Source organism: Bubalus kerabau, chromosome 20 (assembly GCF_029407905.1).
Source record: "Bubalus kerabau isolate K-KA32 ecotype Philippines breed swamp buffalo chromosome 20, PCC_UOA_SB_1v2, whole genome shotgun sequence".
Classification (NCBI taxonomy): domain Eukaryota; kingdom Metazoa; phylum Chordata; class Mammalia; order Artiodactyla; family Bovidae; genus Bubalus; species Bubalus kerabau.
Genome location: NC_073643.1, coordinates 35,423,903 through 36,000,618, shown reverse-complemented (window position 1 = coordinate 36,000,618; position 576,716 = coordinate 35,423,903). Strand labels below are relative to the sequence as shown.

At 39.2% G+C, this 576,716-nt stretch overlaps 1 protein-coding gene across 1 annotated transcript; it reads right to left on the bottom strand.

Moving 5' to 3' along the window:
- Positions 1-163,184: 163,184 nt before the first annotated feature.
- On the bottom strand, positions 163,185-445,164 carry SUCLG2 (succinate-CoA ligase GDP-forming subunit beta). Its single transcript, XM_055557476.1, has 11 exons — positions 444,838-445,164; positions 379,359-379,500; positions 308,720-308,819; positions 307,939-308,029; positions 302,410-302,562; positions 300,748-300,837; positions 292,776-292,872; positions 280,606-280,767; positions 278,107-278,249; positions 186,228-186,348; positions 163,185-164,281 (listed from the first exon to the last, which is right to left on the bottom strand). Exons 1-11 carry the CDS (start codon positions 444,919-444,921, stop codon positions 164,166-164,168), a joined length of 1,299 nt encoding a protein of 432 aa, XP_055413451.1. The 5' UTR covers positions 444,922-445,164; the 3' UTR covers positions 163,185-164,165.
- Between the last annotated feature and the right edge of the window lie 131,552 nt (positions 445,165-576,716).

Genomic DNA, 576,716 nt, shown 5'->3' with positions numbered 1-576,716 from the left:
ATGTACTCTGTGTATCTGTATGTTATACACAAAGAGTAAGATTTTTTTTTTAGCCCCCTCCAACTATGAACCAATTTTTACTCCCCTGAGGATAATACTGTTCCCACAGAGAATGCATATTTGTATCATAAAGAATTCTTTTTAGGAGAGGTGAAAGGACAGAATTAACAGAATCATCTGAACTGACTCTTGGAGGATGGAAAGAACTTGGTCCAAGTTTATGGTCCAATGGATGGGAGAGTTGGACTATAAAGAAGGCTGAGTGCCAAAGAACTGATGCTTTTGATTTCTGGTGCTGGAGAAGACTCTTGAGAGTCCCTTGGACAGCAAGGAGATCAAATCAGTCAATCCTAAAGAAAATCAACCCTGAATATACATGGGAAGGACTGAAGTGGAAGTTCCAATGCTTTGGTCACCTGATGGGAAGAGTCAACTCATTGGAAAAGACCCTGATGCTGGGAAAGACGGAAGGCAAAAGGAGAAGGGGGCGGCAGAGGATGAGATGGTTGGATGGCATCACTGATTCACTGGACACATACATGAGTTTGAGCAAACTGAGTGCTGCAATCCATGAGGTCACAAAGAGTCAGGTGAGACTCAGCAACTGAATAGCAACAATCCTCGAAGATATGGAAGCTCTCAGGTTGTATCCTCGGGAATCTCAGTGTCAGGCTTCAGAGTATAAACTGTGACAAGTGATGAATTCACTAAAGGGAAGGGAAATCATCAAGTAGTGGTGATTTGGTTGATGATTTCTGGTTTGACTGGTCACCTTCATTTTACTTCTCAAAACAATCGCTTCCAAGTTAGAATAAAAGTCTACCTTAACAATCCTTACTAGTGTAGATGAGTATCACTCTTAGTTCCTACTGGACAAAAAGACTTTAACCTGTACGGATAAACAATGACTGGGTACCTACTGAAGCAGCACTTGAAGAACTAAGAGTGCTATGAAAAATGTCTGAGTCCGGAGAAGTCTGTATGAATTATCAAATGGTAACATCTCCCCTGAGCTTCTTACCTCAAAGAAAACACCTGGGAGCTTAGGCGTGAATAAAAGTTGCTTTGTATTGTACTTTTCTTCCTAAATGGTCATAATTAATTTTGTTGACACAAATATACAAGAGGTTAAAAAAGAGGAAGGGCACCATACTGGTGAGAAGACCAACACATTTTTGCCTAATATACCAGAGAAATACACCCAAGCCATTCAACCATGTGAAAGCAAATTTTCTGAACCTCCAAGGTCAGGAAGACCTCTGTTAAAAATAAACTAAAAAGCTATTGCATGAATGCAAATACACCAGGATCACATTATACATTTAATTTAACCAAGCTTTCAGACAAAGTTATGTAATAAAAATGAACGTGAAACTCATAAAGACCACTTTCATTTGCTTTCTCTGGTATTATTTTATCCCTGTTAGAATAACTCCCACTTTGAGAAACACACACACTCACAGAATAGGATAACTTCACGAGGTGTGCTTTAAAACTAAAAGTGAAATCTGTCTTGGGAGGGGTCAATTAACACATTATATATAGATAGTTTTTTTGTCTTTTGGGTGATAGATCAATAAATTTAAAAAGAGGAAATTTAGGCAGGTTTTTTTCCTTGTCCATTAAATATATGACTCTGGCTGTTTCAAATAAATTTAGAAATTATCCTATTGTATTGATTGATCTTTTTTTCCCTTGTGAGGGAAACAAATATGTGTAACAACTGTGCCATTCAAAACTCTGAAGCGCCCAGCTCCTTCTTTCCGAACAAAAAGAGGAAACCATTAAATAAGATGCAGTATCTTTTTACCAGAATGCAACACTTGCAAACAGGGCTACAAGTTAAAATTTCTTAAGTCAAAGGGAGGATTTTCCTAAGTTCACTTTGATATCTTAGAGTGGATCCCAGGTAAAAGATATTAGCAGAAAGAGTGGTGAAATCCTAATTAAGCCTGTAGTTTAGCTAATATTAATGTAGTAAAGTTAACTTTAGTAAAGTTAACTTTAGATGGGTCAGATGTTACCATTTTAGAGGAAACTGAATTAAAGTTACGTAGGAACCAGTGTATTATCCTCATGACTTTTTTGTAAATCTATTGAAAAATTATGCCCAAATACAAAGCTAATCTAAAAAAAGACTTCCCTCAAGTTTCCCAAACCAAGACACTCCTTAATATTCCCTGGAGAGTACCATCTTTTCTGGTCACCTGAATACATCAGGAATTATTTTGCTCTTTTATCTTCTAGTACACAGAATCATTTAATAAATGCTTACTGCATTCAATTCTACAAATGGAACAGCAAACTTGCTCTAGACTTAGAGGTGCGAATTCTGGATTTGGATTCCTCATGAGCTGTGAGATCTTGTGCGTGTCTTGTAACCCCTTAGTGGCTCTTCCCCTCCACTTTAAATCTTCTCAGGGCAGGACCCACCTGTGCTCGTATCTGGACCTTCAGTAACCTATCCCAGAGGAAAAAGGGTCAAGATGGGGGTTCTAGAGTCAAACTTAGTTTACATTTCCAGCTCATACACTAACCAGGTGTGCTATTTTGGGGCAAAATGTTTGACATTTCTGAGTTTCCATTTCCTCATCTGTGAAATGAACTGTTGAGATAATCAAATAAGGTGATAACTTCAGAACAAAGGTTAGCCTGCCTCTTCTACAACACAGAACAATTCACAAGGAAGTTTTTATTTTCAACTTTGAAATACTCTTCTAGTATGTATCATGTGTGAAATTCCCTTAAATGTATTTCAAATATTACTCATTTCAAATGTTACTTATTTTATCATTCTGACAATTTTATGAGTTAAGTACTACTATTATTGTTATTATTAGTTATCATCATCCTATTCTACAGATGAGGAAATAGAGGTGCAGAGACGTTAGCCTACTTGCCAAGCTTGTAAATATACTAAGTGGAAGGACTGAGACTTGTACCCACATGGCTGGCTCTAGGGTGTCTAGTCCTCAAACACTAAGCTATCATGGAACACAGTCTGAATGGAGACACGTGGGATCAGATGCTGTCTGCCTTCTTCACTGGTGCATCCTGAGACTGCCCAGGGGGTGCTCAACCACACGGTGACAGACTGAATGGAAGTACAGAAGCCCCTCTAAAGACAGGAGCTGAGTCGAACATCTGCCCATCTGTCTCTCAGCATCCTGACATCACCAAGACCCTCCCATATCCTAGTCCACTGTGTTTCAAATGTTTGATTCTCACTCAAGTCTCAAAACCATCCTGTAAGTTGAACCAAAATACTTTCTTTTCCCACCTGGAGAAATCAGAAGACACACAAAGAGAGAGCTTAACTTCTCAAAGTCATACAGCTAATCAGAAGTGTGGCCAGGATCAGAACCCCGGGATTCCTGCTTTCAAAAATCAGGATTTTTCCAGTATATTTGCAGGTTCCCAAATGAGATCATTGTTGGGTCTACGTTTTTTTACAGAGTGGCTCCTTCCTTCACTTGAGCCAGTTCTCTGTTAGATACCGTCTCACAGTGACTTTCCCTGACCTCCCTACATAAACTGTAGCCCACTCACTTGCCATGCTGTTACTCTGCTTATTCTTCACGTATGAGTATTTGACATCATATTGCATTGGTTGTTTACCTTCTGTCTTCCAACTGAACTGGTAGGTTCTAAGAGGCAAGGGACTGACTGTCTGTATTGGTCACAGTGTACCCTAGGGCCTAGAATCATACAGAGAACAGACCCAGAAAAAAATATTGCTGAATAAATGAATAGACATGTAGGAGATTCCAGTAATAGTTTGTTATTAACCTTATTATGATTAGTAGTATCTCCTTTTATCAGTTCAGTTCAGTTCAGTCGCTCAGTCGTGTCCAACTCTTTGTGACCCCATGAACCGCAGCACACCAGTTAGGTAACCCGGTTAAGACAAAGGTTTATTTCCTAAGACAAAACTGATGGGAAATTGAGTGAACAATGTTGGTTTCAATCAGATCAAAGCACAAATTCCAAGCAACACCATTAATAACCAGGAGACCACACACTTGGGACAAGGATGTCCTCCAAGCACAGAACAGCCAGCATCACTGAGTCACCAAACACGGCCCTGGTTTTCACTGTTTATAAATCCTCCTAAACTCACAAACAGCCCTCTGCTGCTCATCGTAATGTTTTTAATTCATCTCTCCTTTTTCCATCAGGAAACACCTGGCCTTGGTTTACTTTTTATCACTTTATTTACATGTTCACTGAAAGACCGAAGCATTGATTTTCCTAAGAGATGATGACAGTAGGATCGATAAGCCACAACGAGAAGTATCAAAGTGCAGCTTCTTCACCCTATAGCCTGCGGCAGCTGGTGCTGCAGGCGAACAGCCTTTGCTGATACCCACCCAGCCCCGGCGATTGTGAAGGTGGCAGGAGGCATCTTTGCTTATAAACTTGGAGTGAGCTCCGGCACTTTGATGACCCAGATAACGTGCCTAACATAGCCTAACTGAGAACTCTGTGGGGAGTCTGGAAGCCTAAAATAGTAAAGTCAGATTTGAGAGCTATCTCTAAATGAAGTCCACGCTAGGCACAGAATATGTGGGAGAGGCAGCCAGGGGCAGGGGGCACGCAAAGGTTTAGATCCTTTGTTGGAAACCTGTTCTGAGTGACGGGGGTAAAGTGGAACAAGCCATTTCCCAGGTGGGTCTTACCTTTCACCTGCTTTCAGAGGCTTCTAGTTCTATTGTGCCCAACGCATGCAGCAAAAGGGAGCCAGACAGCTCACTGCTGAATGGCAGAGCTCCTCGAGACAGGTTATTCGAACAACAGGAATGTGGTCTCATTTCCTGCTGTCTCCAGACTCCAGTGCCACCCAGGTGAGCAAACTTCCATCCTGCAAACACACAGGCCACACGGTTCCTCTTACTTCAAACAGCTATGGCATGTGTACTAGGTTACTACAATATAAAGTGCTCAGTCTGACTCTGGAAAAATCAAGCAGGGACTCTCTTAAAAACACACACCTGGAAGCAGTGGGTAGCACTGCCCATCTGAGCTCCTATCTCTCCACTCACCTGAGGTCCCAGCTCTAGACGTTGCGTAGATGGCCAGGGAGCTCTTGGAAACGAGATTGCCCTGTTTCACTTCATACCTACTGGTGAAGAAATGGGGCCAGAGAGAGCATTAGTTAGGGTAGGAGAATCCATACCTTTATATGCTCTCAATGGATTTTAAAAGGCCGCTCAGCTACTGCATATCTGATAACCAATTTTTTCAAAATTCCAATGGTTCCCAAACATGGCTGCCCATTATCTGAGTTATCCGAGAAGTTTTTCAATGGTTGATGCCTGTCTCTTGCTCTAGATTATGGTTTCTGTATGTGGGGGCCACCTTGGACTCCCACCAGTGATAACCAAGTATTTTCCCCTCTCAAGGACAAATGTCTCCAGACATTGCCAAGTGTCCTCTGAGAGACAAAACACATGCCTTCCCTCTCCTAGTGGCAGTGACGAATCATCCTCTGTTTTCCAGCTCATTTTCTTGTGGAGTATTTTGTGACTTCATTTTCCTTACATCCATCATGCCCTTTTACTCCCTTGTTGCTCTGGTTGATATGTGTATCTTCAATATACACGGCACATGTGTTTTAGGAGAATACTGAGTCCATACCCTGAGCTCTAGGCCAGCTGGCCTGAATATCTTATGTTACATGTTCATGGCAAGACTTGCATTTGCATTGACTTAAAAGAACACTTCACAAAAAGGAATGGACAACTGATAATACATTACAAATGAGGTGAGATATTTTGAAAAAAGTCAAATTAAAAGGACCGAATGTGGCAAAATGAACTCACTCATTTAGTATCTATGAGTGTCTATAATGTGCCAGGGAGGGAGGGACACAAAGACGGATACCACGATGCAGTTTATCCTCTGGAAAGGGAGAGACAAGCAAGGTTCAGAATTACACACTGAGTGAGATAATTTCACACAGCCTTGAGTGCCATGAAGGAAACAAAAGAGGGTGACATGCGCGGAGAATCTTGAACGCAGGAGGCTACTGTAGGATATCAGAGAGGGACACAGTGGCCGTGACATTTGAGCATAACACTGGCGCTGTCACACTCTGCTGGTGACACGAAAATTGGTGTGGTCGTATAGGAAGGTAATTTGTCAATGTATGTCAGGGGTCATAATACTGTTGATTTCATCCAATCATTTAACAAATATGACATCTCTGAAGATATGCTCTGTCAAAATCACCACGGGGACAGTATGGCAAGGAAATCTTCAAAACACAGAAAATAACCCAATAATTCAAAAACTTTATAATATTTTATAAAACTAGAAGCTACTTAATTGTCAACTAAAGGGGACGGTAGGATGAATTCTGATAGGTTTACTAAAACATGGAGATGCTTATGACATAATTTTTAAAAGTTATATAATATGTAGAATAATATTAAAATAACAAGTTATTTTGTTAATGGTTTAACAAAATAAAGCAAAGTTAAATGTGTCTATACACATTAATTGTATATAAAACTAAATAGGTAAGAAAGATGGAAAGAAAATTCAACAAAATAATAACAATGATTGTGTAGGAGGTGGCATTTGTTAGGGACTTTTTTCCTGCTTTCCCAAGTTTTTTGATACATTTTTCAAACAAATTTCTAAAATACTGCTTCCAACTTTTGATCCTGACTTTTCCTCCAATTTTTAACCTATATGACCCAAATCTGATTTCTCTTTTGAGGGTCACCTCAAATGCTACATACAAGTAGCCTTATGTGACTACCTTGACCCCAGAAATAATACACTGTTTTCTGTCCACTGCTCCAAAAAACATTTTGCCTTCCTGTTATGGGTTAAATTTCGTTCCCTCCAAATTCCTATGTTGAAGCCCCTAGCCCCCAGTACCAGAGTGTGACAATATTTGGAGACAGAGCCTTTGAAGAGGGGATTAAGTTAAAACAAGGTTGTGAGGGCCAGCCCAAATCCCGTCTGACTGATGTCCCAGTAAGAGGAGGAAATTTGGACACACAAAGAGACACCAGGGATGTGAGCACAGAGGAAAGACCACACAAGGACACGGAGAAGGTGGCCCTCTGTAAGCCCAAGAAAGAGGCCTCAGAGAAAACCAAACCTGCCGACAACTTAATCTTGGACTTCAGCCCCCAGAGTTTTAAGAAAATAACTTTCTGTTGGTTTTAAACATCCAGTCTGTGCAATTTTGTCGCAGCAGCTCTAGCTGACTAGGACCGTTTTGGTGTAGTTCTAACAGAATTATCAGTGGCTGTGTGCTTATCTTTCTCTTCCACTTGCTAATTTGCTGATTGAGCATTGGACTCCTTTCTAGGTAACTTTAGCGTCTTTTACAGTTCCTGGCCCATCCAAGGCAGTCATTTAATAAATGTTGGCCAAAATGAATTATCTGAACTTTTTCCCCTCAACTAATTTGGGGACATAATGTCTACAGAATTTTAATAAGCAGTGTCAAAGAACCTGAACTTTCAGTTATAAGGCGATTAAGTTCTGGGGATCTAATATACAACATGGTGATTATTGTTAATAATACTGTATCATAAACTTCAAAGTGTCTAAGGGGGTAGATCTTAAATGTTCTCACCACAAAAAACAAAACAGCAATTATGTGAATTATGTAATGGAGGTGTTGGCTCACATTACAGCAGTGATCACTCTACAATATAGAAGTGTATCAAATAAACATGCTGCATACCTTAAACTAACACAATGTTACCTGTCACCTGTACTTCAATAAAGCTGGGGGGGGGGAGCAATTTAAATAAGCAAAAAAAAAAAAAAAAAACAAATAAGTAAGAAATAGCTCAAAAGAAAAACTGATGTTTGTAATAACAATAACAAATAACCCATTGGTAGGCATTCTCTATAAAATATGTTCATGATCAGGAATTATTTCTACTCCAAAATAAACACCTGTTATGCTTCAAAAACTAAGCAGCTGTGAGGTCATTAAAAATTTTGTAGTGAGTTTCAGGAACATCAAATTTTCTTTCTAATGTCTGTATTAGCACCACAGATGCTAAAGGGATAATTTGGCAAATAATCTACTCTTTAATACACTGAAATCTCACTTTTGAGTGTGTTCTAAATTTTGTCATAAACTTTTGAATATTATGTGTACATGATACACATATAAAGGTGTTCCTTTATATTTTTCAAGCATGAAGCTGAATTCAAATAATGGTCTTTCATCTCAGTATTCTAAAATATTTTAGATCCTTGCATTTCAAATGCAAGGTCTATGAACCAAAAGCCTTTGTTAGAAATGCAGAATTTCAGACTCCACCCTGACCTACTGAATCACAGCCTATTTTAACGGAGTTTTCCAGATGACTAGTATACTCATTAAATTTTGAGAGGCATTGCTCTAGAATATGGGCTCTCAAGATTAAATGACATGTTCAACCTATCTTTTCTATGTACCTGATAGATTAAAGAAGTAGTATTTTCCATAGTTACAACCAAAGCTATTGTAAAATTCTTTATACTCTTTATTTCATATTTAGGCAAAGGTAAGGACATCCCTGGTGGCTCAGAGGTTAAAGCGTCTGCCTGCATTGCAGGAGACGTGGGTTCGATCCCTGGTTGGGAAGATTCCCTGGAGAAGGAAATGGCAACCCACTCCAGTATTCTTGCCTGGAGAATCCCATGGATGGAGGAGCCTGGTGGGCTACAGTCCACAGGGTTGCAAAAACTTGGACACAACTGAGCGACTTCACTTTCACTTTCAGTTTTCAAGGACAATCAGAGTCATTTTAAATTTAGGAAGTGTATCTAGCTTACTCTTTCCAGATTTATCTATAACTTGGAGACAGTGTCCTAGATAAGTGAATGGATGGTATAAAGAAATCCGATGTCCTTTAAATAAGTCACAAAGTCAATAAAGAAATAGGTGAAGGTACAAATAAAAAACTCTTAAGAATCTTCCTGGAAAGACTAAGAGCCAACGTAAATAAGACAGTCCAATTTAAAAACAACAGGGAAGTCCTCAGATTCAAGGGTAACAGTGAAGGTGACTGCCAGAAGTCACTTTTCTTGAATCTGAGATGAATAAAATGCATATTAAAGAGACTGTTGTGCTCGAATAGTAATTGTAAATAAATGTTCAAATGGCTATGAACAAACATCACTATGATACAGAGACACAGAATATTGATTCCTCCTTTTTACCCACCTCCAGGCCTTGATTTCACAGAACAATTCAACTGTATTTATGGCTCTTGAACAAACATAATGGTAAAAATGTTTTGTGGGTATAAATACATTTTTCCCAGGGGTTCAAACTGTATTCTAGACATTATCTCATTACTTGCTCTGTTAAATCTTTCTCATTGATTTTTATATTTTTTGAACCAGCAAGTTCACTATTGTTTGCATATGAAAGAAAGAGTTCACTTCAGTTAGAAACTGAGATCTTAAGCATTTTTTTAACTGCGATGTTACATCTCAACTGACAAGGAGTTATTGGAGTGGCTTTAAAAAAAAAGTGACCTAACATTATCATTTATTTATTTATGTATGAACTAGTCCAAAGTTCTGAGAATGTCTTGGGAAGATTGTATTAGGAACGTAAATATTTGACTAAGGTACCTTGGCTGTGTCAACCAGGAAAAATAGGTCTGAAGATTAGACATATGCAAATGTCTCATTTTGGAAAGGAAAAACAAAATGCTAGTATGCATTATTAAATAAGCTGTCTCATAAAATAATTCAGTGATCACTAGAGGTCAGTAGGTATTTGCTAAGCACAAGGTCATTCCAAACCAGCCATAACCCTGATTTTGACAGAATTACCAGTTTTTTTTTGTTTTTTTTTAAGTGCATGCTGCTGCTGCTGCTGCTGCTGCTAAGTCGCTTCAGTCGTGTCCGACTCTGTGCGACCCCATAGACCGCAGCCCACCAGGCCCCACCGTCCCTGGTATTCTCCAGGCAAGAACACTGGAGTGGGTTGCCATTTCCTCCTCCAATGCATGAAAGTGAAAAGTGAAAGTGAAGTTGCTCAGTCGTGTCCGACTCCCAGCGACCCCATGGACTGCAGCCTACCAGGCTCCTCCGTCCATGGGATTTTCCAGGCAAGAGTACTGGAGTGGGGTGCCATCGCCTTCTCCCTTTTAAGTGCATAGATACCATAAAATTCAACTAATAATACCTTTTCTTCACTGAGCACATCCCATGTGCCACAAACTGTGGGAAGCACTTTATAAACATCATATTTAATCTTTTGAAATTCACAAGAAGGTATTATAACTGACAATTTATGTATAAGGAAGACTACTCCATAGTCATGAGGCAGTTCCCAAAGATAACCTTCCTATGATACTATTTTCAATAAATATGATTTGTTGTGAAATCATAGGGTCAGTGGTCCTCCATCTGAGTGATCTAACACTTTGTCCACAGTTTCTGTTACTATAGTATTCCTGTTTCAAGAAAAGATATTCCACGTTAGATAATAAGACTAAGGTGTCACCACAGTGAGATACTGCCACATACCCAATAGGATGGCTATTATTAAAAAAACAAACAAACTGAAAGCAACAGGTGTTGGCAAGAACGTAAAGAAAGGGATGAAAGGTTGTGTGAGAGCCATTCGAGGAAAATAAGGCTGATGGAGAAGCTGAATCAGATCAGCTTTCTCTTCTCTCTGGGGAGGAAGGCTGCATGCTGCCTAGCCCTTGTTCTCATAGAGTGCTTCCCTCTTTAAAAGTGAAGGATTGCCCTTCTCCTCATATAGCTGTCTCTACAAGGAATAGCACTAGCAGGCTAGACTTTCTCCTTATAGATTTCTCTCTCTGATCCAGTTTCTTCAAAAAGTCACTAAAATGGAAAAATAACTTTAAAAGAGAGAGTGCTCAACAGCTAGATAATAAGAAATGTAACAACACAAGGAAATCTGCTGACCTTGACTCTTGATTCAAATAAGACAGCAGTTAATATTTCCTAAAATGGGCTTCCCAGGTGGCTCAGTGATAAAGAATTCACCTGCCAGTGCAGGAGATGCAGGTTCAATTGCTGGGTTGGGAAGATCCCCTGAAAGGGGAAATGGCAACACATTTCAGTATTGTTGCCTGGGAAATTCCACAGATGGAGGAGCCTGACGGGCTTCAGAACACGGGGTCACAAAAAGACACAACTTAGTGACTAAAACAAAACAAACAGTATTTCTTAAACAAGTGGAAAAAATTCAATGTCGACTAGTCCAAATGCTCCTAATGTTTGAATCCTAGGTACTTTGACAGGCTAATAGAGAAGATATCTTCGGGTGAAGTATAATTTGATTAATTCTAGGTTCCCCAAATCTAGGATCTCTTTTCCTATTAAAATTTGAAGTTATGTGGTCTTTAAAAAGACCCGTTTTTTTTTTTTTGTTTGTTTGTTTAATTTTATTTTATTTTTAAACTTTACATAACTGTATTAGTTTTGCCAAATATCAAAATGAATCCGCCACAGGTATACATGTGTTCCCCATCCTGAACCCTCCTCCCTCCTCCCTCCCCATACCATCCCTCTGGGTCGTCCCAGTGCACCAGCCCCAAGCATCCAGTATCGTGCATCGAACCTGGACTGGCAACTCATTTCATACATGATATTTTACATGTTTCAATGCCATTCTCCCAAATCTTCCCACCCTCTCCCTCTCCCACAGAGTCCATAAGACTGTTCTATACATCAGTGTCTCTTTTGCTGTCTCGTACACAGGGTTATTGTTACCATCTTTCTAAATTCCATATATATGCGTTAGTATACTGTATTGGTGTTTTTCTTTCGGGCTTACTTCACTCTGTATAATAGGCTCCAGTTTCATCCACCTCATTAGAACTGATTCAAATGTATTCTTTTTAATGGCTGAATAATACTCCATTGTGTATATGTACCAAAGCTTTCTTATCCATTCATCTGCTGATGGACATCTAGGTTGCTTCCATGTCCTGGCTATTATAAACAGTGCTGCGATGAACATTGGGGTACTCGTGTCTCTTTCCCTTCTGGTTTCCTCAGTGTGTATGCCCAGCAGTGGGATTGCTGGATCATAAGGCAGGTCTATTTCCAGTTTTTTAAAGAATCTCCACACTGTTCTCCATAGTGGCTGTACTAGTTTGCATTCCCACCAACAGTGTAAGAGGGTTCCCTTTTCTCCACACCCTCTCCAGCATTTATTACTTGTAGACTTTTGGATCGCAGCGATTCTGACTGGTGTGAAATGGTACCTCATAGTGGTTTTGATTTGCATTTCTCTGATAATGAGTGATGTTGACCATCTTTTCATGTGTTTGTTAGCCATCTGGATGTCTTCTTTGGAGAAATGTCTATGTAGTTCTTTGGCCCATTTTTTGATTGGGTCATTTATTTTTCTGGGGTTGAGCTGTAGGAGTTGCTTGTATATTCTCGAGATTAGTTGTTTGTCAGTTGCTTCATTTGCTATTATCTTCTCCCATTCTGAAGGCTGTCTTTTCACCTTGCTAATAGTTTCCTTTGATGTGCAGAAGCTTTTAAGGTTAATTAGGTCCCATTTGTTTATTTTTTCTTTGATTTCCAATATTCTGGGAGGTGGGTCATAGAGGATCCTGCTGTGATGTATGTCAGAGAGTGTTTTGCCTATGTTCTCCTCTAGGAGTTTTATAGTTTCTGGTCTTACGTTGAGATCTTTAATCCATTTTGAGTTTATTTTTGTGTATGGTGTTAGAAAGTGTTCTAGTTTCATTCTTTTACAAGTGGTTGACCAGAGTTCCCAGCACCACTTGTTAAAGAGATTGTCTTTATTCCATTGTATATTCTTGCCTCCTTTGTCAAAGATAAGGTGTCCATATGTGCGTGGATTTATCTCTGGGCTTTCTATTTTGTTCCATTGATCTATATTTCTGTCTTTGTGCCAGTACCATACTGTCTTGATAACTGTGGCTTTGTAGTAGAGCCTGAAGTCAGGTAGGTTGATTCCTCCAGTTCCATTCTTCTTTCTCAAGATCGCTTTGGCTATTCGAGGTTTTTTGTTTTTCCATACAAATTGTGAAATTATTTGTTCTAGCTCTGTGAAGAATGCTGTTCGTAGCTTGATAGGAATTGCATTGAATCTATAGATTGCTTTGGGTAGTATACTCATTTTCACTATATTGATTCTTCCAATCCATGAACATGGTATATTTCTCCATCTGTTAGTGTCCTCTTTGATTTCTTTCACCAGTGTTTTATAGTTTTCTATATATAGGTCTTTAGATTCTTTAGGTAGATATATTCCTAAGTATTTTATTCTTTCCGTTGCAATGGTGAATGGAATTGTTTCCTTAATTTCTCTTTCTGTTTTCTCATTATTAGTGTATAGGAATGCAAGGGATTTCTGTGTGTTGATTTTATATCCTGCAACTTTACTATAGTCATTGATTAGTTCTAGTAATTTTCTGGTGGAGTCTTTAGGGTTTTCTATGTAGAGGATCATGTCATCTGCAAACAGTGAGAGCTTTACTTCTTCTTTTCCAATTTGGATTCCTTTTATTTCTTTTTCTGTTCTGACTGCTGTGGCCAAAACTTCCAAAACTATGTTGAATAGTAATGGTGAAAGTGGGCACCCTTGTCTTGTTCCTGACTTTAGAGGAAATGCTTTCAATTTTTCACCATTGAGGATAATGTTTGCTGTGGGTTTGTCATATATAGCTTTGATTATGTTGAGGTATGTTCCTTCTGTTCCTGCTTTCTGGAGAGTTTTGATCATAAATGGATGTTGAATTTTGTCAAAGGCTTTCTCTGCATCTATTGAGATAATCATATGGTTTTTATTTTTCAATTTGTTAATGTGGTGTATTACATTGATTGATTTGCAAATATTGAAGAATCCTTGCATCCCTGGGATAAAGCCCACTTGGTCATGGTGTATGATCTTTTTAATGTGTTGTTGGATTCTGATTGCTAGAATTTTGTTAAGGATTTTTGCATCTATGTTCATCAGTGATATTGGCCTGTAGTTTTCTTTTTTTGTGGGATCTTTGTCAGGTTTTGGTATTAGGGTGATGGTGGCCTCATAGAATGAGTTTGGAAGTTTACCTTCCTCTGCAATTTTCTGGAAGAGTTTGAGCAGGATAGGTGTTAGCTCTTCTCTAAATTTTTGGTAGAATTCAGCTGTGAAGCCGTCTGGACCTGGGCTTTTGTTTGCCGGAAGATTTTTGATTACAGTTTCAATTTCCGTGCTTGTGATGGGTCTGTTAAGATTTTCTATTTCTTCTTGGTCGAGTTTTGGAAAGTTGTACTTTTCTAAGAATTTGTCCATTTCTTCCTCGTTGTCCATTTTATTGGCATATAATTGTTGATAGTAGTCTCTTATGATCCTTTGTATTTCTGTGTTGTCTGTTGTGATCTCTCCATTTTCATTTCTAATTTTATTGATTTGATTTTTCTCCCTTTGTTTCTTGATGAGTCTGGCTAATGGTTTGTCAATTTTATTTATCCTTTCAAAGAACCAGCTTTTGGTTTTGTTGATTTTTGCTATGGTCTCTTTTGTTTCTTTTGCATTTATTTCTGCTCTAAGTTTTAAGATTTCTTTCCTTCTACTAACCCTGGGGTTCTTCATTTCTTCCTTTTCTAGTTGCTTTAGGTGTAGAGTTAGGTTATTTATTTGACTTTTTTCTTGTTTCTTGAGGTGTGCCTGTATTGCTATGAACTTTCCCCTTAGGACTGCTTTTACCGTGTCCCACAGGTTTTGGGTTGTTGTGTTTTCATTTTCATTCGTTTCTATGCAAATTTTTATTTCTTTTTTGATTTCTTCTTGATTTATTGGTTATTCAGCAGCGTGTTGTTCAGCCTCCATATGTTGGATTTTTTAATAGTTTTTCTCCTGTAACTGAGATCTAATCTTACTGCATTGTGGTCAGAAAAGATGCTTGGAATGATTTCTATTTTTTTGAATTTACCAAGGCTAGCTTTATGGCCCAGGATGTGATCTATCCTGGAGAAGGTTCCATGTGCGCTTGAGAAGAAGGTGAAATTCATTGTTTTGGGATGAAATGTCCTATAGATATCAATTAGGTCTAACTGGTCTATTGTATCGTTTAAAGTTTGTGTTTCCTTGTTAATTTTCTGTTTAGTTGATCTATCCATAGGTGTGAGTGGGGTATTAAAGTCTCCCACTATTATTGTGTTATTGTTAATTTCTTCTTTCATACTTGTTAGCATTTGTCCGCAAGAAAGGTTTAACAAGGACTTAGAAGAAATAAAAAACAGTCAATATATAATGAATAATGCAATAAGTGAAATTAAAAACACTCTGGAGGCAACAAATAGTAGAATAACAGAGGCAGAAGATAGGATTAGTGAATTAGAAGATAGAATGGTAGAAATAAATGAATCAGAGAGGATAAAAGAAAAACGAATTAAAAGAAATGAGGACAATCTCAGAGACCTCCAGGACAATATTAAATGCTACAACATTCGAATCATAGGGGTCCCAGAAGAAGAAGACAAAAAGAAAGACCATGAGAAAATACTTGAGGAGATAATAGTTGAAAACTTCCCTAAAATGGGGAAGGAAATAATCACCCAAGTCCAAGAAACCCAGAGAGTCCCAAACAGGATAAACCCAAGGCGAAACACCCCAAGACACATATTAATCAAATTAACAAAGATCAAACACAAAGAACAAATATTAAAAGCAGCAAGGGAAAAACAACAAATAACACACAAGGGAATACCCATAAGGATAACAGCTGATCTTTCGATAGAAACTCTTCAAGCCAGGAGGGAATGGCAAGACATACTTAAAGTGATGAAAGAAAATAACCTACAGCCCAGATTATTGTACCCAGCAAGGATCTCATTCAAGTATGAAGGAGAAATCAAAAGCTTTTCAGACAAGCAAAAGCTGAGAGAATTCTGCACCACCAAACCAGCTCTCCAACAAATACTAAAGGATATTCTCTAGACAGGAAACACAAAAATTGTGTATAAATTCAAACCCAAAACAATAAAGTAAATGGCAACAGGGTCATACTTACCAGTAATTACCTTAAACGTAAATGGGTTGAATGCCCCAACCAAAAGACAAAGACTGGCTGAATGGATACAAAAACAAGACCCCTACATATGTTGTCTACAAGAGACCCACCTCAAAACAGGGGACACATACAAACTGAAAGTGAAGGGCTGGAAAAAGATTTTCCATGCAAATAGGGACCAAAAGAAAGCAGGAGTAGCAATACTCATATCAGATAAAATAGACTTTAAAACAAAGACTGTGAAAAGAGACAAAGATGGTCACTACATAATGATCAAAGGATCAATCCAAGAAGAAGATATAACAATTATAAATATATATGCACCCAACATGGGAGCACCGCAGTATGTAAGACAAATGCTAAGACCCATGTTTTGAAACCAACCCCAGTGCCCTGGCTAGACTGGAAGCTTCGAAAGCACTGCCTCTCTTTCCTGGAAAGATTGACTTGTGTGGGCTTGCCAACATAAGAGATGCAGGAAATGCAGGTTCGATCCCTCGGTCAGGAAGATTCCCTTGAAGAGGAAATGGAAACCCACTCCAGTATTCTTGCCTGGAAAATCCCATGGGCAGAGGAGCCTGGTGGGCTGCCATACATGAGGTCACAAAAAATAATCAGACATGACCATGACTGTGAGCAACCAAGTACATACACACATTTCATGAAAGCAAACTTGGCCACCGAGAGGCCAGGCTGGAAATGTTTTCTTTATTGAACTGTTGATTCTGGAAAAGGTGTGCCCCTCACATATGTCTGTATTTTTAAAAATCAGTTAAAGACCAGAGTTGAACTGGAAAAATACCAATTTTCAACCTGCAAGTGAAATAACTGATTTGAATAACAATCATCCTTGAACAAAACTACTAGTTGAAAGGTAGTAGATAAGACTACTAGGTGACTATCACTAAAGGTAGTAGATAAGACTACTACTAAGGGTTAGGTTGCAGAAACTGTAAAGGGAAGGTGGACTGAGACCCGGAAAGAAACAGGCATACAGGGCGGGCTCGAGGCACTTGTTCATAGTTGTATGTGATGTACAGGGCAGTCAGTGTGGTTATGTTTTACAGAATCTGTGCCTTATTTACAAAAATAGTGAGTGGGATGGAGCTTGCCTCTTAGGGAAGAGACCAAGAATTTGTTTTTGTCATGATACTCAAGGGATGTGAGTCCTGTCTATGTTTCCAGAGAGAGGTAAAGATCCCTTTACCAAGTCAATTTTGTTTACTGTGCAATAAATGCACATCTGTTCTGCTATCCCCTTCAAGAGATGAAAATGTGGGGACCCCAAATAGTGATGGGGACATGGGAGGGCGTCCACTAATTTAGACCTAATAAAACCAAATTAAGACTGTTTTTCTGATTAAAATTAGGAATGTTTTATAAATCATGCTGGTAATTTGGTGGAAGACAGCTCTAAGTATGTTTATTTTTAACATCATCACTTACCATTTGTGAAGGGAAAGATACATAAAAATTGTTGTGTCAATTAATTAAATGAAATAAGCTCCCAGAGGGGGAAAAATTACAGAATTTTGGAGAAGAGCTTTAGTCCGTGTTGACATATATCAATATTTTAAGTGTTACATTAAATATGAGCTATTTAGCCAAATTAGTCAAAACTTCTGAATCACTTTTTCAGTCTCAACATGTTTAAGATTTTAACTTTATAAAACCTTAAGTGTAATCTCACGGTTTATAAACACTTCAAGTTGAAATTCCCTTGGTCACTACCCTGGCTCTTGCTTAGATAATACTTAATTTAAGTGTTTCTGTGATAAAGCCAGTTGATGTGCTTGGTGGAAATTCCAGATTTTTGTTGAAACAAATGAAACTACCACTTCATGGCACCAAGGTGTACAGTTTAAACATACCTTACAGGAAAAGTTGAGCTATTTCATTAATATGAATAAAATCACTCATATAATTCAATTTTAAGGAGTTCAGCATTCATTTGGCTATAGTGAAAAGCTTGACTATCTATTCTGTTGTTCAGGGCCTTCCACAACCAGGTTATGGCTTTTCGATACTTTTATCCACCTTCCTACAGCAAACCCTCTGAGGCAGCCCATCACTGTCTCCACACATGCCGTGCTGGCTGAACTCTTTGCCCTTCTTCCTCTCCTCTATTTGTCATACTCAAAGCATCCTTCAATTCCAACTCAAATTCTTCCCCTAGAAATCTTCATGGATGACCCAAGTCCAAAGTAAGTGTTTCCTCAAAAGAATTCCTAAAGCATACACTCTTGCCATGGGTCATTTGTCATCTAATGGATACCACCTTTAAAGTTTTATTTTGTTTTCATTAAAAATTGTGTGTGTTTAATAATGCATACAATTTGGTGAGTTTGTACATATGCACAGTATTTGGGGATTAGGCAATGATAGTATCCATGTGGTGATCCTATCACTTGACTGTAGAGTCAAGATAACGTTTCTACCCATCACCTCTAAAATTTCCCTGTGTCTTTGTGTGGCTGTGTGCATGTGTGTGTGGCTATACATGTGTGCGCATGTGTGTAAGAACACTTAACAGGAGGTTTACTCTCTTAAATTGTCAAGTTCACAATACTGTGTTGTTAACAGTAGGCACAATGTCAAACGTGCATGCTTGGTAGCTCAGTTGTCTCCCGACTCTTTGCGACCCCAAACTCTTCTGAGACTGGTTTATTTCTCTTTTGCATGATGCCCTCCAGGTCCATCCATGTTGTTGCAAAGAGTAGTATTTCCTTCTTTCTAAGGCTGAATAATATTCCATTGTACGTGCATGCACAGTCAGTCACATCTGACTCTTTGCAACCCTGTTTACTATAGCCCGCCAGGCTCTGTCCATGGAATTTTCCCAACAAGAATATTGGGGTGGTTGCCATTTCCTCCTCCAGGGGATCTTTCCTACCCAGGGATTGAATCTAAATTTCCTGAGTCTCCTTCATTGCAGGTGGATCCTTTACCACTGAGCCAGTGGTGAAGCCCTCCATTGTATGTATATACCACATTTTCATAATCTATTCTTCTGTTGATGGACATTTGGATTGTTTCCATATCTTAGCTATTATGAATAATACTGCAGTGAACCAGGGAGTGACTTTTGGCTTTTAAAGACGTTGTTTCATGTCTAAGCTCCCAGAGGCAAGGGAAATCACTTTTAAAGTTGTATCCTCAGGATCTAGCATAATACTTGTATCTTACAATCATCTTCTCAATAATTATTTGTTGTCAAATCAGTCAGGTGAATGAACAGGTCATCTAACCCAACAAGGCTGCAAAAGTGATAATAAATACATAGTGATTGTGATGGTTAATTTTATATGAACTTGACTGGGTAAAGGGATGCTGGTGAAACATTATTTTGAGGAGTGTCTGTGAGGATATTTCTGGAAGACATTAACATTTGATTCAGTACACTGAGTAAAGAGCGGTGCCCTCCCCAGTGTAGGCAGCCATCATCCAAACCGCTGAGTGCCTGAACAGAACAGAAAGGCAAAGAAAGGACAAATTCCTTTCCTGTCTTCTTCAGCTGGGCACGAATCTTCTCCTGCTCACAGATATCAGAGCTCCTTGTTCTTAGGCATTCGGATTCTGGGACTTACACCAGCAGTTCTCAGGCCTTTGACCTAGGATTGGGAATTATATCACTGTCACTGACTTGCCTAGTTCTCAGGCCTATGAACTTGGACTGAATTGCCCGATATCTTTCCAAGTTCTCCAGGTTGCATATGGCATGCTGTGGGATTACTTGGCCTTTATAACTGTGTGAGCCAATGTTTATGATAAACCTCTTTTATACATCTTTTTGTGGCTTCCCCAGTGAATCAGATGGCAAAGAATCTGCCTGCAATGCAGGAGATGCAAGTTCAATCCCTGGGTCTGGAAGATATCCCAGAGAAGGGAATTCCAACTCACTCCAGTATTCTTGCTTAGAGAATCCCATGGACAGAGGAACCTGCGGGACTACAGTCCATGGGGTTGCAAAGAGTCAGATACAACTGAGTGACTAACATTTTATACATCTTTATATACCTTATTGGTTTTGTTTCTCTGGAGAACCCTGGCTAACAGTGATTTAGGTTAGTTTTGCACTTATTAAATGCTAGTGGCATTCATGATTTTAAAATAAAAAAAATGAGTTAAAGATATGTACACTGGATGTCAGTGAAATGAGAATTTGAAACCAAAAGTCCAAGATTTAGATAATCTATACTGAAAAAAGATAATATAGAACAAGTGCTTTAAAAAGCAGTAATTAATCCAATATTTTGTTTCTAGAGCATTTCAACTGAAAAATCATTAAAGAAACAATACTTCTCACAGCCAGCATAGTGTGAGAAGAATAATTTCATTTTTTTTAAAAAAATTCAAATCTACACCTTGGTGTTTCAGTGAAGTTGAGGTTTTGCTGTCATCATGATCAGAAGCTGAACAAACCATTGCCCATGCAATCCAGCTATCAAGATAGTCTAGGAGGTCTCAAGTGCTAGTTCAGTGCCGCAGGAGTATAATTAGAGTGACTGTGGGTTATTGGCTGCTCAGGGACAGGTGTGGGATGCTCCAGCTACTGGCTTTTGAACCAGAGCCCAGCCAGAGTTTGGAGAGAACTAACTTAAAGGTAATACTAACGGAAGTTACACTTTCCTGAATGTTGAGCATGTCTAAGGCACTGTGCTTAACATCTTAAAGATATCTCACTTAAGCTCCCTAAAACTTCTATGAGGTCAAGACCATTATTATCCCCATTTACAAATGGGGCAACTGAAGCTCAGAGAAGTTAAATAATTTGCCCAAGGTCACACAGCTAGGAAGTGGCAAAACCAAAGCTTGGCTCCATGCCCAGATATCTGCCCCTGAAGCCTATCCTCCTTAACCACAAACATAGACTGGACTTAGCAAATAGTGATGATGTGCTTCATTTTGGCGGCACTTGCCTGCTCACTTTGGGTTCCTGTCTTTTTCCCATGGAAATCAGCAATAACCTTGTGAACTGGGTAAGGCATGGATTGTGGTCACCTTTTGATATATTCAAGAACTATTGCTAGAAAATATGGCATAGTTTAGTAGAGGGCTAGAAAGAGACTTGTTTGAGCTCAAATCACAGTTGTGTTACTTCTTGGTTATATGATCCTAAAAAAAAGTTGCTCAGGCTGTTTGAGTCTGAGTCTCCTTATAGTTAAGAGGATGAAATGTGACAGTGCATGCACAAACCCAGAACACTTACTAATACTGACTGCTTAATAAATGTTAGATATTTGTAGTATTTTTCCCAATTATCTGATAGTAAGTGTAGTGTCAAATAAATAGTTTTAATTCAATTTCATCCAACCCTATTGATTTCAGCTACTGATTATTGGACATCTGGCAGGGGACAGTATCCCAGGTCCATGTATTGTGATTTCTAGTTCTGTGTAAATTAATTACACTTAACTTATGCACCACTGAAACCCAGTCTTGAGTTGAGGTGAACAGCCCATGACATTAACACCTCATGGGTGTTAACGCCTGTGGGTGCCATTTACTATTGCCATTTTTAATACACGTCTTCCTTTTTTCTTCCTCTCTACCACTGACCTCTTCTTAGATAATGTGGAACTTCCCACACTCTATCCTTCCCTTTTCTTCGGATTCTATGACTTAGGGTACCACTGACATCCAGAAATCCACAGTCCATTGCTCTGCCCTGTTCACAGCCCCTAAAACAAGAGACCAGTGACTCTAGTAATTTCCATTTCAAGGAGTGCAGCTTTTTGAAAGCTGCACGATAAAGGAGGTGGTAAAATGGCCATCCATGTGAGAACGGGAGCAGACTGCAACCAAGAAATGAGTCAGAGCCAGCACACGGTCTCCCGCCTGACGTGAGCCATGAAACACAGCATTTAAAAACCGCTGCTGAGATGTATAGCTGGGCTCTTTGGTGGCCTCCTTCAGGCTAACACACTTTCACTTGAGTGCTCTGGTTCATGCAAGTTTGTTTAAGATGAATAATTCATAAAGGGTCCCTAGCACCACCCCTGAATAACTTTTCACTTCCCACCTGCTCTCAAGCATTTGATGGACTGATTGAATGTCATAGGAAGATCACTCCTGAAATCTGTCAATATCACACATTATGGCCAAGGATGGGACCCTAGCTACTCATCTGTTCATTCCCTCTGCTCCTTGGCCGTCCCCTTCAGATGTCTGTAGAAGTATGTTTTCTTGGCAGATTCTTACGACCTGTGTGGAGTTTCAAACAGAGTCGAAGACAAGGAGAGCGTCTCTGCATCAACCACATTTCCATTCACCATCATCACGTCAGGAAGCAAGAACTAACCTCCCCTGACTCCTTGTTTATTGCATTAAAAAAGGGAAAATGAGATTAGAAAGGTAAAGCATAAGTTCGGCACTGCTTCTAAGTCCTTTTGAGTTGATGTGAGCAAGAAAACAATCTCCTTGGAATCTAGGAGGTTGCCTCAGATTATTTGTCACTCCTGATGCCCAAGGATGACATAATGGTCAATTTAGAGGTGATTTATGGTGCTCCTGGTAAGACTGATAAGCAGTAGCTACACAGGAGGGGTTACTTGGGGGAGGCATTTTTAGTGTTCTAACCTGCCCCAAATATCCTTTTCTTAGCACACTTTGATGATTTTTTTTTCCAGTATGACAATATGAGACCCTTTAAAACAATCTGTCAAAGTAGGCTGGAAGACAAATATAACTCATAACTTCATGCCCTGAAAAAATTTATGTTATGGGTTAGCCAACAGCCATTTCTACTAATGGTTCCCTGACTGCAGTAGTTTTGCAATTGGTCATTATATTTCAACCTAAATACAGGCCAGATGTGTAAAGAGTAAGTGATAGCAATAAGATGGTCATATTAGCTACTGCTTATAATCAATGCTCATTTAGGAAGCTCAACAGACTGTGCATCTATACTGTTCCTTCCAATAACTCCAAATGGTCAATTCTCTTATTATTTCCATTTCACTCCAGTATCCTCATTTATGCTGCTGCTGCTGCTAAGTTGCTTCAGTCGTGTCCGACTCTGTGTGACCCCATAGATGGCAGCCCATCAGGCTCCCCTGTCCTTGGGATTCTCCAGAACACTGGAGTGGGTTGCCATTTCCTTCTCCAATGCATGAAAGTGAAAAGTGAAAGTGAAGTCGCTCAGTCGTGTCCGACTCGTAGTGACCCCATGGACTGCAGCCTTCCAGGCTCCTCCGTCCATGAGATTTTCCAGGCAAGAGTACTGGAGTGGGGTGCCATTGCCTTCTCCAATCCTCATCTATAAGAAAATCTAAAATATAGTAGCAGTAGCAGAAATAACATATCAATTAAAACAATAACAGTAATCACCTTTTACCAAGGATTTATGAGGGGCTGCACACTGAGACAGATCTCTCATTCCTCAACTCATTATTTCTTTAACCTTGATGACCCTGAAGTAAGTGTTATCATTATCTTTATTTTTCAGACAAGAAGGTGAGGCATTGGGGAGGTCAGGCACCATGCTGAAGAGTTAAGCTAGTTAAGTTGAAGAAATGACCTCAACGCTGGTCTGAACGACCCTGTTGATTAAACCAGACACTTTGCTCTCAAGAAAAACTCATCAAAGAGTTGATGGCAGAAACAGCAAAGAAGATGCCACATCAAATGCAGATTTTAGTTACTAAAAAAAGACGACTGCTGATTAAATCCACTAAAATCCAAGGAATTAGCAAGGTGAGTAGCTTAGCAGTTTGGCTACCCCATGGTCAGCACCCAAGTTAAGGGCAGTTTGACCTTTGCAGAAAGGTGGGGGTTGGCACCTGGGACAGGCCTCAGTCTTAAAGGGTCACGCATTTTGCCCTTTAAGGGAATTCTGTTGGCCCAAGTAGAATGAACTATGCCTTTTCTGTGTTGGACAAAAGACATTTTATTCTGGCTGGTTTGACTGCTTTTCTTCACGGAAAGCTGCCACTTCTTAACTACTTGCTAATTACCAATCAGTGTACCTAGAAACCTCTGTATATATGACCTCCATTAAGCCCCAAGACAGCTCGATGAGACAGATTTTATTACTCCCACATTTACCTATCTTTCAGGCCCCTCACCTGTTTTTCTACAGATTTTTAAAGGTTATAGAGGAAACTTTAAAAATTCTATTGCTTGCATGAGCTGAACACAGACTCTTTATTGCTCTCAGCCTCCCAGATGAGGTGGGGCTCTTGGAAAAGGTTCACTGAGCACAGGCTGGTACCAAGAATAACTAGATAAGTAGCAGAGCTTCACTAGACTCTTCTTTTGACTAGTACTGAAGCCAAGAGTTGCTTTCACTGAATGAAATCACTTAGAGAACACTTGAAGACTGAATTTGGTCAATCCCATTTTGGGGTATGGCCCCTATCTCAATCCTTCCTGATACAGTTTGATCTTTTTTCAGAATGCAGTGAGGACTTTGGGGTTGTGAGCCCTGATTTAAATGTCAGGTCATTCCATGAAACCCTCCTACACCCCTCATTCTCTTATCTTCAATTTCCTCATCTATGAAGTGAGACTTACAGTCATGACAGCAGACTTTTTTTGAGTGCTTATTAGGTGCTAGATACTAGCCTAAATGCTTTACATTTATTATCTCATTTAAATGTCACAAGCATCTAATGAAGGAGGAACTATTACTGCCCTGTATCATAAATGAAGAGACAGCAGTATGGTAATGAAATCACTAAGTTGACACAGCTAAAGACATGTAGGATTGGGATTCCAAACCCAGTGGACTGAATCCAAAGTTGAACTCATGTCCACTACCCCTGGGGTCCTCCAACCTGAGTGTGCATCACAATCACCTGGAGAACAGAGGTCCAGGTAACTGTACAGTGACCAGCCCAGGCTTCTGCACCCAGGGTCAGTGCTATAGACGTGATGATGGCAATGCAGTTGACAGTTTGTAATGAAGAACAGCAGTACATCAGAGTCACAGAAGTGAATGTGAATTCAATTCAGCAAAGCAGACAGGTTAGTATATAAAGTGGCGGCTTGATTAATGCACAGAAATAGACCTGAATGAGTTTCTCTTAGTTACCAGTAAACTTGGGCTGAAATATATATATTCATGAATCTGTTGGTCTAGAATATTTTATACTGAAAAAGCAAATCTTGTCTATGCCCAGTGGCCTCATATACAGAGAAGGCTTATTTTTGCCTCGAGGCAGAAATATGATTTTTGACACGAAGTTTCAACACCAATAACTGGGATATTAATCTAATTCTATTGGGCTATCCTTTCAATGGAAATAGGGCCAGTGACAGATCATGTGTGAATTATGAGCACCTATGTATATTTCTATAAAGACCCCCCTCTTACTTCATCTTCAGATCAGATCAGTCGCTCAGTCGTGTCCGACTCTTTGCAACCCCAAGAATCACAGCACACCAGGCCTCCCTGTCCATCACCAACTCCCGGAGTTCACTCAGACTCACGTCCATCGAGTCTGTGATGCCATCCAGCCATTTCATCCTCTGTCGTCCCCTTCTCCTCCTGCCCCCAATCCCTCCCAGCATCAGGATCTTTTTCAATGAATCAACTCTTCGCATGAGGTGGCCCAAGTACTGGACTTTCAGCTTTAGCATCATTCCTTCCAAAGAAATCCCAGGGCTGATCTCCTTCAGAATGGACTGGTTGGATCTCCTTGCAGTCCAAGGGACTCTCAAGAGTCTTCTCCAACACCACAGTTCAAAAGCATCAATTCTTCGGCGCTCAGCCTTCTTCACACTCCAACTCTCACATCCATACATGACCACAGAAAAAACCATAGCCTTGACTAGACAGACCTTTGTTGGCAAAGTAATCTCTCTGCTTTTGAGTATGCTATCTAGGTTGGTCATAACCTTCCTTCCAAGGAGTAAGTGTCTTTTAATTTCATGGCTTCAGTCACCATCTGTCGTGATTTTGGAGCCCAGAAAAATAAAGTCTGACACTGTTTCCACTGTTTCCCCATCTATTTCCCATGAAGTGGTGGGACCGGATGCCATGATCTTCGTTTTCTGAATGTTGAGCTTTAAGCCAACTTTTTCACTCTCCACTTTCACTTTCATCAAGAGGCTTTTGAGTTCCTCTTCACTTTCTGCCATAAGGGTGGTGTCATCTGCATATCTGAGGTGATTGAGATTTCTCCCGGCAATCTTGATTCCAGCTTGTGTTTCTTCCAGTCCAGCATTTCTCATGATGTACTCTGCATAGAAGTTAAATAAACAGGGTGACAATATACAGCCTCGACAAACTCCTTTTCCTATTTGGAACTAGTCTGTTGTTCCATGTCCAGTTCTAACTGTTGCTTCCTGACCTGCATACAAATTTCTCAAGAGGCAGATCAGGTGGTCTGGTATTCCCATCTCTTTCAGAATTTTCCACAGTTGATTGTGATCCACACAGTCAAAGACTTTGGCATAGTCAATAAAGCAGAAATAGATGTTTTTCTGGAACTCTCTTGCTTTTTCCATGATCCAGCGGATGTTGGCAATTTGATCTCTGGTTCCTCTGTCTTTTCTAAAACCAGCTTGAACATCAGGAAGTTCATGGTTCACGTATTGCTGAAGCCTGGCTTGGAGAATTTTGAGCATTACTTTACTAGCATGTGAGATGAGTGCAATTGTGCGGTAGTTTGAGCATTCATTGACATTGCCTTTCTTTGGGATTGGAATGAAAACGGACCTTTTCCAGTCCTGTGGCCACTGCTGAGTTTTCCAAATTTGCTGGCATGTTGAGTGCAGCACTTTCACAGCATCATCTTTCAGGATTTGGAATAGCTCAACTGGAATGCCATCACCTCCACTAGCTTTGTTCGTAGTGATGCTTTCTAAGGCCCACTTGACTTCACATTCCAGGATGTCTGGCTCTAGGTCAGTGATCACACCATCGTGATTATCTGGGTCGTGAAGATCTTTTTTGTACAGTTCTTCTGTGTATTCTTGCCATCTCTTCTTAATATATTCTGCTTCTGTTAGGTCCATACCATTTCTGTCCTTTATCGAGCTCATCTTTGCATGAAATGTTCCTTTGATATCTCTGATTTTCTTGAAGAGATCCCTAGTCTTTCCCATTCTGTTGTTTTCCTCTATTTCTTTGCATTGATCGCTGAAGAAGGCTTTCTTATCTCTTCTTGCTATTCTTTGGAACTCTGCATCCAGATGTTTATATCTTTCCTTTTCTCCTTTGCTTTTTGCTTCTCTTTTTTTCTTGCAGACTAAAAAGCATATTTCCAACAAGAAACACTTCCTACAGCTATGACTTGTATTAATATTATTCCAGCTTTCATGCACTGAGTACTTACTATGCACCAGACATTATATTAAGCACTTACATCTCATCTAATCCTAAGTATAACCATAAGAAGTAGTTACTGTGATGATAAACCATCAGTTTATAGATCAGAAAATTGAGGCAGAGAGAAGGTAACACACACGGGTAATAAATGTCAGAACCTGAATGTGACTGAGGCTGAAAGTCTCTGGAACTCATTGTTTCTACCATTTCACTGACTCCCCAAAGTTTTCATTGCCCTTTTGATGAGAAATGCTATATTTTAATGAGAAAGGTTACATGGACAGTGGATTAGTAACAATGATAACAATGATACATAACATTTATTGTACTCCTATATTCTTCTTGATGTGCCAGGCAGTTTATCAATTAATACTTTATCAAATTAATAATCCTATCTTACAGAGGAGGAATGAAAGGTTTTCAGAGATTAAATAGCTAAAAACTGGCAGAGCTGGCACTCAAATCCAGGTCTGCTTGAAGTAGAAAATAATACAGAAAGCTTAGCTCCTAAGGTCACCCGCTGTGGGCCAGCGTTCCTGTCCTGTCTACAAGGTACTACACATTGGAAATGAAATTGTTGGGGATGCAATGACAAGCAATGTACAGACTTCACATTTTCACTCCTTTTTCCGAGTGAAGGCACTTTAGAAAAGTTTTTTTTTCAGCCTGCTGACCATAAGAACATTTTTCAGTTGAATGACTTTTGTGTGGTATTAATGAATAGGGGCATTTTTGCACTGCATACTTTATGCACAAACTTGCTCTCTTGGAACCAGATAGTATTTTTTCAAATGTTCAAATAGGTGATGACCAAATGTAGAAAATCATACTTTGCTAATTAAAAATCCTTTTTTCTTATCTTTCTCTGCTTCCAAGCTTGTGTAACACTCCTTTAGGGGTATGCTCAGGCCTCAGCCCTCTTCTTTGAGCCCCTCAGAGGCATACAATCCAGCAGGTATGTGTTATCACCCTCTCCCCCAACCCAGTCCACTCACTACCTCCGATGACACATGACTCAAGGTGAACTAATCAGGGCTCTCTCCCTGGAATTCTGAATTGACTTTATGATAGAACAGATAATAGGAAAACTCAAAAGTTTTGTCCATTGATACAGGGGGGTGAGACAAGCTAGTCTATAGAAAGAGAAGAAGCAGCTATAAATGAAGTAAAAATAGGAGAATCTGCAGCCCCAGGGGAAGAGCAAGACAGCTGTTCACTTCCTAGTTTCAATCTGTCCCTTTGATGCAGGTGCATTTCTGGTCTTGAGAGACACCACACGGTCTTTAGAATAAAGCCCCTCATCCATCCTTTCAAAAATGTAATCTAGCTTAAGTGGCTTTTGTATTACTTAGAACGAAAAGGGCCCTGACTTGGACACAATCTAAATAAACTTATGGGCAATTAGTTCCAAATTAAAGCAAGCAGAATTCCCTAACATTCGCTTGAGGGGTAAACAGTGTCTGCTCTTTTTCCTATGAAAGAGGATCTTGTTTAAGTCACAGTGCCTGGTTTTTGTAACATAAAAAGCTGAACAAAGATTCCTGGTTTGGGATTCCCCAGATCCAGACCCCGAGATATGGATTTGAGTGCAAGTTATTTCCCTGAGAGGTGATTCTAGGAACCACTGTAGAGGAGGTGGAAATGAGACAGGGAAGGGACAGAAGGCAATAACGGGTATGTTGTCACACTATTATCAGCCTGGGGAAGTGAAGCTAACCCTCTGGGAAAACTCTGGGGGTCAGTGTAGACTCTATGTCTCAGGGTCATCCCACCTGAGGATGCAGTGTTGGGGTATCCGTACATCAACTCCCATCAGAAACTCATTGAGGACTTCTGGGAGGGAGAATGCATTCCCAGCCTGCTGTGTGGTGGGCAGAGAATTCCCACAGGGGAAGAAAAGCAGGTGCAAAGAGTGGGAAGACCTGGAGGTAAGCATGCAAGTTGTACAAGCAAGTGAATATGGGTGGGATACCCATGGCATCTACAGCTGGCTTCAGAGATCTGGAAAAATTACTTAGCTAGGAAAGATTTTAAAATACATGCTCACTAAGAAGTTTGTTCTCACTGTCTTACTGCAGGGGAATGATGAAGGATGACTACAATTTGGTATGGTTTTCAGCATTTTGTTCCCTGCCAGCTATTTGCAAAGAATGATTTTTTCATTAACAAGTGGGACTGGACAAGAGATGTGGGCTGTGAGGTCCCATTTATATGGGCTCTGATGAAAACATTTCGGACTCACACTAGGGCCGGAGCAAAACTTTCCAAGCGTCTGCCTGCTTCACCGTCTCTTTCAGGAACCTCCCAGCTGATGGAAGGGCAATCAACTGAGGAAACAATTCCCACAGACTGTAAAAATGTTTACTCAAAGAGGTCACAGATAAGGCTGCAAATCTTGCTTTGTATATAGACTGAGTTGTTGTTTAGTTGCTAAGTCTAAACAACAACATATTCAATTAAGTCATGTTCAGCTAAGTCATGTTCAACTCTTTTGTGACCCTATGGACTGTAGCCCACCAGGGTCCTCTGTCCATGGAATTCTCCAGGAAAGAATACTGGAGTGGGGAGCCATTCCCTTCTCCAGAGGATCTTCCTGACCCAGGAACTGAACCCAAGTCTCCTGCATCTCCTTCACTGGAAGGCAGATTCTTTACCACTAAATCACCAGGAAGCCCACATATGAGTAGTAGTAGAGGGTTTAGGAGGCTAGTGGTCGAAGGCAATGGTTGAAAGTCTGGAAATGGCACTTACTCTTTCCTAAATTTCCCCTTAAGGAAACATTGCAAAAAGTTCCTTACTTGGTTCTTAAGGGGCTAAATAAGAAGAGGAAAGAGAGCATGCAGGGCTCAGTAATCACTGGGGAGAAAGGAAGGGAAGTCTAATATAGACTGTAATTATCTTCTGAGCTGAGCTGAGTCATCGGTGGGTGTCAGGCTGCCTGGAAGAGTTGATACTCCTTGCTTTTCTCTGTTGCTCTGCATCCTTACCTCCTTTCAAATTCCATCAAAGTCCCATCTCTTTGGATCCCATAGCCTCCCTGCCCCGAATTCTGGTCTCTGGTGGTTCTTATTGTGTGTGTGCTCACATAGCATCTGAGCTGAATGTTGTTCTCCATGTGGATTTTCCTATGTGTGTGCCTAGTCCCTCTGCTTGTGAACAGTTTGAGCAGGGGTGGAAGTTGGCACGGGTTGAAGTATAGAGGAGAGAATGAAACAATCATTAGTTTTTTACTCTCATTTCTCACTGTTTGTGGCTCAGTATTCTATAACAATAGCATTGTAGTCAGGTGTGTATCTGAAGTCAGACTGCCTAGACTTGCATGTCAGTTCTGCCCATGATGCATATAGCTGTTTGTTGTATAACCTATCTGGGCCTCACTGCCTTGTGCAGCTTGTGGTCCGTAAAGTATCTGCTGAATGGATAGAAGGATGAGTAATAGAATGAATGAAGAGGAATATGATGTTCCCTAAATGCTCAAGAGAGTTCAAGGAGTAGGCCTACCTGTAACATCTGTGGGGCCTGGAACAGAACAATTGAAGGCTCCCAGAATGACTCTATTCCACACTTTAATGGGACCTCTCATAAAGGAGTTCAGACACTCCAGGCCATATGTCCAAGCCTTGCTCTCATCTTCAGTAAACAGCAACCCCTAGACTACCAGCTAGGCCTGGAGCCATGTGGTCCTGGAAACAGACCTGGAAAAGAGGATCAAGAGGGGCCTGAAATGAGAGTGGACCAGAGGCGCATCCAGAGGGGTGTCAGAGAAGTGCCCTGTAAACAGGTACCTTTACTTTAGTCATTAGTGAACATTAGTCAGACTATACTCTTAGAATTAGTGCATTTTTTTCTCTACGTATTATACTTAGACAAAATTTTAATGAAAGGTAAACAGGCATATAGACAGTAAAAGCAAATTGAAAATGTTAACGATAGTGCAATCTAAGTCTTTAATGTAGGCACCATCTTGTCTTTCAATTTCTCTATATGCCTGGATTTTTTAACAATAAAAAATTGGAAAACTTGTCAGCAGTGCTGTGAGATCTCATAACGGGGGAAGGACTGAGGCAAGATGTCAGGACACGGCTATGCCATCTGCAAATGTAACGTGCACTAGGAAAAGGCTCTGTCTCCAGCATATTTGCCCTGTGGACTCGCCATGTCATGAGTAAACTTGTAAGAATTAGGAAAAGGCAAGCCTTCTACCAGGGAGACCAGCTCATACCAGGGACCAGGATTAGGAAGGAGACACCCTAACAAATTCTATCATAGTAAACAGTGTCATCTGGGAAAGAACTTCATGAGAAATTAATTAGGTGAGGAGGAGGAGAAGGAACTTCCCAAGCAAAGGGACCAGCATGGAGTGAGGTCCTGAGTGAGGTGGGAGTAATCACCATCAGGGACTCTCTGCTCTCAAGAAAACTTGCAGGAGCTTGGTGTGGAAAGACAGGCAGGGAATAGCAGAAGAAGAGCTGTGAGGTGGAAGCACTGCAACTATCCAGTGGGGAGACATGTGATATCCCTAACCCTACTGGGATCTGCCGTTGGCTAACTTTGATCTGGAGCTTAACCTGTTTAGGAGAAGGCAATGGCACCCTACTCCAGTACTCTTGCCTGGAAAATCCCATGGACGGAGGAGCCTGGTAGGCTGCGGTCCATGGGGTCGCTAAGAGTTGGACACGACTGAGTGACTTCACTTTGACTTTTCACTTTCATGCATCAGAGAAGGAAAAGGCAACCCACTCCAGTGTTCTTGCCTGGAGAATCCCAGGGACGGGGGAGCCTGGTGGGCTGCTGTCTATGGGGTCGCACAGAGTCAGAAACGACTGAAGCAACTTAGCAGCAGTAGTAGCAACCTGTTTATGCCTCAGCTTCCTCATCTGTAAAATGAAAGCCATCTTACTTTATAGGATTAAATGAGATTTGGCAAGCACAGTATTTAGTAAGTGCTCATGTCATTTCTTGGAGAAGGCAATGGCACCCTACTCCAGTACTCCTGCCTGGAAAATCACATGGACGGAGGAGCCTGGTAGGCTGCAGTCCACGGGGTCACTAAGAGTCAGACGGCTGAGCAACTTCACTTTTCACTTTCATGCATTGGAGAAGGAAATGGCAACCCACTCCAGTGTTCTTGCCTGGAGAATCCCAGGGACCTGGTGGGCTGCTGTCTATGGGGTTGCACAGAGTCGGAAACGACTGAAGCGACTTAGCAGCAGCAGCAGCGGCATGTCATTTCTTCTTCACCTTTATCTCTTCTAGCATTTACCATCATTATCATCATTATCATCACCACCATCGTGTCATGGCAGCTCCAGACGAGGCACCAGGTAGTCAGGTAAGCACTTCCTATGTACTAACTCCTTCAATCCTCACAACTGCCTTTTATGATACAGGTTCTATTACTGTCCCCATTTTACAGATGAGGAAACCGAGGTTTGTGAAGTAATTTGACCAAGATCACAAAAAAAGTAGCTGTGTCAGGATTTTACTAGGTAGCCAGCCTTTAAAATCTGCACGTGTAAACCCTGGGCAGCATTGCTTCCTTCACAAATAAACAAGAGGGAATAATACAGGTGTTTCAAAGGCCTGATACCCCCAAACGGTCCACTTTACATCCCCCTAGCTCTAAGATACAGTCTTCGGGCACAAAATGCCACCACACTTCTAGCTAAGTTTGCTATGAACACTTTTCTATTTATCCAAATCCCAAGGGCTAAGAAGCTGCTTTGGATCTTTTTCTATCCATTCCAACAATTTCCTCAACCTTGAAGCAAACCAGAGCTGGGAGAAAAAATGAAATCCACTCTTTGGAGCGACAGTATCAATTTTTAACCACCTTTGTTACTGAGAGGTAGAGTTGCAAAGCCTAGGAAATGTGGATTGGTCATGGGCTCCTCATATGACACAGGGTTATGAAATTAGTTCAGGGTTTGAAAAAGTGAACCAAACTTTTTTTTCTTTTTTCCTTCCAATTTGAAGGAGCCATCCAATGCATCTCACTGCTGGAGGCCAAATGAAACTGAAAGATATTCTTAATTCTGGGCTCTCTCAAATAAGGGACCAGTTGAAGATAGAAAAATATCACTACCTAGTTGAAAAGAAAAATTTTAATGTAAAAAATTATAAACTAGGAGATATGACAAATAGATGGGGAAACAATGGAAACAGTGACAGACTTTATCTTCTTGGTTTCCAAAATCACTGTGGATGGTGACTGCAGCCATGAAATTAAAAGAGCTTGCTCACTGGAAGAAAAGCAATGACAAACCTAGACAGTATATTAAAAAGCAGAGACATTACTTTGACTATAGGGATTTGTATAGTCAAAGCTGTGGTTTTTCCAGTAGTCATGTATGGACGTGAAAGCTGGACAATAAAAAAGGCTGAGCACCAAAGAATTGACGTCTTTGAACTGTGGTGCTGGAGAAGACTCTTGAAAGTCCCTTGCACAGTCAGGAGATCAAACCAGTCAGCCTTTAAGGAAGTCAACTCTGAATATTCACTGGAAGGACTGATGCTAAAGCTGAAGCTCCAATACTTTGGCCACCCGATGCGAAGAGCCAACTCGTAGGAAAACACCCTGATGCTGGGAAAGATTGAAGGCAGGAGGAGAAGGGGATGACAGAGGATGAGATGGTTGGATGTCATCACTGACTCAACGGACATGAGTTTGAGCAAACTCTGGGAGATGGTGAAGGACAGGGAAGCCTGGCATGATACAATCCATGGAGTTGCAAAGAGTTGGACAGGACTGAGTGACTGAACAACAACCACCCCATCTGATATTGGCTGAAGGGTGCTTCTGGAACTAGTAATGCTCAAGCATTTCAAATTTGCCAAGGGTACTCACTTAATCAAGCAGGAAAAAGAGATTTGTAGGTGTTTAAAGTAAGCAGCACTGGGGAGAGGAGGAATGACAAGATTCTTTACCCTGAGAACTAGGTTCTGAATGGACCCTTTCAAGTTAGTGGCTTAGTGAGGCTAGCCTTGGAGGATGGAGGTATTTGGATTCAGAAAGGCTGGTGAATCACAAAAAAACAACTTGGCCTCAGAGAGGGCCAGCCAGTAGCTGGCAGCATGGAGAAAAAGCAAATTGAGTTAAGTGAAAATGACATCTCATTTACCAAGTCACCCACTCTGATGGCCACCTACCGGTCCTTTGCAGAATCATTCAGGGACCACTGGCCTTGACCTTTATTCTTAGGTTGGTGCTACTTGTTTGTGAATGTTGCTCCAGACCTCACCTGGAATGTGTGCCTGTGCACGTGCACTGTTTGGGGGAGAGAGAGGTAAAATGGGCACTTTGGGGCCCCACTGGGAGTTCAAGACACAGCCCACCAATAGACAGTAACTAAGTAGAGCTGAAAGATCGAAGTCAGCCAAGCTGTCCTCTCATTTCAAGGTGGCAGTCTTCCCAGCTCAGGTCTTTGGTGGCAAATCAAATATTCTATTACATTATTTTCCAATTTCAGGCATTTCCCCAGCTGGACTCTCAAGTGGTATATTTTCCAAAAGTTCAGAAACAATGTCCTGCTCGCCATCTGCCTTGATGGCCTGACATATTGGACACTGACTCTGGGACCAAAACATGTGTGGTCCAAGGACACCATCCTTCCGCTGGCTTATGGCACCTGAGCGGTAGTGGAAACACTAACCTTCTGACAGCGTGACTGCAGGCCAGCATGCTATCCAGCCTTGCTGGTATTTATTTAGCATGTGTTAGGTGAATATAGATTAGATCCACCCTCAAAAGTTCAGTCTCCCATTCTCCAATGAGTGATAATGACAGTTTGACCTGTCCCGATACAGTTATGCAGCACCTTTAAGACACCAAAGGCACTTATGTGCAATGTTGTAGCACCAATTTGACCTGACTAGGTGTGCTGTCAACAGCTGGACCTTGAATCCTAAGCAGGTGGTTTGCTCTTCACTCAGGCTGTGTCTCCAGCTTTTCTGTGAATCTCTGCCTATATTTTAGGCTACCACATCTAAGGATAATTCATGTTCTTTAAAGGCAGCAAAGAGGAAGGGGCACAGCTGGAGCTGGAACTCTGCAGCTGTCTTAAGAGCTGGCCAGGAATAGCTGAAAGGAACTCGAGCCAAAAATTCTACACCCATTAGCCAGTGTGATGAAAAGTGATTAGCATTTAGTACAACCATGGCAACCTCTAAATTCAAACAAGTCCCTGCCCCCAGCTCCCTGTAAACTTGCTCAGCTCCAGCTCTTCCTGATGTTGATGTCACAACTGGTGACACCACTCATTTCCCTGAGTTACCCACCTTTACTTCCTCCCGCCCCTGGAACTGACCCTGGAGGGATGGATCCATGTGTGCAGCTGGATGAAAACCAATGCAGATGAGAAAGGACAGGGGCATGGGATAGTTGAAGATGGAGTTTTAGCTAATCACCTTGAATCTTGGGGACACTTGGGGCACTCTGGACCTCTACTGGCCTGGGAATTTTGTGACCGAGGCAGTGCTCCTTTTGACAGATCTGTTGTCTTGAAAGGAAGCGTTTGTGTGTTAGCTGACACCACACCAGTGCTGTGTTTATCCTGATGAACAAGGCATGGGTATTCAACACTGAACTTAGGCATCCTGGAGTAAAAAGTTTGGTCTATTCTCCTTCTTCACATAGGAACCACGGTTACCACGGCCAGGAGGCGGTGAGCCAACACAGCTGCTTTAGACAAGGGCGGCAGGCTCAGCTGCCTGCAGGGCCAAGGAACGTAAGATCAGTGAGTGAAAAGGAACTAACTCCAGAGTAACAGGGAGAAGTGGGGTCTAAGGAAAACGGAAAAGCATGCCTGTCTTTGAATGGGAGGAGAAATATCACCAATTACTGCAATGCAGAATGGTGGGTACTCTGTGTGTACGTGAGAGAGAGAGAGAGAGAGAGAGAGAGAAGGAGAGACAGACAGAGTGACAGAGATAGGGAAAAAAAAAAACAGCACAATCATCTCAAAAACTTTTTAGAAACAACAGACTTAAAGAAAACACTGAATGTGTGTCATATCCATCCATATATAAGTGATGGTCCACAAGCCAATCTGTTTACAGCCCTAGCCTAAGTAAATAACAGAGATCTCATTTCACAAAGCAACCCATTGCATGTAACAGCTTTTTTCATGTGTTCATCTTTTTATAAATATCTTGTACTCATTAACCTTTTTAACTCATTGAAAAATCTGTATTAAGCACTTCCTATGCTCTAGGGAATGACAGCTGGACCACAAAGAAGGCAGAACGTTGAAGAATTGATGCTTTCAAACTGTGGTGCTGGAGAAGACTCTTCAGAGTCCCTTGGACAGCAAGGAGATCAAACCAGTCAATCCTAAAGGAAATCAACCCTGAATACTCACTAGAAGGGCTGATGTTGATGGTGAAGCTCCAATACTTTGGGTACCTGATACAAAGAGCTGATTCATTGGAAAAGACCTGATGCTGGGAAAAATAGAAGGCAGAACGAGAAGAGGGTGACAGAGCACGAGATGGTTGGATGGCATCATCGATTCAATGGACAAGAACTTGGACAAACTCAGGGAGATGGTAAGGGACAGGGAAGCCTGGCGAGCTGAAGTCCACAGGGTCACAGAGAGTCTGACATGACTGAGCAACTGAACAACAACGATACTCCAGGGACAGTCTTCGCAGCCAAGGGCTACAAGGAATCCCTGAGAGTAGTACACCAGGGACTAAGACAAGCTTTCTCATGGAGAGTTCATTGTACCTACTGGAGGATAACTTCCCCGTCCTCAAAGTTTTCTCTGTCTAGACCCAATAGCCCTTTTTCTCCAACCCTTCCTAAAGTATTAGGGTTTTCTTTGCTTTTCAAGTATGTTAATATCCTTCTACATGGCAAATTAGTGTAAAGTACTAGTTATGGAGCCCCATTCCAAATGTGTTACATACAATTCACAAATTTTCTTAAATACTTTGCTGAACATATGTGAATATACGGCTGTTCAGCATACCTCTCACCTGCTAGGGTTTATCCGAATTTTGCAGTGGGCATGTATCTTCATTTGTAGGAATCCTGAGACATAAAGTGCTCCATGGGCATCTCTGCATGCAGCAACTATGGTCTGTTTTCATATTCTTCATAACTTAATGGAGCACAGGACACACATAGCCCGGCTTGTATTTCCAAAGGTCACAGATGTCATGCCAGAGTACCACATGAAATAAGTATTTCCAGGAGCACTTGAGGAAAATAACATTAATTGCCTGAGACTTTAATTGGCTTTATGACAGTGGGCAGGTCAGTGACTGGGAAAAGATATCCCAGAACAGCTGTCAAATACACAACCTGGAAGAAAGGCATCAAATGCCAAGAGCCCTTTGTGCATGGAACTGACATTCCAGAAGCCCGCACAGACCCAACAATCAGAAAAACATTCCTCCATGTGATGATTTCCAAATCTGCTTAATTTAAAAATGGTTTCCAAGGAAAACAGCAAACATGCCACATTTCAGCTCCGTCTGGCAGTTAGCTACACTTGGAGGAGCGAAACCCCAAACCTACCAGTCATTAGCTATGTGGTTAGGAATGTATACAATGATTAGGCCACAATTACATTATTTCTTTGGACTTTGCTAGGCGCAGATTTTTGTAATTAGAGATGATTTGGGTAAGACCAAATGTAAATCAACCATCTCGATCTGCCAAGAATAAGATGCTTTAGCAATCATACAGACATCCTTAAACAACTGTCCTCTTTCTCTCCTATCTGAGTATTCATCAGAGATGGGACAAGAGCTCTGTGTCTTAACATAGTCTTCTACCTCTTGATTAGATATGAGATGAAAAAGAACAGGCCTGGAAGAACTATGGGCTTCCCTGGTAGCTCAGCTGGCAAGGAATGCGCCTGCTATGCGGGAAACCTGGGTTAAATCCCTGGGTTGGGAAGATCCCCTGGAGAAGGAAATGGCTACCCACTCCAGTATTCTGGCCTGGAGAATTTAATGGACTATACAGTCCATGGAAGAACTGTGAATGTTGGGGTTTAGTCATTCCCCTTCAGGGTTTGTGTTGCTGGAGGAAAAGTGGATTGAAATCTGAGAGGGCAAGATATGAATCTTGACTCCTACGGCTTAATACCAACCAAATAGTTGAACCAAAAAAATGATTTTCAGGGAGATTCAAGTGTGCATATAGAAGTGAACTGAAAAATATGAAGCACTACACAAAAGTATTGAGCTGAATACTTTTTTGCAGTTCTTGTTTGCAGAAACCCCAATTCTAAAATCATAACAAATAGTGACAACACCCACCATGCTCTTAAAAAAAAAAAAAAAACAACAGAATTACAAAGAAGAAAGAAGGGCAATACCAAGGATATTCAAACTACCACACAACTACACTCATTTTACATGCTAGCAAGGAAATGCTCAAAATCCTTCAAGCAAGGCTTCAGTGGTATGTGAACTAAAAGCTTCCATATGTACAAGCTGGGTTTAGAAAAGGCAGAGGAACCAGAGATCAAATTGCCAACATCCGTTGGATCATAAAGAAAACAAAGGAATTCCAGGAAAAAATCTACACTGACTACACTAAAGCCTTTGATTGTGTGGACCGCAACAAACTGTGGAAAATTCTTAAAGAGATGGGAATACCAGACCACCTTACCTGTCCCCTGAAAAACCTGTATGTGGGTCAAGAAGCAACAGTTGGAACTGGACATGGAACAATGGACTGGTTCAAAATTGGGAAAGGAGTATGACAAGGCTGTATATTGTCACCTCACTTAGTTAACTTATATGCAGAGTACCTCATGTGAAATGCCAGGATGGATGAAACACAAGCTGAAATTAAGATTGCTGGGGAAAATATCAACAACATCAGAAAAGCAGATGATACCACTCTAATGGCAGAAAGTGAGGAGGAACAAACTAAAGAGCCTCTTAATGAGGATGAAAGAAGAGAGTGAAAAAGATGGCTTAAAGCTTAACATTCAAAAAACTAAGATCATGGCATCTGGTCCCATCACTTCATGGCAAACAGATGGGGAAAAAGTGGAAGCAGTGACAGATTTTCTTTTCTTGGGCTCCAAAATTACTGTGAGCAGTGACTGCTGCCATGAAATTAAAACACACTTGCTCCTTGGAAGGAAAACTGTGACAAACCTAGACAGGATATGAGAAAGCAGAGATATCACTTTGCCGAAAAAGGTCCACATAGTCAAAGCTATGGTTTTTCCAGTAGTCGTGTATGGTTGTGAGATTTGGACCATAAAGAAGGCTGAGCACTGAAGAATCGATGCTTTCAAATTGTGGTGCTGGAGAAGACTCTTGAGAGTCCCTCAGATTGCAAGGAGATCAAACCAGTCAGTCCTAAAGGAAATCAACTTTGAATATACATCAAAAAGACTGATGCTAAAGCTGAATCATCAATACTTGGGCCACCTGATGTGAAGAGCCAACTCACTGGAAAATACCCTGATGCTGGGAAAGATTGAGGGCAAGAGGAGAAGCAGGCAACAGAGGATGAGATGGTTAGATAGCATCGCCGGCTCAATGGACATGATGAGTTTGAGCAAACTCTGGGAGATAGTGAAGGACGGGGAAGCCTGGCAGTCTGCAGTCCATGTGGTTGCGAAGAGTCAGACACGACTTAGTGACTGAACAACAACAATCACAAAAAGATCAGTTATCTAAGTTCAATTTCATTCTCTTTCACAGGTTGTAAACTATAGATACATGGGCTAGATTTAGCCCACAGAGAAATGTAGACTTGTGGTGTTGTGTTTATTTTGTTTTTTAAATTGCCTTGCTTGTCAGCATTTTATATGTGGGATTTTTCAGATCGATATTTTCACTGGATATTTTCATATGCAAGTTCAGATTTCCTAGTTCTGCTGAAAACTGGGAAGATCTGGCAATACTGGCTTTGATTCCCTACAGCTATAATTGCTGGGGCTAAGTAGTGGCTGCCCAGAGGGCGTGTGCTCTCCACAGCCCTGTGTCTCCACCTGACCTGCTTGCCTCACTAGTCTTTTTGCTAAATCTCATAGATATTTGGATGTCAACTCCTAGTTTTCCCTTTATTTTCAAAGAAAAAATAACTCCCTAAAATATTAAAAGGGATCGAAACAAGAAGAATGCAAAGAAGCACTGAGACTGAACAACCAATATACTGGATATTAATAAATATTAATAAATTAGAGTGGAAGTCATAGACAGCTGCTGTGAGAAGCTGTAGAGCAATGTGGTTAAAAGTTTGAATAAATGACTGAAGCAATGTCAAATTGTAGCTTCTGCCCTAATTAGCTTAGGAGAGTTATTTAAACTCAGCTTGCTCATCTGTAATATGAGAATAATAACTATTATTTTTAGAATTCGTTTAAATAACAAGGATTTACTAAGTACCTACTATGTTTCAGAGACTCATGCAGGCACTGATGATGCAACAATAATCCAAACAAACTTTGTACTCATGTGGTTTACATTAAATAAGTGAATCTATGTTAAGCATATAGAATAATGTCTGGCACAATAGTAACCAATTCTCAGTGCATGTTATCTATTATCCTCGTTATTATTCACAATACGCTCTCTACGGTAAGTTATTAGTTAAATTAGGAATGGCAAACCTGTTTAAGTTTGTGCTTTATTACCTGATAATAGTTACCAGAAATACAGTGTTAAGAATGAGTCTGAGGCCTTGTCTAAGCTCAGCAGAAAGGGGTGCACTGATTGACTCGATGTCTGGCATGGGCTGGAGTAATGTGTGTGGAAGTTTGCCTGGAGATTTTGTCACCCTGGTTGAAAGAAACTCTAGTTTCTGTAAACTAAATTTCTATAAAGAAGTCTATAAATTTCCACCTCTCTTGACAGTTTTTCTGAGACCTCTTGTTCAGAGAGAGACAAAAATCCAAGAAAACTTTTCCAAGTTTTCTCTTTCAGCAGGCAGCTCAGAAGGGCAAGGCTGTGTTCTGTTCCTACAGATGTGCTGAGACCACGCAAAGCTCAAACGGCTACCAACCTGTGATTAGGGATGGTTTGAAGATGTCTGTTCCAATAATCAACACTAAACGTGAACCTCTCAGAGCTGCAAACCCAATGCATGGGAACTGAAATACCGGCTTGGGTAGGATACCTTTCTCTTCAATAAAATATTTAAAAGGAAATAATGAAGGAAAAGAAGAACATTCCAACTAATCAAAGCACAAAACCCAAAAGTTAGCCCCTGGCTGGCCTAGAGGCCTTTAAGGCAGCGCCTCTGCCCTCACTGAAGGCCCGGGTGTGATTCCCCCATACATGTACTATTATGCAATTCTGGACCAAAAGGGGGAAAAAAAACTCCCCAGAGGCAAAAAAGAAATAAACTTTTTCCCAACAATATTAAATGTGAACCTCCCCTACTCCCTGGAAGGTTGCACCTGCCGCTCTAGCCTAGGGCTCCTCTCCATCTTCGGTCAGACTCATACGCGGCAGCCAGGTTCACAAAGACAAAGAATTCACAGTCACAAGAGGAGAGGCAGGAGAGGTCACTGGGTAGTGGAAGAGAGGGATGTCTGGGCCTCCAGGTTAAAGGTGAACAGATAAGACACCTTCCGGTTATAAAGCAGACATGGGCAATAATGCTGGGAGGCAGCTTTGCACAGCAACTCAGCTGTGGTCTTCTGGATTAGCTCTCCTAATCCAGATGTGGGGATGTGCCATGTTTGACAATGATTCTTGGAAGGCTGCTCACGCACACATCAAGCGTAATTTCAGAGGATCCATATTGTCCCTGTCCGGGTAACGTAAAACCAGAGTTATGCCAAGGTGGGGATATTGGTTTTGTTCCAAAACAACTTTATAGATGGTGGGCTGTATTTGGCCTGTAGGCCATAGTTTGTGTCCCCTGATCTAGCACAATAAATATTAGCAAATCTGTACTAAGTATAAAATAAGTACATTCATTTCCTTGTTACATCCCAATGAATACTAAAAACAATGGCAATGTACAGTGATTAGGAATCAGAACAGTGGGAGAGAGCCAGGTACTAGAAGAGGCCCATACTCCTAGGATTGGGGGTGTTCATTTCTTTGTTCAGCTGTTACACACTGTTACACACTGTTACATAAGGGCCATGCACTTATATACAAGTATTTTCCGCATGCATGTTATACCCTGAAAAAAAGTTTACAAGAAGTAAATATATAAGTAAAATAAATAAGGGCTAAAGAGAGAAAGTGAAGTGTCCCTGTCTGCTAGCTTTGAGCTCCTGTAATGACAGCTGATAAAAAAAATAATGCAACCCACTCCAGTACTCTTGTCTGAAAAATCCCATGGATGGAGGAGCCTGGTAGGCTACAGTCCATGGGGTCGCAAAGAGTTGGACACGACTGAGTGACTTCACTTTCACCAGTTCTGAGTGTAGACCTAGACGATCAGCCATTTCACTGGCAAACAGAAGCTAAAGTGTTGCTGTTTGGTCTGCTTGTTCCATAGATAAAGTGAGTGTCCTGATGATGAAATGAACTTTCAAACCAAACGCCTCTAATTTCTCACCTCTAAAACAATCTTGTCTATCCCATAGCTCTGCTTTGAAGGTTAAACTCGATAATGGATATGAAATGTCTGGTATAGTTAACGCCCATGGTTAGTACTCAATGAAAGTCAACTGAAATGAAAAAAGACCGAAGTGGAAAGAATGCTGGGTGTCTCTCATTTTCCCCTTCGTACCTTCCCCAGCCATCTCTGCACCCATCCTGAGGTCACCCAACGTGGACCATGCCAGTGGGTCCCCTTGCCTTTCTGGGTTCCAGTGTGAGAGTGGAGGCATGAGAGAGAGGCAGATCAGGCACTTGTTTCCCCCAGTTCCTCCCAGCATCATCCCTCAACTAAATGGGTATAAAGCATCCCTTTGTGCACAGCTGCTTCATCTTGAAGTCTCTAGAAATGCTCTTCTCCTAGCTTCCTCAAGCCACTGGGAAGGAACTGCTCCCTGATGATGATAACTCTAGGATACTGGAGTATACCTGTGGTTTCCCCTACACTGTTCCCATAATAGGAAAGTAGGAAAGTGAATTCAAATATGAGTGAGGCAGGAACATTTCTGAAAATAGTAAATTGTGCTTTCTTTTGGTGCACTTATGGGACTTGGAAAAACAAGGGCTATTTTTCTTTAGGCCCAGTGCACAAAGGTTATCAGGCTTTGTTTGCCAAATTTGGGTTTTCTTGCTGTAGGAGTTCATTAAGTCTGAGTTTGTTTTTCAGAAATGAAAACCGCAGTTACCACCCATCCTAGACATATGATTTATGTGGGTGAGGATGCTCAGGGAGGTAGGCTGGGGCTGGTTTAAACAGTAGTGATGGAGATTTCGAATGGGCCTCGGGGCTCATTCTACTCCTAAGAACAAGACTTCTAGGAAGGAGCTGTGGATGCCAAAGTCCTGAGATTTCAGGCCCTGGGGTTTTTGGAACCTTGTCAAAGAGCTCCCACGTCAGTCCTGTGGGGAAGAACCCGAGCTGCCGTCTTTAGGCGCACACATGGGCCTGGACAATGAGTCCTGTGGTGGTGACTGTGATGTGCTGACAATCAGAGGCCACTCTGGTGGGAACTGCTGGGTCCGTGGAAGTCCCTTGGTATTTTTCTATAATCTCAAGGGACAGTAAAGTGCCTTCTAAACCATACCTGGATATACACAGGCTCTATCAATGTTTCTGATTTTGTATGACTTGAACTGGGCCTCTACACTGCATCTCTAGCACATATTCGGGAATGCCTGTGTGAGTAGTCCACTGGGCACTACACTTCATCCCTGAAGAAAAATAGAGCTGCTGAGCCTAGCTTTCACCAGCTTAAGATATCTGGGGTCTAGGCTAATACTGGTTAAGCAAAAAGACTGATACAAATTGCCATTTCTTATTCGTGTGAAGCACGTTTATATTCACCTCATATTCACTTTAGACACTCAATGTTTATTTTATCCTGGGGAATCTTGCTCAAATACAGATGTTTGCAAAATTTCAAGAACTGAGCAAACTTCTACTTCTTCCCTCACACTCAAGCTAGCATAAACCTTTCCCCAAGTGCTTATTAGGTAAGATTGGTCTGGGGCAGTTAATCTATGAAGATGCTGAGCAAAACCAAGATATGTTTTCCATCTTGCTATTAAGCACCAAGCTTAAAAAATCAAGTAAAACAATCAACATGGCCACTCTCAAAGTCAGCGAAAATGTTTATATAATTAATCTTCAGCATGGCAGTGCACTCACAGTATTAGCATCAAATGTACCCAGAGAATAAATGTAAATTACAGGTACAAATCAGTTTATGTGTTCAGCACCATTTTCACTTACCTCCACATACAAACCCCGGTTGCTTGAGGCTTATGAATAAATAGTTACTGGTGTTCAGAAAGATGCAAGTCTGCAAACTGAGATCCAAGAGAAAATAAAAACAAAACAGCACTATCGCCACACCACAGGCATTGAGAAACGCCCAGAGAAGCGAATGTTTCAGTACTCTCTGGGGAAGAGAAGTACTAGCCTAGATGCTCACTTATTCTCTTGGCCTCTTTCTGTTGCTAAGAGTCCCCTTGCGATTAAACTCTGGAGTCACTGGAAGGGAGGATGTTGCAGGGACCCCCAGATAAAGAATGAAGCCAGACTCACTTCCAGTCCAAAGAAGTGAAGTGAAGTGAAAGTTGCTCAGTTGTGTCTGACTGTGTGTGACCCCTTGGACTATACAGTCCATGGAACTCTCCAGGCCAGAATACTGGAGTGGGTACCTTTCCCTTCTCCAGGGGATCTTCCCAACCCAGGAATCGAACCCAGGTCTCCCGCATTCCAGGTGGATTCACAGTGGAAATGGAGTCTCTTTCTGTCATGAAATGTTAAGTATCCTATGCATTTCCTTTTTGATGCCCTGAAGAAAACAGAAACATTAAAAAGACCTGGAAAGGCAAAGATCTTAGAATCTCAGTCTTAGATCTTAAATGTCTCAGAAAATTGTAACTAAGAAGAGTGTCCTCCACATAAGCCTGTATAATACAGGTACCTTTTCCCTCTTCCCCAACCCCTAACTTTATTTTTCAATTCTCTTTGTGTTTCTGGCTGCTCAAAGACAGAGGGGAATAACTGGCTTTTTCTACTTTGAGCAGTGCTTACCTTAATCTTGACAACAGTTTCCTTTGAACCGTTAATAAAAGTCACAGGGACTTCTCTGGTGACCCAGTGGTTAAGAATCCGTCTTGCAATGCAGGGGATGTGGATTCAACCCCTTGTTGAAGAACTAAGATCCCACATGCTGAAGAGCAACTAAGCCTGTGTGCTGCGATTACTGAGCCTGCATGCTGTGGAGCCCCCACACCGCAACCAGCAATTCTGTGTACACAACAAAACAGCTGGCATGCTGCAACGAAGATCCTGGGTGCTGCAACTAAGACCCAATGCAGCCAAGTAAATAAAATAAAACAATCTTTTTTAAGTCACAGGCATTGATTAGGTTCAGTCTTCCCAACCTCCCTTTCCATCACTCCTTTTGTCCCCCATATGAATGTATATTTTCAGTTTTCTCACAATGCTTATCTTTAAGTACCACTATGGGCTCAGTGGTAAAGAATCTCTCTCCCAACACAAGAGACACAGGTTCAATCTCTGGGTCGGGAAGATCCCCTGGAAAAGGAAATGGCAACCCACTCCATTATTTTTGCCTGGAAAATTCTATGCACAGAGAAGCCTGGTGGACTCCAGTCCATGGGGTCACAGAACAGTCAGACATGACTCAGTGTGTACACAGACACACACACATGCACACACATGGACACATACACACAGTACTAACAGTCTCATTTAAATAAAATGGCTAAGTGTGTGAGGGGGAATTCTGGTTAATTGAGCACAAATAAAGAAAAATCTTTACTTTTTCAGTGTTTTGGTTGAAAATCTTTCTCTTAAATGTTTTTCTCCCATCCCTCTTTCATTTTACTCTCATTTCACAGATAAAAGTGTGTAACTATCAGCACACAAATATACAAATATATACATTAAGAAATTAATATAAGCAATCACAGTGGCAAAGAGGGTGAGACTGCATCAAGTTTCAGATTTCTGAAATGATGACCATATTCTGGACTAAGTTTAGCTATGAGTTCCCTGGTAGGCAGAGCAAAATAAGAAATAGATCCCATTTTCTAATTAAAAGAAGCAAAGCAGTTTATAGATCCCATTTTCTAGTTAAAAGAAGTGAAGCAGGAAAGTTAAACTCTTGAGAGAACATGGGGCATTAAAATCTAATAATAACGACCTACATGAAAGTTTTATCTGACTTTTCCATTTGTGAGGTTGGACCAACAGTGATTTTCACAGAAGGAAATCTTTTCCTCTATATTCCCACCTATCCCTTGCACATAGTATTTTACTTGATTTTGTTAACTTTTCTGACTAGAAATTGAACCTATAATGAGACTGTCTTGGCTTAAAAAGGTGGTCAATGGCAAATCAGTGAGATCATGGTCCTACCTCTGCTGCTGCTAAGTCACCTCAGTCGTGTCTGACTCTGTGCGACCCCATAGATGGCAGCCCACCAGGCTCCCCCATCCCTGGGATTCTCCAGGCAAGAACACTCAAGTGGGTTGCCATTTCCTTCTCCAATGCATGGAAGTGGAAAGTGAAAGTGAAGTCGCTGAGTCTTGTCTGACTCTTAGCGACCCCATGGACTGCGGCCCACCAGGCTCCTTCGTCCATGGGATTTTCCAGGCAAGAGTACTGGAGTGGGGTCCCATTGCCTTCTCCAGTCCTACCTCTACCTTCTGTTAATTGCTATGCTTTATGAGAAATGCTGGGCTGGAGGAAGCACAAGCTGGAATCAAGATTGCCGGGAGAAATATCAATAACCTCAGATATGCAGATGACACCACCCTTATGGCAGAAAGTGAAGAAGAACTAAAGAGCCTCTTGATGAAAGTGAAAGAAGAGAGTGAAAAAGTTGGCTTAAAGCTCAACATTCACAAAACTAAAATCATGGCATCTGGTCCCATCACTTCATGGCAAATAGATGGGAAAACAGTGGCTGACTTTATTTTTCTGGGCTCCAAATTAACTGCAGATGGTGACTGCAGCCATGAAATTAAAAGATGCTTGCTCCTTGGAAGGAAAGTTATGACCAACCTAGACAGCATATTAAAAAGCAGAGACATTACTTTGCAGCAAAGGTCTGTCTAGTCAAGGCTATGGTTTTTCCAGTAGTCATGTATGGAAGTGCGAGTTGGAGTATAAAGAAAGCTGAACGTCAAAGAATTGATGCTTTTGAACTGTGGTGTTGGAGAAGACTCTTGAGAGTCCTTTGGACTGCAAGGAGATCCAATTAATCCATCCTAAAGGAGATCAGTCCTGGGTGTTCACTGGAGGGACTGATGTTGAAGCTGAAACTCCACTACTTTGGCCACCTGATGCGAAGAGCTGACTCATTTGAAAAGACCCTGATGCTGGGAAGGATTGAAGGCAGGAGGAGAAGGGGATGACAGAGGATGAGATGGTTGGATGGCATCACCAACTCAATGGGCATGGGTTTGGGTGGACTCCGGGAGCTGGTGATGTACAGGGAGTCCTGGCGTACTACAAAGAGTCGGACGCGACTGAACGACTGAACTGAACTGAATGAAAATAAACATCTTGGCTAGTTCGATAGCAATGTTGATATAACCCTCTTAAAACTGCTTCAAAGATCACTTGATTATTCCAATGTTAGTCAGAGAGTCAAAGATGAATCAAGAGTGAGAGTACCATACTGGTCTGAGGAAGTACAGCATTAACACAGCAAACTGGATTTTCTAGAAAACTTTAAGTGCCACAGCCTGATTTTTCTCATTTCCAGATTATATGTGCTGAAGGAGATCATAAATCATGGTATAGTAAGGACAAATGAATTCTTTTGAACTCAAATCCAAATCTCAATTATTCAGTTTCATTTTCCCCATAACTATCAAACTGTCATAGAAATTCAGTATTTCAATTACTAGACATTTTTCTTGCATGTACTAAAAGCATAATAAACGTGTTCAGATTATATGCACTGATTTTTAGTTTATAACTTGATGAATGTGTTCATATTCCATTATGTATCCTTTATTTTTCTATGATACTAGCCCAGGAACTTTATACCTCAAATGTTCCTGTCTTACTTTCTGTGCTTAAATTTCATCTACTGTAATTCCTTTATTTTCTGATTTCTGTCTTTAATACTTGGGGTTTCTAAATTCTATCTTTTAATCTTTAATCTTTGGTTTTCAAAATCTGTCTTTTGAGAGGCAGAATTTCTCACCTACTCTAAGTTAACAGTTTTCACATTTTAATTTGTAATCACTGGAAAACCAATTATATTTAGTGAAAAAGGCACACTTTTTTGATTCCTGGTTCTCCCCTTTACAGTCCTCTCATGAAATATACTCAAATTTCTTAGTATGTCTTTCTAAACCTATAAAATGGGTATAATAATAATGCTTCACTGTTAAGATGGATATGAAGATTAAATATGCATACATAAGAAAGTTTGTCAACCATAATTTATATTTACTTTTTATCCATTGTTACTATTAGGCCAATGTTGTTTTCTGAAGATATATACAGAAACTCACAATGATAACAGGAAATATTATGGAATACTTACTGTGTATCATTCATTCTACTAACACTTTAAATATGTCAACTCATTTGAACCTCACAGTAACCCAAATGCATTATTATTAATATTATTCCCAGTTTTCAGATGAGGAACCTTAAGTTCAAACTGAATAATAAACTTGTACAAGGTCACACAGTCAGCAAATGACAGCTGGGTTTTAACCTAAGCATTAGTCCATGGGCTTAATGCTTAGGTTAAATAGAGGTTTTAAAGCATGTCTTCAGCACACAGCTGTGGTTAAGTACTCTATATTGGGGATATTATTAAATGTTATATATGTACAAAAAGGATTCCATCATCAAGTAAATTTAGGAAACACTCGGTTAAAGAAAGAGCTTCCTTGACTGCATGACTCCTTAGGTTCTTTAACATGTACTGTGAATCTCTAAGAAGGAACCATAGAGGGCAGCCCTTCGCTTCTTAAGACCAAAGTGAATCAAAGCTATTCTTCATAAGCATCTCAAAGGACCAGTATTCCAGAACCCATTTTGACAAATGTTGATTATAAGGTGTGATAAATAAGTAGAAATAACATACCACTCAAGTCTAGCAGATAATCCGTTAAAGTAGGAAAGACAAGTGTATAGTATTAATAACTCCATTTATACATGATCCTCATTTTATATACCACCTGACACATTAATTGAGTTATCCAAAGTAAAAAAGGCAAGAGTTGCAATCTTTTTCTAAAAATGCATGTGTAGAGGATGTTTTTGACCTACAAGAGTTACAAGGCATATATATATTTCCTCCTGAGGATGGTTCTCTGAGGCTGACATTTAAAAAAGAAAGATGCGCAAGAACAAGCTGAGCTTTCACACATCTTCTTGGCAGGAGACACTATAGATCACGCCAGGGCAGGACTGAGGGAACTCCAGAAACCAGTTGTCCACAAGTGACTAATGACAGCAAGATGACCCGCTCACCCTTCCCAGGCTCTTCTCTCCCAGAGCATCTGGAATTATCTTCAGGACATACAGAGAGGGAATGACACTGGTTCCAAATCACTTAAAATCTATGATGCCTTCACAACAACCCTCGCCTCCCCACAACCCCTACTTCCCTAAAATGAATCTTCGCTTACTGAATTCTTTACTTTTTGTTACTACTGTCAACTTACCATCACTCTCAACTTCCTTTCCATCCCAACACACAGACATGTTCTACTTCCTAATTAGGGAGGAATCACCGTTTAGCTGTTACCAGCTTAACACAGAAACTAAAATAAAATAGCTTAAAAATGAATGAATCTGGTCAGCTTCATTGAGTTGTGAACCAAAGGAAAAAGTGGTGGTGAACAATAATATGACCCACTTTTTAGAACCCATGGGCTCTTATGAGCCACACCGGATGTGGCCCACCAGGCCATCAGCACCAACCGTATGCCATCACTCAACCCCATCCCATAATATGTGCCTACCCTGAATATTCACAGTAAGTCTAAGTTATTTTAGGACATACACTGAGGTGAGACTAGTATTTCTAAAGTCTGGAAGTCCACATGCAGTGGATGGTGAGATCAAACCCGTCTGCACTGTGGACACATAATGCTACTCCTCTGAGTGACTCAGATAATTAAAGGGCAGATTTTACTGGTATTATCCTCATTTCTTCCTTCAGTGTTCTCAGTCATCCAAGTATCTCTTGCCTGGAGTTCACTGTGCTTTACTCTTTGAAACCCTCCTTGTCCAAGCACAGTTTATGGACCCTCCTTCCTCTCACATTTTTAAGACCAGTAAAGCTGCAACTAGAGATCAAACTCTCAAACGTTTTCCATTTAGCATTTAGCATTAAAATGGCTCAAAAATCTGCTTCTCCCTGCACAGTGTCTCCTTACATGGATGCAGACTGGCATCTCTGGATGGAATCGATGAATCACTTCCTTGCAGTAGTTCAACAGCATCTATAACATAACATTTGTGCCCTGAGGCTATTGAGTTTACTCAGGCAAAATGCCTTGAGATTGAATAAAAGTTGTAAGAGTGCTATGAAAGAATGTTTTCCTAAACCTATTGATGAAGCTACTGGACACATTAGTTCACAGGTTGAAGTAAAAACTGACTCCAATGCTGAAATAAAATCTTTAATCCTTCGAGAAGGATTACAGAAGCAGCATGGAGAGAAAGTAAAATAATTAGATTGGAATGGACACTTGTGGTTAGCTCTCGAATCAGTTGGGTCCTCTGGAAAATAGATGATAAGAGTGAACTAGGAGAGCAGAGGTTGATTGGAAAGTAACATTTGTGAAACTAAAAGGGAGGAAGCGGAATCAGCCAGGATGGGTCTTGAGGCTGTATATAGATCTGGCAGCCCTACAAGATTGCAGACCATAGGTTGCTTTTTAGAGGAGGCTTCCACTGTGCAGAAAGGTTAAGCCCTGGTACCATTGTGCTACTCGGTCATCAGCTGGGACTACTCTGGAAAGAGCTTGATCTTGGTTCAAAGGTTAGGGTCAAATGAGTGAGGTAACAGAAGCTATCAGCAGCTAACCATACACCTTGCACTTAAGTCAGGAATCCTTTCTGGATGCAGGATCTGAATTAGACCCCCTTCGAGAGCAGAAAATCTGTTCTGACTCAATGTGTATTCCATCTCTTCCTCATTGTGGAGCAGAGAAATGTTTTGAGAGAATACAGAAGAGCCTTTAATTAAATGCTCTCAACACTGGAACTCTCATTGATGCAGGCTGTTATAAATATGAGCAAAGACACACAACTGAACAAAAGCTCATTAAATATGACCACAAAAGGCGTTAATGATCTCTCTGACTTATGAATAGAATCTTTCAGACCTGAGCCTATTAGTAAGTAGGGGGGCTTTCTAGATACAGCTTACGGATTTCAACAACCTATTAATTCATTATCAATCAATAATGATTTGGGGGAAACTAACAGATAACTGTCACCTAGGAGAACCAAGATCTGGAAATGAGATACGTAACAGAGACACTGTATTGATGAGAAAAGAGGTTCTAGGCAGATATTGATAAACACAGTCATAATTAAAAATGTCATCACTTCTCTTTTAGTTACTAGTATATCAAGCAGACCAAATGATAAAAAATATATAAAGGATCTGAGCATAATCTATGCTGATGTCTCTTACTAGACCCTATGCTTACAAAAAGAGCTTTAAGAGCAAAGGCCAGAGAAAAAGAAATGCAGAAATCTCTGACTTGTTCACCCTTCTCCTTCCTCTATGGTTTCCATCTGTCCTGCCCTCACAGGCTGGCTGCAGCCATAGCACACACGTGCCTTATGGTCCACATGCCAGATCCTCTCATCATCTCCACACCCCACACATGTACACTATACCAGTGCTCTCTGTCCTTGAGCAGCTGTGACTGTGCCCACATCAGAGCCCTTGTGATGTATAATCAGACCTGCATGTCTTACAGGTCTGATTATACCTGAGTGCTTCAAAGGTTGTTGGAATGCAGATAAGTGTGAGTTTCCTGAAACCTGTAATTCTGAGGATCTGACTCAGGTGCACTGAGCTTGCAAGTGAACTGAACACACGGCCCAGCGTGAATCTGTCCACTGGTCTTCTTCTCTACTTATCAGAGCTTATAAGATTTCTTTCTTTAGGAACTTATGGGTGGGGTGTTGACTGATGTTTTTCAATCACTTACTACATTTTATAGAAGAAAAATTATGTTCTAGGAATACTTCAAATTTGGGAATTTTCAAAAATTTTTCTTGGAAATGTCAGTGACTAATTTTTTTTAAGTTTAATATGATGTATTTTGTAGAACTTTGCCTCTTATATAAGGGATATGACTACTTTCTAAACATTTATGGACCAATTATAAAAATGGATCACATTCTAGCTTACAAATCACAAAAACAAGAATAAAGACAACTACAAAGAATATTACAATTATTATATCACAAACCACATACTCTTAACAATTAAAATAGATATCAATAATAAAATTTAAGTTTAAAAATTCCCCCCAAACATTAGTAAGAATATCGGTAAGCATCCCAACAGGAAACAGATGGTTGATTCAAATTAGGATAATCCAAGTGGGGCCTAATGAAGGAGATTTTAAAAGATGTGAGCAGATGTAGGGAAACCACAAGGAATAGTGCAGTGCCCTGGGTTTAATAAGAGTGGAATGATTACATATCCTGAGTCTGAGAAGGCAAGATGCAGGTAAGGCAGTCAGAGCTTAGAGGAGAAAAGTCCTCTGAAAGGGCCACCTTCAGAAGAGAAGTGACCTAGCTAGAGGATACAGCCATCTTGAGGCTCTACAGAGGTGGGAATAGTGACTCTAATACCTAGAACATTTGCAGCCACTTCAACCGAGCTGCAACACACCATACACAATGCTGACCATTCAGTGGGCTGGAAACCAGCGTGCCTCTTCACTGCTTTCTCAGAAGGCCCAACCAGACAACATGGAGGTGAACTTAAGTATTTTGTCTCTTTTCAGGAGGAAGCGAGGCCCCTTCAGTAGCAGCCATCTGGTGCGTCAGATAAGGACAGTCCAAGAAAACAGTGCCTGTATTAAGATGGCCACAACAAGTCTGTTAGCCAGCTGCCTTTGTAGTACAGGGTTTAGGGTAAATGCTTTGTTTTGGATTCTTTTCCACTGAGATTGGACAGGCCAAACTGTGATCTGAAAACTTTCTATTTTCATCCTGGAAAAATCTCTTCCAGGCCTTTCCTAGGGCATCATTAAACTCAAGCTATACCATCAAACTACTGGCTCCATTTTCAAACCTTTGGATACATCCAGGTTTGATTGAACCCTGACTTTTAGTTCTTTATACAGGCCACTCTGATGCCTACCATTGCCTTTCACCCGGAATACAGAACTTGCTTTAAAGTCATAATAAACTTTTGCAACAAGTCATCAGCAAACATCCTTACGACACCACTGCTTCTACACCATGCAGTCATCAATTATACCCAGCATCTACAGAGGCAGCCTCCCATAATTCCTGGAGTGTGGTAGCTTGGAACTTTCTGTACTAATTCATTTTGCATTAGTGCTTAGCAGCAAGAAATCCTGACTCCTGGCACAGAGAAGTAAATTATTTCTTAGAGTACTATACTTAGATGCTTTGAGTTTAATTACCTTGTAATTTCCTGGTCATGTTATTACCATGAAGTTACACCATTTTGCAAATTTATTTACAGCTTATAAAAAGAAAATTAGTTTGGAAATGAATGTTTCTAAGTTGGTCTCTTGTAAGTAGCTCTTTTGTTGTTGTTTAAAAAAATAAAAAGCTTTCCTATCTGAAAATACAGGTTGCTCAAATGTCTACTCAAAATTCAAATCTTCAGTTCAAGATGTGAGGTAACTTAAAGAGGAGTAAGGGATCTTTAAAGAAGATCATTAAAGTAAAGGGGTCAGATACCAGAAGAACAACCATATCACGGCCAGGAGCCTGGTCAAAGTTTGAAACATTGGTGATACTTAGGATCCCAAGTTTTGTTCAATGGAAATTTACAAAGGTCTGGAATGACCTGAATATTGTCCACAGTATATTTATATAGCATAAGGGAATTAAGTGAGGCACTATTTGTCTCTAGGGAGAAGGGAGTCAAGATCTTTTTTTTTCTTTCTTACACCACCCTGACTCCTACCTCCCTAGGATCAGTGGGAAGAGACTTGGCCTCCAAAAAAGGAAAGAGTTGCTGAAACTATAGGATACTGACACTGACTTTCAGTGGTGATACACTTTCATGTCATATATGGCATGGCCACACTTCTCTTTCTTCCTTGAACCCCAAAGAGATGGTAAGAGTCTAGGGCTATAGGGCCTAGGATCTCTCTCTCTCCTTTGTTGTTGTGTTTAGTTGCTCAGTCGTGTTCAACTCTCTGTGACCACATTGACTGTAGCCTGCCAGGCTCCTCTGTCCATGGAATTCTCCAGGAAAGAATACTGGAGTGGATAGCTGTTCCTTTCTACAGGGGATCTCCCCAACACAAGGATCAAACCCAGGTCTCCTGCATTGCAGGAAGATTCTTTACCATCTGAACTACCAGGGAAGCCCAAGAATACTGGAGTGGGTAGCCTATCCCTTCTCCGGGGGACTTCTCAACCCAGGAATCCAACTGGGGTCTCCTGCACTGCAGGTGAGTTCTTCACCAGCTGAGGTACCAGGTGTTCTCTTTCCTTCCTGTTATGTAGCTTTGAGGGGAACCTAAAGCTGCTTGGTTCTACTCCATTGCCCACTGTTGGTAGACATCAGACAAGTCGTATCTCATGGTGACTGAACCAGAATCCTGTGTTTGATCATTTGGGATGTGGGACAAGAATCAGAGCCATTCTTACAACCTGCTTTATCTGAGACTGATTGGTCTTAACTGGCTTTGGAAAAAAGAAACTTCAGTTTGGTCAAGTATCTTACTAAAACTATGCCTTGATGTTTAAGTTCAATCATAATGATACTAGGCACCCTGTCCATAATAACTATTCCAGGGCACCCATTTCTCATGAGGACCTGATGGGGAAAATGAGCAGCTGACTCAAGGCAGAATTTATATGTTCCTGGGGCCCTTGGCTGTGGGGAGGGCATGCAGCAAACTAGACATATCCCATAGTCCAACAGGCACTCATTGGTAGATAATCAATTCCTTTGAAATATGAAGGAAAAATATGCCCCTTTTTCTCAATCTCTATGGAACTTTTCCATCTTCCTTTGCCTCAAACACTGGCCTTTTCCTTGGCTCTACTTACACCCCTACCTTGTACACTACTTTTAAATTACATTATATGCTTTAAAAAGTTCCTTAATGTTTTAAAAATGACATTCCAGGATTTAAATGTTGCCAAATAATAACTTAAAATAAATTAGTATTTATACAATTGCACTCATCTTACATGCCAGTAAAGTAATGCTCAAAATTCTCCAAGCCAGGCTTCAGCAATACATGAACCGTGAACTTCCTGACGTTCAAGCTGGTTTTAGAAAAGGCAGAGGAACCAGAGATCAAATTTCCAACATCTGCTGGATCATGGAAAAAGCAAGAGAATTCCAGAAAAACATCTATTTCTGCTTTATTGACTATGCCAAAGCCTTTGACTGTGTGGATCACAATAAACTGGGGGAAATTCTGAAAGAGATGGGAATACCAGACCACCTGACCTGCCTCTTGAGAAATCTGTATGCAGGTCAGGAAGCAACAGTCAGAACTGGACATGGAACAACAGACTGGTTCCAAATAGGAAAAGGAGTATGTCAAGGCTATGTATTGTCACCCTGCTTATTTAACTTATATGCAGTGTACATCATGAGAAACACTGGGCTGGAAGAAGCACAAGCTGGAATCCAGATTGCAGGGAGAAATATCAATAACCTCAGATATGCAGATGACACCATCCTTATGGCAGAAAGTGAAGAGGAACTAAAAAGCCTCTTGATGAAAGTGAAAGTGGAGAGTGAAAAAGTTGGCTTAAAGCTCAACATTCAGAAAACGAAGATCATGGCATCCGGTCCCATCACTTCATGGGAAATAGATGGGGAAACAGTGGAAACACTGTCAGACTTTATTTTTTGGGGCTCCAAAATCACTGCAGATGGTGACTGCAGCCATGAAATTAAAAGACGCTTACTCCTTGGAAGGAAAGTTAGGACCAACCTAGATAGCATATTCAAAAGCAGAGACATTACTTTGCCAACAAAGGTCTGTCTAGTCAAGGCTATGGTTTTTCCTGTGGTCATGTATGGATGTGAGAGTTGGACTGTGAAGAAGGCTGAGCGCCGAAGAATTGATGCTTTTGAACTGTGGTGTTGGAGAAGACTCTTGAGAGTCCCTTGGACTGCAAGGAGATCCAACCAGTCCATTCTGAAGGAGATCAGCCCTGGGATTTCTTTGGAGGGAATGATGCTAAAGCTGAAACTCCAGTACTTTGGCTACCTCATGCGAAGAGTTAACTCATTGGAAAAGACTCTGATGCTGGGAGGGATTGGGGGCAGGAAGAGAAGGGGACGACAGAGGATGAGATGGCTGGATGGCATCACTGACTCAATGGACGTGAGTCTGAGTGAACTCTGGGAGTTGGTGATGGACAGGGAGGCCTGGCATGCTGCGATTCATGGGGTCGCAAAAAGTCGGACACGACTGAGGACTGAACTGAACTGAACTGAACTGATACATATTGTTCTATTTATCAGTTGCTTGCTTCCAGAAACTGTAAGCAATCAGTAGACATATTAAATTCTGGGTTGAAAAAGGCATGGCCTGTTTAGCTGCTTGATGTGTTATTAAAGTTAAACCAGTAGGTGGTGGTTGGTTAACTGAGGCTGAATCTCAACTCACTAAAAAGTCTGTAGTATTGCCCTGCACTTGAGGCAAAATAGTCATCATGTGCATTTAGGCTACAGGCAGTGGTTATCTAATTCTTTTTGCTCTCCAGCCTAGAATTTTATTTGAGGGACTAAGTTTTATACATGACTGACTATATAGATTTTGTAATTTCTGCATTTCTGAAAACTGATCTGTAAGAGTATGTTCTGCTAAAAAAATCATTGAATCTCTATTTTGTAGTAATTGTTGTTACTAAGGACCCCAGATATGGAGGCCAAAGCCAAATCTAAATATGAAATGATAGAAATTATGATGAGATGGTGTCCATTAAGGACTAGAAGGCAACATCCAGACAGCCAGGAAAGCACCATGATAGTGAATAAAGGATGGGCTCTGGCCCCTTTTCATGGATATCTACTTGTAAGCATTACACTATATTACTTTGGTATGCTTTGGTATAAAGTACTATGGGACAGAGGAGAAGCTACTAACATTGCCTATGCAATTGAATGGCAGGCATGAGATGAAGTCAAAATGATTCATGAAAGGCCTCAGAGAGGAACTGATATTTAGGCTAAGCTTTGAGATATAGACTGAGGAATGCCAAGTGAAAAGCAGGGAAAAGAAACATATAGCAGGTGTACCAAACAAGAGGACTAGAAAAGGTCGCTCAAAATGTTGGAGTAGTCTATTATAAAAATCTATAAACATTCCCTGTTCATGGTCCCTTTTGGAAAGGCAGTCCTACACTCATGTGCTGGAAGGAAAGACCTTATATACCAAGTGGTAGCAACCACTGAGTGAATAACAGCTGGATCAAAGACAGACACCTTACCCAATACATGGCTGTTAAGTAACCAGTTAGATTGTCTTTAGAGAATGGGATAGACCAGAGATATTTCAACTGAAAAGCTGAGACATGGGCAGCCATATTGTACCTTTAATAGGTCATATGCAGGGCAAAAAAACAGAGGGAGCTGATCTACACAGAAACAAGAATGAACAGAATCACAGGAAAAGGCAACAATAAAATAATTACATGTATTTTGTTTCCTGATTTTTGATGTTGTATTAGTCAAAATACACCAGGTTATACTACATCAAGGAGGGGTAAACAACAGCCCTTGAAATAGTGCAGTCTAGCTTCTACGTTTGCACAACTTGAATTAAAGCTTTTTTTTTTTTCCTTACAATTTTAAGGATCATAAAGGAAGAGGGAGATCAACTTCCTATGTGGCCCACAAAGCCTTTATAGAAAATATTTGCCAATCTCTGTACCAAATCTTTGAAGCTTTTAACAAGAAAGTTTCATTCCTCACTCATGCTGTCTAACACCCTGGAGCTTTGCTCAGAGTCCCCTAGCTTGGGATAGGAGGCTGAGAGAGCAGGCATCATGCTTAGTATGACATCATGAACATGACATCATGCTGTCAAATGTTGCGGCAGAGGGAAAACACTCCAGAAAGTCCTCCAACAGCAATTAAATGCTTCAGTGTGGACCCACATCACAACTACGCCAAACACACTGGCCAGAACTAATCACACAGACCCATACAACATAAAGGGAAGTACAATCCCACTGTGCATCACAAAGGAAGAGAACCAGCCTTGCTAAAGACTAAAACAATTGCCTGAAAACACTTGAATCCGTGCTGGGACCACTTTTGAATAAGGTTCTATTCCTTACAATGACAAAAAAAAAAAAAAAAAACACGAATAGAGGGAAGCTGCTAGAGAGGAGTTATATAAAGTTAGCCAAGAGTCAGATGAGGAAGGGTCTTGCACGTCATGCTAGAGTTCATACTTTTTCCTGTTCAATGGGAAGTCTTGATAGACTTTAGTTAAAAGGAAGAAGGACCAATGTAGTTTCTAAAAAAGGAGTTACAAGATCAGACCAGGATTTTAGAAATATCACTCTATCTATCACATAGTAATATAGGTTGGAAGATGTACTGAATGGAGGCCAGCTAGGAAGCTGCTGTCATGGACGAGGTATGAGGAGATGCGGATGTGATATAAAGCCATGTTCAGGAGTATGAGCAGACAGCAAGACTGAAAAACAAAAGCATAAGAAGTAGGATTTACAGCGAGGAAGCTGAAGTTCCTACTTTGGACAACAAAATAAGAACTAAAACTAATAATTTATACAAGAAGGTGGAAGAAAAAATAGTTTCCAGGCCTTGCCCATTATTTGTGGTCTCCGAAGACTCTGAGACCAACTTTTGATATTAACAAATGACTACATTCCCCTCTCCTTAAACTTTTATTTCTGGATAAGTAATGAATGCGCTTCAAATCTTCAATTCTGTTCAAACTATGATCCTCTGGAACTGCTTCTCCTGCTTCTAGATTCTTCAAGTGCCAGATGAATAGTATTTCTAGATTTCTACAGCACATATACTATTTTGAAATGAATCATGGCACATAACAGAGTTTATACACAACTTACTTCTTCAACTCATGCTGACCACTATGCCCTCAGTTGCTTGTCATGAAATTGGGTGTGAGACCATGGAAAAGTTTGCTGAGCTTAGCTCAGATTTTCTCTCTGGAATAAACTGGAGATGGCATTTAATGCTCAACAGTAGGTAATTAAGGCAGATGGAAACATAGATGATTGTTTTAAAAACAGACTGAACAAAGTTAATTTGGAACATGCTGAAAATTCTGGCTTATGCAGTGAAAATCAAATCAAGGGAGACAACGGATCTCAGATTCCTAGGTAAGTACTGACAGAAATGCATTCATGTACCATAACTGAGGCAGTTTTCATACTTCATTGAACTGTGAGCTACTAACTAGGGTCAAAACTTTGAACGTATTTTTTGTCACTGAACATAGGTACTATAAGGTGATATCAACGTGCTGTACATATTCTTTTGTTTCCAGACTTTTTGGCCCCTCTGGTTTGTAAGTTGTAGCAATCTTGATGCCACTCAGATATCATTTCCCTTTAGTGTATGTACTGATTATTTGTCTAGTTGCTCTCAGATCCATTCCTATACTTTCTCTAGTCTGCTGCTCTGCATCACAGAAAGTGGAACACTGAAAACTACAATTCCCAGGCTCCTTTGCTAAGTGGTGTCTAGCTTCATCCAGTGGGAGGTGATGTTGAAAGACTGCAGGGTAGAAGGAAAGGGGCAGCCGGGGTAGTTCTCTCCCCTTCTCTGCTTTAGGTGGCATCTCATTTGAAGCTGTGCCTCCTCAGTTTCTACTACCTGTTCTCTCTGTGCTCCTTGTTCCCTCTGGGAAGCCTCTGCTTTAGCCCAATTTCCCATTGATTTTTCCAGAATTCCAGCTTTCACCTGACAGTTCCAGCCACCAAGTCCCCAGGTCCAGCTCCAAGTTTCCAGCTCCCTCCAGCGTCCCTGACTCCTGGACTCTGACAATAGCATCTCCTGTCCTAAGTCCCTCCAGTTCTAGCTGTAGTAGCACCTTCTCATAGTTGTTAAACTCTGGATTGGCTCACCTTTCTCTGTTTACTCTTGGCTCTTCCAAACTTCTGAAGCTAGATCCCTATACATTTTTCTCAGCTTAATTATTAAGCTATAGCTGAGAAATAAAACTGTTGTGTATTTACAACCCGATGATGTGAAAGGATCCCTAAAACACAGTTTACTAACACTAGATCTCTATACTAATCTCCTCGTATTTTGTACCCAGCAAGTGTTCTCTACATAGTCCATGAAGATGGACCATAGCATGAAAGATAGCTTCCAGGAGACACACCCAGAGTTAGGAAGCTAAGTCAGTTAGAGACTTTAAAAATCAGGAATCTGAGGCCAAACCATGATGGGAAGGAAACCCTGCATTTCAGAGGATCTTTTGCTAAATGGATATTTCAGAAGAAAGATAAAAAAGGCCTGGGGTGGGCTCATATTCCTCTTCATACCCAAGCCCTTCCCCATTCTTAGGGTGCAAAATCTCAAGCAACAATGGAAAAACCATTAACATACTATTCTCGATATCCTCACACTAAAGCACATGCAGAAAGAAAACTTGGCTGCTTTCTCTGAGAATCAAATACAGAAAAGAGAGACACTAATAGATTAATAAATTATTGAGAGTTAAATCAGCCTGCAAACAGTATCCTTTTAAAAGCTATCTTTTGGTGACTTTTGTAAGACTGAAAAAGGAGCTTACCTAACTTCAGTTAAGTTGCCTTACTTTAGATACGTTTGATTTTTTTTTTACATATAAGAGAGAGCAATACATTTTGCTAGAAACAAAGTGCTTAAAAAACTCAGGCATCATGAAAGCAGAACATGAGCAGAGGCAGTGAAGCCTAAACTTTATAGGCAGTGGAGTCTAAACCTCATAGGCTTATGAGTCCAACAGTCCTGGGTTTGAATCCTAGCTCTTCTGCCTACTGGCTGTGCCTCAGTTTTATTAATTGCAAAATGGGAATAATAGCACCTCCCTCTTTGTACAATTGTGAATATTAAATGAGATAAATTTTGTGAAGTATTGTCAAAGTATGGCAACACATCCCATTTGGCTATAGAGAATAAGGAACAACCCCAGTGACTACTTTTATTAGCAACAGTCAAACTTCTCATTTATTTTTAAGACCACAATATGGTCCCACATGATAAATGCTCAAGTGATAATGGAGTGAGTACTATGGTGAAGGTGCACACGTTTGGAAACTCAATATCAGTTTAAGTGGATACAAATACTGGAAAGCATTTGCTTTATCTAAAGTTCTGATGTGTTGTTTTGTTTGCTTCAACTGGCAACATTTGTTAAAACTGTAGAACTTGGACATTTCAAACTCTAGATATTCTGGAAAGACTCTTATAAAGCAAGAAGGCTTACATGAATAAAAAGAAAAGTCACAGATGGAGAAAATATTAGCAAAACACATATGTGATAAAGGACTTGTAGATACAATATACAAAGAACTGATAAAACTCAACAATAAGAAAACAAATGACTTGATTTAAAAATGAACAAAAGGGATGAACATATATATCACCAAAGAAGATATATGAACAGCAAATAATCATGTGAGAAAACGTTTATTATCATATATCATCAGGGGATTCCAGATTAAAACAATATTTAAATACCTCTATTGCCAACATTCACTGGATCATGGAAAAAGCAAGAGAGTTCCAGAAAAACATCTATTTCTGCTTTATTGACTATGCCAAAGCCTTTGACTGTGTGGATCACCATAAACTGGGGAAAATTCTGAAAGAGATGGGAATACCAGACCACCTGACCTGCCTCTTGAGAAATCTGTATGCAGGTCAGGAAGCAACAGTTAGAACTGGACATGGAACAACTGACTGGTTCCAAATAGGAAAAGGAGTTCATCAAGGCTGTATATTGTCACCCTGTTTATTTAACTTATATGCAGAGTACATCATGAGAAACGCTGGACTGGAAGAAGCACAAGCTGGAATCCAGATTGCAGGGAGAAATATCAATCACCTCAGATATGCAGATGACACCACCCTTATGGCAGAAAGTGAAGAGGAACTCAAAAGCCTCTTGATGAAAGTCAAAGAGGAGAGTGAAAAAGTTGGCTTAAAGCTCAACATTCAGAAAACGAAGATCATGGCATCCGGTCCCATCACTTCATGGGAAATAGAAAGGGAAACAGTGGAAACAGTGTCAGACTATTTTTCTGGGCTCCAAAATCACTGCAGATGGTGACTGCAGCCATGAAATTAAAAGACGCTTACTCCTTGGAAGGAAAGTTAGGACCAACCTAGATAGCATATTCAAAAGCAGAGACATTACTTTGCCAACAAAGGTCTGTCTAGTCAAGGCTATGGTTTTTCCTGTGGTCATGTATGGATGTGAGAGTTGGACTGTGAAGAAGGCTGAGTGCCGAAGAATTGATGCTTTTGAACTGTGGTGTTGGAGAAGACTCTTGAGAGTCCCTTGGACTGCAAGGAGATCCAACCAGTCCATTCTGAAGGAGATCAGCCCTGGGATTTCTTTGGAAGGAATGATGCTAAAGCTGAAACTCCAGTACTTTGGCCACCTGATGCGAAGAGTTGACTCATTGGAAAAGACTCTGATGCTGGGAGGGATTGGGGGCAGGAGGAGAAGGGGACGACAGAGGATGAGATGGCTGGATGGCATCACCGACTCAATGGACGTGAGTCTGAGTGAACTCCGGGAGTTGGTGATGGTCAGGGAGGCCTGGCATGCTGTGGTGCATGGGGTCGCAAAGAGTCAGACACAACTGAACTACTGAACTGAACTGAACTGAACTGATGTACCTATAGAATGGCTAAAAAAAAAAAAAAAAAAAAAACCCTAAAAACACCAATTCTAGCAAGGATGTGGAACAACAGGAAGTCTCACCCACTGCCAGTAGAAACTGAAATAGTATAACTATTCTGGAAAATAGTTTGGCAGTTTCTTATAAAACTATACAGAGTTTTATCACATGATCTAGCAATCACACTCTAAGGTATTCACCCAAATGAGCTGAAAACATGTCCACATAAAAAAATCTGAATGTTTTCAAATATATGAATGTTTGAAGCAGCTTTATTCATTATTGTCAAAACCCAGAAGAAACAAATATGTCTTTCAGAAGATGAATGTATACAAAGACTATGGTATATCCACACAAAGGAATATTATTCAAGAGTGAAAAAATGAACTATCAAGTCACAAAAAGACACGGAGAATCCTTAAACACATATTCTAAGCGAAAGACACTAGTCTAAAAAGGCTACATGCTGCTTGATTTCAATTATATGACATTTGGAAAAGACAAAAATCTATATAAAGACAAAAAAACTATCAGCAGTTGGTGGGGACTCGGGAGTTGGTGGGGGGAGCAAGAATAAATAGGTAGAGTAGGAAGATTTTTACCTCAGTGAGATTATCTTGTATGATACTGTAACGGTGAATACATGACAATGCACTTGTCAAAATGTACAGAATGATGCAACAAGGAACTCTAGTGCAAACTGTGGTTTCTCATTAATTATGGGTTAATATTAGTTCATCGATTATAACAAATAAGCATAGGAATGCAAAATGTTAACAGGAGGTAAACTGGGCAGGGGCAAGTTGCATTTTTCCTGTGATCATGTATGGATGTGAGAGTTGGACTATAAAGAAAGCTGAGTGCTCAAGAATTGATGCTTTTGAACTGTGGTGTTGGAGAAGACTCTTGAGAGTCCCTTGGACTGCAAGGAGATCCAACCAGTCCATTCTGAAGGAGATCAATCCTGGCTGTTCATTGGAAGGACTGATGTTGAAGCTGAAACTCCAATACTTTGGCCGCCTGATGTGAAGAATTGACTCATTGGGAAAGACCCTAATGCTGGGAAAGATTGAAGGCAGGAGGAGAAGGGGACGACAGAGGATGAGATGGCTGGATGGCATCACCAACTCAATGGACACGGGTTTGGGTGGACTCTGGGAGTTGGTGACGGACAGGGAGGCCTGGCATGCTGCAGTGCATCGGGTCACAAAGAGTCGGACATGACTGAGCGACTGAACTGAAATTGAAAAATAAATGAAATATTTGCATGTTATGAGGGAAATCATACTTTTGGAATTAGGAATCCAATTTCTACAACTTTGCAGGCTGTGAGATCTTGAACATGATAATTAATCATGCTGGGATTATATTTTTATACCTCTAAGTTGGAGCTAATAATATGAGACTCAAGAGAGTTGTCATAAAAATTAGATCATGTATGAAAATATCTAAGCCTTAATGACTGCCTTAAAATATGGCTGAGATGATGATGGTCATTTACCTAGAGAAAAGGAAGAAGGAAAAAAGAGTAGAGAGGAAAGAAATAAGTAATTTGAGGATTTAAGAGGGCTTCAGATTATTGCAGGCTCTTCATATTCAATTAGTATCATGACCATTATCTCGTGAGTCAAGGTTCAAGCATAACTATGCAGGTTAGCAAAAAATGATAGGGAAAAAGCAGACTCTTTAAAAATAATTTCAAATTGTGTATGAATCACATTGAAACTCTTTTTTATAGCAAAGGGGAAAAATTCCATTTAACTAAGCCTTAAAACAAAGGGGGGGAAAATGAATATTTTTCCAAACAAAACTATTAAGTGTGGGGTTTCCCCCCTACACTTTGCCTCAGTTTCCACTTTGATACGTTGCCTCAGTTCCCACCTTCCCTTTCACTTTACATATCTTTGAAAAATAGTTAAAACCTAATCAGTACCTATAAAAGAGTTTGGGTTTTGTTTGGTTTGGTTTAAGAATTCTACTTGATTCTTTAACAATTTATTTTTTGTCCTGATGTGATGACAGGTCAAATAGAACCCAAGGAGCCAGGTGGAATGTCCCAGTTTCCACAGAAGACTGAAAATCTTTAATTGCCTTGGATGAGGAGTCCTGTGCCCTGGATTTGCTGGAGAACCTCTATTTTAAGCTATTTCTCTTATTATTCTGTTTCAGGGACTCTATTTTTCAAAGCCCTGATTTTGCCTGGATGCCAAACTATAAGAAGTCATATGCTTTGGGGCTGTATCAGGTCTAATATTTAAAAATGCTAGAGGAGACTTAGTATTTTAATAGAGAAGACTTAGAAATGCATAACCTCATTTGACTGGGGATTAAACTGAGGTCCAGTGAAGGTGGATTTGTCCCAACCCCCATAGCTAGTACTCCATAAGCCAAGTTATACACTTAGATCTGTGTGACTCCAGAGATTATATTTTTTGTTTATTTTTAATTGGAGGATAATTGCTTTACACTGTTGTGTTGACTTCTAAAACAACATGAATCAGTCATAATTTTGTGTGTGTGTGTATATATATACACATACATACATATATATATATTTCCCCTTCCTCTTGAACCTCCCTTCCACACCCACCCCTCTAATCCCACCCCTCTAGGTCATCACTGGGCTGAGCTCCCTGTGCTACACAGCAACTTGCCACTAGCTAGCTATTTTACACATGGTAATGTATATATTTCAATGCTACTCAGAGATTGTACTTTTAATCCCACATTTAATTTCTTGGTTCTTGAACCCTGACACCCAAGTGGTTTAGTTTTTGGGAGTAAAGTCTTAGTTGCTCAGTTGTGTCCAACTATTTGTGATGCCATGGACTGCAGTCTGCCAGGCTCCTCTGTCCATGGAATTCTCTAGGCAAGAATACTGGAGTGGGTTGCCATTTCCTTCTCCAGGGGATCTTCCCAGTCCAGGGATTGAACCTAGGTCTCCTGCATTGCAGGCAGATTCTTTACCATCTGAGCCACCAAATCCCATGCTCAGATTCATCAAGAATAATAATGGAAAGTAAACACTCAGTCCAAACACATGAAATTCTCATTCCTCTTCCACCCTCACAGCCAACAACTGTCCTATAGTAACCTACAAAGTACACTCCCAACCGCTTCTTTATCCCAGGCCAAAAAAGTGTCCTTTTCTTCTTCTCACTCCCTTTGGTTACATAGAGTCTCTGGTTGCTGGTCCAGTCACACTGCAAGAGACAATCCTACTTTCTAACATCATACATTCAGGCCTTTGTGGTAAGGCTTTGTACACTCAGAAATTCACCAAACTCTTATTTCCAACTGTTACCTTTAGGAAGCTTATTAAATTTTATCAGCCATTAAGGCAGATTATATTTTCCCAAATGGCTGTGATGATACATAGCTCATCCCATACACACTTCTTACAAAGTGACTCTCCCCCATTAGGAGTTAGGGTTGGTGTTCTCTCTCTTAGAACCTGGGCAGATTTTTGTAAGTGCTTCAACCTACAGAATACAGTGGAACTGGCAGCAGCTTCCAAGGTTGGAACATAGAAGGCATTAAAACTTCCACCTTCCTCTTGGATCACTCACACTGGGGAAGCGAGCTGCCATGCACTGAGGATAATAAAGTCATTCTGTGGAGAGGAAATGAAGCCCCAAACCCACAGCCAGCACTAAACTTACAGGCATGTGAATGAGTCATCCTAGAAGCAAACATTTCAGCCCCAGTCAAGACTTTGGATGACTGTAGTCCCAGCCAGCACAGAACTGAAAATTACCAGCATATAACTGAAAACACATGAGAACCTCTACTGAGCCATCCACCTGATCAGATCAGATCATCAGATCAGTCGCTCAGTCGTGTTCGACTCCTTGCGACCCCATGAATCGCAGCACGCCAGGCCTCCCTGTCCATCACCAACTCCCAGAGTTCACTCAGACTCATGTCCATCGAGTCAGTGATGCCATCCAGCCATCTCATCCTCTGTGATCCCCTTCTCCTCCTGCCCCCAATCCCTCCCAGCATCAGAGTCTTTTCCAATGAGTCAACTCTTCCAATCAGGTGGCCAAGGTATTGGAGTTTCAGCTTTAGCATCATTCCTTCCAAAGAAATCCTAGGGCTGATCTCCTTCAGAATGGACTGGTTGGATCTCCTTGCAGTCCAAGGGACTCACAAGAGTCTTCTCCAACACCACAGTTCAAAAGCATCAATTCTTTGGCACTCAGCCTTCTTCACAGTCCAACTCTCACATCCATACATGACCACAGGAAAAACCATACCCTTGACTAGACGAACCTTTGTTGGCAAAGTAATGTCTCTGCTTTTGAATATGCTATCTAGGTTGGTCATAACTTTCCTTCCAAGGAGTAAGCATCTTTTAATTTCATGGCTGCAGTCACCATCTGCAGTGATTTTGGAGCCCACAAAAATAAAGTCTGACACTGTTTCCAGTGTTTTCCCATCTATTTCCCATGAAGTGGTGGGACCAGATACCATGATCTTCGTTTTCTGAATGTTGAGCTTTAAGCCAACTTTTTCACTGTCCACTTTCACTTTCATCAAGAGGCTTTTGAGTTCCTCTTCACTTTCTGCCATAAGGGTGGTGTCATCTGCATATCTGAGGTGATTGATATTTCTCCCTGCAATCTGGATTCCAGCTTGTGTTTCTTCCAGTCCAGCGTTTCTCATGATGTACTCTGCATATAAGTTAAATAAACAGGGTGACAATATACAGCCTTGATGAACTCCTTTTCCTATTTGGAACCAGTCTGTTGTTCCATGTCCAGTTCTAACTGTTGCTTCCTGACCTGCATACAGATTTCTCAAGAGGCAGGTCAGGTGGTCTGGTATTCCCATCTGTTTCAGAGTTTCCCCCAGTTTATTGTGATCCAGACAGTCAAAGGCTTTGGCATAGTCAATAAAGCAGAAATAGATGTTTTTCTGGAACTCTCTTGCTTTTTCTATGATCCAGTGGATGTTGGCAATTTGATCTCTGGTTCCTCTGCCTTTTCTAAAACCAGCCTGAACATCAGGAAGTTCATGGTTCACATATTGCTGAAGCCAATATCCCAAAATCTGATGAATAGAAACTGGCAGAGATAATATATCAATATTACCTTTGAAGTCACCAAATTTGGGGTTGATTTTATGTAGCAATAAATAAACAAAGCAGCCATTAATGCCTAATCTTAAATTTGTCCCAGCACTGAGTCAGTCAGTCCAGGATAATTTTAATGTAGCTTTAAGAAAAGGAAGAGTTCCAAAAGAGGTAAGGCCGGGGAGGGTGGTAGATTCTCTTCTAGCTCCAAAGAAACAAGGGGGACTGGGAAAAGAGAAGGATGCCCTAAGAAAATGAATGAGCTCAGAAAATAGACTACTTCTCAGCCTTAGTTAAGAGACTGTCTGAGTTGATAATAATCACTGTGGCCAAAATCCTAATTCTCTGGATGAGGAAGAGCATTTGATTATCAAAGTAAGAACTGAAGTCTTTCTCATAAGAGCCTTGAATTGAATCTTAATTGGGGATTATAACATCCACATCGTGACTTCTTTTTTGAAAACAAACAAACAAACAAAACAAACCCATCCATTAAGTATAGGCAAATAGGAGTTTCTGGAAGACTACGTTAAAGAATAATGGGAGCCCTGCTGTAACCTGATGATGACTTCAAGGAGGCACTGATGCTATTTTGGGAGACACAGGCTGGGCCAGCAACTACCAGGAGATGTAAATCTCACCATAGCAGGAGGGATGTGGCTTCTGTCCAGAAGACTCCAACAGGTTATGAGGAAATGCAAGATTTTCCAAACAAGCCATTTGCTCAGCAGGAAGAAAAGAAAAAAACTACCCTATGTTTGTGGAAATATAATTTTTTCTTTCCCTATTTTCCTCCCTTCTCCTGAGAACCCACCTGTCCTTTCTGTCCTTGGCTCAGGTTCACACTCTGTATTGCCCAGAACGTCTCACAGGAAAGTAAGCCTGCCAGATCCCATTAGAAAGAAAGCATTGGGGCTGGTAATTCATTTTCTGAGGTACTAACTTCAGTGTGAAACCGGGTAATTCCCCCTTTGACTTGAAACAACAGACAGCTGATTGAGGGAGACTCATTTTGAAATGTCTTTCTGAGTCAGTTTGGCCCCTCTTAGCTTCAAGGAATAAAGGATCACTCAGCTTTCCTCAAGCCATGGGGGATATTATAAAAAATAAGGATGGAAACCAGCAAGACAGATTAGTAGACCTGACTTTGCCTCTTAACACACAGACACATCATATCCCTTACTCTTTCTAAATTGAGTCAAATCTAGTATCACTTTTGCCCCTTACCCATGAACACATTGGTAAAAAAAAACTTAATGTTTTTGGAGAAATGTGTAAATACCCTGGAATCTATGGAACTCTAGTAAGCTTTGGGGAAAAGGCTCTGATGTTCATATGCACTATGGGTGGCAGCTAGGATGTTTCTTGATTAAACTCCTATAATTCATTCAGAGATGTGCATGCCTTGTGCTCCTTTTAGGATTTTAGCTCCCCAGGCCACAGCATATAGTGCTCACTCTATAGACACACACATGCCAACTTCATTAATAAGTCTGCCTCTCCTAGGTGCTCTGTGGGAGAAGATGGTCCTTTCCTTATCATCCCAAGGAAGTGGAGCTCATCTCTTGCTCATCAACTTCACCCTCAATCCCTGGAAGCCCCTTCTTTTGACAACGGCATACCAATGGTGGCCAGAGCTAGTACAGTCTCAACACAGGTAACAAGAGGGTGCCCTGTCCATAAAAACTGTGAAAACAATCATAAAATCCACATTTTTTCTTTTTTATGATAACCCTGCAGGCAACTTAAGAATACTCATCTCTGCCCAGGGGCAGACCTCTCCTACTTCTTATTCTTGGATGTCTCTGCCCTTTTGAACAATCAAGCGTTATGTTCCCTTAGGCATAGGTTTGGAAAACAAGCTCTCTTAACTCTCCTGCTGCAATAGAGATTTCAACATTTGAACATGAAAAGCCCTATAAGCTAGTGTCTTGGGAAGAACAGGAACTACAGTACATCTGGCCTCAGGGGATGAGAATTGCAACAGTCAACTTAATCCTCATTATTCTTGTTGCAATGGTACTTTCAACTGGGCTATCTTTGAGTCAGGTACTTGAAGTAGAATTATAGGAAATCCCAAAGTTGATGTCTCAAATGAGGAAAGTTAATGAAACTAAATGATGCATGGTAGCTATTGTGAGATATAGCCTATACAGAAGAATTTCAATTTGTTGTGGCCTTTCAAGGTGGAAGTGGCATGCAGGTCAAGGAAAGTGAGGAGTGCATGCTAGAATGGTGTAACCATGAGCTCATCAACTTCAACTCATCAACTGAATTGCTTTCAAGTGTGGTTCAGAGAGCTGACCAAGACATGTGAGGCTAGGATCCAGATCCAAACACCTGCTACTGCCTTGTGGAGAAATCCCTTTCTGTCTCTTAATTTCCCTACCTGGGAAGGAGAAATGACACCATCAAGAGAAGACCTAAAGGGTATCTGAAGAGATATTTAAAAAGGAATAAGTGAATATAAGAATAGAAGATATTTATGTATTTCACAGCTTAAGATACATTGTTTATTTCATAGCTGTTACTAGCTTAATGTTCCATCTCGTAAGGAGGAAAGAATGAATTTAAATCAGTTCAGTTCAGTTCAGTTCAGTCGCTCAGTCATGTCTGACTCTTTGCAACCCCATGAATTGTAGCACACCAGGCCTCCCTGTCCATCACCAACTCCTGGAGTTCACTCAAACTCATGTCCATCGAGTTGGTGATGCCATCCAGCCATCTCATCCTCTGTCATCCCCTTCTCCTCCCGCCCCCAATCCCTCCCAGCATCAGAGTCTTTTTCCAATGAGTCAACTCTTCACATTAGGTGGCCAAAGTATTGGAGTTTCAGCTTTAGCATCATTCCTTCCAATGAACACCCAGGGCTGATCTCCTTTAGGATGGACTGGTTGGATCTTCTTGCAGTCCAAGGGACTCTCAAGAGTCTTCTCCAACACCATAGTTCAAAAGCATCAATTCTTCGGTACTCAGCTTTCTTCACAGTCCAACTCTCACATCCATACATGACCACTGGGAAAACCATAGCCTTGACTAGATGGACCATTTTTGGCAAAGTAATGTCTCTTTTTGAATGTCTGCTTTTGAATATGCTATCTAGGTTGGTCATAACTTTCCTTCCAAGGAGTAAGCGTCTTTTAATTTCATGGCTGTGTGACTTAAAGTGTGGTCCATGAGCCAAAATTGTCAGCATCAAATGGGAATTTGTTAGAAACAACCTTTATTGTTTTAACTAAATGATAATTAGGAGCTGTTTATTACTGAAACATTTCTAGACCAACCTGACCCACATAACCACAAATCAAGACTTGTGAAATGGACCAAAACTACTACTTCAAGAAAATGTGTAGCTCTAGATTCTTACGTAATAAAAGAAGAGGCTGAAAATTAGTGAGATAAGCAATTAGTTAAAGGTCCTAGAGAAACAACAACCACATAGATTTAAGGCAAGTAGGAGGAAATTTTTTAATGAAGTAAAAACAGAACGTTTAAATAGAAATGATTGGTTAAGTCAAAGTCAATTCTTTGAGAAAACTAATAAAGTCAACAAATCTCTAGTGATCAAGAAATAGTGGCACAAATCTGGGGCGGGGGGAGGAAAGTCGTCCTGAATGGAAAGAAGTTTACTGATGAGGATATTTAAAACCAGCTGCCAAAAAACTTAATCTCAGTGATCCAAAAACATTCTTGTCACAGTCCACTGCAGGTCAACTGGTTCACTCCCCAAAGGTGATAAAGATTACAGAACTGTCCCCACTGACACCAAAAAGGAATAGGCAACCCTCCCCAGCAGCAGTCAGGATCAGAGTGGATCTGAACCACACAGCTGAACTTCCAGAATTCTAGCCCATGAGCTTTTCAGGTTTTTGTTCATTTCATTAATCTGGAAGAAATAGGATACTTCATTTTGTGTACCTGAATTTTTTGACAGCATGTATTGGTTATGACGGAGTTGTGTTGTATGAGTGAAAAAAATTAAGTCACAGAACTACTTACAATGTGTTATCATTTATAGTACTTGAAAATAACAAAAATGAAATATTAATGACATATTGCCTAGAAATATATACAGAAATCTAATACTATCTGGTAAAAAGAAGAGGAATAATAAACACAAAATTTAGAATAGTAGTTAGCTCTGGGGCTATCCAGAGGTAAATTCAATGGTTTAATACTGTTCTAATCATTTTGTTATTGTATTCTATGTCTTGCTGTGTCACATGTATTCTTTGGTATGTATTAAATATGCCCTCTAAATTACCCTCAATTTTTACCTGAATTTTTAGATCTTACCTTTTCAGTTCTTCAGCTTTTCCATCTATGAAACGGGCTGGTTTCTACTTCCCTCATTAGATGAATGTAAATGAATAGATTTTCCTGTGAAAGTTTCTATCCATTCTAATTTCCTTGGCTTCTCCAAGAAAGCAGACTTTGGACAGTGGAGAAAGGGCAAAGGAAACTTCAGGTATGACTGCATGCGGCTGCTTAGTTAAGGAACTTAGAACTCTCATGAAGAACAGGCTTTCTATTCTCTGGTTACCTTTTGTGGAGGTGGGACACCCTGCGCCTGGTCACATGTGAAAATTCATTAAATAAGTTTCTTGTATTCACATGACAATGGAGGTGTGGGACAAGATAAAAAGGAAAGAAAAAGGGAGGAGACAGAAGGGAGGTCTCAGCCCAGGATGAAAGCAAGAGGAAGACCAAGTGAATTCAACAGCTATCTTTCTCCTAGGAGTAACAAGGGGCTTGTGAAAAGCTGAAGCACACTCACTTTCTAACTTGACTTGCCCACTCAAGAACTAGTGATACCTTTAAATGACAAATGGGTCCTCTGTAGCAATGAACTGAAGTCATGGACTCGTGTCCAAAGATCTGTCTCTCCACTCCCAAGAATAAACTTTAGGGATCCCAGAGAAAGAAATTATTTTTTTTAATAGTAATACACAAAACAGGAAACAACCCTAGTGCGTAATTTCTGGCTAATTCTAGCACAGAGAGTTAAAGAGCAATAATAGTTTTATTAAGCTAGAGCAGTTGGAGCAATATTTATTCATCTGAAACAGCCTAAGAAGTGTAAATGATAAAGCAAAAGGCAGTGCAGAATGGGGAAAATAAACTAGCAGCCAGTGAGGCTGAGTGGAGATTTTCAAAGAAGCCACAAAGTGCAGCCTAATGCATAGGAGGAAAATGAAAGATCAAAAGGAAATTATCATATTCAAGCAGTTCTGTCAAACACAGACTCACCTCTCCTGGACTTGGAGGGGAAAGCAGTCAGTGGTAATAATTAAGAAAGCCTGCACTTGTTTTTTTAATAAATATTTCATGATATGTCATCTGCTTCCAAGAGAAGCCATAACACACCACAGCCACTGCATACTTAGCAGTTGTGGAATGACAAAAACTGAGCTAATTATGCTAAGATCATACGAATTTAGAATTGAAGGCAGTGAAAGCTGACAGGCCATGTCAAGGGCTATGAATTTGGAACTCCAGGAGTTAGCATTGTCAGCCTGCTATGCGCCAGGCATCCCAGTGGGTCTTATTCACAGGGGCATCTTTGTTCAGAGTTCTAAAAAAACACTTCTCTGGCAAGAAGAGCACTTCAGGGGCTTTCAGAAATGAGTGAACCAGAGTCAGTGGGGGCCTGAATCCTGCCTTTCCCCATCTCTGAGAGAACTGAACTCTCTGAGTGCCTGTTTAGACCTTTTTGAGTGTGGACAATTTGTTAATCTTCCTGAGATTAAAATTTAGTTTCCCTATTCACTGATTCCAAATATATGTACTGGACACCTAAGTGTCATGGCCAGTTCTGGACACTGGGGGACCCGTATGCTCTTGTGGAGTTTTCATCCTAGAGGGAAAGAGATACTATAAACAAAGTACATAATAACTTAGGCAATGATGGGTGTTAGGAAAAGGTCGGTCAGGGAAGGGGGTTGGAATGGGGAGGGGTGTTTCAGAGCTGGTGTTCTAGAAAGGGGAGTCAGGACAGACCTTGCTGAGAAGGTATGAGCGAGTCTGAAGAAAGTGAGTGAAGGAGCCACGCAGATATCTGGGAGCAGGGAATTCCAGGCAGGGGGAGTCATGAGCACAAAGGTTCTGAGGAAAAAATGTGCCTGGTGTGTTGGAGAAACATCAAGGCCACAAGAAGGCTGGTGAAGGACCCAGGAGGGCAAAGCTGGTAGAGGATAGAGCCCTGGGCCAAGCGGAGGTAGCAGTTATGTTGGGCCTCACATCACATGAGGACTCGGAGTTAAGCCTGATGAGAGGGGCGGCCATCAGTGGGTGCAGAGCCCAGGGGACACATCTTCTAATCACCTTCCAGCAGCATCTCCCTGGCTGCTGTGTTGAGAACAGACCATCATGGCTCAAGGTCAGAAGCAGGGAGACCAGTCAGGAGGCCCTTGCAATAAATCCAGGTAAGAGATGATGGTGGCTGGGGCAGAAGTTGAAGAAGAAACCCAGACGAGAGGGGTCTAGAGGTAGAGTTGACAAGATTTTTTGAAAGACTGAATGTGGGAGGTCAGACTAAGGGTTCATGGATAACTCCAAGGTTTTTGAGTTGAGCAATTGAAAGAACAGAGTTACTCATTAAGAAGGTATAACTGGAATAAAGTATATTTAGGAGGAATACCAGGGGCTCACCCTAGGTCAAATTCAGATACCTATTAGATATTGAGGGGGCAGCTGGGTATGTGGGTCCCAGGTTCAGGGGAGTGGTTTGGGCTTGATATATTAAGTTGGAAATCCTTAGCATCCAGATGATATTTAAAGCCACAAGGGCAGATGAGGATACCTAAGGAGAAAATTTAAATAGAAAAGAGCTGAGAACAATCAGTGACTGAGCCTGGAGCTATTTCTGCAAGACGGTCAAAGACTGTATCCGCACAATGGAATAATACCGCACCTCACTGAGTCTTCATGAGTGAATACATATAAGGTATGAAGTATACATTTTTCAGCATATAGTGTAAATATTAAGTAAACTTGAAAAGAAAAAAAAAACCCTGAATTATCCCATTAGAGGCTACAATATTCAGAAACAGAAAATAAGCCTCAAGGGGTTTAAGACCTTTCCGCTTTATAGACTATGCCAAAGCCTTTGACTGTGTGGATCACAACAAACTGGAAAATTCTGAAAGAGATGGGAATACCAGACCACCTGACCTGCCTTCTGAGAAATCTGAATGCAGGTCAAGAAGCAACAGCTAGAAGTGGACATGGAACAACAGACTGGTTCCAAATAGAAAAGGCTGTATATTGTCACCCTGCTTATTTAACTTATATGCAGAGTACATCATGAGAAACGCTGGGTTGGAGGAAGCACAAGCTGGAATCAAGATTGCCGGGAGAAATATCAATAACCTCAGATATGCAGATGACACCACCCTTATGGCAGAAAGTGAAGAACTAAAGAGCCTCGATGAAAGTGAAAGAGGAGAGTGAAAAAGTTGGCTTAAAGCTCAACATTCAGAAAACTAAGATCATGGCATCTGGTCCATCACTTCATGGCAAATACATGGGGAAACAGTGGAAACAATGTCAGACTTTATTTTTGGGGGCTCCAAAATCACTGCAGATGGTGATTGCAGCCATGAAATTAAAAGACACTTACTCCTTGGAAGGAAAGTTATGACCAACCTAGACAGCATATTAAAAAGCAGAGACATCACTTTGCCAACAAAGGTCCATCTAGTCAAGGCTATGGTTTTTCCAGGAGTCATGTATGGATGTGAGAGTTGGACTAGAAAGTAAGCTGAGCGCCGAAGAATTGATGCTTTTGAACTGTGGTGTTGGAGAAGACTCTTGAGAGTCCCTTGGACTGCAAGGAGTCCAACCAGTCCATCCTAAAGGAGATCAGCCCTGGGTGTTCACTGGAAGGAATGATGCTAAAGTTGAAACTCCAGTACTTTGGCCACTTGATGCGAACAGCTGACTCTTCTGGAAAGACCCTGATGCTGGGAAAGATTGAGGGCAGGAGGAGAAGGGGACGACGGAGGATGAGATGGCTGGGTGGACATGAGTTTGAGTAAACTCTGGGAGTTGTTAATGGATAGGGAGGCCTGGCATGCTGCAGTTCGTAGGGTCGCAAAGAGTTGGACACAACTGAGCGACTGAACTGAAGTGACTGCCTAAAATGATACAGATAATAAATTTGGAGAACCTCACTGCTTGGAGATGAGATTTGCACTTGATTTTTTCAATTCCAAATCAAGTATTTTATCTTCAATTGCCACGTGCTTTCCTTCTAAGGACCAAGTCACACACCTCTCTTCAAGGAACTCATACTTTAGTAGTGGAAGATATAAAACAAAATTGTGTAAATTAGAAAGATTTAAGTGACCATAGGAAATGGGGGAAAGTGTTCTTACAATCCATATCCTGGGAGCTCTGGCTGTAGGACCCTTTGGCCTCTTTTTCATGTCAGAGCTGTGGAGTCTGGCCTAGTCGATGTTGCCTTCTTGGTAAGGACTTCATGGTTATTCATGGAGAGAGTCTTATGGGGAAGAATTCCTTTCCCTAGCCCTTAGGCCAAACGAAATACTGGCCAAGGCCTGATTCACTGCACCACCTCACAATTCAAGACCTACTGCTGTGACCACAACCAACCTCTCTTCCTGCAACAGAGTACCGGGCCCCATCAAGCCTTCATCTGCAAACCCCTTAACCTTTCTGAATATTTCCTTGCCACTCTGGTGGGGTGTTGGTTGGCAAACTGGCCCCCTACACAGAGGGCACAGAGACCAAAGAAAGAGGCAGATTACTCCAGATTAGTAGGTGGCAGGTTTCAACAAGCAAGGAAACTTACTTCTGAGGCTTGAGTGACCGCAAGACAAGGAGATCTCTGTAACCACCTGCCAAATCTTTAAAGTTCATGTGAGACCTTAAAACTGGATTCAGTTACATATTCAGTCCACATGGTTTCAACAACACCTTAGTCTCTTGAGGATATTTCACACTGTGGGGAAAATAGGGATCCCAAAGGTACAGGCAGGTGTGCGGAGCCTCTGTCTGCCCAAGTCCAGTTCACAGGTCAATTGATGGTCTTCTGCAAGACTTCCTCCAACATAGGACACTACCTACAGACAAAACTCTTCCTTTTGCCCTAGGGACAGCATTAGCCTGGCTTTGTGTGAATAACAATAACACCAGAAAACAACTTACTATTAAATAATACATTTCTGAGTTTTTAAATCTCTCTTGATCAGAACTAGAAGCACAGAGCAACACCAATTTGGGGTCTCTACCAGCATTTAATATTGTAATTAAATTTTCTACATCAGGCTTCTATATCTTTCTTGTTTCATTCTTATGACCACACGGTAGAGATTGTAAGGCTTGCATTCATTATCAGTATCCTCATTTTATGGGGTTTTCCTGGTGGCTCAGGGGTAAAGAACCCATCTGCAATGCAGCAGATGCAAGAGATGCAGGTTCAATCCCTGGGTTGGGAAGATTCCTCTGAAGGAGGACATGGCAACCCACTCCAGTATTCTTACTTGGAGAATCCCACGGACTGAGGAGCCTGGTGGGCTACAGTCCATGGGGTCACAAAGAGTCAGACACGACTGAAGCCAGCTGAGCAGAGCACAGCACACAGCACAACCACCTCATGTTATAGAAGACGAGACTGAAGTTCAGAAAAGCTCAGAAAAGTTCTCTGATTTGCTTGCAGTCACAAAGCTAAAAAGTGAAGGAGCAAGGATTTGAACCCCAAATTTCTGTTCCTACATTACCATCACTTACCACACTGACATGTAATTGCTTATGATTTTGCATTTTTCTGTGGTTGCATAGCAACATAGTAATGAATCTAAACCATCATACCTCTTTCTGTCTTTGTGACTTAGTCATCCAATCTCTAGAAGTTAACGTAATTTTTAAGAAAAGCCTTAAATTATTTCTCTAACTAACCTTCCTGGGGTGGAATTTAAGATGGACTCACAGGACTCTGAAATTTTTCTTACAGCAAAAAAACAAAAAACAAACAAACAAAAAAAAACACAAAAACCCATAAACTTGAAGTTCTAGCATTTCAAAACGGTTGGTTTTCAGTGACCATATATATTATGGGCTGCTGCTGCTGCTGCGTCGCTTCAGTCGTGTCCGACTCTGTGCGACCCCATAGACGGCAGCCCACCAGGCTCCCCTGTCCCTGGGATTCTCCAGGCAAGAACACTGGAGTGGGTTGCCATTACCTTCTTCAATGCATGAAAGTGAAAAGTCAAAGTGAAGTCGCTCAGTCGTGTCCGACTCTTAGCGACCCCATGGACTGCACCCTACCAGGCTCCTCCATCCATGGGATTTTCCAGGCAAGAGTACTGGAGTGGGGTGCCATTGCCTAACACCTCAAAATACTTCTTAATATGATCTATGATCTTTCACAAAAGGACGGATCAACTTATGGATTTTTTTCCACCATATTGAATTGGTTATTGACTTGGCATTACTAAATGCCAATTAAAATGCCTACATGTATAATTTTTCATCTGTAATCCACCCCAGATAAAAGTTCTCAAATGTCAGAGTCACCCACATACTACTCAAAACCCCCAAATCCACACTGGTCCCACATTTTCGTGACTGCCTCCCTCACTCCCCATGAAAACACTCATTGTTTTCTAAATGTCCTTGTTATGACAGCCAAAAATAATTCTCCACTCACAGCAACCCACTCAAGCAAAGTTTCCCTTCAATTTTTCTTCCAAATGTCCAAAAGTAGAAGAAATTGTGGTTAACAAAAAAATATAAGCATTGTGCTAACTATGTAAACCTAGGCAACCTAACCCAGGCCAAGATTAGTATATCCTAGTATATCTCAAGTACAATTTGTCCTGTGAAGAAAGAGTGCGCCTAGGCACTGTGGAATTTGATTTTGGGGGAGGAAGCACAGAGACTGATGGAGGATTTGCATCATGGGGTCAACTGCCATATCATACTGATTACTTTTTGTATACTTTTAATATACGTTGAGTACAGGCAGGGAAACCAGTATTCTCTCAACTAGTTCTTTCCTAGACACACTCTATCATTTAAAAAATGGGCCAGGAAGTGGTTCTGAACTGAAAAGGCTGGAGCTCTAAAAAGACCTAACTGCATTGTCCAGTACCACCAACTAATTTCTAAGCCTGGGAATATCCATCTAATGAGACAGAGAAAAAACATGGCACTGAAGAAGCTGTTCAACTTGCTGGTAAATAGCCTTCCTCCTCATTTGCAGTAGAAAATGAGAACCATTGAAACGATCTCTCTAGAGCCTTTTGTCCGCAGAAAAGTGGATTTAGAGGAGCAAGAAGAACTAGTTTTCCCTCTGCCTGCCAAACTCCCACCACATCAGTGAATCAAGCACTCCTGACATCAATGCTACGGCCATTGTTACCACCTAAGACTACTTCTACTCTTCCTTACCCTTTATCCTGCCTTTTTTCTTCCTTCCCTGTATTTTTGAGCAAATTTAGCAATTAACATCATCCAGCTATTAAAGTTCTCATTTTATGCTTTAAAATTATTTATAGAATGGGAGAAAATTTTTAACTGACCATTTGTGAAAATAGGTTTCAAAATGGTAGGTGATGCATGATTCCAATTTTATATGGAAAATTAAAAAATATATATCTAGAAGAATACCAAATCACTCACAGTGATGTTATTAGAGACCATCTAATAAAAATTGATTTCAATATACTTCTTTTTTGCTTCAACTAAATCCTTCTCAATTCTGTTAAAGAAAACTGTTACTTAGAGAAGGATGCCACTTTGCATGGCATGCCATGTCTCCTTAGGCTCCTCTTGGTTATGACAGTTTCTCTGACTTCCCTTGTTTTTTAAGACCTTGACAGTTTCAAGGAGTTAGGTATTTTATAGACTGTCACTCAAATGGGATTTGTCTGATTTTTCTTCATGATGAGTCTGAAGTTATGGCTTTTTTTTTTTTTAGGAGGAAGATGACAGAGGTAAAGTACCATTTGCACCATATTGTGTCAATGGTATATCACTCAGCAAGACTTGCCGTTATTGATGTTAACCTTGATTACCTTGCTGGCTGAGGTGCTATTTGTCAGATTTCTTTCCTGTTAAGTTATTCTCTTCCTCCCTGTGCATACTGTAAATACTTCTGGAAAGAAGTCACTATGCACAGGCCATACTTAAAAAATGAGGAGTTAGGTTTCCCCTCGAGAGGAAAGCATAACTGTAGATTGTTTGGAATTCTTCTGATGGGAGAGTTCTCTGATTTCTCTCTTCTTCTGATTTATTTGTTTACTGAGTCGTTTATGTATGCCAGTATGAACTCATTCATGGATATTTATACTTTGAGTTATAATCCAGTACTACTTAACTTTCTTGTTCTAATTGTCTTAGTCTTGGCCCCGGAAGCTTTTTCAGTGCCACTATGACATATCCTCATCATTGTGAGGTTTTGGGGTGTTCAATTTTTGGGTATTTCCAGACTTTTTGACAGTACAAGATGCTCCAGGCTCATCTTGTATATTTCCTGCCCCAATTCTAACATCAGCCATTTCTTTAAGGATTACTGGTTCCTTTTACTGGAAAATGGAATTAGACACCAAGATCTGGGTCTAGATGTACTCTTTGCTACCAGGGTTTCATTGCTTCTATAAATATTTCCTCTCAGCTGGCAGAGCAAGGAGATATATGTGAATATATATACATCTATCTATGTGTAGCTATCTGTGAATGCTAAGTCATTTCCGTTGTGTACGACTCTTTGCAACCCTACAGACTACAGCCCACCAGGCGCATCTGTCCATGGGATTCTCCAGGCAAGAATCCTGGAGTGGGTTGCCATTCCCTCCTCCAGGGGATATGCCTGACCCGGGGATCAAACCTGTGTCTCTTAGATCTTCTGCATTGGCAGGCTGGTTCTTTACCACTAGAGCCACCAGGGAAGGCCCATAACTATCTGTATTGTAGTAAACCAAACATGATACCTATGTATCTGAGTCTGACTGATTACCACATGGATCATTCTAGTTTACTTCTCTATCTTATTTGTAGCCTTCAACTCCAAAAGTGAAGAACCAATAAAATCAGGCTTTCTGTGCGTAGGTCTAAAGGCACTGACATACTTGATGCTCCTCACTTCCTCCCTCCGTCCTCCGCCTTCCAGTGATTCTAACATGCTGCTGGGGTTGAGAACCACTGCTCTGGTCAGATTATTCTAGTTATCAACTCCTGAATCTCTAGTACTTAATGTCTGGTTCACAAAAACATACTTGCTGTTTACATGAAGCTGGAGGCTTCCCAGGTGGTGCTAGTGGTAAAGAATCTCCCTGCCATTTCAGGAGATGCAACAGACTCGGGTTCAATTTCTAGGTCAGGAAGATCCCCTGGAGGAGGACATGGCAACCCATTCTAGTGTTCTTGCCTGGAGAATCTCATGGACAGAGTAGCCTAGAAGGCTACACTCCATAGTGTTGCAAAGAGTTGGACAACACTGAAGTGACTTAGCACACACACATGAAGTTGAGGCTCAGGTTTGAAGGGATATGGACATGCTGTGGGTATGGGAAAGAAGGAAGGGGTGAATCTGAGGGTTAAGGCAGGAGATGCTGCCTGAAAGATAAGGGACAATTGTAAAAGTTGGAGGACAGAACAGAGTGGAAGCAACTGTTCTCACACACATGAATGAAATACATGTCAAGGCCTGTGTTTTCTTGTCTAAACAGAGGCAAGAGATAGAGGCAAGAGAGATAGCAGCCCAAATTTCCAGCAAATATGCTTAGCTGTAAGGAAGAACGTCTTCACTGTAAAGATGTAAAAATAGAGAACAGTCTGTGAAACACTAGTCCCTGTGAATCTATTAAAAACTCCTGGAGACACTGCTACTGAATTAGGTCAGCTGAGAAAAGCAGCTTGGAAAAGGAGTTAGAACTCTTCAGAAAAAGTCTTTCAGCCTTTCTCCTGTTAGGAAGCAATTTCTTACTGAATCAAGCACCCCCACCTCAGGCCATCACTGAGGTCACTCACAATGAGTTGCATTTGTAGGCAAAGATGCACAAATTTTACCAAATCCCCTGTCAAGTTTCTCCACTCTCCCTCCCACTCATCTGACACATGCCTGTGAGCCCTACAGTCTCATCCTGTGAGAACACAGAGTACTGCTTGACATGAGGGCCGGCCCACTCTAACACCTGGAGGCTGCCCATCTTGACGGCAGCTCCTTGATTTACCCCCTGCATCCTATATCTCCCCCCAGTTCACGCTAATTTTCTTCCCTCTTCAAATATCTCGTGCTCCTGCATACCAGGAGGCCCTGCCACAGCTCTTTCTTGCTTCACCTTCACCCAGTTAGCTTCTTTCAATCTCAGCTCAAGCATTACTTCAGGGAAACCCTCTCTGGCTGTACAACCTAAGTCAAGAGGCTCCTAGTTTGATGGTCTCACAGATGTTCTTATCCTGCAGAGCAATGATCTCATCATATAGATATAGGTTGCCAGCTTGAGGCTTTGACTAGTCTCTGTTTCCTCTTTCAGACTGTAAGGGCATTGTCCCAGCTATCTACTGCTGCAGAACAAGCTAGCCCAAAATGTAGTAACTCAAAACAACAGTGATAATTTGGGTGGAGCTCATAGGAACAGTTCAGCCCTTTTCCATGTAGCGTCAGTTCTATTGGTACTGAAGGATACACTTCTGAGATGGCACCCTCACATGGCTGGCAGGTGATTCTGGCTATCATTTCATCTGCACAGGGCCTCTCCATGACGGGATGGTGACTAGGTTTCAAGAGCAAGCATGGAGGTAGGGAATGGAGGCTGCAAATTCCTTAATGTCTGGGACTAGAAACTGGCACAGCATCGTTTCTGCCATAGGCTATTTGTCAACATTCATAGAGCCCAGATTCAAGGAGAGGACACATAAATTCCTCCTCCCTTTCAATGGAAGGCATGTCAAAGAATTCAGGAATCATACAGTAAAAATTCCACAAGCATGATTTTTGTCTGTTTCCTTCCCTTTGTTCCCTGAGCAACTAGCACAAAGTCTGGCACAGATAATGCATTCAGCTGAAATAAGGAAATTCATTCTTTGTATACTTTGTCTGTGGACCAGGGAGTCTGTGCTTGGCCACAGCATTTCTGAGCTGATTCCTAGTTCTATGCTTGTCTGAACTTTGCCTACAAGCCTGCGTGTGGCACCAAACTGATACCTCAGTTTCTCACACAGGAGGAAGCCAATTCATTCAAGCTCACTCCTTGATTCCCAACTCACATTCTTAGAGTTGTGAGAGAAGATGGCAAACAAGTCATTCTCACAATTAGCAAAAATGGCAATTACCGACATTTGCCTGAAAACAGAGTGTGTCTGAAATTAGTTACAGATGACTAAGGCAAGTAATACCCACCTACAGTTGACATTCAACACCACCCACGACAGAGCTCACAGATGCTGATCTGAAACCACTGGGGAATTCAGCCTGTGCAAAGAGCTTGCTTGGGAAATCTACCCAGTTATAAATCTTCCATGTATCCCCATTCACTCATTCATTCATTCACTCATTCTAACCCAGCTTGCTCTTCCTTTCACAGGTCTGATTAGAAACAGAAAACCCTTACAGGACACATACTAAGTACCGGGCACTTTTTCTGTATTAATTCGTTTGATCGCCACAACAACCCATGAAACCACTGCTATTGCTATCATCCCTCTTGCTGGAGGACAGGCAGTAAGATGGCAGCCATATCTATACATTTGTGTGATCCCTTCCCCTCAAGGGTGGGCGGGACCTTTGACTGGGCTTCCAACCAGTGTTACAAGGCAAAGGGGATGGGACGTGTTGATCACACTGCAGTGTAATCTTACTGGAGTCTGTTTCTTTCACTCTATTGTTGACTTTGAAGAAGAAGTGAACTGCCACAAGTTCCACAGCCATGGGAAATGAGTTCTGCCACCAGCCTCTATGAGAGTGAACTCACACAGAGTTAAGCCAATACTCAGTGAAGGAGTCTCATGGAACAAAAGCTGAGAAGACTGTGATTATATGGGCTCTGTCATCCTGAATGTCATCAGGAAGGGCTTCAAAGCCTGAGTAAAGGAAGAACCTGGAGACAGCATCTTCATCAGGGACACATCTGTGCACATGTGTGTTTGCTAGACCTGAAACAGAGGGCGAATTAGACCTCCTGTAAGTTCAACTGCCTCTCCTCCCTGTAGGCTCAGCCTTATGCGTGTAGAGCAATTCTGCAGGTAAACTGCAAAGTCCTGAGAAATTTGTCCCCCAGTCAGGAGCACCTTGTCAGCCATGGATGTATGAAATAGACAGTGTAACATTGAAGCAAAGCACAGTACACTCCAATGGTACCATCATCCAATGGTCTGGCCCATTTCAAAAACATTGCAGGGAAGCTGAAGAGAGAAAGCCAAGTAAAAATGGGGACTGGGGGTTAAATATCTCAATTTAGCTAGACCTAGATTCTGTTTTGACAATGTAACAGGCTCTGTGGCCAAAGACAAACAAGACAAGACTACGTAGTCCCTGGCCTCAAACAACTCATATGTATGCAGAAGAAATTAGCAAACAATCAGAACACAGGAAAGCTGATGTAAGCTATAGCAGAGGTCCACCCCAAATACAATAGCAAACACTAAAGCAGGAAAGAATGATTTCCAAATGCAAAACCAAAGGACTTGTGGAAGGTGGCATTTGGCATGATTGTGGAAAAATGTCCAGGTCCCAAATAGGTAGAAGTAAGAGATAGCTTGTTCCAGAAAGAGGAAGTATTGTCTTCAAGGATATAGAGGCAAGAGGTACAAAGTATATACAGGGAAAAGCAAGGACCAAATTGGACTAGAGTGTGAGAGGCAAAGAAAGCTCCATAATGGGTCATAAAGGGAGAAAATATAAGACTGGATTATCTGTTTTTTTGAATGTAAATAAATAAAGGCATTGATCATTATTCTATGATGAATGGTGACAACGGAGAACTCTAAAAAAATTTAAAATGCAAATATTTAAATCTTCCTGATACTTAAAAGTATCAGGACTTTTTATCCAGGACTCTTTTATATAAGAGAGTCTTGTGTAAAGGTGCATTACTCCTTACAGTATCCAAAGGAACACTGGCCACATGTTAGTTTCCATAAAATAAAGATCTCTGTGGTAAAATAAATATCAGAAATGCATATATTCCTGTCTTAAAGATCTGAAATGTATATTAGGATATCCAAAGACCTGAGAAGTCCTGCAGGATGAAAAGCTACTTAATCCTGTATCAGCCTGTATTTTCCCAAGTATTTCATTACAGATTTTTCTCTTTGAACAGACACTACTTACAACTACAAGATGTACTATTGCTGAGGGTGCATGGTCTGTGTTCTTCACTTTTTATGCCAAAAAAAAAAGAGCTTTGTCAGGAAATGTACAAGTCCTTATTACTCTTACAAGAGAGTTGAGAGGGCAATTTCTCTTCTGTGTTTAATGAGAGAGGCTGGTTAAAAGCGATGAACTGAAGATGACTCTATCAGGTGGGCCGTCATCTCAGAAAAACTTTATGGAGTCTGTCTTTTTCACTTCAAGGTATTCATTGTTGTTTCAGCTTTTTAAGGCTCCAAGTGGACTCATCTTGATACAAGTATCAGAGCACTCCACATTAATTACAAGTGTCCATTAGAAGGCCCAGGAGTGGTTATACAGGCGAATAAATGGGCCCAGAACAGATCTGTAAAAGCACACAGTCCACTGTAAAATCAGATCTAAACTTTCAGGGGATCTTTCTTGAGATAATAAACATAATTCATCCATAAAATGATTCATAGCTGCTCCTTCTCTTTCTTTCCACATAAACATTCCTTGCCTTGTGGAAAGATTCTTTCCCATCTATTCTGGGCAACAGACCCAAAGATACTGCACAGAAAAGGAGTATAATTTGGCTATAAAAATGTTATAATAAGTGGTTTTATATAACTGAAATGCCAGTTCCTTTACTACATCCTCCCACTCATTTTACAACCAGTTAATATTTTTCTGAACTGTTGTGTTGTATTCCACTCAGCCGCCTCTGCAATCTTTTTTGCCTATTTTTCTGCTGGAGCCACAAGAATAAAGCTGTCAGATGGTCTGCAAAGCCATTTTTCTTGTCTGGCAAATTGTCTAGAGGCAACCATAACCTCCTACTTGCTCCACTATATAACAGAAGTAGCCTGTCTTAACAAAACAGAATTTAAATATTCTTTCGATCTGTGTTATCTACAGGCATCTAGGATGAAATGAGCGAAAACACATTTCTCTGACATTTTTTGACCTTGTTCCAATGGGATTGGGGTAGATGTTCCTATTAAGCATGCCCTCATAGTGACGTGCTTAGAAAGATGTTATATAGCTCTACAGCAGGGATGCTGCCAGGTGTTTGAACTGTAATAATAAATGTGGCTGCTCCAAGAGGAAGGATACAGCAAGAAAGTGCCCCAGAAGAAGAAGATTAAGAACCGTGGTGAGCTAATGGTATACAGTGGTTGGGCTTTGAATGTGATATGGATTTATGATTTCAATTAGTGCTGGAGAGCAATTTAAGAAAGTTATTAGCAGGCGACTGGCATTCTCAAAGATGGCTCATTTGTGTATTGTTCAAGATTAGTTGGGTCTTTTAGTTGTTTACAAACACACATGGTGGCTTGCATTTAATGTGCAGAAGTGACTGCAATATTGCATATTCAGAGCTCTTTAGCGGAGTTGAAGGCTGCTGCTTTGGTTTCTTAGTGCTCCTATGTGGGCAAAGCAAAACTCAATTTTGCAACATTTTCTTCATTAAAAAAAGAAAGTTGAGTTTCCCCACCTGTTCTAAACTCTGATATACTATTTCAAATGAACAGCTTCCTCATTCAGCACACTCCCTCATATTTAAAATTCTTAAATGCCTCAAATACGCCACATTGTGCTGCCTCGAATACAAATTAATTTTTAAAATCTCCCCACTGGAATGTTTTGCACTGAAATCCATATATCTTTGCATCGAGGTGCACATGTTTTTCTCTTTGAAAGCCTTGGGGCATTATTCATATGGTGCAAAATTTCTCAAATAAGTTAGAGTCCTGGAAGAAGCATCTGCAAACACAACAAAAAGGATTCAGTCCTAGGATGTGGACAGCTGTGCATGTCCTTGAAAAACTGTACATCACCTTGAACTAGCCAACCTTGACCTCAGCATCCCACAGAGCCATGACACAGTTTACCCAGCCTGTTCACACATGGAATACTAGGTAACTCTTCCCACACATGGTCCCATCAGGATTGTTCATGAACAAGTCCTCGGTCCAAGGAAGATGCTCTCACTGCAGATAATTTCACTCCTGCTTTCCATGAGCCTGTTCTACAAGGGCATCAAAGGTGTGACTCTTTGATTCCAATTTTCAGGTGGGTAAGGAATACCCATTTTCTATTTTCCCTACTTACTTATGTCCTCACTATTTAAAAATTATACATTTTAAATTAAAAATATATGCTTCTAAATCAGATTAAGGTACTCAAACCTTTATTCTTTCAGCCGAGGGAAACTACTGTGTGTGACTTGAATTCTGATAGACTTAACTTGATGGAAATAGAGGCAAGGTCTGCTGTCATCAACCTGCCCATTCCAATGTGTATCCCTGAAGGTGAGGCATCCTTCTACTTCTCTGCCAAGAGACACACTGCTCCTTGTTCCTTGACCCTCATATATGAATACAGTGAATTCAGATATTAACACAAGGTAATAGGAGCAGAAATTCCAAAATTTTGTTTTCAATCCTGCAAAAATTCAAAGGCAAAAAGAGACCAAGGGTCTGGCTCTCTGTTTGGGACCGAATTGAGGATAAGAGACCTTAAACACGCAACTCTGTCTAAAAACTTATCCTGCATTCAGTCTGCTGTGGGTATACGGAGACAAGAGTTCTACTCTTCACCTTTCCTTTCCAGGAAAAGAACATGCTCCTTTCAGCTTTGATTATTGTGAGCCATGTCTGGGGGAAGCAAGAACGTTCTCTGAACATGTGGGATTAGATTCTGGGTCACAGAGAGACTCATCTGGATTCTGGAGACATGGTATTGATGGGTGGTATAAGCATATAGTCATGCTGCTAATTCCACCTGTAAGTATGGCATGCACACTGGTCAAGCAGAATGAACAACCATAAAATTAGTGCTGGCTATAGAAATGGTATGACTGTACTGGTCAATACTGGCTGAATATTAGCTCTGCAATTATATAAATATTCGGTGGGTTTATTGAACTAATTAGAAGAATGCTCTATGACTGAGCCAGGAAAGGTACTAAAAAATCCCTCTCCTACGTAAGTCAGAAACATATAGCAACATAAAATAATATAAAATATTATGAATAATATAAAAGTATTATGAACTACACATGGGTTTGTATGATTATGCATATCCATTAATGTATACATGTATTCATACAACACATATAAATGCATACCCACATCTATATGTCCACATGAAGGTAAAAAGGCAAAAAAAAAGAATCAAATTTTGCCACTTGCAACAACAGGATGGATTTGGAGGGCATTATCCTAAGGAAAATAAATCAGACAGAAAAGAATGAAGTGATATGTGTCATACCACTTGTATGTGGAAGCTAAAAAATACAACAAACTAGTGAATACAACAAAACAGAAACAGACTTACAGAGAACAAATTAGTGGTTACAAATTCTGGAGGAGGGGAAGGGGCAACATAGGCATGGGGTTAAGAAATGCAAGTTAGTATGTTTAAAATAAACTAGTCACAATGATATATTGTACGACACAAGGAATACAGCCAGTATTTTATACTAACTATAAATGGAATATAGCCTTAAAAATCATGAATAATTATGTTCTACACCTTAACATATAGCATTGTACACCATTGTTATTGCAATTTTAAAAATAAAAAATAATAAAAAGTAAGAAAAGTAGGGAAAAGTGAGTCCTCTTAGAATCTCAGGTGTTAGTATATCAGGAATAGGGAAGAGAGGATATCAGGTGGAAAAAAATAAACTCAAACAAAATGGTTCAAGGATGTTATAAATACTGAAATACAAATACAGTTTTTTCAATGCTATTCAGTCATGAGTGTGAATTCACTTGGAACACATGACTATCTGAGTCTCTAAAATGCCAATGATCAGCATCATAATATTATCTAAACTTCCCCTGACATAATTACTTTTTGTTACCAGAGATCAAATTGCCAAAATCCGTTGGATCATCAAAAAAGCAAGAGAGTTCCAGAAAAATATCTACTTCTGCTTTATTGACAATGCCAAAGCCTTTGACTGTGTGGATCACAACAAACTGTGGAAAATACTTCAAGAGATGGGAAATACCAGACCACCTGACCTGCCTCCTGAGAAATCTGTATGCAGGTCAAGAAGCAACGATTAGAACTGGACATGGAACAACAGACTGGTTCTAAATTGGGAAAGGAGTATGTCAAGGCTGTATATTGTCACCCTGCTTATTTAACTTATATGCAGAGTACATCATGCAAAATGCCAGGCTTGATGAAGCACAGGCTGGAATCAAGATTGCGGGGAGAAATATCAATAACCTTAGATGTGCAGATGACACCACCCTTATGGCATAAAGTGAAGAAGAACTAAAAAGCCTCTTGATGAAAGTGAAAGAGGAGAGTGAAAAAGTTGGCTTAAAACTCAACATCCAGAAAACTAAGATCATGGCCCATTAGTTCAGTTCAGTCACTCAGTTGTGTCCGACTCTTTGTGACCCCATTGGACTGCAGCATGCCAGGCTTCCCTGTACATCACCAACTCCTAGAGCTTACTCACACTTATGTCCATCAGATCAGTGATGCCATCCAACCATCTCATTCTCTGTAGTCCCCTTCTCCTCCTGCCCTCAATCTTTCCCAGCATCAGGGTCTTTTCAAATGAGTCAGTTCTTCACATCAGGTGGCCAAAGTATTGGCATTTCAGAAGTGATCCGGTCCCATCACTTCATGGCAAATAGATAGGGAAACAATGGAAACAGTGACTTTGTTTTTTGGGACTCCAAAATCATTGCAGATGGTGACTGCAGCCATGAAATTAAAAGATGCTTGCTCCTTGGAAGAAAAGCTATGACCAACCTAGACAGCATATTAAAAAGCAAAGACATTACTTTGCTGACAAAGGTCCATCTAGTCAAGGCTATGGTTTTTCCGATAGTCATGTATGGATGTGAGAGTTGGACTATAAAGAAAGCTGAGCGCCGAATAACTGATGCTTTCAAACTGTGGTGTTGGAGAAGACTCTTAAGAGTCCCTTGGACTGCAAGGAGATCCAACCAGTCAATCCTAGAGGAAATTGGTCCTGAATAATCATTGGAAGGACTGATGCTGAAGCTAAAACTCCAATACTTTGGCCACCTGATGCAAAGAACTGACTCTTTTGATAGGACCCTGATGCTGGGAAAGATTGAAGGTGGGGGGAGAAGGGGACAACAGAGGATGAGATGGTTGGATGGTATCACTGACTTGATGGACATGAGTTTGAGTAAGCTCTTGGAGTCGGTGATGTACAGGGAAGCCTGGCATGCTGCAGTCCTTGGGGTTGCAAAGAGTCAGACATGACTGAGCGACTGAACTGACAGGTTTTGACTATATGGGTTAAGAGACCTTGGACAAAAGAAATTTAGGTATGAGAGAATCAAGAAATAAACCACAGAGCCAAACACTAACTAGCCTTATTCTTTCATACCACAAAAGGGAGGAGAAATTTAGGAAATAACTGAGTTGGTCAATAAGTAAGGTAAGATGCTCTGTATTTAAGATTGTCTGCTCTATATTTGGCTTCCGTCTATGGGGTCGCACAGAGTTGGACATGACTGACGCGACTTAGCAGCAGCAGCAGAAGCTCTATATTTTGCAATAGAAAGGCCAAGCCAATTATAGATGTGATTTCCATAAAGAAGCAAAAATAAGGAGAGAGTTCTAGAACTAATGACTGTTAGCACTGAAAGATATATTAATCAGCATAATATTTTATTATTTCCACACCCGATCAATCATAGAATTGGCTATTTCCTTTAAAGTTCTTTGTGGGACTTGTATAATTATAAACTAAGAGTAATACAAACTGTGTTTTCATATTAAAGGAAAACTATTTTTATCAGGGCTTCCCTGGTAGCTTAGCTGGTAAAGAATCCACCTGCAATGTGGGAGACCTGGGTTCAACCCCTGGGTTGGGAAGATTCCCTGGAGAAGGGCATGGCAACCCATGTCAGTATTCTTGCCTGGAGAATCCCCATGGACAGAGAAGCGTGGTGGGCTACAATCCATGGGATCTCAAAGAGTGGGACACGACTGAGCGACTAAGCATAGTACAGCAGAATATTTTTATTGAAGCAAGAATCTCCCTTCCCAACAGTTCAGATAAAAAGTATTGATCCTCAGAAGCTCTGATTAGCACAAATGTTTACTTTTGAACCAACTAGAAGGGCCAGGGCCCAAGAGCTCTTTGCAAATGAAGACCTCTAATTTCTAGGACACTTAGAGAAACTTCAGTCAAGTTATAAACATCACAATGAAGTTGAACGAATACTCCCAAGCTTGCTTTGGTATATGCTTGCCTGGTTTTGCTTATATGTGGGGTGGGGGTGGGTAAAAATGCTTTTTAACTTAAAAAAATTGCACATGTTCTTATTATATTTATCGGGGCTTCCCTGATAGCTCAGTTGGTAAGGAATCTGCTTGCAATGCAGGAGACCCCAGTTCAATTCCTGAGTCAGGAAGAGCTCCTGGAGAAGGGATAGACTACCCATTCCAGTATCCTTGGGGCTTCCCTTGTTGCTCAGCTGGTAAAGAATCCACCTTCAATGAGGGAGACCTAGGTTCAATCCCTGGGTTGGGAAGATCCCCTGGAGAAGGGAAAGGCTACCCAGTCTAGTACTCTGCCCTAGAGAGTTCCTTGGGGTTGAAAAGAGTTGGACACTACTGAGCAACTTTCACTTATTACATTTGTCACTGACAGATGGTACTTCCTGATGGAGACAGCATTACTAGTCTGTGAGATCTTGTGTTGCTGGGTGATACATGTAGAGAAATACACCTCACATATGGATTTCACATGAGTATACTGGATTCAAGGGCATTGTAATATTGTGTGAGATCTGTATAGAAGCTAAACAAAGCTGAGATCTACTTTGTGTACTCTGAATTTTAATATGCAGGGAACAGCAGGCTGCCTACCCATACAAATTGGCTTTAAAAACCAAGCAGTTAATCTCAAGGCAAATAATCTCTTATTTTAATAATTAATTCAAATTCCTTAAAAAGATGGTTAAGAAGCCAGTTACCAAGAGGTTTAAAATACAGTTATTCTATTGATTTCAACTTTCAATGAAAGTTTAATGCTTAAGTGTAGACAAGTGAAGATATAAATGTTTTAATAATAGGTTTAGATTATTTTGGTAATGAATTCAAAGGGCTGTTACTGATAAGTTTGCAGCAACTGTTAAAATCAAGGTCAAAAGAAGATTCAGAATGGTAGATGCAGAGGGCATTAGGGGAAAATGGAGAGGGAGTAACATGGAAATGAACTGATCAAGATACAACATTTATTTTACTTGGTTTTATATTGGTTTCATTTTATTTTTGTTACCATGAGAGTGCCCTGAAGCATGTAAAGAGAATTTAACAAAACAAATTTCTCAGTGAACTTTTGTGAGAGAACTGTTAAAAAAAAAAAAAGGTTTAAAACAGAATAGGTAGAGAATACCAATGCCAGAGGGAGGGAACTCGGTAGAGTCACAAAGTCTAGGTTCCAGAGTGAGTTCTGAAATGCTATAGATAACTTTGGACAAGTCTTAACCTCACTGTATCCCACTTTTTTCCTTTTCTTTTTTCTTGGAAATGAGGGTGAAAAACTAGACAATCCCAAATATCCTACTGAGTCCTAAATTATGTGACTCTGTATAGTATTTTTATAAAAAGTTAATGCATTAGAATTCCAACAGAAATCTTAAATTAGAGATCAGTAGCAGTTGTGAATATTGAAATGTACTCATATGAGAAATAAAAGCAAGTTGCAAACATAATTGAACATTCTCTCAGGCTAATTTCATATTCTCCAACAGGCTACATAGTGCTACTTGGGTGATGTTACTGAATAGAAATTAAAAGGCAATCACAAACATTTTTAAGAGGCATATTATTTCCTTTGATAAATGTGATATGTGCTTGGAGGCAAGAAAATAAATTTCAATTCTACTTTCTTTCTTCCTTTTTTTTTCTTTTAAAGTCTATTGGTTTTCCTTTGCCTTTCTCGGTAATCTAAAAGAAATGAAATCATGTCTAATTCACAGTAAGAATCTCCTTTTTATAGCACTCTTTGCCTATGTACTGGTTCCATCCCTGCAGGTTAGCAGATCAAGGAATTGTATTTATTTACTTCCAGGTGCTAAACTGGTTCAGACACAAAGTACTTTATTAAAGAACCTATACTATATTATATAAAAAATGACTATACTACACTATATTAAAAAAAATCTCTGCTTTTCTTTTATATTCCTGTCTTCATAGACATAAGGAAACCTAGGACTACATTCAGAATGCTTTAACTCTATACTGAAAAGAATAAAGTCACTGAATATTGGAAAAGCGACATTTAGGTTTCTGGTTTGTTCATATAAATGGTGATGTGAAATTCATGATCTCAAGAATACAGGAAAAGCACCAGATGCTGGGGGCAAGACGATTTTGGTGCATCTGTGTGCCTTTAAGGTGCCTTGAAGAAGGACAAATGGAGATGTTCTTGGAGCACAGAACATATGAACTGAGAGCTTAGTAAAGGGGTCTGGGCTGAAGCCATCAATGTTGAAGCCACTGGCATCTCCTTATGGTTAATTAAAGCAACAGGTCCATGAAAAAGAGTCTCTGAGGAGAAAGTGCCATCATACAGATCTCTCCCACACCTCGGCTCATTTACATTCTCCAACAAGCTCATGGGTAAATACTACTAACCTCATTTTAAAGATAAGGAAATTGAGGCTCCCAGACAAGCAAATGAGAACTTCTACCATGATGAAACATTCCTTTTTTGGTTTCATCTTTTACTTTTTCTTAGATCAAAAGGATTAAATGTGGCTGTTCCCTCCCCAGCCTCCATCTTAATCAGAATAAGAACTGATGAAAATGGCAGTTACTGATGGAAATGAGTCAAGAAAATTTTGCCTATGGTTTCTCAGTGAAGACCTGTGTGATTTCTACTTTAAAGGATGGATTATATGAGATAATGATTAGATACCAAATTTAAGGGAAGAAAAGCTATAAGCTATCCTACTTGAACAATCAGTGAGAAAAGTTGGATATTTGCATTATTATTTCAATTTTGCTACCTCAAGAGTTTAATTTTCCTGAGATTCTTTTTCTATTATTATCTTTCCATTTTTATTACATGTTTGTCACTGGACTTCCCTGTGGTCAGAATTCTAATGCCTTGTGTCGTTTTCAATGCGAGTTTAAACTTCAGAATTATTCAACCACCATATGTTTTTTCCTTATTGACCTGTGCAGCTCTTTTTTTCCTGGCATGTCAATCTTGACACTGGAAGGCTGGAAGCCCATTACAGACACATACACAAGTATTTATTTCTGAAAATGTAGGGTGGGATGCTGGAGTCAGCTGAGATTGAGAAGCTATACAAGTCAGATAACTGTATAGTGAATGCTGTAATAACTTGAAGTTTGTGCTAACAAACATTTCCCAGACCCAGACAGTCCCCATGGAAACAGACCTTTGCTTCTGCAGTTATATCAGAATTCTCTTCACTAAATAATCAGTGATAACACATACTTATTTTTTCTTCATTGTTCTTTTGACAATGGTGAATCCTCTACTGGAAAGAGAGAACAAAAGGAGAGAGATGCCATTGTTTCCTGAATGATAGGGTGAAATGCCTTCTAGAGAAGCCCAACAGCAAGGAAGAAGGGCAGCAATGAGAGTTGAAGCCTGATGGGTTTTTAAAAAAACAGGCAATAATGGGTAAGCACATTTCTCTCCAGGCTGATAGGCAACTTGTTGACAGATGAATATTTATTATGTCCCAATATCAAGGTTTTATCCTAGGTCCTGACCAGACACGCAAGTCTAAACTCTGTAGAGCCTGAAGCTCATTCAATGCAGAAAGGAAGCAGGAAGGTAGGAAGGGGCTTCAAGACAATACTGTAAAATCTTGAACACAGAAAGGTACGGGTCACTGGAAGGGCCCCAAGCAAAATGAGGGGCTCTGAAGTTGAAGCTTCACTGGTTTCTTGGTAAATCCATATCTGATTTTAGAAGTTCAGTTCAGTCGCTCAGTCGTGTCCGACTCCTTGTGACCCCGTGAATCGCAGCATGCCAGACCTCCCTGTCCATCACCAACTCCCAGAGTTCACCAAACTCATGTGCATCAAGTCGGTGATGCCATCCAGCCATCTCATCCTCTGTCATCCCCTTCTCCTCCTGCCCCCAATCCTCCCAGCATCAGGGTCTTTTCCAATGAGTCAACTCTTCACATCAGGTGGCCAAAGTATTGGAGTTTCAGCCTCAGCATCAGTCCTTCCAATGAACACCCAGGACTGGTCTCCTTTAGGATGGACTGGTTGGATCTCCTTGCAGTCCAAGGGACTCTCAAGAGTCTTCTCCAACACCACAGTTCAAAAGCATCAATTCTTCGGCGCTCAGCTTTCTTCACATTTTAGAAGTAGAGTAATAAATTTAGATTTTAGAATAATAAATTTAGATTTTAGAAGTAGAGTAATAAAAAATGATAAGCACAATAGCAACAATAACAGCAGCCACAGCAGTTACTCCATGGTGAGTTACCAGCACTGTATGAAGCACTTTAAATGCATTATCTCATTCAATCACACCACAGCTACATGACTTTGATACCAAACTTAAAGATAAGGAAATGGAGGCTCAATAACTTTCTAGTGGACAGAAAAGTAAAACTGAATTCAAAATAAAAGATTCTGACTCTAATAAGCTCTTTATCACCAAAGTATAAGGTTCTCATGTGTGCATGCATGCTCAGTCATGTCCGACAGACCCCACAGACTGTAGCCCACCAGGGTCCTCTGCCCATGGAATTTCCAGAGGAGAATACTGGAGTGTTTTGCCATGCCCTCTTCCAGGGGATCTTCCTGACTGAGAGATTGAAGCCAAGTGTCTTACGTCTCCTGCATTGGCAAGTGGGTTCTTTACCACTGTACCACTTAGGAAGCCCATAAGGTTCTCAAGAAATCTCAATAGTTTTATAGCAACATGAAGAGATTTACCTAAGACAATCTTGGAAACTTCAGAAACAGTTTCTTTTTCTGGAGGAATGAATACATAAAGAAGCATGTCTCAACCCGTGGCATGGCTGACATTTGGGGCTAGATGATTCTTTGTTGTAGGGAGCTGTTCTGTGAATTACAGGATGTTTAGCAACATCCCTGACCTCTACACACTGGATACAGAAGCATCTTCTTGTCAGCTGGGATGACTGTAAATGTCTTTATTTTTTTTTAATTTTATTTTATTTTTAAACTTTACAAGATTGTATTAGTTGTGCCAAATATCGAAATGGATCAGCCACAGGCATACATGTGTTCCCCATCCTGAACCCTTCTCCCTCCTTCCTCCCCATACCATCCCTCTGGGTCGTCCCAGTGCACCAGCCCCAAGCATCCAGTATCGTGCATCAAACCTGGACTGGCAACTTGTTCATACATGATATTATACATATTTCAATGCCATTCTCCCAAATCTTCCCACCCTCTCCCTCTCCAACAGAGTCCATAAGACTGTTCTATACATCAGTGTCTCTTTTGCTGTCTTGTACACAGGGTTATTGTTACCATCTTTCTAAATTCCATATATATGCGTTAGTATACTGTATTGGTGTTTTTCTTTCTGGCTTACTTCACTCTGTATAATAGGCTCCAGTTTCATCCACCTCATTAGAACTGATTCAAATGTATTCTTTTTAATGGCTGAGTAATACTCCATTGTGTATATGTACCACTGCTTTCTTATCCATTCATCTGCTGATGGACATCTAGGTTGCTTCCATGTCCTGGCTATTATAAACAGTGCTGCGATGAATATTGGGGTACACGTGTCTCTTTCCCTTCTGGTTTCCTCAGTGTGTATGCCCAGCAGTGGGATTGCTGGATCATAAGGCAGTTCTATTTCCAGTTTTTTAAGGAATCTCCACACTGTTCTCCATAGTGGCTGTACTAGTTTGCATTCCCACCAACAGTGGAAGAGGGTTCCCTTTTCTCGACACCCTCTCCAGCATTTATTGCTTATAGACCCTTGGATCGCAGCCATTCTGACTGGCGTGAAATGGTACCTCATAGTGGTTTTGATTTGCATTTCTCTGATAATGAGTGATGTTGAGCATCTTTTCATGTGTTTGTTAGCCATCTGTATGTCTTCTTTGGAGAAATGTCTATTTAATTCTTTGGCCCATTTTTTGATTGGGTCATTTATTTTTCTGGAGTTGAGCTGTAGGAGTTGCTTGTATATTCTCGAGATTAGTTGTTAGTTGCTTCATTTGCTATTATCTTCTCCCATTCTGAAGGCTGTCTTTTCACCTTGCTAATAGTTTCCTTTGATGTGCAGAAGCTTTTAAGGTTAATTAGGTCCCATTTGTTTATTTTTGCTTTTATTTCCAATATTCTGGGAGGTGGGTCATAGAGAATCCTGCTGTGATGTATGTCAGAGAGTGTTTTGCCTATGTTCTCCTCTAGGAGTTTTATAGTTTCTGGTCTTACGTTTAGATCTTTAACCCATTTTGAGTTTATTTTTGTGTATGGTGTTAGAAAGTGTTCTAGTTTCATTCTTTTACAAGTGGTTGACCAGGTTTCCCAGCACCACTTGTTAAAGAGATTGTCTTTACTCCATTGTATATTCTTGCCTCCTTTGTCAAAGATAAGGTGTCCATATGTGCGTGGATTTATCTCTGGGCTTTCTATTTTGTTCCATTGATCTAGATTTCTGTCTTTGTGCCAGTACCATACTGTCTTGATAACTGTGGCTTTGTAGTAGAGCCTGAAGTCAGGTAGGTTGATTCCTCCAGTTCCATTCTTCTTTCTCAAGATCGCTTTGGCTATTCGAGGTTTTTTGTATTTCCATACAAATTGTGAAATTATTTGTTCTAGCTCTGTGAAGAATACTGTTGGTAGCTTGATAGGGATTGCATTGAATCTATAGATTGCTTTGGGTAGTATACTCATTTTCACTATATTGATTCTTCCAATCCATGAACATGGTATATTTCTCCATCTGTTAGTGTCCTCTTTGATTTCTTTCACCAGTGTTTTATAGTTTTCTATATATAGGTCTTAAGTTTCTTTAGGTAGATATATTCCTAAGTATTTTATTCTTTCCGTTGCAATGGTGAATGGAATTGTTTCCTTAATTTCTCTTTCTGTTTTCTCATTATTAGTGTATAGGAATGCAAGGGATTTCTGTGTGTTGATTTTATAGCCTGCAACTTTACTATAATCATTGATTAGTTCTAGTAATTTTCTGGTGGAGTCTTTAGGGTTTTCTATGTAGAGGATCATGTCGTCTGCAAACAGTGAGAGTTTTACTTCTTCTTTTCCAATTTGGATTCCTTTTATTTCTTTTTCTGCTCTGACTGCTGTGGCCAAAAGTTCCAAAACTATGTTGAATAGTAATGGTGAAAGTGGGCACCCTTGTCTTGTTCCTGACTTTAGAGGCAATGCTTTCAATTTTTCACCATTGAGGATAATGTTTGCTGTGGGTTTGTCATATATAGCTTTGATTATGTTGAGGTATGTTCCTTCTGTTCCTGCTTTCTGGAGAGTTTTGATCATAAATGGATGTTGAATTTTGTCAAAGGCTTTCTCTGCATCTATTGAGATAATCATATGGTTTTTATTTTTCAATTTGTTAATGTGGTGTATTACATTGATTGATTTGCGGATATTGAAGAATCCTTGCATCCCTGGGATAAAGCCCACTTGGTCATGGTGTATGATCTTTTTAATATGTTGTTGGATTCTGGTTCCAAATGTTCCTAACTGGGAGTGGGAGAGATCACTGAATTGAGAACCAATGACTTAAAGAGACAGCAAGAGGTAGGTAGGTGAGGATGTGGGGGGAGGGGAACTCCTGAAAGCAGTCATTGCAAAAACAAAGGCAGAATAATGGGAAACAGCCTGACAGATACAAGGACAGGCAGGAAATTTCATGCTATTTGAGGCTAAAAGGGCAAGGATGAGGACTAGTTGGTGGTGAAATAGGAAGAGGTCAAATTACAGAGGTCATTAAATGTCATGCCAAGTATTATTTCCCACCAGTGGGGAAGGGATGCAAAAAACTATCATGACATTTGGTAATGTCATGATCAGGGATACATTTTCAGTGGTCACTCTGGTCTCTTAGTGGATAATATATCCGATGAGAACAAGTTCAGTTGTTCAGTAATTCAGTTAACTTTGCCTTTTTCTATTTTAGACATCTGTTATACCCTCTAAGATATCTAGAAATGATCAAAAAGTTCCAGAGAAATTAGAGTACGGATGCTTACTGACAGTTCACATCCATCTTTGGAAGACAGAAATCTCAGTAAAACCCTACCAGGAAGTAGGCTGACAAAGCCACCCTCCAATACAATGTGCTGGGGAAGTTCTGCTAAGCAACAGGTGCATCAGTTTTATAAGGGAAAGAGACCATGAAAAAGATGATAGCAACCATGTACAATCTATATGAAATGCCAACTCTCTCTTTGGCTTTGATTACAATAAAGAAGGAAAAGTAAAGAATTACAAAAATGTGTCCATGAGCATAAACTACATGGATTACTTCCAGATTGAACCATTTGAATGATAGTAGTATTTTTATAGTATGGCAGATATTGTTCATCACCTGTTGAACATCCATTTTTCCCTTTGTCCTTATTAACTGATTTTGTGCAGGGACAATATTGTGTTCCTAGATAGAATTAACTTACTTCCTCAAACTCCAGTGAAGCTGCTACTGCTGCTAAATCGCTTCGGTCATGTCTGACTCTGTGCGACCCCATAGACGGCAGCCCCCCAGGCTCCCCCGTCCCTGGGATTCTCCAGGCAAGAACACTGGAGTGGGTTGCCATTTCCTTCTCCAATGCATGAAAGTGAAAAGTGAAAGTGAAGTCGCTCAGTCGTGTCCAACCCTCAGCGACCCCATGGACTGCAGCCTTCCAGGCTCCTCCGTCCATGGGATTTTCCAGGCAAGAGTACTGGAGTGGGATGCCATTGCCTTCTCCAGAGACTCACTGGTAAAAGGTAAATATATAGTAAAATCCAGAATGGAGGGGAAGTGCTAAATAAAACTATAATTATAATAATTTATTACTGGATAGATAGGGTAAAAAGATGTGAATTGTGACATCAAAACTATAAAAAAGTTCATGGGGGGAGTATAAAAATGTCGAGCATTTTTATGCCTTCAAAGTTAAGCTGCTATTAGATGAAAATATACTGTTATAACTATAAGAAGTTTTATGTCAGCTTCACAGTAACCACAAAGCAAAAATCGACTGTAGATACACAAAAGATAAATGAAAAACAAAAACCAAAACATCCCATTACAGTAAATCATCAACTCAAAAATGGAGTGAGCAAGAGAGGAAGAAAGAAATAAAGGAACCATAAAATAGCCAGAAAACCATTTTAAAATGGCAACAGAAAGTCCATATTTATTAATAGTTACTTTAAATGTAAATGAATTAGTTTCTCTAATTAAAGACAGAGTAGATTAAAAAAATAAGATCCGACTACGGACTTCCTACAAGAGCCTCATGCCAGTTTTAAGAGCTCACACAGACTCGAAAAGAAACTAGAAATCAACTGCAAGAAAAAAGCTGGAAAATTCAAAACTATGTGGAGATTAAACAAAATGCCCTGAGCAACCAAAGGGTCAAAAAAATAAAATCAAAAATAAAATTTAAAAAATATTTTGAGACAGATAAAAATGGAAATATATCATACCAAAATGTATGGGATGAAGCAAAAGGAGTTCTAAGAAAATCATTTATAGTAATAAATACCCACACTAAGAAAAAAGAAATATTTCAAATCGATAGCTCAATTTTTACACCTCAAAGATACTAACCCCAAAGTCAGTAGAAGGAAGGAAATAACAAAAATCAGAGCATAAATAAATAAAGTAGACTGAAAAGATAGCTTAAATACCAGTGAGACTAAGAGCTGATTTTTTGAAATAATAAAAAGAATTGACAAACCTTTAGCTAGACTAAGAAAAAGGAGAGAAGACTGAAATACATAAAATCAGAACTGAAAAAGGAAATAATACAACTGATAACACAAATAATGGATCATAGGAAACTATTATGAATGATTATATGCCATATAATTTTATATAATTTCATATATTAATTCATATAATATGCCAGATAATTTCTCTCACTAGAAAGTAAGCCTTATGAGTAGCAGGGTTTTTTTTTCATTATCTAGTTGGCTTTGAATCTGCAAAATATGTCCTTATTTTGTACTAGGGTTGTGGAAATATTCCAGGCCTCCCCAGCAACTGAGAGATGACAGGAGGATTTCCTGGGCTCAAGTGGGATGGATTACAAAAGTAATAGTTCTCTCTATGTTGTTATTGAACAGAAGAATATTTGCAATAATTTACATACCATATACTCACCCTTCCCCTCCAGGAAAATTCTGTAATTATAAGCTCTACTAAGACTAAATTTCAGGTTAAAAGTATATTAGCTATCTATGTAGCTTATGTTTAGCCAGAGCTATAATTAGGCTCATGGTACAAAAAGTTATATCAGTTTATACAGATACTTGATTGCTCAGTTCATCATTAACAAATGTCTATAAAGATGAACGAGAAGCTGGGAGCATATCTTTGACTCACTTTCCTGTTTAATTAGATTTATGGAGAGAGGAATTAGTCATACATATTATTCACAGTTTAAAAGTTGCCATTTAACAATATTTACCAATGAATATCACCAGCGAAAAGGAAAGGAAAAATCCATCAATAGGCTTTCATTAAGTATGTGTGTAAAGAAATATAAGTGCATATTTATATATAAAATAGTTATTTATTTATACACAAATGTATGTTTATCCAAAATTAATGTTTATATTATTTATAGTTACATAAATATATATATTAATATAAAGAACAATTTGCCTGATTCATTAAGTTCAAAAATCCCAAAGTAACAACTGCTCATGTAAAACTAGATATCATTTATCAATCATTACACAGACATTACATTACAAATATACCTCTTTGTTATTTCACAGGTAGTTATCATGTTTAAATTGAGTGGAATTTTTATAACTCATAAGGAAATGAAGCTTGCAACCCTGAAGGGACAATTCAAATTGAAGTCTTAATCTCTTCTCATGTTCGCTCTGCTTGTGTGTTTGATGTTTGACACCCTCAGATATTTTTACACTTTAAAAAATAAATTATACCTCTCCTCTAAGGTTGAGAAGATATTTACTATTTAGAAAAGGTCAAGAAGTATTCTTTCCTGAAAAGTACTCTTACTGTCCTGATGATTACTCTATCCCAACTCATTTACTTTATGCTTTCAATTTGAGGAGTATATATGACAGAGGAATTTTAGTTTTTGTAAATACCCTGTTGAAGCTGCTGACTAACATCAGAATAGAAGAGATAAGATGAAAGTGACTACTGATTAATTAAAACACATTTTTTCTCAGGGCAAGTCTTTGGAATTAAAAAAAAAAAAAGGCTTCCAACAAGTTAGACTTTAAGAACAGTGCATATAACAATAACAGCCTGACACAACTCACAGACCCTTTCCTGAAGTGCCTCCATTAGAGTGAACTCATACGACCTCACTTTGGTTAGAGCAGTGCAAAGCTGCAGCGACCGAAGGTGAACAACCTTAAGAACCTTTTAGAGACCTTCTAGGTTCCACTGCTTAGCCATACATACTAGAAGTGTCAGTAACAAGATAGGACATAAAAGAAAATCCTAAAAAATCACCTCCAAGGTAAGCAGTGACACACAGTAGTTGAATTTGATCCTCTGAACTGAGAAGGGCTAGTGTGATCACCTCCTACCATCAATTCTTCAGGGTTACCTGGGCAAGGAGAACTGGCTGACAAACCTTTCCATAGCCTGACCTGATAGTCCCTATGCCTTGGGGTAAAAAGGCCTGGGATTCCAAGAAAAGCTTCCCAGCATCTCATGTTTTCCAAAGTGACTGCTGTGGTGTTGACAAGAACAAATAAGTGATGATGCCCACTCTGCTGCTCCTTTCAAAGCACAGAAGACACTCTGCCAAAGATTCAAGACCACTGTTCAAAACTCTCTTTTCTATTCAGACCCACTCTTTTCATTTTTATTGAGTAACCAAGCATATCCTCATTTCCATAGTTCCAGGCACTTTGTTGGAAAATCATCTCAGTTGTGAAATAACATTCATGGCATGGTTCAGAAATTAAACTAGAAATTTTGCAGGACCACAAGAAGTTGAAAAGTGCTTCCTCCTTTCCAAGGCTCCATTTTCCAGTTATTCCAACAGGTGGTGTTTCAGAATATTCTGATGGGATATGCTGACTCTCATTCATATTAATCTGCTCCTCTGTATAAACATAAGTATGGATGAAATATGTAAATATATTGAACAAGAGAAATGAACCACATCAATTTCCCAACATCCTTTCCAATCCGTGTGGATGTTTTGCTGCAGTTGGCACTGCAGTCAAGAAAGTCCTTTTGTTTGTTTACTGAAACATAAATCTGCCAGGAGAGCTGAACTCTAAATTACTGTTGCGTTTCTGATGGAAAGGTGCCACATAATTTAAATTTCAACAGCTCTACAGTTTCCCATATTTCTTATTTGTGACTCTACACCTCACAGACAAAGTGCATTCTACTATCATTTTAATAAATAGTTTTTGAGTGAAGGTCGTTTTTCTTTGTGTCCAATTTCCATCTGTTTCTTTCTTTTTACTGACAAGATTCTGAGATCCAATAAAGGGCTTTGAAAAGTCATTTCATTTCAAAGGTAGCCATTATGTTTCAACAGCCAATAAACCAAATGACCAAGTAGAACCACCTTGTCTTCAAACTGATAAAGAGCTGGTGACAATACTGGTTTGTCTGTTCATCTGAATGGAAAGGATATTGTTGATTCCTCTTGTTCAGCCACTTAGTTGTGAGTAAACAATATTTTTTAGAAAATCAGCTTTTGTGGGGTTTTCTCATCAACAAAGCATTTTCCCCATAACAGCAGATAATTATCTGGTATATCTGGGAAAATGGAGTCCATCTTCACGATAGAGACGGTAGTTAGATACGCATTGAGTCCAATTGGATTCACTGTCCAAGCTATAAAGAAATGGATATCAAGTGGCTTTTAATCTTGTATGAAACAAAAAGATTAAACTGTCAATATTACGATGAACTGCCGTGACGAGACCTATGATAGAACCACACTTGCAGAGCTGTTTCTAATGATATGTATGCAAGGAATAGATTTTTCCTGATAATGCATGTAATTAGACTACAGAACAAAATGTTCTGTTCAAATTCATGACATGCCCAACTAATAAAGGAAGAGAGGATAAGGCTCTTGCTATTTATTTGCATGAAAAAGCTTTAATATAGGATATACTTTAGAGAAATTAGTTTTTAATCTAGGTGACTAGATGAGATTTTGACCCTGAACTGTTTTCTGAGTTGACCTGTGAGAATTTATGCAGAAATAAGACTGTGATGCTTACAAACCAGACAGGCATTGCTTTTTTCATTAATTCCTGAGTGTCTCATATAGTCAAGAGAAGCAGAAAATTGGTCCTTTTAAAAGCCCACCATACGAGAATTTGCTTTTATGAAACATAATCAGTAAAAGTTGATAGGAATCTTAGCAGGAATGTATTCTTTTTAAATTCAGACATTCAAGAAGTTAGATACATTGATTCAGCAGTGATGATTCTCCACTGACCTGTATAAAACAGAAATCTAGGGTTGTATATTGTTATGAATACATTTGAGAGGCCCACAGTACTAGTTCTCAGGATGAATTATGGATCACACAAGGGGCACTTGGAAAAAAGCTTTACATCAACTCTTGTGCTTACTTTTCCATGATAAAGGTTAGTGTCACATCCACTCGATATATGCAAGAAATAGCTTTTTAGAGTAGGAATCTTTCTCTTATTCTTAAAAACAATTGATATGAACATTATCCATATAATGTGTCATGAAACTGCATAAATCTATATCTATGATGCAAAAAAAAATTGCTAATTGTGAGATAAAAGTTAAATGTCTCACGTTGCATGCTTAACATCACCGAAGTAAAGAAAACTGTTGCATTCCTTGTGCAGACATGAAATCTGGCCTTTTTCAGTAAAAGGCACCAAGATCCACTCAAACACTCAAGCCAAAAACAAAGGAGTCCTCTTTGCTTTCTCCCTTTATTTCTCCTCCTGCTTCTAATCCATGAACAACTTCTGTCAATTTTCCTTTCCAACATGCATCACAAAGTTTTTTCTAGCTCCATCCTGGCTCACACCATTATTCCTGGATGTCTAGTCTTCTAAAAAAAGTTTTTGTTTTTAAAGTTCTCTCTCTATCCTTGGCCTCCCCTAATGCATCTTTCACAAAGTAGGCAGAATAATAAGATTACGTTGATTCTGCTTAAAATCGTCAATGGCTTCCCCTTGCACTTAGAATAAATCTGAATGCATACAGCTTCTGGAACTCCTTCTCTGTCTAACCGCATTTCCCATGGAGCCAAAAACATTATACCCCCATCCCTTGGTCATTCTAAAGTTCTTTCCTGCTCCAAGGCTTGCTGTCCTCCCTGGATCACTTGTTACCCTGTTTGTTTCCTCCTATCTCAGCTAAAATAGTCTCTCCCTAAAGAGACTTTTCTTCATTGCTATAACTGGAGTAGGTTTTATCCCATCAAGCAATTTCTTTCATTGCACTTATCAAAATTTGCAATGGTTTTGCTTGTTGATCATTTTCTTTGTCTATTCCCCCATGAAAACATCACTGTCGTGAAGGCAAGGACAATGTCTGTCTTAGTCACTGTTATATCTATATAGTAAATCCTCCTGCAGTGTTTGTTGAATAAATACATGAACTTATCACAACTCTGCTTTCATAGATAGAGGCTGCAAAAAGGCAGATAAATTTCAGGGGAAAAATTGTCCTTGGTTTGTTTTCATGTTCAGGGAACAAAAGTTTTCTTTTTCCCCCCATTCTAAAATAAATGTTCATTAAATCTAATTTTCACAAGAGGAAAATAAAGGGAAGGATATTCTCACATATTGCAGTCATAAAAGCTTACTCAAAATGTCTATATATTTTTTTATTTGTGAATGGGTGAGCCAGATTTCTCTTTGGAAGTGAGCTAACCTCTTTCGGAAGCTTTGCTATCTCTTCTGGGCCACTTAAGTAACAGGAAGATATGAGAGTTGTTAACATATCCCTGAGTGTTTCATTTATTGCTAAAGAATATGTAGGCTGATTATAGATTATATCCACTTGTGTGTATTCACTGTATAAAACAAGTATAACAGTCTGTAAAAAGTGAAAAAGTTATTGGCTGACAGTTGAAATCTCTTACAAATCAAGCTAGAGAGAGCTGAAGAGCCTATTTTATAACAACATATGAGAAAAAAAAAGGATTTTCTGGACAAATGTATGTCTTATGTGGACAAAATATTTTATAATGCTGTTTTATTTTTAAATTGAAGTACAATTTTCTTATTATTCATTGCTCAAAGAAAAACTGGAAAACAAGGAAAAACTAGTTAATGAACAAATTACTATTATGAAACTGGTATAGTTGCTAAATGTATAAATTTTCTTCCATGTAATCTGAAACTTAAAAACTTAATAAACATGATCATAGTAAGGTACAGAATAGAAATTTCATGCAAATTCTAGATACAAAACGGTTGATTTTGAATAAATGTGTCTAACACCAATAGCTAGGAGTAGTCTTTTCTGCAATTAGGGATAACTTAATGGCAATTTTTTACAAGAATGACTAAAATGTAAGTAAATGGAATGTTCTTTCCTGTAAACCAGGGACAGGAACTGTTGAATATAATTCATCCAGTCAATAGGCAAGAGGAAGGCATTAGGGAGACTCTGGCCTCATCAGGTAGAAGGGATTATCACATCAAAAAACACTGCCCATTCTACCCTGAAGGGATTCTAACCAGCCAGATGCAGTGGCACACAGTTGGGCATTGAGGCATTGGTATGGTTTCTATGGTTCATCCACTGGCACTTCCCTGGCTTTGACATGGTTATGCAGGCACATGAGCCTGTGAACTTGTGTGAACACATTTTGCCATAATCAATGTACAGGACAGAGTCACAGAGTAATAATGCAAGGTTCTAAGCTTTTATAGGAAATGAGAGGAGGGTATTACCAAGTTTATGTTTCTAGAATCAGAAAGAGTTTTACAGCTTGGATTTAATCAGCTTCTCTCTCCAAGGGAAAGAAAGAGGTTTGAAAGTCAACCTGTGCCTGAAGCTCAAGCAGAACAGATAAAAAGATTTATGCAGGAGAGATCTACAGGATGATGCAATTAAGAGGAGAAACCCTTCTGTAGAGGAGTCACAAAGGCACCCTCCTTTAACTCTTAGGGTGAAGATCATCCTATCTAAAGCTGATCTGCATGTGAAGCTGGAGTTCTTCTGGTGAAGTAACAAGACTTCTGCTATGAGGAACTGGCTCCCTGAGTGCACCCCAGGATGGGACAAGAATAATAGACATTTAAAGAAGATTGGAACATCTGGCCAAAGATCTTCAGCAGCTGTTAAGAGAGGAAAAATGAAGTACCAGAGCCTCATTGTAACTACACACACACACACACACACATATGTGTACACACACACACCCCACACAAGCACAAATACATGTCCACACCCCTGCACATATTCACATGCATATGCAAACACATGTGATATGGGTGAGCATTTTCGTTTGCTTAATTTCTGTGCTTATATTTATTATTTTCTTCCTTGTGCTTTCTTTGGGTTTAATTTGATCTTATTTTTCTAGTTTCCTAAGAATATATGAGGCTTTTCATCTTTTCTAATCCCATGGGTTATTCAGAAGTGCATTATTTAGTTTCCAAGAGTATGGAGAGTTTCCTGTGATCTTTCTGTTTTTCATTTTCAACTTGAGGGTACCATCTGTATGACTTCAAGTCTTTAAAATCTGTTGAGGTTTGGTTTATGGCCCGGTTATGGTCTATGTTTATGTTAGTATATATTCTGTGAATGCGCGAACAGAATGTATATTTTGTTGTAGTTGGGAGGAGTGTTCAGTATGTTTTGATTAGATTCTGTTGGTTGACAGTGTTGATAATATATCCTTGCTGATTCTCTGTAGCTGTTGTTCTATCAATTGCTGAGAGGAATACTGAAGTTTTCGATCATAATTGTGATTTTGCCTATTTCTCCTTTTAGTTTTACCAGTTTTTGCTTTTCATGTTTTGGTTACTGGTTGCATACACACTTAGGATAGCTATGCTATTCTTGGTAAAGTGACAATTTCATAGATGTATTGTCTCTATCTCTGGTAATTTTCTTAGGTCCAAAGTCTACTTTATTTTACACTTATTAACTACAACAGCTTTTTTCCCCCTTCTTTTTACTTTATAAATAACAGTCTTACTGGTATAAATACATATATTACTGGCAAATAATTCAGATACCAAAATTCATACTTTTAAAGTATACAGTTCAGTGGTTTTTAGCTTGATTACAGAGTGGTATAACTTTTTATTTTCAATTTCCTTCCACTTGCAGAAGTATGGAATCACTTTTGAAAGCAACATGACTACATCTTTATTATTCAAACGGTATTTTATATGCAATTTTCAAATGCTTTGAGATACAGGAAGGATTTCAAATCTCTTTAACTTTAGTACATTTTTTTATCACCAAAAAGAAGTCTTTCAGCCATTCCTCCTTCATTCAGCAGATATTTGACAGAATTTTTGAGAATCAACTCTTGAAACCAATAAAAATACTCAGGTCAATAGTAATTTGAATAAATAGAAAAAGATAATATGATCAAAAATTAATGCATATGAAATACTGATGATGTCTCTATAACCAAAACATGATGTAACCTGGGTCAGGGTTTCAAATTACTCTCTGATGAACTGGGAAGTTAATCATGATTGTTAGGAAGAAACTACTGAATAACTTTCCTAATATTCCAATTTCTCCTCTGTAGTTTCTAGAAATATAGTTTCTGGAATCTAACGCCTATTCCATATTCACCTCTTAATATAGAAAAGGTTGAAAAAGAAGGTGACACATGACTGCTTTTGTATTCATATTTACTGACAAATTTCATCTGAGCAATTGAAGGTATGCATTCAACTGCATTAACCTCAGAAAAGAAGTGTTACTTTCTTATACACTACACAATTGGGAGATTCTTTTTATTTTCAATTTCCTTGCACTTGCAGAAGTATGGAAGCAGGCTACATCTTTACTACTCAAATGGTATTTTATATACAATTTTCAAATGCTCTGAGATACAGGAAGGATTTCAAATTCTGTGACCCATGACTGATATTAATGCCAATCTCTTCCTATGGAGTAGGGGGACACAGAGCAAATATGAAATGGCAAAAGGAGATAGATTGGTGATTACAAAGAAGGGCAACAGACCAGAGAAACTCTACATTCTGAGGAGGCAACAAAACCACCATACTTCAGGAGATAATGTGTTCCAAAGTGGAAAGGGGGTAGGACAATGGGGAGAAACAACAGCCCAGGGCATTGACATTAAAGGAAATGAAACTTCCAGAAACAGAGTCAGGGGAATGCCATCCGATCCCATCTGTCACCAAGAAGACAATGGAGAGGCAATAGAAAAAAGGAACAATCTTCTGGAAGCGTAATGAACAACCTGTTGAGAAACCTCAATCAGCCACTAAAAATTACTGATTTTGAGAGAATTTTGTATTTTACTGAAGAGGATATGGAAACTATCAATGTCTTTTAGTAGATATGAGACCATACTGTAGCATACTATATATCAATGTTGCTAGTAATTAACTCCGGTTAAATTATTTTATTTCTAATGTTAGATTTTTCTCATCAGAGTAATTGTTTTTAAGTAAGAAAAGGCAGATGGTATGTCACTCTTAAATGCACTTATTCTAGTTATTGGTATTAATTTGCTTCTTTACTGGTGAATGAAATATAGTACTATATGTTTTTTATGGAAATAAACACTTTTTAATGAGACATAGAAGTGGAAATTCCTGAAGATTTTATGGTTTCCCATGCATTTGTTGTTGTTCTAACAACAAGTGGTAGAAGATTCTGGTAAAGTATCAAACAAATTAATCTGGGGCTTTCCCTAACATTGAAATATGAATAATAGTGTCAATAAGAAGGTTTTATGTTAGCAATTCTTTTTTCATCTCACGTTCCTCACCCATCTTCAGTGAATACTCTACAGATTATCACAATAAAGTTTAAAATTACTGATTCACAAACACCATTTACCTTACTCAAAATGTAATAAACCTGTTTATTTGAAATGAAAAAAACCTGTCCACTTACCAAGTGGGAATCTACATCAAGTGACAAACACCAAAGGGTTTAGGACTGTAAATTACAACTTGAAGGAGTCCCTGAAACTATTATGTGCTGTGCTGTGCTGAGTCACTCAGTCGTGTCCAACTCTTTGCGATCCCATGGAGTGTAGCCTACCAGGCTCCTCTGTCCAGGGGAATTCTCCAAGAAAGAAAACTGGAGTGTGTTGCCATTCCCTTCTCCAGGAGATCTTCCTGACCACGGGACAGAACCCAGGTCTCCTGCATTGCAGGCAGATTTCTTTACAGTCTGAGCTACAGGGAAGTCTGCATATAAAAATCTTCTTGGTAATGACATTTCCTATGAAAGAGAAAATAAAATAATTTCCCCTCAAAATTTGCTTCCAAGTTTGAACAGACAGTTCACTTTCAGCTTCATGGCGAAACTTAGCATTTGCAGAAAGGAATGAGGTTTTGTAAGTAATTCCTCAAGATGACATGTAGTACAGTCAGGATGTCTCAGTTCAGAGGTGATCTAATTACTAGGTGGTTTCAGGTTTATAGCCTATACTAGCAAGATGGCTGGAAAACATATGCCTTGGGATCTGTGACCTTGTTACACCTTGTTACCTCTTCCCTTGGAAAACATCACTGGTGACAAGCCACACAGCCTTTCCAAGGGGAGGAGCTTGAAAGACACCAGGACACCTAATCCTGGATGAAATACATTTGAGGTCTATAGCATTTGACATTACCAGTTGAAATACATTTCTTCATTCTAAGTAGCAGCAGAATGGGGGGAAATAATATGCAGCTTTTGAAAACACAAAGGCAAAAAGAGGCCTAAGTTCTGCATGTCGCTTCAGAAAAATGTGGTTTCGTATGGTGAGAATATTCTCATTCCTAACAGAAAACACAATGGATTGAGTAAAGAGCTCAAATCTATCCCTTTTCAGGAGGATATTAAAAATATGTGCAATGTTTCTGAAAGTATACTGTATACTGTTGAGAGAGTTTCCATGGTAGCCTTATTTGTTCCATGGTATATTCTTCTCTCAATTTTCCCTCCATTTCTTGTCTTCAGCGCTTCTGTTATGTAGCATTTTTTAGTAACTGCGTACTGAGTGGCCAAAATAGAAACAGAGCTTGAAATAAATGATGAATTCCACAGAAATATGTTTTCTCTTGGTGTAAGTTGTCTTCAAGCAAAATTTTATGTTCATGAAGAAATCATTTGCCATTAAAAAAATAACACTACTCATTTTAATTAATGCATTTTCTGTAACTAATCATTGAAAAGGTAAGATGAGCCAATGTTTACAAATTCATATTTTTAGTAGGAGATGTTTGGCTGCTCAATAGATCTTGTATTCTACTTGATGTTCCTTTAAATTGTTCCCTTCACTTAATGATTAAGTGAAAGCTAGGGCTCTAGGGTAGACCATTAGGAGAAGGCAATTGCAACCCACTCCAGTACTCTTGCCTGGAAAATCCCATGGATGGAGGAGCCTGGTAGGCTGCAGTCCATGGGGTCGCTAAGAGTCGGGTACGACTGAGCAACTTTACTTTCACTTTTCACTTTCATGCATTGGAGAAGGCAATGACAACCCACTCCAGTGTTCTTGCCTGGAGAATCCCAGGGACAAAGGAGCCTAGTGGGCTGCCATCTGTGAGGTCACACAGAGTCGGACACTACTGAAGTGACTTAGCAGCAGCAGCAGCAGCAGCAGCAGCAGCAGCTGAGTAGACCATTAATTGATTACAAATAAATATGTTAAACTCAGACATTAATAATATCTTAATTAATAATATTAGAATAAAACATCTTGGATCACAGGCTAAACAAAGGAACTCTGATGTAAAATTTTACCTTTGTTGAAGCTGAGTATACCAAGAATTAAAACACAGTATTTTCCTTGGACTGCACAGTATTTTCAAATAAGTTGAAATGAGTGACTAACATTTGAAAATTGCAAGATTTTACATTAGATCAAAGTAATAGTTGAGTTCAGTTAAAACACAGAAAGTTCCAGCAACATTAGACTCATGTCACTTTTTGGAAGTACCAAGCCTGTGATTTGCAGTGACTTTTGTTTTTAACATCTATCTCTTTAAGCAGGTATGAGGTATATACTTTGTTATGTTTCCCATACAGTCCAATTCACTCATTCATTCAGATATTCATTCATGGATAAATTCAATAAATACTTCCTGAATTCCTACATGCCAGATGATACTGTGCTAGATTCTGCCCTCCGAGAATGTACAGTCTAAACAAAATTGACAGTAAACAGGTCTATAAAATTGACAATTTAGAAAAGTGCTAAGAGGAATAATGCAGAGTGCTATAAAGGCATTTGCTATGGTATTCTGCAGTATTTTGGAGTAGAAGAGGAAGGATCAGAGAAGTCTTTAAGGAGACGTAGATCTTCAAAATGAGACATAAAGATCAGGAGAGGTTAACGAGGCTAGTGTGGTCTAGGGAGAGGGAACAGGAGGGGGTGAGGTGAAGAGGGGATGGATTATTCAAGGACCTGAAAGATGTGCACAGGGGGATGGCTGGCACAGCATGAGACCGGGGCAGGTGTACATATGATCAGATCAAGAATCTTCTGGGTAATGCTAAATGACTGGCCTTTGGTTTTAAGAGTGGTGGATAGACACACGCAGCAAGAAAAGAAATGTGCTTTAAAAATAACATTCTGCTTACTAGGTGGAAAAGGGTTTGTAGGAGTCAAGAATGGAAGCAATTAAGGATGACATGTACGAGAGTTGGCATAGAAAAAGGCTTCAGAAATTGACATGGATGTTGAAAACTTGAAGAGCACTGGAAATGGCACAAGGCCATAAAGGGAGACCTTTGACTTGCTACTCCAGATCTCCTCTATCTTTCCATGTACCCAGGAGGCTGACCTACCCAGACTTGATCCACAGGTTCCCTCACCCACTGTATTCTGTCTGTGTTGAACTGATGGGTGTCATCAGGAGGTGATCAAAGGATGGCAGAGGAGTGAGGTTAAGGCATTTACTGACCTCTCCTTCTAGACTGTTAGTGGTTGTGTTCCTCCTCCAAAGGGCCTGGCTCTTGTCAGACTTTACTCTCTCCACTTCCCTTGATCTCTCCCTCTCCTTGCCCTTCAAGCTTAGGGACTGTGACAGATTTCCACTGTTGCCCAAATGACGGTGTCATCACTCATTGTTAGTCGCCCTTAACTTTGCCCACACATTTCTAAATAGTCCCTTCATTAATCTCTTCTTGGTTAAGCCCATTTGAGTGTGCCATTTGTTTCCTGCCACGATCCTTGGCCTCACCCAAATTATTACCATAATGGAAATTGGTCCAGCTAGGTGCTTTTTAAAACTCCTTAGTATCTTTAAAGGTAGAGACAAAAGAAATGATACTAGAATCACAATGACAAATACAAAAGAAAAGCATTCAGTAGGAATCATGCCTGTCATATATAGCTGATTCATCTTGGTATACAGTAGAAACTAACACAGCATTGTTAAGAAATTGTACTCCAATAATAACAAAAGCATCAGGAACACAGACGCACACAAGAGAGGGACAGGGAGGGAACTGTAGTGGATGCTGTTTTGCGAGGAGTGCTGTGGTGTGTTGAACACCCTGTTCAGGCCTGCCCTCAGTTCTCATTCTCAGTTGCTGGAGTGTTGGTGGATGATGGGTCTCAGCTGAGTTGCACCCTGGGTCCTGCCCTTCATCAGAGAAGGCCTGCAGGCGACAACTGGTTGCTGATCCATGGAAAGGCCTAGGTTGGTCAATTGTGAATGGGCACTCTGGCTTCTGGCTGAGGTTCTGTTGCAGCTGCAGCATCCTCTCCTTTATCAACCCTGCTTCCCAACAGCCTCACAGATGTTGAGCCCAGGGAACCTCTCCAATAAGCTTCCCGCACGCTTGTCTCTATTTCAGAGTCTGCTTCTTGAGTAACCAGGCTTAAGACAGGTATTATGAACCATTCTTTGACACAAATGAAGTATAAAGTTCAAATGTCAGAATTTTAAGCTGAGGCATAATAATCAAAAAAATATTATGAGGTTTATTAAAGTCTGCACAGTATTATACTTTTAATACAGATTTCTATGCTAGGAATTGGAGGTAGGCAACTTGTCTTTTTACGGAGCGTATTGACACACAAATCCTGTGGTAAAGTATAATATGCATATCATTTTGGAAAGCAGCATCATTTTAAGGCTAAGACAAACAATCTTTTGAGAAATGTGCCCAGGGATATAGATCTACTACACTAGACTGGGGAAAAGGGCAAACAAAGGTATCTGGTCTGGTATATTTTTCCTTCAGGACATTTGTATGTTGGGCTACTGTCTTCTTAGCTTTGAGTAGGTACCAGACCTTGCACTCCGCTGCCCATGTGTGCTGCCATAGGCAATCCTCAAAATAAGCACTTGCTATAGCTGATCTTATTATCCCCACAAGTGCAGGAGAAGAAGATCAAGTTCAAAAGTAAGACACTGTGTGTTTGAGTCACTGAATCTCTCGGGACATCTGCTTCCTTGGTTGAAAATGGGTACAAGAATGACCTACCGATAGGCAGTGGGGACAAAATGAGATGTAGCAGGCTGATGGAAATGCTTTCCAAGGTAGACTGTCATACAAATATTACAAATGGCAAGCAATGTAGTTTATGTGGGTGTGAATTAGTGAGGGAGTGTGTGTGTGTGTGTTAAAGAGAAGGACAGAATTAATATTCCACAGACCAGAAAACTGGCACTTTCATTTTATCTGTGAGCAACTGTGATATATATGAAATAAATTTTCTATTTCAAATAATTCATTTGACATGAACCAGATGATCATATGCCATTAGGAAGAAAAAGATGAGGTATCAAAAAGATGATAGATTTGAAAGGCATTTTAAATACAGAACATGCTTTCTGCTGCCCCCTTTTCCTTTCTAAAAACAGTGTTGATTATTGTTGCTATTATTCAAGGTAGAACATGACAATTCCTATATCCTACTGAGTGAACTGGTCCCTCTGCTCCTCATACTCTTGACAATACTCTGCCCACCCTTTTAAAAACATAACCTGATTAGAGGACTTTTAAGTTTGCCACTTCTCTTTGGAGTGATAAAACACCAGTCACAAGGCAAGTGAGATTTCTGAGCTGAGTGTCATGGTGACTGGTGGGATTCATGTTGGAGCTTTATAAGAAATACAATAAATTTCATTTCTATCATCTGGAGTGCTGGTTCACTGGGAAACATTTATAACTAAAACTGTTGTTCACATGCAGGCTATGGAAGAAGAACACAGCTCCAAATGGGAAATATGATAAAAACCTACCTGCATAAATTTAACTTAATATTATTAACTTGGGTGGATAGATCATTGTTCATAGGCCTGGGTGAGAAGAACTTGTGTCATAGAGACTGAATTATAGGGAGAGAAACACTGGTTGTTAAGACATGCTTCCAATGCAAATGCGACAAAGGAATTTCCATAGATTCTGCTCTGATATGAAAAGAGAGGTTTTGGAGAGTCTTGGAGAAGGCAGTACATGAAGTGCTGACCTATCATGAAGGCTCTACTTCATATAATGAAAGCAAGAAAGGCAATCTCGAGAATGAGTTTTTAGGAACTACAGGAGTGTTTAAAGGAGAAGGCAATGGCACCCCACTCCAGTACTCTTGCCTAGGATATCCCATGGATGGAGGAGCCTGGGAGGCTACAGTCCATGAGGTCACTGGGAGTCGGACACGACTGAGCAACTTCACTTTCACTTTTCACTTTCATGCATTGGAGAAGGAAATGGCAACCCATTCCAGTGTTCTTGCCTGGAGAATCCCAGGGACAGAGGAGCCTGGTGGGCTGCCGTCTATGGGGTCGCACAGAGTCGGACACGACTGACGCGACTTAGCAGCAGCAGCAGTAGGAGTGTTTAAAAATTGTAGCATAGTTAGCTACATAATTTTGCCTATAACTACACCCAAAAAAGTGGAGGGAGAACTTTCTAGTGATCTTGGAATGACTTAAAAGCCTCATTCATTCATTAATTCATTCAAAATACAATTTCTGAACATCTGCTGTATTCAGGTACTCTAAATAGGTTGAATATTGAACAGAAGGAGCAATGCATAATCGTTTACCCTCACAGTTCTCACAGACTTAGAAATCATGGTGTAAGAATAAGTAGGTCTTTTTACTCTTTTCTGGATAATAGATATTTGATCACTTTAGAGTATGCATTTGTCATTATAGTTACAATGGCAGAATGGGAAAGAATTCAGTAAAGATAGAAGGCAGAGGGGAAGATGAGAGAAGAGAAAAAAATTAAATTAAATAAGAAGAAAATCAAATCATGGCTGCTTCACTGAAGCTGAATCATGATTCAGAATTGAGCTATGACTGCCCTCGAAGTGATCGGCTCAAACACTCTTGGATCTTTGTTTTCTCTTCCCCAATTCTACCTTCCTTCTTGGGGTAGGTTTCTAAAAATAAATAACTACATGCAAGCTCTAAAAAGGTCTTGTAGGTCTTCATAGAACCATTCAACTTCAGCTTCTTCAGCACTACTGGTTGGGGCATAGACTTAAAATTACTGTGATATTCAATGGTTTGCCTTGGAAATGAACAGACATCATTCTGTCGTTTTTGAGATTGCATCCAAGTACTGCATTTCGGACTCTTTTGTTGACCATGATGGCTACTCCATTTCTTCTAAAGGATTCCTGCCCGCAGTAGCAGATATAATGGTCATCTAAGTTAAATTCGCCCATTCCAGTCCATATTAGTTTGCTGATTCCTAGAATGTCGACGTTCACTCTTGCAATCTCCTGTTTGACCACTTTATAGGGGACTGGAATGCAAAAGTAGGAAGTCAAGACACACCTGGAGTACAGGCAAATTTGGCCTTGGAATATGTAATGAAGCAAGCCAAAGGCTAATAGAGTTTTGCCAAGAGAACGCACTGGTCATAGCAAACACCCTCTTCCAACAACACAAGAGAAGACTCTACACATGGACATCACCAGATGGTCACACTGAAATCAGACTGATTATATTCTTTGCAGCCAAAGATAAAGAAGCCTTATACAGTCAGCAAAAACAAGACTGGGGTCTGACTGTGGCTCAGATCATGAACTCCTTATTGCCAAATTCAGACTTAAATTGAAGAAAGTAGGGAAAACCACTAGACCATTCAGGTATGACCTAAATCAAATCCCTTATGATTATACAGTGGAAGTGAGAAATACATTTAAGGGCCTAGATCTGATAGATAGAGTGCCTGATGAACTATGGACAAAGGTTCGTGACACTGTACAGGAGACAGGGATCAAGACCATCCCCATGGAAAAGAAATGCAAAAAAGCAAAACGGCTGTCTGGGGAGGCCTTACAAATAGCTGTGAAAAGAAGAGAAGTGAAAAGCAAAGGAGAAAAGGAAAGATATAAGCATCTGAATGCATAGTTCCAAAGATTAGCAAAGAGACATAAGAAAGCCTTCCTCAGAGATCAATGCAAAGAAATAGAGGAAAACAACAGAATGGGAAAGATTAGAGATCTCTTCAAGAAAATTAGAGATACCAAGGGAACTATTGAGCCCAATAAAGGGCTCAATAAAGGACAGAAATGGTATGGACCTAACAGAAGCAAAAGATATTAAAAAGAGGTGGCAAGAATACACAGAAGAACTGTACAAAAAAGATCTTCACGACCCAGATAATCACGATGATGTGATCACTGACCTAGAGCCAGACATCCTGGAATGTGAAGTCAAGTGGGCCTTAGAAAGCATCACTACGAACAAAGCTAGTGGAGGTGATGGCATTCCAGTTGAGCTATTCCAAATCCTGAAAGATGATGCGGTGAAAGTGCTGCACTCAATATGCCAGCAAATTTGGAAAACTCAGCAGTGGCCACAGGACTGGAAAAGGTCAGTTGTCATTCCAATCCCAAAGACAGACAATGCCAAAGAATGCTCAAACTACCACACAATTGCACTCATCTCACACGCTAGTAAAGTAATGCTCAAAATTATCCAAGCCAGGCTTTAGCAATATGTGAACCGTGAACTTCCTGATGTTCAAGCTGGTTTTAGAAAAGGCAGAGGAACCAGAGATCAAATTGCCAACATCCGCTGGATCATGGAAAAAGCAAGAGAGTTCCAGAAAAGCATCTATTTCTGCTTTATTGACTATGCCAAAGCCTTTGACTGTGTGGATCACAATAAACTGTGGAAAATTCTGAAAGAGATGGGAATACCAGATCACCAGACCAGTCTCTTGAGAAACCTTTATGCAGGTCAGGAAGCAACAGGTAGAACTGGACACAGAACAACAGACTGGTTCCAAATAGGAAAAGGAGTATGTCAAGGCTGTATATTGTCATCCTGCTTATTTAACTTCTATGCAGAGTACATCATGAGAAATGCTGGGCTGGAAGAAGCTGGAATTCCAGCACAAGCTGGAGTCCAGATTGCCGGGAGAAATATCAATAACCTCAGATATGCAGATGACACCACCCTTATGGCAGAAAGTGAAGAGGAACTAAAAAGCCTCTTGATGAAAGTGAAACAGGAGAGTGAAAAAGTTGGCTTAAAGCTCAACATTCAGAAAACGAAGATCATGGCATCTGGTCCCATCACTTCATGGGAAATAGATGGGGAAAACAGTGAAAACAGTGTCAGACTTTATTTTGGGGACTCCAAAATCACTGCAAGATGGTGATTGCAGCCATGAAATTAAAAGACGCTTACTCCTTGGAAGGAAAGTTATGACCAACCTAGATAGCATATTCAAAAGCAGAAACATTACTTTGCCAACAAAGGTGTGTCTAGTCAAGGCTATGGTTTTTCCAGTGGTCATGTATGGATGCAAGAGTTTGACTGTGAAGAAAGCTGAGCGCCGAAGAATTGATGCTTTTGAACTGTGGTGTTGGAGAAGACTCTTGAGAGTCCCTTGGACTGCAAGGAGATCCAGCCAGTCCATTATGAAGGAGATCAGTCCTGGGTGTTCATGGGAAGGAATGATGCTGAAGCTGAAACTCCAGTACTTTGGCCACCTCATATGAAGAGTTGACTCATTGGAAAAGACTCTGATGGTGGGAGGGATTGGGGGCAGGAGGAGAAGGGGACAACAGAGGATGAGATGGCTGGATGGCATCAGTGACTTGATGGAAGCAAGTTTGAGTGAACTCCTGGAGTTGGTGATGGACAGGGAGGCCTGGCGTGCTGTGATTCATGGGGTCGTGAAGAGTCGGACATGACTGAGCAACTGAACTGAACTGATCTGAACATGCAAGCTCTTTTCAAATATTGTTTTTTAGGGAAATTTAACTAAGGACAAGTACCATTTAGACAAGATTTAGCTGAAATATCAATAACCTCAGATATGCAGATGACACCACACTTATGGCAGGAAGCAAAGAAGAATTAAAGAGCCTCTTGATGAAACTGAAAGAGTAGAGTGAAAAGTTGGCTTAAAGTTCAACATTCAGAAAACTAAGATCATAGCAACCGGTCCCATCACTTCATGGCAAATACATGGGGAAACAACGGAAACAGTGAGAGACTTCATTTTGGTGGGGCTCCAAAATCACTGCATATGGTGACTGCAGCCATGAAATTAAAAGACACTTGCTCCTTAGAAGAAAAGTTATGACCAACCTAAACAGCATATTAAAAAGCAGAGATATCAATTTGCCAACAATGGTCCATCTAGTTAAAGGTTTTGTTTTTCCCATAATTATGTATGGATATGACATTTGGACTATAAAGAAAGCTGAGCATTGAAGAACTGATGCTTTTGAACTGTGGTGTTGGAGAAGACTCTTGAGAGTCCCTTGGACTGCCAGGAGATCCAACCAGTCCACCCTAAAGGAGATCAGTCCTGAATATTCATTGGAAGGACTGATACTGAAGCTGAAACTCCAATACTTTGGCCACCTGATGCAAAGAACTGACTCACTGGAAAAGATCCTGATGCTGGGAAAGATTGAAGGCAAGAGGAGAAGGGGACACCAGAGTATGAGATGGTTGTATGGCATCACTGACTCAATGGACATGGGTTTGAGTAAGCTTTGGGAGTTGGCGATGGACAAGGAGGACTGGCGTGCTGCAGTCCATGGGGTTGTAGAATTGCACACGACTGAGCAACTGAACTGAACTGTACTGAACTAGCTGAGGTTGGATGCACATTCATTGACCTTTGACAAATTTAAACACATAGATATATAACAAGTATCATGGCCCAAGTAGCTGTATCTGTGAGATCAGGCCCAATATCCAATTATTCAGCATGGTAATGTACACCAAATCTTGAGCTGGCAAATAAGCAGATAAACAAAAAATGTTCAATATCATAAGTCATTTGCAAAATTTAAATTAAAACCTCAGCAAGATACCACTATATATATTGGGCTTCCCTTGTGGCTCAGACGGTAATGTGTCTATACATATTAGAATGGCTTAAATTTTTAAAAATCTGATAATACCATTTGCTGATGAGAATGCGGAACAATTATTATTTTCATATGTTGCTGGTGGGGAAGTAATATGATATAGTTGCTTTAGAAAGCAACCTGACGTTTTCTTATTAAGTTACACAAACATTTACCATATAACCGACAGTCCACTCAACCCAATATCCTTCAGTTAATGAACTTGCTTTAAAAAAACTTGTAGTAAAAAATAATAAATGCTGGAGAGGGTGTGGAGAAAAAGGAACACTTCTACACTGTTGATGGGGATGTAAAGTGGTGTGCCACTATGGAGAACAGTATGGATGTTCCTTAAAAAACTAAGATCCCCTGGAGGAAGAAATGGCACCCCACTCCAGTATTCTTGCCTGGAAAATTATATGGACAGAGGAGCCTGGCGGTCTACAGTCCATGCACTGCAAAGAGTTGGACGTGACTGAACGACTGAGCACAATTAAAAAACTGGCAAAAAATCTGAATAGATAAATCACCAGAGAGGATACACAGGTGGCAAAAAAGCACATAAAAGTTGTTCAACATCATTAGGCATTAGGAAAATACAAATTAAAATGATTTAGTACCACCTCGTATCTATTAAAACATCTAAGATTTAAAAGACTGACTACACAGTGTTAGCAAGGATGTGGAATAATTGAAACTCTCAAATACTGCAGGTAGGAATGTAAAATGGTACAACCTCTTTAGAAAAGTTTGGCATTTCTTCAAAAGTTAAACATGTCTGCCATATGATCCAGCCATTCTACAAGCAAATGCTTTCTCCCAAGAGAAAAGAGAACACATGTCCAAACACAGACTTGTAGACAAATATTCACAGCAACTTTATTTCTAATATTCCCAAATGGGAAACAAACAAATATTGATCAGCAGGTGAACAGATAAAACAAATTGTGGTGCATCCATACAGTGGAATACTACGAAGTATAGAGAGACAAAGGGGCCTGAGGAAACATTTGGAAGTGATGGATGGATATGTTCTCTATGTTGATTGGGTGATGGCTGTTGCACAGGTATATGCATATATCAAAACTTACCAAGTTGTATATGTTAAATATGTACAGTTTACTGAATGTCAATCATATCTCAATAAAACTGTTAAAACCCCCCCCCCAAAAAAAAAAAAACTAAACACAGAGTTACCATGTGATCCAGCAATCTCACTCCTGGGCATATCCAGACAAAACTAATTTGAAAAGATACATGCACCCCAGTGTTCACAGTAGCACTATTTACAATATCCAAGACGTGGAAACAACTTACGTGTCCATCAGCAGATGAATGGATAAAGAAGATGTGGTACACACATACACAACAGAATATTAGTCATAAAAATAATGAAATAATGCTTTTGAAACAATAGAGATAATCATACTAAGTGAAATCAAAGACAAGTATCATAGGTCATCACTTAAGTGTGGAATCTAAAAAGATTATATAAATGAAATTATTTACAAAACAGAAACAGACTTAACAACACAGAAAACAAACTATGGTTATCAGAGTTGGGGGTGCAGATGGGGGGAGACAAATTAGGAGTTTGGAATTAAAATATACATACTACTATGCATAAAATAGATATATAAGAAGGACTCATTTTATAGCACAGAGAACTATATTCAAAGCCTTGTGATAATCTATAATAGAAAAGAACCTCGAACCTCGAAAAGAATATACACACACATATATATGGAACATAATCACTTTACTGTACACCTGAAACCAACACAATGTTGTAAGTTCATTATGTGTGCTGGCGTAGTAAGTTGTTTCAGTCATGTTCAACTCTGTATGACCCTATGGACTGTAGCCTGCCAGGCTCCTCTGTCCACAGGATTCTCCAGATAAGCATGGTGGACTGGGATGCCACGCCCTCTACCAGGGGATCTTCCCACCCAGGGGTTGAACCGGCATCTCTTAACTCTCCTGCATTGGCAGGTGGGTTCTTTACGACTAGTGCCACCTGGGAAGCCCAAACCTTAATTATACTTCAATTGTAAAAATGTTTACAAATTGTAGCACATCTAGGCAGTAAAATATCAGTCAGCAATAAAAAGGAATGAACTACTGACTCACATAATAACACAGATAACTATCAAATGAATTATGCTAAGTAAATTAAGCCAAATTCAAAAGGCTAAGTACCGTATAATTCCATTTATGTGACATTATTACAAAGACGAACAATAGAGACAGAAAACAGACAGTGATTTTCTGAGTTTGGAGATGGGGGAAGGGTTGATGACAAAGAATAATGGGGGAATTTGGGGATGCTGTAACTGTTCTGCATATTAATTATAGTAGTGACTAGAGCACTATATTTGTTGGTAAAACCCATGAGATTTACAATAAAATAATTTTATTTTACTCTATACAAATTATACTTCAATAAATAAGACTTAAATATAGAGATTAAGTAGCAACCATCAAAAATGTTCTGAGAATTACATTTATATTTCACTTTATCTGAGTTCCAAAAACATGGTTACTGTCTTTGCACACAGTACAGAAGTTTACTTTCTTTTAGAATTATTAACATAGAGGTCATCAGTAATCACACCAATAATTACATCCTGTGGAGAAGTGAACTGAACTGAATGAAGAGTGATTTAAAATAGTATTCCTAGGGAAAAAAAAGTGTGTTTTAATACTTGTAGAGAATGAAGGATACAGAGAAGAAGGTAATGGCTATAATGTATTAATATTCAAATACAGCTTTTAAATTTACTTTAGAAACAAAGAAAGTGCTACTTTGTTTAAGAAAATATCCACCATTATTCTTCAGTATCATAATAGTAGTACTTTTATTTTCAATTTGAAAACAAATAATTGACAATTTAAATTTATACCTAAAAACCTTCCTACAAAGAAAATGACAGTCTTCACCAGTGAATTTTACTAAGTATTTATAGAAAAAAAGAATAATTCAGATAAGCTCAGCCAGTAAATGGAAAAGAAAAAAATACATTTCAATTCATTTTATAAGGCCATTATAACCCTGATATTAGGGCTTCTCTGGTGGTAAATATTCCGCCTGCAAAGCAGGTGACCCAGGTTCGATCCCTGGGTTGCGAAGATCCCTGGAGAAGGAAAAGCCATCCCATCTAGTATTCTTGCCTAGGAACTCCCATGGACAGCAGAGTTTGGCAGGCTTCAGTCCATGGGGTTGCAAAAGAGTCAAACGTGACATCCCTGATGAGCATAGCTGAAAGAATCCTTAACAAAATATTAGTGAATTGAGTCTGGCGAGTCATAAAAAGGATAATACATTATAGCCAATTTCATGTGAGATCATAGGTAGGCACAGTTGGTTTAATATTCAAAAATCAATGTAATTTATTGCATTAATAGACTGAAAAAAAGAAACATTATATGGCCCTCTCAATAGATGCAGAAAAAGTATTTGACAAAATCAACATGCTGTCAAGATAAGAACTCTCAATTAGAAACAGTAAAGAATCTTCCTTAACTTGATAAAAGACATCTAAAAGAAAGTCTTCACTTTATATTCATGTCTATTTTGTTTTCCCTAAAACTGCGAACAATTCAAGGATGTCCCCTCTCAATATGTTTATTTAATAATAAATGATATTTCATTGTAGCTAATACAATAAGGCAAAAAAAGATAATAAAATCAAACAGACTGGAAGGGAAAAAGCAAACTGTAATTTGCAGATGGCAAGATTGTCCTTGTAGAATATCCTAAGAAATCTACAAAAACTCTACAAGAACATATAAACAAGAAATTCCTAGAAATAAAAATAAGAGAAAAATATTTGTAGCGTGCGGTGTGACAACTAAGCTCAGGCACCATGAGCTCACTAACCCTACTGAAGTCCACACACCCTGGAGCCCATGCTCCGCCACAGGAGAAGCCACCATAATAACAAGCCGTGCGCCCCGATGAAGAGTAGCCCCTGCTCGCTGCAACCAGAGAAAGGCTGTGTGCAGCGATGAATACCCAGCACAGCCAAAACTAAATAGATAAATACATAAATAAAAAATTATATTCAACATCATCATTAATTTGGGAAATCAAAATTAAATCCTCAGTTAGATACCAGTACATCCACTAGAGTGGTTAAATTAAAATGACTAACAATACCAAGTTTTTTAAAGGTTGTTGAGCTGAAATCTTATATATTTACTAGTAGAAATGCAAATGATACAGACTCTTTGGAAAAAGAGATCAGCAGTATCTCATAAAATTAAAATTATACACATCCTATGATCCAGGAATCCTTCTTTTGTGTATTTTCCCAAGAGAAACAAAAATATACTTCCATACAAAATCTTGTATGCACGTGCTTGCATCAGGTGTATTTATAATACTCAATAACTTGATACAAACTAAATATACATCAGTTAGACAGTCAATAAACAAATCATGGCATCTATACAATTATTCAGCATTAAAAGTAGAACTATTATAAATGCAGCAACATGGATGAATCTCAAAGCATTACATCAATGTAGGAAGCCAGAAACATAAAAATACTTATTTCCAATATAGACAGTATGCTAGGCCATATAACAAATCTCAACAAATTTGAAAGGATAGAAATAATACACGGTATGATCTTCAACTGTGAAGAGATAAAATTAGAAATCAATAGCAGAAAAAAATTCTAAATATGTGGAAATAAAAGAATATACTCATAAATAACCAATGGATCAAAGAAGAAATCAAAAGGGAAAACAGAAAATACTTTGAGATGAAAGATAAAGACACAACAAAACATGTGATATTACTAAAGCAGTGCTAAGAGGAAAATTTATGGCTATAAATTCTTTTATTTAAAAAAAAAGAAGCACAATCTCAAATCAATAGCCTAAGAAATGCAAGCCATTACAGTATTTCTGCCTTGAAAATTCCATGGACAGAAGAACCCGGTGGGCTACAGTCCATGGGGCTGCAAACAGTTGGACATGACTGAACAACTCAGTACTAATGCACACCATCTTAAAACATCTGGAAAAGAAGAGAACCCATAATCCAAAGCAAGCAGAAGGAAAGAAATAACAAAGATTAGAGCATAAATTGGTAAAAATAGAGAATATAAAAGTAATAGAAAAACAAAAACCTGGTTGTTGAAAAGATAAACAAAATTTGCAAGCCTTTAGCTAGATTAACCAAGGATAAGAGAGAAGAAAGGCAAATTACTAGAGTCAGAAATAAGGGACGTTATCATTGAACTTACAGAAATAAAACCGATTATGAGGAAATGCTACAAAAAATTCTATGCCAACAAATTAAATAATTTAAATGCAAAGTATAAATTCCTATAAAGATACAAACTACGAAAACTGACTCAAGGTGAAACAGACCATTTTAATACTCCTCTCTAACAAGTGAGGAGACTGAACTAGTCACCAAACACTACCCACTAAAATGGTTAGAAAAAGAAGTCATATGTTAGAAAAAGAAGTCATATAATAGAAAAAGAAGTCATATAATAACAGGTGTTGAAAGAATATGGAAAAAATATAATCCTCATCTACTGAAGGCTAGAACATAAAATGATACAGATGCTTTGGAAAACAATCTGGAATTTTCTCAAATAATTAAACACAGAGTTATCCTATGACCCAGCAATTTACTATACCCAGGAAAACTGAAAACATATGTGCACACAAAAATTTGGTACATGAATGTTCATAGTAGTATATTTATAACAGCCTAAGGAAGACAATCCAATTATCCCTCAGTTGGTAAATGCATAAGCAAAATGTGGCACATTTGTATGATGGAAAGTTAGTCAGTCACAGAAGCAGAAGAAGTACTAATAGATGCTACAGCATGGATGAGCCTTGAAAACATTATGCTAAGTGAAAGAACACAGCCACAAAAGGACTATATATTACATGATTACATTAGCAGGAAATGTCAAGAACAGGGAACTCTTTCTTTTCACAGAAAATAGATAAGCAGTTGCTTAGGACTGGAGTGATATCTAAAGGGTACAGAGTTTCTTTTCAAAGATGATGAAAATTTTCTAAAATTGACTGTGGTGATTGTTGCACGTATCTCTGAACATATTAAAGCAAACACTGAACTATATATTTTAAATGGGTGAACTGTAAGGTATATGAATTACAGCTCATTAAACCTATTAATTTTTTAAAGGAGCATTTTCCCATTTGCATGAAATTCTAGAAAAGACAAAAATTACAGTGCCAATAAGTAGATCAGGCATCATCAAGGATCAGGAGTGGGAGGAGGGGACTGTCTGCAATGGGACCCAAAGGAAATTTCTATGCTGATGGAAATGCTCTGTAGTATGTCTGTTACGATGCTTAACATTACTATATATATTTGTCAAAACTGATCATTTACATACTATATATATTTGTCAAAACTCATCATTTGAACTTTTAAAATAGAAAACTATTAATGTATATAAATTACACTGCAAATTTGATTTTAAAAGATGATGTTAAAAAATGCCAAGTTATTTAAGGTTTTACTAGACCCTAATTCCTCTAGATTAGAATATCAATGCAAAGTGATATTACAAATATTCAATAGCTTTGGTAAACACTAAATACTTAATCTGTTTCTTTTAAATAACAGACTTTACATATCATTGCAAAGCATTCCTCTATTAGGTAGGCAAAAGACATCAACACATTCAGTCATAAATGGGCCCCCAAATCAATAGTTGATAAAAGTTTTATCCAGATACAGGAGTTTTCTACCTTAGAATAGTTTCTTAGAAACAGGAAATTTCCTTGCAGTCAAGTCTTTATATGTTGTCTCACTGCAACGTGCTTACTCAAATGCTTTGATTTAAACCTGACAAAATTGTTTCTTTAAAATAAAAGAAGAAAGAAGAAAAAGAAATTTGACACAAATCTGGTGCTTTTGAATTTTTCCTGGAAGAATGACCTCATTGTAGCTAGATTGGATGTCTTTGTAAACAAGCCTTTTAAAAAGCAATCCAGAAAGCGATTACATTGTGGAGATCAGGACTATAAACCTATAGGACAGATGATGACCCTCATTTACTAGCAAAATTAATATATCCAGGTTGAATGGGGTTGAATTTTAATAATCTAACATTTGGGGTCCATGTGCATTGCTTTTCATTGTTACTAGGCAAATGTACAGTCATGCTTGCAGAGCCTAACATCCTGGTTCTCACTCTGTCTCGGGAGAGAGACTCAGACCAATGGGTATGCCAGAAGTTAATAGCAAGCTACATCTGCCTTTGCATCTCTGACTTGGGACCAAGACATCTGCTCATCACAATTGTTGCCAATTTCACTGTTAGTGGATGTGCAATTTTCACCAGGGACACTCTGAAAAGTAAAAAACCAGACCATTAGGTTCCCAGATAATGAGCAACAATAATAATATAGCACAATTTTAAGGGTGGTGGTTTTACACACTGAAACAGCTATTTTCCACAACAGTGACCAACTAGACTAACAGTTGTGAAGTCAGACCACAGCCAGACTACATGGCTTAGCATCTTGTATTCACGTTTGTATGTATACTGTGTAAAGCTGTTTCGGTCGTGTCCAACCCTTTGCCACCCTATGGACTGTAGCCCTCCAGGCTCCTCTGTCCATGGACTTTTTCAGGCAAGAATACTGGAGTGGGTTGCCATCTTCTCCTTCAGGGGATATTCCCAACCCAGAGACTGAACCCGCATCTCTTGTCTCCTGCATTGGCAGGTGGGTTCTTTACCACTAGCGCCGCCACTTAGAAATCATTAACCATCTCTCTGTGTCTCTTTTTTTCCTATAAAATGAGGAAATCAGTAGTATCTATCTAGAGCGCTGCTGTGGGGGTTAAATGAGTTAGTAAATGTAAGGTGCTTAGTATAGTGCCAGGCATCATGGAAGTGTCATTTATCCCTTGAGGCAGGCGGGGCAGCTGTCATTATCCACATTGTGCAGATGGGGAAACTGAGGCTTAGAAAGACTCAATGACCCACACAGCAAGTGAGTGGCTGAATCAGAACTAAGCTCTCCAAAATCTTACTCTAGGGTCCCACCTTTTCTATGACATATAGCTAAATTTAGAATAAAGAAAGATGGGTTTGTTCCATTCAACTATAAGAAAAGCAGGTTTCGAGGATCTGTTCACTCTTCAACTTTTACACTAAAAACAGCAAGAACTTGCTTAGGCTATTAGAACAGTATTTTCAAAATGCCAGTAGTAACCCATTAGTGAGTTGAATATGCAATTTAGTGAGCTGCAATCAGTATTTTAAAAAAAACAATGGAATAGGAAATATCAGAATGTATCAAACATACTAAGGGTGATTATTATTTTGTGACATTTTGGTTCAGTTATATATATACTCATACATGCATACATATAAAGTGGATTGCATTATTTCCCTCAGTATTTCCCTCCTCCTCTCTCTCATTTTCCTTCTTGAAGGACCATTCATCCTTCCTGGTTACCAGCTGACTTGCAGGATTCCTGCGAGAGTGGAGTACTTTCTCACTGCACTGATATTTGGGAGGGGCTGAGGGACTCACTAGAGTCAACAGAACACAGTGTCCCTGACTTATGGCAGTGTGACTTACAGTTTTTTGACTTTAGGATGGTGTAAGAGAAGTACACATTCAACAGAAACTGTACTTCAAATTCTGAATTTTGATCTTCTGCCAGGCTACCGACATGCAGTAGATCCTCCTTAGAGATGCTGGGCGGCAGCAGCCCCTGTAGCTCTCAGGCAGCGTTGAAACGACCAGGGTGAACAACCGATATTCTTATAACCACTCTGGACCGAATCATTCTGTATTTCACTTTTGGCACAGTAGTCAATAAATTACATAACATACACAAACACTTTAGTATAAAAAAAGATCTCGTGTTAGATATTTTTGCCCAACTGTAGGCCAATGTAAGTGTTTAGAGCACATTTAAGTAAGCTAGGCTGAGTTATGATGTTCTCTAGGTTAGGTGTATTAAAAAGACTTCCACTTAGGATGGGTTTATGAGGACTTGACCCCATCGTAAGTAGAGGAACATCTGCATAAGCATGTGAGATACTGCCAAGTCTCAAAGAAGCTGTGGGAACAATTATGTAGCTTGGCTCAGGGCTTGACCCCTTGTTATGGCAGAGAAATTGCTCTCAGGATGGGGCTGCTCCTTCATCCTGAGTCCTGGAATGATGAGCTACTTGGAGCAGCATCATAGCCTTCCTACAGCCTAGAGAGAGCTACAGAGCAGAGCAGAGCAACTGGGGCAGCATAGACTACACATAACATAATGAGGAAGAAATCAGAGATTCTGAGTTGTTTGTTACCATAGCATAACCTGGCCAAAGACTAATAAAGATGTATATGTGTATTAGACGGATTATTTCTTACTGAAGGCAATGATCAAAAAAATTTTTAAATCACTTCATGGAATGAGCATTTTGAGAACTTGATTCTTTAAAATACTAGTTTAGCTCCCTTGACAGATTAGGTGTTTCCCTAGACTTCCCATGTGATTTGCACTTCACTTTTATTTTTGTCTGCTTTTCACTGGAAAGACTTAGACTCACTGTATCACTTAAGATGTGAACCAGTATTTCTCAAAGTTTGGCATTTATACAACTAATAATAGATTTTTCAGACATTCACATCACCATGTTTAGTAAATTAAAATATGTAACAATGCAACAATATTTACTATTTAATGATAATAAAAGTTAAACATCAGTGGGAGAGATGGTTTTATAATACATTAATAATAAAGCTGGGCTCAATAAATGGTATGGACAGAAATGGTATCTTCTGACCTAACAGAAGCAGAAGATATTAAGAAGAGGTGGCAAGAATACACAGAATAACTGTACAGAAAAGATCTTCATGACCCAGATAATCACAATAGCGTGATCACTCACCTAGAGCCAGACATCTTGGGATGTGAAGTCAAGTGGGCCTTAGGAAGCATCACTATGAACAAAGCTAGTGGAGGTGATGGAATTCCAGTTGAGCTATTTCAAATCCTGAAAGATGATGCGGTGAAAGTGCTGCACTCAATATGTCAACACATTTGGAAAACTCAGCAGTGGCCACAGGACTGGAAAAGGTTAGTGTTCATTACAATCCCAATGAAAGGCAATGCCAAAGAATGTTCTAACTACCACACAATTGCACTCATCTCACACCCTAGCAAAGTAATGCTCAAAATTCTCCAAGCCAGGCTTCAGCAATACGTGAACCGTGACCTTCCAGATGTTCAAGCTGGATTTAGAAAAGGCAGAGGAACTAGAGATCAAATTGCCAACATCTGCTGGATCATGGAAAAAGCAAGAGAGTTCCAAAAAAACATCTATTTCTGCTTTATTGACTATGCCAAAGCCTTTGACTGTGTGGATCACAATAAACTGTAGAAAATTCTAAAAGAGAGGGGAATACCAGACCACCTTGCCTTCCTCCTGAGAAATCTGTATGCAGGAAAAGAAGCAATGATTAGAACTGGACATGGAACAACAGACTGGTTCCAAATTGGAAAAGGAGTACGTCAAGGCTGTATATTGTCACCCTGCTTATTTAACTTACATGCAGAGTGCATCATGAAAAACACTGGGCTGGATGAAGTACAAGCTAGAATTGAGATTGCAGGGAGAAATATCAATAACCTCAGTTATGCAGATGAAACCACCCTTATGGCAGAAAGTGAAGAACTAAAGAGCCTCTTGATTAAAGTGAAAACGGAGAGTGAAAAAGTTGGCTTAAAGCTCAACATTCAGAAAACTAAGATCATGGCATCCAATCCCATCATTTCATGGCAAATACATGGGGAAACAGTGGAAATAGAGACTTTATTTTGGGGAGCTCCAAAATCACTGCAGATGGTGATTGCAGCCATGAAATTAAAAGACACTTACTTCTTGCAAGGAAAGTCATGAGCAACCTAGACAGCATATTAAAAAGCAGAGACAATACACTGCCAACAAAGGTCCAGCTAGTCAAGGCTATGGTTTTTCCAGTAGTCATGTATGGATGTGAGGGTTGGATCATAAAGAAAGCTGAACACCGAAGAATTGATGCTTTTGAACTGTGGTGTTGGAGAAGACTCTTGAGAGTCTCTTGGACTGCAAGGAGATCCAACCAGTCCATCCTAAAGGAGATCAGTCCTGAGTGTTCATTGAAAGGACTGATGTTGAAGCTGAAATTCCAATACTTTGGCCACCTGATGCAAACATCTGACTCATGGGAAAAGACCCTGATGCTAGGAAAGATTGAAGGCAAGAGGAGAAGGGGACAACAGAAGGTGAGGTGGTTAGATGGCATCACTGACTCAATGGATATGAATTTAGGTAAATTCCGGGAGTTGGCGATGGCCAGGGAGGCCTGGTGTGCTGCAATCCATGGGGTCACAAAGAGTTGGACATGACTGAGCGACTGAACTAAACTGAACTGAATAAAATGTTAATATCATAGGCTAAGTAAATATATATAACCACTTGCATAAGTATCATTAGCTGTAGGATATGTACTTCATCCACTCAGTTTATTTTTATATCCTTTATATCTATAAAATGATATCCAGGCCAAATATAGACATGGATTATGAGGAAAATTCTCATTGAAGACCATGTCAGCCTACATGATGCTAAAATAACAATACCACAAAACACATTCAAAGGCTGGAAGACTGAATGTTTACCTTGAAGGATCACAGCCAATGGAATGCCAATATACTCTGGTTGTTTTCAGCCCTGTAAAGTACATTTCCTTTTCCTATAGCAGCTTTTGGATGGGGTTTTAAACATACCCAATAATATGTTAGGGCTTCCCTGGTGGCTCAGACAGTAAAGAATCCGCCTACAATGAGGGAGATCTGGGTTTGATCCCTGGGTCAGGAATTTCCCTTGGAGAAGGGAATAGTTACCCACTCCAGTGTTCTTGCCTGGGAAATCCCATGGACAGAGGAGCCTGGTGGGCTATATAGTTCATGGGGTCGCAAAGAGTTGGACATGACTGAGCATTTTAACTGACCGACCAACACTTTCACTTTCTTTTAATAACATGTCAATGACTTCCTTCATAGATAAGTGGGGGGAGGGTGCCCACAAAGCATTTGAAAAGAACAAAATTTGCAAAGACTGAGGTGTTTGCCCCACATTGTTGCTAAGAAATTTTGATGTTTTATCTTCAACAGTAAAAAGTAATGACACTATTTCCTTGAAGTGATAGATACATGCATTCAAGATTCTGGATAAATCAACAAAGTCTTCCATTTGAGCAACTGAAATCACAGAAGTAATCTTTACTGGAATCATCAGTGTAATGAAGAAATGTGTTTTTAAATCTCACTTCTTGTTTTAAAGTTCATCTAGCATCTTTTTTCCTCAATAGCACTGGAGAAAAGTAAAACCCTGAAATTGCTACATATGCATAATACTCTGTAAGGAGTTCAAACCAATGGCTATGATTTGATAGTTTTTGTATTTTAAAAGAAGTACTATATATAAAATATTGGAGAAGGAAATGGCAACCCACTCAAGTACTCTTGCCTGGGAAATCCCATGGACAGAGAAGCCTGGCGAGCTAGTCCACCACGTGGTCACAAGAGTCAGACATGACCTACTGACTAAAACTACCACCACTAAATATAAAATATATGCAAAATTATATGTTTACTTATAACATATCGCATATTGATTATATGTTACTTATATATCGATATGTGATATATTACACATTCAATATTACAATTTTGATTTATATATAAATATAAAATAAAAATACATATGTTTACTATTTCTTCAATACTAGATCAGGATCCAGAGACATATTATTGACCACCAATTACTCTCTGTAAATAAAGTAGTTTTGGATTGATAATCAAGTGTAACTTTTAATTTAAAGTCCTTCATTGTAATTTACATGTAATGGGTGCTCTTTCAGTATTGATTACAGCATACACTTTCTATCCCACCTCTATCTTTCAAATGACTATCAATGAAATAAAATATCTCTTCTGTACAATGGATGCTCATTGGTAAACAGAAAATCATTAAGCACTTCTCTCTCGTAGCACATATCATGCACACACTAAGAAACTTAGCCTGGAATCCAATTGTAATGTAAAGCACCTGTCAACTCAAACACCAGTGCTTTGTATTCCCCAGTGTACACTGCATACTTTATATAATGGCCATCAGTGTCAGTTGATGAAAGAATTATGCTGAAAGTTCAGTCAGTTCTCTCTCCCAAGTGTATATGCCATTATCTCTGCTGCTTTGTGTGTGTGTGTGCTATCTTTTCTCTTTTTCTTTCAAATTTTTATTTTTATTGGACTATAGTTGATTCACCATATTGTATTAGTTTAACGTGTTCAGCAAACTGAATCAGTTACGCTATGCTAAGTCACTTCAGTCGTGTCCGACTCTGTGTGACCCCATAGACGGCAGCCACCAGGCTCCCCCGTCCCTGGGCAAGAACACTGGAGTGGGTTGCCATTTCCTTCTCCAATGCATGAAAGTGAAAAGTGAAAGTGAAGTCACTCAGTCGTGTCCGACCCTTAGCGACCCCATGGACTGCAGCCTACCAGGCTCCTCCATCCATGGGATTTTCCAGGCAAGAATCAGTTATATACATACATATACCCACTCTTCTTTAGGTTCTTTTCCCATATAGCCTCTCACAGAGTACTGAATAGAGTTCCCTATAGAGTCAGTTCTATACAGTCAGTTCTTATTAGTTATCTATTTTATATATAGTAATATGAATATGTCAATCACAATCTTTCAATTTATCCCTCCCTCCACCCGTACCCCCGGTAGTGAAAGTCGCTCAGTTGTGTCCGACTCTTGGCGACTTCATGGACTATTAAGTCCTTGGAATTCTCCAGGCCAGAATACTGGAGTAGGTAGCCTTTCCCTTCTCCAGGGGATCTTGGCAACCCAGGATCAAACCCAGGTCTCCCACATTGCAGGCAGATTCTTTACCAGCTGAGTCACCAGGGAAGCCCAAGAATACTGGAGTGGGTAGCCTATCCTTTCTCCAGGGGATCTTCCCAACCTGGGAATCAAACCAGGGTCTCCTGCATTGCAGGCAGATTCTTTACCAGCTAAACTACAAGGGAAGCCCTGGTAAGCATAAGTTTATTTTCTATATCTGTATCTCTATTTCTGTTTTGTAGATAAGTTCATTTGCATCTTTCTTTAGATTCCAAACATAAGCGATATCATATGACATTTTGGATAGACCTAGAGATTGTCATACTGAGTGAAGTAAATCAGAGACAAATAACCCTGCTGCTTTTTCCCATGAGAATGCAACTCTGTATGATGCCTCTGTAGTCATGCCCTCCTCTGACTTTACCAACATAATTCATCAATTTTTGTACTGTCAAATTTTTTTTTTGCATTTCTTTTTCTGAGAAAACACAATTAGTTTATCTGCATATTATTTGAAAAAGATAAAAGGCATGAGATACATTGTGGTATCATTATAAAAATTGATAATGGAGTGGTCCAATTAAATCCAACTTTCAGACGTTCCTCACTGTAATTCTTAGACACAATTTTCTGGTTTGGCTGCCTGAGTTATCTCACACCTATAACTTTGCTTGTCCCAGCAAACACAGATTCAGAGCCTATATTTAGTCCATGGGCTTCCAACTTCATCTTAAGCTATAAAAAATAATGAAAAGTAAACAATTTTACTTTTTCTTTCACTACTTTTATAGTTGAACTATTTCTATTTATTCATTTCAGTAAATCGGCAGAATAATGCAATAACAACAAAATGCACACTTAATTATAAACAAAAGCAATAAAATAAAAAAAATGACTTTATTGTGGAAGAAACAAGTTCTGTTATCTACTTGGAAAGTGGTTTTTAAAATGCTTTTTTAATGAGGTTATTAAATGAAAACATATGATTGGTTGATCTCTGAATAGTGGGGCTCTTGACTAGTATGCTCATTTTTCTCAAGTTTCTTCCATTTCTCTATTACAGCCCTCCCTTGGAAAGTCACCCAAGGGCCCTTCATGCAGTCCAATATTAATACATCCAATACCATTCTACTGATTCAAAAAATTAATAGGCACTAAAAGATAAATTTTTCCCTATCAAAAGAGATAGCTTTTACTTTTCTTCAAAATGGTTTATGTGTTCAATGTCTTACAATCAATATTTTAAAAAGTTACTGATGAGATACTCTGAACACTGTAATTTTTATTATCTGTAAAGAGGTAATTTTGTAAAATGAAGGAGCCATAAAAGGCTATCTTTGCATTTTCTAGATTATAGAAAACTGGATATATTGTTTTTAGAGAAAAAAATGTTAAACCAATGTTGACAAAAATTCCATACAGAGATTTCTAATGCCTGTGGCAGTTATTCATCATGACAACTACAATCTTTCTAATAAGGACCATTTTAGTTTAATCCTTCCCAACTTTTAACAGATGATGACCAGGCCAAATGGCATTAAATAATGAAATTTAAAATTTGAATAAAATATTTTATCCATAGAATACTTTTGTGTGAGAAGCTTTAATTTGCTACTGAAATTTTACACGTTGATATTTTTTAGTATTTTCATAGCTACTTGGCTAATTTAATCGTATAGAACTTAAAATACTTATCATTGCTAAAAATACAATGGGTAGTTGTTAAAACTTAGGCTTTCATGTTAGACTGGACTGGGTTTAAAATTCTGAGTTTTTGCAAATGGTGTGATCTTGATTAAGTAGCTCAATTTTTCTAAATCTCAATTCAAGTTCCATGTAAGAGTAAGGATATAATCTACTGACCTCATAATTTTATCCCCCATGTTAAATATACTAGCTGGTACCTGATAGGTACTTAACAAATATTCAATGACTAAAAAAAGTACATTTGATGATGGGGCCAATCAAGTACTTTCCTCATGGGGTAGATAAGAAAAGGAAATATGATTAAGCATGTAAATGCTGAGCACAGATCTGGAATATGTACATTAATAACAGCTTTTACTAAGGTGATATACAGTATCACATTCTGGACACTTTTGAGAGTGACAGTAGATACTAACAATACATAGGGACAAAGGTGTAAACTAGGATATCTACACCAAAACAAGGTCACCCTGGCTCTTGTTATCATTAGGCACTATAGAAAACCAAGAGTAGAGGAAAATACATGATTATAGCTCTTCTTTGAAAACACTTGAAATGGATACAGACAGGGCCAGAAGAACAGGGTATATAATCTTACAAAGAGTGCCTCAATCTACTTGCCTGAGGCATTAGCAAGAAGAAATAGTTGAAAAATAAATCCATTTTCCTGGATCCAAATGTTTACATTTGTTGTTTTGTGTTCCTTTAATCTACCAAATCTAATTAAATTAAAAAATTATCTTTCCAGATCCTTTTCAAATCTTTTACAGTGATTGTGTTCCAGGTTTCCCCTACTCTAGGCCCTGTCTTTTCTGGGCAGAAAACCTCACTTTCCAATTTAATAAGAACTTACATATCCGCCTAGACTTCTCAGTCAACACTGTATCTTCTCTAGGATCTTTCTGTAATATCACTTTCCCTTTCCCTACCTTTCCTGTCTCCACAAAGACTCATTATTCCTTTAGACCATGACCCAGCGCCTCCCAGGAGCTATTCATCTCATTGGCTCTGTGGTGTTGTTCCATCAATTATTCACTACTATCTTTCTGCATCTTCAATAACTTCTTATGTCAAGATTTAGAACTTTAAATCTAACACCCCAAAATAAGAAAAATTAAGATTCATATTTTGGCTTTTCAACGTACTATTTGTGTGCTCTTGATAAAACTGCTTAACATCATCGAGCTTCAGTTTCTCCATAGATAAAATGGTATTAGTAATATCCACTTCAAAGCATGGTATTGAGAATTAAAGGTCTAGGGGACACAAGATTTAAGCACTGGTATATTTTCTCTGCTCTAAGGAAATAACAATATCAGGAAGAATATGAAAAAGAAAAAAGCAATAAGATATGCTGCAGCTCAAAAACAAGATAAGTGTAACTTGAACTAAAAACAGAACAGAAATACAAAGTAATAAATAGAGCTGAAAGTGCAAGCCTATTGGACTCACTCTGGACAGTGACTGCCAAAAGCAAGTCTCATATTATAATACTGACCAAAGAGATGCACAAAAGGTAGGCAGTTGGAGTCAGGTTCACTGTGGCATTTCCAAGGCAAACCATTAAATATCACAGTAATCCAAGTCTATGCCACAACCAGTAATGCTGAAGAAGCTGACACCGAACAGTTCCATGAAGACCTACAAGACCTTCTAAAACTAATACCCAAAAAAGATGTCCTTTTCATCACAGGGGACTGGAACGCAAAAGTAGGAAGTCAAGAGATACCTGGAGTAATAGGCAAATTTGGCCTCAGAGTACAAACTGAAGCAGAGCAAAGGCTAATAGAGTCATGCCAAGAGAACACACTGGTATAGTAAACACCTCTTCCAACAACACAAGAGAAGAGTCTACATGTGGACATCACCAGATGGTCAATACCAAAATCAATTTGATCACATTCTTTGCAGCCAAAGATGGAGACGCTCTATACAGTCAACAAAAACAAGACCAGGAGCTGACTGTGGCTACAGATCATGAACTCCTTATTGCAAAATTAAGACTTAAATTAAAGAAAGTAAGGAAAACAACTAGACCATTCAGTTATGACCTATATCAAATCCCTTATGATTATCCAGTGGAAGTGACAAATAGATTCAAGGGATGAGATCTGATAGAGTGCCTGAAGAACTATGGATGGAGGTTCATGACACTGTACAGGAGGCAGTGATCAAGACCATCCCCCCAAAAAAGAAATGCAAAAAGGCAAAATGGTTGTCTGAGGAGGCCTTAAAAATAGCTGAGAAAAGAAGAGAAGCAAAAGGAAAAGGAGAAAAGGAAAGATATACCCATTTGAATACAGAATTCCAAAGAATAGCAAGGAGAGATAAGAAAGCCTTCCTCAGTGATCAATGAAAAGAAATAGTGGAAAACAATAGAATAGGAAAGACCAGAGATCTCTCTAAGAAAATTAAGAGATACCAAGGGAAAATTTCATGCAAAGATGGGCACAATAAAACAGATGGTATGGACCTATTAGAAGCAGAAGATACTAAGAAGTGGTGGCAAGAATACACAGAAGAACTATACAAAAAAGATCTTCATGACCCAGATAACCATGATGGTGTGATCACTCTCCTAAAGCCAGACATCCTAGAACATGAAGTCAAGTGAGTTTTAGGAAGCATCACTACGAACAAAGCTAGTAGAGGTGATGGAATTCCAGTTGAGCTTTTTCAAATCCTAAAAGAGGATGCTGTGAAAGTGCTGCACTCAATATGTCACCAAATTTGGAAAACTCAGCAGTAGCCACAGGACTGGAAAAGGTCGGTGTTCATTCCAATCCCAAAGAAAGGCAATGCCAAAAAATGTTAAAACTACTGCACGATTGCACTATCTCACATGCTAGCAAAGTAATGCTCAAAATTATCCAAGCCAGACTTCAACAGTATGTGAACCGTGAATTTCCAGATGTACAAGCTGGTTTGAGAAAAGGCAGAGGAGCCAGAGATCCAATTGCCAACATCTGCGGGATCATCAGAAAAGCAAGACAGCTCCAGAAAAACATCTATTTCTGCTTTATTGACTGTGCTGAAGCCTTTGACTGTGTGGATCACAACAAACTGTGGAAAATTGTGAAAGAGATGGGAATACCAGACCACCTTGCCTTCCTCCTGAGAAATCTGTATGCAGGAAAAGAAGCAACAGTTAGAACTGGACATGGAACTACAGACTGGTTCCAAATTGGAAAAGGAGTATGTCAAGGCTGTGTATTGGCACCCTGCTTATTTAACTTACATGCAGAGTACATCATGAGAAATGCTGGAGTGGATGAAGCAAAAGCTAGAATCAAGATTGCAGGGAGAAATATCAATAACCTCAGATATGCAGATGACACCACCCTTAGGGCAGAAAGTGAAGAAGAACTAAAGAGCCTCTTGATGAAAGTGAAAGAGAATAATGAAAAAGCTGGCTTAAAATTCAACATTCAAAAAACCAAGATCATGGCATCCGGTCTCATCACTTCATGGCAAATAGATGGGGAAACAATGGAAATAAGTGACAGACTTTATTTGTGGGGGCTCCAAAGTCACTGCAGATGGCAACTACAGTCATGAAATTAAAAGATGCTTACTCCTTGGAAGAAAAGCAGAGACATTACTTTGCTGACAAAGGTCTGTCTAGTCAAAGCTATGGTTTTTCCAGGAGTCATGTATGGATGTAAGAGTTGGACTATAAAGAAAGCTGAGTACCAAAGAACTGATGATTTTGAACTGTGGTGTTGGAGAAGACTCTTGAGAGTCAGTTGGACTGCAAGGAGATCCAACAAGTCCATCCTAAAGGAAATCAGTCCTGAATATTCATTGGAAGGACTGATGCTGAAGCTGAAACTCCAGTACTTTGGCCACCTAATGCAAAGAACTGACTCATTTGAAAAGACCTTGATGCTGGGAAAGATTGAAGGTGGGAGGAGAAGGAGATGACAGAGGATGAGATGGTTGGATGGCATCACCAACTAGATGGACATGAGTTTCAGTAAGCTCCGGGAGTTAGTGATGGACAGGGAAGCCTGGCGTGCTGCAGGCCTTGGGGTCGCAAAGAGTCGGAAATGACTGAACGACAGAACAGAACTGAGGTGGGGGGAAAAGTTGTATACCATTACATGGGACTAAAGCTTTCATCAAGAAGGGCCAGAAGCTTACAGTTTAGGGGATCTTCTGGTGGCTCAGGTGGTAAAGAATCCCCCTACAATGCAAAAGGCCCGGGTTCGATCCATAGGTTAGGAAGATCCCCTGGAGATGGAAATGGAAACCCACTCCACTATTCTTTCCTGGAGAATTCTATGGACTGAGGAGCATGGCAGGCTACCACCCATGGGTCGCAAAGAGTGGATATGTCTGAGTGACCAATGCTTTAATTTTCACTTTCATACCCCAGGAGGCAAGAGGACCAAAACAGATCTGGATGAGTAGAAACTGAGCCAATATCCTTGACATCACAGTGAGGAACGAGCCTCAGAGTGACTTAAAGACTAAGGGTCCAGCTGCTGAATATCAGCAACTAAGGAGGGATAGAGGGAAGAGGGAGGTAAAGTCAAAATAAGAGAACAAACAAAACTACAGTACTGGGATTTTTATTGATAAAATTTACCTCCTGGATATTTATTTTATAGAAGAGTACAAGGACTTTAAAATAGATTTTTATAATATCTAAAGACAAAAATAAAGGAATAAAAGCCATAAAATAACTGAGCATGACATATACATTAAGGAGACAAGACACAAGAATGACTAAAGAAACTGATGAAATTTATCAGTAAAGTATTGACTATTTGGGGTGTGTGTTAATCAGCACTGTGTCAGACAAAAACAATATATGGGGAATAGAGAAGTTTGGTTATTTAAGTTGTGATAAAAATGAGAATAGACATAATACTAAAAAAACTTCACATTTGTAAAGCATAGTAATAATTATATTTGTGGGGAAAAAAAATCAAGGGTTGCTACTACAACTAAAGCGAACAATGTATATTCTCTACTGCTGTGTAATAAATGATCACAAATTTAGCTGCTTGAAACAAATACCTTCAGTATCTCAGTTTCTGTGGGTCAGGAGTCTGGTTACAGATTGGCTGGGTTCTCTCTGCTCAGGGTCTCAGAAGTCTGCAAAGTTCTGGCTGAGCTGCGCCCTCATTGGGCATTCAATAAGGACAATTCACATCCAGTCTCTCTCAGTTGCTGGCAAAATTCATGTTCTTGTAGTTGTATGACTGAAACCCTGGTCTTCTTGCTAGCTGTTGGCAAAAGATTAGCTCCTAGAAGGTGTCCTTAGGTCCTTGCCGTGTAGCCCCCTCCATAGTCAGTTCACATTGTGACTATATGCTTTCTCGAGGCCAGTAGGAGAATATCTCTGATTTGTTTTTGATCTTTAGATCTTCATTTGAAGCACTCACCTGATAAGTCTGAACCAGGATAACCTCCCTCTTGATTAGCTTTAAGTCCGCTGATTAGAGACCACGATTGTATATGTAAAATCCCTGCACCTTTGTCTGTAATGTAACTTAACCACTGGAAAGCTGTCCTGTCCCATCTTTTTCTCTAGTCTTGCCCATTCTTGATAGGAGAAGATTAAATGGGGTAAGAATTCCTAGAAGATAGGACTCTTAGGGACTGCTTTAGAATTCTGCTTACCACATTTTGCCCTCTGATTCCCAATAGCTCACATCCTTCCAAATGCAACATTCATTTACCTTTCTAAAGTTCCCACAGGTCTCATGCTACTATAGCATCAGCTCATCATCTAGCAATAGGGTGTTAAAAGAATGAAATACAGCAAACTCTACCTACTGTACCAATTGGAAAGGAGGAATAGAAAACAAAACAAACAAAAAAATTGGTTTAACAGAAGACAAAAAACAAAACTATCAAAAGAGACACAAATAAATCCAGTTATCACAATAAAAAAATAAATTCATTTTTAAAAACAAAGATTTTTTAAATGGGTAAAAAACACAAAATATAGCTATTTTTTTTTACAATGGATAAACTAACACAAAACATGGAAAAATTTTAAGTAAGGAAATAAAAAAAAATATGCCAGTAAAATGATGACCCTCCAAATTCTGGGTTCATAATACAATAACAAACAAAACAGAAGCCAAGTCCAAAGCAATAATGGGGATAAAGAATACCTGTGGCGGATTCATTTTGATATTTGGCAAAACTAATACAATTATGTAAAGTTTAAAAATTAAAATAAAATAAAATAAAATAAACTCAAAAAAAAAAGAATACTAACAATTATAATGCAAGGGCTAACTCTCTTAAAGATATAATAATTATTCATTTATGCCACATCTGACAATATTACCTAATATATATATAAAAACAAAATTAAACTGGGAAATTTCAACATAACTCTATTAAAGATGGAGAGTACAACCTAATAAAATTTGATATGGATACAGAACATTTGAAAACAGAATTACTATGTTTGATTTAATAGCAAAATATTGAATTCTATACTAATAAATTCTTTTCAAATATAAATATTATCACCTATGGTAATTAACTATGTCATAAAGAAATGTCAAAAAACTTCAAGATTTCACTATCATACAGACTATGTTCTCAACAGACTTCAAAGTTTCACTGTCACTGCAAACTACAGTAATAAAATTAAACTATATGTCAAAAATTTAAAAATAGCTAAAAAGATTTAGAATCTTACAAAAATCACTGCTACATAATTCATGTTACAAAAGGAAATGAGAGAATTATAAAATACTTAGGATAGAGCACCAATAAAAAGATAGCATAAACTAAAGAGACACAGTGGGAAAAAGAGGTAAGTTTAAATACACATGTTCAATATCAAGAAAGACCAAATATAAATGAGTAAATATTTAAACCAAAGAACTAGAAGAATGTTTTTGAAAAAGTAAACCCAAAAAGCAAAGAAAACATAATAAACATTATTAAGAAACCAATGACTAATTTTTTAAAAAAGAGATGGCATAAATAAACAAAAAGAGGAACAAAAAGGAAACAGACACACCACAAATACTAAAAATTCATTAAACTGAGAATCAACATAATTTCATTTCCCTTGCTAGTGATCAAGATAGGAAAAGTTATATGACAATTATTGAGAAAAGAACAAGACACAGTGGGAAAATTTCTTAGAACTCTTTCATCAAGTTTTATTTTTTCTTTTTTCATGCTAAAGCCACGTCACAAGACAAATAGCCCTTCCTGTGTGACTGTTGTCTGAAGAAGTGGTGCTTGGTGCTGTAGGAGCCATAATGGACGATGACAACAAATTCAGAGAAACTAACAAGGATACAGCTGAGCCCTCTAAATAACCAACCCAAAACTGTTGGTTATTTAGAAGGCTCAACCCAAATACCTTCAGATTCTTGTTATGTGAGATAACACATTCCCTTTTGTCTAATTAGCTCTTATAAAATTTTTCTGAGTTGGAGCCAAAAGCATCCTATTGGACATAGTATGCTGTGCTATTTTAAATTTAAAAATTGGAATTTGAAAATTTTATTTAAAAATACGGATTCAATGCAAAATTCACAGCTTTTATTCCCAAACCAAATGGAACAATCTGAGAAGCCTTCTTTCTCTTGTAACAAACGTCACTCTAGGAGCCAGGAATGGAGAGGTGCTGTTAGAGGATGACAGTCGTTGAGCCTATTGAACTCTCTGCTTCCTTCTCATCAAAGTATTGAACAAGAAACAGAATTCAAAATCGTGTTACATAAGATGTCTGGAGAGGATCCATAGTTCATTTTCCATCTAATTAAGAAGCCAAGACTTAGAAATCTGATCATAGTCCTTGATTACACATTCTTTTCTTTCCCATAGCTTTCAAATGCCAGAACTGAAGTACACTTCTTCCACAAATTTCCCAGACACAAAATACCTAGATACAATCCTACAATATTCTTGGGGAATTGGGCACATATTCTCTTCAATTTTCTAATTACATTACTGGGTAGCTGAAGTTAAATATAAAAAAATAATTCTGACAATATTCATTAATTTGTGAAGGTAATTTTGGCAAAAGTATTCTAGCAAAATTAACCTTTAACATAAAAAAGATGCCAATGGGACACTTATTTAGATTTTTCTGGGTGACACACTCTTGGAGATCAGTTATATTTCTATTTGAGCTTTCTGGCTTTTTGCTTTTAGTACATACAACCTTCTTGCTTTTCATAAGAGGGTTAAAATTGAAGTCAGATTCTTGTAATGGTTTTTTTCCTTTGTAATATATTTAGACATACAAGATTAAGGGATCTATAATGCCTTGTTATTCCCATTCATTGATGGAACATAATGTATTACTGGTTCTTCTCTCACTGGAGGATTATGCTATGAGGACCACACTTTTTCCTCCGCTCTTTCCCTCATCTTTTAGGAAAACAATTCTATGGTCCCCTCAGATTGTTGACATTTGGATAAGGCAGCATGAAACTGATGAGTTTTCTTATCTCCCTATAGAGATTAAAACTACACACAGAATTTTCTTCTAAAACAGAGAACAGAGTGACTATAATATAATCTAGATTAGAAGTCAAGACTCATGGGGCCAATTATTCAGTCTTAGACTTTTGAGATACGGGGTGGAAAACTACTCAAGAATCTCTTGGCACTTCTCTGGGCTGCACCTATAAATGGTAATTATACTTTTCTATTATGGAGCTCTGGAGAAGGAAATGGCAACACACTCCATTATTCTTGCCTGGAGAATTCCATGGACAGGGGAACCTGACAGGTTACAGTCCATGGGGTTGAAAGAGTCGGACACAAATGAATGACTAACACACACGCGCACACACACACATTATGGAGCTCTCTACCATCTATGGTGATATGTTACCATCTCAAAGGAATAGCTGACAGTTTAGTTAAAAGGATGGAGTATATATCACTTTGAGCTTCTCACAGGAAATGCACATTAAATACAAAATCTAGAGACACAAAAAGGGAAATAAAAGCTGTGATTAATGAACACAGCACCAACAGGATAGGGGTTATGAAGAATACAACTACAGCCTATAGATGAAAAAGGAAAATGATGCAAGTGATGGAATGGGTTAATTTCTAAGGAAGGGCTGAGTAGATAGATGAGGTAGATTTTTGCCACAGACTTGCAAATGGGTAGTTGTGCAGTCATGGCAACTTAGGTAGAGCTTAAAGTCCAAAATGGTCTGGGCCCTGTTCACCTCTTTGTTATGAGATTGATTACATCAATGGCCCAATTCTTCATCCTTTCCTGTATCCATGACTTTTGGCATGTGATTTTAAGTAACACCCACCAAAAGCAGAGAATACTTATAATATCCAATGGTCATGATGCAAACAGATGTCTAAAAAAGTGCTTACATGTTTTGGGTTTTGCTCTTGCTATTCTCTGATTGTGAGAACATGTCTTGGCCAGGATGTTGAAGGATGAGACGCACAGAATAGAGCCAAATTGTCCAGGTGCCCCAGCCAAAGTCAACCTAAAACAACCATCAGCTAGCTGGTTCACAGACATGTGAATGAGCCAAATCATAAAGAACCCAGCCCAAATCACTAATTCAGACTCAGGAGCAAAGTAAATGCTTATTGTTTTAAAACACTGAGTTTTGAGATATTTTATTATACAACATTCCTGTGGCCATTGTCTGGATATGCTAACACTTTCCCCCTTGCTTTCAGTACTCAAACAACATTAGACACACCGATTTAAGAGAATGTGCCATGTACCCCACCACAGGATCCTTGCACATGCCATTTCTGCTCCACTTGGAGCTGTCTCTTAGGCTTCTCTCCCTCATCCCTTATTAGCCAGTTTCGTAATTCAGTACATGTATTCATCAGTTCTTAGTTCAAAAGCAGTTTCCTTAGGTAAGACTTTCTTTCCATCCTGCGGTAAGACAAATTTCTTATTAGAGATTCAAGTTACATTATGCTAGAACAGTTTTTTTTCAGATGTCTCTGCTATTAGTTATACTCTGATGTTTGTGACATTGATTTTTTAAGTCTGTCCTCTACACTAGATCAAAAAGCCCAAGAGTTTAGTGAAAACAACTGCTATCTGAGTCTCCACTGTGCCCGAATGCAGTGGCAATACCTAATACAGGGACTAGCACCAGCTTTTATTGAATAAAGAAGTTGTGGCAGATGTACCAGTCCTCCACCTCCGGTTAGTGATGACATTTCAAAACTTATATCTGTACCATTCTCCAGAGGAACATCCTTGAATGACAGGAGCTGTCTCATTCAGAAATACCTGAGAGGTTACCCAAACCAACCCTTTCCTCCATGGGGAATACAATAACCAAGGATAATGGAGGTATTGAATAGTCCAGCCTGCTCTCCGCTGGATGAAACAACTTTTGTGGTGCAATTTATGCTCAAGAGCTCCCACGGGATGTAGCTTAGGCTAGACAGCCTCCTGCAACTGCATATTTATCTAGTCTCTTATTTTGGACTATGCCTTTCCCCTCATCTCTTTTATGCTTTTTCGAAGAAAAGTGGGTTGCTGTTTTCTTCTGCAGGGGGTCTTCCTGACTCAGGGATAGAACTCACGTCCTTAAGTCTCCTGTGTTGGCAGGTGGGTTCTTTACTACTAGCATCAGCTGGGAGGCCCTTTTCCAAAGAACTTGATTTCAATAAATTATTTGCAGAAGAATTTTTGTTTCAAGTTCTGCTTCCAATCAAACCCAACTAAAGACGTGAGTTCAGGTTGAGTATTTCTCACTTATCCAAGAAAACTTTGAACCCTGAAATGTTATCCACTGGGATAACTCTTTGGATAGATTAAACTAAGAGCTCATTTTTCTCAAAGGGTCCAGAAATTCACAAATATCTAATAATTTCAGGATTGGTTACAGCCTCCATAATTATTAACTCTTTCAAATTTAAGATTTTAAGTGGGTTATTAAAATGTAGGAGCATACAGCAGTTTTATTTCTTCCTGGACATGTGGGTTTCCATATTTGTACCACTGAGTAATACTGCAATTCTCAACAGAACTGACCAGGTAAAAAGCATGTTTGATATCTGACTACCAGGATTTTCATCTCATCTATAGATGGGGGTTGCTGCTTTCAGAAGGTAACTAAAGAAGAGATGATGGCAGCTGCAGAAATACCCATAATGAAGTGTTAAGAGAAAAATGATACAAAGCTGCACATAGTGCAGTCCTAAATAGTAAAACAAACAACCAACCAAACAAAACTATCCATCTATTTATCTCTCATGCATTAAAAGATAAATGAAGCATACCAAGATGTAAACAGTAGCAGTAGGGTCATAAGAGATTTTAATGTATATTTTCTTAATTTCAAAAGCCTTGCAAAAAGCATGACTGCAATTTTTAAAATGGTAAAAACTAAACAAAAAACCCCAAGAAACAACCAAAATGTGCACATAAGCAAAAAGATAGGAGGCAACAATGGCATTCTCCTCATTGAACTCAGTTTAAAATCTATGATGGGGATCTTCCACTTTGGGGAAGGAGTAGATGCACTTTCCTCTTTTCCTTTCAAAAATTACAACTAAAAATATTGCACAATATGTATTAAACAAACATAAGATGCCTCTGAAAGGTGAAGAAAAGATTTCCTAGGCACCTCAGGAAACCAGGAATTAGGTGGTGAGATTCCTAGGGTTTCTTTTTGTCCCATATATTCCAAACTTGGAATTACAGAACTTGGCAACCTGGAAATGCCAATGGGTACAGACCAGAAAAGCACCAACGAAAGCCTGTTCTTTGTAGCCAAACGGTAAGAAAAGGAAAACAATATGGAAAACATTTAGACCATCTTTTCACTACTTCACGGAGAAACCACAAAAATAATCTGCTACCTACCTCACACAAACCAACAAAAGTTTAGTGGGGAGCCTAGATTTCCACTTTGACCAGACTGTAAAGAGGTGCTCCACCCTCCTCTGTCCAGGCCAAAGTGACTAGCTTTTAATACTGCAGCTAGCCCAGGTAAAGAAATGTTTAAGACTTGAAAATGTTCAATACATTTGTGTAAAATATGGTATTCTGTGCACTTGTCATGTGTAAGAAATATTTAGATTAACAAGTAAGCATTAAGTTTTCAATCCAGCATGTGTATATGAGCACTTGAAAAAGACTTGGGTTTTAAACTGAAATTTTGCTAAGCACATAAACAATATCAGCACATTTAAGATAATTTAAGAATGACTATTTAAACTTTAATTTATTAGATTTGTAAGGATTCCTTAAATTCTTGGGATGGCTTGTCATAAAATTGAGAACACTGAAGAAAATGGAACATATTAAATCTGTATGACAGTTTGAGTGTTTAAGTGTTTAAAGACATTTCACTAAGCTTAAAAACAGATCAAAACATGAATCAAAAGCCACTTAAAAGTGATTTGATAGAATCAGATAGATGTACAAATAGAATAAGATCATCTATAAATTTAGAAAGTAAGTTTTAAAATTTATAACAATCAATTATTAACTTTTAAATCAATTTGAATCTCTGAACAATCTTTTTAATGCATAAAAGTTGCTCCCAAAGACATAAAATCCCTCAGATTGACATACACATTACATGAACCCATGGTATGATTATCATCTATGGAAAATTTTTCTCAGCTGTTTATAGTGTTTCATTTTTCCATTACTTTCCTAAGTTCTATCAAGTGTCAGGGAGTGGTTCTAAGCACATCTGGATGATCCAATCCTTGAGTAGAGGGTTTGTCTTTATTGGTTCAGACAGTAAAGAATCTATCTGCAATGCAGGATTTCCAGGTTCGATCCCTGGGTCTGGGAGATTCCTTGGAGAGGGAAATGGCAACTCACTCCAGTATTCTTGCCTGGAGAATTTCAAGGACAGTGGAGCCTGGGGGCTATAGTCCATGGGGCTGCAGAGTCAGACATGACTGAGCAAGTAACACTTCCACTTTCACTGTGTTCTCCCAGCAGCTGCCATGCTGCTGGGGAAGAGCAGATGTTAGATAAACATTTGTTTGAATTAAACTTAATCAGCTACGTTTTTCAAGTTCTAATTTTAAAATGACATTTGCTGGGGATGCTGAAGAGGTTTTGTGCTCATGGCACACTTTCAAGAACTAGAATTTTAGATATGCTTCCAAGGACAAAAAGACTCTGTAGACCCTGCAAAATACTAGCCATATTTGCAACCCGAGCACTTAAGTGATGATATGTTTAAGCAGCACTTGGTCCTCTCCAGCATTCTGTTGCTGGTTGGGAAAAACTGTTGAATAGCTCAAACACAATTTTTACATACTGGGGAGGCAAAGTCTGCCATGTTCCCCTTAACCAATCATGTTTTCTGCAATGCTGGCTTGTCCTTACACTACACTTCTACCTAAAAAACAAGTTTTTTCACCACGAAAATCTTCGACATAGATCCACATACTATTTGACATACATCACTTGAACTTAATAGGGCATAATTTCAAGTATTAGAATATTAGACACCCATACTTCAAAGGTTTAAGGGACTCCAAACAACAGAACACTCCTAATATCTCATAACTCATACTGTAGAAAAAAAAATTCCTATGTATTGAACAATATTGGGGGGTATACCCATGAAATATATACTAGTTGAGAATCACAAATTATTCCAATCCTAGGCCCAAAATTAAATTATCATGTATTCTGTGATATTACAATATAAAGTGAATGAGGAGATCTTAATATGTTATTTAAATATAGCAGTTTAAAAATATACTTTTACTTGGATCTGTGTTGACCATATTTTCTAATTTGGTCTTTATTCTCCCAATATAGAACATTATTTAAAAGAACAGTATGCTTTACTAAGTTTTCACTTAGTGGAGATTGCAAATTTGCATTGCAAATTAAGTCAAGACCCCTAACAAAGGACAATATATAAAAATGAATTTATATCTTTTTGACTTGAACACATTCATCTACTAAGCAAAATCTACTCCAGTTTCGATTGATACAGCATTTCTGGGTAACTTTATTTTTTACTATATCAGTAACCCTTATTTGCTATAGCAAATTAGTAAACAGAGTTAAGTCAGGTTTTCTCAATCTCAGTCCTATTAATTTGGGCAGGAGGATTTTTCCTTGTGGAAGGCTGTCCTGTGTGTGAGGATATTTAGCTGTATTTTCAGAGCTACTAGAAGTGAGCTGCATTTTCCCAGTTGTAACAAAGTCTCAGATATTGCCAGATACCTTTGGGGGAGAAAAATTGTCCCCAGTTGAGAACCAATAAATTAAATTAAAATAAAACAAAATTAATTTATATCCTTACCATAAATTTTCTATGCACACCGATACAAATGTATGAACAAATTCTTTAAAATATTATCTCATATACTGTTACTATTCTTCTGCAGCATATATTATGAGCACTTTTTAAATTAAACTATAGTTGATTTGCAACATTATATGAGTTTAAGGTGTATGAAATAGATTCAATATTTTTATAGATTATAATCCATTTAAAGTTATCATACTGATTACATTCCCTATGCTGTACATTACATTTGTATACCTTATTTGTTTTACAAACAGTAATTTGCTTATACATTTTGGATATTAACCCCTATCAGACATCGGAGAAGGCAATGGCAACCCACTCCAGTACTCTTGCCTGGAAAATCCCATGGGTGGAAGAGCCTGGTAGGCTGAAGTCCATGGGGTCGTGAAGAGTCAGAGACGACTGAGCGAATTCACTTTCACTTTTCACTTTCATGCATTGGAGAAGGAAATGGCAACCCACTCCAGTGTTCTTGCCTGGAGAATCCCAGGGATGGGGGAGCCTGGTGGGCTGCCGTCTATGGGGTCGCACAGAGTCGGACACGACTGAAGCGATAAGGAAGGGAAAATCAGATGTATTGTTTGCAAATGTTTTCTCCCATTCCATAGGTTGTCTTTTTCCTTTGCTGGTGGTTATTTTTTTGATCATGGTATGGAATCAATTTTGTACATCATTGAATTAACTTGCTAATATTTTGTTGACCATTTTTGTATTTATATTAATCCCAGTTATTACTCTGTAATTTTCTTTTTTTGTCTTTGTCTGGTTTTGGCATCAGGGTAATGGTGGCCAGATTGAATGAATCTGGGAGTCTTCCTTCCTCTTAAGTTTTTTGGAATAGTTTGATAAGGACAGGTATTAGCTCTTCTTTACGTGTTTGGTAGATTTCCTCTGTGAAGCCATCTGGTCCTGAACTTTGTTGGGAATTTTTTGATTATTGATTCAATTTCAATTGCAGTGATACTTGGGTCATTGAACTGAACTGAACAGTTGCAGTGATAGGTCTCTTCAGATTATCTACTTCTTCTTGATTTAGAAGATTGTATGTTTCTAGGAATTTATCCATGCTTTCTAGATTGTCCAGTTTGTTGGTATATAACTGTTTGCGGTATTCTTTTATGATTGCTTCTATTTCTGATATATCAGTTGTTAATTTCTCCTCTTTCGTTTCTTTGTGTTTGTGTCTGTATACTTGGGTCATCTTTTTTTTTCCCTAATGATCTTGGCTGAAGGTTCCTCAATTTTGATTATCTTTTCAAAAAACCAGTTCTTGATTCCATTGATCTTTTCAGCTAGCTTTTTATTTGGGGGGGGGGGGTGGTTTCCATTTTATTTCTTTACTCTGATCTTTATTAATTTTTTCCTTTTTCTGACTTTGTGCTTTGTTTGTTCTTCTTTATCTAATTCTGTTAGAAAATATGTTGTTTGAGAATTTTTTGTTCTTTTTTTCTTGAGGTATGCCTGTATCACTATTAACTTCCAAGAACTGCTTTTGCTATATACCACAGACTTTTGGATGGTTATGTTTTTATTTGCATTTGTCTTGTGAAGAGCTGACTCATTGGAAAAGACCCTGATGCTGGGAGGGATTGGGAGCAGGAGAAGGGGACGACAGAGGATGAGATGGCTGGGTGGTATCACCGACTCGATGGACATAAGTTTGAGTGAACTCTGGGAGTTGGTGATGGACAGGGAGGCCTGGCGCGCTGTGATTCATGGGGTTGCAAAGAGTCGGACAGGACTGAGTGACTGAACTGACTGACTGACTGAGATATTTTCTGATTTCCTTTTTCAGTTCCTCACTGACCCAGGATTTTTTAATTAGCATGCTATTTAGTCTACATGTGTTTGTCTTTATCTTTATTTCTGTAATTGATTTCTCATTTCATACCTTGATGGTCAGAATTGATATAATGTCTATCCTCTTAAATTTGTTGAAATTTTATAGCCTAGAAAATGAACTATCCTGGAGAACATACCATGTGCACTTGAAAAGAATGTGTATTCTGATGCTTTTGGATGAAATGTCCTGTAGGTATCCATTACGTCTAACTACTATAATGTGTATCAGGAGCACTTTTTCACAAATAAGCCCGTATCTACTTCATCATTCTTAATGGTTGCATAGTATTCCACCAGTTGGAAACTATATAGTTTATTTGCTCAATTACCTGTACTTAGATTTTTGAAGGTATTCCTAATATTTTCACAGACAGTAACATGACAAAAGTGTTCACTTAGTTGGCTAAGATATTTTTGGGTGACATTTTCTTTCCCTAAGAATTTTACAGATTTTGTTTCATGTCTTTTGATATTAAAACTTGGTTATAGAGAGAAATATAAGTCCAGTATGATTGCTTTTCTCTTGTATATTCTCATTTGCATGTTTAGGCAGTGAAAGATTCTCTGCTCTCAAAGTTGAGAAATTTGGGCTTTAAAATTAAATTTTTGTTACTGATATTTCCTGGAGTATACTGTTCTTTTCATAGCTGAGGAACAATTCTACATTCTTTTCAATGAGATTTTCTTCTATCAATATCTTTAAATTAACTTTCATTTTCAGTTGCTGGTATCCCTTTTTCACTGCCACCAATTTTCCTTATATTGTATTATTCCTGGCTTTGTTATTTTCTCCTAAGTGCTTTAATTTCTTTATTTTCCCCTTTGCATTCATTGTGAATCATACAATCTTTCATTTAAGTCAGTGTTTCAGCTTTTCTCTCCTTTAGTATTTTTTCTTTCAGTATCTTTAATGATACAAATAACCCACATTTACTATAGTTAAGTTAACAAATGCAGCTAAATGAGGGCTTTTCAACTTTGACTCTAATGACATTTGGGCTGGAACACTCCTCATTGTGAGTGTGGGGTCTCCTGTGCACTGCAATATATTTAAGATTTATTGAACTTTGTGACTTATTTATTAGTTCTTGAATAGTGTTGTTCTGGTCCTCTCTTGGTGTCCGTAGCTTCTTTTTCTCTGTAAGTCATTATGAGCATGTTTTTGTTTATTAACTGAATATTCTTCTTAGGGTCTTCCATACGATGAAGCTCTATGAAGAATTTGTTTTCTCTATCTTAAGTAATATGTTTTATGTTTTTCCAAAAGAGGTCAGTTGTCGGTTATAATAGGACATATTATGTTCTTCATTTTCTTGCTCATGATTGACACAGTTGATCTCTTTGTTATTGTCTTTGTTATGAAATAGTATGTGCCAATCCTCTTTGAGTCACTGTCCACCTTATCAGAGATCAGCTGCCTACCTGTCTGAGACCTACAAGGTGATATTCAACTCCTTTCCTCAGTCTGTGTGCCAGTGGTGAAAATTCTAGGGGAGCAGATGGAAACTGTTCCATTGGGCCAGGGTCATCTTGATGTAATTAGTAGTGTGTGCTGTTACCATTCACGTTCAGTGATGGTGAGGAAAAATATCCTTTGGCATCAAATCATTCCTGCTTTTAGCACAGAGCTTCCAGCCATTGCTTCAGTCAGATCAAGCCAGTTTTCCCTTTTTCTGATTCACCTGTTGCCACAGAGCAGTCATTTCCAAACTCTGAAGAGGTAAAATTATGAACATTAAGAAATATTTTTATATTTGACATTTTCAGTTTTACCGAGATACAACTGAATGCAGCACTGTGTAAATTTAAAGTGTACAGCATGATTTTAGTAACATGCATCATGAAATGATTACTGTAAGGAATTTAGTGAATATTTATCATCTCATATAGATACAAAGGAAATAGAAAAAATAGTGCTTTCTTGTGATGAAAACCTTTGAATTCACTCTTTAACAAGTTTCATGTATAACATACACCACAATTAATTATACTAGTTATGTTGTATGTTGTACACTACATTCCTAATATTTATCTTGTGACTGGAAGTTTGTACCTTTTGACTATCTTCATCCAATTCCTCCTACTTCTAACCTTGTCTCTAATAATCATGAATCTAATCTCTTTTTCTATGAATTTGTTTTAATGGTTTTGACTTACAACACATGTTTAATTCCTGGTACACAACATTGTGATTCCATATTTCTAAACATTTCAAAATGAGTATGATGATAAATCTAGGTGTCATCTGTCACCAAATGATGATATTACATAACCATTGACTATATTCATCATATATTTTATTTCATACCTCAGTTCAGTTCAGTTCAGTTGCTCGGTCGTGTCCGACTCTTTGCCACCCCATGAATTGTAGCACACCAGGCCTCCCTGTCCATCATCAACTCCCGGAGTTCACTCAAACTCATGTCCATCGAGTCAGTGATGCCATCCAGCCATCTCATCCTCTGTTGTCCCCTTCTCCTCCTGCCCCCAATCCCTCCCAGCCTATGACTCATTTTTTAACTTAAAGTTGTACCTCTTAATCTCCCTCACTTGCTGCTCTCTTCCAATCACCCTATCCCTCTGGCAATCAAGTGTATCTATGACGTTATGTTTGTTTTGTTTTTTAGATTCCACATATAAATTATACAGTATTTGTCTTTCTTTGCCTGACTTATTTCAACAAGCACAATACTGTCTAGGTCCATCCATGTTGTTGCGAATGGCAGTATTTCATTCTTTTAATGGCTGAGTACTATTCTATTGTGTGTATATAACGTCTTTATCTGTTCATCTATTGATGTGCACATATGCTGCTTCTATATCTTAGTTACTGTAAATAATGCTGCATTGAATATAAGGGTGCATATATCTTTTTAATTTAGTGTTTAAAAATATCCAGAAGTATATGCTCTAGGAGTGTGGGCTGTGTAGGCCCTTCTGTTATGATAGGGTTGACTACTATGGGCACTCTGATAGGTGTGGCTGGTCCTGACCCAGTGGGCTGCCAACTCCAGCCTAGTGTGAATGTTGCTGGCTACTGGTGGATGATGCTGGGTCATGGAATGGCTGGCTGCATGACTCAGAAGTCCCAGTCCTGGTGCTGTCCTGCTAGTGAGTGCAGCCCGGTCTTGGAGTGGCTGTCTGCAGATCTGTGGATCCTGGAGGTAGTGTTGGCCTGATAGTGGGCAGAGCTGGGGCCCAGGAGTTCCAAGTTTGATGACAGCCCTTTCATGAGTGGGCTGGGTTGTGATCTAATTGGCTACAGCGCTGCAGGGATCCTGAAGTTGATGTCATGCCAGTGGGGTTGGAGCTGCGACCCCACACGACTAGCTGCTTATCTTGGGGAAGCTCCAGTTGACTGGCTAGTGAGGGATATCAGATCTCAGGGCTAATAAGCCAGAGGGAGTATTCCAAAATGCAACTCACACAGCATCAGTGTTCTCATGGTAGAATGAGCTCCTCAAAATGGCAATGCCCAGCATTTATGTCCTCAGGATGAGTCCCAGTTGTCTCCTCCCTCTCCAGGAATATCCAAGATCAGCTAGTGCATCTAACCTGGCTCAATCAAATTATTGCTTCCTGTCCTGGGTCTCGAAGACTGTGAGATTCTGGGTGCAAACTTTAAGAGCAGAATCTGTTTCCTACAGTCCTCTAGCTCTCCTGGAAGTAAGCCCCACTGGTCTTCAAAGCAAGGTGTTCTGGGGGCTCTTCTGGTATAGAATTCCTGGGCTGGGGAGCCTAACGTGGGGCTTGGACCCACTGTTACTTAGGGAGAATCTCTACAGTTGTGATTATCCTCCTGTTTGGGAGTTACTTACCTGAGGTGTGGGTTATGACCAAGACTCCGCCCCTCCTACCCAACTCACTGTGGTTATTTCTTTATATCTTTAGTTGTGAAGGATTTTTTCTGCTAGTCTTCAGGTTGTTCTTATCAATAGTTGCTCTTTAAATAGTTACAATTCAGGTGGGAGGAGGTGAGCTCAGGTTCTTCCTACTCCATCATGCTGGCCACTTGCCCCTTAACTATGAACATTTTTACGGCCGTTGAGCCTTACTAAAAAACTGCCCTCCAGAAAGGTTTTACTGATTACAAAACAATTACACACGAAAGGGGTGTATCTACCTCCCTATATTCTTGCCAACCTTGTTTATTTGCTTTCTTGTTAATATAATTGGACTTTTGTAAAAAAATTAAAATAAAACTATAAAATGCAATTTAATGTATTTCCAATGTATTCAAATAATTTATTATTTTTTTTTTTGAAATTCACATGCAATATCTGAAAGCTTATAAATGTCATGTACACACAAACTACAATATTCTAAAAACTTAACAGAAATGTAAAGGATTCTTATTAATGTGTAAAAAGGCATCTTTAAAAGGCAATTTTTAAAGCAACTATATAAAACCAGGGGCAATTTATAAAATAGACTTAAATGTTTAAGAGAAAGTGTTGAAGGTAGGAAAAAATGACTTTTAAAGTAAAGGATGAAATGTTTTTCAGAAAGTAATAGCTGTTTCTTTGAAATCCAGAAAGAAAGGTTACTAACTATTCTTCCCATGAACACATGTACAAAATGATCACTGTCTCTAAGGTCACCTGATTGTGTCCATGAGATAATATAAATGAAGAGCAGGAAATAAAACCCAACTTATGCCTTTATTAACACATGCAACTCCTAATACAAGTCCTCCTATCTATCTATGCATCTATCCATCCTGAATCTAGAATAGCTTTACTGAGAATTCATATAGTATAAAATTTATCACTGAAACATATACAGTTTATTGGTATTCAGTATATTCAAGTTGTGTAACCACCACAACTATCTCATTTCACATTTTTGCCATCCCAAATGAAAACCCATTAGGAGTCACTCCCCATTCTCCTCTCCTCTCTAGTTCTGGCAAACACTAATCTACATGCTATTTCTTTACATTTATGTACTGTGGACATTTTCTAAAAGTGGGATCACATGATATGTGGCCTTTGTGACTGTATTCCTTCATTTGGTTTAATGGAGGTTCATTAAATTTTTGAGGTTTCCAGTTCATCCATACTGTAGCAGTCCTGTACTTCATTCTTTTTATTGATGAATATGGATATACACTATTTCATTTATCCAGTCATAAGCTGATAGACATTTGGGTTGTTAGCACTCTCTGGAAAAACTTTCTGCAAATAGTTGAAGTTATTTTCTTTTAATATATTCAACTTGTCTTTGTTTGCAGATTGTACTCTTAATACAAAGTCAAAAAAAATTTTTTTTGAGGAAAAATAATTATAAGGATTTAGAGTACATGAATATTCAACATTAAAATATAACTTAAACTCCAAATAAGAACCTCCAAATCTTGTAGTCCATAAAAGTCTCTGTCTGATCTCTGAGAACAGATCTCTAAATGACTGCTAGATAATGATTCTATTTCATTTCTTTCTCCTCTAGCTGGAAAAGGGCTAAAAGGGCTCCCAGTTAAAAAAAAAAAAATGCCTCCACATACTTCCGGTGCACATAATGGAAGAACAAGAAAAAAATGTATTTTCTCACAGTTAACATATAAAATCTAATTAATTTTGGATTTGTGGAATTTGGCATAATATACCTGTGAACTGCTGCTGGCCTATTTTGAATATCAAGACATGAGACAAGAGTTATGGATCTAAATTGTCCAGAAGAATATGATACACTTAACTAAATTTTCTCCTACTGCTATGGTAACACTGTCTCAGCTTTTACCCCTCCTATCCCTCTGCCTGTTGTCTTGTTTTGTCATCATTCTGTGTATTAGAGAAGGCAGTGTATTAACAAGAAAGCACTTGGAATTAAGTCCCAGAAAGCGGCCCCTATCTTAGACTTTACTATGTGGGTATGGAAACGTGCCATTCCCATTATAGTCTATACAACTTGTCCAACTGCAGAGGGCAATCTTTCAGCTTTTAAATTTTCCTTCCCAGGGCAGGGGGTACACTAAAGGGCAAAACACTCAAGTATTCAGCTTGTTAAATATCTTTACCTCCAACATTCTTTCCAATTATCCATCACTATCAGCAGCAAAACTGTATTGAATTTAGGCTCCAACAGATTTAAACAAAAAGGCACTAGTTTTGGACTCAGATCAGAGTTGAATTCTGACCGGTCAAATATTAATTCTATGTTCTTGATCATGTTATACCTTCCCTGAGATATATATCACCTGTAAAACATTTCCTCTGTAATAGAGGAATGAAAGATTCACAGAGATGCTAAGATTAATTAAGGCAACATCTGTAAAGTTTCTGGAACATAGTAAGTGCTGAATCAATGTGAGCTCCTCTGACGTCAAAGTAATGCATAAAAACCCACTAGATTTAGACTGAAGGGCTATGCTGTCCAAAATGGTAGCTACCAGCAACAAGTGGCTAATTTTTTTTTTTTTGCCATATGGCATGTGGGATTTTAGTTCCCGATCAGGGATACAACCACCACCCCCTGCATTGGAAGCATGGAGTGTTAACCACTGGAAGGCTAGGGAAGTTTCAGGTGTCTACTAAGACTATTATCGAAATTAAGTAATCTTTAAAATTAAGTTTTCAGTGCTTAATAGCCTCATGTGGCTAGTAGCCATATACTGGCTAGCACCAATACTTACCATCACCATCATCACAGAAGTTCTACCAAACAATGATGCACTAGAAGTGATAGAACTCGACAAAAACCAGAAGCCTAAATTCTTGCCACTAACTCTGTAACTTTAGCAGAGCAACTTTATCTCACTATGCTACTGTTCCTCAAGATAAAATGTAATAATGCCTTTATAGCAACACTGCAGAGATCAGGTGCACTGAAATAATTTTTCTTTGCTTTCTTACTATCTTCCCTGGACCCCAAAATTAAATTATGCACAAAAATTAGCAAGGACCACTTTGAGTATGACTCAATAGGTACAGCTCTTTGGGAGTTCAATATTCATAGCCATGATTTGATGTTATTCCAACACACCTGTAAGTAGTTAAGAATAGCGTATTTCAGAAGCACACCTAGCTATGTGCAAACACTTCTTGGGGTGATGGAAAGAAACAAAGTAACATAGTTAAAAAGGTGTTCATTGGCAAATGTCCTTTTGTAGACAAATCAATTTTCATTGGGTTTAAAATGCAAAGGTCAGAGATCCTGTTTTCTACTTATTTATTTGTTTCACTTTAATGCCTAAATCTGGCCTTTCCCAGATTTAGAAACAATAATCTGGGCTGTCATTGTGAGAATAATATTGTAATTTTTTTTTTTTAATTGAGAGAAGGGGTTGACAAACTTTTTCTGTAAAGGTCTAGAGTAAATGGTCTAGGGCCATGAATTTTCTATCATAGTTACTTAATTCTGCTGGTGTGGCATGAAAACCACCACAGAATGTAAATAAATGGCATGGCTGTGCCAATAAAACTATATAGTCCCTCAGGCCTACATTTGCCAACTTCATATGTAGAAGGACATGGAAAAACATAGCTTTTCCTGCTCTTCTTCACAGTATTTTTTACCATGATTATATGATTTTTATATTTATTTTACTTGAACATACACTGTTCCTACAAATAATCAGTTTTAAATGTTTAATTTAGAAATGTCAAAACATTTTTTCTTCTCATTTTTATTAAGACATTGAATATAAATAATATAATTCTTTTAGGACAATACCTTTATTTTCATGTTGATAACAAACTGAGAAGGATGGTCATAGTATATAAACTGTAAAATAACAAATTAAATGATTCACAGATCTAACAGGGTCATTCAAAGTTTCCTACCTATTTTACTATTTCATGAGTTGAATTCAAACTTAAATAGAAAACCAAAATTGAGCTAAGAGCCTCAATGCCATTACTTCTTAAGTTCACATTACTGCTCTAGACAAATAAATCAAGGTCAAATATTTAGATGACTCAAGCAGCATCTATTAAAAAAACCTGGTAACTTGTATGCATAGGTTAAGAATGGACTGCCAAGAAATGATGAGAAATTAATAAAATAAAATCATGACATTTCAGAGTTGGAAGAGTCCTTATAGAACAACTTGTTCAACATCATTGCTCTATGGATAATGAGTGTGGTAATCTTTTTTTTTTCCTTTCCAGAAAACACTTTCTTCTTATGAGATCCCCAGGTTTCTTATGGAATTACCCCTTCCTTTTCTTACTCTCAGCTCTGGTAGTTTGAATGAGGGTGGTCTTGTTATCAGGCCAACAAGTGGGGATTTAACCCAGAGAGGACTCATCAGAGCCCTGTAAACTCTTGACCAGAGGACTGGTTCAGAGGTAAGTTTCTGACCGAAAATCGTCATCTAAATTCTGGGGTATTTCTTAGAATTGCCACGAGAGAACCAACCTTCCTTCCTTCCTTTCCTTTTCCTTCTCCCCCCCTCCTCCCTTCCCTTCCTTTCATCCTTTACTCTTTCTTGCCCCCTGCCCCATTCTTTCTCTCTTACGGATGCAAACTTTTGAGAATACCTACCTGGGATGGCCAGCAGCCATTTTGCCACCTTGTGGAAATGGCCCATCTGAGAATGAAACCAACACAGAGACCAGCATCTCTGAGATGCAGAGTTCACATTCTGAGGCTCTGAGTTTCTGGATCTAGCCTCAACTGTAGCTGAAAATGTCTGCCTTTTGTAATTACAAGAACAAAACCATCCTCCCCCTCTCAACCTTTTTTCTTAAGCTTGAGTTGTTTTTTTGCCATTGCAAAAGAGCTTATACAAATACAAGAGGTTGTTCAACCCAAAGAAGTGAATGTTGGTTAAGTGGGAAGGTCAGGACTTCAATCCCCTCTAAATTTGATGCTGGTTCTACGAGACTGACAGGATAGACTAGCAAACCCATTAAAATCTTACATGCAAAGCAGTTTGGGTAAAAAGTGTGTATTACTCTTTAAGCTTCTTTGAGTACTGTATTTAGACTCTCACTTCCTTTCATAGATTTCTTGTTTAGGATAGGGCCATGTATAACAAATACTGATCAGATTTAAAGGAAATTATTTTTCACCCTTACATATAGTACAGCTGCAGACTTGAAGGGGACATCAGATGGTCAGAAATACAGGACACACTGGAATAGGTAATATATAGGCTTCAGATCCACACCACCAATTGTCCCCAATTCTCCTGTGTACCCTCTGTCTGTGTGGCTGTGCCTTAACACATACCAGTAATTCACTCCATAAAAATCCATGGAAACTGTACTGTGTTCAGCACCAGGGATACTATGCAAACCACACCAACTCAATATTTTGAGCTTCCAAGAAAATATAGCTTCCCACGTCTTTGAAAACAAAGGGCTCTTTGTTGTTATTTAACAAAATAATCACGAGAATGATTTCATTTCTTTACCCCCTCCTCCAAACTGTATTGATTAGAAATATCCATATACACAGCCAGATTAACACAAGCCTTAACAAAGGCTAAAGGATTCAAATATGTAGTTTTTGTCTAAATGATAGAGTATACATTATTTCTTTTACAATACTGACTAGTAAAACTATCAAAATCAAAACACACTTAAAAAGACACTGTTAATATTTTTCATGTACTGTGTAACAATTAATAAAGGATGTACGGCCGATCTATAAAATGAGTTCTTCCTCCATGATAAACACAGATCTATAAAACAATGGTGCTTCTGTCCAGATATGAAGCTTTTGAGAGCAACATAAAACTGGTTAAAAAAAGTATGGTCTATGACACATTTGTACGTTGAGAGGAAAGCAGCTCATGTTGGAACCTGAGCCGTGTAAGTGGGAGGAGATTATGTCTGAATATTTCCTACAATGCTATGCAAACTAAGGCCATGTTTTAACTGTCGGGTATTTGTGGCACTTACCTGGGCTTTCAGGGTGTATAAAATTTTCATCCTTTGATTAAGTAATCTCCTAACAGATACAGTCACTGAAAAAGTTGAGTAGAACTGGAATAACCCTGGGACAACCCAAATTTTCTATCTCTGGCTATACTGCCTAAGACACTAGTATCTTAGTAAAAGAAAAAAAAACATTGATAAGTAAAATAGATTAAAATGAGAAATACACAGATCTTAGAGTTTATAAAACAGAGGATTTTATTCAAATTTACATACAGATAAAAATTTACCAAAATTTTAACACAAACCTAAATCACATTCTTTCCCACCACAAAAATGGACACTATGCAAAAAAGCCACATTCTCTCAATTACATTTTCCCAGGTGGTAGATTCAGGGGGGAAACAGGAAGGGAGAAAAGACAGTGACACTCACAGCATAATTTGATTTCAGTGTTGTCTATTCTTGAAATGAGTCAACCAGAGATTTCCATAATAATCAACCTTCAGTTCTGATGTTAAAAGAGAAACTTCTACTCCAAAATCGCAAATAAGGCTTCTGGCTTCATTTTTAGTATGAGGTAAACAGCATATTCAATATTAAGGCAAATGGTAGGATACATGTATGTGGTATTAATTATGAATCTTCCATTGTAAAATATATTTCATGGATTTTCTAAACATGTTGGAATTCAAAATAGTAAAAACTCTTGCAGTTTATAACAGCTACTTGTTTCAGTGTCTTAGCTGCACCTTTTTGATGGCAAATCTGTTCAATGTAATCTTGTTTGACTTTTTTTTTTTTTTACAGCATGCATTTTTTTTTTTTTTTTTAACACAATACAAATGTTCACCAAAATAGCTGCAAATGAACCAGGGCTTGATCTCAAATGCTGTATACACACACACTGTTTGGCCTTGTAGACTGCTCCCTGAAATTGGCAAAACAATGGTGAGCTGACTCACTATGACAGAAAATTATGCGAATGCAGGTCATTAAATTAATAAAGGCTATAAGGGAAATTAAGCTGTCTAGATATCTTATTCAAAAAAATACAGATTTAAATTTTTTAAACAAAAAAACTTGAAATTCTTACTCTTCCCCTTCCCTACCCCTCCTTTTTCCCCAATGGAATAACCATTTTCTTCACAGTGGTGAGAGAACCATCCCTTTTTATGGGTAAGTGCACTTCTTCCAAGGGATCAGGGCAAGGCATCACTTCTTAGCCACACTGGCCACAGCTTTCTTGGCTGCATCCTCCAGGTCGACAGCTGAAGTGATGGGGAGTCCGCTGTTACTGAGAATGTTCTGGGCCTCGTGGACATTGGTTCCTGGAAGGGAGTGGGGGGATGTTGTACAATCACTGAGATGGAACTGAAGGTGGTACCCCAGGAAGTTTCATACAACCTGAAGTCATGAGATGCCTGAGTCTCCTGTACATGCATGCATGCTAAGTTGCTTTAGTCATGTCTGACTCTTTGTGACCCCGTGGACTGTAGCCAGCCAGGCTCCTCTGTCCATGGGATTCTCCAGGCAAGAATACTGGAGTGGGTTGCCATGTCCTCCTCCAGGGGATCTTCTTGACTCAGGGATCGAACCTGCATCTCTTGCATCTCCTGCATTGGCAGATGGGTGCTTTACTACCTGGGAAGACCGCCTGATCTTCTAACACCATTTTATTACAATTCAGGTCATTTTTTATGATCCAGATCTGGCTCTTCAGATATATTTATATGACAAATTTATTTTTTTCCTCTTTTTAATTCAAATGCCTGGCATTAAAAAGATATTGTCTCTATTTTCTCTGGCATTAAAAATACTGAAATAATGAAGTTCTTAGAAGATCGTGAACAAAGATTAACAACCACTTGTTCAACTAGTTTGAAAGAGGAAAATCTTCTGAAATAGACGTATCTTTTGATTGGATAGTCTGAATATGGAATATAAAGAAGAAAACCTTGTGCACACAAAAATGAGCAAGAGAATGTAAGTCAGGGTGTTAGAATGATATGGAGTATGGCAGTAACACAGGCAGATGCTCAGGATGAATCTACTTATAGCTCTTCACCAGGAAGAAAATTAAAAAACAGATTCTAATCAATATCACAGACAGGAAAGATGATGTGACAAAATCTGTATCAAGTGATAGTCCAGCTACAAAAAAAGATGAAAGACAGCATTTTCAAGAGACTAATGGACATTTTTTTCCTGATAAAAGCTAAAATTGCTGCTGGTAATCCACACACTCAAGTGAATTTAATGTAGTTTTGGCTCATTCCAGAAGTCCTTTGTCTTAATCTCTTGAAACAAAAGGTCTGAGTCATGAGCTAATCTGAGATCTGAAGTTAGAGAATCTGCTCACTGGCTCAAATCCACTGCCTGGAGACAGTGACAGTATTCAAAGTGTCCCTTTATGCTTCATCCTCATTCTATCTAACAAAAATGGCAGATGCCATGAAAATGAACACTGTAACCTCTAATAACATCTCTTGGCCATTTCTGGTGGATCTGTAGCATATGCAGGCCAAACCACCCCACCTAATTATGTTCTTCGGTGACTATTTAACATGCAAAAACCACTCTGTTCTTTTCAATGTGAATAAGCCCCTGGGAGAAATGTGATAAAATTTAAGTGTCTAATGAAATATCTCATCTTACATCATCTCCAGTGCTTTTATCTAGTTAGTAAGACAGAGCCTATTTATAAACAAAGACCTTGAAATATAGACCTTGGAGGACCTCAGAGTACAAATAAAAAGGAGATGCTTGGTCAGCATGTTTCATACCAAAGGCAAAGGCAAGAATTAAGGAAGAACAATTGAGCTGAGAAGGCGGTATAGTACTGATTCTCCTGGCACGCTGGGTCCACCAAAGCAGTGTTGAAGGGGACACTGGACACTGTGTCTTTGGCTCAAGGCTGACTCGGGGCCGCCTTACACAGGAATCTGATGAATGGACTCCATGACAAGCAAGAACTTAAAACATAGGGAAGCTGTTACTTAAAATCCCTAGACTCCCATCCTGACTCTGTCATGTATTAATTGTGTAGTTTTGGATAAATCATTTAAATCTTTTGAGCATCAACTTATCTTCAGACATAATACTGTGATCATCTTCCTCACAATGAATATTGATTAAGATATGTCATGTACAGTGCTAAGAGATTTACATGTGACACATGAAAACTTTACAATGAATTTGGATAGGTCCGGTTGTACCTATTTCACAGATGAGATAACTGAGGCACAGAGAGGTTAAAAAAACTTATCTACAGTCACACAGGTTGAAAGAGGCAGAGATGGTACTTGAATCCTGTTCTAATTATGTCCTAAAGGCATACTAGTCTGTTTTCCTATCTTTAAAATGAGGAAAATAATGCTGGTAGCATAGGTCGCCATGAGAACCAAATGAAATAATAGGTGTGAAAGCATTCTGTAAATGGCAGTCTCTGTGGCGGTTGTGGCTGGCTGTTTACCAAAGCTCCATGCTCCTCTGCTACAGTGGGGAGCTACTGTTGGGAAAGAGCTGCCAAAGAGGAACTGCAATTCCCAGGCCCCGTTCCAGGTGGGGGAGGGGGGTCATGTGACTGAGTCCTGGTCAATACACTGAATGGCAATGAAACACATGCCCGTGAAGTTTCTTCCACTTTTACTCTCTGTATTCCCTCTGTTTTCTTTGTCTGCCTTCTGAAATGTTGCCAGCCAGAAAAATATTAGATGGCAGCTTTTCTTCAGATGACAATGACTCCCTTAAAATCCATGTTTGGGTAACTCTGCAGAGCCAAGCACCCAGCTCCTCACCCTCTCTGACTTTGTATGCATCAGAATGAAACCCCTACTATATTGCTTCTGAACATATCTGTTGTTATAGGAGTGAACATTACATTTTTATAAAAAATTCATTTATTTTCATTGAAGGATAATTTCTTTACAATATTGTGTTGATTTCTGCCATGCATCAACATGAATTAGCCATAGGTATACATATGTCACAAGCATTACTTTAATTAACACACTATTGTGTTAAGTGTGGGTGGCAGCTTCTAAAATGGTTCTCAGATGACTGACGTGACCTCTTGGTGTTCATGCCCCTTGAGTACAGGCTGGAGCAGTGGCCTGCCTCTAAAGGAGAAGAATATAGCAAAAGTGATGGAAGGTCACTTCTGAGACTAAGTCCATCACTGCAGTCTTGCTTCCTCTGATTTTGTTTGTTCACTCTAATGAAACCTAGTGCCATGCTATGGGCTATGGGCTGCCCCATGGGGAAACTCACAATGCAAAGGACTCAGGGCAGCCTCTAGCCAGCAGGCACCAAGGAACTGAGGCGTTCATTCCAACAACCCATAAAGAGCTGCACCCCACCAACTGTGTGGGTGTGCCTACAGGCAACAAGCCCTGCTCCCGCCACCCCTGCGAGGCAAGCTGCAACAGGACCCCAGTCCTGGCCGACACAATGATTGGACTTGAGAGAGATCTTGAGCCAGAGGACACAGCTGAGCCAGCCCTGGATTTCCCACCAAAGAAACTGTAAGATGGTCAATGTTATTTTGTGCTAAGCGGCAGCTAAATTTTGGGGCAATTTGTTTCACACTAGAACTTAACTAATGCAGATGAAAAGATTTACTATTTCATTAAGAACAACCTCAATGTGCATTTTGATTCATTTGGTAAAGTTTCAGCCAAGGTCCCAGAGGCTGAAAAGTAGGACAGGGGATCAGACTGTGGCAGGTGTTGGTACCAGGCTAAGGGATTCCAACCTTAATCTGTAGGCTTATGTATAATAGTAGTGGTACAGCATGAATCAGTCTTGACAGACACAGAATCGAATTGGTCTTTGGACTAGGAGGTCAATGAAAGTCAAAGATGGAAATTTTTATCTCCTTCAACAGAGATATGGACTTAGAACGCTCTCCCCACCTGGGCTCCAATTCACCAGAGAAGAAAAATCTACATTATGCTACAAGAGACTCAGAATTCTCCCTCTTCCTTTCTCAACACACAGCTCCCCAGATCCCCATGCATCACCCCAAGAGGCAGTCTTATCTGGCTGAACATCCCTCACCTTCTAATCTACTTCTCCTCGATATGACTCCTCTTGTGGGTACAGGTCTCACGCACGTACAGGTCTACACCAAGCTCTGCGATCTGGACTGAAAGAGTTCTGCTAGGAGTGGGGATAACAATAAAAGCATAGAGCAGCTTTCACTTCACACTGGTCACACACTGCTCTGGGGTTCTAAGTATATTTGCTCCCCTGTTCCTCAGTAGAAACCCTGAGATAGCTGCTATTATCTTCCTTTTACAGAGGAGAGGACTGAGGCACAAATAAGTTAAAGGCTAGTCCAGTAAGTATGGCTAGTAATAGGAAGCAGTGGCATGAACATTCAAATAATACTCGACACACCCATTCTGATACCTGAATAAGTCCTTCTTATGATTTTGTAAATATATGTCATCATCATCCTTATAACAACAACAACAAAAAATCTGGTTTACAAAGTCCTCCCACATTACTTTATTTGACGCTTACAAGGAATTTGTTAATTTGATGTTTCTAAATGAACCCGTGAGTTCAGTGTTTATAAATTAGTTCTTTTTCTTTTTTTTTAAGCCAAGAGGGCTTAGTGACTGACTGGCAGAATTCAGTTTCAAAATCCTTTGCTTTCTGGACTCTATTTTGATTTCCCAGTGACTCCCGTTTGACATTTAAAACACGGAGCACTTTCCCATGCATGAGATCATCAGAACCTCAATGAGGCTATAAATTATTCAAGAACAAGGATCATGCACAACTAGGATGTCTGCTCTTTTGGCTAAACCTTCTGTCCCCATGGTCCCTGCTCTATGAGGGACCATGGCATATTCTCTACCCCAAGGCAGACCTTGACTGCTTCCAAGACACTGACTGCACCTGACCCAAGGGCAGTCCAAATACAGACCATGGTCATTAGTCCAATTAGATCTGCTCTATAGAGAATCTCAATGGGTGGTTTCCATGAAAGAGAAAGTAGTAGCATGAGAAGGACTTCTAGTCATAAGTAGGCAGATAAGAGAAAGACAGTGCAAATATGTAGAGGGTGGAGAAGTCAAGTGAAGAGACCAAGGGCTGGAATGATGTTCCTGAGGTCTGCCTCCAACTCAGACCCTGCTCTTCCTGTGGGCCAGCTTTATTACGGCCCCAACCAACGAGAGAAATATTGGTTCACCTTCCTTTCCATGAGTATGCATGAATACTGCATACTCCTGATATGCATTATACCTCCTGATAAATGGGTTGTTCTTCGTTATAACAAACTAGCCAGTTCCTGAATTAATACCCTTTCCAGCATCCAACTTAGCACCAGATATACCCAAGAGGGAAAATGGCTGACAGAGAAATCCGTGAACCTGCAGAGAAGCCTGCTATGCCCTCTACCCTGAGCTCTGCTGCCCTCTCTGCTTGGAGGACGCCATAGGTCCATGAACTATCTTTTTAAATGACATTTCTTTGGGGATGCTTTCTTGTCACCACATCTCAACCCCCAACCTAGAGTAGCGGATTGGAAAATGAGCTTCCCAAATACTTGGTACATCTAAAATTCCAGCACTATTAGGACTGCTTACTGACATTGCTCTTGTCCCCACTAAACATAGGCTTTGGAAGGGCTGCCATTGCTCAGGTTTGCTCACCGTGTACCTCCAGGCACAGTGTCCCCCACAAAGGATGTGTCTGTGCATGGACTGAATAACCATGGACAGGCTCATCCATAAAAAGTGAACTTCAGGCAGCAAGTGTGGGTGACTCCGCTTCTGAGCACCTTGCTGGCCGATAACTCTTTATATGAGGTTGAAATAAAAAATCCAAACGGCCTCAGGGAAAATGAAGAGGGTTGTTCATGAGCTTTCTGAGTCCTTAGATGCTTTCATTGGCCCCTCTTTCTAAGAAAGGCCACATAGCAGCTGGCTGTGTTGAGTGTCCTTGAGGGAGGCTCCAAGCTGCTGCCACTTCTAGCTGTCCAGGCATATGAGGTCACTGTGCTCAAGGTTAACAACCAGAGGTGGTGGCCAGGGTAACAGAGTGGATAGGGCAGCTCCACACTAACACAGGGTCTTTCTCTCCATCTAGCTGCTCCTGCAGGGCCATATCAAAAGGCCTAATTTCTTCATAATTCCAGGATCCACTAAAGTGAATTTAATTATACTTGCAGTTACACTTCAATTACAGTCTTAATTATAAAGCACATACTAGGCATGCTCAGAGCCAAGCAGTTTTAGAAGAGAACCTCATAGTGAAATAGAAAGCTGAGGCATAGGACTATGAGGAGAAAGGGGAAATATACAGAGGGGCCTTGGTCAAATGAAAATCTGTCACACAAGGTGGGGGGGGTGGCATCAGAAACAGGTTAAAAAAGAGAGAAACACACACAGAACAGATGAGATGGAGGACGTGGCAGAGCTAGGGGCAGGAGAGTCAAAAAGAAAGAGAGAGAGAGAGACCGGAGGGAGAGACAGAGAGACAAGATAAACAGAGAGGGAGAAGAGGAAAGAGACCAAAAAACAAACAAACAAAAGAGGAGAATGAGAGACAGAATGGATGAAAGAGGAGACTGGAGATTGAGATGACTAAGAGAATGAAGGACAAAGAGATGAAGAGTCAAACAGAGAGAATGAGGGGAAAAGAAGTGAGGATGCCAAGTTTCTTCCACAGCAGCCCTACCCTGACCCTGCCAGCATCTCCCTTTCAGCACCCTGGTCGATTTCTCCTTGGCTGGCAGGGCTAGGGACAGGCCAGGGAGAAACAAAGCCAGGGCAGGCCCTGCAGCCCAAGGCTTGGAGAGGAATTACAAATCACTTCCTCATTCTGGTTCTGAGAGCAGCTCGAAGGGGAAGTGGGGATGCAAAGAAGATGGTGAGAAAGAAGAGCCATCTCTGAAAGGTCACTGGAAATGCTGAGGGGAACGGAGGGAGCCTTCAACAAATGCTTGCTAGTCTGCAGATACATTTTGTTAATGACATCATGTGAGTATTTCAGCTTAGTTTCTTCTTGATTCACCAAGTGGCTGACACCTACTCCACATTCCCTTCCCGTCCTTATTTCTAAATAGAAACCATCATGGCTGCTAAACTGTGACATGGAATCAAGAGTTCCAAACAGACTGTTTATGCCTATGCACACAATTACAAAGAAAATTGATCTCTTTCCCACATTTAAATTGTGCTGCTGACATTTTCTAATATTTATTAAAGGCTGAGTTTCTTTTTAATGAGGCTGCAGGACAATACTTTAAATAACCACCTGTACAGATACTGATCAACTCGTGCTGGTCGAAGTTCAGGCACTTCTTAGTATCTGCCTGTTGAAAGCCACTCAGCTAAATGGTTACCTACCACTGCAGGCTTGGCAAAACTAATACAATTATGTAAAGTTTAAAAATAAAATTAAATAAAAAAAAATAAATAAAATAAATAAAAGTAACGGGAAGATTACATCAAAAAAAAATAAAAATAAAAAAAAATAAAAACAGCTATAGAGAGTCACAGGGGACTGAGTTTAAAATGAAATCTTTCTCTATTGGTAGAGGATATTATAAAAAGAACAATAATAATTATTAAAATAAAAAAAAATTCCCATCTTTTCCACATGATTTACCACTTACTTCCTGCCACTGGGTGGAGTGAGAGAGCTGTATACACAGATGCAAAGTTAATTTATCAAAATTTGTTCCTTGTTTTCATTACATGGGAGAGAAGATAACAGTAGTGGACTCTAATTACAGGGCTTTGTTCAAAAGGTGCAGCCCCTCCCCACCACTTAGGCCAGCTTTTTATCACAGGGCTGTGAAGAAAACTTCTCTCTAGTTTTAAAAAGTATTATTTTAATAGGAATTCAGCTTTTTCTTAAAAAAAAAATAGTTATTACAATTAATACAAGTTATTTTTAATACAATAGTTAGCACTTAATATATATTAGGTATAATAAATGTTCATTGGACACATCAGTAGAGGGGTTCATAAGTATCCTATTAGTTGAATCTTAACAGCAACCCTAAAGTTGACATTGCTATCCCCACTCTACAAACAAGGCAACTGAGGCACTGGGGCTTAGGAACTTGCCCAACATCCCTCAGCAAATCCCAGGCTAGAACCTAGGTTTGTCTGACTATAAAACCACACGACAACCTCGCAGTCTTGGTCTTTTAGTGCTAGAAGGAATCTCAGGGCTCCTTTAGGATCAGTCTCTTGTTCTCACTAGAGGAAACTGAGGTCCAGAGACGTGAGATAATGTACCCAAACAACCAGCAAACCATGACAGGTCTGTGTCTCAGGCTGGTGCAATGACCTGGGGGACAAACTCAGGCTGCTTCCTCTTTTTGTACCACCTGTGAGCTGAGAATAATTTTTACATTTTTTAAACAGTTGGGAAAAAATCAGAATATTTTGTGATACATGAAAATTACATGAAATTCAAATTTCAGTGCCCATAAATAAAGTTTCAGTGGAACACAGCCAAAGTGATTCATTTACAGATCGTCGATGGCTGCTTTTGTGCTCCAGTGGCGGAGCTGAGGACTTGTGACAGAAACAGCATGGCTCATAAATCCTAAAATACTTCGACCCCTGCTTTGAGTAATTGAGTCTTTTTTTCGTTTTCCCCAGGATATGAGAGGTCAGTGGAAACAAACCAAATTCTATAAAGCAAAAGCTTCCTCCTCAAATGTTCACTGTCCCTGTGCCCTTGATCCTCCTTCATTATTCTTCCGAGTGACAATCAGATAGAGGAGGTCCATTTTCTTTGTGACACGTAAATTTAGAAAGCTTATCACATCTCTTGTGTATTGTGATTGTATTGTTGGAAATGGAATAATTCATTGAGGATCAGAAGCAAAGCTCCTGCTGCATCCGTGGCCCCTCATTCGTCTGAGATAATGGGCATCTTACAGCTAGCACCTTGCAGGAGTCCATCCATATGGAATCACTCAAGTTGTACATAAAACCTCAGATAAAAATGAGAGCTGACAATCACTGAGACAGGGATCATTCTAGGTTATTTTAGAATTCATCTGTTCCTTAGAATATCCCTGTGAGGCTGATATATTTTTATTCCCATTTCACAGATGAGGAAGCTGAGATTTAAACTTTGTTTTGGTACTGACTAGCTGAGCAACCTGAGAAAGTCACTGTAGCTGGATGAGTATCTTACTGAATACTGTGTATCCCTCATGTTTTATAAAAATTGAAGATGACATAAGATAGCCTGTGGGGCTGTATCATACATACCTACTGGCTTCAATGATTTCTTCTCACTTGGTAAGAAAAAAAACAAATGCCCAGGCTGTGAGCATGAGTAGAATTCCTATGATGACAGCTGGAGGTGGCAGGAAGCTGACTGCCAGATTCGTTATGTTTCCTTGAATGGTGTGTATGTGTTTACGATCACGCAAGCAGGTTTAGGATCAGATCTAACATAATGGTTGAGGGCTTGTGACAGATGCCTATGTTCTTGCTTTCAACTGTATGAACTCTCAGACAAGTAACACAGATATTAATGTAAACCAAAGGCTCAGGAGCCTTAATGTTAAACTAGAATGGGAGGAGCCCTCTGGCAAGTAGGATACATTACAGTCTGCACTTGCTCAGGTAAGAATGTTCTAACCAAGAAGGAATGTTCCTTCACCCGAACATCTACCTGCATGTGGACTTCCCTTTCATGCCTTCCTTCAGTACACCTCATGGCTTTCAATCTCTGTATTGATATATTCTAACTTACAGTGGTCACAGGGGTTTTCACAGGTAATTTCAGTGGTGTGAGACTTCTGTCTGATATGCTATCTTTGGGACCCCACTGCTGCCTAAGAACTGACGTGACATGACTGCATCACTGCACATACTCTGAACGTACCTGGGAGAAATCTCTGAGTAGACATCACTGTTAATGTTTTCCTGAAAAGAAGTTAGATTTGGAGAGCTTAATATTGCCTGTCAAATGCTTTGTTGGATCTCAATGAAATCTTCCAAAGCTGAGGATAGAAAGAGATTTAGACACAGGTACCATAGGGAGTTTCCAGAGTTCTAGGTCTTGATGCTAGTCTCATCTCTACATCAAGCAACAAACTATGTCCCACCGTTTGCTTCTGTAAAATAAGATTTACTGTGGCATAACCATGCCCATTCCTTTCTGTATTGTCTGTGCTGCTTCAGCACCATGATGGCACAGCTGAGTCATTGTGTCTCAGCTGTGTGAACTCAGCTGAATGAATACATGGCTCACAAAGCCTAAAAAAAAAAAAATTCTGTTGTTTATAGAAAAAGTCTGCAGATCTTGTGCTACACAATCCAAATTTTTGGCCCTGTAGGCCAGTCTCCTTTGGTGCTTCTCCAGCTTTAAGCTGCCGCTTCCTACTTCTGGTGCACAGGTTGTGATATTTCTAGGGATGAAGATCCCACCTATGATCTCTTTCAATTGACAATGGTCAGTACTTGGCTCAAGTGCCCTCACTCTCCTTACCCACATCAATAATGATCACAGAACTCTTTCTTGCTGACCGGGGCTACAGCCTTGGAATCTTCCTTGGCATAGCACTCCTGGCAGCTACTGCCAATAAATATATAGAAGGTGGCATGACATGAAAGCTATTTGTCATTCCTGTCCTACAACATTCCATGAGAAAGTTAGTCTCTTGGCTTGGGCAGCTCTGCCTCTGGACATCCTCAAGGTGGCACAGTCTGGGACAGGCTTATAAACAGAGCATGCCTGTCACCTGTAAAACAGCACAGACTGAATCTGCTGTCTTTTCCCTCATAGCTATGCGTTTTCTCTCTCTCCCTATATGATGGCTGATAGAATACGGCTTTCAAATGTTACATAAGGAACTGACTGGTCACAGAGAAAATACTCAGGGAGCAGATGGTGGTACTGTGAGGTCATAAGCAGGACTCAGGATATGATAGTCCCCATTGCTCCTTATTAAAGTGCCCCACCCCCAGCTTCTGCTCAGGAAATCAACTTGTTTTTGAAGAGACGTCCACTGCCTAGACTGGGGTGGGCACTTGACCGAAAGGCCGTCCACTCCTAACGAAGACTAATGACCTGTGATGTACCAGGGGCATTTTCCTCCCACGCAGGGGGCAGTCATTGGCATAATATGCCCCATCTCTTCTCTGACTGACTTCACAGTGGCAGTGGAGGGCTGTATCTGGACAAATGTATGAAAGGAGAAAGTTGGCATGGATGCCCCAGCCCCATCCTCTGGCCTTCCTTCTGTGCCATGATGCTCACAGTCAGCCCAGGTCAACCTCTGCCCCCCAGCATTCTGCCCTGGGGTAGGGGAGGGAGGCCCACCCAAGTCCAGTGGTACTCATGACTGGCTGTGGACAGCTGCCTAATTTGGGGGTTAGGCAGACTAACAGCTCACTTTTAGTATACAGTAAGTTACCTACTTCAACTTCTCTATCAGGAATGAAGGTGATATTTTTCCTTTGTCCTTTTTCTTATTTCTCACGGTATCAGAATGGGGAAAAATCTGTTTGGTCCCCTCAAAGATTCCAATAACATGGTCTGGCTGGATGGGCTGTGGACAACAGGAGGGATGGTTATCATGGAAGCTTAAAAGATTGACAATCTGTGGGATCTGGACTTCTAGGGAGCTGAGGAACCTGGCTGGCCCTAGTGAGAGGCTGAGGGGGTAGAGGCAATAAGAAAGAAAAAAAGGGAGTGAGAAGGTCAGAGTAGGGGGGTTTCCAAGTACATTGCCATTAAAACCTTACACTAAACATCTGATTTTGGAGAAGGCAATGGCATCCCACTCCAGTACTTTTGCCTAGAAAATCCCATGGATGGAGGAGCCTGGTAGGCTGCAGTCCATGGGGTCGATAGAGTCGGACACGACTGAGCGACTTCACTTTCACTTTTCACTTTCATGCATTGGAGAAGGAAATGGCAACCCACTCCAGTGTCTTGCCTGGAGAATCCCAGGGACGGGGGAGCCTGGTGGGCTGCCGTCTATGGGGTCGCACAGAGTCAGACACGACTGAAGCGACTTAGCAGCAGCAGCAGCAAACATCTGATTTACTGAGGTGGTCAGAGAATTTAAAGTTGTCACATCCATAAAACTGAAAAAAAAAAAATCTTGCATAAAACAGAGGCCATCTTCCTTAAAGGAGCCCTAGTCCTGTAATTACACTGACTGCTTCCCTGAAGTGCAGGAGGCTTTCACTTGTGCCAGGCAGCAGGTGTCCAGCATGATCTAAAGTCCAGTTAGTCACACAAACTACCAAGGGGTAAAATGAGAGTTCAAATTGCCAAATACAGTAGACTCTTTGTCTGGAAACTTAAATATTAGATCACAAAAAGCTTTAACTAGCCTGATACTTTAGGTAGGTCCTGTGAGACTTGGTTTAAGGTTTGATAGTGGCAAAGTTTAAGCATTTAGAAGTGTTTAGAGACAATGAGAGGATTTAAGCTTTGTTGACAGAACAGGATTGTCTCCAATGGCTCGTTTTGTTTAACCTGGTGATGATGAATTAAACATGATGGAAGAGACACAGGGAGAAGATGCTAGTGATAAAAAGGAGGAGAGGAGACGGATGTCAACGTGAAGTGAAAATGGTCCCAGTGGAGAAGCACCCACAGGCGACACTGAAGGAGGGAGGAGACGAAGAGAGTGAGGCAGAAAGTCAGGTGAGGAATGGGGCGTGCAGAAAATGGAAACTGGAAGAGTAGGGACAGAAGAAAAATGAGAATCAAACAGAGAGGAAGAAAGACATGCCCTGACAGAAAACATCAGAACCCTCATCCAGGAGCCGTCCTCCCAATGACAGCCACATGAGAACTGAAATGTGGCAAGAAGGGAAGATGTACTCGGGGAGGCTGGGGTGCAGGTGAGGACCAGACCCATCTCATCTTGCAGGGAGCAGGACTGAGAAAGGAAGAGAAGAAGAAAACTTGGTGGAGAGCACAGTAGGAAAATGAAAGAAGGCAGAGGCCAGCGGTGCTATCAAACACAGAGCCAGACACCAGTCCTGCTGGGCATCTGCACTTACTCTGCCCAGGATGGTGCCGCCACTCAGTTGGGCATCCCTTAGTCTCTGCAGTCTCAGAGTATAAGCAGCAGGCCTAGAGCACAAACCTTCGGAATGAAAACTTTTACAAGCTAGTTGCTCACAGTCAATCTGCCATAGCTCACTTTCTGATGGGAGCCACAAAGACAATCACACTCTCCTCTCCAGGTCTCATATCCTAGCATAACTGAAGCCTTGATGAATGGACGGCTGCCAAGTAGATGGACACAGCTGAAGGCTCAGTGGCTGTCTCTTAATGCTTCAGTGTTCAGGGTTTCTTTTCCCCTTAAGCAGACCAAAGCACTGCACAACAATTTCCCTGTGACCATGCTAAGAAGGACACTTGATGTGCATACTTCTGGCTGTGGGTCCAATCTGTCAGTATTTCAGGAAGGCTTATCAAGAAACTGTTAATAAGAGAAACAGAAGACAAAGTTTCTGACTCAGGGATGTTTACATTCTCAATAACTTTAGAAAGTTTACGGAACATTAGTGAGATTGGAAGGATAAAAAGGGACATCACAAGGGATTCCTGTTTCTAAAGACGTTTGGCAAAAGAAAAGTTAAGATATTTATGTTGCTTAAACAAAATTTTGGTACTGAGTGGAAAAATTAAATTGAGATTTGGCTATGAGTAGCAGAATCCAACTATAGATTGTCTAGACTCATTATTACTTCCTTATGAACTTTGAATTATAATGAACACCTGTGAGAAAAATAAATTCTACTTCAGGCATATCTGAGACACAGAAGTTAGCTGCAGATTGAAGTGGGATAGTAAGAAAGAAAACTGAATTCTGGGAAAAAAAAAAAAAAAAAAAAAAAAAAACCTTTTCTGAAGGTTTTAGCAGATTCTGATCCAGCACCATAAAACCTCCCATGTGAAATACAGAGCCTTGGCTAAAACACATCTGCATGCTGAACACACCAAGTTGTCAATAAATGTCTGTACATTTCTCGGTAGGATCACAGGTTGGGCTAAACTAACCACCTAGGTAATTTCTGTGCCAAGTCTGTATACATTTTGAAAACGAAGGAAAAAATAAAACTCATTTAATTTGTTCTTTATTCATGTCAGGAACAAAGTGTCTATAAAAGCTAAACTCCCTGCAAAAGTGTGCTTGTTCAATTTACCCAAGAGTCTTTTAAATAAAAATAATCCTACATCTCAGTTGATAAAGTTTATTCTGATAAGGCAGGTAAATACATGTAATTATAAAGTCACCAAATTTTCAGAGAGTAATTCTTTCCTTATCCACTGGTAAAATAGCCTGTAATTATTATACAGCTGAGAATAAAGATTTGACCACAAAATCCCACTAAATAAAGCCTGATTTGATTGAATACAACTTTTCACATCTGGACATTTCAGATGTGAACCCACAAACTGGTGAGACTTACGGCAAGGAACTCAGCTCTTCTGAATAGTCACGTAACAGCCAAGAGAGGCCACCTTCTCTGTTTATAGGAAATAGATACTGAACTAGTAATGAATCACATCAGGCTTTCAAATTATCTCTTATCTGGATCATTAAAAACCTAACATTTGTTCAGACTCTACAGCTATGTGTCAAAGTATCTTCAGTTCAGTTCAGTTGCTCAGTTGTGTCTGACTCTTTGCGACCCCATGAATCGCAGCACACCAGGCCTCCCTGCCCATCACCAACTCCCGGAGTTCACTCAGACTCACGTTCATCGAGTCAGTGATGCCATCCAGCCATCTCATCCTCTGTCGTCCCCTTCTCTTCCTGCCCCCAATCCCTCCCAGCATCAGAGTCTTTTCCAATGAGTCAACTCTTCACATGAGGTGGCCAAAGTACTGGAGTTTCAGCTTCAGCATCATTCCTTCCAAAGAAATCCCAGGGCTGATCTCCTTCAGAATGGACTGGTTGGATCTTGCAGTCCAAGGGACTCTCAAGAGTCTTCTCCAACACCACAGTTCAAAAGCATCAATTCTTCGGTGCTCAGCTTTCTTCACAGTCCATACATGACCAGAGGAAAAACCATAGCCTTGACTAGACGGACCTTTGTTGGCAAAGTAATGTCTCTGCTTTTGAATATGCTATCTAGGTTGGTCATAACTTTTCTTCCAAGGAGTAAGTGTCTTTTAATTTCATGGCTGCAGTTATCATCTGCTGTGATTTTGGAGACCCCCAAAAATAAAGTCTGACACTGTTTCCACTGTTTCCCCATCTATTTCCCATGAAGTGATGGGACCAGATGCCATGATCTTCGTTTTCTGAATGTTGAGCTTGAAGCCAACTTTTTCACTCTCCACTTTCACCTTCATCAAGAGGCTTTTGAGTTCCTCTTCACCTTCTGCCATAAGGGTGGTGTCATCTGCATAACTGAGGTTATTGATATTTCTCTTGGCAATCTTGATTCCAGCTTGTGCTTCTTCCAGTCCAGCATTTCTCATGATGTACTCTGCATAGAAGTTAAATAAGCAAGGTGACAATATACAGCCTTGACGTACTCCTTTTCCTATTTGGAACCAGTCTGTTGTTCCATGTCCAGTTCTAACTGTTGCTTCCTGACCTGCATACAGGTTTCTCAAGAGGCAGGTCAGGTGGTCTGGTATTCCCATCTCCTGAAGAATTTTCTACAGTTTACTGTAGTCCACACAGTCAAAGTTTTGACAGTCAGTAAAGCAGAAATAGATGTTTTTCTGGAACTTTCTTCCTTTTTCCATGATCCAGAGGATGTTGGCAATTTGAACTCTGGTTCCTTTCCCTTTTCTAAAACCAGCTTGAACATCTGGAAGTTCACAGTTCATGTATTGCTGAAGCCTGGCTTGGAGAATTTTGAACATTACTTTACTAGCGTGTGAGATGAGTGCAATTGTGTGGTAGTTTGAGCATTCTTTGGCATTGCCTTTCTTTGGGACTGGAATGAAAACGGACCTTTTCCATTCCTGTGGCCACTGCTGAGTTTTCCAAATGTGCTGGCATATTGAGTGCAGCACTTTCACAGCATCATCTTTCAGGATTTGGAATAGCTCAACTGAAATTCCACCACCTCCAATAGCTTTGTTCATGGAGCTTTCAAAGTATCTTAGAAAGCAGCTAATAAGTATTAGTAATATTTTTTTTTATTATTGTAATTCAGACTCTGGTAAGGTTTTTCTATCACACTTCACTTTCATGTGTCATTGCTTGGTTTTTCATAATATGCTGGGATGGTGGACACCCATTTCTCATATCACTTTTACTAACTAGGCAGACAATGGTGGGTGTTCTGAGAACGTGAACCAATTTTAGGACTAATACAAAAAACGTTATTTTTGAAGTTTATCTCAGGTAAAACAAAGTATGGTGTCAAGTTAAACAAAAACTATCAGTAGACTTGTTCAAAATGTTTCTGCTTCTTTGTACCACTTTGCCTTTCTCTGTCACCAGAGACAAAGAAAAGTTTGCTATGTTTAGAAAAACAGAAGGATCCAAATGATACTCTAAGGTTAGGTAATACATAACTGAATGCAGAGAGATTTGTGAGAGGTGCAGAATTTATGTTTTAACCAACAGGAAATCAAATGAAAACATTTATATTGAGTCTAAGAGAAATTCCTGAGAGGGCTCTGTCGTTAGCAACTTCTTCCCCACTAAAAGTACTGAGAACAAGACTTTTTGTGACAAGAGATTTGGGGTTTTGATTGGTTTATCATTTTAACTGAGCTGTGCTATTGGGGAATAATTCCCAATGCCCTGAGTCCTGAGTATGGTTTACAGGGCCCTTCAAAATGGAGGTGACTTATTCACTTGTCCATCATACTTTTCTTTGGATCTTCCCCTGTACTACCACATCTCTGTCGACACACAGATTCCATCTGATATTACAGCTTCATTTCAAATAAAGGATGTTCAGTTCAGTTCAGTTCAGTTTTCAGTCGTGTCCAACTCTTTGTGACCCCATGGACTGCAGCATGCCAGGCCTCCCTGTCCATCACCAACTCCCAGAGTTTACTCAAACTCATGTCCATTGAGTCAGTGATGCCATTCAACCATCTCATCCTCTGTCATCTCTTTCTCCTCCCACCTTCAATCATTCCCAGCATCAGGGTCTTTTCAAATGAGTCAATTCTTCACATCAGGTGGCCAAAGTATTGGAGTTTCAGCTTCAGCATCAGTCCTTCCAATGAATATTCAGGACTGATTTCCTTTAGATTGGACTGGTTGGATCTCCTTGCTGTCTAAGGGACTCTCAAGATTCTTCTTCAAGCACCAATTCTTTGATGTTCAGCTTTCTTTATAGTCCAACTTTCACATCTGTACATGACTACTAGAAAACCATAGCTTTTAGTAGACGGACCTTTGTTGGCAAAGTAATGTCTCTGCTTTTTAATATGCTGTCTAGATTGGTCATAACTTTTCTTCCAAGGAGCAAGCGTCTTTTAATTTCTTGGCTCTAATCACCATGTGCAGTAATTCTGGAGCCCCCCAAAATAAAGTCTCTGTTTCCACTGTTTCCCCATCTATTTGCCATGAAGTGATGGGACAGGATGCCATGATCTTAGTTTTCTGAATGTTGAGTTTTAAGCCAGCTTTTTCACTCTCCTCTTTCAATTTCATTAAGAGGCTCTTTAGTTCCTCTTCACTTTCTGCCATAAGGGTGGTGTCATCTGCATATCTGAGGTTATTGATATTTCTCCCGGCAACCCTGATTCCAGCTTGTGCTTCATCCAGTCCAGCATTTCTCATGATGTACTCTGCACAGAAGTTAAATAAGCAGGGTGACAATATACAGCCTTGACTTACTCTTTTTCCTATTTGGAACCAGTCTGTTGTTCCATGTCCAGTTCTAACTGTTGCTTCTTTTCCTGCATACAGATTTTTCAGGAGGCAGGTCAGGTGGTCTGGTATTCCCATCTCTTTAGGAATTTTCCAGTTTGTTGTGATCCACACAAAGACTTTTGCATAGTCAATGAAGTAGATTTTTTTTTTTTTTAATTCTCTTGCCTTTTCTACGATCCAACAGATGTTGGCAATTTGATCTCTGGTTCCTCTGCCTTTTCTAAATCCAGGTTGAACATGGAAGTTCATGGTTCACACACTGTTAAAGCCTGGCTTGGAGAATTTTAAGTTACTTTGCTTGCATGTGAGACAAGTGCAACTGTGCTGTAGTTTGAGCAAATAAAGGATGACTACACCCTAATGTCATCCTCTCCCAGACTTTCTATCTAGTTTCCACTTCTGACATTCCTAAGTCCATTAACTGTGCCATTTCTGGTCACAGATTTAAACCTTAGGGCCCCACTTTCTCTCATCTCCTTTTCTAGTTCTGTTCTTGTTCCTATTCAATTTTACCTCTATCTGGCAAATTTGCTTGGGTTTTAGATTCTACCTAACACTGTAAATTCTGGCTACTAACTTAATTGTCCCTCTCAGTTCTTTTCATCCATAACATGCTGCTACAAAGACACTGCTTTCTCCAGGAGAGCCTACTGATCTACTTCGGTTCTGGCTTTCAGTTTCTGCCACTGTTATAATCCCAGTACCAACTCCCAAATATGTAATAGATCTAACAACTTGCTTCTGGTCCTTTACAAATTTCCTCCTTCTTTAAAGCTTAGTTACTTTCACGTTCAGCTTGAAAATCCTCCTTTTATAACATGTCACTGCTAATTTATATCTGTAATTGTACTATAATTACAGTAGTCAATATTGAGTAAGTTTTTTTAAAAAAAGGATATGCCATATTCAATATTCTGTGATAAACCATAATGGAATCGAATATGAAAAAGTACATATATATGGTAAAAATTAACACAACATTCTAAATCAACTATACTTCAAAAAACAAAATACAAGGTATGATAATGAATGTGGGCTAAGCTAAAACAGGCTCAACTTAAAGAACACACACTTTAGTACCTTAGCATAAAGAGCACAGAGCTTGGTTTGTATCTGGTTGTCTTTATGGATAATACGATCACCAAATTTCTGTATTTTGTTATCTATGATCAGAACCACGACAGCAAACTATGATGATGAAATGAGGGGACCGATAGAAAAATGTCACCCTCCACATTTGTAGGCTACATATATTTGGGGCCCAGTACCCTCTTCAAGCTCATCTTCAGTTCCCCATGGTATGGTGGACATTCTTAAGTGTTAGTCAGTCAGTCGTGTCTAGCTCTTTGTGACCCCATGTACTGTAGCCCACCCTCCAGAATCCTCTCTCCACGGGATTTTCCAGGCAAGAATTCTGGAGTGGGTTGCCATTGCTGCTGCTGCTAAGTCACTTCAGTCAGCAGCCCACCAGGCTCCCCTGTCCCCGGGATTCTCCAGGCAAGAACACTGGAGTGGGTTGCCATTTCCTTCTCCAATGCATGAAAGTGAAAAGTGAAAGTGAAGTCGCTCAGTTGTGTCTGACCCTCAGTGACCCCATGGATTGCAGCCCACCAGGCTCCTCCATCCATAGGACTCTCCAGGCAGGAGTACTGGAGTGGGGTGCCATTGCCTTCTCTGGGGTTGCCATTAGGTATGAACATTTCCAAAAGCCAGGCTGGTGATTTTGTGAGATGCCCCCAAAGCTACTGCTATTAATATAGAAGCAGATTTTCTTAGGGCAAACAATGGTTTACATTTTATATATATATTAGCTTGCACTGTTAATTTTACTTTTTGTTTTATTTCCCCAATTATCTAGTAACTGACATCATTTCTTATAGGTCTACGCACACTCCTTAATGTCTAAAGCTCAATGGCTTACACATAGTACTTATAACATTACTTAATTAATTTAAAAACCACAAGCATATACCTTGGTAATGTTTTAATTAAAAAGATACAAATCTAAAAAAGAAAAAAATATAAATCTGATGGTCTAACAGACTTAAGACATTTCGAACCCTGAATTGCTCATGGAGACTTGCTCCCCTTTAAGAATACATGAAGAGCTGACTTTTAGAATCTGAGGCTCACTGGTCATTTTGACCCTGAAAACAGTTTGAGATCAACATTTTAATCTGAGTTATAAATGCACTGATGAACACACTAATTACCTAATGAATTTTCACTGCAGCCTTGCCAATCATTTCAATCATTATCCTTTCACTGAAATTATTTTTATTGGGATCAATCATGTCACATTTACATTTGTAAGAACTTTTAATTCAATTATATGTTTTAATGTCCATATTAAACTTTGCCAACTGGAGCCCCTGCTATTTTAATTTTTCCTTTGTGATAATTATTTCTGTCAAGTCCATATGGTGTACATCTAAGTCTGTGAGGTAGAGAATCTCAAGGAGGTAGAGGGTAAGAGAAGAAAGAGACACAAAGAAAGAAGCAAGCAGAGAAAAATGGACTGCAGCTGTTCTGGAGGTTAGACTTCAAAAGAAAACAGTGCTACACAGTTAGTGTCAAATTATCCCTGGACTTTATCTTGAGAAGAAGAAAGTCTCTAAGGAATTATAGCACCAGAATGGTGAATGGAAAAAGTACACTGTCCCCAAAATGATACTCCTGAAGTCTGCTTGATCACTGTAATGTGAATTTGTTGACAATGTGGATGGGACTTTTGCATAATTTTCACATCAAACTGTCTGTTTCTGCTTCTCCACTACAGTGCTCCTCAAAGTGTAGTTTACAGAACCCTGGGCGAGGTCTGTGATGTAAGAACTATTTTTAAAGTAGTAATAATAATAATATTTCTCTGTTGGCATTTGCCCTGATGAAGCAAAAGTAACTGGTGGATAAAACTGCTGGCATGTAAGGATCAAGCAGCACTGATATGTACTAGTATTCATTTTATTTTTCACCACCTCACATTCACAAGGAAAAGTTTCCACTTTCAAGTAAGAACGTCCTTAATGAAAAAAATAGTAATTAAGTTTCAACCCTTGAGTACACATCTTTCTAATACTCTGTGTGATCAAATGGGCAGTATACAAAAAGCACTTGGCTGTATACCGAACTACAATGAAAAGCATGTTATAATTGTTTGAGTAGCAAGCTAAAACCCCACTCTTCCATGGAATACTATTTTTTCTTGGAATAACAAAGAACATACTACACTTGTTCAGTCTTAGATATCTGGTAGACATTGTCCCCAAAATGGGTGAATTAAGACTGTTACTGCAAGGAAAACAGTTTACCATCCTGTGGATACTGTGAAAAATTTGTATTTTCAAATGAAAATTAGAATTCTGGAAAATTTGCATCTACCACCTTGACAACTTCTCAATACTTAGAAGCTTTACTGATAATGGTGTGATAGTAACAGATGTGAATTTTTTGATACTGTATGTTGAAATGTAGTAACCTTTGGAAGATCTGCACAATCCAAAATTTTCCAAAAGATCAATAAATCACACACGTGTAAAATCCACTTACTGTCTAAGACAGACCAATGGATTTTAACATAACAGAGTATAGAAAGTGCATTGAAATAGTTTCAGATTCTTCATTAAAACTAACCTTTAATAAAGAAAGTATTACTTATAGATTTTAGTGTAGCAACAAGGATTAATGTTCAGAATTATACAAAATGATTATTAAAAAATGCTCACTTTTCCAGATATATGACTCTATGAGGCCAGATTTTATTCATATACTTCTACCAAAACAGCATATTGCAAAGGTTCTGATACAGAAGCAATTATTAAGCTAGATATTAAAGGGATTTGTAAAACCATAAAGTGATACTGCTCTTATTATTAAATTTAAAATAGTTATTCTTCATAACTATATACATATATATTTACATATAAAATATATAATATAAAAATTAAATTATTACTAAAAATAAGTATTTAAAAATTTCTAAGTGGTTATTTTTTTTACTAAATTAATTTATTAATCAAATAAGTAAATTAATAAATATTAACAGATATAACCCAAAATAAATAAGAGGTCTTTGGGTTTCTCAATTTTAACAAGTAAGGAAGTCCTTAGATGAAAAAGTTTGAGAACCTCTGCTGTCACGTGGTGAAAAATTCTTGGAGCAGCATTTCTCAGAGTGTTTTTCCCAGAACACCAACTCACAATATGATTCATAATAAAAGAGTTCCACTCTAGAATATGTTTGGAAAATTTGGAGACTTATAACATATGCTATTCTTGGAGAGTTGCAAACCAGATTAGAAGTTCAGAGAGGTACTTCTGTACTGCATTTGTGTCATCTTATGTAACCCAGTGTTTCCGTATATTGACTCAGGAAGTCTGTGAATGCAGAACATGCTGGTCACCTGATCCTGAAGAAGGATGTACTGGCACTGTGGACATCTGTGGTAACTTACCTTCAAGCCGGACCACCAGTGGCACCTTGAGTTCCAGCTCCCGGCAGGCTTTGGTGATCCCATTGGCAATGATGGCACAGTTGACAATTCCACCAAAAATATTGACTAGGATGGCTTCAACCTGAAATCGAAATAGGAAGGTGCTCATCAAAATGCTGACAGTCAACATTCCCTCAAGTAACTGGCTAAATAGCAAAGATAATTAAATAATGCTCTCTTAAAAAAAAACACACAATAAAAAGACCAAGATGTTAAGAAAGTTAAAATTTAATACTTAATTAATAAATATCACTAAATAACATTACCATATTAACCCAAATTATCTTATCAATCACTTCTCTGAATTCAAAATGAGTACGCCACTTATTTCTTATATACTATCTTCTGCTTTGTCATATATTGCTGTCTGGTACTGTTATTTTATAAGCAGTGTCATTTAAAATTTCATGTACTTACATTTTTTCTCTTTATAGTTTATACTTGATTTTTACCTGTCATGGTACCTTTTAAAATATTTCAAAACTAGTGACATTATTTGTTTTATTTTAATAGGTAAAAATTCAAATTTTTCTGCTGCTGCTAAGTCGCTTCAGTCGTGTCCGACCCTGTGCGACCCCATAGACGCCAGCCCACCAGGCTTCCCCATCCCTGGGATTCTCCAGGCAAGAACACTGGAGTGGGTTGCCATTTCCTTCTTCATCAAATTTTTCTATGCCTCCTTAATACTTCTTTGATATGCCAGAAGTATATATTAATACTTAAAATTCATAGGTAGCTTAATAATCTTAAGATAATGACATTTTTAATTAAAAACAGACCCAATAAAGAGATACAAGTTTACATTACAAGTAAGGATATAAGAAAAGTCATGCTACTGACTAGAATTTTTCTGAAATGTAAATTTAAACCCATTATGTTAACCTGTTTGTACATATTCCATATTCAAAGGCACTTGGGCCACCCCCCAAAAAAAAGTGTACTTGCCTTGACTTGATAAATAGGTTTAAGAAAATCCTGTATAATTAACATGAAGAACAAGATAATGAAGAGAATTCATTACCTAGATTAATTGATAACACCCACAGATAATGGCTATTCATCAAGCTGGAGGCATCAAAATTCCAACAATGGAGTGACAATTAAATTCTGCCACACTAATTGCAAAGCATATATGTGTGTGCTACATGCCATTTTTAAATTCCATTTATTCCAATATGCTAAATTAACTACACAAAACATATGAGAAAAGAACACCTTACATTTGTTCAGCACTTAACTGCTTTAAAAGTGCCATTACATGAACTCTCATTTTTAATTTTGATACTCGCAGTATGTACAGTAAGTACAGTGAGGATTAACCCTCTATACCGGATAAAGCCATTCAGAAAACCCACACAATGTGTCCCAATGTTACACAGCTAACAAGCAGCAGAGGTGAGGCTCCAAGTCAGCTTCTAGATGGCCTGCGGATACTTCATTCATGCCAGCTCCTAGAGCTAGAATCTTGGGCAAGGAACATACGCCATCTAGAATATGGCTTTCTCACCTATGAAATGGGAATAACAGTACCTAGTCCATAAAGTTATTGAAAGACCTAAATGAGAAAAGACACATGACATGCTTATTACATGCCTGTAAGGTACTTTATGGGACCTCCCGGGTGGCTCAGTGGTCAAAAATCCACCTGTGGTACTAGAAACACAGAAGACACAGATTCAGTCCCTAGGTTGGGAAGATCCCCTGGAGGGCACAGCAACCCACTCCACTATTCTTGCCTCGAGAATCCCATGGACAGAGGAGCCTGGTGGGTTACGGTCTATAGGGTCGCAATGAGTCGGACATGAAGCAACTGGCATGCAAGGTTATTTACGGATATTTATACATGCATTTACTGACATAAGCAATGGTGAAAGTGGACAGGTTACCCAGACAGCATGTACAAGAAGGAAACCTTTCAGCAGACTACAGCTATGTTGAATTTGAATGTAATAGAAAAATGAACTTATTAAAGTTCAGCAAAAAGGTACTGTTTTAAGAATAAAATAAATGAGCAATATTTTTCAAACCAATTAAGAGACTGGGGCTACTCCCAAAAAAGAAATCTCCCATTACTATTCACAGCAGGCTGACTGGTAAGCAGAAGTTTTCCTTCTAATGATGGCTATTAAATGCTGTTAGTATTGAGGCTTGGTATAGCAGTTGTTTCCAAATAGCTGTGGGATGGAGAGAAGTTTGCCAGAACAATGGAAGAAAAATACACTTAAGAGCAATAATGACTCCACAGGGTCCAAGAGAGAAACTCAGGAACAGCTGAGGCTTACTCAGTTTCTGTAGAAGAACTAAGCTTTCTAGTAAAGTACACACTGGCCCATGTACATCTCTGCCATGGTCCAACTTGTACATTTTTTTAAGGATGAGTTCAGATGTCAACAAATTCTCAGTGAAGCTTTTCTCTATCATCAAGTTACGGTGAATTATTCTGTTTAATCCATCTAAAACCATATAATCATTCTAGAGAGTAGTCACACCACATACCACAAACATACGTAAAGTCATCCACAGTGGCAGGAGTGGGGGACTAGAGGCAGGAAGATGCCTCTGGCCCTGTGATTCAGTTCTACTCAGTAGATATATACCCTGGAGTCAGTATCAGATATGAGCTGTGACACTGCTATTGCCTCATACAGTATAAGTTCCTTTGAATCTTTCACATCAGTCTCTCATTGTGTTTAATTAGCATCTGACAAATAAAAACAGATACTCTTCATACAACAAGTTGTACCTAAAAGTGAGTCAACCACTTCAACCAGTATTGAACCCTCAGAAAAGTTCTCTTTTTAAAAGGTGGGGGAATAAGTGGCTTTGTTAGGTGTGCTGAAAGAAGAACAGCTGTTCTCAAGTGTAGTATATCCACCCCGCATCTCCATGCCCTAGGCACAACATTCAGGGCAGGTCGCCTCTGTGCTCCTCTACAACAGGAGTTTGTTTTTGTTTGTTTTTTAATAAGGAGCTAATGTAATCCATGAAATAGTGCAATCACCTAATAAATAATAGTTTAAAGACTGGAATAAATTAAATTAATTTCAATAGACACTTAATGGTCATCTCCCTTATATTAGACACAACAGAGTTAAGTCCTTGGGATATGGAGATGAGTAAGGTGTCATCACTGTACTCAAAGAACAAAGACAAGTTTGAGAGTCAGACTAGTAAACTGTCAACTGCAGTCCTGGCTCCACAGTCTCATGGAGCTAAGACCAGGGGACGACCAGTGGTGCAGACTATTGTAGCAAGAGGGGCCTTTTGGAAGACCTGATGTTCCAGGTGTCAAAGAAAAAGAGAGAGCAGGAACTCAGGTAACAGAGGGCAGCCAGGATGAAGGCAGAGCTGTTACACAACTTGGTTCACTCAGGACCTACAGGCTGAATGGGGAAATAACCTGAGAAAATGCAGGTGAGGTAGACTGGAAGGCACCAGAGGCCAGGGATGGGAACTTGGTTCTCTTGGATTATTCCTTTCTTTCCCAGAGCTGGGTGAAGACAAGCCTTGAAAGCCTCCCTTGGGGTAAAAAGGGGAGTGATGGGAAAGAGAGAAGAGTGAGTATGTGAGCAAATGTGAGGTGAGAAATACAGAGCAACCATGTGAGAGCATGAGAGACACTAAGAAAGACAACCAGTGAGAGAGAGAGCATGACAGAATGTGTATGTGAGAGAAAGAGAAGGAGAGAAAGAATATGAGTGATACTAACAAAGCAGTTAAGATTTTTACAAGAACAGCAAGACACAGAAGCGAACAGGCCGCTTAGCTCAGGGACACGGGGTTGTTTGGGAAACATGGTGTACCATGGGCATCACGATGAAATCACCACAAGGGTGATGCAAAGACCCCACACCACCAGAGACGATGTGGTCGTCTCCTCCTACAAACTAATTTTCTGGAGTCAAGCACTTTAATGGAAAGCTGATTTAAGCTTTCACTTTGGGCTGATTTCTACTATAATCTGCAATCTCAAACTGAGAATGAAATTAAGACAGTTTGAAAATGAAAGCCTTGTGACATCATCATTATTATTATTTGGCATTTATAAAGCATGTCAAATCTGCAATGTGTGCCTCACGTGTTCATTTATTATAATCCCTAACTGCTGCTCCATGACAATACCAATAGAAACTTTTAATAGTCTTTTTTCCCCTCTGGCAAAGGGAATGTTTTTAAAAGTTGGCACTGGGCCTTTTCATGAATTCGAAACTCTCCCAGAGATTCCTAAGTGCTTTCAGAAGTAGGCTTTTCTAAATTCTTGGGTGAGGATTACAAGAGTTGCTATTTACTGTTTCATAAAAGTAAAGATCATCTAGCGAGGAGGTTACGGTGTCAGATCCACCGCACAGGTCCCTGGACCACAGACAGCCACTCCCAATGAGGGGTCTGTAGCAGCTGTTGGCTGCTGTGCAGGTGGCTGGGCAGTGCAAATGCAGGTTTTTCAAATGTTTGTGTGTGTTTGGCTTTGCAAAATACACTCCAGCTACAGATTTCAATACACAATTAAAGGTAAAGAATGAACTTCAAAAGAAGAAAAGCTACAGCTTTGGCATTTAACAAGTTCTTCTCAAGCTGAAACAAACAAAAATCACAAATAAAACCCTTTTGGGGGGATGTAATCACTTTGAGAATTGAACCCCGGTGGCTCAGTGGTGAAGAACCCGGCTGCCAACATAGGAGATGCAGGTTCAATCCCTGTGTCAGGAAGATCCCCTGGAGAGGGAAATGGCAACCCCGTGCAGTATTTTTGCCTAGGAAATCTCATAGACAGAGAAGCCTGGTGGGCTACTGTCCATGGGGTTGCGGAAGGGTGGGACATGACTTGGTGACTAAACAATGAACACTAGGGAACCTCAATCAGAAAAGTTCACACACACGGAAATTCTTTGACATAATTTTAGGTAAGTCCTATCCTTTAGAATTTGACCTCATAGGCAGATAAGAGCAAAAGGTAATGTACAGTATATACAGATCAGTTCACTTCAGTTGCTCAGTCTTGTTCGACTCTTTGTGACCCCATGTACTGCAGCACGCCAGGCCTCCTTGTCCATCACCAAATCCCACAGCTTGCTCAAACTCATGTCCAACCTCTCTGTTGGTGATGCCATCCAACCTCCTCTGTTGTCCCCTTCTCCTGCCTTCAATCTTTCATCAGGGTCTTTTCTAATGAGGCAGTTCTTTGCATCAGGTGGCCAAAGTATCGTAGTTTCAGCTTCAGCATCAGTCCTTCCAATGAAATTCAGGACTGATCTCCTTTAGGATTGACTGGTTTGACAGCATAGGGTAAATTTCAGGGGAATTGTGAACTCTTTGCAACTATTTATAAAATTTTGTTAGAATGTACACTTTTCCCAGGAAAGTGTTCAAAATCTTTAAGAATCAAAATATTAATAATAATCTCAAATACAGCAATAGCTAACGTTTACTAAGTATTTAAGGGCTTCCCTGGTGCCTCAGTGCAAAGAATCCAACTGCCAATGCAGGAGATGCAGGTTTGATCCTTGGCTTGGGAAGATCCCCTGGAGAAGGAAATGTCAACCCACTCCAGTATTCTTGCCTGGGAAATCCCATGCACAAAGGAATGTGGCAGGCTATAGTCCATGGGGTCTTGAAAGAGTCAGATATGATTTAGAAACCAAAACAGCAATTAGGTATTTAGCAGGTCATAGTAGGCAGTATTCTATTTTATATATATTAATACACTAAACACATAAGTAGTATATCAGATGGATACAATTTTTATCCTCATTTTACAGATAAGAAAACTGAGAGTACCAAAGTTCTGGAGAATCACTGGAGCTGCACCTTTACTGTCAAATGTCTTTTGGAGCCAGTAAACCCATCAAGGTCCCACAATACATACTATGCTTATATTGTCTCATTCATTATCAGAGCTGATTCTGCCATAAACATGTGAGGTAAATATTATCTATCACATTTTACATGTGAGAAAAGGGAGGCTCAGAGAGGTAAAGTGACTTGTACCAAATTATGCACCCAGTATGTCATCAGAATCAAAACTTCAGTTGTTTTTTCTTTAAGATTATCCTGGCTCCTTTTAATGAAAGGTTAAGTATTCATAGATTGCTGAATGAAAATTATATTCTTGAGAGCCTGTTCTGTGCTAGGTACTCTTTGACCATAAAGTGTGGTTGGTAGCTAGTTCGACAAGAAAGATTTTTATACAACAGACCAGAAATATTCTACATGTATATCTTAAATTATAAACACTGATTATCAGTCATGAAGGCCAGGCAGCCCGGGTACTCTGAGATCACAGGACAGGTTCCTGTTACACTGCATGCTGAGGGAGGGCCTCATGCAAGCAGTGAGATTTAGCACAGTATCTGAAGGACAGTCTAGAAGAGGCCAGGTAGATTACGAGAGAATGAGGAGTAAGTACTTCAAGTACTTCAAGACCCAAGAACACTAAGGGCAAAGGTCAAGAGGGCAGGACAGAACTTGATGCCTTTGAAAAACTGAACAGAACCTGGAGGAGTATCAGGAGGCTGGGACTTCCAATGTGAAGCAGTGGGAAATGAGATGGACTACAGCTGCAGGAACCAAATCAGAGTCTTACAGAGCAAATGTCATGAGTTTTGAAAAGACTTTCATCTCCATATATCTATGCAGACTTCAGGGAGGTTGGGAAGCGAACTATCATTATTCAGCATCCACAGTGCACTCACATTAAGTTTATAAGATGGGTTTTAGAACCTCTATTTCATGGATAGACTAAAGTTGAGAGTTTAGGGTTTCTTAGCTTTTAAGGCAGAGAAGGCAATGGCACCCCACTCCAGCACTCTTGCCTGGAAAATCTCATGGACGGAGGAGCCTGGTAGGCTGCATTCCATGGGATTGCTAACAGTCGGATATAACTGAGCGAGTTCACTTTCACTTTTCACTTTCATGCATTGGAGAAGGAAATGGCAACCCACTCCAGTGTTCTTGCCTGGAAAATCCCAGGGACAGAGGAGCCTAGTGGGCTGCCATCTATGGAGTCGCACAGAGTCGGACACGACTGAAGCAACTTAGCAGCAGTAGCAGCAGCAGCTATTAAGGAGTCACAGTGTCAATGAGGCTCTTTCTCACCATATCACATGCAGAGCTGTCTGCAACAGCTGGGTGATCTTAGGGGCACTGCTGACATACACCAGGGGTTAGCACACTGGTTCTCGTAAGAACTAGTATGCTGTGTGCACTCAGTCGTGTCTGACTCTTTGAGACCCCATGGACTACAGCCCACCAGGCTCCTCTGTCCATGGAATTTCCAGGAAAGAATACTGGAGTGGGCTGCCATTTTCTTATCCAGGGGATCTTCCCAAGTCAGAGATCAAACCTGCGTCTCCTGCACTGGCAGGTGGATTCTTTACATACACTATGGACACCTGGGATAAGAGCTGCTGCTGCTAAGTCACTTTAGTCATGTCCGACTCTGTTCGACCCAATAGATGGCTTCCCACCAGGCTCCCCGGTCCCTGGGATTCTCCAGGCAAGAACACCGGAGTGGGTTGCCATTTCCTTCTCTAATGCAGGAAAGTGAAAAGTGAAAGTGAAGTCGCTCAGTCGTGTCTGACTCTTAGCGACCTCATGGACTGCAGCCTACCAGGCTCCTCCGTCCATGGGATTTTCCAGGCAAGAGTGCTGGAGTGGGGTGCCATTGCCTTCTCTGGGGATAAGGGCTAGTTAGGCTAGTTAGTAAATATTTTAGGCTTTGAGGGCCAGTCTCTGTTTCAGTTACCCAAGTCTGCTGTTGTAGCATTAAAGCAGTCCTAGAGAATATGTAAATAAATAAGCAGACTATGTTTCCATAAAACTTAATTCACAAAAAATAAGTGGGAGGCCAGATTTGGCCCATGGGTCATAGTTTGCCACCCCTTGACACAGACACAATTTGATTGATGGTTATTTTCAGATTCACGGCAACCACCTCTCCTTTTCTTTTTTTAAATCATATTGTATTTCTCTCAGAGTGACTTTTCAGAGTTTAAGATCTCTTCCTTTGCTGGACCATTTTCTTGCTTTCATCAACAGCATTAATGCATCTAGGCTGTTGAGTTCAGTTGCTCAGTCGTGTCTGACTCTTTGCAACCCCATGAATCACAGCACGCCAGGCCTCCCTGTCCATCACCAACTCCCGGAATTTACCCAAACTCATGTCCATCGAGTCAGTGATGCCATCCAGCCATCTCATCCTCTGTCACCCCCTTCTCCTCCTGCCCCCAATCCCTCCCAACATCAGGGTCTTTTCTAATGAGTCAACTCTTCGCATGAGGTGGCCAAAGTACTGGAGTTTCAGCTTCAGCATCATTCCCTCCAAAGAAATCCCAGGGCTGATCTCCTTCAGAATGGACTGGTTGGACCTCCTTGCAGTCCAAGGGACTCTCAAGAGTCTTCTCCAACACCACAGTTCAAAAGCATCAATTCTTCAGCGCTCAGCCTTCTTCACAGTCCAACTCTCACATCCATACATGACCACTGGAAAAACCATAGCCTTGACTAGACGGGCCTTTGTTGGCAAAGTAATGTCTCTGCTTTTTAATATGCTATCTAGGCTGTAGCAATGGCTAATTAAATAAATGTATCCACTCCAACATCAATAGCACTCATCTGAAACAAACTTGTACCTTTAACAAGTTCATAAAATGAACTGAATGCCTTTGTTCTTTTTGTCTTCCTGACATTGGCTAGAAGCAAACAAACAGAAAGACTTCAGCAATAAGCCATCCATTTTGCAATGATTATTGCAGACACTTAAATACTATACTGCATTTAGAACACACTGTAGTGTATACATTAAGCACAGTAAGCACCACTACTGGGTTCCGTCTGCTGCTTCCAGTCGCTGCTAATTCAGTCCCAGTGCAGTAGGCACTGCTGATAAAAATCAAGCAAGCGTGTTTACATTAGAGAAGATAAGGACTTTCTTTTAATCACAACTTGTTTTAATTCTGAATGTTGTTGCTCTTGTTTAAGCATCTGTTTTTCTCGAACTGTTTTTCTCTTTTTTTCTTGTTGTTTTTATTTTCCTGCTGAATTCTAATCATGTCTTCTAATCCATTGGCAGCCAAAGAAGGAAAATAAATGATGAAGGAAATTAGATGCAGCTTGGATAATTGATGTTTGTATGCCTGCCTTTAATAAAAACACTCTGCTAAATTAGAGAGGAGTCTAAATGGATTCAGTCAATAGGGAAGTGATTCAGGTGAGGCATTCAATCCTGGGATTTGTTGTAATCTTAGAAATAAGCTAACAGATCAGTTCAATTGGGACCAGATCTGCCTTTTGCTGAAATCTGAGTGAGCTTCCACAGCTTGCTATTTTACTTTTGATTTGTTCCTGAAGTTTGACATTATTTTGTTTTGTACAAAATCAAGCTCTAGGATCCTTGGGTTAAATAAAGTAAATGATTCCAAACTTATACATGACATGAGAACAACAGTATTTCTTGATGAACACCCACCCACTCTGCCCTTTTAGTTTCTTCTAAGAAAGAAATACTATTAGTGAGTAAACAATCGGCCTGAAGAGCTCAGAATTTAAAGTAAACATTTCAATCCCAAACAACATTTCAGCATTTTTAAGTGATCAAGATAAATATCTGACCATTCTCCCCCACAATTTTGGAGTATCTATCTGTTATCCCCAAACTGATAGCATGGAAATGACATATGATGGATGAGCAATGCTTGGTTGGAAAGCGAAGTTTCCCTTAAGCTTGACCTCTAAGATCACCCGGGATGAAAGAAGGAAAATGTGTCTAAATCACCATACGTGTATCCTGTGAGCTGCTCCTCACAAGGATAAGTAAAATGGTATGGAGGCTTAGCATTTATTGCATATTAATTTTCCTAGGTGCTAAAAAAGATGCACTACAACCTTCCCTGGCATGTAAGTTGAGACTCAAGGAGCTTAAATAAGTTGTCCAAGGGCACATAGCTATTAAGCAGTGGAGTCAGGATTTGGACCAAGTCAGTCTTACTTCAAAGACTCCCTTCAACAGTCTTTCTATAACCAGTCACTTTCATGATTAATCAAGAGTCCCAGTTCTATTTTGATTTCATTTCCAAGTTTCAAGGAAGTCTTGAGTTCTAAATTCTGGTGGCCAACTATTCCTTGCTTTCAAATCTCACTGCTCAATTAAAATGGATCAGAGTAAGATATATTTTATAGTTTCACAGACCAGTGGTTTTGGTTCTTCACAACCCAACATGATCCCTGCTTACTGAGTTGTCCAGAGTTTGTGGTTTGCAATCCCTACTTAAGACTGCAGAGGGGTCATGATGTTATTACAGTGAGTTCAAAATCCACAATCCCTCCTGAACTGGAGTAGATATCCCTATAAGACTCCTTTCTGTAGACTGGTAAGCCACCCTTTTTTTCTTTCTGATGCACTGAAATTTATCCCTTTGCTAACACTATTATTTCTATTTTTATGACCAAGAATATTCTAATAGAGAATCATGCCATTAGAGACATCACTGTGGACACAGATTTTAAATATCAGACCACAGAATGGCTGGTGGGAGGTATGGTAACTATGTTTGAGCGACTATTCAAAGTGCTGCATTGAGACTAATGATGGAGCCACGTCCTGGTTTAGAGAGATCTGTGACCTATTCAGAGAGGTTTCTGCTATAGCAGTGGGGGAAAGAGGCACAACAAGTGTGTTAGAGATATGTCTTCCTAACTTTACAGTTAGTTACCTAATGCATATTTTGATATTTTGATAATTAGCACTTAAAAGATTTAGTCTGTCAACAATGTTCTCTTTTAATGGCTTTTACTTAATACAAAGAAAATAATCAGACAATCGGAAAACCCAATTCAGATTCAGCACGATCACTCACAATCTCATTAACTGTGCATGTTTACATATACACAATGGAGTATTACTCAGCCATTAAAAAGAACACATTTGAATCAGTTCTAATGAGGTGGATGAAACTGGAGCAGATTATACAGAGTGAAGTAAGCCAGAAAGAAAAACACCAATACAGTATACTAACGCATGTTTAGACATATTAATTAAAAAAAAAAATTGAATATGGACTTCTAGCACTAGAAAAGACCAAGGCACCTTCCATTATGAATACTAGTTTAACAAGTTAAAAGATACTCTGCATACTGAACCATATAAACTATAAAGTCATTCTTGCTCCCAGGACAAGTACCTATTTCTTTAAGTCAAAGTGCTCTAAAGTGTGGTCTATGAAGCATTTGGCTTATGTAATGCTGCATGAAAAAACAATGATCTGGTCAAATAGTATGAGTTCACTCTTAGGAAAGCTTTAGCAGAGGATGTGTGTTCTAACTTAGAATACCCAACTTCGGTCATTTATTGCAAAAGTGTCAAAGGGCTGAAAATTTGACCCCCAGAAAACTGTCAAGGAAAGTATTCAAAAGCTGGTATACTGGGGTGTTATGTGGCATAGGAATTTAGGGTCCTTCTCCCCAAAGATGCTAATCATTGCACTATTTAGATCATATTTGCATGAATCTGCAAAACTGGGAGGCTTTTATAATTAAGAACAGCAACCTTGATTACTTTGGCCAGTCCAAGGATGGGACACAAATGTTTCCCCAGTTACCAGTAAACATAGTGGTGGTGGTGAAGTCAACTATTAACAGGATTTTCAGGAGAAGGAAAAATCTAAAGATGGAAATACTGGTTGGCATTATAAGTAGGCACAGGAGACAAGTTAAAAGGACTGAAGAACACAGAGATTCGAGGGAATAGCACAGACAGACATTTTTCATCTTTTACAGAGACATTTTACAAATCCTTTTGAACTGAGAATCAGAACCATCGGCAGGATTACAAAAACCACTTGAACATTTACAATGGCAAATGTAAGGTTCTTTTTCAGAGTCCTGCATTTAAAATAGCTCTTGCAAAAACTACTATGATGTGTAATTTGGCCACAGAGCCATTTGAAATTAAAAGAAAAAGGAAAAAAAAAAAAAAAAAAAACACAGCAAGGAGATTTTGGTCCTATGATTTTACCAAGAAGCTTCAAAAGACCTAAGGAAAGAGAGAGAGTGAGCTCATTTAAGAAATATGCTATTAAAATGGACTGTTAAGAAATATTTTGGTTACAAAACTGCCTTCCCAGCTTAACAGATAATTGCTTTCGAGGCAGGATGCTTACTGCTTATAATGCAATATCTATATTTTATTTGTAATGGAAGCTACATTGATGCAGATTAAGAATATTTATTGGCACATTCTTTCTTAGCAGTATTTAGCCAATCATCACAAACTTATGTCATATTGATAAATGTGAATATGTATACTCCATCATCATTAGTTGGAGAGTTAATATAGAGAACACCCATAAAATTGGCAACTTGGTGAAGGACTCATTTGTTAATCTATAAACAGGATGTCTCTCCATCTACTGTTGCAACATTATCATCTCCACAGGATAACTATTCCTACAGAAAAGGGAAAAAATGCTTTTATGGGTGATTTCTTTGCTTTTATTCATGACTGACATCAATTAAAGAAAAAAAAAATTAGCTAAGCAGACAGAGCCAAAACTTAGGACCACACAGATTCGCACTTCACACCACAGAGAAATGAAGATAAATTTAGTTAATAGCAAAACCCACTGTTTCTGTAAATAACAAGTCTGTGTAAGATGAAGGTGGTATATAATGATTCTGTGATGCCTCATACATCTGTTCAAACCTACTTGATCATTTAGTTTTCTGAAAAACAAAGAGCTGACAAACATTCTTATGAGAAACCCCTTAATGGAAAAATATGTGACTAGGAAAAGTAGTAACGTAAGTTTCCAGTTAAGATCTCAATAAGTGACCAGCTATTTACTATACACTAAAATTCATGTTTAAGTTGTTTTAAATAATATAATTTTTAAAACATATACATATGTTTCTTTTTATAACAGATCTCATCAGTATATTTGTGAAAATCAGTTTACTGCCAAGTTTCTTTGTAAGAACAAGTTTCCAATTCATTTTCTAAAATCCCACCCTTTATTCATCCAGTAAAATGACCTCCAACACCAAATCTTACCCCCACAATCTTAATCTCCAAAACTGTCACTGAAGATAATATTCTTTGGTATCAAAACTTTAATTTCAGGTCAATCAATTCAGGCAAAACACAAGTTAACAAAAACTCCAAAAAAGGTACCAATTAAAACATCTATAATTATTAAAAATCAATATCCCATTTGAAATAGCACTCTTCTGAAATGTCTGGGTAGGACAGGTACCTAGTAAGATTTAAACTCAGGAAAAGAGGAAAATCTATAGAATTCAATCTATGTCAACTAGCAGCATCAGCTGTCACTGTCATCAAAAAATATGCTCTGCTGTAGACCATATTTTAAAATTGCTGATAACACTGTCTGACCTCACTGTAATCTGTTGTGTGGAAGCCTGATTTGTTTATTTAGCTGCTCAGCAAATGTCAGAATACCATGTCCGGAGCAAATTAGACACCACATTGGCAAAGCACTCTCCACAGCCTGAAAAGAAAGAAATTTAACCAGACTCTTTGCATCTCAATGTCTAATTGCAAGGTGACTTGCAATTCTTATTTTCAGCGTAATGAAAGATAGGTTCAGTAAGTCTGAACTCTCCCATCTCTGGTTAATCTTTTTTAGACCTCAGTGGATTTCTCCAGTTGTTGACAAAAGGATTCAGAATATTCTACCTGAAGCAAATACTCAACAGTCAAAGGATGTCCCTTGGGATGTATCCAGGCTGTAAATCTGCACTCCCACCCTGTTCCTCTGGGTCTTAGAAGGCCCAGGGTCTAAATCAATGGACTCCTTTCTCTGCTGACACTGGGAAGACTTGGCTGGAGGAGGGGGTAGTTGAGGTGTTTCTACTCATTCAGGCCCCTCCCAGAGAGGTTGTCTTGAGTGGCTGGGTCCCTCCACAAAAGTCTCTGATCATGTCAAGAAAGTCATCTCAGACTTGCCCCAGGTTCTTATACTCTCTCTTAGGTTTTCATACCCTCTATCCACACTCTCGGAGAAAGCAATGGCAACCCACTCCAGTACTCTTGCCTGGAAAATCCCATGGATGGAGGAGCCTGGTAGGCTGCAGTCCATGGGGTCACTAAGAGTCGGACACGACTGAGTGACTTCACTTTCACTTTTCACCTTCATGCACTGGAGGAGGAAATGGCAACCAGTGTTCTTGCCTGGAGAATCCCAGGGACGGCAGGGCCTGGTGGGCTGCGGTCTATGGGGTCGCACAGAGTCGGACACGACTGAAGTGACTTAGCAGCAGCAGCAGCAGCAGCATCCACACTCTCTTTCTCAGTGTCTCTGTAAATAATCTGTGAGTACTCAATTTCTAGCAAGACTTATAAGAACATCTTATTTTGACCAATTCAGCTTGAATTTGAGAAAATCCTTTTGAGGCTGAAACTTCTAAAACTGGAAGCTTAATTTTTGTATACTTTTCCTCTATAACATCTTTCATGGACATGACTTAAACAATAAAATAATTGAAAAATATCTGAACGCTCTCAGTTTAAGCCATTTAATGAATATTTTCAAACAGTTTTTTCTCTTGCTCTTCCGGGAGATGGCTAAAAATCTGAAATTACTGTTTATTAACTGAATCTACACTCAAGGTAAAGGCAGGAAAAGGAAAACAAGCCAAAAGCTTTGTTATCTTGGGTCCCGTCCATTATAAATGACAAATGATAGCCTGCAGGTGAAAACGAACTTCTCAGCACTGAAATGGCTTCATCTGGTTTATTAGCTGCAAACAAAAACTAACGAAGACACGTCTAGCAGGTGACTTGCAATTCTTATTTTCAGCATAATGAAAGATAGGTTCAGTAAGTCTGGATCCCCATGTGGCCTCCCAGTCTGTCTAAAGGAACACAAGTGGCAAGGAGACAATCCGGAAAAGATGGTTAAAAAGTAAAAATGTAGGTCTGCAGCCTTAGCCAAAAGATAATGCTTAACTTCCACGAAACTCCAATGACCTAGTTGCAAGTAGTGGCTTCACATTTACCCAAAAAGTTACTTTATTCTTTTTTTATCAAGTAAATAAACTGCGCCATTGAGCAATTAATAGTCAACAATAAAATGCACCCCAAGGGAGTAGGTATAGGATAGCTTAACAAAAAAGAAAAAATATATAGGGAAGGAATAGTTGTTCTCAAATCACACAAGATCCATGTAGCTTTATAGGAAGTGAACAGCACTTGGAAAGGCCAGACATGCACACTTATTACCCAAATCCACACAAGTTAGATAAGCATGTGCTTTCCTGATAGCACTTGCTTTTCTCTACCCTAAACCTGTAACTACACTATATTCTCTGAAACATCTGAACAAAAGTCCCTTTGTTTGTGAAAGCCCACCTCACTTATCTCACACAGTCCCTCAGTGCATTTATTTCTTGAATGTGTTATTTTCCTATGAGCTAGATCCAAAGGGTAGTCTTAAATCTGGTTAACAACTATTAATGTTGTATCCAAGTGAAAGCAGCTCCTTGAATAGGCAGACACATTTTTTTAAATGCCTTGAAGTACCTCTTTTAAAATTTCTTTTTAAGATTACCTTGAAACCAAAAAATCACAGCCAAGTTTTCAGTCCAGAAACCCTGAGATCATCTTCCGAGTAGCTCAAGACTAGTTAAGGTGATCTCCCATTTTTTGTGTGCCCACAGTAAGCGAACACGTCTACCTCACAGTGTGATCTGTAAGGTTTCCTTTCACACCATGTCATCTAGTTCTCCAAAGTTATTATCAGCAAGCTGGGACAACCATAATGTCTGCCAGGCAGGTGTGAGATCAGGAATTCCAGTTCCTGTGTGTGAGAACAGGCACGTATGAGAACAGGAGTTTTATGCTGTAGTTTCAAGTGGCTATCTTCATAGATGCACAAGGTACATAAAGTTCAATCAATTTCCTGATGAAATCTACTTCAAACCCCTGACAAATCTGATTGTGCTGCTTAATTGATTCTCAAAAATTATTACAATATATGGTATAGTGTTACAATAAGTTAAAGCAAGAGCAATATGAAACATAATTGTGACAGGCAACCACTAGAGGCCAGTGTAATTCAACATGGAGAAGGAATTTATAATCAATCCCTGTGGAAAACTAACATTATTTCTCTCACTTAAAAGTGGAGCTCTTGTGAATTGAAGAGAAAAACGATGAAGAAAGCTTTTTTAATTCTCTGAAGAGGAAATTTCAAAGTATAAGAAAGATGAGTAAAGAAAAGACGACTCATGAAAAATTAGGCAAAGAGAATTCCTGTCTTCAGAAAAAAAAATAGTATTTCTATTTAATGTTTGACGTTTCACAATGTAAGCACAAATTTAACCTACTTGGCTTAATTGTAAGCTTTTCCATAAATGTTTCATTTGGCACTGGCATTTAGAAATAACTAAAAATCTGGAATACCTAGAAAGTGCCATGGTAATCTCATTTTGAGGGCAATCATAATGCTAGCTGCCCAGACAAAGCCAAGGGTTTTGAGAAGGGGTGGAAAAACTGTACATTTGCAATTCCCTTCCCTTAAAGAATTGTATTCAGAAAAAGTACCTAATTGTTCCTTCTCAGACATGGAATAATTCACATAAATTCATTTAGTGCTCCATTCATACTGAATAATACATTTCTTAATAATGGTGCTACATGATGCGTACAATCCTCTTTTAGCAAGGAACTGAACCAGGCTCTCAAAACTAAAATTAGGAGTAGAAATGAGAATCTGATTGTTTAATAAAGCTTAGACAAAACAGTTGGTAAGATCCTATGTAGGAGATTTTACTTTTTAAGAGAGAAGATGGAACAGTATAACACATAATCCACAGACAAGTACTCTTCCTCTCTCCTCCAGCAGGGAAAGGCACCTTATAGAATGTGTACATGCCAAGGAGATTAATGAACCATAAAACCTCAGATGCGGACAGGACCTGAGAGGTCAGCCAACAGCTGCTTGAACATTTTCAAAGACAAGAAACTTCTACTTTGCAAGGTGGCCCATTCTACTGTCTTGGCTGTAAACGTTTGAAAATAATTCTTTAATCTTCATACTAAGAGAACTCATCCCACACACAACAACATGTTGCTTTGGTTCCTGAGGTCAAAATGAGAAGGCAAGATACAAAGATGAACAACATATGACCCTGACTTCAAGGTGCTGTAAAATTCCACCCATGAGGTTCTGATCCTCACTTCTGACCCATAAGTACTGGTTCTTTCAGTTACAAGCTGTGTGAATTAGTTACTTTCTTTGGACATCAGTTTTCTCAACTGTAAAATGAGGATAATAATGGTACTTGCCTTGCAGGGTTGATGCCAGCATTAAATGAGATAACTCAAGTAAAACACAAAGCCTAATGTCTTGAAAATAGGTACTCAGTAATCGCCACCACTGCTAGGCAGTTTAGTCGACAAATAAGTCATTCAGCCTTTACCAAACTCCCATGAGGGATGACTTATTAACCTTACTTTTAGATATAGAAGAACTGGGGATCAGGAGAATGGTGACTAGCTTCCAATACTCAACAGCTAATTCATGTTCAGATAGGGTTTCAACATGCGCTGATCTCACTACGAGAGTTTTCACTGCTACACAGAGCTGCTTCCATGAAACATATGCTTGTCATCACAAATACAGAAAAACATTTGGGGAAATGCGATGGGGTAGAAAAAGGAAAATGGAATTGGAGTTGGTTCAAAAAGACTTACAGCTCAATTAAGGTCAGGCATTAATGTAACTGGGGTACTCTGTCTATAAAGCATGCAAAACCATAGGCTGATCTTACTGAAATGATCTTCTTTTCAAACAGTGCATTGTGCCATAAACAGCAGTAAATGAAGAAGATAACAATCTACAACAATGTTTTCCAAAATAAATTAGACTGTCCACAGGCAAATTATCTAAGGTTTTTACCTCTGGCTTCAGGAGAAGTGATATAATAAAAAAGAAGGTGGGAGAGATATTATTAAGCATGAGTGCAGAACAGGGTAGGAAATAGTAAAATATTTTCCTGTTATTGACTTAAATTCATGCACCACAAAGTAAAATTACTGACCTTTCTTAGTAAATGTCTTCATAAGGGGAACCTCAAGAGTACGCGACCCAGTCCACTACTGTGCTATACCATGACATACATGCATGCTAAAGATTTCTTCCTAGGTTAAAAAGTCCTACTATGGGCAGGCTGATTTAGTAAAAACTAAACTAGCATAGACATACAAACATATATATATATATGCTTGTTGTATGTTCCAACTAGAGATGAATGAGGAAAATGGTTATCATTTTGTCCTGTTCCATTGCGGTATACCAGATTTCACCTTAAGGCACATAAAAGTTTTGTCAATAGTCAGGTAAACAAATAATATTAAGAATAGTTAACTTTAAGCACATTATAGGTATTAGGTTCTTTTATCTTCATAGAAAGTTCAGGGGTGGAACCTGGAGGATGTTAGCAATTTGTCCCAGATCCTACAGCTACTTAATATCCTGAAAAGCTGAAATTTCAATCTGAGATGGGAATACCAGACCACCTGACCTGCCTCTTGAGAAACCTGTATGCAGGTCAGGAAGCAACAGTTAGAACTGGACATGGAACAACAGACTGGTTCCAAATAGGAAAAGGAGTACGTCAAGGCTGTATATTGTCACCTGCTTATTTAACTTCTATGCAGAGTACATCATGAGAAATGCTGGGCTGGAGGAAGCACAGGCTGGAATCCAGATTGCTGGGAGAAATATCAATAACCTCAGTTATGCAGATGACACTACCCTTATGGCAGAAAGTGAAGAAGAACTAAAGAGCCTCTTGATGAAAGTCAAAGAGGAGAGTGAAAAAGATGGCTTAAAGCTCAACATTCAGAAAACTAAGATCATGGCAACCGGTCCCATCACTTCATGGCAAATAGATGGGGAAACAGTGGAAACAGGGGCTGGCTTTATTTTGGGGGCTCCAAAATCACTGCAGATGGTGATTGCAGCCATGAAATTAAAAGACGCTTACTCCTTGGAAGGAAAGTTATGACCAACCTAGACAGCATATTAAAAAGCAGAGACATTCCTTTGCCAACAAAGGTCCGTCTAGTCAAGGTTGTGGTTTTTCCAGTAGTCATGTATGGATGTGAGAGTTGGACTATAAAGAAAGTTGAGCACTGAAGAATTGATGCTTTTGAACTTTGGTGTTAGGGAAGACTCTTGAGAGTCTCTTGGACTGCAACGAGGTCCAACCAGTCCATCCTAAAAGAGATCAGTCCTGGGTGTTCACTGGAAGGACTGATGTTGAAGCTGAAACTCCAATACTTTGGCCACCTGATACGAAGAGCTGACTCACTTGAAAAGACCTTGATGTTGGCAAAGATTGAAGGTAGGAGAAGCAGATGACAGAGAATGAGATGGTTGGATGGCATCACTGACTCAATGGACAGGGGTCTGGGTAGACTCTGGTAGTTGGTGATGGACAGGGAGGCCTGGTGGCTGTGGTTCATGGGGTCGCAAAGAGTCGGACACGACTGAGCAACTGAACTGAGCTGTACTGAACCTGACCATAAGCCCCAAACTCTTATTCAACATGGCACACAATCTATCACATTCAGAGACCCACTGTCCTGTCACCTGGAGAGTACACTGAACTTCTCTACCATAGTGCAATATGACCCCAGAAACATGCTAAAAGTCTTTTTATATATCCTTATGTTATCCTTCTTCAGTAAAAAACAAACAAGAAAAGAAGCAAACATATAAAACATTCCACTACTAGTCAGGTGGGAGGCTTGGGTCTTTATTCTGCCCTAAATTAAGTATGGGGTCTTGGAAATACCTCTTTATCTCTCATGATCTCAACTGCATCATTCTTTCAGGAAATCCTGGAGAAACATCCCTGCACAAATATACTGAATGTATGATCAAGGCCATGTGCCAGTCGTGGTAAACACAACCAGCACTAGGCTGTTGCTTTCACTGCTGTGATAGGTTTATGAAACTTTTAATACTACAAAAGGGAGATGATAAAGCAATATTCCCTGGGAGAACAGGGATTAGAAACTCAATGTGCTGTTACCTATTATTATATATCAAGATCAAATTTGGCTTTTATGGATAAATGAAGATTGATAAAAAGAAATGCAAATTTAAAGAGTTTAATTAGAGTACAGAGACACTGTCAGAACTCAACTGCATCTTTTGGCATAAACTGGACTGGAAAATAATTAAAATGAGTTATGCTGAGAGCTGAATATCTCAATGAGAAGTATTTCTAATTCTGAGAATTAAAAGCACTCAAAATTTGTACATTAATCAGTCTAAATGTATGTAATTTTCTTCAAGGTAGGAAGTTTACTAAAATGAGGCAAGTAAATGCAAAACAAAGTTTTGTCAGTTCCACCTGACTTTCAGAGACTAAGCTTCAAAATTCATTTTCCCCCTAGACAGCCTTGGAGACCATTAAAGAATGACAGGGATCTTAAAAGAAAGAACATTCAACAAAAATTTGCTAAGATTGTACAATGTTTAGATGTGGGGGACAGAGCAAGTTGGTGACCAAAAAACCAACCAATAGTCTTCATCTTTACTGATTTTATAATCCAGTGGGTTTTCAGAGGGCAAAAAAGAGATTTCAAAGGCACAGCTCAATTAAGAATATCTCTTTATTCATGACAAAGCTCCCAGCTAACGGCTATTCACCCCCTACTTAGGATGATGTCTACAAGGAGGTGACCATCTACTTTTTATCATACATTCACACTGAATAACCTCCTTCATCTACACTAAGAGGAATGGTCAGCAGTCAGAAGTTTATAAAGACACTCATCACCTTAGGCTGAAGCCTTCAGATCTGAAAATAGGAAGTGGGGCAATGTGAGTGCCTCTGGAGGTAGATCTATTAGACTGAAGAAGGTAGATTTCCTTGGACTGGGCTGCTAAAGTTGATTTAGTCTTATTTGGTGACAGTTAATGGGTGGGCCTTAAGGAATGATCTAATATAGCCTTCATCAGATATTATGCCAAACTGACCGGAGTATCCAAGTCCAGACACTAGAAGTCCCTCCTTCTGATACCCACTAATGTCATTCTGATCTTTTCTGTGTCTGGCCATTGAATTGGTCTTCCTAATTCTTCTTTTATTTCTCAGAGACAAAATATCCACAAATCATATTGCCTTCTCCCAAATTTGTCTCTTTTTTTTTTCCTCTCTCTTTTTATTGCCCTACAAGATTGTGTATAGACTGGGGCAGAACTTCCTTCTTTATCCTCTACTCTAAGATAAAAGCCTTTAGACATTTTAACACTTCTGACAGCAGAATCCAAATTAGATCAGATGTCTTCCTTTACTGAATGGGGGTTTTTGGCATATCTGAGAATAGTTTAGTATTCTAGAAAAGAAGAAACACTGCATGTTTGTTGTTTAGATGTTGACCAAAAACAGGACTAACTCCAATGCTATCCAGACACCAACCTCTCCTCCTCTTCATCTGCTTCATGAAGTCTCCAAAGGACTCCATGGGTGTGTCTCAGAATCAGCTGCAGAAATTTATAGGTGCCTTGATTTTGTTTTCTGTGTACTCAATCTTCAAGAATTGCTTTGGTGCCATATAAAAGCAAATGACGACTCATTAAAGACCAATGAATGACAACTCTTAAGAACTCCTCTGTCACTGGCAAAACTAGTCCCATCAAAATAATCCTGCAATTCACTTAAACATTTCTCCTTAATTCCTCAATCTCCAGAATATATAATGGTGAGGGAACTCAGCCCATTGAGACTGAAGAATAAAGGGAGACATACGGCCAACTTCATTGTTTTGTCTCACAAACCAGATTTTCTTCTTGATGTCTCTTTTCAGTTCACAGGGATTCAAGGATTCTTTATCATCCCACTAGGCCTCCTTTGGATGGACTTCAGCTATCAATGTCCTCTTTAAAAATGTAGGATCATGCCTCTGAACTTCTGTTCTCTAATATTTATTATACCTAAGTGACATTGAAAAATGCTAAAGAATGTGGACTTTGGTGTAAAATTACCTGGGTTCAAATTTGGGCTCTATAACATACTAGCTTTGTGGTTCTGAGTAAGTAAAGAATCTTTATTAAGCCTTCTTTTCTTGGGTATAAAATATATAATAATAATGTCTTCAAGTATAATGATCCACAAAATATACAAGAGACTGGTACACAATAAGAACTCAAAAACTGTTGACCATTACAAATACCACCATCGCCACCACCACTACCACCACCTTTATCACTGCTCGCGTGGCTTAGTGGATAACTCCAAATGGACACTGCTTTGGTGCAACAAAGGGTACAGAAGTGACAACAGCTTTCCTGGGCCTGCTTGACATGGTCCCTTCTTACCTAGCTGAATTTCTTACCGATCCCTTCACTTTTTTCCAAAGTGAACAACCTCTTTACTGGCTTTTCCTGCTTAAGCATCCAGTCTAAAAGGCCTTACTGGTTCTCTTCCACTCTTTCAACACTTCTCTTGCCTCCATGAATCTGCACATTGTGCTTACCTGACGTCTTCAACTCATAATTATCTCTTCTTCCTCACCTTTATTCAGATTTCAAATCTGACTAAGTGCTCTGTTAGTTTTAAATTCAATGCCATAGAGAATTACTATGATTTATGGCTTTCTAATTGACTCATGAATTAAACTTGTCTTTAAGTAACTACAAGGTAAAGAGTTTCCTATTCTTATAGGTATTGCTTTTATGCACTTAGCATCACTCTGGGGATGAAGAATAATACCCATACAGTATCAGTGGACTGACTCACATGTTTTAAGTGTGCTGATTATCTGTAGAATTAATATCAGGAACCTTGAAAACTGAAGTAAATCTTCACTGAACAACATGTTGTTGCTTAACATTAGGGCCATAGAGGATTCCAGCAATCTAAAATACAGGAGATTTAGTCTTAAACATGTGTGCATACTCAGTTGCTTAGTTGTGTCAGACTCTTTGTGCCCCTATGAACTATAGCTTTCTAGGCTACTCCATCCAAGGAATGCTCCAGGCAAGAATGCTGGAATGGGTTGTCATTTCCTCCTCCGGGGGATCTTCCCAGACCAGGGATTGAACCCAAGTCTCCTGCATCTTCCTGCATTGGCAGGCAGATTCTTTACCACTGAGCCACCTGGGAAACCCCTTAGTCTTAAGCTAAGACATGTAAAATGTTAACTTAATCTCAAAAGCAGTTTAATGAACAGTAAGAAGGGAATTTGAGCTCAGAGAGACCCTAACTTCCTGTAATCTAAAATACAACATATTTATCAATTGACCTACTTAAAGCAAGTAGGACACAACTCCTGTGTCAAAGACTGTATGAGAGAGAAATGCAGAATGTTAAGGAGTTCTGCTCCAGGAAGTTAGGCAAGAATAGAGGATTGTCAAATCTTAGTATTTTATAGTACCTTTTCCAGAGCTAAAACTACAAACAAAATAAGCAAGGAAACAAATAACAAAAGAATGCCATCATCACTGTTATTTCACTACTTATAAAACCAAGTGTTATATTAGTACCTGGGGTAGTAAAGCCTGGTTTATACAATTAAAAAAAAAGTCAGCAAGCAAACAGAGATACAAGGAAGGATATGATGACTGATAGATCACTCTGATTACTTCTCAAAATATGTATGTCTCCAAACAGGTGTAATTCTTCATTTCAAATTCCATTTGTTCAGAATGTAGATGTAGACTTATATAAAATTTAGTTTTGTATTATCTAAGAAAAAAGATTTGCTGAGTAAAAAATGTATTTAAATAAGATTATGAAGTATATATTTAACATATTTAAAGAAACAAACATTTTGCCACCATCAAATGTCTCACCATCAAATTTATAAATACTAGATTTCTTAATAACAAGACAATTCTTTTGGTTAATTTAAATTTGTAGCAAAAGACATCTACCTGATCAAGGACTGTTTGCCTACTTTAATCATTCAAAAACAGTAAATGGCATTAAGAATATAATTCACAATAGGATCTATTCCTGCTTATTAGCCTTATTATAGTAAGACTGGAAAAAGGTTTTGCATATTATCATAGAGAGGATAGTTTTTCTCTAAATAAAATTCTGATCACAGAAACGTATTTTATGCTTTTATTGTTCTTTTCTTTTTAACAAAAAAATATTTTCCTTTCAAAATAGCCCACCAATTCACATGGGAAACTGAAGCTATTTCTATGAGATGTTTTAAAATAACTCCAAGGAGGAGAGGCCCTTGAAAGGAGAGTAACAATAGAAACCAGGTCACCAACTCAAGACCTGGACTTTTTTTATTGTTCATGGACACAAATGCTTGGTTTCAGAAGTACATTGTTATCAAGGAAGCAGTTGGTCGGCACTATTTCTTTGGGCTATTATATCTCTGAAATTAATGTGGTCAACTGACTAGTTTGCAACTAGGAAAGAAAAGTCAGTTCAACCTTCGAACTGAAATTAAGCATAAACAAATAATAATCACTTAGGGGTCAGCAACTGGTAGCTTGGTTGGGCACTGAAGGCCGTTTGCTCTCCCTGGATGTTACACTGAGGCCAAGTGACCTTAAGAAGAACAGGAAGGAATGATGGATGGTGTGCTCAGACTCCCTCTGTCCCAGCTGTATTTTTCAGCTGCCAAAGGTACACTTGCAGGGGCCAGATTCAACAATGAGAAACGACCTGGGGGCCTGATTACCTAACTGGCTATAACCCTGGCAGCTGACAACAGTAACTTTACTGAAAAAACTAGCAACTTGGTGGCTCAGAGGGTAAAGCATCTGCCTGCAATGCTGGAGACCTGGGTTTGATCCCTGGTTCAGGAAGATCCCCTGGAGAAGGAAAAGGCAACCCACGCTGGTACTCATGCCTGGGAAATCCCATGGATGGAGAAGCCTGGTAGGCTACAGTCCATGGGGTCGCAAAGAATTGGACACGACTGAGCAATTTTACTTTCACTTTTCAGATTGCTAATCATCATTTTGCTGGTTAAACCTGCTTCAATAAACAAGCAACCAGCAACTGACTCAGGGTTTCTGTTTTCTCTTTTAAAAAACTTTTTATTTTGTATTGGGGTGTTAATGTGTATAAGGCTTCTCTGGTAGCTAAGTTGGTAAAGAATCCACCTGCAATGTAGGAGATCCCAGTTTGATTCCTGGGTAGGGAAGATCCCCTGGAGAAGGGACAGATAGGCTACCCACTCCAGAATTCTTGCCTGGAGAACTCCATGGACAGAAGAGCCTGGCAGGCTACAGTCCATGGGGTCGCAAAGAGTCAGACACTACTGCACGACTTCCACTTTACATAAGTGTGTACTCTTTGTCACTCAGTCATATCTGACTCTTTTGCGACCCCATGGACTGTAGTCTGCCAGACTCCTCTGTCCATGGGATTCTCCAGGCAAGAATACTGGAGTGGAGAACCACTGCCTTCTTCAGGGGATCTTCCCGACCCAGGGATCAAGCCCAGGTCTCCTGCATTGCAGGCACATTCACAGATTCTTTACCATCTAAGCCACAAGGGAAGCCCAACTGGGAAATAACAAACAATGTTGTGAAAGTTTCAGGTGAATAGCAAAGGGACTCAGCCACACATATACATCTAACATTTTCCTCCAAACTGACCTCCCATCCAGGACACCACACAACACTGAGCAGGGTTCCCTGTGCTATACAGTAGTTCCTTGTTTGTTATGCATTTAAATACAGCGGTATGCACATATGGCTTAAAGTTTCTTAATGGACAGCAATTGGTCTTAGTAAAAGCTGTATCTCAGGAGCGCAGGACCATGGTATAGGTGATAACATTAATTTTATGATCACAAAGGCCAAACAATTCACATGCAGTAGTAAAATGCAGAGAAAACAGCTGTGAAAGACACTGTCTGTAGTTAGCTATGGGTATTCCAGCTACACAACATGATTACCTATTCTAAGTTTGTCTGAGGAAGAAATGGAACCTTACTTACTTCCACAACCCTTCCACTTTGCAGCCCTTTCCCACAACATCAGGCAGAGTTTAAAAATGAACAGTAGCTCAGTACACACTTATTAAGTTGACTTAAATTGCAAGGAATGCCTGATATCGTCTGAATTTTCTTCTTAAAATCCTTTGAATAGACATCCCTCTAAGGTAGGGGACATTGCATCTATCTATTTTCTGTTCTTTTCACTGTATTATTACTTCTCGGAGAAAGCAGATGCTAGCCAGCCAGTGAAGTTGCTCAGTAGTGTCTGACTCTTTGCAACCCCATGGACTGTAGCCTACCAAGCTCCTCCATCCATGGAATTTTCCAGGCAAGAGTACTGGAGTGCATTGCTATTTCTTTCTCCAGGAAGATCTTCCCGACCCAGAGACTGAACCCAAGTCTCCCGCATTGCAGGCAGACACTCTACCATCTGAGCCACCACAGAAGCCGTGCTAGCCATAACCTCTGATAAAAGTTCAAAATAGCATTTCTATAAAAGTTACCCACAGAAAACATTACTTTATAACCATATTAAAAATCCTAAAGTGGACCTTGAAGAGAAACTACTTCATATACAGTTTCCCCAAACACTTGTTTGATATGATTAAAAATATTTAGCTGGAATGTTACTTGAAGTTTATTTTTTCATTCCATTTACCAGTTGTGACCTAATCAGCAGTCAAAATTGGCTAAAAATGATACATTTTATTCACTTAAAAGACATTTCAGTTAGGTGTGATGCTCTATCAACAACAACAACAAAAAGTTGATGGGTAGAGGGCAGGTGCTGAGGGAGGCAAAAAAAAATCTTTCTTAGTTAAGAGAGAAGACAGTGGCCCAGGAACAAGTTATTGAGTGACTTTTCTCTTTTTTAGCGACTGTGTGGTTAAGAAGAGGTTATTTCTTCCTAAAGAAAACTGAGAGGTGAGATAGAAACTTAGTAGTAAGGTAGAATGAGCCTAATACTTAAGATGATTGGAGTAGTGAGGTAGGGTGAGCTTACTACTTTAGCTGATCGATCAAATCGCTAAAACACTCAAAACTGATAGGTCCCCAGGGAATTATTATTAAATCCAGAGACTGGATAAATGAAACTTAAGGTCTGAACACTAGACCAGGGTCATAGTAGCCAGGAATTGTGAAGTTCAGGGTTTATAGTAAAGGGAACTAATTTGCAGTGAAATGCTTGCTTAAGTTTGGCTCCATAAAAGCATCTATAACATGTCTTTTTAAACTATCTACTTGCTAGTTTAACAGTTGGTTTAATTTTTGTTCCTAGAAAAAAATTGTAAAGAAAAAGTTTTCTATACTGACAGGAAGTCCACCTAATCGAGCAATAAGAGTAAATCCAAAACACCACCACAAATCTAGAGGTTGACAAAACACATGGGAAGACATGGGTATCAGGAGTGCTGATCTTGCATCCCCAAATCAATAATGTGAGTACAACTGCTACACAGGCAAATTGATCAAGTGAAAGAATCAGTTTAAAATCCCTTTGAAAAGCAAAAAATTACACACACGCACACACAGAGACATACATGCACAGGATGCTGATCAGTACTATTTTCTTATGAATTATGAAATGGGATACAGCTAAAATAAACTCAATATAAAACTGCATAGAGGATGAGATGGTTGGATGACATCATCCACTCAACAGACATGAGTTTGAGTAAACTCCAGGATTTGGCTATGGACAGGGAGGCCTGGCGTGACGCAGTCCATGGGGTCGCAAAGAGTCGGACATGACTGAGCAACTGAACTGAACTGAAAGCTGCATATAGGATACCAAAACAGAAAGACATACCAAAATTATTTTCAACACTGAGATGGGAGATGGGAAGGATAGCACTGAAATTTTACACTGGCTGGGGAGAGGGAAAATGGAGGTCAAATATGAATTCAAAGCAAATACTTCACTTAAAAAGTGTATTTCCTTTTTATTAATTTTTATATACTTGTGCATATGCATGCTATGTGGCAGAATGAGTTTCAAACACTTCATTTATTTCCTCTTTCCATTCCAACAATTAGGTAAGAGAACTATATCCAAGAAGGGCTGTTGCTGCTGTTTAGTTGCTAAGTCATGTCCAACTCTTTTGTGACCATGGACGGTAGCCTGCCAGGCTCCTCTGTCCATGGAATTTCCAGGCAAGAATAGGAGTGGGTTGCCATTTCCTCCTCCAGGGGATCTTCCCAACCCAGGGATCAAACCCACATCTTCTGCACAGAAGGTGGCTTCTTTACCACTGAGTAACCTGGGAAGGCCTCAGGAAGGTCAAGTCTAATTTCACACATTCCACTATTCTCAAGTATGCTTTCTTCATATGTCCCATCAGTCAGTTCAGTCGCTCAGTTATGTCCAAACTCTTTGTGACCCCATGGACTGCAGCATGTAGGCCTCCCTGTCCATCACCAACCCCCAGAGTTTACTCAAACACATGTCCATTGAGTCAGTGATGTCATCCAACCATCTTATCCTCTGTCATCCCCTTCTTTTCCTGCCTTCAATATTTCCCAGCATCCAGGTCTTTTCAAATGAGTCAGTTCTTCGCATCAGGTGGCCAAAGTACTGGAGTTTCAGCTTCAGCATCAGTCCTTCCAAAGAATATTCAGGACTGATTTCCTTTAGGATGGACTGGTCGGATCTCCTTGCAGTCCAAGGGACTCTCCAGAGTCGTCTTCAAACACCACAATTCAAAAGCATCAATTCTTGGGAGCTCAGCAAACCCATCATGAGCAACTGATCATGACTGAATATGTAAATCTACAAATGATCTATTTGGGTTTTTCAAGGCAGTAGAAAAGCCTCAAAGTCAACCTTATACTGGTTTTTCTCTCACTTGTATCTCTATAGATTTGCTTGGTTGAGAAACTATAGCAATCTCTCTCTTCCACCTGGTGGTGTGGCTTATAGTTGATGAAGGTTCAGGAACCACTACTCTATATAATTCTCAGCAAATCACAAGTACACTTGCATGAGTGCAGTTTGCTCCCCTGTAGTAGTAACTGAGATCCAAACAATTCATTTTCAAGATCTTTCAATAATTATTTTCCTTTTGGAAAAAAAAATTGAGAGAATAAATTTGAAAAACTATATACCTCAATTCTTTGCTTCAAATGAAGGTTGCTCTGAGATGAAGCAGAAAATATGTATTATTAACATCAGCAGTTGTTAATGGTGGTAATGATAATACGTTATCTCTACCACATGGCGATAATGGGTTTTTTATTATTAAAGTAAGTTGCAGCCTTTATTTATAGACATCAGTTAAATCAGAGAAAATGAAAATGCAAAATTATTGTGCAGTTCAAGCTGAAGCAGCTCTTAAGACTCAGTAGGGAGAATGTACATGCATCGTCTTATAGATTAAAAAGAATACACATTATTTTAGTCTATTATTATGTCCACACATATTGTGGCTGGAAGACTGCAGAAATAGAAAAGCTAGTCAAAATAAAGAAAATATTCTTTTATGATGTATTTTTAAAGGAAAATACATTCTAAAAGGAATCAATTTTTTTAAACTAACCTAGTACCGACTAGAGAACATTATATGCTCTTCCAAAGTATGAATTTTTTCCCCTTAAATAACTTCACTTAGGAACGAATATGCAAGCAGCTAAATGAAATTTACATTGACCATTTTAAATAGTTTCATGTTTCCTTCCTCTTGCATTTTGGAGGTGAAGTTCTACAAATTGTCTGAAACAGGAGTGTATGAAAAATGGTTATCACCCAAAAGTGGCTTATGAAATTATATTTGCTGTCAGAGAGATGCATATGTTCTAGTGATAGATGTATTTTTTAAAACTTGGAATTCTAGTAAATTTGGTACTTTGGAAACTATTTCATTTGGTTTGACCACTTCAGAGAATAAAATAAACTACAAAGAATGAATATTATCTGTGAGTATCACAGAAATACATGCAATGAACTCCAATCTTAGCAAAGTAGTTCAGGTAATTTTAACAAAGGGCTCAAAAGTGGAAAAATAAAATTTCTTTGTCCAAACACAATGCCTTTCTAATGAAAAGAAACAAAGCCTTGCTTTGTTTCAGTTCCTCCTGGAGAAAAGGTAAGGGCGTCCAAGCAATCTGAAGCAAATTAACATTTCTGTTCACCAGCTCTTGGCTAGACACCTACATTGTAGTAACCTGTGTGTCAGTCGCTGTGTGTCAGTCGCTCAGTCATATCTGACTCTTGCGACACCATGGACTGTAGCCCACCAGGCTCCTCTGTCCAAGGGATTCTCCAGGCAAGAGTACTGGAGAGGGTTGCCATTTCCTTCTCCAGGGGGTCTTCCCAACCCAGGGATCGAACCCACATTTCCTGCATTGCAGGTGGATTCTTTACTGTCTGAGCCACCAGGGAAGTCTCCTCAGTTTTCAGATATTATAAAAATTCCATTGTCATTAGGGAGGAAACTGAGGCACATTGACCCCCCACCCCAGGCCTCTATTTGCCAGTCCAAGGTCTAGCGTATACCCTCCCGCTCTCCACCCCCAGTAGAATGAGCTGCACATAGGCAGCCTTTTGCCGTGTGTGGGGGGGAGGGTCTCAGGAGCCCATCTGGTGGCCTGTGTGGGGAGAGGCTGGCAAGGGTCAAGGGCTGTGGGTGGAGGAGCAGGAGGAGGGGTGTGGTCGGAGGAGCAGCTGCTGTGTGTGTGCGTGGGGGGCGGTCGGCACTGAATAGGGGATCCCAGCTGGGGTTCCATAATGATATCAATGGGGGACAGGCAGAGCCCTCTGCTGTCCAGATGGGGAAACTGAGGCGAAGGCTCCTCCTGTCTTTGAGAGGGGAGGGGCCTGCCATCAGCTAGTGAGGTTCATTCCTCTTGGGGGAAGGCACTGCAGCCCAGGAGTGGCAGTGCATTGTCAACGGTCACTCAGGGAGACACAGGAGGGACAGCAGCATTGTAGTAACCTGTAGCTAACTCCAAAGGAGACAGAATCAGCCATCATGGAAGTCATTTGTGCCAAGTCTCCCATCAGCAAACCAAGACACAATACCTAACCTGTTACCTGTTAAAAAAAAAAAAAACTATTAAATCAGAGGTGGCAAGAATATACAGAATTATACAAAGAAGGTCTTAATGACCCAAATAACCATTATGGTATGGTCACTCACCTAGGGCCAGACATCCCAGAGTGTGAAGTCAGGTGGGCCATAGGACAAAGCTAGTGGAGGTGACGGAAATCTGACTGAGTTACTTAAAATTCTAAAAGATGATGCTGTTAAAGTGCTGCACTCAATATGTCAGCAAATTTGGAAAATTCAGTAGTGACCACAGGACTGGAAAAGGTCAGTTTTCATTCCAATCTCAAAGAAGGGCAATGCCAAAGAATGATGAAACAACCGTACAACTGCATTCATTTCACATGCTAGCAAGTTATACTAAAAATCCTTCAAGCTAAGCATCAGCAGTGTGTTAACTGGGAATGTCCAAATGTTCAAGCTGGGTTTAGAAACCCAGCTTCTGGGTTTAGAATAGCAGAGGAACCAGAAATTAAACGGTCAACATTTATTGAATCATACAGAAAGCAAGGGAATTCCAGAGAAAGATCTACTTCCACTTCATTGACCTCACTAGCCTTTGACTGTGAGGATCACAACAAACTGTGGAAAATTCCTAAAGAGATGGGGATACCAGACCATCTTACCTGTCTCCTGAGAAACCTGTATACAGTTTAAGCAACAGTTAGAACTGGACATGCAACAATGGACTGGTTCAAAATTGGCAAAGAAGTACATCGAGGTTGTATACTGTCACCCTGCTTATTTAACTTCTATGCAGAATAATACATCATGCAAAATGCTGGACTGGATAAATCACAAGCTGGAATCAAGACTGCTGGGAGAAGTATCAACAAACTCAGATACACAGATGATACCACTCTAATAGCAGAAACTGAAGAGGAACTAAAGAGCCTCTGGATGAGGGTGAAAGAAGAGAGTAAAAAAGCTGGCTTAAAACTTGACACACAGTACCACCACTTAATGGCAAATAAAAGGGGAAAAAGTGGAAAATGTGACAGATTTTATTTTCTTGGGCTCCAAAATCACTGCAAACAGTGACTGCATCCATGAAATTAAAAGACGCTTGCCCCTTGGAAGGAAAGCTATGACAAACCCAGACATCATATTAAAAAGCAGATATACCACCTTGCCGACAAAGGTTCGTATAGTCAAAGCTATGTTCCAGTAGTCATGTACGGATGAAAGAGTTGGACCATAAAGAAGACTGACTGCCAAAGAATTTATGCTTTCAAATTATGATGCTGGAAAACTCTTTTGAGAGTCCCTTGGACAGCAAAAAGATCAAACCAATCAATCCTAAAGGAAATCAACCCTGAATATTCACTGGAAGGACATGCTGAAGCTGAAACGCCAATATTTTGGCCGCTGGTGTGAAGAGTTAGCTCACTGGAAAAGACTCTGATGCTGGGAAAGATTGTGGGCAGGAGAAGGGGATGACAGAGCATGAGATGGTTGGATAGCATCAGTGACTCAATGGACATGAGTTTGAACCAACTTGGAGGGATAGTGAAGGACAGGGAAGCCTGGTATTCATCAGTTCTTGGGGTCGCAGAGTCAGGCACAACTTAGTGACTGAACAATAACAACAGCCATTTAGTTCAGCCTCTCCCCAAAATGTAGGCTTAATCAATCAGTCTGAAATTCTGTGATCAATACTAGTAAGGTCATCCACCTGACAGACTCCTTCCACTGCCACCTTCCAGCCCCCAGACAAGAAAGATGAGAAAATCTGCTTTTTCCCTGTCCCTGTGCCATTCTGTCTATAAAAGCTTTGCATTTTGTACAGTTCCTTGGAGGTTCTTTCCATTTGTGAGACAGGATGCTACCTAATTCAAAAATCACTGAATAAAAGCCAAGTTGATTTTTAAATTTTCTCAGCTGAATTTCATTATTTAACAAATTTGGTGGCAGCACTGGGCTTTAAAGCAAACTTCTGATAGTAATAAAAAATGAGAAACACAGGTGTGGCACCCCACAAGCCGACTGAGTTCACTGTCTTTTTCCCTGTTTCTGAGGGTTATAGTAAGTTAATCCTCTTTCTGAGTTCTCTCTGCATTGAGCTCCCAATCTACCTGGCTTTTCACAGTGTTCCATCTGATTGGAAACCTGCAGCCCTTAATTCTGTCCTAAGTTCTATGTAGGAATTGTTAGTGGCAGTCTGCAGTTGCCCATTTATGTAGAGCTCCCAGTATGCAGTCCCCATTTGTTGAGTTCTACTGTTCAATCTTTTTACCAATCCCCAGACTACACACTGGAAACTGCTGGTGACTACTGGCCAGAGTCAAACTGGGTCCAACTTAAAAACCAGACTGAGCTTGGGATGGAACCCGGGCCAGTTTAACCTGAGCTGAGTCTAGTGCAAAGCCTTGGGTGAATAAAATTTTGCTTTAAGTTTATTGCTAATGGAAGACTTGGAATCAGATAACAAAAAAACCAAAACTGATGGGCATGCGTTGGGTATTTCAAAGCTGTTAGAGTGCATACCACCTAACCTAAAGACTCCTGTGTTAGGCAAAGTTCATCATGGAATGGGTTAGATTAGCAGTAAGTCACCTCTCGATCTCAAGAAAATTTCTTTGCAAAACATCATAATTTTCAACCTAGAAGCATATTCCTTTATGTATTACTCTGGCTCTTAGAGACCCAAAAGTTTAGCTAATAATTAGATCTTTAAAATATCAAGGGTTAAGTGGGATACCTTCTGGCACACCTGCTTATTTTATGTCTTAGCATCATGGTCTTGGAAGCTACACATATCTACAGAAAACAACCTAGAATTACAAGGGTCATTATGAGAAACATTTCAATTAGATATGATCAGTTAAGATCAAGAGATTGAAAGCAGGAGCCACCAAATTAATAAACAGAACAGGGTACCTATTTTACCCAGAATGCAAAAGCCTCGAAAAGGCATCAATCTCCCAAAATAGTTTCATTGAAAGATTTGTTGCGAAAGGCTAATGGAAAATTAAGATGTAAGAGGTATCTAAAACAAAAAACTAAGCCTGAAATAACTCCTACTGCTACTTTACTTGAGTACTCATTCAAGTAATAACATGTCTGAATTTTTTCTCCAGGCTGAAAAGGCTACACAATCACAAACAAAAGTCCACTGAGTTACTGGCCTAAGAGACAATCTGATTCTTCCTTCAATGAAGAGCCTCTGTACAGACCCCTCCCAGAGTTGACAAAACTGAGTGATATACAGGTAAACTGCAACAGTATTCCTTTAAACAGCCAAGAATGACTAAAACTAATGAAAAATCTTGACACTGGAGTCCATAGAGGAGATTCTAGGAAAACTGGCACCAGTAGGCCAAGGGTGAAAATTCTAGCCAGAGTCAGCTCCCTAGACCTCAATCTCTAGTGCCCAGTCGAGAGAGGAAAATACAATTTCATGCTGTTCTTTCTTTTCCATCTCCAGACCCACAGGTTATTGATCTTTTTTCTCCTAGGAATAAATATTGCCTTCACATTTGTGTTGTTTTGTGTTCTAAGAACTTAGCGTGGCTTTCCACCTGCCTGGCATGCATGCAGGCTAGCAGTTCTTTCTTTTGGCTATTGTAGAGTGACTCTGGAGCTTGGGAAGGTAATAAACTCTGCATCCTCTTTGAGGACACCTCGTGGGTCAATGGGGCTGTGTAATACTGTTTGTAAATATTTACTGTCTGTCTTATCTGAAACCTGACAATATATCTAAAAGAATTTAATAACTCTATGATGAGAAATTTGAACAAACTAGACGCTGGCATTCACAGCCTAACCCGAAAAATTTTAATGCCTTTTCCTCTAAGCTAAATGTACCCAGAGGAAAAGAAAACATTATAACAAAGGTGGAAGGGGACATCAGTCCTTTATCAGCCAGGCTATAACCCAATTTGGGAACTGAGGTTGAACTGAGGGACGACAACTGTCTTAACCTTACACAACTTTGCAAAACTGGAAATACAGCTCTAGAGAAGTTCGAATTTCACCTATTCCTTTACAGCAATCCGGAAACCACCCCTATTTATCTCAAAAGCCTTGCATGCATTATAAAAATTCTGGCCTTAGGAAACCAAAAACCCTTCTTGGAAGAACTATATTAAGATTACTTGTCAAGGACAAATATACAAATCTTAAGTATCTTCTAAAAAGCTTTAAAATTCTGAGCAGATAAATTTAAACATCCCAACTGTTCTTTTATAAGCTAGTGAGTTTTGCATTATCCTACCCATCTCACGACTAAAATTTTAGAATAAAACTATAAGGTCTCTGTGTGTCTATTTATGTGTGTCTATATATATGTGGTGTAGATGTATGATATTTTCTACCTCTGCACGGTGTTGCTAAAATTAAAAGAGCTTTTTAAAACTGGCTTAAAGAAATTAGGCATAAACTTATGTAAATTAATTTCTCAGAAATAACAGAAATGAATTTCAGGCCCATGTGATTTAAGAAAATATTTGGTATAAAAGGCAGTTTAAGGTTGCTGGTTTCATTAAGACAGGCATGTCTTTATACTAATAGTTATCAGCATTAAATAGAAAACTTTTATTCAATCTGGGCTTATTAATCAAGTAAGTTCAGGAATCTGTTATAAAATTTGTCAGCAAAAAAGAAAAAACAAAACTTAGGGTGATATTGTCTAATCTCTAACGAAGCTTTTGTGAAGACGGTTTGCTACAAACACGCAAATTAAATAGATGTAATCAGGATGAGCAATTTTAGGTGAACTTTTTAAATAGTTTCCCCAAATCTTTTTAGTAACCTGAAACCTTAATGTTTTGCAAAACTAAATTAAATGATGAATTAAGTTAAATTTACTGAATATCTGAACCTTGGAAAGTGTCAAGTGATAGTAAATGTTTTTTTTAAGCTAGTAAATTTGGAGTATTTTGTTACAGATAGCTAACTAATAAATGAAGTAACTTGTAATACAGCTAGAAGTGGTAAAAGTCAAGCTCTCAACCACATCAATACACTTGCTGTTAGGAAGTTGGAGAAGGCATGAACGGAACTAAGACTATTTTCAGAATGTTTCCCCTGCTCCTGATGAAATGAAGAGAAATGGAGGGGGAACCATAGTGTTTGCTTCTGCTTTTCCTCACAAATCTATAAAAACACTTTTGCCATTTTATTACTCAGTAGTATCTTATTTGGACATATCTAAAATACCTGCCAAATGGAAGACTCTTAAAAAGTTTGCTTAAAAAAAAAATCATTAGAGAAGATCAATAAAGTTCTCTACTTTCAAATCACAATAGAATTTCCTAGTAGAGTGGTTCCCAAAGTATGGTCCACAGATCAGCAGCTTGAGGATAGGCCTAGAGTTCCTTAGAAAATCCCACCCCAGAACACTGAACCAGCATCTCTAAAAGTGGGGCTCAAGGATCTGTGTTCTAACAAGTTTTCCAAGTGATTTTTATGCACGATTGAGTATGAAAAGCATTGCTTCATTTAAGACTCCTGTGAAAGTGACCATGGCTGTCCTACAGCTTTATGCTTATTATAGCTGAAAGTGTTTTCAAAATGAGAGCAAAGGCTTTGGGTGGTCTTCAGCCTAATTAAAATGTTTAAAGAGATTTAATTACTAAATGCCAAGCCACACAAATGTAAAGATCTTTCCTACAGAGAGACTATGTGATGAATTGAAGGCATTTTTTAATCAAATGCTTGGCAAGCAGTATGAGTTTTCCTGCTTGTAAACAGCTATACTAATGCTAAACATATTTATTCACAACTTGACAAGAAATACTGCCCTACAATTAATCATTTCCCAATTCTAATTCAGACAAAATACAAAGACACAATGTGTACCCCATTCTTGTTATAAAAAGAGTCACATACATAAATAATAATTAGATCTATCTGGTATGTACATATGTGCACATCTTTTTAGGCAAAACAATGCCAGATACTGAAAGCATGTTGGCCATCAAAAGGACATTTCACTTCACACATACACATACCTACATACATATATAAAATCACTATTTGTTTTAACTATTCGCAATTATGAGTTATTAAAACCAGATTATCTGTTAACTACAGGCTTCTATTAATAATTTTCAAATAAGATGCAAATTTTTAAATAGTCATCTATATTCAGGGAAGAAAATAATTAAAATCTAAAGATCAACATTAGTTTTTGATATATTTTTAAAAAGTCACGAGTAGCAATTAGCTCATGAAAATACACTGTAATTTCGTTCACTAGTTTTATTTAATGTGTGTTATCAAGATGTATATGTTAACAGGAATCACTCTCAACCGGTAACATGCTAAAATTCAAGGTCTATAAAACTGACTTAATTTTTTAAGAAATGTTTTATTTACTCCCTTCTAGGATTTCTATCTCATTTCCCAAATGTAATAATACTAGAAGTACCATAAAATGCTGCTATTAAATACAAAATTCACTATAAACTTGAACTCTAATGAGAGGAAAAGTTACCAAGTCATTACAGGAAAGCAACTGTCTGAATATAAAAACTATTATGATTTTATAAGTGAGTAAGTGCGGGGTTTTTTCCCATGTCTTCTAAAAATTCACTGGGCAATTATTATATGGCAGGTACTGAAACAGATGGAGTAAACTACAGATATCAGTCCTTCTGGTTTGAATGTGCTCACAATCTATGGGTGGAGTGGTTGGAAGGAATGTGGTGTGTAGGGAGGGAATGGATACAGATGACAATACAATGTGCACACAGAGCAAACGTGAGCAAGATACTAAGAAGAAACTTTGACTCCCACCGTAGGGTTATTAGATCACCAATAAAATATATTCTAAATCAACATATCTGCTAATGGAGAAGAAAGTTCATAAATATTTGACATTAAAAAAAAAACAGCTAAAGTTAAAATATTCATACAGTGTTTTAGCAATTTTATTTCTAACAATTTATCGAAAATATATACAAATGCTCACAAAGACACATATTAATGATGGTCACGGGGGAAAAAATTAAAAGCTATGAATAACCTAATATTCAATATGATGGAACTTGGTAATAAGTTATAAGTTATCAAACCTTCATACTATAGAATGCTGTGCAGTCATGAAAACAAATGAAGTAAGGTCACGTATATTAACATAAAAAGCTCTCTAAGATCTATGACTAGGTGAAATATTCAAGTCACAGAAGAATATTTATAAGATGGGTCCATTTATTTAAAGAACAAATTAGAATCATGTGTTTGTATGAATGTATGAGTATATTCATACAAACACCTCAAAGTAGTGAGTGAGAAAACTTACATCTAAATTCTGACTGAAATTGGTCCTAGAAAACAATATACTTTTAAACTGTTTAAAAAGTGCATAAGAAGGGAGGAGGGAGGAGGGTTCAGGATGGGGAACACATGTATACCTGTGGCGGATTCATTTTGATATTTGGCAAAACTAATACAATTATGTAAAGTTTAAAAATAAAATAAAATTAAAAAAAAAAAAAGAAAAAAAAAAGTGCATGAGAATACAGCATTCTTGTGTCATGTGTGGAAAAGGGGAAGAAAAAACCAAAAAGCTTTCCCTTTTAGTGGGTAAACTCCAGTTATTCTGACTGGTTGTGTTCTTATTGATTCTGGTAGTGAAAAAAAAAAACAACTTATATTCCATTGAGATAGTAATGAACATAAAATCCTATCAATAGAGAGAAGTAATATGAAAACACTACCTTGAATATCTCTTGCTTTTTCACCTTTACACAAACACATTATTGTATATGTATTTTGTAGAAAAGATGTAATTTAGGATGTTTTAAAAATTCTATTAAGAAAAGAAAATTCTATCAATAAAAAGTAACACTGATAGACAGACTATATCAGGTCCAGGCCCTACTTGGCAAATCATTAAAATTAAATGGCTCTTTGCTAGTTAAAGAAAACATACATACATACACATTTTCCCCAGGAAATATGCCAATGTTCCACAGAACACACAAAGGATGCCATGTTAAAAGCACTAGAAGCTTTATTTGGGGCTTAGCTTTTATAATGTTTTCAAGAAATGTGAACACAGGCACCCTTCACCACATATAGAAACTTAACAGTGACCAGCGGAAGTTTAGAAACCAAAAACTCTTCATTCGCCCTGAGCCAAGGCATAGTGTTAATGCCTTATTGCACCCAGAAACTGAGATTTTCAACAACTGAAAGATAATTAAAGAGTGAACAAACTTTTTCATTTTTTTCCCCAACTGTGATATATTTCAAGCATATAGAGAAGGTTTAAAAAAGAAAACCGAACAGAGACCATCCATGTACTCTTCATCAAGAGTCCACCAATATAGAATTTACTCTATTTATCACATACTTCTGGAGAATTCAATGGACAGAGGAGCTTGGCAAGCTACAGTCCCTGTGTTCACAAAGAGTCAGACATGACTGAGTGACTAACACACACACACACACACACACACGTATCACACACCTAAACTTTTTCCATCCCTTTGTTCATGAGTCATGGTTATTTAATGCAGCTATTTAACCACCTAAAGAGAGTTCTCAAGAATCATGAGAGGTGCTAATCCACCATTTTGGGAAAGTGAAAAGTGAAAGTGAAGTCGCTCAGTTGTGTCCCACTCTTTGCGACCCCTTGGACTGTAGCCCACCAGGCTCCTCCGTCCATGGGATTTTCCAGGCAAGAATATTGGAGTGGGGTGCCATTTCCTTCTCCAAAGGTTCTAAAAGATAACATGATCATTTCAATAACTCCTTTGCTCATGAGGATGGCTTCTCAATGTATCTGGCCCATTCTCATCTTTGTTCCTCTCTAACTAGTTCCTAACACATAAGTGCACAACTTGTCTGAACAAAACATTTGCGATCTCCATTCCTTACAGCACTGAGCCTAAAGACTTCAGTGTGACATAAAAGGCCATTTCTGGTCTGACCCTAATTCACCCCTTGACCTTATGGTAACTCAGCAGCTAGTGTTCACTGAGCACTAACTGTATGGTAGGTCTGGTCCTAGGAAATTCAACTGCTTATTTCATATTCCTTCAAAACAGCTCTATAAGGAAGGTTTTACTACCACTCTTGATTTATAGCAAGCAAATGGTAGCAGAGAAAATTTTTAAAAATTGACCCACATCTGCCTGATTTTCAGTTCTATAATTGAAACACTCTACACTGCTCGTTTTTGTAGCAGCCTTTCTTTACCTCGTGTATTTATTCTAACACTATTGGTTTCAGCTGCTTGAATGCATTCCCTACACATCCTTTATTCAGTCTTACTCATTTTTTAGACATAATTTAAATTTTACCTCCTCAGTGACAAGTGACCAAACATTTCAGTAAGTGAGAGTTTAATCAATAAAACAATACTCCTAAGGTCACGATTTCTACTGGATGAACTACATGAAATAAAAAATATTTACTTTCGTAAGCTAGTCTTTAGACAGCTAGGATGAAACTATTTCTAACATCTAGCTATAGGAAAGGAATCCAGGAGATTCTAAATAATCTACAGGGCAGTACTTCCAACATTGGTAAACTAGGTATTAGTGACTTCATATTATGTTTATATCTTAGCAGGCATCACTTTTCTGGTATCCTTGACTTTTTCAGTTTCTGATACAATCATCAATAAAAGGGTATTCTACTAAAATGACTATTTTAATAGATACAGAATTCTATCTTTTTCCTTAGATTTTTTTTTTTTCTGGGGATTATACTGAAGAGAAGCAGAATAAACCACCTCAAATTGTGCCATTTTGTCATTCTGAGCTGAAGGCAATTAAGCAGATTCAGGAACAACTTTTACTTCTCCCCTAACTACCTAAAAGAATTTATACAGGTGGTCTGGACAAGAAAGGGAGCTATTACCACAAAAAATGACTTATATGAATGACCTATCTGTGTGGCAGGAAAAACACCTCCTCTTATCATCCTGTGAACTATCCTCCTTCCTTTAGAAGCTCTAGGCTCCTATCCCATTCCTTAGCTCAGGATATAAGCCTCCATTGCCTGACATGCAGGTAGTTCTTGTATTTTATTGGGATCTTGAGCATATGAAATTAGGTTTGCTCCTGTTGTCAATTCATTTATTAGATCAACCAAAGAACCTGGTAGAGAATGGAAAATGTTTCTGCACCTACAATATCATGGAGTTAATTTAAAATCATAGTTAAATCTCTCAGAATCTCTATGATATAAGGTTGCTTTCTAACTAACAGAGCCTTAAATTTTGAAAGGAATTTAATGACAGAATAGAGTCTGTGAATAACTGGCAAACTGGCTATGTGATGGAGTATAAACGTCAGTTCCATGGTGGAAATAATCTAACCATAGCCAATGTCAAGTTACCAACAGTTTAACAACTTGCTCACAAAATTCCTAAATATCTAACACTACTCATATATTCCAACACTAGTGAGGATTTTTAAAATAAGCCAGACAGAGGAAGAGAAATATCATATGATATTGTTTATATGTGGAATCTACAAAAAATTATACAAATGAACTTATTACAAAATGGAAGCAGATTCACATATAGAGAAAACAAACTTAAGCTTATTAAAAGGAAAGGGGTGGGGAGGGATAAAATAGGAGTTTGAGATTAACATACACACACTACTACTTATAAAATAGGTAAACAACAAGGACCTACAGTATAGCACAGGAAACTAAATTTTATAATAATCTATAGAAGAAAAGAATCTGAGGGGAAATAAAGGAAAAGAATCTGAAAAGGGATTATATAACTAAATCTATTTGCTATATAACTGAATCACTTTGCTGTACATCTAAAACTAACACCATATTGTAAGCCAACCATACTTCAATTTTTTTAAAAGGAAAAAAGTGCAAAGAAGGAGTTAAAACAACAACTACATCAGTTGTTCAAGGTCACAGAAAAAAAAATGTCAGTATCTAGTCTAAAAGCCAGGAAAACTGCCTCTTGGTCTAACCTAGTTATTCTCAATCCTATAGAGTCAGCTGGGAACTTGCAAAAATGCTTTGCCTAGCCTCACCCCAGAGCAATTAAAAAATAATCTCTGGAAGTTCCCCTTCTCCATAAAGAAAAACAAGCGAAAAAAAAACCTCCCTGGTGCTTTTAATACAACTAAATTCAGGAATTCCTATAATTCATTTTCCCACTTCATGGGTGCCAATAGGAAATCCCCATCCTTTTATATGAACTTGGGTAATGAACAAAATACACACTAACCAGCAGAAATATCAATAACCTTAGATGACACCACCCTTATGGCAGAAGGCAAAGAGGAACTAAAGAACTTCTTGATGAAACTGAAAGAGGAGAGTGAAAGAGTAGGCTTAAACCTCAACATTCAAAAAACTAAGATCATGGCATTCAGTCCCTTCACTTCATGGCAAATAGATGGGGAAACAACGGAAACAGTGACAGACTTTATTTTCCTGGGCTCCAAAATCACTGCAGATAGTGACTGCAGCCACAAAATTAAAAGACGTTTGCTGCTTGGAAGGAAAGTTATGACAAACCTAGACATTAAAAAGCAGAGACATCCTTTGCTGACAAAGATCAGTATAGTCAAAGCTATGGTTTTGCCAGTAGTCATGAACAGAGGTGAGAGCTGGACCATAAACAAGATTGAAAGCCGAAGAATAGATACTTTTGAGCTGTGGTGTTGTAGAAGACTCTTCAGAGTCCCATGGACTGCAAGGAGATCCAACCAGTCAATCCTATAGGAAATCAATTGTGAATATTCATTAGAAGGACTTTGCTGAAGCTGAAACTCCAATACTTTGGCCACCTGATGTGAAGAGCCCTCTCATTAGAAAAGGCCCTGATGCTAGGAAAGATTGAAGGTAGGAGGAGAAAGGGATGACAGAGGATGAGATGGTTGGATGGCATCACGGACTCAATGGACATGAGTTTGAGCAAGCTCCAGGAGTTGGTGATGGACAGGGAAGCCTGGTGTTCTGCAGTCCAAGGGGTCACAATGAGCTGGACACGACTGAGGAACTGAAGAACCACCACCAACAGTACAAATTAGCATAATATTTTAAAATTTTATGAGTTTCAAGTATATTCCACGTTCAGTTCAGTTCAGTCACTGAGTTGTGAGCGACTGAAAAACAAGTAGCCTTGTACTGGAAAAACCATAGACAGACTGTTGTTGGCAAAGTAATGTCTCTGCTTTTTAATATGCTGTCTAGGTTGGTCATAACTTTCTTTCCAAGGAGTAAGTGTCTTTTAATTCCATGGCTGCAGTCACCATTTGCAGTGATTTTGGAGCCCCCAAAAAATAAAGTCAGCCACCATATCTACTGTTTCCCCATTTATTTGCCATGAAGTGATGGGACCGGATGCCATGATCTTAGTTTTATGAATGTTGAGCTTTAAGCCTACTTTTTCACACTTCTCTTTCACTTTCACCACAAGGCTCTTTAGTTCTTCTTCACTTTCTGCCTTAAGGGTGGTGTAGTCTGCATATCTGAGGTTACTGATATTTCTCCTGGGAATCTGGATTCCAGCTTGTGCTTCATCTAGCTCAGAGTTTCTCATGGTGTGCTGTGCATATAAGATAAATAAGCAGAGTGACAATATGCAGCCTTGACATACTCCTTTTCCTATTTGGAACCAGTCTGTTGTTCCATGTCCAATTCTAACGGTTTCTTCCTGACCTGCATACAGATTTCTCAAGAAGCAGGTCAGGTGGTCTGGTATTCCCATCTCTTTTCACGTGCAACCATGAATTATAACTATTGAAATATTTTCTAAGCTTTTGGCCCTGCTTTTACAAAACTGAGACAGACTTGCAATTAGTGCACTGATTTTATTTAAATGAGTGCTTCTATGTTGCTTAACAAACTGGCAATGTTCTCTTGAACAGTTCACTTAACAAATTAAACTATTTTTCCTTCTATTAGTTTATCCAACTCTTACACAGAGAAAAGAGGTTACTTTCAGTAAGTTTCTAAATTAATTATCACAAGTTCCTTATCATGTTAACTAGATAATTCCACATCCATCTTGGCCTGCTTGCCCTCCCACTCCCATTCCCTCCTCCCTGTTTTCTTTTCTTCCATCCCTCCATTCAAATATTTATAGAGCCTACTAAATCCAATCCAAGACCTTCCTACATCTCAGAGATATCTAATAAATTCATCTGACTATCATTCAGCAGCTGAAACTCTATTCAGATACATATTCTAAAATTATAGGTCAATTAGTAGCTTTGTTTACAAGTCACAAATACTGTTTAAATTTTGAAGATCTGGTGGATAAATGTAAGAGTCTTCTTGCCAAGTCAGCTGCATTTCCAACTGCCAGCTCCTCTGTCCATGGGATTCTCGAGGCAAGAATATTGGAGTGGGTTGCCAGTCCCTTCTCCAGGGGATCTTCCCGACCCAGGGATCGAATCTGGGTCTCCTGCATTGCAGGCAGATTGTTGACTGACTGAGTTATTAGGGAAGCCTGCAAATGTTGGAAATACGTCCAAATTTGTCCAGAAAGTCACCATGTACTTGTGCAAACCCCCAAGGTTATCAATGGCACATTTTTATGTTCAAACACCTTAAAAATATTCATTTACTGCCTATTGTTGTTACACAAAACTTATCCAAAAAATTTGATGTTACAGGTCTGACTGGCAAAATCCTTAGATTAATATACACTGCTTAGGGGAGGAGCCAAGATGGCGGAGGAGTAGGACGGGGAGAACACTTTCTCCCCCACAAATTCATCAAAAGAGCATTTAAATGTCGAGTAAATTCCACAAAACAACTTCTGAATGCCGGCAGAGGACATCAGGCACCCAGAAAAGCAATCCAAGTCTTCGAAAGGAGGTAGGAAAAAATATAAAAGCCAAAAAAGAGACAAAAGAGGGAGGAACAGAGTTCCGTCCCGGGAAGGGAGTCTTAAAAAGAGAGAAGTTTCCAAACACCAGGAAACCTTCTCACTGGCGAATCTGTGCCGAGCTCTGGAAGCACAGAGGGCAACATAACAGGGAGAAAAAATAAATAAACAATTAAAACTTGCAGATTGCGAGCCCTACGGTAACTCCCCCAGCGGAGAAGCACCGCAGACGCCTGCACACGCCATTAGCAAGCGGGGGCTGGGCAGGGAGGCACGGCGCGGGCTGCATCGCTTAGAGTAAGAACCTGGCCTGAATACCCTGAGCGCTATCTGAGCGAAATAATTTGGGCTAGCAAACCAAACTGTGGGATATCTACCACGCGAAAAGCCAGCCCTAACCTAAGACACCGCTAGACCCGCGCACGGAACAAAGGACTGAACAGAGATAGCCGGCTGCAGACCTTCCCCCTCTGGTGACAGGCAGCCAGAACTGGAAGGGGGCAATCGCAGCCCCAGAGAGACATTATCTATATAACTGTAAGCAGGCCTCTTTGCTAACTAAAACTTCTTGGGGGTCTGGACGGTCAACATCTGCCTGAGAAGGTGTGCCAGTTTTACACCCAGATAACCAAGTGGTGGGGAGGCGATAAGTCGCAGCAATGGCACTCGCCAAACACCTCATCACCTGAGCTGCTCGGACCTGGGAAGAGCACAAAAAGCAGGCCCAACCGAGTCTGCGCCTCTGAGGACTACCTGAGTGCCTGAACCTGAGCGGCTTGGACTTGGGAGGTGCATGCAGCCCAGGGCCAGCCTCGAATTGTTCCCGGTGGAACAACCTAGAGCCCGAGCACTGTGGGCAGGGAGGCTACACGCGCCGTGAGCGGGAGCAGACCCAGTGTGGTTGAGGCACTGCCAGCGCACACAAGTGTTATTTATTTGCAGCATCCCTCCCTCCCCACAGCACGACTGAACAAGTGAGCCTAAAGAAAAATAAAGAAAAAAGTGTCCTCCACCGTCCCCTTTGTGTCAGGGCGGAAACCAGACACTGAAGAGACCAGCAAACAGAAGAAGCTATAACAGAGGGAACTGCCTTGGAAGCTACAGGCAATAGATTAAAACCCTGTGGTTACTACGGACTACATAGGAAGGGGCCTACAGATCTTGAGAAATATAAGTCAGACCAAGGAACTAGCCAAAAATGAACTGAACCCAGAATACTCACAACAAAACCAGAGAAAGTCCTAGATATATTTTTACTATTTTTATGATCATTCTTTTTATTTAAAAAAAAAAATTTAAGTCCTCTATTGTTCCTTTAATTTTCACTTTTATAACCTATTACTTTGCAAAAAAAAAAAAAAAAAAAAAAGACCCTATTTTTTTCTTCTTCAGTAAACTTCATATATATATTTTTTATAATATTTTGACCTTTTTTTTTTCTTTAACATTGTATTTTTGAAATTCCAAACTCTACTCTGGATTTTTAATTTTAGCTTTTTGGTATATGTTATCAATTTTGTACCTATAGTTTTTTTTATAATTTCTGTGACTTTCTTTTTTTTTCTTCTCTGTTTCTTTCTCTTCTTCTTTTATATAACATTGTATATCTGAAATTCCAAACTCATCTCTAGATTTTTAATTTATGCTTTTTGGTATTTGATATCAATTTTGTACCTGTATTTTATTTCTAATTTTTGTGACATTGTTTGTTTTTGTTTGTTTGTTTTCTCTCTTTATTTTTCTTCTTCTTTTTTTTAACATTGTATTTTTGAAATTCCAAACTCTACTTGAGATTTTTAACTTTTGCTTTTTGGTATTAGTTATCAATTTTGTACCTGTATTTTCTTTATAATTTTCGCGACCTTGTTTGTTTTTCTTTGTTCGTTTTTTCTCTCTTTCTTTTCCTTCTTCTTTTCTTTAATATCGTATTTTTGAAACTCCAAACTCTACTCTAGATTTTTAATTTTTGCTTTTATGTATTTGTGACCAATTTAATACCTTTAAGAACCCAATCTTCAGGACCCGTTTTTCACTAGGGAGCGAGATTACTGGCTTGACTGCTCTCTCTCCCTTTGGACTCTCCTTTTTCTCCACCGTCACCTATGTCTCCTCCCTAACCACTCTCTACTGTACCCAACTCTGTGAATTTCTGTGTTTTCCAGACGGTGGAGAACACTTAGGGAACTGATTACTGGCTGAATCTGTCTCCCTCCTTTTCATTCCCCCCTTTTATCCTTCTGGCCACCTCTGTCTCCTTCCTCCCCCTTCTCTTCTCTGTATAACTCCGTGAACATCTCTGAGCGGTCCAGTTGTGGAGTGCACATAAGGAAGTGATTACTGGCTAGCCCACTTTCTCCACTATTGATTCCACCTCATCTCATTTGGGTCACCTCTAACGCCCTCCTCCCTCTTCTCTTCTCCATGTAACGCTGTGAACCTCTCTGAGTGACCCTCACAGTAGAGAAACTTCTCATCTTTAACGTAGATGTTTTATCTGTGGTGCTGTATAGAAGGAGAAGTTTTGAAACTACTGTAAAAATAAGACCGATAACTGGAAGCAGGAGGCTTAAGTCCAAACCCTGACTCCAGGGAACTCCTGACTCCAAGGAACATTAATTGACAGGAGCTCATCAAATGCCTCCATACCTGCACTGAAACCAAGCACCACACAAGGGCCAACAAGTTTCAGGGCAAGATATACCAAGCAAATTCTCCAGCAACAAGGAACACAGCCCTGACTCCAAGATACAGGCAGCCCAAAGTCACCCCAAAACCATAGACATCCCATAACTCATTACTGGACATTTCATTGCACTCCAGAGAGAAGAAATACAGCTCCACCCACCAGAACACCGACACAAGCTTCCCTAACCAGGAAACCTTGACAAGCCACCTGTACAAACCCACACACAGCGAGGAAACGCCACAATAAAGAGAACTCCACAAACTGCCAGAATACAGAAAGGATACCCCAACATCAGCAATTTAAACAAGAAGAAGAGACAGAGGAATACCCAGCAGATAAAGGACCAGGATAAATGCCCACCAAACCAAACCAAAGAGGAAGAGATAGGGAATCTACCTGATAAAGAATTCTGAATAATGATAGTGAAATTGATCCAAATCTTGACATTAAAATGGAATCACAGAAAAATAGCCTGGAGACAAGGATTGAGAAGATGCAAGAAAGGTTTAACAAGGACCTAGAAGAAATAAAAAAGAGTCAATATATAATGAATAATGCAATAAATGAAATTAAAAACACTCTGGAGGCAACAAATAGTAGAATAACTGAGGCAGAAGATAGGATTAGTGAATTAGAAGATAGAATGGTAGAAATAAATGAATCAGAGAGGTTAAAAGAAAAACGAATTAAAAGAAATGAGGACAATCTCAGAGACCTCCAGGACAATATTAAACGCTACAACATTCGAATCATAGGGGTCCCAGAAGAAGAAGACAAAAAGAAAGACCATGAGAAAATACTTGAGGAGATAATACTTAAAAACTTCCCTAAAATGGGGAAGGAAATAATCATCCAAGTCCAAGAAACCCAGAGAGTCCCAAACAGGATAAACCCAAGGCAAAACACCCCAAGACACATATTAATCAAATTAACAAAGATCAAACACGAAGAACAAGTATTAAAAGCAGCAAGGGAAAAACAACAAATAACACACTAGGGGATTCCCATAAGGATAACAGCTGATCTTGCGATAGAAACTCTTCAAGCCAGGAGGGAATGGCAAGACATACTTAAAATAATGAAAGAAAATAACCTACAGCCCAGATTATTGTACCCAGCAAGGATCTCATTCAAGTATGAAGGAGAAATCAAAAGCTTTTCAGACAAGCAAAAGGTGAGAGAATTCTGCACCACCAAACCAGCTCTCCAACAAATACTAAAGGATATTCTCTAGACAGGAAACACAAAAACGGTGTATAAATTCGAACCCAAAACAATAAAGTAAATGGCAACGGGATCATACTTATCAGTAATTACCTTAAACGTAAATGGGTTGAATGCCCCAACCAAAAGACAAAGACTGGCTGAATGGATACAAAAACAAGACCCCTACACATGTTGTCTACAAGAGACCCACCTCAAAACAGGGGACACATACAGACTGAAAGTGAAAAGGAATCCAAATTGGAAAAGAAGAAGTAAAACTCTCACTGTTTGCAGATGACATGATCCTCTATATAGAAAACCCCAAAGACTCCACCAGAAAATTACTAGAACTAATCAATGATTATAGTAAAGTTGCAGGATATAAAATTAACACCCAGAAATCCCTTGCATTCCTATACACTAACAATGAGAAAACAGAAAGAGAAATTAAGGAAACAATTCCATTCACCATTGCAACGGAAAGAATAAAATACTTAGGAATATATCTACCTAAAGAAACTAAAGACCTATATATAGAAAACTATAAAACATTGGTGAAAGAAATCAAAGAGGACACTAATAGATGGAGAAATATACCGTGTTCATGGATTGGAAGAATCAATATAGTGAAAATGAGTATACTACCCAAAGCAATTTATAGATTCAATGCAATCCCTATCAAGCTACCAACGGTATTCTTCACAGAGCTAGAACAAATAATTTCACAATTTGTATGGAAATACAAAAAACGTCGAATAGCCAAAGCGATCTTGAGAAAGAAGAATGGAACTGGAGGAATCAACCTACCTGACTTCAGGCTCTACTACAAAGCCACAGTTATCAAGACAGTATGGTACTGGCACAAAGACAGAAATATAGATCAATGGAACAAAATAGAAAGCCTAGAGATAAATCCATGCACATATGGACACATTATCTTTGACAAAGGAGCTAAGAATATACAATGGGTTAAAGACAATCTCTTTAACAAGTGGTGCTGGGAAATCTGGTCAACCACTTGTAAAAGAATGAAACTAGAACACTTTCTAACACCATACACAAAAATAAACTCAAAATGGATTAAAGATCTCAACGTAAGACCAGAAACTATAAAACTCCTAGAGGAGAACATAGGCAAAACACTCTCTGACATACATCACAGCAGGATCCTCTATGACCCACCTCCCAGAATACTGGAAATAAAAGCAAAAATAAACAAATGGGACCTAATTAAACTTCAAAGCTTCTGCACATCAAAGGAAACTATTAGCAAGGTGAAAAGAGAGCCTTCAGAATGGGAGAAGATAATAGCAAATGATGCAACTGACAAACAAGTAATCTCAAAAATATACAAGCAACTCCTACAGCTCAACTCCAGAAAAATAAATGACCCAATCAAAAAATGGGCCAAAGAACTACATAGACATTTCTCCAAAGAAGACATACAGATGGCTAACAAACACATGAAAAGATGCTCAACATCACTCATTATCAGAGAAATGCAAATCAAAACCACTACGAGGTACCATTTCACACCAGTCAGAATGGCTGCAATCCAAAAGTCTACAAGCAATAAATGCTGGAGAGGGTGTAGAGAAAAGGGAACCCTCTTACACTGTTGGTGGGAATGCAAACTAGTACAGCCACTATGGAGAACAGTGTGGAGATTCCTTAAAAAACTGGAAATAGAACTGCCTTATGATCCAGCAATCCCACTGCTGGGCATACACACTGAGGAAACCAGAAGGGAAAGAGACACATGTACCCCAATGTTCATCGCAGCACTGTTTATAATAGCCAGGACATGGAAGCAACCTAGATGTCCATCAGCAGATGAATGGATAAGAAAGCTGTGGTACATATACACAATGGAGTATTATTCAGCCATTAAAAAGAATACATTTGAATCAGTTCTAAAGAGGTGGATGAAACTGGAGCCTATTATACAGAGTGAAGTAAGCCAGAAAGAAAAACACCAATACAGTATACTAACGCATATATATGGAATTTAGAAAGATGGTAACAATAACCCTGTGTTCGAGACAGCAAAAGAGACACTGATGTATAGAACAGTCTTATGGACTCTGTGGGAGAGGGAGAGGGTGGGAAGATTTGGTAGAATGGCATTGAAACATGTAAAATATCATGTATGAAACGAGTTTCCAGTCCAGGTTCGATGCACGATACTGGATGCTTGGGGCTGGTGCACTGGGACGACCCAGAGGGAGGGTATGGGGAGGGAGGAGGGAGGAGGGTTCAGGATGGGGAACACATGTATACCTGTGGCGGATTCATTTTGATATTTCGCAAAACTAATACAATCTTGTAAAGTTTAAAAATAAAATAAAATTTAAAAAATATATATACACTGCTTAAAAAAATTCTTAGGTGTAAGCAGATTAAACATTTAATTCCCAAGATTTTATAGAAATTTGGCTTAGAACTATTAACTAAATAAAAGAAGCAAAGAAACATACGAAATTATTAGCTCTTGAAGTAGAGAGACAATTTCGTACTAATTTTATCTCTAGCACTTGGAAGAGTACCTGGGAGGTATAGCAGATGTTTAGTAAATGATAATCAAACACCAGCTTGGGAACTGGAGAATACCATGAGCAACAGGTTGTGCTTGCACTGGTGTTTACTAAGCAATGCTTTTTCACCTTTTGAAGGGCAAAAAACATTAAATATCTAGAAATATATAGACAAGCTGAAATAATTGCAAGTAACACTGTTATGTCCTCTACCTACATTTAATAGTTCTTAATATTTTGCCATATTTGCTTTATTTGTGTCTCCATGTAAAGATTATGCTGAACCATTCAAAGTAATTTACCTTCTTAATGACTCTGCCCCAAACACCTTGGGATGAATTTCCTAACATAAGGACATTCTACCACCCAATCATAGTATTATTATAACTTATAATAATTCCCTATTATTATCTAATATGTAGTCCATAGTGAAATTTTCACAATCATCCCCAAAATGTGTTACAGACACAGATACACAAACAGGATCTACTAAAGTTCACACGTTGTATGTGGTTCTTAGGACCTATGGTCAGTCTTTAAGATTCACTCATTTCAAATTTTCTATCTTTTATATATCTTATTCCATTTGTGTCTGACTTACATCAAGTATTTTTAAACCTGTAAGTTGAAACTGAGCTCTATGAATTACGGTTAAAAGGACATTATGGAGACCTCTGGCTCATGCGTCCCATCCTTTCAATAAGCAGAGGTCATGTGGGTTAGGAATAATTTTGCACTTGACATACACTTGGGATCTGGGGCATAAACCACTATAAGCATCTTTTATGACTGCTTAACCAATTCATTTTAAAACCCCTGACTAAAACAGGAGACTGTTTCCTAGAATCAAATTGAAAGAAAATACAGAATATTTAATTTCTTCCTGCATGGAATGCTTTCAGTTCAGTTCAGTCCAGTAGCTCAGTCATCTCCAACTCTTTGCAACCCCATGAATCACAGCACGCCAGGCCTCCCTGTACATCACCAACTCCCAGAGTTCACTCAAACTCACATCCATTGAGTCAGTGATGCTATCCAGCCATCTCATCCTCTATCGTCTCCTTTTCCTCCTGCCCCCAATCCCTCCCAGCATCAGAGTCTTTTCCAATGAGTCAACTCTTTGCATGAGGTGGCCAAAGTATTGGAGTTTCAGCTTGAGCATCAGTCCTTCCAAAGAACACCCAGGGCTGATCTCCTTCAGAATGGACTGGTTGGATCTCCTTGCAGTCCAAGGGACTCTCAAGAGTCTTCTCCAACACCACAGTTCAAAAGCATCAATTCTTCGGTGCTCAGCCTTCTTCACACCCCAACTCTCGCATCCATACGTGATCACTGGAAAAACCATAGCCTTGACTAGACGGACCTTTGTTGGCAAAGTAATGTCTCTGCTTTTCAATATGCTATCTAGGTTGGTCATAACTTTTCTTCTAAGGAGTAAGTGTCTTTTAATTTCATGGCTGCAGTCACCATCTGCAGTGATTTTGGAGCCCAACAAGATAAAGTCTGACACTGTTTCCCCATCTATTTCCCATGAAGTGATGGGACCAGATGCCATGATCTTAGTTTTCTGAATGTTGAGCTTTAAGCCAATTTTTTCACTCTGTTCTTTCACTTTCATCAAGAGGTTTTTTAGTTCCTCTTCACTTTCTGTCATAAGGGTGGTATCATCTGCATATCTGAGGTTATTGATATTTCTCCCGGCAATCTTGATTCCAGCTTGTGCTTCTTCCAGCCCAGCGTTTCTATGATGTACTCTGCATAGAAGTTAAATAAGCAGGGTGACAATATACAGCCTTGACGTACTCCTTTTCCTATTTGGAACCAGTCTGTTGTTCCATGTCCAGTTCTAACTGTTGCTTCCTGACCTGCCTACAGGTTTCTCAAGAGGTAGGTCAGGTAGTCTGATATTCCCATCTCTTTCAGAATTTCCCACAGTTTATTGTGATGCACACAGTCAAAGGCTTTGGCATAGTCAATAAAGCAGAAATAGATGTTTTTCTGGAATGCTTTAGCGTGATACAAATTGGAAATGTAAAATACTTTTTTTTGTTTTATTTTGTTTTCAGTTATTCTTTTTTTTTTATTTTTAAACTTTACATAATTGTATTAGTTTTGCCAAATATCAAAATGAATCCACCACAGGTATACATGTGTTCCCCATCCTTGATACAGTATGAAGAAATTAATTTTCCAACTTAACTTCTATTTTATAATTCTTAAGGTTAGCATTATCACTCTAATCAAAAAAACACTATTATGTGCTCCAAGTATAGGATGGAGGAAAACACTTGACAATGTAGAGATCTTATTAGGAAATATGGCAGAGAAAGTGAAAACATAAAGACTGAAGGTTTTCAAATATGGGCACCAGAAAGGGTGCATCTTTCCATTTCTGTACTCTTACTCTGTGTTCCAATCCCAAGGAGAACAGCACAATGTCCCCAGTCCTCACATGGCATTCTCACTCTGTCCTAGGGATATCTGGCATAAGGGGTACTGTTTAGGTCTACCATCAAGCCACTAGAAGTAATAAGACCTCCATCAGTGATCATTCACTGTCAAGACATTAACTGGTATAAGGCAGGGGTACTAGGGTACCAGCACTGATTGTTTACTTTTTCCTTAGCTCAGAATCTCAAAAGAATACCAATTCTATGATATTTTTCACCCTCCTTTTCAACTCGGAATCAAGTCAATATTTTCTGAGTAGTGAAATATAAACCAAAGCACAGTGTAGGACATCTCGTATCAGTCTGGCCATTATGTCACTCCCCATCCCAATATATGAATATCTTAAACTACACAGGATTCATCACCCTTATTACCCATCAAAATAAAAATTAATTGAGTGAAAAATACATAGCCCATTGCATGCAGAGGTCATAATACACACAGGTCTTATAGAGGGAATAACAGAGAAACCAAAGGAAAATAGGATCCTCTGTGGAGGAAACCAATGCTCCTCCTATGTTACTAAGCAAGATGTTTGCTCAGTCCCAGTATAAACTCTCATTCAAAGGTTTTCTGGAACACTGGATTGAATGTAGACAGCAGGGGAAGGTATAGCTGATAACAGGAATAGAGAGAGCTGTTACGTTATCCATGGTAGATGAGGGCAAAGGAAAAAACACACTCACCTCAACTAGAGTGTAATAATCTCAGGCTTCACTAGAAACATAGAGAGGTGAAATCAATGTAAGCCAGACAGCAAAGAATCAAAATCAGTAAGGAAAGAAAACTTAATTTCAAGCTTCTAAGGAGAAATTATAAATAATGTGAAATTTAAAATGTATTAGCAAAAACAGATTATCTCTCTTAAGCAAAATGACTAAACTTGAAAGTTTCTTGAAGACTTTCAATTGTGAATATTTAAAAGTAAATTCACATATTTGCTAGACAGGAACAAGTGTTAGGGGAGGGAAGGAATATTAAAATGAAAAGTCTGGGATAATACACACCAAAATATTAATACTAACATGTATGACTCCAGTTTATCAATTTATTTTCCTTTCTTCTTTATACCCTTATGCAAGCTTTAATAATTTTAAACTGTGTATGAATAATTTTTAAATTAAGACAAAGAGCTTCGCAAAAAAGAAAGCATTCAAGCATTTATATAATAATGTAGTATAAACATTAGACACAGAAGGCTCATCAAATCCAAATATTCCCCAAATAGCTTCTATGAAATGAAATAGTAACTTGCTCTTAATGAAAGAATGGAGCCTCCTAAAGAGACTCATTTTTAAATGCTGCTAATAGTAAAGGCCTTTTTAAACTATTCAAGGGATTCTTGAGGCAAGAATACTAGAGTGGTTTGCTATTCCCTTCTCCTGAATATTCACTGGAAGGACTGATGCTGAAGCTCCAATATTTTGGTCACCTGATGCAAAGAGCCAACTCATTGGAAAAGAAAGGGGAAAGATTGAGGGCAGGAAGAGAAAGGAGCAACAGGGGATAAGATGGTTGGATGGAATCAATGGACTTAAGTTAGAGCAAATTCCAGAAGAGGGTGAAGGACAGGGAAGCCTGGCATGCTGTAGTCTATGGAATTGCAAAGAGCTGTACATGACTTAGAGACTGGACAACAATAACAGTAAAGGCCAGGATCTCTGAGTCCCCGACTAGAGCCTTGCTTCTCCAAGTATGGCTCTCTACATCAACAGCAGGAAAAATGATCTGAAAAAAGGTGAAGGATCACACTGGAGGAAAAGAGAAGATTTTTAATTTCCTGCTGCTCCAAAATATGTAATGCTGTCAAGTGATATATATATGAACTATAAAATACTTTACAGATGAGAAGAAATTACAGAAATTAACTTTCTAACTTGAACAACTTTAATTGTATAATCCTGAGTGTCACACTGATCAGAAATGCAGACTCTCTAGCCACAACTCACATCTGCTTAAATTAGAGAACTGAGGAATTTATTGGAGAATTACTGAGTTAGGAAATTTATTCTATGCCTACTGCAAATAGTATGTTTCCATCTGTAGTTTCACAGTAGAACCCCAGGAAAACTCTGGATACTAAAAGATGTTAGAAATAAGATTTTTTTCCATTTTTCAAAACTTCTATCTGAACTGTTTTCCACCTATAGCTACTTACAACAGTAACAACAAACAATAAAGACAACTCTCAGTACTACAACTACATTGAAAGAGAGCAGCTAACATTTATTGTGTCTTTGGCATGCACCAGGCTCAGAGGTGGGTCCTTGTCATGATCCGCTGTGCTGGTGTGCTACTCTGAGCCATGTCAATGCTAATTAATATATGATCTATAATGCTTTCCTCATGAATCTTGGCTGAGCCTGTGACTTGCCTTAACTGCTAGAAGTGTGACAAAAAAAGATGCTCCACTAGTTCTAGGCCTATGTCTGAAAAACGCCTGGCAGTCTCAGGTAGAGACCCTGAGGTGCCACGCAATAAGTGTGGTTACTGTGCTGGGAAGGCCATAAGAAGGGACCGTGTGGAGAGATCATGTGGAGAAGTAGAGGCCTCAAACAACATGGGGATGAGCAAAGAGCCCAACGGCCCTCGCATCACAGCTGAGCCCCAACACCAGCCAACCTGCAAGCTGAATGCAGCCAAGAGAGTGAACAGCGAGAAGAGCAGAAGTGGCCACCTGATCCCAACCCAGATTGCTGAATTATGAGAAAACAAAACGATTAATGTTTTAAGCCACTAAATTTTGGAATGGTCTGCTACACAGCAGTTAACAACCAAAATAGTACTTACTATATAGACATCTGTCTCATTTCAATCTCACAAAAACCCTAAAATTAGGTACTAAAAATATCCTTTCTTTAGGAAGGTTTATCCAATTTGAATACAACCACACACCAGTATATCCAGGAGCTAGGGCTAAGGCTTTGTGTATAATAAGAATGATTCTGTACATTATGCTACATCCAGTACCTTTCTTCCTGATCTGAGGACTGAACATCTCCTCTTACTGGCCTGTGTCGCCTCTCATCTATAAAGAAAAGCAAGTGAACCCATGGTTGTGTAAGCTCCTTGCCAGCTCTATAATTTCACGACTGTTTAAAGTAATAATTATTTGTTGTTTATATAGCACAGCCTTCATCACATCACATCCCATGCACAAACATGTGGCCTCGATTGAGCAAAGGTCAGAAGAGTAAAAAGAACCCCCAGAACATCAGAGCTTAATTGCCCCAGTGATCGGAATCATAGTGACAACCCCACCAGGCTGGAAGGGAAGGTTCAATGCAAATGAAAACACCCTAACCACGCTGCCCTTCTAGAATGTCTTTAAACAACTTGGTCTGTCATAAAGTCCTTTGTGGCCTTTAATTAAAATAGAAATGGCATATCGACGTATTACCATTCCTTTCTAGTTTGCTAATTTGTGATAAGGAAAGTCTTCCAACAACAACGAAAAAAAAACCACACAGTTAATCACCTTTGAGATTCAACAGAACAAAGTAGCTGAGAAGGAGAAAGGGACTTTTTTATGACTTAAATTGTTATGTGGTCAATCAACTCTAATCTATTCTAATTTATTCACATGGAAGGTCAATTATCCAAATGCTCTTAATTCAGCAGGCACCTGATCTTGGTGGCCAGTGAACCATTCAAAGGGCAGCTGTGGTGTGTGCATGTGTGTTTTAATATGAATTACTTACCACATTTGGACAGCTTTCTCTTCTTCTACTATTTAAACTAGCATGCCCTGTTTGACAAAGTACATTTAAGAAGAGAGAACAAACACTAAATGTTCTTTGTTTTCTGGAATAAAAACGTATTCTCCATGGCCTTTCTGTAGTTAATGTATACAAAAAACTCACCAGATTCATGCTACAACCATCTATCTGAAGGAAAACATTGTAACAGCTTTACAGAAATACTGGTACCACCTTTAGAACACCAGATCACATGTCACGCATTTCCACTGGCACTGAAGTAGCATCAACTACCAGATGAACAACTGGACTGGGGACACCACATACACACAGAATGCAGGCAGCAGACTTTCAAGCCAAGCACTGCTTTCTCTAAAAACTATTTCATCTTCCAAATAAGCCTAAAATGCATGTCAAGGAACAGCGTACATTTGTCTTTGCACTTCCTATGGAAGTTTTTGTTTGTTGATTTGCTCAAAGGTCCAGTTTAAACTGGAGTTAACTTATCTAACTGCTTTATACTAGAAGAGAAATTTACCAGGGAAGATCAAAAACACTGGAAGTATTCCATGATAAATAAGAGGAACTATGCCAAAGAGCTCAGCAGCAAAACTGGATAGTCAAGAACAAAGAAATACATGAACTTAAAACATGTAAGTATTTATTCTTTTATATAAAAGAAGACTGGTGGTGGGTAGGCCAGGACTGGTTTGACACTACCTGAAGTCAATCAGAGACCTGAGTGAGTGAGTGAAAGTCACTCAGTCATGTCCAACTCTTTGCGACCCCATGGACTATACTGTCCATGAAATTCTATAGGCCAGAATACTGGAGTGGGTAGCCTTTCCCTTCTCCAGGGGATCTTCCCAACCCAGGGATCAAACCGGGGTCTCCTGCATTGCAGGCGGATTCCTTACCAACTGAGCTATCAAGGAAGCCCATCAGACACTCCGACCCTGTTGATCTTTCACCATCACCATGCAGAACTACCATACTAAGTTTATTTCTTAGTCCAAGAGTACTGCTAGAGCTCCAGCCATAACCAAGTCATTCCAAGCAGCAGGGAAGAACAGGAAAAAAGCAAAAGGGCTTCTTTTCCAACTGTTTCAGCTTATTAAAAACAGCCTTGACAGAAGTCCCACACTACATTTTGGTTTATATCTCAATGGCCAGAAAGCAATCACATAATTCTACCTAGCTAAAAGAGAGGCTAAAAAACATTCACAGAATTAACTGACATTCTGTTAAGATGCTGCTACTAAAGAAGAACTAATGAACTGAAACTTGATATCCCAGAACAAAGAGTCTCTGCCTTATACCAATAAATGTCTTGAGAGTAAATTATTCCTGATTGAGGTCTTATAATTTCCAATGACAGACATATAGCTAAAAATAATGAGTGCTAATAATAAATTAAATCTAAAAAAAAATTCCAAGTAAAAGTTATAATTTGGTTCACATAATGCATTATAGTAACAATAAAAATGACAATAATATTAATAATTATTTCTAATATCAGAAAGTAGTGTAGTATATACAAATTGTTGAACATCATGTTTTATGTTAACTGATGCAATACCTTATTTTAACCAATTTTCATAAAAACTTTGCAAGGATTTGAATAACTCCATTTTACAGAGAAGACACTGACTTCAGAGTTGGGAAGTGACTTTTCTAAGGTTATACATCATTCGGAAGAGACAGAGCTATAATGCAACCAGTGCCCTCCTGATCATGCTGGTGCTATCCATTATCTTGATAAGGTCGTTAATACTCTCATTTTATAGTTGACAAAACTAAGGTTCAAATAATTAAGAGTGCTTCGACTTACAACAATTATAATTTACTATAATTTCAAACTAATGGTAGAATTTTATTTGTAAAAAATTATTTTTTTACTCACTGACTCCTAATGGGCCCAGAGATGGAGTTAGGAAATCTGGTTTCTCATCCTGACTATGTATTAATAGTAATTCCAACTTGATTGTCAAAACAATACATGTCCACTGAGAAGGAAAAATCAGTACAATGCCGAAAAGAAGTAAAACTCACTCCCACAAAGCACCAATCAAAGATACTATTACCAACGTGAACGTTTTGGTGTGCACTCTCTGGGAGTTTTCTGATCAAGATTTACAGATGGGGACAGGAACATGGAGAGAGACAAATTAGTAATTTGCCTCAAGTTTCTAAGCCAGGGGGCCAGGACTCAAGTCCACTCTGCCCAAGGTTCCTGTATATTCAGTGACCCAGCACATTCATGAGTCTTAACCTTTCTTCTGTAAGACATCCCATGTGTGTGCATGCCTGGAAATTTCTATAACAGAGAGATCACCCTTTCTTTTACTGTGCTCTTAAGAAAATGCATTTATATGTTTCTCTTTCACGGAGCAAGATAGAGAAAACTGAAATGTGACTATTAACAAATTACCATGCTGTACACAAATTTAACACCCCAAACAAAACTCAGGGTTTGAACATTCGCAATGCACTGAAGCCAATTCATTCTCATTTTCTTTTGCCAACTCCATAAGTCTGCTTGAAATCTTAAGCGTAGATTATATGTTTAAGTGACTCTGGTATTCTGGCAAGTAAAAACATAAAATGTAATTAGATTTCTATATAACTATAACAGAAGAAGTGTAAAGGAAATTGGTGTTCTGGGAAGGAAGGAGTAAGTATATTAATTTCAAGATGCTTTTAATCACATACTATGCATCAAATGCTGAGAACATGGTGATAAATCAAACGAGAGGACCTTACATCTAGTGTAAGTTTTCTCAACCTGATTACTACTGTCACTTGGGCTGTATAAATCTGTGCAGGACTATTGCAGGATGTTTAGAAGCACTCCTGGCCTCTTCTCACTAGATGCCAGTAGCACAACTACCCCAAAACATTGGGACAATGACTCCAGATGTTGCCAAGTGTGCCATGGGCCAGGAAGGGCTGGGGGGCAACATGACCTCTAGTTGAGGTCCAATGATATGTTAAATGCCCTCCAGTTCACTCAACGTGGGAAGATTTGCAAGGCAGTAGTGCTAACTGAAGCAGGAAAAGTAGGGAGGACCTTCTTAGTCAAGGGTACTTAGAACAGATGGTAGAGTATGTAGCAATGGAAGGTAAGGGTCTCTGCCTGATGACATAAGCTTCTGAATCTGTCTCAAGAGTTTAGAATTCTGTCTGCAGAAAATGAGGATCAACTCAGATTTGTGAGCAGTGACAAAAAGCCAGCCCTAAGAGGTGAACTAGAGGGCATGCTGCTGTGGCTTCTGCCTTTTATTGCTTTCAGTAAAGTCAACTAGGAGATGAAGAAATGACAATGCCCCCTCCCCCTTAAATTGTCTACTTAACAAAGCAACTAAACACCACTGAAATTTTTCTGATTTTTAAAACAGAGATATTTCAACACAGAGAAAGCATTTTGCACTTTGCCTCAAACACAAAGTACTCCAAGAAATGTTAATTCTTCATTGTTATCACTACTGCTGCTGTGATTATTAAAGGAAGACAGGGTAATGATGGCTGAGGTCAGCATTTCTCAGATCTGTTCCAATAAACTCTGGAATCTGGGAAGTGTTAAAAATATCTGTATAAACATGCAGACGTGCACAGTGAATTACTTTCTTTCCAAAATTTATTTTTTTAAAAAGGAAACTATGACAAAGGATAAAAAAACAGGAGGTATTTTTCTTTATCTCCATGTATTTTGTTATAAATGCTTAAGTTCCCTAACCTGTATTTTCCTATAAAGGAGAAAACATAAACTAATTTTTTTTTTACCTTTTCTTAAGGCAATTAGTTTGGTCCATGAGGCCACTCTTTTCTTGTCCTCTGAGTACATGTTCATGTCCCCCTAGACTTGAGACAGTGTAAGTCTTGAAAACACTGCCCTGATCAAGTCCCTGGGACTATCTGGGGGAAAAAAACAAAACAAAACCCAGTTTTGGGATTCTGTGGTTATGCAAGGGCCAGCCCTCTTGAACTGAGGGGAAAGGGTCATCTGGACAAAAAGGTCAAGGAGAAAACTGCCTTGCCAGCTGTCTGTACTTCACTCCAAGGCAAACAATGGACAGAGAAAGAAATAACCTCAAGCAGGTATTGAAACAGCAGCAGTGTTGGAAGAAGGCCAGGGAAACACATCTGCAGACAACCAGTCAACTGGGCATTGTTGTTCCGTAGTTACAGGGCCATCCTATCCTGCACACTGGAGGCAATTTTCTCCCACGACACACTGTGTTTTGTCTTCCTGAACATTTAACCTCCGGATGTGGACAGCAGAGACCTCGCCTGGGCCCATTCCTTTACAGAGTGCTCAAATAGTTACTGACACTTTTCTAATTATTCTGTCAAGAATCAATCTTGGAAGTCCCTAGTTCGTCAGTGCTCTGATTGACAGGGCAATCAGCACTTTACTTAAAGCCTAAGCACCAACTACTCCTGGTCTGCAAGAGCTCTCCACCTGCTTAAAGAACAGAAAAATTCACAACTGAAAAAAGGTGAGAAGTCCTCAAGAAGTGAAATTTTACAAGCCTGTGAGCACACACCCTTCTAGGGAACAGCGCTTTCCCAGCCGGCACCCCTCAGAAATGGGGATATCCCCATTCACAGAGGTATGTTTCCAAATTGCAAGCATTGTGCCTAGGATTTACTCCGTGCTCACTGTGGCTGCTCAAAATACAATGAGAAGGAAAGAAAAGTCAATGTCAAAAGACTTCATTAGGTCCAAGCAGACCAAAGTGCCCAGGGGTGGAACAGGAGTCTAGACACCACCACTCACCTCCAAAACAAAACACACATTTCAATCAAATCAAATATTTGATTAATATTTAATAGTAATCAAATTTAGCCAAATTCCACTCATTTGTTTTCTTCTAAAAGTTGCCTCCGTATATTAACCAATGCCCTGCTTCAATTTTACCCTTGGGAATGGTACTGCAGGTAATTTCTCAGACCATACACAGAAAGATAAATGAGATGGGTGGATCAGTATCTCAGCTGGTTTGAATGTGATGGTCAATGTTTGTGGGAAAAAAACATGAGGCAACATGTCATCACCTAGTGTCAAAAACCAAAGGAGCACAGAGTAGGGAAAGAGATTACATGAGAAGTGAGAGCCACTGGGATGAGCTGGAAGTCTGTTAGTTCAGTCACTCAGTCGTGTCTGACTCTTTGTGACACCATGGACTGCAGCACGCCACACTGCCCTGTCCATCACCAACTCCCACAGCTTACGCAAACTTATGTCCATCGAGTTGGTGATGCCATCCAACCATCTCATCCTCGGTCGTCCCCTTTTCTTCCCGCCTTCAACCTTTCACAGCATCGGGGTCTTTTCTAATGAGTCGGTTCTTCGCATCAGGTGGCCAAAGTATTGAAGCCTCAGCTTCAGCATCAGTCCTTTCAATGAATATTCAGGACTGATTTCCTTTAGGATGGACTGATTGGATCTCCTTGCATTTCAAGGCACTCTCAAGGGTCTTCCCCAACACCAGTTCAAAAGCATCAATTCTTCAGCGCTCAGCTTTCTTTATAGGCCAACTCTCACATCCATACATGACTACTGGAAAAACCAAGCTTTGACTAGATGGAACTTTGTTGGCAAAGTAATGTCTCTGTTTTTTAATATGCCATCTAGGTTGTCATAGCTTTTCTCCCAAGAAGCAAGTGTCTTTTAATTTCATGGCTGCAGTCACCATATGCAGAGATTTTGGAGCCCCCAAAAAATAAAGTCTGTCACTATTTCCATTGTTTCCCCATCTGTTTGCCATGAAGTGACAGACCGCATGCCATGATCTTAGTTTTCTGAATGTTTCTAAACTGTTGAGTTTTAAGCCAACTTTTTCACTCTCCTCTTTCACTTTCATCAAGAGGCTCTTTAGTTCTTCTTTGCTTTCTGCCATAAGGGTGGTGTCATCTGCATATCTGACGTTATTGATATTTCTCCCAGCAATCCTGATTTCAGCTTGTGCTTCTCCAGCCTGGCATTTTGCATGATGTACTCTGCATGTAAGTTAAATAAGCAGGGTGACAATATACAGCCTTGACGTACTCCTCTCCCGATTTGGAACCAGTCTGTTGTTCCACATCCAGTTCTAACTGTTGCTTCTTGACCTGCATATAGATTTCTCAGGAGGCAGGTCAGGTGGTCTGGTATTCCCATCTCTTTCAGAATTTTCCACAGTTCGCTGTGATCCACACAGTCAAAGGCTTTGGCATGGTCAATAAAGCAGAAGTAGATGCTTTTCTAGAACTCTTGCTTTATTGATGATCCAACAGATGTTGGCAGTTTGATCTCTGGTTCCTCTGCCTTTTCTAAATCCAGCTTGAACATCTGCAAGTTCATGGTTCACGTACTGTTGAAGCCTGGCTTGGAGGATTTTGAGCATTAATTTGCTAGCATGTGAGATGAGTGCAATTGTACAGTAATTTGAACATTCTTTGGAACTGCAGGTGGACAAAAAGACAGCTTGAAATACATTATGGAAGACAGGTGAGGAGAAAACAGGGACCTGCAACTGTTTCCCTAAATATCAGCAGACTACTCACTATATTTTCAGGATCCTTAAAGGCATGGAGGAAAAAAGGGGTAATTCAAAGGTATAATTTTCAATAAGGAAACACTACTCAAAAGATAGTTTGGGGTTGCCTAGATTAATGCTAACTAAAGTCCTAACTGATTTCTGCTCTCTCTACCTTTCCATGACACACACCTCTATCTCTTTCTCTGATGTCATCATTTTGGTGCTTAAAGACTTGGAGAGGATTCCTATCTTATTTAGAATAAAATTTAAACTTTCCACTTGGGCCTACAAGCTATTCCTGAACTGGCCGCAGACTCTCACTTTCCACTCAGTTCTCCTCACTTGCCCTGTCCTTGAAGTGTCCAGGGGTGTTTTTTGTCTTTCAGCCTCCACATTTGCTACCCCGGCTCTTTCCTTAAGCCCCAGGTCAACACAGGTTCCTTGGCGTCATTCAGGTCTCACCACACAAGTCTCAGGGAGAAACCCCCTATGGTCACTCCATCTCAAATAACTGCTTACTGGCTGGTGAGGCCATGAGAATGTACCCTGGATCTGCAACTTGAGAGCCATGCTTCCCTGCTCCCAGCCAACAATGGGGGCCTGGAGGGACACAAGGCCTGACTCATCCCTGGGAGAAGGGGGACTTCACTATCATGTGACTTTGACTCCAGGACATCCCTACAGCCTTGCCAAGTGTTCCTCACTCTGCCTGTCAGCACAGGACACTTCTCCCACTCCTCCTTCCCCTTCTACCTCACTCACAGTCAGATCTCCATCACAGTCTGGTGGCCCTTCCAGCCTCTCCTGGCCTCTTCTTCATTTTCCACCGTAAGAACTTCCCCAAACAAAAGCCTTGCATATGAATCCTGGTTTGGTGGTATCTGGGACCCTGATCTACAAGTTCAGCAATATCTCATACTGTTTTATTGTCTTCTTAGCACTGACCACTAAAGATGATCTAAAATGGAACCCACATTCTGTATTTTACCAAGCCCTTGAGGTGGTTCTGGGATATACTCAAGTTTGAGAAACAAAGACCTAATAATATACAGATAATTACAGTCACAGTAGAATCAGGACTCAACCTCAAAAAATCCCAGTGCATTTCTCAGGAACCAGTACATTTAATAAACACACAACCCTTAAAACTATATCCCTGCTTAAGTACTCTGATTTAACAAATGAATTTAAAACTGGTCAGTGTTTCACATCTGTTTTTTAAAATATGGATTTAATAAATTAACATTAACTTAACAGGTAACCCAAAAGAATTTCTAAAACATTGACTTGAATGTGGCTGACTGCCTCTATATATCCAACTGACTTTATAGGTTTTAGGTAATAAAAATTAACTTCTCAGTTTATATCATTCTCTTGTGAGGGAATCTTAATCTGATGTTCTGCTATTATTAACATGGAAAAGCAGTGGTGCTATCAAGATGGCATCTGGCAGGATGAAATGGCTCTGAAGTTTGCAGCTATCAATTTCTGTGTGGCAAAACCTGTGCCTTGTTCTCCTGTTTTTCTGTTAAGATTAGACAGCATGATCTCCTCGAAGCAATGCTAAGGTTTTGGGGAATAGTGGTGGCTGAGTCATAGTACAAGGAAGTATGATAATGACAGAATGGATTGATTACAATCAAGAAACTTATAGATGATCAGGTATAAAATATTACCTGGTGGAACATCCAAGATAAAGAAACATATTGTAACATGCTTCATTGCTTACAAAAGGCAGGCAGCAGAAAGTCTCCTTTCTAATGTAAATCCTTAAATACCTTTCCTTGAGGGAAAATGTATTAAATATAGCCTATTATAACTTGAGATACAAGTCAGGATTTTGAAAAGTAAGAATATTTAAGTTTTTAAGAATAGAGAAAGGGAACATCCACAATGATATGAATTCAGAAACGAGGACCTTTCTTACTAATTAATGACCTCTGGCCTGCAAAGCCATCTGTAGAACTTCAAATGTTGTCCAAAACTTTTTTTCTCTTAAATCTTGACATCAATGGTATAAATACACTTACCTACATAATTACCCAGCTGAAATCTAAGTTTTGCTATTCTAGTCAGAATCTCTTAAATTTTGCAAATCAAAATAATAGCTCTGCTACATTTTTTCTAATCACAAGCACAGAAGCATATGGAGTTTTTCAGTTTCTCACAATTTTCTTACCAAATGCAAAGGGTTGAGTCAAAGTGTGTATTATACCTATGTAAGTTCTTGAGGGGACAACTTTGACAAATGAAGTGAGGAAAAATCCAGCCCTACTGCCCTCTTATAATATGAAAACAAACAAACAAATGGCAAGGCCTAGAATGACAGCTTTTTCAAAATGAGCTTTAGTAGAAGGATTACGTCTTGAAACCTAAACTGTAATTTTGCCTTGAATGTCTTAAAAGGAAGTATTCAAAACTTCTAATATGTTTATTTACTAACAAATCTCTGCTAAGTGATTAGTACATCAGTGTAACATGACATCCAACAGTTTCTGGGAATACACAATAACTAAGGGTAGGTGCAGGCTTCCCAGGTGGATCAGTGATAAAGAATCCACCTGCAGTGCAAGAGATGCAGGTTCAATCTCTTGGTTGGGAAGATCCCTTGGAGAAGGAAATGGCGACCCACTCCAGTATTCTTGCCTGGGAAATCCCATGGACAGAGGAGCCTGGTGGACTACATTCCATGGGGTCATAAAGAATTGGACACAACTAAACAACAACAATGGTACGTGCTAAGAGCTTTACATGTCTTATTATGTAATTTAATATTTGTAACTGTGCTGTGGAAATGTTTCTATTGATATAGAAATATAGCCCACTTTACTGACAAGAAAAAAATGAGTCTTAGAGGAGTTTAGTCACTCACCAAGGTCACAAAGCTAAGAAGGAAGAGATGGAACTCCAATCCAGGTAGATGTGTAAGTGGCCCAGGTTATTACCTGCCACTGTGTGATCTAACATTGAGCTAAGCACCTAAAGAATATACAGTCTCAAGAAACCTCACTGGGGGGAACAAGTGGGAGGGGAAATAACTAGAAAGCAGTTGTTCAGCCAAGTGGAAATGTTTCTATTAATTTGCCCCTACACGAGGGGCAAATGTATAACATAAAAGCATGCTGAATGTTGACAAATTCTAAAAGATAGAGGATGGGGCAGGTTGAAAATGGAGTTCAACTCAGGAAGAGCCAAGAGATCTGAATCACTGAGATTTGTTTCCTGGTCTCATATTTATCCAAGACTTTTCTCTGGAGTTATTACTCATTTATTTGCTCAAAAACATATTTTCAGCACCTACTAGTGCCAATATAGTGTAAGACCTAGACTTTGTACTCTTGCCTGGAAAATCCTATGGACGGAGGAGCCTGGTAGGCTTCAGTTCATAGAGTCGCAAAGAGTCAGACACAACTGAGCGACTTCACTTTTACTTTTCACTTTCATGCATTGGAGAAGGAAATGGCAAGCCACTCCAGTGTTCTTGCCTCGAGAATCCCAGGGACGGCGGAGCCTGGTGGGCTGTTGTCTATGGGGTTGCACAGAGTCAGACACGACTGAAGTGACTTAGTAGCAGCAGCAGCTGGACTTTGACTTCATAGTTGAGCAGTGGAGGTTGGGCAGTCTCCAAAAATGGTGAAGTGGCATCCCCCACCATGTATAATGTGATTCTGCTACTCCCACATTAAGAAACAGGGTCTATTTCTCTACCCTCCTTGAATCTGAACAGGACCTGTGACTTTTCAGACTAACATAATATGGCAGAACTGACACAGTACTAGTCCTGCCCTGGCAACATCCATTTCCTGCCTCCTGGAAGCCAGTTGTCAATAAAATCATATTGAGACCACCATGAAAAGCCAGACCACATGGAGAGATGAGGTCTGATGTGGACAGGAAGAAAAGAGAGGGATCAAGGAGCAGTGAGGTCCCAGACAGGTGAGAAAGCGACTAAGAACTTCCAGCCCTGAGGAACCTTAATGTGGCTCCAGCCCCAGCCACCACTGTGTGCAGCTTCATGACATAATCCAAACAAGACCACCCAGCTGAGCCCAGATACCCCACAGAACCAGAAGAAATAAGAATAAGCTGCTATTTAAAGCCACTACAAAAAAAAAAAAAAAAAAAAAAAAGCCACTACACTGGGTGCTGGGGGAGGTGGTGGTGGTTTGTTAGGAAGCAGTGGATAACTGTAACAGAACTGAATACAAATCACCAACACAACTCCATAACTGAAAAGTAGTAGAGTATGATTTAAGAAATCATAACCGGTAATACCCTTGGCTTCAACGAGGTGTGAGGGGTTTGTGGAAAGCTTTCTGCATAACAACATTTAGGATGAGACATAAGAAGTGACTAGAAGAAAGAAAAACATGAAAGGGAAAGAGCTTGGGGCACAAAGAACAGCCCAGGTAAAGTTCCAAAGATGGAGATGTGCTCATACATTCCAGAAAGAGAGAGGAGGACAGTGACCAAATTAAACCAAATAGATAAAAGGGCAGGAGCTGGCCTGGACAGCTGGGTCACATGGAGCCTTGTAAGTCACAGTGGGTGCTGGGAACTATATCCTGAGAGCAATGGGAGCCAAACAAGAGACATGACAGATCTGTGGTTGCTGTCGTCACATAGCAGGTCTCAAGGAGAGTCAATGGGGAATCCACCTGGACATGAGATCTTAAGAGATCCAAATGCAGGGTGTCCTGAAGTGAAAACAGCTTTTACATAGGGCTCAAGATGTCCAGAAGCATCTCGGTTTAAAAAAAAAAAAAATTTGTGTATGGTGTCCAGGGAATTAACTTTCTCAATTCAAACTACCACTGACACAACAAGTTTAAGTACAGAGTCCACATGTAAATCTGACATAATCTGGGGAGTGGAATGTGGCTAAATTCAATAAAGAAAAGAAAACAAAAAGAATGGCACAGTTTGAGTAAGAAACGTCAATGAATTCTTTCACATTTCACGTGGTTTTCTCAGGCCCAAGTTAACTAAAGATGTGGATATAATGAGTTTCTTATACTTGAGCTGCTGCCTCAGCTTTCTGCTTCTGTTGAGTCTATAACTGTATTTACTATTTTCATTTACATGATTTTCTCTAAAACACCCAAGTATTTTTAATGACTATCTTTGAGATATCTGTACACAGGCCCAAAGCCATCCCTACCTGACACACTGAAGAATGAAGAGCTCTTCCCAAGCACAGCTGTTGCAGATCTGAAATACTTCATTCCTTTGGTACACAGAGGCCTACAGACTGGGAGGGTGTTGGGTTGTGTAAAAAGGGAGGTCTGGACATTACTCTCTGAAGCATGAATCACTGTAATAAGAAAAGTTGAAGAAAATCCAACATGATGCTAACAGTGTTGGGATCTGGGTGGTCTTCATCTGTTTTGCGTGTTTGCTTTTGTGTATTTTCTAAGATAAGAATTGTTCTAGCAATAATTATTAAAAATCATAGTGCCGGTGTGCTATTTTAGGATGGTATAGAAATGACTTTTGGCCAGAGCACCCAGGGAAGTCTGAAGTCTCTTGGCCTTGAGTATGAGGTGGCCACAAAAGGCCAATGATGGGACAGTATGCCAACAAAGTAAGGAAAGGCAATGTGACTTCTATTATTAACTGCGGTAAGAGCTTCCAAATTATACAAATGACTGTGTTGAGGGCTTCTTTATCCCGATTAGGTCGATGACATTAGAACATTATCTAATGTCTCTCTCCTCCCCTGTACGCCACTTCAAAGCACTAAATCCAAGTTTCTTAAGTTACTACTCCACTGAAGGCAGAAACTTCACTGTTCCACAGTCACAGGAAAGGCAGACAGAGAGACAGAGACCATATGGTATTTACTCAGCAAATGGTCTGCTCTATACTGGTCCTGCCTTTTCTGGGGCTGAATACAGAAGAAGAGGTCTGGGTAGAAATGATGATGATGAACAGGACAAGATAGAAAGCTAATATAGACAGCTTTGAGGGAGAATCTTGGCCTCTTGTTATTCTCAGGCAGGACCTTCAAAAGGGACCATACTAAGTCTGGGCTCTCAAATCTTTTAACTGGATACTGTGATTCCGTCCACCAAGACACTGACAAACAAAATGTATGTTAATGAAACAAATCTGATTCATGGCTTTCTTCCTCCTTACAGCAGTTAGGAGGAAAAAGTACATGTAAGAAACTTGTTCCTCCAGAGGCCATAATGTGATTAAAGAAAACAGTAAAAACACAGACACACACACACGAATACTTACAAAATCATCATAATGCTACCAATTAAAAAAGAAATTCCATGTCTTTATAGTGCCTGAGGGCCTTGGTTTAAAATATACAAAATAAGTGAAAATAATTCAATGTTACATTATAAATTAATAGTATCACTGAAGAAAATCAAGCTGAGTTTCATTTCAATTACCTACTTTGTCCATCCATGAAAATTTATAAAATGAGTCCAATAAGAACATAGCAAAAAAGCTGTTTCCTGGACTTTGATGCAATTTGAACTCAGTAGTATTCATCTCTTCAATATATGGAAAAGGTAAAATCGAGAAAATGCCCATATTCATATTCTACTATTATAGTTTAAGAAAATAATTATTTTTAGAAAGGATTATGCTTCTTTTCTTACTGGAGGCAGTCTATAGCAACCACAAAGTATCATATATTTACTATCAGATCTAAAATCGGATAGCCACATATTTATTACAAGATATACTAGATTTTTATGTGACTTTTAATACATATTATATTTATTGGCTTGTCTTACAATGAAATGCCCTTGATAATAATTTGTTTTTACCAAACTGTCACAATCAGAGTAAGAGTTATTTCCTCTAATTATAGGCAGACCTCCTGAAGACATCTGTTAATATCTAAGCATCTATTTGTTAATCAGTTTTCATTTAACATGTGGGATCATTTAGTAAAATACTTCATTCAGTGAACAAAGAAAGCCAACCAAGCTCAATTAACAAACTTCTCAGACTATCATTTTAAGGAGGGACAACAAAAATAAAATTATTTCATATTTAGGTGTAGAATTTTTAAAAAATAAACATTTAGGGGCTTCTCTGGTGGCTCACGGGTAAAGAATCCGCCTGCCAATGTTGGAGACATGGGTTTGGTCCCTGTTCCAGAAAAATCCTACATGGCCAGAAGCAACTAAGCCCATGCGCCAGAACTACTGAAGTCCAGTCAGTGCACCCTGGAGCCTGTGCTCAGCAACAAGGGAAGCCACCGTAATAAGAAGCCTGCATATCACAACTATAGAGTTAGCCCCTGCTTATTGCAATTAGTGAAAAGCTAGCACAGCAACAAAGACCCAGCACAAACATAAATAATTAATTTTAAAAATATATGTAATATAGTCCCATGTCTCTGAAGGGGAAGAAAAGGACACTGTAATTCCAATTCCATGCACAAAATAATACCACAAAATTATAAAAGATGATCACATTATGGTGACATCAAAAAATAGGAAACTGGCTAAATGTTTTAACAGGGAAAGGTCTAAAAATATAAGGATATATTCACATAATGGAATATAACACACATGTTAAAATTCTTGTGGTAGGAAAAAAATTAATGATGTGGTAAAATGATTTCAGTATACTGTTATGTGGAAAAAGCAGTATGATTCCAATTTAATTTAAAATATGTATGTATTTATACAAGAAGTAAAAAAAAAAACACTGGAAGCAGACAGGCCAAATTTAAATAATAGCTATCTCTGAGCTAAGATATCATGAGTGATTTTATTTTATTTTGTGTGCTTTTCTGTATTCCAAATACTCCATACTGACCACAGATTAAACTATGGAACAGTTATTTAGAAAATGAAATAAATCTCTCAGACACTTAATTCAAGCTTTTTAAAAAATATTAGTGATGTGTAAATTAATTTATGACTCCAAAAAGGTATGTTTTAAACATTGTTTACAAAAAGAAAAAGCCTTCTACACCAAGTTCCCAGGTGCTCATTAAGAACCTTAACTACAAAGTACAAACTGTGTAAGAACAGACATTGCAAACTTTATTTGGGGGTGAGTTTTGAGTTTTGACCCAACTTTATTTTAAAAAGATTTTGTATGGAAAAGACATAAGGCTGTTTTCTACAGAATAAATTTCTGAGTAGCGGCGGGACCAGTCTGGACTTGCTAAGCACATTAAAGTTGTGAACGGCGTTTAGTTATAACCATTTGTAATTGGAACAAATTACAAAGTAAATGGAACAAGAGTCCATAGTGACTGTCAGGCCTATATGTTCTTCTCTAAAGGGGGCTACTGCTGACATCCTTAATGACAGAAAATGGCAACATTTTAAGACTACATGGACCAAAGAAATTATGAGAGATTTGGGAAGTGTTGAAAACTAAAATTCTTAGAATTTATATTTTCTCTACACTGAAGACAGGAATGTTGTGTTGCAATATCTCAAAACAAAGCCCAAACAGGCAGCTTATTTGCTATGGTTTTACTGGTCTCTTTCTATTGATTTCTAAAACTAAGATGATTCCTAACTAAGATTGATTTCTAACTAAGCTAACAAAGATGAAGCAAGACTTGATTTGCTGGGTGACTATAACAGGTTTGGCCCCCTTTCAGGAAAACATGCCAAATCATCCTATATTTGCTCAAATTTAACTCGCCTTAAGATACTGCTTTTATCATATTTAGAAGGTCTCACCCAATTCTAAAATACTGTTACATAGAAAGTTTTAAAACAGATTTTTAAAGAAGATTCTCTTAAAATCAAATTTAAACACAAGATTTTACTGGCTTAATGTAGGTGTCCTTTAATTTACCTTTACTGTATGTCTGTTTCTTTGTTTTGATGCCCTCATGCAAGCATCCAGGTCATTCGCAGTTCTTGGGTCCTTTTCCACTTGTGAGATTTCTCCCTCAGGAAAGCCCTATCCCAGGCCTAGGAAGGGTAAGAGATAGGGGCTTGTGGATTGGAACTTCATCTCTTTTGAGCTCTGTGTTCCTTAAAACTCACACATAATGAGCTCTGCCTTCCCTGTCCTCAGACTTGCTCACTCTTGACAGTAACAAGGCAAGCACATCCAGTGCCAAACACTATTCCTTTCCAGGTCTGAAAAGATGAGAGCTAGAAAAGGAGGGAAGTGTGCCACCAAGCAGTGAATAAAAACACAAGTACTAAAGTCCTAACACTCATGCTGTTTGTATTAGTGCTATGGAAGTAAATGGGATGCATAATGGACAAAACATCATCAAGACTACTACCTTGAGCGCCAAAGTCACGGGTTGGAAATGAACCCCTGACAGAACATGAGAATTTAGTTAAGTCTACTGTATATTAGTCAAAGAGAAAGAAGAAAAATAATACCAACAATAGCTAACTTCAGACATTAAGAACTCACCAATGAAAATATCTTTCATATGTAAATACCAAAACTGAATTATTTTTCATCCTTTTAACAGTGGAACATTTTTTGAGTTTCTCTTCCATGTCACAGAAGCTTTGGACTTGCAAGTTCTGATAAAGGTGAATCTGCCACAATTCAGAGAGCACTGTCCCCCAGAGAAGAGTTCAAGAGAATGACCAACAGAAAGCAGTGGGAACCAGCAATTCCAAGGAGGTCCTGGAACTTGCCAGCTCACTGCAATTTGTCCTATTATAAATCTGTAATAAAAAGACAGGCCTCTGGTCCAAAATCTTTGTATTAAGTGATTTGCTAAGCATGAATTATTCCAAGTCCATCACCAACTTTGATATGCTGTGCCAACGCACTGCTTCCATCTGTTTGCTGTTTTGTTGTTGTTTAATCTCTTGTGTCCAGCTCTTTCAGGACCACATGGACTGTAGCCCACCAGGCTCCAATGTCCATGCAATTTCCCAGGCAAGAATACAGGAGTGAGCTGCCATTTCCTTCTCCAGGGGATCTTCCTGACCTAAGAATGGAATCTACATCTTCTGCATTGGTAAGCAGATTCTTTACCACTGAGCCACAAAGGAAGCCTTATTGAAGGTCCATCACCGACTCTGATATGCTGTGTACATGCACTGCCTTCATCTACTCCTTTATAATAGGCTTTTTTTCCATTTGAAAGTCCACATAGTTAAAAAACAGAAATACTGTCTGGAAAGATAACTTAAATGATTATGGTACAGAAAAATCTCCCTGAGAACTATATAACTTGAATATACATTTTCTCCCTCTGTCTCAGTGCAAAGGTCATTTTGCCCATTTACTTGAGTTCAATGGGATTCAATTTATGTGTATTTATTTATACATAATTTATAAATCCAATTTTAACCCTAAATGTTTTGTTGATTCTAAGATATCAAGAGTCATGTCCACATTCACATAAGGGACCAGGTTTGCCTCATAACATTCTTCTAAGCAATGTAGCCATCAAGCTAGACTATTCACCAAACCTGATGACTTCAGAGGTATGAGCCAGTATGTTTGGAAGCTTTAGCAATGGAAGCAAAAAGAGAGAAAACTGAAACTCATGGCTATTTTTATTGGGGGGGTTATTATAAATAATACTAAGCTCAGAAAATCCAGGGTAACTGGTTCTAGCTCTGAATTTAGTCTTATGGAATAGTCAAGGGCATTTTCTTGGGATTAACTCAAAGAGGCTTCTAAGACCAGAACAACTTCTTATAACATTCCTGAATGATTCCTGAATCTGAAAATGCACGCAAACTCCCTTGTATCTGCTAGTTAGTTCACATTCCCACAACAGTGCCTTCTCCATCATTCTTTCTAAAATTGTATGCACTGTGGACTCACGAGCAGAACTTAAAAATTCCTGCAGCCTCAGTCCATCTCCATTCCAAGCGATTCTGATGGAATTCATCTACATAATAGGGGCCAACTACCCCATTATATTAACGACCACCAGAGCAACCACTGCCTGAGGATAGCCACCACTGGCACTGCCCTCATGGAATGACTGCCGAAAGTTCCAGGCTAAAAGTACTTCATGTGTTATTTCATCTAGTACCACAGATTATCAACCCCACTTTATGGATTAAATGGCAGGCACAGAAAGGTGAATCAATTTGCCCAAGATCACACAGCTGGGAACTGACAGAACTGAATCTCAGTTGAACTCTGTCTGCTGATCAAGTATAAGCTCTTAATGACCACACAGATGATCCTTCTAGTTGGGTTTAACATGCTTGACAAGAACACCCTGAAACAACTTCTTGGCTCTTGTTTTTCACTGCTCTCTTCATACCTTCCCTAGCTTGTTTAATCTCATCTCATACACCAAAAAGTCACATCATAAACACATTTAATTTATATGAATCTGCCTTTACAGGCTTGGGCATAGAATAAGTAAGTGAGAAAGAGTTGAAATCCATGAGTAAAATCTAGTGGGTGACCCCACTGCCATTTCATTCAAAGGACCTGAGTCCCTGAGGGAGATGGGAGGGACTGAGATTCATTGCTCACTCCCAAACGCTCAATGGATGGGCATCTCACCACACTACAGGGACTCTAGTGCTTAAAGATATTAAGATATACGGGTAACTTAAAGGACTTTCAAAGCTAATTGATTGTATTTTTTGCCTTATGAACTGTCTTTAGAGCCTCAGCTGCACATGGATTGTGACTCCACCATGTAGTGGTTGCAGTGAGCTAGAGATATATGGGAATCACAAAGAGGAATAAAACTTAGCTCATGACCTGATGGTGGTGGTTTAGTCACTATGTCATGTCTGACTTTTGCGACCTCATGGACTACCAGGTTCCTCCTCTGTCCATGGGATTTCCCAGGCCAGAATACTGGAGTGGGTTGCCATTTTTTTCTCCAGGGGATCTTTCTGACCCAGGAATCCAACCCAGGTCTCCTGAATGGTAGGTGGATTCTGAATGGCAGACCGCATTGCAGGCGGTCTCCTGAATGGCAGATGGATTCTTTAGCAACTGAACCACCAGGGAAGCCCATTTCTTGTCTAAGGAAGGCCATTTCTTACCCCATTTCTTGCCTAATCCACTCTCTAAGAGAAACATGAACACTCACTAACATAAGCACTCATGGTAACAACCTCATGGGTGGAAGAATCAGCAACAAGGTTTCACCATGACATTGAACATACAAATTTTTTTTAAAAAGCAGGTAAATTTCAATTCTCCAAAGATGGTTGACATAAAGATGGTTTATCCAATGGTATGGAAAAGTTGTATGCTTATTCTCTGATCAAAGAATTTTTGTAAAAGGAGTTTTCACAAAGAGACATCAAGATAAAGCAACATTATATTGTGGTTTGAAGTGATTTTTTTCATATCCCATGTAAACCAAAAGAAAACTCAGTAAAGACCTTCCTCATGTCACTTACCATCATGGATCCATTTTCTTGACTAAACATAAAACTCGATTCAACATCTCCATCTTGAAACACTCTACATTACAATTTTTGTCAAATACTGAAAGATCTGACCATTTCCGTCTTCCCCAAAGAGCACTAGGAACCCATATAGCAAATGAAGGTTGTATTTTGTAACAAGAATAGACAGGAGACTGAATCACAACAAAACACTTACAAATCAAGAGAAAAGAAGAAAAGTACCAAGAGAGATTAAAGGCACAGAGAACAATAATAGGAAAGGAAATCTCTTGTGAAAAGAAGTAGCTGATGGTAACTTAATCGGGACAAAAATGAATTAGATTTTCTTCAATGACCGAGCTCAAGATTAGGTGATTTCATAAAGTTTATAGAAAGTCACTTGAAAATTACACAACTTGTTGCTGTATTCTACTCTCAGAGAGAAGAGAAATAAAAGTTCTCCACAAGGGAGTTGATCTTCAGAAAAATGCATTTACAATCCCAGTTGATGAATTTTACCTATCAACTAGGAGATTATCCTTAATTCTCATTTGGATAGAAAAGTCACTTTAGGATTGATAAAATTTCTCTGAGTTTCACAGAGATTCTGACATAAAAATAAGAAGCTAAAAAGTTAAAATACATGGGGGTGTAAAGTGCATGGGGAAAGAACTAAATAGAAGTGTTAACAGATATGGGCCCAGGGCCAGTATATGGCACAAGAGAATTCTGGGACAAGCTCTCAAGTCTGGTGAGAATTTTAAAGGTATGGTATATTAAGCAGACTTGCTGGTTGTCAGTATCATAAAATGAAATATAATTCAAAGGGGGTAAAAATGATTTGGCCCATAGCTAGGAAAGGGAGAGCAGCTCAAAGAAGTCAAGTGAAGCTGCAGAATCATAATAGTCATCATTCTCAAATTTAGGGAAACATGAAAATCACCAGAAAGACTTATTAAAACACAGTACTGGGCCCCACCCCAGAGTTTTTGATACAACAGGCTTGAATGGGACCAAGAATTTACATTTCTAAAAAGGTTCTAGGTGACACTACATCCGCTGGGTCAACCACTTTGAGAATCACTGAGTTACAGAAAACAGGCTATGTAGCAATGAGGTCCTAAGGCTGAGGGAGTCTCCATCATGAAGGTTTGCTCCTGAATCTTACTCAGACTTTTACCAGGTGGGAGGGCACCTCCTCAGCCACATTGTTTTCATTCATGATCCCAGAGACAGATGGCCTTTTCCATGAGTTTTAGGAGGAAAGCTGATTAGACTGAGGGGCCTGTGCTGGGGTATCACTTCTCTGCTTTCAGGGATTCAGTAAAGCAAGTGGCCTACCCTAGTTAAGGATACCCCATGGGCAGGAGTGGGGAACAGAGGATCCCAGCAGAGACACAGAGGCGGCACTGAATTTGATGGCATTCCCAAGACCACAGGGAACAGGAGAAGAATCCTTAAAGGAACAAGAAAAAGAATCATGAGAAAACATGATGGGAAAGGAATAATAGATTTTTTTTTTATGATGATGAGGCTCTAATTTCTGTCCAGTTATCCTTCCTAAGATATTATGCATTGTTTGATAAACTGATACACCTTTCAATAGGTAGTGTTTTAATGCTATACTTGGAGATAAAAAATGGAATGACTGAATCTATTCTTTCAGTAAAACATCTTTTCATGTTTCTTGGCTTTTGTATTTTTAGCTTTGCTTCTTTTACTCTCCTCATTTGAGTATCAAACATCTCTTCTTTGGAACATGCTTAACACTGTGAGCATTTGGATTAGCTATCTGGAAATTCATCTTCATGAAGAAGCTCCATTTATAAAGTAAAACAACTAATCACAGATTACAAAACACATAAAAACATCTGAAATCATCTAAATACAGTATGAGTTGGACATTTCCCTGACAAACTACTACCCAAGTGCCAATATTCTTGGACCACACTGACATAGTGAAGATTCTAAGTCACTTAAGTCTCCTTCTCTTCTCAAAATGTACTGCTTGGGATTAACGAGCAAGTGAATCTAGAAGGTCATGGGTTAAAGCTCCAAATGGATTTTGTGTTCACAGTTTATGATCCTAAGGCCTCTGAACAGACACCTAAATGTGTGCTCAAAAAATATGCTACTGGAGCTCTAATTGAGAAAAAAAGGAATGTGTCCAGAATGCTTACATATAACGATTAATGAAAGAACTCACAGATAAGCTGGAAGAAAAATAATTAACTAGGATTTGTGCCAGCTGTCCATTGGGAATGCTAACTAATACATGTGTTCGAAGTGCTCTGTTTCATAAGACCTCAAAGGTGGTAAAAAGAGCATCCCAGGAGAGGGTCCTAGACATGTAGATAAAATATCAATCGATGTTCACAAAGGACCTCTAATTGCAAGACAGTTGCCACCCAAATTATTAAAGTTGCAGCATAAACTATTTAAGTGAACAAAATCTTGTTTTAGATCCATAATAAAGCAAGAAATGTTGATTAGAACACTTTGGCAAAGAAGTAGTGAGTAAAGACAAAGGAAAGGAGGGCAACTCCAATGGATGTAGATGCAGAAGAGCCTCCCTCTTTAGCGGCAAATACATCATCACAAACCTAGCTCACAACTCATGTAACAGCTACAGCATTTTGTTCTCCAAGGTAAATGTATCTAGAGGCTTTCTTGGACAAACCTATCAATCTATTAAAAAAAAAAACCTCCTGGCATTTTCAGGGCTCCCTTTCAATTTTATTTTTCAAATTAGTTGAATATCATCACATAATATATAAAGTATTTGCTCTATATTATGGATCTATTCATTCATTGGGCTGTGAATTCACTCACTTATCTATTTATCACCTCTAAAATGGCAGCTCCAAGAGAGTAAGACTCTGTTTCAATCACTGCTTTATCTTTAGTGCCCAGAGGAATGCCTGGCACATAGACACAATATATTCCCTTTTTTTCTGTTTTAACCTGAAATAATTTTGCTGAAATGTCAATTGCTTTTGGTGGGATACTTGCTTTAAACCATAAGATATCTCCATCTGGATTATCAGAGTACAAAATCCCTTCTCTCCTCCACCCCCAATGTAGACACGGTATATTCCTGTTTGGCTGACTTTTCTAAACAGTCCAGCTTAGTCATTCTACGGTCTTAGGAACAAGTCTTGACTTCAGAAGGGATCTTTGAAGACCTGCTTCCAACAGGCTGGGGATATCTCCCTCTTCAATAAAGTCATTCTTACTGTTGGATGAGCCTTTGCCAACCTCATGGTTGACATTCTGACTTGTACTTCTAGCTTAGTTCTTGCCTTAGCTATGTGCCTGGTAGGCTAGTCTCCCTACAACCAAGCTTCTATTTAAAAGGTATTGTGAATGAATGGCATCTGATCCCTGCACTATGGCCTGTGAACTGTGGAAATGGCTACCTGTTAATAGAACACCCTAAATATTACTTAGGAATTGCCTCCCTATGTTTGTACTCTTGTTGTCTTCTACTAACATGCTGCTTTCAGGTAAGATCTGCTACCCACCCTCACAATCCTCCCTGTAAAACCAACTATTCTCCTGCATCTGGCAGCTGGATAAAGCCTCATCCCACCCTCTGAAATGAGTTCCTTCCTTCCATCATTTACTTGACCTTGTAGGACAAAGTCTAGTTCTAGATTATGGTCCTTATCAGGTAGCCCTTTCTGATTAAAGTCTCGCCAAACACACGACATTAGCATCCAGTTTAGGAAATGAATTATTTCAGAAAGACAACTCATTGATTCATTATGTTCTTCTTTCAGACAGAGAACATTTGGCTAGATGATGCATATGGAAACAAATATGAATTGTCGATATGAACTTGCTCTGAAAATACATTTTTGGAGAACTTACTATGTTCTACACATGAGATGGGTGGCTAGAAATAATGAAAATATAATAATAGTTGAACAAAACTATGGACTGAAAAAAAACTCAAGGAGACTGTATTTTTAGCTATTTATAAAGAATATGAGCAAATGGAAAGTTAACTGAATAATCAGTAAGAAGTGGGAGGGGGAAAAAAGAATATTTCAAGGTAATTTTATGAGACTTAAGAGAAATGAATGAATAAAGGAGATTATTGGGTGGTGAGAACTATAACTGTAAATATCATATAGAAAAGGGAAATTGGGACAAATTATCACCAATGTGGTATCTGATGAGGGTGATAAAGATTTTAAAAAACACCTATTTTAGAAGTTTGCCTGAGGTGTCTTATTCCTTTACAGAGAATGCAAATAGAAATCAATGGATTCTCATGAAGTTCTTAAGCAAAATAATTCATTAGGGAATCCTGCCCCCCCCCCCCCACAAAAAAGCACTAAAAGATAAAGGTGAGTTTATTTTCCTACTTCTACCAAGTCTCATTCTTAACTCCCTTTCATCTTATTAAATTGTATATAACATGAAGATATCAGGAAGCTAAAAAGACTCATTGTAAAGTGCAGCGGTAAAGAATTCACCTGCCAATGCAGGAGACAAGAGATGCAAGAAATGTGGGTTCGATCCCTGGGTCAGAAAAATCCCTTGGAGTACGAAATGGCAACCCACTCCAGTATTTTTGCCTGGAAAATTCCCTTGACAGAGGAGCCTAGCAGATTACAGTCCATGGGGTCACAAAGAGTCAGATATGACTGAGCACACATGCAAGCAGATCAGGAAGATATTGAACTGAGTAAACAGGAAAGGGCATTAGGCTACCTCTAGGATTTTTTAGGTTATTTTAAGTCCAGGCAATTCAGAATGACTGTATCAAATATTAATGAACAATTCACCATTAATTCTGAGATAACTAAACTCAAATTAGCAGTGCATGAAAGTAGTAATTGCACAGAACACTGAACAGGTATCCAATGTGGTTTTGGATTATACTAATTCTCTTTTTTGATGTTATAAAAATTTGTTTTGTACCATAAAGCTTTTTATGCTTTTTACTATTGCATTTACTATGATACTTTACTCTGACTTAGCAAATCTGATTTACAAAGTTCATATCGTTTCTGAAAAAGATTTTAAATAGAATGCCCTTCTTTAAATTATCTTTAAAGTAAAAAGAAGCTTTAATAAGCTGATTATTAATATTGTTAGTAAAATTCATGGGCAGAGAGACCAACTAATAACATGAGAATATGTCTATCATGTAGTATTGGGCTAATTAAAAAAAAAAGCCATCAAAGGAAGAACATTCTAGTTATAACCTTATAAAGAAGATAGGCATAGATAATGCTAGAAGAAAATTTAACAAACTGTAACAGCAGTTCTGTTATAGAAATAAAGTTAGGGGCATTTTTTTTTTAATTTTATACTTTAAGTAGGAAAGGTAAATTTATAAAAGTAAAAAATGATCAATTTTGTAAATGTAAAGAAAACTTTCAAAAAGCATAAAGTGAAGGGATTGAAACAGGTAAGGAAATCACCTTAACTGAAACATGAAAACTAAATTAAAATGTTCTCAAGGTTTATTCACTTAATCCAAAGTTATAAAGCTGCTATGTCTCAAAAGTCATTTATGACACATTTCAAAGTTTCTCATAATCAAAATTCTTCCCTTAGGAAACATATAAATGCAAATTATGAAAAAATTTTGTTTTTTGTTTTACTTAGTAGGAGTTCCTAAATGTCCTTTTTAGAAAAGATAAAATGGAGGGTCTCTAGCAAATAATTCTAAAGAGCTGTCCTAATTATCTAAAACTTTATAAAGGCAATTCACATTATTCAGAGCAATATGGTCTAAAGTTGCAATGAACACTGAATTAGTGAATACCGAACCATTGCTCCTAGGGGAAATATAGGGTTAGGTTCCTGAGAGCCTTTGGTCACATTTTTGTCAACCTTTCAATATATAACCTTGTTTTTTGTGTAATTGTGGCCAACAACATGGTAAATCATGGCTCAAGAAACCTTATCTAAGTTGTATTTTCTCTATAAGGCAGGTCACACTAGACAGTACTTTAGCACTACATGTGGGTCTGTTTTAAACAGCAAAATCACACACCAAAAAGGATAAGAACATGAAAATGGGGCACTAAATACATTATGAAAATGACACTTGTTTACTGTAGGAGCACTGAAATAAGAAAGGAAAATGCTGACTTGTTTGACATTCACTGATAACAGTGTACCACATAACTAAAAGTTTTCAAATTCTGTGTATTTTTGCAAACAACTGTGAAAGCACTGAGTACTGATTATAAAAAGTTTAGCACATATGCAAATTTGCAAATATTGAACCTGTAAATAGTGGGATCAACTGTACTAAGAATCCTGGTTGAAAAAAATGCATATTAGGTTACAATGAAATTCCTTCAATACTTTGAAAAACATTCCTTGAAAATAACTAAGAATCTTATTAGGAACTAGAGAACTATGCCATTTTAATCACAACATTCATCTTGCCTTAAGTCACATTTGGAGGGATTGGGAGTACCATGCTTCCACTTACAACTGTACCTTAATATGGTGATTCATGGAGCAACAAATTTAGAAAGACTTACTAAAAGTTTCATGAAAAACTAAGTAAATAATAGCCCCAAAAAACATGCATTAAATGGCCTCACTTCATATTATTTCAGGAGGACATACATATAATGAAATAATAAAAATTTATATAGACCAATTCAAAGACATGGAAAAAAAGTGTTGCAAGATCTATAAAAGAGCCCATTCCTTTGATTTCCAAAACTGCACACATGCCTGTATTTTAAATGTGAAAAAGAGTGACATCACAATGGAAAATTGGGCAAAATATATTAATAGGCAGATCATAACAAAAGTGATAAAAATGCTCAATAAAATAAAAATAATTTAAAATGTTACTTCTCATGACAGTAAAGAGTCACAGTAACACTATAGTTTTGAATGCCTTTCTCTGATGGCTAATGATATTGAGCATCTTTTTACAGGTTTATTGGACACTTGTAGATATTGTTTGGAGAAATGTCTATTCAGATCTTTCTTCATTTTTTAAACTGGGTTATTTGTCTTTTATCAATGAACTGTAATAAATCTTTATGTATTCTAGAAAAAAAAAAAAAAAAAAAGAGTCACAGTAACAATGGCCAGGATGTAAGAAAACTTATTTGATGAAAACTCTCTATGTTCCTTCAACTAATACTGAGATAATTCGGCACTAAGTGTGAAAAACTTAACCTCTGCATTCATCTTTACCTTCATACTTCTTTTTTAATTTTTTTTTTTATTTTTTAACTTTACAATACTGTATTGGTTTTACCATATATCAACATGAATCCGCCACAGGTATACACGTGTTCCCCATCCTGAACCCTCCTCCTTCCTCCCTCCCCATACCATCCCTCTGGGTCGTCCCAGTGCACCAGCCCCAAGCATCCAGTATCGTGCATAGAACCTGGACTGGCGACTCGTTTCATATATGATATTATACACGTTTCAGTGCCATTCTCTCAAATCATCTTCATACTTCTATAAGTTCATCTTACGTAAATAAATCTCACCTGTTTCTAAAGCTATGAATATATGGGGGGTTCACAGCAGCATTACATTAAGTTGGAAACACCCTGAATACCAAACAGAGGACTGTTTAAGTAAACATATATCTATACAAGTGTACACTGTTTAGCCACTGAAAATGTTGTTGAGTACTGTACTAAGACACGCAAAAAGCACATAAAAAGTGAAAAGACTATATAATAGTTATATATTATTGAAAATAGTTTTGTAAAAAATGCTATATTATTCATCAAGACATTTACATATATAAAATTTAGTGTATTTCTGTACTTTTCTGTTTTATGTTTCCCTAATTCAATAATTAGGGGAAAAGGCACACTACATAGAAATCCACTCCAAGTCAAGCCGATTTCTTCAGCAAGCCCACATGGACATGCTACTCATTTAGGAAGTAGACAATGAGACAGTAACTCCCAATTCTCTGACAGTGGGGGCAGGGTGGGGGCGCACGGCATGACAGGAAGAAGAAAGAGGATTCAGTGTCTTCAATCTCCTGAACCCATTTGGGCTCATTCCACCAGACTACAATTCACTTCTGCAGAGCAGAGGAACCAGAGGTATTCACAGTTCAAAGCTTTTTAACCTTGTTCTCCAGAATAATTTTACTCAGTTCACTCTCCACATCCAGTGATTTCCTCTACCAGGCAATTTGGACTCTAAATGTGACAGTCACTCAGTAGTGTCGGACTCTCTGCGACCCATGGACTGTAACCTGTCAGGTTCCTCTGTCTCTAGAACTTTTCAGGCAAGAATATTGGAGTGGGTAGCCATTCTCCAGGGGATCTGCCTGACCTAGGGATCAAACCCAAGTCTTCTGCATTGCAGACGGATTCTTTACTGTCTGAGCCAACAGGGTAGCCCCTGGATTCTAAAACAATACCTCAAAAATAAAAATAGTAAAACCTTCAGATGCCTTGATCACTCAACCATCCTAAGATTATTCTTAAGATTCAGAGATGCCTGACATTAATCTCAGCTATTATTTGTTCAACTTGTTAGGATATACACTATTTTCTATATTTTCTAATTGCTAAGGTCAACTACTTCCTTTCTCAATGCAATAAAATTAAGAATAAAAAAATTCCTAACATTTAATAAAGTAGATATTATTTCCAACCTATATGATATTACAACTTGACTAGTGGTCCATTTCTCTTTAACAGTCTACAAAGGCCTCTCCATATAGGATTCATAATGAATTATTGAGCATGCTGAGATTAATCATAAAATTTACTAAACTATCCCAAAATCTGTTAAATTCTTTAAATCACTTACAATGAAACAAAGTCAGGTACATTAAAATCTGAATATTGAGAAGTGGAGCAAAGAGTACAAATCTTATTTTTTTTATTTATTTCTGAGAGTATGTCAGCAAGGAACATGAAAATAGATTTAGAGTGTTACATTACAGATGCTTTGAAAATGTGGTAGCTATCAGACATACTTATCATGTGTGAGATTCAGAAACAACTGCCTTTGCCAGGACTTGGCTCTTACTGGGAAGTGCTGGCAGGTAAGTTGGGCATGGAGAGCCAGACAGTCTTGGAAATTTGGGTCAAATGGCCATCGGGAAAAGAAAAGCAAATGTCAGCATTTATGAATTCACGACAATAGGAAAATCCCTGCGAGCAGAAATGAGCACGGGGAGGATGGTTTTCCATGTTCCAGTGTACACACAGTGGTAATGTGAAACAAGGGGTGAAACCAAATGACAGGTTGTGGATCCAGAAGCACAAAACCATTTTTACTCTCTTCAGAACAGGCTATCAGGTAGGTGATCACTATAAAGAATGGCTGCTTCTCAACTCTATATGAAAGTAAAATTAGTTTTCAAACTGCCCTGTAAGAATAGAAATGCACAGTAATCATTTCAAAAATAATGTTCATGTTTAAAAAGTACTGGACCTTATATCTGAAAACAAATCCCAGCAGGATCCTCTATGACCCACCTCCCAGAATATTGGAAATAAAAGCAAAAATAAACAAATGGGACCTAATTAACCTTAAAAGCTTCTGCACATCAAAGGAAACTATTAGCAAGGTGAAAAGACAGCCTTCAGAATGGGAGAAGATAATAGCAAATGAAGCAACTGACAAACAACTAATCTCGAGAATATACAAGCAACTCCTACAGCTCAACTCCAGAAAAATAAATGACCCAATCAAAAAATGGGCCAAAGAACTAAATAGACATTTCTCCAAAGAAGACATAAAGATGGCTAACAAACACATGAAAAGATGCTCAACATCACTCATTATCAGAGAAATGCAAATCAAAACCACTATGAGGTACCATTTCACGCCAGTCAGAATGGCTGCAATCCAAAAGTCTACAAGTAATAAATGCTGGAGAGGGTGTGGAGAAAAGGGAACCCTCTTACACTGTTGGTGGGAATGCAAACTAGTGCAGCCACTATGGAGAACAGTGTGGAGATTCCTTAAAAAACTGGAAATAGACATGCCTTATGATCCAGCAATCCCACTGCTGGGCATACACACTGAGAAAACCAGAAGGGAAAGAGACACGAGTACCCCAATGTTCATCGCAGCACTGTTTATAATAGCCAGGACATGGAAGCAACCTAGATGTCCATCAGCAGATGAATGGATAAGAAAGCTGTGGTACATATACACAATGGAGTATTATTCAGCCATTAAAAAGAATACATTTGAATCAGTTCTAATGAGGTGGATGAAACTGGAGCCTATTATACAGAGTGAAGTAAGCCAGAAAGAAAAACACCAATACAGTATACTAACACATATATATGGAATTTAGAAAGATGGTAACAATAACCCTGTGTACGAGACAGCAAAAGAGACACTGATGTATAGAACAGTCTTATGGACTCTGTGGGAGAGGGAGAGGGTGGGAAGATTTGGGAGAATGGCATTGAAACATGTAAATATCATGTATGAAATGAGTTGCCAGTCCAGGTTCGATGCACGATACTGGATGCTTGGGGCTGGTGCACTGGGACAACCCAGAGGGATGGAATGGGGAGGGAGGAGGGAGGAGGGTTCAGGATGGGGAACACATGTATACCTGTGGCGGATTCATTTTGATATTTGGCAAATCTAATACAGTTATGTAAAGTTTAAAAATAAAATAAAATTAAAAAAAAAAAAAAAAAAAAAAAAAAAAAAAAAATGAAAACAAATCCCTAAAAGAATTCTATTAATTCCCAAAAGAAATATTCCCTTGCAGATAGGGTATTTCAGCAAATATAAGTGGCAAATGATAAAATGAGTTTTGTTTCATGCCTCTGATGTAAGCATGTATTTAAGGGAAAAAGAGGATCTTGTGTTTTGCTTTTAAATAAACTCTAATTGTATGATAATTAACAATATAGGAGGCATTAGTATGTTATTAATTTCAAAATATAACAACTGATGGCATTTGCACAAACCCCTTATCAAAAATACAGCATGCAGTTTTACACCCTTGGCCTCAAATTCTAAAGACTTTTCAAGTACTCACCACAGAGTTAAACCAGCTGGCCTCTCCTCAAATTTAAACCAAACTGTATTTTGTGGTTCTCCCAAAATATGAATTTAATCCTCCCTTTATTAAACTGTGTTTCCTTGGCTGTCTGGAGGGAGAATCACTGCACACTACTGAAACTGCTTACACATTTCATCAATTTCAAAACAACCCAGGCAGTAACACTGGTATCAATGAACTGCTTCAGACAGCTCCCATTTCTGCAGACAACCATTTATTTCCCACTGTTTCAGTAATTCTAAATCTAAGCCTTTAAATGATAATCAAAATGAACACTCAAGAAAAAAGCATAGAAACTAAAGTTTTCATCATGCTTTAGAAAGGTTTGCCAAGCACTTTACATGTATCTTAAATGATAATAAAACAATGCATTGGGGTATTATTTTCATGTCTACTTTATTCGTGAGGTGACAGAAGTTCAAAGAGTATATTCACATCGCTAATAAACACATGAAAAGGTGTTCATCCTGATTAGTTATGAGGGAATGGCATTAAACCACAATAAATACTACCATATGCCTACCAGAATAACAAAAATGTTCGTGAGGGTTTCTCACACATGCCTATCAGAATGTAAATTGGCATGTTTAGAAAACTGTTTGGTAGTACACATTCAAACTGAGTATATGCATACCCTACTGCCCACAAATTCTACATCCAAGCATATACACCATAAAAACATGCTCCAAATGGCATGTATGATTATGTTCATAGCAACGGTATTCATAGTAGTAAAAAATGAGAATCACACAAATGTCTATCAATAGAAGATGACATAAAAAAGCTCTTGTCAAGTTATACAATAGAATACTATACAGCAATAAGGGTAAGTGAACCGCTACTACATAAAATATGATTGAATCTGAGATAAAAAGTCAAATGAAAGATGACAAATACAAAAGTATATACATTGTATGATTCCATTTGTATTATGCTCAAAACCAGGCAATACAAATCTTAGATAGTAGAAGTTAGGAGAGTATTAGCTTTGGGAAGAAAGCAGGGTTGAGGGCGATAGTGCAGAGGTATAAAGTACTGCTGGGACGGTGACTGTCCCAGTGCATTCAAACTGCTGTGACAAACGACCATAGACTGGGTGGTTTAAAAAACATTCATTTCTCCCAATTCTGGAAGCTGGCAAGTCCAAGATCAAGTCACCAGCACATTCAGTGGCCGCTAATTAGTACACAGGTGGCCATCTTCCAGCAATGTCCTCACACCAAGGAAGGGGTGAGAGGGCTCTCTGGGAATCTCTTTCATAAGGGCACTAATCCCACCCATGAAGGTTCTACTCTCATGATCTAATTATAGCCCAAAGGCCTCAGCTCCTCACACCATCACAGAGAGGCGTAGGATTTCAACATATAAATTATGAGAAAACATACTCAGTCCATAACACTGGGAATGTCTTATATCTTGATGTGGTCAGAGGATCCACAAATATGTTCACTTTGTCATAATTCATTGAACTATCTACTTACAATGTAGATAGTAAGTTTGTACAGTGTTCTTCATGAAAGCTATTCTGTTCATAAAAGTTTATTAAAATTTTTAGACAGTACTGTCACGTGAAATCATTGCCCTTTAAATGGGAAATATATGTATCTCAATTCATATAATGAAGTAACTCTCTGAGGTAATAAGTACTATTACTATCTCTATTTTATAAAAATAGGAAACCAAGACACATAAAAGTTACATGACATGCCCAAGGTGCCACAGTCAACACTTGTTAAAGACAGAATTGGAACCCAGGCTGGCTGGCACCTGAGCCCCACTAAGAATCTCTTCCAAGTATTTGGTGCTTATATAGCACATTTCCTTCCTAAAAGGCTTTGAATATTGGACTCTACATTGGACCTAAACCAGGAAGCACAGTAAAATCAAGATAACAGACTTCACAAGTCATAAGCTACTGCTTTTCAAAAATCAGGCCTCCAGAGGGCAATAGACTGGCTTAACTTTGGACAACAGAGCAGAGGTTACTGTTGAGATTCATAACAACCATCTTTTCCTTTAATTCATTTATGCAATATGTTCTACATACTCCACATGATGTTGTGCTCATTTTTATATATTTGGAATTCTAAGTTCAAAATTAAAAACAAAACTCAAAAGCACGACTCAGGAAAATAAAAACATAATGCTAACATTCTTGATAGTATTTCTCCTTTAAATGTGCTCAAATTCTTTATAGACTGGCACAGAATCCTACTTCTACTTTCTAAAACAATTTTACTTCCTATGATTTTAAGAACACCTGTGTTTAGAATCTTGTAAGTTAAAATGATGAGGGTGAGATCTTATCTATTCTACCACCAGCAGAAAAAACTCTATTACCTTTCTCTCATCTCAAGCCCAGCTGGAAAATAAGAGAATTATAAAATATTTAACGATATTTTTCATGGGAATCCAGTTTAGAAAGTGTGCTATCTTGGAAAAATTCTTGTTTTAAACAGTTTGGCACAGGAACTTCATTTTACATATACTACAAACAAATAAAGAACACATTAGTTATAAAGGTACTTGGGTTAGGTCCCAATGAAAATCAGCATTTGGACTAATAGTCAAGTGAAATATAAGTCTCAGCTCCATGGCAGACGTTATGAGTGGAAATATATGTCAATGCATAATATTTTTCATGAATGAGCATGTTTATTATTTGATCAATAGAATTAGTTTGTACATATAACAAACAAGCAGTTGCTACTATCACTTGATTTAAGTTTAACAACAATGGGCCTTCTGTTATTTTTAGTTTTAGTGTATTCAACTGACTAATCCTTATATCTAACAAGAAAATCAATACCTTTGAAATAATTAGCTTTGTTCTCTGGGGAATCTCTAGTCTGAGCAACTGGATGGGGTTCTACTTGAAATAATTACTGCCAGAATTACAACCGGTTTCCTTGCAAGATCCAATCAATTCATCGATACTATTTTTTAGCCTCTGTTCCCTGAAATTTGTGAAACAACGCCAGGATTGAAATACCCATTACATGTCTATGCTTTTTAACTGACTTTGAAATTTCAAGATTTGGAAAATGTACTGTGAGATGAGCCAAGCATTCATTTTCCTGATATAGCATGAGAAAAATAAAATAACTCCCACATACCTTTATCTACCCAAGATGACAGCCAATCTCAAAAAAGTTTAAATACTCCCAGCACTTGAAAATAGGAAGAGTCAACATTTTTGAAGAGATTATTTAAAAAAAAAAAAAGCTTTCCAAGTGATTTTTCATTCCCTTCCTGTACTTCAATAAAATTAAAATTCAGGATCAGCCACTAAGAAAAGATACTCCAAAGAAAATGCAATATGATTGTCCTGGTAGATCTAATCCTTCCTGGTTCTCTTTAATGCTCAGCACTGAATTTCAGTCAACACTAAATGTGCAGTATTTTATTACAGTTGCTTGTCCTCTGGGTTTTTGTGGTTCAAGCAGTTGAAAGAGCTGTGTATTATGTACATGGTATTTACAGATTTCAATTGCTTTGAAAATCTCTTGGATAAAAATGATTCTTCCCTTAGAAAGGAATAGAAAAGAGCAATAAATGAATTCATAAATGATTAGGGAGCCTCTGATAATGTCCCTACTTAACCAATGAAAACAAGGTGCTTCTGTTAACAGAAAAATCACCTGTGGACAATTCATGGCTGAGTGACTTTGGACTTCAGTCACTTTGCTATTTCTGAACAGCAGTGCAGAAATGAAGCTAAGTTGCTGATAATGTTTAACCATTTTATGTGTGTGTGTGTTAACTGTAAGAAAAAGATTTAACAAAAACGTAAGGTTACCAACTAAGTCATAATGAAAACAGACAAGCATACCACTAACCTAAGACAAAACTGTATACACAGGAGGCCCAAAATTCCAGTCTACTTATAAATGGGAAGTTTCCATATTAAGTTCAGACAACACTTGAATACACATTCGAAAAATATTAGCCTTTCTATATAATGATATCTACCTAAATCTTATCACAGACAACTGAATAGCTACAATGGATGCAAATCATACTGGTCTTTGAACTGATTAAGTATTTACCAAGTACCTACTATGCACCTAGCAAGACAGCTACATTCTAGTTAAGAAGAAAGGATGCCCATGGAATAACATTATATGTACTTAGAGCATATGTTACAAGCTGTAACACATGTAATCATTAGAGATGAAAATTAAAAAGCATATAGAAGGATGTGAGGTCTTCATTTTCCAGTAATACATAATATTATAACCCTGTAATTTTCTTCTGTCTTAACCTTATAATACCTCAGCATCTTTGAGGAAGGAATCTGAGACTCAGTCCTCTCTAATTCACATAAGCATAGAACTAATCACTTCATTGTTAAGTACACACAAAAAATATTTCATGCCAACCAATATTTCTTTATTTGCATGACACTGTTTAAAAAAAATTTCCTTCCACCTCTCAGAACTTTATAAGCACAGGCCCTGAAGTAAGATCCTAGGGGTACTTATAAGCCTTTTACCCAGATGATTTAAGCCATCATGAATTCCAGTGTGATATAAGGCAGTATTTGCATCTGGGGCTGGAAAGTATTATACATGTGCTGGCTTATTAATCCTCAGCAGCAGGAACAAAGCAGATCGTTATGGTGAGAAATCATTACACCATGAAACCTCTCCTACAAAAAGAGAAGTTACCTTAGGATCAGCTGTGAGTAATTTGAATGCTTGATATACTTGAGATTCCTTTACACCACCACCAAGATCCAAAAAGTTGGCTGGCTTCCCACCATTCAGGAAAATGATGTCACAGGTAGCCATGGCGAGTCCAGCACCATTAACTGTGAAATGCAAATGGTACACAAGACAAGATAAATATAGCAACACCAAAGGGTGCATAAACTTTGGCCCTTCTCCATATTACTAAAAGAGAAACCCAACATTAATAAGCCAGTTTCCAGCCTACCTGACATTCTGTTCAACCAGATAAATTCATAGACTTTAAAAATACAGAAACAGAAAATGTACAAAGAATAAACAAAAAATACCCAGGAATGGGGAGAAGGATTTATTGAGAAGTTAAATCAATCTGGGAAAGACAAAGGGAAGAGCTTCATTCAGTAAGCAATAAATTTGGATTACCCCACTCCAGTACTCTTGCCTGGAAAATCCCATGGATGGAGGAGCCTGGTAGGCTGCAGTCCATGAGGTCTCGAAGAGTCGGACACGACTGAGCAACTTCCCTTTCACTTTTCACTTTCATGCACTGGAGAAGGAAATGGCAACCCACTCTAGTATTCTTGCCTGGAGAATCCCAGGGACGGGGGAGCCTGTTGGGCTGCCATATGGGGTCGCACAGAGTCAGACATGACTGAAGCGACTTAGCAGCAGCAGCAGCAGCAGTAGAGGGAAGGGTTTTAGGTTCTAGACAGTATAAAGTTTAAGAGATTTGGAGAGAGGGAAAAGGCTATAAAAAGTTGCTAGAGCCCTATGAATTACATCATTTTTAATATTCTTTAAGAGATTTGAGTAAAGAATGTGATTTTTTTCCATTTTTGCTTGCTGTGAATATGCTCCTTTGAATGTGGCATCCCTCGGGGGGTTGAACCATAGGGGTTCCAACTTCAATAGGACTGAAATACTTTTTTACACTCAGTGCAACTATGCATGATTATGTGTTCTCTGGAGAAACGAAGAAAACAAATGAACAAATGACAGCATCAAAACAATATTCCTAACCACTGTTACTGTTTCAAATTAATGTAAGAAATGTTCACTAGCAACCTGATCATTAAACTAAAATACGCCAACATCCTAGAAGCTTTCTTTAAAAAAAAAAAGGAGTTTTAACATAAAAATTCTTATTTTCCAGAGTTAAGTTTATTGATCAATTGCACTTCTTTTGCTTCCTATGCCTAATTATAGGAAATTATTTTCCTTAGTTAGAAAGTCCTCCCCCCACACACACACACACCAAAGTCTCCTGTACATTATAGAAACTCTCCAGGTAAAGTACCTTTCACGTTTTCTGACTTTGTATTTCTCAGATAATGCCTGTGAACTGTGACTAACTAAGCCTGGGACAACTAATATAAAAATAATTTATATATGATCTTAAAACAATGTGAAATGTATTAATCCTACCTTTTAAGACTGCCACCTTGACCAAATCATGCATACTTCCACAGAGGCTACAAAGAATATGCGTTTAATTTGCTCTAAACACACCATTAAATCTTTCCCTTTTCTAAATGCCTACAAATATTGAGAGCATATTAGCTTATCAAGATAAGAATAATGTGAGTGATCTAGTACACGAGAGTTTTTGCTCCAATATAAAGAAAGAGCTTTTGGTATCACTTGTAATTGGATGTCATTTTCTACTGTATGAACAGCAAACTACTAGATTAGGTCTGTTCAGTTCTGAATATAATGATACTGTTGGTTTAATGAGCTACAAATCTTTTTTATTTTAATTCCATTAAGACTGAGACCTCTGTTTCAAGTGCAATGAATTGATTCCACCAGAAACACAGAAGCGTATAAATCTCAGTATTATATGCTGTGGACAATAACAGAAATTGTATTGCCTCTTTAGACTCATTCTTATCTCTGTTAATAAGCCAGTATCATAAATTTAAATGACTATGATAAAATCAATTGTCTTATTAATAAGCTGACATAATGGAGTAAACATTTGATCATTCGGTTTTCACAGAACCTCAAACTTTAGTATAATGATTAAAGCATGCATTCTCTTCAACTTCCTCTAAGAAAGCAATATATTTTAAACACAAATTTCGGCAAAGGTTCTGACTTTTACTAGTCAAAATTTAACTGAGATGCTTTAAATTACTGGTCCTGAACTGGGGTGACTGTGCTTACCAGAAGGTAATGTCTGGAGACATTTGGATTGTCACAACTGGTGACAATGCAGCAAAGGAAAGAGCCTGACAGCAAAGAATTATCCCACCCAAAATGTCCATAGGGCAAGAAGTGAGAAACCCTACCTGAAACCACTGACCACAGGCCAAAATGAACTTTTGAAAGAAATTTTGGGTTTTTTTTTTTTAAGAGTTTTTGGCTACAAAAATCTCATATGTTCACTTGTGATTAGGAAATAACATTTTAGAAACCAGAGGTCTCTAAACTCTGCAAAAATTCACAAATTATGATATTGATATAATGCTTTCTTACCAAAACAGGCAATGTTCCCGTCCAGTCCTATGTATTTTAGATCATATCTGGCAGCTTCATTTTCAATGGGCTCATTCTCTGATTTGTCATCCATAGCAAATATATCCTTTTGTCGGAATTCTGCGTTGTCATCAAAGTTTATCTTGGCATCAAAACAGACAACTAATAAAGAAAACACAAACATACCTAAATATCTCCTAAGGATCTATAAATTATTGGGTTGGCCAAAAAATTCATTCAAGTTTTTCTGTCAGATGTAACAGAAAGGCTCAAATGAACTTTTTGACCAATCCAATAAGTTCTCCAGGCTGAAAAGTGCAAGAGAAATAAAATCGAATACTGTCATTTTTTCTCAAGCTTCAGACAGAAGATGCTGTTAAGGCTTTATCTTTAAACTTTAAGGCTACAAAGACAAATATGAACAATCCCTGTTTTCAAGGGACTTACATTCTAATAAAAAGCATAATAATTTTTCTCTGTTGTTTTCTATGAAATGACAATATAAGTTGCCATCACTCTTTAAAAGCTACACACTGGCATAGCTAAATATAGCTTTGATTTGCAATTTTTATTACAGTTCCTATTTTTAGTAATCTTTCCTGTCAATGCAAAGAGAGACCTGACAATAATGCTTAATATTGCTATCCTCCTACAGCCTTCTTCTGATGTTGCAAGATGAAGTTTTTATTTAGTCACTGTCCTCACTAATATGTCTAGAAGATTTAGTGGAAAGAATGCCAAGTCAGAATCATTAAATTTTTTAACTTATTTGACCCTTAACTAACTCTGTAACCTTGATAAAAATAACCTACTTTCTTGCTGGACCTGTTTTCTTATTTGAAAAGTAGAAAAAGACAATCCCCAGACTGCTGATATACTTACTCTGGGGTCTGCTAAAAGTATACTATGATCTTGATGTGAGCAGGACCATCTTATGGTTCTTGTGATTCAAGTTACAAAACATTAAGCGGCCAAGACTGGTCTGTTACAATGGAAGGCTGCCAGGCGTTATTAGCACCACGGTCTCCATCCGCTGGTGCCAGCAGCAATCTCTAACTCTCCTACTGGAGAGGAGCCCTGGACACAGTGAAACTCACTCAGTGACAGGAATGGACCACAGGTAGTTTTCCTTGACTTGTAGATCTTCCACATGTGCAATCAGGGAGCTACTGCGGTGGGGAGAGGTGGCATTCTGGTGTCTTGGATCTGATCTCTTTTATTACATCCTTTAGAGCAGAAATTATTGTCTAGGATGATACTCCATAATAATCTTCTACTTCACTTGGGATATTGACAGGCAGGGATCTATGACCATGAATTTAGATATTATTCATTCTCCACCAGCACTGCTCATAGGCACCTAAGTCTTTTCAGCAAAACAATCACCTATGTGCATTTCACTGTAAAGTAATGACCATGGTTTGTTAATACCACCTGCTTCTAATGAAAAGAAAATATTGTTACCTTGTAGCATCCTGGAGTTAAAGACCCCAGAGAGAGGGTTTTTTTTTTTTAAGTCTCTTTACCACAATAAGTGAGGATTTTGGTACAAATCTGTGCAAAACTGGCATATTAACATTGAAGAATTCTCAGCATGAATAAAAGTCCAAACCACAAAGTACTTAAAGTAGCAATGACTGACAAGGGACAATCTTATATGGAATTTAATATCTGCCTGAGTCCTTTGTCTTCCCACAAAATGTACAACCACTTTACCCACATACTATGAATATACAGAGCAAATGAGTAATTACTTTCCAGAAATCTGAATGACAGGATTCTAGTTAGTAAAAGAATTGGCCAATGTTCTCTGCTTGCTACAGTAGCATTGTCTCAGCAATTAATGACTTGTATAACAATCAGTAGGAAAGCAATGTCACTGTTGGCTTTCCACTGGGTTGATAAACATACTTTAATTAATTTATTAGCAATTTTAGCTCCTCCATTACTCATTGTCAAGATTACTTGGAACCAACATGTTCAGAATGAATGGGCAAATGCTATGAAATTGACTTCCTAAGTGAAGAGTTTCAAAAGAATTCTTGGTCAAGATCAATAAACCAGTATATCAAAATAGGTCCAGGCTGATCTTGGCTCCTTGCAAAGACTACAAGCTACTTGAGAGAAAGTATAATTAATAGGTATGTATGCAAAGCTCAGAAAGCAGTCTCAGCTAAATGTCTGCAAAGTCAGATTTTCAAAAGTCTCTTTTTCTTGTATGGCATGTATGCCTAGTAGAGAAATGAGTTCACTGTTTGAGGACCACCTTGAGAGAACTTTAGAGTTAACCAAGAACTTAAAGATAGTGACAGCGGGATGACAGGGTTATCTGTAGGTAAGAAAAAGGTGTATGGGCCCTTGCCAAACATTCTCTCTCTGTAGAGAAAAGTAAACAACATAATTAGGTCAAATGTATATATGTCCAAGTGCTTTTAGAAGTTAAAAACACTACACAAACAGGAAGCAAATAAAGCAACTTAAGAGTAAAGAAAGATAACCAAAATTGAACTGCCATCATTAATACCTAAATTTTTTCTGGGGAGGGTGGTGGCAGAGGGAAAATAAGGCCTTTGAGGTACATGGAGTCTGTTAGACACATATTTGTTAAATCTGCTCAGTATTTTTAAAACGGTCCCAAACATACAAAGTGCTTTCCAGCCTAACAATCTCTATTTATAATGTTACCTCATTTGAAAGTTTTCCCTTGAACTTGACCACTTAACGTAGACTCTGGTATCAAAAATACCTGGGGAGGAATTAAAACCATCGTACTTCCTAACCAGGGAGTCACTGTCTCTCTTAAGTCCAGTGGTCTTGTCAATCAAGTGGGACCAGAGCATTTTCTACTGCCTTGTGCTGCTGCAAGGGCAGGATGCATGCAAGCACTTAGCCTCACTAACAGCTGGCACTTACTAGTGATTTTTATTATTACCACTGCCATCTTCTACATGCACAGTGCTTTCTTGGGGCTTCAGAAACAGGACAGGTCCTTAGGGCCCAGGATACAGGATTCTCTTCTCTTCCTATCACTGAAAATGACCTGTACTTGTTCCTCTCCCTTATAATCCTAGACTTCTGTTCAGAGTAAATCTAAACTAATGCCTACTGGAGTTTACACATGTACAGATTACCTTTTCCTACAGGAAAGATTTTAATGGTTGGCATTCCAGGCTTTGGAACTGACAGAGAAGGAGATTTTTCTTAAAGGGAGATGTTGAAAGAGATGACTTGGTGATGCTTGAATCACACCACACATTTGCATAAGGTCAGGGTGGTTATAGATGGGTATAAAAAACCCCAAGTGAGACTCTAAGTCAGGTGGAGGTAGAATATAGCCCTTAGGCCAGCTCACTGCCTGTTTCTGTAACCACAGTTTTACTGTGATTCAGTCATAAACATTCATTTACATACCTCTCTGGTTGCTGTCCCAAAACAACAGTAGAGATGAGTGGCTGCAATAGAGACTATAATGCCTCCAAACTCCCTAATATTTACTAACTGTCACTTTACAGAAACAGGTTGCCACTCCCAGCAAAGCTCCAGTTTGCATCACATCCATATCCTACTTTAACAACTGAAAAAATAGACACAGGTATCATACATATATTTGTGAGAGAGAAACTTAGAAAAGTGCATCACAGTAACGTGAAAACAAAAAAGTGTAACAAACAAACCAAAACCTGCAGCTTGCACAAAAGGAACAGATCAATCCCTGAACAGTGACTGACAGGTATATGCTAATTTCCCCCTGTAAGACCTCCTCCAAGAACACTTTCAGAACTGGTGGATTAAAAATGGATTGTTTATGTCAATAAGAGCACAATAAAATAAACTTCCTTGCTCAGACCTTGGCTTTTTCATTTAATAAAACAATACACTACGGTAAAATATATTTTTGGAGGTGCTGAGCTTGGTTCAGACATTAAGATTTTCAATGTCACATTAATGACACTTCAATTCTGTAGAAAATTCAACTTGAACAGAGGCCATTCTATGTACAAAGTGGGTGAAAAAACACACCTATTAATATTTATAAAACAATTTTCACCATCAAAAGCACATGGTTACATGCTTGATAGATTATACAAATGAATTTTCCTTCTGAACGAATATCAAAGAAAGCTGTGGTACTTATATTCAGAGTGTTTTTGTCGTTTTGTTTAATGGTGTGAGATCCCATGAGCTGCTAATTCAACAACCTCAATGAACAACGTGACTGGCAGTTATTGGCCTCTGACCCTAGAGTTTTAACAGAAGAATGTGCCACAGAATTAAACAAAAGAAAAATATATTTCAGAGGGGAAGATTCACACATAAAAGAAACATAAACACAACAGGAAATAAGACTGTCATAATTAGTTTGAAAAATAACTTGTCTTCAGCAATGTACTGAATTTGATTTATGATAAATAACCATACGTGCTACAGAAATGCACTTTGCCAAGATGGCCTTAAAACGCTGATACTTCTCAATTAGTCCCACTTTCTGTTAAATGTTACTGTTTGAGGAGTTGTATACTTTTTGAGAACTTTTCTTTAGTTGCTGTGAAAGGAGAAAAATAGATACTAGGCGGGAGGGAACTTCAGAGGGAGGTAAAGAACTGAGAATGTTCTCGAAAATAGTTATGTATAAAGAGAGAAATACAGAGAAACACCCACCAACAACATGGGCACAGAGCAACAGGGTAGTTATTTAGGGAAATTAATCTGAAGAAAGAAAGGAATTTGATATGCCATTTAACTTTGGATCACCCAGCCTTAATTCCCATAGAATCTTGGCCAGAGAGTCTCAGTTTTAAATTGGGTTTAATTTCTTTAGCTCAGTGAATGAATTTGGTCTCCAACTGATGAAAATGCCTTAAAGCAGGAATCCTTAATCTCAGGACTACTGACATATTGAGTGAGATCATTTTCTGATGAGGGAGACAGCTCTGTGCCATGTATGATGTTTAGTAGCATCCCTGGCCTCTATCCTCTAGAAGCAAGTAACATCACACATCCCAAGTTGTAACAAGCAAAAATGGATGCTAACTAGATTCACTGTGGTGATAATTTGGCTAAAGAGATACAGACACAGATATATATCAAATCATTATGGTATATACTCGAAACTAACACAAGGTTATATGCCAATTATATTTTAGTAAAAAAAAAAAAAAAAATGTGTCCAGATGTTGCCAAAGAGCCCCCGGGGAACAAGATGCCCATCCTTGCCACTGAGAAACATTGTTTTAAAGATACCAAAGAAAAGTGTCTATGTGCAGCATATCTGACTGAAAGTGGGGTGAAAAGAAATAGGACATAAACTCACACAGTGTCTTACAAAATAAGTAAATGAATGAAGACAGGTAAATTTTTTTTTTAAACCCTGTTTTTTACCTGGCTACAGATTGAATGAATAAAATCTGGCACTGCAATTAGACAGTAAGGAAAATAGTCCATTTCTCTCTATTTATTTGATAGCTTGCTTTCAGTTCAAGAAAACTTCAGTCATTCTCATAGGCATGTTTTGAATCAATGTCCTTTTTCCACAGAGAAACTGCCTTTTTCTGACACCATGTGATTCCAGCAGGACCCAAGTAGGACCAATCAGTATCATCTGAGAGGACTGTTAAAGGCTGCTAAAGGAGGAGGAGGGGCACTGGGAACCATCTTCACTGACAGCTCCAGAGATGCTGGCTGACCAAGACGCAGAGTTAGAAGCAAGCAGCCATGGACAAGCAGAGAATCCCTGATTCCCTTCATTCCTTTAGCCAGTTCACTCCTAAACTTCTCTGTAACACAAGTAAAATGAGAACCCTCATCCTCAGGGGGCTTTTTAACAAAAATCAGGCTGATGCAGGTCTCTGTCACTAACAACCATTATAATCCTAACTAGCAGACACTAAACTACTACATTACAGTCAGTAGTACAAACTTAGATGTTTGAACCAGACTATTAATCACACTGGAAAAAAAATCATTCTTTGGGTGTCAGTTCAGTTCAGTCACTCAGTCGTTTCCTACTCTTTGCGACCCCATGAATCGTAGCACGCCAGGCCTCCCTGTCCATCACCAACTCCCGGAGTTCACTCAGACTCACATCCATCGAGTCGGTGATGCCATCCAGCCATCTCATCCTCTGTCGTCCCCTTCTCCTACTGCCCCCAATCCCTCCCAGCATCTGAGTCTTTTCCAATGAGTCAACTCTTTGCATGAGGTGGCCAAAGTACTGGAGTTTCAGCTTTAGCATCAGTCCTTCCAAAGAAATCCCAGGGCTGATCTCCTTCAGAATGGACTGGCTGGATCTCCTTGCAGTGCAAGGGACTCTCAAGAGTCTTCTCCAACACCACAGTTCAAAAGCATCAATTCTTCGGCGCTCAGCCTTCTTCACAGTCCAACTCTCACATCCATACATGACCACAGGAAAAACCACAGCCTGGACTAGACGGACCTTTGTTGGCAAAGTAATGTCTCTGCTTTTGAATATGCTATCTAGGTTGGTCATAATTTTCCTTCCAAGGAGTAAGTGTCTTTTAATTTCACGGCTGCAGTCACCATCTGCAGTGATTTTGGAGCCCAAAAAAATAAAGTCTGACACTGTTTCCACTGTTTCCCCACCTATTTCCCATGAAGTGATGGGACTGGATGCCATGATCTTCGTTTTCTGAATGTTGGGCTTCTTACCAAAAATTCCTCAGGGGAGACTGAGCAGTATAGATATTATCTAGGCCAGTGCTATTTATTCCACTATGTACCATTCACAGGACTGGCCTCCTGGATTTTTTAAAAATATTCAACAAGTAAGACAAGACTGAAGAAAGTTTTTACAAAGGAACTATATAATAAGTAAGTTTAAAATAAAATTTTTAAAGTAAAAAGTTTGTTATAATGCCAACTTTCTTAAATTTCTAAATTAAAAGAGTAACTGTTACACAAAGTTTTAATGGGAAAGGTAATATATTTTTGCTTGTTGTTGAGTCGCTCAGTCATGTCCAACTCTTTGTGACCCCAAGAACTGCAGCACGTCAGGCTTCCCTGTTCTTCACCATCTCCCTGAGCTTGCTCAAACACATCCATTGAGTCGGTGATGATATCCAAGCATCTCATCCTCTGTCATCCCCTTCTACTCCTGCCTTCAATCTTTCCCAGTATCAGGGTCTTTTCCAATGAATCAGCTCTTCACATCAGGTGGCCAAGTATTGGAGCTTCAGCTTCACCATCAGTCCTTCCAATAGATACTCAGAATTGATTTCCTTTAGGATTCACTGGCTTTATCTCATTGCAATCCAAGGGACTCTCAAGAGTCTTCTCTAACACAGTTCAAAGGCATCAATTCTTTGCCACTCAGTCTTTTTTATAGCCCAGCTCTCACATCCATACATGACGACTGGAAAAACCATAGCTTTGACTAGACAGACCTGTTGCAGCAAAGTCTCTGCTTTTTAATATGCTGTCTAGGTTGGTCATAGCTTTCCTTCCAAAGAACAAGTGTCTTTTAATTTCATGGCTGCAGTTACCATCTGCAGTGATTTTGGAGCCAAAGAAAATAAAGTCCATCACTGTTTTCATTGTTTCCCAATCTATTTGCCATAAAGGGATGGGAATGGGGATGCCATTATCTTAACTTTTTGAATGTTGAGTTTTAAGCCAGTTTTTTCACTCTCCTCTTTCACCTTCATCAAGAGGCTATTTAGTTCCTCTTCACTTTCTGCCATAAGGGTGGTGTCATCTGCATAGCTGAGGTTATTGATACTTCTCCTGGCAATCTTGATTCCAGCTTGTGCTTCATCCAGCCCACCATTTCGTATACTGTACTCTGCATACTTAAATATGGTTGCTACATAAATAAGCAGGGTGACAATATACTGCCTTGACATACTCCTTTTCCAATTTGGAACCAGGCCATTGTTCCATGTCTACTTTTAACTATTGCTTCTTGACTTGCATACAGGTTTCTCAGAAGACAGGTAGTGGTCTGGTATCTCTATCTCTTAAGGAATTTCCCACAGTTTGTTGTGATCCACACAGTCAAAGGCTTTAGCATAGTCAATGAAGCAGAAGTGGACATTTTTCTGAGATTCTCTTGCTTTTTCTATGACTCAGTGGATGTTGGCAGTTTGATCTCTGGTTCCTCTACCTCTTCTAAACCCAGCATGTACATCTGGAAGTTCTCAGTTCACGTAATATTTAATCCTCACATGAAGGATTTTGAGCATGACCTTGCTAACATGTGAATGAGTGTAACTATGCAGTAGTTTGAACATTCTTTGGCATTGTCCTTCTTTGGGACTATAATCAAAACTGATCTTTTCCAGTCCTGTGGCCATTGCTGAGTTTTCCAAATTTGCTGGCATATTGAGTGCAGCACTTTCACAGCATCATCTTTTAGGATTTGAAATAGCTCAGCAGGAATTCCATCACCTCCACTAGTTTTGTTCGTAGTGATGCTTCCTAAGACCCACTTGACTCCACATTCCAGGATGTCTGGCTCTAGGTGAGTGATCACACCACTGTGGCTATCGGGGTCATAAAGATCTTTTTTACATAGTTCTTCTGTGTATTCTTGCCACCTCTTCTTAATACCTTCTGCTTCTATACCATTTCTGTCCTTCATTGTGCCCATTTTTGCATGAAATGTTCCCCTGGCATCTCTAATTTTCTTGAAGAGATCTCTCACTCCTATGCTCAGTCACTTCAGTCATGACTGACTCTGCGAGACCCTATGGACTGCAGCCTGCCAGGCTCTTCTGTCCATGGGATTCTCCAAGGTAAGAATACTGGAATGGGTTGCCATTACCCTCCTCCAGGGAATCTTCCCAATCCAGGTATTGAACTCACAGCATTTTCTGTGTCTTCTTCATTGCAGGCAGATTCTTTACCACTGAGCCACCTGGGAAGCCCTGAAGAGATCTCTAGTTTCTCATTCTACTGTTTTCCTTTATTTCTTTATATTGTTTACTTAGGAAGTGTTTCTTATCTCTCCTTGCTATTCTTTGGAACTCTGCATTGAGATGAGTATATCTTTCCTTTCCTTTTTGCCTTTTGCTTCTCTTCTTTTCTCAGCTATTTGTAATACCTCCTCAAGCAACCATTTTGCCTTTTTGCATTTCTTTTTCTTGGGGATGGTTTTGGTCACTACGTCCCATACAATGTTATGAACCTCCATCCATAGTTCTTCAAGCAATCTGTCTATCAGATCTAATTCCTCTGAATCTATTTCTCACTTCCATTGTATAATCATAAGGGATTTGATTTAGGTCATACCTGAACAACCTAGTGGTTTTCCCTACTTTCTTCAATTTAAGTCTGAATTTTGCAATCAGAAGTTCATAATCTAAGCCACAGTCAGCTCCCCGCCACATTTTTGCTGACTGTATAGAGCCTCTTCAACTTTGGCTACAAAGAATATAATCAATCTGATTTTGGTATTGACCATCTGGTGATGTCCATGTGTAGAGTCATCTCTTGTTTGCTGGAAGAGGGTGTTTGCTATGACCAGTGTGTTCTCTTGGCAAAACTGTTAGCTTTTGACCTGCTTCTTTTTGTACTCCAAGACCAAACTTGCCTGTTACTCCAGTTATCTTGACTTCCTACTTTTGCATTCCAGTCCCATAGGATGAAAAGGACATCTTTTTTTGTTAGTTCTAGGAGATCTTGTAGATTTTCACAGAACCATTCAGCTTCTTCAGCATTAGTGGTTGCTATGTATTTTCCTATTATTGATCTAAAAGGAAAAACTTTAAATATTCTGATTATAAATATTTTCAATATTGCTAAAATATATATGACTGCTTTTATAGCTCCTAAATAAAAGAAAGTTTTAGGGAACTGTGACAATGATGAAGTTAATTTGTACATTTGGTCAGTAATCAATGTTTCCTAATTGGGTTTAATTTGACTACTGCTCAGAGTTATAGGCCAACACATTCATTTAATTGTGATTATAATTCAATAGCTGAACCTTTATGGTACAATGAACAAATTGATAGCTAAACTTTCCTGTTAAAAATATCATATAAGACTTATGTTTTAATGAACTGTATACATGGAATGTATTTTATGGGGATTCCTTCAAAGAAGCTCAATAATTATACTTTCTCTTAATAATTAAAGAGAAAACTTCCGATTTCATGAGGTTTTACAAACATTCTCTAGGAAAAGGTTCTCATATCCCTCTTCCCTGCTGCAAACCATTTTGTGACTGACAGCTTCCCAAAGGGTTAAATGAAAATACCATTTTTATCCCATTCTGTGCCTCAATTCCCATTTTTTGTTACTATGAAATAACCAGGTTGCTTATGCATATTAGCTTAAAAAGCAATATATGTATGACCTTTAAGGACTTAGAGTGAACTTCCTCTCTTGGATTTAATTATCAGCCACTCAATGCAGCATGAATTTTAACTGATACTCTCAAACTGGAGACTATTTCTAGATCACTCTGATTAAAGTAAATTAATAGCTTAAGAAGGAAAAAACAGAGAAGAAAAGAAAGCAGGTCACCATAAGTTAGTTTGGCATATCAGAATCAACATGCATACCAGACTACGAAAGACAAGGGTTTGAATCCCAGCTCCAGTATCTAGCTGCCCTTGGAGGAAACAAATTCATTTTTCAATATTCTATAAAATGGGGTAACAACTCCTAACTCTGCAGGATTATGTTAAATGATAAAAAAGAAGACATGTACATTTATCACAGCACAGGATGTATGAGATCAAGAAACAATTTTCTTACCCTCTCTCTAGAAAATACTGATTATTTTACAGTCAAAAGCAATTTTTAAAATATTTAATTATACAGGTAGTTTGCTTATAAACCACCAGCCACAAAATTTTATCTAGAGGTCACTTGTGTAAGCCATGAAACATTCATTTCAATGGCTTCTTAAACATGGGCTCTTTGCCTGTCCTAATTTGAAACCTTCAAAAATATACAAACAAAACAAAATAAATAGACAAAAATATAAAATCTATACCTTTCCTGGACTACTTTTATACTACTTGAGAAGAACAACAACTTTATTTTATGAATGGGTGGGACTAGCCTATTTTGTGTCTGAAACTGGATGCTTATTACACAATCATCAGTCACCTCACTTTGAAAACTGCCCTACAAGATAGGTAGTTTATCATGTTTTTACTCACTGTTTTGGATTTACAAACAAAAACAAAAAAATCCCTGAGGCTTAGCCCATGTACGTGGCTGGAGCATGGCAATCCCAGGCCTCCCTAGGTTTCAGGGACATGATATTTTAGATTTTCTGACTCTGACTATATAGTCTCTGAAATATACTAGAGAAAAAGCATTGTACCATCCGCACTGGTCTAAAACTTATTTGTATTTACACATAATGGGTATTAATCAGTCCAGTGGTAAATCCTTATTTACTGGCGGCCCACAATACGCTAAGCAAGAAGTAAGAAATGGGGTTGAGATATAATTTAAAAAGGCAAGGTTCCTGGAATTTACCAGTATAGTTTGGTAACACTATTCTATTCCCTTGATATTCTACCTCCGACCCTAAACATGCATATCTTTAAGCTTTTGCTCTCAAATTAATAAGACCTTACTGAATACTTGCTGTATGCAAGACAGTGCATTTGTGGTAGGTGCTGACATGTAAGAGAGTTACTGATTCACAAGTACCCAGTGAAAAGATAAAACCTTCCCCACAAAAAAGTCTCCTTCTCACTTGAAGTAAAAGCTGCTAACCAAGGAGGGTGAAAGAGATAGATGATGGGGCATTAGAGATTCTACCATGATGACATAACTTCAGTAGAAGACACAATGTGAAATTATATGCAGATTTGGAGAAACTAAAAACTGAAACTAAAAAGTTCCAGTTCCATAAAAGCAGGTGTATTCATCACGCCCAAGCACTGTGGCTCCTGTTCACACCTAAATCTTTACCATCAGCGCAACAAGGAGAGACCTGAAAACTATGGGATGATGGTAGATGGATGTTTCTAAATAAAATAAGAAATAACTTCCTGTGAGGCTTGGCATTTGACTACAAATTCAAGTGCTAATATGTTCAATTGCATCATGGGAGCATTTGAAACTATGACAGGAATTAAATTCCTGGAAGAAATTAATGCAAGTCTGCTCTATAGTCTTTTGTATAGTTTATAGTCTGCATAAATAATTACATTCATTCATTTTTTCTCTCTCTCTTTTTCTCTTACCTTGTCCTTCTGGAGTTTCACCAAAGGGATTCACTTCCACCTGAGTAGCATCAATTTTCAGGAAGAGATTGTACAGCTTCTTAATTTGGTCTGCAGCCTAAATGTGATCAAGTGAAATGAAATTTCATAAAAGTAGAAAAAAATTATTTTCCTACATTAATGAAATCTTAAAAATAACAAGCTGTCTATTTTCAGTTAGGTTTTCTGAAGGGAAAAAAAGAGAAGCATAACTATTTTAATTTCTACTGCTATTCATTAGAAGGAATTGTTCAACTGTCCTCCAGACAGTAGAAAAGATCATCATCAAGAAACAAAATATTTTCAGTATGGCCAAAAAATGTTGTGAATCTTTTTGAAAATTATCATGTCTCTATTAGCTGAGCTACACTGCAATATGAGCTACAATTACTAATACAAACAAACTCCATTTAAGTAAAAGGTAAACATGATTTCGAGAGTTTTTAACCACGAGTTTTTCCTTATTATGCTGGAATAAACTGTTACCATATTCATCAGTCCAAACCTATAATCTGTGAAACAACAATTACTGAGTATCTATTGGAAATGGTTGCAAAACAAGAAGACGGAAGACCTAAACAGCACACTTACCGAATAGCACAATTCAAACTGAAAACAGTTTGTCCCAAAGGCATAAGCCACAGAGCCAGAATATTCAACAGTTTCCCTGGTGTTGTACCCTAACTTCATTTTTCTCACTCTGCTTGAAATTCATTCGCTCATTCATTCTTTTCAACCAACATTTATTAACTGCTCATGTCACAGCAGGCTGGCACTATGTGATCTGAGGCTAGGGGGAGGATCACAAATGAGGTGTGACAGCACCCAGGAAAGCTCGCACATGCAGTAAACACAGCCTGTTCATCATTAACACAGCAAAGTGAGACTGTGTAATGTGCAATCAAGGCTGAATGTTGGGGTTCAGTCTTATTCTTAGCTCCAACTTATTTCCCAGCCATGCTTTCCCCATTTCCACATTTTTTTTTATGGTTCCCATTCTGCATTATTTGCCCTCAGATTTCTTTCCAGTTTTTCCCCATCTCTACTCTATTTATCAGGGGAGCTGACACTTGTACACTGGGTTTTCAAGGCACCTGGGCCAGCTGGCTTCAGTTCAGCCAATGGGAAGCAGCAGTGGGAGACAGGAGCTGGGAAGAAGGAAAAAGAGAGGATATTTTTACTCCCCTCTTTCTGCATCCTCTCACTTTAATTCCCATCAGGGTCCCAATTTCTGTATCTCAAAGTCCAGTGACACTACCACCTCACTTTGCTCCTTGAGCACATAGGTGGCAACCACTTTCTGTTGTTGTTTAGCTCTCTGTGTTGCCTCTCTGTTCACTCTGAAACTTCTCAGTTCTCATAGCACCTACTTAACCGATTACCTAGAATAAAGTCCCACTGTGGTCAATACTGGGGTTTCCCAGGTGGCACTAGTGGTAAAGAATCTGCCTGCCAATGCAGGCACCCCAGTCCAGTACTCTTGCCTGGAAAATCCCATGGATGGAGGAGCTTGGTAGGCTGCAGTCCATGGGGTCGTGAAGAGTTGGACACGACTGAGCAACTTCACTTTCACTTTTCACTTTCATGCATTGGAGAAGGAAATGGCAACCCACTCCAGTGTTCTTGCCTGGAGAATCCCAGGGATGGGGGAGCCTGGTGGGCTGCCATCCATTGCGTCGCACAGAGTCAGACATGACTAAAGCAACTTAGCAGCAGTAGCAGCCAATGCAGAAGACATAGAAACGAGGGTTCAATCCCTAGGTTGGGAAGATCCCCTAGAGGAGGGCATGGCTACCCACTCCAGAATTCTCGCCTGGAGAATTCCTTGGACAGAGGAGCATGCTGGGTTACAGTCTAGAGGGTCACAAAGAGTCGGACACAATTGAAGCAACTTAGCACACATGCACGTGGTAAACACTAGGAGTGATTTCTCTGTTCTGGTATTAACTAAAGAACTCTTGGAAATGTAAGTAATTCATTTTACCTTATTTTGTTTGATGTATATGTGCAAAGTTTCTTAAATCCTAATTTGAAAGCCAGTGTATATAACCAAATATATATAATGAGTTACACTGAATATTTATAATATTAATTTTTTTGTGGCTAGATAGTACATGTACATAATACAAAATTCCCAAGGTACACAAGGTTCTCCCTCAGAATCTTCACCAGACTCCCCAGCTACAGAGCCCCCATCTGTCCTCCTGCAGCAGCCACTTTATTGGTTCATTAAAGGATACAGCTATACAAATGCAAGTGTACACATTTTTCCATTCATCTTTTTAAAAAAACAAACTTGGTTCCACACTTTGTTTCTTTTTTTTTTAATTTTATTTTATTTTTAAACTTTACATAATTGTATTAGTTTTGCCAAATATCAAAATGAATCCGCCACAGGTATACATGTGTTCCCCATCCAGGATGGGGAACACACTTTGTTTCTTTACCGATAGATTTCAGAGAGCCTTCAGCAGCAAAACAGAGACAACAATCTTGTAAATGACCACATAATATTTTTTTGTATGGATGTATCATAATTCATTTAACCTGTCTCCTAAATAATGGCCATTTGGTTTTCAGCAGCTTGACATTACTTCAAATGCTGCCTTATCTGTGTGTGTATCTATATCTATCTATCTATCTATCTATCTATCTATATATATCCTTATATCCTACAGTGATTAAATATCTGTAGGATATATTCTCTGAAATGGGGAACAAGGGATGGGCATTTTACATAATAAAAGATTATCTTATATTGTTCTTATTATCTTAAATTGAAGCTTTCACTAATGTCCCCTCCCAAAAACCAGCATTATAGAGATTTTTATTTTTTTAACTCACAACCATCAGCTATTTGGGTATCTCATGTATGGTTTTAATTTGAATCACTCTAATTATGAATAGACCTGACTATTCTATGAGAGTGAAACATCTGTATTTCCTTTGCTGTGAACTCTACATAGGAAAAATCCACATATTTTTGGTGTTTCTCATATTAATGTATAGGAGGCATTTTTACATGAAGGAACTTAGCTCTTTATGTCATAGAAATAGCAATTTTTTGTCCTTTAACATTTGTTTTTTGCCCATGTTTTTGTTACTTCTGCCACATGGAAATCTAATAATATTAATAATAATGTCACTCTTTTCTTTTTTAGCTTCTGGCTTTGTGCCAGACTTGGAAACGGCTGGTCCCAACCTAACAATTCTATCATTATTTTTTCAAAAACTTAAGATTTCCTTTATTTAATGTTTACTTTTTTTGGGGGGGGTGCAATCCAAGTGGATTTTATTTTTGTTACAGTGTAAAGCAGGTAAGCGACTCACTGTTGAAACTTTTTTACATTTTTAGAGATTTCCCAGGTTATCAAACAAATGTGCAATGTGGGCTGCATGACAAAAGCATGATGTCTATTCTGGACACCATAGCATCACTATACCTACACAGCCTCTGCACACAGTCAATACAATAAACAATGGTAGAAATAATCATTAATGTAATAATATGGAGAGACTTCATAATAGAAATAAATTCTGAGTGCATACAAGTATAAGATCTTATCCTAGCTACTTCAAAAAGTTTTTGTTTTTGTTTTTAAGTACACATAACATAAATTTCAGGTTTTCCCTGGTGGCTCAGTGGTAAAGAACTTGCCTGCCAATATAGGAGACATGGGTTCGATCCCTGGGTCGACCCCTGGAGAGGGGAATGGTTACCCACTCCAGTATTCTTGCCTGGAGAATTCCATGGTCAGAGGAGCGGGCTATGGTCCACAGGGTCACAAAAAGTCAGACATGACTGACTGACTAAGCGCGCACACACAGACAACTTCACTTGGCACATGTTCTCAAGACTCAACCACAATGCAGCATGTGTCAGGACCTCCCTCTTTTTCAAGGCCAAACAATCTTCCATTGTATGTATATACTATATTCCGTTTATCCATTTACTTGTCTAGGAACACCACGCTAGCTTCAAAACTTCTAAAGCCTATATTAACCTCGCTTAGCATGAAGCCTGAATTTTCTCATGCTACTGCCACTGTAGTTATACATTAACACAGCACTTGGGGGGCATTCATTATTACAACTGTTTGTTTACTATTGTGCAAAGGTGACTATAAACATTTTTTGAAGCAAGACTAAATCTGTGCTGTAAGATCTGCAAGGGGTAAACGTTATAAAATCTGTGTTGTAATATCCACAAGGGAGAACCAGCCTGGCTTGCAGGCAGAACGTGCCTTATTCCAGAGGCTATACACCAAATGACTATAAAGGCCATCCAGGCAAAACCTGTCAGTCTGCCCAGGTGTAATAGCAGGAAATGGCAGGCCCTATGGCAAGCTGAGGTTGGCTCTTCTACTTTCTAAATGTGTTCAAATTTAAAACACAGATTAAACACTGGTCAAAGGAAACATTCTGCTAGTTAATGTGCTGTGAGCCAGTTTGTTACTGCCACTTATTTCCTCAGGAACCATGCTGTTCAAATATTTATTTTTTGCCACAATTAATGTTATTTCAAGGTTATATGCTAAGCAATTAAAAAATTAAGCCTAAAATCAAACATCCTTGGAGCCATACTCTGACAAATTTACCAATGTCTTCAAAAATGCTTTAACAGGTTAAAATAAAATTGGAAAAACCTTCTATTGCATCCCAGGAACTAATACTTGCACTATTCAAATATGGTTCTTAAAGCTAACCAGAGATATAAACCATACCTAGAAGGCTTAGTGAGCTGGTATTAACTTGGCTGATCAGATATTTTCATCAGTTTAAATACTGGAGGCACATGCTGACAACTCATGGAGCCTATGTTTTTAGAAATAGTATAGATGATAATTAAGACATCCTTGAGGAATTTGTAGATTTTAGTCATATTCAGTTTTCTCATGGCTTTAGTTTTTTCAGCCAATTCTTGCTGAAATATATTTTCACCGGGAACCTAATATTAATATATCATATTTTAGAGACATCAGGCATGAGTCACAGGAAAGATATCAATTTTACAAGAGAATCATTTTATATATTGTTCATCCATGAGTGAGGCACTTCCAAAGGACCAAACCACATCCTAGCTGAAAATTAAGTAACTTTCAAAGTCACATTGAATCGAGGGGGCTTTAAGATACCACTTGTTTATCAAAAGATCACCAACGGTTGATCATTTAAATAAACGTTTTCTCCTCTCAGGCACCCCCTGTGCTCAACGCACACTGCCCGCTCATGTATGGAGGAAGCACTGTAAAACAGAGACTCCCGAATCTATAGCACCCGTTTACCCTGTGCTCCTGTGCCATGCATTTCATGTTCTGCTGCTCAAAATACAAATGGATGTCCCCAGATGAACAAATTCTGACACAACTGCAGCTGAGATCACCATCTCTCCTACCCCCTCTCCCACCCCACCGTTTTCACTCCTTCACATCCCCTCTTCCTGTGTTCACTATCAGCAGGGGGACCACTGCCCTGTGAGCCCCTGGGGAATAATTCTGCTCTTATCATCTCTGTTCAACAGGGTTCAGCAAATGAGCTTGGTTCAACCTGCTGAGGAAATGAAGATTTAAAGTCTTTCATATAATTGGCAATGATAATACAAAAAACATAAATTAAAAGACTTCTTTACCTTCTTAGATACATAAAATCAAAAATATAATGACAATATAGCTACCACCAATCCCTGAGAACTTGCAGGTTCATTTTCCTTTCATAGACAACTCACTTAGAACCTGGAGTATTTAAGGTACTCAGGAAACATGATCTAGTCATTTAAGAGCTATATAAATAACTGTTAATTGTCTCTTACATTATGTTTGGGGGGGGGGGGGGAACTTGTGATGTGCATAATACTGTTACTGCCTTCTCTAGAACTTTCATGTATTATTTACCTCTTGAGCTTTCAAACCACATGGTGAGTAGATTTTACTCACTCCAAATTTATTCTCTTGCCACTTACAACTACTCATTCCTGACTCCCCAGGAATTTCTTACAGTTAAGACACCTCAGATGTGTTATTTCACTTATTCACGCATATGACAGATATTTCTTGGACATCTAATATATTTGCCAAACACTTTGTTGGCAACACAGTAGTGAACAAGACCAACCAAGTCCCTGCTGTGATGCAGATGAAGATCCAGCAAACGAGACTGCAAATGTCCAAGAGGAACACGGATGTGCAAGGTACAGAGGATATAAACAAAGTTACAGGGCATATTCTGGAGCTGAATGTAGGATGGTATGGTTAGAACACAGCAACTATAGCTCTCTGTGACCACCACCAATACATACTGCTAAGTCGCTTCAGTCGTGTCCGACTCTGTGCGACCCCATAGACGGCAGCCCACCAGGCTCCCCCGTCCCTGGGATTCTCCAGGCAAGAACACTGGAGTGGGTTGCCATTTCCTTCTCCAATGCATGAAAGTGAAAAGTGAAAATGAAGTTGGGAAGTTACTTAATAAATGTCAAATGATCAGTTAATATAGTCTGTAGCTAATATACTTCATGGCCTCATTCTCAGAAAGTGAAACCAACCACTGCAGCCCTTACCCATGAATCCTCCAGTATCTCTCTTTCAGCAGGTCACTAACCTGGCATTTCTTCACCGGTCTCGAAATGACGACAAATTCCTCTAACTGTCCGCTGAATCCTGGCTCTATCTCCTCCTGGGGCTTAGTCCCAGATGATCCTATTTCCTGCTACTGTGTTGAACCTTCTGCTTTCCACTGGAGGTTTTCCTCCAATCTTCAAATAAGTGCCCTGCTCTCTTAATTTAAACAAATATATTTTAAAGTCTTATTGTGCTTCACCTTTCCATAACTTGCCTTCGTGTTACCCTTAAGCTTTTAAAGTTAGACTCAATCAAAAGAAAAAGTAAAGACAGAAAATAAAGAGCGTGCAATTGGCTGTTTTACTGGAGGAATGCTGCCCAACTAAATTAAGGGAAACTACAAGAATCCCAGAGCCCTAGGACAGCACACAAACACAGACACACAATGAAGGGTTATTAAGGTGGCTTCTCTTAGTAACAGAGGAGGAAAACAACAGCCAGTAAGTTTTTCTGATTTAATTATGAGACAAGGAAGCATGCCTGCATAGACATAAAATCAGGCTCCATGGGCAGGACCAAGGGCAGTGCAGGACTGTGATGCTCAAGACAGACTCTCTCCCTTAATAGCTCAGAGAACAATTTTCCTATCTTTGAAACCAAGGGATACAATTACTAAATTGGCATAATTCAAGCTGTTTTCAGTCAAGTATAACCTCTGTGTAATTAGTATTCCTCTCAAATGCCCATTAGCTAGAAAAGAACAGCAACTAATTAGGTAATGTATATTATTATTAATAATAAGAAGTGACCTTTCTGGAGTACTGAATATGCATTTTCACACATCAGGTTACTCAATCCTCATAATAACCCTCTCAGTTAGGATTTCATCACCCCCATTTTACAGACTATGAAAGTGATGTTCAGATGGTCTGAATCACACATGTACTGGGTAGCAGTGCAGGATTCAAACTCAGTTTGCCTAACTCTACAGCCTGTGATTCTAACCAGTATACCGCATCTTATAACTGATGTACTGGAGAGGCACTGCTATAGAAAAAACAAACTAACATACATAACAAGCTGTATGTGTCTGCAGGCAACACACTCTTATTACACATGTACACACCTATACATATATATATATACACACACACACACATATATATATATATATGTGTGTGTGTGTGTGTGTGTGTGTGTATATAAACACATGCGCCATAAACATTCTCTTTGGAACACCAGGGAAGTATTTTTTCACCATAAACAACTGCAGGAAAAAAAGAGAATAACAATAAATCGCCTTATTTCCTGATAATCACAAACATTAGACACAATTAGCCAAAGTTCCCAAACCTTTTCTGGAACATGTTAGACAAACCAACCTCCAATTGCTCAAGTACCTGGTTTTTCAAAGGCCCGAGGAAGCCTAGATTTTCCGCCATCCGCTGAGCTTGGCTGTCCTTTATCCCTTCAATAATGTCAATTTGCTCCTAGTAAAAATGAATCAGATGAACAAAATTCAGACAATCAAATGAAAAGATTTACAACCTCAAAAGAAAATGCTTAGTATTTATGTGCAAATGAGTAATTAAAAGTGTGGCACCTTTCCAGAGATCTCTGAGTTGGGCCACCACAGCTGCCTATGGGGTATATTTTAATTAGCACACCATCTATAAAACAGCCTTTTCAAAACTATATAATTCTTCAGGGTGGCATGCTGACAAGACGATCGGATGCCAGTTTTCACTTTTAATTACTATACAGATGGCAGTGACGAATATTTAGTCAGTTAATTTTTATGACATGTTTTTGGAAGGCTTCCAAAGTAAGTTTTTCCTGCCTAATATTGCTGTTAAGTTCAGAGTTTGTCTTATATAGGTTAAATATTACCTTATGATTTAAATACTCTGTTGATGATAATTTTTAATAATACCCAAGCTCTACAAAGGGCTATTCCCTCCACGATAATGAGTGTTGTTTAGATATATTATTTCATGTACTCTCTTAACAAATGTAATGACTTGTTTTAAAAATGTTAGTTTCATTAAAAAAAAAAAGTAGGTGTTATTAGTAAGCCAGCAGGTAAAGTCTCAATTTAACTTCCAAAATAGTTAACTTAAATATGCAACACTGGTGAAAATATTTTAAAACCAATCTTCAAAGTATTAGTACCTTATAAATGAAGAGTTTCAAGAAATAAAATTCTCGCTTTTTAGAAGGAAAAAAAAACAGTTTCTAAAAGAAATAATAAAGGTTTTTACTAGAAACTTTTTGTATGATTTTTTTGACACTAAGAACTCGGAATTAAAAGCTAGGGTTATAGTTCCAAAGACCTTAGGATTTTCTTCTTATAGCTGAGGTAGGTTGAGAAGCACTTTGCATATATTATCTAATTTAATCTTCACAATTCTATAGGGAGGGAATATCCCCATTTTCATTTACTGATTCAAAAAACTGAGAAACTTATTGGCTAGTTAGGATTTGACCCCAGGTCTCTTTGACTATAAACTAATCTTAACATCTTAAAAAAAAAAAAGGACAACCCCAACAACAACAACAAATAACACACACAAGATTTAAAGGATAAACAAACAGAATCTGGGCCTTAGAAAAATTCTACTATGCACTGTGCTAAGTCGCTTTATTACCAGTACTGAAAGACATCGAGGCAGTTTCTAGTTCACATCTGATTTCTAGGAGACAATTTCTGGGTCATATTTATAAATGAGGTAGAGTTAACCAAGAGGAAATGGAAATTTCACATTCCTCTGCCATTGGTTAATTCTTGTGGCAAGTTGGATGGAAAGAAACTAGAGAGGAAGAAAAGCCTAGAAGGAGGAAAGAATGAAGGGAAAAGAAGGGCACAGAAAAGATCCTCAAAAGCACGTATTTTGATCTACCCAACCTTTTCTTACTGGACATCCAGTATGAAAAAGGACTCAATATCTTCATGCCTTAAATCCCAGAAACAGTACACCAGGCTCAGAAATCAGGCTCACATTCAGTCTTTAACAGCGTGTACAGAAACAATAAACAGAACACAGTCAGGAATCTAAACATACCTTAAAAATAAGTTCTGGATTCGAAGCTGCCACCTCTTCAATGTCAACGCCCCCCTGAGGGCTGCCCACCAGCACAGGGCCATTGCAGGACCGGTCCATCAGAATGGCCAAGTAGGTTTCCCTGGAAATGTCCAGGGCTTCAGCAACCATCACCTACCACATTAGCGGGAAAGTCAATTAAGTCAGCATCGAGCTGATTTCCACTTGGAAATCTATACAAACTTGCTACACAAATCAAACAGCTTCATTTTCAGGCTCTTTAAACCCAGGGAGATTTGAGAGTTCTGCTCTCATGGTGCACAGTGCACATTTTCACCTCCTTAATTGATCCTGTTAACTTTTCAAGTGACAGGTATTCAGTTTGCCTCAAGGAACCTTCCCACTTTAATCTTCCTTTTCTTCTTCAGAAACCCTGACACTTGAGAAAAACTCCAGGGAAGCAGATGTTATTTTAATTTGAGGCATTAGCAGTACATATATATTACTACACTGATTCTTCTCAGATTGCACTGGTGGGAAACCAAGTTTGCTTGCCAAAGAAGGATTCTTTTTATGGTGTGTCTGATGCTTCCTATGTTTGGATACTTCTGTCTCTTGGATCACTGTATTTTTATTTCAATTTATACTTTCTCTTAAATTACAAACATAATATTTGCTTGTTCAAAAATAAATGCTGACGATACTAAAAGTATATAGAGGGGACAATGAAAGCAGTCCCTTCCTGCAATACATACCCCCTGGGCCCCAGCAGAACCTTTGTGATGATCAGAAAAAAAAACATCCCTTTCTCTATGAGGATGTAGTCACATTCCAGGGCCATGACTGGGCAGGAGGCAAACTGGACAGATGGATTTCCTTCTCCACGCATGAGCTCCAGCCAGGTCCTTTTTACTCTGCACAACCTTAACAAAGGCACAAAGCAGCCCTGCCAGGAAAATCCACTACTAATTTTTACCTCTTCCCTATGCATTACCAACATGGAATCATCTTGCACATGGATAAATATTACACATGCCTGAATGCTTTTCTTCCTTCTTGTTTATTATCTTAATACTATAACTTAGATTGTACAAGGTCTTCTCTCTTCATTGTGACTACATAATACTTATATGTCAATATTTATTTGATCTTGTCCTGGCTGACAGACATTTACGTAGACTTGTGTTTCTAAAAATGCTACCTCAGTGATTCTTTCTGTATGTGTAGCTTTGCTCCATTGTTTTAGTACCCCCTGGTCAAGGGATATAAAGATAAAATGGCTAGGTTTTACAATAGATTCTTCATATTTAAAATTTTGATAAGTACATCAAATTTCCTTGGAGAGAGATGCCAGACCAACTTACACTACCAACAAAAATAGTAAAAAATGTCTTGGATGCTTTTTAAAAGAAAATAAGAACATCTATAAAGAATCAGCACTAGAAGTAAAAATAATAAAATCACATACATTGCTTTTCCTAAAAAGGAATTCAGTAATATGTTTCACCAAAAATGATATTGATTAAATAATAATAGAGTTTAGCTCCATAGAAGCCACAAAAGCACTAAGTTTAAAGTCACATGAAGTGGGATAAATATATGATGACCTAAAAAGCTATAATGTAATGAATACAATTAACTCCTTTTCATACCTCTATAGAATTTATGACTGGTTAAAAATAGAGTACCTTAGAAGGGGCTTCATAGTGATTTTTCTATCATAAATGGTAGCTCATGAGTTTGTAAGAAATATTTCTTGGCACATGGTGTTAGGATTTTCATAGAACAATTTTTATTTCAAGCTCACTTTCTAATACACAGCTATTCTAGTGAACCAGATTTAACAACTTTCAGTAGTTACTGTAACAAACAACACAGTGTTATAAGTTTTTAGGATAAGTGTCATTCAAGTGTCCTATTCTTAATTTTCTCAAGTGTTGACAGATGTGCTCTGTATTCTATCAAATTTCTATTTGTAAAGACCAGCTGCTGTCTCAAACAGCTCTTCCTTGGTAGAAATAGCCCATCACTCTTTAAGAAAATATTTCCAAGAAAATGATGATTTTCAATAGATAATTCATGGACTTTTATATACAAACAAATTTTCTGACATTGAGATGCCTTTTATATGACCCAGGATGTTGAAATCCTTTAGGAATTGTGACAGAGAGAACTTAAATGGACTCTGTGAACTCTCATGTCATGAGAAGCTCAGTTAAACATATTTCAACCATCTTTATCTGTGATGGATAGAAACTGTATCAACACAGCCTTTTTGTGGAGTCTTTCAGTATGGAGAATCTTTTTAATGTACTTTACTCTTGAACAATGAATCTGTTTTTCATGTTTCTTACTGTCTGTTCATTTTGTTTCATTTTTTATATATCATGCTATTCAGACTACAGTATGTGGATGAGAGCCGGTGCACAAACTATTTGTAACAGAACAACAATTAGACACGATTAACAGGGTACTCAGTTACTCTCTGCGGAACAGGAACCATTACTGATAGTGAGCCATGGAGCACGTGTGTAGTAGCACTGCCTCACCTCCCCTATTACTATCCCAAGGAAAACACTACAAACACAGATTTAGGAAAAAAAACCCCAATGTGAACAGATGTATGTAATGTGCTTAAATAGCTTCTTAAACAAACTAAGACCTAAAGTGTCTATCATCTGGGGACTTCTGATTGATGTCCAAGATTCTATAAATTACAAATGCATGGAGAAAGAAATGGCAACCCACTCCAATATTCTTGCCTGGGAAATCCCACGGACAGAGGAGCCTGTTGGGCTTAGTTCACGATGTCGCAAGAGCTGGACACAACTGAGCGACTAAACCTACACTGCTGGTCAGAATGTAAAATGACACAGTCACTTTGGAAGACATTTTGATGGTTCCAGGAAAACTTAAGCATAGAATTACTGTTTAACCCAGGAACTTCACCCCCAAAGCTCTACTCAGGAAGAATGAAAACACAAATGAATGTTCACACAAAAATGCATACACAAAAGTTCATGCTTGCTCAAAAGTGGTAACAATACAATTAACTGTTCATCAACTGATGAATGAATAAACCAAATGTGTTATAGTCATACAAAGCTGTATTATTCAACCATAAAAATGTATGAAGTACTGATACATGCTACAACATGGATGAACCTTGAAAATACGCTAAGTGAAGGTAGCCAGACAAAAAAGGCTTGAAACATTCCATTGATATGAAATATCCAGAATAGGCAAATCTATGAATATAGGAAATAGCTTCATAGTTTCCAAGGGGTGGAAAGACAAAGGAGAATGACTTCCAATGGGTATGGATTTCTTTTTCAGGGTGATGAAAGCGTTCTGGTATTGGATAGTGGTGATGGTTGCATAACCCAAGAATATACTAAAAACTATTTAATTGCACATTTTAAATGAATGAATTCTATGGTATATGAATTATATCATATTAAAGAGAAAATCAATATAGACACACTGGATTAGTGTTTCCCCAGGCTGGGAGTAGGCGTAAGAATTGTCTGCAAATGGATGGGAGATTTTGGGGTTGGTCGATGGAAATATTCAAAAATTTGATTGTGGTAATAGCTGTCAACGCCATAAATTTATTAAAACTACTGAAGTTGTACATTTTAAATGAGTGAATTTTATGGTATGCAAATTATACCTCAATAAAAATGTTTTTTAAAAAGTTAAAAAAAAAATGCAGGTTCCTTAAAGTATATATAATGTTACTATTTCAAGTATGTGGTAATACGTATTTTACATGGGAAAAGGACAGAAACCATATTTAACAATTATTTCTAGATGGTGAGAATAGAAGAAAATTTTATTCTCTAATTTTTATATTTCTGTACTATTGGAATTTTTATCATGTTAATAATTTTTGCAATCAGGGGAAAAAATACTTAAAACTATACCACTGTGGTCATTTCTTGGCAATAATTCTATTTACAAGAATGCACTTATCCCCAGGATTTCAAGAACCTATCTATGAACTAATTTTATTCATATATATATATATATATAGTGTGTGTGTGTGAATCTTCTTGTGTGTATTTTATATGCTTTTTAAAGGTATCACAAACTCTAATCTCAAACTCCATGTGTCCATAAAAAACAATAAATTCCTACAAACAAAACCACTAATCATATCCCCTATAAACAAATTCTGAACAAGTTATATAGGTAGAGGTTCATAACCAGTTTAAAGGGGAAAATAAAAGTATGATGCTGAGCTGAACAAAAATAATTCTTCAAAACCACTTTAAGATGTAAACAGTTCTTGTATCTAGCTGCAAGGCACTGGGAAAGGGAAATAACCAGAACCAGTTTTGTCTGTGCACTTCCTCAACCTTCAGAAAGACTCTGTGTTCTTAGAGGGAAGGGGCTAATGACCCACCAGTATCCCCATCTCCCTCCAGCTCAGTGTCCTTTTCAGGACCAAGGCAGTGTGCTTGGTAAGCTAAGTATGCTAAGAAGACCAAGCTGGTGATTTCTGGGGGCCATCATATCAAAAATTTTCCAGACAACTCCCTCTGAAATGTAAAAATGGAATACACTGCCTCAGCTGCCTGAAGAACGACACTCTGGAAGAGATTATCATGTGATAATCCATATGTGATTCTGTGTCTGTGGAGCAGACAGTTGCCTCCCCAAAATGCTGGGCCCTAATCTGCTGTTACAGTGTCATGATGGGGCCTTCTAGTCATCTGTAGCTCCCAGGCCTAGAGTGAGTGACCTGTGCAGTCATCCAGGCCTGCATGCCAGAGGGTCCTATTCTTGGTCTCTGATTTGATGTTCTGCTGCAGCCAACTTGAAATATGAACAAGAATCTCACATTTTCATTTTGCACTGGATCCTGCAAATCAGGCAGTCAGTTCTGGTGCCTCGATACATAATGAGGAGTTCAACAAAGCTAAACAGACTAATAGGAGGGCAAGTTAGGCTCTGTCTCAGATCTACCAGTCACAGTTTCATGGCTGAGGTGGGCCACTTTGCTTTAGACTTTATTTTCTGTGTGTGTGTACAAGTATGTGCCCTGTACACACTTGGGTGTCCCAAAAGATCCCACTAATATGACATACTCCCAGTAATAACAGTGAGTCAAAATGGTAATAACCTCAAAATAAGTTATAGGGGAACACAGAAAAACCACCAAAACAAGCACAGGAATTCTGATACACTGGATGAGGGTGGGGCTGTGAGGAAGCAAAGAATGTCCCTCACTGATTCTAGGAACTGTCATGTTAAGTTCTTTTTGACTTTAAACAAAATGTGTCTGTGTTCTAAAAGAAAAAATTATTATTTCAATCATTACCCATTGTTACCAAATCCTGATGATAATAAACAGCTACTAATTTAGAATCCTTTTTTTCTCTCTCCTCAAAGTCATACTATAGCAAAAACTACGTGAGGTTAAAAAAAAAAAAAAAAAAATGACACATAGACAAAGTGTACTGCTTCATTAGATTCTGTCAAAACTGAAGTATGATTTTTTTTTTTAACACATACACAGAAGATGGCCAAAAGCATTCACATTACCTTTTTAACTTTCACACCTTCTTTCGGAGTTTGTTTTGTTGCTAGATTATATCCAATCATCTGTTTAGCCAGCTGTCCCACAACTTTAGGGCTAAGAGAGAGGAGAAAAAAAGAGAGAGAAGAAAGAAAAGAAAGTCAATGTTTATACTGAAAACAATTTTAAGACACAGTCCATACTATACCCCCGCATCCACCCCGCCTTGGGCCCACCTTCCACCTTCACAGAATGCATGGTACTTTCTGTTTATATACCAGGTGCTTAGCAGCGTAGCAGACGCTCCCTGGGTGCAAAGTACATATGAATGAATGAGTGGGAGTAGAAGGAAGGAAGAGGAGGGGAGGGAAATGAAAACAAGTTTGCTTGTTTGTTCTCCCCTCCTCCCAAATAAGTTACAGTCATAGTAGAGAGACAATGCTGAAATGCACAGCAGACTTAGGTAAGATAGTGGGCAACTTGGGAAGTAATGCCCAAAGATGGGGATAAAGGGAAGGGGAAGGATCAAAGTAAACCACTGAAAGGTATGTGACAGGAGAGGAGAGGAAAGTGTTTTCACTGATTGTCTAGAACAGAAGGGGTGTCAAGTTTTCACCAATTAGCGAACAAAAATCCTTTTACAGGAGAAGGAAAACTGGGACACTGCAGAGCCCTCTACCTGTTGTCTACGTCATTTATTTGTGACCTTCTGCTCCTACTCCCTTTCTCAGTGCTCCTTTCCATCACGAGCAGCATCTTCCATAACTGCTTTGTCCAAAGATAAGGAATTAAAACCTCCATGCTTACTCTTTTGTTAAATGAACGCCTCCTTTCAAACCGCTACTGAAGACACCTTTTCCTCTTCCACCAGCTAAGATCTGGGCTTTTAAAACAATTTCTTTTGCATCTGCAAAAGAAAATCCAGAGTTAGTAGCTGATTTAAAATTCTTTTTTTTTTAGCAACCAGCAAGTGGTAATGACATAACTTCCAAAAGTGACTGGCAAATGCTCTCTCAAAACAACTTGGAAAATGAAGGCAATGAAGAACTTCAAAAAACATCGATACACCTAAGTACAGAGTCTGTTTACTGAGGACATTCAAATATTTCCTGCCAGTTTAATCTAATTCTCAACCATCCCAAGGGAGAACAAGGCATGTGTTCCCTTGTTCTTCTAAGTGTCAGAAGATGCTAAATAAATCCAGGCTGGAAGTATTAATTCTACTGTGTAACGACACTCCGATGTGACAGAGACACCAATCTGCCAGTCAGAGGAGCTAACTACCTGTCAGCCATCTGAGATGTCAAAGGGAAGACTGGTTTACTTGGAGGAAAGTTTTTAAAAAAAAGTTGGAAATGGAGGATTTAATAGCTGTTTTCTTAGAAACCAACAGTTTTCTGACCAGTTGTTCTATGTATCAGTAAGGTTGGGTAAGGGAGGAAGAAATAGATTAAAACTAAAAGGAAGCAGTATTTTATCAGTGTTGGCAGGGTAACAGAATATCCCAGAGCAAAGTGGCTGTGGACTCTCTCTTTGTCAAAACACTCAAGGAAAGAGTGAATGGTCTGCTCCTGACATTTGAGACCAGTCATAAACTCAAACATGTTTATGGGCCTGGTGGGAAAACTGGGTGTGTGAGGAAGCCCAGTGATAGAGAAAGGACCATCAGCCAACAGGAATACTCCCCTATCCAATCAACAAAATGAAAAAAAAAAGAAAAAAAAAAAAAAGGGCAACCCACAAATTAAATGTGTTTAATAAACCAAATAGTACACACCCTCCAGCCACAATTATCATTCCCTGTATGTGACTCAGTTTTATCTAAAATTAGAGAATGAAATCAGACAATCTCCGATATGGCTCTAACAGTTTTCTGGTTTGGCACACCAGGTTTAAAATTGCAGACCCAGGTTTTAATCAAGGCTTCATCCTTTGCCCAGTTGTGTGACAACGGAAAAGTTACTTAATGTCTTTAAGACTCTGTTTACTCAATTATGAAACAACACTCAGCGTTGTTTCAATAATTAAATTAGAAAATATATGTGACTATATGATCATGATCAATTAATTCATTTTACTATCTTTATATATTGTGAAGAACCAAAATGATTATTTTCATTCAAGCAGAAATGGTAAAAAGTAATGGAATCTGCCACCATTCATGCAAGGTCTGTAAATGTTGGCTATTTTAATCAGTACTACCATTGTTACTACTATTCATAGGCAAGCAGGCAAAGGTTCAAAGACAAGGAGCCACAGGTATTTTCAAGAAGGAAATGGGAGAGCTATGGAATGATTTGACACTATGAAGGCACTGGGTAAAACAGTCACTCTAGCTGATGTAATCAGATCGTTAAGGTTCATAATCTTATTGGTTGATCTCCATTTTTTTGCTCACACTCAAAAACTCAAGGTTCACGTTCTCTCAGAAGCAAACACAGCTCCTTCTTTGCTGCCTTTTATAACCACTGACAATAGTTTCTGCCCTGAATATGAACCATCACAACATCAGTCAAACAATGTCTTAGAATAAACTGGTTCCCATCAAATTGAGTAGAAGCCAAGTTATCGTTACTGCTCATTATCAAATCCTTACTAGGAATGAAACCAAGTAAAACGAATTTATTTTGCATTTAGACTACTGCATGTAGGAGCAGTAGTAAGATAAGAACTTTGGTGTAAAACAGACTTAGTTAAAATCTCCAAGTTTACCTATTCCTTTACTGAGAAGAGAATGAGATTCAGAAAGGTAAAAGTAACATGTCCAACTATAAAATAGTCGTAACAATTTACAGTGTTAGAATGATGTGAAAATAAATGAAGAAAGTAGGTAAAGTACTCATCTAAAAGTCTGGCACATTTAAAACAAAGAGTCAAAATATTATAGCTATTATAGTATCATAATTATTTTCAGCAATTCAGCAAAAGTAGAATTCAGAAGGAAATTTCCCATGTCCCTTTGAAGATATTAAGTGGAAAAAACACTTCTGCTGTTTACTCAATTTTAACTGCGTTTTCTTCAAATTCTTTAAAAATAGCCAGCATTCCATTGCCCCTATCATTTTTTACAACCTCATGAATATGAAAAAAGAGATGCTTTCCTCTCCAAGCTTTCCAGCAACAAAATTTCAAAGCCATGCAGACTACCTAAATGGGCAATGTTAACTGACATTACATGGGCTTGATTGGTTAAGTTTTAGGCACTAACCATCAGGACAGAGAAACAGTTGTAAGCTCAATAAAAGTGTTGTCAATTATTCACATCATTATTGATCACTTATCAAAGGACTTCATGCCACCCAGCTGGTATACCATGCAATCACTTTGGAGACTGTGAAGACACATACTGGGGCATGGAGAAAGAAGGAAAGAAAAAGACTGTCAAATCTAGGTATATCTTCTGCAATTTATATCGCAGGCTAAAAATAAGTTCATTACAATCACCTCTTCTGGTTAGTTCTTAAATGCTAATAAAGCAGTATGCTGCTAAGTCACTTCAGTTGTGTCCAACTCTGTGTGACCCCATAGATGGCAGCTCACTAGGCTCCTCTGTCCCTGGGATTCTCCAGGCAAGAATACTGGAGTGGGTTGCCATTTCCTTCTCCAAAAGCAGTATAGTATGTCACTGCTGCTGCTGCTGCTGCTAAGTCACTTCAGTCATGTCCGACTCTGTGCGACCCCAGAGACGGCAGCCCACCAGGCTCCCCCGTCCCTGGGATTCTCCAGGCAAGAGCAATGGAGTGGGTTGCCATTTCCTTCTCCAATGCATGAAAGTGAAAAGTGAAAGTGAAGTCGCTCAGTCCTGTCCGACTCCTAGCGATCCCACGGACTGCAGCTACCAGGCTCCTCCGTCCATGGGATTTTCCAGGCAAGAGTACTGGAGTGGGGTGCCATTGCCTTCTCCGAGTATGTCACTAACCGAAGTAAAATAAGTTTGTCTTGTCTTGCGGGAAACTCACATAAAGTAATTTAATTCATGTGATTATTTACTCAAACTGTTGAAAATTAAGATACTAGATTCTACTGAACAGTAACTGGCTTTTTCATTTAGTATTTACCAAGTGGTTTCATACTTAATGTCACTGTTTCCATTTTATTTAAAAATCTAACTTCTCAAAAAACTCATACAAATTTCCTTTTTTTTTAACATTACCTCACTGTTTCCAAAGAGAATTACAAAAGAATATTCCAGGGACTTTCCTGGTTGTCCAGTGGTTAAGAATCCACTTGCCAATGCAGGGCACATGGGTTTGATTCCACATGCCACAGAGCAACTAAGCCCATGTACCACAACTACTGAAGCCCACAAGCTACAAAGAAAGAGTAGTCCCTACTCATTGCAACTCGAGATCCCCTGCATGCAGCAACAAAGACCCAGCACAGCCATAAATAAAGAAATAAATAAATGATATCTCAATGAGGAAATTCAATTTTTGCATGAATACACAAGATGATCTAACTGTATTATAGGATATAAAGCTAAAAAGAGACAGAGGTGGGTAAACCTCTCCTCCAATAGATTTTGTCCAGATATGGATTGCATCTATACATTAATAACCATATTACTGGTAAAACTGAAGTCTGCTGCTGCTGCTGCTGCTGCTAAGTCGATTCAGTCGTGTCAGACTCTGTGCGACCCCACAGACGGCAGCCCACCAGGCTTCCCATCCCTGGGATTCTCCAGGCAAGAACACTGGAGTGGGTTGCCATTTCCTTCTCCAATGTATGAAAGTGAAAAGTCAAAGTGAAGTCGCTCAGTCGTGTCTGACTCTAGCAACCCCATGGACTGCAGCCTACCAGGCTCCTTAGTCCATGGGATTTTCCAGGCAAAAGTACTGGAGTGGGGTGCCATTTAACTCCAAATTCCCGACTCTTAAATGATACTCTTACATAAAGTAGCCTAAATATGCAATACATCTACTTTATTCTGTTTCTTTCCTGTTGAGTTTCCAATAAAGAACAGTGCTTAGGGCAAGGTTTCTACTGGGTTTGATGGAAACCGGTTGACTATAATTCATATATATATATATATTTTAGGAGAACTATAAGAGACATATTTGATAAACTTAACCTGTATGCAGGTCAGGAAGCAACAGTTAGAACTGGACATGGAACAACAGACTGGTTCCAAATAGGAAAAGGAGTACATCAAGGCTATATATTGTAACCCTAATTATTTAACTTCTATGCAGAGTACATAAGGAGAAACACTGGGCTGGAGGAAGCACAGGCTGGAATCCAGATTGCCGGGAGAAATATCAATAACCTCAGATATGCAGATGACACCATCGTTATGGCAGAAAGTGAAGAACTAAAGAGCCTCTTGATGAAAGTGAAAGAGGAGAGTGAAAAAGTTGGCTTAAAGCTCAACATTCAGAAAACGAAGATCATGGCATCTGGTCCCATCACTTCATGGGAAATAGATGGGGAAACAGTGGAAACAGTGGCTGACTTTATTTTTGGGGGCTCCAAAATCACTGCAGATGCTGACTGCTGCCATGAAATTAAAAGACGCTTACTCCTTGGAAGGAAAGTTATGACCAGCCTAGATAGCATATTAAAAAGCAGAGACATTCCTTTGCCAACAAAGGTCCGTCTAGTCAAGGTTGTGGTTTTTCCAGTGGTCATGTATGGATGTGAGAGTTGGACTGTGAAGAAAGCTGAGCGCCGAAGAATTGATGCTTTTGAACTGTGGTGTTGGAGAAGACTCTTGAGAGTCCCTTGGACTGCAGGAAGATCCAACCAGCCCATCCTAAAGGAGATCAGTCCTGAATATTCATTGGAAGGGCTGATGTTGAAGCTGAAATGCCAATACTTTGGCCACCTGATGCGAAGAGCTGACTCATTAGAAAAGACCCTGACACTGACAAAGATTGAGGGCAGGAGGTGAAGGAGGCAATGAAGGATGAGATATTTGGATGGCATCATCAACTCCATGGACATGAGTCTGAGCAAACTTCAGGAGATAGTGAAGGACAGGGAAGCCTGGCATGATGCAGTCCATGGGGTCACAAAGAGTGGGACACTATTGAGTGACTGAACAGCAACAACAAAGCCTAAATAGAATAAATAAGAAACATTTTAATTAGAAAAGCTTTGTAGAACTAGTTCACTTTGTTTTTCAGGGATGGGATTCTGAAAATATATTAATGCAAAATAATGTTTACAAAATATACTTCAGAACCAGAACACAAATGGGCCACAGCAAACGTCTGAAATGTTAGCCAAGAATATCAGTTCAGTTCAGTTCAGTCGCTCAGTCGTGTCCGACTCTTTGCAACCCCATGAATCGCAGCACGCCAGGCCTCCCTGTTCCTCACCATCTCCCAGAGTTCACTCAAACTCATGTCCATCGAGTCAGTGATGCCATCCAACCATCTCATCCTCTGTTGTCCCCTTTTCCTCCTGCCCCCAATCCCTCCCATCATCTGAGTCCTTTCCAATGAGTCAACTCTTCACGTGAGGTGGCCGAAGTACTGGAGTTTCAGCTTCAGCATCAGTCCTTCCAAAGAACACCCAGGGCTGATCTCCTTTAGAATGGACTGGTTGGATCTCCTTGCAGTCCAAGGGACTCTTAAGAGTCTTCTCCAACACCACAGTTCAAAAGCATCAATTCTTCGGCGCTCAGCTTTCTTCACAGTCCAACTCTCACATCCATACATGACCACTGGAAAAACCATAGTCTTGACTAGATGGACCTTTGTTGGCAAAGTAACGTTTCTGCTTTTCAATATGCTATCTAGGTTGGTCATAACTGTTCTTACAAAGAATATCAGTAAGAGTAAGCTATTTTCAGCTGTCCTTATTTAAACAGTTTGGTATTGAACCAAATATCTGTGTTACTGAACTGGTTTTATTCACATTGTTCTTTCAAAATATAATACTTTCTAAACACAAAATGTATTACTCTGCATGCCAATACTACAGCGAGATGACTACCGCCATGATCATCTATTTTGAGTCAATAACACTGGAGCTTTGGGGGGAACTATGATTTCCACGATTCACTGACAAGCAATATTGGAATTTAGTTTTCAGCACAACTGCATTGTGTAATTTGAGCCTAGTGATCACCTTTCACGAGGTTTGATAGAATTCTTAACAGAATAAAGTAAATGTATTTCAGATTTACAAATGGAAGGTGTGGAGAAAGGGGAGAGAGAGGCAAGAGAAGAGCTGAAAAATACTATGAAAAGATGAATCTTAATAAAGAACATACAATTATAGGGTGATAATGGAGACTCAAGTGGAATTTCCCAAAAGAAATGACCTAATATCCCAGTTTTCATTACAACTCCAGAACCTGAACCTGAAGATGGTGAATTACCCATCTTCAATCATTACTGTAATATCTCCTACAGACTGACTTACCTATTTCCTTTGATTGTGACTAGGTCACTCGCTGTGAAGAAGACTGATTTTGAGACAGAACAACTATTTCAACTTTCAATAACTCTGACAAGGGCTCACAAACACTGGGATAGAGAATTTTAAACATATGAGATGTCGGAGTAAGTCATTTCACCATTGGTCACATACCTAGACTGAAACAGAAATGGAGATACTTGACTCTGTATCAGTATGCTACTTAGCTTAAATTACATCAAAGACTTAAATTACATGTACTTACAGCAGTGATTTACAAATAGAAGCAAAAGATGAAAATAAGACTCTCCAGTACAGGGATTTTATGATACAAACAGGAAGTTTTCCAGGGAGAGATTATTTTACATTAAAACATTCTTCACTGATAAGGCTTCTTTATGTAAGTTCTAAATCTTAATTTCCCATTGAATATGATAGTCAATTAACTTCACATTATCTAAAGTAATTCCTTCATTTGGACACTGTGGAGGCATGATAATGCTCACTTGAACAGTTTATTGATTATAAAGGAGATGATAATATTATCTTAACACAAAACAGTTTTACTTTCAAGGGAATCATTTTAATTTGAGTTCCTATAAAACTGGGCTTCCCAGGTGGCACAGTGGTAAAAGAATCCGACTGGAGATGCAAGAGACACAGGTATGATCCCCAAGTCTGGAAGATCTCCTGGAGGGGAAAACAGCTACCCACTCCTGTATTCTTGCTTGGAGAAGTCCATGGAGCGAGAAGCCTGGCGGGCTACAGTCCATGGAGTTGCAAAGATCCAGAAACAACTGAGCACACACACACACACACACACACACATACACACACACGAACAATCCCTAAATTAGTTTGATAAATCATTGTTTTTTTTCAAACTGCCATACTCTTAAAAATACTGTATATATAATACTACATTATAGGCTTCATTAAAATCTATAATGATAAATTAGCCTATTCTTCTGACCTTGTCACTGGTGCTATTGTTTTCATAACCATTAATACATACTCCATTTGTGATAAAAATTTCAAAGGTAGATAAAAATTACCTCCAGAAAGGCTCTATTCAGTTGTTATCTTACCTTTTCTATCCCTTAACACTTATAAACCAATCTTTCATTTTGCCTACTAGATTAAAAGATATGTTTCTAAAAGAAAGGTTAAGGATAGAACTTCCTGTCACTGATGGCAAAATTAACATGACCTTATTCAAGCACCTTATTTAAGCCAAAAAAAAAAAAAGTCTAATACTCTAAGACTGAAACCACAGGACATTAAACAAACCTTCTGCAAATGAAACCACTTGGGAAAAAAAAGACAATCTTTCAGAACAAACAAGTTTCTTCAGAAAAAGAAATCTCCAGAAGAAATCTCTATGTAGATTATAGTATGGATTAATGATATACACTAGTAATAAAAATACCTGTGTAACATTTGTACCTTCAACATATCCTGGAAATAGTCACAGATGATGAAAAGCGTTTATGAACATCAACAGCATTTCTACAGTGTTTTGTGGTACATTTGAAAGGAAAGAATGATAAAAGAAAACTAGCTATCAAAAAAAATCATTTTTTTCCTGACTTTTAAGGCAAAGATATGTTCAGTTAAGGTTCAATTAGGGAAGCAGAACCACCGTGAGTTATGGATAAGAGATTTATTATAGGAATTAAAGCTGAATTTGTAAAAGATACTGACAAAGGGAAGATGTGAAAGTGGAAGTTGAAGGATCACAAGAGTCACCAACCAGTCAATCAGAGAAAAAACAGCATATCCAAGATTCATAGAGAAGGGTATGGGACTTGTTGCCAAGTGGGTTTGTGTTCATGTTGATCAGCAAGGTCAGCAATTGAGAAAAACTGCTAGACATGGAGCAGAGAATAGCAAAAACAGGTTGGACCCTCTTGCCAGCATGTCTACATCTGCCCATCACTGTATCACAGTGTAACAGCTGCATTCCAAATTCTGTGCAATCCCATATCTAGCCAATTCTAACCTGAATTATACAGGGAAGGAGATTCTGAGAGACAGAGCTCCACCTTAACCAAGCTGACACAGTATAAATCACCAGAACTAATAATAAAGGCATCACAAGGCAAAGACCATGACTGTTGGCAGGTTCAGAACTAACATTTTTGACAGTTTTTGGAGAACCTATCCTGGGCAAGAGTATATCCCAGCTTCAGAGGCAGACAACTGGAAGCTACTTGATAATACATACATATAACGGTATCTCTTGTTGATCTGAACCAGTGATGAACAGGGAGGAAAAGGTGGCAATGCCTGGAATTGATATGGAAAGATAAACTCACAAAGGTTTTATTTTCAGAGCCAAGTAGAAAGACTATAACATTTAAAATGTATGTAACATATACATTGCCTGGCTGCATCCACATTAAAAAATGTTTCCTTCACTTTCAGAGCAACACTACTAGTATTCTGAGATTTTTCACTTTCATGATTAGAAATTTTGTCTGTTCACTATCTTCTCTTATTTAAATCCATTCCTCTATCTGGCTCTCCACTTGGTGAGAGATAGTCTCAAGCGCTACTGTCCAGAATCAGCCCCACTGCCTGTTTGCTGTTCTCATTCTGCTGCCCATGGTCTACTGGCCACACTGCCACCAATTTCCCCTACTCAAGAAAGGTCCCCCAACTTCTCACAGGTGGGTCCCCTCTGGGGAACTTCTCAAGCAGAGTGGTGGAGCCCCTGGTGAGACAGCTTTTTCCTTTTCAGCATAATCTCGGTCACAGAGGACACAGTCTCCAGGGGAGACCAGGATCAATCAAACCTGATAATCCTGTGCCCTAGGAGCCATTCCCTTTCCTTACAGAGATCTCACAAGAACCCTGCATTTTTCTAAGCCGCTCCGCTCTTTCGAGACCCCTTCTCCAGACAGGCCCTGATTTTCAACTTGGAGAATACATTCAAAATCCTTCTCACAGACCCCCGAGTCCAAAGCAAATCAAGGAATAGTACTGGGCATCTGTTCTATGCTTCTGAAAAATTCATGATGGTAAAGAAACATGGAATGTTCTAAGACAATTAGGAGGTCCATCTGTCCAATATGCACAGAACACCCTTTGGTAGAGCAATCCCAATTCTGTGAAAATCGACTACAGAAATAAGAATTTTCACTGCAATGTAACTATAAAAGGGAAACAGTGAAAACAACCAAAATGCCCATCGGTATTTGAACACGTGGGATTGGAAAAACAAACTGTACATATCCACATGATGAAATAATATAAATGCTATATATATTTATTAGGGCCCCTGGTGGCTCAGTGGTAAAGAATTCACCTGCCAAGCAGGAGTTGTGGGTTCGATCTCTGGGTTGGGAAGATCCCCTGGAGCAGGAAATGGCAACCCACTCCAGTTTTCTTGCCTGGATAATTCCATGGACAGAGGAACTTGGCAGGCTATAGTCCATGGAGTAGCAAAGAGTCAGACATGACTTAGTGACTAAACAAAAACATGATTTAAGTAAATCTTTATGCAAAAACACAGGGAAATGTCCACAGACACTATAAGCTTTAAACTGAGCTAACAATATTTAAAAATAAATATTCACTTTTGTGAATAGTTATACAGTCATAATGAAATCTAAGTGGACAATAATCAAATTATTAACTAAGGTTATCTTAAGGAGGTAAGGAGGAGTATTATTGGTACCTTTCAGTATTGATGCAAATTTTTGCAATTATCATGGGCTGTCATAAAAAAATAAAACTGAGACTTTAAAAATGTGAGATAAATATAGTCAGTCATTTATAGTGGCTTGTCTTGAATATTTAAATGTTCCTTTCTGTATGAGCCTGTATAGTTTTTCTCTGTGGAGTCAGGGATGTCTATATTTGAGCAGGCCTCCAGAAAACACCTTCAAGAAACATGGCTCATAATCTTACAATGTGACCTCCTAAAGTGTCAGGCAAGAAAACTGACAGCAAAAGAAAAATGTTTTGCCTTTTTAAGACATCTATTGAGCACCTAAGGGAATACAAAGATTTTAAAAAGTCATAGTCACTGCCTTTCAGAAACCTAAAATCTACTGAAGGAAAGAGATACAAACAAAGAATTACTGAAAAATATGAATGCTTTCATAAACGGCAAGAATTAAGGACAGTGAAAAGGGGAAACAGTGTCAAGTTAAACAGGGCAGGAGACAGAACAGAAGAACCATGAGAGAAGAGCTTTGAGTTTTCTAGGTAGATAAAGCCAGGGTATGAAGATACCAATGGGTAAATAGCTAAGAAAGGCTACTCTGCTATACTTACTTGGCTGTTGCAATTACCTATTTAAATTAGAAACCACTAGAGCACTGCTTCAAATAAACCAGTCAAGCATGCCAAGGATTCAGCACTCAAATTTCTTATTTCAGATCTTCAGAAAAACTCTACATATTAAAGTTTATTTCTCCATATTCAAGAAAAGCATGTAAGTGAAAAAACACATATATTATCTTTGTTAAATTTAGTTATTTTGTCCTAAGTGCTTTTAAGATCTCTACTAATTTTATCATGGTGGTTTTTAAAAAGCCCCCAATCAAGCATACTTTCAAAGAGGGTTGTGAAAGCTTCCAAGCAGTCAGTGAGATTCAAATTAAGCAGCTATTTAATGATAGCAAGAGTTAAGTATATGTCTACCCCCTCCTAACCTGCAAATAAACACATATTCCAGACTTAAAATGTGCAACCATCCTAAATGCCAGAAATATAGAATTCCAAACACTGGGTTGGTGATGTTGCTATAAAAAGGAACTCAGTAGGGGTTTATTTTCCATTTTAAAGTGCTCAAGTACTGGATGGCACTCTGGAGTTAAGCAGAAACGGGATGACCCACACCCAAGAGAGATGAAAAACCTCAGAACCACTTTCCCATGATATATACATCTACTGTGGTCCAGCATAATTTGTTATGTAGCTTTTAAATTGCATTGAGTTTTAAATTGCAATGTCTTACTCTTTTATTGCCTATCCTGATCCATTCATTGTGTCTGAAATATAAATCTATTGCTTGAATGTTAGAATGTTAAACACAGGGAAGACTTTAGACTGCATCCTACAGGATGAAATCAAGCAATTACCCCAAACTGGGAGGAGTTTATATTTGGCTGACTTTTGATGCCTGAGAAATAATTACTTCTTCCTGCGATGCCAGCTTTCTTTGGTTTTCTTCCTTCCTTTCTGTGTTTCCCTCTTCTTCCTTATTCTTCCCCATCCTTCCTTCCTCCTTTGATTTTTCCCTGTATTATTTCCAAGTTATGTAAGTGCATGTTCTATTATATCTAAAGATAACTAATTTCAGTTTCAACAGTTCAACAGCCAGAAGATAAGAACTAACTTTAAATTTCACCTCCCATCACACCTTCCTCAGAACCACTGCCCCAAAAGGTTTAATGCACTTAAAATTGCTCAGAATTGATGTACTCATCACTAACATGACCTATACCTGACCTCAAAGCCAAAGAGCCAGAAACTACTTTCTTAGACTGTCTTCAGAACAACCTTTCTGATGATCATTGAAGCATTCAAATTAGGATGGTCTCTTCTGGAACTTCCTGAATCATTAAAGAAAAAAAATGCCTGGTTTGAATAAGAATTCATATCATAATGATCCAGGCCAAGTATTACAAACAAGACAATAAAGAGGGATGGAATGTGGTGGATGGCTCAAAAGGGAGGGGATATATATACACACACACACACACGACTGAAGCGACTTAGCAGCATATATATATCATTATGACTGATTTACATGGATGGACAACAACAAAGACTACAACAAACTGTAAAGCAATTATCCTCCAATTTAAAATAGAAAAAAGTAAAGAATTAACAAGCTGATGTGCATTTTACTTCTTGGGGAAAAAAGCTAACACAGTCTTTTGAGTTGAGTTTGGAACTGTAAAGCCCAAAACACAGTAAGACACCGGCATCAGTATGTGGTAAAAGAGCTGGGATCAAGATGTGGTAAAAGAAAATTCTGGCAGAATTTAAGTAGTTCTCCAATGGTATTAAGTGTGGCAGACAAATCAAATCCTGTTTCACACTTGGTTTCACCCACCAAGGATACCCTCTGGAATCCCAATCATTAGGAGACATTTAGATCAAGATTCAGATTTCATTACAGCAGCTGGAAAGTTAGCAGAATAAGTCTATTCCCCCTTCAAATGTAGCCAACATTTGTTCAAAATGTAGTCAACATTTGTTCTATTACCCCACTCTCCCTCACCATCACAGTTTTTGGGTTTTTTGTTTTACTGTTTTTTACCTTAATTTTCAGGAGTATGATATTAGACACTTGGAAATAAACAGCACATCCACAGAATTACCTGAACTATTCCTTTCATCTCCCACTGCTGGTGCTCCTAAATCCAGCTGCAGCTTTTTCCAGGTCCCTGACCCTTTATCTTTGCCTCCCAGCAGGAGTTTGGAACAGGCTGTCATAATGCATAAACATGATTCCACTGTGGGGACGAAAGGAGATCGTGCCACCCTAGATGAATTTCCCAAGTATCTGTCCATAAAGCTAAAACATGACAACCTCAAAAAAGAATGCCTTGGCTGTACACAAAGGGAGCGATTTTTGTGATGAATTAAGTCAATGTCAATTCGGGAATGCTACAAAGTCTAACAAAGCAGATGCTACCTTTCCTCTGAAGAGCCTTCTAGTTCACAGCAGATGCCACACTGAAGGGGAGCCACAGAGCTGGGGAGGGGCTGTGTCATACTTAGTGAAGCCATGTTCAGTTTGCTCAATCATGCTCCTCACACCATCTCTAGTGTTTGTTGCTACACACATTGTGATTCAGAATGAGACGGCCTCATTCCTCTGGAAATGACACCAAGCGAGAGTGCCAGACACACAGTGGGCCCTCAGCGTAAGGTCATTCACTTATAATCACCACTTCTTTTGCACTGTGGAATTATCATCACAGTATTTATCAGGTGTTTACTGTAGAGTAAGATTTGTGCTAAGTGGATTCATTACTCACCTTGAACAACTTCACCAAGGCTGAATTATCTGGAGTCACACAGCTAGTAAGAAGCAGAGTCAGAATGTTTCAGCAAGAAAAATAATTCTATAGACTGTGCTTTAGCTGTTCCACATAGAGCCTTGTTATAGGGTTTTTCCCCACAAACATTTTGTTATTAAAATTACCAATCACATTTTAAAATAAAGTTGAACTACAAGTAAACATCTACATACTCACCACTTGAATTCTTTAGCTGCTAACATTTAACTACATTTGCTTTATTCCAAATCTCTCCATCTATCACAGTTCATCTTATTTTTTCAAGCATTTCAAAGTAAGTTGCAGGCATCAATGCAGTTCCCCTCAGCAGAGCTATCAGTAAGTAAAGCTGATACTTGTTTACAGTTCCTTTTTGCCAAGAGATAAAATTTCCACAGTCAAATGCCCAAATCTGAAATGTACTATTCCACAGATTTTGACAAATGCATCTACCTGTGTGACTCAATCAGGAAATACACTGTTTCCCAATCAGGAACTATACTGTTATTTATGAGAGCATATTACAAGAGTGTCCTTGGGACAAAATATCAAAATGGAGCAGCACTGCCAACGGGGATGTTAAGTCTCTTACTGAATTTTCTTTGAAACATAACAAAATGTTACATTCTTACACCTCAGCACAAAGATCCATGTCTGGCCTACAACAGGCCACCAACAGGTATTGGACTATTCAAGGCAGTATAAAAAGCAATCAGTTCCACACTGCCCACCTCACCACATGCAAATCAGAATTCTACTTGAAACATTCCTAGTCAGAGTTAGTAGCATGCAAAGCACTGATTTCGAGAGGGTGTTTTTTTCTGTGTTTTTTACCACGAACATATAGAACTTTTTGAAAACAATTAATTATTTTAAAACATGAACTTTTCCAGCACTGATATTTTGGAAGGTCAGGGACACTTCCAACAACAGCTGCACCAAAGGTGTTTGCCTGCACCATGTGTGCCCTAGTATTTTGGAGTGGTTATTTCATTTTGAAAAGAGAAGTGAATTCTCCTGGGTATTCTTGCAACCTCCAGAAAAGTCAGGATGGTGTTTCAAGCCTTGGTCTGATGCTTAAGTGATGGAGTGATGAAAAGGACTATCTTCAACCCAAAGCTTTTCTAGGCCATCAATGTCAGTGTCACTGTCACTGCCTGAAGCTTAACATATTGGGATTCAAGACTTTCCCTAAGCATCCAAGGTTTTGGAAAGAAAACCACTAGAAAGTATTTAGAAGAGAAAAGGCAAAACACATCTATGTTATAACCTAGAGTACATTACTCATTTGCAAACTGTGAAAAATACATATTAAAATGCTTTTTTTTTTAAAAAAAGTCTTAAATGACAGGAAGTCTATATCAACAGTTATCTCTGTGGGGTCAAGTATCAAATGATTTTTAATTCCTTCTTTATAGTCATGATATTACCTATACTTTTCACAATGACTGCTTATGCCTTTTATAATCAGAGGAAAATTATTTTCAGATTTAAATAAAATATATATTTATGTGACCTAGTAAGAACAATAATATTATTGCTAAGTAGGGTGGGGGGTAAGAGGCGTAAAGCTTTTGCAATATATATATATATATATATATATATATATATATGTATATATATACACCAATATATATATATAGGTAATAATACCAAACTATTAACTGATTATTTGTAGAGGGGGAGATTACCAGTAATTTCTTTCTTGTTTTTGACTACAGATATGCTACAAAGAAAATATACGAAACTATTAACTGATTATTTGGAGAGGGGGAGATTACCAGTAATTTTTTTCTTCTTTTTGACACAGATATGCTACAAAGAACATGTATTATTTCTGTAAATAGGGGAAATAATAGTTCATTTTAAAACACACTTATCACAGATTACACTGGTGCATGAGATGTACACAGAATGCTGCCATTCAGCTTTACTGGGCTTAGCACCCTTTCTTCACTTCATAAGCAGTATGGGCTTGGAATTGAGGATGAAGCAAGACTCAGCCACTTCTCAATGCAGCAACTAATCTTCCAGTTCAAAGTCAGCTATGGTTTTCCTTGGGGCCTGGAGACTCACACATCTGTGCTTTCCAGAATTAATTGTATGGGATCCATGCAAGAAACATGAAGATTCATCCCTGTGACATTCAGGATAAGTCACTGGGTCTCAAGTCACCAGTTTCCTTAAGGGCTACATACAGGGGTCAAGTGCCCTCTTGAAGTGCCCTTCAGATGCATGTGTGGGAAATTAGAGCATCTTCTTTCTATGTACTTAATCTACCAATTGTCTTAAGCCCCATCCAAAGAAGAAAACATGTTGGAGATGATCAGAGTACATGGGTAAGTTAATGAGTCACTGATCAGACAGCCTTGAATCACAACTTGGGCCTTTTTCCTCACCAGCTAACTGAGTAATCTTGGCTGAAGAAAACAGAACCTCAATGTTCTCATCTATGAAACGAAGTTCATAAATGTAGTCCTTACCTGTGAGAGTTTCTATGAGTATTAAATGCTAGGAAGTTGGCACTGTGTGGGAGCAGGGGGTGGGGGGAGTATATAAGGTATGTTAAGTTACTTATTTAACACAATATTTGACTTACATTCTCACTTACATTCACATCTTAAAGTTTCAAATAAATAATAGATGATGATGATAAAGATGAATATGCTGTACATTGGGCAAAAATGTTTCATAGTAAGTAAGAAATCTAGTCTTACCAACTTTTATAAGTGTTAAGATACCAATGTCTATTTTTACAATCATTCAGAAATGATCAATAAAATGTACTCATGGTTGATGAGAACATACTAGCTCAAATCAAGCTTTGAAAGGTCAGATGCGTTCAAGAGAAGTTCACATTTACAGACATGTAGCACTTCCCTGTCCCCTCCCAGATGGACTACTGCTATTGTAAGAAAACTATCTCTGGATCCCAGATAGGATTTCCCTGCCACAAATGCACACTGTGTTTTTATTTACATTTGGATAGTTTGTTTAGTTCCAATGCCTGCATGTTTCCTTACTTTTTGCTTTTTGATATCCATGACTGTTGCCTGGAATGAGTAGCCCTGGCCTAGCTACCACATTTCCTGGCAGAGAACATGTCGCTTGACTCCATCTGGAGTTGCTCAACTTCAGGCCTCATTAGCACACTGAGGCTTGTACCAGCACAGCACATCCCTCCCCCAGCATTGATGCTGGGTCCGTTCCAACCCTGTGGCAGCCTGCAGGGGAGGGAAAATGAGCTGGAAGCAAGCTAGACACGGAGTTTGGCTGGCGTTTTGTACATCAGTGGCAGGACACATGGCTCTCTGTCCTTCAGTGTCATTACTGCTATTGTGATTATTGTTACTATGGCGGTCGAAGCTGTTGTACATGTCTTAAAGACATCAAATTCTCAGCACTGACTGTCTACCAAGAATTATTCAAAGGACTTAATACACTTCATCTCATTTAATCTTCACATTAGTTCTCTGCATAAGATACTATTCCAGAATATCAGGACACTGGAACTCAGAGAAATAAAATCCCTTGTCTAAGATCACACAGCTGTAAATTCCAGCACACAGGCTCAGGCCACAGAAGATCCACCAACACCATCTGAGCATGACCTACTACTACCCTTGCCCATTCACGTTTGCAGGAGTGAATGAGCTTGTGAGGGTGTGATGTGATAACCGTCAGGGAGAAGGCAAGCCAACCACTTACAATGTGACCATGAGTTCTGGGGTCAGTCAAGTACAAAGAAGAAAACGTGATAACCCAATAAAAGCAACAATGAGAAAAACTGCCCATTTTGAGTCAAAGGAAAGGCTATGCCCATCAGGTAGCTCACGAGGATTAACAGCTTCATGGACAATCCTTTCAACTGTTTACACACTCAAATGTTTTTGTGATGTATTATACCTTTCCAAATAGGGAAAGGAGTACAACAAGGCTGTATATTGTCAACCTGCTTATTTAATTTATATGCAGAGTACATCATGAGAAACACTGGGCTGGATGAAGCACAAGCTGGAATCAAGATTGCTGAGAGAAATTATTAGTAACTTCAGATATGCAGATGACACCACCCTATGGCAGAAAGTGAAGAAGAATTAAACAGCCTCTTGATGAAAGTGAGAGGAGAGTGAAAAAGTTGGCTTAAAACTCAACATTCAGAAAACTAAGATCATGGCATCTGGTCCCATCACTTCATGGCAAATAGATGGGAAAACAGTGGAAACAGTGACAGACTATTTTCTTGAGCTCCAAAATCACTATAGATGGTGACCGCAGCCATGAAATTAAAAGACGCTTACTCCTTGAAAGAAAAGTCATGACCAACCTCAACAGCATATTAAAAAGGAGAACCATTACTTTGCCAACAAAGGTCCGTCTAGTTAAGACTATGGTTTTTCCTATAGTCATGTATGGATGTGAGAGTTGGACTATTAAGAAAGCTGAGCACCGAGGAATTAATACTTTTGAACTGTGGTGTTGGAGAAGACTCTTGAGAGTCCCTTGGACTGCAAGGAGATGGAGATCCAACCAGGCAATCCTAAAGGAGATCAGTCCTGAATATTCAATGGAAGGACTGGCGCTAAAGCTGAAATTCCAATACTTTGGCCCCCTGATGCAAAGAACTGACTCATTTGAAAAGACCCTGATGCTGGGAAAGACTGAAGGTGGGAGAAGGGGACGACAGAGGATGCGATGGCTGGATGGCATCACCGACACAATAGACATGAGTTTAAGTAAACTCCACGAGTTGGTGATGGACAGGGAGGCCTGGTGTGCTGCGGTCCATGGGGTCACAAAGAGTAGGACACAACTGAGCGACTGAACTGAACCGATACCTGATCATCTTGCAGTAAAACAAAGTCTACTCTATCAGTGTATTTTTCTGTATTTTTCTTATCATTATTATCTTTTTAAAAAAAGACAGTAGTCTGAGTTGTTGGGGTACAAAAGTCAGGCAGAAATTCTATAAGGTCAAAGGCAACACTGGTCCTTCCTTCTCTGAGGCACTGCTACTGGAGACAGAGATGTACATAACACAGAAAGGCCATCATGTGCACCAGAGTTCACTCCCTTGCATTCAAACTATGGTTCAACTCCTTTACTTAGTTGTACATAATCTTAAAAGTTACTTAACTTCTCTAACCTTCCCTTTGTAAAACAGAGAGGATAACAGCTAATCTCTTGGGTTAATTCAAATGTGCAATCCATGTGAATACTTTAAACAACACCTGGCAATACAGCAGGTGACTAAAGCATGTGACCTACTATAGGTTTGATGACTTACATCCTCTGATTTGGTCTCACACAGTCCCTAAATAAATCCATTAGCCTTCACAGTTTTCTCTACCAAATGTCATTGTTGTTTGAGCCTCTGCTAGGCAGCAAGCAATATAATGGGTGCTTCGCATCTACTATCTTCAATCCCTCCAATAATTCCAAAATTTAAAAATAGCTGTCCCCATTCCACAGAAGAAAACACTGAATGGAGTTCAAAAGTTTTAAGTGATGTGTTGTGGGGTATGACCTCCAGTCCATGCGTTTCCTCTTACAGTTTTCCATCCCAAGCAAGAAGGGGATGTGACTGTTATTTGCTGCCCAGGACAGCTGCCCATCTTCTGAAGTCTGACAGTCCCCAATCTTTCCATGGCCCAGCGGGTATTGCCAGAAATCAGCTTTGGCAACCAGGCTCTGCCAGGACCACAGTCCTGTCCACCACAGATCTTCAGTTACAGCCACTGCGGGTGGAAGGCTCTTCATGTCAGTGTTTTTGGGAGACTGAGGGTGGCTTTGCTACAAGAGTCCACCTGTGATTTTAAATGAAACATTTGCTTTACTAAAGTGACAGGGTTTTTTTTTTTAACTCATTTTTATAAGCCTTTGAGTTCAACTTCCACTTCTTTACATTCTACTACTTTAAAAATTTAACATTTACTTTCAAGGTGGCTTTGATTAAGGTTCAAACAACTCAAGTTGGACATACTAAATTGCTCCTCAGCAATCAGTATCAGTTACATATTTAATTTTTCTTAAACATTTTAAACTAAATTTATAAACTGAATGTATCCATTTTCTTTTCTGAAGCACTTCAACTGTCTGACTCAATGAGTAAAACCTTCTCAAGTACTAAACTGCACCAGTAATTCCCTAACAAATTAAAATAAAAGATTCTATGGATCTTAAAACCATTGCAATACTATTTATAATCTTTGTCAAAAGCCTTATCTTTCAACATGTAATTTATAAGCAATTTCAATTACTAAATTAAACTTATAAGGAAGAATTAATGTTTACACTGTTATTTGAATATGTCAAATTCTCTTAAACATTACAAACACATCAACTAAAACAATATATACAGATAATGAATAATTGATTAGGATTAATCATATGGGTTTTAGAAATGTCATCATCTGTTTGCTAAGGTATCTATCTATGTGGCTTAAAAATACCATAACGACTAAGGAAATACTTTTCAGATCCCATGTCACAGACAACAACCCACAGGAATTGAAGTTACATTCTTAGTCAGGGTGGGAGCGATTTTTCATGTACTCCTGATGGGCAGGATGGAACTATTTTTAATAGCTGCCAAGAGAAATGTGGATCCCAAGCAGGGTGGTCTCATGGACTATATATGTAACCCAGAATCACTCAGGTAATACCACCAACCTAACTGCTGAATTCCATCTGATTTCAGCAGACAGAAGTTGGTCATCTTCTGTAGGGCTTTAACTATTATTTTCACTGACTATATATATGGTTTTGTGTTTTATATTTCTTGATTTTTTTTAAGCTTTTTGGGAATTTCAGTTGCCTTTTTACTGTTTGAGGATTTTAATGCCATTCCATAAGATCTTTTATATTCTACTATAATTCCTTTAAATGTCTATAAATGTTGTCACTTGATTGAAGGAAACTAAATTCAGCACTCACTAGACCTCTATCAGTTTGGTCCTGGTCTCCTCTACACAATTCTTTACTGTCTCATGAAATTCAGGCTTTCTTTTTTTCTTTCTTGCCTAGCAGAGGTAGTATTAGTTAGAATTAGGCTTAGCTGTTCAGGAACCAAAAAATGTTAACTAATAATTTTGAAATTTTAAATAAGATAGTTTATTTTTCTCTCACAGAAAGTCCAAGGAGAGTTGTTAAGAACTGGTATCACAATTCCACAACCATCATATCACAATTCCACAACCATCACAAGTCCCTCAACATATCACTTTGACTTCATGGTCAAATTGGTAGCCACTGGCTATAACCAAATCATAAGCCTATGTAGTTGGTTAGTTCTTCCAGAGATTGGGAAACACAGTCTCTGCTCCAGGTAGCCATGTGAAGCACTAAGTAGCCCCCAGGTACCCGAAAACAAGGGGTGCTGAAGAGGAGAGGAGGAATGTCAGGAAGGCACTGGCACATTCCTGCTGGAGCACAAGTACAGTTAACTGAAGAAGGGAAAGAGGCTCCTCAAACAGACAGATAACAGGATACCTGACAGCACCCCAAAACTAGAAAGATATTGGAAGGTGTCAGGTGGTGGTCAAACAGTAGAGTTCCATCTGGTCATATCCATAGGTCACAATCAATTGTGGAAACAAATTTATGTAGAAGATAATGAGAGCCATGTTTCTCTCTGTTGAAGAAGGGTATTTCCAAACATGGAAAGGGGAGGCTAGAAAGAATCTAGGTTTGGATTAGAATTACTGACATAAACACAAGGTCTTTTGTAACATGCACAGACAAAGAAATGGTTATTGATATATGAGTGTTTGTAAATGTGTGTAGTATATAGAGCAGAATGAATATTTAATTTTACATACCTATATATTTGTACATGTGTACATGCATACATATATGTGTATGTGCATATATGTACCCCACTGCCTCTTAAGATGATCTAAAAGCAATGGCACCTCAATAATAATGAGTACAGCCACATGCCAAGTGGTTTTCAAATACCACCTCTGCTAAAAATAACCAGGGCTTCCTGATTTGGAGGGTGGAATGGTGATGATGTGCAAAGTACACACTAAATGTTTAGTGTGAAGAGGCATTGTGTCTGCAACTTGCTCTCAAATGTTAACAGCTGGTGAATTGGGGTGAAAGTGATATGGGAGTTAGAATTTGCCACAAGTTTGAAATTATTTCAAAATACTGTATTAAAAAAAAAACACCTCAAGGTCTGTTGTTCAGGAAGGAGACTCCTGACAGTGAGAGACAGCTAGTGGTCCCTATTGGTCAGGCCACACATCAGGCTTCTGTATCTGCATACCTTCCTTGTCTCTGTTGAGCTCTACAGTCATAATCCTTCTTCCCACAGTCTTGCTCTAGCTGTTTGCTTTAGCAACATCATACCTTTTCCTCTGATCCATCAGTAAGATTTCAACCCACCTTATTTCCAAACTGGTCACAGTTACCACAGGCAGTAACATTTTCAGGCAGATAGGAAGGTGTTTTCAACATCATAGTATCTGCACAGTATTTAAGAGCTTCTTGACACAAATCTGCTCTGAGGCAGAAACTAAGCAGGAGCAGAAGAATGGAAGTAACATGCCAAGAAAATTGGAAAACAACTCAGGCAAGGTGGGGAGTGTGTGACAGCAAAAAATGTAGATGACAAAACAGAAGGGAGAGTTTTCAGAGCTACAGCCCTGGGGGACCTGTACAACAAGCACAGAGATCCACCACGAGTGCAAACAACCTACCTGGACTTTGTATTTTTCCAGAAAGTCTAATCAATGAGTCTCTCAACTAGAATTCTAGACACTGCTCTTATCAATGTAACTTAGGTTTGCAGACCTAGCACTTACAGAAAAAGGAATAAAGACAATGTAAAAAAATATCATTCCTAGTTTCAAATCTACAGATTCTCTCCTCAATGACCTAAAGAAGGCTGGGCACTTAAATACTAATTCACAAATTATGTTGTCATTTATAACATCTGTTCATGTCAATTTATGATGATAGCAATTGTGTCCAATGTTTATTATGAAGAAAGCATGCAGATATTAATTCTAAAATTGAACACTTTGCCTCTTCTCACATTCACAGTCCATAAACATATACTGAATTCGTGCCACGCTGAGCCTTGAACACCAAAATGACTAAAATCACAGTGCCCTCACTGAGTCCACAGGCTTGGGAAGGACAATGTAAACCAATAAACAAAAAGCACACATGATAAAAAATTGTTCAGCATTTCTAGGTTTCCAAATGAAGTACTGAATCTTAGGTTATGTTTTTACTTTAACTTATTTTACTGTGTTTTAAAGTCAGGAACCAAATTAGGGAGACTGAATGCATGCTAACTGCGGGCTTCATCATTTAAATATATCAAGCCATGTGTGATGGCTTATCACTTCAATAAGTGGTTTCCAAGGTCTATGTCTGAGGTATATCAGAATACTTATGGCAATCTTAAATAAGAAATCCAGAACTAACCAATCAAAATCCCAAGAATCAGACTCAGAGTTCATTTAATAGTTTTTCAGTGGTTTCTGATACACAGGTAAGTATGGGAACTTTTGACTTGAACAACCATCACTAATTCTACCAAGAGTGACCTTAGCTCACTAAAACACTGCTGCTGCTGCTGCTGCTAAGTCACTTCAGTTGTGTCCGACTCTGTGCGACCCCATAGACAGCTGCCCACCAGGCTCCCCCGTCCCTGGGATTCTCCAGGCAAGAACACTGGAGTGGGTTGCCATTTCCTTCTCCAAAGCATGAAAGGGAAAAGTGAAAGTGAAGTCGCTCAGTCGTGTCCGACTCCTAGCGACCCCATGGACTGCAGCCCACCAGCTAAAACACTAGTTGGCAAAATAAAAAATAAGTCCCTTGGCTGTGAAATTCACAAGACTGTTGATTAATTCATTTGAACATGATTAAACTGCTTCCTTGTACCCTGGGTTTGTGGACAGTGAGGAACCAAGATGTTTGCTGTAGCACCCATTATTGATGCCATTCCTTTCTAAAGGCTGTCCCTTTGACCTCTGTTTATGCCTCCTGGTCTCCTCTATGAGTTTATCGTTACTTGTTGTTATGTGCAATTACATCATGCTGAGTATGAGGACACCCCACAAGCTGTTAGCTATATTAACTTAATAATAGATTTCAGGGTGTGATTTCCAATTAATTTCATTTTCCATATGCACATGCAGCTCCATGGGAAGCCAGAATTATAGAGTAGCCATATGGTGCCTCATAAGTAACAATTAAAACTAATTTTCTATTCTTTGACACTAAAAAAAAAAGAAAATCATACGGTCTAAATGCCACAGAGAAAATTGAAACTGCAACAGCATCTGTAGCTCTCTAGAAAGAAGATGCCCCACTTTCCACAATTATGTCCTGACACTCCAGCTTCTAGCTTGACAGTGTCTGGGTGAGGGCTGAGGTCCCGCCTGGCTTTTTGCCTGTTTGCTTCCTCATCGCTCTTCCCCTGGTGGAGTGTCTCAGGGAAGCTGTGAGAAAGTGCTGGGCTGTCCATTTCACATCAGTGAGCTGGGCTGAAAGAACTGTTTCCTTTTGAAACAAGTGATTTCTAGTAGTAGAACTTTTCTACTGACCCATTTCTAAAAGGTGATGTCTGAAACAACGCTGCCATCTGCCCAAGCCAGGAGGAGAATACACAGTTTCACTGAAAGCAGGTGATTTTTTTCAAGCAGTGAATATAATTATTCTAGAGGAGGAGGGCTGGGGAAAGAAACGCTGCCTCTGGAAACTAAGGGGATGGCCCTTTTATACTTAGCATAGGGTATAACTTTGTCAATTCCTAGGGGTCCAATTTTGGCAGAATCATCAGCTGAGAGGTTAAAAAACAAAGCAAAACACAGCAAGACTATTCAACATAAACAGTGTGACAGAAAGTAAAAATACTCAATTTTATTAGTCTTTCACTATTTTCAACTCTAAACTCATCAAATTTTTATGTGGGAACAACTTTGTCGTAACAGCACCCTCCTCAAAGTTATATGCGAGGGCAATGCAGGTGACTGCACTGTACTCCCACACTACTCATCACCACCTTCACCCCCGAGAGTAAGCCAGCCTCCACCACTAAAGGATAACCCCCAGTGACTTTCCAGTGTCTCCTCTCAGTAACTCCAACATTCCTGTCATGCCCAGCTCTCTTCTCACATCCCTGGAATAACAAACTCAACTCTTCTTTCAAGTTACTAAACAGCAAAACCTCCAAATTCCAGTCTTTCTGAACCACTTTGAGATGTCCTAGGTGGCAGTGATAACTATTAATACTAGAAAAGGCACAAGTTTTCCCCACCTAGCCCCATTTTTTTCCCTTCTGCCCTCATCTACACTCATGGAGTGAATATAAAAATAGCACCACAAACATAAAATCAGCAAATTAACATTAAAACAGCTGTATATTTTGCTCATCTAGGATGGGAGACTTCTGATCCTGCCAGATGCTTGGAGAATATTTTTAAAATTCTCTTTGATAGCTAACCTTTTTTTTTTTTTTCCTACAAGGAATGATACAACCTTCTCAGTCATTTAGTATTATATTTGGTTTGTCTTATTCCCAGCGGCTATTTGCATTTTTTAATGTATCCTACAAATATAATGACCAAAAATTGTAAGCATCATGCCTTTTATTTTTTGTTATAAGAAGTTAATACTCACTAAACACAACAGCCATTCACCCCTCTGCTTGCAGACACTGATGAACACCAAGAAAATGAAGCCAGTTCCTTGATATCTTTTGCTTCCTTGCATTAATTTTAGCTTAAACACTGTCAATGTTAAGACAATATTTTATGTGGTATTTCACACTCAGCAAATATTAACTTCTTGACAACTGTTTTTCAAAAATCTTCTCATGGCTGACAAAAGAATATCACAAAGCTTAACAGCTGCAGCACCCAACCTCTTCTGCTAGCCATATAAACCAAAATGAGCTTGAAAGATTAAGTGTATTTCCTTATTCAAGCAAAAATAAATATTAAAAAAAAACAAGGTTGATCAAACACCTCCCCCCCTCAATAATCAATGATCTATCATTTCCTCTCAGTTTCCCTCTTTTTTCCACCCTATTCCCACCACTTCCATGAAAATAACTCATGAAAATCTTAGAGTTTCATGTTATAAACTTCCAATGAAATGAAATAACTGTTTATCATGTGCATCCTGGGTTTCTATACGCCTCTCTTTATCATTTTAAAATGCAGACACATACACACGATACATACTTGGGTAAATAAACCCAGTGGTTGCTAGTCTGCTATCACATTATACAGGTTTCCAAAACCCAATTTTCCAATTTTTGAAGGTCATATCTGTAATTATTAAAAAGCAGAGACATTACTTTGTCAACAAAGGTCAGTCTAGTCAAGGCTATGGCTTTTCCAGTCATGTATGGATGTGAGAGTTGGACTATAAAGAAAGCTGAACGCCAAAGAATTGATGCTTTTGAACTGTGGTGTTGGAGAAGACTCTTGGGAATCCCTTGGACTGCAAGGAGATCCAACCAGCCCATCCTAAAGGAGATCAGTCCTGGGTGTTCATTGGAAGGACTGATGTTGAAGCTGAAATTCCAACACTTTGGCCACCTGATGCGAAGAGCTGACTCATTTGAAAAGATCCTGATGCTGGGAAAGATTGAGGGCAGGAGGAGAAGGGGACGACAGAGAATGAGATGGTTGGATGGCATTACCACCTCAACGGACATGGGTCTGGGTGAACTCCGGGAGTTGGTGATAGACAGGGAGGCCTGGCATGCTGCGGTTCATGGGGTCGCAAAGAGTCGAACACGACTGAGCAACTGAACTGAACTGAACCTGTAATATTGGGCTTCCCAGGTTTTGCAGTGGTAAAGAATCTGCCTTACAATGCAAGAGACACAAAAGGGACATAGGTTCAATCCCTGGTGGGGAAGATCCCCTGGAGTATGAAATAGCAACCCGTTCCAGTATTCTTGCCTAGAAAATTACATGGACAGAGGAGCCTGGCAGGCTACAGTCCATGGGGTCGCACAGAGTTGGACACGACTGAGAGTACACACACACTGCTGCTGCTGCTGCTAAGTCGCTTCAGTCGTGTCCGACTCTGTGCGACCCCATAGACGGCAGCCCAACAGACTCCTCCACCCCTGGGATTCTCCAGGCAAGAACACTGGAGTGGGTTGCCATTTCCTTCTCCAATGCATTAAAGTAAAAAGTGAAAGTGAAGTTGCTCAGTCATGTCCGACTCTTTGTGACCCCGTGGACCGCAGCCTACCAGGCTCCTCCAGCCATGGGATTTTCCAGGCAAGAGTACTGGAGTGGGTTGCCATTGCCTTCTCCAGTACACACACACACACCCCCTATTTATCAGTCTCACATACACACACACACACACACATACACAGTCATCCAGGAGACTCTCTCACACACACACACACATACACATCCTATTTATCAGTCATCCAGTGACTTACACACACACACACACACACACACACACACACACACCCCTATTTATTAGTCATCCAGGAGACTCAGATCACAAAGCTAGGCCTCAGGACTAGGGGAGACAACATGTGATTTTCACCAAGGTTTTAGTTCTGTTCCTACTCCCTGCCTCCATTTCCCTTTTCATTTTCTGTGGTAAGAAGAACATGTAGTAAAAGGATGAAAAGCCATTGCTCATCAAATCCCCTGCCCCTTCAGTACCCTCCCTTACAGCTGACGAGCAGAGCACATACATTTTCACTGCAAACTCCTCCCTGCATAATCTTCAGCACTGGAGGTTTTCCTTCATGCTTGTCCTTTAGAGTGCACCCAAAGAACCCAAGTACCTCAATTACATGTAAAAAGGAAGCAGTATGATACTAATGGTCAGGAGCATAGCAAATTACACAAACATTTTCAACATCAATTTCCTTGCTTGTAAGATGAAGGCAACATCATTCACCTTATAAGGTGGCTGAAGAATTAAAATGTTCTGATTTGGGAATTCCATGGTGTGTGGAAATTCGAAGTGTGGGAAGTTGAGAACCCACACTTCCACTGTAGGGGACACAGGTCCACAGGTTCAATCCCTGGTAGGGAACATATTACATTAATAGCATCTCTCATGCCCAGCCACATGGTCAAAAAAAAAAAAAAAAAAAGAAAACCACTTGACTTTTATAAACTGTCCCAATGTCACAAGACAACACCTGGCACAAACTAAGTGCCCAGCAGGTGGTGGTTCCTATTACTGCTATGAATATTATTATTAGGCTAAAAAGTTTGGTTCCATAAATATGGTACTTCCATAAACTGGAATACTACAAACTGGCAGAAAAGAATAAAGAAGTTCCTTACATAATAATCTTCAAGGCTTTGTTCTGGGAAAAATGGCAAAGTACAGAACAGAATGTATAATACTCTACCTTTCAGGCTGACCAGGCCTGGCAGAAGTACTTAGGCAACCTGCATTTTCAACTACTAGCAGATGCTAGAAAAGAAAGTATTAGTTGTCCCTGAAGTTTTCTTTTGTCAATTAATATGTGTGAAGGGATAAAGGGAAGAATAAGAAGATGAAAACTTTAAGATTATAAAAATATTTTCTACTAGAAAAACAGTGTATCTGTAATGGCAATGTAACCTGACCAACCTCACATGTTTTTCCTTTCTGTAAACAGAGCACACTGCCAGCATCAGAAGTAAACAGTCTCTGGACAGATTTCTTCTCCTTGGAACATTATATCTGAAGGTTGAAATTCCAGCATAGACACTGTGTTGAGTTGATTTAAAGGGCTCACTGGGTTGTTGTTGTTTTTTTTTTTTTTTTCTGCTACTATTCACTCCAGTATGTATTTCATATTGGAACCTGATTTAGAGTTTCTGCAACCTACAAAGAAGTCTGCCAAAATAAGGAAGGAGTAAGTTGGTGTGGCAGATTATATTAGTGAAACTGGGAAGAAACCAAACACCACAATCATAATCTCTATATTCACCATAATGAATAGCAATTCCTAAATGAAATCTTCTCTTGTGGGTCCTTTACATCCCTGTCTCAACTTATCAGGTTCAGAATCTTCACAGAACTGTCAGAGCTTGAAATCTTGGTACTCCAGTAGGAAAGTGTAACAATTTTTTTAAAAAATAATCATTGACAGAAACATATACTGCTATTTGTAACCTTAGAGCAACATTTTTCCTTTGTAAAATATATCTTGTATTATCGTACTTCTTCCCACAGGATTTTTATTTTAATAATGAACATGCATTAGATTTCCAAACTGTGGCATAGGAAAATCAAAATAATGGAACCTAATGGAATGAGTCAAAATTATCTTAAACAGAAAGTGACATTACTGCCTTATTAAATATGTGTTATATGCCAGGTACTATGCTGGGTGCTGGGGACAGTGAAGTAAATATAATAAACAAGGTCCTTGCTTTCACTGGGCTCATGTCCTAAGTCCAATGGTGGGGGTGGTTCATTCCACAAATAATTTCACAAACTATTTGATAAAGACATAGACATTCTTTAATAGTTCCTGATTTTATAAAGAGTTAGCAATAAAAATTCTACTGAATATTGAATAATTTTCTTTTTAATAGTCATTACAGGATCCATTGGGGGGTATCCATGTGAAAGCCAGGTATTTTATGATTTCAGTCTTACATCCAACTCTGTAATCCAACATTAGTTATTAAAATACAAATGCACCATGTTTCTAAAAATGTAACATGTATCACTGGTTGCTGGCTCAAGTCCAAACCATTTAAGACTGGTATATAAAAAAACACCCTTCATAATTCATCAGCATAAGACATCCCACTGCCCCAGAGAAGTCTTTCCAATTGCTTCTTAAGGTTTGTAATCCTCCACCTTCCCACAATAACTTACCCATACTTTTACTATGTACTTCTCTCATTGTACTAAAGTTATGTCACCTTCTGTAAACTGGGAGCTCCTTGGGTGCAGAAACTATGCCTCATTTGTGGTGTGTCACCAGAACCTTCCCCAGTGCCTGGCATGCTTCAGTCACTCGAAACAGGTCTGCTGAATGCACGTGTGACAGAGGGTGAATGAATCCCTACAAGGCAGCTATCACTCAATGTTCTCCATGGTTCCACAAAACCTATTCACTGCTTAAACCAGAAATGCTATAAAATTCTTGTCCACCTCAGCTGTCTACATTATCTGAAAACCATTCCTTTCTCTTATCTTTGCTTTACAGAGGTGTACTCTATTCCAACTACTGTGGTGACAACCTTGGCTTCTTCACTCAGAGCACAGCCTGCTGGAAGGAACCACACACCTGTCCACTCAAGACAAAATTTTCAACTTAAAACAAGCATTTGTAGGGAGATGCTCCAGTGTCAGGCAGCTGATGAGCCTCTTTAATGAATTTTTTGATTCTCTGAAGATGGTGAACATTCCAATGGTCTCTGACCTTATAAAATTATGTCTTTACCCTCAGACTGTAAATGGAGAGTCAATTTAGAGAAATCAATCTGAAAATGCTACAGGAGGAAAATGGTTTAAAAAATTCTAATTCATCGACTGATGGACTTTATTATAATTATTATAATTACACTCGGGGGAACTGTTTAACAAGAGACATTTCTCGTATACTATGTTAATATACAGGACTTCCCTGGTAGCTCAGATGGTAAAGCATCTGCCTACAACATGGGAGACCCAGGTTCGATCCCTGGGTCAGAAAGATCCTCTGGAGAGGGAAATGGCAACCTGCTCTAGTACTCTTGCCTGGAAAATCCCAAGGACGGAGGAGCGTGGTAGGCTACAGTCCACGGGGTCGCAAAGAGTCAGACACAACTGAGCAGCTTCACTTTCACTTTCATGTTAATATACAAAGACTACAATTTACATAAACTATGATCAAATTTCCTGAAACAAGGCTATTTGAAAATAGTTAATATATGTATATACTTGCATACAGAAAAACAAAAGGGACCAACTAAATTATTATCTCTCAGTGCACAAGATAAATGAGTAAGTCCTACTTCTTTCCTCATAATTCTCTTTGGTTTCAAATTTTTTCTACCAGGACCAAGCATTACTTATAGAAATTCTGAAAATAATGTACTTTTTTAAAGTAAAAAGTGCATGTCCCTAACAGATAATTATACTAGATTTCTGCAAAGTAACACTTTTTCCACAATCATCCACTATTATACTTTTTCTACTTTTAATTGAATTGTATTCATTAAAAACACATACACAAATGAGCCACTATGATTCTCTTCATAGCAAATACAATGCATTTTTAATAAATCTGAAAGATACAATTATTATCTAGGATTTTAAAGATTAATGATTACATTTTTAATTATGAATTTCTTACACTCTTCATTTTTAATGCCTCATAACTGCAATATGTTTAACGTCTTCTGGATAGGAGGAAGAAATATCAATGAAATTATACTTTTAAATATAACGTAGTACTGCATTTTACTAAGACAGAACTATGCTTCTTTTGTCAGGAGTTTCAAGACTGAAAGAGTAATCCAAAAACATTTGACAATCTTTGTGTTCATATCACTCTTTATTCCCACTCCCAGAGAAGGAAATTCTAGTCTCTTTTTAATTTATTCCATTTGGAAAGAGTTTGCTTAAAGTCCACCAAGAGAGATGGGACTCAAATCCAGCATCCCAGCTTGCCCTCTGTTGAGACTGTCAGTTTTTTCTTTTGATCTTTCTTTGCACTTGAAGAACCTAAAATTGATTTTTTCCCAGTTGAACCAAAGTAGAGGAGGGGCAATGTTTTATTAAAAGATTCTTTATTCCCCTAGCATATTTATTTATACACAAAGAAAATCTGTCTTTCTGTTCTTGAGAAAATGCTTTCAGAACTATTGCTCAGGAAAGTTAATTCAATTGACGTAACACCAAAAAGTGAAAAGGAGAAAAGAAAAGATGATAATGACAACACTATTAGCCACCTCAGAACAGAAGAAAGACAAGTGTTGATTAGCTCTTTCAGGAATAGAAGGCACAACTGAACTCCATCGAAATGCAAAGCATGGGCACCGTAGAGGCCAGTCTCCCCTGACTATTGTACCTGAGATGGAGACTATGGCCGCAAAAGAATCTGTATCAGAGTCACTGAACATTTTTTAATTTGAGGGGAAAAAATCACTGCTGGGCTTAAATATGTTAAAGAAAATGGTATTTATGTTACACAAAAGGCAACAGAGTAAGGAGAATCCAAAGGGATCCCTCAAATGAGAAAAAAAGGGCTGGACGTAGTTTTCCAACAAATGGTGGAACACAGCCAGCTACAACTCTGAAGGAAAAACATCAAATAAAATTTAAAGTAGTAAAGAATGAAAAATAAAGTCTAAAAATCAATATGAATCTTTGCTCCTAATGTAAGCCTGAGATTCCATAGCAACACAAAAAGAGGCAAATGAGAGAAAATGTGAGAAAAAAATGCTTTCCATTTTGGTCTTACAGAAAGCTTAAGTGACTTCTTTCTCTTCTCTTTTTTTAAACTATATTTTATTTTTTAGAGCAGTTTTAGGTTCACAGTAAAACTGACCAGAAGGTACAGAGATTTCCCATATACTTCCTGTCCTTACACACACACAGCCTCAGTGTTATCAACATTCCCAACCAGAGTACTACCTTTGTTAAAATTGATGAACCCAATCAAGAGAAACATCATAATCACTCCAAGTCCATAGTTTATATTAGAGTTTATTGTTGGTGTTGGATATATCCTGTGAGTTTAGATAAATGTTTCCATCATCATAGTATCATACAAAATAGTTTCATCACCCTAAAAATCCTTTGTATTCCATCTGATCATGCTTCCCTCCCTGCTAGACCCTGGCAACCACTAATCTTTTGTCTCCAAAATTGTGCTTTTCCCATAATGTCATACCAGAGAAGGCAATGGCAACCCACTCCAGTACTCTTGCCTGGAAAATCCCATGGATGGAGAAGCCTGGCAGGTTGCAGTCCATAGGGTCGTGACTTCACTTTCACTTTTCACTTTCATGCATTGGAGAAGGAAAGGGCAACCCACTCCAGTGTTCTTGCCTGGAGAATCCCAGGGACGGGGGAGCCTGGTGGGTCGCACAGAGTCGGACATGACTGAAGTGACTTAGCAGCAGCAGCAGCAGCATAATGTCATACAGTTGGAATCATGTAGTATATAGCCTTTTCAGATTTGAGTTCTTTTATTTAGTACTATGTATTTAAGTTTCCTCCATGTCTTTTCATGGCTTGATAGCCCATTTCCTTTTAGGGCTAAAAAGTACTGTGTTGTCTGAATATTCTACAGTTTATTTATCCATTCATCTACTGAAGGATATCCTGGCTGCTTCCAAGTTTTGGTAATTATGAATAAGGTGCTATAAACATTCATGGGCAAGCTTTTGAGGGGAAAAGTGACTTCTTTTTGAAGGAAATATCACAAATATTTTCTGAATGCAAAGTGTGAATCCTTAAAATTATCTGGCCTCTTTCTTCGAAGAGCAGCAAGCTTTTAAAAATAAATATTGAAAGCACTCAGATCAAACTTAGAGCTATTTAAGGAAAACATTTCTAAATCTGAACAAAGATTATGGAAGCTAAAACTATATTAGAAACGTACTTAGGAATGATGACCAGACTGTCAAATTTTTCCAATTATGATCCCTAAACCTACATGGGGTCCAGAAATTATCAAAGTTACTAAAGCAAATGCATTAATTATCTCCTTTCATGATTCATTAGTTCGATCATTTCTTATAAGAAATGAGATTAATAAAAATCTCAAAATATTCCTAAGGATATCCTAGATGAGAATTTTTTAACTCTTAATACAAAATCTCTCTGACACTCATGGAACTTACTATTAATTTGTTACAACTGTCTGTTAAGATGCCTACCTACCCATCTTGACTGCAGCTTTTAAGCATATAAGGATCAAGGAAAACTCAGTATTTTTCATATCTAATCATATTTACTTTAGCCAGGAGTAGTTGGGGCAAAGCTTTTGCCCATCCATGAGAGAGCAACAAGGCTGCCCCCATAAATTCAGAAGGCAGGGTTGCCACTCGAGTGGGCTCAGAGGACAGGGCATCATCAAAAGATTATTCTTGACCATTAAAAGAATTTGCCCTGTTAGGTTTTGAATTTGCTTGGAACCATGATCCCTTTCTTCATTCCAACTTCTCCCTTTGGAATGGAAACTTCTAGCCTATGCCTGTACTACCATAGTGTTTTGGAAGAAGATAACTTGCCTGGTTTCAAAGGTTCAGAGTCAGGGATTTTGCCTCAAGATAAATCATACTGAAGAGTCTCACTCATGGCTGATACAGATACTTAAATGAATTCTTGGTCTTAGCATTTATGCTAGAATGAGTTGATATATTTGGGGTTGATGGGATGTATCTTTTACATGAAAGAAGGCCATGAATTTGGGGGTGTGGAAGACTAGAGGACAGAAAGTCAGAGGCTGAATTGTGTCCCTGGCAAAATTTATATGTTAAAGTTCCAACCCCAGTCCCACAGAAAACAACCATTTTTAGAAATAAGGCTTTTCAAGAGGTGATTAAGTTAAAATGAAGCCATGAGAGTAGAGCCCTAATTCATTACTATTAGTATCCTTATAAAAACGAGACACCATGGATGGGTAGGCACAGAGACAAGACTGCATGAGGATATAGTAAGAAGGTGACCTTCTGTACGCTTCAGAGAGAAGCCTCAGAATGAAATAAACCTTGTCAACACTTCACTCTTACTTACTCTTCTAGCCTCCAAAAATGTGAGAAATAAATTGCTTTTGTTTAAGCCACCCAGTCAACAGCATTTTATTGTGGCAGACCTAGTAAACCAAGACGCCTGCCATTTACTCTATCCCAAAATTGCTAATGGCTGAGAATACATGCCATCCGACAACAAGAGTACATGCCATCATTTTCTCAGGGGTTCAGTTGTTAAGTTTGGCTTTGCCCAAAGAGCAGTCTGTGTATTGTCTTCAGCTTCCAGGAAGTAATCTATGTCATATCTGATGGAATGTCTTTGTTCAGGAGGCGGGTTGTTAGAATTGTCTTAGGATAAGGGCTGGCCATGCCAGAAAAACCAACAATATGATTCAGTGTCGGGGATCTGGGTCACACAGAAACTGAGACCAAACACATGGGGAACCAAACAACTAATTAACTAAGCCTTACACAATGTAGCTTCAATAAAAATGCTGACCGCCAAACTGAGGCCATCACCACACATTAATGCTGGGATGGTAATGTGTGCTGACTCTATAGGGAAATGACAAGGAATTTCATGTATGGAACCCTCCTAAACTCTGCTTTATTCATGTCTTCCTTTGCCTGCCTTTAATCCGTATCCTTTCCCTGTATGCCTAACACCTTTTAGTGAGATCTGCAAGTCCTCTTAGCAAACCAACAAATCTGAGAGTAGTTTCTGGAAACCTCCAAACTTGGAAGTTGGTGTCAGAATTAAAGACACTTGGAGACTGTACCCTCTAATTCTGCACTTTGGCTAACCTCAGCTAGAAATGAAGCTTCAGATATTACCACTGCAGTAACATTTTTTTCTAAGTGCCCAAAACCATTAATTATGATTTCCTTCAGTATATACCACAGCACAATGTAACCTAATAGTTACAGTGGTTCTAAACTCAGGGTGATTCTGTCCCTCAGAGGATATCTGACAATGTCTGGACACATTTTTGGTGGTCTCAACTGAGGGATGCTACTAAATTCTAGGAGTAGAGACTAGGGATATTACTAAACATCTTACAAAGCACAGCAACACCCCCACAACAAAGAATTACCCAATCCAAAGTGTCAATGGTCTCAATTTTTAAAACCCCTCTTTAGACCCTTGAGAGTCTCAGGGTGAAACCCCAGATCTGAGATGACAACTCTAGAAAGAGTGAGGAGACAGCAACTAAACTCCAAGGGTCAGTGTTCAAATGCCCATTCCATATAAACCACCATGGTTTGACACTGGGCAAACTTCTAAACCTTTGGCCCTCAATTTCCTAATTTGTAAAATGAAATTAGTGATTACAATTTACCCCTCATAATTATTTACAGAAGAGATAAAGTCATATATTAAAATGATTTAGCAAAGTTTTTGGACCAAAGTAAGCACTGGTTTAATGTTCACTATATGTCACTTAATATTCCTTGTATGATGAAATCATTAAAAAAAAATTTTAATGATTGGAACACTGGGAAAATCAGGTTTATAAATCAGCTTCTTCTTAATTTGTTGCAGAACAGATAGATGACTTCTTGGTGTCATAAATATGAGCTGCCAAAAAATTATTTCTATGTAAAATTTGTCTTCTCTGTCCATGACCCTTTTTTCCCCCTCTTTGCCTTAAGGACCATCACACATAGTAGATTTTCCTGGTGTCCATTTTATATCAAGAAACAAAGTTTATATCACACATGAGAAATACTTTGGAGGCAATGACAAAGAAAATAAACCAAGCAATTCAGTAATGATACTGGTCGGCAGTCAGTTGAACATAAGCACCTGTTAAAGTTAACCAACAGGTAAGCAACTCCCTACTATAAGACCATCTCCCAGAAAATTACAAATTGATCAATACTTGAAATTATTAAGGGCACAGACCTGTGCATGTTCTATCTGAGAACTAAAAAGGTTTAATTTGTTTGTTTCTGGCTCTGCCTCTCCCACCACCTTCTATGATAAAGTGAACTCCTCAGACAAGAGGCATAACTTTTCCCTCTTGAGCCCAAAAACCTAACACCACACCTGGCATGTTGGATGTGTGTTAACTCATATGTTTTGGATGGATAAGAGAACAGATGTAAAGATGGACAAATAGATGTATAAAAGCAAGTGGAGGAACACACAGAAGAACAAATAAATGAATAATTAAAGGGAAAATGTGTTCCCTTGCTATTATGACACCAAAGTTGTATGTGGATGTGACCATAACTATAAATAACCTGATTATTTACCAATCAACAGAATAGCAGAGAACAAAACTCAACAAAATCACAGATCAAGTCTTGTTCTCATGACACATTCACCGAATTTACAGAGACATTGTTCATTCATAACCCAGGGCCTCTTTTTGAAGGAAGAAACAAACTATGCTAGGATACGTTTGTACAAAGCAAAACATTTCACCAAAGCATTTCATGTTGTTATTTAGTCACTCAGTCATATTCGACTCTTTGCAACTCTGTGGACTGTAGCCCGTCAGGCTCCATGGGATTTCCCAGGCAATAATATTGGGGTGTGTTCTATTAAATAATCTGTAAATTTTTCAGAGGAAAAAGGTAGACAGGAAATTTTCCTGATTCTAGAATCGAACAGAGTTTTAAGAAGTGTTTCCCATTCACAAATGTGTTGAAACATTCTCCTCTTTAAATAGTAAATAGATGGATTTAGATAAACATATTTAAATTCCCAGAGCAATCTTGAGGAGTTGCGACAGTTTGGTAAAATGTCAAGAACATCCTCTGCTTGAGAAAACTGCTGTGCTATGTACAATGGAGACTATCTCAAGAAAAAAAGAAACCTTCTCAAAGAAACTTATTGAGTGCCTCATTTTTCCCAGCTGTTGATTTTAGAGAATTTCAGTTGAGAGTTACTTCTCCCTGCCAAATAAAAATAAATATCTCATACCAACTGGGTTAGGGGATAGAGCATACAGGTTGAGAAGACAGAAAATACTTTATCCATTCTAAGGATTAATAACCAAATTGATCAAATGAACTTTTACTAACAATACCAAAACAGTGATTTTAAAGAGAGACAAAAACTCACACTGGATGTCACCTGAGAGACCCAATCCAGTTGGATGGAAAAGAATTAAGGTAACTACAGCAGTTAAAGAGTAAAGTTCACTTTGTGCTAAAAATAAGCTGTTAAGCAGGGAGTTTACATTGGACAAAATTAAAGAACAGTTGAAAAAGAACCCATGGTGACCATAACATAAACAAAAATAAAACAAGTAGTATACTTTGAGATATCTAACATCAAAAATAAAGACTTTTACAAGAACAAGGTATACTCTTTATTAGAAAAGAATTAGGACTCAGAACAAAGAGCTAGAAAAAGTTAGATTAAGTGAGATTAAGTAAAAAACACATGGAAAATAAATGACATGTGAGAAAAAAATCTGACTTCAACATTACCTTTTCCATAGCTACTAAATCGGAGAAGGCAATGGCACCCCACTCCAGTACTCTTGCCTGGAAAACCCCATGAGCGGAGGAGCCTGGTGGGCTGCAGTCCATGGGGCCGCACAGAGTCAGACACGACTGAAGCGACTTAGCAGCAGCAGCAGCAGCTACTAAATGCTAACTAAAAGACTTACTATTATTAGAGAGCAGAAACTCAAAACTTGGTGGCATTAAAATCAATGATACCTAAAATAACTTCTTTTGATGCTCAGGGCAAAAATCTGACTGTCAAGAAGCTGCACCAAAGCTTCTGTTTTGTCTGGATCTTTCTCTTCTAAGTAATGGCAGGAATGGGAAGAGAGAGAATTATGCAATCAGGGTGGCCAGACAGCTCTACCCTAGAGGGCCAGCCACATAACAGTCTAGCCAGCCATTATGCTAGACATTTTATATACACTTTCTCTGTTTTATCTTAAGTAATAGAATCAAATCTCCATCTTCCCAAAGAACCAATGGCCAAAACTAAAGGATAGTTCTCTATCTTAAGAACAACTGGAGGAAGGGAAAGGAGAATGACCCATCAAATGTGATTAAAAAAAAAAAAAAATCACCAACCAATTGAACAGACCTTGGTGAGAATGAATGGGGTAAGGAAAGACCAGGGGGTTATTATTTTTTTATTCTTCCTTTCTCTTTGTGCTTTTCTTTCTGATAAAGTCATAAAATAATATTATTAGGTTACACCACTTCAAAATCACAAGTCTACTTTTCATTAAGATGGTTAATATATACATTGTTATACAATTAATTATATATGCAATTAATATACACTATTTGTAATGAATAGTACAAAATCAATAATATAATCAATACACAGTAATATAAATTTCATACATACGTAATTTTAAAGGTTATTTTTGTATATAAGAGGTAAAATATTGAGTCCCCTAATCAAGAATAAGAGCTTGTGTCTGTAGAAATTATCTAGTAACTTAATAAATATTTACACAAAATAATGGTGACATTTTATGCTTTCAAAACATCTTAGATTGGCTTATCTAAAAAACAAGAGTGTATTTTTTAAAACATATGCGAAGTGTATTTTGTATTTGAGGGCAGAAAATCAGGGTACCCAGGGTGAGAGGAACAGGGCAGCAAGGTAGGCATGAGGGAAAGGAATCCAAAGTGGCAGCTGCCAAGGTGGCCAGTGCTTCAGCTGGATGGCTGGCCATGGAGAATGGATGTCTCCAGAGAGGCCACAGGTATCACTGTGTCTGGGAACAGGCCAGGTGGGAGGAGGAAGGGATGAGATGGGGCAGAAAAGCAGAGCAAGAGAATTATCTGCAGGCTTCCTCTGTCTTCCATCTCCTTTCTCTTACTGGTTAAAGTTTGCCAAAAGTTGGTGGGAGGAGCCTGTGCCTCAGAAGGTTTGGTGTGATTCAGCTTGAGCCTCAGAGGAGACAAGTATTCACTCAGGCCCACAGCATGGGGAGGTACAGGGGAGGCTGAGCCTCTGTGAAAATGTCCGAGAATTCCTGCCCTTACAGAAAATCCTAAGGTTCGTCCAAGGTACCTTCTGAGATTTGATGTTTTCCAAAGGCTGAAACTCAAATTATGAAATCCTAAAATGTTCTTTAAAAGAAGTAATTAGAAGTTTCAGTTGTATGTAACATCCAAATGTATATTAAAGCTGAAAATAAAATTATTGCTTCTCATTAACAGATCCTTTTACAATTGAGTTTTCAGTAGGATAAAGGATCCAAGTTCACAATTTATAAATCAGGGCAAAATGAGGCAATTACAAGATTAAGAGTAGAAGAATTTAGAATGTCAAGTGGCATTAATTTAAGTGAGAGATATGTTCTCTACACCTAACTTAATTAATGCCAAGTGCTCGGAGAACTTTGTTTTTCTGAGATGAAACCTCAAATTGGATGAGACTGACACAGTAATCACTGCTTAATACCTCACCCTTCAGAACAAAAGATTTTATTTCTCATCACTTAAAAAAAAAAAAACCCTGATCATTCATACTGTGTGTAATATAAAGTTAAGAGGGAAAAAATCTGAATAGATTTTAATAAATTTATTATAGCTAAACCCCAAACCAAGATACCTCCAAAGGGGCTCCCTGGTACATTTACAGGCAGTTAAGGATCATATACTCAGAAACAAACAATTCCACTCCTACAGCAATAACACCTAAGTGAACAAGGATATACAGACTAAGGATATTCACAGCAAGGGTGTTCATAAAAGGGGGGAAAAGGCATCCTAAACGCCTAAGAAACAGGATTGGTTAGATAAGGTAAACTGCAGCTAATAATGAGTTTGTATATATTTACAGTGGAGAGCACTACTCCCTCATCATGGATAGCCATCATGTCTTAACTGAAATGAATAGTTAGGTACATTATAAGCCATATTTTGTGACCATGTATATGCAGTTACACATTCATACATCAGTCCGGAAGGCCATAAATCAAACTGACAATAGTGGAAATCTCTGGGTGGCATAATTCCACTTGATCTTTTTTTTTAATTGAGGGAGAAAAGTGCTAAATAAATTAATTTAAAAATAATGAAAGCTATAAAGTAGCTATATTTATTATTTAACCCAATAGTTGCTCAGTGCTCCTCAGAGGACACTGAGAGATATATACAGACTAGCCAAAGTACAGAGTCCAGAAATGAAGTCTAAGATACCAGACCACTAGCAGAGACAGACTTTTGATTAACAATTAACATTAGCTCCACTTGTAGGGTGAAAATGCATGGATCACAAAATCTGAAACTGATTCATCTTGTAAAACTTACCATTGGTCAGTTTTGAACACAATTGAGCTGAGTATTACAGAGTGCCAATCATAATTTCACAACTGAGTTGTCAGAAAGAAAAAAAAAAAAAGCCTGCTGTACTTGGTAATGTCAAGTGTAACCCAATAAGTGTCAAATAAAATTGAATTGTTTGTGGAAACTTATAGGTGCATGAACAGGAAATCTGGGCAAGACCCTCTGAAAATGAGATCCCATGTATTTGGTTGAGTTTGTGCTCCTGAAACCAAAGCTTTCCCCCTCCACAGTATCTTGCACAGTAAACCATGCTAACTGCCTCGAAAGAGTATTTTATCCTTTAAATACACGGCTGTCCAGTCCCTTTCGAATTAACACATTTCTCATACACATATCCCTGCGCACTGATACAAGGGGAGTTAGTAAGGCATTTAACCAATGCTGGTTAACACCATCTTTAGAATTCCCCACAGCAGTTTTTTTTTTAAGAGCAAACTCCAAATATTCCCCTAAACTAGTAAGGCACAAGACCCAAAGTGCTTAGTGCATGGCTGTCTCCTCCTAAAAAGGATCATGGCAACCAGAAGTGGCACAAAATAGACTGTGTTCAATTTAATATACTCTCCCACATTTGTTTGTCAAAAGGATTGGGAGGTTTGTGAATCACAAGTGACTTGCCCAAAACACTTGTTCTTTAAGAGAATAAAGGTTAAGAATGTTTCTAAAAGAGAAGGGCATGCAATAAAGTAATAACTGTGATTCTGATTGTGTCCTCATTTGGTCCCTCTACAGGCCTAATTCAGCATGGCCAGAGAATCCTTTCAAAATATCATTTCATTGCTCCATTCAAAACTGCTGCGAAGTTTCCTAAAGTAGGAACTTACCATTTGACCCAGCAATTCCATCCTAGGAACCTACTCTCTTAATTTTTCTATAGCTGTTGTAACAGACGCAACAAACATAATGTTTTAAAAGAGCATTTATTTATTATCTCACAGTGTTTGTGGGTCTGAGGTCAAGCACAGTGTGGTAGGATCTCACCTGGCTAAAATCAAGATATTAGCCAGGACTGTGACATGCACTGGACTTCCCAGGTGGCTCTAATGGTAAAGAACCCACCTGCGAATGCAGGAGACCCAAGAGACACAAGTTCAATCCCTGGGTAAGGAAGATGCCCTAAGGAGGACATGGCAACCCACTCCAGTATTCCTGACTGGAGAATCCCATGGAGAGAGAAGCCAGGTGGGATACAGTCTGTAGGGTCTCAAAGAGTTGAACAGGACTGAAGCGATTCTGCACACACACATGCATGATACTCATTCAGGGATCAGGGTCATCTTCCAAGTTCACTGGTTATTGGCAGAATTCAGTTCCTTACATTCAATCACTGGATGAGGTCTTCATTTCCTTGACATATGATCCTTAATTCTCAAGCCAACAATACTGCATCAAATCCTTCTCACTGTTCCCAATCTTTGAATTCCTCTACCTTCCACTTCAGCTTTTAAGGGTTCATGTGATCATATGGGGGCGGAAGCCTCACTACGAACAAAGCTAGTGGAGGCGATGGAATTCCAGTTGAGCTATTTCAAATCCTAAAAGATGATGCTGTGAAAGCGATGCACTCAATATGCCAGCAAATTTGGAAAACTCAGCAGTGGCCACAGGACTGGAAAAGGTCATTTTCATTCCAATCACAAAGGAAGGCAGTGCCAAAGAATGTTCTAACTACCACAAATTGCACTCATCTCACATGCTAGTAAAGTAATGCTCAAAATTCTCCAAGCCAGGCTAAAACAATATGTGAACCGTGACCTTCCAGATGTTCAAGATGGTTTTAGAAAAGGCAGAGGAACCAAAGATCAAATTGCCAACATCCGCTGGATCATTGAAAAAGCAAGAGAGTTCCAGAAAAACATCTATTTCTGCTTTATTGACTATGCCAAAGCCTTTGACTGTGTGGATCACAATAAACTGTGGAAAATTCTGAAAGAGATGGGAATACCAGACCATCCAACCTGCCTCGAGAAATCTGCAGGTCAGGAAGCAACAATTAGAACTGGACATGGAACAAAAGACTGGTTCCAACTAGGAAAAGGAGTACATCAAGGCTGTATATTGTCACCCTGCTTATTTAACTTCTATGCAGAGTACATCATGAGAAACTCTGTGCTGAAGGAAGCACAAGCTGGAATCAAGATTGCCAGGAGAAATATCAATAACCTCAGATATGCAGATGACACCACCCTTATGGCAGAAAGTGAAGAACTAAAGAGCCTCTTGATGAAAGTGAAAGGGGAGAGTGAAAAAGCTAGCTTAAAGCTCAACATTCACAGAACTAAGATCATGGTATCTGGTCCCATCACTTCATGGCAAATAGATGGGGAAACAGTAGAAACAGCGGCTGACGTTATTTTGGGGGACTCCAAAATTACTGCAGAAGGTGACTGCAGTTATGAAATTAAAAGATGCTTACTCCCTGGAAGGAAAGTTATGACCAACCTACACAGCATATTAAAAAGCAGAGACATTACTTTGTCAACAAAGGTCCATCTAATCAAGGCTATGGTTTTTCCAGTGGTCATGTATGGATGTGAGAGTTGGACTGTGAAGAAGGCTGAGCGATGAAGAATTGATGCTTTTGAACTGTGGTGTTGGAGAAGACTCTTGAGAGTCCCTTGGACTGCAAGGAGATCCAACCATTGTATCCTAAAGGAGATGAGTCCTGAGTGTTCATTGGAAAGACTGATGCTAAAGCTGAAACTCCAATACTTTGACCACCTGATGTGAACAGCTGACTCATTTGAAAAGGCCCTGATGCTGAGAAAGATTGAGGGCAGGAAGAGAAGGGGATGACAGAGGATGAGATGGTTGGATGGCATCACAGACTCAATGGACATGAGTTTGGGTAGACTCCAGGAGTTGGTGAGGGAGGACTGGCGTGCTGTGGTCCATGGGGTCACAAAGAGTAGGACATGACTGAGCAACTGAACTGAACTGATCACAGAGTTAACCTAGCTAACCCAGTATAATCTCCCTATATTAAGGTCGACTAATCAGTAACCTTAATTATAACCATAAAATGCCTTTTGCCATTGCAAGTCCCATACCCATGGGTACAACACCAGGGGTGAAGGTCATGGGGCCAGAATTCTGCCCGTCACACTACCCAAGAGAAACAGACATTCCACACAAAGTCTGCACACAAATACTCAAAGCACCACTAATCACAACAGCCAAGAATTCAAAGCAACTTAGCTAAATGTCCACCTACTGGCAAATGAATAGATAAAATGTGCTATATCCATACAATGGGTACTAATTCAAAAAATATTCAGAAATACAAGAAAGAAACTACTAATGCATTTAATGACATGAATGAACTTCAAAAAAAAAATCACATTATGTGAAAGAAACCAGAAACAAGACTACATGTTATATGATTACGTTTACAGAAAAGGCAAATCTATAGGAAAAGAAAGTAGATTAATGGTTGTCTGCAGCTGGAGTTAACAGTAAAAAGGCATGAGGGATCATACTGGAGGATGAAAATTTTCTAAACAGGACTATGTTGATGTAGTATAAGTCATTAAACTGTGCTCCTGACGTGAGTAAATTTAATGATATGTAAAACATGATTCAATAAACTTCTTAAAAGTTACAAATAAATAAAACCATTGCAAGGTGATCTCTTTTTATGCAGATTTAAAGTCAACGTTCCTCCACCTGCTTTCAAGGTCCTACACAATTTGAATTCCCAGTATCCCAATGTGACCTCATTTCCTACTGTGCTCTCTTTAAAATTAGCCTGTTTCTGCCAACTTGACCTCCTTATTATTTCCTGACTAGTCCCTACACATTCAAGCCTCAGGGCACTTTTAATTTATCCTACCCAATTCAACCCTCTGAACGAGACTATCACTGCTTTGGATCTAGCTCTCTCTGCAATCAGTTCTGAATCAACATGGCGCTGACCTTAGTAACAGGAAGAGGACTCTCAGGGCTTCCTTTTTGCTCTCCTAGGAGGGTAAGGAAAGGTGTAAGGAAAAAATGATCATACTGTTAACAATGATAAAGGTTGAGCACTATGATACTTAGACAGCAGGCAAAGGACATTCTTCAAAACATTGCCACTACATCATCCTTCTCCAGCTAACACCGATGCCAATAAGCTTCTAGCATCACTAGCTGACTACACCAGGAACGCACATATCAATGCCTTCTCGCTGCTGCTCTCACTCCCCTGAGTCCCTGGTTATTTCAATTATTTCCATGATAGATTTTCTTCAACATTTGCAAAACAATGCCAACATCAAACAACTTCAATCTTCAAATAACAAAAAATCGTCCCCACTTTATAAGAACCACTTGTGGAGTGAAATAAACTGCAGTGTAATTTAAAAAAAAACTTTTATTTCCACTTTTTAATCAGACTCTTTATTATTTCGTTACAAAGATAGACTATCTTAAAAACTTCCCAGGTGACACAGTGATAAAGAATCTGCCTGTCAATGCAGGAGGTAGAAGAGATGCCGGTTCAATCCCTAGGTTGGCAAGATACCCTGGAGTAGGAAATGGCAACCTATTCCAGTATTCTTGCTTGGAAAATTCCCTGGACAGAGGAGCCTGGTGGTTTACAATCCACAGGGCTGCAAAGAGTCAGACACGACTGACCACGCTCACACACATACTGAGTATGTTACTTATAAATCTCAATGACTTCCTGAGAGACTGTAGCTACTGACACTCTAGAGAGGCTCTTTCATAACTATGGCCAAAACTGCACTACCAGATTCACAGGATAGAAACTTCCAAGTTAAGATAACAGTACCAGTTAACCTCAGAGATGTCATTTATCAGTCTTATCTGACTCTTTGGGATTCCCTGGACTGCAGCCCGCTAGGCTCCTCTGTCCCTGGGATTCTCCAGGCAAGAATACTGGAGTGGGTTGCCATTTCCTCCTACAGGGGACCTTCCTAACCCAGGGATAAAACCTGAGTCAAATTCTTTACCAATTTACTGAGGCAAATTATCTACCAGTTCACCACCTGGGAAGTTATTTCTCAACAAGCCACTGAAACAACCTAGAATGCACAGACACAATAATTTCTTTTTGCAAATGAAGTGCTTTACCTAAAAAAATAAATAAATAAAAGAACCATTCATAATAGCAAGATTCATTGATTGTGAGAGAGTAGAAATAAGCAAACTTTGTAGCAGAGTTACAATATGCCAATTTCAGTCCTCAGGGAGTCAATCTACCTGCTTTGGTCCACAAGCCTATGAAGTAAAGTAAAATTTTAGTCACTCAGTCATGTCCAACTCTTTGAGACCCCATGGACTGTATGTAGCCTGCTAGGCTACTTTGTCCATATGATTTTCCAGGCAAGAATACTGGAGTGGATAGCTACTCCCTTCTCCAGGGGATTTTCCTGACCCAGGGATCCAATCTAGGTCTCCTGCATTGCATGCACATTATTTACTATCTGAACCACCAAGGATGCCTATGAGATACTGCTTAAATTTTAAGGAGTATTTTAAAGAATATAATAATATCTCTGGTTTCTCCCATTTTTAAACTGTCAGATAATGTTTTCAAATGCTCTAGAACATGTTCTAGGGCTTTTCTGTTTTTGATTTAAGGCAACATTATACAGGGGTTAGAACTCAAGCCAAGCCAGGTGTAGGTCATAATCCCAAAACTGAAATAGTAGGTTCAGAGATTTAATTAATTTAAGGCCACACAACTAGTAAATCAGTTCAGTTCAGTCGCTCAGTTGTGTCCGACTCTTTGCAACCCCATGAAGTGCAGCACGCCAGGCCTCCCTGTCCATCACCAACTCCCAGAGTCCACCCAAATCCATGTCCACTGAGTCGGTGATGCCATCCACCCATTTCATCCTCTGTCGTCCCCTTCTCCTCCTGCCCTCAATCTTTCCCAGCATCAGGAAATGAGTCATCTTTTCAAATGAGTCAGCTCTTTGCATCAGGTGGCCAAAGTATTGGAGTCTCAGCTTCAACATGAGTACCTCCAATGAACACTCAGGATTGATCTCCTTTAGGAAGGACTGGTTGCATCTCCCCGCAGTCCAAGGGACTCTCAAGAGTCTTCTCCAACACCACAGTTCAAAAGCATCAGTTTTTCAGCGCTCAGCCTTCTTTATAGTCCAACTCTCACATCCATACATGACCACTGGAAAACCCATAACCTTGACTAGATGGACCGTTGTTGAGAAAGTAATGTCTCTGCTTTTTAATATGCTGTCTAGGTTGGTCAGAACATTCCTTCCAAGGAGTAAGCATCTTTTAATTTTCATGGCTGCAGTCACCATCTGCAGTGATTTTGGAGCCCTCAAAAGTAAAGTCAGACAATGTTTCTACTGTTTCTCCATCTATTTGCCATGAAGTGACAGGACCAGATGCCATGATCTTAGTTTTAAGAATATTGAGCTTTAAGCCAACTTTTTCACTCTCCTCTTTCACTTTCATCAAGAGGCTTTTTAGTTCTTCTTCACTTTCTGCCATAAGGGTGGTGTCATCTGCATATCTGAGGTTATTGATATTTCTCCTGGTAATCTTAATTCCAGCTTGTGCTTCCTCAAGAACAGCATTTCTCACGATGTACTCTGCATGTAAGTTAAATAAGTGGGGTGACAATATACAGCCTTGACATACTCCTTTTCCTTTTTGGAACCAGTCTGTTGTTCCATGTCCAGTTCTAATTGTTGCTTCCTAACCTGCATACAAATTTCTCAAGAGGCAGATCGGATGGTCTGGTATTCCCATCTCTTTCAGAATTTTCCACAGTTTATTGTGGTCCACACAGTCAAAGGCTTTGGCATGGTCAATAAAGCAGAAATAAATATTTTTCTGTAACTCTCTTCTTTTTTCGATGATCCAGCAGATGTGGGCAATTTGATCTTTGGTTCCTCTGCCTTTTCTAAAACCAGCTTGAACATCTGGAAGGTCACGGTTCACATATTGTTTTAGCCTGGCTTGGAGAATTTTGAGCATTACTTCACTAGCATGTGAGATGATTGCAATTGAGCAGCAGTTTGACCATTCTTTGGCACTGTCTTCCTTTGTGATTGGAATGAAAATGACCTTTTCCAGTCCTGTGGCCACTGCTGAGTTTTCCAAATTTGCTGGCATATTGAGTGCAGCACTTTCACAGTATCATCTTTTAGGATTTGAAATAGCTCAACCGGAATTCCATCACCTCCACTAGCTTTGTTCATAGTGATGCTTTCCAAGGCCCACTTGACTTCACATTCCAGGATGTCTGGCTCTAGGTGAGTGTGAGTTATCACAGCATCGGGATTATCTGGGTCGTAAAGATCTTTTTTTGTACAGTTCCACTTTATTGAGCCCATCTTTGCATGAAATGTTCCCTTGGTATCTCTAAATTTCTTGAAGAGATCTCTAGTCTTTCCCATTCTATTGTTTTCCTCTATTTTTTTGCATTGATCGCTGAGGAAGGCTTTCTTATCTCTCTTTGCTATTCTTTGGAACTCTGCATTCAAATAGGTATATCTTTCCTTTTCCCCTTTGCTTTTCACTTCCCTTCTTTTCACAGCTATTTGTAAGGCCTCCTCAGACAGCCATCTTGCTTTTTTTATTTCTTTTTCTTGGGGATAGTCTTGATTCCCGTCTCCTATACAATGTCACAACTAGTAAATAACAGGGATTTAAACCAAGACAGTTTAGCTCCAGGGTCCATGAGCTTGGTCACTAGTCTAAGATGCTTCCCATTTACAATAATCACTCTTATTCTTGTACCAACACCACCATCATCATTATCCTCATCCCCACTATCAGAAAGCCGTATTATAGACAATAATCTAAACTGTTTTGTTTACCTGATCACATATTGAAGTCTAAAAAGACACACTAGGCAAAAGTTTTCCAAAAAACAGTCACCACATTCAATTCATTTTTCTAATGCTATCCCAGTGAAGCAGAGAAGAAGACGTCATAAACCTCACTGTGCAGATTGTGGAATTAAGCTAAAGATGATTAAGTTCAAGCGTTAGTTGGTGAGTGAGGCAGAGAGAGAACTGATGAAGCTTGACTCTATTCATCCACCATGAGCACTAATCTTAAAAATATTTCAGCTTCCCAGAAAAAAATAGGTAGGACAGTTTCCAGCCATTTGATCTACCTGGAGAGAAACAAGGTCAGGCTGGCTTGCTAAGCACAGTGGAATAAATAAAGTATGAAGACATGAGTAAGGGCCTATCATAAAATTCCCACATGCGTCTGCACTCAGCATAACAACTATGGCATTTCATAGCATTTTGCATTCAGTCTGGGTAATTCAGTGACACCTTAAAAGCGACAGATGAATATGAAAAAGAGCTGACATCTCCTGGAAAATGTGAGAAGATGCCAGGAGGACCCTAACAAAGTGTAGTGACAGCTAGAATAGAGGATGACAGAGTTTTAAAAGTAACTTACCACTTATTTTTTTAATTTTTCTATTAAAAAGAACAGATACATTAAATAAAAATTCAATAAACTCTTTATTTTTTAAAATAAACTCTTTCTTAATGGGACAGGTAACATTCCTAAAATCAGCCAAAAGCAAAATGAAACACTCAAATGTGTCGCTGATGCCTGTAGTCCCTATTCTATCATTCATTGGCATATATTTTTATCTACTCAAAACATAGGAAAAAAAGATTTTAAAGATTCTACCAGACCTTTAGAATGGCCCTTAAAAACTCCAGAGCTTTACAGTATTTCCTAAAAATCTGCTACAAGCACATTTGCCAACATTTCACTAAAACAAACCTCTTAAAATTAATAAATTACCTGTCAAGTCCCATAAAAACAGATGGTCACTTGGAGACAGGAGAAGATGTTTTCATTCTGTTTTACACAGCTGTTCAGACTAGGAAAAGATCATTTCATTTTCCAAACATACAGTAAACCTTGTCTAAGACTTCCAATATTATGCATAAAAATGAAAATTTCATGCAGCTGCTTCTATGTTACACATCTGGTTATTATTGAGAAAACATCTTTAATGGTTAAAAAAAACTCATTATAATAAAAACTAAAATTGGTCTTTGTTCTCTTTTAACAAGCATCAAACTACTTCTCAGTGCCGTGCTATCAAAAGATTTTAAATTGCTGCATGTCCCTACACTGAAGTACACTAATACGTTATTAAACACAATTAAGAATTGATTAGCAATCTCTTACCAATAAGAAAGTATATACAGCAGAATATCTGGTACCACAATTGTTTCTTCCTGTTACTCCTTTCAAGAAGGTATTTTAGGAAGTGCATCAGAAATCTAACACATGAAACAATAAGTCAACACACAACATTTGTGTCACATTTCTGAAATGAGATTTTGATTTGTTAGTCTCCAACACATTACTTACATTACTATAAATCGCATGAAGATGAAGACATTTGGCACCTAAGAATAGTTATGAAATAACCAACACCAAGAGCATGCCTATATTTATGCTCAGAGCTCTTTTGGTTTTATATTTTTAGCAAAAGACATGAAACTTGATAGCTAAATATATGGCCATCTTTTTTTCACATTACTTGCCAGGAGCACCGATGTTTAAGTCTTCAAAATGTCCACAAAATATATCTATGACATTCAACTACTGTAAGAGAGGAGGGATTCTGTATGGCAGGGGGCTTCCTTTAAAATTGGAAAATTAATTAAAATTTTGACAGGTCACTTTGAGTTAACTGTTAGGTAGTGAATTGTATCTGGAAATTTTACTGTCACTCCCATTTAATATCGTCCAAAAGTTCCTACCAGAAAAAATCCAAATCCCTTACAGGGCTAACAATACCCTCATGACCTCCTAGAACTTCTTTTTTCTCCACAGCTTCAACTCTCTCCTCTCCCCGACCAACTACACCCAAGCTTCCATGATGGTCTTTCTGTCCCCCTGAAGCTTCCAATCTCATGGCCAAGGCCCATGTTATTCCACCAGCTGGGAACACTCTTCTCTTAGATCTTCTTGCAGCTGTTCAGCATTCAAATCACAAATGTCACTTCTTCAGAGAAGGATCCCTTGACCATCACCCCCTTACCCTCTCATCCCCTTAGATCACTAGCTCACTATCTTCTTTTATTTTCTTCATGGCACTGATTATCTTCAGACATTATTTTACAATTATTTACATGTTTATTTTTCTATCTCCTCCCACTAGAATATAAAACTATTCCGAAGAAATGTCTTATTCACAGCTACATCTCTAGCCCCAAGCACCTGCACGTAATAAAAGCACACTGAATGAAGGAACAAACTTTTGTTTTCCTCTAAACTTACTAATAGCGTGACTGAAGTGGACAAACAATCCTTGTGAATCCAACTTGTATACTGGATACTCCACTATTAGCCTCATCATCAGACTTCATGACAAGATGGGATAAGGAGTCCATAAAATAAAGGGGACATGCCCAGAGTCTATCTCCTTAAAACCTGTGCCCAAATGATCCAGTGTGGGTCTCTTCTCAAGACCTGGCCTTCAAAGGGATGAATATGGTGCCCCTATGTATACTCTTATGCCTATGGGGTGGCTATATGCAGGAGAGGAGGATGGATCTGGGCATGAATGTACATGAGACATCTTACAATACTGGATGGAGCTGGTGTGAAAAAAGAAACCACAGGCCAGGGTTTGGTAATCCTTATGCTGTACATTCTTACATGAAAGTCCAGGAATATGTGGAATTCCTTTATGGTCCAGTGGTTGGGCCACTGCACTTTCCCTGCCGAGGTCAACAAACAAGATCAACCTGGTCAAGCAACAAGATTCCACAAGCCATACAGTGTGGCCAGGGGAAAAAAAAAAACAAAAAACAAAAAACAAAACTCAGAAATATAAGATTTAAGACAAACCTACCAGGTCATTATGAAAGTCTGTTTGTCTGCTGCTGCTGCTGCTGCTGCTAAGTCACTTCAGTCGTGTCCGACTCTGTGGGACCCCATAGATGGCAGCCCACCAGGCTCCCGTCCCTGGGATTCTCCAGACAAGAACACTGGAGTGGGTTGCCATTTCCTTCTCCAATGAATGAAAGTGAAAAGTGAAAGTGAAGTCGCTCAGTCATGTCCGACTTTTCGCGACCCCATGGACTGCAGCCTACCAGGCTCCTCCGTCCATGGGATTTTCCAGGCAAGCATACTGGAGTGGGGTGCCATTGCCTTCTCCGCTGTTTGTCTAGGTAAGACATTTTATTCCATTTTGGGTATATGTTAGTTGATCTGATAAACTGTTGCGTGTTTGTGCTTAGTCGCTCAGTCATGTCCAACTCTTTGTCCCACTCTTTGCGATAAACTGTTAGCTTGATTTATAACTGTATTTGAACATATGTGATGTGGCTTTCTATCCAGTCCTACAAATGTTAGGGGTAGGCCTATCTGCCACTGTGAGTCTTTGACCAAATCTCTTGAGCTCTACGAGCCTGTTTTGTCATTGGAGAAAGAGAAATAATTCCTGTCTTGCCCCCCATATTATGTAAAGAACAAATGAGACTGTACATAACTACCTATAAAAAGTATAATGTAATAATACTGCATTCCTTTTAATATCCCTCCATACATATTTCAGCCAAGTGAAGATTATGACAATTTCCACTGCCAATCTCAAAGCTACTGTGGCCTTGAGAAACTTCTGAGTTAGACAGAGTTTTAGTATTCATTTCATTTGTTCAAAGTGGTAAGTATTCATAAAATTATTTCTCTATCCTTCAAGGTTTCACATCCTTCCAAAAGGAAAAAGATACCAGACTGCCCATGAGTTTAAACATTAAAACAGAATTTTATTAAGAAAAAATCTTCTAGAATTATAGTTATTTATAGTTACAAAGGCATGCCAACTGAAAAATGCCTCTTCTACTATGTAGCCCACTGAATACAGATCTGTTTTCCAGGAAAAGCACATAATATACACTAGCACTGTGCATTTATTGATCTCTAATCAGTTGCTGGAGTGAACTGAACATGAAGTACACCCTGGAGGCTGTGTTAGATTTCCCAGGCTGTCTGTCCAAAAGACTCTGCTCCCATCCCAGAGAAGGGATGACCCTAGAGATTTAATAAATCAAAAGCACAAATAGAACACATAAAGAAGCTAGGACAAAGAAAGAAATACTCAAATACTTAAGAAGAGCAGAGAGCTGGCCAAAGTGCAGTAAAAGCTAAAATGGATTCTGGCCAATACACGACAAGAGAAAACAAAATAAGGTTTCAGTGGGCTGAGATTCAGTAAGACTGCATTTTACATGATCAAAACCACTTTGCACAATACAATAAACTCATCAAATGGGGTTCACTAGCCACTAGAAAAACTACAAATCACCAAAAAATAAATACTGAAAATCTATTCTGAATTACCCCTTCGAGTTCATAACAACAGAGACTGCATTTTTCTATCAATATATAACCAGATACTTCTATCCCACCCTTAGGTCTACAAATCAAGTAAATTTAGCAGGAAACTTACGTGTAAATAGTAACAGCAATAATAATAACTGAGGTAACACTCACTGAATAGTTATAATTTTCCCACTGTTCTAATCGTAACACAATACATTATTACAATTATTAATAACATGAAAAGGAGACAACAAGTCTCTGAAGTAAGAAATACTATTAGTCTTTTACAGGGGGAAACTAAGGCACATGGAGGTTAAGCATCTTTCCAAGATCTAATGTAAAAAAAAATTATAGAAGAATTCAGGAGATTTAGCTTCACAAAGGCAGCCAAGAGGTAAGTAGAAGAATTAAGAACTATTAGAAAGGAGATATTTTCTCTGCCATGCCTTCCAAAAAATACATTTTCATCACCACTACATGGATGGATACTGGTACAGTGGATGGAAAAAAAAAAAAAGAAGCCAATATGAATTCAGGCCTGGAAATTGACTGCATTGATAGAAAAGAGTGTATTATTGATAGGACCTCACAGAGCACCTTCACATACAATCTCTCATAGGATCCTCACAACATCCTTAAATTGTGGTTCCCAGCTCACAGAGGACTTACAGAGTCCAGATATGCCACGTAAGTCATTCAGATCACAAAAGTATTTAGTGGCACTACCCTCATGAAAACTGGTATTAACTCAATGTTAATTCACACAGCATCCCTGAATGTTCTGGGGAAATGGTTCTCCTAATCACTCAAGATAGCAAACTAAACAGGTGGGGAAAAGGAATTGACAGTGCTTAATCACAATTCCATGTAATGTCCCCATCCCTGCAAAAAAAAAAAAAGAAAAGATAAGAAAATGGTGAATGTGAAAGCCACAACTCAAATTCACACCTTTTGAATCCTGTTCTAATCTGCTTTCCACCACATGAGGCACACTATCACCCAAGACAGTATTACAACATCAAAGTAAACTATCAATCATGAGGGGATGAGCCACTGACAAATCAAAATGAAGAGAATACACGCATTCTCCAACATCCATGGCTTGCTTGCTCACTATAGCAAAGTGCTGTGTTGAGCTTGGGAAGCCAGTGAAAGCTATTAGGAAGGTATTCTTTGTTAGCAGCAATCTTTTTTTCTGATACAACTTATTTTCATTAGTTTAGGACTGGGTCTAGATATAGCAACTTCCCCATTTATTCCACTAATTTCCAGAGAAATACCATATTGTGTGACTTCAATATAGAATGCACTTGCCAGTACTAGCTTATTATCATATTCTTAAAATTACTAAAATTTGTGATACCACTTTTTAGTTTAGATCATCATACTGGAGCAACAGTATATTCAATTGGTCTAACTCATCCTCAACACCTTTCTTCATTCACCACATCCCATATATCAGCAAGACCCATGAGCTCTATCTCCAAAATACATCCCTAAGACATCTACTTCTTAGCTCTTCTGCCATCCTCACCATCCAACCATTATCTTCTCTCATGTGGATAATCATACCAGTCTACCTCTTGCCTACTTTTTCTGCAGCCCTGTTAATCAACTCACCACAGCACAATCCATTATAGGGTAACCAACTCATCCTAGTTTGCCTGAGACTCTCTCACTTTTAGCACTGAAAGATCTGTAGCCCAGGAAGTTACTCATTGCTGGGCAAGCAAGATAGTCGGTCACCCTAGTTCAACTGTGAACTTTTTACAAAACAGATAAAATCAGGCAACTGCATGTGGTCAAATGAATCACTGGCCCCATTTTGAATTCACAGCCATTGCCATGTGCCCCTGCAGTTCCCTCTACCAGAGATCTGGGTCATCTGTTCTTGGGCTCAACCAGCATGATGATAGCAGATGATAGGGCAAAGAGGCTTGATATATGCTAGTAGTTGGGCTTGCTCTCTTGCATTTGGGACATCTCCCTGTGAAGGTCTGCCCCAGCTAGCCAAATGGTCCAAGGAGGATGAAAGACACATGGAGCAGACCTGGCCCCAAATAGTAGCTTACAGCCAAACTCAGTGAGACCTCTATACAGAAGCCAATATGCAGATGTTTGAGCAAGAACAAATGACTCACTGAAGCTTGGAGATGGTTTGGCATCTAGAATTGCTGAAGTAATCCCTAGCTCAGGTGTGTTTTTATCAAAATCTTTCAATAGCTTCACATTCCACCTGGAATAAAATCCAAAATACTGGGACTTTCCTGGTGGTCCACTGGTTAAAACTCCACACTTCCAAATGCAGGGGGTATGAGTTTGATCCTGGTTGGGGAACTAAGATCCTACACCACATACTGCATGGCATGGCCGAAAGAAAAAATGATCCAAAGAGACTTATCTGGCTCACAAAACTCTGCATGATCTGGGCTCTCACTTCCCTCTCATTGCACTGTCTTTAAGTCTCACTGGTCTCCTATGATCTCTGACCCACTAGCTGCCTCTGCCTAGAACACCTTGCTTCCAGTTCTTCTCATGACTGGCTCCTTTTTATCCTTGCATGTCAACTTAAAATCACCTCCACAAAGACTTTATCATCCTAAGTCCTCTATGATTCACCACTTGTTTATGTCTATCACTGCACTTTTTGCATTCTGTAAATAATTCTTTAATTTGTTCATACTCTGTATCTCAACCAAGCTGAAATATTCAATATTTTGTAAGTTACTCAATATCAATTGAATGGTACCCAGTGGTCCAGAAAATCTGCTAACCTGAAACCATCCTGGTCTGAAGTGTAAAAGATTTTTATTATTGACAACAGAAAGTGAAAATCGCTGATAGTAGTGCTATAGCTTATGTTTATCCATCGAAAAGTTCAAACTGATTTAATGAGGGGGGAGTGTTAGCTGGATATAAGCTTATTAAAAACCAGACAGAATTATACTTTAGTTGCACCACTTTTTCCAAATGAAAGACAACCTCATTATCAAAACCTTGTAACAACCCTCCACCACTTCTAAAACTACTTTGTTTAAACTGAAGGAAGCTGAACAAATAAAAATTGTTTGACCTTTTAGCTACAGAAGTTAAAACAGAAGCAATGAAAGAACCATTCTCCATCATTATAGTTCCATACTATTTGCCTAGAGGTAAACTTAGCTGTCCACCTTCTTTAGGGATTTCAATGTTCACAAAAGATGCCTTTAAACTTCAACTACTGTGAAGTTAAAAGGCACTGGATCATGGCAGCGGATGTATTTCTATATTGAGAGTATTGCTGTAATGTGAAACACAACAGACTCAGTTCCTTGTTCAGCTAATGGGTGATGCTTACAGTATTCATGAAGGGAAGGGGGAGGCACCAGGACTCCTGAGAGCTTTGACGAATAAAATCAACCCAGGAGACAAGTGGTCGGGTTGGCCTCAAGCAGGAAGGGAGGACTCTGGTGGGGGCTTACCCAGTCTAAGGCGTTTTATACTAAGCTTTAGGGAACAAGAAGGTATGAAAAGATGAATGAGAGTCCCTGGGTGAAGACAAACAACTTTATGAACAGCACTCAGGAGACTAGAGGTCCTAGTCCCTTGACTTTGAGCTCAGAAGTAAAGGGCCCTTGACTTTGCTTTTCTATCACTCAGAGGTTCATCATTTAGTCTGGAATTTGTAAAGTCCACTTAGTTCAAGGTACGAGTCTAGCCTATATGGATAACTTACGGCCTCTTAGAGGCTGCTGCTACTGCTGCTGCTGTGCTGGTCTCTTAGAGGATTCTTCTATAAACTAGAAATAAGGACGATGACATATCTTAGAAATGTCTTATGAAGATTCAACAAGAAAACTCAGGCAAAGCATTTAACAGTAGTTGCTAAACATACATGGCGTTCTCAAGACTATGTTAGCTGTTGTATTTTCTACCACCTAGTGCATTTACCCAGTAAATATCTACTGAGTACATGAGTAAATGAAACTCTCAGCTTCTGCTAAAGTGTAGTCTTCTGCTTAAAAAAGGAAAAAAAAAAAAACACACTTGTGCAAAGGTGAAACAAAGTAACTCCTTCTAAGACAGGAGTCCCCAACCTTCCGGGTCTAATGCCTGATGATCTCAGGTGGAGCTGATGTAAAAGTATTAAAATGCACAATAAATGTAACCATCCCCCCAAGTCTGGTTCACAGAAAGAGTGTCTTCCACAAAGCCAGTCCCTGGTGTCAAAAAGGTTGTGGACCACTGTTCTAAGACATCAATCAGGATGGCAGATATAAACATTCCAATCTAACAGAAACATTCCATTTTTGGTTTTGGTTTATGCATCATTCTCATAAGTTTGGTTTGTGAGTGTTCAGTCTCTTCAGTCTGATAAATTCTGACTAGGTTCCCAAAAGTTTGCAACCTACAAAGGCAAGCAGAGGCCTGAGGTTTACTCAAAGAAGTATCCCTTGGTACACTATCCACAGAATCATATCTCGGAAGGCAGCACACTTCTCTTTTTCCTACCTTGATGCACAAATAGCAAAATTATCTAAGTTATGACTTGTCTCCTCAGAGTTAGTATTGCCAATACTTCACCAATCATTTTGAGACATCATTTCCATTACAAAGAAAGAGAGACCAAAAAAAAAGTAAAGGCCAAAGTTTCTATTCTAGGGTCAGAATGAACTCTGCTCATTACATATATTAGATTTAATAGAGTCAGAAAAAGAAATGTAATTTTCACCTCTTCCAGGATGTCTTCCCTGGTTGTTCAGCATCCACAATGGGATAGGTACCCATTTCCCCTCTGTGTGCCCATACCATTATTAAGCCATGCTTCCACCATTACTGCATTCCTAGGTGTTTTTACTATCAGTCTCTCTACAAGGCAGTGAACATCTTGGAAGCAGCAACTATTCTTGGCCATCAATGTGCCCAACCAAATTCAGTGCTTAAATGGTTTTAGACACCCAATCACTGTTAAATGAATTACCATCACATAGAAAAGATTACTTAAATTACAGGTGTTTTTCAGCCTTCCCTTTGTTTCCTTATACTCCATTCTCTTATTTTGTCCAAGGGTAATAAACATAGGACTATGGCAAGGATGGAAAGCTACTAGCTAATACCGTGCATTATTTATTTTTGTTTCCATCAGTAGGCAGATCAAGTGACAAAAACTGGCATTGAAATGAAGCATTCTTGAGGTACCTTTCAACTGAAAATGAAAAAATAGCCACTGATGCTCTAACTGAAAACAGAAGTGGGTGATGTAAATAGGGACTACCATTACCATGAGCTCAGAGAGAACCTGAGAGAAAGTGAAGCTAACACTGTCTAAGAAGACTAGTTCCTGGCAATATCAGAAGACCTGACCAACCCCACATACTAACCAGAGCTGTTTTGTGGCAATAGAGGACCAGCTTGAAGAAAATCCTAAACTAACTTCTGCCAGAAAGCTGGATGAAGCAAAGGATGAAGCCATCAGGTTAACATCCCCCATTATGACCTCCTACCTTATCAACATGGCCCATGGAACTGCTGCTCCCTTAGTTTTGCCTTCTTCCTAAGCCAAGCTTAAAGACACGACTCAGTGGCATGAGAGAAAACCCACTGGGTGTGTACACGACAGAAGTCCTGCTTGGCAACTGTGAAACTAGAGGGAAAGTTCATTGGAGGGTTTGTTCTCTTACTAGTTTTTCCATTCGGTAACCACTTATTGAACCCATACTATGTTCTGGATGCCAGGAGAGCAATGATGGGTGGAAAACAGCCTTGGCCCTGGAACAAAAAAATCAAGCTTTGTCCTAGGCAACTGTTTGTAAACTCTGGCTCCCTGTCACCATCTCTAAGAGTATCAGGGAGGCCCTTCCATCTCCTCTTCATCCTTCAATCAAAAGCTACATGAATTAATATGGCAATACTTAAGGCCGTCATATTCAGTTCCATAAAACAGCCTTCATATCAAGGACCACTGAAGTCAAGGAGTCATTCTTAAAGTTAAGTTTAAGAATTCTTAAGTTCTTAAGTCATTCTTAAAGTCATTCTTCAAGGTGATCATGTACTTTATTGTTTAAATGAAGACAGTCTTAGAGTGAATGTGATTACTATTAATCACAGTTCTGGAATAACAGATGTACAAAGTCTATCCAAACAAGCCAACAGTGATGGTCATCTATGCTTAAAGATCCTTAAGAAAATGGTAAATTCCAGATGACTCTTGAAACCTGTCTTGGTTTACAGAAGCACATATAATCTCTTCTTTATATGAACAGTATTATGTGGAAAGGTCAGCACACAACTGTCTCGTAAGTAATGTGCCTTCTCTTTCTGAAAAAGAAGATATCACAAGTCAAATGATAGCTTCTACCGCCACTCCCTGTACACTGAGATGTGGAGCACCCCACTGAGCATAAACAGCAAAACCACAGCAATAAGATGACAACATCTGCACTGCTGGTGGGTACACAAATTGGGGCAGCCACTATGAAAAACAGTGTGAAAGGCTATCAAACAGTTAAAAATAGAACCACTGTATGATCCAGCAATTCCATTTTTGGGTATTTATCCACAGAAAATGAAAACACTAACTTGGAAAGATATGCACTCCCATGTTCAATGCAGCACTATTTACAACAGCTAAGACATGGACACAACCTACCTGTCCATCAGTGGATGAACAGATAAAGGGATATGTGAATACTATTCAGCCATAAAAAGAGAAGGAAATGCTATCATTTACAACAACATGCATGGACCTTGAGGTTCTTACGCTAAGTAGTCAGACAGAAAAAGACAAATACCATATAAGCTCACTTACACATAGAATCTTAAAAAACAAATATACTCAAAAATACAGAGAACAGATTGGTGGTTGCCAGAGGGAGTGAGGTGAATATGGGAGGTGGCGGGGGGACCTTTTTTATTTTTTTCATTTTATAAAGCCAACATGATCCTAATAGCAAAACCAGAGACGTATATTACAAAAACAAGTAAAAGATAGACCAACAGCCTTGAGAAATATAGATACAAAAATTCTAAACAAAATATTATATTACACAATTCAATAATAAATAAAAGATAATACACCTTAACTAAGCAGGTCCCATTCTAAGAAAGCAAGTCTGGTTCAAACTTCAAAAATCAATCAAAATAATTCACTACATTAATTAACTCATAAAGAAAAAAACATGAATTAAGACTTCTTCAGTGACTCAGTGGTAAAGAATCCACCTGCCATGCAGGAGATTTGCAGGATACACAGGTTCAATCCCTGGCTCAGGAAGATCCCCTGGAGGAGGAAATGGTAACTCACTAGTATTCTTGACTGGAAAATCCTATGGACAAAGGAGCCTAATAGGCTACAGTTTATGGGGTCGCAAAGAGCTGGACATGCTGAGCATTCACACAAGCCACAATACATGGATTAATAGGATAATATTACAGGTGATGTTCTACACAGGTGCAGAAAATGCATGACAGTATTCAGTATAAATTAATGATTTAAAAAAACACTCAGTAAACAAGGAAATGAAGGGAACTTCTGGTTGCTGTGAACCCACAAACAGGAAAGAGTAGTAAGGGATTCTGAGTAAGGTTACCTATAAAGATAATATGTTTATATAAAGCTGTTTTTTAGTTTATATAAAGCTGTTGTACATCTCACACCTGAAGACTCTGGGAACAGTTTGATTTTTGCATATCAAATACTTTTAGCATTATTATTTTTCCCCTGTTATCCACATCCCATCTGCTTCTTCTTCCTCCATACTGAAGTGACTAGTATATTTGCTCAAATTAAAGCTTAAAGACAAAAAAATTATAATACTTGCCCCACACTTAATTTGAGAAAAATAATGGACTCACAAATCCGTTAGCTTGTTGCATGCAGAACGAAAGGGAAAAAAAGATACATAATTGAGGTAGCTTATTTACTCATCTAGTTTGTATACTAAGGTAGATCAAGAAATTGTTTTTTAAGTTTTTTCAATTCCATTCCTGACCTTTTTGTAAGTAACCTAGAAAACTCAAGTGGAGTCTTAGTACTATTTATGAACAGCTGTTAAACACTGTCAACTCCTGTAACAACCACCTTGGGGAATAGAGTAGCATCTTAAAAGCATAATGCCTTAGGTAATATTTATTCTGCTGCAATGTAAAGAAAGAATATCTTTCATTTTCTTTCAAAATTATGCAACTTTTGACTTCACATACTTTCATCTCCCTAGAAAAATATTAACCAACAGTATACAAGTAATATATTCATTACCAAATCATCTGATGAGCTGTGCAATAAGTATAGGTAAACACTCTGGTGTTACTGCAAAGACACTGATCATTGTTATTTTTTTATCTGCTGTTGATGCTTTTAATAGCTGTTATTATATGCCTTTTATGATGGCTTACATTCACTCAGTTCAGACAAAAAAAAAAAAAAAAAGGGAGGAAAGCAGGTAAATCCGTGAGTAAATGAGGTATGTATTATGTTTGCCTTTCTATTTTTCAATCCAAATCATTCCTTAACGCATGTATCATTAGCCTCAATTTTATAGTCAAGCAAATTGTGACTTAGGTAATCAAAGTAGACCTGGGATGATGTCTTGTCTGTACAGTCCATGCTGGTTCTAAGTCAAGAAGCAAAGAAACAAATTTCCCCCAAATTCTAAAAGCTCCAGAAGCCACCACCACGATCACCAAACCCATTTCCTCTTCTTCCTTCACACACATTGGGACTGTATTTCCCAGCCTCTCCCGCAGTTCATTGTGACCATCTGATGAATTTCAGCCAATAGAATGTGATACAGTCCATGCAATCTCCACAGACAACACTCCAAGCTCTTTTTCTTTCTTACGTGGCTGGAACAGACACAATCTTCAGGTCGTCTTTGAGAAACATGTGTTGAAGAGGCCAGAGTGAGATGATGAAGGAGTCTGAATCTGTGAGTCAGCAATTGAGGCAAACCAGGAACACCATTGGAGAAGGCAATGGCACCCCACTCCAATACTCTTGCCTGGAAAATCCCATGGATGGAGGAGCCTGGTAGGCTGCAGTCCATGGGGTTGCTAAGAGTCGGACACGACTGAGCCACTTCACTTTCACTTTTCACTTTCATGCACTGGAGAAGGAAATGGCAACCCACTCCAGTGTTCTTGCCTGGAGAATCCCAGGGATGGGGGAGCCTGGTGGGCTGCCATCTATGGGGTCGAACAGAGTCGGACTCGACTGAAGCAACTTAGCAGCAGCAGCAGGAACACCATACTGAACCCATATGTGACTAAAAACTCCTTACTATATTAATCTATCAAGAATTGGGCAGTTATAAGTTAGCATTCCCTAACATGCAAACATAGAAAAAACAATCTAAGTAAGTCACAATAGGAAACAGTCAATCTAGGGATTACAACTATTACAATAATATTTATGAAAAACATTATTTAATATTTAGGTCATGCTTATGTTATTATGTGGACTTTTAAATGTAGGACACAAAACTATATGCATAGTGTTTTTCTAAAGTTAAAAACAAACATTCTCTGTCAATTATATTTATGTAAATTTGTGCACAGAAACTAATGTTGCTGACTCAATGAATGCAGAAGAAAAATGGAGGGAAATAAGTGGATATTAAAGCAGGTTCTTTCTGGGTAATGAGACTATAGGTCTTTGTGCTTTTTCATAGTTTCAAAATCAAAATATTCCTTTGACAATCAGAAGAGATTTATCTGTTTATGTTTCAGTTCAGTTCAGTCACTAAATCATGTCTACTCTTTGCAACGCCATGCACTGCAGTATACCAGGCTTCCCTGTCCTTCACTATCTCCCAGAGTTTGCTCAAACTCATGTCCATTGAGTCAATGATGCCAGCCAACCATCTAATCCTCTGTTGTCCCCTTTCCCTCCTGCCTTCAATCTTTCCCAGCATCAGGGTCTTTTCCAACAAGTCAGCTGTTTGCATCAGGTGGCCAAAGTATTGGAGCTTCAGCTTCAGCGTCAGTCCTTCCAATGAATATTCAGGGTCGATTTCTTTCAGCATTGACTGGTTTGATCTCCTTTGATCTTCCCACTGCCAATGAAGGCAGTGATATCTCTGCTTTTTAATACGCTGTCTAGGTTTGTCATAGCTGTTCTTTCAAGTATCAAGTGTCTTTTTGGCTGCAGTCTCCACTGCAGTGATTTTGTTTATGTTTAAGATTTCTTTTATAAGACCAGTATGTCCAGATAGATGGATAATAAGAAGCTAGCTTTTATGCCAACATACCCTAGGCAAAGCTTTTCTACATTTACAACCCCCTACAAAGTACCTTCTGGACATTTAGAATTCATAACATACCCTGGGGTGAGTCAAAGACCCCAGGCACAAATTATTCATTGGAAAGACATGCAAAATGAGATAATGCACATAACGTCTTCGTTCATTCACAATGAGGTAGCTTTAAAAAACAAATTAATAAGTAACTCCGTTAAAAACACGTTGAAAAGACTGAATGAAATTGTTGGTCACCATGGATACACAATCACTGACACACAGGCTCCAGTAATATCTGGAACCAGTTCCTAAAAGAAAGCCTTCCCTTTGGTTTAGATGAGGACATGATATTGCACTTGCAAAATGCTCACCATGATACCAGGAACATGGCAGAGGCCAAAGGTTAAATCCCACCAGTATTATTTTTATTGGTTAAAATGTGAGAAGAATTAATCCTTACCTTATTATATAGACAAAAATCAAGTTGAGGCACTGACTTTCAAAGCTCTGTTCTCATTTCTTTCTCTAAGGAAACTGACAGGAAGCTTCATGTTCACTCTCATAAACCCTGCCTGCCCACAACCTGTCCTGATCCTACACTTTGCTTGATGGGTCTCCTGCTGCTTTTATTCACCGAACAGCACAAGATAACCAGGAAAAGATATTCTAGCAAAGAGGAATTCTAAGGAGATGGCCAGACAAGCCCATTTATATGTACAGTCTCTGGAAAAATAGAAAAGAACAGTTTATAAAAGTGGGGGATCTCTTTACAAAATATATTTAGTAGGAAATATTACTAAAGGCTCTACTTTTTTGAATGGGATAAACATAGTGTTAATAAACATAGTCAGGGACAGTTTTTATTATTAATTTAGATGCTCCTTTAGGGAGCATTTCTAAGTAAACATGGGCAAATGAAAATTTTGTGAGCAACAATAATATTTATTGAACATTCACTATGCCTCAGAACCTACCATAAACACCTTCTGTCTGGATGACTCATCACCATGATTCCCAGAAAACAGACATTGCTTTAACCTCTAATGCCCTGTATTTGCCATCACCCTTGCAATTGCATTCCTGACTGCAGATTCAAAATAGTGGACAGCTGATACAGTGGTAAAAAGATTTACTATGGAGCATCCAGTGTTATCCTCACCTGTCGTTGTAACAACATAATGACTACCATCTCAAGACAGAGGTTGTTTAAGATCTTTGTGTGAGATCCTCACCACATAATCAGATATGACAAAGCAACAAGGAGTCTTAATGATGTATTTAATTGCCTACAGGATAAACAGTACATGTCAATCTATAGTCAATGGACAGCAGTTCCCTTTTTATATAAAATACAATCCCTTAATGGTATAAGTAATTCACCAGGCTTTAGGATGTGATTATATAAAGAATAAGTTATCATATTGACAAACGGAAATACATTGGAGCTGAAAGCAATTCAAAGCTAGCAGAGTTCAATAAGAGCTCCTTATCTCCATTTTAGGATACATGTCATTAGCTCAGAAAAGATTACTTTCTCTATTCATATTTCAATTTCTTTCCTGGCAAAAAATAAAACTGTGAGTTTGCAAAATACAATCTTCCTGCTTAATCAAATATCAAGAGTCTTGTATCAACGTTAATGGAATAATTAATAAACTGTAGGAAGGAAGAGCTTCTTTGGTGGCTCAGTGGTAAAGAATTCACCTGCTAATGTAGGAGATGTGGATTCTATCCCTCATCTGGGAAGATCCCACATGCTGCAGAGCAACTAAGCCCATGCGCCACCACTACGGAGCCCACGCTCTGAAGCCTGTGAGCTGCAACCACTGAAGCCCATGTGCCCTACAGCCTGTGCTCTGCAACCAGAGAAGCCAACACAATAAGAAGCCCATGCAGTGCAACTAGAGAGAAGCCCCCATTTGCCACACCTAGAGAAAAAGCCTGTGCGGCAACAAAGACCCAGCATAGCCAAAAACAAAACAAATAAATAAATAAAAGCATTAAAAAGAAAAAGCAACAACTGTGGAGATTCCAAAAACTAACAAGTGGTGGTCTGAAGTAAGTTTCATCTATTCTTTTATAAACATCTCCTTTAAGACAGGCCTTTAAGAGTTTGGAGTTATGTGAGATATGTAAGTCTTCATTTTTAAAGTGAGCTGAAAGACAACACAGAAATTAGTCATGCACACTGTAGGTATTCTGTAATTATTTGTTGACTGTATACATTAAATGCAATCCATACAGGAGAAATTTGTAAGATTAATAAGTCTCCTGAGAAAATTACACACAAGGGAAACAATTCCTTCCTGAAAGCGTGATTACAAAACGTAGCTCATAAAAAATGCTGCAGAATTGAATATTATCCATATATTAAAAATGTACTTCCCTGAACCAAATTTACTCTCTTAATCAGACACAAGTCCATTTTCTGTGCAAGAAAATGAAAGTCTCGCTCAATATCTTATTGTTATTGTTTCAGAAACAAAAGGTTTGTATTACCCATTTGAAACAAATGTTCAAATGAACAAGATTTCCATTACTATACAGCAAAAAGTTCTATTTCCCAAATAGATACAATAAAATGAATCATTAATAAAATATCTGAAGATTACAGAGTTTCTATAAATTGTCTTAGAACCTGCCACATCTAGTTTTAATTCAATCTTCTAATTTTATTAATATGCATTTCCTATCTTAAAAATGCTGATTGATCTATTAAAACCTCCTAAGAACAACATCATCAAGTTAGCAAAGAGCAAAAATGTTTGAGGAGGAGATTAAATCTAATCTGCCTGGGTAAAAATCCCATCTTTGTCAATCATTAGCTGTTTTTAACCTTTTCTTACCTGTTTAGTTCCTTTAGCAAAATAACAATACTGAGCTAAAAATTGCAGGCTTTGGCAAATGCATGAATATGACAGACATGAGAAGCATTTAAGATGACACGGGTATCTCAGCTGGGTAAGTAGGAAGAGCTAAGTGGGAGAATGGGTTCAGAGCAACCAAGAGATGACAAGCTCCATGTGGGCCAGGAAAGAAGGAGACCACCATAAGTGGATGGCAAACAGAAAACCAGCAGCCTGAGTTTAAACACAAAGAGATTTGTGAGCTGATCCACACAGAGATTACAATGGAAATCACAGACATGGCTAATATCAATATTTGTCTTCAAAATATTAATATTTTACAAAATGTCATTTTATTTCAAAACATATCCAAATATCAATAAAGCAGAAAGGTAAGCTAATACATTTCAGTCACTTACAAACTTTGCAAACTATAATATGAACTCTCTGAACTTACAATCAACAAAATACTCATTATCATAGGTCTCTGATATGTCTGTGACCTCACCTCATGACAGTAGTGAACCGTTTAGAATTACATGCCTCTGCTGTCACCTTTGATGGCAATAGTAATATCTTATAGAGCGCTTATTGCATGTTACACACATTATTCTTCTACATAATTTTTCCCCATTAAAATACTATAATTATAAGGCAGAGGTCCTATTTTCAGGACAATCAGGAACATATATGTGTGATCCAGCTTTAACTTCAAATTTATTTGGTGAATCTCTCAATTGTGCTGTTGATGCTTATCAATTTACACTGATAAGAACATAAACACTATGGAATTTTGCCAGATTCTTCTTGTTTTGCTCTCTCCAAACTATCTCAGTGATGTGCACACTTCCTTTCATATTCACTATTAACTACTTTCATTTTTATCAACTAGACTTGGTACCACCTCCTCCTCCAATACTATAAATTACTGTTCTGATCAAAAGTATCTATTAAACAACAAAAATCAGGGCTCTTCCTTCCACCAAAACTACTCACTGAGTAAGAGGAGGATTACTTATTCGTGCAGCAAATGAGGTGCTCTGTTAGTTCTCTAAATCCCCTTTTAGCTCTAAGCAGATCACAGGGAGGCCTTCCTGTGGCCACCTCATCTAAGGATTATCATGGGTATGCACTGGCCAAGGCACACATACAGCCACATCATTTTCAATTCAGTTTCATTTTCTTTAAAAACCACACTTCAAGTACCACAATGCCTTCTTTAAAAGGTGATATTCATTTCTGAATTTTAGTTTTCTTTTAAGCTTGCTTCACTGTTCATTTCTTTCCCTCCTTTAGCATTGGAAATCACCTTGTTAATTCCTCCAGAGCAAAAATCCTGTCTGACACAGTATACAAGCCCCAACCACAAAGTGGTGGCTAAATAAATGCTTATAAAACAAATCCATAGCTAAGAAGCCAATTAGTTAACTCCACATCTCTATGAAAATCTGAAAGATAAGTCCTCTTAGCTGTGCTCCACTTAAAGGGGTGGGAAGTAATCAGTTGGCTTCTTGAATTCCCTTAAGAAAGATTCTTCAACCTGGACTACGAGTGAGTCAGCACATTTGAGGAAATAATGGGGGAAATGAAGAGCAAAGACCAACCTGAACTTTACATTTCTTGCTCTTATTATCCAATCCCCAAACCACAAGAGTATAAAACAAAAATGACCCTTTCATGTAAAGATGTTGCAATACTAACTTTACTGAGTCTATTACCACAGTTCACTGAGGCACTCTCACCCAGGTGTAGGTCTAATGTTTTTCCACCATAAAAAACAATTTTGATAGTTCTTGAAAATAAAACCAATTTTTGTTTCTTAAAATATAAACTGCTCTCAGTTTCTACATTTAGCATCTGAAAAGTACAAATCCATTTCTTTCTAGAATGCAACTTCAAAGGAGAAAAGGGGCTCGCTCATCCTCTACAGCTGCATCCACTGTGCCTACAACATGTGGGTGACAATAAATATTTGTTGAAAGAAAGAATACATATATATTTCAATTGACATAATAAAGGAGGTGCATTTAAGCACCTGGGGGAACTCTGAAAGGGAGGTAAAACAACAAGTACTAGCTGAAGTACCTCACTTCTTACTCTTAAAAGAGCAAAGAAAATTGAAAAATTGAAATACAGAGCCTGCCTCTGTTTTGTACTCGCAAACTCTGCCACAGCTGCCTGGGCAATGCCAGTGAGCAGATGCTCTATTCTTTATTCTTTAATGGGAAACATCTGCTCTCCAAGGTTGCAACCAAAGAATGCACAGACACATCTTTCTAGTGTCCAGATTTGTACTGTACAACAGGGTAGCCACAACATGTGTCTTTCAAGCACCTGAAATGTGGTCAACGTGAAATGAGATGTCCTGGAGAAGTAATATATAAATCAGATTTGTGAGCATTAGCAACATCTATTTCTATTTCATTGACTATGCCAAAGCCTTTGACTATGTGGATCACAATAAACTGTGGAAAATTCTGAGAGAGATGGGAATACCAGACCACCTGACCTGCCTCTTGGAAAAACCTGTATGCAGGTCAGGAAGCAACAGTTAGAACTGGACATGGAACAACAGACTGGTTTCAGATAGGAAAAGGAGTATGTCAAGGTTGTATATTGTCACCCTGCTTACTTAACTTATATGCAGAGTACATCATGAGAAATACTGGGCTGGAAGAAACACAACCTGGAATCAAGATTGCCAGGAGAAATATCAATAACCTCAGATATGCAGATGACACCACCCTTATGGCAGAAAGTGAAGAGGAACTAAAGAGCCTCTTGATGAAAGTGAAAGAGGACAGTGAAAAAAGGCTTAAAGCTCAACATTCAGAAAACTAAGATCATGGCATCTGGTCCCATCACTTCATGGCAGATAGATGGGGAAACAGTGTCTGATTTTATCTTGGGGGGGGCTCCAAAATCACTGCAGATGGTGACTGCAGCCATGAAATTAAAAGACGCTTACTCTTTGGAAGGAAAGTTATCACCAACCTCAGTCAGTCAGTTCAGTTCAGTCACTCAGTCATGTCCGACTCTTTGTGACCCCATGAATCGCAGCATGCCAGGCCTCCCTGTCCATGACCAACCTAGATAGCATATTCAAAAGCAGAGACATTACTTGCCAACAAAGGTCCATCTAGTCAAGGCTATGGTTTTTCCAGTGGTCATGTATGGATGTGAGAGTTGGACTGTGAAGAAGGCTGAGTGCCAAAGAATTGCTGCTTTTGAACTGTGGTGTTGGAGAAGACTCTTGAGGGTCCCTTGGACTGCAAGGAGATCCAACCAGTCCATCCTAAAGGAGATCAGTCCTGGGTGTTCATTAGAAGGACGGATATTGAAGCTGAAACTCCAATATTTTGGCCACCTGATGTGAAGAACTGACTCATTGGGAAAGACCCTGATGCTGGCAAAGACTGAGGGCAGGAGGAGAAGCAGATGACAGAGGATGAGATGGTTGGATGGCATCACCGACTTGGTGGACATGGGTTTGGGTGGACTCCGGGAGTTGGTGATGGACAGGGAGGCCTGGTGTGCTGCGCTTCATGGGGTTGCAAAGAGTCGAACATGACTGAGCGACTGAACTGAACTCAACCGAGCACAAGAAAAGAATATAAAAAAAACCCCTTGAAAACTGTTTTATATTACTTATATTTTGAAATGATAGTATTTTGGATATACTGGGGTAAACAAAATATATTATTAAAGTTTGTTTCACCTATTTATTTTTATCTTTACTAAGGTGACTTAGAAAATTTAACTATATTTGTGGGGCTCAAATTTTTAATGGATGGTGCTTATCCAGACCAACAACAAGAGAGTCTACATGGCTCTAAAGGAATGCTCACTGAAAACATCAAAGTCTGAGTCCTCATTTCTCAATCCATAACTAGGGAAACGAACTAGATTTTCTACCACGTACTAGTGTGCAGTCCCCTTATTGTTGTTGTTTAGCTGGTAAGTCGTGTCCGACTTTTGTGAAACCCCACGGACTGTAGCCTGCCAGGCTCCTCTGTCCATGGGATCGCCCAGGCAAGAATACTGGAATGAACTGCCATTTCCTACTCTAGGGCATCTTCCCAATCCAGGGACCAAACCCACTTCTCCTGTGCCTCCTGCACTGGTAGGTGGATTCTTTACCACTCAGACACCAGGGAAGCTCCATGCAGTCTCCCTTAAAGGCTTCCTTAAAGGCTCTAAATAGCTTTGGGAGGTAAACATATTAGCCTTGATTTACAAACTAACAAAATGAGGCACAGAAAAGAAAAAGTACTTATGCAAAGTTATAGAGCTGATAAATCAAAGGGCAAAACATTGAACCAAATTCAGCAGGATTTCGAAATGCAGATTCTTCCCTTTCTCTCCTCCAGTCACTCAGACGGAACTTTCCCCATGTTCTCAGAGGCTTAATGAAGGATGCCAACTGTCTTTCCTGACTCACCCTCCAACAGGCTTCTCTTTGACACTTTATACCTTTCAACCAATTTTCTCACAGCCACTAAACCACAGATAAGAGAACTAGGTGAAATGGTGGCTGAGAAACATGGAAAAATTACTATAGAGTGGTACCACATATGTTTCTGTCTCATGTCAAAGAATAAAGCTTTCTTAATTGGGCATTTTGCCCTTACAACTCAAAGTTCTCCACTGTACCTGTCACTGTTACTATAACCTGCAACTGAGAAATTTAACTAGTGGGAAACCACTACCTGTGAATTCACTAATTTGGCCAAGCATATTTCACCCATTATGAATTAGCTTACTTAGTCTCTTAGCAGCCTCCAGAGCTTCATTGGCAGTGTCGGCAACAAAGAATCTTTGAACTTTCACTCCGTTGTCAGACATTAATTTCTTACTCTGGTATTCCTGCAGGTTCAGCCATCTTCTGGATGTTAATTGAACCACCTAGAGAAATTGGGGAAGAGAGATAAGAAGTTTTAAAACAGAAAGAAAAGTAACAGTCAACCGGTAGGGCCAGTCTAATAGGTACCCTCAAACATGAGTTAGCAACAGAAATCTTAGAAGCAAAAAATATATATATAAAATGAATTCTCCATGCTTAATTGTTTTTCTAATCAAAACTTTTAAGGACAACTACACACACACCCAAATAAATAAGGTCTAAATTTAGTTAATAGGGGAGCTTCAGTCATAGCTCAGTCAAGGCCAATTTCCTAATTTTGATATTAGAGTTAAACTATGTAAGATGTCAACACAAGGGGACACTGGGTGAAGAGGACACTAGTTCTGCAGCTGCCTGTGAGTCCATAAGGACTTTATTTTAAAATTACCTTTAAAACTGTTAAGGACTCTGTTGTACAGCATATGCTTTTCCCTGTCTCCACTCCAAACAAAGTTCACAGCATTAAATAACTATATACATCATTAAACATTAAGGTAACTCAGGAAATTTGTTTTAACTCTTTGAGGTCAATGGGCCACAGACTAATCCATTTCTTTATTGTGGTTTTTAATGGATTCCATTACATGTTTAATGAGATTATCTCCAACTCACCAAAGCTGAGTATAGTAACCTGAAATAGTCACCATTAATTAAGTTACTAATTCCTAAAAACTGCAATTTGTATATTAAAGTAACTGCTTAAGAATCATGTGAAAGTTGTCTTCCATTATGCATTGATCAGTAAGCTTTCATTTGTACTGAAAGAAAAGGATCAAAGGATAGAATGACATGAAAAAACTCTTCTCATTCTATCCAATAAGATCAATAACATTATCTATTAAATTCATGACAGTGAAGTGAAAGTTGAAGTCACTCAGTAGTGTCCGACTCTTAGCAACCCCATGGGCTATACAGTCCTTGGGATTCTCCAGGCCAGAATACTGGAGTGGGTAGCCTTTCCCTTCTCCAAGAGATCTTCCCAAACCAGAGAAAGAACCCAGGTCTCCTGCACTGCAGGCAGATTCTTTACCAGATGAGCCACAAGGGAAACCTAAGAACACTGGCATGGGTAGCCTATCCCTTATCCAGTGGATCTTCCCGATCCAGGAGTTGAACCGGGGTCTCCTGCATTGCAGGCGGATTCTTTACCAACTGAGCTATCAGGGAAGCCCATTAAATTCTAAGACTTGTTTTTAAAAGAAAAGAAAAAATAAACACACTTAGTTTCATTTCTATCCATGGGCTATGATACAAAGGAACCACTGTTCACAGGAGGTAAGATAACAATGCCATTAATACACAAACCAACCAAAAAATCAATCACACAACTGGATCACAAGACTGGTGGTGGAAGATCACCTGACACGCTTCCTAGAAACACCAGGCAAGGGCCTCAGTGAATGACTGAGCAACATCACACAGACCACAAACTGAGGTCCACAGGGCTTTACCACGTGGAGCCAGTAGCTTTCAAGACCTCTAATATGTCCTTAAAATGGCATGTTCTTCTGGCATCTCCAAGCTACAATGCGCTCATGAAGCTCTTCTGGATGGGAGGCATTCCAAAAAGACTCCAGAACCTTACAGCAAGACTGGGTTCTACTCAAGGGCAGAGTGTGTCTTCAACTTCTTTGTATCTGTATGAAGAATGTGATGGTGCTTGGCATACAGAAGAAATTGAAAAAATACCAGTAAGATAGCCAAATGAATAAATTCTGCCTTTTGTCTTTTGGCCCCTGATACAGATAATTTTCATTTCCAGAAACTGACTTGCTCTAAAAAAAGTAAAACTCCTTCAGATCTAAAATAAGCATAACATAATTTATACACACTTGTAAAAAATTCACATTTCAACATGATCAAGCCTCAAGCTGTCTCTTTGTTCCATCCTTATAAATACTGGTAATGATGTTATTAAAACTGAAGTTGCCTGCACTACTTCTTTAGAAACAGAAAATGCTAAGTTAAAAATAAACTACTAGACATAATGCTCACATTTACTGTATATAATTTGTTAATTATATATAATTTGTTAATCTTACTTCTGAATTTTTAAATCTTGATGAAACATTAGTAATTTGAAAAACACAATTCAAAAATTAATGTACTTGTTGACTTAGCAGTCTTAACAGCACCTCATGTAACATGACAAAAAAAAAAAAAAAAATTCAAGCTTAAGGCATTTAGTAAAAGTCCCCTAAAGAAAGAAACGATTGAACATTAGTAATGTGCCATATTCTGGGACCACTTTTAAAAGGTAAATTAGGGAAGGATCAATACATTAAGTCTAAGTTGACATACCAATTTAAAGCCATTAACAAAGAAGAAAAGAAATACTGTTTGCAAAGAACATTTGAGAGAGACTAAAAACAGCCAGTGTGGTTGTGGTCAATTTCTTTTCATCAGAACATTCGCTGTATTAATTTTAGATATGTTAATGCAATCTGCTGCAAACTAATTGCAATTGATCCGGAGACCAGCTTCATAGACATATAATACATATTGACGGTTTCTGCATTGACTCAAAATGAAAAGTTGTTTAGAGTCTGTGGCTCTTAAATTGAAAACCAACACAGTGACCACAGTTCTGAAGCCACTGCTGATATTCAAGCCATCACTTCACAAAGTGATCATCTTACAGAATAATGACCTGAGGGCCTCTGTCTTGCTCTAAAACTTCATTAACTCAACTTCATTAATTAAGAATCTGTGATATGTCTAGAGACAAACAAGTTGAGTCTACTTTAGCATTTTCATGAGAAGAAAAAAGAAGAGAAACAGTTTCTAAGTAGAAGGATGTTGTAAAGAATGTTGGAAATGTAATCAACTGCTAAATAATAACAATAATAATAATAATAATGGTTACACCTATTACTGACTGAGCATGTTCTATGGGTTAGGCATTTTAAGTATTCATATTATCTAATGGCCAAAAAATCATGAAAAGTCAAGTATTATTATCTCTGTACTTACCATTAATGCTAACTAACAAATATTCCAAACTGTCCTCCCACCATGCCTTAGCTGAAGTTAGGTGAGGCCATCCAACTAGTTGCAGGTAATAAGGCATGAGTACATATGGTACATGACACATCAGGTCCAGCATCTGATTATCAACCCGCTACCCATCCAGGCTCTCTCTCATGACCTGGAGATTGTCAGTATTCGAGATGGCAGCTGATCTATGAGCTAGGGGTTAGAGAAAGGACTGACCATCCCCAGGTGGATCACAATGAATGTGCAGTGAAAAATAAGCCTTTGTGGACTTTTAGCCATTGACATTTAGCTATTTGCTGTTGCTGCAGAACTTAGCCCATCTATAGCACCTAACTTGTCCTAATAAAAACCATCTTACCAGTTAGGAAACCCAGGCCCCACTGCCCCAATATCACAGATGCCTATAACACAGCAAAGCTTCTCTGATCAATGGTACTGACTGACTATATAATACTGTTGATGCCCTGTGACTATATTCTAGCTCCACATTCTCAGAAGCCTCTTGGTAATAAAGACTGAGATTGGTATAAGCAGGATCATATTCCTGTCTTCAAAAGGCCAAAAATCTACCAGAAATAAGAGCCTCATGAAATGCTGGCACAGTGCATGTAAGGAAAAATGTAGCTGCTCCAGGTTTTGGCAGTAAGGGAAGAGAAGGTATGAGTGGATGCTGACCTAAGACTCTAAAATGGTGTAAGTAGTTTATTTAGAATCCTAAGAGGAATGACCTGTTAAAACCCTATACTATTATCTTCAATGAAGAAGTCAAGAATCTCCGAGGGAATCTATGAACTCTGGAATTTAACGGAAGAGAGTTTAAAGATCATGTTGACCTCGTGCCTTTTAGTTGTTTCTGCCTGCTTGCCTTCAAATTTGCCTGTTTGCCTTCAAATCACTTCCTGTGCTCTTTGCAACTGTGTCTGTGTGCACACTCAGTCGTGTCCAACTCTCTGCAGCCCCATGGACTGCAGCCCAACAGTTTCCTTTGTCCATGGAATTTAAAAGGCAAGAATGCTAGACTGGGTTGCCATTTCTTTCTCCAGTGGATCTTTCTGACCGAGGGATTGAACCTGTGTCTCCTGCATTGGCAAGTGGATTCCTCACTGTTGAGCCACTAGAGAAGCCTTACTGAGGTCCAGCCTCCTCATTTTGTATTCAAAAACTTGAGACCTAAAGATAGGAAGTAATGTGCCCAGAAACCCTACTGTGAAAGGGACTAATTTCAGTGTTCTTTCCTTCTTTCATACAGATTTTGGCAAAGTGACCACATCAGGGACAGCATCATATTCTCAAAACAGCTGAAGTGGGTGGGCACCTGGGTTTGGTTTCCTTCCGGATTTCTGTTGCTCCCTTCCCTTCCACATTTCTTTGACAAAGCAAGCATTTCTAAGCTTGGAGGGGAAGGGGAAAATACAACTTAAAAGAAAAGCACTACATAAAGACTTAAGGGCCTATGGGAATAAGGGAGCAGAGGCAGAAGAAAAAGAATGAAAAATGAGGGAAAGGACAAAGAGAACCAAGAGATAAAAAGACAATGACTAAGCAGGCAAAAATTCATGAGAAAACTCAAAGCACAAAATTAGACAGCTACACAGAAAAAAAAAAAAAAAAATGACACGATCAAGAAAGCATCTTTCCCCATGGTTTTAAAATTAGAAGTGTAGAGACTACTGAAATAACACCATGGGAGGAAAAAAAAAAAACAATAAAGGGGGTTAGAAAGAAATGTCACTGAGCTGGGTGCCCCATCCTCAAAGAGAGAACACACGAGCCACATCTGCCCATGGGCTCTCCACACGCCCTGTCTTTCTTCAGCCTGACCATCCATAGTCCTGCTTCACTCAGGAAGGCAGCACAACAGAGACTGAGAAAGAGCCAAAAACTCACTGCTAACCAGGAAAACAGAATCTACAACAAAAAGGAGAGGCCATTTTGCCAAAAGTAACAAAGATGCCATTTGATAGGGGAAAACAATGAAGGTCTGATAATGTCATTGTTGATCAAACACCAGAGTGACCAACTCCGAAAACAATGTTGACAGCACTGATGGCAGTAACCAAAACACCTACATTCTCTGAACTGGGAAGTCTACTTCTTGAGTGTTTAAACTAGCAGAACACTCACATGTGTACCTGAGATACATAAAAGGTTCTTCTGTGTAGTGGTGTACATAATAAAGAGTTTAGTTGAAAGTGATCTAAATGCTCATCAAATAGGAGACTAGTCTTGAGAAATTTGTATGCAGGTCAGGAAGCAACAGTTAGAACTGGACATGGAACAACAGACTGGTTCCAAATAGGAAAAGGAGTTCGTCAAGGCTGTATATTGTCACCCTGCTTATTTAACTTATATGCAGAGTACATCATGAGAAATGCTGGACGGGAAGAAACACAAACTGGAATCAAGATTGCCAGGAGATATATCAATAACCTCAGATAATGCAGATGATACCACCCTTATGGCAGAAAGTGAAGAGGAACTCAAAAACCTCTTGATGAAAGTGAAAGTGGAGAGTGAAAAAGTTGGCTTAAAGCTCAACATTCAGAAAACTAAGATCATGGCATCTGGTCCCACCACTTCATGGGAAATAGATGGGGAAACAGTGGAAACAGTGTCAGACTTTATTTTTCTGGGCTCCAAAATCACTGCAGATGGTGACTGCAGCCATGAAATTAAAAGACGCTTACTCCTTGGAAGGAAAGTTATGACCAACCTAGATAGCATACTCAAAAGCAGAGACATTACTTTGCCAACAAAGGTTTGTCTAGTCAAGGCTATGGTTTTTCCTGTGGTCATGTATGGATGTGAAGAAGGCTGAGCGCCGAAGAATTGATGCTTTTGAACTGTGGTGCTGGAGAAGACTTTTGAGAATCCCTTGGACTGCAAGGAGATCCAACCAGTCCATTCTAAAGGAGATCAGCCCTGGGATTTCTTTGGAAGGAATCATGCTAAAGCTGAAACTCCAGTACTTTGGCCACCTCATGAGAAGAGTTGACTCATTGGAAAAGACTCTGATGCTGGGAGGGATTGGGGACAGGAGGAGACGGGGACGACAGAGGATGAGATGGCTGGATGGCATCACTGACTCGATGGACGTGAGTCTGAGTGAACTCCGGGAGTTGGTGATGGGAAGGGAGGCCTGGTGTGCTGCAATTCATGGGGTCGCAAAGAGTCGGACACGACTGAGTGACTGATCTGATCTGATAATTTAAAACAAACAAAAACTTTATTATTTGTGGAATGAAAATCAATTTACTCAAAAACACTGAGAGGAAGTCCTTAAACCTAGGCTTTAACCCAAATGTATAACCCTGAGTCTATTAACTGGCCTAGACAATGAAGTGTTTGCTTGCTTACTTAAATGTAGCAGGGTTTTTTCAAGTGAGGTGTGAAACTGGGGTGGGAGAGCAAACGCTTGCTTTCTCTGTGACACAGAACTACCACTTCTAACACATACGCCTGCTATTAGGCAGGAAGAGGCTCTTAAACCTCATTTTGAGCTCTCAAAAGCATTGATAAGAGTGGAATACAAACAAGGAATTAGCTATAAACTCGAAAGAAAATACATTTCCCTCTCATTACAGGCAAGGAAGGCAGATGCTCGGTGGGCTATGGCAGGCCAAGAGTTGGTATTATTTGCTATATTTTCATTTTTGCCAATGTTATTCTGTATGCAAATTAGGACCCATAAATCCACCTTAGTCACGTTACCTAGGAAATACTAGGCTTCAAATAAACGTGTTGGTGCAAATGAAAAGACAGATATAACTTGATATGTCTCAGTAAGAGTACCATAAAGAAAAAGGTCTGCTTGCTTAAAACAGACTCTGATGAAGTAGCAACTTCACTGATGCCCTGGAAAAGAGATTGTTTATAACTCTTAATAACCTGTTTATAATATAATATAATCATAACATAATCATAACAATAATAATAATAGCACTTTTCTATTTAGCCTTTTATGTGATAATGCCAGCAGGTCAACTCCTGCTTCACAAAGAAAACACGCTAAAGAAACAGATAAAGAAGAGCAGCGTCATGATTTGAAGCCTAAGCCTATGGAAAGGACAGAATAATGTCAGAAGAAAGAGCAGGAAAGGGAGTACCAAGATTCTGTTATATTTACTGTGTGTTCAAGCTAAAGTGTGGGGCCTTCATGTGGGTAACCTTTGAAAATATAGCATCCTTTCTGTCCAGAACTGGCCACGTGCCATTCACGTTATTCCCATTTTGCACACTGTAAGGAAGTTAACTAACCAATTAACAAGTCGCCTGTGGCTGAGTCTCTGAACTCTAAAAGGGGTACAGAGGAAAGCTACCCTCTATGGATGAGAGAAATAGCAGCTGAAATGAGGTTCCTCATTTACAAGGGAGAAAACGAACAGGCCCATCCTTATAGGTTGCTGTAGGGAACTTTAGTACTTTGGCCACCTCATGCGAAGAGTTGACTCATTGGAAAAGACTCTGATGCTGGGAGGGATTGGGGGCAGGAAGAGAAGGGGATGACAGAGGATGAGATGGCTGGATGGCATCACCAACTCGATGGACGTGAGTTTGAGTGAACTCCGAGAGATGGTGATGGACAGGGAGGCCTGGCGTGCTGCGATTCATGGAGTCGCAGAGAGTCGGACACGACTGAGCGACTGAACTGAACTGAACTGAGGGACTAAAAACAAATCAATTAGAACAATGCCCAGTGTATCATAAGCACCAAAAAGAGGTTAGCTACTATTATTTAATGTAGAAAAACAAATCAGGAGAAAAGGGTGACAAGGAGACATTGAGGAATCATTAGAATAAAAATAGTAGGTGATCATATAAACAATAAAGATGGGGAACATGTGTGTCTGAAGCAGGATCCTGGAGCAACACCACCCCATTGTGTGTGGGGACAGTGGGCAGGACATGGATTGCTTCTGGGGGGAGGAGGAGATTACCAGTTAGAGGGGAATGGACATCAGGTGGGCTCTTTAGTTACCACGGAAACCAGAGAGGGGCATGCTCCTTACTACCCCTTTGATAAGAACAATCAATAGCTGGGACATGGGGCAAGTTCACAGAAAGGTCAGTCAAGAGAGTAGGGTGTAGGTGAAGCAGGCACTGGTCGGACAGGGGATGGACAGAAAGCAAGAGAACAGCCATCTTGAGTGGCCTGGCCACACAGTGATCAAGAGAAGTAAAACTTGAACTCTTCTTTACAATAAACTATTAGATGAGGATCAGAATAGGAGCCTGAGGCTATTCACGCCTCACTTACAATACATCTCTGATAGTACATCTTCTTTAAGGCCCACAGTAAGGGGGGCAGCAACTGTTACAAAAATAAAATAATCTACCAGGGAAGAATTCAAAGCTGCCCTTTCAGACTCTCCGGACACTGGATCACAGCCGGATGCTATTTTAGATTTAATTCTTCTTTGAGTACCTCGACAAAGTATTATATTTTAAGACTACACCAAATACTAGCTGGCAATTGTTAAGTGCCACGAAGCTACAGAAACTGTATTAGATACTAGAAAAGTGTTATGTCAATTAATTCTCACAACCACTCTACAAGGAAACAAACTAGCAGAAGCCCATTTTACACATGAGCAAGTGAAGGCTCAGGAAAGCTAAGTGGTTACGGGCAAAGCCGCATTCTAGTCCAGGATTGTGTGTGTCAGACTCCAGAGTCTGTGCTCTTTAGTAAGGCAGAAATCCTGAATGGCCTCCTAGCCCACAAAAGTGGGTCCTGGGCAGTGAAATAAACTGGGGTGAGAGAAGCGGGAGGTTCTGTTTTGTGGATTTCACTGTAGAACAGTACTGAGCTGAACTGGAAAGGAGGTTCAAGGGAAAAATGAGAAGCTCTGAATAAGAGAAAGGTTCCTGAATGGATTTCACTAAGTCAAAAGAATTAAGATGCTCAAAGATACTGCTTCATTCTTTTTATCCTAGGTTCAGCAGAAAAGCAGCACTTTTTTTAAGGAGCAAAGAAATGTAAAACTCTTTGCAGTAAGGACAGATGTCCAAAGGGGGCTTCAGTCCATAACTCCACACTGCTGCTCTGCCAGCAGCAAGAAAGAGAAAAAATACAACCCCCCAAAACATTAGCATATTAACACAACAGCAGAAACAAATGTATAAAAGGCTCTAAATATCCTGAGAAGCAGTGTTTCAAAATTCCTGCCTATTCCCTGGTGAAGAGTATGCCAGCTTGATTATGTTTTGAAGGAAAATCACCTTAAGTTTACACTGTGAACAAAAGTGGGCAAGATTTATTTATACAGAGAAAGAAAACAAATTAGGTAGCATAAACATATGCTTGCATTTTAACTCCTACCAAAGAATTAGGCAGAAGCTATACCTTCTTCATTTATTCAACAATTTTCCACTGGACTTTAAAATGCGGCGGTAACTATGCTTGGCAACCAAGATCAACAGTACAGGCATGTTTTTTGCCATCACAGAGTTTGCATCCTAAGACAGGAAGCAAGGAAGAAAGACATGAGCACATAAATGAAGAGTATAATTACAAAGAAGCTTATGAAGGAAATAAAATATGCATAACAAATGATGGAGGCCAACTGCAGATTGAGCAGTCACCTCTGAGGAAATGTCATCCATGCAAAAACCTAAAGTCAGAAAGCAGGGAGACATGTGAAGTAACCATGAGAATTCAAGCAGACTGTTCTGACGCAGGAAAGGCTCAGTATGACCAGAACAAGGGGGAATCCTGAAAGGGATAAGGGTGGAAAGGTGAGCAGGGACCAGGCCATGCAGGTGCTTTTAAGCTACAGAGTAGAGTTGAGATTATTTTCACTCACAGTTAGGATGAGAAGATCAAATTCACATTTTAGAAAAGTCACTGTGTCTTCTGTTTAACAGAACGAAACCAATTATAAGAGAGCAATATTAAACCAGAATAGAGCCTGCAAACTTTTTCTGTAAATAACCAAATAGTAAATACTATAGGCTTGGAGGCTAGATAGTCTCAGTTGCAACTATTTAACTCTGCTTTTGTAGCACAAGCAGACTTATTAGATAATACATAAATAAATGGGCAGGACTGTGTTCCAATAAATCTTTATTTACAAAAACGATGTGGCTAGCAGGCCACAGTTTGTAGAATCCTCAACTAGACCAGAGAGAAGGTGGTGGAGATGGAAACAGAAATGGAGGGCAGAATTTGTTAATTAAGCAAAGCTTCCTCATAGATTACATGTGGGGAATAAAGTAAAAATACATCTAGTATTAGACACACACATGCACCCAACACACACACTTTACAAGGTTCATTCATTAAGCCTGGTGAGTTTTATGTACCTGCTACTCTTTTTTTTTTTTTTTTTTTTTTTTTTTTTTTTTTTAAATTTTATTTTATTTTCAAACTTTACATAACTGTATTAGATTTGCCAAATATCAAAATGAATCCGCCACAGGTTTACATGTGTTCCCCATCCTGAACCCTCCTCCCTCCTCCCTCCCCATTCCATCCCTCTGGGTCGTCCCAGTGCACCAGCCCCAAGCATCCAGTATCGTGCATCGAACCTGGACTGGCAACTCATTTCATACATGATATTTTACATGTTTCAATGCCATTCTCCCAAATCTTCCCACCCTCTCCCTCTCCCACAGAGTCCATAAGACTGTTCTATACATCAGTGTCTCTTTTGCTGTCTCGTACACAGGGTTATTGTTACCATCTTTCTAAATTCCATATATATGCGTTAGTATACTGTATTGGTGTTTTTCTTTCTGGCTTACTTCACTCTGTATAATAGGCTCCAGTTTCATCCACCTCATTAGAACTGATTCAAATGTATTCTTTTTAATGGCTGAATAATACTCCATTGTGTATATGTACCACAGCTTTCTTATCCATTCATCTGCTGATGGACATCTAGGTTGCTTCCATGTCCTGGCTATTATAAACAGTGCTGCGATGAACATTGGGGTACTCGTGTCTCTTTCCCTTCTGGTTTTCTCAGTGTGTATGCCCAGCAATGGGATTGCTGGATCATAAGGCATGTCTATTTCCAGTTTTTTAAGGAATCTCCACACTGTTCTCCATAGTGGCTGTACTAGTTTGCATTCCCACCAACAGTGTAAGAGGGTTCCCTTTTCTCCACACCCTCTCCAGCATTTATTACTTGTAGACTTTTGGATCGCAGCCATTCTGACTGGTGTGAAATGTGTACCTGCTACTCTTAAAAAAGCATTTCTTTAGAAACAATCTTAACTTTGGACTTTTTTGCCCAAACTGGCCTTTGCATTACACTTAATTATTGACACTTCTGTACATCATTTTACAACATCAGAGCTGCTGGGTCTTTGATCTTATAAACTTCCTTACCTCCCATCAGTATCCCCCACCTATTTAACCTCCCACAATCTGCTCCCCCTAGAAGTCCTTTTCCTTCATCCTATCACTCCCCTACAAATTTATTGTTCCGTTAAGATGCTATAAAAGCCTGAGTTCTGATCACCTCTTTAAGTTACTCATCACTGAGTACTGCCATGTGTGTGCACACTGCACCTGTTTTTCTCTTTTTTTTCTCAGCCTAATTTGAAGGAACCCAGACAATGAACCGAAGATGGGCAGAGGAAAAGTTTTTCCCTCTGCAACAATGTGAGTTAACATATCAAAACAGTTTAAAAAATGGCATGCCAAGTTTAGAACAGTGACTAGGTTAGACAGTCAGAGAGAGATATTAGTTTGGGCAAAGGGCACCAAGAGACTTCAACAGTATCAAGTACACTTTATGACCTTTATTTAAACATTGTATGCGTATGTGATCAATCATGTCCAACTCTTTGCAACACCATGAACTGTAGCCCGCCAAGAGCCTCTGTACACAGAAATTTTCCTGGCAAGAATACTGGAGTGTGTTGCCACTTCCTTCTCCCATCTTCCTGACCCAGGAATCGAACCTGTGTCTCCTGCCTTTGCAGGCAGATTCTTTACCACAGTGCCACCTGGTAAGCCCATTTAAACATTGTCTGAGCAAATATAAAAAGAAAGCAGCATTTGAAACTTCTTCATATTGGACACACATATGACTTGATAGTAATCTCATCATTACCCATTTTTAAAATACAGTTATGTACTTAACACAATAAATTTAATAACTATGCCTAATTCCATGAGTTAAGATGGATTTATTAATCAATAAAATACAAGACAGCAAGCCAGAAAAAATCTTCAACAGAAGAAGTAAAAAATCAGATCTAAAAGAAATCTGGGATCATGCTGTGCCAATAGCTCACACTGTACATGAGTAACTGAGCTCTGGAGGACTTCCTACCCCCGCTGCCAAGCTGTCACAGCCTTATCAAGCCAGCATGAAGCATCCACCCGCGTGCTCAGGCCCTTCCAGCACACCAGCACTACAGCTGTGCAGAACAGGTGAGCTTAGGGCAGAAGGGGAGGACACAGCTTTTCATCCATGAACTGTCTCAGGGCTGTGCCAGGTGGCTTGCTTTTATGTCAGGTTCACATTCATAAAACTTGTGTTTCTGCTCATTACTAGCATGAGTGAGTAACTCTAGAATTTCCTGAAAATCAGGTCTCTGTTTCACCTCATAAAAAGTGTGTGTGTGAGAGAGAGATATATACTTCACTCATGCAATTGAGTCTCTCTGGTAGTCTCTGTGGCTTTGGGGTTCCAAGAATAGTCTTCATGCAAAGTGCTCACTGGAAAACAAAATTCAGAACAGTGGAGTAATACAACAGCCAGTGCTCAACCTTGTATTCTGGGGCCATTAATTGCTCAGCTAATCCCAGTCAATCATTTTATGCATTTACACATGCCACCAGAGGAGATTACATGTAATACTCAGAGAAGAGAAAATGCTAGATACTTTTCTTCAGCAACCTTGCCCAAAGGTGTGAGAAGACTGTTTTCAAGAACTCCACCTCAAATGAGCTTGTGACACTGAGTAAGTAAAGCAGAGATATTAGTGAAGCAGAACACCAAATCTTCCAGGGTTGCTGGGAGGATATAAACACAGAAGGTCTGTGAAGGTGTTTTGTTACATGTGTTCAGCATGGCCATTACCATGAGTCACAAGTGTCAACTCAGTGCATCAGATTCAGCTCCCCAATAGAGCCCTGCCACCTTCCCCACTCCATTCCCTTCATTTCCCAATTTGTCAGCTCTCCTTAAATTATTCCCTGAAGTCCTTTCCAATAAATTCAGTAGAAAGCTTGCAAGGGGCCAACTTTATTTCAATCAACCCACTTGTGCTCCTTCTAACACATGTATACCTGTGGCGGATTCATTTTGATATTTGGCAAAACTAATACAGTTATGTAAAGTTTAAAAATAAAATAAAATTAAAAAAAAAAAAAAGAAAAAAAAATCTAATAGCACTTAATAGTTTAGGATACATTTGAGTTTAATGGGATTTACCTGATAGAAATAGACTTCTCATGGCTTCTTTATAGAAGCAACTTTGAGTGACCTAGCTAACTCAATCTCACAAGTTCACCTGTCACCCTGGCACACTTAAGAAATGACTCAGGGAATAGTAAATGATCAACCTTTGCTGGGGAAATTCCTGAGATCGTCTGACATTTTGAAGTTTTGCTGTACAGAATGATAATTGGTGTCTGCAAGGTTCCAAGTGCATTATTTGTGTTTAGAAGGAGACTTCATTCTTGTTGATGAATGAAATACTACTACTCTGGGGAGTGAGATCTTAGAATTGTCTGTTAAGAAAGTTATCAACATATACAGTGTCCCTTTCTTCATGTTTCCACTGGCAGAATTCCCACTTATAGGAGAAACTACAGTCTCAAGTGTTAAATCTGATTGCCCAATATCCCATATAAATGTCCTACTTAGAAAAATAGACACCAGATCTTTTGATTCATATTAGTCATCTCTTGCAATAATCTGAGTTTCTTTAGTCAAAGTTGGAAAGGCAGAGATTGCTAAATTTTACATATATCTGTATAAATAACCCACAGAAGTGAATCTTCAAGGCAAGCTTTCAGAAAATTAGATAACATGAAAATGAAACTTCAAAATAATTCCTGAAAAGAGAATTTATCCCACAGCATAGGATACGTGACATTCACTTTGTTCCAGAAAACTTTTGAAAGAAATACTGTCATTCATTTGAAAAGTATGTCGTGATGATAGAAAAACCTGAAAAGCACACACAGACGGAAGGACTTGCAAAATAGACAATGTGACACTCAATATCTGAGCAGCAAAGAAAATAATATTCTAATCATTCTATATCCTCTTAAAATTGAGGGATTCAAAAGAACCTAAGAAATCTCAAGAAAGTTTAATCCTGATTATTTTTATTTCAAGAACCTAGAGTGAAATGTTATACAATATTACTACAAATAAACACCTGGTCCAAACTAAAATTTAACAGAGAAAATGAGAAATAAAACTACAAAATATGATGTACTGCTTGGTAATGTTGTGATGAAGGGTTCAGGAGCTGACAGTGAGAAATAGGCTTAGAAGGGTGAAGCTAAAGATCTGGTGGTCCATCTTTGCCCTACCGATCATTGGTAGATGACTTTTCACCTTCTTTACTTAAGTTAAATAAAATTATCAACCATTACAATCTTACAAGGCTGTAGAAAAAAGAAAAAAAATGAACAACATCTATTTTCATTCCTTTTCAATCTGGTCTGGGATCAAGAAACAACACAGAAAGGCAAGAAATGAGAAGATGGTGCTCCATTACTTTCCACGTGGCCAGATTCAGCCAGCATCCAATGGCTATCCCAGGATTAACAGCCTAAATAACTCGCCCTTGGGACTTCCCTGGTGGTCCAATGGCTAAGACTTAGAGCTCCCAATGCAGGAGGCCCAGGTTCAATCCTTGGTCTGGGAAGTAGATCCTATATACTGCAACTAAGACCCAGTACATCCCAATAAATAAATATCAAAAAGAGATAATAATAACTCCTTTCCCTTGTTGGCTGCCAAGCTCTTTTCTGGAGGACCTCCTCCTTTGTCTCTAGTGGAGGACACTCCCCGCAGATCTGTGGATATCTGTGATTTCCACAGATCCTGCCATCTTTGAGGCACCTGACCTTCCCAAGGCAGAGGAAACACCCAAAGGAAATACTGCCAAAATGATGGCTGGGAAGTGACCTGCCACCTTAAGACCAAGTCCCCTCCCAAAAGCAATCAGACTGGTAAGCATTACCTACTCTATAAGGTTAGAACAAAAGCTAAACAGAGTAGGGACACAGAAAGGAAGAACACAAGATTGAGCCAAAATGTCTAAACAAAACAGTCATAGCAGCACTGGAGAAAATAATAGTGAAGAAAGGAGTACCTTGGTAGACCAGAAGTTGAGAAAAATCCCTGAAGAATGTCAGGCAAACAGGAACTAGACTGAAATAGAATCCCACATCTAAAACAACTAGGATAGGAATTGTACCAGAAGTGGAAGTAACGGGTTACACTTTAAACTTGAAGGCTGGTACACAGGGAGCACAGGAGGGGCCAAGGCAACCATTAGGGTAACTTAACTGATGTCAGGTAGTACAAGATATGTGAGACAAAAAGTGGTGTTTTGGGGCACCTGGGCCCAAGGGCTGACACAGTGGCCCAGGTGCCCCCTGACACCTTGGGAAAAGGCTGGTTACTGACACGTTCCATGGGACGACATGCTCGGCCCCTCCCCCACAGTCACTGACAGCAGGATGCTGTAAGAACAAAGTCAGTAATAAACAGTGGAAGCCCACCAACATCAGGAAAGAGAAACAAAGAGAAGAACAAATATCTGAGAGAAAAAAAATCATATAGAACAAAGCACAAAACTGTGCCTTAAAAAAATAATACATCAGACATGTCACAGAATAATGTAGTAATTAAAAAATTTATCTAAAGATCTTGAAATTTTTTAATTGATCAGTGGAAAAAAAAACAGGCAAGAAGAGATCCGTTGAAAGTAAATATTTTCAGAAGATAAAAGAGTGAACTAGAAATTGGTGGAGAGAAGTTCATGGTCAAGTATCTGCGAAATACACCATTTTACTTCATTACTTACAAATTCTCAACACAAATTATCTTATTAAAGGTTCTGAGAAGCCCAATCATTTAAAAAATATGCATATTTAGATATATTTCACAGTTTTCCCCAAACCAATTTTCACTTGACATTTGCTTTAGATCCCATGAACTAGCTACTCCCTTAAGAAATGGCATAGATTGCAAAGAAATTCAAGTACACAACTAACCATAATATCAGATTGAAGGAAACAGGAGTTGTTTCACCTTTATGTGAAAGTACATATTTGTTTTTTTGGGTATTTCCACTTATCTTATTGTTCTGCACAACCTCTTTGGGATTCAGTGCAGAGCAAGGGCCCACACTTCAGCCTTATCACTATGTGTCAGTTATTAAGCTATTTTTTAATCAGTTCTGAAACCTCCCGTCTAGATGCCCACCACTCTGCTAACTGAAACTGTGCAAATCACTTTCTCCTTTACCAGCCGGCTTCCCATTATGTTCTGCCAATACATGGTACCACTGCAAGACAAGAAGGCTGGAGGATGGAGAAAGTATCTGCTCCTTTCAGGATATGATATTCCTTCATGAGAGCTCCAAGTCACAGCTCTTCACCCTGGCAGAATCAGTTGGTTCCAAGAGCACCTGCTTTCAGTTTACAAGGTTCTGCCTATATGCCTAGACTAGCCTCAGAGCCATTGGAACGCAGCCAGGCAGTGCCTCTTCCTGAATGTTCTAGGTCCCAGCACTGCAGGATTCCTCCTCCCATTTCCAAGTTCTTGGAGAGTTTATTCCAGGGGTTGTAGCTGCTTCCTACAGTTACAATCTCTGCTTTAGTCAGGGTTCTCTTTTTGTACCTGCAGTCCTCCCAACATTTCTTTCATCAACTTGCTACATTATTCTTGTTAAAATAACTAGTGCAGTTGACTGAACTCCAAATGAAAAAAGCAGGAATGGAAAGTATGAATACAGAGAAATTTAGACAACGCTGTTCCCATTTGATGACTCCTTATCTGTGCTGCTGCTGCTGCTAAGTCGCTTCAGTCGTGGCCGACTCTGTGCGACCCCATAGACGGCAGCCCAGCAGGCTCTCCCGTCCCTGGGATTCTCCAGGCAAGAACACTGGAGTGGGCCGCCATTTCCTTCTCCATATCTGTAACTAATATTACATGTTTATAGAGCTAGAATGTCAAGTCCATCAGGCCCAAACTTGTCTGTTCACAGATGAACGTCCAGTGCTTAGAACACTGTATGATACATAGCAAGTACTCAATTCAGTTTTTTATGGAATGAACGCCATGTGTGAACATTCAAGATGGACAAAGGTACATCAACTCCCAAAATTTCTCAGGAGGACCCTGATATATAGTTGGAAGGAATATTTTGACAAGGTGTGTGGGGTGAACTTTCTTGTTTATATATTGTCTCTTACTGCTTTCTCACTACAACTGCAGAGCTGAGTAGTCACAACAGAGACTGCACAGCTACAAAGCCTAAAAAACCTACTAAAGGTCTTTGAAGAAACAATTTGATGACTCCTGTCCTCAGTATGAGATGGGGACAGGTTACTTGAGAATCCAGAGAAGGAAACTGCATCCTCATACCCTCCTTCATTAGCACTGGGAGTCCCACAGGAGAGTTTTTTACCTCACTAGCTAAGGGAAAGCATACATGAGGCTTTCCAGGGCAGATACAGTAAGACTACTTCATTAAGTAAAGTCAAGCTATGGATTTTGATAAGTCTTTCTGACTGGCAACAGAAACATCTTGCTAGCCCAAATGTCCTTTCTCACCAGTCCAGATCATGGGAGAAGAGGTCTATTTGTAGAGGCACAGGGCAAAAGAAAAGGGAGGGGAATTCTGGGTATGTTGTTTTATTTCCCAACTAAGAAAATGCAAAACAGCCAGGAATTAACCCAGAATGTGATTCCACTGCAGGGAATAAGATGGAAATTCTCATCCAGGAGCTATTAAATCCAAGTTTTGAGCACATTTTCTGCAGAGTACCACACATAGTCAATTTCCTTGAGAACAGTTCCTTCTCTAAAACTACACAAGTAGAAGGAGCGTGAGAACCTCCAGACTGTAAATCTCATTTTGCTAAGCCTTTCTACGGCAATTCCAGAGGTGCTCCTTCTCCTGCCACTAATATCATTTTATGATCTGAAAGTCTCAAGAGCAGACACTAATTTTCACAAATCCTTATCTGTATTAGGAACTGAAAGACTGTGTCCCATTATTGATGGAAAAAGAAGACTAATGATGAGCAGAGTTCCCTAGCCTCATCTCATCACTGAACAGCAGCAGATCCAGCAGCAGTACCAGCTTTTTCCCCCACACAAAACTTGCCTAACTCAGCTTACTCAATAAATAACCTCTAAACAGTTTATTTAAATTTATAGGTGTGGCTTATAAACTTTATACATAGAATGCTACACCCCAAACTAGCAAGGGTGCTCTCTTCTGAGGAAGGCACAGGGTGTAGGAGATTTTATTTTTATTATAACAGCCAATGATTTTAATTCTGTACCAAAGGCATAAACTACTTTTTCAAATTAATAATTTTCTCCAGAAAACCTTTCGCGATTTCCTAAATCAGGATTCAGCAAACCACAGTCCATTGGACGTATCTACCCACCAGCCAATTTTTGTAAATAAAGTTTTATTGGAATACAGCCACATCTATTCTTTTACATATTGTCAAGGGCTGCTTTCACTTTACAGTTGATAATAGTTGAGTGGTTGGTTCCAATCAAGAATGTAAGGAGCAGGAGTCTAAAATATTTACTATATGGTCCTTTAGAGAAAATATTTGCTAATCTAAAATCTACATCAGCATTCCATTCCTAGCTCAATCTTTCTCACCAAAGTCTATCATTTTCCCTCACAGCATCTCTCAAAGTGCGACTGATGACATATTTGTGTGATCTGTCAATGTTTGGGCATCCCAAGAAACTATGATGGCCTCAAAGGCACATAGCAGGCCTGATGGCTTCACCTATGCATCCCTCGTGCCTGGTAAGTCCTGATGTGGACAAAGCACTTTATAAGTATTGGCAGAGTGATAACAGTTTATTAGATATAAAGACCACAGATAAAATGATCTCAACCTAAAACCGGGGCCACCAAACTGCCTTCATAGGAGACAACAACAGTTCTTGTGACACTAAATTAGACAAGGTCAGGCACTTTCTGAGCTAAGCCATTTCCTTCTCCAAGCAGTTCAGTATTCATGTTTTTAGAATGATCCAATTTTCAGTCTACATGCCCACCACTTATCTCTAAGACTACAATGGTAAAAAGTTTCTTTCTACATTTTGCCATATATTACCTACAAATGGCAGTTTAAACAAACACAAACTCTACAGGGAAGAATATACCTCAGAGTACATTTATTTAACACCTACTATGTGTCAGCCATGCTTAGACACAGAGGAAGGTGATTAAAATCATGGACTTTGCAAAGACCTGCTTTTGAGCCCTTGCCCTACTATGTTGATGACCATGACCATTAACAGGAAGTGACCACAGGAGATAACTGTCCCAGTACATAAATTTAGAAACAGGAAAGTAGGAAGAGGATTATCCCCAACTTCAGGTGAAAAACTGAAGCACAGAAGACTAGATATGTTTCCAAGTTCTCAGGAATCCTAACCAAATTTGTGGAGCTCATGAGCTTAATCACTATCCTGTCAGGATATCATCTGTCATCAATGAGATCCTCCCCTTGAAGTATGAATCATAGTGCCTAACACAAAGAAGACACTCAATAAATGCTTTTACTATTATAACTATTATATTGTCATAAATATCTACAGTCAATAAAAGAATCTGTTTTACTCCACAGATGTAATGGATGTGTACAGGGATGAATGTACAGGTACCACATTCTTTAGTTAATAAGCTTAAGCCAGAAACCAAAAAGCAAGAACAAATTAATAATGAAAAGTTAAATGTTTTTAAAGTTATTCAAAAGGACATGATTATGTTTTTCTAGCTGTTTTACAGGCTGATTCAGGTAAAATTTCTCTAATTCCATGCTAGATGGAGTACTTACTACCAAGATGTATCCATTAAATATTTATTATATCAATATTCAAAAACACTGCAATACACTGCAATCAATTTCTGAAGTGAAGTCATTTACACAGAGGTCAAACCTTTAAAATACAGAAACAGCAAATGAATTTTGCATGTTTTCATATCCGTATGACTCCTTCAGTGTATATTTGATTTCCTCATGTCTTATAACCTATGGAATAGTGTAAATCCCCAAGTATACATGAAATTAAGGACATATTCCATAATGAAATGCCAGGAAAACATTTAGTTGTAATAGTGAAAGCTGTAATCAGTATCAGTTAAAAAACAATGCTTCCTATCAGTGTCAACAACTTTTCCTAGCAATAGTAAAGCCTAAACTTGTCTAGGGCTTCCCTGGTAGCTCAGTTAGTAAAGAATTCACCTGCAATGTGGGAGACCTGGGTTTGATCCCTGGGTTGGGAAGATTCACTGAAGGAGGGCATGGCAACCGACTCCAGTATTCTTGCCTGGAGAATCCCCATGGACAGAGGAGCCTAGTAGGCTACAGTACATGGGGTCATAAAGAGTTGGATACAACTGAGCAACTAAGCAGGCACAGCACAAATCTGTCTAGGCAGATACACAAAAATAAGATTTCAATAGACAGATGTTTAATGCTCTGGGCAGGATGGAAGGAGCCTTCAAAGGAAAAGCTGTATAAATGTGGTTATTAGTCAGTGCACTTCCCTTCCTTAAAGGATGGAATTCTCTCCAGTATCTACCTCACTTTGTCAATAACATCATCAAATATTTTAATATTTTTGAATTTTTTTCATATTGTCAAGAAGTCATCATTGTTTTATATTTTACCCATTAGTCCAATACTAGCTACTCCATTACTGGATGAAGTGTCTATTCTATAACAATGGTGTTCAGAAGAGGACAAAGTTTCAGACGTGGTCTGAACAATATGGAACAGAGAAGAAACCCCACATCTCCATCCTGGACATCCTCTATAAATTACGTAAGCCTTCTTTTGTATCCAGAGAGACTCCAAGTCATCTCATCAGTAAATTCTGGTGTTCAGTGTATCATAAAAGCTCTTTGGTATGTTTTTCAATTCTTGACTTCAGGACCACTACCATTATCAAGGTTCTGTAAGCCTGTGCTGCTGCTGCTGCTAAGTCACTTCAGTCGTGCCCGACTCTGTGTGACCCCATAGACCGCAGCCCACCAAGCTTCTCTGTCCCTGGGATTCTCCAGGCAAGCCTGTGAGCAGATGTCAAAAACTCTAGCCTAAACAAAGTGCACTATTATTTCTCTTAGTTTATTTTCTTCTTTTTTCTGACTATACTCAGTAATTTGCTCCTCAATACAAATAAAAATTTCAGTGCTATTTTAGTCACAAGAGTCAAAAAACTGTTGCCTAGATAGAATCTAACTTAACTAAGACAGGGTAACTACTCGCTGGTTAATTATCTCTTTAACTAAATTAGGCTTCAATCTTTGGGTTAACATAAGTATTTCTTAATCTTATCCCTACCAACATCATGCCAGTAAACTTGACAGGACACAGTGGCAAGAAAATGGCATTTGTCACATCTGCTTTGCTCAGGAGTCTACTGGAACTCAGTCCAGATGATACCCAACTCCCAATTCAAACCAAACTTCTCTGAGAGTGTGTACATGTGTATATACCATACCAATCTATCTTCCCCTTCACTTGGCTCCTGGCTTTACCACTTTATAGATATATATCCAACCGCTAGTGGTTCTGTGGTAAAGAAACCACCTGACAATGCACGAGACATGAGTTTGATCCGTGGGTTGGGAAGATCCCCCGGAGAAGGAAATGGCAACCCACTCCAGTATTCTTGTCTAGGAAATTTCGTGGACAGATGGGCCTGGCAACCTACAGTCCATGGGGTCATAAAAAGTCAGACACGACTTAGCGACTAAACAACAATTCAACCTCTAAGCCTTTATTTACTCAACCATAAAATAAGAATAATAAAAAAGGATTACCAAGAGAATAAAATCAGTTACTATATAAAGTGCTTAGAACAGTGCCTGTTGTGTAATGAGAGCTCAGAAAATATTAGCTGTTACCACTTATTATTACTGTGATTTTTGTAATATAGTCAACACTGCTACCAACACCATGCTGAAGAGCCAACAAAGGAGGTAACCATGGCATTAGTACACATGCGGGCAATCTTCACAACACACCAGTAACTGTGCAAAAGAAGTGGGTGGGAATTGTGGCAGAACTATCATTCTTAAAAATCTCATATCAAACTCCTGCCTTGGATAGGCTTTGCACTAATTCTAAATACATTAGACCTCATTCCTGCCTTTTAAGCCCAAAACCTGTGAACTATGAATGAAGCACACAAAACTCAGACAGGCAACTGAGCAGTGGGAAAAGAAGCATATTTACATTGCATGTATCAGACACAGGTTATAAAAAAAAAGCTGACTTCTCAGAGAAGAGTGATTCATTGGTGACACACATTCAGACTCAGACTACAAACTCTCTCTTGGCGGCTGCTCAAATCTTAGTTCAGTTCTTTTTCACTTTAGCGGGGCCACCTGCACTCAGCCTCCTACATGTATCCTTCAGGGCGAACCTTATGATTTGCACAGTTTATGCACAGGATCCAGGACTCACCCCTTGTCTCTCTCCTATTCAGGATACCCCACCCCCCACTTTCCAGTTGCTGTCATTATCCCTAACTCTGTTCTTTGGTTCCTCAGAGAAGAAAGACTAGAGGTTTTCTATTGGAGTTTTACATGTCATTTGACCTGCTCTTGGGCTTCCCTGGTGGCTCAGATGGTAAAGAATCCACCAGCAATGAGGGAGGACCTGGGTCTGACCCCTGGATTGGGGTGACCTGTTATCAAGAAAAATCTTGGAAGTAAAAACTGGGAATACAGTATGCCTCTCTCTTCCGATTTCAATTCTCTTCTGGGATCCCCGTGCTTTTCTTCACTCTCCAGAGCATTCAAGTTCTTTCTTTTTGCATTTTGTCCAGAATATATAGTCAGTAGCTATGGAAAGTTCAGTCTGTTAAGAGCTTTGTTTTTGTTGTTCAGTCACTCAGTCGCATCCAACTCTTTGTGACCCCACAGACTGCAGCACACAAGACTACCCTGTTTTTCACTATCTCCCGGAGTTTGCTCAACTCATGTCCATTGAGTTGATGTTGCCAGCCAATCATCTCATCCTCTGTCACCCCCTTCTTCTCCTGCCCTTAATCTTTCCCAGCATCAGGGTCTTTTCCAATAAGTTGGCTCTTTGCATCAGGTGGCCAAAGCTAGGAGTTTACATGGCAATGCTACAAACAGAGACTGTCTGATACATATGCAGGAGGAATTCAAACAGAGATAGTCTTTATGAGTTCATGCTATTAAAACAGGAAAGAGTCCTCATCTTAAGAAAGGAGTCACTTCTAAGAACAAACTCCAAAGAAATGAACAAAGACTAGTCAAGGAGTCAAGACTAGTCAAGACTAGTCACCTCAGAACAAAGCCCAGTACTTTGTTCTGAGGTGCACACACTGAAAAGTGGACAGCTTGAGTGATCTGAGTATACACAGGAAGTAAGGTAATACAAAGAACCTACAGTAAAGGGCATACAAGTACCGCATTTTGGACTCTTTTGTTGACCATGATGGCTACTCCATTTCTTCTGAGGGATTCCTGCCCACAGTAGTAGATATAATGGTCATTCAAGTTAAATTCACCCATTCCAGTCCATTTCAGTTCGCTGATTCCTAGAATGTCGACTTCACTCTTGCCATCTCCTGTTTGACCACTTCCAATTTGCCTTGATTCATGGACCTAACATTCCAGGTTCCTACACAATATTGCTCTTTACAGCATCGGACCTTGCTTCTATCACCAGTCACATCCACAACTGGGTATTGTTTTTGCTTTGGCTCCATCCCTTCATTCTTTCTGGAGTCATTTCTCCACTGAGCTCCAGTAGCATTACTGGGCACCTACCAAGCTGGGGGTTCCCCTTTCAATATCCTATCATTTTGCCTTTTCATACTGTTCATGGGATTCTCAAGGCAAGAATACTGATGTGGTTTGCCATTCCCTTCTCCAGTGGACATTCTGTCAGACCTCTCCACCATGACCCACCCGCCTTGGGTGGCCCCACATGGCATGGCTTAGTTTCATTGAGTTAGACAAGACTGGGGTCCATGTTATCAGATTGACTAGTTTTCTGTGATTATGGTTTCATCATAGTCAACAAAAGAGTCCGAAATGCAGTACTTGGATGCAGTCTCAAAAATGACAGAATAATCTCTGTTCATTTCCAAGACAAACCATTCAATATCACAGTAATCCAAGCCTACGCCCCAACCAGTAATGTTGAAGAAGCTCAACAGTTCTATGAAGACCTACAAGACCTTTTAGAACTAACACCCAAAAAAGATGTCCTTTTCATTATAGGGGACTGGAATGCAAAGGTAGGAAGTCAAGAAACACCTGGGGTAACAGGCAAATTGGGCCTTGAAATATGGAATGAAGCAGGCAGGGCAAAGGCTAATACAGAGTTTTGCCAAGAAAACGCACTGGTCATAGCAAACACCCTCTTCCAACAACACAAGAGAAGACTCTACACATGGACATCACCAGATGGTCAACACCAAAATCAGACTTATTATATTCTTTGCAGCCAAAGATAAAGAAGCTCTATACAGTCAGCAAAAACAAGACCAGGAGCTGACTGTGGCTCAGATCATGAACTCCTTATTTCCAAATTCAGACTGAAATTGAAGAAAATAGGGAAAACCACTAGACCATTCAGGTATGACCTAAATCAAATCCCTTATGATTATACAGTGGAAGTGAGAAATAGATTTAAGGGACTACATCTGATAGATAGAGTGCCTGATGAACTATGGACAGAGGTTCCTGACATCTTACAGGAGACAGGGATCAAGACCATCCCCATGGAAAAGAAATGCAAAAAAGCAAAATGGCTGTCTGGGGAGACCTTACAAATAGCTGTGAAAATAAGAGAAGCAAAGGAGAAAGGGGAAGATATAAGCATCTGAATGCAGAGTTCCAAAGGTTAGCAAGAGAGAAGAAAGCCTTCCTCAACTATCAATGCAAAGAAATGGAGGAAAACAACAGAATGGGAAAGACTAGAGATCTCTTCAAGAAAATCAGAGATACCAAGGGAACATTTCATGCAAAGATGGGCTCAATAAAGGACAGAAATGGTATGGACCTAAGAAAAGCAGAAGATATTAAGAAGAGGTGGCAAGAATACACAGAAGAACTGTACAAAAAAGATCTTCAAAATCAAGATAATCACGATGGTATGATCACTCACCTAGAGCCAGACATCCTGGAATGTGAAGTCAAGTGGGCCTTAGGAAAAATCACTAAGAACAAAACTAGTGGAGGTGATGGAATTCCAGTTGAGCTATTTCAAATCCTGAAAGATGATGCGGTGAAAGTGCTGCACTCAATATGCCAGCAAATTTGGAAAACTCAGCAGTGGCCACAGGACTGCAAAAGGTCCGTTTTCATTCCAATCCCAAAGAGGGCAGTGCCAAAGAATGCTCAAACTACCACACAATTGCAATCATCTCACATGCTAGTAAAGTAATGCTCAAAATTCTACAAGCCAGGCTTCAGCAATACGTGAGCCGTGAACTTCCAGATGTTCAAGCTGGTTTTAGAAAAGGCAGAGGAACCAGAGATCAAATTGCTAACATCCACTGGATCATGGAAAAAGCAAGAGAGTTCCAGAAAAACATCTATTTCTATTTTATTGACTATGCCAAAGCCTTTGACTGTGTGGATCACCATAAACTGGAAAATTCTGAAAGAGATGGGAATACCAGACCACCTGACCTGCCTCTTGAGAAACTTATATGCAGGTCAGGAAGCAACAGTTAGAACTGGACATGGAACAACACACTGGTTCCAAATAGGAAAAGGAGTACATCAAGGCTGTATATTGTCACCCTGCTTATTTAACTTCTATGCAGAGTACATCATGAGAAACACTGGGCTGGAAGAAGCACAAGCTGGAATCAAGATTGCTGGGAGAAACATCAATAACCTCAGATATGCAGATGATGGAGAAGGCAATGGCACCCCACTCCAGTACTTTTGCCTAGAAAATCCTATGGATGGAGGAGCCTGGTAGGCTGCAGTCCATGGGGTCGCTAGAGTCGGACACGACTGAGCGACTTCACTTTCACTTTTCACTTTCATGCACTGGAGAAGGAAATAGCAACCTACTCCAGTGTTCTTGCCTGGAGAATCCCAGGGACAGGGAAGCCTGGGGGGCTGCCGTCTATGGGGTCGCACAGAGTCGGACACAACTGAAGCGACTTAGCAGCTGCAGCATGCAGATGACACCACCCTTATGGCAGAAAGTGAAGAGGAACTAAAAAGCCTCTTGATGAAAGTCAAAGAGGAGAGTGAAAAAGTTGGCTTAAAGCTCAACATTCAGAAAACAAAGATCATGGCATCTGGTCCCATCACTTCATGGGAAATAGATGGGGAAACAGTGGAAACAGTGTCAGACTTTATTTTGGGGGGGCTCCAAAATCACTGCAGATGGTGATTGCAGCCATGACATTAAAAGACGCTTACTCCTTGGAAGGAAAGTTATGACCACCCTAGGTAGCATATTCAAAAGTAGAGACATTACTTTGCCAATAAAGGTCCATCTAGTCATGGCTATGGTTTTTCCAGTGGTCATGTATGGATGTGAGAGTTGGACTGTGAAGAAGGCTGAGCACTGAAGAATTGATGCTTTTGAACTGTGGTGTTGGAGAAGACTCTTGACTGGACTGAGTTGGATCTCCCTTGACTGAGTTGGATCTCCCTTGGACTGCAAGGAGATCCAACCAGTCCATCCTAAAGGAGATCAGTCCTGGGTGTTCTTTGGAAGGACTGATGCTAAAGCTGAAACTCCAATACTCTGGCCACCTCATGCAAAGAGCTGACTCATTGAAAAAGACTCTGATGCTGGGAGGGATTGGGGGCAGGAGGAGAAGCGGACGACAGAGGATGAGATGGCTGGATGGCATTACCGACTTGATAGATGTGAATTTGAGTGAACTCCGGGAGTTGGTGATGGACAGGGAGGCCTGGCATGCTGCAATTCATGGAGTCGCTAAGAGTCAGACACAACTGAGCGACTGACCTGAACTGAACTGAACAGTAAAGGGAAAGATCCTCATTCAAGGAGGGAGAAAAATGATACTCCGAGGCAGAAACTGAGGAAAAAGAAAAAAACAGCTGATAGAGCAACTTACTCAATAGGTCATAAAGAAGGATACACACATTTAAACTGAAGAGAACCAATATCAGGACCAGGAAAGGCAAAGGGCCTGCTAACTGGCCAAATGGAATTGTCTGCTTGGTGTGCTATGTGAAAAAAGTTCATGGGCTTTGTCTGGGCCCACCAGAATAATGTCATGATTGATTACTGATGTTTGCCACAGGAAGAAAAGGGAAGCAGCACAGTCACACATATTCACAAGCCAAGATCAAGAATAAGGTTATGGAACTTGAGAAGAGTAAGATGGGACAGATTCGTCAACATCATCATTATGAATAACACTGAGTATCTTCAATATGCCCACATGATGCTTAGAGTAATTCAAATTTAAGTGAAATTAAAAAGGGATATCAGACAGGCTCAAATAAAAAAGTGCCTTGAATCTTAATAAGCATACAGTACATGAACTGCCTCTAATTAGATTCAGGAATATGACTCCTTTTGAAACCAACCAAGAAAAAAACACTTATTCAGAAGATTTCAATGAAAAATTAATAATCACTTGGTTCCACTTTATCATGGACAGACCTCAATGGTGGATTTTAAAAAACACAAGTACAGTCTGTCTTAGAGAAATTATACTTGTGAGTCCTTCAAGAGCTAGGACATTTTAATCAATAAGGTGTAAGGGCAATTTACTGACTTACATAGTGAACAAAATACTTGCTATTCAAAATGAGTGATGTATACCACCGAATTGTTAAGGGTTTCTAAAACCAATAATACTAAATTAACAAACAAAAAAGCAAGCAAAACCTGCCCTCCAACTTGGTTTTCAAGTCCTAGTTAACCAACTCTTTATCTGGATAATGGTTATTAGAAGTTATTTGGCCTTACATCTGCCCTTTTGAAGACATGACTTGGCTGATATATAATTGATTAATGTAAATATAATTACAAAAGGGAAACATCAATGCCTCTGATTTCTGGTCCATCTAGCTTCCCCTTATGCCATTTTATGACTTGCTGTGCTGTGCTTAGTAGCTCAGATGTGTCCAACTCTTTGCGACCCCATGGACTGTGTTCCACCACACTCCTCTGTCCATGGGGATTCTCCAGGCAAGAATACTGGAATGGGTTGCCATTACATTATCCAGGGGAGCTTCCCAACCCAGGGATCAAATCCAGGTCTCCCACATTGCAGAATTCTTTACCGTCTGAGCCCCCAGGCAAGGCCAAGAATTCTGGAGTGGGTAGCCTATCCCTTCTCTAGGGGAATTTCTGACCTAGGAATCAAACAGGGGTCTCCTGCATAACAGGCGGATTCTTTAACAGCTGAGCTACCAGGGAAGCCGTAAGATTGCTAAGGAGGAAAATTAAGCAGAGTAATTAAGAGTATAAGTCTCACAACTGAAAGAGCACCACAAAAATAAGTAGTATGGAAACTGATCGGTAGAAACAGTGAGATGAGGATTTTCTGGTGTATTGGTAACTTTCTATTTTGGTCCAGGGAGTGATATTCACTTTATAATTACAAATTAAACTACACATAAATTGTACAGATTTGTTTACAGTATTTTATGCTATATTTCACAATTGTAAAAATCTTTTAAATAAAAGCGTAAGTGTAAAAATCTTTTAAGTAAAAGTGAATTTTAATCAGGACTCTACCATTCACATGTTGGGTGAATTTAGGCAAACTAACCCATCGAAGCTTCAGTTTCCTCTTTTGTAAAACAAGGGAAATGACAGATAATGATGATGATAGTACATACTTCATGATATTGCTGTGTCAAGTAGAAAACACAATTAGACTGCTTAACCTGGCACTTAGTGGGCCCTATAAAGGCTGGGCTGTCTCTGTAAAGGCTCAGAAACTGCCTCCTGCATCACTGCTCATTGCTAGGTTGACACACATCAATACATTTCCAGCTAGTAGTAACACTTGACCTTTCCCCTCTTAGTGGACAGTACGCAGTTTTCAAACTGCCTTTGGGAAGCAGAAAGCTTAAAGTAAATGTCGTCCTTTTACCTTGGCTATGAGCTCCAGCAACTGGAGATGCCCTCAACAGCCTAGGAATAGGAAGGCTTGCAAATGGATACTTGAAACATAACTCAGGATCAGGAAGAACCAAGAAGACTTTGGAGTCTGACAGATAAGAGGGTTTACATCCTAACTCAGCCACTCCCCAGCAGTCTGGCCACAGTAGACACTGTAAGTGACTTCCAGTACCTTTTCAAAATCATTCAGTAGTCCCAGCCAGTGATGGGAATCCCACCTCTATGGCTTCAGCAATGAGTATGTAACCCAATTCTCTCCATAAACATATGAAAGGAAGCCTGATGGCAGGGTTATGGGAAGAACGTCCTCCCTTCAGAAAAATAACAAAAAGAGAACATCTCTATTCTTCCTCTGGAAGAATCTCTCTCTCCCAGAAATGCGAAAGTCACCTTTGCTTCCAAAAGGTAAAACCAGTGCCAACACCCTCACAGCAGAGAAAAGCAAAGATCCTGGAGTCTCAATAACATACATAAGCCACTGAAATTCACCAACCTGAGGCACAACCTACTATGGAGTCCCTGATAATTGAAATAAAAAATTATTACTTAGGTCAGTTTGAGTCAAGACTTTTTTACGTGCAGCCAAAAATATTCTAACTTTAGGTTCTAGCAATTTCAGTTTCCTCATCTAGAAATTGGGTTATTAATGCTGAATTTGCCCAGTTGTGGAAAGCTTAAGGAAAAAAAAAGATATCAAAAGCAATTAGGACAATGCCTGGTAACTATTAAATATCCAATAAATGATCCTTTTCTTTTTTTTCCCAAGACACACTATCAAAATGAATTCTTGTGAAAGGTATATTTATTTTCCTTTATTCAAAAATTCATAAAACAGACCAAAAAATGTTTTCTTTCCTATACAGGGCTAAAACAGACTCTAAAGATCTCTAGATCACTAATTCTGAAACATTAATGAGACAAATATTAATACACTGCAGATTTTTGAATTTTAACTATAGATTATATACATGGGGACCCGGGAATCAGCATTCTAAACAAGTATCCCAGGTGACCCTGATACAAATGATCTAAGAATCACACTTGAACCTTTCCACTTGACTCTCCAAACAGCCTCCTAACTCAGGACTACCTCTATACCTTTTTGGCTGCAGTTTACTCTCCCATCCAATAGTCAATGTGATACTTCGAAAACTGAAAACTAATCACCTTGCACCAAAACCTTCATTTGTGAAACTCAATTAAAACACTTACCTGAGCTACATGACATGAAATAACCTTCACTCCCTCCCTCTTCCCAATCATTTATAATACAGTAAGACCCTGAGATATATCCACCAAGTTACAAGAATTCAACTTAATGAGGAGTTTCATCTAATAAATCTGGTTCAACTGACATGGCATTTATTTATAAGGATCATTTTTGGTACCTCATGCCTTGTAAGCAGCCAAAAGCTGAAAACAAGAAATATCATGCAAGCAGCCTTATATCTGTACATCCGATATAAGTGTGCTCATGGGTGGTAGTTCATAATACATACTAATTATCTCATGTATCACTTGCATTGTTTTCATTGATTTTCTGTATGCTTTATGGTTTTCTTGAATGGAGCTTGCGTTAAACTTTCAATTACCTAAACACTGAGTATCAATGCTGCTGCTAAGTCACTTCAGTCGTGTCCTACTCTGTGCAACCCCATAGACAGCAGCCCACCAGGCTCCCCCGTCCCTGGGATTCTCCAGACAAGAACACTGGAGTGGGTTGCCATTTCCTTCTCCAATGCAGGAAAGTGAAAAGTGAAAGGGAAGTCGCTCAGTCATGTCCGACTCTTTGCGACCCCATGGACTGCAGCCCACCAGGCTCCTCCGTCCATGGGATTTGCCAGGCAAGAGTACCGGAGAGGGGTGCCATTGCCTTCTCCATACTTGCTAAAAAGAATATTAAGTGTGTATCACTTCATGGCAAATAGATGGGGAAACAAGGCAGTGAGAGACTATTTTCTTGGGCTCCAAAATCACTACAGATGGTGACTGCAGCCATGAAAGGACGGGGAAGCCTGGCGTGCTGCAATCCATGGAGTTGCAAAGAGTCGAACACGACTCAGTGACTGAACAACAACAAAATATATGGCTAAACAAAGGCTGAAGGAGTTCGGAGAACAGACGCCATTACAGAGCAAACAATGAAAGGAAACCATCGTGTTATGTCGTGTCATGATCAGTGCAGTTGCTCAGTTGTGTGCGACTCTTTCTGACCCCATGGTCTGCAGTACACCAGGCTTTGCTGTCCATCACCAACTCCCAGAGCTTGCTCAAACTCATGTCCACTGAGTCGGTCATACCATCCAACCATCTCGCCCTCTATTCTCCCCTTCTCCTCCAGCCTTCAACTGTTCCCAGCATCAGGGTCTTTTCCAATGAGTCGGTTCTTCGCATCAGGTGGCCAAAGTATTGGAGCTTCAGCTTCACCATCAGTCCTTCCAATGAATATTCAGGATTGATTTCCTTTAGGATGGACTGGTTTGATTTCCTTGCTGTCCAAGGAATTCTCAAGTCTTCTCCAGCATCACAGTTCAAAAGCATCAATTCTTCAACGCTCAGCTTTCTTTATGCTCCAACTCTCATATCCATACATGACTGCTGGAAAAACCACAGCTTTGCCTCGATGGACCTTTGTCAGTAAAGTAATGTCTCTGCTTTTTTAACACACTGTCTAGGTTAGTCATAGCTTTTCTTACAAGGAGCAAGCATCTTTTAATTTCATGGCTGCAGTCACCATTTGCAGTGATTTTGGAGCTTAAGAAAATAAAATCTGTCACTGTTCCCACTGTTTCCCCACCTATTTGCATTGAAGTGATGGGACTGGATGCCAAGATCTTAATTTTTTGAACGATGAGTTTTAAGCCAGCTTTTTCACTTCCCTTTCACTTTTATCAAGGGGCTCTTTAGTTCCTCTTCACTTTCTGCGATAAGGGTGGTGTCATCTGTATGTCTGAAGTTATTGATATTTCTCCTTGGAATCCTGATTCCAGCTAGTGTTTCATCCAGCCCAGCATTTCACATTATGTACTCTGCATATAAATTAAATAAGCAAGGTGATAATATACAGCCTTGACATGCTCCTTTTCCAATTTGGAACCAGTCTGCTGTTCCATGTGCAGTTCTAACTGTTGCTTCTTGACCTGCATACATATTTCTCAGGTGGCAGGTCAGGGGGTCTTGTATTCCCATTTCTTGAAGAGTTTTCCACAGTTTGTTGTGATCCACACAGTGAAAGGCTTTAGCACAGTTAATGAAGCAGATGGTTTTCTGGAATTCTCTTGCTTTTTCTATGATGCAACAGATGTTGGCAATTTGATCTCTGGTTCCTCTGCCTTTTCTAAAACCCGCTTGAACATCTGGAAGTTCTCGGTTCACGTACTGTTGAAGCCCTGCTTGGAGAATTTTGAGCATTAGTTTTCTAGCGTGTGAGATGACTGCAACCGTGCAATAGTTTGAGCATTCTTTGGCATTGCCTTTCTTTGGGATTGGAATGAAAACTGACCTTTTCCAGTCGTGTGGCCACTGTTGACTTTAATTCCTAAAAAAAACTGTGTCCATTTTAACAGGGCTTAGTATTGTTTAGCATAAAATGGTATTAATTTTATAAGTCAAGAATGCATTCAAAATGCATTCAATGCATTTTCCTATTGAAATCAGGAGTAAAAAACCGTATTTTTGACTCATAAGAATTTAAAACTTGTCTTAGGTGATTTTCATAAACAAATTTCTTCCTAAGACAGAGGAAGATAATAGTGTTTATTTTAGGGCAGATGAAAAAAATGTACAGTCTCTGTAGTATCAGAGCAAACAGCCTGAAACAATGAGAAGTTATTTCCCATCTATTAAAAAAAATTTAATTCGCATATTTGATGTTGGTCAAGCGATTAAAAAACCATATATTCACATATATTCCATGTTGGTTTTCTTACTCTGAAAGGAGGCTAGTGTTTTCTTAAGAATAAATTAGGTAATTCACACAAAGTGCTTAGACTAGGATATAGCATATAACATACAATAAAGTGCCAATAAATAGGAGCCACTATTATTGCTGTTATTACTAATCACCACAGAGAGAGTGTAAATTTGTAAAGCATTTCTGGAGGGCAACTTGATAAAACCTTTTAAGAATTTATTTGATTAATAAACTGAAATTTATGTTTAAGAATATTCATCACAACATTAAAAGAGTGGAACATCAAAAATAACACCAATGCCCACTAATAAGCAAATAGCAAAATAGATGAGGAAATCTATGTGAGCACAACTTCTTTTTCTCCAAAACCTTTGGCATCAGAAATAATATCTGCAAAAATTTTTGATGCATAGGTTAGTACCCATGATTTTATGCAAAATGGGAGAGAAATCACAACACAAAATTATCTAACCAGTATGACCCTAACTTTGTTTAGAAGATGCATGTATGTACATAAGGCATACGTGTACAAAAATAATGAAAAGGCACACACTACTGCTCACGATGGCTTTCTCTAGGGCATAGTTAGTTGCAGGGATCTTTATGGCCTTTCCACATTTTTCTGTGGCTTCCCAAGATTTTTTTTATAATAAGTGGCAACTGCAATTTTCTTATGCAGAAATAACATTTAAAATATCTGATATCTATAGGTTTTCTCCAAGACTATGCTTTATATCAATCATTTTATGTCAGCAACTTGATACCTTCAAAATATTACTTAATTGTCAAAAAAGTTTTTCTTTAAATCTTTTCAGATTCCTGGCAGAACTGAAGTTTGATATGAAGCCAATTGCTATCTGTCAAGCTAGAAGACATCTAATTTTGAGATGGTTAATAAAAACCTGAACAGACTAGTCTACAGAATAAACCAGAAGTGTTGGGCAAAGAGGCACAAAATATCCAGGTGGCAAAATAATATTTTTTAAAAAATCAAAGGATTTCCCTGAAATAATTTTCATACCCAAACAAATGAAATATTTTTGAAAAGACAAGATTTTTGGCTCTACTATCCCCCTCAAATAGTTTCTTATCTTGTTGTCATTCATTCCTTCATTTAATGCCACAAAATAAATTAAAATTTGAGTAACACATAAATTTTGGGCACTAAATACGAAGCTAAGAGTCTAACAACCACCACCACATCAAAAGCAGAATCAAATATATTGTCCTCTGTAAAGCTGAACTCAGATTAGAACCAAAAACTTTTCCAACTATGCCCACATTTATGTGCAATATTGCCATTTAATACAATAAATTTTAATGTACTGAAAAACACACTAATAAATATAAATGATATTAAAGCATCAACTACAGGCATAGCACCGAGCTTCCAAGTCTTGAAAACTAAGATCAGATATTAAACTATCAACTTCTCCATTACAATCTATTCCAAATCACACTGATTAAAAAGTTCCTCAGGTAAAAGAGTGAAGTAATTGGTTTTCCACATGCGGAGAAGGAAGGGGAGAATGGCTGGAAGCAATATCTGATTATTCTCTCAATTAAATTTTTATTGGTTATTCATGGGCACTTTTTTATTAACTAAGAAACAGAATTAGTCTCTCAAGTTTCCAAGTTCTGATGATGATTTCCAGACACCCACACTTTCTCCTGGACAATTTAAAGTGACCAATTATTAATCAGAAGCAGAAAACTCCTTGCTTTCAAGTAAGCATAAGCTTTTGTTGACCAGAAATGGGACACATTCATTCTTATGAACATCTGTGTGCTAGGCACTGAAAACACAAAGATTAAAGAGACTCGGCCACTGGAGGTGGGTCGGAGAAAAGTTAACAGTGAGAAACAGAAAATGTAACAAGAAGTACCATTTGGGCTACATATTAAAAGACAACAGAGATGTTAGGAAATGGCATTTCTGCACAGCAAACATCATATATAAAAATACAAGGACATCCAAGTCTAATTGGGTTTGAAGGGACCTCACAGTTCAGTGTCATATGAACATGAGTTCGGGTTTGCATGTGAGTCCACATACAGGAGAAAGAGGATGAGGCTCACAGTAAGTCAGGAGAGGAAACGAGAATGTGGCCCATACACACCGTGGGACCAAGATTACTTTCGGCAACAGGCTTCTGGTGATGCAGAGAAAATCAACAGAATGGATTCTTACTTTCCGAACTGGTCAGTTACAGCATAAGTCATTTAGCTTGCTACTTTAAGAAAGCATACTATATAATCCAACCTTATAACATGCCTATATGTAAAATGATATATTAAGAAAATGTTCAACTTATTAAACTTTTGAAAACAAAATGCATTATTTTTATAATTCCTAACAAAACAACTAGTACTACTAATACCATCACCATCACCACCATTTACTGAGCACTCACTATGTACTCTGAAGTTTCAACCTTTTAAGTATTTACAACATCCTTGTCCTATTTCCTCAGTAGACACAAAAGGAAAATAAATTTCTGAGAGTTCAAACTACCTGCCTAAGAACACACAGTTAGTTAGGCCAGGGCTAGAAGTTGTTGTTGTTGTTCAGCTGCTAAGTCATGTTCGACTCTTGCAACCCCATGGACTGCAGTATGCCAGGCTTCCCTGTCCTTCACTATCTCCTGGAGTTGGCTCAAACTCATTTCCATTGAGTTGGTGATATTATCCAACTATCTCATCCTCTGTCACATCCTTCTCCTCCGGCCTTCAATCTTTCCCAGCATCAAAGTCTTTGAACATCAGGTGGCCAAAATACTGGAGCTTCAGCATCAATCCTTCCAGTGAATATTCAGGGTTGATTTCCTTTAGGATTTACAGGTTTGATCTCCTTGTAGTTGAAGGAGCTCTCAAGACTCTTCTCCAGCACCACAATTCAAAAGCATCAATTCTTTGGCACTCACTGTTCTTTATGGTCCAACTCTAATAGCCATATATGACTTCTGTTTATTTGCCTTTCTATTGCTTAATTTTTATTTTTCCCCCTGCTTCATTGAGGTCTAACTGATGAGTAAAATTGCAAGATATTTCAGTTCAGTTCAGTCGCTCAGTTGTGTCCAAATCTTTGAGACCCCATGAATCGCAGCATGCCAGGCCTCCCTGTCCATCACCAATTCCCGGAGTTCACCCAAACTCACGTCCATCGAGTCAGTGATGCCATCCATCCATCTCATCCTCTGTCGTCCCCTTCTCCTCCTGCCCCCAATCCCTCCCAGCATCAGGGTCTTTTCCAGTGAGTCAACTCTTCGCATCAGGTGGCCAAAGTACTGGAGTTTCAGCCTCAGCATCAGTCCTTCCAATGAACACCCAGGACTGGTCTCCTTTAGGATGGACTGGTTGGATCTTCTTGCAGTCCAAGGGACTCTTAAGAGTTTTCTTAACACCACAGTTCAAAAGCATCAATTCTTTGGCACTCAGCTTTCTTCTTTACAGTGCAACTCTCACATCCATACATGACCACTGGAAAAACCATAGTCTTGACTAGACGGACCTTTGTTGGCAAAGTAATGTCTCTGCTTTTGAATATGCTATCTAGGTTAGTCATAAGCTTCCTTCCAAGGAGTAAGCATCTTTTAATTTCAGCTTTCTTCACAGGAGGGCCTAGAGGAGCTATTCCACATTCAAGGTCAGGAGGAGCGGAGGTGAGAAGATACCCCTTGTCCAAGGTAAGGAGCAGCGGCTGTGCTTTGCTGGAGCAGCTGTGAAGAGATACCCCACGTCCAAGGTAAGAGAAACCCAAGTAAGATGGTTATGTGTTGCAAGAGGGCATGAGAGGGCAGACATACTGAAACCATAATCACAGAAAACTAGTCAATCTAATCATACTAGGACCACAGCCTTGTCTAACTCAATGAAACTAGAACCCTTAGAGACAGCAAATTCTGCCAACACCTAGATTCAGAACTTCTGACCTCCAGAACTCTAAAGAGAAAAAAAAAAATTTCTGAACTCAGAAGCCACCTCATTGGTGGTAATTTATGACAGTTCTGTCCATCTCACCAAGCTCCTTTCTCTCCCAAGATATACTGGCTACTTGTTACTCAAACATGCCAGGTACATGACCCCATCTCAGGGCCTCTGCACCTGCCCCTTCCCTACTTGGAACACTCTCCTCCCGGACTTCTCCACAGCTCTCCCACCTTCAGATCTTTGCTCAACTACCACCTTATCAATGACTACCTCACTGACAGTCCTAATTAAAGGTGCAACACCATTACCCATAATCTGTCTTTTCTCTGCCCTATTTTTCTCAATAGCACATACTGTCATCTATCTCACCATATATGTTCTTTGTTTAATGTCTCTCTTTCTCCACTAGAAAGGTGGCAGAGACTGTTTGTCTGTTTTGTTCTGTTATATCCCTGGTCACTAAAATTGTTCCTAAATGATAGCAGGTACTTGCATATTACTTGCTCAATGAATAACCTAAAGACAGATGAACTAAAAATGACATATATATTGTTCTCTGTCATTATACTACCTTGCAAACCCAACTTCCTTGATTTTTGCTACAGCTCCTTACCAGGAGTATACTTATTTTTTTAAGCCTACTATCTATGTTTTACTCAAATACTTACTTGAACCTCACCTCAAGCAATTATATAAAAGTACATGTTTAGAATGAGAGAGAGATTTTTCAATTATAAATTGCATTTATAATTGAACATTTAGAATGTTCACCAAAGTATCCCAAATATCAGCCTTGGTGCCACCAACTGTCTGTATATCACATCAAGGCAAATGCTGGCCTTTCCTCTGGACCCCCTCTCCATCCGTCTTCACCCAGTGTAATTCAGGGGTCACAAGGAATGAGGAACCCTGTCAATATGTTTAAGTTTGAGAGAAATCTCAGCAGTGAGAGTAGCAGCCAAGTAACACTGCCCTCTGTTCCCTCCTCTTCATGGGCACAATGCGAAAGACCATAATAACCCCTCTCTATGTGCAGCTCTTCACTATCCACCGAACATTCGTCATTTCCATTTTGACCTTCACAACCACCCTTGAAGTCAGACGAACTATCCCAGTTTTACAAATGAGGTAAACTGATTTGCCCAAGGTCCTATGTGGGATTTTAGCTAACATTTTTTGAGCTCTGTACTAGTTCAGGTTCAAGAACTTAAGGTAACAAATACATACAAACACAGTGTGCTTCAACACAACAAAAGTGTCCTTTTTGCTGAAGTCAGTTCTGGGAAGGCAAGCAGGTAGGGAGGGAGTTCTTATCCACAAGAGCTCAGAAACCTAGGTGACAGAGGTTCTGCATCTTGACCGCAGGGCTTCCAAATTACAACATTACCATCTCAGTCAACAGGCAAGGCACAAGAGCATAAAGGAACCATACAAGAATTCATCATAAGCTAGACTGGCCCACACCTCTAGGCATAGTCCACTGGTCTAGAGTTCAGTCACAGGACTACATCCAGCTGCAAGGCAGGCTGAGAAATGCAGAACAGCCATGCATCTGGAGAAAAGGAGAGATAGCTTCAGTTAAGAGATGATAATTCTGACATGAGTGTTTTTTCTGCATCAAGACTCTCCTCTGTGTGCTTCTTAACATGTTAGGAAAGAAATATATGTCAATTACTTATCAAGCCCATAATCTCAAGGATATTATTGCTTAAGGTACAGCTTAACTGTGGATTTACAGAAAAATAGTAAATCCATAATACTATTATTTAAACATCATAAAAACCCCAGAGACAAGTTCAACTGTTATACTAGCCAACATGAGGAAATCAAGACACAAAGGCTTAAACCAAATGTATAAGACATAAGGTTACTGTTTCACAGGTCACTTAAATTCTATTGGTGCCCCACCCATGGCCTCAGATTCCTCCACCATTTTTGCACACAGACTCTGTGTGCTCACTTCCAACAGTCAAACCCTGTGATTCTTTGCCATGGGGTATTGAAGCCAACTTGCCAATGGACCTGAAGACCCAGAAATGCCTGGGAATTTGCATCCTCATGGGAGGCATGAGGACGTATAAATACTCCAGCTCTTCCTCCCCTAATGATGACAACCTGAGGTTGTCATGTATTTTCTCCACAGTTTCCCTGTAGAAATAAAGAAAAGTTATCTTCTGGAGACGTGGCCGAGTAACACCCTTCTCAGCTTTCTCCTCCTTCTGGTTCAGCTTCTCCAATCCTTCCAGATTGCTCTAGGAATACCTTCCCCCAAAATCACTATCACATGAATCCTTTTCTCAGGATCTGTTACCAGAGTTCTCCAACTAAGAGAAATCCATGGGTTACACTAGTTCAGAGTTCCCCAAATGACAATCACTCATACACAATTCTTGCCATAGTCACAGAACACTAATACTATTATTAAGTTCTTTATGTGGCTAGTTTTAAGATAAAGAACTTTATTTTAAAGGGTCGCTGTATATCACTACCTATTTTGTTTGTATTATAAGAAGGTGATGCCAGTACAATTTAAAAATAAAAGAAATTCAATTCTGGCCAGTCTAGGCAGAAAGTCGTTAGCTGAAGATCTTAAAAAAAAAAAACAAAAAACAATGGCACAGAACTAAATAATTCTCCTTGAAAAAATCTTAAGGTTTCAAAGATATTTAAAAGAAAGTAATTTCCTCACTATGTGACTCGCTGGTATCTGACAACAGGAAGATGTCCCCAAGTTACTTGGTCTTGTGTAGTGCCAGTGGCATGCACTTAACTCTAGGGAAGTGTTGCTTTAGTAGCCACTTTGAAAACTGTTTATGTATCTAGCACATACCATAATTCATGGTACATGATCAATATATAAAAATATTAAACAGCTTTATAAGCAAACTGAGTCTTAGAGAAGCTGAATGTCTTACCTAAAGTCACAAACTTGATCAATGGGCCAGAAATAGACACAATTAACCTTTTCTTTCCATACCATCTGCCAGAAACTAGAAACAAGAGGTTCATTCCTAAAAACCCACTGTTGATGTTTCCTAGATGACTTCATCAATGGCAGTAAATCAATACAAGTATATAGATTTTTACTCTCTTATAATGTCTGTTTCCCCCATTCTTCTCAAAACTCTTTGAGACGTACATGGAACATAACTGCAGGCTGATTTTCATGCATTATTTTCCTTTCAGCATAATGATACTCACTTTTTATTACTCTCCTATTTTTGAATACTGCTATTACCATGGAAAAGAAATGCAAAAAAGCAAAATGGCTGTCTGGGGAGGCCTTACAAATAGCTGTGAAAAGAAGAGAAGTGAAAAGCAAAGGAGATAAGGAAAGATATAAGCATCTGAATGCAGAGTTCCAAAGAATAGCAAGAAGAGATAAGAAAGCCTTCTTCAGTGATCAATGCAAAGAAATAGAGGAAAACGACAGAATGGGAAAGACTAGAGATCTCTTCAAGAAAATCAGAGATACCAAAGGAACATTTCATGCAAAGATGAGCTCGATAAAGGACAGAAATGGTATGGACCTAACAGAAGCAGAAGATATTAAGACGAGATGGCAAGAATACACAGAAGGACTGTACAAAAAAGATCTTCACGACCCAGATAATCACTCACCTAGAGCCAGACATCCTGGAATGTGAAGTCAAGTGGGCCTTAGAAAGCATCACTATGAACAAAGCTAGTGGAGGTGATAGAATTCCAGTTGAGCTATTCCAAATCCTGAAAGATGATGCTGTGAAAGTGCTGCACTCAATATGCCAGCAAATTTGGAAAACTCAGCAGTGGCCACAAGACTGGAAAAGGGCCGTTTTCATTCTAATCCCAAAGAAAGGCAATGCCAAAGAATGCTCAAACCACCGCACAATTGCATTCATCTCACATGCTAGTAAAGTAATGCTCAAAATTCTACAAGCCAGGCTTCAGCAATATGTGAACCGTGAACTTCCTGATGTTCAAGCTGGTTTTAGAAAAGGAAGAGGAACCAGAGATCAAATTGCCAACATCCGCTGGATCATGGAAAAAGCAAGAGCGTTCCAGAAAAACATCTATATCTGCTTTATTGACTATGCCAAAGCCTTTGACTGTGTGGATCACAATAAACTGGGGAAAATTCTGAAAGAGATGGGAATACCAGACCACCTGACCTGCCTCTTGAGAAATCTGTATGCAGGGCAGGAAGCAACAGTTAGAACTGGACATGGAACAATAGACTGGTTCCAAATAGGAAAAGGAATACGTCAAGGCTGTATATTGTCACCCTGCTTATTTAACTTATATGCAGAGTACATCATGAGAAACGCTGACTGGAAGAAACACAAACTGGAATCAAGATTGCCGGGAGAAATATCAATAACCTCAGATATGCAGATGACACCACCCTTATGGCAGAAAGTGAAGAGGAACTAAAAAGCCTCTTGATGAAGGTGAAAGTGGAGAGTGAAAAAGTTGGCTTAAAGCTCAACATTCAGAAAACGAAGATCATGGCATCTGGTCCCATCACTTCATGGGAAATAGATGGGGAAACAGTGGAAACAGTGTCAGACTATTTTTCTGGGCTCCAAAATCACGACAGATGGTGACTGCAGCCATGAAATTAAAAGACACTTACTCCTTGGAAGGAACGTTATGACCAACCTAGATAGCATATTCAAAAGCAGAGACATTACTTTGCCAACAAAGGTTCGTCTAGTCAAGGCTATGGTTTTTCCTGTTGTCATGTATGGATGTGAGAGTTGGACTGTGAAGAAGGCTGAGCGCTGAAGAATTGATGGTTTTGAACTGTGGTGTTGGAGAAGACTCTTGAGAGTCCCTTGGATTGCAAGGAGATCCAACCAGTCCATCCTGAAGGAGATCAGCCCTGGGTGTTCTTTGGAAGGAATGATGCTAAAGCTGAAACTCCAGTACTTTGGCCACCTCATGCGAAGAGCTGACTCATTGGAAAAGACTCTGATGCTGGGAGGGATTGGGGGCAGGAGGAGAAGGGGATGACAGAGGATGAGATGGCTGGATGGCATCACCTACTCGATGGACGTGAGTCTGAGTGAACTCCAGGAGTTGGTGATGGGCAGGGAGGCCTGGTGTGCTGCGATTCATGGGGTCGCAAAGAGTCGGACACGACTGAGCGACTGATCTGATCTGATCTGATCTGATTACTCCTTTTTTTCTTTCATTTTCACCCTCAGAACTGATTTCACTTTTAAGTTCATTATTGTTCATTTATAATCAGCATTTGATTGCATGCTGATTATTCTCAAATTTCAACTTTATACTGGTGAAGAAAAACAGTACTTGGCGTTATGCTTCTGATTACGAAATTAGCTGGATTAAGTTATGTAACTGTTTTTTAAAACATCTGTAACACAAGTTTTAAAATGTAGTTTTTTATTTAACCTTGGATGAGCTGTCTGAATAAAAAGAATAGTTAAAAACTGGGTGAGCTCAAAAAATAATGAGCTTTATTGTTATTTTATTTTAACCAAAATGAAAAATACCAGAATTGACACAACTGAGTAAGTAAGGCTGTGCATTTACTGCAATTTCTTGCTACTGTTCAAGGTATTTTTAGAACTTTTATTTGGAATGTGGTATCAAAGCCTGTGCCCCATACCTAAAACATTCTTTTCTTCTTCCTTTAAATTGACTTCACTTTCAGAAATAATCAGAGCTTCTCAAATCCAACACCAGTGAACAGAACAGTGGGAAGCAATATTTTGGTACCACAACAAGCATATGAAGCCTATTCAGTTCAGTTCAGTTCAGTTTAGTCGTTCAGTCGTGTCCGACTCTTTGCGACCCCATGAATCGCAGCACGCCAGGCCTCCCTGTCCATCACCATCTCCCGGAGTTCACTCAGACTCATGTCCATCGAGTCGGTGATGCCATCCAGCCATCTCATCCTCTGTCATCCCCTTCTCCTCCTGCCCCCAATCCCTCCCAGCATCAGAGTCTTTTCCAATGAGTCAACTCTTCGCATCAGGTGGCCAAAGTACTGGAGTTTCAGCTTTAGCATCTTTCCTTCCAAAGAACACCCAGGGCTGATCTCCTTCAGAATGGACTGGTTGGATCTCCTTGCAGTCCAAGGGACTCTCAAGAGTCTTCTCCAACACCACAGTTCAAAAGCATCAATTCTTCAGCGCTCAGCTTTCTTCACAGTCCAACTCTCACATCCATACATGACCACTGGAAAAACCATAGCCTTAAAGCAAGACAATTCATGGTCATAGTTTATGGACTAGTTTCCCAACCAGCAATAAAAGAAGATGTACATCTCCAGGATAAGCTCAGAGATTCCAAAAATGCCTAGGTGAAAAAGTTTAAGATGAGCCAAGCAGCATGTACATGACATAACACCAAGAGGCAGAGTATTCACTTCGTAGAGCTGCCATAACAAAGCACCACAGCCTGGGTGGCTTATACAAGAAAAATGCATTGTCTCACAGTTCTGGAAACCATAAGTCTGAGATCAAGGGCTGATTTCAGTGTTGGTTCCATCTGACACTATGGGGGAGAATCTGTAACTATGCTTCTGAGCTGGGTTATAGTGATTAGCTAGTAATCTCTGGTGTTCCTCAGCTTGTAGAAGCACCACCCTTATCTCTTTTTTAGTATTCAGATAGTAATGTCCCTGTCTGCATTTCTGAGTCTAAATGTCCCCCTTTTATAAGGACACTAGTCTTGACTAGGGCCCACCCTAATGACCTCCTTTTAACTTAATTATCTCCAGAAACATCCTATTTCTAGATAAAGTCACATTCTGAGGTACTGGTGGTGAGGCCTTCAGGGTATGAATTTTGAAGAAGACACAACTCAATGAATAACAGGCACAACTGAAGAGACCCAGTGTGAGTGGCAGAGCAAGCAGCTGTGCAGAACCAAAGCTACAACAACAGGGAAGTTGTTTAAAGTCTCTGAACCAAGGTTTGTTGCATTTTAAAGTGGGCTTAGTGATGGCAGTAAGAGTGTTCACCTCCTAGGGGGGCTGTGAGGACTCAAAGAGACGACCCTCTTCAGGAGCACACCACCAGGCCTGGCCTAAGGAATGTGCTCGAGAAATGGCAAGTGTCTATTTCTACCTGGACTAACTTCAGATCATCCGGCAGATGCTATTCACAGCCACCATGTAGTTGAGTCCTAGAGAAGCAGTACAGCTGTGTAGCCAGAGAGCCCTGGGGAGTGCCTGTAACACCAAACACCTCTCACTGTAATTGTCTATTTACCATTGATCTCCACCATGTGAGTCTGTATGTTCCTTGAAGGTGGTAGCAGTTTCATATGCTCAAGCTTCCCATCAACGTACTATCTTCTGGGCCTAACAGTGTATCTATTATGAATTTAACAAATACCTGACAGAAGGATAAACGGTTATGAAAATTTAATGAAATATTAACCTTAACATTTTGCCCAGATACAGGAAGATGGAAACAACCCAAGTGTCCACTGATGAAGCAATATAAACAAAATGTTATACATACACACACTGTATGTATACTGTGGAGCCCTGTACCAAGCTCAACGGACAAAAATCTCTGGAACTTACTCAGCCTCATAGCAACTGTTGCCATGAGCCTCCAGATCTAAACTGGAGGGTTTCCCGACCCCATATTAGGTAAAATATCCATCCTATTACCCATCTTATCGGAGAAGGCAATGGCAACCCACTCCAGTACTCTTGCCTGGAAAATCCTATGGGCAGAGGAGCCTGGTAGGCTGCCGTCTATGGGTCGCTAAGAGTCGGACACGACTCAGGACAAGACCGAGCGACTTCACTTTCACTTTTCACTTTCATGCATTGGAAAAGGAAATGGCAACCCACTCCAGTGTTCTTGCCTGGAGAATCCCAGGGACAGGGGAGCCTGGCCCGTCCATGGGGTTGCACAGAGTCGGACACAACTGAAGCAACTTAGCAGCAGCAGCAGCAGCAGCAGCAGCAGAACCCATCCTATAGCATCCTAACCAATTGCCTAAAGCCATCCTTTCAGTAGAAATTTTCTGTTTTGAGGCTGTAAAAATTGGCTACCAGCCCACTGTTCTAATAGTGCCTCCCACTCTAATAAAATGTTCTCCTCTTATTCTGCCTCATGTTTTTGGAAATTCTTTTCCAACCCACACACAGACCATGACATATACATACATACAGAAGCAATCCAAGTGCCCACTGATGAAACAACATAAACAAAATGTTATATATACACATACACATATATTAACCACCCTTAAAAAGGAAGAGTAATATGACATGTCATTGAACCCAAGTTTATGTGACCAATGCACAACGAGGCGAAACAAACCAAAACATTGGAGTTCGAAGCAAAGAAAGGTTTATGGCAAGGGCCAAGCAAGAAGGATAAGTGGCTTGTACTCAAAAGACCTAAATTCCTCAATGGCTTTCAGGGGAGTAATTTTAAAGGCTATATCTAACGTGATGGCTTCAGGGTATATCTTTTTGACTGATTAGTGGTGTGTTAAGAATAGTATTCCAGGAGTTTCATTCATCAACCTTCTGGTTCCAACCAGTCTACGGTCTCAGCATGTACCTGCCACCCTCCAACTGAGTTCATCTGTTCGTTGATCAGTCACTTGGTAGTGTCTGACTCTTTGTGACCCCATGGACTGCAGCATGCCAGGCTTCCCTGTCCTTCACCATCTCCCGGAGCTTGCTCAAACTCATATCCATTGAGTCAGTGATGCCATCTAACCATCCTGTCCTCTGTTGTCCCCTTTGCCCCCTGCCTTCAATCTTTTCTAGCATCAGGGTCTTTTCTAATGAGTCATCTCTTTGCATCAGGTGGCCAAAGACTATGGAAAAACCATGACTACTGGAAAAACCATATCCTTGACTAGAAGGACCTTTGTTGGCAAAGTAATGTCTCTGCTTTTTAATATGCTGTCTATGTTGGTCATAACTTTCCTTCCTGCCTGCCTTTCTTTGGGATTGGAATGAAAACTGACCTTTTCCAGTCCTGTGGCCACTGCTCAGTTTTCCAAATTTGCTGGCATATTGAGTGCAGCACTTTCACAGCATCATCTTTCAGGATTTGAAATAGCTCAACTGGAATGCCATCACCTTCACTAGCTTTGTTCGTAGTGATGCTTCCTAAGGCCCACTTGACTTCACATTCCAGGATGTCTGGCTCTAGGTGAGTGATCACACCATCATGATTATCTGGGTCATGAGATCTTTTTGTACAGTTCTTCTGTGTATTCTTGCCACCTCTTCTTAATATCTTCTGCTTCTGTTAGGTCCATACCATTTCTGTCCTTTATCGAGCCCATCTTTGCATGAAATGTTCCCTTGGTATCTTTAATTTTGTTGAACTCTATTCTTTCCCATTCTATTTTTTTCCTCTATATCTTTGCACTGATCACTGAGGAAGGCTTTCTAATCTCTCCTTGCTATTCTTTGGAACTCTGCATTGGAATGGGTATATCTTTCCTTTTCTCCTTTGCTTTTCATTTCTCTTCTTTTCACAGCTATTTGTAAAGCCTCCTCAGACAGTCATTTTGCTTTTTTGCATTCTTTTTCTTGGAATGCAAAATGGAATGGAGTATTACTCAGCTGTTAAAAAGAATGCATCTGAATCAGTTCTAATGAGGTGGATGAAAGTGGAGTCTATTATACAAAATGAAGTAAGTCAGAAAGAAAAACACAAATACAGTATATTAACACATATATATGGAATTTAGAAAGATGGTAATGATGGCCCTATATGTGAGACAGCAAAAGAGACAAAGATATAAAGAACAGACTTTTGGACTCTGTGGGAGAAGGCGAGGGTGGGATGATTTGAGAGAATAGCACTGAAACATGTATATTACCACATGTGAAACAGATGACCAGTCCAAGTTCGATGCATGAAACAAGACACTCAAAGCCAGTGCACTGGGACAACTCAGAGGGGAGGGATGGGGAGGGAGGTGGGAGGGGCATCTGGGATGGAGGACACATGTTCACCATGGCTGATTCATGTCAATGTATGGTAAAAACCACCCCAATATTATAAACTCATTAGCCTCCAATTAAAATTCAAAAAAAAATTTTTTTAAGTGTCTTTGTTAAGTAAGTGAGACAATTTTTGAAAAGCCACTAGGTATCTTAAGGAAAACAGATGGGGAAACAATGGAAACAGTGACAGACTTTATTTTCTTGGGCACCAAAATCACTGCAAATGGTGACTGCAGCCATGAAATTAAAAGAGGCTTGCTCCTTGGAAGAAAAGCTATAACAAACCTAGACAGCATATTAAAAACCAGAGACATTTCTTTGCCAACAAAGATTCATCCAGTCAAAGCTATAGTTTTTCCAGTGGTCATGTATGGACGTGAGTGTTGAACCATAAAGAAAGCTGAGTGCTGAAGAATTGATGGTTTTGAACTGTGGTGTTGGAGAAGATTCTTTAGAGTCCCTTGGACTGCAAGGAGATCCAACAAGTCAATCCTAAAGGAAATCAGTCTTGAATATTCATTGGAAGGACTGATGCGGAGGCTGAAGTTCCAATACTTTGGCCACTTGATGCGAAGAACTGACTCATTGGAAAAGACCCTGATGATGAGAAAGACTGAAGGCAGGAGGAGAAGCGGACGACAGAGGATCAGATGGTTGGATGGTATCACCGACTCGAAGGACATGAGTTTGAGCAACCTCCAGGAGTTGGTGATAAACAGGGGAGCCTGGTGTGCAGCAGTCCATGGGGTCGCAAAGCGTCAGATATGACTGAGCAGCTGAACTGAATTGTTCCTAAGGATAGGGCTTATCTGATGGCTCAGTAAAGAATCTGCCTGCAAGGCAGGAGAACTCAGCTTCGATTCCTGGCTTGGGAAGATCCCCTGGAAATGGAAATGGCAACCCACTCCAGTATTCTTGCCTCAAAAATCGCATGGACAGATACCGTCCACAGGGTTGCAGGACTGACCAACTAACACTTTCACTTTCAACCTAAGGATGGGGGTTGGTTGCCAGGGGAACCAACCTAGTGATTAGAGGGTTAGAATTTTCAGTCTCACCCTTCCACCCCAGGCAGGGGAGAGAGCTAGAGATTAAGTTCAATCACTGAAGGCCAAAGATTTAATCAATCCTGGCTCTGTAATAAAAATCTGTGTGCCAGGAGATTGGGAGAGCAGAAGTGTGGTCAACAAGTGGAGACTGAGGGAGAGTGTTTCACTTCATAAGCCTCCCTGTACACTTCGCCTATGGCATCTCTTCAATCTGGCTGTTCCTGGGTTATAGCCTTTTACAATAAACTGGTAATCTAATGAGTAAAATGTTTCTCTACAATCTGTGAGCCACTCTAGCAAATTAATGAAACCTGAGGAGGGGGTCATGGGAACCTCCAATCTATAACCAGTGGAGCAGTAGTACATGTGACACCCTAGATTTGATATTGGTCTCTCAAGTGGGATGGCAGCAGTCATGTTGGACTGTGCCCTTAACTTGTGGAATCTAATGCTATTTCCATGTCAACAGTGTCAGACTTTAGTTGCATTGTAGGACACCCAACTGCTCAAGAATTGCTTGGTATTAAAAAACTCATACATTAGAACTGATGTTAGAATCTATGCCCCCAGGCTCGGCATTCCCCCAAACCAGTCACAAGACTTCTGCTTCCATTTGAAACCTATCTCTTACACACTCAACCATTCAGTCCTTCATCATTTTTTTCATTATTTTTAAATTAGTGAGGAAAATTTGTTTATAATTTCACTATCTCAAAATTTAGTTTTTCTAACTAACCAAATAGCACATTTATTTTTTCATGCTAATTATAAAAAGCTTAAAAACTGAAGTCTTTTCTTTCTCTGTATTGTTGGTTTTCAACTTTAACGATACATCACTTTAAAAAAGTTCTGAATCTTAACAAACACTTACCATTAATAGTTTATACACTTAATCAAAAATAATTAATAACACTCAGCTTTCTTTATATTACTTATTAAAAACCTATGTAAGTAAGCCCTAAGGCTGGTATAAGACTGCATATTAAACGTGGTTTTTCTGCCCTTCATTTCAAAGTTATGTTAACCCAAATACATCCCTCAAAGTCCAGGTGGTCATCTGGACAGCAATTAGGAGAACACTAGCATAGGTGGTAACATCAAACAAAAGATAAAGATCGTTTCCTTATAAAAATGTAATGAGATCTCCACATATAAGCTGGAAAGTGTAACATTTTCTGATTATAAATGGCTGGAGAATGGCTATCATCATAAAAATCCATAAACAATAAATGCTGGAAAGGGTATGTAGAGAAGGAAACTCTCCCACACCATTGGTGGGAAGGTAAAATGGTATAGCCCCTATGGAAAACAGGAACTTCCCAGGGGGCACTAGTGGTAAAGAGCCTGCCTGCCAATGCAAGAGACACAAGAGATACAGGCTCGATTTCGCATTTGGGAAGATCCCCTGGAGGTGGAAATGGCAACCAACTCCAGTATTCTTGCCTGGGAAATCCCACGGACAGAGGAGCCTGGCAGGCTACAGTCTTTGAGGTCGCAAAAAAGTCAGACATGACTTAGCAACTAAACAGCAATGGCAAATACTGTTCTGCATTCTCAGCCATGTCCAACTCTTTGTGACCACATCGACTGCAGCCTGCCAGGCCCCTCTGTCCATGGGATGTTCCAGACAAGAATATTAGAGTAGGCTGCCATTTGTTCCTCCAGGGGATTTTCCCTACCCAGGGATTGAACCTGCATCTCCTACACTGGCAAGCAGATTGTTTACCACCAAGCCACCTGGGAAGCCCATGGAGAACAGTATGGAGGTTCCTTAAAAAACTAAAACTAGACCTACTACATGACCCTGCAATCTCACTCCTAGGCATACGTCTGGAGGAAAACATGATCCAAAAGGATACATGCACCCCAGTGTTCACTGCAGCACTGTTTACAACAGCCAAGACATGGAAGCAACCTAAATGTTCATTGACAGAGGAATGGATAAAGAGGATGATGGCACATATATGCAATGGAATATTACTCAGCCATTAAAAATAATGAAACAATGCCCTCTGCAGCTATGTGGATGGACCTAGAGACCATCATACTGATGAAGTAAGTCAGAGAAGGAAAAATATCATAGGACATCATTTATATGCAGAATCAAAAAAGAAATGATACAAATGAACTTACAAAACAGAAAGAGACAAATTTAGAGAACGAACTTATGGTTGCTGGTGGGAAGGGATACTTAGGGAGTGTGGATGGACTTGTACACACTGCTACATTTTAGATGGATAACTAACAAGTACCTGCTGTACAGCACATAAAACTCTGCTCATTGTGGCAGCCTGAATGGGAGGGGAGTTTGGGGGAGAATGAACACATGTATGTGTATGACTAAGTCCCTTCACTGTTCGCCTGAAACTATCAAAACATTGTTAATCAGCTATACTCCAATACAAAATAAAAAGTGTAAAGTAAAAAAAAAATCTAAAAGGCTGGTCTCCACTCCCAATCTGGGGCTAAGTGCAAGAAAGTCCTTATCCCAAGAAATTTCCTTGTAGATTTCCTTGTAGCCCTCCTGACATCAGCATGACACCACAGGGAACCTCTCTCTCTCCTTACCTGCCATTTCCCCACCTCAATTCTTCTGATCTCTGACTTGGCTTACATTGCTCACCTCCCTTTCAAGTTGCAATATTGAGGGGATTTAGAAGGAAAGCAGGAAAAACATCAAAGGAGGTTTTTTACAAAAATAAAGCCCTTCTGTTTATTATTTATGTAGCCAGAACTTAACTATATATTTGTTATACATAGTTAATATAATATTTTAATACAGTTCAGTTCACTCACTCAGTCATGTCTGGACTCTTTGCGACCCCATGGACTGCAGCATACCAGGCCTCCCTGTCCATCACCAACTCCCAGAATCTACTCAAACTCACATCCTTTGAGTCGGTGATGCCATCCCACCATCTCATCCTCTGTCATACCCTTCTCCTGCCCTCAATCTTTCCCAACATCAGGGTCTTTTCAAATGAGTCAGTTCTTCACATCAGGTGGCCAAAGTATTGGAGTTTCAGCATCAGTCCTTCCCAGGACTAATCTCCTTTAGGATGGACTGGTTGGATCTCCTGTAGTCCAAGGGACTCTCAAGAGTCTTCTCCAACACCACAGTTCAAAACTATCAATTCTTCAGTGCTCAGCTTTCTGTATAGTCCAACTCTCACATTCATACATGACTACTGGAAAAACCATAGCTTTGATTAGATGGACCTTTGTTGGCAAAGTAATGCCTCTGCTTTTTAATATGCTGTCTAGGTTGGTTATAATTTTTCTTCCAAGGAATAAACGTTATTTAATTTCATGGCAGCAGTCACCATCTGCAGTTATTTTAACTGACCGTCATCAATTTGCTTTAATTATTACATTTTAATTGATAGCTTATTTAATATATTTATTTAGATAATATATTTAATGAACACATTTAAGTTAAATGAAATTTAATCACATTATATAATATGATTTAATTAACTATGATTTAAATATAATTTAAGTCAGTGATAATAATACAAAAACCAATAACTAAAATTTATTGATCATCTATGGCATGGTGCTAAGAGGGTATACAGGGCCTCAGTTAATCCTCAGTATAACTTTGGGAGGTGACTACTGTAACTGTCTACAATTTATAGAAGAGAAAACCAAAAACAGAGAAATTTCATCAAGTTTCAAGAATGAGCAACTTTTTCGCACCACTTTAATGCACCACTAGGAAAAACCTGCCAATCAATCTATGACACAAGGATAAAACACATCTATATTTCAAAGATGCTGAAATGTGAAAAACATAAAGTGTCTTATAATAAAATACGTAATTTCCACAAGATCACAAATCTACTACACGTCACAAGTGAGACTGAATACAAGCAGCCTGGTTCCAGTCCTGGTTTATGTCTGTTGTGGTCATTAAGTTGTGTCTGACTCTTTTGCAACCCCGTGGACTACAGCCAACCAGGCTCCTCTGTCCATGGGATTTCCCAGGCAAGAATACTGGAGTGGGTTGCCATTTCCATCTCCAAATTATGCCCATTAAGTAAGTAAGTGAAAGTTGCTTAGTTTTGTCCTGATTCTTTGCTACTCCATGGACTGTAGCCCATCAGGCTCCTCTGTTCATAGAATTCTCCAGGTAAGAATAATGGAATGGATAGCCATTCCCTTCTCCAGGTCATCCTCCCGACCCAGGGATCAAACCCGGGTCTCCTGCATAGCAAGCAGATTTTGTACTGTCTGGGCTACCTGGGAAGCCTAGTATTCTGCATAATTATTAGCAGTGCTCCCTTTAACTACCAAAAGTGCCCCAGTTTCAAGGATAAAATATAGTTTTCCTACTTATGGTTTAAATGAAATAAATCCTGTGCTGAGTCCCACATGACTGCACCAGGGATTAATGTTGGAGCCAGCACCCTCTGCAGATAGCTTCAAGGAAGTCCTGCCCAATATAGCAGGTTTTTATTGAGTGATGGCAAAAGAACCCAAACAAATCCTCTTAGGGAAGTGTAAAGTGGAGATGAACCCAAGAGAAGTTGGGTTACTTCAAATCAGATTATTACTCCAAACAAAGCTGAGAAGTATTCCAGGGCCACATAAAGCCTGCTTTCTACATTTGTCTTGAAAACACTCACGTGACTATTTGGATGATTGCCATGATAACCCTTTTCCCACTTAATAATTTTCTCCAGAGAATTATTTCATTGTGATAAGAAAATGGTCTGAAACAAAGCCACTACATCACCTTGTTATTTAGTCACTAAGTTGTGTCTGATTCTCTGTGACCCCATGGATTGCAACATGCCAGACTTCCCTGTCCTTCACCATCTCCCAGAGTTTGCTTCAATTCACATTCTTTGAGTCGGTGATGCTTTCCAACTATCTCATCCTCACCTTAATTTCCAATAAATTAGCCTAAGACCAGCCAAGTGAAAAGTGAGACAATTTTCAGAAATTTGAGAACGCAAAAAAGGAAACAAAGCAAAAGTGAACATGTGAACTTGGAGAAGAAGATGGACAAGTTAATAGCAGTTCATAAAGGAACTCTAAATGGATCAGGCCACCCCACCAACACTGCACCCAGAGACCTCCTACTCAAGAGGCTATGATGCTGCTCCTCTCCAAGACCTCCCTACCTCAACCACAAATGGAAGGGCAGAGATGCATACTTTACAAAGCAGCATCCAATCTTGCAGCTGGCCAGTGACTTGAACATTAGAGCAAAATGATAAGCTAGATCAATGAGATGTTCTTGTTATTAAAACTGTAACATTCTGAGAGACAGAGATGGATGATGTATTAGGGTTAGGAAGCTGGAGTGGACCAAAGAATGGACAAGGTTATGGGCAGGTGGAAGTTATAGAGAAATAGTACCCCTAGTAGCAACCAGTTAACACAAACGAAGATCCACAGAGGAGCCAACATCAAGGAAGATTAATCTTCAGTTCTGGTATGTGTCCTTTTCAATAAATCTTTCTCTTTTTTTACCTGCTTGAGATAAGTCCAAGGAGATCTTTCAACCAAAGAAGGCATAACAATCAACTGCATCGTCCATACAAGAGTGAGAGCACAAAAGGAAATAACTAAGCCAGATGGCATGATTCCACAGGGCCCAGAATGCTGTGAATACTGGATAAGGTAGGCTTGGGACTTGGGAAAGCTCTTCTTTGTGCTCAAGTTTAGAAACCTGCACTTTGCAAGCCTGGCAAATTTATGGGTCTTTATATTTCTCTTCTTTTATTCACCTGTTCTTGTTTTGTAGGCCATAACAACATGTCCAGAGAACACCTGAGCATAAGGACAGAGCACATGGTTCCATGGCAGAGATAAGGAAGGATCTTTCACAACTACAGCAACTCAGACCTTCTCTGCCAAGGGACGGTAAACAGCCTTTTATCACCTTTTTGGTACATGGAGAGAAGAAGCCAGCAATGGAGATCCAGCAGAGAAAGCATGAATCTTGTTCAGCCTCTTTCCTTAATAATGCCAATGTTTCTCTTCTATCCTGACCGCCACCATTCAGTCCATTTTAGTTAGAAGGACCATATATCAGTTTTCCAGGCACAGCTTGGGTTTCTCTTACATGCGCTGGTGTAATTACTCACAGAGCTCACATTCACTCTGAAAAGTATCCTGATTTGACAATAAATTATGTGGTCACCCTGATTTTGATCCAAAACCCTCATCTTTTTTCACTTCCACCACTTGAGGGAAAAACAAAAAATTGTTCCTCAATCTGGGACACAAGTCTACAAACACATTCAGTTTTCAGAGATGTTGAAATGTGAAAAAGAAAAAAAAAATGAATCTTGTAATAAAATATGTAAATAATTTTCACACATCACAAAGATAACCAGTGTTGAGGGCAAGACTTAAACCCACGCAGTGTGAGTCCAGTCCTGGTTTGTGTCTATTATCCTGGGCATAATTACTACCAGCACTCAAACAGTACAACAATCTCCTGAATGATTTCCATACTTACAACCCTCCAACCCTCTCCACACTACATGCAGAAGGAATACTCTAAAGGATAAAGCTGCCCCTGCCATCCCACTGTCTAAAACACTTCAATGGCTCCCCTTGTCCTCAAGAACTAATCTTAACTGCATTACCAGACTCACAGGATTAGCAAAATTTTGCCCCTGCTTATGTCTCCAACCTCATCTCTCACTGCTCCCTGACCTCTAACTTCACAAGGCACCTTATCCAATTCCTCAGGATCCTTGGGTCACAACCCTGGACCTAAGACAGCCTAGAAATGAAAATGGGATAAGCTCATGGAGAAATGAGGGTAGAAAAAGATCCACCCCCTCTTAGTCCACCCCTATTCTTACGCCCCAAACTTACACAAACCTATTCCTTAAGCTTTGCCATGTCTCAAATATCAACTCAAACATTATATCAAACTCCTTCATTTTAAAATAAAAATAAATTTTAAAGGTAAATGTTAGAAATTTATGCTTTTGTGACTAGTATTCAGGTACTGTATTATTGGACTCATTCTAGAAAGGGACAAAAGCTGGCAACATAATCAGCACATTGATCGAAGTCTGAACTCAGAATACTAGAAAACTCTATCCTCTATCACCATTCCCCAAAACTCACTCTCCAAAGCCTCTCACAGTTTGTTCAGTATTCCTGAAACACTAAAGGCAGTGCTGTGTGCTGGGCAGACAGTGAAGGGCATATGCCAGTTGCCCTTGGGTACATGCCAAGCACTGTAATCTAGTGTTTGGGTGTCCACCCACCTCAAATCTTTGACGCACATGAGGTACAGAAACCATAGCTACTAAGTCAACACTAAGATGTGCAAACATTTCTGGAATGAAGCAACATCCAGGATGGTGCAACTGAGCTCCCTATGTGACCTTCCCTACTGCCACCTTAAGCCTCACCAGACTTTCACCCCATCTTTGCAATGAGAACTGGGGCCCAGGAGACAGGCCTTCAACTCTCTGAGCCTCGAGATCCCTAGATGTAAACTGAGAATAATCACCTGTTTCACGTGGTTGCTACAGGATTAAGTGAAATAAAACATTTGGAAATGCCTAACCCTGACATGGCAGCAAATGATAAATGCTTACCAAATCTGGGAAAGGAAAACTATTCTGACTTAATAATGCCTAAATTTATAAACCAACTAAATTTAGCTTCGAAAATTCACTGCAAGAGAAATAATGACTCTGAGCCTACCATCTAACCAGAACGTCAGATGTCATGCATATCATCTCACTCAATCTTTGTAACCGTCTGTAAGAAATATCTCCTTTTAGAGAACAAGAAATTGAGGGTCAGTCACGTTCAGTAATGTGTAGAGCTAGATTTTGGCAGACCTAGAATTTGAATTTAGTCCTATTTTAATACAGAAATCATACCCTTTTCTCCTGCTTCCCAGACCCTGGAGCCCAGAAAGGAGGGTGTCGGATAAGAGGCTGATAAGACTCAGATGGATGATATCACCCACTCAATGGATATGAGTTTGAGCAAGCTCTGGGAGATGCTGAAGCACAGGGAAGCCTGGCATGCTATAGTCCATGGGGTCACGAAGAGTCAGACATGACTGGGAGATTAAAGAACAACAAAAGAGCCAGATAAGAAGACAATCATGAAAAGTTGATTAGTCCATCTACGTTAAAGAGCCTCTTGATCAGGGTCAAAGAAGAAAGCGAAAAGGCTGACTTAAAACTCAACATCCAAAAAACTAAGATCATGGGATCTAGTCCCATCATTTCATGGCAAATAGAAAGGGAAAAAGTGGAAATAGTGACAGATTTTATTTTCTTGGGCTCCAAAATCACTGTAGATGGTGTCTGCAGCCATAAAATTAAAAGACACTTGCTCCTTGGAAGGAAAAGCTATGACCAAGCTAGACAGCATATTAAAAAGCAGAGACATCACTTTGCCAGCAAACATCCATCTAGTCAAAGCTTTGGTTTTCCCAGTAGTCATGTACAAATGTGAGACTTGGATCATAAAGAAGGCTGAGTGCTGAAGAATTGATGCTTTCAAACTGTGGTACTGGAGAAGATTCTTTAGAGTCCCTTGGACAGCAAGGAGATCAAACTAGTCAATCCTAAAGAAAATCAACTCTGAATATCCATTGGAAGGACTGATGCTGAAGGTGAATATCCAATACTTTGGCCACCTGATGCAAAGAGCCAGTTCACTGGAAAAGATTCTGATGCTGGGAAAGATTGAGGAAGGAACAGAAGGGGCCAAAAGAGGATGAGATGGTTGGATGGCATCACCAACTCAATGGACATGACTTTGGGCAAACTCTGGGAGATGGTAAAGGACAGGGAAGCCTGCTGTGCTACAGTCCATGGGGTCACAAAGAGCCTGACACAACTTAGTGACTGAACAACAATAAATTAGCATAAGCTCCAACACTAAGGTATCCATCCCTCAGGGACAAAAAGATGTGGAAAGGTAAGCAATCAGCATAATTAAACAGTTCAGGTCAAACAGGACCATCTGGTAACATAACTTACTGTTTTAACAGGTATCATCATAAGGCAGGTGACTCCCAGGCCCTGTGATTTTAAGCAAGTTATTACGTGACTGGTCTATGCCTCTGCTCTGTTACATGTAATATGAAGACAGTACAATCTGCCTGCAGTAACATGTAAGGTTTAAGGAAATCATGCACAGAAATCACTTTGCACAGAAATCATCACATATGAATGCACAGTACTATTATTATGAAAGCCCTTTCACCACCAGACTTTTCCTTTCTCACTTGCCTAAATTATCTGTGTGTGTGCGTGCTCAGTCACTTCAGTCATGTCCAACTCTTTTGCAGCCCCATGGACTACAGCCCGCCAAGCTCCTCTGTCCATGGGATTCTCCAGGCAAGAATACTAGACTGGGATGCCATGGCCTCCTCCAGGGGATCTTCCAAACCTAGGAATCAAACTGGTGTCTCCTGCATCTCCTACACTGCAGGTGGATTCTTTACCCACTGAGTCACGTGGGCATCAATCCTCAACTTCTCTGTTACTTACCTGTCTCTTGTTCTCTGCACTCCATGAATTCATCTAAACCACCAAAGCTTACTGGATACCTGGTCAGGCAGACTGGTAAAATAGGAGTGCATAAGAACAATCTTTACCCTCACAGACTTTACATTCTTACATTTGTGGGAAAGGAAGGAAGACAGATAATAAAACAAAGAAATAAAAACACATAATAAACTACCAAATAAAGTGATTAAGAATCCACCTGCAATGCAGGAGACCTGGGTTTGATCCCTGGGTTGGGAAGATTCCCGGGAGGAGAGCATGGCAACTCAATCCAGTATTCTTGCCTGGAGAATCACCATGGACAGAGTAGCTTGGCGGGTGACAGTCCATGGGCTAGCAAAGAGTCGGACACAACTGAGCGACAAAGCACAGCACAAAGTGTTAAAAAGCAGGTGAGAAGCAGAAAATAGTCTCGGGGGGAAGGTCAGTCAGATAATATCTTATATAGAAAAAACCCTGTTGGAAGACTACTTAGAATCAGAAAGTTGAATGATAAGCTGAATGATGGGAGAGGAGAACAATGCCTGAGATCAGAAGGAACAGCATTTCACGCAGAGGAGAAAGCAAGTGCCTCTAACAGTGCCTTGCTGCTGCTATTGCTGCTGCTGCTAAGTCGCTTCAGTCGTGTCCGACTCTGTGCGACCCCATAGATGGCAGCCCGCCAGGCTGCCCCGTCCCTGAGCTTCTCCAGGCAAGAACACTGGAGAGGGTTGCCATTTCCTTCTCCAATGCATGAAAGTGAAAAGTGAAAGTGAAGTGGCTCAGTCGTGTCCGACTCTTAGCGACCTCGTGGACTGCAGCCTACCAGGCTCCTCCGTCCATGGGATTTTCCAGGCAAGAGTACTGGAGTGGGGTGCCATTGCCTTCTCTTAGAGGACTAAAAACATAGCTCTACTGATCTCACAATGCTGCAGTATGATTATTGGTTTACACGCCAGTTTTGCCACTAGACTATGAGCCCCCTGAGGGTAGGGCTATGTGTCTTCTTCCTGCACTCCCTCACTCATGGTACATTCTCTAAAGCACTAGATTTATAGGGAAGATAGTCTTCCCTATAAATAGTCTCTGCCTTCAGGGAGCTTACAATAAATAGCACTGGGCAAAGACTAAGCATTCAGAAAATATTTACTAAGTGAACAATATGTGCTTGATGTTCAGTTATGTAGTTCAGCATCATGGAAAATTCTGGCCTTTCTACAGCCCTTCTTTCCTTCCTCATTTGCCTAAAAGTTCTCCACCAGCCTTTCATGTCTGCTGCAATGACTGCTCTAATCGCCCCATCTCTCTCTCCTCTGCCTTGGCCCATAATCCACTCCACCTGGCATGCCTTCTCCTACATCTTTACCAGACTAATTCTAATGTCATTTCCCAAAATTTCATCAATATACTGACTTTCTGCACTGCTTCCCAGGTGTCGCAGTGGTAAAGAATCCGCCTGCCAGTTCAGGAGATGCAAGAGACAATGGGTTCGATCCCTGGGTCGGGAAGATACCCTAGAGAAGGAAATGGCAATTCTCTCTAGTTTTCTCACCTGGAAAATCCCATGGACTGAGGAGCCTGGCAGGCTACAGTCCAAGGAGTTGCAAATGAGTTGTACATGACTAAGCACACCCAGCACACACACATACTGATTTTATTATTTGCTCAAATGTATAGAAATCTCTCAAATTCTTCAGGCAAATGTTTTCATCAAGTAACAGAGAATGATGGATGTAGCTAGCAAAAGGTAATACCAGATTGAGTGAATAGTAAAACGAGTTGAAAGACAAATGATCTGAAGTTGCATATATAACTGCTTTTCCTCCCCAAAACACAAGATATGTCAGTGAGTTTCTGGGCATTGTGCCTATAGAATTGGACCAGGATACAAGGGCAGCAAGATTCTCGTGACTGTAGGTCTGTGTACTCCATCTCTCATCCCTGAAAGAAATGCTTCCTTCTGAATAAACAAAACCAACTTGGGATGAGCTATCACTTAAAGATCTTCCCCACACAGAAATCAGTAGTTTAGCATCTAAAGTATTTGACATGAATTTCCTTTTCTAAGGATACTGCAGTTGTACTTCATTTTTAAAAAGAAAAAAAAGTCAGATATTTATTCTTCTAGGCAAGAAGGCAGATAAAGGTCAGTCACAACTTCCAATGCAGCCTCCACAGCCATATTTAGCTGATTAAAAATTTCCATGTAGGCTTCAGCCTTCACTTCTAAAAGCCAGCCATCTATCTTTCTTTTCCCACTTCTGGAAAAGAGCAGAAAATCAAGCTGGAATCAACTATTGTAAGGTATACAACAGCAGGGGCATGGTTTCCATTTCCCTCAACAAGGCACATTCCTCCCTGAGTTCCTGGACAGAAACTGTGGGCTTTTTAGAGAATCACAAACCAAGGACTGTACAGCTAGGGGCCTCAGGGACTGTGTTTCCCACAATGTCTCTGCTTCTCCTACAACAGAACAGCTCTGTGAACTGCACCCAACCATTATGAGAGGGTAAACATACTAAAAAGCTAAATACCATGATTAGATTACCATTAAACATTTAAACTCAGTGCCCTCAATCAAGACTTCTCCTAAGACATGACTAATGTAACGGGCTCATTTCAGTGCCCAATAAGGCTGTGCCTTGCTATATTGTGCTATTTATAATAGAGAGCGCACTATAATTACATGCCTGGCCTTTGGCACCCAGACTTGGATTCAGCTATTTTTTACTAGCTGAAAATCTGTGGGTAGGTCATGCAAGAACTCTAAGTTTTTAAAAACTCCTTACCAGACCCTGCAAGGCCCTACTTGATCCAGGCCCTGCCTACCTTATACATCATGACTAGTACTATCATGTTCCACCTCTTTAATGGTCTGGATATGCTGAGTTCAGGCCATACCTAAGGGCCTTTGCATTTGCTGTCCTCTCTTTCCCAGAATGTCAAGTCACCTGGTTGGCTACTTTTCATTACTCAGGTCTCAGTTCAAATGTGAAAATGCCACCTCCAGGATCTCATAATGTTGATTACATGAGTGCATATAATTCCATTTACTTAAAGTACAAAACAAAACCAGTGTGTGGTGACTTAATTCAGGAGACCAGTTACTCTTTTCTCAGTAGGAATACTGTAACCGCACAAGGGTGTCCTCTGAGTTGCTGCTACATGATTAATTTCTTGATATGCATCTGATCACCTGGACACGTTCAGTTTGTGAAAACTCAAACTGTTCACTTATAACATGCATGTTTTTAGTATATGTGTTCAGTTCAGTTCAGTCACTCAGTCGTGTCCGACTCTTTGCGACCCCATGAATCACAGCACGCCAGGCCTCCCTGTCCGTCACCATCTCTTGGAGTTCACTCAAACTCACGTCCATCGAGTTGGTGATGCCATCCAGCCATCTCATCCTCTGTCGTCCCCTTCTCCTCCTGCCCCCAATCCCTCCCAGCATCAGTCTTTTCCAATGAGTCAACTCTTCGCATGAGGTGGCCAAAGTACTGGAGTTTCAGCTTTAGCATCAGTCCTTCCAAAGAACACATTGCAATAAAAAAATTAAACCAAAACAATAAAAAGAACAAGTTGTCAAATTGGTTTTCCTTGATAAACTAATCTATGACACACCATCTGGGCTAGACTATTCATTTTCTACCCCCAAGACCTTGTTTTACTTTCTTCATAGCATCTGTCACTGGCTGAAATCATTTTCATTACTGTTTATGTAAGTACAGTCTAGCCATTTCCCACCCCTATTAAAATACAGTATCATGTGGCCAAGATCTCTACCTGTCTTGTTTACCATCCCCAAATATCAGCACTTCAAAGGCCTTTTTCCGGTAGAAACTGAATAGAAAAAAATATATGTAAAATAAATGGCAAAAGGGTGGCCCTTTAAGGATCTAACATCAAATAAAAGTCATTAGGTGTTAGAAAAAAAACAAGAACTGTGGTGCTAACTACATGAGGCCCAACAACAGAGAAAACAAAATGTCAACAATATTCGTTGTTGTTCAGTTGCTCAGCTTTGTCTGAGTCTTTGTGACCCCAAGGACTGCAGCACGCCAGGCTTCCCTGTCCTTCACTATCTCCAGTTTGTCAATAACATTAAGCACCAGGAAAGTGAAAGTGAAGGTCACTCAGTCGTGTCCGACTCTTTGCCACCCCATGGACTGTATGTCCTTGGAATTCTCCAGGCCAGAATACTGAAGTGGGTAGCCTTTCCCTTCTCCAGGGGATTTTCGCAACCCAGAGATCGAACCCAGGTCTCCCACATTGCAGGTGGATTCTTTACCAGCTGAGCCACAAGGGAAGCCCTAAGAATGTGTGGCAAATTTAACTATGAGGAGGGGATAGATAGTGTCATTCTACGGCACTCTGTGGGAGTGGTTGAAGTTACTTCTGACAGCAGAAACTGGGTCTTTTTTTTTTTTTTTAAAGATTATCATTCTTTACAATGTTATGTTAGTTTCTGCTATACAATAAAGTGAATCAGCTCTATGTATACATATATCTCCTTCCTCTTAGATCTCCCTACCCCCTCCCATCCCACCCATCTAGGTCATCACTAGAATCTGTCATACAGAGTGCAGTAAGTCAGAAAAACATGTATCATATATTGATGCATATATGAGAAACTGGGTCTTTTATCTCTATACACACAAAAGTTTTGCACAGGGCATGGCACAAAGTAGGTCTGAGCCAAGAATAGCAACCGATTTCTGAGTCACTTCGGGAGGATTCTAAAGTTTCCTGGATAAACAGGGTCCTATTCAAGTGTAATGTCTGCCCTGGGCAAGGGAGTAAGTAAACACAACACAAATGCATAGACAGGTGGAGCAGATACAAAGAAACACCCAATAATATGAAAAGGGCTCCTTACATAACATTTATTTTTTCTACTGCTACTGCTAAGTCGCCTCAGTCGTGTCCGACTCTGTGCGACCCCATAGACGGCAGCCCAACAGGCTCCCCCGTCCCTGGGATTCTCCAGGCAAGAACAGTGGAGTGGGTTGCCATTTCCTTCTCCAGTGCATGAAAGTGAAAAGTGAAAGTGAAAGTGAAGTCGCTCAGTCACTCAGACTCCTAGCGACCCCATGGACTGCAGCCCACCAGGCTCCTCCATCCATGGGATTCTCCAGGCAAGAGTACTGGAGTGGGGTGCCATTGCTTCTCCGTATTTTTTTTTTTTTTTCCTAAGATGTTTGCAAAGAAAAAATTAAAATGGATCAGTAGTGGTCATGGTTACTTACTCTATGCTCTGCAGACTAACTTACATGCTGTTATAATGTATTTTCATGAAGAAACTTATACCAGAAACTGGTATAATGGAAACTGAAAAGAAAACCTTTAACCTGGAATCAGCTCTGCCACAAACTCTCTTTATAACCTTGAACAAGTCCTTGAACTTCGTTAGTGCTCCATTTTTTGACCTGTGAAATGAGTTTTTTGGATCAGACACTTGCTAATGCCCATTTCCAGTTCTTGAACACTGTGTACTATTCTTGACTTAAAAAAAAGAATTTTCATCTCCTAAGTTTGTGTTCACAGGACACTTCATCTACAAGTACGTAAATCAAAGTTTTCAGATAGAGTGAGGCAGAAGATTCTTTTACCCAGTTTTCTTGCCAAACCAAGAGTATCCCCCACCCAGATTTTCTAAAGTGTTGTATTCAGGCTCCCATTTCTGAGTAAGGCAAGAAGCCCTATCTTCAGCCAAACACTTGGATTTTTCTATACAATTACTTCTTTTGCTCGAATTTTCACTGCCTTAGGCCTCATGTTTCTCATCAATTCAACTCTACTTTCATAGTTAGCACCACAATTCTTGGTTTTTTTCTAACATTTAATGAATGGAACTTGATCACCTGGAGGTATTCCCCTTACTCTATTACAACAGTTATTAGTGATTTTAATTAGACAAAAGCCACCATTCCCTTTGCTATCCTACCATAGTGTCAAGTGCCTGTTAAAGATATTACAGTAATGTTATTAGCACCTTTTAAATTTGCATTAACACAAACATACAAATTAGAAGTCAGGAAAAGAAAAGAAAAAAAGAATAACTCAGATGTTATAATTAACCAAAGTTTAGAGTAACTCAAAAAATCATCAGTGGCTATCTTTCAATTAAAAAAAAAAAATACTATGCACATCCTAGATAAAACTGCAGGAATGATCATTTGTCTCTCATCAATTAAAAATGGGAAAAAGGACAAGGCTGTGCTGTAGCCAAGCCCCATATCGTTTTCTTCAAAAGGGAAGAGATATTTCTAACAGAGAATAAAAAGTTGAGTACTTGAGTCATTTCTCCAAGAGTCATCACCAACTCATAAATCCCCAAAGGCCTTCTGGCTACTGCGGCTCTTGCCACCTACAGAAAGTAAAATCTCCTAGAGGCCAAGTTCTAATAGCTATTCAGTGTCCATCATTGGCCCTCCTAGGATTTTATTCTCTAGAAACAAGGAGAAAGAGGACAAGGCCAACACTCGAATGTGTTCCAATGACAGGACTGAATTTTCACTAAATTGAGGAAGGACATTTCCCATCATTCTCCTTGACCCCCTCATTTCACCGTCTCAGCACCCCATACCCACAGCCAACTCTGCCAGTCGGCAAAAGCAGGCAGCTCACGCCAGGAAGTGAGTTACTAAACCAGCAAGGCTGGGGTGGGTTTCTAGGAACCTTCATCACATGGCCTAACAAATGGGTTCAAAACCAGGACTGGCGACTGAGGACTGGCAGTTACCTCAGAACAGGTAACTGAGGACAAGAAAAAAGAGTTTCCTGCCATTATAGTAAACAGTAATGTTGCCTACCATCAAAGCAGCAGCCACTGCAGTGGTCCCATACAGTGCACCCTGAGGGGAACTGAGGATTCAGGGGAACGGTAAACAGGTCCTAGATAAAGTTAAGATGCATATCAAAGGGAAAATTTCAATATGTCCAGACTCTTACACCTTCCATATGGAGAAAAGCATCAAAATCACTAACTTGTCATATCTATATTTTGTGATTAGTCTTAACCTTTTAAACTTCCACAACAAGGTTTGGTTTTTGTTTGTTTTCCAGCAAAAACTCCTATAAATCCTGGCTCCTCCCCTACCTCTTTCCAACAATTCCTCAGAACTATCCAGAAACTTCCTCAGGATACAGTCTTCAATAAATGCCTCAAAAAAAATGTATTTCTCAACGTATACGTTGTGTTTTGGTTGTGTGTGTGTGTATGTGTGTGTGTGAGCTGTGCAACACAATAACACCTCAGGACTTCAAACCCCGTGTGTGTGGTGGGGGTGTGGGGGGTAGCGGTGTGTGTTGGCAACACAATAACATCTCAGGACCTCAAACCCCGTTTCCAGGAACTTTTCCTGAAGTTGCCTGTGCAGAGCCTGGTACAGGGCCCGGCGCCCTCCCCGACGCTGAGGGAATCCACGTCAGCGACAACTGGGAGTTGGGTGGCTCTCACTCTGAGGTGGTCCCGGCTGTCATTAACCCCTCAGACCGGGACCCCCCCCTCCCACACATGAAGCAGAGGGTACTGGGGTCCCTCGTGCGCCCCAGACGCAGCACCGCGCGTCCTCTCCACAGGTGTGGCGCCGCGGCGACCGCGCACCCGGTACGAGGAAGAAGAGGGCAGAAGGGGACGGAAGGGGACCAACGGCTGCTCGAGGCCCCCACCAAGGGGTCCGCTCACCTGGGACCTGGCCGCCAGGAGCGGGGGCCGGAGCGCCAGGTCTCTCAGAAGTTTCCGGGCCTGCGCTCCCACGGGGGCCGCCATCTTATCCAGGAAACCAGCAAGGGGATCCTGACGGGGTGCCGGCAGGGCGGGAGGGGGCTGGAAGAGGAAGGGAGGGGGAAGGGGCGGGGCCGCCCGCCGCCTGCCGCCAGCCGCCAGCCACGCCCCCTCCGCTAGGTAGGGAGCGCCTGGTGACCCTGGGACGCGGCCACACTCCTGAGGGAGCCCCTGTCGAAGCCCTGCGTCACCCACGACGACCGCCACCTCGGCCCCAAATTCATTTTCAGTATTTGGAGCCTCCTCCTCGCGCTACCGCGGGTAACAATGGGAGCGAAAACCCACCCAGAGCCCAGCGGTCGTGGACTTAAAGTGCCCTGGAGCGAGAGACCAATGCCTGTTGCTGGTTCCAGGGAATGCTCTGAGGAGCGGCCAGTATGGGATGCCATGTGAGGGATAGGCCTCTGCTCTGGTCCTGGGGCCTCAGGGGCTCCTGTAGGGGAGCGGTGTTGGAGGTGAACCTTGAGGGAGTAAGGGAGAAGCAAGCGGGCCTGAAGAGGTCAGTGGAGGCCCTCTACCCTTTAGTGAGACTTTGTCTCTTTGTGAAGATTTAGACAAAGGTATTGAAGGATTTTAAACGTGTAGTCGCCAGAGTAAGACCAAGAGTTTACTTGCAGTTTACATGACTCTAAGCACTGTCTGTGGAATAAATATAGCTAGCAAATATGCTTAATATATGGCAGGCACTTTACAAATAAGGACTCGTTTAGTGTTCATAGCAAGCTTTCCAGTAGGCACCAATGAAAAAAATCCCCATTTTGCAGAAGAAAAAACTGAGACACAAGGTTTCCTTGCTTATTGAGATCTGATAAGGATTGAAAGAGTTTCAAACTCATGCTTTCTTCTCCCAGCCCTATAAAGTATCATTTTCGAGTTTTTAACCTTACTTTATTCTTGAGCCTATGATCATGAGAAAAGGTACAAATTTAACAACTGAGCAACTATTTCTGCTAGTTTTCTTTGAAACTGAAAGTCACGCAGTTGTGTCCCACTCTTTGTGACCCCGTGGACTGTACTGTCCATGGAATTCTCTAGGCCAGAGTATTGGGATGAGTAGCCTTTCCCTTCTCCAGGGGATCTTCCCAACCCAGGAATCCAACTGGGGTCTCCTGCATTGCAGGAAGATTTTTTACCAACTGAGCTATCCTTTTTTTTTTTTCTTTTTTTTTTGACCAAAAAAAAATCTACAGAAAGGTTGCAAGAATATTATCCCAAAACCCCCAAATATCCTTTATGCCGATTTATTGATAGCACTTGTTTACATTTTGCCTCAATCCCCATTTTTTATAGATATGTAGCTTTATAGCCCATTCTTAATCATAGTTTTACTGGCTAGATTTCATATCCATTGATGATTATTTCTTATATCAGTTTTTACTGTGATGGTTGCAAAATCATAATTGTCTAGTTCCATTCCTTTCTACATTTTCTATAGTTTATATTCTACTCAGAAGAGCTTTACTGTCCCCTACGTTTGTTTATTCTTTTTTTTTTAATATTTATTTTTTGCTCTGTCGGGTGTTAGTTGCCACACTTGAGATCTTAGTTGCAGCATACAAGATCTTTTCTTTGTGGAGGGCAGGCTCCAGATCTCATGGTCTTGCTGACTGGGGCTTAGTTGCCCCGCTGGAAGGCGGATTCCCAACCACTGTTTCACTGTTTCATCAGGGAAATCCCTCTTTATTTATTCCTGTTTTCACTTTTATCAGTATCAACTCACAGGTCCCTTTTTTTCACTGTCAAGCCTATGTTCATTCCTTTACATGTACTCACTTCAGCTGCCTCTGAATATGGGTCGTTTAATCCTCACAGAAACCCTGTAAAGAATGATGCTATTATTCTCATTGTACCAGAGGGGAAACTGCATGAAAGAAATATAACTTTCCCAGGGTCACAGCTTGGGAGTAGACCCCAAAGCTGACCATACTCTCCTCTTGACATGAGTCGATCTGAGTTCCCACTTCATCCTCATTACTCTTATTGGGTTCTACCATCTGGTCAATATGGAGAAAAGACTCTTATTAATGTTTGCAGACTGAATGTTTAAACTTGGTGAGAGCTTTGAACATGTTGACAGAAGGAAGCAGACTACCTGTAGAATTCATCAAAGTCTGCTTATTCAGACAGTCTATGGCAAGGGAGTTGGCTACTATCACTTTCTTCCCAGCAGAGACTTGAAAGGGTTTGAAAAAAAGAGTACATTTTATAAAGAGGAAGGTGAACCTATTTAGACAGTCTTTGAGGAGTGTTCTATTAGGATGGAATTTTTTTCTATGGGGTAGAGTTTTTGGAAGTGGAGTGGGCAGAAGCTTTCTGATTACCACTCAAGTACATGTGGCAATCTTTGCTTCATTATCCACTAGTGACTATTTGGGCTGAGTAGCATCATATGAGTTTTCCTGTTTCAATTGGAAGACTGGCTAGTCATCAGCTCTGGAGCTCAAGTCTTGCATCTGCAATTTTTCACTGTCTTCATCCAGATCCTCTCATTCTGCCATCTCTGCAGCCAAAAGTTTGGGGAATATAGAGCATAAGGGCCTTCATATGGTATCTCCAGTGCTTAGCATTAGGCCAGTATTAGAGAAAGTTTGAAATAAGCACATGTAGGATGACTTACACTTTGGAGTACCTCCTAAGACTTCTCCCTATCTTCTACCCTTTTTATTTCCCAAATAGGAAGCTCTTTGAGGTCAAGGATTTCACCAGAGTTCTATCCTGTACTTTACTGAGATGAGCACTGGGTTTTCTGTGAAAATGGATTGGATTCAAATCGCATATCTGTCTTCTATGAATCTGTGACCTGAGGAACTACCTGCATCATACAGTGATAGTAAGTATTCAATAAGATGTGTATAAAGACCTTGCACACAGTAGGGTCTTAATAAATGTTATGTTTCTTAAACCAGTATCTTTGTCATGTGTCAGGAGTGGTTTACTTTCCTCAACATGCTCAGAGAATTGGGCTGCCTGGACCTGGCAGGGGCTCTGGTTCCAGGGAAAGGCTGCCCCCACTCTCAACGAGGATCAAGGATCAGTGTGTGTGTGGGGGGGGGGGGGGGTTGTGTATGTAACCAGGGCCCATGGACACCTTTGGCAGCCTAATGAAAAGCCCATGACCCCTTTTCAAAATAATGCTTTTGAATACATAAAATAAAGTGCCTGGAATGATAAAAGAAACCAGTTACATTTAGAATGTATAGTTATCAAAATGTTAAAAAAACACAATGTTAATATGGTAAATGTCCTTCTTTATTAACGCATTAAATAATAAAGTCTAGTCTCGTGTTTAAAACTAAAAAAAAAAAGACGTTATGTTTCTTCCTCTAAGTTCTTAATAAATATTTATTTGATATCTAATGTGAAACACCAGAGTCAATCTGAGATATGGGTTAGAAGACCCCTGACACTTTGTAACTTACCTTGATAGCATTGGACAAGGGCAGAGGTGTGTACATGCCAGATGAAACTATTAAAAGAGTCTGAAGTGGTTGCCTCCTGGAAGAGGGTGGAGGATAGGGGTCAGGGAACCTTTACATTTCTAGAGCTTTGAAAATACAGATTCCTAGGCACCACTCTAGACCTACTGAATCATTTAGGATAGAGTATGAGATCTGCATTTGTAAATAATTTTCTCAAAGGGTTCTTTAGTTCAAAAACTAGAAAAAAAAAAAAAAAACAGCAAACAAATCAAACCATAGTGGTAAACGCTCAAGAACTTTCCCAGTGAATCAAGAGACAGCTTACCCTGCCTTTTCCATTGAGTTCCTAGTGTAGAATGAACATCCTATGAATCGTAGATGGAGGTGATGACTAAATGCTGCTCTCAGAGATTCTTGACACGTGGGTGCAAGACCTATCTTCTGCCAGGGGCCTAGGTCAACCCTGATGCATGGAACCATTGGCTAAGGGTGAATAAACAGTGATTCTCTTCTTTTTTCAATCAATTTTGCAATTGTGAACTGCTTGAGTAGTAACTGTGGCCATAGGCAGTAGCACTAGCAAAAGCATTCCATGCTGTCTGGTATCAGATTGAAGCACAGAGGTAGACATTAGACAAGCTGAGTTCAGCTTTTGTCTCTGTGATTTAAAAGTTCTGACCCAGGGCCAGTTATTTCAAGTCTCATTCCTTTATATGTGAAAAAGGGGTTATAATAGTATGTATTTTGCCAGTGTGTTACTGAGTCCAAGCTCGTACTGCTCACCACACAAACACAACAGGCCAATAAATCGAGAGACAAACTATCGGGGCAAAGAATAGTGACTTTATTTGGAAACCCAGCAAACTGACAATATAATGAACTCATGCCTCAAAGAATCATCTTGTGTGAGTTAGAATTCAGGCTTCTTTTACTAAAAGGGGAAGAAGTAACGTCAAGCATTCCCTGGTTCTGGTCAGCTTCTGGAGGGGATTTGTTAATTTCTTCTTCCCTACCATCATTTACCCGTTGAACCTGGTCAGGATGTTTCCTGAGCTGAACAAAGATATTTTAGCTTGATGCTCATTACTCGGGAGGCAGGATTCCCAGAGATTGGTCATTATGTATAACTTAAGCTTATAGACAACATCCCTTTAGTAACTAACTTAGAATATTGATAGAATGCAAAAGGTTCTTCCCTATTACAAGTGCATTGTCAAGCACTGGAGTTCCCAGTGGGTGTTAGCCACCAGGCTTTCTTTACTTGACTAAGAAATCCTTTTTCATGTTTGTTAGTTAACTATTTACGTCTGTGAGCCTGTTTCCCCATTAGTAAAATGAAGGCCAAGTATGCTGCTGCTGCTGCTGCTAAATCGCTTCAGTCGTGTCCGACTCTGTGCGACCCCACAGACGGCAGCCCACCAGGCTCCCCCGTCCCTGGGATTCTCCAGGCAAGAACACTGGAGTGGGGTGCCATTTCCTTCTCCAATGCATGAAAGTGAAAAGTGAAAGTGAAGTCGCTCAGTCATGTCTGACTCTTCGCGACCCCATGGACTGCAGCCTACTAGGCTCCTCTGTCCATGGGATTCTCCAGGCAAGAGTACTGGAGTGGGGTGCCATTGCCTTCTCCGAGGCCAAGTATGACAGCATCTTATTTGAACAATGTAGCACTTATCATAAATTCGCACACACTGGAAATATTAAGTCCCAAAACTCAGAGATCAAACTTTGGATTTAGAATAAATGGCCTACACTATTTCTTATTGAGTTAATTGTTCCAGGAAGGCAAATAAAAACATCAGTAGGCCCACACACCCTCTCTTAATCTTAGCAATGCATGTTAACAGTGAAATAATGTGCTCATTTTCATATCCACAGTGATTACTCGCAGGGCACTGATTTGCCAAAGAGGCACGTCAGGAAACCTAGCACAGGGATCATGCATCCAGCAGTTCCAGTGTTGTTTATCATTACCTTTTCATTTAAGCATGAAAACCACTTGACAAATACAAACGCGTTATAACCAGTAGAACTGAATAGAATTTTTTACAAAACAACCCTAATTTCCATGAATAATGTGTTTGAGTTCATGCTGCTCCCTGTCAGGAATGAAAATCACTATTACGATGATGAAACAAAGGGCATTTGTGGATTTTGTTTGGTTATTTCTTCTTTAATGGATAACAGATTTCTTGAATTCACAGACAAAGAAACTTTGGCCTTTCATTATGTACATAGGTAATATCTCTGTTGCTGTTCGTGACAGCCATTTTAACCAGTGCTTCGATTTTGTTATTTGCCAATGGCACAGAAAGAAGTGCCATTGTGCTGAAGTTATTTTTTTCCCTCTTCAATAATGCATTAAAATGATTAATTTTGATGGCATTTCTGAGCAGCTTATTTAAATGATAAGGTGCACAGAAGAAAAGGCATTTGAAACTAAATGTGTCTTCTTTGACAAAACTGCAATGAACTGAAGAGAAATTCTCACTGTATCCTGGAGAGAATTTGGGGGAGGCAAGGTTGAGCTATAGTAACAGATGAAAGTTAAGATGAAAAAGAAGGAAGAGTAAGGACTATCAGAAACCCAGAGAGGGAACATTTGGGGAGAAGGTCACTTGAAAAGCTGTGGAGAATAAGATACAAGGATAGAAACAAAGGCAATGTCATTCTACTGGTCAGGAAATTAGGAAATGGATGAAGTGAGGAACATTTATACAAAGTATTGAAGAAACATGTACTGAAAGAGAAAAATGGCACCAGATTGTGGGAAAGAAAGTCTCTTCAGAAACAAAATCTGCATTCCCACTGCCATTAGGAGCTGTGGAATTTAGCACTTTCACTATTATCAACATCCTTTATTTAAATAACAAAATTAGAATTAAAGACATTCCATTTCAATTGCCCTGCTTTGTTGGGAAATAAGCAGTCACAGCAGAGTTCTTAATAGAATCCCATTTTGGTTTTGTTTGTTTTATATCCTTGGGACCATATCCTCCATATGTTCTGATTCAGTAAGCCCTTCTGTATCTTTATAAGTAGCTCTCCCACCCCACCATCTTTATTGTTGGTGATCCAGTTACCATGACTGGAGAAGCTCTGACTCAGAAAGTGGGACTTGGAGTAGGCTAGAGAAAAAAGCAGTCATCCAATTCTCTTTCTTGCTCATTTTCTTTTCCATTTCTTACCCCACTTCTAGGATGTTCCTTAACCTTTCCCTACCTCTCTGAAATCTAATTACTACATGAGATCAAACAGTATGGAATGAAACTCCAAGAGAAGGTTCCATGCTGTTCCCTTTGCCAGAAACAACTCTTCCCTATTGTCCACCAGACTCTGGCTATCTCATCCCTCCTCTTTTCAGTCACCATCCCCTTCAGGAAGCTTCCCTGAAGGCAAGGCTGGGAGTCATCTTGATGGTTATCACTAGGCAATTACCCCAATGGTTTCTTGTCTGCTTCTTTCTTTCTTTATATTGGAGTATAATTGTTGTACAATGTTATGTTAGTTTCTGCTATAAATCTAAAAATCCACCATGACGGGGACTATGTCTTCCTTGCTCTTACAACCCTGCAACCAGTACAGTGCCTGGAAGACAGGAGGTACTCAACCAATCCTGGCTAGATGGATAACAAAATGAAGATGAGTGCAAAAATCACCCTAAAAAGAAAATTCAAAGATTCAAAAATATCTAGAAATCTGCCAATACCTTCTAACAAGAATGGAAGTTGAGGCCCATGAAGGGAAAGAACCTGCCCAGTGTGTCACACGGAACACTAATGGTTTTCTTCACTGTTCTTCAGAGTTCTTAGATGCCTTCAAGATCCACCTCTCCCCAACCTCTCTCTCTTGTTCCCAACTTTTATTGAATAGGTATGTTCTTTCTCCAAGCCTTACAGAACTTAGTCCCCACCACAGCCTTATTTTACAGATTTGCAAACTGAGTCTCATGGAAGAGAGTAAGTTGCCTGAGATAATGATTAGGAGGAGGCCAATCTCAATCAATCTGGGACTGAATCTATGCCAGCACTATCCAATAGATCTTTTTGCAGTGAGGGAAAAGTTCTTTATCTGGGCTGTCTGGTATTATAGCCATCAATCATGTATGGCTTTTGCAGACTTAAAATGTGACTAGTGGAACTAAGAAAGTCTTTATTTAAATTTATTTTAATTAATTTATATTTAATTTTGAATAACTACTCATAGCTAATGGCTGCCCTACAGACTACTCCAGGTCTACACTATCTAACTGGGATTTTCCTGGCAAGAATACTGGAGTGGGTTGCTGTGCCCTCCTGCAGGATATCTTTCCAACCCAGGGATCAAACCAGAGTCTCTTGTGTCTCCTGCATTGCAGGTGGATTTTTTACCACTTAGCCACCCAGGAAGCTCATATATAACCATAAATAATTTGAAATCTAGAAAGTAGGATTGGGGTGATTTTTCTATATTTTTATCTAAATTTATCATAGTTAATGCATATTATAGTAAAAAAATACTAAATATATTTTAAAGGGCCCAAAAGATCCTTTTCATCTTGTCACTTATATGTTCTATTTTAAATCATTTGATACTTCCCATCACTATAAATTAAATCTAAATTCTTCCAGTCAGTGCTTAAGGCTATTGAACCACTGGTTTAAATACCTGTTTCTAACTGTCTCCTCAGTGGCTTCCCTCATGAGGGGTTTGTTCAGCCAGAGTTGGATATTAACTCTTTGTCCTCAGGAAAGGCCTTATAAATTCTGCCTTGGCACACTTAGTCATAGCTTTTGTCCTGTCCAGAATGCCATCCTTCACAACCTGAGCCTGAAGCACCCAGCTCTTCCCAGTTGCATTCCTAAGTCCTTCCGACAGCATCATCTTCCCACAGCATCTACTGTCGTGGGTGGAAAATCTGGTTTCCTTTAGAAGACAAAACAAGAAAGCCTAAATGAGTTAGTGATGCCATCTAACCATCTGATCCTCTGATGCTGAAGCTGAAACTCCAATACTTCGGCCACCTGATGCAAAGAACTGACTCCTTGGAAAAGACCCTGATGCTAGGAAAGATTGAAGACTGGAGAAAAAGGGGATGAGAGAGGATGAGATGGTTGGATGGCACCACCAACTCGATGGACATGAGTTTGAGCAAGCTCTAGGAGTTGGTGATGGGGAGGGAAGCCTGGTGTGCTGCAGCCCATGGGGTTGCAGAGTCGGACATGGCTGAGTGACAGAACTTAACTGAACTGAGATTCAAAATAGGGATGGGGGTAGGTTGAAAATGACAGATGGACAAGATGTTTCAGACTTAGGGAGAAGGGAGAGAATAGTCCATTCTTCAATCCTAAATACATTTAGGATTGAAGAATGGACTTAAGGTGTCTGTGGTAGAAGTTATGCTATAATTTTTAAAATGAAATTCTAGTGTCTTATATTTTAGGTTATATCAGATTATCTCTAGTGCCAAAATGGCTTCATCAAAACAGACCAAACAAAATACCTTGCTTCATCCCCCACACCCCCACCCAAGTTCTTCTCATAGTAATAAAAACAACAATAGTTGAGTTGGATCTATAATATGTGCAATCAGTGTGTTCAGCACATTTACTAAGAGTGTCCACCTGAGTCAGTTCTCAAAATAGTTCTGTGAGATGAATGCTATTCCTCTATTACAGATTAGAAAAAAGACATAGGGGCAGGTTATATGGATCTGCCTCAGGTTATATGGGTACAAGGGGGCAGGGCTGACTTTTGAATCCAGAGTCCAATCCAGAAGTTTTACAATGAACACAGATCATCTCCAAGTGTTAACCACTTAACCACTGCAGTGTACAACTCAGAAGCGGTGAAAGAAAGAATGTTTGGTAGCAAGCGTATAAGTTAGAGGATCTTAACCTCAATACTATTAACATTTTTAGGATGTGCATTGTAGAATATTTATTAGCAAGATTAACCTCTACTTGCTAGATGCCAGTAGCAAATGACTGATAGTGACAATCAAATCTGTTACTGTATATTGCCAAATGTCCTTGAAAAGAGGGGGATTATTAGTGGAGGAGGAGAGGGAGCAAAATCTCCTGTAGTATAAATATTTGTACCACTGATATAAATACTTATTCTTAGAGCAGAAATGCAATACTTATTGTATTGCTTAATACAATATAATATTGTCATTACCCCTATGGACGTTCATAATCCTAGATACATCTCTTCTTCCACCAATTTTCCAACTATCAAACTGAGAGCAACAGAGATTATTGCACAAAATGTTCATTTTATAAATCTAATCATTTCATAGATTAATTTCATTAAAAAGCCATAGCAAAAGGGAAGCAAAAACTTTTTAAGTCATCAAGCAATCATTAAATGAATTAAAATAGTAACTCTCAAGTCATTAGTCTGATTTTAGCCAAGCCAAGTAAGTACTATTCCAATATTCTGCACAAAATAGAAAATTATGATTTGAAAGTTCTCCAAGCAGTTGATGGTCCTGTTATTCATTCGATTTAGTAAAGGTTCAGAGCATTTGTGAGCTAAACTTTCCCAGGAAGTCATTTTTATACTATTACTGTTAGTTTGTGCAATTAGGATCTTTTTTTTTTTTCTCCTTTGGTAAATGGGTTTTTATGTTATCATTCTGTGTCTCAGGGAAAAGTATAATTTTTAATGGAACAAACCTAAAATCAGCCTCCATATTCCCCCTTAGTGACTTTATATCATCAATCTGTGCAAAGGGAGAATTTTGCATTCTAAAGAGAATCAGTTTGAATTATTAAAAATAACTGACATACAGTATGAAAAATATTGTCAAAGTATTTGATTATACCTCAGAATACAAGTTGTATTTCTTTGCCAGAGGGGGAAAAATGTGAAATCTATTTGAACTCTAATTCTGAAAGGCAAAATTTTGAACACTGAATATTGGTTATTACCTATGGCCTTACTGGATAAGAGTAGTCCACCTGTTTGATCCAGTTAGTTCTAACCTGTGCATTTCACATGGCAGGGGCAGAAGGCCCTAGTTCTATTGCTTAACCAGAAATTTTGATCAAGACTGCTTCTATTACAAGTGACAAATCTTAAACTAGACTCATTTATTGGCCAACATAAAACACTTCAGAAAGAAAGAGTATCTATTCTGAAATATAACTGTTTGGACCTAAATATCATGAGAAGGGGCTTCCCAGGTAGGGCTAGTTGTAAAGAACCCACCTGCCAATGCAGGAGACATAAGAAATGCAAGTCAGGACGATCCCCTGGAGAACGGCATGGCAACCCATTCTAGTATTGTTGCTGGGAAAATTCCATGGACAGAGGAACCTGGCAGGCTATGGTACATGGGGTTGCAAAGAGTCAGATACAACTGAAGCAACTTAGCACAGGAGTCTCTCTCTCTCTCTGTCTCTATCATCATCATCATCATGGTTTGAGTTTCTCTCACTTTGGCTTTTAAAATCATTTTTCACAAGATGAAGTGGGTAGCAGGAGCTTCCATATCACATCCTTATTGCCTCCTGATTTTAGAGGAAAGAGAGTCCTCATTTCCTAACTCAAGTTCTAAAAGAATATCTGAAAGATTCTGATGAGGCTATCTGGGGTCCCAGTTCCATTTCTTGGCATCTCTGTGGCCAGAAAGGGCTGCCATGATATTTTAGATTGGATTCAAGTACAAGTGGTTTTATCCAAGAAATTCTCCCTGTGGAAAATGGTAAGCAAATGGGGGAAACAGGGTAAAGGAAGGAAAAGAGTCTGCCAAAGCTGCAATATCAGATGAAGTGCCAGCCTCCTTCTGATCCAACACGGAGCTCTGGACCATAAATTGCGTGTCAGGTTGTCCCTGTGTGGAAGCAGCAAAGCTGGACTTGTCACCTATGCACCAGTAAGTTAGCTACAGGTTGCCCTGAGAGGGTATAATCTCCTAGGCACTTTCAGCTCTGGCTCTCTGGAAGTGAGGCAGCTCTAGCAGCCCAAATGCAAGCCTCTGAGGAAGGTTGCAGGTGCCAGCCTTTTGCAGCATAGCCCAGGGAAGTTGGGGGCTGGGCACACAGCACTGGTGTTTCCTGCACAAGTTATCCCTGAGTGGCCAAAGTACTGGTTCTCTATGATTGATTACCTCTGTCCATGGAATTTTCTAGACAAGAATACTGGAGTGGGTTGCCATTCCCTTCTCCAGAGGATCTTCCCCACCCATGGATTTAACCCAGGTTTCCTGCACCACAGATTCTTTACTGATTGAGCTATGATGGAAGCCCAAACACACATTCAGAGAAGGAAAATTACATTTACTGAGAATCTTCTGTGTCACTAACAGTTTTTGTTAACAGCTTCATTGAAGTATAATTATAAGACAATAAAGGACACATATTTAAAGTATAACTTTAAGAAATGTTGACATATGTATACATGCGTTCAACAATTATAGCAATCAATCAAGATGATGAACATCTTTATCACTACAGAAGTTTCTCTTTCTTACCCATCACTTTCTCCCTTTCCTGGTTCCTCCATCCTTGAGCAATTGCTCAAGTGCTTTCTGTCACTATAGATTACTCTGCATTTTCTAGAATGTTATATAAATGAAATCCTTCAATATATACTCTGCTTTTTTACTTAGCTTGAGATTAATCCATGTTGTTTCGTGCATCACTCACTAGTTCATTCATTTTTATTGCTGAGTAACTCCCTATTGTGTAAGGGCACCGCAATTTGTCTATCTGTTCACCAGCTGATGGATTTTAGCACTTTTATGTATCATATTTATATTTCATATTCTTTTCACCATACTGTGGGGTAAGTCTTCCTGTACTCTTTTTACAAAAGAGATATTTAGGCTCAGAGAGATGAACTAAGATACCTGATCACTTAGCTCATAAGTAATGGAGCTTAGACCTCAGATTTTTCCCTCAGCAAACTCTGTGCTGTTTTCACCCTCCCCATCTTTCTAAGAACACAAACTTGACACTCAGTAATTGCTTGTTATTCACTTTAATTAGCAAAATTTACATATTCAAAAGATGTTTTCCAATTTTAAACTCTCACTTAAAAGTCTTGCCTCCAGCTTTGATGCGTTCTTTATGCTGCAATTGGGAAATAGCCCATTTCCTGCTCTTTTTCCTCTTAAAAATAATGAAACAGAATAATTCTGTTTCCTAGCACATGTCCAATTTTTGGCCATTTTTACTCCGTTGCCCAAAATCATGTATCATTTCACTACTGAGCTACACAAGTGATAGTTTAAGAAGTCAGCACTAAGTAAGTGTGTGCCCTATTTAGATCCCTTGAAGTTTCAAAGTGAAATGGGAAATGATACTAGATGAAAGCATTAGGAATTTCAGCAGCTTTCCCAGTGACAAAACCTCACATCTCACTTAGAAAACTATACCGCACCTACTATCTACTTTGGTACCTTAAATTTCTAAATTTACATTTATTACTAGTGTATGTCCAATCTCTCCAATAGTAAATTCTGTGAGAGTGTCTACCAAACCAACCCTGTTATAAAATCTGGTCATCCAAGTTGAAATTTCTAAGTCCATTCAACCAGAGGGTTGACACTCTAATCTTGCCAGCCTACAGTTTCCAGATGACTAGATGCCTAAGAATATAGTTTGAAAGATTTTACCTGTATTATAATAACATCATAAAGTAGGATCGTCATAAAGGAGTTAAGGAGATTAACAAAGTCTGGGTTAAGAAGAATAAAGCAGATCCTGCTGGAGCTCTACCCGTATCCCCTGTGTGCGCACTTCTGTACTTGAAAGGCCAGTTACTGAAATCTCTTTGATTCTTTCTGCCTGTGGTCATTTGCTTTGGGGAACAGACTGTTCTAGCATTCAGGCCAGACCAGAAAGGCAAGAAGGTTAATGTCTCCAGAAACAATTCTCAACCAATAATATGATAAATACCCTAGCTTTCTCACCTCTTAGGTGGGGATAATACTGAAGCTGTTCTGCTTTGATCTCTTACAGTTCCCCTGAGGAATTGAGCCCCAGTTACCCCTAGCAGCCACTTGGTCAATAAATCACCCGCTAATGTCTTCCTTCCCTTCTCTGTCTCCCTTCCCAACTCCTCTCCTCCTGTGCTTTCTGTGATTTCTTAAATAAACTTCTTGCACCCAAATCCTTGTCTAAGAGGCTGCTATTAGGAAAGCCAAAGACAGACATTAACTAGAAACGTTATAATAACAGCCACTGTTGCACATCTGCAACATATTGGGTTGTTTCCTATACATTAACCTACTCAATTCCCATAATTAATGTAGAGGTAGATATTTTTATTCCCATTTGACTAATAAAGAAATTGAGTCTTTGAAAAGTGAAGAAATGTCCCAACATCATACATTAAGTGGCAAAGTCAGGTTCCACCCAACTCTGAGTAACTCTCAATTATATGTTTTATACTCTATTGCAACACTGAAGCCAGGCCCCTTCAGTGTTGTTGTGTGCACAATTAATACAAGCTTACCTAGTGGGCCTGGGAAATGCCAGCATCTTTTTCTTATATGTTTGATACTACCTGAAAAAGATAACTCCAGGAAAAACTAGTTAAATTGCAAGGATTTTTTTCCTTTATTTGTCGTGATTCTTTTGAAGCATTGACATGCAGTTTTAAATGACATTAACTCTCCTAGTTGTGTTTGCAGAAGTAATATCAAAATGATACCCTGCTGCTGCTGCTGCTGCTGCTGCTAAGTCACTTCAGTTGTGTCCGACTCTGTGCAACCCCATAGACGGCAGCCCACCAGGCTTCCCCGTCCCTGGGATTCTCCAGGCAAGAGCAATGGAGTGGGTTGCCGTTTCCTTCTCCAATGCATGAAAGTGAAAAGTGAAAGTGAAGTCACTCAGTCGTGTCCGACTCTCAGCGACCCCATGGACTGCAGCCTACCAGGCTCCTCCGTCCATGGGGTTTTCCAGGCAAGAGTACTGGAGTGGGGTGCCATTGCCTTCTAATGATACCCTATTAACATCTAGTTCAACTATCCACTCTGGCCTCACTGACGGTATGCCAAAGAAATTGTTGTAAGTGACATTTTCATCCTTGCCACTCATTACTGGGGAAGGAAATTCAAGGAGTTCCCAATATATTTTATTTTTTAGTAGTATAACAAACATACACTACATTCCTTGTTCTTAAATATATGCAATTTATCTATCAGTATCAGAAAGGGTTTCATTTCTTATTCACTTGCTTTTCTTTCTTTTCCATCCATATGCCAGAGAGAAGGAATTTTAATCACTAAAGGAGCATTTGTGTAATAGAAGTGATGTCTGCAGTTCCTTCAGCGAAGAGCATGAATAAATGATCTGTAGGTTTTTAATGCATTGCTCCAAATACGAGTTTCACTTTGTTCAGAAGTTTCAATAAATTGTTTTGTGTCCCTACAGATCTGCAGATGCCTCATAGGATGTGTTGCAGAGGATTCCTTTTAGGAAGAATTTTGTTTATGAGTAATATATTCTCTGCATTTTTCTCCCTCCTATTAATGACTAATGACATTGAATAATATAAGCATGCTGTTTTTCTTTTCCTTTTAATAAGAGGTCCAACATCAACTTCAATCTGAAGTTTTCTGGGTGTTTCAGAATTCAGCACCATGTTTTCACTCAAGGATTTAAAAGCCCAATACAACAAGAGTTGAGATCAAATGATAATTTAAGCTTATAAATAGTTAACTTCACACTGAAGTGACACACACTACTCTATTTTTATCTTAGGTCGCTTCAGTAGTGTCCAATTCTATGTGACCCTATGGACTGTAGCCCTCCAGGTTTCTCTGTCTGTCCATGGGATTCTCCAGGCAAGAATTCTGGCATGGATTGTCATTCCCTTCTTCACGGGATCTTCCCAACTCAGTGACCAAACTAATGTTTCTTAAGCCTAACCTGCACTGGCAGACGGGTTCTTTAACACCAGTGCCAACTAGGAAGCCTTTGATGATGATGATAAAAGTCGCTCAGTAGTGTCCAATACTTTGTGGCCCTATGGACTGTATAGTCCATGAAATTCTCCAGGCCAGAATACTGGAGTGGGTAGCCTTTCTTCTCCAGGGGATCTTCCCAACCCAGTGATCAAACCCAGGTCTCCTGCATTGCAGGTGGATTCTTTACCAGCTGCGCCACAAGGGAAGCCCTTATAATATGTCTATGAAACAGATGCTGTTATTATACCCATTTTTTAGATAAATACACTGAGACTTAGAAAGGATAAACAATTGGCTAAAGGGCACACAATCATTATAGTGTTTAAATTTTACCCACAAGCTTTATCAGTTTGTTCCTTAATAATTAATCCTATTTCATCTTGCATACAGACCCTGTCCTGCAAGTTAGCCTAAATATCAAATATTTTGTCTCTAAAACTTAGCGGTTAGAGAAGGAAACGGCAACCCACTCCGGTATTCTTGTCTGGGAAATACCATAGAAGAGCCTGGCAGGCTACAGTCCATGGTGTCACAAAACAGTGGGATACAACTTAGTGACTAAACAACAACAACAAGGCACTAGCCACATATAACTATTGAGCACTTGAAATAAGCTAAGGTATGCTACAGGCAAAAAAATGCACACTGGATTTTCAAGACAGTTTGAAAAAAAAAGAGAAAGAGTGTAAAACACCTAATAATCTTTATATTGACTACATGTTAAAAGCTGTTTGGTGTATATTGGGCTAAATAGAATGTTATTAAAACTCAGCAGTGGCCACAGGACTGGAAAAGGTCAGTTTTCATTCCAGTCCCAAAGAAAGGCAATGCCAAAGAATGCTCAAACTACCACAAAATTGCACTCATCTCACACGCTAGTACAGTAATGCTCAAAATTCTCCAAGCCAGGCTTCAGCAATATGTGAACCATGAACTTTCAGATGTTCAAGCTGGTTTTAGAAAAGGCAGAGGAACCAGAGATCAAATTGCCAACATCTGCTGGATCATAGAAAAAGCAAGAGAGTTCCAGAAAAACATCTATTTCTGCTTTATTGACTATGCCAAAGCCTTTGACTGTGTGGATCACAATAAACTGTGGAAAATTCTGACAGAGCTGGGAATCTGAGACCACCTGACCTGCCTCTTGAGAAACCTATATGCAGGTCAGGAAGCAACAGTTAGAACTGGACATGGAACAACAGACTGGTTCCAAATAGGAAAAGGAGTACGTCAAGGCTGTATATTGTCACCCTGCTTATTTAACTACTATGCAGAGTACATTATAAGAAATGCTGGGCTTGAAGAAGCACAAGCTGGAATCAAGATTGCTGGGAGAAATATCAATAACCTCAGATATGCAGATGACACCACCCTTATGGCAGAAAGTGAAGAGGAACTAAAAAGCCTCTTGATGAAAGTGAAAGAGGAGAGTGAAAAAGTTGGCTTAAAGCTCAACATTCAGAAAACTAAGATCATGGCATCTGGTCCCATCACTTCATGGGAAATAAATGAGAAATCAGTGGAAACAGTGTCAGACTTTATTTTTCGGAGGCTCCAAAATCACTGCAGATGGTGACTGCAGCCATGAAATTAAAAGACGCTTACTCCTTGGAAGGAAAGTTATGACTAACCTAGATAGCATATTCAAAAGCAGAGCTATTACTTTGCCAACAAATGTCTGTCTAGTCAAGGCTATGGTTTTTCCAGTGGTCATGTATGGATGTGAGAGTTGGACTGTGAAGAAAGCTGAGGTCCGAAGAATTGATGCTTTTGAACTGTGGTGTTGGAGAAGACTCTTGAGAGTCCGTTGGACTGCAAGGAGATCCAACCAGTCCATCCTAAAGGAAATCAGTCCTGAATATTCATTGGAAGGACTGATGCTGAGGCTGAAACTCCAGTACTTTGGCCACCTCATGCAAAGAGTTGACTCATTGGAAAAGACTCTGATGCTGGGAGGGATTGGGGGCAGGAGGAGAAGGGGACGAAAGAGGATGAGATGGCTGGATGGCATCACTGACTCAACGGACATGAGTGTGGGTGAACTCCGGGAGTTGGTGATGCACAGGGAGGCCTGGCATGCTGTGATTCATGGCATCGGAAAGAGTCGGACACGACCTAGTGACTGAACTGAACTGAATTGAAATTTTTTAAAAAAAAGAAAAGGATGGATAACTAATGAGAACCTACTGTATAGCGAAGGGAACTCTATACTCAGTGCTCTGCAGTAACCTAAATGGGAAGGAAATCCAAAAAAAAGAGGATATATGTATACATATAGCTGGCACTTTCTGTACAGCAGGAACTAACTCAACATTGTAAAGCAACTATTCTCCAATAAAAATTATTTAAAAAAGAAATAGGCTTTGCAAGCATGAAGATAGGAACACCTTTTGTGGGAGCCCCAAACTTTATGTGTCTCAGAGAAAAATAGCAGGATGGCAGAGAACAGCTCTCAGTCTTGTTGTTGTTCAGTCGCTCAGTCATGTCCAACTCTTTGTGATCCCATGGACTGCAGCACACCAGGCTTCTATGTCCTTCACCATCTCTCAGAGCTTGCTCAAACTCATGTCCATTGAGTCTGTGATGCCATCCAACTATCTTGTCCTCTGTTGTCCCCTTCTCCTCCCACCTTCTATCTTTCCAAGCATCTGGGTCTTTTCTAATGAGTCGGCTCTTTGCATCAGGTGGCCGAAGTATTGGAACTCTAGCTTCAGCATCAGTCCTTCCAATAAATATTCACTAGCCCTTCCAATGAATTAGCTCTCAACCTAATTTTGCCTTATTGGCAATGGTGACTAATCTGTCTTAAGAAAAATTGTTCAGCCTTGTGAGACTGAGAGCTTCCCTGATAGCTTATTTGGTAAAGGATCTTCCATCAATGCAGGAGACCCGGTTTGATTCCTGGGTTGGGAAGATCCACTGAAGAAGGAACAGGCTACCCACTCCAGTATTCTTGGGCTTCTCTTGTGGCTCAGCTGGTAAAGAATCTGTCTGCAATGTGGGAGACCTGAGTTTGATCTCTGGACTGAAAAGATCCCCTGGAGAAGAGAAAGGCTACCCATTCCAGTATTCTGGCCTGGAAAATTCCATGGACTGTATAGTCCATGGGGTCGCAAAGGGTCAGACATGACTGAGCGACTTTCACTTCACTTCACTTCACTTGTGAGACTGAGCTTTCGACCTCAATGCCAGAATCTCCTATGATCCCTATGCTAACCTTGATGAAGGGGCAATTGGCATGACAACTTTCAGTGCTTCTAGAAATAGCATGTGCTAAGTCCCCTTTTCCCAGGGAATGTGTCACATAATCTTCAGCACTGTTGATTGCTTTCTCCTAAGACCTAACCAGAAGTCATAGCCGCTGTGGAGTTTAGAATCTAGTGGCAGATAAGCCATACAGGGGCTAAGTGGCAAACATAATTGACATATTTCTTGTTTTCATGCATATCATGTTATTTTTTCTGATGTTCAAAAGTTAAGGGTTAAAGGTATAAATTCTGTTTTTCTATTTTCTCAAATTTTAAGCCTTAACACTTAGTAAAGCTAACTCTGGTAAATGTTGTTTTACTTAGAAATCCTAAAGTATGTTTGACTGTATCTTAGAGAAAAAAAGAAACTTTAAAACAGTTAATAAAGTACAAAGATTTTTAAAAAACATAATGCGTACAAAACTTGAGAAGTAGAGAGTTTGGAGGTTGTGGAAAACTAGAATTTATGTATCTGTTCTGAAGGGCATACACAAATTTCATGTGACTATGGCTCTGGGGGTTAAAGGTATACAGAAATTCTCAAGACCTACAGATCTCTTTTTCTCCTGTGACCAAAGTCAGTCTCAGAACAAATAATCTAAAGGTTTTCTGGATTCCTTTATCTTCCTGGGCTGTTGACATTATGGCCATCACTGCACAAGCAGGAAGCCTAGGGCAGAGAAGAATGAGTCTCTGTATGAGTCTCTTGGATGAGTTTTGTGACCCAGCCAGTGTTTAGGTGGTCAGGGTCTTAATTTTCTCCACCTTTTGCTGCTTCTGCAAAGCAAGAAGCATGTCTTGACCCTATCAAGACATGGAAAATGGGAGATGGTTGAGTCGATATATAGGATTGGTTGATTTTCCCAAAGAACTGGAAGATCCAGATTTTTATGTAGGCCCATTTAATCTCTTAATATCTTTGCTGGTTTATAATTGTAACGGAATAAACAGCACTTACTTAAATTGTGGAGCTTCCCAGGTGGCTCAGTGATAAAGAATCTGCCTGCCACACAGGAGATGCAGGTTTGATCCCTGAGTTGGGAAGATCCCCTTGAGAGGGAAATAGCAACCCACTCCAGTATTCTTGCCTGGGAAATCACATGGACAAAGAGGAGCCTGGTGTGCTACAGTCCATGAGGTTGCAAGAGTTGGACATAACTTAGCAACTAAACAACAATAACACTTAAATTGTACAATGTGCTGAATTTTGACATATGTATGTAGCTATAAAGCCATCACAACAGTTAAGGTAATGCATATATCTTTATCCCCAAAGGTTTTCTCATGCCCCTAAATGATCTTTTCCTTCCCTAATCTACATGCAACTATTGATTTGTTTCATTTCATAACACATTAGTTTACATTTTCTTGAATTTTTTATAAGTGTAATACAGTATGAGGTTTTTTCCTACCTTCTGTCAGTAAGCATAATTGTTTTGAGATTATTTACTGTTAGGAATATCAATAGGTTATACCTTTTTATTGCTGAGTAATATTTCCCTGTGTATGGACGGTATACAGTTGTTTATCCATCAATTGTTTATGGACATTGAGGTTGTTTACAGGTTCTGTCTATTAAAAATAAAACTTATTTGAAGCAAAGAAGCAAACAAACTAAAAACTTGGCACTTGTTCCAAAGTCATCAGGTAGTTTATATTTTACACTGTATGGTTGAAAGCTTTCCATATTAGTTTGCTTGATAAAGGGAGTAGTACTTGACATTTTTTTGACATCTCCATCAATTTTAACCTATTCAACTTTGACAGTAACCCCAAAGTTTTCATATTTTTGTTATTTTCATAGTTAAGAAGAATACAAAAACTACCTACATGTGCTAATAATTCATTTTTGGATTTATTATAATCTAATGGTATTGATGAAAGACTTTAAAACATTAATTAATTATCATGGGCAGAACAAAGAAATATTCTTCCTCTTAAGTTTAAATTTTAGATTTCTTTAGCTTAAGGATGTTCCAGACCTTCAAGTCTGAGATCTGAAAACTTACAGGGTATCATTTTTGTAATTGTTAATAAAATTTCATGTACAAAAGGAGAGGGAGGGGCCAACAGGATTTTTTTTTTACCTGTTGAATCTCTAACTTGTGCTACGCATCTCCCACAGTGTTATTTACTTTCAGTCCACTGTCTTCAGCCTTCAAAAGCAGGTACACTGCTCTTCTGCAGCCGTTTTGCCAAGTCACTGTGAGTTCAGGGAACAAACCCAAGCTGGAGCCACAGGGAAGTGACATGATGGAAATTTGAATCCTGGATTGACTGTGGTCCAGGTTTTTTTTTTTCTTCCCTGTTCCAGTATATCCCAAGACATAGATAAAACATAACACTAATTTCAAGGTCAGTGATGGTGTTGTGTTAAAATAAAGTTTTCATTGAGGCCAAACAAATTTGGCAAATAGGTGGGAAGAAAGTCAACCAGATTTCTTTCCTCTAGGATTTTTCAGAGATCATGACATGCTAATTCACAAGCTGGATGTGGGCTGTCAAAAGAAGAATTCTAAGGTTGTCCCCAAGATTCCAACCCCTGAATATTTGAGTGCAGTGTAATCTTGTCCTCTTGAGTGAAGGTCAGATTGGTGAAGTTGATGGGATATCATGCCTATGTTTTGGCTACATTACATGGCAAATGATTCTGTGTGTGTGTCTGTGTGTGTGCTCTGTCATGTCTCTGTGACTCCATGGGCCTACCAGGTTCCTCTGTCCATGGAATTTTCCCAGCAAGAATATTGGAATGAGTTGCCATTTCCTCCTCCAGGAGATCTTCCCAACCTAGGGATCAAACCCATTTCTCCTGTGTTGGTGGGTAGATTCTTTACCGGTGTCACCACCTGGAAAGTATGAAGGTTCTCAAAACAGTTGACTTCGAGTTAATAAAAAGTGGGATGATCCCAGATGAACCTGACTTAACCAGGAGAAAGTCCTTAAAAGGGACTGAAGTTGTCCTGCTGACCTTGAGAAACAAGCAGCCATGTGTGGTTGCCCATGGAGAGATGCTCTCTAGTTGCTGAGGGCAGCCTCCAAGAGGAACTGAATTCTGCCTCATACTGCATAAGCCTGGAAGAGAACCTGAACTCCAGAAAAGAACACAGCTCAACCAATACCATGATGAATCCCCATGAGAATCTGAGCAGAGAGCCCAGTTAGGACCTGCTTGGACTCCTAACCCACAGAAACAGTGAGATAATACATGACTATTGCTTTAAGCTGCTAAGTTTATGGTAGTATGTTATGTAATATAGAAAACTAATAGAGGGATATAGCACTTGATTGTCAAGAAATCCTTTCTTTTTTTTCCCAGTGTATCTTATGGGATTGGCATTCCATAAAATTAACTTCCAGAAATGCTTAATTTTTAATAACTTTTTTTTTCTTTTTGGAGAACGGTTAATGGTCCTATCACAACATTTGGCTTCTGAGAATAGACAGACCTTGTTCTGATCAGGAAAAGAAGGGGTGTGTGCTCATTTAGTAGACCCAGACTTGGTGTGGCATGAGGGTAGAAGCTAATGAATTAGCAAGGCAAGGCCAGGCAAGAAGAAAAATGTCAAAATTTAACTTGTGGGATGGTTAATTGTATATGTCAACTTGACTGGACCAAGGAATCTTTAGAATTTGATTAAATATTATTTCTTGGTGTGTCTCTGAGGGTATTTCTAGATGAGATTAACATTTGAATTCATAGACTGAGTAAAGCAGATTGCCCTCCCCAGTGTGGATGGACCTCATGCAATTCACTGAACAAATGGCTAAGTAAGAAAGTACAACAAAAAAAGTAGCCAAGTAGAACAAAAGGCTAAGTGAGAGAGAATTCTGTCTGCCTGATTGTCCTCAAGCTGAGACATCAGTGTTTTCCAAACTTCATATTTGGACTCAGACTCTAACTAGAAGTTGTATCATTGGCTTGCATGATGCCCTTCTCAGCCTGACCAGTTTTGAAATTCAAACTATCAATGCCCCAGAATTGATGAGTGATGCTTTCCAAAAGTATACTGATGAAGGAAATTCAAATGCCAACAATTTACACTGCAGTAGTTGGAAAAGACCATTTTGAGTTGGCCTGATCAAGTCATCCCTACTTGTAAAAAACTTGTGTTTTTGATGGTTTACATATGGAGATTAAGAGAGAAGGGCAGATCCTGGATGATTCTTAGGTTTCTGGTTGCTAACAGCATGGTTGGTTGGGGGCAACCTTCACTCATTGAAAAAATAGCTCAGGTTTAGTAGAGAAAGATCATCAGTTAAGTTGATTTTGATATGCCTTTGAAATATTTTAAAAAGATATATCAAAAAGGCAATTAAATATGTGGTCACTACTGGACTAGCAATATATATGTGTGGGCCATCTGAAAAATAGTTGTCATTGAAGCTGTGGTCATGGGTGAGGTTGTTGTGCTGGGGGTAGTTTGGGGATCAAAGGAGTGGATCTAGAATTCTTAAAGAATTCTGTATCTATAATTCTGTAGCTAATGGGCTGATAGAGGAAGCTACACTTGAAAAGGTGACAAGAACCTTTTGTAAAAGCATAGGAAAATAGAGTTTGAGCTCCTACTTGAAGGATAATTAAGCTTCTGACTAGAAATCAGTAGAAAGGACATTTGGAGATGGAGGAAACATAATGAGCTGAATCACTGAGGACAAAGTGAGAAGATACAGAGAAGAGCAAGTTATGCAGTTTGATTGTGAGGCTGAGAGAGAGCTGGGATAACAAAAAGAGCTGGTTGTCATACGATGAGCAGGCCAGAACATTGTTGTAAAGATTTGCATTCGTTCAGCAGACTTGGGGTTTTTCAACTTGGGACGCTGTGTGTCAGGGCTCTGGACATCCCATATACACGTCAACTGTTTTGTCTTTCCATATTTGGCTAAGACAGTATTTGGAGATACAAATCCGTTATCTTACCTCTCAGTATTTCTCTCCATTCAAATAGAAGTTTGCTCTACACTCACTGCCTGCTTGTTTCTCCAGTGGGAGATACATGTTGGAAGCTTAAATTGCCTAGAAACAGCAGACAGGGAACAGATCAAGTGGATTGGGTGCAGAAGAACCAATGAGTTACGAGGTTTGTGGAAAACTGGGGAGCACTTTTCTCTTTTAAAGAATTCAAATTTAAACTTAGACAACAAAAACACATGAGGAAGCCACACAAGGATTATCTGCAGGCTCTTTCTCAGTTCCTGTGGACTAAACTTTGGAAGAATTGGGTGAAGAAGGTGGCTGCTGCTGCTGCTAAGTCGCTTTAGTCGTGTCCAACTCTGTGCGACCCCATAGATGGCAGCCCACCAGGCTCCCCCGTCCCTGGGATTCTCCAGGCAAGAACACTGGAGTGGGTTGCCATTTCCTTCTCCAATGCATGAAAGTGAAAAGTGAAAGGGAAGTCGCTTAGTCCTGTCTGACTCTAGCGACCCCATGGACTGCAGCCTACCAGGCTCCTCCGTCCATGGGATTTTCCAGGCAAGAGTACTGGAGTGGGGTGCCATTGCCTTCTCTGGAAGAAGGTGGCAGAAAGTTTTAACAATGCAAAAATCTGGGAAGAACAAGATGGCAGAGGAGTAGGTGGACATGGAGTACATCTCTTTCCATGAGTACGTCAGGAAATACACCTTCAGACACAGAAGTGCATGCAGAACACCAGCTAAGAGTGGACAGAAGTACCTGACCAGCAGAAAAGAATATATAGAACCACACAAAACTCGGTAGGAGAAAGGAAATAGGGGGAAAAATAGGAGTTCTAGTAGGACTGGACCTACTAGTCAGGTGGGGGAACTGAAGCAGGGGTTCAATCCCCACTTTGGGGCAATTATCTGAGTCAGAGGAGAAACATTTAAGACTGAGAGTGAAACAGCTGATCTGTGGCAGCCTAAATGGAATGAGAATCAGACAGTCCTTGCTGTAGCCATACATATTCTGGACAGGGATGCAGGTTCCCTGGAAAGCACAGAAGCTGGGAGCTGGGGTTTAGGGATTGTGGAGCAATCCCAGGGTGAGGGCTGCTGTTGACTGCGGAGACATGGATCAAGGTTATCTGAGGGAGGAGACTGTGGTGGAAAATGCCTGTGAAGGAAAGCCAGGCAGCCATGGAAGCAAGGTAATACTGCTGAGTCACGAGCAGGGGTGGAGCCATCACCATAGCCTCTCTCCCCCCACAGGCAAGCATCTGCAGCTGAACAATAGAGAGGCTGGCCCATCAAATGCCTGACACACTGAACTACAGAGTAGGACCCCACCCAAGGTGCTCCTTGAAGTGACTGATGTGCTGAACTATAGAGTAGGACCCCACCCAAGGTGACCCTTTAAGTTCCTGACACACTGAACAACAGAGAAAGACCCCAGACAAGGGAACCCTCTAAGTGCCTGAATGGGTGGAGTTATGGAGAAAGACTGGCCAAAGAGGCCTTCTGATCGCCAGCTATAAGAGGCTGAAAAAAAGACTCTTATAGGGCCATAACTCCGGCAGTCCATGTCCCTGCACACTTGGTACCACCAGGGTCCCTGAAAGCCAAGCGGCTATGCCTCCTTCACACTCAACTCTCACTGGGGCAGAGCTGCCACAGGCAAAAAAAAAATCTTGCATCTGTGTGCACAAGGTCATTTTGGTAGTGTCCAGCTCTTTGTGTCCCTATAGTCTGTGACCTGCCAGGCTTCTCTCTCAGGGCAGATCTCCAGGCAAGAATACTGGAGTGTATTGGCCAATACTGGTTGCCACACCCTTCTAGAGCACTATACTTCCTGCTCCCTAGCTGCCAACTCCTCTGAGTACCTGGTACTGCCAGAATCCCTGCAACCCAAGTAGCTGCCTCATCTCCACACCTGGCCCTCATAAGGGCAAACCCAAGTCCTCCAGGGCAGCCTCGAGAGCAAACCCCAGTGGACAGCCCACATGCAGAAGTGGAAATAAAACTACGACTGAAACCCAGGGGCAGTGTGGCTAAGGAAGAAGACCCAAAACTTTCCCACCAGCTGTACATGCTGCAGGTTAAATCCACACAATCAATTAGGCAGACTCTGTGGCTATGGAATATATAAAAAAACACTGAGAGCACCCACAAAAGAAAACACAATAGTTCTAATAGCTGTGGACATTGGAGGCAACAACACACAGGAGTAGGACCCGATTAGAATCTGAGATGCCACCATAGCAGGTCCAGAGATCAGCACAGTGTTGGAGGGCATCCTAGGGAAGTGAGGTGGACTATGACTCCCAGCGAAGGAAAGGACTCTGAGAGCAGTGACTCAAGAAAAACATTTATTATTCTTATGTTTTGACTTGTTCTGTAGATTCTTTTGGATTTATTTTCTCCCCCCTCCACCCCATTGTAGTTGTCAATTTTGTTGGCACTATGAAATCTAATTAAGCTTTTGAGCTTTTTTTTTCTCAGTCACAATTTTTATTGTTGTTATAAGCCTCTGCCTCTATGGGGCTTTTACATTTCTCTGGAGTTTTCTTTTTTTCCTTTATTTTCTCTATTTTTAATTTTTTAAACTTATTATTGTTTTCTCTACATTTATTTCTTTGTTTGCTTTTCCTGATGTTCTTTTCCCCTTGCAATTAATCTTTAATGTATATAAATCTTCTTCATCTACCTCTATCTAACTTTACATATCTATTATTTCTTTCTTTTCTTTCTTTCCTTTCCTTTCTGCATATTTGTTAGTTTTGTTTACAGTGTTTTGTTTCCCACTTGGTCCTTGCTTTAGTTTGGCTTTTCAGTTTTTGCTTTAGTTAGTTTTGTTCTTAAATGGTAAGTATAATTTTTTATTTCTTTGTTCATTGGGTCAATCTACTGTACTTTATTTTTGTTGGACTGTTTTGACTTTGCTTATGGGTGTATATGTGTATGTGTATATTCCATTATTTTAATTACTATTTGCCTGATTTTGTAACTGCCATTTGTCTGAGGTTCATCTTTGGTCTCTCGTTTTTGGGTATTTGTTTTCATCTCACTTAATGCCTAGAGAATCCCAGGGACAGAGGAGCCTGGTGGGCTTCCTTCTACGGGGTCGCACAGAGTCGGACACGACTGATGTGACTTAGCAGTAGCAGCAGCAGCACTTAATGCCATAAAAAACCACTTGTGGAATCTTTGTTCCTGATCAGATATCAAGCCCCAACCCTTTGGAGTGGGAGCACTGACTCCAAGAACCTAGACTACTGGAGAACTAACCCTGCTGCTGCTGCTAACCCTAGGGATTATCAAATAGTGAAAACTCACACAAAGGAAACTACTTAAATACAAGACCCAGCACCACCCAACCACCAGTAGCACCCTGTGCAGGACACCTCATCTAAACAACAAACAAAATGAAAATACAAACACAATTATCAGCAGACAGGATTACCACCTCACTCAGCCTTGCCCATTGAGGAAAAACAAACAAACAAGAAACTCAGCACAAATATCACCCTATACATAGTTTGCACACATCACTGGACCAACCTTAGGAGGGCAGAAACCAAAAGGAAGAAAGAATTCAACCTTGAAGCCTGGGAAAAGGAGACCTCAAGCATAATAAGTTAAAAAAAAGTAATGAAAAGGCAGAGATATACTACACAAATGAAGGAACAATCTAGAAACACAGAAGTCCAAATAAATGAAGAGGAAATAGGCAAGCTACCTGATAAAGAGTTCAGAATAATAGTAAATATGATCAAAAACCTTGAAAAACAAAATGGGGAAAATGCAAGAATCAATTAACAAAGACCTAGAAGAATTAAAGAATAAACATACAGAGACAAACAACACAATTACTGAAATTAGAAATACTCTTGAAGGAATCAATAGCAGAATATCTGAAGCAGAAGAGTGAATCAGTGAGCTGTATTATAAAATGGTGGAAATTACTTCTGAAGAGCAGAATAAAGTAAAAAGAATGAAAAGAACTGATGGCAGTCTCAGAGACCTCTGGGACAATATCAAACATACCAACATTCGAATTATAGGGGTCCCAGAAGAAGAAGAGAAAAAGAAAAGTTATGAGAAAATTCTTAAAGAGAATATAGTTGAAAATTTCCTCAACATGGAAAAGGAAAACAGTCAATCAAGTCCAAGAGGCCCAAAGAGTCCCATATAGGATAAACCGAAGGAGAAACATGCAAGACACATACTAATCAAAGTAACAAAGACTAAACACAAAGAAAGAATATTAAGAGCAGCAAGGGAAAAGCAACAAGTAACATGCAAGGGAAATCCCATACACTTAATAGCTGATCTTTCAGCAGAAACTGCAGGCCAAAAGGAAATGCAGGATATATTTAAAGTACTGAAAGAGAAAAATCTACAACAAAGATTACTATACCTGGCAAGGATCTCATTCAAAATTGATGGAGAAATAAAAAGCTTTTCAAACAAGCAAAAGTTAAGATAATTCAGTACCACCAAATCAGCTTTACAACAAATGTTGAAAGGACTTATATAGTCAAGAAATACAAGAGAAGAAAAAAGATCTACAAAATCAACTCCAAACAATTAAGAAAATGGCAAGAAGAACATATATATCAATAATTACTTTAAATGTAAACAGATTAAATGCTCTAACCAAAAGACACAGACTGGCTGAATGAACACAAAAACAAGACCCATATATATGCTGTGTACAAAAACCCACCTCAGACATAAAGTAACATATAGACTAAAAGTGAGAGGATGGAAAAATATATTCCATGCAAATGGGAAGCAAAAGAAAGCTGGAGTAGCAATCCTCATATCAGACAAAACAGACCTTAAAATTAAAGAATATTAAAAGAGATAAAAAAAAAAAAAAAAGATGTCCTTTTCATTACAGGGGACTGGAATGCAAAAGTAGGAAGTCAAGAAACACCTGGAGTAACAGGCAAATTTGGCCTTGGAATACGGAATGAAGCAGGGCAAAGACTAATAGAGTTTGGCCAAGAAAATGCACTGGTCATAGCAAACAACCTCTTCCAACAACACAAGAGATTACTCTACACATGGACATCACCAGATGGTCAACACCAAAATCAGATTGATTATATTCTTTGCAGCTAAAGATGGAGAAGCTCTATACAGTCAACAAAAACAAGACCAGGAGCAGACTGTGGCTCAGATCATGAACTCCTTATTGCCAAATTCAGACTCAAATTGAAGAAAGTAGGGAAAACCACTAGACCATTCAGGTATGACCTAAATCAAATCCCTTATGATTATACAGTGGAAGTGAGAAATAGATTTAAGGGCCTAGATCTGAAAGATAGAGTGCCTGATGAACTATGGAACAAGGTTCGTGACATTGTACAGGAGACAGGGATCAAGACCATCCCCATGGAAAAGAAACGCAAAAAAGCAAAATAGCTGTCTGGGGAGGCCTTACAAATAGCTGTGAAAAGAAGAGAAGCGAAAAGCAAAGGAGAAAAGGAAAGATATAAGCATATGAATGCAGAGTTCCAAAGAATAGCAAGGAGAGATAAGAAAGCCTTCCTCAGCGATCAATGCAAAGAAATAGAGGAAAACGACAGAATGGGAAAGACTAGAGATCTCTTCAAGAAAATTAGAGATACCAAGGGAACATTTCATGCAAAGATGGGCTCGATAAAGGACAGAAATGCTATGGACCTAACAGAAGCAGAAGATATTAAGAAGAGGTGGCAAGAACACACAGAAGAACTGTACAAAAAAGATCTTCACAACCCAGATAATCACGATGGTGTGATCACTGACCCAGAGCCAGATATCCTGGAATGTGAAGTCAAGTGGGCCTTAGAAAGCATCACTATGAACAAAGCTAGTGGAGGTGATGGCATTCCAGTTGAGCTATTTCAAATCCTAAAAGATGATGCTGTGAAAGTGCTGCACTCAATATGCCAGCAAATTTGGAAAACTCAGCAGTGGTCACAAGACTGGAAAAGGTCAGTTTTCATTCCAATCCCAAAGAAAGGCAATGCCAAAGAATGCTCAAACTGCTGCACAATTGCACTCATCTCACATGCTAGTAAAATAATGCTCAAAAGTCTCCAAGCCAGGCTTCAGCAATATGTGAACCGTGAACTTCCTGATGTTCAAGCTGGTTTTAGAAAAGGCAGAGGAACCAGAGATCAAATTGCCAACATCTGCTGGATCATAGAAAAAGCAAGAGAGTTCCAGAAAAACATCTATTTCTGCTTTATTGACTATGCCAAAGCCTTTGACTGTGTGGATCACAATAAACTGTGGAGAATTCTGAAAGAGATGGGAATACCAAACCACCTGACCTGCCTCCTGAAAAATCTGTATGCAGGTCAGGAAGCAACAGTTAGAACTGGACATGGAACAACAGACTGGTTCCAAATAGGAAAAGGAGTACGTCAAGGCTGTATATTGTCACCCTGCTTATTTAACTTCTATGCAGAGTACCTCATGAGAAACGCTGGACTGGAAGAAACACAAGCTGGAATCAAGATTGCTGGGAGAAATATCAATCACCTCACATATGCAGATGACACCACCCTTATGGCAGAAAGTGAAGAGGAGCTAAAAAGCCTCTTGATGAAAGCGAAAGTGGAGAGTGAAAAAGTTGGCTTAAAGCTCAACATTCAGAAAACGAAGATCATGGCATCTATCCCATCACTTCATGGGAAATAGATGGGGAAACAGTGTCAGACTTTATTTTTCTGGGCTCCAAAATCACAACAGATGGTGACTGCAGCCATGAAATTAAAAGACGCTTACTCCTTGGAAGGAAAGTTATGACCAACCTAGATAGCATATTCAAAAGCAGAGACATTACTTTGCCAACAAAGGTCCATCTAGTCAAGGCTATGGTTTTTCCTGTGGTCATGAATGGATGTGAAAGTTGGACTGTGAAGAAGGCTGAGTGCCGAAGAATTGATGCTTTTGAACTGTGGTGTTGGAGAAGACTCTTGAGAGTCCCTTGGACTGCAAGGAGATCCAACCAGTCCATTCTGAAGGAGATCAGCCCTGGGATTTCTTTGGAAGGAATGATGCTAAAGCTGAAACTCCAGTACTTTGGCTACCTCATGGGAAGAGTTAACTCATTGGAAAAGACTCTGATGCTGGGAGGGATTGGGGGCAGGAAGAGAAGGGGACGACAGAGGATGAGATGGCTGGATGGCATCACTGACTCAATGGACATGAGTCTGAGTGAACTCTGGGAGCTGATGATGGACACTGAGGCCTGGCTTGCTGCGATTCATGGGGTTACAAAGAGTCAGACACGACTGAGCGACTGAACTGAACTGAACAAGAGATAAGGAAGGACACTACATAATGATCAAGGGATCAATCCAAGAGGAAGACATAAGGATTGTAAATATCTATTCACCCAACACAGGAGCACCTCAGTGCATAAGACAAACACTAACAGACATGTAAGAGAAATTGACAGTAACACAATAATAGTAGGAAGCTTTAACACCCCTCTCACACCAATGGACAGATCATCAAAACAGAAAATTAATAAGGAAACACAAATCTTAAATGATACATTAGATGAGATGGATCTCATTGATATCTTGAGGACATTCCATAAATGCAGAAGAATATACCTTATTCTCAAGTGCACATGGAACATTCTCCAGGATAGACCACATTTTGGGTCACAAAGCAAACCTCAGTAAATTTAAGAAAATTGAAATCATATCAAGCATCTTCTCCAACCACAACACTGAGACTAGATATCAATTAAAAGAAAAAAATCTCTAAGAAACAAAAACACATGGAGATTAAATAACACATTTCTAAGTAACCACCAGATTACTGAAGAAATAAGAAGGGAAATTGAAAAGTTCTAGAAATAAATGACAATGAAAACACAGCAACTCAAAACGTATGGGATGCAGCAAAAGCAGTTCTAAGAGGGAAATTTATAGCAATACAATCCTACCTCAAGAAACAAGAAAAACATTGAGTGGACAACCTAACTTTATACCTAAAACAACTGGAAAAAGAAGAATAAAAAAAAAACCCAAAATTAGTAGAAAGAAAGAAATCATAAAGATCCGAAAAGAAATAAATGAAAAAGAAATGAAACAATAGTAAAGATTAATAAAACTAGAAGCTTGTTCTTTGAGAAGATAAACAAAATTGACAAAACTTTAGCCAGACTCATCAAGAAAAAGAAAGAGAAGAACCTAATCAATAAAATTAGAAATGAAAAACGAGAGGTTACAACAGACATTGCAGAAACACAAAGGATTATAAGAGACTGTTATGAACAACTATATGGCATAAAATGGATAACCTGGAAGAAATGGACAGATTCTTAGAAAAGGTCAATCTTCCGAGATTGAACCATAAAGAAATAGAAATTATGAACAACCCAATTAGAAGCACTGAAATTGAAGCTGTTAACAAAAATCTCCCAAAAGACAAAAGCCCAGGACCATATGGCTTCACAGAATTCTGTCAAACATTAAGAGAAGAGCTAATGCCTATCCTTCTAAAACTCTTTCAAATAATTGCAGAGGAAGGAACACTTTCAAACTCATTCTATGAGGCCACCATCACCCTGATACCAAAACCAGAAAAAGACAACACAAAAAAAGAAAACTACAGGCCAATATCATTGATGAACATAGATGCAAAAATCCTCAACAAAACTTTAGCAAACCGAATTCAGCAACACATCAAAAGCTCATATACCATGATCAAGTTGGGTTTATTCCAGGGATGCAAGGATTTCTTCAGTATACACAAATCGATTATTGTGATACACCATATTAACAAATTGAAAGATAAAAGCCATATGATAATCTCAATAGATGGAAAAAAAGCTTTTGATAAAATTCAGCATATATTTATGATTAAAACTCTTCAGAAAATGGGCATAGAAGGAACCTACCTCAACATAGCAAAGGCCATATATGATAAGCCTACAGCAAATGTTACTCTCAATGGCAAAACACTGAAAGCATTCCCCCTAAGGTCAGGAACAAGACAAGAGTGTCCACTTTCACCACTATTATTCAACATAGTTCTGGAAGTCCTAGCTACAGCAATCAGAGAACAAAAAGAAATAAAAGAAATACATATCAGAAAAGAAGAAGTAAAGCTCTCCCTGTTTGCAGGTGATGTGATACAGTACGTAGAAAACCCTAAAGATAGTGTCAGAAAACTGCTAGAGCTAATCAGTGACTTTAGCAAAGTTGCAGGAAACAAAATCAACACACAGAAATCACTTGCATTTCTATATACTAACAATGAAAAATCAGAAACATCATTTAAGGAATCAATCCCATTCACCATTGCAACAAAAAGAATCAAATATCTAGGAATAAACTTACCTAAGGATACAAAAGAACTGTACACAGAAAATTGTGACACTGATGAAAGAAATCAAAGACAACATAAACAGATGGAGAGATATTCCATGTTACAGAGATATTCCATGTGCCTGGGTAGGAAGAATCAATATTGTGAAAATGACTATACTACCAAATGCAATCTGCAGATTCAATGTGATCCCTATCAAATTACCAATGAAATTTTTCACAGAACTAGAACAAAAAATTTCACAATTCATAGGGAAACACAAAAGACCCTGCATAGCCAAGTAGTCTTGAGAAAGAAGAATGGAGCTGACGGAATCAACCTTTCTGACTTCAAATTATGCTACAAAGCTACAGTCATTAAGACAGTATGGTACTGGCACAAAAATAGAAATATAGATCAATGCAACAAGATAGAAAACCCAGAAATAAACCAATGCACCTATAGGTACCTTGTTTTTGACAAAAGAAGCAAGAATATACAATGGGGTAAAGACAGCCTCCTCAATAAATGGTGTTGGGAAAACTGGACAGCTAAACGTAACAGAATGAAGTTAGAACACTTCCTAACACCATACACAAAGATAAACCTAAAATGGATTAAAGACCTAAATGTAAGACCAGAAACTATAAAACTCTTAGAGGAAAACATAGGCAGAACACTTGATGACATAAATCAAAGCAAGATCCTCTATGATCCACTCCCTAGAGTAATGGAAATAAAAAGAAAAGTAAACAAGTGGAACCTGATTAATCTTAAAAGCTTTCGCACAGCAAAGAAAACTATAAGCAAGGTGAAAAGACAAGCCTCAGAATTGGAGAAAATAATAGCAAATGAAACAACAGACAAAGGATTAATTTCCAAAATATACAAGCAGCTCATACAACTCAATACCAGAAAAACAAACAAACCAATCAAAAAGTGGGGAAAAGACCTAAACAGACATTTCTCCAAAGAAGGAATACAGATGGCTAAAAAACACATGAAAAGATGCTCAACATTGCTCATTATTAGAGAAATGCAAGTCAAAACTACAATTAGATATCACCTCACACCAGTCAGAATGGCCCTCATCAAAAAGTCTACAAACAGTAAATGCTGGAGAGGGTGTGGAGAAAAGGGAACACTCTTGCACTGTTGGTGGGAATGTAAATTGATACAGCCACTGTGGAAGATGGTATGGAGATTCCTTAAAAAACTAGGAATAAAACCAGTATATGACCCAGTAATCCCACTCCTAGGCATATACCCTGAGGAAACCAAAATTGAAAAAGACACATGTATCCCATTGTTCATTGCAGCACTATTTACAATAGCTAGAACATGGAAGCAACCTAGGTGTCCATCGACAGATAAATGAATAAAGAAGTAGTGGTACATATACACAACGGAATATTACTCAGCCATAAAAGGAATGCATTTGAGTCAGTTCTGATGAGGTGGATGAACCTAGAACCTATAATACAGAGTGAAGTGAGTCAGAAAGAGAAAGATAAATATCATATTCTAACGCACATATGTGGAATCTAGAGAAATGATACTGAAGAATTTATTTATAGGGCAGCAGGAGAGAAAGGCATAGAGAATAGACTTATGGACGTGGCAGAGGGGAAGAGCGGGTGAGATGTATGGAAAGAGTAACATGGAAACTTACATTGCTGCTGCTGCTGCTAAGTTACTTCAGTCATGTCCGACTCTGTGCGACCCCATAGATGGCCCACCAGGCTCCCCCGTCCCTGGGATTCTCCAGGCAAGAACACTGGAGTAGGTTGCCATTTCCTTCTCCATTTCCATATGTAAAATAGATAGCCAATGGGAATTTGCTGTATAGCTCAGGAAACTTAAACAGGGGCTCTGTATCAACCTAGAGGGGTGGGATGGGGAGGGAGATGGGAGGGAGGTTCAAAAGGGAGAGAGGATATATGTATACCTATGGCTGATTCATATTGAGGTTTGGCCGAAAACAACAAAATTATATAAAGCAATTATCCTTCAATAAAAAGAATTTTTTTTAATGCAAAAATCTACAGGTATACTAAAAGGTGCTAAAGAAGCAAGGGGACAACTGCAACTTCCCCTTTTCTACCCCCTAAGTTGGGGAAATTCCTCCCAATTGCAGTGAAAAGGGACCAAAAGCAGGGCTTATGAAGCCCCTGAACTCCCTCCATCCAGGCTGCTCAGAGGAGGCAGGGCCTCAGAGTAAAGGCAGACATGACCCAGAAGCAGCAGAGGCTTCAGCACTGGAAGGGGCCTAAGGCACAGGGACAGTAAGAACTCAGCAGCTGCTTCCCGGGCACCACCCTTGACTGAGGGCCAGGGAAGTCCCTTTACCCCTCACCTGGGGCTCTGCTTAGAATCCCAGCACTGAGGCGGTCTGTGAAGGCGAGATCATAGGTTAGTCTAAGATTTTTCTTTCCTTCTAAAAATGAAGTCAGAAAGTTGAAGTCAGAACTTAGTCTAAATTATTTTTAAAATAACAAAAATAAGCAGTTATGACAAATTTCACCATCTGTCTTTGAACCAAAGATTCATATCTGTTGTATACATTCTAGAGTTCCACAGAATTGTCTGGAAATAAACGGGGCTCCCTGCTATGGGTCATCCATCATGCTAGTTTGCCTGGGACGAGGGCTTCTTCAGTCTTTCAATGCTAAAATGTTAAAACTGGGAAAATCTTGAACGAATTGGGAAGAATTGGTTACTCTTGCTGCCAGGGAAACACTTATAAAATACAGCTCAGAATAAGAATAAGCTTTTGAAAAGGAGACTATCTAACCAGAGCTGTGTTTGGGGGAGATCAATATCCTTACTGTATGTAGGGTGAGCTGGGAACAACAAGAGGCTTGAGCCTAGCTCAAGGGATACAGTGTCTCTAGTGAGGGGAGAGAATGCTTGAAATAGGAAAGAGACTATAGGAATACAGAGGAGGGGCAGGATTCAGAAGACCCTGTAATGGTAAGTGACCGTACCACCAAACTGTTCTATGTGGAGTTAGTTTTGATGACTAAATAGAACCTTAACTGTGCTGGCTAATTTAGGCAATGGCTCCTTAACAAATAAAAAATAGAAACCCTAACTTAGGTGATAGAATATTTTCTATCTTTAGTTCTGTCAGTTTATACCTACCTGTTTATAAAGACTTAGGAACACATTCCCCATCAGGCTAGGCTAGTGGTTTGCAACCAAGGAAGACTTTGCACCCTCCCCTCAACCCCAGGGAACATTTGGTGATGTCAGGAGATATTGTTGGTTATCACAATTGGGGCTTCTACTGGGATCTTGTGGGTAGATGCCAATGATGTGTCTAAACATTCAACAATGTGAAGGGTAGCTCCCCACAACAAAGTATTAACCAGCACTGAATGTCAGTTGTTTCAAGATTGAGAAACCCAGGGCAATGTGAAAGAGCATGAGAAAACCAGGCCATCACTGTAGAGAGCATGTAGTCTAAGCCTAGGTAATGATGGATTCTTTCATCAAAAATATTTGCTAGAGTAAGTAAACTTTTTCAAGTCAGGTGTTTTTTACCTCTGAATTTCTGGGATCTTGCACATAGTAGCTGTTCAATAATTGCTTAATGGACAAAAATTAAAACAATAGTTATCTTTTATTGAGCTTTTTACTGTGTGACAGGCATTTCTTTAAAATATTGCTTACTGTTTGTAAGAACCGTTGGAGTTAGATACTATTTTTGTTATTCCATTTTGCAGATGAAAAAATATGAAAAACAGATAATTAAGTCATGTTCTAGCAAGAAAAGGAGCCAATAATGGAGTCCTTGTTTATCTGACTTTAATGTTTATTTTATTAATCATCACATGGCACCATCTCTGTTTTAACATGGACCCAAATTGGGTCGGGTGGAGAAAGCAATGGCACCCCACTCCAGTACTCTTGCCTGGAAAATTCCATGGGTGGAGGAGCCTGGTAGGCTGCAGTCCACGGGGTCGCGAGGAGTCGGACACGACTGAGCAACTTCACTTTCACTTTTCACTTTCCTGCATTGGAGAAGGAAATGGCACCCCACTCCAGTGTTCTTGCCTGGAGAATCCCAGGGACGGGGGAGCTTGATAGGCTGCCATCTATGGGGTTGCACAGAGTCGGACATGACTGAAGTGACTTAGCAGCAGCAGCAGCAAATTGGGTCAGGAATAATCAAATTTCCAATTACCCAAATGCTGGAATAAATGCCTTTATAAGCTTCATAAACTATCCTCCCTTCTTTTTTTGTTTTGTTTTGTTTATTGCCACTCTCTAAACTTGCTATTGCTGTATGCACATTGAATTTATAAAGTACCATATTACTCAGGAACATTCTATTTTTTTACAGCACAAACATTTGCAGATGTATTCCTGCGATTTATGCATTAATATCACCAGTTGGATGGCGTGTTTGATATTACTTCAGTAGATAAGAAATCCTTGAAAAGAGGCTTGATGCTAGCAGTGAGCAAAAATTGCCACTCCTCTTCCTATTAAAAAAAAAATCTCATTCTATTATTTTGAGGTGAAATGTAAACCAGCCCATTTTCATCTTATTCCCTCCTTTTATTATTCTCTCAGTAACTTTATTTAAGAGGAAAAAAAAGGTTAACTGAGATGGGGAGAATTCAATAGCAGCGTATAGTAGGCTCAAAGAATATATGCTGCTGCTTACAACCATTTGGCTGTCTGATGGTTGATTGCTTTCTGAGAACTCAAAAAACAGGAGATCAATATGTTGCAAGAGAAGTCTGCTTTAGCATTGTGGAAATCTTTTCTACACTTTAGTGCTATCAGCAGGTGGCTAGAATAGACTGATGCTACAAATAATTCATAAAAAGCCTTCCACACTTTTCACCATCTGGCCCCAGCTTATCTTTCCCATCTCATCTTCCATCCTCATCTACACTCCTGCCTCCAAAGTCAAATATCATTGACTGAATGTACCTTAGATGTTCACCTTCCAGGACATTCAGATGTTTGGTCTCAAGTATCCCACTGTCCAACGTGAAGAACAATTCGTTCTTCTAAACCGATTTTGAACATCATGTCCAATGAAAGGCTTCTTCTGCCCTAGTTCTCTCTGATCAGAAATCATTCACTTGCTTCCTCATTCACCAAAGTTTTATGGAGCCCTCTGTTGTCTACTACTGAGAAAATGGCGAATAAGACAGATTTGGTTGCAGCCCTCAAGGAATTTATAGCCTAGATAAATCCAGAAAAATTAAGGACTACCTTCCTTGGTTCCCACACTGTTGCTTTTTTTGTTTCTATATTATGTCTTTATGAGGGCCCACGTCTGAGCTTCATGAGCGATTCAGAGTCTTATTCCACCCAGTCTCTTATACATGGTAGACGTTGTTATAGACTTGTCAAAAAATAAGTAGAGTGGTACAGTCAGAGTCATTTGATTTCTTCCATTTTTAACTATCCCAGAATTTGCACTCAGTTTATTCTAGGTTTGTGCTATCCAATGCATATGGCTAGTTAGTGCCTGAAATGTGTCTAGTCTGAAATGAGATGTGCTGTAAATGAAATCCTGTAAGATATATACTGGCTTTCAGAGATGTAAAATACCTGATTAATAATTTCATATTGATTAGTTACCAAAATGACAATGTTTTGATTGTGTCAGATTAAATAAGCTACTGCTACTGCTAAGTCATGTCAGTCGTGTCTGACTCTGTATGACCCAATAGACGGCAGCCCACCAGGCTCCTCCGTCCCTGGGATTCTCCAGGCAAGAGTACTGGAATGGGTTGCCATTTCCTTCTCCAATGCATGAAGTGGAAAATGAAAGGGAAGTCGCTCAGTCGTGTCGGACTCCTAGCGGCCCCATGGACTGCAGCCTACCAGGCTCCTCCGCCCATGGGATTTTCCAGGCAAGAGTACTGGAGTGGGGTGCCATTGCCTTCTCCGAAATAAGCTACATTATTAAAATTAGTTTAACTGTTTATTTTTACTTTTTACAATGTGGTTATCCAAAAATTTTTAGTTGTATATATGGTTTCCTTTTTATTTCTGTTGGACAGTACTGTACTGGATTCTTGCCCTCCAATTCTCTGAGTTCTCTTCCTGGAACAAGCCCTTTTGTGGCACTCCCATAACATTCTGGTGTCTGAGGTGAAAGTCCTTAATTCTGGATTTGTCTGTATATAGCACGTTTTATCTATTTTGTCTGTGTATAGCATGTTGGCATCCTAAAGTGTATTTACCAGACATGGCGGGGAAAACACAAGGATATGAATTCTTGCCTTTTTTTTAGGTCTCCCCCAAGACTCCTCCTGTCCACTCTGCCAAAGCTTCTTAGTTTTCCTCTTGGAAAGATCTGGTCTCTCTTTCCCTGAACTAAACTGCCTCAACTTCTTGGCCTAATTGTAATGGCAGAAGGGCTGTGGATTTTCTTCAGAGAAGCAAAATACAGTTTGATATTTAAAACTTTCATTCCCTCCATATTTGTTTACTGATTGGATGAAATATTGGGAACATCGAGCCTTAGCTGGAGTTCATCTTCTGTGAAATGAAACTTAACTTTATTCTCCTTTTTAGGCCCCAAAGCTTGGGAGAAAAGCACCTTTTGTCATTGTTTCTTTCATTTGTAACACTAGAGGATTTTTTAGAGAAGGGAATATAGCAATAAGCCTCACAAGGACATAGGCTTTCTAGAAACCCACTCAAAGGGTAAATATTGGTTTTGCAAACCCAGAGTGACTCACCAAATAAACTGGACCAGTTATAATTTCCCCAGGATTTAAAATTTTAAACCATGAGAATTTGAGTTTTCTCCTATATAAGGATGGAATTGAAGGATTTCCTCTAGGATTACTAGTTTCACATCTTTCATATTACTCAAGGCTCCAGCTCACATTCTTAACAGTTCAATATAAAATAATTCCTTCTTTCAAAACTGCACCCATAATTAGGCTGTAGCTACAGTAAGGGTATCACTATCAAAGCTTTTGGATGAGTCTCTTTGAAAAGGTTGCTAAGCAAAGCCTCCATTTTATTTCACAGAATGTCAAATGATTGCCCCTAGATGTTTGTCCTGCCCTTTTAATTCCTAATCTATAGTACTATCAACAAGCTGGTACTCCCCTTCTGAATTGTGCATCTCATTTTTGCCTATACCAAATGAGAGTGTTGTTATTTTCCTCAAATAAGCTAAATTGTGATTACATCAGTTCATCACAGCCAAACCTCTTTTTAATTGCAGATTAATCTCAAATGTCCCCCCTCCAAATTAAAATGAAACACAGAAAATGCTGCCAACAGTTTCTCCAACTCTTCCAATGTGGAGTATATCCAAATGCTATGAAGTATTCTGATAGATTGAGCCACAGTAAAACACATAAACATTTAAAATCACTTACATCTTCTTTGCTGTTTGGGAAAAATGTTAATGTTTGAGTCATGGAGGTTGCTAGTAAGTATGAGAGTCTGTCTGTTGATTACTTTCTGCTTTCCTTTGAAGAAAGAGTTTTGCCAATTTTCAGTTGGATTTCTGCCATTTGTGATCAAGTGTCTGAGGCTGCATTGTTTATGAGGAAGGACAGAGCTGTCAGGGACAGCCATTAAAAACATTAATAATTAATGTTTTAGAGTAGTTTTTTTTTATGGAAACTTTAATTTGCTACTCCTTTTTTAAAATTTAAGTATAGTTGATTTACACCATTGTGTTAGTTTCATGTATATAACAAAGGGATTCTGTCATACATATATTTTTTCAGATTATTTTCCATTAAAAGTTATTGCAAAATATTGACTATAATTCCCTATGCTATACAGCAAATCTTTGTTGCTTATCTGTTTTATGTATAGTAGCGTGTTTCTGTTAATCCTATAATCCTAATTCATTTTTCCCTCTCTTTCCCCTTTGTAACCATAAGTTTGCTTTCTATGTCTGTAAGTCTGTTTCTGTTTTTCATATAGGTCTATTTGTATTATTTTTAAGATTCCACATATATGTGATATATATAATAGATGGGAGAAGGCAATGGCACCCCACTCCAGTACTCTTGCCTGGAAAATCCCATGGACGGAGGAGCCTGGTAGGCTGCAGTCCATGGGGTCACTAAGAGTCGGACACAACTGAGCGGCTTCACTTTCACTTTTCACTTTCATGCATTGGAGAAAGAAATGGCAACCCACTCCAGTGTTCTTGCCTGGAGAATCCCAGGGACAGGGGAGCCTGGTGGGCTGCCGTCTATGGGGTCACACAGAGTCGGACACGACTGAAGTGATTTAGCAGCAGCAGCAGCATATAACAGTTGACTTACTTCTCTAAATATAATATTCTCTAGATCCATCCATGTTACCACAAATAGCAATAGTTCATTCTTTACTATGGCTGAGCAATATTCCATTGTACATGTATACCACATCTTAAACCAACAGTCTGTGATGAGCACTTAGGTTGTTTCCATGTCTTGGTTATTGTAAATAGTACAACTATGAACATTGGGGTGCATGTATCTTTTTGAATTAGAGTTTTCATCTTTCCTGAGTATATACCTGGCAGTACAATTGCTGGATCATATGGTAGCTCTAGTCAAAGCTATGGTTTTTCCAGTAGTCATGTATGGATTTGAGAGTTGAATCATAAAGAAGGCTGAGAGCCAAAGAATTGATGTTTTTGAACTGTGGTGTTGGTGAAGACTCTTGAGAGTCCCTTGGACTGCAAGGAGACCAAACCAGTCCATCCTAAAGGATATCAGTCTTGAACATTCATTGGAGGGACTGATGCTGAAGCTGAAGCTCCAATACTTTGGCCACATGATTTGAAAAGACCTGAATGCTGGGGAAGAGTAAAGGCAGGAGGAGAAGGGGACGACAGAGGATGAGATGGTTTCATGGCATCACCAACTCAATGGACATGAGTTTGAGCAAGCTTCCGGAGATGGTGAAGGAAGGGAAACCTGGCTTGCTGCAGTCCATGGGGTCGCAAAGAGTTGGACATGACTGAATGACTGAACAACAATGGTAGTTCTGTCTTTAGATTTTTTAAAGGAAACTCCATATAGTTCTCCATAGTGGCTGCACCAATTTACATTCCCACCAACACATTTACATTCCCTTTTCTTCACACCCTCTCTAGAGTTTGTAGACGTTTTGATGACAAGCCATTCTGACCAGTGTAAGGTCATACCTCATTGGGATTTGATCTGCATTTCTCTAATGATTAGCAATGGTGAGCATCTTTTCATATGCTTTTTGGCCAACTATATGTCTTCTTTGAAGAAATGTCTATTTAGGTCTTCTGTCCATTTTTTATTGGCTTGTGTGTATTTTCAGTATTGAATTATGTGAACTAGAGCAGTTTTATTAACAGCACAGTTGAGGGGAAAGTATGGATATTTCCCACATACCCACTTCCACCACACATGCGTAGCTTACCCACAATCAACATCCCCACCAAAGTGGTACATTTGTTACATAACGATGATGAAACTACCTTGACGCATCATAGTCTCCCAAAATTCATAATTTACATGAGAGTTTCCTCTTGATGTTGTGCATACCATGGCTTTTGGCAAATGTGTAGTGATATGTATCTCTCATTATGAACAGAGGAGTTTCACTGCCCTAAAAATCCTCTGTGCCCCACCTATTTATTCCCAACACTCCCAGTTCTGGCACCCATTAATCTTTTAGTTTTGTCTCTGTAGTTTTGCCTTTTCATAATGCCTTATAGGTGGAGTCAAACAGGATATAGTCTTTTCAGATTGGCTGCTTTCACTTAGTCATATGCATTTGTGTTTTCTTCACAACTTTACATGTCTTGGTAACTTATTTTTTTTAACACTGAAAAATAGTTCATTGTCTGGATTACTACAGTTTATCCATTCACCTACTGAAGGATATTTTGTTTGCTTCCTGGTTTTGGCAATTAGAAATAAATAAAACTGCTGTAAACATTTATATGCAGGTTTTTGTGTTTATGGAGGTTTTTCAAATTCTTTGGTTAAACACCAAGGAATGCACTTGCTTGGAGAAGGCAATGGCAACCCACTCCAGTGTTCTTGCATGGAAAATCCCAGGGATGGAGGAGCCTGATAGGCTACAGTCAATGGGGTTGCAAAGACTTGGACACGACTGAGATCTTATGGTAATAATATGTTTAGTACTGAAAGAAACAGCCAAACTGTACTGCAAAGTGGCTGTACCATTTTTCATTCCCACCGGCAGTGAATGAGAGTTTCTTTTGCTCTACATCCTCACGAGCATTTGGTACTGTCAGTTTTCTGGATTTTGTCCATTTTAGTAGGTGTGTAGTGATTTCTCATTGTTTTTTTCATTTGCATTACCCTGATGTTATGTGAGGTGAGATGACCATACATCATGAGAAATGCTGGACTGGAAGAAACACAAGCTGGAATCAAGATTGCCGGGAGAAATATCAATAACCTCAGATATGCAGATGACACCACCCTTATGGCAGAAAGTGAAGAGGAACTAAAAAGCCTCTTGATGAAGGTGAAAGTGGAGAGTGAAAAAGTTGGCTTAAAGCTCAACATTCAGAAAACTAAGATCATGGCATCCGGTCCCATCACTTTGTGGGAAATAGATGGGCAAACAGTGGAAACAGTGTCAGACTTTATTTTTCTGGGCTCCAAAATCACAACAGATGTTGACTGCAGCCATCAAATTAAAAGACGCTTACTCCTTGGAAGGAAAGTTATGACCAACCTAGATAGCATGTTCAAAAGCAGAGACATTACTTGCCAACAAAGGTTCATCTAGTCAAGGCTATGGTTTTTCCTGTGGTCATGTATGGATGTGAGAGTTGGAGTGTGAAGAAGGCTGAGTGCTGAAGAATTGATGCTTTTGAACTGTGGTGTTGGAGAAGACTCTTGAGAGTCCCTTGGACTGCAAGGAGATCCAACCAGTCCATTCCGAAGGAGATCAGCCCTGGGTGTTCTTTGGAAGGACTGATGCTAAAGCTGAAACTCCAGTACTTTGGCCACCTCATGCGAAGAGTTGCCTCATTGGAAAAGACTCTGATGCTGGGAGGGATTGGGAGCGGGAGGAGAAGGGGACGACAAAGGATGAGATGGCTGGATGGCATCACTGACTCGATGGACGTGAGTCTGAGTGAACTCTGGGAGTTGGTGATGGACAGGGAGGCCTGGCGTGCTGCGATTCATGGGGTCGCAAAGAGTCAGACACGACTGAGTGACTGATCTGATCTGATCTATCTTAAGTTTATCCCTTGATTTCTACAAACTTCAGCATCTTCATTTGTAAACTATTAATGGCGATACATGTCTTGCATGATTCAATCCAGGGGACAATTATAAATAACAAATGTAAATGTATGATTCAAATAGGCCTTCAACAATGAAGTTGTGAGGATTCACAAAGTGAAGATGTCCAAGTGTCAGACAAGTCAGCCCCCTTAGCATTTTGGATTTCATGAACTAAGATAATTAATTTTTTTTTGACAGAGCTGATAGAAAGTTGACAAACTTTACTTTTATCTTGTTGAGACACTAAAGAAGAAAGTCAATTCAACTATCATTTACTCTCATTATTTTATCTAAAAGAAAGGAATATTTGCAACAATGACAAAAGAAAGGAAATACATAATCCAAGAAAATAATACTGTCATTTAAATAAATACAGCTTGTGAAAGAAGTTCTTACTTTTTTTCACTTTGCTATGAATGGTAAAAACAATTCATCTGAAGCAGGCATTGGTTGGACTGATGAATTCTCAGGAAGGCCTGGAACGCTTTCTTTGTTGATGTGTTTGTCCAAAACCGTGTTTCTCTCCTTGGCTGGGTGCCTCTTGTTTTCTGAATGGTCAACATGTCACAGTCATATCTTACTAGGGAAGCAGAATGATGTTGAGTCTTTTTTTTTCCCATTGAGATTGAATTTAAATTCTGCTGTTTCAAATGCATCCTTTTGTCAGGCTTTACAGCTTTCTGATCTATTTTCAGTGGCTCTCCATCTGACCTGACAACATGCATATGGGTGCTTGTTCACTGATATTCCCATCTGTACATATCTGCCCACATTCTCAGGTTTAGCATGCCTTATTTTGCCTTCCCATTTTCAGAATACTACAGGTGAACTCCCTGAAAATCTTGTCATCCATGGTGTTGTTTATAATTTTTTAAGAAGATATTCATTTATACTGTACATTTGGCATTGATTCTTACCTTAAATTTTAAGGTTGTATATCCTACAAAATTGGGCATTTGGTTTAACATATGTATCAACAGAAGCAGTGTGCATTCTGTAACCACAGAAAAACACATGGGATTGTCTCTATAAGAGTGAAAAAGTTGGAGGAAGAATGTCAAGTTGATAGAGAATTAGAATTTTGAGTTCAAAGATAAGCTTCTTGATAATATATAGACTAAGACCCTTATTTTCAGATGGAAAAAATTAGCATACTAGAAGCGGAAAGATCTGCTGATGGTCACATGGGAGGTTAGATCCTGGATAAATAATTGTAAAATCATGTTGCAAAAGATACTGTATTGGTGATGGAGCTGTTAAAGAATGTCTACTATTCTAGAATTGCTTCACTAGTAGGATTTTGGATTATGACCCACCTATAACTTCAGTGTGATTGCCCTAAGACTTAAGTATATTAATTGCCCTGAAACTAAGATCACAATCATAGAAGAGTCAAGAACAGAGATAGCCAATATAAATATTGCATTTGTACCCTAAACCAAATTTCTGGTTACACATTCAGTGCATAGGGAGGCAGTTCCCAGTAATTGGTTTGGTGTCAGAAAAAATATTTTGACCCTTGGCTCTGAAACTCATTATTTATATGAACTTCAATAATTTATTTAAATTCTTTCAGATTTAGTTTCTAACCTCTGAAATAATAATATTACCTTCAGGGATTTTTTTTGGTCAGTATTTTATAGTACTGTGATAGTAAACAAGTAGGGTATTCTTTCACTGGGGTAAGGCTATACCTTAAAGGTTACTGCTCTGAACAATTTTGCATCATTAATACAGTTAAGAGGGCCAAATTTAAATGATCAGATACAACAAGATTATAAGAAGAATTGTGTAAAAAATATGAACAGGATGAAATATATAATGAAACCATACAGTATGGTTCATGCCATCATATGTAACAGTATATGGTATGTTATGGTATATAATATGGGTAGGCAAACCATTGGCCTGCTGCCTGCTTTTGTAAACAAAATTTTATTGGAACATAGCAATGCTCATTCATTTATATATCTTCTGTAGATATGCTGCATTTGTGCTACAATCAGATCAGATCAGTCGCTCAGTCGTGTCCGACTCTTTGGGACCCCACGAATCGCAGCACGCCAGGCCTCCCTGTCCATCACCAACTCCCGGAGTTCACTCAGACTCACGTCCATCGAGTCAGTGATGCCATCCAGCCATCTCATCCTCTGTCGTCCCCTTCTCCTTCTGCCCCCAATCCCTCCCAGCATCAGAGTCTTTTCCAATGAGGCAACTCTTCGCATGAGGTGGCCAAGTACCGGAGTTTCAGCTTTAGTATCAGTCCTTCTAAAGAAATCCCAGGGCTGATCTCCTTCAGAATGGACTGGTTGGATCTCCTTGCAGTCCAAGGGACTTTCAAGAGTCTTCTCCAACACCACAGTTCAAAAGCATCAATTCTTCAGCACTGAGCCTTCTTCACAGTCCAACTCTCACATCCATACATGACCACAGGAAAAACCATAGCCTTGACTAGATGAACCTTTGTTGGCAAGTAATGTCTCTGCTTTTGAATATGCTATCTAGGTTGGTCATAACTTTCCTTCCAAGGAGTAAGCATCTTTTAATTTCATGGCTGCAGTCACCATCTGTTGTGATTTTGGAGCCCAGAAAAATAAAGTCTGACACTGTTTCCACTGTTTCCCCATCTATTTCCCACGAAGTGATGGGACCGGATGCCATGATCTTAGTTTTCTGAATGTTGAGCTTTAAGCCAACTTTTTCACTCTCCACTTTCACCTTCATCAAGAGGCTTTTTAGTTCCTCTTCACTTTCTGCCATAAGGGTGGTGTCATCTGCATATCTGAGGTTATTGATATTTCTCCCGGCAATCTTGATTCCAGCTTGTGCTTCTTCAAGCCCAGCGTTTCTCATGATGTACTCTGCATAGAAGTTAAATAAACAGGGTGACAATATACAGCCTTGACGTACTCCTTTTCCTATTTGGAACCAGTCTGTTGTTCCATGTCCAGTTCTATCTGTTGCTTCCTGACCTGCATACAAATTTGTCAAGAGGCAGATCAGGTGGTCTGGTATTCCCATCTCTTTCAGAATTTTCCACAGTTTATTGTGATCCACACAGCCAAAGGCTTTGGCATAGTCAATAAAGCAGAAATAGATGCTTTTCTGGAACTCTCTTGCTTTTTCCATGATCCAGCGGATGTTGGCAATTTGACCTCTGGTTCCTCTGCCTTTTCTAAAACCAGCTTGAACATCAGGAAGTTCACGGTTCACATATTGCTGAAGCCTGGCTTGGAGAATTTTAAGCATTACTTTCCTAGCGTGTGAGATGAGCGCAATTGTGTGGTAGTTTGAGCATTCTTTGGCATTGCCTTTCTTTGGGATTGGAAGGAAAACTGACCTTTTCCAGTCCTGTGGCCACTGCTGAGTTTTCCAAATTTGCTGGCATATTGAGTGCAGCACTTTCACAGCATCATCTTTCAGGATTTGAAATAGCTCAACTGGAATGCCATCACCTCCACTAGCTTTGTGTGTAGTGATGCTTTCTAAGGCCCACTTGACTTCACATTCCAGGATATCTGGCTCTAGGTGAGTGATCACACCATCGTGATTATCTGGGTCGTGAAGATCTTTTTTGTACAGTTCTTCTGTGTGTTCTTGCCACCTCTTCTTAATATCTTCTGCTTCAGTTAGGTCCATAGCATTTCTGTCCTTTATCGAGCCCATCTTTGCATGAAATGTTCCCTTGGTATCTCTGATTTTCTTGACGAGATCTCTAGTCTTTCCCATTCTGTTGTTTTCCTCTATTTCTTTGCATTGATCGCTGAAGAAGGCTTTCTTATCTCTCCTTGCTATTCTTTGGAACTCTGCATTCAGATGTTTATATTTTTCCTTTTCTCCTTTGCTTTTCGCTTCTCTTCTTTTCACAGCTATTTGTAAGGCCTCCCCAGACAGCCATTTTGCTTTTTTGCATTTCTTTTCCATGGGGATGGTCTTGATCCCTGTCTCCTGTACAATGTCATGAACCTCATTCCATAGCTCATCAGGCACTCTATCTTTCAGATCTAGGCCCTTAAATCTATTTCTCACTTCCACTGTATAATCATAAGGGATTTGATTTAGGTCATACCTGAATGGTCTAGTGGTTTTCCCTACTTTCTTCAATTTAAGTCTGAATTTGGCAATAAGGAGTTCATGGTCTGAGCCACAGTCAGCTCCTGGTCTTGTTTTTGCTGACTGTATAGAGCTTCTCCATCTTTGGCTACAAAGAATATAATCAATCTGATTTCGGTGTTGACCATCTGGTGATGTCCATGTGTAGAGTCTTCTCTTGTGTTGTTGGAAGAGGGTGTTTGTTACGACCAGTGCATTTTCTTGGCAAAACTCTATTAGTCTTTGCCCTGCTTCATTCTGTATTCCAAGGCCAAATTTGCCTGTTACTTCAGGTGTTTCTTGACTTCCTACTTTTGCATTCCAGTCCCCTATAATGAAAAGGACATCTTTTTTGGGTGTTAGTTCTAAAAGGTCTTGTAGGTCTTCATAGAACCGTTCAACTTCAGCTTCTTCAGCATTACTGGTTGGGGCATAGACTTGGATTACCGTGATACTGAATGGTTTGCCTTGGAAACGAACAGAGATCATTTGTCATTTTTGAGATTGCATCCAAGTACTGCATTTCGGACTCTTTTGTGGACCATGATGGCTACTCCATTTCTTCTGAGGGATTCCTGCCCGCGGTAGTAGATATAATGGTCATCCGAGTTAAATTCACCCATTCCAGTCCATTTCAGTTCGCTGATACCTAGAATGTCGACATTCACTCTTGCCATCTCTTGTTTGACCACTTCCAATTTGCCTTGATTCATGGACCTGACATTCCAGGTTCCTATGCAATATTGCTCTTTACAGCATCGGACCTTGCTTCTATCACCAGTCACATCCGCAGCTGGGTATTGTTTTTGCTTTGGCTCCATCCCTTCATTCTTTCTGGAGTTATTTCTCCACTGATCTCCAGTAGCATATTGGGCCCCTTCTGACCTGGGGAGTTTCTCTTTCAATATCCTATCAGTTTGCCTTTTCATACTGTTCATGGGGTTCTCAAGGCAAGAAGAGCATGCTTGTGCTACAATAGCATGGTTGAATAGTTGGGACAGAGACCATATGCTTATGAAGCCTAAAATATTTCTATCTGGACCTTTACAGAAAATGTTTGCTAATCCCTGGTATATATGTATGCTGATACTATGGGTTTGTTTCCTTTTTCACTGGAAAACAGCAAGGCAGCCTTTATTGCCTGAACACTCACTATAGTGCCTACCTCATTGTTCTGCACATGTTCAGCCACCTATGCATTCAGTAGCTTACTTTTACTATTTTCTATAACTTTAGTAAAAATAAATAATTAACGTAAGGTGGCCCAAGTACCTTCTGACATTAGTACTGTAAAGGGCTAAATACTTTCCTAAAACCTCGTTCATGAAACCACTATCCCAGCACAAACCTTGCTGGTTTTAGCTAAGTAGTTCTAAAACTTAAGCATGCGTCAGAATCACCTGGAGAGCTGGCAAAAGCACACATGGCTAGCACCATCCAGATTTCTGATTCAAAAGATCTACTCTAGAGCCCCAGAATTTGCTTTTTGTTTGTTTGTTTGTTTGTTTGTTTTTTGGCTAAGCCGCGTGGCTTACAGGATCTCATTTCCCCAACCAGGGGTGGAACTAGGGCTCCGGCACTGAAAACCCTGAATCCTAACTATTGGACTGTCAGGGAGTTCCCCAGAATTTGTAATTCTAATAAGTTTGGAGATAATGCTGATGTTGCTGGATCACAGACCACCTTTGAGCACCACAGACATTTGGACTCTCTGCACAGGATGATTGAACTGCAATCTCCACAAGGTCCTGAACTTACTTATGCATTTCATTCATTTAAGCATATCTAGCCTCTGTTACAGGGCCTGGCATGTCTTTACTGGGCACTCAGCACATGTTTGTGAAATGGGTGAATAAAAATACACCACCAGCTTGAGAATAGAGTTTCTTGGATCCCGAGAAAAGACATCTGAGCCCATTCTGAAAGAAAAAGCTTGGTGAGGCCTCCTCAGGACACAAGATTCCATCTTGATCACATCTGGACATTCATATGGCATGTATTTCCAAGTCCATGACAGCCATATTAAAAAAGTCTACTGTAAGTAAAAATGGGCACTCTTTTGCAACCTTTCTGGTCCATGAATGCTGCTTTGTGAGCTAGACCGGGGTCAAAAAACTTATTCTTGAAGGCCCAGTTTATAACTACTTCAGGCTTTGCAGGCAAAGAGGTAAGATCAAGGCAATTATACAGATACATTTATAATCATTTAAAGTGTCATCATTTAAAATTATTTTTCATTTGAAGACTATGCAAAAAGAGGCAGCTGGCTGAATTTGGCCTGTAGGCTGTGCTTTGCCAACCCCTGAGTTAGACATGAAAGAAAATAGAAGGGAGGTCAGAAAGAGTAAAAGTAGGTCTAAATATAAACGCTGAGGGGGAGGAAAAAGAAGTTAGAAAGGTGAAACCTAAGTAGAAACCCATTTTATTCTTCTACGTGGGCCTGCTCTGAGACATTGATATCTTATTGAAAGCTGTGATGGACATAACATTATAAGCCACTTTCTAGTTTAACTCAGGGCCCATGATCCTGGTTACCTCCCTATAACCTGACAAAGCAAACAGCTTTGCTTCAGTGTGCATATGAATAAGCTGCACCCTTTACTTTATTCTAACAAATATAACTAGTCTAGTCATTTGCAGCTGTGTATTAGAAGAGCCAGAGAACGCTGAGCTTTAAGTCAGCTTTTTCACTCTCTTCTTTCACCTTCATCAAGAGGCTCTTTAGTTCCTCTTTACTTTCTGCCATTAAAGTGGTGTCATCTGCGTATTTGAGTTTATTGATATCTCTCCCAGCAATCTTGATTCCAGCTTGTGATTCATCCAGCCTGGTGGTTCTCCTGGTGTACTCTGCATATAAGTTAAATAAACAGGGTGACAATATACAGCCTTGACATATTCTTTTCCCAATTTTGAACCTGTTTATTTTTCCATGTAAGGTTTTAACTGTTGCTTCTTGACCCGCATACAGGTTTCTCAGGAGAAAGGTAAGGTGGTCTGGTATTCCTGTGTCTTTAAGAATTTTCCACAGTTTGTTATGATCCACACAGTGAAAGTCTTTAGCATAGTCAATGAAGCAGAAGTAGATGTTTTTCTGGAATTCCTTCACTTTCTCCATGATTCAATGAATGTTGGCAATTTGATCTCTGGTTCCTCTGCCTTTTCTAAATCTAACTTGTGCATCTGGAAGTTCTTGGTTCATGGACTACTGAAGCCTAGCTTGAAGGATTTTGACCATGACCTTGCTAGCATGTGAAATGAGTGTAATTGTGCAGTAGTGTGAAATTCTTTGACATTGCCCTTCTTTGGAACTGGAATGAAAACTGACCTTTTCCAGTCCTGTGGCCATTGCTGAGTTTTCCAAATTTGAGGACATATTGAGGGCAGCACTTTCACAGCATCATCTTTTAGGATTTGAAATAGCCGAGGTGAAATTTCATCACCTCCACTAGCTTTGTTCCTAGTAATGCTTTCTAAGGCCCACTTGACTTCACACTCCAGTTTGTCTGGCTCTAGGTGAGTGACCACACCATCATGGTAATCCAGGTCATAAGTCCTTTTTTGTATAGTTCCTCTGTGTATTCTTGCCACCTCTTCTTAATCTCTTTTGCTTCTGTTTTGTCCTTGTCATGTCTGCCCTTTATTGTGCCTATCTTTGCATGAAGTATTCCCTTGGTATGTCTAATTTTCTTAAAGGAATCTCTAGTCTTTCCCATTCTATTGTTTTCCTCTATTTCTTTGCACTGTTCACTTAAGAAGCCTTTCTTATTTTTTCTTGCTATTCCCTGAAAGTCTGCATTCAGTTCAGTGTATCTTTCCCTTTCTGCCTTGCCTTTTGCTCTAGTGCACAGGCTAAGGGATTCTGGCACATAGTCTTAGTTGCTCCACAGCACATGTGATCTTACTGGATCAGGGATCAAACCCATGTCTCTTGAATTGGCAGGAGGATTCTTTACCATTGCGCCACCAGGGAAGCCCCATTGTAATTTAATCTTCAGTAGAGTGGCCCAGGTGTGGATGATGCCAGAAGCTGATTCTTTCTAACTAAGGCCTGTGGAGAATCCTACCTTTAATTGTTGCTACACAGGCCGCTGGAGCTGTTTTAGTTCTTATACATTTTATGGCCTGTGTTTTTAACTTCTCCTTTGATTCTTTGAGCTACACCAAGCATATTTATTTTTGCTTTAAAGAGTTTGTTTTTATTTGTTACTTGCACATGCACACACACACAAACACAAACATTCTGACACAGAGATTTCTAAAAATACATATTTCCAGGCCTCGCCCCCATCCCACCAAATGAGAATATATGAGAATAAGCTTCTGGTACTCAGGAGCTTGACTGAGACTTTAAGTAATACTAATTCAGTTTGGCAACCCTGGACTAAATGCCACTTCAGACACTCTTGCCCCTGAACCTCTGTGCCTCCTTGCTGATGATTTGGAGTGGGGCTGTGCAGCATGGAGTCTGGTTCATGCCTATTCTCCTGTAAAGCAGTGATCCTCCTCTCTTGAACCTCATTAAGTTCACTCAAGTCAAGTGAACAAACCATCCAAGAACCCTGCAAAGATAAGGTGCAAAGGAACATTTTCTATAGTCCTACCCTGCTCGGGTCTAGCTCTGTGACCTTGGGTAACATTTGTTTTGGCACAGCTGCATGCTTGTAGAGAGGGTACATTTCAGGAGCAGGAAGCCCTAAGGTTTCTAAAACATGAGCTCTTATGCTATGTATGGATATGTTTACTATTTATTTTTAGCTCATTTTATGCACTCCCTCTCTCCTAATACAAGCTCTATGGGGATAGGGACCTTTTGGTTTTGTTTATTTCTGTATCCCCAGTTTCTAGAATAGTCCCTGCCACTTAGTAGGCCCTCAGCACTTTTAGAATAAATTATTTATTTATTTTCCATTTTTAGAATGAATTAATTTTTGAAAAACATATTGTACATTAACTGAAGTTTTACCAAAGGTTTTGTTATTAACTATCAACTTGAAAACCTTGCAACTATAGCAGTATTTCCAAGCTCAAGGCTAAGATGGGCTATGTCAGAACTACTTGAAAAACTTAAAGTAGAGATTCTTAGGCTTGTTCCTGAAGCTGTTGATTCAGTTATCCTAGGGCTTTGTATGATGTTTTATTACTATTGTTACTGTTGTTTTTGTTATTATTTTAGTGGTGGCTGTTCTGAATTGCATTCTTTAAGCACTTGACTAGATGATTGTTGAAGTCCCTTCCCACTTTGATATCCTAGAATATGGTTCTGATGAGAAAAATAATGCCCAACACTTCACCAAAACATCTCTGAGATCCATTCCCTTCAAAGTTTAGTTCTCTTCACAAGGAGGTGCTGATGTTGCCTCTGAGGGTTTTACTTCCTTGCTTTAAATAAGGTCTTGGAAAAAATCCCCATAAAGTAATTTCATTGCTTTGTGACCAAGGGCAAGCAGAAGTGGTAGGGGGAGAGCTTCACAGTCCTCTTGGAGCTCTGGGGTTTCTCAAGATAGTAGAAGGTATTGTTTATTAAAATATCTTAGGTATGTTCCTTCTCTGTGGCAGGCAGGACGGATTAGGCAGTGAAGAAGGTTCACATATTTTTCTGATTGTGCAGTTTGAAACTCTAGCAGGGGAGATAGATATTAAACAATGACACAAATAAGAATTTAAATTACTGTCACGAAAGGTGAAACATGGAGGGTTTTTAGAGCAGTGAAACTATTCTATATGATACTATAATGGTGGATACTTGTCATTATATATATGTCCATAGAATGTACACCAAGAGTGAACCCTAATATAAACTATGGACTTCGGGAGATAATGTGTTATTGTAGTTTCATTGATTGCAGCAAATGTCCCACTCTGGTGAGGGAGGTTGATAGTGGGATAGGCTGTGCATGTGTGAGAGAAGGAGGTATATGCAAAATTGCTATACTTTCTTCTCAGTTCTGCTGTGGACCTAAAACTGCTCTTTAAAAGTCTTACGCACATGTACCCTGATGTTCACTGCAGCACTATTTACAATAGCTAGAACATGGAACAGTATTCTTGCCTGGAGAATCCCAGGGACAGGGGAGCCTGGTGGGCTGCCGCCTATGGGGTTGCACAGAGTCGGACACGACTGAAGCAACTTAGCAGAAGCAGCAGCAGCAGCAGAACATGGAATCAACCTAGATGTCCATCGACAGATGAATGGATAAAGAAGCTGTGGTACATATATACAATGGACTACTATTCAGCCATACAAAGGAACACATTTGAATCTGTTCTAATGAGGTGGACAAAACTATGGCCTATTATACAGAGTGAAGTCAGAAAGAGAAATATAAACATCATATACTGACACATATATATGGAATCTGAAGAGATGGCACTAATGAATTTATTTTCAGGGAAGCAATGGAGAAACAGACCTAGAGAACAGATCTATGGACATAGTGAGAGGAGAGGAGGGAGAAGGGGAGATGTATGGAAAGAGTAACATAGAAACTTACAATACCATATGTAAAATATATAGCCAATGGGAATTTGCTGTGTGGTTCAAGGAACTCAAACAGGGGCTCTGCCACAGGGCCTTGAAGGGTGGGATGTAGAGAGAGATGTGAGGGTGGTCTGGGAGGCAGGGGATATAGGCGTATGGAAAAGAACTGCAAAAAAGCAAAATGGCTGTCTGGGGAGGCCTTACAAACAGCTGTGAAAAGAAGAGAAGCGAAAAGCAAAGGAGAAAAGGAAAGATATAAGCATCTGAATGCAGAGTTCCAAAGAATAGCAAGGAGAGATAAGAAAGCCTTCCTCAGCAATCAATGCAAAGAAATAGAGGAAAACAAAAGAATGGGAAAGACTAGAGATCTCTTCAAGAAAGTTAAAAGATACCAAGGGAATATTTCATGCAAAGATGGGCTTGATAAAGGACAGAAATGGTATGGACCTAACAGAAGCAGAAGATGTTAAGAAGAGGTGGCAAGAATACACAGAAGAACTGTACAAAAAAGATCTTCATGACCAAGATAATCACGATGATGTGATCACTCACCTAGAGCCAGACATCCTGGAATGTGAAGTCAAGTGGGCCTTAGAAAGCATCACTATGAACAAAGCTAGTGGAGGTGACAGAATTCCAGTTGAGCTATTTCAAATCCTGAAAGATGATGCGGTGAAAGTGCTGCACTCAATATGCCAGCAAATTTGGAAAACTCAGCAGTGGCCACAGGACTGGAAAAGGTCAGTTTTCCTTCCAATCCCAAAGAAAGGCAATGCCGAAGAATGCTGAAACTACCGCACAATTGCACTCATCTCACACGCTAGTAAAGTAATGCTCAAAATTCTACAAGCCAGGCTTCAGCAATACGTGAACCGTGAACTTTCAGATGTTCAAGCTGGTTTTAGAAAAGGCAGAGGAACCAGAGATCAAATTGCCAACATCTGCTGGATCATGGAAAAATCAAGAGAGTTCCAGAAAAACATCTATTTCTGCTTTATTGACTATGCCAAAGCCTTTGACTGTGTGGATCACAATAGACTGTGGAAAATTCTGAAAGAGATAGGAATATGAGACCACCTGACCTACCTCTAGAGAAACCTATATGCAGGTCAGGAAGCAACAGTTAGAACTGGACATGGAACAACAGACTGGTTCCAAATAGGAAAAGGAGTACATCAAGGCTGTTTGTTGTTACCCTGTTTATTTAACTTCTATGCAGAGTACATCATGAGAAATGCTGGGCTTGAAGAAGCATAAGCTGGAATCAAGATTGCTGGGAGAAATATCAATAACCTCAGATATGCAGATAACACCACCCTTATGGCAGAAAGTGAAGAGGAACTAAAAAGCCTCTTGATGAAAGTGAAATAGGAGAGTTAAAAAGTTGGCTTAAAGTTCAACATTCAGAAAACTAAGATCATGGCATGTGGTCCCATTACTTCATGGGAAATAGATGGGAAACAGTGGGAACAGTGTCAGACTTTTTTTTTTTTGGTTCCAAAATCACTGCAGATGGTGACTGAAGCTATGAAATTAAGACTCTTATCCCTTGGAAGGAAAGTTATGACCAACCTACATAGCATATTCAGAAGCAGAGACATTACTTTGCCAACAAAGGTCCATCTAGTCAAGGCTATGGTTTTTCTAGTGGTCATGTATGGATGTGAAAGTTGGGCTGTGAAGAAAGCTGAGCACCAAAGAATTGATGCTTTTGAACTGTGGTGTTGGAGAGGACTCTTGAGAGTCCCTTGGACTGCAAGGAGATCCAACCAGTCCATCCTAAAGGAGATCAGTCCTGGGTGTTCTTTGGAAGGACTGATGTTGAAGCTGAAACTCCAATACTCTGGCCACCTGATGTGAAGAGTTGACTCATTGGAAAAGACTGATGCAGGGAGGGATTGGGAGCAGGAGGAGAAGGGGATGACAGAGGATGAGATGGTTGGACGGCATCACCAACTCGATGTACATGAGTTTGGGTGAACTCTGGGAGTTGGTGATGGACAGGGAGGCATGGCATGCTGCAGTTCATGGGGTTGCAAAGAGTCAAACATGACTGAATGACTGAACTGGACTGTGGCTGATTTCTGTTGATGTATGACAGAAAAGCACAAAATTCTGTAAGGCAATTATCCTTCAATTAAAAATTTTTTTAAAAAATCTAAATAAAATGCAATTGCTAAGAAAAATAAAAGAGTCTTGCAATGAAAAAAAAATTATTATCATGACCATTTCCTTAATTGGGGAATAGCAATTAAAACAGTAGAATTAAGGATTTATCTTTAGTGTTTCTAGTACGAACAGTATTTTAGGATAAGCAAAGAGCCCAAACTAGTAAGGGAATATTCTTTATAAAAGGGCTTTAACTAATAAAGGGGAAAAGAATAAGGGAATTCACAAAGCACTATTTTATTACTCTTAAATAATAATGCAGATCACACTCATCAACGAATAGAACCATTAGAAGGAAAGTTCCTGGAGAACTTTGTAAGGGAGGGATCAGGCTGATACATTCATTTGCTCACCTGAAATACACTGTCTCAGAATTCTAGAGGATAGAAATCTGAAATCCAGCTCTGCTGCATTCCTTTCAGGAACTCTGGAGAAATCATTCCTTGTGTCTTCTAGCTTCTGGTTGCTGGGTTTGTGGCCACATCTCTCCAGTCTCCGACTGCATTTTCGCACAGGCGCTCTGCAGGTGTCCCAAATGTCTTCTGCCTGTCTTCAATAAGAATACATGTGATTGCATTTACAGTCCACTCAAATGATCTAGGATAAGTTCATCTTTTTACAGTCCTTAAATTAATCACATTTTTTTCCCATATAACATAATATTCACAGATTCTGGGGATTACAATGTAGAATTACATTTTAGAAAAATATCTTTTTGGGGACCACATTCTTTCCACTACATGTGTTTGCTGTTGGGGTGTGCTATGAAGCACATGGCATCACTTGTCATATTTTATTACCGCAAAAGTTATATCCAAGTAGAATAAAGCCTATAGAATTATGATCCTTCCTGAAAATATTGGGGATAGAGAAATAAGTGAAACGACTCTCTAATGTGTCAAAACCAAAGCAGAACAATCTATAGACAACTAACATTTTTTTTTCTTTTTGAATAATGGCATAAAAAATGGTGAGGGAGGACTAGTCTAGAATAAAAGAGATTTGAGGACATAGTAGCCTTAACTAATTAAAGATATAATTTTTGGTCCTTGTTTGGATCCTAATTAGGCCAAAGCAGCTCTAAAAGACATTTTTGAGGCAATTGGGGAAATTTTATTTTAGACTGTTAGATGGTACTAAGGAATTGGGATGAATTTAATTAGCTGTGGCAATGGCATTATAGTTGTGTCAGGCACCTCTTGTGTCCTAGGTCTGGTCCTCTCAGCTCTGTATTTATCTAACTGTTGCTGTTGGTACACAGAGCTGTACAGGTGGAAACTGATAACACCTCTGCTAAAGTGCCTCACAGACCTCTCAGCTTCTGCTCCGAGCTTCTCTTTGCCTCCTGTAGATCACCAGTAGCCACATTTCCAGCCCTTCTATCTTATTCTGAAGCTCTCCATTGCAAATCTGGGAGTGTAAAAAAGTTAATACTTATCCCATGGGGAATCCCTAACTATAGGCAGTATGGGAACTGATGGATAACCCCTTTCCCCACTTTGGTCACTCTATGCACAATCTGAATAAAATTCAACAGCTTATCACGGACTACTCCACAGAATCAAGCCCAAGGTGTCCCCAGGGCTGATCCTCTTGTAATGCATCTTGGGTTGGCTTCCCCACCTTCCCTGTTCCATTCTTCCCAGCCCTGCTTTCTCCCTTGGGATCACTTTCCAAAGAGATTACTTGCATACAAGCCTTTGTTTTAGGTTCTGCTTTTGGGTGGAACCTTGGTGGATACAGTGGTTGTGAAAAAATTTATCATTTTTGAGGCACTCATTTTGAAGACTTCAGAGATGAATTGACATGATCCCTAGGTTTGGCTTTAAATATTTCATCAATATACAAACACTGTGGAAAACAGTATGGAGGTTTCTCAGAAAACCAGAACTACAACTACCATATGACCCAACAGGTCCTTTTGGGTATATATCCAAAACAACAACAACAAACGAAACACTAATTCAAAAAAATACATGCTACCCAAAATTCATAACAGCATTATTTACAATTACCAAGAGATGGAAACTACCTAAGTATCCATCAACAGATGAATGGATAAAGAAGATGTGATATAAACACACACACACACACACATACACACACAGTGGAATACTGCTCAGCCATAAAAAAGAATGAAAATTTGTAATTTGCAACAGGATGGATCATACTAAGTGAAATAATCAGAGCAAGACAAACAATGTATGATAGCACTTGTATGTAGAATCTAAAAAACAACAGAAAGTAGTGAATATAACAAGAAGAGAAACAGACTCACAGATACAGAGAACAAACTAGTGGTTTCCAGTGGGAAGAGGGAAGTGAGGAGGATCAACATAGGGGTAGGAAATTAAGAAGTTCAAATTATTATGTATAAAATAAGCTACAAGAATATATTATACAATACAGGAAACAGAGACAGTATTTTGTAATAACTATAAATGGAGTATAGCTTTTGCAATTGTGAAGCAACTATATTATATACTTATAACATTTAATATTGTACATTAACAGTACTTTAATAAAGAAAATAAAAATAAAGATTTCACGGAAATAAAAGAAGAAAGAGAAGGAAAGGGGTAGATGAAGCAACGTAGTAAATTACAACAGTTGTTGAATCTGAGTGTTGAGTATATCAGAGAACATTCTTGAGTATTTTTTAATTTGTTGTAACAAAAATGCAAAAAATTAAAATTTCTATAAAAGCTTTAAGGTAAAGGAACAGAGTTCTGTTGATAATGTATACAGAGGACCTAGTCTAGCCTGAGGAGAAGGCAATGGCACCCCACTCCAGTACTCTTGCCTGGAAAATCCCATGGATGGAGGGCCTGGTAGGCTGCAGTCCATGGGGTCGCTAAGAGTCGGACACGACTGGGCGACTTCACTTTCACTTTTCACTTTCATGCATTAGAGAAGGAAATGGCAACCCACTCCAGTGTTCTTGCCTGGAGAATCCCAGGGACGGGGGAGCCTCGTGGGCTGCCATCTATGGGGTCGCACAGAGTCAGACATGACTGAAGCGACTTACCAGCAGCAGCAGTCTAGCCTGAAGATTAAAAGACTTCTGATGAAGTGGATTTTAAACAGTGGCTTAAAGAACAAAATGGACTTTTCAGAACCCTTTTCTCAAGGCACTTGTGGTACCTTGGTGAATCGTCCCACAGTTTAAGGATCACTTCTGGAATCTTGCTTAGAACACTAGATAAACAGCCTGCCATTCATGTCCTTCTAGGGCATTTGTTTGTTTGTTTTTAGCACTTCAGTTCAGTTCAGTTCAGTCGCTCAGTTGTGTCCGACTCTGCGACCCCATGAATCGCAGCACACCAGGCCTCCCTGTCCATCACCAACTCCCGGAGTTCACTCAGACTCACGTCCATCAAGTCAGTGATGCCATCCAGCCATCTCATCCTCTGTCGTCCCCTTCTCCTCTTGCCCCCAATCCCTCCCAGCATCAGAGTCTTTTCCAATGAGGCAACTCTTCACATCAGGTGGCCAAAGTACTGGAGTTTCAGCTTTAGCATCAGTCCTTCCAAAGAAATCCCAGGGCTGATCTCCTTTAGAATGGACTGGTTGGATCTCCTTGCAGTCCAAGGGACTCTCAAGAGTCTTCTCCAACACCACAGTTCAAAAGCATCAATTCTTTGGTGCTCAGCCTTCTTCACAGTCCAACTCTCACATCCATACATGACCACAGGAAAAACCATAGCCTTGACTAGACGAACCTTTGTCGGCAAGTAATGTCTCTGCTTTTGAATATGTTATCTAGGTTGGTCATAACTTTCCTTCCAAGGAGTAAGCGTCTTTTAATTTCATGGCTGCAGTCACCATCTGCAGTGATTTTGGAGCCCAGAAAAATAAAGTCTGACACTGTTTGCCCATCTATTTCCCATGAAGTGATGGGACCGGATGCCATGATCTTAGTTTTCTGAATGTTGAGCTTTAAGCCAACTTTTTCACTCTCCACTTTCACCTTCATCAAGAGGCTTTTTAGTTCCTCTTCACTTTCTGCCATAAGGGTGGTGTCATCTGCATATCTGAGGTTATTGATATTTCTCCCAGCAATCTTGATTCCAGCTTGTGTTTCTTCCAGTCCAGCATTTCTCATGATGTACTCTGCATGTAAGTTAAATAAGCAGGCTGACAATATGCACCCTTGACGTACTCCTTTTCCTACTTGGAACCAGTCTGTTGTTCCATGTCCAGTTCTAACTGTTGCTTCCTGACCTGCATACAAATTTCTCAAGAGGCAGATCAGGTGGTCTGGTATTCCCATCTCTTTCAGAATTTTCCACAGTTTATTGTGATCCACACAGTCAAAGGCTTTGGCATAGTCAATAAAGCAGAAATAGATGTTTTTCTGGAACTCTCTTGCTTTTTTCATGATCCAGCGGGTGTTGGCAATTTGATCTCTGGTTCCTCTGCCTTTTCTAAAACCAGCTTGAAGAACAGGAAGTTCACGGTTCACATAGTGCTGAAGCCTCTGCTTCCAAATATCCCATTTCACCCTGTGTTGAATGTTTCTGCTGTGGGTGATAAATCATTTTGAGTGAAATATAATTCATTCACCTGTAGTCACTGATTGTATCTCCAAGTGACTCTTTGAACCTGGATTGTTTCTTTTCTTTGTTGTGAATGGTAGAGAAGAAATAGGATTATTTTAGGGTGGTCCAGTGCTGTATGAACTGCCTGGTAAATGTCATGAAATTGTCTTTTTGGGCTATTTGTGACATTGGAATGCCTAGATCTATTTGATGCCAGTGGGTTCAAGCCAGGTTCTCTGTGCTGTCATTTTGTGCTGTGAATGAAGCAGCAGGAAGAGTTTTCCCCAGTTAAAGCACATTCATCCTCTACACACAGAGGAGAAAGGAAGATTTCTATGTCGCTAACTGGGTTATGAGAGTGCATTTTGCCAATAATTTCAGAAAATAACCAGTCAAGTCATTATTTTTAATTCACTTTGCTTTATAGTGTCTTATTTACTGTTGTTTTCTCCACTGGCATTGACATTTCATTCCCAAGGCTTACTGATAGTTACCAGTACTATTCTGTGATTATCCCTTGCACATTTGCTTTCTCTACCTCAAAGTACTTTTACAACTATATCTCATTTAGACCTCAACACAACCCTGGGATATTTTCTCTCTTCCTTTCTTCCTCTTTCTTTTTGTTATTCTTCTTTTTTTTTCTCCTCCTAGTTCCCTATTTTAACCTGTGGGATCTACACTAACTCCAGTTAGTGTCAGCACTGAAGTGAATTGTAGGACCTCTACATCTATTGCTTGGTGTAGGGAAATGCCCCTTTCCCCCATTTGGGGTCAAAGTTTATGAGTGTAATAGATGAGAATTTAATTTCCTAGACGAAATCCCATGTTCATGTAGATGCTATCGTCACACTATGGAAATGAAGATTCACACAGGTCAGTCACTAGTTGCTTAAACTTCCTAAGTCCTCATCTAGTATAGCATAGCAGTTAAGAAAGGGGAGTTTAGAGCCACCAAGACACATTCTTTATCCTTTACTAGCTGTGAGACCTTTTGATGTCTCTGTTTATCATCTGTAAAATTAACAATGGTAATTATTTCATTGGAGAAGGAAATGGCAACCCACTCCAGTGTTCTTGCCTGGAGAATCCCAGGGACGGAGGAGCCTGGTGGGCTGCCGACTATGAGGTTGCACAGAGTCAGACATGGCTGAAGTGACGCAGCAGCAGCAGCAGCAGCAGTGATTTCATGGTGCTATTGTGAAGTCTTAATGAGCAAATTTGCAGAAAACAATCTACATAGAGTTTAGTATCTAGGAAGAGGTTATCACTGCTCTTCATTTGGTTGTTAAATGCGTTTTGAATACCTAGTATATACTGGACATAGGCCAAATGCTAAAGATGCAAAACTGAGCCCTGTTTAATTTACCCTTGAGGAGTTCACAAAGTGTTCTGAAATTATTTTTATATAGCAAAGCAGAACTATGGTAAAAAATGATTAATACATAAAGCATCCCAATTCACAGAGTTGCAATGATATGCATCAATTGTATAGTCTGACAGGGCAATTAATTTGGCCCTATGTATGACCATAACTGATTTTCAGTCCGACAGTTTCCTTTTGTGTTCAATGCCTGATGCTGCCATTCATTCCAAAGAGATATCTTTAAAACAACACTCTTCGAAAATTGTTATGTTAGAACATTGTCAGATAACCTAATGCAATTAGAGCCACACATTGCTGATGTGATCAATTTCAAAACCTCTAGTTTGAATGTAACACAGAATGATTTATAGTTAAACTCCACTGAATTTTTCAAGTTAGATTCCATGTTATTTTAGCTAAGTAGGAACTTACAGAGCCCGAAGGCACTAGGAAAATATAAGCATCTGAAAAAAGAAAAAGAACATAGACTGACAGCTATGTTTGAAATTTAAATTTCATGGAAACTAGGCAGCCACAGATTGTTATGATACCATGTAATGTCAAATCATTACTAATCATTAACTGGGTTGGTTAATTATTACAAACTTCTACAGCTGTGCAGAGGTCAAACAGGGAAGAAAACAAAAGATGGTTATAAGCCAAAGACTCAGAGAGGTGTATGCAGTTTTACCAAAAAATATTTGCTGGCTTCAGGACAAAGCAATGAGTACCCCAGGATTAACAGCGTCTTTACCCCTCCTCAATGCTGACAAAAAAGGTCACACAGTTTGAGTTTCTTTATTTGTAGATGAAAAATATTGGAAAATTATCCTGTACCTTGAATTTAAGGATTTAAACCAAAATGAATTGACCAATCTGGGTTGATGCTTCAATTTCATTTTAGTGAAAACACACTTTAAATGAAATACAACATGAGACATTTCAAAATCTATTTATCTGATTAACTAAATAATTCAAAGACATGTCTTAAGGAATGGAAGTCATATGATAGTGAAAATTTCCTGTTTTCCGAGATGAACAAGTGCATTTCCCCCCCAGTATGGGTTTGCCTAATCCTCCTTGCTTTCTAACATTACTCTAGGCACCCAAATCTTTTCTCCTGTCTTAAATGAATAGATCCATCTGTATCTATTATCCAGCTAATATGAGTTGTCTATTGACAATGTACATTTCCCAGTTAATTTTCCAGCTATTTCCATCCCCTCAATCTTTTCCCCATCTTTCTAGGGTTGTTTGACTTCCCCTAGTTATGTCTTACTGTGATTACACATTGGCATTTACTATTCACTCTCTGTTTTTGTTTGTCTGTTAGTTTTTTCTACATGATAAAGTCCTATTCTCTTTCAAGGTCTCATTTCCAATATCACCTCCTCCATGAGGTCTTGGCTATATTTCTCACGTGACTCTTGCCCTCACTGTTTACATTATCTTAACTTATTCCTTAGGTTTGGGTCTGCCTAAGTGGACTCTGGACTTCCAGAGGGGCAGGACCATATCTCATTCATCTTTGTACATTCAGAGCCCAGCCCAGGCCTGGCACATGGTAGGTCCTTCATAGACATTTGCTGGATGCAGGGTTTCTTCATATGATGACTAGCATCATATACAAAAGCATCTATCTAAGGGAAGCAGTGCACTGAAATCCAACTTGCCATGGTGTGTACCCTGATGTAGATCTATAGTAAAGACCTAAGGAAGGGCAGCTATTTTGTAATGTATTTACCAAGGAGGACCCCTTTTTACAACTTCCACAGAGGCTATTGTACCTGGTAATAACAGACCTGGTTGGATGGGTGGATAAACAAACAAGTACATGAAGTTCCCCATAATTCCTAGGACTCTTAAAAAACAAAAAAACCTAAAGAAGCTTTTTCACTGGGTTAAAATTACTATCTAGTCTAGATATCAAAACCAATCAGATTCAACAAGTAATTGCTCATCTTTTTATTCTAGTTGATCTCTGACAAATGCTATGAAGGATAAACTTTGACATCTCTATCTTAGATTGTATTACTCCATTGGCAATGACATCAAAATGGTATTTGAATGCAAGAATTTCTTATGATAATTCTGTGTATACCATCCGTCTTTCTCTCCTATAGAGTAATGCCAACTCTTAAACATTATACAGTGATACTAAAATGTGTCAATAAAGAGTCTATCAGATGTTACATAAACATGTATATACTCAGTAAAAGAGGATGGCCCCAACGTCTAGCTATGTAAGAACCATTACAAAAAGAAAAAAAGAAAGACAAGAAAAAAATCACAAAAATTTCTAGGCAAAAGGCAAGCTGTTTAATTGATTTAAAATAAACATTTTTGTTACAGTGGATTTTTTCCAGCATACTGAAAATGCTAACTCTTATATGGTAAAATCCCATTTCCTATACCAGAAGAGAATATTGGATATAATCTCATTCCTTCATCCACTCATTAACTTACTGAAAAAATATTTACATGTCTTCGGTGCGCACTGTAATGCTTAACATATGGTAGATACTCACTGAGTATATTGAATTTATTTACATGTTCATTCTTCCATTAATATTTATGGGAAAGCTACCACAGACAAGATACTGCTAGGGATATATTGCTGATCAATGAAGAGAGTCTCTTCCCTCATGGTGCTTAAAATAACTGACCTATATTACAGTGTTCATTCTGAATGAGTAGATCTTATTTTTAAATATTCTAATAAATGAGATATTTAATGAATAGTTTTCAATTCTGGCTACACTTTAGAACTACCTAAGATGCTTGTTTATAATATTTATGCCTGGGTTCCTAACCCAGACCAATTAAATCAAAGAAAATGAAAGTGGGAACCAGGCAGAGCTAATTTTTTCAAAGCTTGCCAGGATATGATGAGGCATGGCCAAGACTGAGAATACGAAGTCATTTGTTACCCTTTTGGACTATCACTCTTAGGAGTTGAATTGTGTCTTTCTTTCCCCAAAATCCATATACTGGAGCCCTAACCCTTAGTATCTCAGAGTGTGACCTTATTTGAAATAGAGTCCTTACAGAGATAATCAAGTTAAGATGAGATCCTTAATGGGGCTCTGATTTAGTGTGACTGGTAATCCCTATACAAAGTCTATATTTGGAGACAGACATCCACATATGGGATAACAGAAATAGGATTGATGCTTTTACAAGCCACACAATGAAGCCCCTGAACCTGGGTGACATGCTATCTCTTTGCTCTTTCCAAGACACATTATTTCTATTGAGGCAAAGTGTTGAAATGTAAATGGCCATCCCACCTGGAGCTGGAGTCTGATAACCTGACTCCATGATGAATAATCAATGCACAATAATTCCACTTGCCAAGCAAAGCTTAGGGTTAACAGTAGCTGCTTCTGGAAGATCAATAAAGTACTCGAAGACACTTGTTTCAGTGGTTCTTTAAATTCCACATCATTTGCTGTGCTCCGACAACATTCAAGTCTTAACTCTTTAAGTTATTGTTTTAGCAAATTCAATTTACAATTACTTTCAATATGAAAAGCTTAAGAGATTCAGTTTAATGCCTTATCAGCTATAAAATCAACCACTGTTTCAACTGCACAGTGCAAGGAGCCCTGAAAAGGCTTTTGTTGCTTGCCTCAGCTTTCCTTCTGAGTTTCTGAGTGACAGCTTCTTCAGTTTCAGAACTGTCCTCACAATACTTGCTTTCTGAACTCCTAATCGTTGGACCCAAATTTGAATATCATTTCCCTCCAATGTCAGGCATTTCTGGGATAAAAACAAGCTACTTTAAAGACATGACTCCCAGCGGTGACTTTTGCTTGTCAAATGTGAATCCATGCAACAATTTCTAAAGCTCATACTGATGCAGATTTTATTATAATTTTTTTGGTTGTGCCAGATGGCATGCGGGATCTTAGTTTCCCAACCAAGGATTCAACCTGTACCCCCTGTGGTTAAAGAATGGAGTCTTAACCATTGGACCTTCAGGATAGTCCCAGATTTTATTTTTAAATCAAGGGACAAAATGGCCATTACAACAGGCGGGCCTTATTAGAGGTTAAGAGGAGAGTCTGTTGCTGTGTTGGTTGAATCATTTCTAGCAATGGATATTTGTGTCTTTATATAACTAAATGTTAAAAGTGAAGAAAATTCTCACTACGTCAAATATAACAGACCTTACTATGGTGCACCAGGTCCCATGAGATCCTTTCAGCACCTGTTTATCGGAACTCAACTTCAGCCACCCTCCAGAAGTCATTCCCCTCTTGCCCCCAAACTTGATGTCTCCAAGGCATGGAAGCCTGATCTCATGTGTGTTGACAGATAGTGTTTATTGATAGAAAGCTGTTCCCTCACAATTTTTTGCCTGGCTTATTTCTTCTCAACATTCAGGTTTCTAATTAAACATAAAAACACCAGAAAACCTCTGAAAGTCTTCTTTGTCCCTGCCCACCTCAGTCACTCTCCCTTTATCCTGCTTTGTTTTTCTCACAGCCATTGCCTCTTTGTATGTAAAGTTATTATTCATTTCACTATATTTAAATCATTGGTCTTTCCCTTCCTTTCCCTCAAGCAGTAGATGTAAAAGCCTTGGAAAAAGGGACCGTTGTTGATGTTCACCTGTTTGTCCAGCACTGGTGATTGGCATATAGTTTGCACTCCATACCTAAATATTTGTTGGAAGGATAAATAGCTGAAGCGCTACTTTACTTACTGCTTCCTAACAAACTACCCCAAAATGAAGTAGCTGAAATCAAACCCCTTGTATTCTTTGTCTGGCTTGGTGGGTGGTCAGGTAATTCTGCTGTTCTCTCTGGGTGGTCTGGGCAGGCTTCCTTGTGAAGGCCAGGGTGCCTGAGCTTCCTTCTGTGCACATTCTTTCATCTCATATTCTTTTTTTTAATCTTTCATCTCATATTTAATTTTGTCAGGCACAGTGATCTCAGGGCTTCAAAGAATGAAAGCAGAGGCTGTAAGGCCTTTTAAAGGCAGACTAGAACATGTACCGAGTGACTGAACTGAACTGAGAACATGTGCAGAGTCACATTTGCCAGATTCTACTGGTGAAGAAAGTTAAAAGTCTTGCCAAAATTCAACTGAGTAACTAAATAGACTCAGCCTCACGACAGGAATGACAATGGAGCATTGGCACAGGGAATGTGACTCATTCAGTTCAGTTCAGTTCAGTCGCTTAGTCGTGTCTGACTCTTTGCGACCTCATGGACTGCAGCATACCAGGCCTCCCTGTCCATCACCAACTCCCGGACTTTACTCAAACTCATGTCCATTGAGTCAATGCTGCCATCCAACCAGCTCATCCTCTGTCATCCCCTTCTTCTCCTGCCTTCAATCTTTTCCAGCATCAGGGTCTTTTCAAATGAGTCAGCTCTTCGCATCAGGTGGCCAAAATATTGGAGTTTCAGCTTCAACATCAATCCTTCCAAAGAACACTCAGGACTGATCTCCTTCAGGATGGACTAGTTGGATGTCTTTGCAGTCCAAGGGACTCTCAAGAGTCTTCTCCAACACCACAGTTCAAAAGCATCAATTCTTCGGTGCTCAGCTTTCTTTATAGTCCAGCTCACACATCCATACATGACTACTGGAAAAACCATAGCCTTGACTACATGGACCTTTGTTGGCAAAGTAATGTCTTTGCTTTATAACATGCTGTCTAGGTTGGTCATAACTTTCCTTCCAAGGAGTAAGCGTCTTTTTATTTCATGGCTGCAGACACTATCTACAGTGATTTTGGAGTCCCCAGAAATGAAGTCTGCCACTGTTTCACTGCTTCTCCATCTATTTACCATGAAGTGAAAGAGTCGGACATGACTGAGCGACTGAACTGAACTGAACTGAACTGATGGGACTGGACCCCATGATCTTAGTTTTCTGAATGTTGAGTTTTAAGTCAACTTTTTCACTCTCCTCTTTCACCATGAGGCTCTTTAGTTATTCTTCACTTTCTGCCATAAGGGTAGTGTCATCTGCATATCTGAGGTTATTGATATTTCTCCCAGCAATCTTGATTCCAGCTTGTGCTTCTTCCAGCCCAGCGTTTCTCATAATGTATTCTGCATATAAGTTAAATAAGCATGGTGACAATATACAGCCTTGACGTACTCCTTTTCCTATTTGGAACCAGCCTTTTGTTCCATGGCCAGTTCTAACTGTTGCTTCCTGACCTGCATACAGGTTTACCAAGAGGCGGGTCAAGTGGTCTGGTATTCCCATCTCTTTCAGAATTTTCCACAGTTTATTGTGATCCACACAGTCAAAGGCTTTGGCATAGTCAATAAAGCAGAAATAGATGTTTTTCTGGAACTCTCTTGCTTTTTCCATTATCCAGCAGATGTTGGCAATTTGATCTCTGGTTCCTCTGCCTTTTCTCAAACCAGCTTGAACATCTGGAAGTTCATGGTTCACATATTGCTGAAGCCTGGCTTGGAGAATTTTGAACATTACTTTGCTAGTGTGTGAGATGAGTACAATTGTGCGGTAGTTTGAACATCCTTTGGCATTGCCTTCCTTTGGGATTGGAATGAAAACTGACCTTTTCTAGTCCTGTGGCCACTGCTGAGTTTTCCAAATTTGTTGGCATGTTGAGTTCAGCACTTTCACAGCATCATCTTTCAGGATTTGAAATAGTTCAACTGAAATTCCATCACCTCTACTAGCTTTGTTTGTAGTGATGCTTCCTAAGGCCCACTTGACTTCACATTCCAGGATGTCTGGCTGTAGGTGAGTGATCACACCATCGTGATTATCTGGGTCGTGAAGATCTTTTCTGTATAGTTCTTCTGTGTATTCTTGCCACCTCTTCTTGATATCTTTTGCTTCTGATAGGTCCATTCCATTTCTGTCCTTTATTGAGCACTCATTATGGGATCATTATTATAAAGATCTGCCCTAAATGATATATTTTTGTGCAAACAGCCCATTTGACCTCTACAGGAGCATAAGCTTTTGCGACATAGGATTCATGTCTTACATGTTTATATCACGGACATTTGCATTTCTATTGCCTCTCAAAATACCCCATATACCACAGACCATATACATCTCATTGTTTTTTGCTGCCACTGTTATATTTGAAAGTGAAGTGAAAGTGAAAGTCTCTCAGTCCTGTCTGACTCTTTGTGACCCAATGGACTATACAGTCCATGGAATTCTCCAGGCCAGAATACTGAAGTGGGTAGTCTTCCCCTTTTCCAAGGGATCTTCCCAACCCAGGGATTGAACCCAGGTCTCCCACATTGCAGGCAAATTCTTTACCTGCTGAGCCACAAGGGAAGCCCAAGAATACTGGAGTGGGTAGCCTATCCCTTCTCCAGCAGATCTTCCTGACCCAGGAATCAAACCGGAGTCTCCTGCATTGCAGGCGGATTCTTTACCAACTGAGCTATCAGGGAAGCCTATTGCATTACTCTATTTAGGATACACTTTATTTTTACACTCACATCAGTGGACATGGAGGTACATGTCCAAAGACCTTGATGATGCTGATGCTGATGCTCAGTCATGTCCAACTCTTTGTGACCTCATGCACTGTAGCCCACCAGGCTCCTCTGTCCTTGGGGATTCTCCAGGCAAGAATACCGGAGTGGGTTGCCATGTCCAAAGACCTTAGGTACATCATTTGAAGAAAATAGGAGTGGATTCTGGAATAAATTATATTGATTGTAACTCAGACATTAAGTTTTTTTTATTCCTTTTGCAGTTGAAGAATTGATCTCAACAAGGCAGGTGAAGCAAAAATAGATTGGTTTTATTGAATTCACGGTGACCTGATTAAAAAACATAGTCGTTATGAGGAAAATAATTTTCTTTCCTATTTCATTACAGACTCTTTTTCTTTCAAAAATTTATTGGTTTAATATAGTAAATAAAGAAGATGAATTTTACTTAGAGTTGTGCAGAATTGTTTGGAGGCAGTTAGGAAGCATGTTTCTTAGAATATATCTTTTAATCATCATGTATTCAGGTGATTGCAAAGCTTGTTTGGATCAAAAAGGTGCCTCTGTTTGATGCTTTTAATTTTGAAGGAGCAACAAACTGATGGTCAATCATACAATTCACATTGAACTGACTTAGATCTTTTCTCCTTAAAGAAATTTTGAAATGTGAGTCACTATGTGAAATCTTTCCTTAGAAAATAAAACACTCGAGTTCGATTTAGAAAATTTCTAGAGGATAGAGGTAATAGAGAAGTAAGTAAAAATCACCTCATTTCGTGAAATCTCATCTTCAGTGTATATGATTAAGATGTAACTTCCAATATTTAATTAAATTTTGAGTGCTCCTATTTGAACCCAGGAGATATTTCCTGATAATTTCACACTAACCAAACTGCTGCTACCAAATAGATTTTAGATAACTCAGAATGCCTTGTTATAGGAAATTTCTGTGTAAACTCCCCCTAACAGAAATCAGATTCAGATAGCAAGGTGTCCTTTTATATGTTATCTATGCTTTTTAGAGAAATTGGTATCCTACTGATCCTGTAATCTATACTGTTTGTAAGTTAATTTTTTTTCCCCTGAAAAATGTATTGTGAAGATAAGAGTCCAGCTGGGGACATGATTTGTCAATCTGTCTAAAGCTCCACACAAAAACAGAATAACTAGACAGCAAAAAGGAAGACTTCAGAGAATATCTGGCATAAGGCCATGACACAGCATCTCTTCACAAACTCCACATGCAGTCCATGGGGAGAAGTGTGTTTACACAAGTAACAAACATGGTGCAATAATGCTCTGTTCTGAGCCTTAGTGGGGTGAGGCCAAGGCACAGGGAGTGCCTATAAAATCTTCACAGAGAATCGCAGACTATTTATGAGGGAAAATGCCATGTTGTTTACTTAGGGGTAAGCCTCACACATAGTAGTGCTCATATTCTTCTTCCTCATTCAGACTTTTTTTTTTCTTGCGTGGTACTAGCTGATATTCTGAAATTCTAAGAGTTGCTTTCTCGTTTTGCAAAATCAGTTACAGATTGTTTCAAGAAAATAGGTCTTGTCATCTGGGAGGATGACTACTCAGTCCAGTCCTTAATTAGAGTTGGACTCATTTGCCTGCTCCCCAGCAGCAGCAATATTTTATTTTTTCCAGCTTTATTGAGATATAATTGACATATAACATTGTGTACATTTAAATGAACAACGTTGATTTGATACAGCTGTATTAATATATTGCAGAATGACTACCACTGTAGTTGATACCTCTATCATGTCACATAATTGCCATTTTCTTTTTGTGGTGTGAACATTAAGATCTACCCTCTTGGCAACTCTAAGTATATAATACAGTATAATTAACTACAATCACTGTGCTATACATTAGATTCCCAGAACTTACTAGTATTGAAACTGGAAGTTTGTACCATTTAGCGGCTATTTTTGTTATTAGTATTTTTCAACAAAGGGCGCCATACACAAATAGTTGCCAGTTTTAGGTGTTAAAATGCAAATATAGAAGGTTGTTAAATCCATTATTTCTATGCTTTGACCTTTGATATGTTCCAACTTACAGTAGATAGAGTTTGATTATTAAACAATTACTGAAGCTTGTATCACTTTTTTATAAAACACGCTAGTAATATAAGTGATGCATGTCAATTTCAGAAAAATTATAAAAGATTTATTAGGGAAGGAATAAAAGGTTACCTATGCTCCCAGTTTGAGGAAAAATTGCTGTTTAATGTTTGAGGTATATATTCTTTCAGAATTTTTTCTATTCAAATATATTGTTTTCTCTAAATGAGATAATGACATATACTGTTTGCAATCTGATTTTCTTTTCACAATTTTGATAAATAATTCTCCACAGCTTTATTTTAAATGGCTTTATGGTACTTTATTGTATGGGCATACCATAATAAACTGACTGATCACCTATTATTATTATATATTCACATTGTCTTCATTTCTTTTTTACTTTCATGAAACCGATATAATAAAAATTGCACATTTAATTTGGCTAACTTGTATAATTGCTTAATTAAAAAATTAATGGGCAATAGAATTAATGGAAAAATATATATGCATGTTAGTGCTTTCAATCAAATTACCGAATTGCTTTTGCTTTTCAAAATGTATCATTTTATATCTTATTAGAAATGCATGATGATACCCTGTTATTCACAAGTAATGGATTTTTTTTTTGCAAGTAATGAATTTTTCTCATTGCTAGTTTAATTTTGATTATTACTAAAGTTGAACATATTTGTTATTTATACCTCCCATCTACTAATTGACCACAGCAAGAGTCTACAGTAAATTAACCCTAACCCTAACCCTAATTAAATTGGGCCATGAAGTATTTATTGACTGGTCCTCAACCCAGTGATTTAGTATTTTAACAGGAGCATTAAAAAATAAACTGGTTTATCTGTGTTGGAATAATGTATAGTTTTGAAAAAGAATTCAGTAGTCTTCTATGTATTGAAAAGAAAAAAAATCAGTAAGAAATTTTACATTACAAAAGTATAGTGCAGAGTAATCCATATAGTGAAATCCATTAATATAAAAAACAAGCAAAAAGACAGAACTTAATTTTTTTACAACTAAAATTCTTTTGTTTATGGATAAAATTTTAATTTCATTATACATTTTATTTACTTGTTTAAATTAAAAATGTACAAAAGCTTATTTGTTTGAAACTCTTTCTCACCTCTGTCCCAGCCACTTGACTCCTTTCCCTGAAGGTTATCAAGGTTGTTTAATCTTTTTAACCTTTTCAGAAATATTTTCATGCATTTAAAATAAATAAAGAAAAATAAATGCATTTAAAAAAATAAAGAAGGCCAAGTGTCGAAAAATGTATAGTTTTAAATTTTGATTCTGGAAAAGACTCTTGAGAGTCCCTTTGACTGCAAGGAGATCAAACCAGTCAGTCTCTAAAGGAAACCAATCCTGAATATTCAATGTAAAGATTGATGCTGAAGCTGGAGCTCCAATACTTTGGCCACCTGACGCAAAGAGCTGACTCACTGGAAAAGACCCTGATGCTGAGAAAGATTGAGGACAGAAGGAGAAGGGGGTAGCAGAGGATGAGATGGTAAGATAGCATCACTGACTCTATGGGCATGAGTTTGAGTAAACTCCAGGAGATAGCGAAGGGCAGGGGAGCCTGGAATGCTGCAGTTCATGGTGTGGCAAAGAGTCAGACACAACCTAGAGACTGAACAACAAAAAAATAAATAAAAATGGACACATACTTTACACAGAGTTGTATACCTTGCTTTTTTTCATTTGAGAGTATATTTGAGAACTGTCCATATTTTTACATAAAATTTCCTGACTTGTTGCTTGCTGCCTCAGAGAATTTTATTACATGGATGAGTCTTTTATTGGTCTTGTAGTAATGCATATTAAACTTTTTTTAATCTTTTGCTAGTATTAAAAATGCTGCATAAATATATAAATATGTATTTTCAAAATGAGTTTTAAAATGTCTGAAAGGTTAAAAAACAAATAAGGTTGACTACCACCATGGCTTGAAGAAAGTAGGGAAAACCACTAGGCCATTCAGGTATGACCTGAATCAAATCCCTTATGATTATATAGTGGAAGTGACAAATAGATTCAAGGGATTAGATCTTATAGACAGAGTGCCTGAAAAACTCTGGACAGAGGTTTATAACATTATACAGAAAGCAGTGATCAAAATCATCCCCAAGAAAAAGAAATGTGAAAAGGCAAAATGGTTGTCTGAGGAGGTCTTACAAATAGATGAGTAAAGAAGAGCAGCAAAAGGCAAAAGAGAAAAGGAAAGATACAGGCATCTGAATGCAGAGTTCCAAAGAATAGCAAGGAGAGATTAAAATAAAAAAAAAAAAAAAAACAACTTCGTAAGTGAACACTGCAAAGAAATAGAATGGAAAAGACTAGAGGTCTCTTCAAGAAGATTGGAGATACCAGGGAATATTTCATGCAAAGATGAGCAAAATAAAGGACAGAAACAGCAAGGACCTAAAAGAAGTAGAAATTTTTTTAAAGATCTTAAAGCTCCCGGATAACCACGATGGTGTGATCACTCACCTAGAGTCAGACATTCTGGAGTGCAAAGTCAAATGGGCCTTAGGATGCATCACTACAAACAAAGCTAGTGGAGGTGATGGAATTCCAGCTAAGGTATTTCAAATCCTAAAAGATGATGCTGTGAAAGCACTGAACTCAATATGTCAGCAAATTTGGAAAACTCAGCAGTGGCCACAGGGCTGGAAAGGGTCAGTTTTCATTCCAACCCCAAAGAAGGGCAATGATAAAGATATTTCACATGCTAGCAAGGTAATGCTCAAAATTCTTTAAGCTAGGCTTCAGTAGTACATGAACTGAGAACTTCCAAATGTTCAAGCTGGATTTAGAAAAGGCAGAAGAATCAGAGATCAAATTGCCAACATCCGTTGGCTTATAGAAAAAGCAAGAGAGTTCCAGAAAAACATCTATTTCTGCTTCATTGACTACGCCAAAGTGTTGGATCACAACAAACTGTGGAAAATTCTGAAAGAGATGGGAATACCAGACCACCTGTCCTGCCTCTTGAGAAATCTGTATGCAGGTCAGGAAGCAACAGTTAGAACTGGACATGGAACAACAGACTGGTTCCAAATTGGAAAAGGAGTATGTCAAGGCTGTATATTGTCACCCTGCTTTTTTACCTGCTATGCAGAGTACATCATGCAAAATGCTGGACTGCATGAAGCACAATGGAATCAAGGTTTCAGGGAGAAATATCAATAGCCTCAGATATTCAGATGATACCACGTTTTAGGAGAAAGAGAAGAGGAACTAAAGAGCCCCTTGATGAAGGTGAAAGAGGAGAGTGAAATAGCTGGCTTAAAACTCCACATTCAGAAAATGAAGATCATGGCATCTGGTCCTGTAACTTCATGACAAATAGATGGGGGAAACAATGAAAACAGTGAAATACTTTCTTTTCTTTGGCTCCAAAATCACTGAAGAGGATGACTGCAGCCATGAAATCAAAAGACACTTGCTCCTTGGAAGGAAAGCTATAACAATTATAGATAGCATATTAAAAAGCAGAGACATTACTTTGATGACAAAGGTCCATATAGTCAAAGCTATGGCTTTTCCAGTGGTCATATATGGATGTGCGAGTTGAACCATAAAGAAGGCTGAGTGTCACAGAATTGATGCTTTTAACTGTGGCATTGGAGAAGACTCTTGAGAGTCCCTTGGACTGCAAGGAGATCAAACCAGTCAAATTCTAAAGGAAATCAGTCATAAATATTCATTGGAAGGACTGATGCTGAAGCTGAAGCTCCAATACTTTGGCCACCTAATGCAAAGAGTCAACTCTGGAAAAGACCCTGATGCTGGGAAAGATTGAATGTGGAGGAGAAGGGGACGACAGATGATGAGATGGTTGGTTGGCACCAGTGACTCAAAGGACATGAGTCTGAGCAGACTCCAGGAGATGGTGAAGGACAGGGAAGCCTGGCATGCTGCAGTACATGGGTCACAAAGAGTTGGACACAGCTGAGTGACTGAACAACAACCACTATGGAATGGGAAAGGAGAAAAGAGTGTGCTAAGGGAGGATTTTATATCATATAACATGAACATTTTTGATTTTCCTTTTTTTTTTTTTAAATCAAAGTTTGACTGCTTTGAATTTTAAAATCGTTAGATTATCAACTCTCCAGGGTACATCCCAACCCAGGGATCAAATCCAGGTCTCCTGCATTGCAGGCAGATTCTTTACTATCTGAGCCACCAGGAAAGCCCTAGATTATGAATGGTGATTTAGATTCAGAATTATGGTTTGGGAAGATAAGTACATTTGGGAAGTTGGCACTGGAAAGAAGTTATAATGAAAAGTTAGACATTTCTAAATTAATCCCTTCTAATTCTGTTAGTGGTGATTAGGCAGATACATACCAGTTCACAGAGGAAAAAAGAAGAGTTTTTGTCCTTTATAGAACCTCAGTTCTAGAAAGAAATAGGCTTAGAACTTGACTTTTCTTTAGACTAACAGATTCCTCAGATGAAAGTAAGGATGACTGAAGGCTAGTAGGGAAAGTTTTCTGTAGTTGAAGAAATTATACACATGCAGACATTAAATTGAAGAAGGAAATGGCAACCCACTCCAGTACTCTTGCCTGGAAAATCTCATGGATGGAGGAGCCTGGTAGGCTGCAGTCCATGGGGTCGTTGAGGATCGTTCACGACTGAGTGACTTCCCTTTCACTTTTCACTTTCATGCATTGGAGAAGGAAATGGCAACCCACTCCAGTGTTCTTGCCTGGAGAATCCTAGGGATGGGGAGCCTGCTGGGCTGCCGTCTAAGAGGTCTCACAGAGTCGTACATGACTGAAGTGACTTAGCTTAGTAGACATTAAATATCTATGTAACTCTTTGTCTAGAGGCACATTTGTAAATTAACAGTGATTCATGTTAAAATAAAGATTTATACTTTTAAAATGATTTATGCTGTTACATGTTGATACACACTTTTCACTGAATCTTAATATTTCACATTGTAATGCTTGATTAGATTGAATATTGAACATGAGAAAGAGTACCAACATTTATAAAAAATGACATAATTTATTTTGTGAAACCAATTCCAAATACATGAAAACATGGGACTTGAATGAATTCATCAAGAATATCAATAAGCTGATAGATCAGGGGCATTTTCATTTCAATCATAATCTTTAAGCTATAGTCACAGAAAAATTACTTATAAAGAAGCCATATGTGTGATTAACAGGTTGGTAGTGGTACTAATTACTCATTAGAATGCAAGGACTAAAATATCCTAGGACTTGAGGAAATAGTGATTTTCATTACAAGTGTTGGCTGGGTCTCAAATTCTCAGTGAGATTGTATGCTGAGCTTTAAGGGATGGTTTTGATCTAAAATGAGAGGGAAATTATCTTAGGAAGGTCTCAAGTTACTCTAACATAATAAGACCTTTCTTTCAGTTCAGTTCAGTCGCTCAGTCGTGTCCGACTCTTTGCGACCCCATGAACCGCAGCACGCCAGGCCTCCCTGTCCATCACCAACTCCCAGAGTTCACTCAAACTCATGTCCATCAAGTCCATGATGCCATCCAGCCATCTCATCATCTGTCGTCCCGTTTTCCTCCTGCCCCCAATCCTTCCCAGCATCAGAGTATTTTCCAATGAGTCAACTCTTCGCATCAGGTGGCCAAAGTACTGGAGTTTCAACTTTAGCATCAGTCCTTCCAAAGAACACCCAGCACTGATTTCCTTTAGGATGGAGTGGTTGGATCTCCTTGCAGTCCAAGGGACTCTCAAGAGTCTTCTCCAACACCACAGTTCAAAAGCATCAATTCTTCGGCACTCAGCTTTCTTCACAGTCCAACTCTCACATCCATACATGACCACTGGAAAAACCACAGCCTTGACTATACGGACCTTTGTTGGCAAAGTAATGTCTCTGCTTTTCAATATGCTATCTAGGTTGGTCATAACTTTCCTTCCAAGGAGTAAGCATCTTTTAATTTCACCATCTGCAGTGATTTTGCTAATTTAATCAAAAGTCCCTACCTTGAGATAAAGATCCAGGTTTCTATCTGTCTACATATATTTTAAAAGTTAAAAATTTGAAATATGTAATTTGTTTTAATCTATTGAAAGCTCGATCATCTACTGATAAGGTAATTGCTCCTCCACTCCCCATGGCTAATTGCATGGGTGGTCTCTGTGGCTGTTTAAACAGTAAAACCAAACTTTAAGATTCATAAATTCAATTGGGCATCAGATTAGCAGCATTAATCATCATTAGAAGACAAATAGTGCATGTAAGGATGACTTTCTTTTATATTAAAAATATTTTCTCCATCATTACCACTGAACACTGCAGCTCAGAGTAGAGGAAAACCTGCTGTTAGGTAAAGATGAATATCCTAAAGTGTTACTTTTTGCACTTTTTATGTGCTTCAGATTAGTTGAAACACTTCAACTGTTTAGTAGTGACAGGGACCCAGTGAAGCTGGGATAGTGTCTTATTTTATATTCAGGATATATAGTAGGCATTCAGTAATGTTTAATGAATTAAAAAGCCAGGGATCTGATTTTCCTGTGGGCTCCTCACCTTCTTGCTGTTCCATGACTACAAACTACAGTACTCTCTGACACTTTCATTCCAATCCCACAGAAAGGCAATGCCAAAGAATGCTCAAACTACTGCACAATTGCATTCATCTCACACGCTAGTAAAGTAATGTTCAAAATTCTCCAAGCCAGGCTTCAGCAATACGTGAACTGTGAACTTCCAGATGTTCAAGCTGGTTTTAGAAAAGGCAGAGGAACCAGAAATCAAATTGCCAACATCCGCTGGATCATGGAAAAAGGAAGACAATTCCAGAAACACATCTATTTTCTGCTTTATTGACTATGCCAAAGCCTTTGACTGTGTGGATCACAATACACTGTGGAAAATTCTGAAAGAGATGGGAATACCAAACCACCTGACCTGCCTCTTGAGAAATCTGTATGCAGGTCAGGAAGCAACAGTTAGAACTGGACATGGAACAACAGACTGGTTCCAAATAGGAAAAGGAGTACGTCAAGGCTGTATATTGTCACCCTGCTTATTTAACTTCTATGCAGAGTACATCATGAGAAACGCTGGGCTGGAAGAAGCACAAGCTGGAATCAATATTGCCAGGAGAAATATCAATAACCTCAGATATGCAGATGACACCACCCTTATGGCAGAAAGTGAAGAGGAACTAAAGAGCCTCTTGATGAAAGTGAAAGAGGAGAGTGAAAAAGTTGGCTTAAAGTTCAACATTCAGAAAACTAAGATCATGGCATCTGGTCCCATCACTTCATGGGAAATAGATTGGGAAACAGTGGAAACAGTGTCAGGCTTTATTTTCGGGGGCTCCAAAATCACTGCAGATGATGATTGCAGCCATAAAATTAAAAGACACTTACTCCTTGGAAGGAAAGTTATGACCAACCTAGATAGCATATTGAAAAGCAGAGACATTACTTTGTCAACAAAGGTCCTTCTAGTCAAGGCTATGGTTTTTCCTGTGGTCATGTATGGATGTTAGAGTTGGACTATGAAGAAAGCTGAGCACCGAAGAATTGATGCTTTTGAACTGTGTTATGTTGGAGAAGACTCTTGAGAGTCCCTTGGACTGCAAGGAGATCTAACCAGTCCATCCTAAAGGAAATCAGTGCTGGGCGTTCTTTGGAAGGACTGATGCTAAAGCTGAAACTCCAGTACTTTGGCCACCTGATGCAAAGAGTTGACTCAAAGAGTTGATGCAAAGACTCTGATGCCGGGAGGGATTGGGGGCAGGAGGAGAAGAGTATGACAGAGGATGAGATGGCTGGATGGCATCACCGACTCAATGGACATGAGTTTGAGTGAACTCCAGGAGTTGGTAATGGACAGGGAGGCTTGGTGTGCTGCGATTCATGGGGTCGCAAAGAGTCGGACACAACTGAGCGACTGAACTGAACTGAACTGAACTGACCCAAGAACTTAGGGAAAATGTATCATTGGAAAAGACCCTGATGCTGGGAAAGATTGAAGGCAAAAGGAGAAGAGGGTGGCAGACAATGAAGTGGCTAGATAACATCACCAACACAATGAACATGAATTTGAGCCAACTCAGGGAGATAGTGAAGGACAGGGAAGCCTGACATGCTGCCAGAGGTTGCATGTGGTTGCAAAGAGTCTGACACAACTTAGTTGCTAAACAACAACAATAAATACAAATCCAACAGTGCCACTGAAAGAATACATTTGCCAATAGGAAATCAGTATCATTATCATTCACTGGAAAGACTGGATTTGAATTCAAATATAGAATTTGAATTCTATTATTTCTGTAATTCCACTTTACAAAGAAATCTAAGTAAAATGATAAGGATAAAAAAGATGAATATCCTGAAAGAAATCTTAATATAAGATGCAGTCTGAAGGACATCAGATTATTTATATTTTGGATTACACAATCATGTTAGACTTCTAAGTAGGAACTATAATTTTTACATGAGTAACACCATTAATTTTCACAGGCTAAGAGCAACAACAAAACACCCCACCCCTCAAAACACTTTCATTTTAATTAAGTACCTTAGAGATAAGTGCTGTGAATCACAGGGGTGTTTGCTCTTAATAACACTGGATATAGAATAGAGATCTTGATGCTTTCATTATAATTTTTTTAAAGTCAGGGAGGATTCTAAATATATTACTATTACGAATAGCTTAAAAATATTGAAACACCAGGTTAATATTTTGTGATGTTAGAGAATTTTATTTTGTGAATGACGAATCTTGTGAAATTTTTGCCTGTGTGGTAAAGTGAAAGTTCAGCAGTCCTTCCCTGTTCATGGGATGTAAGGGAAGGGCAGCAAAATCCCCAATACCATAAAGAATTAAGAAAGAACAAATGATGAGAAGAAAATATGGACATTAGTTTGAATCTTTTTCTATCCATAAAGTATCCAGCGTATTCTTCTAGTAAGATGATCTAGCTTTAATACATGACTACTTAGTAGGCCATAGTACCTTTTCTTGAAGAGGTAAATTATAATTCTACTTCCTTTTTCTTCCAAGAGAAGTTTGACTAAAATGACTTGTCATTCTGCAGTGACAGGGGGCCAACATTTCAGGGATGATGGGAAACTGAAATAATTGTTCTTATACTTGAAATTTCGACTCCTGACATCTCAGAAGACCCACAGAAACAAATATGTTGGTTATGCAAAGCTCTTCCTAAACCTACTGAATTAAGAGAGATGACCACCTTTGTAAAGTCTTAGTGCTGTCTGAAAATGTGAGTTTAGGGGAGGACATTTATAGCATTTTAGGGTACAGGCTGGGTGACTTTATGGGCAGTCTTCCAAGGTAGGAAACTGTGATTGGGGAGAGTCTGTGACCTGACAGCTCTGGACTGGTGAACAGAGCGACATGAGGGTCTTCAAGACGGCTTGATGAGCAAGATGTTAGTCTTGCTGAGTAAACTGTCTTAGTTTACACTCTTACCTTGCAAGATCAGGTGTTTCTTGGAGTAAGCCTCTGGGTAATATTTGTTTGTTCTAAGTATTTTTTATTGTAGAGGAAACATACCCCACTTAAGATTATGTAATATGGGGAGAAGGAATTGTATTGTGTGACAGGCAGCCTCTAAAATGGCTCCAATGATCCCTGCCTGTGAGCATTCATGCCCTTATATAATTCTCTGCCTTTGAGCCTGGGTTAGTCTAAATGGTTTCTATGAATAGAATGGGGGCGGGGGGGAACAAAAACATGATGTATTGTTACCTCAGATTGGATTATAAAACATTGTGATTTCCACATTGCTATTCCCTCTTTTGCTTCTTCTTGTAGCCCTTGCTCTGGGGAAAATAAGCTGCTATTATTATGAGTAACCCCTTGGAGAGGTCCAAGTGGCAAGGAATTTGTGTGTCCAGCCAACAAACATCAAGCCCATGAGGCCTGCCAAGGTGTGAGTAAACTTGGTCTCAGATCCTCCTCTAGTTAAAGTGTGAGAAGACTGTAGACCCAGCTGATGCACCCTTGTGAGGCCGTGATGCCCTGCTGACCTGTGCCCAGATGCATGACTGTCAGACACCATGAAATAATAAATCCTTGTTATTTTAATTTACTGTTTCGGGATAATTTCTTAGGCACCATTAGATAGCTAACACAGGTTGGTTCCACTTCTCAGGATGTATGAGTATACTTTCCACTGAGATGTCTGCTTTTTTCAATATAAGTGAATTTATTGGCTGAACTACTAGTTATATTTACTAACTCTATTAGCATGATAATGAGACTTGAGAGCAATGCATCACCTTATGTTCACTTTTATTTATTAATTTTTTCTTTTTTGGCTGTCCTGGGCAGGATCTTTAGTGGCGGCATGGTAATTCTTTAAGTGCGGCATGTGGGATCCGCTCCCAGACCAGGGATTGAACCCAGGCTCCCTGCACTGGGAGTGTGGAGACTTAGCCGCTGGACCACCAGGGAAGTCCCCATCATGTTATGTTTATTAGGAACATTTATTCCTTCTGCTCTGTAGAACGTGGCCACATTTGGAGCAGATAGTAACTACTCTATGAAGTAACAGCTAAAGGGACTGATGTGGAGTTAATGCTTCCTTCATGAGCATCCTCAATTAATGCCTTGAAAAGAGTTTCTCTCTACCTTGGAGCATTTTCCTTCAGCTTTGTCTCTTTATCACTTGGTGGGCCTGAAGTTTGCTTGAGAAGAGTAGATGTATGCCTGAGACCTGCTTCAGAAGCAGGGTTTCCCAGCCTTAGCCTCAAAGGAGCATTGCCCGAGGCTGCTTGGCAGTGAATTCCGACCCTCCCATTGTCTGTGATCCCCTCCACACCATCCACATAACATCTGCTTGAAGGAAACAATTTCCTTCTCTCATCACCAGCCCAGGCAAATCCAGTTATTGGGAGGCAGATGTTTCTCAGAACTTTATCATTTTTTAAACGTAAAAGAAAAAGTATCAAGAAGGTTATTCTGACAAAATTTTAAAATAGACACAGGGTCACTAAATGGGACAAGGAAACCTAGAGTGCAAACCCTGTAAGAAATGGCTTCTAGGGTAATTTGTAAACAGACAGTCGCCAACATTGTTGTGAAAATTTTCAAGATAGCAACTTCCTCCAAGCCACTGTTAACAAGCTAATGAGTTCAATTGCTCCTGCTGGGGATATGAGACAGGCAAGAACAGTCAGAATGTATTTGGGTTCCATGTGTCTCCCAGTCAACTTTGGTCTCAAATGTGGATTCAGACAGAGTGGGGCTAAATTCCATTTGTTTCAGATATGCAACTTATTTTGGGCCGTACACATTGACTTTGATTGTTTGCTTTTGGGTTCATGGAATTTATTAGCTCTTTGCATCTTTATTTTTCTTTTCTCTATCTACCAACTTTTGTGCCCATCCATTACCTATGTATTTCCGGTTTTGCAATGTCTGTGAAGATGTTGAACAAGAGCAAGGAAACTAATGGCCCAGGTGATGTCTGTTGACTGTCCATGGACAAATATGCATAGAGCAGGCACTAAGCAAATTGTACCACCTTTGTCCATCTATCCTTACAATAGCAATGTCCTTCTGGAGAGTGTGGTCTCGGTGGCACTCCTCACACTAGCTGTGTGGCCCTGCTCGTTCTGCTGTCGGTGCCTCATTTTTATTATCTGCAGTCTATTCTGCCAACGTGAAGAGCTTAACTCATACACAATTCATACTGAGAGTCTTTGCAAGCCATTTCTGAGGTTTTTATTTAGGAAAGTCAAGGGCTTATGTGTTGGGGATTCTGTTCATATTTTCTAATTTGCTATATTCCTTTATTCAGGTGTGCTGTTTCTAATTCTGCTATGAAGTTGGCTTCCATCTGTAAAGCTTCAGGGCCCCCAAATGTCTATATTTTCTATAGTGTTCTGGGGCTGAGGCATCCAAGGCCACAGTTGGAATCATTACATCAGAGAAGAAAGGTATTGAGCCTTCATTAACCTAAACCCTAGGGTAGAAGAGTCTCCTGGGTAATCAAGAAATTCTAACTAGTTTCTCAGGCTAGGTTCAGGATGAGGGCATTCAACGAAGCAGGGTGTACTTAGACCTTGAAGGTAGAAGAGGCAGAGCTTTGGGGTGAAGGTTGGTAATGGGACGCCCCTGGAAGGCTAGAGTGTTAATCAAAAGGCTAGTTAATAGTAAAGTGATTCCCAAATGGGCAGTACATTAGAATGCACATGTGATCTTTTAAAACATACTGAAGCTGGTTTCTATTCCAGACATTCTAATTCCATCATGTGCAGTGTTACCCAGCACAAAGATTAGAACAAAAAAAAAAAAAAATCACCATCAATTTTAATGTACAGCAAAGGCTGAGAACCACTGGAGTAATGGCCAAAGGCTTGAGTTTTAAAATCAGATCTTAGTTCAAATTCCAACTTTACCACTAGACTACATGACTCTGGTCTAGTTTTTCAACATCTTTGAACTTGGGTGTTCTTTTATTTTTCTTTCCTTTTCTTTTTCTTCCCTCCCACCCTCTTTTCCTTCCTTCCTTTTTCTTTTGTAAACTGTAGAAAATAATAATATCTGGCATATGTGGCTACTAATATTAACATTAAATGTATGTTTATTAGTGTCCAGCACATAGTAAATTCTCAGAAGACATTAGCTAGTGTGCTACCGTCAGAGTTTCAGTGTTAGGAAAGGGCTTCATGGTGGCTAAGGCAAAGTGTACTTAAGACAGCATAGCATGGAGGAAAACGAGGCTTCCTTCCTACTCTGGCTTCTCCCTCTGGCTGCTTCCAGGAATCAGGCAGGGGGAGTATTTGACAAAATCGCTGTGTTTTTCCCCAAGGGTTCCACCTTACAGGGTCTCATCAATCAACCCATTTGACTTATTATCATATGTGTAATTCTGAGGTTTGTGTCAAAGGAACAAGTTTGTTATGGTTGCTCTAATTATGGGGAAATCAGATAATATATATTACACATGAATTTTTATGGCAGGTCATTTAGAAAATATGCTCTGTTTCTGATAATTTAACAAAAGAGAGAAGTGGTCTAAGGTTTAATTAAACCATTTTAAGTGCATGTTGGACTCATAATTTGTGGATTCAGATATTTCAAATATGTGTTGAAAACAGCCGAGAATATACTCAGGACTGTCAGTATTTAATTTGTAGAAAGATGCGTATATTTTAGATCCACACTGTCCTTTATTTCATTTTTAACTAGAGCTAAGTATACATTTTGTAGACACTCTTATCATTGTTAGCAGATGGCTGCATTCATACTAATGAACAGTGTCTTTTTTTAATTAAACTTTTCAATTTGAGGTGATTATGATTATATAAAAAAGTAGATTCGTATGCAGTTTGAAGAAATTAAATGAACTGTTTCCCCAGTTTCCCCCAATGGTAAAACATCACAAAGCTATAGTACAATATCACACCAGTATATTTTTTTAAATTAAAATTTAAATTTTATACTGGAGTATAGTTGACTTGGGGCTTCCCAGGTGGCTCAGTGGTAAAGAATCTGCTTGCCAGTGTGGGTTAAATTCCTGGGTTGGGAAGATCTCCTGAGAGAGGAAATGGCAGCCCAGGCTGGCATTCTTTCCTGGAGAATCCCATGGACAGAGGCGTCTAGCGGGCTACAGTCTAAGGGGTTGTGAACAGGAGGACACAACTGAGCGACTGAGCACACCTGCATAACTGACTTCCGATGTGGTCAGTGTCAGGTGTACAGTGAAGTGACTCAGTAATTTGTATATTCATTCTCTTTTATCTTCTTTCCCCATATTCTTTATTACAGAATATTGAGTAGAGTTCCCTGTGCTATACAGCAGGTTCTTGTTGATTGTGTAGTTTAAATATATTACAGTGTATAAAATAATCTCAAGCTCCAGTTTATCCCTCCTTGCATCCCACTTTAACCCTTGGGAAACCATAAGTTTGTTTTCTAAGTCTGCGAGTTTGTTTCTGTTTTGTAAATGAGCTCATTTACATCATTTTTATTCCACGCATAAGTGATATCACTGGATATTTTTCCTTTGCTGTCTGACGTTTTTCACTTGATATGATCATGTCCAGGTTCATCCACATTGCTGGAAAAGGTGTTATTTCATTCTTTTGTATTAAGTTGCTGAGTAATACTCCATTGCAAATATGTACCACATCTTCTTTATCCATCCAACTGTCAATGGATATTTCCCTTGCTTTCATCTTTTGCCATTGTCAAGAGTGCAGGAAATTTGGGGTGCATGTGTCTTTTCACATTATACCTTTTCTCCTCATACAGGCCTAGGAGTGGGATTGGCACATCATGTAGTAGCTCTATTTTTAGGTTTTTAAAAAGGAATCTCCACACTAGTTTCCATTTGGCTGTTACCAATTTCCACTCCCTAAAACAATGCATAGGACTGCTGCCTTTTCTCCATGCCCTCTCCTGCATTTATTGTTTGTAGATTTTTGATGATAGCCATTCTGACTGGTGGAAGGTGATACCTTGTAGTTGTGACTTGCATTTCTCTGTTAATGAGCCATGTGGATCATCTTTTCATGTATTTTATATATATATAAAACTGGTGTGCATTTAATTTACCTCTTGAGATTGGCTTCTTGATGGTCTGCTTGTTTTGAATATTTTTTCAATTACCTACCCACGGACATTTCTCAAGGGCAGATAGGCTTTACAGCCCCGCAGGCCTTGGAAATATGAAGTGATCAGAAGCAATGGTTTGAAAGTTGTTGTTCCAGGAAATGTCCACAGGGTGGCAGCACTTCTCAACGCCCCTCTTGGATTCCTGGGGCAACCAGTGGGCTGTGCTTAGTCTCTCAGTCGTGTCCGACTCTTTGTGATCCCTTGGACAGTAGCCCACCAGGCTCCTCTGTCCGTGGGGATTCTCCAGGCAAGAATACAGGAGTGGGTTGCCATGCCCTCCGCCAGGGGATCTTCCCAACCCAGGGATAGAACCCAGGTCTCCTGTGTTGCAGGAGGATTCTTTACCAGATGAGCCACCAGGGGAGCCCTAGAGAAAGTCATGTTCCTGGGTTGTAGATTAGAGTGGAACGTGTCAGAAGAAACAGCCCAGAGCTAGTGTCTCTTTGCTTCGACCCCCTTATTCTTCACTCCCCAGACAAATCCAGCCCAGATGATCCACCATCCTTTGGGAACACTAGGCTTGGTTGAGCTGTAGGAGGGCCCCCTGGGATGTGGAGATTGGGGTCCCATGCACAAGGGGACCAGGCATTCCAGGTCCAGGGCTTCTGATTTTTTGGCACATCCTTTCCATCTCCCTCAGCTCCACCCCAGTCCTGCCTTGGGGCCAAGGCTACTCAGGCTCCAGTGATATGATACCAGCCCAGGTCAGCCAGGCCTGAGGGGAATACCATGGACATTTTTCTTTTTAAATTTGATTTTTATTTTATATTGAAATATAGTTGATTAAAATTTTTTTTTCATTGTAAGGCAATCCTGATTCACTTACACATACAGAGACCACATTATTCCTTTGGATTTCTTTTCCCAAACATGTTATTACAGTGTGTTCAGTAGAGTTTCCTGTCCTATATAGCAGGTCCTTATTGATTACCTTGTTTAAATGTCTTAATCTGTAAATGTTCATCCCTACCTCCTTTTTACTCCTCATCCCTTAGAATTGTCTTCTTTGGTAACCATAAGTTAGTTTTCTAAGTCTGTGAGTCTATTTGTGTTTTGTAAATGAGTTACATCTCTGCTGCTACTGCTAAGTCACTTCAGTCGTGTCCAACTCTGTGCGACCCCATAGACGGCAGCCCACCAGGCTTTCCCGTCACTGGGATTCTCCAGGCAAGAACACTGGACTGGGTTGCCATTTCCTTTTCCAATGCATGAAAGTGAAAAGTGAAAGTGAAGTCGCTTAGTCCTGTCTGACTCTAGCGACCCCATGGACTGCAGCCTACCAGGCTCCTCCGTCCATGGGATTTCTAGGCAAAAGTACTGGAGTGGGGTGCCATTGCCTTCTCCGAAGTTACATCTCTAATAAGTGATATAATAGGCTATTTGTCCTTCTCTGTCTGACCTTCTTCACTTAGTATGATCATGTCCAGGTCCATCCACATTGCTGGAAGAGGCATTATTGCATTCTTTTTTTATGGCTGAGTTATATTCCATTGTATAAATAAAGAAGATGTGGTACATCTTCTTTTATCCATCCATCGATGGGCATTTTGCTTGCATCCATGTCTTGGCTATTTCAATAGTGCTGCAGTGAACGTTGGGGGTGCATGTGTCTTTTTGAATTATATTTTTTTCTTGGCATATAGGCCTGGGAGTGGGATTGCTGGATCATGCAGCAGCTCAATTTTTAGTTTTTTAAATGAACCTCTTTTCTATCATGGATGTTACCATTTTATATTTGCAAAAATAGCCTAAAAGCGTTCCCTTTTCTCCATGCACTCCCCCGCATTTACTGTTTGTAGACTTCTTGAAGCTGGCCATTCTGACTCATTTCAGATGATACCTTGTTGGAGTTTTGATTTGCATTTCTCTAATAATGAGCTCAGAGAAGGCAATGGCATCCCACTCCAGTACTCTTGCATGGAAAATCCCATGGACGGAGAAGCCTGTTAGGCTGCAGTCCATGGGGTCGCTAAGAGTCGGACACGACTGAGTGACTTCGCTTTCACTTTTCACTTTCATGCATTGGAGAAGGAAATGGCAACCCACTCCAGTGTTCTTGCCTGGAGAATCCCAAGGACGGGGGAGCCTGGTGGGCTGCCTTCTATGGGGTCGCACAGAGTCGGACACGACTGAAGTGACTTAGCATAGCATAGCATAGCAATAATGAGCTATGTGGAGCATTTTTCATGGACTTAAAAACAAAGCAAAACAGTGTGCATTTAATTTACATCTTGAAATTGGCTTCTTGAAGGCCTGCCCTGTTTGGAACTGTTTTCCAATTACCTACTCCAGGACATTTCTTTAGGGCAGGTGTTATTTACTGGCCTGCAGGCCTTAGAAATAATGAAGTGCTCAGAAACACCAGTTTAAAAGTTGTTACAGAAAACGTCCACAAGGCGGCAGCATTTCTTGATGCCCCACTCAGGTTGCTTGGACAAGGAAAGCTAAAGTCCTGTTACTGGGTTGTAGATTAAGGTGGAATATGCTAGAAGAAACAGCCCCGGGTTCATGTCTCATACTTCGTTCCCTTTACCCTTCACTCCCCAGACAAATTCCAAGCATTTCGCCGAGACCACTATGTTGAGGGTGCCGTCATACATAGGAGAGGTGACTCCCAGGAAGGAGCCTGTCAGGGGGAACCCCACCAACAGGAGACTTGAAGAGCAGGGGACTTTTCAAAGCTCTTCCAGCCCTGAGAGTTCACTGTCCTTTGAATGCACTAAGTTTAGTTGAGCTGTTGGAGAGCCTGCCTGTATCTAGAGATTGGGGTTCCATCCACAGGGGACCAGACCCTCCAGGTCCAAATGGGGCTAATTTGCTGGCAGGTACTGTCCTTCCCTCTCAGCTCCACCCCAGTCCTGCCTTGGGAACCAAAGCTGCTCAGGCTCTGGGATGTGATATCAGCTCAGTTCCCCCATTCCTTAGGGGAATATTATTGTGGTTTCTTTTCTCTTTAAATCAATTAATGGTGTTGGAATACTTCCTGAGCTCCAATGCTGCTAATGAGAAATCCATTATCATCCAAACTGTTTTCCTTATAAGTGTCATTACTCTGTTGCTGTCTTGAGGAATTTTTTGTCTGTAATTTTCAGAAGTTTTGTTGTGATGGATGTTTCTTGGTGCTACAGAATGAAATGTTGCCCCCAAATTTGTATGTTTAAACTCTAACCCACAGTGTTACCATATTTCATGATATAGTCTTTAAGGAGGTTGTTGTTCAGTGGCTAAGTTGTGTCTGACTCCTGGCAACCTCATGGACTGAAGCACACCAGGCTTCCCTGTCCTTCATTATCTCCTGGAGTTTGCTCAAATTCATGTCTCTTGAGTCAGTGAAAATCATCTCATCTGCTGCCCTCTTCTCCTTTTGCCTTCCGTCTTTCTCAGCATCAGGGTCTTTTCCAATGAGTTGGCTCTTCTCATCAGGTGACCAAAATATTGGAGCTTCAGCTTCGTCATCAGTCTTTTCAATGAATATTCAGAGTTGATTTCCTTTAGGATTGATTGGTTTTATCCCCTTGATGTTGAAGGGACTCTTAAGAGTCTTCCCTATCACCACAATTCTTCAGCACTCAGCCTTCTTTATGGTCCAACTCTCACATCCATGCATGACTACTGGAAAAACTACAGTTTTGACTAGACGGATCCTTCTTGGCAAAGTGACACCTTTGCTTTATAATATGCTGTCTAGGTTTGTCATGGCTTTTCTTCCAAGGAGCAAACATCTTTTAATTTCATGGCTGCAGTCAATGCAGTGATTTTGGAGCTCAAGAAAATAAAATCTGTCACTGCTTATACTTTTTCCTCATCTATTTTCTATGAAGTGATGGGACTAGATGCCATGATCTTAGTTTTTTGAACGTTGAGTTTTAAGGCAGCTTTTCCACTCTCCTCTTTCACCTTCATCGCAGGCTTTTTAGTTCCTCTTCACTTTCTGCCATGAGAGTGATATCATCTACATATCTGAGATTGTTGATATTTCTCCTGCAATCTTGATTCCAGCTTGTGATCCATCCAGCATGGCATTTCACATGATGTACTCTGCATAGACGTTAAATAAGCAGGGTGACAATATACAGCCTTGTCATGTTCCTTTCCCAATTTTGAACCAATCAGTTCATATATTCACTCCTTTTAGGAGGTATTATATGTCAATTGAGATTATAGTGTGAGGTGTTAATCTGATAAAGCTTGTATCATTATAAGAAGAGAAAGAGGCTTGAGATCTCTCTCTCTCTCTTTTCCTCTCTTTCTCTTCCCTTCTCTCATCCACACCCCTCTGCCGTGCACACACAGAGGAAAGGTCATGAGAAGACATACTAAGAAGACAGCTGTTCTACAAGCCAAGAAGGAAGGATTCACCAGAAAATCATTCTGCCAGCACTTTGATCTTAGAATTCTAACATGCAGAACTCTGACAAAATTAAGTTTTGTTATTCAAGTCACCCAGTGTGTGATATTCTGTAACAGTAGCCTCAGCAGATAAATATACTTGCTGTGGATTAAAGAAAAAATTATACTTTTTGGAATTTGCTTGAGTTTTTGAATCTATAGGTTTATAAGTTCAGTTGTTCAGGTGTGTTGGACTCTTTGTGACCCCATGGACTGCAGCATGCCAGGCTTCCCTGTCCATCACCAACTCCCAGAGCTTGCTCAAACTCATGTCCATGGAGTCAATGATTCCATCCAACCAATTTGTCCTCTGTTGTCCCCTTCTCCTCCTACCTTCAATCTTTCCCAGCATCAGGGTCTTTTCCAATGAGTGAGCTTTTTGCATCAGGAAAAACTATAGCTTTGGCTATGTGGACCTTTGTCATCAAAGTAATGTGTCTGCTTTTTTAATATGCTGTCTAGGTTTGTCATAGCTTTTCATCCAAGGAGCAAGTGTCTTTTAATTTCATGGCTGCTGTCACCATCTGCAGTGATTTTAGAGTCCAAGAAAATAAAGTCTGTCACTGTTTCCATTGTTTCCCCATCTATTTGCCATGAAGTGATGGACTGGATGCCATAATCTTCATTTTTTGAATGTGGTGTTTTAAGCCAGCTTTTTCACTCTCCTCTTTCACCTTCATCAAGAGGCTCTTTAGTTCTTTTTCACTTTCTGCCATAAGGATGGTGTCATCTGCATATCTGAGGTTATTGGTATTTCTCCCAGCAACCTTGATTCCAGCTTATACTTCATTCAGCCCTGCATTTTACATGATGTACTCTGCATATAAGTTAAATAAGCAGGGTGACAATATACAGCCTTGACGTACCCCTTTCCCAGTTTTGAACCAGTCTGTTGTTCCATGTCCAGTTCTAACTATTGCTTCTTGACCTCCATACAGGTTTCTCATGAGGCAGGTGAGGTGGTCTGGTATTCCCATCTCTTTCAGAATTTTCCACAGTTTGTTGTGATCTACATAGTCAGAGGCTTTAATGCAGTCAATGAAGCAGATGTTTTCTTGGAATTCTTTTGTTTTTTCTATGATCCAACAGATGTTGGCAATTTGATCTCTGGTTCCTCTGCCTTTTCTAAATCCAACTTGTACGTCTGGAAGTTCTCAGTTCATGTACCTTTGAAGCCTAGCTTGAAGGATTTTGAGCATTACCTCGCTAGCATGTGAAATGAGTGCATACAGACCCAGGGAACTTACCACTGTGTTGTTCCTTGACTTCCAAAGCCCCCAGATCATTTGTCTTCCTTTTCTACTTTTTCCAATCTCTGTATGTTTCTGTCATATGTAATGCCCAGAGTCTTTAGTTGTAGTTGACACAAGGAATAGGAAAAAGTATGTTTACTCCATCTTCCCTGACATGAAAGTCCCTCAAACTCTGTCATTTTAATGGCTAATGCTTTTTAATTTATTACAATGTGCATCTTGGCTTCTCTGGATTAGAGAAAACAAACACAAGGTTTCTTTTCATTTGTTTGTTGCCTGAGTCAAGAGAACATCCTAGAACAGGTGTCAAGCAGCCTTTGGTAATAAAGTTAGCATCACAGTCTCCCAAAAGGAAATGTTGACAAATATATTGTTCATACAATTCAGGGCTGACCTTTTACAGCTGCATTTAAATTTGTGCATATTATGACTTTTTTGTTTGTTTGTTTTGTTTTTTAAATCTTGAGCATCTTGTTAGCATACTGCCAGTAACCCATTCTGTTTGGAGTTAAAACCTTTCTCTGGACATTAATGTTGTAGAAAGGGCAGAAATCAGCACTGTAAAATTGTCTTATTTTATAATCAAATGTCAACTAATTACTCCAATAAGTTAAAAAGCCTTGCTCATTTTTAACCAGGATTATATTCATTTTCAGAGGAATAAAAGTCTTCTGTCATAAAATATCTCTCCTCCCCTCTCACCTCCCTATTATAAAAAGTTAAGTGTTATTTTATCTGGGTTTTACTATAGGGGTGGTATAAATGACCAGATATATTAAGCATAGTCTGCTTGGATGCATTCATGGAAGAGAAACTTACAGCCACTTGTCTATGGAGCAATTTTAATCTGCAGTGCCTTGTGCTTGGAAGACTGATGGTCCGCTTCATGGAGTCCCACGGGGAATCCTTTAATTCAGTGTTTCTTCCCAAGCACTGTCTTACCTTTCACTGGGATTGTGTCCAGGGAATACCCAGTTTTCCCATCCTTCACTGCTCTCAGCTCGGTTCATCTCAGGAAATCACTTTCTTACTGGTTCCCAGGTTTTTTTAATTGGCTATTGAGATAGATATTACATACTATAAAATTTACCTCTTTAAAGTGAAATTTTTGAAAAGTATAGTTGATTTACAATGTAATGTTAATTTCAGGTGTACAGCAAAGTGTAATCTTTGCCCTTATAGATTATTATAAGATATTAAATATAGTTTCCTGTTCAACAGTAGGTCCTTCTTATTTATCTACTTCATATCTTGTAGTGTGTATTTCGGAGAAGGCAATGGCATCCCACTCCAGTACTCTTGCCTGGAAAATCCCATGAACGTAGGGGCCTGGTGGGCTGCAGTCCATGGGGTCGCTAGGAGTCAGACACGACTGAGCGACTTCACTTTATTTTTTCACTTTCATGCATTGGAGAAGGAAATGGCAACCCACTCCAGTGTTCTTGCCTGGAGAATCCCAGGGACGGCGGAGACTGGTGGGCTGCCGTCTATGGGGTTGCACGGAGTCGGACACAACTGAAGCGACTTAGCAGCAGCAGTGTGTATTTGTTAATCGCAAACTCCTAGTTTATCCCCCCTTTCCCCTTTGGTAACCATCCTTTTGTTTTCTATGTCTGTGAGTCTACTTGTCTTTGGTAAATAGTTTCGTTTGTATTACTTTTTTTAGATTCCACTTGTAAGTGATAGCATATGACATTTATTTTTCTCTGTATGTCTTACTTCACTTAGTATGATAATCTCCAGGTTCATCCATGTTCCTGCAAATTATTTCATTCTTCTTTATAGTTAAATAATATTCCAAGTGTCTATGTATATATATATATATATATATATATATATATATATATGTACATTCAGATGGAAAAAATCTCCCTGCAATGTGGGAGGCCTGGGTTCAATCTCTGGGTTGTGATGATCCCCTGGAGAAGGGAATGGCAACCCACTCCAATATCTTTTCTGGAGACTCCCATGGACAGAGGAACCTGGCAGGGTGCAGTCCATGAGGTCACAAAGAGTTGGACATGACTGAGTGACTAAGCACACATGCATGTATGTTCATCTGTTGATGGTCATTTAGCTTGATTCCATGTCTTGGCTTTGTAAATAGTGCTGCTATGAACACTGAGGTGTATGTATCTTTTCAAACTAGAGTTTTTTGTCTTTTCTGGATATATGTGCAAGAGCAGGATTGCCCATGCCTTCGTTTTAACTCTGGTCACAATTCGTTTCCCTTACAACTTCAATTACTGTTAGAAATCTCAAAATCACATTCTCTTCTTAAACTAATAAGGGAACAAAGACCTGGGGAGATTAAAGTGGTTTTGTTAGGATAGCATATTGACATTGAAAAGAGAGAAGAACTCCAGTTCTCTAACCAAAGAAAAATTCTTATTATATTTCTATGATTTCTTCTTCCTCTTTTTGTTACATTTCTATAATCTTCCTGGGAACAGAGGAGGAAAGAATAAAACATTACTAACAATGGGCAGAGGAACCAGAGATCAAATTGCCAACATCCGTTGGATCATCGATAAAGCAAGAGAATTCCAAAAAAACGTCTGCCTCTGCTTTATTGACTATGTCAAAGCCTCTGACTGTGTGGACCACAACAAACTCTGGAAAATTCTTAAAGAGATGGGACTACCAGACCACATGACCTGCCTCCTGAGAAATCTGTATGTAGGTCAGGAAGCAGCAGTTAGAACTGGGGATGGAACAACAAACTGGTTCCAAATAGGAAAAGGAGTACGTCAAGGCTGTATATTGTCATCCTGCTTATTTAATTTATAGGGAGAGTATATCATGAGAAACACTGGGCTGGATGAAGCACAAGCTGGAATCAAGATTGCCAGGAGAAATATCAATAACCTCAGATATGCAGATGACACCACCCTTATGGCAGAAAGTGAGGAAGAACTAAAGAGCCTCTTGATGAAGGCGCAAGAGGAGAGTGAAAAAGCTGGCTTAAAACTCCACATTCAGAAAACTAAGATCATGGCATCTGGTCCCATCACTTCATTGCAAGTGGATGGGAAAACAATAGAAACAGTGGCAGACTATTTTCCTGGACTCGAACATCACTGCAGATGGTGACTGCAGCCATGAAATTAAAAGACACTTGCTCCTTGAAAGGAAAGCTTTGACTAACCTAGACAGCATATTAACAAGCAGAGAAATTACTTTTGCCAACAAAGGTCCATCTAGTCAAGGCTATGGTTTTTCCAGTAGTCATGTATGGATGTGAGAGTTGGACTATAAAGAAAGCTGAGCACCAAAGAATTGATGCTTTTGAACTGTGGTGTGGAGAAGGCTCTTGAGAGTCCCCTGGACTGTGAGGAGATCCAACCAGTCCATCCTAAAGGAAATAAGTCCTGAATATTCATTGGAAGGACTGATGCTGAAGGTGAAACTCCAATACTTTGGCCACCTGATGTGAAAAACGGACTCATTGGAAAAGACCCTGATGCTGGGAAAGAATGGAGGTGGGAAAAGGGGATGACAGAGGACGAGATGGTTGGATGGCATCACCAACTCAATGGACATGAGCTTGAGTAAACTCTGGGAGTTGGTGATGGACAGGTAGGCCTGGCATGGTGCAGTCCATGGGGTCACAAAGAGTTGGATGTGACTGAGTGGCTGAACTTAACAGAACTTAATAATGGGTGATCAATGGTAGGAATAGACCCAAATCGAGAAACATGAACAAAATAATCAGTGACCTCTAATTCAGATTTTGGAAATCTCTGGAACCAGCCCACATGGTATCAGAATGTGGAGACAGCTTGTGTGGGTCTTCTTTGGTATCCGCACAGAAGTATTCTAAAACAAACTATAAGTTGACATTTGTTGTAAAATAAATCAGCTCTTTTGATTGAAAGTGACTGAAAGCCAACTAAAAATGCTTGAAATATAAAGGACAAATCATTGGCTCATATATTTAAGGAACACGCTTGAGATACAGGTGTTTAAAACGTGTAGTCAGAAATTTAATTTTCTATGTTCTTTGGCTCTACCTTCCTGTGTTAGCTTAATTTCCAAGTAGGCTCAGTGGTTGCTTTTTGTTGTTGTCTTATAAGCAGCATCAGACTTGCCTCTTACAAGCTTAGAAACTCTAGGGGAATGAAGGTCTTTTTCCTTACTTAGAGTCTGAGTAAAGTCATGCACCTTGGTCCTGACTAGAACTGCTAAGATCACATGCTCATCTCTGGACCAGTCAGTTAGGTGAAGGCCGAAATGCTCTGATTAGCCAACACAGGACTGAATTCCCTGCATGCTTCTTAACTTCAGAGATAGAGTCGGTAAACTCCATAAACTGAGAGTGTAGAATTTTTTCCTCTGAAAGAATATTGAGATGCTATCACCCGATGAAGGGGGAAGGGATGCCAGGAGGATAGATTGACATGTATCTGTTACCTATGGAGGAGGTGGTAATGTAGAGAATGAGGTCTGGGGAGAATTATTCCCATGAATGCCAAGGCTATCATTACTGCTGTTGCTGGGTTAAGTACTGCTGTTGCCGGGATGGGATTCTACAGGTTCAGATTTTTCACAAAATTTGTTTCAGAATCTTTCTAAAAGTTTTCATCTGTCTCATCCATTTTATTTAAAGCTGTATTTGTTGAAAATGAGCCTTCAAGAGACATTTAAAAGTGGAAACTTATTATTAAATTTTACTTCTTTATTTAACAATAAACACCAAGGCTGTATGAACATCCTTGTGAATATACGTTATTCTAGCAAAATTACAGGCTAAATAAGTTTGGGGGCTAACCTGGAAAAGTAACTACCTTTTATAAATACATTTTTAATGGAAAAATGAATTTCATGTTCCACATAACTGGTTTACAAATGGACCATTGAAATACAATCCATTCACAAGCCCACACTGCTAAGCAATCTGGCAGATGCGTCAATGAACTTTAATTACACGGAACCATTTTGATAAATTTAGTCTTCTTCCTCTACTCAATAACTAAGGATCTACCTGGAGCAAAGTCAGAGCAGACATGATCATACATATACGAGTTGGGTCAACTGTGTTTATGTGTACAGATGATGTAGAGAGGACCATGCTAAACAGAACTCACTATCCTTCGTGGTGAGTATAGAGGAGAGATTAAGAAAGTGTTCATATATCCAGGGAATTATCAGGAAATCTTATTTTCATAAAGATAAAAAGATCTTAATGACTCTTAAGATAGGCAGACTCTTTGAGCTGATGGCTCTGGAGAAGTCCTTTAAAACAATATAATTCCCAAGAGAACTTCCTAGGGGTGTGGACAAGCAGTCCTGATTGCCCTTGTCTGCTACCTTTGATTTCCTGACTTGTAAGACTAATGGCCATGAAGTTAAACAGAGTTCAGTCTTTCAAGGACTTCATCCACTCATTCATTCCTCCTTTCCTTCACTGAGACACACAGGTCCAAGACTCTGAAAGGTGGGGACAGCCAGCCTCCAAGCCACAAGCTTACATAAACCTTAAATTCTGACATCTGCTCAAGCCCCAGTGTGCAGGGAAGTATCATGAGACCTCATCACAGATGTTGAATCCACTTGAAATATGAGAAATCCAAGAATAACCAAAGACTTAGACTGAAAGGATATCCTCAACTGAATCGAAAAGTTGTTTAATTCCAAAATAATCTTTCAGAAAGCGTTTGTGATGTTGTGCTGGGAAAACAGAGAAACAAATAAGGAAAGATCTCGAATTTACATTCTAATGGAAGAAATTGATATGTAGAAGTTCATTATACTACAAGGCAGAGAGAAACAGTTGCCATGCTGGCAGTATAAGCTGTGGGCCAAGGGAGGACTCAGGACAGCTTCGGTCCCACAGTCTTGACCTTGTCTGGAAGCTTCTGTCTGACAGCCTTTGGCTCCTACCATTTCTGCCTTCACCTCTGAGGTGAACATCTTAGTCTTTGTAGTTCCAGATAAGAAGAATCCCCTGACCCAGAGATTCACAAACTTTCTTGGTTCGTAATACTTGTAGGCCAAGAGAAATGCCTACCAGTTTTGTTTGTTAAGTAGATTAAAATAGATAATGAATTGTGTTAGTAGCCATTTGAAAAAAACACATGTACTTGAATGAAAAAAATATTCCTTCCATTGTTTCATAACCACAGTTGCTTTCTGATGGACGTGTGTGCTTGTTGAGCACTGCACAGCTTTTCAAATCTTGGCATTGGATTGAACACTGACATCCTTATTTCCAGTTGCACAGCAATTTTTGCAGGGCACTACCATTTTTAGTGCCTGGCATGTTGCAGTCCATGGGGTCGCAAAGTGTCGGACATGACTGGGCAACTGAACAACAGTAACAGCTTTTTTTTTTAAATTTTTTAACTTTACAATATTGTACTGGTCAATAACAGCTTTTTATCACAGAAACCTCTGAACATCCAACTTTGAGAAGGTAGAGTGTCCTCAAAGGAGCTGGAGGTAATGTTGAAGCTGTGGAATACTACAAGCTGGTAATTCACACAGTGTGGATGGATCTGGAATATCGCTGTATTTCTCTTACAAGTTTAAAATCCCCTGTAGCACTCTTATGTTTGTTGCAGTGCCCTGTGCATAGTCTGGAACCAGAACCTTAGCCGTCTTTTCCCTGTTCACTTTGCTACAAGAACCTTCTCCTGGTGTTATCCATGGCCTCTATCCCCAGGTCCTGTTTTCAGGTTTGAACAGGGAATGAGGGATTTTGCAGAGTCAGAATGTGGATGCTGTTGCCAGTAAGCTGAATCAAGATCAGTTGTGTTGAACTGGTCTACATCCATGGAGATGAAGTATTAAATCTGGAGAGGATAATGGAATACACTTATTACTTGAGTGCAGAGTCAACATGGCTTGATGTATTTGTTTTTTCATGATTTGGAAGCAGTTCTAAGTCTTGAGGTCCTCACTACAATTATTTACTAACATGGTTCTAGTTCATGAGTTCACTGAGGCCCAATTTATAGATTTATGTTGTCAGAATACCGATTTTATCTTCACTGTACTGTACAATATATTATTTTCTAATTAGACTAATATGAAATTGGTCTAGAGCTTCAGATGACTTTGGAATGCCTCTGTTTTCTGAAAGCAATGAGGAGAATGAGACATAGGTTTGTGAGAATAAGAAATCCTACTGAAAATGGGAACCTAAATAGACTTACAAAAGTTCTTTTTCAGGACAGAAAATACGACCTGTGTAAAGGGGTTAATGTTTCTGAGATATATAATAAGTCAATTTTTTATTTAAGTGAATTGTATTACTCTGTGATTCCCCATCAATGGAATCCATAGCATTCATTGGCTTAAGGGAAAAACAGTTATCACTAAGGACAACGAAATCATTGTTGGACTCTGAGCCTCAGAGAGAATATCCTAGACTCCCTACAGCACTGATTCTTCCATTTTAGAGAGCATCAAAATCACCTGGAGTGTTTGCTAAGTGATAGATTGCTGGGCCTCATTCTAAAATTTCATCCAGAGTTTCTGATTCAGAAGATCTGGGGTGGGACCCAAGAATTGCATTTCTGATGATTTCCCATGTGACACTGATGCTGCTGATTTTGAGAACCACTGCCCCCCTCCCAGAGGACAATAATTCCTCAAGATCAAGTGTACCAGGAGAGAAAGGAGGTTTATAAATTTCAGAATTTCCATTTCCATATCAAAAGCAAAGCCTGGGGTTCTAAAACTGGGTATTTACTGTAAATAAATGTTAGTAGGCATCACCAGATAAGATCTGAAGTCACCTCTGCTGCTGGAGAGAGGTGACAGAGAGGTGGGAAAGGAAACAAAGGGACAAAAGAGAGACCTGCTGCCTCTCCCTAACCTTAGAGTCTAATTTAAATGGCAAGAAGCAACAATCCTTAGTAAATGCCAGGGAACCAAATGTTATCCAAAGCCAGCGCCCATTTTCTTGCCTTGAAAGCTGTCTGTTCTGTCATGAAAACTTTTCTGCTGTGGTGTTTCAGTACTTCTTCCTATTGCTATTAGGTTTTCTCCTATGCATAAAAAATTATTCTTACTTCAGAATCCAAGATCTAGCTTCATGAAAGTTTCACATATTTGAGCACTGAATTCACTGATGACTTAAAATAAGACACCACTCTATTGCCCAATGAATCAGTGTTTTGCAAAGTATCAAATATCTCCCATTTTTGTATGAATAGAAGGTTCATTCAGGACTTTTAAGTGTTAAGAAGCTTCCTTCTGTTTCCCACTGAGGACAAAAGTTATATTCTTTCTGCAATGGGTACAACCCTGCAATGGCATTCTTTTCCTATTTGGATATGACAGATACCCTCTCAGGAACTAAACTCATTTCTACACAGTGTACTTGAGACTTGGAGAAGTAAACCACAATTTATCTCCTTTAAATAGCACTCCCCAGTTCAGAGCATAAGGCAGATAACCTCAATGTGAACTTTGCCTATGGATGTTTATCTACAGCCTCCATGTTATATGGATTTATTCCCATAATATACAGACCATTTTGCAGATAATGTCGAGAGCAAACATTTTATTACTGATTTCTTGTAAATTACACATGGCTGTGTTTTAATGGATTTTCCTTCCGAGCCTCAGTCTCACAACATGAATAGTTATACAGATTTTTATTATGATCTTGAATATTGACTTTTAATTATGCACTGGTTAACAAAACAAATAAGGCTGTCATTTCCATCAAGGGAGCGTTAAAGATGGAGGGTACCTTTTGATATCCCTCCTGCTTTCCCATCCCAGTACTGTTTTTTAAACATCACCCACACCAGGCATAAAAATGTTAAAATCTCACATAACTTTAAGAAGACCCTGGAGCAGTTTTTAATTATGTTTATCGCAAAGGATACATGGCTTACAGTAATGATAGTTGAAGGGCACCTTAACAATCATATTCAGCAGTAAGAAGGACTGTTCAAAGGGGCATAGGATGCATTATTTCCAGCTCAGTAAAAGACAGACTAGAAAACATACTTTAAATTGAAGCCAAAAAACATAGACAGTACAATGAACTTCCTGACCACAAGGATATCAGGGGAAACAAGTCATTAAAAAAATTCAAGGACTAACCTCCATTCTTTCTGGTATGTTTCAGTTCTTAAGATGGCCTTGTAGAAACTCAGCATCTGATGGCAAAGGCCCAAGAGTCCTGAAAATCTGAAGTCAGCATCCAGAAATGTTGACCCCCTCCCCAACACCACTCTCATTTGAAGGCCCAGTGATCTCATCTTTGAAGATAAAAAGAGGTGGTAAGGAACTTCTACAGGGCATTTATATTTTTAGATTCTGTTTCTGAGTTTGAGGAGGGTTAAAGCCTTTTGAAATTTCTTCCTGGCCATTCAGGCAGGAAAATAGGTCAAGAGCTCAGTAAGACCAAGCAGATCAGCGGTTTATTTCTGTATGCCAGTTACCATTCTTTTTAACTCTTTGCCCCCAAAATATCCTGTCTTGTAGTATGTCCTGTTTGGAAGTGTTAGAGGAAAAGACAAGTTCAAGATATTTGAGTTCTCAATGAATGTTTGTTGTTTAATAAATCTTGGTAGGAGATTCAAATGAGTGAATGAACGATGAAATTTTGACAATGACACAAATGGTATAAACAGGTTTAATGTATTTTATTTAGAACTACAGAAAATTAGAGTTCATTCAAGAAATGAATCTAACCCATTTTTATTTAGTTAGTTATTATTTTTTTATAAGATTTTTTAAAATTTTATTTTATTTAACTTTACAATATTGTATTGGTTTTGCCATATATCAAAATGAATCTGCCACAGGTATACACGTGTTCCCCATCTTGAACCCTCCTCCCTCCTCCCTCCCCATACCATCCCTCTGGGTCGTCCCAGTGCACCAGCCCCAAGAATCCAGTATCGTGCATCGAACCTGGACTGGTGACTCGTTTCATATATGATATTATACATATTTTAATGCCATTCTCCCAAATCATCCCACCCTTTCCCTCTCCCACAGAGTCCAAAAGACTGTTCTATGTATCAGTGTCTCTTTTGCTGTCTCGTACACAGGGTTATTGTAACCATCTTTCTAAATTCCATATATATGCGTTAGTACACTGTATTGGTGTTTTTCTTTCTGGCTTACTTCACTCTGTATAACAGGCTCCAATTTCATCCACCTCATTAGAACTGATTCAAATGTATTCTTTTTAATGGCTGAGTAGTACTCCATTGTGTATATGTACCACTGCTTTCTTATCCATTCATCTGCTGATGGACATCTAGGTTGCTTCCATGTCCTGGCTATTATAAACAGTGCTGCGATGAACATTGGGGTACACGTGTCTCTTTCAATTCTGGTTTCCTCAGTGTGTATGCCCAGCAGTGGGATTGCTGGATCATAAGGCAGTTCTATTTCCAGTTTTTTCAGGAATCTCCACACTGTTCTCCATAGTGGCTGTACTAGTTTGCATTCCCACCAACAGTGTAAGAGGGTTCCCTTTTCTCCACACCCTCTCCAGAATTTATTGCTTGTAGACTTTTCGATCACAGCCATTCTGACTGGCGTGAAATGGTACCTCTCTTTAAGAAGTGGTGCTGGGAAAACTGGTCAACCACTTGTTAAAGAATGAAACTAGAGCACTTTCTAACACCATACACAAAAATAAACTCAAAATGGATTAAAGATCTAAACATAAGACCAGAAACTATAAAACTCCTAGAGGAGAACATAGGCAAAACACTCTACGACATACATCACAGCAGGATCCTCTATGACCCACCTGCCAGAATATTGGAAATAGAAGCAAAAATAAACAAATGGGACCTAATTAAACTTAAAAGCTTCTGCACAACAAAGGAAACTATAAGCAAGGTGAAAATACAGCCTTCAGAATGGAAGAAAATAATAGCAACTGAAGCAACAGACAAACAACTAATCTCAAAAATATACAAGCAACTCCTACAGCTCAATTCCAGAAAAATAAATGACCCGATCAAAAAATGGGCCAAAGAACTAAATAGACATTTCTCCAAAGAAGACATACAGATGGCTAACCCATTTTTTAAAACTCAGTTTTTAAACTCATGGAGCAACAAAATAATTTGCTCCCTCCCCCGCCACCCCAGAATAATAGTATCAGAACTGGGAACTGAAGCTATGAAGCTAGTTCAATGACATTTTCCTTACATTTTACTCTTCTGGGATGCCAGTTCTCTCTGCAGTTTGTCTCATAGAAAAACCTGAAGGTTTTTGTTTGTTTGTTTTAAATTCCTATACACAACAACAAAAACAACAATTGAAAAATCCCCCAAACCAGTTATTTGGCTCAATCAGGGAACAACAGAAACTATTCTTAATGTCCTGCATGGTATTACAATTCTTTATTCACTTCTTGGTCTACCATGCCAACTTTGCAAACCAAAGAACAAAAATAAGATAGTGTTAATTACTATAAGAAACCATCACTACACAAAAGAGTAGTTTTGTCATTATCATAAAATTTTACAGGTTCTAGCCAAACAGTGAGAAAAACTGTTGCTGGAAAATATCAACTATTTTAGGAGTCAACGGACTCCTTCACGTCTTCTCAATTGATTGATCCCTGACTTATTGGTTAAAACAGAATGTAATCCAGGGAGTCCATGGAAAAAGGTCACTTTGAATAGCTGTGTTTTGAGAGCAAAGTAAAAAAGGGGGGCATTTTTCTAACACAAGGGACTTTAAGGTTGTCTTAATACTGTTAGAGAAAGAAGCACCTGCCTGATAGAATTGCAGCCTCTATGGCCACTTATGAGGAATTCTTTCTATCCCAATGATGGAATCAACTCTTAACAAGAAATGAAACAGCACAAGCCCACTGTGACTTGAAGAAGCTATGTTTATTTCAGATTCTCAAGGAGCCATGTGTTGTTAAACAAAATATAAAATGTGCAATAAACTTTAGGTATAAAGGACTTTGTTGGCTATAAAATTTTATTTTACTGCTGTCCTCCCATGGCTAAACACGTTCGAGATCAGTAAAGTATTAAAATATTCAAGATGACAGAACATGAATCCTAATTCCAGAAATGCAGTGAGAATGAATGACAGGGGGCAGACACAGAATGCCTAAAACTGTCATCTGTGTAAAGTCCATCATTTCAGTAGGTACTTAATTAAAAAGGATGTGGAGGGTAGAGTGAGCATCCTTAATTGATCATTTCCATTACTCTTCACACAGACACCAGTTGAAACTGAGAGTGACAATTCTGAGCCAGAATCTCCTTGTTACAGTGAGTCGAAGGCAGGCATATCCATCTCACTGACACACACAGTCAGGATGTTGCAGAGATTTCCAGAGGCCCAAATCATTCTTGTAAATCTATGGGCGCTCAGAAACATACATACTGTTCTAAATTTCCCTGAATGTGCAGGAAGGAAAGGATTTGTACTTTGAAATAGAAAACCCCTATATACTGTCTGAGGAAAGCCTTTGTTACTGAAACAAGTCTCCCTGTGAAGAATTGTAGTTTCCAGGGGAGCTATCCGTACTAATTAGACTCAAGGTTGATTTGGACATTGCAAAACTGTATTATATTCCCTCAGGACAGGAATTACTAATAAGGGGAAGCAAAATCTTAAAAAGGAGGGAACAGTGGAGTTTCCTACTGAACCCTTGCAAAGTAGGAGAATTGGAAAATTCTTTTGGATCTTCTGTCAGACTTAAAAAACATGATTAGGATGATGTCACAGAAGCCCATCATTTTTGTTGCTTCTGGAGTAGCACAGTTACATTTAAACTTGATTTTTCCAAGTTCCAGCCTTCCGGTACATGAACATGTGGTTTAAGGTGTCTTTTGTTGTCCCCCGGTGTGTGTATGTATGTGTGGTGTAGGATGAGGGTAGGAGTTCTCATTATTGTATCCTTAGTTTCTAGTGCAATACCTGACACACAGTCGGATTTCAATCTGTACATTTTAAAGGAAGGTATTTTAGAACATTTACTTCCGTTCCTTATTTATAAAAGTCATACTTATTCATTATAGAAAAAAATAAAAAGGATAATAGAACTAATAGAGATAAAAGTTAAATTCACTCATCATCTAACATCCGGTATAATTAGGGTTAATGTTTTAGTGTAATTCCAAGAAGTTAATTTGTACATGTATATGTGTACATGCACAAGTATACCTAGAAACCCAGAAGTACACACACACACACACACACACACACACTTATATACATACACCAAACAATTGATATAAACCCAAATTCAGTTATATATTCTTTTCTTCAACTTAACTTTAATGAGTTCGGAGAGATATTCTACTGAGTAGATAATTGCTTATAGAGTTCACAGTGTCCACTCGCTAAAACCCCTCAAACCATGAATTCCACAATCTGGGGTTGAAGAAGTTACCCTGTGTTTCCCTTATCTGCTAGTAATACCATATATTGAGCAATTACTAAGTGCCAGAAACTCTGCGAAGCACTTGACTCATGGTGAAAGTGAAAGTGAAGTTGCTCAGTCATGTCCCACTCTTTGTGACCCCATGGACTGTAGCCTACCACGCTCCTCTGTTCATGGGGTTTTCCAGGCAAGAGTACTGGAGTGGGTTCTGTTTAAACTTTCATAACAACTTTTGGAGAGAAACACTATTAGGATCTTCTTTTTAAGACCTGCAGTGTGTAAGTAATTTTCTCCAGTTCACTCAATGGTAAATGACAGAACTGGGTTTTGAACCTGGGCTCTCCTGGTGCCTCAGTTTGTAAAGAATCTGCCTGCAATGTGGGAGACCTGGGTTCTATTCCTGGGTTGGGAAGATGCCCTGGAGAAAGAAAAGGCTACCCACTCCAGTATTCTGGCCTGGAGAATTTCATGGACTGTACAGTCCATGGGGTCGCAAAGAGCTGGACACGGCTGAATGACTTTTACTTCACTCATTGCCTAATTTAGATCCTCAGCTGAATCCAGGGTCTATCACTGCCTTGACTATGACAAAGACTATGTTACACATTTCCACTTTTCACCTTTTGATTACTTGGTCCTTTTAATCTTATTTCTGAAATATCTCCTATTTTCCAATCCCCCCAAAATACCTTAACTCATTGTTTCTCAATAGAGACAGTCTGCCTTCTGCTGAGACATTTTTGTTGCACCTTGAAGGGGGATACTACAGGGCATCTATTGGGTAGAGGCTAGGGACATTGCAAAACATTCTACAATATTTGAGACAGGCTCCCACAGCAAGGACTTATCCAGCCCAAAATGTTAAAGTGCCAAGGAGCCCTGCTTTAGCTCATTTCTCCAGGCTGTCTTGTCTAAACACAAACAGCCTCCTAATTAGTTTCCCTATCTTACGTTTCATGTTCATCCACACTGCTGCTTTGTCTGTCTCCTTAAACACAGATAAAATCATGTCTCTCTCTTGCTCTGTTTAGCTCTGTAGTTATGGAGACTGCTTGGGTCCAAATACAGATACAAATAGTTCTAGACTATACAACATTAGGCAAGTGTGAGGATTTTAACACTTCACGGCTCAGATAGTTAAGTCCTTGATAAATGTTATCCATCATTAAATATATATATGAAGTGAAGTGAAGTGAAGTTGCTCAGTCGTGTCTGACTTTTTGCGACCTGATGGACTGTAGCCCACCAGGCTTCTTGGTCCATGGGGTTTTCCAGGCATGAATACTGGAGTGGGTTGCCATTTCTTTCTCCAGGGGATCTTCCCAACCCAGGGATTGAACCCAGGTCTCCCTCATTGTAGGGAATTGCTTTACCGTCTGAGCTACCAGGGAAGCCCATATATCTATCTATCTATCTATCTATTTGAAGGTCTTTCACTTCTTGCAGAAGAAAACCCAAACTCAACCCAGCATTCCAACTCTTACACCATAGAGACCCATCAGCAGCCTCTTCTCTGGGCTGTTGGCCTGGATGACCTGTGCACTAGCTGTGCAGGACTACCTGTCATCCTTTAGATTCATGGAGACTTGCATGTCTATGTCTTTGCTCATGTCACCTGCCAGCCTGGGAAGCCCATTTCCCTGTCCCCACCTGGAAGCATCTGTCTTTAAGACAGAGGTCAAATGTCACTTCTTCTGTTTAGCCTTCTTTTCTAGCTAGTCAGATGTGCTTACTCCTTCCCCTGCTGCTGCTGCTAAGTCGCTTCAGTTGTGTCTGACTCTGTGCGACCCCATAGATGGCAGCCCACCAGGCTCCCCCATCCCTGGGATTCTCCAGGCAAGAACACTGGAGTGGGTTGCCATTTCCTTCTCCAATGCAGGAAAGTGAAAAGTGAAAGTGAAGTCGCTCAGTCGTGTCCGACCCTCAGCGACCCTATGGACTGCAGCCTTCCAGGCTCCTCCATCCATGGGATTTTCCAGGCAAGAGTACTGGAGTCGGGTTCCATGGCCTTCTCCGCTCCTTCCCCTACTGCTCCTTCCCCTACATGATCACAATATTTTCATTATTCCATCTGTCAGTCTACCCATCCATCCACCCACCCATCCACCCACCCATCCATCCATTCATTCATTGGTTGTAATACATAGTAGTTAAGATTACAAACTCTGAAATGAGATTTCATTAGTTCATAATCAGGTTCCAAAATGAAATTTATGAAATCTTGAACAAGTTACTTGGCTTTACAAAGCCCTATTTTCCTTGCCTTTAAAATAAGTGTAATAATGATAATATGCAGTCAGTAAATTTATTGGGAGGATTAAATGTGTAAGCCTTTTACCATATTGCATGCTATGGATAAGCCCTAAATAAACCTCAGATTTCACCCAACTTGTACTTGTTGAGTACCTGCTGTGTGGCAGGCCATCTTCACATTGTGCCTTGAATTAGAACCTGTGGTGCATATTGCCCACATCTCTCACTGGATATAGTGCTAGTTTCAGAAAGGTAATTTTGAAAAATCTCTTCATATCAACACTTGCAATGTAGGTGACAAAAATACAATTTCTGCCAATACCCCCTCTATGTTTCATAAAGTTGCGCTGGTCAGTATTTCACTCTTAAGATGCTATTTATGCATCTCCTGGTGTGAGAAGTACGGCTGATAAAGGAGTCTACAGGAGGCTACTAATCTCCTGCAGTGATAGACCCCCCTTCATTTCCAAGCCACCTTTTAAGCTGCCTCTCTAGGCATAATACAATCAAAAGAAATTTCTTCATGATTATAATACTGGCCTATAATACTCAGTTACTCTGGAGCAGGAGAGATGATGTCAGTGACATATTCTTATAGAAGGAACTCAGTGACTGCTTAATTTTACATGTGGACTTTGAATGCTTTGTATTATGCTAAAATTCAGATTACAGTCTTCTCACTAAGCGAGTGGTCCAATCTGATTAATATAATGCATTCTCCTCTGTTGCCCAACATCGCCAAAGGCAAAGTATTACTCAGGGAACCACCCCCTTCCCAACATACACTCACATAAATGCAGAGTAAATGATCTGTACAATCATTATTGAGCTAAAATAACACTTAGAAATGTATTTTTATTGTGAAAAACGGCCAAAAAGAGTTTCTGACTGTTTGTAGTGCTGTAATGTAAAAGTCAGATAAATTGGTGCCCAGAAATCTGACATTTCAAAAGCCCAAGAATATGTTGCACTTTTTCTGATATGCCATTTTTGTAATTCTCCCAGCTATTTTTCTTTTGCAAAAAGCAATCCTTCTCTGCCCAGGCAGTTCAATTAGAGCACTGTAAAATTGTCAGAATGACTTCAACATAAGTGCCCCTGAGCAATAGGCATAATTTTGGAGAGAAACAAGTTCTGTTCTTACCACCCTGGTGTGGGCAATGGTGTTAACTAACTTGAAGAAAGAATGTACTATCTGCACCTTCTCCACTCAGTTAACCAGCCAGGAGAATTAGAAGCATACTGTCTCACCTCACAGCGGGTTCTTGTTCAGGACAGTTCAGTATCTTTGAGCCCTTCTTTTACCAATAGCACCCTTACTGTTCTCTCAATGTGTTTGTACTAAGTGGTGCCACCTCTGGGTGGTAGTTTTATTGTTGTTCAGTTGCTAAGTTGTGCTGATTCTGAGATCCCAGGGACTGCCAGCACACCAGGCTTTCCTGTCCTTCACTATCTCCTGGAGTTTGCTCAAATTCATGTCCATTGAGTCAGTGATGCTAACTAACCATCTTATTCTCTGCCTCCCCCTTCTCCTTTTGCCTTCAGTCTTTCCCATATCAGGGTCTTTTACAATGACTCGGCTCTTTGCAAAATGTGGCCAAAGTATTGGAGCTTCAGCTTCAGCATCAGTCCTTCCAGTGAATATTCAGGGTTGATTTCCTTTAGGTTGACTGGTTTGATCTTGCGTGTGTGTGCTTAGTTGCTCAGTCATGTTTGACTCTTTGTGAGTCCATGGAAGGTAGCCCACCATGCTCCTCTGTCCAAGGAATTGTTTATTTTATTGATCTCTTTAGTACATGTCAACTAATTCTCCACTTGAGCATGGGCTCACCTTAGAGGCTTATTTGTAGCGAATAGAATGCCACAGAAGTGAGACTGTGTGAGCAAAGTTTTTCTGTAAAGTGTCAGTTAGTAAATATTTTTGACTTTTCAGGCCATACCCATCTGGTCTCTGCCATAGCTATACTTCTCTGGTATTGTAATTGGTAGTGCAAACAGGCTTGGCTGTGCTAGATGGAAATTTATAAGATTAAATGAAGACTCAGATTTGTCCCACAGGTCATAGTTTGCCAACCCTGGTATTAGGTCATAAAAGATGATGTGACTTGTGCTGTTTCTTTCTCTTTCAATCTAAAAATACTATATTTCTAGAGTAGTTTTAGGTTCATAGCAAAATTGAGCAGAAGGTACAGATGTTTCCGACATACCCCCTGCTCCATCCATAGCCTCCCCCATGATCAACTTCCCTCACCAAGTGGTACATTTATTGCATCACATTGATAAAACTACCATGACAAATGATAACCTCTTGAAGTTAATAGTTTACATGAGGGTTCACTCTCGATGTTGTGCATTCTGTGGCTTTGGTGAAATGTATAATGATATTTATTTCTCATTATAGTATAATGCAGAGGAGTTTCATTGCTCTAAAAATTCTCTGTGCTCCACCTATTCATCCTCAACTCCCCCAGCCCTGATACTCACTGATCTTTTTACTGTCTCTGTAATTTTGTTTTTTACAGAATGCCATATAGCTGGAATTGTAGAGTATGTAGTGTTTTCATACTGGCTGCTTTCACTTAGTCATATACTTGTAAGATTCCTTCATGTCTTTTCACATGGCTGGGCAGTTCATTTCTTATTAGCATTGAGAAATACTCCATTGTCTGAGTGTACAACAGTTTATTTATCCACTTACCTACTGAGGGATAAATTTTGGTAGTTATGAATAAAGTTGTTGTAAACATTTATGTGCACGTTTTTATATGGATGTAGTTTTCAAGTCATTTGGGTAAATACCAAGGAGCATGGTTGCTGGATGGTATATTAGGAGTGTGTGTTAGTTTTGTAAGAAACTGCTAAACTGTTTTCCAAAGCGGTTGTATTATTTTGCATTCCCACCAGCACTAAATGAGAGTTCCTGTTGCTTCACATCCTCACCAACATTTGGTGGTGTTAGTGTTCTGGATTTTGGCCATTCTAGTAGATGAGTAGTTTATTGTCATTTTAGCTTGTATTTCCCTGTTATATGATGTGGAGCACCTTTCCATATATTTAATGTCTGTACATCTTTTATGGCATCTTACTCTCCATTCAAGCCACCACATCCAGCTGCCCTTAAGTCACCTTGCTAGAGAGGCCATGAGGAAAGGCTACATAGAGGAAGAAGGAGATGCTCAAGTAGCCCCAGCTGCCCAAATCTTTTCTCATAGATCTATGAGGAGGCAGTCTTCAAGATGAGTCCAGCTCAGACAAAATCTATCTGACTGCAACCATGTTGTGAGACCCCCAGCAAGAACAACTTAGCTGAGTGCAGTTAATGTCCAAAATGGGAGATGATGGGATGAGCACATGACATAGTCCTAGCCTTTCACTATGTTCCACCAACCTGCACATATTGCTTCCCATAAGGATGGGTATGCATCTCAATTTGGTCTGGTGAGACTCAGTTCCTTGATCTTCACAGTAAGAAAGAGTGGACGAGTTCTCTTTTTGTTGTGCTTCCTACTGGATAGCATGTAAATCTGGGATGCTAGTGGACATTTTGGCAGCGTCCAAGACAACAACCAGGGAAGAAAACAGGGCAGACTTATTGAGAGAGAGAAAGAGAGATAATGTGTATGTGAGAGAGAGAGAGAGAGAGAGAGCATCTGTGGAGCCATTTCTGAGGATTAACCCTGGGTATTCCAGGTGTAAGAACCAACTGTTGATTACATATATTCAAAAATCATAATTACAGGTTGATCAGTTTTTTAAAAAATAGGCACAGTCAGGTCAAGAAAGCAATGTGTACAGCTTTCCCAAACCCCTGCCTCTTGCCTTCTTTCAACTTCCCAATGGTAAACATTATCTTGAATTTTACCAACATATGTCAGTTCTTTCTCTTTTAGAGCTTTGTAGAAATTTAATCATATATTATATAATCTTTTCATGTGACTTCTTTCATCCAATGTTCTATTATGACATTTTCCTTGCTGTTGTCTGTAGATTTAGATTATTGATGTGCACATCTGTACAATTTATTTAGCCTATAGTTGATGGACATTTTCAGTGTTTGTCTGTTATGAATAATAATGCTATGAACATTCTTGAACATGTCTTTTGGTGAATATATATCCACATTTCTACTGGATATGTACCTTCCAGTGAAACTCCTGGATCACAGGGGATACACATGTTAGGTGTTATTCAATAGTACAAAATCATTTTCCTAAGTGGATCTTGCTTCAGCAATGTAGAAGAGTTCTGATTGCCCCACTTTCTCTTCAGCACTGATGTATTTCCATCTTACTCATTTTAATTATTCTGCTAAGAATAGTGTTGCATTGTGCTTTTAATTTACATTTTCCATATGACTCATGAGGTGGAGCACTTTTTATTTATGTTTATTGATATCCTTTCTGATGAAGTGTCCAAGTCTTTTGCTTATTTATCTATTGGGTTAGCTCTCTTTTTCTCATTGATTTTAAGGAGTTCTTCACATATTCCGAATGTGAATTTGTTTTGAGGAAATGTAGGTACATCAATACATTTTTAATTGTGTATTTGAATTAGGACTCCCTCCCTTAAAACTGTGGTTTTTTTAAAAAGAACATAGCTTGGCTGAGATGCTTAATCTGGACCCCAAAACAGTCATACACTTGCTGTTCCATGAAGAGGAAAGCCCGGAAGTTATGCCTTGGTTGAACAGTGAAGAATTTTTCTGACTCTACCACATAGGCCCTTGTTATAAACTATAAGTTCATCAGGTAAGCACACAGAATCACAGGTCATGCCCCCTTCCCTGCTAAAATAGGCTGGTTAGAGGGGAAGGGATATTTAACTTGAAATGGGCTTCATGGTTGAATTCTTGGATTTTCTTTTTCTAAAAAAATATTTCATCATTACAATCAAACTAGCATACTGTATGGAAGTACTTGATAAGTAACACTTGCTATGTGGCATGTTAGTTCTCTGCCCAGTGATTGAAGCCACACTCTCTGCATTGGGAGTCTTTACCACCAGACCATCAGGGAAGTCCCTCCCTGCATTTTCTATCCTCTCAATTTGAATTTCTCTATTTGTCTTTCAAAGGAGGTTGCCGTAGTATGCATTGCACTGTCAAATGTTGCTCCCATGTGCACCAGACTCTCTGATGATCCTCTGGTTGGTTCTTTTTTGGCTTTAATAACATAATTTTATTTTTATTTTTTTAAAATTTTATTTTATTTAACTTCACAATGTTGAATTGGTTTTGCCATATATCAAAATGAATCTGCCACAGGTATATATGTGTTCCCCATCCTGAACCCTCCTCCCTCCTCCCTCCTCATACCATCCCTCTGGATTGTCCTAGTGTACCAGCCCCAAGCATCCAGTATCGTGCATCGAACCTGGACTGGTGACTCGTTTCATATATGATAATATACATATTTCAATGCCATTCTCCCAAATCATCCCACCCTTTCCCTCTCCCACAGAGCCCAAAAGACTGTTCTATACATCTGTGTCTCTTTTGCTGTCTCGTACACAGGGTTATTGTTACCATCTTTCTAAATTCCATATATATGTGTTAGTATACTGTATTGGTGTTTTTCTTTCTGGCTTACTTCACTCTGTATACTAGGCTCCAGTTTCATCCACCTCATTAGAACTGATTCAAATGTATTCTTTTTAATGGCTGAGTAGTACTCCATTGTGTATATGTACCACTGCTTTCTTATCCATTCATCTGCTGATGGGCATCTAGGTTGCTTCCATGTCCTGGCTATTATAAACAGTGCTGCGATGAACATTGGGGTACACGTGTCTCTTTCAATTCTGGTTTCCTCAGTGTGTATGCCCAGCAGTGGGATTGCTGGATCATAAGGCAGTTCTATTTCCAGTTTTTTCAGGAATCTCCACACTGTTCTCCATAGTGGCTGTACTAGTTTGCATTCCCACCAACAGTGTAAGAGGGTTCCCTTTTCTCCACACCCTCTCCGGCATTTATTGCTTGTAGACTTTTCGATCACAGCCATTCTGACTGGCGTGAAATGGTACCTCATAGTGGTTTTGATTTGCATTTCCCTGATAATGAGTGATGTTGAGCATCTTTTCATGTGTTTGTTAGTCATCTGTATGTCTTCTTTGGAGAAATGTCTATTTAGTTCTTTGGCCCATTTTTTGATTGGGTCATTTATTTTTCTGGAGTTGAGCTGTAGGAGTTGCTTGTATATTCTCGAGATTACTTGTTTGTCAGTTGCTTTATTTGCTATTATTTTCTTCCATTCTGAAGGCTGCCTTTTCACCTTGCTAATAGTTTCCTTTGATGTGCAGAAGCTTTTAAGGTTAATTAGGTCCCATTTGTTTATTTTTGCTTTTATTTCCAATATTCTGGGAGGTGGGTCATAGAGGATCCTGCTGTGATGTATGTCGGAGAGTGTTTTGCCTATGTTCTCCTCTAGGAGTTTTATAGTTTCTGGTCTTAAGTTGAGATCTTTAATCCATTTTGAGTTTATTTTTGTGTATGGTGTTAGAAAGTGCTCGAGTTTCATTCTTTTACAAGTGGTTGACCAGATTTCCCAGCACCACTTGTTAAAGAGATTGTCTTTAATCCATTGTATATTCTTGTGTCCTTTGTCAAAGATAAGGTGTCCATATGTGCATGGATTTATCTCTGGGCTTCTATTTTGTTCCATTGATCTATATATCTGTCTTTGTGCCAGTACCATACTGTCTTGATGACTGTGGCTTTGTAGTAGAGCCTGAAGTCAGGCAGGTTGATTCCTCCAGTTCCATTCTTCTTTCTCAAGATAGCTTTGGCTATTTGAGGTTTTTTGTATTTCCATACAAATTGTGAAATTATTTGTTTTAGCTCTGTGAAGAATACTGTTGGTAGCTTGATAGGGATTGCATTGAATCTATAAATTGCTTTGGGTAGTATACTCATTTTCACTATATGGATTCTTCCAATCCATGAACATGGTATATTTCTCCATCTGTTAGTGTCCTCTTTGCTTTCTTTCACCAGTGTTTTATAGTTTTCTATATATAGGTCTTTAGTTTCTTTAGGTAGATATAGTCCTAAGTATTTTATTCTTTCCGTTGCAATGGTGAATGGAATTGTTTCCTTAATTTCTCTTTCTGTTTTCTCATTATTAGTGTATAGGAATGCAAGGGATTTCTGTGTGTTGATTTTATATCCTGCAACTTTACTATAGTCATTGATTAGTTCTAGTAATTTTCTGGTGGAGTCTTTAGGGTTTTCTATGCAGAGGATCATGTCATCTGCAAACAGTGAGAGTTTTACTTCTTCTTTTCCGATTTGGATTCCTTTTATTTCTTTTTCTGCTCTGATTGCTGTGGCCAAAACTTCCAAAACTATGTTGAATAGTAATGGTGAAAGTGGGCACCCTTGTCTTGTTCCTGACTTTAGAGGAAATGCTTTCAATTTTTCACCATTGAGGATAATGTTTGCTGTGGGTTTGTCATATATAGCTTTGATTATGTTGAGGTATGTTCCTTCTGTTCCTGCTTTCTGGAGAGTTTTTATCATCAATTGATGTTGAATTTTGTCAAAGGCTTTCTCTGCATCTATTGAGATAATCATATGGTTTTTATTTTTCAATTTATTAATGTGGTGTATTACATTGATTGATTTGTGGATATTGAAGAATCCTTGCATCCCTGGGATAAAGCCCACTTGGTCATGGTGTATGATCTTTTTAATGTGTTGTTGGATTCTGATTGCTAGAATTTTGTTAAGAATTTTTGCATCTATGTTCATCAGTGATATTGGCCTGTAGTTTTCTTTTTTTGTGGGATCTTTGTCAGGTTTTGGTATTAGGGTGATGGTGGCCTCATAGAATGAGTTTGGAAGTTTACCTTCCTCTGCAATTTTCTGGAAGAGTTTGAGCAGGATAGGTGTTAGCTCTTCTCTAAATTTTTGGTAGAATTCAGCTGTGAAGCCGTCTGGACCTGGGCTTTTGTTTGCTGGAAGATTTCTGATTACAGTTTCAATTTCCGTGCTTGTGATGGGTCTGTTAAGATTTTATATTTCTTCCTGGTCGAGCTTTGGAAAGTTGTACTTTTCTAAGAATTTGTCCATTTCTTCCTCGTCCATTTTATTGGCATATAATTGTTGATAGTAGTCGCCTATGATCCTTTGTATTTCTGTGTTGTCTGTTGTGATCTCTCCATTTTCATTTCTAATTTTATTGATTTGATTTTTCTCCCTTTGTTTCTTGATGAGTCTGGCTAATGGTTGGCCAATTTTATTTACCCTCTCAAAGAACCAGCTTTTGGCTTTGTTGATTTTTGCTATGGTCTCTTTTCTTTCTTTTGCATTTATTTCTGCCCTAATTTTTAAGATTTCTTTCCTTCTACTAACCATGGGGTTCTTCATTTCTTCCTTTTCTAGTTGCTTTAGGTGTAGGGTTAGGTTATTTATTTGACTTTTTTCTTGTTTCTTGAGGTATGCCTGTATTGCTATGACCTTTCCCCTTAGCACTGCTTTTACAGTGTCCCACAGGTTTTGGGTTGTTGTGTTTTCATTTTCATTCGTTTCAATGCAAATTTTGATTTCTTTTTTGATTTCTTCTGTGATTTGTTGGTTATTCAGTAGCATGTTGTTCAGCCTCCATATGTTGGATTTTTTAATAGTTTTTCTCCTGTAATAGAGATCTAATCTTACTGCATTGTGGTCAGAAACGATGCTTGGAATGATTTCTATTTTTTTGAATTTACCAAGGCTAGATTTATGGCCCAGGATGTGATCTATCCTGGAGAAGGTTCCATGTGTGCTTGAGAAAAAGGTGAAATTCATTGTTTTGGGATGAAATGTCCTATAGATATCAATTAGGTCTAACTGGTCTATTGTATCATTTAAAGTTTGTTTCCTTGTTAATTTTCTGTTTAGTTGATCTATCCATAGGTGTGAGTGGGGTATTAAAGTCTCTGGTTGGTTCTTAACGACCTTTTAGAAACCTGGAAAAGGAAACCAATGCATCACTGATTCCAGTCATGAAAAAGCAAGTGGTGGGACTTCTGGGCTTTTAGGGAATTTCCTAACTTCAGAAATTCTTTCTTTCTTCCATGCCATTAACAACAAGATCTACATCAAAAAAAAAACAAAAAACAAAAAACAACAAAACTTAGCATCAGTGGGAGAAAATGTCTTTTCCATTCTCCTCTGAAAGCTACACCCACCTCCAGGTAAAACATTGAATTGTGGATTTTTAAGCCCTTTTCTTTCTATATGGCTTCGTCATTAAGTCACCTTTGAAGTGTATGCTGGTAGAAGAGTCATGTGTAAATTAAAAAAATAGGTAGCTAGGATATGTGAAACAGATCGCCAGTCCAGGTTCGATGCATGAGACAGAGGGCTCAGGGCTGGTGCACTGGGATGACCCAGAGGGATGGGATGGGGAGGGAGGTGGGAACGGGGCTCAGGATGGGAAACACATGTACACCCATGGCTGATTCATGTCAGTGTATGGCAAAACAACTACAGTAGTGTAAAGTAATTAGCCTCCTATTAAAATAAATAAATTAAAAAAAATAGGTAGCTAGGAAACTAGGAAAAAATAGAAATTGACAAATTAGTTAAAATAGAAATAAACATGCATCAATTGATAAGACCACATCTGCCTTAGGATTTTTAATATACTTGACTCTAGAAATCAGATATACTGAAGGATCAAGAGATCAGATATGCATAAGAAATATTTTATTAACCATTTTGATAACTTACAAATACAGTTTATGTAAATGATAAAAACAGTGGTCACTGCATCAGTTCAGTTCTGTTCAGTTCAGTTGCTCAGTCATGTCTGACTCTTTGTGACCCCATGGACTGCAGTATGCCAGGCTTCCCTGTCCATCACCAAATCCCAGAGCTTGCTCGAACTCACGTCCATCGAGTCGGTGATGCCATCCAGCCATCTCATTTGCTGTCGTCCCCTTTTCCTCCTGCCTTCAATCTTTCCCAGCATCAGGGTCTTTTTTCATGAGCTGGCTCTTCGCATCAGGTGACCAAAGTATTGGAGCTTCTGCTTCAGCATCAGTCCTTCCAATGAATATTCAGGACTGATTTCTGTTAGAATGGACTGAGAGTCTTCTCCAACATCACAGTTCAAAAGCATCAATTCTTTGGTGCTCAGCTTTCTTTATAGTCCAACTCTCATATCCATACATGACTACTGGAAAAACCATAGCTTTGACTAGATGGACCTTTGTCAGCAAAGTAATGTGTCGGCTTTTTAATATGCTGTCTAGGTTGGTCATAACTTTTCTTCCAAGGAGCAAGTGTCTTTTAATTTCATGGGTGTAGTCACTGTCTGCAGTGATTATCAAGCCCAGGAAAATAAAATCTGTCACTGTTTCCACTGTTTCCCCATCTATTTACCATGAAGTGATGGGAACAGATGCCATGATCTTAGTCTTCTGAATGTTGCATTTTAAGCCAGCTTTTTCACTCTCCTCTTTCACTTTAATCAAGAGGCTCTTCAGTTCCTCTTCACTTTCTGTCACAAGGGTGGTGTCATCTGTGTTTCTGAGATTATTGATATTTCTCCTGGCAATCTTGATTCCAGCTTGTGCTTCATCCAGCCTGGCATTTTGCATGATGTACTCTGCATAGAAATTAAAAAATCAGGGTGACAGCATACAGTCTTGACATACTCCTTTCCCAATTTGGAACCAGTCTGTTGTTCCATGTCTGATTCTAAGTGTTGCTTCTTGACCCGCATACAGATGTCTCAGGAGGCAGGTAAGGTGGTCTGGTATTCCCATCTCTTTAAGAATTTCCCACAGTTTATTGTAATCCACACAATCAAAGGCTTTGGCATAGTCAATGAAGCAGAAGTAGATTTTTTTTTTTTCTGGAATTCTCTTGCTTTTTGTATGATCTCTCTTTGGCAATTTGGTTTCTCATTCCTCTACCTTTTCTAAATCCAGCTTGAACATCCGGAAGTACTTTATAGTAATGCTGCCTACAAATAGTTAAATTGTTGTCCATGAAAATAAATCAATGAGGGAGCAGTGACTTTTAACACATAAGCATGGAAACCTAGTTCAGTTCTCCTCTTCAACATGTTTCCATCAGGTCTTAAGATCAATTAGGGTGTTTTTGCGTGGGATATGACCGGTATCTTGAAGGAAGTGAGGCTCAAAGGATTAAGAGATAAACATTTATCCTGCCTTATCCATCCTTCCCAACAAACAGACCGATAAAAAAATAGCATCAATCTCTTTAGGTTGACACAGGCTTGGGAGGCCAACTTCACTCCTGTGGGTGTACTGATACTGCTGGTAGTTTATCAGATGTCATGAAGCTCCTGGCCTTTACTTTGGTAAAAGGAAAACAAGATGATCAGATTGCAAAACCCATCAACTTTAATATCTGATCATGTCTAGACAGTTGATGGCCCTGCCTCTTAGGACAGTAGTCAACTGCTTTGCATCAGTAATTCGATATAAGGGCATTTTTGAGATGCTACACTTTTATGTCATATCTTGCTGTGCCAAACATCTATCTTTGCACATTCATTATGGCATAACTCAGTGGGCTTAGTACATTTGGTTTAATTCAAGTTTCTTAAAGAAGAACCGAGAGGGCTCATTACCTTAAAATACTACCTGTGGACAAGTTAGGAAAAAGTTAGCTAAATTGTAAGCATCTAATGTGTATTTGCTGTAATAGAATTTGAAAGCAATTGTCACATCTGAATTTGGATACTGGTTTTAAAAACCTAGTATCATTTAAATTTATAATTAAGGGAAGAATTCAAGATAGTATGGTAAATAATTTTGGGCAAAGTGAAAGTGTTAGTTGCTCAGACGTGTCTGACTCTTTGTGACCCTATGGACTGTAGCCCTCCAGACTCTGTTCATGGGATTCTCCAGGCAAGAAACTGAGGTGGGTTTCCATTTCCTCCTCCAGGAGATCTTCCCCACCCAGGGATAGATCCCAGGTTTCCTGCATTGCAGGCAGATTCTTTACCATCTGAGCCACCAGGGAAATGAGAAAAAAAGTCACACAGTAAAATAGCAATAAAAGAGTGAGAGGCTAATGATACTGACAAAAATCATAATAACATTGCCAGTATATATTTGTATAAACATTGATTTGCATCAGTTTTACATACAGACTAATCCTGTGGCATTATATTGAGCCAATCCATATTATACTCGGGCTTCCCTGACATCTCAGTTGTTAAAAAATTTGCCTGCAATGGAGAAGACCCCAGTTCAATTCCTGGGTCGGGAAGATCCTCTGGAGAGGGGATAGGTTACTCACTCCAGTATTCTTGGGTTCCCCTTGTGACTCAGCTGGTAAAGAATCCACCTGCAATGCAGGAGACCTGGGTTCAATCCCTGGGTTGGCAAGATCCCCTGGAATGGAAGGGCTACCCACACCTGTCAGACAGGACTGAGAGACTTTCACTTTCACTTTATCATCTATTTGAACAAGTGGGAAATTAGAGATTCCCATTCTAGCTCTGCTTGTTAAAAAGGATTCAATCAAATTATCCAGTCTATAATGGGTATAATAGTGAAAGTTGCTCAGTAATGTCCAAACTCTTTGCAACCCCATGGACGATATAGTCTATGGAATTCTCCAGGCCAGAATACTGGAATGGGTAGTCTTTCCTTTCTCCAGGGGATCTTCCCAACCCAGGGATCGAACTGAGGTCTCCTGCATTGCAGGTGGATTCTTTACCAGCTGAGCCACAAGGGAAGCTCAAACAGATAATAAGAACAGCTCAAAACAAAAATACAACCTCTAAAGAATTGAAATTGGCTTTGGGAAGCAAATTATCATTTGTTTCATTTCTTAAATTGTAATTATCACTTAGAGCTACTGTTGCTTTTGCTTTTTACTCATGACACTGTGCTTGTTACTCCATTTAAAATACACAAATTATTATACCCATTTTCCAGGTAATTTGTCAAAAGTTACATATGGGAACCACCAGAGAAAACATTACCAATATCCTGTGAACAAACATGTAGACTAAGAACAATAGGAACAAAACCCTTTAGAACCCTGTGCCAAGATATTGGTTTCTAATGCCATTCTCAAAAAACAAAAACAAAAACAAAAACAAAAACAAAAAAACAGTGTTTCTTGGGAAAATGTCTGATTCTAGGACTGGAATGGAAAATAAACAAGATTTAGCCTGGACCTTTTGTGGAATTAGGAAGTAAAGCATTCTGAAAAATGAAAGGAAAAAACCCACAGTGATGTGGTGTGTCAAAGGGACACAGAAGTGAAATGAAAGACCTCCTAATGGTCAAAAGTGAAATTATTTGAGGAACAAAATAAAGTAAAATTGGATTACAATCCAAAGTGCAAAATAAATATCAATGTGTCTGTACTGATATAAATAAATAATTAAATAAATTAACTGGAGAAATAGACAAATCTCCTCTACAGAAAACTACAAATACTTTATATAGACACTCTGCTTCTAGGAAGTGGAGCATAACTCCCCACCCCTTAAATGTGAGATATGCACAGTAACTTGCTTCCAAAGAGAACAGTATTAAAGGGGAGAGTAACACAGTAACACAGTGGAGAAGCCTGACAAGCACTATCTCAGCCAAGTGACCCAGGTCAAATGATAAGTAATAAGTCTAGTTGATAGCATGTACCCTTGATATGATATGATGAGAATGGCATTTTTCCTCTATGGTCTTTCTTCCAAAAACCTTGTAGCTAGCTCCAGTCTAATCATGAGAAATATACCAGATGAAGCTTACTAGAGGGACAATCTACAACATACTTGAATAGTACTCCTCAGAACACTCGAGGTCATTATAAGCTCAGCTGAGAAATTGTTCCAGCCAAGAAGAACCTAACTCTTTAGAATCTTTAGATGTGACAAGTACATATGGTATCTGAAATGGAATCCTAGAACAGAAAAAGAATATTAGGTGAAAACTGAAATCTGAATAAAGTGTGGGATTTAGCTAGTAATAACACATCAATATTGGTTTATTAATTGTGACAAACATGCCATACTGATGTAAGATATTAATAATAGGAGAGGGATATGTGATATATCAGAACTTTTTACTATCTTAGTACCTTTTTCATAAATCTAAATCTGTTCTATAATGAAATCACTGTTCAAAAAAACTTCTCTAGCCCTGAAATAAAAAGTGGGAAATGCAAGCCAGTCAGAAGAAAACATATTTATTTACTAATTATCAGTTCATCTGTTCATTTGTTTGTTTATTCACTGATAATTGTTAATTGTTCAACAAATATTCTTTCATGTCTACTTTGTGGTAGTACAGTCCTAGTTGTAATGATACCTCAGCTCTACAATGGGCATTTAGTGACTGGCACAGTCCTAGGGAAGAAGTTGCATACTATATTGGGTAGTCCAAAATTCTAGGGCAGTGCAGTGCAATGAAGATATTTCATAGTACCCATAAAAGAAAGGAGAGAAGTATTGGAGGGGGAGCTGGCAACTGGAAGATTACTGTGGATGGAGAATTTCCCTAATTGGAGTCTGATTATAAATTATATTGCATACACTGGTCTGTTGAAAATGACTTTGCTTTTTTGATGATATAATCTAATGCTTTGTAGTGTTACTCAGAACTTGTAATGACTACCTGTTTCTGGTTAACTATAGCACTACTGTTTTCTGAAAGTAGCAAATAAACCATTTCATGAAGCTCACCATTTTGGGTCTGCAACATAATTCAACAGAAGTTGATCTCATTTCTTAAGTTCCATTCTGTAAAAGAAACGATTGAATTATACTCTTGGGTTATTTTGCCTTTCACCAGGAGTATATTCTAATTGTAAAACTTATTTTCTAATTGAAAAATACATTGAACACAAAAAATGAAGTTCTTGAAGCATTTGGACACCCATTTGTTTTGTAGTGACCTCTGCAATGTTGAGGAAGCTAACTAGAAATATATCCTCAACTTGATGATCTAATGGCTACACTCCAAACCTCCAGACATAACACACAGCATAAATCTGTGTTTTCTGAAAATATAACATTGTGTTCCTGAGGATTTCAGTATAGAAATGATCTCCAGTGTAAAATCTATATGAGATGTATGGAACTCTCTACAAGGAATATTGGATTATTGCACTCTGTAGCTTTGAAAACCATCTTTCTTGGATGGCAGCAGAGAGTTTCAATACACTTGCATGAATTATAGATGATACTCAGTACTCTTGTTAAAGTAGATACAGGATGCTTTTCTAAGACCCTTCAGCCTATGTTATTATGCATCTGTCACACCAAAAATTTGCCTTTGGAATTGCTTTAGTATTCTAGACATTTTTCAGTATGTTGAACATAGTACTCAAAGACTGCTTTTTTTTTTTTTTCTCCTTTGAACTCTGAGAATAGTACAGGCATGTATTTAACCTGGAAATGATGTCATGGCTTTTAAACAATTAGCCCCAAAGAGGAATTGATTTCAAAGAAAGTCTGTCTGTGAAGGAGTTGGAGACAAAACCAACATTGATTCTGAAGTAGAGCTTCTTAAAAGTTCAGACTTTTAGGTGCCTAAAAATGAACATCTTGTCAGTAGAGAAGTGGGGTAGCATACAGATCAGAGGCCCCAAATCAACATTCTCCTTTTCAAAGACCTACTGCTGGCTTAGTTTTCATGTTCTTCCATACATTTTTGATGTTCTCTTTAAACACTGTACACATTACCAACATGAGTGCTTATCATTTCAGCAATTTTCCTTAGTTACAGACTAAATAAATAGTCACTTGGGTTTTTAGAAAGTACTTATTGTTTAAAGGCCACTGAAATGAAGTCAGACTCCTGAATATATAAAACAGTGATATATTCAACTGAAAAAAAAAAACAAAACAGTATTTTATATTTTAATTCATAGTCTTTTTTACTTTAGCAAAAAGTAACTTTTAATACCTTAAAATGGTTTTCTCATTAATTATAAGTTGGTAAAGTCTCCAAAGAAGGGGACCATGACTGTGTTTGATATTCGATCATGTAGATTTTTTCAACAACATAAAATATTACTACAAAATGCACTAGATATGCAGTTTTACTAACTCACATTGTTTTGAATGGAAATTATAGACCAAAAATTCACTTTCAGAGTATGCAGAGCCAAGACTGGTGGACAATGAATCCATAGTATCCTACAGATTCTATCATCTTCTCTAGGGTTAACTTTGTGAAATTTACCATTCTCATTTGTAATAAAATTTAAGTAATAAAATTAATAAAATATAGTACATAATTTAATATTAGAATAATGAAGTTAAAAGGGATCTGAGAATAATTACAGGGTCACCCTCACCAAATCAGCAGCTTTATGAAATAGAATTAGAAATACACAATAAAGATTCCAAAAGAATTAAATAATGAGCGCTCTAAAAGTGTAGGGTGTGGAGTTCCAATTTCAGCTCCAACATGTAATGTGATTGGCAATCTTTTCCAACCATTCTTATCCTTACAACAATGACAAAAAAGCTGAATAAACTGACAAATCAATCAGCTTTCTTAGCTGCATCAGAGAACTGAGGCCCCAGGGCAAAGCACCACCTGAAAGTCTGGAGAGACAAAGGAACATTACAGAGAATCTGAGTCAAGATCAACTTACCTGGAGCAGAAGACACTAGAGTCACAAATTGGTAGGAATGAATTGCTGGAGACTGAGTGTGAACTGATGCTTTTGAACTGTGGTGTTGGAGAAGACTCTTGAGAGTCCCTTGGACTGCAAGGAGATCCAGCCAGTCCATTCTGAAGGAGATCAGCCCTGGGATTTCTTTGGAGGGAATGATGCTAAAGCTGAAACTCCAGTACTTTGGCCACCTCATGCGAAGAGTTGACTCATTGGAAAAGACTCTGATGCTGGGAGGGATTGGGGGCAAGAGGAGAAGGGGACGACAGAGGATGAGATGGCTGGATGGCATCACTGACTCGATGGACATGAGTCTGAGTGAACTCAGGGAGTTGGTGATGGACAGGGAGGCCTGGCGTGCTGCGATTCATGGGGTCGCAAAGAGTCGGACACGACTGAGTGACTGATCTGATCTGATCTGAGTGTGAATTAACTTGAGAGTAAGAAACTTTCAGTGCACAGTTTTAAGGGGACCCTTACACTCTCATGAGTTTGAACTTGAGGAAACTCACCAAATTTCCATGGTAATGATCCTAGGGAAAAGCCCTCTTGTTTTGGTCAAGTGGAATGGAGAAAACTACCCTTTTGAAGTACTTTCAGGACATTCTCCATAAAAAAAGACTTACTCTCAAGGGTATTGGAGCTTTATTTGACTTGGGAAGAGGGCTATAAGGCCCCTTCAATCTTCAAGTGTCACCTAAAGGAAGAAAAAAAAAAAAAGCCTAAGAAAAATACTTCTGAAGGTCACAACACAGGGACTCAGGCCCATTAAAAGACTGACATTTAATAACAAGATTGTAGAATGCCTTCCCCTACCCACACACAACTTACCACCACATCAACAAGGACTCCACAAAAATAACAGTGAATTATAACAGAAGGAGCTGTGGGACACAGACTTTGTTTAAGAAGGAGTTCTTAGGAAAATCCAATAGTGGAAGAAGCTAACAAGAACACCAGAGGAAACTGAAGTATCTGGTATGCATAGCTACAGAAAATATTACACATAACTCAGTTCTTAGGCAGGTTAACATAAAACCACACACTAAAGACCACTTTGTCTTAATTCCCGTTGCCTGATATATCACATCTGACTTTAGAAAAAAACTTACAAGACATGCTAAAAGGTAAGAAGCAAGGTAGTCTGGAGAGACAAAGCAAGAACTAAAGTCACATATGACAGAACTTAGAATAATTCAGTAAGGAATTTTAAGTAACCATGATTAATGACATTAATCTGTATGCTGCAGTCCATGGGGTCACAAAGCATTCGACACAACTGAGTAACTGAACTGAACTGAACGGAAGGACATTAAGAGTTCTAATGTAAAAAGTAGACAGTATGCAAGAATGTATGAGTAAGATAAACAGAGATGGAAGCTCTAAGGAGGACTCAAAAGGAAATAATAGAAAAGGAAAAACAACACTGAAACAGAAATGAAGAATACTTTTGATAATCTCATCAGTAGCCTGGACACAGACAAGAAAATAATCAGTAAAACTGAAGTTATATATGTAGAAACTTTACAAACTTAAATGCAGAATTAAAAATGAATGGAAATAATAGCACCCAAGAATGTCCAAGAATTGTAGGACAATTGAAAAAGGTATAACCTATGCATAATTGGAATATATGATGGAGAAAATAGAGAAAATTATTAAATGATGATAATAGCCAAGAATTTTCTAAAATTAATGAGAGACACTGAACCAGAGATTCAGAGGTCTGAAAACAGCAAGCAAGATAAATACCAAAAATCTAAATGTAAGCATATCATATTCAAACTGGAGAATATCCAAGACAAAGAGATAATCTTGAAAGAAGCTACAAAGGATTTACAAGCTTATCTGTAAAGGAATAATGCTAAGAATTATATCAGACTTCTTATCAAAAACCTCAAAACCATGCAAGGAAGTAGAAAATGAATAAAACATATAAATTGTTGAAAGAAAAGGTCCCACCTAGTATTCTGTATCTATCAAACTCGTTATTCAAAAGTGAAGGGTATATAAAGATTTTCTTAGATAAACACTCAGTGAAACTGCCACCAGTAGGCTTGTGCTCTCAAATGTGCTTAGCCGCTCAGTTGTGTCTGACTCTGCAACACCATGGACTGAAGTCTGCCAGGCTGCTCTGTCCATGGGATTTCCCAGGCAAAAATACTGGAGTGGATAGCCATTCTCTTCTCCAGGAGATCTTCCAGACCCAGGGATCAGACCCAGGGATCAAACCCAGGTCTCCTGCATCACAGGCAGATTCTTTTCCATCTTAGCCACTAGGCCTGCCTTGCTAGAAATGTTAAGAGATATTTTCAAAAAGAAAGAAAATAATATAGGTCAGAAACTTGGATCTACATAAAGAATGGAAGAGCATTTGAAAGACCACATAAAAGTAAAATATACCCTGTAGATAAATGAAGTAAATGAAAGCAGTGGTAAAAGGGGCTGGAGGGAGGAAGTGAGATTGCTCTATTATATGTGACTGCACTACCCAGGAGGACTTCCCTGGTGGCTTAAGATGGTAAAGAATCCACCTGCAATGCAGGAGACCTGAGTTCGATCCCTGAGTTAGGAAGATCCCCTGAGAAGGGAATGGTTACCCTCTCCAATATTCTGGTCTGGAGAATTCCATGGACAGAGGAGCCTGGAAGGCTACAGTCCATGGGATAGCAAAGATTTGGACACGAATGAGTGACTTTCAATACTCAGGAAACATAGCTGTGTTCATTGGTTGTGGTTACTTGTAAAGGCATATTGCAAACTATAGAAAAACAACTAAAACATTAAAAAAGGAAAAGTAATTGATATACTAAGAAATGAGACTAAATGTAATTTTATAAACTATGCTTAATTAAAGGAACTCTTTTCGACACCCTACTAGAAGTACTAGCTAGTAATAAAACAAACAAACAAACAAGGAAATAAAAGGTACACAGATTGGGAAGGAAAAGAAAAATGCTGTCTTTGTTTGCAGATGACATGTGAACATTTCTATTTAGAAAATCCCAAAGAATAAAAAAAAAAAACTCCTGAAACTAATAAGTGATTATAGTAAAGTTGTAAAATGTGGTCCACTTGAGAAGGGAAAGGCAAACCACTTCAGTATTCCTGCCTTGGCTGCTGCTGCTAAGTCACTTCAGTCACGTCCGACTCTGTGCGACCCCATAGGCGGCAGCCCACCAGACTCCCCCGTCCCTGGGATTCTCCAGGCAAGAACACTGGAGTGGGTTGCCATTTCCTTCTCCAATGCATGAAAGTGAAAAGTGAAAGTGAAGTTGCTCAGTCATGTCCGACTCTTAGCAACCCCATGGACTGCACGCTACCAGGCTCCTCCGCCCATGGGATTTTCCAGGCAAGAGTACTGGAGTGGGGTGCCATTGCCTTCTCCGATTCCTGCCTTGAGAACCCCATAAACAGAATGAAAAGGCAAAAAGATAGGACACTGAAAGATGAACTCCCCAGGTCGGTAAGGGCCCAGTATGCTACTGGAGATCAGTGGAGAAATAACTCCAGAAAGAATGAAGAGATGGAGCCAAAGCAAAAACAATATCCAGTTGTGGATGTGACTGGTGATAGAATCAAGGTCCAATGCTGTAAAGAGCAATATTGCATAGGAACCTGGAATGTTAAGTCCATGAATCAAGGCAAATTGGAAGTGGTCAAACAGGAGATGGCAAAAGTGAATGTTGACGTTCTAGGAATCAGCAAACTAAAATGGACTGGAATGTGTGAATTTAACTCAGAAGACCATTATATCTACTACTGTGGACAAGAATCCTTTAGAAGAAAAGGAGTAGCTATCATACTCTACAAAACAGTCCAAAATGTACTTGAATGCAATCTCAAAAACAACAGAATAATCTCTGTTCATTTCCAAGGCAAACCATTCAATAACACAGTAATCCAAGTCTATGCCCCAACCAATAATGCTGAAGAAGCTGAAGTTGAACTGTTCTATGAAGACCTACAAGACCTTTTAGAACTAACACCCAAAAAAGATGTCCTTTTCATTATAGGGGACTGGAATGCAAAAATAGGAAGTTAAGAAACACCTGGAGTAACAGGCAAATTTTGGCCTTGGAGTACAGAATGAAGCAGGGCAAAGGCTAATAGAGTTCTGCCAAGAGAATGCACTGGTCATAGCAAAAACCCACTTCCAACAACACAAGAGAAGACTCTACACATGGATATCAGCAGATGGCCAACACTGAAATCAGATTGATTATATTCTTTGCAGCCAAAGATGGAGAAGCTCTATACAGTCAGCAAAAACAATACTGGGACCAAACTGTGGCTCAGATCATAAACTCCTTATTGCCAAATTCAGACTTAAATTGAAGAAAGTAGGGAAAACCACTAGACCATTCAGGAATGACCTAAATCAAATCCCTTATGACTATACAGTGGAAGTGAGAAATAGATTTAAGGGACTAGATCTGATAGACATGAGTGCATGATCAAATATGAATGGAGGTTTGTGACATTGTACAGGAGGCAGGGATCAAGACCATCCCCAAGAAAAAGAAATGCAAAAAAGAAAAATGGCTGTCTGAGGAGGCCTTACAAATAGCTGTGAAAAGAAGAGAAGCAAAAAGCAAAGGAGAAAAGGAAAGATATAAGCATTTGAATGCAGAGTTCCAAAGAATAGCAAGGAGAGATAAGAAAGCCTACCTCAGTGATCAGTGCAAAGAAAGAGGAAAACAATAGAATGGGAAAGACTAGAAATCTCTTCAAGAAAATTACAACTACCAAGAGAATGTTTCATGCAAAGATGGGCTCAATCAATGACAGAAATGGTATGGACCTAAGAAAAGCAGAAGATATTAAGAAGAGGTGGCAAGAATACACAGGAAAACTGTACAAAAAAATCTTCATGACCAAGATAATCATGATGGTGTGATCACTCACCTAGAGCCAGACATCCTGGAATGCAAAGTCAAGTGGGCCTTAGAAAGCATCATTACAAACAAAGCTAGTGGAGGTGATGGAATTTCAGTTGAGCTATTTCAAATCCTAAAATATGATGCTGTGAAAGTGCTGCACTCAACATACCAGCAAATTTGGAAAACTCAGCAGTGGCCACAGGACTGGAAAAGGTCAGTTTTCATTCCAATCCCAAAGAAAGACAACGCCAAAGAATGCTCAAACTACTGCACAATTGCACTCATCTCACATGCTAGTAAAGTAATGCTCAAAATTCTCCAAGCCAGGCTTCAGCATTATGTGAACTGTGAACTTCCAGATGTTCAAGCTGGTTTTAGAAAAGACAGAGGAACCAGAGATCAAATTGCCAACATCCGTTGGATCATCAGAAAAGCAAGAGAATTCCAGAAAAACATCTACTTTTGCTTTATTAACTATGTCAAAGCCTTTGACTGTGTGGATCCCAATAAACTGTGGAAAATTCTTCAAGAGATGGGAGTGCCAGACCACCTGACCTGCCTCTTGAGAAACCTGTATGCAGGTCAGGAAGCAACAATTAGAACTGGAAATGGAACAACAGACTGGTTCCAAATAGGAAAAGGAGTATGTCAAGGCTGTATATTGTCACCCTGCTTATTTAACTTATATGCAGAGTACATACATCATGAGAAACGCTGGGCTGGAAGAAGCACAAGCTGGAATCAAGATTGCCAAGAGAAATATCTATAACCTTAGATGCTGTATGTAGTGATTCCCACCCCCCCACCCCCCGCAAATACATTATGGAAGGGTGGGGCAAAAAAAGTCCAGTGGAGAAACCTGACAAGCACTACTTTAGTCAGGTTATCAAAGTCAACATCAACAGCTATAAATCACATGGATATAAACTGATATAATTTAATGAAAAGTGTTTTATCTCTATGGTATTTTCCCTTTAAATCCAAAGCCTCAGTATAATTACAAAAAAAATATCAGAAAAGGCCCAATAGAGGGACATTGTACAAAATAGCTGACAAGCACTCATCAAACAGTCAAGGTCATTAAAACGTAGAAAATCTGAGAAACTGTCCCAGTCTAGAGGAGACAGACAGACTAAATGTAACATGTATCTTGGATGGGATCCTGGAACAGAAAAAAGACATTAGGTAAAATTTAGGAAAATCTGAATAACGTATGGGATTTAGCTAACAATAATGTATCATTGGTTTATTAATTGTGACAAATATACCATTCTAAGACATGTAAGACATGTACCATTCATGTAAGACATGAATAATAGGGATAACAGTCTACAGAGGCTGGGTGGGCAGAGTATATGGGAACTCCCTGTGCTATCTGCTCATTTGTTCTGTAAATTAAAAGCTGCTTTAAAAATAATACTTATTGAAGGTGGTCCCCAAATGGTGGAGGATTAGGACAGGGAGACCACTTTCTCCCCCACAAATTCATCAAAGAATCATTTGAATGCTGAGCAACTTCCACAAAACAACTTCTGGACGCTGGTGGAGGACATCAAGCAGCCAGAAAGACAGCCCATTCTCTTCCAAAGGAGGTAGGACAAAATATAAAAGATAAAAAGAGAGACAAAAGAGTTAATGAGGGAGACCCATCCTGGGCAAGGAGTCTTGAAGGAGGAAGTTTCCAAACAGAAGGAAAGCCTCTCATTGGTGGGTCTGTGGGGAGTTTTGGAATCTCAGAGGGGAACATAACCAGGAAAAAAAAAAAAAACAAAACCCACAGAATAGGCTCCTAACCACCACTCACAGTGCAGAAGTAGCCCAGATGCTGGTGTCTACCACCAGTGAGCTGGGGCTGGACAGGGAGGCGTGGGATGAATGCTTAGGGTAAAGGACCAGGCCTAAATGCCCTGAGGACAATCTGAGAGAGCTAACTTGTGAGATAGCAACCCAAACTGTGGGATAGCCAGAGAGAAAAATAAGAGAACTTTCCCATAAAAGGCTCTTACCTAACATGCAGCCTGGCCCGCTCACAGAACAAAGGACTGAGTGAATACCAAAGGAGAGCTAGTTGGCTGTGTACAGGCCCCTCCCCCACCGGAGGCAGAGACACAGGCAGGCGACAGCCAGAGCCAGAAGGCAAGGGGCAATCTCTGCCCCAGAGACCGGCATCCTCCACCAAACTATGAGCAGGCTCTCAGTTGCTAACAAAGTCTTCCTGG

Excerpts from the sequence above, each read along its gene's own strand:
- SUCLG2 (XM_055557476.1), bottom strand. The coding sequence starts at position 444,921 with ATGGCGGCCCCCGTGGGAGCGCAGGCCCGGAAACTTCTGAGAGACCTG. Across the intron at positions 292,873-300,747 it reads TCGGGCCTTTGAAAAACCAG|GCTGCAGACCAAATTAAGAA; the intron begins GTACTTGAGCAA and ends GATCACATTTAG. Across the intron at positions 164,282-186,227 it reads ACTGGTGGTCCGGCTTGAAG|GAACCAATGTCCACGAGGCC; the intron begins GTAAGTTACCAC and ends ACTCCCTTCCAG.